The sequence below is a fragment of the Lates calcarifer genome, linkage group LG3 (genome assembly GCF_001640805.2).
Source record: "Lates calcarifer isolate ASB-BC8 linkage group LG3, TLL_Latcal_v3, whole genome shotgun sequence".
Lineage (NCBI taxonomy): Eukaryota > Metazoa > Chordata > Actinopteri > Centropomidae > Lates > Lates calcarifer.
Genome location: NC_066835.1, coordinates 15,141,413 through 15,718,128, shown reverse-complemented (window position 1 = coordinate 15,718,128; position 576,716 = coordinate 15,141,413). Strand labels below are relative to the sequence as shown.

Below are 576,716 nucleotides of genomic sequence, written 5' to 3'. Positions count from 1 at the left end.
ACTGACTTAGTTTATACTGCTGATCCAATACAGGTGCAGGAAATACACTTTTCAAACTATGCTATTATTATGCTTTTATTTTGGAGTTGATGTGGTAGGCTATCAACTTGGTATGCTAGTTTTCTCCTCAGCATATACTAGTACAGTACTTTACCTGTGGATAGACCTGAGGGGTGGACAAAATAACAAGCACTTGAAAATCTTCTGCAAATCTTTCTGACACAGTTGAACTGCTTCCCGATCTCACCTCAAAGTCCATTTAATAGTGTTTCTGGAGCTTTTGATCATATAATCTTCATCAGCAGATAATTAGCAGACCCCACAAATAAACTCAGAAACTAGGCAAATTTACATCCAAATGGGGCGCAAATTTTAGAGAAAATGATAATGAATGCACATTTCCGTCAATTACTGTTATGTAAATATATCAGGAGGAAACTGGTTCATTGATATAAACAGTTGATGGCTCGAATTCTTCAGTTGGGTGCCGTTAAACCACCGAGGACAGTGCGATGAGATGCGAATGCAATAAAAGAAATAAGCATGGGATGTCATTGTTGAAAAAGGTTTACTATCTTGTGTGTACTTCTATACTCATGTTTGGTATTTTGAATACGTGGTACCCGGATGATCTACTCTAAACGGTCGGAAAATTACGTTCATAGAAAATTAACGGTCGCCATCTTGGCGACGTTCCGGAAAGGGAAGGGCCCACCAACGTATTTCAAATTTGTGAAAATGGAGGATTCCGAGGAAAGTAGACGGACCGACGACGGCGTAAAGGGAAGGTTAAACGGGAAGTAAAAAGGGGAAAGTAAAACGTTAATTTTTAGGTCAATTCAGCAAAGCCAGCCGTTGGATATTTTGGCGGGCGACAATTGAGGTTACACATTGCCATCGTCATTTCCGTAACTGCACAGCGGCAGTGTTTGATTTGAAACAAAGCTACCCAGTAGAAATCATGGATGCGTTACCACGCCAGTGAGTATACTGTGTACACAATGAACTGTATGTCAGTGTATTAACTGAAATATCCGACTTGAGACACAGTGTTGATGTTGGTGTTATTGTGTCCACCCCGCACAGGTGTGTCAGACAGGTGTGGTTTGAGAGCTTGGAGCAGGTGGAGGGACAGGGGCTGCTCAGTCAGGCAGTGAGCACAACTACAGGTTATCTAACTGATTAGCAGCCTGACAAACAGGCCAGTGACCATGTGAAGCTGAAACTACACACACACACACACACACACACACACACACACACACACACACACACACACACACACACACACACACACAACTCCTTACAGGAAGGGTATTTCCTGTAGAGTCAAACTGTGAACTTTGAGTCTGCCTGGCAATGTTGTTTACTTTCTGTCTGAATAAAGAAAGTTTATATGTGTGCTGCCAAGCCTCTGCTGCCCACTGCTGTGTTTGTCTTTGCTGGGCTTCAAACACAGTTTTGGCTACAATAAGAACATTTTATATGTTGAAAAATGTTTGGGGAAAAAAGGAACTCACTTAAAATTATTTAATTTGCATTGACCTCAAATGAAAATCTAGCATAGTGAGGTCTAAATGATGTTTCAGAGGCAGAACTTTTAGGCCAGACACAGATCAAAACTTCAGCTGTATTCAGCTGATAATTTCATACCAAAATGTACAAGGTATTTAAGAACTATTTTCAAACCTTTCTACCATGGAATAGGTAATTGTGTGTAATTTTCTTCCCTGTGGAGTAGAAAATGACAGGTCAGCAGTTGACCGCCTACCCACATTACTTCACCCAGGGCCAAGTCCGCCCACAGTCGAGTGACAGCAGAGCACCTGTGAGGAAGCAAGCATCGTCTTTTTTGTATGTGTACAGATTCCTTGTCTTTAATAAGATTAGAAGACCAAGGTCTTGCTGTACACTTGTATTTTGAATTTCACAGGCATGGCACTTGTGTCTTAATCACACTAGTAAAATAGTGAAAAGAATTATCCTTAGAATATTTTTCATATAATATTTGACATATCTACTTGCTCTAAAACCTGAAAAATCTTCTCACCAAGTCATTTTAGGCTCTAACTTGGGTCCTTAAATACTTATGTTATTAAAAATAAGTGAAATAATCTGCCAGTGTAGTGAAAATATGTTCTTTATTTTTGTTTTAAGACACAGCTGCTCATTATCAAGTTAAATTCTGTCAGAAACTGATTGTCAGAGTACTTTCAGATTTTTTTCACCACTTCCTTGAAGAAAATTAGATTTCTAAGCTAAAAGAGTTTTACACAGAAATGACTTAATATGCAGATTTTAATCAGTGGTGATTAAAGGAAGATGAAAAATACTGTTAATGTGTGTTTTTCCTGTTTTTTTTTTTTTTTTCAAATTTGAGCCTCCTTTTTTTACATAAATACTGGATACTTGCTTGTCTTGCAGGCCTCTAAAAACCCCAAATAAAACAGTCTGATAAAGGAAAACTGCCGACAGCTCATGTGAACACAGAGGCCAGATCCTTTGACGAGGGGTCCCACTCCAAAAAGAGCGGGAAACACAGCTCTGTGATGTGTATCAACCTGACAGATCTTTAGTTTATTCAGCTTGTTAGTTTCCTTTGCTTATGCTCTGTGTGTTGCTCACACGTCTACTTAATACTTTTCCTGCATTTCTGTCCTTCCTTCCATCACTGCTCCTCCTTTCCTTTTCCTCTTTTCTGATTTTTCTTGGTCGGACATCTTCTTTTCCGTTCCAGTTTATTGAAACGCTCGGGGCTCTGTGCCAGTTTTGGAGGACAAAACCTCAGCGTGCCTATCTGTTCGCACTCCTGATACACAGTTCCTTTTCTGCTTACTCACGGCTCATGGCTTAGCCTTGCACAATACAACAGTGTTCTCTCCTGTAAGCTGATTATTTTAGTTTTAAATGATTACACAAGGACCTACCCACTATAACTCGCTCTGTTTGGATGCATCTAATCACAAGCAGAACATTCTTACAGTTATATTAACACCATCTTTTGTCTTTCTCTCAAAATGTGTGTTTTTTGCATTAAAACTACTCAAGGGAGCAGGATCAACATCATTACAACCCCACATTAGTCAAACATTTGATTTCCTGTGTTACCACAGAGTGAGCAGCATCGCTCCTAAAGAACAAATGCTGGTTGTGTCCGTCTCAGTGAGCAGGGCTGTGGGGTGGAAGTTGTTTACTTGATCTATTTTATTTTTACGGCTGCAGTGACCAGACCTCTGTGTTCTTCTGGGAGGTAAATCTCTGGTGCCTTGTCTCTCTGCTCTTCTGTAAACTAATGGAGAGGAAAGACAGAAGAGAGAGATACTGGTCTGACATCGCTGCCTGTGTGAGCACAGAGGTCGGCGAACTGAAGAGACGAGTCACACGGGGGGGCAGGGCGCAGGAGGCATCAAAGTGAGGGATGTGATGTGGCTTTGGCTTTGGCACAGAGAGAAACAACACAACAAAACTTTAAAATTCACAAACCGAGTGGTGGCTCCTCCTGTTACAGTCCATCAAATTTAGGTGCATTTGTTGGGGTGAAATGTTTTTGAGTAACGAGTTAACTGGGGGTTGAATTATTGGGCTCTCTGCATCGTAGATTTTACTTGTTTTATCCTGAACGCCCCCTGGAATCCTGTTTTTGCCGACCTCCATGGTTTTAACGTATCATATTGCTGCAGTGATGTACAGGTGTACTCCAGGACCCTGTGACATCACTGTTGGGTGTGGTTACAGGTGCACATTTCTGACAACAAAGCACTATTCTCCAGCCTGGTCTAAAGTTACTCTTTAAGTAATAAAATTGTTATGTATAAACAAATTGTTTCTCTACCTTTTACATTATCACTCTCATGTCACATTTAAATTCCCACACAACTCACTCTCTCCCTTTCTGTGTCACCCCCCCTTCCCCTCCATCCCTCCCTCTCCTCCTCCCCCCCAGGGCTCCTCATCCTCTGGTCGGACCCGTAGCTTCTCCCTCCTCCCCCACCTAACCCCATCATCATCCCCGGGTTCCCAGAGGCACCTGGGCCACACGGCCACACCTAGCAACATCGTCACCATCACCCACCACAAATCTCCGGCTGCCGCTCGGCGGGCCAAGAGTCAGTACCCAGGTCGGCTGCTCGAGGTCAAAGAGGTGGGTGTCGAAGGAATAACTCAGACTGTTTTTTTTTTTTCTTTTAAAGACTTTGCACAGAAAGGGAGTAACAAGTGCAGATGGCAGCACCAAGACGGCATGAAAGAACAATTGTGTTTTATTATAACTTGGGTCTTATTTTTGTAGTTTGGTCACCATTTCTATTAGCTATGATTACATTTTAATGACCATCTTTATTGCTTAGATCTGGAAACAAAACAGAGTCTGACTGGGCTAAAAGGTGCAATCAGAGTGATTATCTAAGCCATTCAAAATGTTGCTAAAAATATCTAATTTCACTGTGCACTTAGGCAAGTAAAATGATAAAAGTTTAGCTGATGTGACCAGCACGCTAACCTGCTATAATGTCATACAGGTAGCAATGATGAACAAAAATAAGACTCCAGATGTAATGAACTGGATTTATTTAAGAAAAAAATCGCTCAGTCTTGTGTTTAAATGGAAAAGATTTTGATTTTAACCATCAGTTAAGTCCACCAAGAGAGGCTTTGTCCTTTTTAATCATGTGGACCAAACTCCAATAACCTCAGCTACAAAGCTGCACAGTATTTTTCGTGGCCTTTGTTTTCAGAGCCTTTGCACTGGTCTCAGGTGGGACACTGGTGCAGTGTGTTCAGCAGATATTTCTGTCTCCCTGGCAGGCTTGACACTGACTGCGGTGTGCTCAGTCTCTACTGTAAGTTCAGCTTTGTTGGCATTTTTGCGGTATATATCAATACTGATTTACGTGGTCGGTGACGGAGGGAAGAGCTGGTGGAGCTTATGTTGTCGAATGGTGGTCAGTGTGTGGTGGAGTGTGTGCAGTAATCAACATATAAGATGTAAAAGTGTCAATGTGTGCAAAGACGATAAACTGCCAGGGTGATGAACAGGGAAAAGTGACAGCGAGCTTGTCCATATGGAACATTTAATATCCCTGACTGTGTTGTCCTGCTAATCCCTGAATGTATGGAGCAAAGCTTGTGCATTTTAATAGTTTTTACCACCATTTCCATAAGAGTTTAACTTTACAGACCTGCAAGCACATCCTGACTTAATTAAAAATCCCTCCACTTGAAATGTCCTATCAGTTTTTGACTTAGTTTTAAGCTCAAATTAATTCTCTCCGCCTCAGTCACCAGACCTGTCAGTTCTGGTTACCACTTCGTCCTCATCTGCTACATCTCCATACGCTCGGCACAGTCATTCACTATTGTCTGCTTATCTCTGGAGAAGATTGTTTTTTTCTCCTTGTCTCTCCTTAATAGGCTGTCTGCATTTGGGTTATGGTGATTAATTGTTAGAGATTAGGCTTGAAGTTGGGTTTGCAAAGGGAAAATGATACAGACGTGATGGAGATATGATTGTATGCTTGGCTGGCAAACTATAGAGCCATTAGCTGCAGCATTTTTGCTTGCACCCTTTTGTTTGGAGATGAAATGTAGTTTTCGGATCGTTGCCAGGCAGCTGTGCATCTGGCTGCTGAATTATGGAGATGAGATGACTTAGCAGTAAAGAAGGAGGAGGAAACATGGACAAGGAGAGACAAGAAGCTTTCTAAATGTAAAATACCTGGGGTAATGTAAACTGTAGGTACAGAGGAGAAAAATAAAAGCTGACAAGAAAGAGGGCACGTCTGTCAACCTGAAAAATATTGTTTGATCCCAACAGGATTCTTTCTGACGCATTTATGTCCTTGAGCTGCAAAAACATAAATTCTTTATAATGCATTTTAATCTGCACAGTATTACGCTCTGTAGTTACTCATTCAAATCAAAAGGATAAAGTTTTAAAAATGTGACACATGTCCATAAAACAATCAAGTTACATTGATGTTATCAATGATGGAGCAAATAACTACATGCATATGAAAGTTATCTGTGCAGTTTCCCTTAGCTGTTTTTAATTCAGTCTCACTTCTCATCGTTGTCGTTTTCAGCAACAGGCGGCTGTTAACAACAAAAGTACGCTCTGATAAACCCACTGCACACTTACCTGCTCAGCTCCAAACGGCAGACAGACTAAAGTTAGCCACTAGCTTGTGAACATAGTGGAGCTTTCAGCAGCTAAACATTTCCCTCAGGAATTTGTTCAAACAGCAAACAAACAAACGACAGTGGTGTTTAGGTTCAGTGTTACTTACCGGAGTTCAGTGTGTGTATCCTTTAGGTGTAACAAACCTGTTGAATGAATTTCCTTCCTCATTAAACATTTGTAAAAACAGTTTTTTGAGTATTTTAAATCCTGTATTTTTTGTACCCATGTTTACTAGCTTACAGTCGTCTTCCTCACTTCCATTGTTGGCACATTTCCACCACTTGTAGAGTGGAATAGTGTGAAACCGTTGGCAGGAATGTGTTGCGTCCCTCATGTGCATGTTTGTTGTCATCTGTGAGCATGAGACAAACAAAAAAGGGGAGCTGCTTGTAAATAAACAGGTTCATAATGCTACCAGAGGTCAGAAATTCACAGGTTTCTGTTAAATACATTGTTTTGTCTGAGTCAAAAACAGTCCAAACATTGATCGTTTTCTAAGTTAAAATGATAAAAAATGGAGAAAAGCAGCAAGTCTTTACAATTTATGAGCAGGAAACAGTGAAGGATTGGCATGTGTGCTGGAAAAATGCTTGAATTTTTGTCTGTTGATTAATTGTTTCAGCATATTATTTTTTATTCCGAAGTTTAGTTTTTATTCAGACTCAGTGAGCAAAGTTTTTGACTTTGTTGCTCAGCTGAAGGTTACAGGGATAAGAAGACAAATCTTTCACCTGTAGCTATCTGATCCGCGCTCTAGAATAACAAAGACAACTCTCATTTCGTGCCTGTCTTAAACTGGGACAAAGCAGCTTTGTATGGCGTCTAATTCCCCACAGGAATTCTTTTTTTTAAAAAAAGGAAAAAAAACCCACACAGCTTGCCTAATAACCTGTCATGTAATTGAAACCTCACAGCAGGATCTGAGCACCTTTCTATTGCCATGGTCTCATTTCCTAAAACTGCAACAGTAGGGAGTAGACTGCCAAACCATTAGCCAAACAGTGTATTAAAAACTTGGCATTTACCTCAACAGTTCATTTGGTTCCTCTGCTTGTCATCCTGATGACGCTCTTGGAGGAGCCATCAGTATTTCATGCAAAGCTTTTTTCTTTCATGCCTTTCTTGCTCACTCAAGACCTGGCTGGCTTCAAGTTGTTGAATTCCCCATTCAGATGCGTCACACTGAGTGTCTGCCTCGGTTTTGCTAAGAATATCTCGCCTAAATGATTCACTCTGTGACAGAAAGAGAGCAGCTAGCGATCAGTGCGAGTGGAGACTAATTTCTCACCTCTCAGGAGCAGAGTCTGTCTCCTCAAGCGAACCTGGGACAGTACGAGTAAATACCGAGCAGATGGTGTGATCATTAAGCAAAACAAACACTCCTCTGGTGCTTGTGTTTTCTCCACAGACAGAGAAAAACAAGGCCCCTCTGTGATGTGTGATTCATTTTCCACTTGGCTTCACATTCTTTTGGTCTAGGAGAGTCGGGCTGCTGCTTCCTGTGACCTGATTCTTATCTGTGATTTAGCTCTTCATCATCGCTCTCCACGTACGCTATTCCTCCTGCCTCAGCCTCCAACCGCCTTCCTTACCTCCTCATGTCATTTGTTGTTCTCCTTCCTTTATTCATAACAGGCCCATAAACTTATCTGACGGGCTTTGGCAAAGGGCCGGGGGGATGCTGGAGTTGACAGCAAAAGAGTCTGCTTGCACTGTGATTTATACACCACTGTACACAGCAGAGACCAGAAAGCTGCTGCGTGCTGATTATCAGTGGATTTATAGTCAAACAGCAGCGTTGGGGATGTTGTGTTGTACATCCCATTTTTTCCCTGGTCACTATCGCTGATAATATTCATAAACACCACTCCGTTTCTTCCCGTAAGACCCACCCACTCTGCCTGTGATGTGCACAACTTTGGCTCACTCATGGGGAGGGGGTCATCTTTACACCTCAGTGAATCTCCACATGATCTGCCTCCTCAGGACTGCCCTGTTGATCTGTGTCCCACCAGCACTCACTGAACCATCCTCACACCAGGCAGAGATACAGTGTGAGCCCAGCAGCAGCAGCAGCAGCAGCAGCAGCAGCAGAGTTTTGTTTCCTCAATACATGATTATTGTTTTTCTAATAGGATTTAAATGTCCACCACTCACTCATTGTCTGATGGCAATAACAAATATATTATTATTTCTCATTAGCTGTAGTACTAGATGTTTATGTTTTGACATATATTTCATATTTTAACATGATCTGTAGTTTTTTTTTAATGTAGTAATCAAGATGGGAGTCATAACCTGAAATTTATCAGGACTAAACAAGACTTAACAAAATGCATATACCGCATGTTACTCCCCCTGGAACCTCTCCCTCCTCCTTCTCCCGACACTCCCAAAATATATTCTGAATATATATTCAGGGATTTCATGTAGAATATTTTAAGCTCCAGTGCAGACTAAAAATATTTCCCATTGTGCTGGAAGCAACAATTCCAATATTGATGTCTCCGTGAGGCAGCAGTGAAGTACAGATATATTGGTGAGGTCCTGTGTCGAATGTTCAGACCGTTGTCATTCTGCTGTCACTTCCCATCCATCTGTCTGTCCGTGCATGCATCAGTCTGTCCACTGACTGTGTGACGGTGGGAGTCAGACCACATAACTGTCTCTGCTCAGCCTGCTTGTCACAGCCAGCTGATGCGAACTCATCAAACGCCTCGACTCCTGGTGCAGCAGCAGCACCACTGGGCACTTACAGAGCTGGATCACTGGGGTTAGGCTATTTCTGGAAGCAGCACTGGTCCTGTTGGCTCCAGAGAGCTGTGTGTGTCTGTGTGTGGTGGGGGGAGCTGCCATTACTCTAAGCCCTCTGACTTAGCTTTGTAGCACAGGTCTGCTGCAATTTTATATTCCTTTTATGTTCACGTTTACCAGTGCAGCCTGCTTATAAACGAAACACTTACTGTACCACTGTTCACATACAGACAACATTATTTCAAAAGTCAATCTTAGTTTTTGTCCCTGTATGTATGAATAGAAATGTCTGTTGTCAGTTATATTTATGAGCTAATTTGAGTTTGAATATAAGGAGGAAGAGATTTGTTTTTTATTCAAAACAATCATATTTATTGTGTGTCTGGTTTTCTGTGTTCATGTGCGTCTGTTTGAAGGTGACTCTTCGTGCCCTCGTCAGGCCAGGTTGCATTTATGATGCTGATAGTTTTACACTAAGGACCCTTAAAAAGGTTCTGTATGTGTGTTTGTGTTTTTCTTTATCTTCTCTTTTTTTATCCTATATTTGTGTCTCTCTTGGTGCAAGCATGATAATCCTCTCCACTACAGGCATTTCCATGTTTGTAGACGGCAGCTGTATTTTACTGAGCACCATAAAACCCAGTGAGCTGTGATATTTTTGACCATGGTATGGGTTTTTAGAGTTACTTAAGGTTGCATAGCAACACATTTGCTCACCAACTTGCATTACCACCTGCTAAAGGCCCACTTAGTGAGCATAGACCCTGAGGCAGCTCTGATTTCTGGTATCATTAGTGCAACACAGATGCAGTTATACTTCTAAATCTCTACTTTCAGCTGATGTTTTCATGTTGCTTGATGCTGGATCTGCATAAAAAAGATCTTTGCATCTTTGTTACAGTTATCCCATCACTTCAGTTTCAGTATGAGTATATATACTTAGCACTTAGAAAAACCCCAAATGCTTCTGTTTGATATGAAACACCCATCATTCAGAGCGAACACGTGGTTGTAAAAAGTAGCTTGCTTCTTCACAAAAACATTTGATCCACAGCAGATACAATATTACAAATCAAACCTCAGCCAATAAAATCTGTGTTAAAGGGACCTGTGACAGGCTCAGCTCAGAACGAACCTTTGTCACAATCTTATTATCAGATTTTTAAAAACTCTCAAATATCCATATATGTCCAGAATCCAGTATTGGTCACGCTACACTGACTTTGTTGTGTTCATGGCGAGAGAGGTATCAAAACGTTCATAGAAACTCATATGGAGCCACTTCAGCAGCATAAATCTGTATTATGAGTATTTAAGAGTCAAATTTTCCCCAATAATTAATAAGCATTGGTTGTCGCAATAGAAGAATCTTAACTCATACACGTATTCATGTATCATGTATGACCTCCTGCTACAACAGACTAGTCAGCTTTAATACTTAGACATGACACTTGTGATATGTTGCTAGAATTAACTGATTTGTCACAGAATGATATAGAAAGGCAATAAATGATTATATCCAGTCCTTTATGACCGCAATAAAATGTCTGTTCATCATGAAAAGGCCACATAAGCATGTGTCTTGAGGGTTTTTGCTGTTGTGAAATGAAACAGCAAGTCCTGATGATTTGAAGGGCACTGAGAAAATGATAGGGTATGTGCATGCTGAACACTAAGAATCTATTTATAACAAGCATTGGAAACAAAAATTTGAGTTCCATCTGCCTGAGGAATTCAACATCCGACTCAAGTAAATTGCAGAATAATTGGACAAGCTCTGTGCTTTAAAAAAGAAAAAAAAAAAAAAAAATCCTATACATGAATGTCAGTGCCACATAACCCCAATGCAACAGCTTCCAGTGACTCCAAAATAGCTCTATGTGCTGATGCAGGGAGACAGATGTGCCACTGAAGTGCGTGCGGAGGACGAGTGTTTGTGAAGCTATACAATATTAATGAATACAACATTTCCAAGCTGATAAACAACCCAGATTCATTAGCCCCGAGAGAAGCTTATTTCCTGCCAGTGAGAACCGACTTTGTCTTCTTCCTTTTGTGATACATTTAGACTCTGAAAGGTGAGTCACACATAAATAATTCTCAGAGTAAGAAATGTTGTGTGTGTCTGTGGGAGCATAGGGGAGAACTTTTTCTTGTTTGAAGAGTTTCATCAGGTTTCTTTTTTGGCACTGTCGTTTTATGAGCAGATGGTTGTGTGGATCTGATGCCACTAGAATTAATGTGAAGTTGTATCACGCTCTGTGCACAAGTAAAACAGTGTAGAAATATCAGAAGGTTGAAGATTGTATGAAATGTTAAATAATTGGCTCTGTCGTGCCGTTAACCATGCAGTTGCTTATGTTAATGGACAGTGTCTATCCACACAACAAACTCTGCCCTCTCTTTGAATATTAGTTTGGTATGATAAAGATATTGCACGCCATTTTCCAAAATGCAAGTACAAATTTAGATTTCAATTTTGAGATGCCCTTAATGACCAATAAACAACTTTAGAACATCACTAATGAAAATGATCCCTTGTCTCCTCTTTCAACAAGTGAAGAAAAATCTTTTTTAAGGATTTGATGATATATTTTATCACAGTGAAACACCAGGCTGATGACTAATTATGTCTGCACTTCATGAATCCACAGTAATAAGGACATGAAATAATAAGGTTTTTGTTCTTCTACATTTCTGCAAATCAACAATGTTAATCTAAGACTGAAGAGTTTGTTCTTACTGAAGATATAAATCTTAAAAAACAGGTAACAGATCTATAGTTTATTGTAATTTCCTCAATTAATAGTTTTCAGCAAACTTCATTCAGAGAGGAGTAAATGATGCATTTGTTGGGGACTATTTTCATCTGTGGATTGACATACATTTGGTGTTCTAGTGAGTATGTGTGATTCACTGATTTTGGACAACAATTGCAGTCTGTGGCATGGAGAAATGAGCTATATGATTGTTGATTTTGGCTTTTTGGTCTTGTTTTTGGGATTATAAAAAAATGTGAACTAGCACCAAACTTATCCTTTAAATGCTGGAAGGAGTAATGGGATATCTGTGTTTGAGGGTTTCTCCTATCAATGTATAGAGAGATTTATAGGATTTAGTGTGTACTGTAACTTACTCACTGGTAGTGATATTGATTTCCTAGCCATGCTGTGACCTGGATTATTTTTAGTTGCATTGTGGTTTGAAATATTGTCTGGTAAGGTGGTCTGTGAGATGTAGTTACAGCCTCAGCTAATGTAAATCCACATCTGCACTGCTTCCTGTGAGTAACCGATACCATGTTTTTTATGTTTTAACTGCGTGTTTTAATGCTGTTCATCACTGTTGTCCCTCAGGTGATGTCCCAAGCAGAGGGTCAGCAGAAGAATCTGGTACAGTCCATTGACTCTCTACCCACCAAAGGCCCTCTTTCCTGCCTGGACCAGGACCTGCTGCTGCTCAAAGCAACATCAGCCGCCACGCTCAGCTGCCTGGGAGAGTGCCTGAACATCCTCCAGCAGACCCAGAGCCACAGCCAGGCGCCGCCTCAGTCCCAGGCCTCCCAACGTAACCACGCCACCCACGGAGCCCCCTCCGGTGAGTCCGCCCCGGGCCCTGTTCCAGTGCTGCTACTGGAGCCCCCGACCCCTCCATCTCCCCCATCCCCCTTGTCTTTCCAGTCCCCTACTCCAGAGCCCAGCACCAGTGGCAAGGTCCAGCTGGGGCAGCTAGACTGTGGCTCTTGTCCCTGCCTGATGGGTACCATGAACTTCAGTGTCTGCAGTAAATGTTGTTGAATGTTGCATTTGTGTGTTAAATTGTTTGTTTTATTTAGTTGCTCTGTGTTGTTTTCCATTCATTATTATGTCTCTTCAGTGTCGTCAGTTGCATTGAAATGCCAATAGTTCCTCAAAATGGTGGTGCCAAGTACAAGCATGAATGTGAAGTGTGTATGAACATGATTTTATCTTTGATATTGTTTACAGAATCTTTGAAAGCATCTCAGAAAGTCTCCCTACATGCATGTGAGAAGAAATCAGGGCTATGTGTGAATGAGAAAACCTAAATATAATAATTAATACTATGCACTTCTAAATCTCCTCCAAGGATTAAGTCTTTGCCAAAGGAATCCACACTGGTGCCTAAAATGTCAGACCTCTGCCATGTTTAACCCTCTCTGTGCCAGATCACGATGGATCCAATAAAGTTGTTTCGATTTAAACCATTTAAAGACTGAGGGTGGTTCTATTGGCATAACACCAAGGATCAGGATTAGCGAACAGTTCCTCGAAGGTGAAAGGTAGACCCCAAGTACAGATTCAGTGTTAAAGATGATGTAAAATCTATCAAACATTGTGAACTAATCCTATTTTCCCAAGTCCAGAGGAACATTTATAATCCATTTACAGTCTCCAGGTTGCTACAAAACAACAGCACCATAAATGTTTTCTCCAGGAAAGAGGAGTAGTTGATTTAAAGTAATACCCCACTGCAAATCTATTGAGTACCAAACACTTGCTGCCTGTAGGCTTGAAAGGTGGCTCTGAAAGTTAATGGCTTGCTCCTTTTGTGAAAGATGGCAGATGAAGTCAGTTTGGACTCGCAGCAGCTACAGTGGATCCAATGGCCACCCATAAATTACGGCAAAAAATGTGTCATTTTCTCAAACACCTGTGGCATAATCTACTTTTCTGCTGTTGACAAAACAGTCTCGCTACATGGTCCATTTAGTAGTTGTTTATAAACTCAGTCATGGAAACACAGGTGTTGAAAATGGACCTGTACTAAATGACTATTAAAACACTAATACCTTTTCTTAGTTCCAAAGCTCTACTGGAAATAGTGCGTTCAACAATTTTACATTTTTCTTTCTGTGAATGTTTTTGGTCCCGTTTCATAAAGATAGTGGTTGAAATGAGTTTCATTCACAAGGTGGCGGGGTTCACCCTAAAGGTGTGATCAAACAGAAGGCAAGATGAATTTGAGCACTGGACCTTTTTGTTCAGTGTTGATTCACCTCAGCCAGCCAATATACTGGTTTATCGCCTCTTCTTTTTGGTATCTCACTATAATCTCTCTCATTTTTTTTGCTTTGACTGTATGCATTCATGCCACCAAAATTCACCTCACTTTCTGTATGAACACACCTTTAGAGACGAAGTGAGGAGCTCAAACATCCGCAAGGAACTCAGGAACTCCTTCACTTTGAAAGGAGGCATTTTAGGTGGTGTGGAACATTCGATTTGAACCCCCACCCTCTCCAAAGTCTCTCTGTGGAGGCATTTCAGGCACATCCAACTGGGAGGAGAACCTGTGGCAGACTCGGTACATGCTGGAGGGATGACATGTTCCCACATCCTGCCTGGGAACACCTTGGTTCCCCAGGAAGAGATGAAGGACGTGATGAGGGAGGAGACCGTATGGCCTACCTTGCTTAACCTGCTGCCACTGAGACCCAAACCTGGATGAGCAGCAGAAAATGGATGGTTGTGATGCATTTTGTAAAATCTTGGTGCCCATCAGAATCCATTGTAACTGCGGTGAATCCAAACTGACGCCAGCTGTAATCCCCCCAGTTATCAAGTTTTTTCAGAGTCAACTTTGAAGCCCTACAGGTGCATGATTTTGGTGTTTAAGCGAAAGAGGATGTGGTCCACCTCCATCTATGACTTTGTGTCTTTTGGGATGTGGATTTGGGTGGGTGCTGGATCCCATCTCAAATCTGCTGGTCCTCACAGTTTGTTGGTCTTCTTTTTGCGCCAGCAGTCACCCTGCCCTGTACCTGTTCGTCAGACAGGGGGTGGTGTGGAGTGGGACCACCGGGCCGCAAGTACAAACCTCTTTCCTTCCGCTGCCTGGCTGATAAGTCCTGTGGGGGTCCAGCTGCTCCCCGCTTCCGGCATGTACCCCCCACACCTCAATGAGGAGTTTTTCTGTTAGGATCCTCGGTTTTGCCGAGTGATGGGTAGCGTGGTTCACCGGCATGGGCAGCATCCAGATTTACTGCAGCTGATAAAGGGAGTGGCTGGCTGGTCAGTTGGTTGGTTGAATGGTTTTGTTATGCCCACACAGGAAAGCTTTGCCACTGCATGGGCAAGAAAACTCTTTGGTAGAGAGCCGAGCATGAGGTTGGACTGAGTTTGGCTGGCACGTTGGTCCCTCCGGGCTCCTGTTACCACAAAGTTAGAGCAGCTTGTTTGTGTCAGCTCTAGTAATGGCAACGTGCGTCAAGGAACTTAAGGAATCTTTGTAAACTCCCACCAAAAACCTGCCAGTCACAAACCAGACAGCATATTATCAGCTGATGTCACAGAGAATCTTTGCTGCTCTCTCCAGCTCTTTTTGATCCCCCTTACCCTCCCCTCTGTCACTGCCATAACGAGCTTGAAGCCCAACCCTACGTCTCTTTCACCCACACATGCAGAACATTTTCCTTTAAGGGAATGAAAATCCATAAAGGAAATTTACTTTGCAAACTAGTTCCCTTGCAGTTTAACATAGAGAATTCCAAGTGCCTTGATTAATGAAAATGGAGTTAAGGGGTGAATAGCATGTCTTATTTTAAAAGAAAGTAAAAGGGACAAGAGGAATATGTAGGGTAAGAGCTGGATGTGAAAGCATCACAAAATCTGTATCGATGTCACAGCCCAGAAATGGAAGGTGAAGCCATTGGAAATACCTACTGCATGAATGTTTGTCTCTCCTCTGTTTGATCTGCCATAGCCTTTTGATTCACCTGCATGCTTTTATCCAATGGTCCAGACATCAGAGTGTTTCTACTTCTGGTGCTACAACGTGACATCTCTAAGAAACTGTCAAAATTGATGTATTTGTCTTTGTAAACTGGCTACTGACTTGTGAAAGAGCATTATTACCAACACAAACGCCTCAACTATTTCCAGAAATTCTTCCCTTAAAACTCTGTCTTAAAATGAAGTCTCAGGAATCCATTAACCTCCATTATGTCTTGAGAATAACCTTTTCAAGAAATACCTCAATTCAATTTTCACTATATATTTCCAAGTCACTCACACCTCTTTTGCTTCGCACAGAGCCACCCCTGCTAATGCCTCCACTGTACAATAGTCTGGTATTGTTAGAGGGGGCCCACCAACACTTTTCATGTTCATGTCAGTCAAACTATCCGTTGACCAAATCAGAGGCCTGGCCTGAGGGCTATTTCAGTGAATATTGTCGAGACAGACTCACCTCGGGCTCACCAGCACACCGACTTGTGTCAGCAAAGCTTGTGTCTCACTAATGGATATCAAAGAACAGCCTCCTGGTGCATTAGACTTTTAACCCAATTTGAGTGTTGGGATTGGAGATGAGAAGGGCCTCTGGTGCTGCTCCATTAACAGTACTTAGAAATTGGATCTGCTACTGTGATGTACAGTCGCTTCAAGAAGTATTCAGACCCCTTCAATTTTTGCACACTTTATTGTGTGGTAGATTTAATATTGAACTGATAAAATAGCTATTTTCGCCCATCAGTCTAAGCTCAATAACCCCTAATGACAAAGTGAAAAAATGATTTCAGAAATGTATTGAAAATTAAAAACTGAAATCTCAATTACAATAGTGTTAAGACCTTTTACTGCTGTAGAACTTGGTTACAGTCCACCTGTGGCAAATTGATTAACTGCACAAAGTTTCTGTGTAAGGTCTCAAAGTTCACACTGTATGACAGGACAAAAACCAAGCCTATGGTTTGTCTTGCAACAAAGTTTTGTGACAAGGCATAGATCAGAACGAGGGTTTAAAAAAATGTTTGAGTGTCCCCAGGAGTACAGTGGCCTCAATAATTTTGAATCTGAGCAACCAGGGAAAAAGGGCCTTGGTCCGAGGGGGCTTTGGCACTGCCCATCACCTGGCTAATACCATCTCTAACAGTGAAGCATGTTGCTGGCAGCATCATTGGGATACTTCTCAGTGGCAGGGACAGAGAGACTGGTCAGAAGTGATGAATGCAGCCAAATACAGAAAGGGTCTTGTGCATGTGAGTGGCCCAAACAAAGCCCAGACTTGAACCCTGTAGAACACCTGTGAAGAGCCTTGAAGATGGCAGTTCACAATCACTTCCCACCCAATCTGATGAATCCTGAGAGGATCTGCTTGGGAGAATGAGATAAACTGTCCAAATCCAGGTGGCAAAGCCATTTGTCAGTTGCAGAACATCTTAAAGCTGCACTGGTTGGCAAAGGGGCTTCTAGAAAGTGCTGAATTCAAGGGTCTGAAAAAAAAAAGAAGTCAGTTTTTAATTTTTAATGAATTTGCATCTTTTCTAAAGTCGTTAGCTTTTGTCATTAAGGGCTATTGAGCATAGATTGATTGGCAAAGATGGCATTCTTATCCATTATCCATTATCCATTCTTATCCACATCATAAGAAGCCTTTAAATGAGGAAACTTGCAGGTTGGTTTTAGGTTATTTATTTATTTTCATGAGTGACAGTTTCAAATCTCATTATCTTGACACAGAGTTTGTGATGAGTCTATTCATACAGGAGGAGCAACATATTATCAGCAACACCTGACAATGTAATATCCCTGACCTAAATACAGGTTTGGTGAAGCACAGTGTTAGAAAGCTCCCAGAGGTGGTACCTGAACCTGTCATCTGTTTTTGAGGCTGTAGGTTGTAATGCTGTGTAACATATCCTGTGAAGAGCCTTTTTGTCAGTGTTGTAACCACTGTCCCTCTTAAGTAATGTACTTTTCCTGTGTTTAGCATGAGTCACTGTGATTCTGTAGACTTTTCACCCTACCAAGTTACATAATTTTGTAACTTATGGGCTGAAAGCGGATAACAAATAACTCTGAATTGTTTCCCAGGCCTAGTTAAATGTCCAACTCAGCTTGTGTAGATGCTTTTTGATTTACAGTCATAGCGGAGCTCATGGCTTGGCTCTTGGGATGGCAGTGTCATCCTGTTTGTTGGTCAGTCCACCACTTTTGTCCAGGTTAAAATAGCTCAACAGCTACTGGATGCATTGGCTTGAATTTCCCTAATGCCACCAGCAGGTGTTCTTAGTTGTCCTGTGGATTATTTCAACATTTACTTGATGGGTTGTCACAAAATGTGGTATAGATATTAACAGCTAAGAGGAAAAGTCCCAAAAATCATAAAAAACAGACAAAGAGCACCAGTAAAGAGGAATCTTTTTGTGGGTTAGATCCTTGACACTGACTGAAAGCCACTTAAAGGACATTTTCGTGACAGCATTGCAAACTGTCATCACCTCTGACAGTCCATCCCCTGTATGTGAACACAGCAGAAGTTCACTGCTTTCAGATTATGTATTGATTTGGCTATTCAACTATAATAACTGGAAACAACTGCAGTTCTTTCAGGCTCAGCTACAGTATAAGACAGATGGTACTGGGTGTAGATTTCTTATATTTCTGCAGAACATTTTACCGCTTGTGGCCCAGAGTCAAAATTAATCATCATTCTAGTCATTTCTGTATATCTGACCTGAGTTAAGTCAATATGTTGTAACAGGCCAGGATATAATAAAGAACAAATATTAAATTTAAACAGACACATACAAGCGCACACACAATTTCCTGGTGTCTAGCATCTGTCAATCACACACCCTCGGTTCAATAAACAGGATGTGGCATTGTATGAATCTTCTCCCTAGTCCCAGTCCCTCTTTGAGTCTGCTACCCCCAAAATCAAGCATCAACACACACAGTTCAGCAGTACAAACCGTATAGTATCAGTAGCCCAAATATCTCTTCCTCATCGTCGTTAACTAAAAGCAGATAGTGGCCTCTGACCCTGCCTTGTCGTTTTTTCAGATGGTGTTCCTGTGTGGACTGTACCAAAGTCGCCCTCAGGGGAGCAGTTGAAGAACGGAGGTCTGACTCCTCTGCGATCAGCCGAGCCATCCCCAGCCCTCAGGATAAGGAGTCTGTCCCATGGTACTGAGGTGAGAAACGTTACGTCATATTGTCAATTATCACCTCTGTCTCTCATCTCGCTCCTCTTCCTTTCTGCTGTTGTTTTGGTCTGTTGAGAGATCTGAGTTAACAGTGAGTCAGATGTGGGACTGAGAGCACTGTCGGGCTGCACAGTCAACCTAGGAGATAGTGAAAAATCGTCTGGTGCGATTTCTAACTGCATTTCTCCTGATGAGGGAGAGTTGGATGTTTCTTAAGACAAGAAACTCATTTTACATTTTCTCATTTGACGGATGCTTTTGTACAATGTGCTTTGCTTTTATGTTGAACTGTATGTCTTAGTCTACCAGGATGCATTTAGTCAGACTGGGAAGTGTGTGTTTTGTTAACAAACCTATTCGTGTGTTTTACTCAAACCTACAAAATTTTTCACATTACACATGTTTTACGTCTTGCTGACATTTGTTAAAGATTGATTTTCTGCAGTATTTTCCAGGTAGCTATTGTTCAAATTATTGTAGCACATTAGGGAATTAATCTGCACAGACAGACTTGAAACTTGCAGGCAACCCATCACAGTCTACACTTCACCTCCTGTAGTTTATGTAGTTTTTTTTTGGAAGTTACATTACTATCACATGATGTTGTGCTTGATACAAGCTGAAGGGTTTAAATGTTGATGGAAACAATTATACTTTTACTTTATCCTACTTTAACTGTTTAAAAACACATTTTATTATCTGAAAAATGCATTGTTATGAAGCTAAAACCAGGCTTTGTAAGATGTAATCTTGAGAGTCAGTTGACAAAAAGCATTAAAATTATGAGCAACCCACAGAACAAACAATAAGCAAACATGGACATAATTAAAAAGGCTTAAGTGCATTGCACATTTACTTGTATAGTAAATACTTATAATGGATTACATGTCTCTTTCTCTCCCTGAAGTATATTAAAAGCGAAAGGCCACTTGCAAAATAGGAAATGGTATGAAAAATCAGAATGAAATAAACCACTCAGTCATTCCTAATTCTAAATCTTCCTCGGTGTGCCAGCAGACAGACACAAATCTGCAGTAGTGATGATGTTAAGACTGGGAGGATTTCTGTCTCTCTTTCCTTATTTCTCTTGCCTTTGCCCTTGTTGCCCAGCAAGGGAGGCAGTTGTCGCTTCTGAAAGTTTTAACAGAGCTGCTGTCAAATAAGTGGGTCACACAGTATAAAGCTGGAACTGAGCCGATCCCGGTAGGAGGTCTTGTGAATTCTTGCCTGGCTGCCTGCTGCAGAGAGGGGCTGTCTAGACCACCCTGTATCAGTGAGGCCGGGTGACACTGACGTAAATGTACACCAGTCAGGTGGTGAGAAAGAGGGGCGGGGCAAAGTGTGAGGCTTAGAGGGTGTTAGTTAAGATGCTGATTATTAACTTCAAAGGTCAAAATCCACCCTAAAGGAAAGATTTATTATTATTTGTTTATTATTATTTGTTTTAATCCTTCTGAAGCCCTTTGGAAACTGCTGCATAAATTAAACTTATTACATTATTATCATGAAAGACATAATGCTGTTAAAATCTAATCTTCCCATATCTTGCAGTTTGCTTTTTGTTGGTGTATATGGTTTGTACCCATGGTTACCACAGAAAGAAGTACATCTTATCTACGTTTCTACGTAACATTGTTTGCTGGTAAAGAACATAGTAACTGAGATGGTGAGAAATCAACACACAAATTAGACCAATCAAGACCTGGACAATGTTATGACAGGGATAGCTTCCAGTGTGTAATTTAATTTATCACGCGTACCTCTTCCACAAAAGCCTTTTGTCTTTGAAAGTCAGCAATAGTTTGCAAGAGCATAAGTATCAACACAGTGAGGCTTTAAAGGTGGACCGGTGAATAGATCGGTTTTCGGGTGCGGTTTTATGACGTCAACAACCTCTGTAGTCTCATTTAGCCACTTGTTAGCAACTGCCTTTTTTAAGACACATAAAAGCATTAAAAAAGTGGGGTTATTTTAAGTCATAGAATAAAATGTGAAAACGTCTTGAGCTTGAGTTTAACCACAGATTTCAGACATGTAACCAAAAACCCATCCAAAAAACCCATTGGGACGAGGGAACTGCTAGTGCTAAAATGCTAACTGACTTCCTGGATTTAGGACTCATTCCTGCAACACTCTATTATTTAAGTAATCTGCTAATTGTCTTAAATTTCAAAAAATCATGAAAAATGATCAAAGATGGTTTGATTTATTGGAATCAACACTCCAAAACTCAAAAATATTCTGTCACAATATCATAAAGAACAGCTCTTTATCGTAACACTTGAGCAGTGGTAAATGCAGTAAATGTTTGGCGTTTTTGCATGAAATATTTTTGAAACTGATTTACTGATTATTTCAGCTTGGTCACAGATCTGACAAAATGGCGAGTGTAACAACTGCCATGGAACTTTGCCAGCAGGGGTTGCTATAGAAACCGAATGTTCAGCCGAAAACCAACTGCCAGTGTCAGAACAGTAACAGCAGCACAAAGGTTGAGCTGTAGGTCATGTTTCTGAAACAACTCTGTCACATGAATCACACCAGTCCTTGGCTGTGTCATCATATTATTCAAACACAGCAGATTAATGGAAACTTCAGCTATGAATAACAAGGTGAGGATTAATGGGGCAGGTGTCACCTCTTTACTGCCACATCCACTCATAACAGCCTCTTACCTGTCATAAGTCTGTGTTGTTACACACTGAGGAAACAGCCTGTTAAACATTAATGTTAGATCTTCTAATGAGCTGACACTCATTTTAATCTAACCTCAAAACAAGGTACAGGAGGCAGGGAGGGACATTTTACCCTTGATGTGAGCACTGAATCAGTTCCCTGCCTTAACACCACGAGGGACTTCCTGCGCCCACAGCGGTCTAATCTCCAGGGACAGAAATGTAATCTGTCACGTTAATGATCATTTTCTATTGACATATGTGTGTAGAATGGGTATTACAGCGTTGTGGTGTCAGCCCATTTACAGCTAATTGTCAAGCTGTTCAACATACTTCATGGTGCACAACTAAGAGGGCAGCTCATAATGGTGATTTGGCACCTTTAAAGACATTTCAGACAGTATTATGGCAGTTATGATTCAGGGGGCCTCAGCCAGCCATCTGCACTGACATTCCTGCCTCTGCAGTATGTCTCTGCCAACTGAAGTGTGCTATTAAGACACTGTGCCACCCTAATGGCTAATGCTAAGTCATGACTGTCATAAAAGAAGATATAGACACTGAGAGAATTATAAAAAACGGCCTTGTGGGACTTAGATAATTTGATTGAATTATTTTGGAGCCCCAAAAGGAGCACTGAGGTAGACAGAGGAAGACCTACTTTTTCTTTCTCCTGCAAAATGTTTGTGTTAGCCTACAAACATTTAGCTTGTAGCCACATTGGGACTAAGCTTCACTTATCAATATTTTTTCATTAACATATAGAAAAAGTGAATTTTCAGCTCATCGTTTTGCTTTAAAATGCTCCTCATGGCCTACACTTTATTCTCCAACCATCATCTACCAGTTTTTAAGAGAAAAGTCAGTCCGTCAGCTGAATTTACAGCATGGTGAATGAATCATGTGAAAACCTGTTCTAATGTGTAGCTTTGTTTTCAGGCCATTTTCCCTTACAGTTAGAAATTATGCTTACTGTTAAAGTCCAGCACTTTTACACGTCATAACTAATTGTTTTATAAAAGGTTGTTAAATCAAATCACCATTGCCGATCCTTTATGGATCAATCACAGGCCATTGATAATAAATTCTCTCTGGCTGGTGTTTATCCTCCCCCAGCCTCGTACTTTTTTTGGCCCTCTAACTCTTTAATTGATGAGTAAAAAAAGTGATACATTTCACAGATTATGCAATCACTTTTGGATCTTTCTCAACCTCTCACAAATCAAAAGGAAGTGTACTTGAGCTTGTCAAGTCTAGACAGTAGATTTCCTCCCAAAATTGTCTTCAAGCCAAAATCTGCAGCCAGTGGTCTGCTAACACCACGCTAAAACAGCACCACAACATTTGTGACACCAGGTGTCATCACAGAGTTGAGGTGTCACTGTTTTTAAAGAAGCGCAGACATCTAGTTTTTAACTGCACCCCTTCACAGCTCTGTAATACTTTGCACTTTCCTCCTGCCTGTTTCTCGGCTCTGCCCTGCAGCTTGAACCATATTTCATTAGAGCGTTCAAAGACGCTCTGGCCCTTGTTTGAAGAAGAACGGCGCAGAGACGGAGGAGATGCAGGGCAGATTTGCCACGGTGCGTTAGTGCAGCTTGACACTGACGTTTATTCATCTTTTAATGAGATTCAGCACTATCATCCATCTGATTGTTCCCTGTTGTCCAGCCAGAGTGATGGAAAGTTTCAAATCTGGCGTGAACGAGATGAAAGAGAGGTAGAGTGAGGAGGGAAAGATTTGTCTTGAGCTGACTGTCTCACCTGTATTGATGAAGGTGATTTTTAGATAAAGAAGTACAGCAGTTGGGATGGTAATTTATCTGGTGTGTATTGTTTGGCACTCTACAGGTGGAGGTGGTTATTTTGCCATCTTGTGGTAGTGAAACACAGTGCAGAGAGAATTCATAGCAAAATGCTTTAGGTCACTGAATCAGGAGGTTTCTAATCAAGACAGCTTTAAAAGTGGGCTTTGGTATTTATTCTTAGTGTTCAGCCAACAAGAGAAACAAGAGAAAATACTTGCATTTTTAATGCTATTAATGAAATGTTCTTGCAAAGCTGCAGTTTCAGTATTTGTTGCTCAGGTGTCACCATGACATCCTACCAGTTCCAGTAAAGCTCGAGGTTAGCTCCTGATCTAATCTTCAATTTATAATCTTGGTCGTTTGCCAGTTTACCAGTCTCCCAAATAATCTCATGAGCAGTCCTGAGAGCGAGGAAGAAAATGCATTACCCCAGAATAATAAAGGTTTGCTGTTTGAATTATGTAGCAGCACAGTGGTGTTTGATATTCAGTCCTAGTATGCAGCCAATGGGAGAGTGAGTGCAGGGCCGGTGTGTGTGACTGTGGGAAAATGGAGGAAAAAATTGCTGGTGCTTGCAAAAAAAAAAAAAAAAAAAATCAGATGGGTTTATGGAACAGTACCAGCACTCTCCCAAGCCACATATTAGACCTGTCCGCTGTAATGCTGTGGATATAAGCTGCTGCTGGAGAACAGAGAGTTAATGACAGACCTTCAGCCAGTTCTGTTTTAACCAGGAAAGGCAGAGTAGACGAGGAAATCCTCCTGTCAGAGTGACTGTTGGTGGAGCTCTTTATCTGTTAAAGATTTTATTTGACCTTTTTACTTCATTTTTGGTGATCTGATTAATCCCCCCCCCCCGGTTATAAGCAGTGAACTGGTGTGATTTATTTAAAAATTTGGAAATTCTACATTAAGAGACAAAAGTGAAATCAGTTTTATTTCCTAATCTCAAATTCGTCTTCATGATCTTTACAGCATGTGACACTCTCCATTCCTAGATCCTCGATTTGGAGAAGGGAAAACTCCCTCAAAACAATCTTTTAACCAAGAAAAAAAACCTTAGGAAGAGAAAGAGGGGAGAGATCCCTCTTCCAGGATGACCAGATAATAAATGGCGTACAGAACAGATAGAAATAACATTTATGAAGAGACATGTTTCCCTTTCTCCTTCTCTGAGTTATTGTCACTGTTTTCCAGCAGAGGGCAGCAGAGTCCTCCACTGCACTGTATGAGTCAGTGTGACAGTCTGCTGCACCATCTGTGTGAGCACCACACTTGCACACAAGATGAATCATAATATTTAAACAGTGGCAATGAAATCAGCGTCTGAGAATGTTTGCGTTCGTAGGTTTTTGGGAGCGGTTAACCTGCCTCATGCAAAAGAATAATCAACCAAAATGAGATTTGTTTCTAAACTTGCATCATGTCATTAATGAAGTGTGAACACTGTGCAGCTACAGTTTTTTTATCTCATTCTTATTATCAGGCATAAAGGTCCTGTCAGTTCCAGCGTCAAAAAAAAAGAAAAAGAAAAAAAGATCAGCTTGTTCTCGGCTGACGTTCAGTCTGTTCAGCAAGGAAATATCAACCCATGAGTCAGTCTCTGCTCTGTAATCCATTCTTTATTGAACCCTCCAGCTTTTAGTCTGAGACTGAGTATGACACCTGCCTGGATGAAAAGATCTCCTCCTTTGTCTCTCACTGCAAAGCATGCTCTTCACTGTGTAAATTAAAACTCCTGACTGATTTTCAGAGCTGCAGGCCTGAAACACCATGAATATATACTGATTTTCTTCTCGTCCTAATCGAAACCTTTTGTTGTGTTTGTAAACGGAGGCAGATCACCAGGTCAATACAGCATTCCTGACTCCTGCATTGATCTTCACCAAGTAAACAAAAGTAATGACATTGACGGTGTTAATGTTAAGCCTGCTGGGTCAACATTAACAATCTCAGTTAACAATAAACAGTCAGTGAGTGACTCCTGACAAGTTATAGCCACATAGAAATGTAATGTAAGAGGTGTAACACAACTGAAACAGCATAATTTGATGTAATTATCTGGTCTGAGTACGGTTAGTTTGGGTATTTAACCAGAAAATTTGCAATAAAGTTTTGTGATTTCAACAGCAGTGACCCTTTGTTGTTCTGATTCATCTCAAAGCTCCTTGTGTTTCTCAGTTTTCTTCAAGGTTTAAATGAGAGAAAGAACAGTTAGTACTCAAGAGATTTCTCTGTCACCTCGACTGTGAAGACAGGAAATCTGCTTTTTAGAAAATGATTTACACTCGTGTGAGTTGGCATCACTGTTGTGTAAAGGCATGAGCTGTATTGTAGACCTGGTAGTTTTAGGGTTAATTTCTTAATTAATTCAGCGTGTTTAATAAGTTGATTCTCAACGTGGTGATACAGCAAAAGATTTAACACCAGAACCATGACATAGACAACCACTGGTGCAACGAGTCAGCACCAGGCCCCAGTGTAAGATGGTCAGAGCTTTATACTGCTTACCAGTGAAGTATAGTCTCCCTGTGTGTACTGTAGATGCAGTGTATGGTAGTTACGCCCCTGTAGACAACAGCTCTGACTCCTTGTTTTGTGCTCAGTGTCTCATGATGCATGCAGTTTACTGTTAAATTGCTACACCTTTAACTTGCACAAGCCTCCGGATGACTCACCCCCCCAAGTGTAATTAGTTTATTTTTTCTTTGTGTGTGTGTGTGTGTGTGTGTGTGTGTGTACCGGCTGTATTTCATATCCTCTCATTAGATGCTGCACTGATGTAACTGCTCATTATAATTTATAGATGAAACACTGAGACTCAACATCCCAGCTCCAGTTGCCTCTTTTCTTTCTTTCTTTTCTTTCTTTCTTTTTTTTTTTTTTGAAGAAGTGGGAGAGATTTGGGAGGTCTGATTCTGGCTCAGTGTGGATCCACTTTCTCATTCATGACCATTCAAGAGATGCTTTTCTAAGCCTGGGCTTTATAAAATGTGGCAGTTTTGTAGTTTGATGGTTATTCTCAGCTGTGCCTTACTTTTTTTCCCCCTCCTGTTTCCAGTACCTGAGAAAAGCTTTTCCTCACTTCACTGCTTCTGCTATTTTGCTTTTGTTTCAGTCTGGTATATCATGGAATCTTCTTCAGTAACATTTTACCCTAATTCTGCTTCAGTCTACACAGGGTTAATTAATCACAATCCCTTCCCCAAAATGCTGAGGAGCTTTAAAACTTCCTGTTCATCATTTGCTCAGTGTCGGTGCTGTAGCTCTCTGCACCAAATCTTTTCAGACATTATAATATAGTTATAATTATATTATAATAAATAATTTGAGACAAAGCAGTAAATGCATTACAGTCTGTCCAGGCATCTGTAAACATTTAAATGCCCTTAAAGCTCCAAATCAACTTTAAATTGCTTCAGATCTATTTAGTAAATACCATATATGTTCATATACTTTGCATAAACTGACATATACTCTGTAAATAACCTGTATCTTTGGAATGAATTTCAGACCCAAGCTGGAAGCTCTTAGAAGCTGTAACTCAAAAGCTTTTCAGTAACTCCCTTGGAGTTGACATTCAAAACATACCTGACATTTAACAGGAGGAAGTGGAGCTAGAGAAACACACTTAGCTCCTACTTTAGTTGTGGACCCATCAATTTATTCAGGTATCTTTCTCCTCCAGGCAGTGATTCTTATTTGAATAAAGGATAAATATAAAACACACAGGCAGCAAGTTCAGTGAGTGTTTGACTAAATGTCAAACAGCTGGGTGGGAGGTTGATTCTGAACGTGATTGTTAGACGCACACATACACTGAACTGAGAATGATGTGAAACAAACCAGATGCTCCTCCAAAATTGCCTGTGAAAAGGTTTTATTTCTTTTAAGGATGCATGATCTGTCAGTCAACCTTTTTGATATTATAAGGATTATTATAAGGACTGAATAGCAGTATCCAGTAAAACTTGATCTGCAACTTACACAGGATTGTTTGAAAATATGCACAAATAAAGTTGTTAAGATGAAACATATTTTTTCTAATTAATTAATCGTTTATTCATAAAGTAAAATGGCAAAATAAAGAGAGAATTTGCTGCTTGTCTCTGGTTTCTTTAATTGAAACTGAATATGACATAGCAAACAAAACAAAGTCATATAAAGATGTCAGCTTGAGCTCTGGGAAATTAACAGGAATTTTTTATAACTTTCTATTTTTGGCAACCTTTGATAATAAAATAATGTAAAATAATCCACAGATTAACTAACAATGAAAACGTTTGTTTCATCTGATACTGCTTCTTTAGTGTTAAACCCAGTTCATATCTATATCAGAACCATAATCACAGTCCTTTTGTGCATGTTCTTTCTACAGTGATAGACTTTATGGTGGCATAATTATAACATGCACCCACTCAATTTCATTTTGACTTTGATCTGTTAAATGTGAAATATGCTCCATGCAAATACCTAACCCTTTAACCCATTACCTAGACTTATCCATCGTACTTGTAGCTGCTGTAGCCGACTTCATCTCTGGCCATACAGCTGCTGACTGATGTAAAACACATAGCTTGGTGTCAGTGGCAACATAGAGTGGGAATGTTGCCACTGACACCAGATTTAAAACCTGGCACTGACGGGCTTCATCAGCATTGTGTGAACTTGTTTGGTAACAGATGTTCTATTTATATATTAAAGTCTTACACTCCAGCTTTAAAGTTCACGGTCAAGTTTACAACCAACATTTACAATCTACAGCAGGAAACGTGCCCCAACAAATTAAAATCTAGTCAAACTGGGTGGATACACTCAGTCTCTCTACACTGCCGTCTTTTTTATTTCTCTTGACTGTGCACAAAGTAGCAGCAGGAGGAGAAATCCACTTTACTCCAACGTGCAAACTTCAAAGATGGAGCTAGAAAGAGGACACATCTGTTGGAGAAAGATTTCACAGCAAAAGGTTGGGGGAGTCGAGTCTCATACACCCACACTATTCCCCTGGTTCTCCGGCTGGTGTTTTGCCAAAGAAATGAGTGAAGATGGAAGTGATGATGATAGGGGGTGAAGAAGATGGCTGGAGAAGAAATTTATCCCGTTCAAACCGAGAAGGGAGAGGAGTCTTTGAAGTGGGAGCACAGGCAGACTCGCCCTATCTGAGTCTTCTGTAGCCACCCACTCTCTCCCCTGATGCTCTGCGAGAGGGAGAGAGATACATACAGAGAGACATAGATGGGAAAGAGGAAAGTTAGGAAAAAAGAGAACAGAGAGAGGAAGCCATGCAAATGGATGAGTAGACAGTTAAGGAGGACAGATGATGATAAAACAGAATAGCGGAATGGTGTGAATGAGGAGATGAGGGGAAGGGAGGGTGAATGAAAGAAACAATGACAGAGATGACAGCGCGAGGGCGGAGGAAGAGAGGGGAAGAATGAATCAAACACAAGATTGGAGTCAATTAAAAGAGAGACTGCCAGACTGGAGCAGATTTAGAGGAGATAGTCACAGAAATAAAGAAAAGGGAGGAAGAGATGTAAGAGAAAAGGAAGGCAAAAAGAAAAAAGAGTTAGAGAAAGTTTGTTGGAGAGGCAGACGGCCGTCTATGTGTTCCTGAAAAAGAGACGGCTGCAGACCAGTGGTAATTAAGCAAGCTGATGTACACACCCCTACCACATGTGCTACAATACAAGCAGGAATGGTGGAGGAAGGGTGGATGTGTTGAAGGCATGTCAGGAGCAGTGAGGAAAGGGAGGAGGAGGATGAGGTAAAAATGGAAAGAGATGTAGGGAAACGCAGCAGAGGGCTGATGGGGAGGGCGTAGAGGGATACGTCACTGGGACTTTCCCTGAGCTTCGTTTTTTCCCTCCTCCCTTGTTCTTCAGAGTGGGTGGTGGGCAGAGAGGAGGGACTCTCTCTGTGAGTCACGCACAGCAGCTCACCACCTTAACTCACACATTGTCTCTCTAACAGGACCCAGGACTCCTTAAGGAAGGCTGCTCACCTAGTCTATAAATTCAGATAAGTAAGAGGAGTGTTTGTTTTATATCTGCAGCGCCCGTCAGAGCTTTAAACTCTTCAAAAGATTCACGATTTTGACAGCTTTTCCTTTGAGAGTTCCCCTCCTTAATTGGATTTTACGCTGACTTTGGCCCTGTACAGTGGTTGTCCTGTTTGTGGAGCAAGCAGCTGTAACTTCCCTCCTTGTGCTGGATTTTTACTGGTGTGCACCTGAGGCTGCCCTACTTTTTCCCATTGTGGAGATGAGATCCAGTTTTATGCAGGTCAAGCCTGTAGCTACACAGCAATGCAGCGTGAGTGTTTACAAGCTGGTGTTTGTGTTTGTGTTGCACGGATCCTTGCATGGTCTTACTGTTCATCTTTGTGTCTGTATGGGATATGGGGTGAATAGTACACTTGCAGCCTGTGGGTGCACTGTTGCGTTTTAGCAATAAACATCACTGATCTAAGATGGTAAGCATACTTTTCCTCTGCCGCTGGGGCTCTTTGTTGACTTCATAAATTATAGAACAAACTAGCCAGTAGTGCTCGTTCTGGTGGTAAACATTTTCAGCATCCGTAAAAGTTGATGTAACGGTTTTTGAAATGGAAAAAGGTGAAATATCAAACATCTTCTCGCTCTCACTGAAAATATGTATGACACTATTCAAAAAATAGGTACAACTTTGTAATACGGTATCCTTTATAAAGAGATGTAACTAACTGCATTATTAATTGTAAAAAAAAAAAAAAAATTCAGTAATGCTTCATAGATTAGTTACAAACTGGTTGGTGTTTTTCCTTTCTATTCAGAAGTAATCCAGTTATAAATGTGGAGGAATATAACTGAGAATATTTATTCACTTATACTTGAGTGATGCCATTGTATGTCATTTATTACTTCTACTCTGATATTTTGGAAGCAAATATTGTACTTCACCTCATTTATTCCATGACTCTAGTTTCTGGTTACATTGCAAAATCTGATCATTGTTATTACCAATAATAAATAAACTGATACATTATGATATATTACTTTAGATTATGCAACCCAACAGGATATAGATCACTTTAAATTAGCCCCAGCTTTACTAGACACTACATTAATGCATTAATGCTAATTGTTACTAATATTATCCAGTGATTTGAATATTGATTCTTTAATATACATTCTTAAATGGGCCATTCTGCATAATGAATACAACCATCAAGTCTGCAGAACGTAAAAGTTAATATGTTGTTAGACTGGAAGAGATTTTTCACAACCTAGCAACCAAAAGTTGTTCTTGGCTAATACCTAATACAGTAAATGATCATAAACCTTTATTAAATCATTTATTAACCATTAATACAGGCATTAGTTACAACTTATCAACCCAAAAGGTTTCTTATTAAAAAGTGGTACCACTAACTGTAAGGCTTACATTTAGCAATGTAGCTAACTTAGCTGTTTGCTAAGTTACAGTTGTATACGGTTGTATTCTGTTATTATATTTTATGAGAAGGCAACACATTAAGTTTTGTCTGACGATGCATATTTTACATGTTCATATTCACACACGTTTTTGCAGCACTAGCAGTCTTTGAAAGTTAAATACAGTGCTAGCATCCTGCGCTAGCATCCTGCAGAGGTATGTGAATGTGGAGGATGTTTTGAGACATAATACTGTAAAATACAATCAATGTCAAATGTCAAAATAAGAGATTTCATGTTGGAATGACCAACATTGTTATAAAAATATTCTGAAACCTTTTTGTTTTATACACTCTCTTCCCCCTCCTAAGTCATAAAGTTAAGTCATAAATCCACACACTCTCTGTACTTATTTATTATTCAGGACACATTATTTTCCACTTTCGGACAAGTTAAACTGCATTAAAAAGTCTTAGCTAATGACAGCCACTAAGTCCACCGATATATCCACTCGAGGTTTTTCCGCAGAGATGCTCTGACCCCCTCAGCAGTAATTTCCTGTTTCTGTCAAGAGCCTCTTTAATTAGTTAGAACCACTGGAATCATAACAGACCTCCCCCTGCCTCCTTCTCTTCCTTTTCACTTCTATATATATCACTCTGCTCCTGAGAACCAGCCAGCTCCAGGGACTCCTGTACGTGTGTGTTCAAGCATGTTCCCTCATGAGTGTGTCTTCGTGTCTTTAGTGGAGAATGTGTATTCACCGTGTGTGTGTGTATGTGTATGTGTGAGTGGGTATGTGGAGCTTTTGGCATGCATGCATGAAATGAAATATTCAGGTGACAGGCAGGCACTCTGGTCCTCGAAAAATCTCTCTTTCTTCAGCGTTTCTTCCCCTCTCTGCAGGGCTGCTAAACACAATTACACTGCCACGAGTTTCATTTCAGATTTTCTCTCAACACTCCTGCTTATTTTGCTGCTTCTTTTTTTTTTTTCAAGCAGCGGTTTTGCCAAAATGAGATATCTACATGTTGGAAAATGGACACATGTACATAGACGTAAGATTTTTATTACATAGAGACACAGATAGAAATGGAGGATAAAGAGCAGTGGGGCAGATGGGAGGTACAGAGAGCTGTTGTTGCCCACAGGCTCGAGAGCACTTTCTGCATTATACATCAGCCTCTTTCTTGTTTTTTCTTCTTCTTCCTTCCTGCCCCAAGTTACTGCAGGAGATATCAAAGGCATCAGCTCTTCTTTAACCTCGACTGGATCCATTTCCACTTGAATGCTGGAACACAAATGAAGGACACAACCTCTCTCCGCTTTGACCAGTGCTGCCATTGTGTAGATCAATGCTAAAGGCTCTCAGGAGTAAACAAGAAGTACTCTGAGAAAAGAAACGTGGTGCTCCTTTTGCCACGTGAAACACTGACAGTGGCCTGAAAGGCTGGATGACATGGCTGAATGTAGTATGAATGGGTTGCAGTGAAAAGTAAATGAGGTTGTGTCCTTTGGTATTTATAGGCTGCCTCTCTAACCACTCCTCTGCTGGCCTCTAAATGAGTGGTGTGACCTTATCATTGGTATTGACAGTTGAATGTTGAAGAAAATGGCTTCATCCTCCTGCTTTTGGCCTTTCTAGTGACAGGTGTTACAAGCAACAGCACTGTAGGTGCGAATATGTGGAATATCAAGCTTCACCAGTCCAGATAAAATGTAGACTATTTTTAGCATTTAAATTACTTGTTCTACTTTGGACCTCAGGCTGCAAGAAAATATTGTTTCATTTTGATATTTTGTAGAAGTCTGAAGTCTGACAATAGTCTCCATGTTCCTCATTGTTAACAAATAACCAACAATTAATTCATCCTGCAGTATTATCTGTGCATCCAAAGCCTGATATATCCATCTGTGCCTTTGTTACCATGAACACCGTCTCTGTAGTTTATCATGCAAACCATTAACACTGTTCCACTGCTGTAAATGCTAACTAGCTCACCACGTGTATTAATCCGCTGCTGAAAATGTCCCCCAACAAAACCACTAATTACTCCCGTTTGACTAATGTTTGCTAAGAACTACATTTAAAAATGAAACTATATATTTGTGACCTGTTTTTAAAGATGAACTTCTTCAGTAGGAACCATTGAGCTTAGAGCTGAGTGCACCAGACAGAGCAAAGAAGTCGAAAAATACCAAGAGACAGTTTAACAGACCTTTGATTTTCATCCTTTAAACACCTCAAAACCCCTCATTTCCTGTCTTATGTTTTTCTGTAGTATAGAGCAATAAAAACTGGTTGTCAAGAAAAACAAAAATTACATAAGCATAATAATAAAGCATTAATACTTACATCCAAAACTTTTAATCTGTTTATGGCAACAATCCACAAAATCAAAAAGAAAATCATATTCTCTGAAACTGTGAAGCTCTGTCCAACCTTTTCATTCAGACTGTTTGAAATTCATCAAATTTCCTGCCTTCTTTTCTTCTCAGCACCACCCAGGGCTAGAAGACATCAGCCCCACTGAAGAGGTGACAGGATACAGAGGACAACGAAGAAGAGGACCTGGGCGTCCTGGATGACCAGCGGAGCATCATTCTCCACCTGCTCTCCCAGCTCAAACTGGGCATGGACCTCACACGGGTAAGGAGTGAGTAAGAGATACAAGTACAGACTTGTGAAAATAAACTTTGGATTGCAGGAAAGTACTGTTGTCATTGTGTGAATAAATCTTTCTAACATTTTTGTAGGTGGTGTTACCTACCTTCATTTTGGAAAAGCGATCGCTGCTGGAGATGTATGCCAACTTCATGGCCCACCCTGACATGTTCCTGTCGATCACAGCCGGGGCCACAGCCGAGGACCGAATAGTCCGCTTTGTGGAGTACTACCTGACCGCCTTCCACGAGGGGCGTAAAGGGGCTGTGGCCAAGAAGCCCTACAACCCCGTGCTGGGGGAGACCTTCCACTGTTCCTGGGAAGTGCCTCGGGACAAAGTCAAACCTTTGGTCAGATCGAACCAGGGGTCGACGCGGGAGCCGAATAGGGGCCCCAACAACGCGCAGCAGGGCGACGATTCGCCGGGAGGCTGCTACAGAGTCCGATTTGTGGCCGAGCAGGTCTCCCATCATCCACCGGTGTCAGGGTTTTACTGTGAGTGCCGGGAGAGGCGGATGTGCGTCAACGCCCATGTGTGGACCAAGAGCAAGTTCATGGGCATGTCTATAGGAGTGTCTATGGTGGGAGAAGGTGAGTCAAACCACAACATGAAACTTAAGTTTTGTATCACAAAAAAACCCGGGTTAAGCTCTGTTTTAAAAATTTTACTTCAGTAAAAGAATAAAAATATTACAAATAAAATGTACTTTATGTAAGAGAAGTAGAAGTACTCTACTAGTGCTGGTAGAATACCCTCCTTTCAGCGTTATACTGTTGTAGCTTGTAGAGATGTTAAATAATCTGAATATTTGATATGCTATTGGATAATTAAATCAGTTACATTGCATTGTATTTTCTAAACTAAAGTATGTTTTGTTTAAAATGTTAAATTTCAAAAAGTAACCTGCAACTGTAGCTGTCACAAATTAAACATAGTGTAGTAAAAATACAATATTTACCTGTGAAATGCAGTACAGACGTGTAAAGTCGCATTAAATAATGAATGACTAAAAACAAAAACATTTGCCAAAAGGAATATTTTCCAGGTGTTTTAAAACTGATTTTAATTCACACAGAGTCACAGTCTTTCTTTATGGCGTTTCAAGTGAAAGAAGCAGCGTATTTAAACGTTTGTTTTTGCCCAACTCCACTGTGACACAAGGTGCCGACATCTGTAAAACACACAGGCTGTATAGGTGTTGTAATTTAAAGGGTGGGGACACTTCACAGTAAGATAGTCCTGCAGTACAATTCATAAAAGTTTCCTGTTTGTTTTTCATGTTGTTCAGTAAATATCTCATTAAATGTCTTTTGTTTGGTGTTCGGTGGCTGAATTTACCACACGTGCTCTTTTCCCCTTAAATTAAATTATAATAATCAACAGGGACACACAGATACATAATAAAAACAGATATCAGGCAGCATACAATGTGCAGGCTCAGTGGAAACAGTCACAGGTCAACCTTGAGCAGGACTGAAACAAACTACTGTTCCAAAAATGACCTTTGTGTTGAATCAACACTTTTGACAGTCCCAACAAAAAACAAAGAGGAACTCAAACAAGAGCACTGCCCTTAAAATACAGCTCACCTTTTGTGCTGTAAGTGAGTTGTACCTGATTTTGAAGAGGTACTCATTGTGTCAGCTGAATAACAGAAAGAACAAAATGTCTAAAAATCCTTTGAAAATAGCATTTTGCTCTTCTGGAAAACATCACACTGTGACGGTGTCCTCTCCTGTGTGAAAGAATATGAGACCTCTCCCATGGCAATCAATAATCCAGTCCTCTCTGTCAGCACCATCAGGCCATGTACAGTAGACTGTGTGAGTTGAGTCACCCTGAGCGGAGGTACAGGAAGTCCTTGAGTCTGAATCGACTGAATCTGGATACATGAACTGATTCAGTCGGACGCTGCAGCTCTCTGAGGATCGCTGTACGACTGACTACCTGTCGGCAGGTTGTGACGCAGCAGTTCATCATCGTGTGCTGCCGTCAGAGAACAGTGGCTGCTTTGCTGAGAGCAGTTAATATTGTATTTTTATGAATGGCTCAGATGTGACTGATTGGCAGTGAGTCAGCAGCAGAGTCAGTGGGCTGCTTCTGACTTTGGAGGGATGGAAGTTTTGGTGATCACAGACTTAGTGAACACTTTTCTCCTGTTCAACATTTGTTAACTACAATGAAGAGGTGGATAAGGACAAATTAACAAAGTCATATGGACAGTGTTGCGTCAGAGTGTGTTTCCCTTTTGTTATGTGTTTCTGCTTATCTTAACCTGAATCTAATCTTATCCTTAACCTCAACCATTTATCTTTGCTGCGCCCAATCATAACCTAACTGCAGCCTGAACCATGGAGGGCATCAGTACAAGGAAACTGTATTCTAACAGGAAGGAAATAGACAAATTGACAAAGCTTTAAAAAATATTAAAATACCTGTAGGGATAGATGTATAGATAGGTGGGTTTTGCGGGAACTTTTAATCACCCAACAGTTTATAAAACAGTTAAAATCAGCTTCACTTCAACCAGTTACGTTAAAATGCTGCTTAAAATTTAACAAAATAAAAAAAAATTCCAGTGAAGTCATATATTCAACCTGGAGACGCCGTGAACATGTATTTATTTTCTAAAGTTTAGGCTAAAAAATATTTTGGGAGCTATATAATTTACATTCTTAGAAGATATACTTTTACATCTGAGCTTTTATTTGTAATAGTCCTGTAGGTTTACTAAATTCTTGAATGCAGAACTTTTATTTTACTATACTGCTAAGAGTCTAAATATTTCTTCCATCACTCTCTTTCCGTGTGTTGTAGCTTACAGACTGAACTACCATTCATCTCATATATAATACATACAGTCGACCTCCTCAGTAATGATGGGTAATCAGCCCAGTGCTCTCTTCACTTGAGAGCAATTTGAAACCTATTCAGTGTCATATAACACCTCCAGGCCTTTGTTGGGACTCTGAATAGGAGGTTTATCTCTCTTGTGTCATAATGTGACCACAACGGTGCCACGTGGAGTTAAGCCCTGAAGGCATTTATCTGTGAAACATAACTACACAAGTCATCTTTTGTGAACATGTGGCTGTGAATGTGAAGAATTAGAGAACTATTCATGGGCATGTGAGAGGCTGAGGAGAAAACAGGAAAGGTGTTGTTGTTTATGACAAGATAAATCCACTTATTCACTAATTGAATGACTGATGATGATGATGATGAGTAATATGCACTGAGAGTCCATCATGAACAAGTACAACAGCCTTTCACATGGGTATCCCTGCACCCACGCGATGCAAACATAAACTGCATAAAGGAGGTATAAGCTGGTGTATATATAATGCTCTTCACAATGGGTGGCTATTGCTGAGTGTTTTGCATTATGTGTAATAGAAAACAATTATCGCTATCCTCCAGTCAGGTTACATAATGTAACTTTTATTGCCTATACACCCAGGGCGTGTGCTTAATTATGTCACAGCTTTGATTAAGATGGAAGGCTGCTGCTGTAATGAGCAGGGCTTCTGCTGCAAACAGTTTAATTCTTACACTATATTAACAGTATTAGAGGGCACCATAAAGTGCATAACATAGTCATTACATTTAATTTGATGTCTGTATAGAATATTCAGTTTCTTTGTACCTATTGCTGAAGTCTCCACACTGCCTGCTGTGTTTTACAAGTGCATAATGAACATCAGTGGCAGGCGTGTAACATCTACATACCAGGCCCATGGATTAAATCAGTGCTTATTATCCCAATATTTGATTATGTCTCTACACAAAGAGAGGCAGTGTGTAGGGAGATCAGCTGCTGGCTCAACACGGGAGGAGAAGAGGCTCCTCGACATGCTTCACCTGGTCTGAACCTGTGAGAAAATGGCTGATACCGAATCATTTCCCCAACACTGTGACTTTAACCCGCTCTCGTGTTTCTTCCCTCCTCCTCTCAGGAGTCCTCTGTCTCCTGGAGCACGACGAGGAGTACGTCTTCACGTTGCCCTGTGCCTACGCCCGCTCCATCCTCACCGTGCCCTGGGTGGAGCTGGGGGGCAAAGTCTCCATCAACTGTGTCAAGAGCGGCTACTCGGCCACCGTCACCTTTCACACCAAACCCTTCTATGGAGGGAAGGTGCACAGGTGAGTGCTTTGGTGCAGTTCTTTCCATCTCTCATCTTCTCTTCTTTCATGTTGTTCATAAATACTTTACAGAGGGAGGTGGTCTGACAGTGGCTTCTTCTCCACAGTAGGATTAGATCAATAAATGTGGCTTTCATTAGCCATTTATTAATCCTCCTGTCACCTATCCATGATGTGATAAAGGCTCCTCAGTAAATCCTGCAACATTTTACTCATATCTATAATTTTTCAACAGTTTTACAGGTACATTTTTGTTTTCTACAATACGAAGGGTGTTTCTCTGTGTTGTTTAAAAGCTGCTATGGCCAGCTGATTTAACATTTATTTCATTTTTTCAAAGCACACGCCTATCTGTAATTACATTTTAGATATCCATAATAACATTTCTCCCAGTCTAAATTATATTCTCTCTTGTCTGAATGGTAATTACAAACATACACAGTAGCATTCTTACCGGTAGAAATTGAATTTCAATATATCTACAATGTCAAAACGAATTTAAGAGATCTAAAAATCCTTAAAAAGTATCAGTGGTTGTTTTTACATTTAATGTGTAAAAATGTAATGTAATGGAGATATCTGTAATTTAATTCTTCCTGGTCAAAAAGAATATGTCTGATTATCCATAGTGAATGTTCTAGATATCTGAAAAGGGAGTATTTCCGTGTATAAATCTACTGCAGATCTCCAGGAACGATGACAGTGATGTGGATATCTGAAATGTTGTTTTTAATGAGGAAGAATTAATTACAGACACCTGCATTACATATCCAGTTGAGCTATTAAATGTGAAACAGTTTGCCGTAAGCTGCTTTCTTATCTCACTCACCACCCTCCCACTTCCTCTGTATCTCATGTTGATGTTTTTTTCTTTAACTTGATTAAACGAGATAAAACATATTAAATGTTTTTCATAATTTGAACATAAACAATGTTAATATACTGTGACACACAAATATCCCAGTGGCCTTTTACTTAATTAACTGCAGATGGCAAAATAAGACAAACTGAATAGATGCTGCAAAAAGATGATAAAACAATTTCCTTCTGTCCTGTAAAGCAATTCAGCAGATTTCACAATAAATTAAGCACAGTATAAATGTAGTATAGAGGTCAGCAATAACTGAAGGCAAGTTTTGTCCGTTTCCAGTTTCTAAAATGTGAAATGAAATGCAAAAGTAAAGTACTGTCGTGTATGTCACAGGCAGTCAGGACAATATCCTAACAACAGTCTTCTCTGTTTTGTTGATGCAGAGTGACGGCAGAGGTCAAACACAACCCGACCAACACCATCGTGTGTAAAGCGCAGGGAGAGTGGAACGGCACGCTGGAGTTCACCTACAGCAGCGGGGAAACCAAAGTGTTCGACACGGCCAAACTTCCAGTCACCAGGAAGAAGCTGCGACCGGTGGACAAACAGGGGAGGACAGAATCCAGGTGAATAACATATCATCACTGACTTATACAGTTACATAAACAGTGGGTAGCCCTACAAGTGGGAGCCGTCAGTTTACTGTCTGTGTGTTTTACCTGTGCTTGTAGGCGGTTATGGCAACACGTCACCAAGTCGCTGAAGGAAGGGAACATTGACGGGGCCACGGAGCACAAACACCAGCTGGAGGAGCGACAGAGGACGGAGGAGAAGCAGAGAGCAGCTGATAACACACCCTGGACACCTAAATACTTCACAAAAGAGGTACAGTGTAGAGAGATAAAACTACAACTCTGACATGTGGCAGAGACAGCAGGGTGGTACAAATCAATAGGGACGGTTTCTGCAGTAGAAAACTGGTTCCTCTGAAAACTGAGTAACCAAAGATCCAGGAACTATATGGAGCCACAGAAGCTAAATGAGGCACATTCCTGTTTGCGTTTCTGAAGCAACAACATAACTTTGATTTTACCTTCAGGAAACATAACAGGAAATGTCCAACTCTCAACTTAATTATGATGCCAGCCTCCCACAAGCTTTAGTCCCGCTGTATCTGATCAATCAACAAAGCAAACTCTGCCACAACAGTTCCTGTGCCAACACAAACAATTCTTTTCACGAAATTAGCACTGGTTCCTGAACCGTTTCCCTTCAGGATTCCTGGAACCTTTCTTGGAACTTTTTCACCAGTTTTGAGCAGAACCATTGTGGTCATGGGTGTAGTCATCCTTGGTTCCTGAAGGGCACCGCACAATGCACAACAAAAGCTGCAGAATAAGACATGCCTACTGATGTTGTCACGGTTTGTACTTCAGGACACGGACAACCTGCTACTTTTTGGTTCCGGCCGGGAACCAACTCTTCAGGCTCTGAACCAATTTATTTTTGGTTGAAATGCTCCGAACTGTTCAAAATTTAATGCAGGAACTGGAATGGAACCCATTCCTTTCCAGGGACTCTTTGACACCAGGAGCTATGGCTGAGGAACTAAATTTAGGCTGTAGTTCTTGGGTCTCTGGACAAGTTTCTGCAGTGAAAACAGGTTATCTAATGTCACATTTCCTACTTGTAAGCACTATAATACAGTTTCTCAAAACTAAAACCAAAATGTTCTGCATGGACAGACACCACTATTAAGACACCAGTAAGATTTGTAATGATCTAATTTCCTTCCCTCACATGTGCAGGGAGATGGTTGGCTCTACAACAACCCACTGTGGAAATCGACCTGACAGCAGAGCTCTTTACTCATGGACAACAACCGAGATCCTGCCTCCACACGCTGAGGACGGAGGTCAGGAGGTCAAATGGAGGGGGAGCGGTGTTCCCCTCCCTCCCACAGACCTTCAGACCTGAGCTTTAGACTCTGAGAGCAACACCGTGGAGATACAGGAAACAAGCAAGGTGCCAAAGGGATCTCCACTGATACAACCAAGAAGGGGTTTGGAGCTCTTGGGACAGAAAGTACATTTTTATATACAGTTAATAGTATTACTGTTCAAAGTAGAGTATTTCTATTTTTCACCTTGCCAAGGCCTTTTTTGCACATGCACAGTAATGAAGTCTGCCACTGGTGTTTTACTTTTTCTTTTTTTTTTAATGATCAATATGTTTTCTCAGACATTGTCAATGTTTGTTTCAAAGGCTTTTAGTTTGTTACGCAGCGTTAGAATGAATTGATGGAAGTTCCCTGTAACACATTAAACTGTAGCTGTACATGAGTTGTTTATAAAGCACTTTTACCATAGAAATAAATGTACTATTTTATATCTATGGCTTTTACCAATCAGGGTGGTCTCTAAGAGCTTTACGGAAGAGAGGAACACCTAAACAGATTTAAAATGACATAAATCCAGAGGTAAAATGAGCAGATGTGCTACATTAGATTATTTGTTAGTATATATTATTATACAGTGAGCTACTAGAAAGTAAAGGTCCTGATTGTTTTGTCTGCACTATGAATGTATCTGGACACATTTTAATAGTAAGTATGCTACTTCCCAATCTTGTACTGTGTGCTACTACCTGCTTTTTGTTTTACCTTTTCTGTTTCCTCACGTCAATCCATTTACAGTATTTCACCCACCGAGTGAGACGCCTCCGCACAACAGACGCTTTCCATTACTACCTCTCTCATTCAGCTTATTCCAGCCATTAGCCACTTTTTTTCTTTCAGGAGAAAACACTGGTTTGTTTGTGGGCAAAAGTGTTCCTGGGTGTCCTCCAATCTTTTCTGTATCTGTGGCCTCACAATGGCACTTGTGTAATTAGGCAGCCGCTGCACACACAGCTAATATTTTCTCCTCAGGTCGCCCCTGGGTGATGAATATGGATGAGGAAGCTCTCTGGAATGCACAGCCATGTTCTCACATCTGGGGGGTGGGGTGTCACTGGGAGGTTGCCTCTGTGAAGATGAGAGGATAATCTACCAGAGTAACACTCACATGGATAGAACCAAGGTAACCACAGCCTGTTGGATAGAACAGGAAATGCAATGGGTCATACAACTGCAGTGCTCACGTTTTCACAGTGCATTTACGACTGATTATGTTGTCAGCTTCTAGATTGACTGACTTTCCTGAAACAAAGCAGAGATTAAATGAGAGCAATTAACAGTGTATCCACTTCATGCCCTTTCAGTTGTTCAATTTAATTTTCAGATGTATTATAGTGCTGGTATTTTTAGTCAGGTGAATTTACCAGATGCCAGTTTTGTAGCCTAAGCCAAGACAGTACAGAATAAACCTGCAGCCACTGAGAGAACATGTCACCTACTTCCAGCCATGGTTCGTTCTTGTTTTATGACACTTGCCTTACATGAAGCTAACAAGCAGTTTTCTGTGTCTTTAAAAGGATCCAGACTCATCTCCATAGACCGTTATTGTGGATATATGAAGGACTGTCCATTAATAAAGACCTTGTACCTTTTTAAAAAAAATGATGTCCTCTCATTATGAATGTACAACTGTAATTTAATGTCAAGTGATTAATCACGATACACTCATTCACTCCACAGTTAGACGACTCAATGCCGCACCTCATTTGTCAAACCACAGGTCAAAGCAGGTACAGGTTGAGAGAAATTTGTTTTAATAAATGTACCATCCCAATCATGGACTCAGTCTTTTAAGCCTTACTGGTGACCTGGCTCCAACATGGAATATCTAATCCTAAACATCTAGATAGATTGCCAGAAATTTTGTACAAATATTCACAGTACTGGGAGGATGAACTCATAACTGTAACTTATAATCTAATGCCAACAGTTTCTCAGAGGGAACCTTTAAAACTTCCTATCATCAGCTGAAATTAATGCTAACATAGAAAATATGCTAATCATAGCTAGATACATAAGCAAGCCAAAGCTCTCGTGTTTATATACAATTTATACACAAGCTGACATTCTCACAAGCTAAACATTGTATAGTAAATATAAGTTTGTTGGCATTAGTACGCTTATATATATATATATATATATATATATATATATATATATATATTAATAATAATGTCATTAAGTAATGTAGTTTAGAGATAAAATAATTCATAATGTAGCTAAGAAGAAAGATAATCATAAGGTAATGTAGGTAAGTAATTAAATAAGTTAAGAAGTAAGTAAAGGACTGTTAAATAAATCGAGTAAAAAAAAGTATATTTGAAACCCTTAGACGCTATCGGGGCAATAAAGCTGCTGTAACTAACTATAGTATACATTTATGTTACAGGAGCATGCTCATTAGCTTGGCTGTTACAAATTACATGTGGCTCGTATCCAGTTTGTCATAAAACAGTCACAGATAAAGGAGTTTCACTTTCAGACTGTGCACTAATGCTGCATCTGGCGCATGGCTGTCCGCCATATCTTATAATACATCTAAGGCTTCTCTCTGTCTTTACAGTGGATGAATTTTAAGACCAATCAGAGGCGTTGCTAGGCGGACCAGAATGACCCAGCTTTTTTCTGCACGTTAGATGACGTATGTCGTCATTGGTCACGACGTGTCTCCTGATTGGTCATGACTTTGTGGGAGGAGCACAGAGAGGCGGAGAAACGAGGTCAGAAAATAGATTTAAACCACGTTTGAACCGCTGCTTCTGTTTGTCAGTACTGTGAGGAAATGTCTTAACCGAAGAGGCCTAGATGCTAAAAACAAACGCTGGAGCTGCTTTATTGTCACACGAGTGAGACTGGACGCTGAACACGCTTGCGGCGCACAGGTAAGACAAACAGTTAACGGCTAGCGTTAGCATTAGCCTTAACGGAGAGTGTTAGCATTAGCATTACCTTGTAATTTAATTTTCAATCGTTTATATCGCGTGGGCAAGAGTGTGTTTGTGTTTCTGTGACTGAGGCGTCCCTGACATGAGTTGTGGACCCTCAGGATGGAGGGATAATGAACAATGGGCTCGTAATTTCTGTAAATCCCTGCTTGTATATGTTCTCACTCTACCGATATTTTGCGTCTCTTTGCGTCAGTTTGTGTTCAGTCTTGGCCATTTTAACTCCGTTTATCATGTCGTTATCATTGGTTTGTGGCTATCTGTGGTCATTTTATGTTATTTTGCGTCTCTATCCTGTCCGTTTTACACCTGGGTGCTAGCATTATTGGCGAGCAGTAGCATTAGAGTCGAGCGTTAGCATTAGCCTTATCTTTCAACCGTACCTTTGGGGCTTTTTCCTGGTGTCGTGTTGTAATTGCATGGGTTTAAGTGTGTGTTTCTGTGACTAAAGCGTCCCTGACATGAGTTGTGGATGATGGTAACTGTTTAATGGTCAGTTTGTCTGTTTACAAGTGCCCTTGCATTTTTTTTGGCGGCTTATCATGTTGATGTGATCATTTTGTGTCTATTTGTGATGGCATTGCATTGTTTTGCGTCCCTAGCTGGGTGTTACATCTACTTATTGTCAGCTTCTTTGTGGTTGTTTTACATTGTATTGTGTCTTTGTAGTTTTGTGTCTATTTCAGGTCAATTAACGTTTCTTTGTGGCCATTTTGTGTTTCAATGTGGCAGTTAAGCATCTCATTGTGATAATTTTGCGACCTTTGTGGCAGTAATCTGATCCCCTGTTGTGTATATTATTGATTAGAAGTTTGTTTATGGTGACATGAAATTTAATTGAGCTCGGTTTTGTGTTAAATACAAGCTTGAAAACTAGATTTTAACCCTGTGCTTTTCCAAATGTTTCAGGCCTCTAGAGTAGGTCACAATGTATGAGCTGAGATTACTATTTTACTATTTTAAAAATAGATTTTCTCTCTGATATCAATAAAGTCATATTCTAGTAACATAATTAATCTATTCATCTCAAAACTCAAAGTGTTGTTGTCAAGGTTCTAATGTTTAGTTTTCAGTGTTGTGTTCTTCTACACTGGTCAGGTCTTGGAGGTGAACTACTCTTTATCAATGAGATTGTTTGTTCTTCAAGTGTTGTACTTGCGTTTTCCAGGTTTACTCGTAAACAGCCCATTTTCTGAGACACTCCTCTAACGTTTGGAGAATGTTCTGGGTCAGCTGTAATGTTGAATGTTTATCTGTGTTTTTATGGTTAAACTGTTAATCAGGAATAGGTCATAAGTGTATTGATCATTTTCCTTTGTATATTTCTTTTATTTTCTCCTGGTGTCACCACTTTGTCCATGATCATAGAGAGTCTTTGTACAATGAAGAAGTTCTTTTAGACCAGGACAGAGGCCTCCAGGTAAAACAGTTTGCTTTACAAACTGTCCAACACCGAGTACTGACATTAAATTATAGATCTTCAGTAATTGACCTTAAGTCTGAATAGTTTGATTTGATTTGTCACACTAAGGCATAACTCATTGTTAAAGTTTATTTACATAGTTCATAAATATACAGTTCAAAGAAAATGAAGAATTTAAACATCAGCTCTCTGTCTGTCTCTCTCCCTTTCCCTCTCTCTCTCTCTCTTCCTCTCTCCCTCACTGTCTTAAGTCTGGCTCACACTAAAAGATTTTTAAAATCTCACCCGATGTAGAAAATGTGAGAGACCACACACGTGACCGGCAATAATGTCAGATTTTACAGTGTGTTCTTATAGCGTGTGATGTGCAGAGAAAAAGTCACCCTAACCCTAACCCCACCCTAACAGATTCACCACCAACAACCAGAGTCTGGACTCTCAGAATTTCAAATCTCACAATTTTAGAGTAAACAAGCATGGCGAACTATGATGTCAGTTGTTTGCTGTGCTTCCATCTTCAGTCAGCTTGCTTCCTGATTGGCTATCGTTCCGTTCCATGTGATAATCCACAGAGTGCCTGCTTGGCTTTCCTCAAGTGTTCCCCCCACACAACAGGATTTCTGATCAGAAGTATTGAACATGTTTAATATTTATCGAGATGGCTCTGATCGTCTTAAGAGCAGATCAGGGAAGGTAAAATCACTCTGAACACACCTCACACCACAGGACAATTTGACAAGATCATCTGTAGAACCAACCGATGATCAGACCTTTGCTTACTTTGATCAGGAGGGGGGATTTCTTTCTCCCTCTGTCTCTTTCTCTCTCTGTCTCTGTCTTTCTCATTAGTACAGTAAATCATAAATATGTGAAGAACATATTCAGTTCGGTTTCACACTAGAATCGCTGTCAATTTGCTTCATTTTGGCTTCTATCAATCAAATTTAGTTCAAATTTTAACTGACTTTGGAGAAACAAACATTTCTATCCACTACTGTTGTGTGAATATCAGGAGCTGGTGGCGTCAGTTCTCCAGTCAGAGCAGCAGCTTGTGTTTTTTGTGTATAAAGCAAATTTAATTCTTGAACTAGTTCTGATTAGTCCAGAACCAGTTAGTCCACACTCTGGTTTCTTTGTAGATTTGTCTTTTACCTCTTTATCTTTTGACAGTTTGAAGTTCAATACCCAGAAACACTCTGTGCTTTTATTTTGATGTTTTAAAAGTCACATCTTTATATTAATGTTGTGTTTTTCTCCACAGGATTCAAACTTCAACCATTAATGCACAGAGAGAAGAGAGAGACGTGAAGACATTTCCAAAAGGTCAGTGTTGGTTTATTCTTTTCAGTCTGACTCATCTCAGCTGCAATTTGACTCTTTAAAATTTCTTGTCTGGAACAAATAGCAACAAATTAAAGCTGCTGTAACTTATCAGTTTTAATTAATTAGTATTCAACAATGTTAGCAAAAAATACATCTAAAAAATATGTATAACATATATAAAACAGAAAATCTCAAACCTTAGTTTAGAATATAATAGAAAAGGGTCTAAAACATAAGGTTAAAACCTTTAAATATTCAGCCTGTAAGAATTAAGGCATGAAACCTGTAAAAAATTGCCGCCTTTAATAATATAATTAAAACCTTTAAAAAATATCTGAACAATGAATGTAAAACCTTACAAAAATATATTAAATATATATAAAGTTTAGAAAGACACTTATAATGATTTTATTCCAGACAACAGAGCAAAGATAATGACAGGCATTTGACCACAAGGAAACACTTGTTAGAGCTGGTCAGAGTTAATGTTATGAGCACATTTTGCAAATATGAACGTGTCTACTAAGCATCTTTGTGATCATCTAACTGCCTGTGATACAATTATTAATTAACTAGTTGTATCATAAGCAGTTGAATGTTCTCACAGGTGCTTAATAAAGACATATTAGTCTTTGGAAAATGTGCCCATGACTACATTACAGTTGGTAGAGAAAAGTGTTTTCACTTGAACAACAGGAAACCAACACTGTTTACAGCAGTTAGATGGTGGTGGTCTTTTATCTAAGCAACAGCTTTGTAACGCTTTTGTTTTCTTTCATCCACTTCAGGTCTTCAGCTGCTGTCGTCTTCTCTTCCTGCAGAGACAAGAACATGTTAATCACAGACACTGATCAGCAAACTATTCTGACATTTTTTCATGTTTTCAACACTTTACTGAACTATGACATGCGGTTTAAGACAAAATAGTTGTCTTTGTTTTCCACAGACACACACATTCATACCTCTACTCAGTGTTTGTGGGTAAGGTTAGATTTTCATTTTGCGTTGAGTACAATATCAGTACTCAATTCAAATCTTTTACTGTGTACGTAGTCCTGTTTATACTGTTCATATTCTTATATATTGTTATGTATTATCTTGTTTTATATGTCAGCTTTTCATTTTTGCTGTTGTTGGACCGATGAATCTTCTCTTACTCAAATAAATACTTCTGAACACTGAATATTTTGCCTATTTTTGTCTGTAAGTAAGTGAATTTTTTTAGCCACAGGTTAGGGTTAGGGTTAGGGTATTTTTGTAGCCACTTGAAGCCAGAGGTTAGGTTATGGCTTTTTGCCAGAGATTTGTGTTTTAAGCCTTACACATTTTAATTGCAGGCTCCAAGTAGAGAGAATCTGGCATTTCTGCAATACAAAATCCCTGTTTTGATATCAATTCAAAACTTACTTACTATACTAGCCTATTTTTGTCTGTAAGTGAATTTTTTTAGCCACAGGTTAGGGTTAGGGTTAGGGTATTTTTGTAGCCACTTGAAGCCAGAGGTTAGGGTTATGGCTTTTTGCCAGAGATTTGTGTTTTAAGCCTTACACATTTTAATTGCAGGCTCCAAGTAGAGAGAATCTGGCATTTCTGCAATACAAAATCCCTGTTTTGATATCAATTCAAAACTTACTTACTATACTGTGACATTTTTGTCATTTTTTGACGCCTTACTATACTATGACATTTTTTGACGCCTTACTATACTATGACATTTTTTGACATTTTTTGACGCCTTACTATACTATGACATTTTTTGACGCCTTACTATACTATGACATTTTTTGATTTTTTGACGCCTTACTATACTTAACATTTTTTGCCATTTTTTGACGCCTTACTATACTGTGACATTTTTTGCCATTTTTTGACGCCTTACTATACTATGACATTTTTGACGCCTTACTATGACATTTTTTGATGCCTTACTATACTATGACATTTTTTGACGCCTTACTATGACATTTTTTGTGACATTTTTTTACTATACTATGACATTTTTTGATTACTATACTATGACATTTTTTGTCATTTTTTGACGCCTTACTATACTATGACATTTTTTGACGCCTTACTATACTATGACATTTTTGCCATTTTTTGACGCCTTACTATACTATGACATTTTTTGACGCCTTACTATACTATGACATTTTTTGTCATTTTTTGACGCCTTACTATACTATGACATTTTTTGACGCCTTACTATACTATGACATTTTTTGCCATTTTTTGACGCCTTACTATACTATGACATTTTTTTGCCATTTTTTGACGCCTTACTATACTATGACATTTTTTGACATTTTTTGACGCTTACTATACTATGACATTTTTTGACGCCTTACTATACTATGACATTTTTTTGACGCCTTACTATACTATGACATTTTTTGTCATTTTTTGACGCCTTACTATACTATGACATTTTTTGTCATTTTTTGACGCCTTACTATACTATGACATTTTTTGACGCCTTACTATACTATGACATTTTTCATTTTTTGACGCCTTACTATACTATGACATTTTTTGACGCCTTACTATACTATGACATTTTTTGCCATTTTTTTGACGCCTTACTATACTATGACATTTTTTGACGCCTTACTATACTATGACATTTTTTGTCATTTTTTGACGCCTTACTATACTATGACATTTTTTGATGCCTTACTATACTATGACATTTTTTGACAGCCTTACTATACTATGACATTTTTGTCATTTTTGACACCTTACTATACTATGACATTTTTTGACGCCTTACTATACTATGACATTTTTTGACGCCTTACTATACTATGACATTTTTTGTCATTTTTTGACGCCTTACTATACTGTAGACATTTTTTGCCATTTTTTGACGCCTTACTATACATGATGACATTTTTTGCCATTTTTTGACGCCTTACTATACTATGACATTTTCTGACGCCTTACTATACTATGACATTTTTTGCATGCCTTACTATACTATGACATTTTTTGACGGCCTTACTATACTATGACATTTTTTGACACCTTACTATACTGTGACATTTTTTGACGCCTTACTATACTATGACATTTTTTGACAGCCTTACTATACTATGACATTTTTTGTCATTTTTGACAGCCTTACTATACTATGACATTTTTTGATAGACCTTACTATACTATGACATTTTTTGTCATTTTTTGACGGCCTTACTATACTATGACATTTTTTGACGCCTTACTATACTATGACATTTTTGTCATTTTTTGTCAATTTTTGACGCCTTACTATATGAAGACTTGACTTTTTTTGACCATTTTTTGACGGCCTTACTATACTATGACATTTTTTGACGCCGTTACTATACTATGACATTTTTTGACCATTTTGCCCTTACTATAATGACATTTTTTGACTTTTTTGACGCCTTACTGACATTTTTTGACGGCCTTACTATACTATGACATTTTTTGACGCCTACTATACTATGACATTTTTGACGCCTTTATATACTATGACATTTTTTGACATTTTTTTACTATACTATGACATTTTTTGACTTACTATACTATGACATTTTTTGACGCCTTACTATACTATGACATTTTTTTGCATTTTTTGACGCCTTACTATACTATGACATTTTTTGCCATTTTTTTGACGCCTTACTATACTATGACATTTTTTTGACGCCTTACTATACTATGACATTTTTTGACGCCTTACTATACTATGGACACTATACTATGACATTTTTTGACGCCTTACTATACTATGACATTTTTTACGCCTTATACTATGACATTTTTTGACGCCTTACTATACTATGACATTTTTTGACAGACATTTTTTGACGCCTTACTATACTATGACATTTTTTTTTTTTGACGCCTTACTATTATGACATTTTTTGACGCCTTACTATACTATACATTTTTTGACACTATACTATTTTTTTGACGATTACTATACTATGACATTTTTTGGACTTACTATACTATGACATTTTTTGATTTTTTTTACTATACTATGACATTTTTTGACGCCTTATACTATGACATTTTTTGACGCCTTACTATACTATGACATTTTTTGATTTTTTGACGCCTTTATACTTGCCATTTTTTGTTACTATACTCATTTTTTGCCATTTTTTGACGCCTTACTATACTATGACATTTTTTGACGCCTTACTATACTATGACATTTTTGACCTTACTATTATGACATTTTTTGACTTACTATACTATGACATTTTTTGACCTTACTTTTTTTGACGCCTTACTATACTATGACATTTTTTTACTATACTATGATTTTTGTCATTTTTTGACGCCTTACTATACTATGACATTTTTTGACGCCTTACTATACTATGACATTTTTGTTTTTTGACATACTATGACATTTTTTGACGGACATTACGCCTTACTATACTATGACATTTTTTGACGCCTTACTATACTTGCCATTTTTTGACGCCTGACATTTTTTTTTTTGACGCCTATACTATGACATTTTTTGATTACTATACTATGACATTTTTTTGACGCCTTACTATACTATGACATTTTTTGCCATTTTTTGACGACGCCTTACTATACTATGACATTTTTTGACGCCTTACTATACTATGACATTTTTTGTCATTTTTTTACGACATTTTTTGACATTTTTTTACTATACTATGACATTTTTTTGTTACTATACTATGACATTTTTTGACGCCTTACTATACTATGACATTTTTTGACGCCTTACTATACTATGACATTTTTTGATTTTTTGACGCCTTACTATACTATGACATTTTTTTGACGCCTTACTATACTATGACATTTTTTGTCATTTTTTGACGCCTTACTATACTATGACATTTTTTGACGCCTTACTATACATATTTTTTGACGGACTATTTTTTGACTTATATACTATGACATTTTTGACGACTTTACTATACTATGACATTTTTTGCCATTTTTTGACGCCTTACTATACTTGACATTTTTTGACATTTTTTGCATTTTTTGACTTACTATACTATGACATTTTTTGACGCCTTACTATAGACATTTTTTGACGACATTTTTTGATTACTATACTATGACATTTTTTGACGCCTTACTATACTATGACATTTTTGACCTTTACTTACTATGACATTTTTTGACCCTTACTATACTATGAATTTTTTGCCATTTTTTGACGCCTTACTATACTATGACATTTTTTGACGCCTTACTATACTGACATTTTTTGTCATTTTTTGACGCCTTACTATACTATTTTTTTGCCATTTTTTGACGCCTTACTATACTGACATTTTTGACGACCTTACTATACTATGACATTTTTTTGCCGCTTACTATACTATGACATTTTTGACGCCTTACTATACTATGACATTTTTTGACGCCTTACTATACTATGACATTTTTTGATTTTTTACTATACTATGACATGACATTTTTTGATTTTTTGACGACATTTTTTGACTTACTTATACATTTTTTGCCATTTTTGACGCCTTACTATACTATGACATTTTTTGACGCCTTACTATACTATGACATTTTTTGACGCCTTACTATACTATGACATTTTTTGATTTTTTGACGCCTTACTATACTATGACATTTTTTGACATTTTTGACGCCTTACTATACTATGACATTTTTTGACGCCTTACTATACTATGACATTTTTTGACGCCTTACTATACTATGACATTTTTTGTCATTTTTTGACGCCTTACTATACTATGACATTTTTTGACGCCTTACTATACTATGACATTTATTTTTTGACGCCTTACTATACTATGACATTTTTTGACTGACATTTTTTTTACTATACTGACATTTTTTGACATTACTATACTTGCCATTTTTTGACGCCTTACTATACCATATTTTTTGACGCCTTACTATACTATGACATTTTTTGACGACGCCTTACTATACTATGACATTTTTTGCCATTTTTTGACGCCTTACTATACTATGACACCTATGACATTTTTTGCCATTTTTTGACGCCTTACTATACTATTTTTTTGACGCCTTACTACTATGACATTTTTTGACGCCTTACTAACTATGACATTTTTTGATTTTGACGCCTTACTATACTATTTTTTGATTTTTTTTACTATACTATGACATTTTTTGACGCCTTACTATACTATGACATTTTTTGTCATTTTTTGACGCCTTACTATACTATGACATTTTTTGACGCCTTACTATACTATGACATTTTTTGACGCCTTACTATACATGACATTTTTTGTCATTCATTATGACATTTTTGACTTACTATACTCATATTCATATTTGACATTTTTTGCCATTTTTTGACGCCTTACTATACTATGACATTTTTTGACTTACTATACTATGACATTTTTTGACGCCTTACTATACTTGACATTTTTTGTTTTTTGACCTTACTATTATGACATTTTTTACTATACTATGACATTTTTTGCCATTTTTTGACGCCTTACTATACTATGACATTTTTTGACGCCTTACTATACTATGACATTTTTTTGACGCTTTACTATACTATGACATTTTTTTGCCATTTTTTGACGCTTACTATACTATGACATTTTTTGAGACTATACTATGACATTTTTTGACGCCTTACTATACTATGACATTTTTTGACATTTTTTGACGCCTTACTTATACTATGACATTTTTTGACGCCTTACTATACTTGACACATTTTTGACGCCTTACTATATATGACATTTTTTGTTTTGGCCTTACTATACTATGACATTTTTTGACGCCTTACTATACTGACATTTTTTGACGCCTATACTATGACACATTTTTTGACGCCTTACTATACTATGACACATTTTTGACGCCTACTATACTATGACATTTTTTGACGCCTTACTATACTATGACATTTTTTGACGCCTTACTATACTATGACATTTTTTGGACTATACTATGACATTTTTTTTTGACTTACTTACTATGACATTTTTTGTCATTTTTTGACGCCTTACTATACTATGACATTTTTGACATTTTGACGCCTTACTATACTATGACATTTTTTTTTTTGACATTTTTTACTATACTATGACATTTTTTGACGCCTTACTATACTATGACATTTTTGTTTTTGACGCCTTACTATACTATGACATTTGACGCCTTACTATACTATGACATTTTTTGCCATTTTTGACGCCTTACTATACTATGACATTTTTTGTGACATTTTTTTTTTTGACGCCTTACTATACTATGACATTTTTGATTTTTTGACGCCTTACTATACTATGACACATTTTTTGACGCCTTACTATACTATGACATTTTTTTACTATACTATGACATTTTTTTTTGACGACTATGACGCCTTACTATACTATGACATTTTTGACGCCTTATATACTATGACATTTTTTTGCATTTTTTGACGCCTTACTATTACTATGACATTTTTGACGCCTTACTATACTATGACATTTTTTGTTTTTGAACTATACTATGACATTTTTTGACCTTACTATACTATGACATTTTTTGACGCCTTACTATACTATGACATTTTTTGCATTTTTGGCCTTACTATACTATGACATTTTTTTTTTGACGCCTACTATACTATGACATTTTTTTTTTTGACGCCTTACTATACTATGACACATTTTTTGACTGCCTTACTATACTATGACATTTTTTGCCATTTTTTGACGCCTTACTATACTATGACATTTTTTGATACTATACTATACATTTTTTGACGCCTTACTATACTATGACACATTTTTTGACGCCTTACTATACTATGTTTTTTTGGCTTGACATTTTTGACGCCTTACTATACTATGACATTTTTTGACGCCTTACTATACTATGACACATTTTTTGACCTTACTATACTATGACATTTTTTGATACTATACATGACACCATTTTTTTGACGCCTTACTATACTGACATTTTTTGATTTACTATGACATTTTTTGACGCCTTACTATACTATGACATTTTTTTTTTTGACGCCTTACTATACTATGACATTTTTTTGCCATTTTTTGACGCCTTACTATACTATGACTTTTTTGACATTTTTGACGCCTTACTATACTATGACATTTTTTGACGCCTTACTATACTATGACATTTTTTGCTTTGACATTTTTGACGCCTTACTATACTATGACATTTTTGCCCTTACTATACTATGACATTTTTGACGCCTTACTATACTATGACATTTTTGACATTTTTTGACGCCTTACTATACTTGACATTTTTTGTCATTTTTTGACGCCTTACTATACTATGACATTTTTTTTTTTGACGCCTTACTATACTATTGACATTTTTGACGCCTTACTATACTATGACATTTTTTGATTTTTTTGACGACCTTACTATACTATGACATTTTTTGTCATTTTTTGACGCTATACTATGACATTTTTGACGCCTTACTATACTATGACATTTTTTGACTTTTACTATGCCTTACTATACTATGACATTTTTTGTTTTTTGACGCCTTACTATACTATGACATTTTTTGTTTTGACCTTACTATACTATGACATTTTTGACGCCTTACTATACTATGACATTTTTTGTCATTTTTGACGCCTTACTATACTATGACATTTTTTTGACGATGGTTTTGACGCCTTACTATACTATGACATTTTTTGACGCCTTACTATACTATGACATTTTTGCCATTTTTTGACGCCTTACTATACTATGACATTTTTTGTCATTTTTTGACGCCTTACTATACTATGACATTTTTTGACGCCTTACTATACTATGACATTTTTTGTCATTTTTGACGCCTTACTATACTATGACATTTTTTGACGCCTTACTATGACATTTTTTTTTTTTGACTTACTATACTATGACATTTTTGACGCCTTACTATACTATGACATTTTTGGACACATTTTTTGACGCCTTACTATACTATGACATTTTTTGCCATTTTTTGACGCCTTACTATACTATGACATTTTTTTTTTTGACGCCTTACTATACTATGACATTTTTTGACTTTTGACGCCTTACTTACTATGACATTTTTTTTTGACGCCTTACTATACTATGACATTTTTTGTCATTTTTTGACGCCTTACTATACTATGACATTTTTTGTTTGTATGACATTTTTTGACTATGACATTTTTTGCTTACTATACTATGACATTTTTGACGCCTTACTATACTATGACATTTTTTTTTTTGACGCCTTACTATACTATGACATTTTTTGACGCCTTACTATACTATGACACATTTTTGACGACTTTTTTGACGCCTTACTATACTATGACATTTTTTGACGCCTTACTATACTATGACATTTTGTCATTTTTTGACGCCTTACTATACTATGACATTTTTTTTTTTTTGACGCCTTACTATATGACACATTTTTTGTTTTTTGACGCCTTACTATACTATGACATTTTTTGCATTTTTTGACGTGATTACTATACTATGACACCCTTACTATACTATGACATTTTTTGCCATTTTTTGACGCCTTACTATACTATGATACTATGACATTTTTGATTTTTGACGCCTTACTATACTATGACACATTTTTTGACGCCTTACTATACTATGACATTTTTTGCTGACATTTTTGACGCCTTACTATACTATGACATTTTTTGTCATTTTTTGACCTTACTATACTATGACATTTTTTGTCATTTTTTGACGATGACATTTTTTGACGCCTTACTATACTATGACACATTTTTTGACGCCTTACTATACTTGACACGCCTTACTATACTATGACATTTTTGACGACTATGACACATTTTTGACGTGACATTTTTGACTGACATTTTTTGTCATTTTTTGACGCCTTACTATACTATGACATTTTTTGCCATTTTTGACGCCTTACTATACTATGACATTTTTTGACGCCTTACTATACTATACATTTTTGACATACTATGACATTTTTTGACGCCTTACTATACTATGACATTTTTTGTTTTGACTTACATACTATGACGCTTACTATACTATGACATTTTTTGACGCCTTACTATACTATGACATTTTTTGATTTTTGACGCTTACTATACTATGCATTTTTTGACTTACTATACTATGACATTTTTTGATTACTATACTATGACATTTTTTGCATTTTTGACGCCTTACTATACTATGACATTTTTTGATTTTTGACGCCTTACTATACTATGACATTTTTGACGCCTTACTATACTATGACATTTTTTGATTTTTTGACGTTTTGTGACATTTTTTGTTGCCTTACTATACTATGACATTTTTGACATTTTTTTTATACTATGACACACGTGACATTTTTTGACGATGTGTTGACGACTGACTTTGACGCTATGACACATTTTTTGACGACTTTACTATGACATTTTTTGACGACATTTTTGACGCCTTACTATACTATGACACATTTTTTGATACTATACTATGTTTTTTGATTTTTTGTCATTTTTGACGCCTTACTATACTATGACATTTTTTTTGACGCCTTACTATACTATGACATTTTTGTCATTTTTGACGCTATTTTTTGACGCCTTACGACATTTTTTGTTTTGATACTATACTTTTTTTGACGCCTTACTATACTATTTTTTTGACGTGACATTTTTGCCATTTTTTGACGCCTTACTATACTATGACATTTTTTGCCATTTTTTGACGCCTTACTATACTATGACATTTTTTGACGCCTTACTATACTATGACATTTTTTGACGCCTTACTATACTATGACATTTTTTTTTTTGACGCTTACTATACTATGACACATTTTTTGACGCCTTACTATACTATGACATTTTTTTTTTTGACGCCTTACTACTATGACATTTTTTGCTGACATTTTTGACGCCTTACTATACTATGACATTTTTTGCCATTTTTGATTACTTACTATTTTTTTGACTTTTGACATTTTTTTTTTGACGCTTATTACTATGACATTTTGACGCCTTTATACTATGACATTTTTTGCCATTTTTTGATACTATATGACATTTTTGACATTTTTTGACGCCTTACTATACTATGACATTTTTTGCCATTTTTTGACGCCTTACTATACTATGACATACTATACTATGACATTTTTTCATTTTTTGACGCCTTACTATACTATGACACAATACACTATTTTTTGATTACTATACTATGACATTTTTGTCATTTTTGACGCCTTACTATACTATGACATTTTTGACCCTTACTATACTATGACATTTTTTGACGCCTTACTATACTATGACACATTTTTTGACTTACTATACTATGACATTTTGCCATTTTTTGACGCCTTACTATACTATGACACATTTTTTGACGCCTTACTATACTATGACATTTTTTGCCTTACTTACTATGACACATTTTTTGATGACACGTGACATTTTTTGACGCCCATACTATGACCATTTTTTGACGCCTTACTATACTATGACATTTTTGATTACCTTGACATTTTTTGCCTTACTATACTATGACATTTTTTGTCATTTTTGACGCCTTACTATACTATGACATTTTTGCCATTTTTTGACGCCTTACTATACTATGACATTTTTGTATGACATTTTTTGACGCCTTACTATACTATGACTTTTTGTCATTTTTTGACATACACTATGACATTTTTGACGCCTTACTATACTATGACATTTTTTGACATTTTTTGACGCCTTACTATACTATGACATTTTTTTTTGACGCCTTACTATACTATGACATTTTTTGCCATTTTTTTACTATACTATGACATTTTTTGACGCCTTACTATACTATGACATTTTTTTACTATACTATGACATTTTTTGCCTTTTTTTTACTTTTTTTTTGATTACTATACTATGACATTTTTTGACGCCTTACTATACTATGACATTTTTTGATTACTATTATGACATTTTTTGTCATTTTGATGCCTTACTATACTATGACATTTTTTGACGCCTTACTATACTATGACATTTTTTGACGCCTTTATACTATGACATTTTTTGCCATTTTTTGACGCCTTACTATACTATGACATTTTTTTTTTTGACGCCTTACTATACTATGACATTTTTTGATGACATTTTTTGACGTACTATTTTTTGATTACTATACTATGACACATTTTTTGACGCCTTACTATACTATGACATTTTTTGCCATTTTTTGACGCCTTACTATACTATGACATTTTTGACGCCTTACTATACTATGACATTTTTTGTCATTTTTTGACTACTATACTATGACATTTTTTGACGCCTTACTATACTATGACATTTTTTGTCATTTTTTTGACGTACTATGACATTTTTGACGCTATGACATTTTTTGACGCCTTACTATACTATGACATTTTTTGTCATTTTTGACGCCTTACTATACTATGACATTTTTTTTTTTTACTATACTATGACATTTTTTTGACGCCTTACTATACTATGACATTTTTTGCCATTTTTTGACCTTACTATACTATGACATTTTTGTTTTTTGACTTACTATACTATGACTTGACGACTATTTTTTGTCATTTTTGACGCCTTACTATACTATGACATTTTTGATTACTATACTATGACATTTTTTGTCATTTTTTAGTGACATTTTTTGATTACCCATTTACTTACTATGACCCTTACTATACTATACATTTTTTGCCATTTTTTGACGCCTTACTATACTATGACATTTTTTGCCATTTTTTTGACGCCTTACTATACTATGACATTTTTTGACGCCTTACTATACTATGACATTTTTTGCCATTTTTTGACGCCTTACTATACTATGACATTTTTTGTCATTTTTTGACGCCTTACTATACTATGACATTTTTGACGCCTTACTATACTATGACTTTTTTGTTTTTGACGCCTTACTATACTATGACATTTTTTGTCATTTTTTGACGCCTTACTATACTATGACACATTTTTTTGACGCTTACTACTATGACATTTTTTTTACTATGACATTTTTTTTTTTGACTATTTTTTGACGCCTTACTATACTATGACATTTTTGCCATTTTTTGACGCCTTACTATACTATGACATTTTTTGACTTTTTGACTTACTATACTATGACATTTTTTGCCGCCTTACTATACTATGACATTTTTTGACGCCTTTACTATTACCTATGACATTTTTTGCCATTTTTTGACGCCCTTACTATACTATGACATTTTTGACGCCTTACTATACTATGACATTTTTTGTCATTTTTTGACGCCTTACTATTACTATGACATTTTTTGACGCCTTACTATACTATGACATTTTTTGCCATTTTTGACGCCTTCTTACTACTATACTATGACATTTTTTGTCATTTTTTGACGCCTTACTATACTATGACATTTTTTGCTCATTTTTTGACGCCTTACTATACTATGACATTTTTTCATTTTTTGACGCCTTTACTATACTATGACATTTTTTGTCATTTTTTGACGCCTTACTATACTATGACATTTTTTGACGCTCTTACTATACTATGACATTTTTTTGCTACATTTTTTTGACGCCTTACTATACTATGACATTTTTGACGCCTTACTACTATGACATTTTTTGCCATTTTTGACGCCTTACTATACTATGACATTTTTTTGACGCCTTACTATACTATGACATTTTTGCATTTTTTGACGCCTTACTATACTATGACATTTTTTTGCCATTTTTTGACGCCTTACTATACTATGACATTTTTTGCCATTTTTTGACGCCTTACTATACTATGACATTTTTGTCATTTTTTGACGCCTTACTATACTATGACATTTTTTGTGCATTTTTTGACGCCTTACTATACTATGACATTTTTTGACGCCTTACTATACTATGACATTTTTTGTCATTTTTTGACGCCTTACTATACTATGACATTTTTTGACGCCTTACTATACTATGACATTTTTTGACGCCTTACTATACTATGACATTTTTTGACGCCTTACTATACTGTAACATTTTTTGCCATTTTTTTGACGCCTTACTATACTATGACATTTTTTGTCATTTTTGACGCCTTACTATACTATGACATTTTTTGACACTTATTTTTTGACATTGACGCTTACTATACTGTGACATTTTTTTGCCATTTTTTGACGCCTTACTATACTATGACATTTTTTGACACCTTACTATACTATGACATTTTTTGTCATTTTTTGACACCTTACTATACTATGACATTTTTTGACGCCTTACTATACTATGACATTTTTGCCATTTTTTGACACCTTACTATACTATGACATTTTTTTGACGCCTTACTATACTATGGCATTTTTTGCCATTTCTTGACGCCTTCCTATGACACTTTTTGTCATTTTTGGACGCCTTACTATACTATGATATTTTTTGACACCTTACTATACTGTGATATTTTTTGACACCTTACCATACTATGACATTTTTTGTCATTTTTAATGCCTTACTATACTATGACATTTTTTGATGCCTTACTATACTATGACATTTTTTGACTTATTTCATATTTCTTCCAAATTAATTTTTACCTTTTAATTAACTTTTATTGTTGCAAATTACATCTAGTAACAGATTACTTTGACTCTCACATCTTACTTCTGATATTGCTCATTTCTTTAACATTACTTCTATTACTACAGATTATGTATACATTATTTTTACATTGCAGATCACTTAATACACTTTTCTGATATAGTGAATACTGAACATAAACAATTTAATGTCAGTGCTCTGTGTTGGACAGGTTATGTAAAGCTGTTTGTGAATTACCTGGAGGCCTCTGCCCTGGTCTCAAAGAACTTCTTGTACGAAGTCTCTCTGTGATCGATGGACTACGTCTCTGTGATCATAGACACTGTCTCTCTGATCGTGGGTGATGCAGTCAACTTGGGGAACTCCGTCACCACCAACTTTAGCACATGTCTCTGTGAGTCATGGACAATGTCTCTGATGGTGGACAATGTCTCCCTCATCCTCGACAATGTCTCTCTGAAGATGGACCATGTCTCTGCGATCACGGACGAGGTCGGGGACGAAGTGGTGGACGAAGTGGTGACACCTGGAGGAAATCAAAGAGAGACATACAAAAGAAAATGATCAATACACTACTACCTATTCCTCATCAACAGTTTAGCCATGAAAACACAGATAAACATTCAACATTACAGCTGAACCAGAACATTTAACAAAACATTTTTTATGCCTTACTATACCATTTTTGATGCTTTACTATACTGCAGGATTTTTTGACATTTTTGATGTCTTACTATAACGTGACATTTTCCTTCTATTTCCTACTACTTTACTGTTACCTCTAATACTGTTACCATTACATATTACTTTTTTTATTAGGGCCCAAGATGGAAGCCTGCAAAGGCAACATTCAAAAGTGACCCCCCATTGGGCTTAGTTTCTCCTATGTGGACGAAATTTGGACCACGTGTATAACACACCTAGATGTATTAAAAAAGCAACAGGAAGTCAGCCATTTTTATTTTAATACACAAATTTGCAGACACTGTATTTGAATGAACTCCTAGAGATTTAATCATTGTCAACTTTAAACTCAAGTCAATATACTGATAACGCCTTTGAGATTAAAAGTTATCAAGCACCTCAAATTTGCTGTTGTTAACATCGACATCCAAGTACAAAGCATCCAGGTACAGACGCAATATAACACAAAATGACCACAAATTGACACAAAACGAGGCCAACATGACAGACTGCTATAAACTGAGGCCAGCATGGAACACAAAATTACAAAGAGATTTAAGATGTTGGCAAAGTAACTGTAAACGATTACATCAGGGATTTAAACAGACTTATTGGGTTTTCACCGTCCACGTTGGGGGGTTCACAACTCATGTCAAGGACGCCTCAGTCACAGAAACACAACACACTCTTACCCACGCGATGAAAACCACTGAAAATGGAAATAAGGTCAAAAGAGAAGGCTAATGCTAACGCTCGCCGTTAACACTAGCCGCTAGCTAGTTAGCTCCTTAGCCTTACCTTCGCGCCGCAGGTGTGTTCAGCGTCCAGCCTCACTCGTGTTCGACAAACAAATGCTTCAAAGCTTGTTTTAGTATCCAGGCTTCTTCGTTTTTTTTTCTTCGGTTAAGTTTTCTCATAGTACTGGCAAACCGAGGTACCGCTTCTAGCGTTGGTTTTAATCTGTTTTCCGACTTTGTTTCTCCGCCTCTCTGCGCCCCTCCCATCATCGACCAATGACGACACACGACACAGCCAATGACAAAACAAGCAAGCCAACAACGGCAGAAAAAACGCCAGTTGGCCAGTTGATCCTGTTCCGCCTAGCAACCGCCTCTGATTGCTCTTATAATACAGGCCGATGTGGTCTGGATCGTGGATGTTTTATGATACATCCATACATGGGGGTGATGTTGGGGGCTGTGAAGCTACACAGATACACAGAGAGCGAGCGCGGAGGGATACAGAGATGAGATGTATAACTTTGTATCTCTTTCGTCGGACTTTTAAACTAGTGAGATTAATTGCGTTAACTTTTAACACATTCTTTGTTTGGATAATCAATTAAAATGTGTTTTCTTAACGTCTAAAATTTTGATCTGAGGGACCAAGACATTTGTTAAGGGTGGCGCTGTCCTCTCTTGCCCCTTCGACTTTACCTTGTCAGTCATGTGACATCCTCGGCCTCTGAATTCTCAGCTGACTCGTGGGGATCCATCAGGGCCTCTGCATCCATCTGAGTGGCTTTGTTGATCGTCTCTGGACTTCATCCTCTACTGCGATGCATCCAGCAAGGGTTTACCTTTCTGAAAACAGAGGTGAGCCCAGTCTACAGACGCTATGTTTACAGCACTAGGGCAGCCCAAAGAGAATAATTGATTATAATTAAACGCTTGCAGCAATAAAACACTGTCATTAACCAGCGTTAATTACCCTTACGTTATCACTAATCGCTGTTTTTTTTACCTCATAGATTCAGCAGCTTTGTTTTCAAGTTTAAAAAAATGTATTTTCTCTTATTTAAGCTTTAGAAGGATCGGTAAAGGTACATTTCCCAAAATGTTAATTACTTTATAAGGGTTTCTGCAGTGTTCAAGTTTTTATGAGCTTTTTTTAATACCACATAAAATGAAATTTTATACCTGTTTTACCATCAAATTATGACAGTATGATGGGAAAGCAGTAGGGGAGATATGGATTAACTTTTTCTTTAGTGGTTCCCAACAGTGTATAACAATAAAATGATATCATGAATGTTTCCTGGTCTGAATCAACCAATTAACAAAATTTATTGTAAGTTAAAAAACATAAAGGGAGAGGAATAAATTAGATTTTTGTGAATTAAATTTAAGGTTTCTAAATACCTTCTAAGGGCTTACACTGACCTGCAGATGACCTGTTTATACTGCAGCTTTAACACATTCCTCCTATGTTTTATTCAGACGTTGCCAAGCATGTAGTGTGTTGGAACCCGTAAAGTGGCTCAAGTGGAGACAGTGGGTTTCAAGTGACGTTAAGTAAGGTCAAGTAAAGTAACATTAGGAACTTATCTGCTCAAGCAAAGCTTTACCAATATTTACCCACATACCAAGATTTCACTCCATGACTTTATGATGAACAGTGTACTTCTCAAACCCACCACCGACTATCCTCACCAGACTGTACATTAAGTTATTTTTTGTAGACATTGTTGCAGACTCACTGGAAAACATCTTCATTCAGAGGCTAATGCTGCCATCAAGTGGTTCACTTTGTCTTTACCTTGGTTAAAAATCAGATCTGCACAGGAAAAAATGAAAATATGCAGCACGGTCCAGTCATTGTTTTGAATAATGCTTTGGTTTAAAATCACTTCTTTCAGAAAGTTTTAGAAAGGGAGGGGACACCAAAATAACAACAACATACGCAAATGTTTTCATTGAAGTGTGTATTTAAAGATGGCTGAACAGAACAACAATGTAAAAATGTAAACTTTGAAGGTGAGCAGAGAGAAGCGGGGAGGGACTGCATCAAACAAAAGAACGGTGTCGGGGACAGACGGCACTAGAACTACTAAGAAATGAACAAACTTAGTAGAAGAAAGAACCGTTTCACCGTTCCTGATCAAAAAAGAAAAAACAAAATGAAAAAAAATTATAATAATAAGAGGGCAACAAACTGTACATCACATTAAGGCTTAGTCTGAACTTTCTCCTCTCAACATATGAGAAATCAAAGGACGTGACACAGTTTTAGGCATTGTGTAACTGAACAACAATGTGGCATTGAGTCGAAGCTCTGAAGCCTGAAATGGTGACGCGCAGTTTCCGAGAAGATCAAAAGCAAAGAGAACAAAGTGATTCAGACACGTTTTTCAAAAAGTGTAAAGAAAAAAACTAAACAGGTGAAACTAATAAAGTCACTTTCTGTGAGATGTGACAAAAAGAAGTACAGCTGTATGATGTGTTAGTCTTTTGATGTGTCACTTATTTGATAAAAAATAAAAAGGTTACTGAAAGCGTGCACATACAGAAACTCCTTTAGTGTTTACACATGGCATCTGAAGAACCAAAACACAAAGAACAGTGCAGTGCCCAAAGAAGTCAAAGGTTACTGCTGATTAGAGCTGTGTCCCAATCCCATACTGGACACTGGGGCTTTAATAAGACAACTGCATGTTTTTTTTAGGTTTTGGACTGTTGGTTGGACAAAAAAAAAAAAAAAAAATTACAATACATCAATGTGGACTTGAAATTGTGATGGGTGTTTTTTTTAGTATTTTCTAAAATATTACGGTCCAACTGATTTATTAACAACAAAATAACTGTTAGTTGCAGCCCTACAATTTACTAATTTTACAAAGTATAAACTATGTATCAACTAGTTTTGATTCTGAGGTATTTTTATGGATCAGAATCAGCAAGTGTCTGTTAAAAGTGCCATCAAAAGTCTATCTAATCTAGTATCTGTACAAAAGCTGAAATGATGAGTCGTTGACAGAACATTAAAGGGACACTCCACCATTTTTACACATGAAGCAATTTTGAAGATATCGAGGTTATCTCAGATTGGTTTTGAGATTTAAGATTTTGAACTAACTTAGGAACTGAGGATGTGGATTTTGAAAGATGTGGGCCTAATAAAGTTAGGAAATCTCGCCTCTGCTGTTTTTTTTTTTTTTTTTTTTTAAATCAGTGGAATACCCCTTTAATCTGCAACAATAATGACAACTAATTGTTTGAGTCATAATTTAAGCATAAGTACTAAATATTTGTCTGTTCCTGCTTCTGAAATGAGAAGATTAAAGTAAGTTTTGGGGTTTTGAACAATTTATCAAGCAAAAAACAAAACATTTACAGATGTCACTTAATCATCTGTGAAACTATTTTTGTTTGTTTGTTTCCTGGCATTTTAACTTCTGATCACTTTATCGAGAAAATAATTAGCAGATTGTGAACAATAATCATAATGCTTGTTTAGTTGTAGCCCTGACATTTAACAGACGTGTTTGAGAATTACTGTTAGGTGTTCAGTGAACAAACAGGATTTGAGGGGACATTTGCCTTTAGCTTCTTACATGTGAAGATTTGGTGCATCTCTCTGTTTTATATCATCCTAGATTAAATATGTGTTGTTTTTAGACTGTTCATTGGGCGTAAATACATTACACTGAGCTCTGGAAAACTTAATTTTTTTGTTAGTTGACATTTGTAGACAAAACAACTCATTGTTTAACACAGCTGATTGCTGTCCTGATGCCTCCTGCCATTTGAGAGTAGCAGTTAATTCTGCAGTATGAATTAGCCACACACTCAACACCTTTTAATTTAGGACCTGTTTGCAGCACAGCGTTGGGACACAGCTCTAGAGTATCCCAAAGACAATGATGGAAGTTCTTACCTTTGCTGACCTTAGTTTTTGTCTCGCATCTTTTCTGATTTCATCATCAGTGCCTGTGTACCAACTAACCCCTCGTCACAGTTCACCAGTCTATTTCCCAGACATCTTGAAAATTTCCAGTCTCCACTGCCTCAGTCTGGTTGAAAGCACCCAACCCGCCCCATTGATACATGATGAGCTGAACAAAACGATAACAAAACGTTAACGTTAGGTCGACCGTCGCAAATTAACGAGGTGATGATGACCAGCGATGAGGCACTAGGCTTTGCTCACTGAGAGCTCCTTCCGCCCTAATTTATTATCACTACTTTTTATACACAGTTGCTTGCTTTCCGTCTTTAAAATCCTAGCAGCAGAAATATACAATCTATGCAATTTATGAAAAAGGGTGGGGAGGTGTGTGTGTGGGGGGGGGACTTTGTAAAAATTCACATTCATCCTTTCAACAAAATCTCAAGCCCCTCTGTACAAGAATTATTGCATTCACTGTTCTATTTGCTGTCATACAAAAACAAAATGAAACCCCCTCTGAAAACAATCACATAATGAAATTAATTAAGAGAAAAACAGAAACTGCATATTTAAAAATCACCACAATAATCCAATATATTATCATCCTTTTAGACATTTTCTTTACATAACATATTTACATATTAGGCCAATTTTTTTTTCTAAAGGATTTGTTGAAAAATAAGGGTCAGGGAGCCAGGCAGACAGAAAGGAGATGATGATGATGATGATGATGATAAAAAGGTTAATATTACAGATGGGCTGTGCCTAGACGGTAAGACGTTCCTCCATACCGCATACTGTCCTCTGTACACGTGTCAGGAACAAAGTCCTCAGCTTTCACTCCTGCGCTTCCTCACTCTCAGTAATAAGTTCACATGTGCCATGGAGCAAGGTCGATGGGTCTTTGGTGCAAATGTTCCTAGTCTTCTCTCTTTTCCCCTTCACCCAAAACCCCTGTACTGATAAGCAGTTAATTAACGTACCACAAAAATTAATAGACGCCAAAACCAAGTAAAGCAGCCCTATACCTTGCCACACATTCAAGTACAAAGTAAAAAAAAAAAAAATCAAAACAGAAAAACAAAAATCAGGAGGAAAAAAAAAAGCGAGACAACAGTCCTCAGGATAAAACGGACAACAGTTCTGGAGCGAGCCAGATACGACACTTCAACTTCCTCAACAGACGGGGGCGCTCTAATGAGACGCGCTTGAGATCAAGTGCCACATTAACGGCCCCTGTGTTCTTCTTCTTCTTCATTGGTTGTTAGAGGTTTCTTCGCATTTATTTGTTTGTTTTCCTAGAAGAGTTCGTCATCATCATCATCATTATTTTTTTTGTAGTTTCTTGCCTTTCCTCAGGACGAGCTTGTTCTTGATGTGTCCTCGCTTCCTCTTGGCAGTCTGGTAAGAGAAGGGGGGTGGGGGGGATTTATAAGATATAATTGGATGTAAATGACACATTTACAACCTATTACTATGATTGGATTGATGTAAAGGTGCTATTTGTACGTTTTTATCTACTGCCAAACGTGTTTATCTTCCCCAGTAGTGGATGGTGGTGACACTCACCTGCCTAGAGCTTCAGCCGTTGTTGTTTACAATACAAGAGGTTAGAATACGCCTGCCTTCAGAGCAGCACTACTTTTTGAGCAGAATATGGATGCTACATTGAGTTGCAATTGAAAAGTGACAAGAGAGGCAGGCCAGGGCTAGCTGGCTAGCATGCTAACTTTAGCAGAAGAAAAGAGTTGATAGGACTGGAAACAAAACATTGCTCTTGCTTTCCACTGCTGGAGACAGCTCTTGGTGGGTAAAGGAATGACGTTTGATGCTGAACTTAGACTGGTAAGTAAACAGCTGTTAATGCTAACATTAGCTATGTAGTGATAACAAAACTTATAAACAGCTCCTTTAAAGGGTCACAACAATCACTGACTTCAAGTCCAAGTACAAATTATCTACAATACTGTTTTTAAAAACTTAAATTAGATTTGTTCCCCAGAAATATTCATGAATTCAACCAATAATGTCACAATGATGAGTTTTCTGTTTTTCGGAGGAATTTCTATATTTGGGTATCCTTCAGCTATTAAAAAATAATTAATCTTTTTAAAACTGGAGGGCAAAATGAATCACCAACACACCATGATGTGACATGAATAATGGAATAGATCAACCTCTTTGAAAAAAACAAAAAACAAAAACTGTATCTTTCCTGTTACCTTTTTGGAGGTGTACTTCTGTTTGGGCACTACACTGCGAAGCTTGTGGTCCAGCGGCTCTCTGTTGTCCAGGTTCTTCACCTTGTAGATCCTGACCAGCCAGTGCTCTGAGGTGAACGCCTCCTCCAGGTGCTTGAACTTGATGTCCTTGTTGCCGATCTCAGCGTTACGCGTCCGGTCGAAGCCAGGTGGTGTCCGGAAGTCCAGCTGGGAAATGGGGAAGGTTGTCTTTGATTAATTTGCTGGCAGCTAGTAGTGTGCATACAACAGCTTTTTGATTTAGAGTAAAATAGGCTTTCTGCAGAGTTCACCAAGTTAAATTTAAGACTTTTTAAGAGCTTTTTAATACCACATAGAATGCAATTTAACACCTGTTTCACAATCATACTGGCTAAAGTATGGTCAAATTACATAATTAATTAAATTAATGTGACCTGGAACTGTATACGCAGCAGAATGGATAGATGAATTAACCATTAAGCATGATTAATTCTTTTTAGAGCTGAAATTAGTGCAACAAGCAAAAATGGGAAACTTTTGCTGCTTTTAGCTACAAAATAAAAATATTTGCTTTTTTGTCACTTACAAAAGCAAATTAAATATGCTTGAGTTTCAGATGGAGACAGATGTTAAGACAAAAGAAGGAAATAAAAAAGCAGCCAAGAGGAAATATTTAAGACTTTTCAATATCCTCTAAGGCCTTTTATTGAGGAAACAGGATTCAAATACTTTAAGATCTGCAGATACCCAGTAATGAGTGAAATGAGAAGATAACAAATAAGCCAAGGTTGAATTCCTTTAAAGAAAACTTGAAAAAGGGGGGAAATCTTTGCTACATGATGTGACAATTTTCTAATGAAGACAACTAAAATGCAACTTCATTTTAATTATGTCCCAGCCCATAGCCTTTTCATTAATTTAAACATTATCTCTTAACGGATAAAGACAAGGACAAACACAAAAAACAAAAAAGTTTGATAGAACTTTGATTACAGCGCAACGTCTGCCCTCTGGCAACAATTACATTACACTCTGCTCGAGCCACTTGCATCCTCTTATTCTGCCCCAAAAGCCCTTGACTGCTCCTCCTCCAGCCTCTGCTACTGTTACTGTGTTCTTCTTACATTTGATTTGCCCTTGTCACCTCTATTCTAAAAGCTACACACTCCATCTACCTTCCCTCTATTGACTATTGACTCCTGATTTCTCTTCTTTTCAGTCTCTGTTTTCACTCTCCCTTTGTGCACCACATTCCTATCTACAGTATCTCCTGTTCGCCTTCAGGCTGCATCAGAGGACACAGAGTAATGAAATATTAGATTATTACTCTCCATAAAAGTTGTGTCTCTTGACACATATGTATTTCTCCACCTGTCATTTAATGCTAAGAGAAGGAGAAAAATGCGTAGGTTTTTGGGACCATGCAGTGATTCTATTCATTATGTACTCTCCTCTCTATACTGTATTAAGCATTTTCAGTATTATCCTTTAATCTCCACTTGCTGCTATATACTGCATCCTCAACTATCCTGTACTGCCGTTCACCCCACTCTTCTTATTGTCTTTTCCTGATGTCCTCTAAGCCTTTATTTCTCCTTATCACATCCTCTCTCCGTATACCTAATCTACTCCCCAACACTTGCTTTCTTCTCTCAATGGGCTCCCTCCCTCCCATCATCCGTCTCCTACTGTGCCTCGGTCTCTCCAATTCTTTACCCTGAAACGTTGCTGTGAGCTGCACAGAGCTTTGGCTGTCTGTCTACGGACAGTGGCTGCATTGATTTTCCCATCTCAGCTGAGCTGTTGGCTGGGCCATATCTACCACAGGGATGCAAGCATCTGGCAAGCAGGATCCCCTCTCATCTCTCTGCTCCTACCTGCCAGAAGTAGCCGTGGCACATTTCAAAGCTTCCGCCAATCCCTCATATTCCTCCTCCATCCTCTTTTCCCCTCCAACACCCTACTCTCACGAACCTCAGGAGATCCCCAAGGCATCTCCTTAAATCCTGTTCTCCCTGTCAGTCACCTCTGCTTTTAAGATACAGCAACAAGACGTTTTACACCTTTGGTGGTGGCAGCTGCTTGTTATTCTCTGGTAAAGCTGCACAAAATATAGTAGTAGCACTTCTTTTTTTTTTTCTTTTTTTTTTTTTTTTTTACTTCTATGGTGATGACAGCTGCTTATTACTTTCTGATCTTGGCACAAAGCCGGAGCTTATTATTTGTACCTATGAAGTGGATCATAGCCCCAGAAAACCTCTCAAAATTCAGTGGAGAGTTTCTCTCCAGCCCTGACCTTACTTCACAAAGAGACCAGAAAGAAATGATGATGTGAAAACAGTCTAGTTAGAACTTCTCCCCTCCTCACCTGCATTTCACCAAATCGATAATAGGACATCTTGTACATGAGGCAGTTGAGCAGAGTTGGTGAACCGGCCTTGTCCACTCTGAACTCTCCCTGTGGGGTGAAGTAGTCGCTCTCCTAAAAAAAAAAAAAGACAAGAGGGGAGGGGGAGGTCCAGAAAATTATTAGATGTCAAAAGTAGCACAAGCACTGAGAGCTGGCTGACTGGAGATGATGGTAAGAGTGGACAGAAACATTATGGGTTGTCATTAAAGCTCTGTCACAGGTCTTAAGTATGACAGGGCCTGATGATACGGACTGATTACGACTGGATTTGTGGGCAATTTCACAGTAATTAATGAGGCTCAGACAGGGCATCGCCCATGAAAATAAACTAATGATATCAATGATATCAATTAAAGCTACTGTTTTCACAGTAATATAAAAAATATCTTGCAGCTGTTGAACCACACACCCAATATTTACATTAAATGTTACACAATAGCATGTGCAGTGCATCTCTGAAACAAACAATAACTGACTGCACTCTTAAATGTGTGTACATGCACTTAAAGGAATAAATCAAGATTTTGGGAAATGTTTATTAACCCTCTTTGGTTTTTTGAATGAATTTAACTGTAGGTGCACTGGTGAGTGAACTTTGCTAACTTTAGAAAGAGCCAGACTAAGTGTTTTCCCCTGTGCCTTTTCTCTTTTTGCTAAGCTAACCGTCTGCTAGAGAGTGTTATCAATCTTCATCTAACTCTCCGCAAGAAAGTAAATAAGCACATTTCCCAAACTGCTGAACTACTGAGTTAAGCAACCAGGTCACAGTCACTTTGCTCCAGTAAGCTGATTTCATGTGATCAAGAAACATCAGTTGTGTATTTGGAGTAAGAGATTAGAAGAACATGGCTTCTCCAACTAGATTTCTCCTGTGGAACACAGATTTATTGGCCATGTATACAGTTAGCAGAGTTTCTAATTACCTTTTTTACTTCTATACATGTGCTTGACAAACACTCCATACAGGTAAAGTGATGCTGTAACAGCATAGTGAGTGATCATCACACACACAGTGATACATCCTCCAATTCCCAAGTGCAGCTAGAGATTAACTAACACAAAGCAGCCTCTGGAAGTTTTAATAACTTGTTTTCTACTGCTGAACATTTCACAGTGAGCAGCATTTCATTTTGCCTCCAAACAAAGGTCAGAGTGGAGGAGGATTCTGATTATTATAGTACATGTAAATTCATTTCACTGTCTTCACGGAAAAGCCTGGTTCATTCAGTGCATGTAAACCTAGTGAGTGTGTTTTTAGGGCTGTTTCTTGTTGTTATGTGTGTGTGTGTGTGTGGTGCATTCATGTGCTGGAGAAGAGTTTTGTGTCGGCTACTGGGCAGCATTCATTAGGGTACTCAGCAATAACTAGGGAAAGAGTGAAGCTGAGAAAAAAAGGTTCTGAAGTGTGAGGGCTACTTGGCCAAAATGAAAAACATTAGATAAAACCAGATATTGCATTTATGTTTGGAATCTAGGCTAAGCTTTTAGCAGGATTAGTTTGTCTGGATTTCATCTCCATTATGATTTAGCTAATACATTATGCCTATAGTATAATGAACTTAATTATTTAAGAGCAAAGCTGCAACGGGTCAAAATAGGTAGTGAATTCGCTTTATATAATACTGTGGCTGTGCGGGGGATTTTCCATGATGCACTGAGCTTCTCTCTCTCTGTATGGATTCATATCCCATAAATACATGTCACTAACTCAATATCTTTCCTGTAGTTTTGTGCTCTTTTGTCTCTCTCTCTCTCTCTCTCTCTCCTCTTCTGTCACCTTCTGCAGATATTTCTGCCTCTGGAGCTGTAGAGTCTGATCTGTGATGACAAGCCTCCTGCTGCTCCTACAACCCCACCCAACACCTGCTGTTTTATTTAGAAATTATTAGTACTGCTTCTTGTATTACTGCTACTATTGCATTTACGCCTTTAGCTGTCATTACTATTATTACCTCTTTTGTATTATTGATGCCACTTTACATTTTTACATGGAATCTGTATTGTACTATGTTCTCCTGTCCCCCCTCCCCCTTCCCCCTCTCTCTCCCTCTCTTTCTCACCCCAACCGGTCAAGGCAGATGCCCACCCACTCTGAGTCTGGTTCTGCTCGAGGTTTCTGCCTCTTAAAAGTTTTTCCTTGCCACTGTTGCCTAGTGCTTGCTGATGGTGGGAACTGTTGGGTCTCTCTTTGTAAATTTTATAATAAGAGTATGGTCTAGACCTGCTCTATATGAAAAGTGCCTTGAGATAACTTCTGTTGTGATTCGGCGCTATATAAGTAAAAATGAATTGAATTGAATTGTCATTGCAGTTTGGCTTTTTATCTCTGTTCTCTTTCAGAAGTATCTTTGGGTCACAGATAAGATATGAATGCACCACAACTGGCTAAAAAGAGTTTGTCCTCCAAGCTACAACCTATGCACAAATATCATTCCGGTTCTCGAGCGTCATTATAGAGGTGTAGGAGTGAAGAGGAAACCTTGAACCTTGCTGTTTAAATTCTTGCTATATGATTTCTAAGAGAATAGCTGCAGAAACACTCACCCTGATGTCCTTTGGGTGCTCTCCCTCCGCTATCCTCACCATCCACAGGAACTTGTTTATATCGTCGCCTGAGTAGCCGATTACCCCTCCGAAGATGATCAACACGTAGTCCACATCCAGCGACCTCATGATTTGATAGGCAGCGCTCTCATTGGACGACATGGCTTTTCCCACCTGAAAACAGTGGCGAAGAATCACAAGTCACACTTTAATTGGGGTTCCCTCTGTTTCACAAAATATAGCAATGGCAAAAAACAGGCATTATTAAACAGAGATCCATCATACATTCTCTGTAATTACATTTCCCATGGACAGATGCTGAAGAGAAAACAGGCGGCAGGTAGAAAGCGCAAGAGAAAAAAGCTAAAGGGCTGTAACAGACTTAACTAAAAGACAAAAACATTCCTCTACATTTGGCAGCAGAGAGAGAGAAAAAAATAAATCAAACTCACAGAATCTGACAGCAATTAACTGAAATCCCCCTACAGTGTAAATTCAATGGGAAAAGTTTAAGCAAACAAGATTATCTGGCTTGTTGGAGGGAGCGGTTTTATACAATGTAGCAATTACATAAAAAATTCACTGAAGAGCTTGCTAATCATGCAGTGACTGCTAGAAGAAATCATTTGTTTCTCTGTCTCTGCCTGCATCCACAGAGGGAAACAGGAGGAGAGCACAGAGATGAAGACTAGAAACAGAATAAGACAGACAACAAAGACAAAACAGAGAGGACTCACCAGTGCTATGTGACTGTTGTTCCACGTGTTATTATCGACTAGAGTGGTCCTGTTGGCCATGCCGGCTATCTGGTAGCCGTAGTCCCACCACGACATGACGCGTGCGTGCTCGTCAGTGTTCTGTCTCAACCAGTAGTAAGCCTCCCTGAAGTCATCCAGGATGTTACGCGTCCTAACAAGGAAAATAAGGTTGACAGGTAACACTGTTGACAGGCATATGGCTGCGGAGGCTATTAATATTTCAGTTAAGACTTTGAATCAGAAGGGCAACAACAGCTGAAAATAGAGCATCCATGCATAATAAAACTGAGGGTTAAAAAACACCTCACACTTTGAACGTTCATGTCCCAAATTTACCTCCTGCAGCGACAGCAGACATAAAGCCAAGCAACCAATTAACTGCAGGTATGGTAATCATATTATGTCTGTCTGTGTGTGTGTGTGCCTTTAAGTGTGAGTGCGCGGGTGTGTAGCAGAGTGACAAAGACGCTGCACTGAGCTGCACAGCTAAACCATTGTCTGACAACCGCCGAGGTATCATTAATATATGTATGAGAACTGGCGTCTACCATTTAGTCTTGGCCTTCAATATTTCCTCCCTAATACTTAAAGAGAATAATTATGCCTGTAAAGAATCTCAGAGAATAATACATCAGCTTTTTGTGAATTCAGCCATGGTCCACAGATGTTTTCTGTGACCTAGAAACACTGAGTTAAGCAATCACATTAAAGCTTATAGGTGCACATATCAATATTTCCACAAACCTCTAATGAAATATACATGCACTCCCTCTATCCTGCTGCTCCGTGTGTGTTTCTGCATACACATGCTAATTTGCATACAATGTGGAGAACCCCATCCCTTTGCATTATGACCTGTTACTTGGGACTTTTAAAACCCATTAACACATTACAAATTAAGTGTATAATTCATACCCGTCGTGGTTGTACGAGGCGAGCACCACGCTGGGACTGGAGTAGGCGTTGCTGGTGACCCAGGTGCAGTGGACGGCGAACATCATCAGCAGCATCAACATTAACATGGTGACTATGGACTTGATGTTTGGACCCAGACCCTCCTCTGCTTTCTCCTGCTCTGACACATGTTTGCGCACCTTTCCAGCCTGCAGGGGGAGACAAACACTCTCATGATGGGAGGGCAAAGTCTGAATCATTCCAGAAATATGAATTATTGCGTGGGATAAATTATTGAATGAACTAATTGAGCAGAGCATCTTAGAGCATCCTCAAGCTTTCTGCACTGTCTGAAGACACTTCCTTGTGGATTGTTAGATGAACCCTGTGATGAGTTAATATTATTTTACAGTAGCTGCGGGGAATCGTAAAAACAACAAAAACCCTGGTGAGGAGGCGATGCGCACGATATGAATGTGATTCCTTAACTAGCACCTTCAATTACTTCCCCTGACACTGAAACTGTGGCTGAAAGTGAACAAGGGTAGATGTTAACGAGGTGACATGACATCTGAAGTCTGTCAAAAATGTGAGAAAAAGAAAGTGACAGCTAAAACCGCTGCCGTGAAAGTTTTCATTGTAACATCATAATGCGAATATCCTGTGAAAACCATGCATCTCCAAAGTGTCAACTTGTCACGAGGAGAAACAGATTTGTGACGCTGCATTTTTCCAGATAATCCAGAATATGTTCCTTAAAAATATAACTTCCAAAAAGTGTTGTGAGTGTTCCTGAGGCGTGACGTAATACTGAATGCATTTCTCATCTCAAAACATCTACAGAGGTTTCTGTTTAGAAACCTACTTTGTTTCTATCACTTTGAAGTCTTTTCTACCGGCAAATCTCTGCTTTACTTTTAAGCTTGTTTAAAATGCACAGGCAGCATGTATTAACAGCAAAGTCTTCAAGCATATCTAAAGTGTATTACTGCATACTTTTTTTCTGCCAGTGCAGAGCAGCAAAGATGTGTAACATACACAGTCATCACAAACAGAATAACAACAATGCTGTCGTGATGTTTCCAAAACAAAACATTTTTGAAACAAATTTTACAGCCACAGTTTCATTTCAGCAACACCATTATAGAATAGGTAATTTGAGGCAGCGCATAAAATAATGTGATTACAACATGGGCTGGATTAGAAAAGAAGAAAAAAAAAGAAAACAACTGGTTCAACAGTGACTGTAGCCGTCAGTTTGAAATTTAACAAAGTGAGACAGCTAAAATTGTGGCAACAGCATCAAACATTTGCAGCTGAATCACAGTTGAATCACAGTTTTCCCAGACCGGTGGGGAGTGAAGAGGGAAGCTGACAAACACCCAGCTGATAAATCCAAACCCCAAAAGGTGCTATAAAAGTGTGTAATAACAGTGACTCAGAAAAACACTCAGCGGCTGTTGTTTTAGGACATTTTTTTTAACTTTTCTTATGTTTTTAGCACTGACGTTTAAGATATCTGGCAGTCAAAATGTAAGCATCGCAACAATATGACCTATCGCAGGACAACCAGTGAAAAGATTATATTATTATTCCATCTTAACCTTGTCGTAGAGATTCCCAGAATTCCTCTTATCGTCCTCGTCACTGCTGTCTTCAGCAGGGGGTTTCTCACGCTTCGTATCGTCTCCCATGTAATGCTCAAACACGCTGGAGAAAGCCACTGCCGACAGCATGCACACCACCGGAGTCAGGGTCAGCATCAGACGCACCATCACGCCGGCAAAGTAGACTGCGCTGATGGCGTACAGGGCCACTGTGAGGAAGAAGGAAGGTGGTGGTGGTAGAGAAGGAGAGAGGAAAAACAAAGGAGACAAAGGTCAGACAAGGAGAACAACGGTGTGAATGTAATGGAGAGACAGGGAATTAGGCAGAGAGTGTGAGGAGGAGATAAAGACATGAAAAAGAGAAACTGTGTTGTTAGAGTAACGCTGCATAATCAGTCTATGTTAGCTGTGCGCAACTCAAACCCTATAAAGGAGGAGGTGCTGGCTGCTCTCTGTCCTTGAAAAGTGCCGACCCGGCTCAACAGGTGCACAGCTAATCAATAGCTGTAATGGGCTGATTAAGTCTGAGGGAGAAACAGGCTGTTGAAGGACTGTGGTTCTAGTGCTCAAAAGGTTCTCTGCCCTTGATCCAGGTTGTCTTGTTGCTGCTGGAGTTGTTTTTTTAAAGAAGTTAATTCGCCGCTCTGTGTTTTCCTTTCAGGCTGTTTGAAAGCTGAGAGTACATCACACTACTGGAGACAGAGGACATACTGTACAGCTGAGAATCTATCCTAAACCAGGAGGCATTCACTCAGATCACCAGGCGAGACTATGCTGCAATCTGTCCAGGCATTTTTAAAATGACTGATTATATAATATTTACAAATCATGCATGTTCATCACAGCTCACTGTGCATAAAGCAGATAAATGACAGTAATAGCAGAACAATTAGTGATTTAAGAACAACCCTGGTTAAACTGACAAATGATGAATGATACATTAGATCTGTGAAGCAGGAGGAGAAACCTCTGGTTGTGGGAGGAAAAAAAAAAAAAATTACATTTATTCTCTAGACAAAGACAAAGTCAGGTGGCTAACAGTCGTGAAACCCAAATCAGTTCCTTGATAAAAAATGAATTTTCCATTAATAAAACATGAAAGGTGGAGAGTTGTTACAACTAAAGAAATATCCAATCACAGATCGTACAATTCTGTGATGTGTGTACTTAGAGTCAGTTTTGGATGGATTCAGCAATTGTGACGCCGTGTTTTCATGAGTGTAACCTCCCGAATTTGCGTCTCACTTTCAACACAGTAGTATTTACAGATCATCCTCTGGGGAACATGAATGTCTGTACAAACTTCCATGACAACACATCCAATAATAGTTGAGATATTTCAGTCTCGATCAAAGTTGTGGACCGACAGATGGTCAGATGTAGAGTCATGCTGCTGATCACATGGATGAAAACATGATTTCTGGGAAACAAAGTTTAAATAATTCAAATAAGCAGCCCTAACACAAACCTATAGGCTTGATATATTATTTAGGAGCCTCCTGTGTTTCTATGTTGAGTAACACTGAAGAGATCTTTAAAGGAAAAAAATAATTTGGAAATTCATGGTGTAGGGAAAAATACCTCTGGAACCAGCTGCTCCTTGTATTTCAAGCCAGTGAAAATTAAGGTTTTGAAGCACATTTTCAAAAACTGTGCAGCTGGGAATTTGCTAAAACATTCCTACCAAACACTCGTTCGTCGTTGATGTTCTTGATGCAGAACCAGAGGCCTGCTGGGAAGGTGCAGACCAGGATGTGGAGGTCGAAGAAGAAGGAGACCCATGTCGTCGGCTGGTGCTCCGACACCGACGCTATGATGGGGATGTGGATCTTGGCGTAGCTGGGGATACGGAGAGGGAGGGTGAGGAGAGGAGGGCAGAAAGAAGGGGGAGGAGGCAGAGAGACAGGATGTAATTCATGTTGGGTTGAGCGCGTTGGGAGTGTTAAGACAAATTATACAATAGATCCTCCTGATTAACTCCAGAATTATGAGCAAAAAAAAGATAATTTACCTCCCCAGCATGCTCATGCTAAAATATGAACAAATTTAGCACTACTGATGAGTAATGTTTTTTTTTTTTTTGCTGCTAGTTTCTGATCTGTGTGTTCCCTCTTTATTCATTATGCACTCTTTTACACAGCAGTTTCTATACAATTTTAAATATTTCTCTCTTAAGTGTTTTGTGATTACCGCTGGGAAAGAAAAACACACAGCACATTAAGGAATTAGTATCAGCCACCAAAGGAAAGAAAGAAAGAAAAAAAAGAAACCCTCCCATACTGCTTCAGTCAGCAAATGGTGGGAGAATTGATTGGGTGTGCTGAAATATCAAACACGCTGCAGTGCATTTGGAGAACACAGCGTGCCTGGTGCTATTTGGAAGTAAGACAATAGTTCAACACAGGGCCTGTGTTGTACTGTTTTCCCCTCTGGGATGGTGCATGGAGCGAGGGGGGTATAACTGTCTTAGAAAACACAAACATGTACTTGATTGAACAAGTGCTCCATCGACAGTGAGACTGTGAGGGTCAGCAGATCTTACCCGGTGTCCCAGAGAGAGTAGAAGCGACCACTCCATGGAGCGATGTATCCTAGAGAAAGAAAACACAATCAGTAAAGAAATATAAAATTCTTGACGTGTTACGCTCAATCCATTTGAGAAATTGCTGAGGTGTGCAGGAAGTTTGTTGAATTGTGTACAGGCGAACAAGACAAGACAGTAACAGAAAAATATATTAGAACAACTTCAAAATACTTTCATTTGGTTGTCCTTTGTTACAACAAAGGTTAATTATTTATAGGGCAAACTCAACCCAACTGTGCAGCTTTGAATAAATAAAACGGCAAATACTATCTGACCTACAGGCTGGGAAAAATGTGTAGCAGAGATTGCCTGAGGATATTACAACGGAGGTCTACAGCACAGCCTTACTGTTCACTGTGTGAGACTACACTGAAATATACTACATACATATACTGTTGTGATTTACAGATAAATAACCCCGAAAACTAGTTTCTGAGCTCACATATTTCTTTACAACAGTAAATATTCATGACTAAATATGCAACAAGCAAGTAAAAAAAAAGCACCAGGAGCAAGATGACATGATGTTTTGGTACCGGTTTTCTTGGCGGTAATGCACCAAGAAACGCAGCTAGAAGAAAATCACGATTTGAAACTTAAATGTAAATGTAAACATAAGTTTTGCATGTGTAGCCTACTGACTAAACTGTGAAGGTGAACTGTCTGCAAACTATGGTTCTAGACCAAGGGAAATCTCAGAAGAGACTGTGTCAATGCTGAAAATGTATTCTATTGATGGTACTTAATTACTTGAATTGACTTGTTTATAAATGTAACTGAAACCATTTAAGCTGCAAATTAGACCGCACAGGGCATTTCATGTGCGCATACAAATGTCTTATTTTGGTTAAGCTTTGATCTGGAATACATTTTCAGCTCTGAACTGTTGCCTTGGGGCTCTCGCAGCCACTCACACACTCACATGTGCGCAGACAACACAAACAAAAGCCTCAGCCCCATACTTTACATTCTGTGATGTGTTTTCACCAACATATACATGCTGTGTTGTGCCCTTTGTTGCTTTTAAAAGAGACTGTGAAAAATGTGTTTAGTCTTGATGATGACATAATCACCATCGTAAAAGAAAAAGGAAAAAAAAGGCGCTTTTAAAATAATAATTTCCAGAGCGCTGAACCACAGCAGTCATGAGAAAGATGAGGAAAAGCAGCAAAAGTGAGATGAAGGAGATATTTCGAGAGGTGATTTAAAGGATGACACTGATTCCACCGATCAATACTTGGCTCCATGTTCAAGATGCTGAGGAAACCCACCCGGCTACTCTTGTGTTGCAGAGATTTTTATGAGATGAAAAAGTCTGACAGACGAGAGCAGACTTGCTGCAAAACTGGCTTATCACCAAACAGCCACTGACTCCCTCTGCTCCGTTCAGATGGCTGCCAGATCGCAATGTTTACCAGACGTCCGGTCGAAGCCAGTCCCCCCACCCCGCCCCCAAAACACACCAGATGACTGCGTCCACAGGAGTGGCTGGTCAGTTCTAAAAGCAGGCAGGCGACCAATCTGAGGACGCCAACATTACTGTAGATGTAATGTGCCACCGTCTCTTTGCTCTGGGCAAAAGGCCTGGCTGCAGTGTTTGCATAATGTGGAGTGACAGAATGTCAGATTTTGGGTTTAAGGCAAGTGAATAATCTGCTACAATGATCAAGGTGAGAAAACTAATAAATGATGTCAGGTAAAACCAGTCACATACTTCATTAAGGCTCATTAAACACTGCAGAAAAGGTGTGCACACACCACCTGAGGGGATAAGTAAGCTCCCCTTTTACACAACAAACTGTGTTAGTTTTCTTGGGACCAGTATGAGCTAATACACCACTAGATAAGGAGGCAAAGCCGCAGTGATGCTGGGGAAAGGTATTTAAAAATGGCTTCTGTGGGGGAATTTGTGCTTTTGTGCACTAAAATCTCCATCTCTTGATGCTTTTACAATACATTTGTAAGCTATGTGTATCCTAAATAGTTTGAGATGTTGAATTTGTCATCAAAAATCTGAACTCTTTAGCAGACAGAATAAATAAATAGTAAGGAGGCAACATTTGAAACCTTGAGACCTCCTCTGTGGCCACAAAACCAGGCTGAGCTCAAAGTAATGAAGAATAACATTAACAAGGACAAAGATCAACCAGCTGGCTGTGCATATCAGGGTTCAACCAGGCCAGATAAAAACAATAAGTTCACAAAGACACTCAGTGGAGCACAATCCTCCACCAACGCTTAACAATTTTCCAACTCACAGAGCTGCAGCATCCATATCCATTTATACTTGTTTATCATTTGCCTTCCAGGTTTAATTTTCTGACCAACAAAGTGCTGATTAGCAGTCCAATGGGGGGGACTGGAGGTCAGACAACCACGGGATAGTGTATGAACATTCTTAACTTTTGGCTAAAAAGAGAAATTAAAAAAAAAAAAACCTAAAATGGCTGAAATCCCAGATCTGGATCACCATCAAAATCTAATCAACTGATCCATGCACAAAAGGCTATCTGTCCACCAAATCCGAGTGAGATTCAGGATATTTTTTTTGACATATTGTGCTTATAAACAGACAAACAGATGGGGGAGAAGCCATTACCCTCTTCTATTTCATTACTGGAATATAACTCTGCTATTAGAAAGTGATTCTACATTAAGAAGACCAAGAAAAAATTGCAGGACAAACTGGATTTTGTTTTTGTTTTTTTGTTGGCAGTAGCTTTGTTTAAATATTCACACATCACTCATCTTTACCAGTTTACCTCATGACAGCATCTCATACATTTGCCTTTTGACTGCCTGCAACTGATGATAATTTATAAGCCGGGCTACAAATGATGACTATTTTCAGGATTATTTTTTCAGTGAATTTAGCTTATACTGTGTCAGAAAATAGAGAAAAATGTCTGACAGTTTCCCAGAGCCCAAGGTCCTAATTTGATATTAATGGTTTTTGTTCGATAAAGAGGTTAAAACTTGGAGAACTGCCTGAAATGACTGATCGATTATTGTTCTAATTAATTTTTAGATGATCAAATATATCAACTAATTAAAGTAAAGTATTTACTTCCTGCTCCTACAATATACCTGACTAAACAACACAGTGACTACATGCGAGCAGGACATACAGACCTGTGTACGTGAGATAGATCACTGTGAGGAAGACTACGCCGGCAGCCAGAGAGACTCCAAGGAAGAAAAGCGTCTGGAACTCCTGTCTGGTCAGCCTGTCCTTCAGGTACTGCAGGAAGGCATAGGCTTGGAGAAGTGCAAACACACCTGAGGAAAAGCCACAGTGAGAAGCAAAAGAATGAGCAAACATGCACAGGAAACTCACACTGAATATCCGAGGAGGCCTCGATTCATCCCGCCTCCTGCAGGGTACAAAGTGGGTTTTCGTGGTTAAGAAGTGCCGTTGTCAGTTTGGCAGATTTCTCGACAAAGCAGATCGCGATATCCCCTTTGGCTGTTCATGCAGATGTGAAAGACAAATACTGCGGGACAACATATTTCAAATGCATGAGACAGATTTGTGTAAATAAGCCGTTCTCTTCCCCTCGCCTTGTCTTTATTTTCGCAGCCACCTTCGGTCACACTTCTTCCCTCCATTCCTTTGCTGTGTCACTTTCTCAGTGGTGTTTTCTCCAGTGAGTCTCTTTGTTTGTCTGGTGAATTCGATATATAAAAAATTAAAAAGAGGTCTGGTTTCCCTCTGTTTCGTCACCTCCCATCCTTCTACAAACCTTGTGTGAAATTGACCTACTCCTCCGCTAGCCCACCACCACCCGCAGCGGGTCTCTCCCGTTTCCAAGGTTAAGCCCCTGCCTGTCTCCCGGAGAGACGCCATGGTGCTAACACGCTTGTCACTCTATGCCACCATCCCTCCCTGCTTGCTTGCTGCTGCCTGCCTGCCTCAGGGGCTGATATCACAACGGTACCGACAGGTCCATGGCTCTGTCACTCTCTTCCTGTCTCCCACTGTGCTCCCTGAATGCTACCACCAGATGTTCTGAGCAGCTGCTACCCTGGCGACATAAAAACACACTCACTTTTTTTCAGAGAGAGAGAAAGAGGGAGAGTGGGGAGCCAAAAACACAGTGAGGCAGAGATGATTTTTTGGTGGTGCATTCTTCAAAGCCTTTCATAATGCTGTTTGTGCTGTAGACACCCAGGAAAACAGGGACACTTCAACGTACGCCTGCTGCAGTGTAAAGAGAATTCTCAAAAAAAAAAGGTGTTGCTCAGCTTCCTGAAGCTGCCAACGACAGTCCACTCCCAATCTGGATGTAAATGAACACAAGGATCGTGCATGCACGTACGCACCCGATCCGCGCTGTCAGGCAGCAGATGGGACCACTCTTGAGAGGCGAAACTGAACAAGCTTTAATAAACTACCCACAAGCCAAAAATGAAAAGTACTTAAAGCGCTAAACCCATATGGGTGGCATGTGAAGCTGCTTACTTATTTCTATTTGGTAAATGTATTCTAGGAAGGCCTTGTGTTCTTCTACAGACAGAGCATGACTAACGCCATCAGCACACGGGGATTCAATTCCCGCTGGAGCCAACCAATCTTAAAATGTGTGCATCCACGGTACTGTAAGGTGCTTTGGATAACAAGCAAGTGGCTTATGTAAAGTCACACCTTTAATACATGAACTACTGCAGTCAGCCTAAACCGTTTCCTCTATGTTTTGTGGCATAAATTTGTTGGCAGGGTCACGGAAGGTTGGAAGTTGATATGAAAGCACTGAAATATAATCTCTGCAGTGAGTGTCCTTGTTCAAAACCACGACAGACAGTCTGATCACTTACTTTACGTAACTTCAAATAGGAATGTTGCATAGTGTTAAAATGCAAAAAATGTCACTGTAATTCATGGTATTCATGATAACAAAAGTCTGTTTTAGTTTTTTATGCAGATGTGCTTAGAGTAACAGGCTGTAAACACAACACACATTATCATCTTATCAAATTGATATAGTGAACTTGTTGGCAAGCAGTTGCATATTTAGACACAGAGCAGACACAGAACAACATTAGCATTCATTTAGAGTTGTGTTTCAAGCTACTTTTAAGTCCAGTATTCACATTCTTTCTCTTGAGGAAAATGTTTTGCTATTTAACTGCCAAATGCATGATTGCTTTGCTTGTTTGTCTGCCATGTGGTGTTTGGCACGTAGCGTACAGAGGGAAATAAAGGTTGATGAGAGGGATCCAAAATGGTAAAGTTGGCCGTAAAAACCAAAACAATGAGCTGAAAGACACTAAAACCTTTGGCAGAGCTGAGGGGAACTGCAGTGTCAAGTAATAATTCTCTTAATCTGGTATACAACTGGGTTGAGATCTGGTGACTTTGAAGGCCATAGTATATGATTCATATCAATTTCATTGTCTTCAAACCATTCAGTGGTTGCCTCCCCTCCCCTCCCCCTGTGGAGGGGAGGCATTATCAGTTTCTCCTCTCATTGTTCAGGTTGTTTCTTTAATTTGTCATCTGCCTGTAAAGTTAGCGTTTCCTTGTTTTTCTGTGAGGAATGCAGGATCACACACTCCAGACATAGAGAGGGTGGGACTTACCAGCAGCCGCCATGTGCTCGCTGGTCCTGATTGGCTGGAAGCCGACGAAAGGGACCTGCATCGACAGGATGAGACCTACGATGTAGAACGTGCTGTACGCTGCAGAGAGAGAAGAGACAAACCAGACCAGATAAGAAATCAAACAATCAAAATAAACTATTGCACTGCTGAAAACCCTCTGTTGTTCTCTACCACTCGAGTTTGGGTCAAACTAAGGAAAATCAACCTCAACAGTGGTGTTTAAACTCTATTGATTTTCACTGTCGCACCTCAGAGGGAGTAAATACAAAATACCTAATCCAATGTCATTTACTCAGAAAATGGGAGCTGGCTCGGTGCAGTGTGGCGGGGAGGCCCGGAGTGAGACGACAGTGCTGAGAACAGTGAAACTCCCACCTTTGTAGCTGGGGGGAACCGATTCGCAGACGCACCAGCTTAATTAAGATTTCATAGTCTTCCTGAAGAGTGCGCCTCGTTTTTGAAGTAGTTGTGACCGCCCTCAGCAATCTCTTTCTCACACATCTGCTATTGACTCAAGACAGAGAGAGATGAATTATGAGGGAATATAGACTGCAAGGTGTTTTATTAAACCAGGATTTTCTTTTTTCCTTTTGTATGTTCCTGCGTTGTGACTGAAAGACACCTGGCTCTGAAAAGAAGAGCTAGAAAATGAAGCGAGGAGGTAAGGTGAGGTTGAGGTTGAGGAGGCGCTTGAAGACCTACTGTTTTTTTTTCTGTCAACAGAATACATCTACAAATATATTTCTCCATCTCTAATTTGCTACCAGAAGGTATGCAAGGTTGCTGGATGATGCTCAGGCTACAGATATCCTTGAAGAACGGTGGACGCGGAAAGAAATTTTCCACTTCATCTAACAGCCCTGTATTGTTAAGTAGAGTCTCATTGTTCAAGAACTATTTGGAGATAGAGCTGAGGTAGGTCAAAGCCCTCTAACTGTGAAGAGGCCATAATTCATTTTCAAAGCTCTCAAAGTCTCTGCTTTGTAGTTACACTGAGTACAACATATAATCATGTGTAAATGATACTTGACATGGTATCATTTATCTTGACCACGACAGGAGTGCCTGCCGCGAGCTCACAGCTAAGCTGACGACGGATGCGTGGATGGTGGAGGGTCTGAAGGATTGAGCTCGAGTTCTCTGAGCTCTGAACGGATAATGCGCTGGAGCTGCCACGTGCTGTGAAACTCGGATGTTCTGTGAAATAACAAGCCTATCCTCTTCACCAGTGCTCTGCCTCTGGTAGTTGCAAAAAAAAAGGAAAAAAAAAAGAAAAGAAAAGAGGATCAGGTAGCAGGTGGCTGCATTTACTGTTAAGTGGTGTGTGGGTGTGTGGATGTCTGCACCGCTGATGATGGAATGCTTATGGAGGTGAGAGATGAGCACAGGCGTGACTGGGCATTTGAGCTTGTTTCAGGGTCAAATGCTTAGGCATCGATGTTGGGAGACACATGGGAAGAAGTAGCGGTTTGTCTGTTTACAGCATACATTTTTATCCTAATGGGAGAAGAGCTGAAAAACACTTTCCATTTCAGCTGCTGCATGTGGGGGAGTTTTAAACAGCATGTCACAGAAGAAAAAAAAAAGTTATTGTCTGGTTTAATTGGTTGTGTGTGTGTGTGTGTGTGTGTGTGTGTGTGTGACGTACCGATGTAGACTCTTCTGCTGTAGCGTTGCATCAGCAGCAGCACAAACACATGCAGAGGAATCAGGTTGATAATAAACACATAACCTCCCCATGCTGACACCTAGAACACAAACACAGACATCAGTTAACATACTGTGGACATTCATATATGATCACTGACTCTTCAGTTTGTTTGTTGTATCATCTGTATCAGCTGTGGAGTGGGTTTAGCTTTGCAGAAAATGTGTCAGTTTTGCCTCCTTGAAGTGAGCTAATTGAAACCAAGTCCAGTTGAGACACACACCATCTACATTCTTTTTTCTTAGCTTAACTGAAAGATTATTTATTCCTTTATGAGATGAGAACATTCTCCAACTTCTTAAGCTAAAAAAAAACATTTAGAGACAAACTGGATTAGTGGAAAAACACAAGTCACATAACTGAAAACAGGGCTGTTTTTCTTAACTCATAAATAGTTTTGGAGATGCATGCTTATCACAGAACAACGACAATATGTTATTTGGACATCGAACCAAAATAGGACAACAAACAAGATTATGTTTCAAAGGTTTGCATGAAAAGTACAGGTATAAAAGTCTGACACAATGGCACACTTGTGCAATCACAGGTTACAGTAGCTCGTGAATTCAGTGCTGTATGCAGGCTGACGCACATACAGGTTGACCACAACAGTCACTTCTTAACCTCTGGCAACACTGAATATGTTTAACACAATCAAGCTGTTAGACCTTGCTAGGTTTAACCACTTCCAATTTTACTACTGCCTTAAAAAAACAACAAAAAACAGAATTCATGCATGATGGGGCTGCAACTGACAATTACTTTCACTGCTGATTAATTAGTTGATTACTTTCCCAGTTAATCAATTAATTGTTTGGTCGATGAAATGCCCCCCAAAAAATCTGAGCCCAGTGATGTTTTTAAAAGTCTTGTGTTGTCTGACCAACAGTGCAAAACTCAAGGGTGTTCATGTTTTAATTATATACAGCAGAGAGACAAGCAGCGCATGCTAACACCTGAACAAGACAATCATATGGACTGCATTTTCAAAAACAATGTGAATCAAACAAAAGTTAAACACCCTGAACAGAATCATTCAGGAAGGGATGTAAAGACATCTTACTGCCTCTTCACTATTACACACAAGCACACAGCTGTAAAAAAGGTGACATATATAGATTCTATAAAAATGGGGCAATCATACTTTACATGTTAGATGTAAAATGTGAGATGCACCAATAACTTTGAAAGCACCACTAAAATTATACCTCAACTGCTTTTGAGGTCCACTTAGTATCACTGCGGCGGATGTGGCAGCTATAAAATGACTCCACAAAAACATCACTGACAAGTTTCCAATTGCCTGTACTTGACTACAGCAAAGGGCAAATGGAAACAGGGGGAGCATTAGACTGAAAGTCAGAAGAGCACAGAGAAAAGAATAAAACACAGAAAGCAAGAGTGATAAGAAAGAGAGAGAAAGTGTGAGAGAAAAGAGGGAGAAACAGCAGAGAGGAAAGATGAATTAAACAGGAAAAGGGACTGCATATACGCAAACTGTTTGATCCTTTATTCGCAACAGCTTGTCAGAGGAGCCCCCACTGCACCTGCTAAGTACGATGAAAAGAGCATTCATTACACTCATGCAATCAGAGGAAAAAACAAGAACATCATGTCTAATTGATAAAAACATTAATATGCTACATTAAGGCAGAGTGTGAAAGAAAAACAAATAAATAAGTTCCTCACTGAATGGTTAGGTGCAATTATCTTTTGGCAGTCGTTTGCATCTGTTCTCTCAGATGGTGACAGTCAATTAGTAGCATGTGAACCGTAACTTGAATGAAAACAAGAGATGGGTTCAATTTAAGACTCATTTTTAGTGTTGAGACAGGGGCAGCTGATCCAGTCTCCGTTGCTGACTGGCTGGGAACTAACTGGAAACATAACACAGAGCTTACCGGCTCCACAAGTCAACTAAATACAACACTAATCCCAAAGACATGTGGAATAAGTCAAACAGACCAAACACAGCAGTTTTTCTCCAAGTAAAACTAATAAAAAAAGCCTCTTTAAAATATCGATCCTCTGAGTTAGACTCCCTGATATCACTGAGGTTCATTATTGACTCAGGGAATCAAAGTTGCACAACATTATTTTTGAGGCCTGTTTTTCCCCTTTGGATACTTAGCTTGGCAAAAGCGAGGGAAAGCTCAATGCCCTGTCAGTGGGATGAAAGATACTGAAAATTTCCCATGGTCACTATTTGCAGATGTTCAGCGCAGCGAACAACTCAAAATGGAAATTACCACTAATGTAATTCACACAATAAATGAATAGTTATCCACTGTTTCCACATTGATCGTCTCATTACAATGCAATGTTTTGCTGGGAAACCTTGGATCCTGACATTCATCTGCATGTTACTTGACACATACCAGAGCAGGACAAAAGAACCCAAGGTGTTGACCTTGCCAAACTCCCCAGATTCCAATCTGACTGAGCCATCTGCGGGATGTGCCAGAACAGGCCAGATCCATAGAGGCCCCACCCTACAACCCACAGGACCCAAAGGATCTGCTGTCAATGTCCTGTTGCCAGACACCACAAGACACCCCCAGAAGTCCCATGCCTGTGCCTCGACAGGTCAGAGCTGTTTTGGCAGCACAATATTAGGCAGAAGGTTTTACTGTTGTGGCTGATAAGTGCATGCAAAGTTCACCATGACCTTCTGGTGGAGCTTAAGGAACAATCACCAAAGTCTTTAGGCTTCATCATCTGGGGACCATGAATGCCTGTACAAAATTTCATAGCAATCCATCTGATAGAAATATTGAAGGAAGGTAGTGGAACCACAGACAGATCAAGATCACCACATCACTAAAATGGCCAAAAAAGAAGATTCCTGGTCATAATCACCATTTAGATATCGACCCAAAAGTATCCACAAGTCTGAGCCTAAATACCAAAATTTTAATATGACGTAAGGTTTGGGCATCAGTGCCCATTATTCAGCAAACTCTACAATACACCCTGATTGCAGATTTACCTCTCCATTCTCCAGAACAAATAGTCAAGCCAGCAGAGCGCACAATCACCTGGATGAAAAAAATTAGGAATAACTGGCCATCTGGACACATTAGAGGACCGTGCAAAGATGAATGCCCAAGACAAAAACCAAAGCGGTGTGTCTGTGCATGTGTGTGTGTGTGTATGCATGCGTGTTTGTTTGTGTGCACGAAGCAGCTCTATTTGAAATTATGGTTCTAACAGCTAGCCCTCTGCCCGAGCCACAGGCTAACAGCTGAGGGCAGGAATCGGAAAATGTTGGGAGCAAAGTCTTTTAGCTGTTATCGCTCAGTGCATTTCGTACCAGGCTTATCTGATGACCACAGGGCCACTCTCAAGAGTATACAGAGTACACAGCATAGAACAGGGAGACTGTGTGTGTGGGTGTGTGTGTGTGTGTGCATGCGCACACAACTGTTTCCAGCCCGTCTATTTGCTCTCGTAGGGCGTTCTTCCCTTCTATGTGTGAAAATGAATGTTGTTCCATGTGCTTCTTCATTAAATGCATCATCTCTAATACCAACAGTGACTTTCTGGTTCATTAAAAAAAGTCTTTAAGTGTGAATCTAGATCACACTGTTTGGTAGCAACCAGTATGTATATTAGTGTGTATGTCTGTCAGACGGTGATTACTCCAGGGCTGACCTTGTACTCCTGCTGGCTCTTTACCCTTAACACAGTGATATTCTACTCTAGTTATGAGCTGGATGTTATCACTTACTTATAATTGGTATGATATTACAGTTTAGTGTGCTAGTATGCTAATATTTGAGGCTGATGGGAAGTTTAAACCTGTTGACAGTGCTACATGCAATGCTTATCTGCAAGCAGGGTGCATTAATTTCACAGAAATCCATCTGACAGTTGATGAGACGTGTCACTAAAAACCACAAATGTCAATCTCATAACAGTGCTAAAGGAAAGGTGGGGGATTTCCAAAGTCAGTAGGATCCAACGTCTGCAAACTATGACTGTCAGTGGAACATTTAGTGTCAATCTGTTGAGCAGATGTTGAAATATTTGACAGGATAAGTGAAAAATTCCACCTGATGCTGGTGCTACTAATAGGCTTCATTCCCTGGAGACAGTGAACGTCTGCTCAATGAACAAGCTTGGGTCCTGACAATTCATCTAATAGATGTTGAGATGTCTCGGTCTGGACTAATGTGGTGGACTGACAGCAAACTGTTGCCATCCATAGGATCATACTATTAGCAAAACAAACACAGTGACATCTTTATAACAATCACCTGAAGAGTCTAGAACATTTAACCAAAAACTGATGGAGCTTCTGACATGCTTTGATGGTACAGGTTTCTAATGGGGACAGTGAAGGGTTTAGAGAGAAAAGCAAACCAAATCTTTAGGAATGAACAGTGCAGTTGACCCATGCATCTGCATTTGCTCTGTCCTCTTGATTTCCCCCTCACCCCATCCTCACCCTCTCTATGCTCACCCCTGGAGGGATGAAGGAAGATATTACGCAGCTACCTGACCGGTTCCTGTGGTGCCTGTCCATCAATGGGTCCTACTACTCTGATCCTCTTCTTAATCTTGTCCTTCTCTGTCCTCTGATTATGCCAATATCCAAGCAGGGGGTCTCTCCCTTTCCATCTCCATACTGGCCTTATGAGTGTCACGTTCGACTGAGTCCCGTGGGAAAACGTACCCTTGGCTATATCCTGCTTAAACTGACAGCGTAAGGTGATGTGGCGGTAGAAAAACGCTGGGTGGGTCACTGAGTGTATGCGGCACAGACAGTGGGATTGGGAGGCTGGTGATGTTGATGGTGACATACATTACAAGCCGAGTCTGTTAATAGCTGCTAGAGGACTCAGCTGGGAAGGCTGCAGACACAGTACAGAGGAACATCACATCACTGAGGAGAGGGAGAGAGACAGAACGAAGGAGAGAAGGCAGAAATAAGGAGAAAGAACCATGGAGATTCATGTCCCCATTGCTTCTGACTAGGACAGTGCAGAAGCTACATGTTACAATATATTCTCTCCTGTCTTATCATTCTGTATTTCTCTCTATCTCTCTGTCCCCTCTATCCCTCTTATCTGTCCACATCTCCCTCTATTCCTTTGTCTGCACTCTGTTTTGTCTCCTATTCTATTTATCTTTCCAAAACTCCCCTCTCCCCTGCTCTTGTCTCTGCAATCTTCTCTACCCCCCTCGGACACCGTGGCCCTGTGTGATCGATGAGGCTGGATTTCGGTAATCTGTTTCATTTGACATCTGTCTCACTGCCGGCCACAGAGATTTAGCCTGGAATGGGCAAGAAGCTGGAGATTTTCATAGCCGCTCTCACTCCCTCACACACACACAAACAATCTGCCGCCGAGGCAGTGTGCCTGGATGGTCTTTTTATCCATCTCTCTCATCAACCCCCTCACGGGCTTGTTCCTGAATTCATGTGTCAACACACTTGTATAGCGTTTACGTATAGTGTTGTAGTGTTTAAAAAAAGGGCAGACCATCGCCAGAACTAGCACTTACAAAAGACAGTTGAGATACAAGAGGATTTCACAATAGGGAGGAAGAACATGACAAAACATTTCCTGCTCCAGGTATGAGAATGCAGTGTTTTTCATGTCCACTCTTGTAATAAGCTCGTGCCAGTGAATTCAAGTCAAGTAAAGACAAGTACCAAACTGTGAATCCTCAATGTTTTTCGTGCATGCCAAAACGCAGGGTATTTATGTTGCTCTCTCGTTTTACATTTTACCTAAAAATCATGAAATCCCTTGCTGCTTATAATGAATGAATATTTATGGAAACCATTCATGTTGTCAGATAAATAAATGAATAAAAAAGTAGGACAAGCAATGGTAAAAGGATTTGTCAAGAACAACAGTTATTATACTAGTGCTGCAACTATCCATTACATTAATAACTGATTAATCTTCAATTAATTGTTTGCCAACATCTTCAAATATTTTGTTTTCTTTGTTTTTGTTTGTTTTGTTTGGCATTCTTACTTGAAAAATGACTTCAAACAGTTGCAGATTATTATTATTATTATTTCAGGCGATTGACTAATCGCTGCAGTTTTAAATTATACAAAACCCTGCTCCATAGATCTTGATCAATGAATGAATCAATTGCATTATTTGTCCCTAAAGGGCAACTGGTTGCGCATCAGTGAAACATAATCATACATATACATCAAATACATGAGAGAAATGTGTGAAAAGCACTGTGCACGTGTTAAAAGAATTTGAAAATGAGTTTAATTAAATATGAATGAATAAATATATAAAATCACAAAGAGATGGCAGAGGGGCATTGATATTACAATTCCCACTGAGTCAAAAAAAGGGATGATATCAAGGCAAATCAGCTTATGTTTTATATCTCTAGTGTATTTGTGTGTGAACTATTCTTACCATGTAGAAATAGGAGAGACAGCAGCCAATAGTCCAGAATACTGAGCCCGTCTTCACTGACTTCACCTACGAGAGAGAAAAAGAGAGCAGGCAATGATGCAAGAGTCGCAGCAGTAAGTTGGCCATGTACGCTTCAACATCAAATAAGACGTGAAGACCCACTGTTTGTGCTACAAGGACACTCAAAACTAAAGCACCACAGGCTGCACATTTTCTGTGATAATGACATGGTGTCCTCCTTCAATTACAGCAAAAAAATCTAAAATCTGGGCAGAGTGCAGGCTGTCTTCTCCACTAAAGCTTCACAATTTGTTTTATGGTCCCCTGCTGTTGAAAAAACATAATTCCAATAAATTACATTCTGATTCACTGGACTTTAGAGTAAGTTAAGACATCTGTTTTGAGACTGTAACATAAAAAGAAAATGTGTAAAACCAACTTGTAAAAGAAAAAACACAACTGCATATTTGGTGCATCCTCAAAAATAGTTTAATGATCACAGTTTAATGATCACAGCAAATGTGTGGCAGCCAGCTGTGGTGAGAGAGAGGATGAGAGGAGACCGGTTCAGACTAGACCACCGGCAAAATCTTGTAAACAAGCTCCGCTTCCCCGCCACAGGCCGATAAAGCAGGCAACTGTACACATTAACATTTAAAAAAAACACACTCAGTCAATTGAAACTTGCATACGCACACACACAGAAGAAAATACGCATTTAAGAGTGACCTTTCAAATGATCAGACTCAGGGAGGGTACCATTGACAGGCAGGAGTAGTTAAGTGTTGTCAAAAAGCTTGATCGCATCCAGCAATACACGAGATTTGTTGACAAGGAGCAATCAATGATTGCTGGACCAAGGTATGCTCACCTCGCCCAAATACCCAGCTCAGACAGACCCTGGATGAGCCACTGATCAAACAGCCGCGAAGATAGACACACACACAGACAGACACCGCTTCGTACTGTAGATGCATGCATGCTGAAATGCCTTGACACAAAAATAAACCGTCCTGGAGCAGTGCTTTCCCTGTGTTCTGAGGTAGGCCACAGTAAGTAGGTCTGCGATGACCTGATTATCATTCTGTCCTATAAGAAGGTGGAACTTGTGCTTGTGGAAGCAGGAAATGACAACGTTTTAGGGCTTTGTTGCTCTGTTTGGGTTGGCATAAGAGGACTAAAGCCCCATTCAGATGAGATTTATTTCTCTAGGGGCAGATGGGGTGATTTTAATATTACATGCGCTGGTCATTGATTTTAATCCTGTCCAGACAGCATATGTCTGATTTTTCATTCCACACTGCAGTAATGATTACAGCCAGTCATTGCCTACTGTTATTCACTGAACCCGCTGGTCCCTTAATTTAAGTCCAGTGTCGAAAGAAGCTTTGCATTTTAAAAATGTCTCCTTGAGTTTTTTGGTGTTTACTGATGCTGAGTTTTGTCAGCTCAGCAAACACTGTTAATACTGAAGAGGTAGAAAAGAATTTCACTAAACTGATAGATCATTTGTTAGAGTCAGTCAAATCAAATAGTGAGGGGAAAAGGAAAACCAGACTACGTGACCAGGGACCCAACATCCAATTAAATGGGCTGCTGTAATGTCACATTAAAGGTGATTCTGTCTTTGCTGGTATAAATTGGAACAGCCAAACTGATTTTATGTGTAGTGAGCTAGCTGAATTTATTTAATACTGTTGTAGTCCCTTGCTTACTGTAAAAGCAGAGTGTAAGCAACATTCAGGAGACATGTAAGTACTTTAAAACTGTCTGTATTCATAATCAATTACACGGTGGTGAGTCACATAGTCCTGCCATAACATATTGTTGTCTACTCACGTTGTTTGCCAGTGGCTAAAATGTCATTTGGAATAACAACCATTATCATGAGAGAGGATGGAAAATGATCTTATATTATTGTCATATCATGTCATGTTAACTCTGTGTGACCTACACTCTCAGTTCTTCTCTATTAAGTACACCTTCCTTATAATCAGTTGTGTTGAAATTGTTTTAGAGAAATGTAGATTCAAGCTGATTAGTTGGAGGATGTAGTCTGTGTTGTGTTACACTGAGAGGTGTTCCTAATACTCAGTACCCTCATTGATATAAACAGGGTGGACAAAATATTAGAAACACCTCTCTGTATAATACAATACAGTTCAACAGCACCACAAAGTTCAGCCTCTAAAATGATGATACAGTTGAATCAGCACCTCTCTAAACCAGTCACTAACTGTCATGAATGTAGGATTTATTGCTGGACCATCGTATTAGACTGCAGTTTAGTTTTAGGTGGGTCTAAACTAGTGTCTGAGAGGACACTGCCAAAGGCACAGCCGCTAAACCACTATTCTCCATGAGTGAAAATAAGCATGATGACAGAATAGGAGAACAACAGTTACGGTTATCAAACTGCTGTGTTGTCCTCAGACAACATTCCCACTGAAGCTGGGCCAAAGCTAGCACACAGCCTCGTGTTGTCCATTCAGTGAATGTACAAGCCATGGTCAACTGGTGCCTCAAGCCACCTCTTCCAACTGCCCTCCCAGCCGCCACTCCTTTTGTGAAGACACAGAAGTCACACAGTGTGATACCAGTCCAGCTAATTAAATGTGAGCCCAGAGAAAGAGTGGAATTACTGTTATAACAATGTAGACATGGTGCATGGGGTTAGGGCAAAAGGAGGGAGGCAGTGCAACTGTGTGTGTGTGTGTGTGTGTGTATTCATGTTACGAAGAGCTATGGTGTTAAAAAGAGCAGCTCTCCTGGGTTTGAGAGGATTCAATTATAGATTATGGGAGGGTGTGCAAGTGTGTGTGTGTGTGTTGGGAGGGGAGGGGGTAAACACTGAGATTAAGCGACCAGAGTTGAATGGGTTATTAGCGGATAAAATGAAGGAGTCGGATAATGAAGATTGGGCTGAGACTTGAGAGAACAGCTCTGTGCCTTTTTGCCATGTGGAGGAGAGGATGGGTGTGAAGAGACAAGGAGTGGAGCGGAAGAAAGGAACAAGCGATAATGAAATACAGGAAGAGAAACCAAGGCAGGAGGAACAAGAAAGAAGAAATGAAGAAAGAAGAGGCAGAAAGCAGAACACTGCAAGAGCAAAACAATGGCAGGGACAAAGGAAGACAAAGACAATTAAAGAGAGACAAGATGGAAGAAAGACAGAGAGGAGGAAGGAAAACACAAAGACAAATGTGGGTAAATGAGACTGATAATGGGAAGCAGTGGTGCATGGCCAGGATGATTGTTTTTCAGGGCCCTTGCCAAATAGAACGAAGGACGTGAGCGGTGGTAGGTGAGCGGAGGAGGATTTTTTCGATGGCACTGCTTCACTGATAACACATCACCTTAAGACGCGGTGATGGCTGCCGCAAGGAACATCTGCCTCACATGGAGATGTATTGTCCATACACACGAGATGACAAGGGTCCATTATAATGATGCAGACAAACACCCTTATACACATTTCGTGGTGTGAGACAAATAATTATGCCGACAGTTTTCTGGATGAGTCCTGAAAAGTTAAAGGGAGAAATTCTGGAGGCTGCTGCAAATTAAAAATGATTTCAGATGGATGCAGGAGGGAAACACCTCGGATGTAGTAGGGAAGAAATTCATTTAAAGGGATCAGACTGCAAAGATAAGGATGAACACTCTTGTGAAGTGCCTCATGTTGTTTTAGAGGGTTTGAAGAAACCCTTTCTAGTGAAGCCTCACATGAATACCTAAAAAGGCAATCACAATTATTAGGTCTATTATAGATAGGAAGTGGACATCTCAAGTCTTTTCCAGTCTTGGGCAGCTGGTGTCGACATTTGACTGAAAGTCATATCACTCAAATGTCATATGATAAGTATCACATTCAACTGATATGAGGAACTGTTTTTTTTTCCAACTGAAACCAGGAACATCAACACTACATGTGAGTAGCAATAATCATTTTAAAACATATTTTATATTATTATATGTATATGTATTATATGAGTATTATTTTAGAAAGTAGAGAGTACTATTTCATAATGCTGTTCATCCATATTTCATTGCAGTCACAGCTTACCTTAAATTCACCTCTTACTCCATTGCAGCATTCAGTTTGCAGTCCTTGTTGGCTGAACTGTCAATATGCCTCATCTCAACTAGAGATTCTCCCTTTTCCCTGCCCTTTCTGCGCAACGTTCAATACAACTTACAAAGTCAAGCTGTTTTGATGGGTGTCTCTTTTTGTTTTGGGATGGTTGCATGTGAGAAATTATTTCACTACATGCTCCTTCCTGACTTTTAAGACTAAAAATACATGATGTTAGGGTCTGTTACTCACTTAAACTAGATGTGGGCTACACAGATGAAACGATGCCCCTGAAATTAGATTTCATCTGTTGAATACTAGCTACATTGTAGTGTAATTTAAGCTCTGTTTGTTATGGGTTTTTCTGTATATCCCTGCTTATGAAACATTGTACATGTTTGTGTGCATACACTTGCTAAGTATGTTTATCTCCCAAATGCGCACTTGTATGTTTGAGAATGTAAACTCTCCCAGTGAGTGTCACTATCAGCTGTTTGGTTTCACTCTGCTGCGCCAGGACACAGACACTGAGCCAGTAGTGCTGTATCGGGACTCAAACTGTAGACACAACAGCCGTGCTCAGCCAACCACCTGGACACTAAACTGTAGGTCATTGCCAGATCAGTGACAGCGAGCGAGTTCAAAAAAGGGCCACAGAGCTGTCCGCGAGCACACTCCAGCCTAGTGACTCATACTACCTTGAAACCACATGTAGAGGAGCACCCATGCACGATTTGACAAAGTGACATAAACTGGAATGGCTGAATCCTTGGATGGATAAAAAGGCCCCTTCCAACCCGGCGGCAACTGTACTGCCAAGCTTGTTATGCTGTGACAAACAGCAGTGAGGCATGGCATGACGAAATACCTGCATCACTACTTCTACCTGGATGAAAGCCTCTGCCGCGCAGCATGTCTTTACACTGGAGCATAAAGAAAGATCAACGCCCTGAAGGTAAAATAAAAATTGGACAAATATCCTATGAGCTATGAACTTCCACTCACTAACTGCCTGTGGCACGAATAATCAAAGCTCTTCTCTGTTCACTTACTGAACCACATTTGGATGAGGACAGTTTGAGCACCAGTTTTCCTGCTTATCAGGCTGTCTAACATGGAGCTCCAATGCTGTAGAATTAGATATGGAAAACAAAGAGACAAGAAGGTTGGAAAAAACTAAAAATAGTAAGTAAAATACAGAATGTTAATACTGCTTTTCACTTCCAACTTTCTTTCTGCTACTATACTTAGATTAAGCAGCAATTAAAGTAACAACTATATGTTTCCCTATAAGCCTCTTATGAAGAGACATCTTTATGCACGTGTAGGCAACTTTGATTTCCATGTTTACTAATTAAATGTCTGTGGTGACCAGGAAAACATGTCTTTGCATTTGTTGTGTGGATAGTTTAGGCTTAAAAGTAGCCTGAATCTGCTACTGTGTGCTGTGCGGTAAGCGACTGATCAAAGAGAACATGTAGTCTGAATGCTGATGTGCACTTGATGTATGGCCTCCAAAAACACATCTGCATAAATGTGGAACTCCTGCTGGTCCTGCGCTGTTTTGAGCAGTGAGGGTGTTTTGTAACAGCTGCATGCGGTCATGTTTGAACCCCGTGTGTATAATGAAAAAATAATCAATCTGGCTTAAATAAAACTGTGGGTTTATTTGTCTGTATTATTTCTGCGCTCTTGTGCACTTGATATAAAGCAGCACTGAATGATACATCTCCCTACAACTGCACAGCTAAAGTTGTTCAATAGTAGACATGGGGCTTATTTGCATGAATCTCCTCTGGTTGCAATAGCAGTGCGGCATCCTATCATGTAGTAATCTTTTCTAGATAATACAAAAACCTCAGAGCTAAAAAAAATAAATAAACAAAATGAGATGTCCTTTGCCAAAGCAAACTGAGCAGCAGGTGCAAGGCAAAGGCGAATGAAGCTGGAGTAAACCAGTGAAAGCACCAGGTTATTGGTATGTTAATTTCTTTTGTTATTTCGGCTCTTACAGCCAAAGATAAGGTCTAATGGCAGCATTAGCTACGTAGCATCGCAACTGGAGAAGAGTGAAAACCATACTTACATTTAAAACTAAGAATTAAGGATAAATAATTCATGGTTGTACAGGCATTCTCTCACGGCTGCATGCATGTTTGAGGTCTTGTCGGTGGGAGCGGCCGGCTCTTTGCAGGTTCAGATTTAATAAACAAGCTCTGCGCAAGCCGCTACTTGCAAATAACTTCCTTACAATCTATTTAATCTTTTGCTGGACTACTTTCACTCTGATAAAATCTACAATATTAAATCTGGACTCACTTAAAATACGCTGCCATATTCATTTGACACCTGTTCAGCGCAGGTTAACTGTGCAGGTGTGAAATTCTTTCACATTGATGACTGTAATTGCTTGACTGTAACCTTTTACCTTTTTATATTCTATCACTGCAGTCTACAGGAACGAGAGGCAATTTTGTTAATATAAAATCATTTTATAGACTCAATGGGATGATATGATACTGTATGAAGTATGACCACTGTGCTATAATGACAGGCAGTAATATTTATGTATTTAGAATATCTGTAGTCCCCCCCACCCCAAGCAATTCTGTCTTGTCTCTGGAGCTGAAACAAAATTACTCTTGAATGTTATATTAACCTGTATTGGCCAGATCTATTCATTTTAATAGTATGTTCTCATTGACAGATGAATACAAATGTTAGAAAGAGTAATACGTATTGTCAACATATCGCAAAATCTAGATTGCTCCAACTTCATATATAATCTATTGCTTATTATTTGTTTTATTCCTTAGTGTTTCTGCTGCATTGTTTTACATATATATTGGTGCCTTTACATTCAATTCTATTTTTGATAGGGTAACAACATAATTTCTGCAGGGCAATTTCCATCAAATATGGACTGCACTGCTCTTATCAGTTGATGATACATATACAGTAAACGTCCTTTACAATCTCAACCCACCTGTTTAATATCAGGAGAAACCCGGTTTAGCAGAAAGAGCTGATTTTTTCCATTTTCATAAAGCTGGTTATCTGGAAATCTTCATTTCTTTTCTATCTCATGCTTCCTTTCCACATTTTCATTTTCTTGTCTTGGCATTACTATTTTTATTCTCAGTTTTAAAGTAAAGTAAAATAAAGCACATCAATGAATGGATATAGCTCAATACCAACACACAATCCTTGTCAAGGTCAACCCCAATAACAAGGAAGAAGGGAATGCTGATAAAATTGTTTGCAAAGCTGAGCTTTTCAAATTCACTTCATTCTCTTCAAAATTTAAGATAGCTGTGAGGCTGTAAGGCATCTGCTGATGCAACCCAAGAGTGGACAGACTGAGGTAAAGTGAAAAGTCTGTGTCAGGCATCTTTCAGCATGAAAAGCTCCTTCTGTCCACCTACTGGTGAAGACTAAAAAATCCTTAGCACAAGTAGGTCCTGTAAACATCCAGGCTGTACTCTCCTCATCTGTGAATTGCATTGTTCTGTCAAGGTCTATTTCGAAGGATGAACTGGACAAATTATGTTTTTAAGCACCGAAGGGGAAAAAATGTAACACACAAAACAAATCTTAACAGGGATGCTGAAAATTCAACAAGGTCAGCTGCCCTTTAGTGTACCCTGCTGTGTTCACTTCTAGTATTTTTTGGAGAGGAAGGTAAATTTGTAAGGAGGAGGCTATTCAACCTTTAACCTGAGTTCTTTTCCATTCTGCTCTTAAAGGTCATATTATTGTGAAGGTTTTTGAGTGCAGCATGCCGTTTCCTGGGCTCCACATGGTCGGCAAAAGATGCCCAGCGTGCCTTTCAAGGCCCTGGATAAATAATTCAACATACAAGGCCAAGCAACATTTGAAAACAGGGCTTCAGATTTATGGCTTCATAAAGCACGTCACATACAAAGTAACAAAGGACTAAGAATGCTTGACCGACTTTGAGAGTTTAAAATATTTTTTGCGGCTAAAACTGATTTAAAAACCTGAGTGAGCATGTTTTAGGCTGTTATTCTGATTCATATAAAGAATTATTTAAAATATCACTTCCATATAATGGCAACTAAACAATAGGAGATGTGTATACCCATAGTACAATTACATGTTTGCATATATGACACTTCCTTATTGTACTTTTCCATCAGGTGACAAGTACATACCCAGAGATAGTAGGTGAACTGCAGGGCGAAGATGGCGATGCCCTCGTTGTCAAAAGAACCTGCAACAGAGCGGGAGATGTAGCCAGGGACGATGGCGATGAAGCAGGCCGCCAGCAGCCCTGCACCCTGGTTCCACAGCTCCCGTGTCAGGAGGAAGGTGGAGATGGCCGTCAGACCGCTGAACACCGGTGCCAGGAAGACACACACATCACGGATGTGGACGGTGATGTGGAGCAGGTTGAGCACGTAGTGGATGAGGCCCGCAGTCACCATTAAGCCTGGGTATACCTGAGTGAGAGGGGAGGAGAGAGATGGGTTGTCAGAGGAAGTAAAGTAGGAGAGCGACATAAAAGTAGCAGAGACTGAGTGTCAGACATGAGCAGTGGGAGGGTGAGCGAAACACCGTGTACCATGAAAAGTAGCAAGAGGAAAAAAGGAAGGCGTAGTGATTTTCAGCTAAATAGTGACATAGCAGTGCTTTGCCAAAGTCACAGACAGCTAGCATGGCTGTAAACTCTGTAGTGCTGCATTGATGATATCATGCTCTACTAATGATCAATAATACAATTTATTCATCCAGGCTCTTACACACTGCCATAGAGCCAATACTGTATATTACTTTATAAGCAAGGACAAGATAACTAGCAGTAAATCACTATATATCAGCTATATACCAAATAAGGTCGTTAGAAGAATGCTGTACAGAGAACATACAATAGACTTAATGTGCTGAACACATTTAAAAATTAAAGTTTGACCCAGTTTTTCCATTACCAAAAGGGCTGTAGCTTTCAACAGTAAATAACCTGCAACATTGTTGAATAAACAAGAAACAGGTTATCCCTGACAGCAAACTCCGGTTTTACTGGTTTTATATAAGCTAACACACAACCTTACCAACATCATGGAAGTGACTTGTGCATTGTTCACTGCAGCTAATGTTCAGAGCCTGAGTTTTTCTGACCAACAGCCCAAGCCCCAAAGATATTGAATTTACAATGACAGAAGACAAAGATGAAAAGCAAATGTGCACATTTGAGAATCCCAACCAGCAAATTTGGCATTTTTTGACTGCATAACAGAATGAATCTATTATCAAAAGTTGTCATGTATTCTGTTCTTCAGTATCAAGTTATAATTAATTAAATGCATCACTCATTTGAAGCTGGGGCCCGAGCAGGCAAGGCCTCGTGGCCTTGTGGCCTCGTCTCGTCCATACATGAGAGCAGATCCAATTAGGGCCCTGTGCAGTACACTGGCTGTCTGAAGTAAAGGAAAAAAAAAAAAAAAAAGCGAGGCTATGTTTAACGTGTGAGTGATGTCCCTGATGTGTGTTCACTGTAGCCCCAGTCCATGCACTTTGCCTTGCCTCGCTAATAAACTCAGGTCTTCACGTCTCTAATTAGCCAGCGCCTAAGAGACCAAAGCTTCATCAACCAATCTACTTCAATGAAAATCAACCATGTCTTGCCTCTTGGCTCTGAGGATTGGACTCTGGCTAATGGAGCAGTATCCTGCCATTTATAAAACTACTCTTGGAATTATTAGCCATTGTGAACTCTGTGGTAGGGCCCAGGTGCCCAAAATGTTACAGAAATGAATGAGATTGTTCATCATAGCAAAGTACATTTTGCTTTGAGTTTTGGCTTGATGGATTGAAATCTGTGGGCATAATTTATAAAAACTATTCTCTAAATAGGCATTCAACAAAGCATTACATAGCCTGTTATGAAAATATCATCAACTAGAACTGACAAAAGCGGTTACCAAAAATGCACTTGACTCATTGTCCTTATGGCAACAAAGAGTGGTTTATTGGCTCGACAGCACTCTGTTGTTATGGACTGTCACATTAGAGAAGCCTTCCTGCCTTATCTATGGCTCAGGAGAAAGAGCAACTGACAGTCGTCCTCTGGGGAATGGAGGGTGGGTGGGAGGGAAAGGGAAATAAAAAGAGAGAGGGCAGCTGGACTGGTCCAGGCAGAAAGGCACTCAACTGTCACATTAACTGATATCGGCTCGTCTATCTTCCAAACGGTGTGACCCATCTGAGTGCTTAGAGACTTAACGCTATCATACACAATTAATGAGGACTGTCAGCATCATCTGTCTGATTTTGAATAAAAAAGGGGGGATGAGGTAAAGAAAAGGATGGGGGTGAGAAAGGACAGCGAAACATTAGAGAAAGGCAGAGGCAGACAGTAGAGGAGAGACGATGAAAGATAAAGAGGCAGAGATGCTGGAGAGAAAGAGGGAGAAATGTGAGCTATAGAGGTTGAAAGGAAAGAAAAGTCGTGTTAAACAGAGTGCAGGCGGGTAAAAGGTTGAACGCAGCAGACGAGAGCCTCGGTCACTGCTCTCAGATAGAGTCAAGGTGGTTTTACAAATTCCACCTGGAGCTGGAGGGGTCACAGACCATCACTCAGCACAAGGAAGGAGACTGACACAGGTAAAATGTCATGCCAGGTGAAAACAAGACAGGAACAGAGGTTTGTAATTCATGAGCTATTTTAAGTTTTCCCAAAAAAAGGCTATTGATTGCCACCGCATCAAGGACTGTGAAACAGACTGCGCCAATCTGAGATGAATGCAGCACTTGTCCACACCCCTGCATGTTGTAAAAGCATAGTCTTCATGCAAATAAGAGCTCTCACACATTCATTTTATGATTTCAAATGTAGTGTGGGAGTCAGCTGAATGCCCTTCTTCCCTGAAGCCTGTCTATGCTTAGAAAATTATCTAGCTCAGTCATGCAAACAAGTAGGATTTTGACAATTAGCCTACACAGTAAATAAGTGAGTTTCTGTTGCCATCATGGTGCCTCTGTGCAAGGCATCTCATCTAACGATACATCAGGTTAACGCCTGAAATTTACATGGATCTATCACTGAACCAGCAGGTCAAGCCTCTGCAGTAGCTCCATCATATCTGTTCCTATGTATCAATCCCTGGATCTTGCTCTATTTTGCATAGATTTGCATGTTATAGGCAGACATTTGCATCCAGCATGGCCAACAGAGTGAACTCTATAAGGCAGAGGGCAACTTGCCATCTGGCACTAAACCTCTCCCAGATCCAAGGTAGTAATATTATATTTATCTTCTTGTTAGCTAATCCCATAAAAAGACCAAAACAACAATTTATTAGTCTGTCTCAATACTTTGACATGTCAACCCTTTCTGTAGCTGTCAGCCACAAGCCCATTTGTTTCTACTTGAGATAAAAAAAAAATCTTTAAAAAACTGTCAAATATATTGTTTCATTTTCAAAAAAGCCACAGTAATTTCCTTAAACAGCAGGGCACTGTGTTTTTTTTTAGCAAATGCTACTCAAACAGGACTAAACAATTCATTTACTGAGGACTATTTTCTGCTGTTTTCAATACACATTTGGAGAATTTACAGCAAGACAGTGCATTGGAAATTGACTCAAAATGCTCATCACAATGCGCTTGGTCATGGTGAAGAAGGAATATTGATATTATGTTAAGTAAAAATGTGTTTGCGTGTGTAGGTATGCACTATGTATTTTTCCTGGTTTGTACTTTAAAATGCACTATAACAAAAATTGACCTTGACCTTGACATGTTGCAGTAGTTTTTTTTTAACTGTGGAGCTCTGTGGCACAGATAAGTGAGCGATATTAAACTTCGGTTACAAAATCTATACTTAACTTTTTGGTCTTTTCATGTGGTTTATCGACAATAGAAAAAACAAAATATCATCAGACTGTTTGATGACACCTTCCCTCTCAGTCACTCTGCTGCAGTGCATCTAGTCAAACTTCTTTAACATTAGCTCCCACAGACCGTACTGACGTAGCTGATTCCAATGCAAACGGTATCATCCTTTAGCATCCAAAATCAGGCATTTTTTAAAAATGTCGAATAATAAAGGTGTAGAGTAACTCGTCTTAGTGGCACTGGTGTGGAAACATTCATCCACTGACACTGTTGAAAATAATAACACATGTTGCAAGGACAACATGACCTCCATAATTGCTTTGTAATTGCTAAGAGACGGCACAAGACATAACCTGGCCAAGAGAAATCACTCCACAAATCATACCCACTGAAATCGCTCTGCTCACACTCTTTGTAACTGCTCAGCTTTACACTTCCAAGACAAGGACATCAGAAATCACACTGGCTAGGTCCCCCCCCCCCTCTTTTTTTGTTAAGTGTTTTTGTTTTAAAGTGAACTTTTCAGCCTTTACTGTGGGGACCATAAAGTTTAATCCGAAATAAATGCTAGACCTTATGGCAGATGTTCAGAGCACCCAAGTTAATGTTCATAAAGGGAAACAGTCTACATATAGACACCAGCTCTGCAAGAGAGACAATCATACATTAGCCTCTCACCAGAGCATCCATTTTTCTTCGTACCTCATACAAAACCCGAGCTGTGGTACAGAATAAGCTCTCATATGTCCTCAATTTGCATATTGGTCTAGCTTGAGGGGAGTCAGTTGAGCAAATTAAAATATTTAAAGTAATGTTCAACTGGAAAATCAAATGACTTTAAAGTGAAACTAAATCTAAGCTGAGAAGAGATTCTGCACAGCTCACTGTGATCTACTTCAAATGAACCACGTGGAAATTACTCTTGCTGCAGTTGTTTGTGGGTTTTTTTTTTTTTACACATACATTCACGAAATGCCAATATAAGTTTAGAGAGGAAGGATGTGGGCTGTGTGCGCTTATTTGTATGCAGAAGACAGCACGCTGTACAGCCTAGGAATCTTGTAAACGTCATGAAAATTAACTTAAAACTATACACCTTCCAATTCTGATTACCAGTCTAATCATGAGTTTCAGCTCCCACCCTGTGGGTACAAGGCCCAACCCGTGTATGCATGTACTGTAACAGAACCAGCGTATTCATTATTATAAGCCAGGCCTGTCATATGCAATTACCAGTAGCTGATGTTAATGGCTTATGACGGATGAATGCTGATGGACGGGTTTTAGATTCCAATGCCTTGGGTCGCCTCAGTAGTGAATACTATATTCAAACATCAGCGTGTAACATAGCTACAGCTCCTGCCCTGCACCATCTGCTTGGTGCTGTAATGATAACAGCATCTGATAGCAACTCACAGCATTAACATGCCTCGCTGTCTCAACTGTGCTGAGGAACTCTCCAATCAGCCTGCAGGCGTGAGTTTACACACACAGAAACAGGAAGAAAGTAAGTGTAAGAAGAGAAAGAGAGCAATGCTACAGGCTTTAAAGGCGAGGCTCTATCTTCTCAGCTGAACCCAATGACAGAAACATGTTGGGAGACATTTCCACATTTATCTGGCATGGAGGACCTGCATCATATAGTCCTGATGCATCATTAGTGAGTGCAATTACAGCTCAGAAAGCAACCCTGGTGCATCCATGAAGCTTGGTTGAGAGAAAAGAAGGCAGGAGGGGTTTTTAAAGAGGAGAGAGAGACGGATAGGCTAGAGTGATTTTACTCACTCAGGCCTCACCATTCACAGGATGCAGGGCTGAGAAGATGAGGTTGGGGGGGGGAGTGATGCACAGAGGAGGGGAGGCGGGGAAATGGAAGATAAATTGCGTGGAATCGGCACATTATATTTTTCACAGAAAAGGGTCAATGTTTCACAGCAATCGTTGCTGCTGGTAAACAGGAAGGCCGTGGCAGCAGAGGGGAATCTGTCAAGTTAACAGCTCACTGTTGCTACTGGATTGTGACTTAAATCCATGCTGCCCAGCAGAGGCTCAGAAGGTTCTGAGGTATCCCTTCACTGCCTTGCCTAACCCAAGATAACCTGATGCCTCCGCCACACACACACTAACTGGTGAGGATACCCATGACATCAGACTGAAGATCTGCTTTTAATTTTCTTGCATTAACCTCTAACAAGAAATACAGACTAAATATCAATATCTATCCCCATGTGCTCATGAATACTAACAGGAGGTAAACATCTGATTCATTTCCATGCCAATTTTCTCATCAGATATGTAAACTGTGTAATTGTCTACATACAGATATTTATTGTTGGTTGCTTTTCTGGGTCTGGGTTACGGCGGCACACCTTAATAGGATTAAGTATGATTTAAAGCATAATTTGATGTCTGACTGTACTATATGATAGGCTGACTTCAGCCAGTTTAGTGTTGAGGTTGCTCTGATTATCCTCAAGTATAAAAACAACTGAGACTTCAGATTTTGCAAATTCCTGCCATGAAAATAAATATAAAACTTTTCCATCCATCCTTTTTAACCAGGTTAGAGTCACAATGCCAAGGTATTCCAGACTTCCTCTCTCTCTGCCAGCATCTCCTGAGGGATCCCAAAGCGTTCCCAGGCCAGGTGGGATGTGTAATCCCTCCAGCATGTTCTGGTCAGCCTTGGGTCTTTTCCCAGGTGGACGAGTGTTAACTATCTCCACAGGGAGGTGTGTAGGATGTTTCCTGATCAGATTCCGAAACTGTCCAAGCTGGCTTTTAAAAAAAAAAAAAAAAAAAACACACAACACACACACACACACACAAAAGAACTGGGGTTTTACTCTGAGATGCTTCTGTGTCCAAGCTCATCACCCAGTCCCTCCTGAGGGTAATCCCAGACACTCCACGTAGAAAACTCATTAAAACAGCTTGAACTGGCTTTAGCTGGACAACCTACCCCCTCTAAACTGCATGTGTGTCTATCCAGAGCCTATCCATAGGTGAGAGATCATGCTTTGTCTTCAGGCTTAGCTCCCATCCACATTTCTGGCACCCTCGCCATCTTGCATTCACTGGCTCCTCACTGGCTCCATCTTGCCCTCACTTATGAACAAAATACCAAGTTACCTGTACTCCTTCACCTGGGCCAGCAATTTACTCCTAAGCTGAGGGGGGCAAACTGATCTGACCCTCACCCCAACTACTCCATAGTACAATGCAAAAGAAGTCACATCACAGTGGAAGTCATGGTCTGTGATCACAAACAGCTGTACATCATCAAGAAAAAGTAGCAGTGCAATTCTGTGGGGGTGAAACAGAGACTGAAACCGCAATGTAAATCCTCACCATCGTATGCCGCGATACTGAAAGATGAAACTGGAAACATTTCAGTCTCACAAAAACGTTTTTGACTTACAACAGTTAATACATACACAGCTATCATTCTGGAAAACAACTATTGTATAAATGGCCTTAGCATTTCATCTTCCCAAAGTACTCCCCAACAAGACACCCACTGTCCAGGAAGTCGCACTGCTCCGGCTCAATCGGAGGTCCATCAGTTGGCTGGAGCCTCATTTCCAGCTCCCTCACATAAGCCTTCCAGGAAAAGCAGAGCAGCTTGATACCCCAAGAACACACCTTATTTTTAAATTTTTTTAGACCATCACTCACATTTCCACTTGTGTTCCCGTCAGCCTATTCAAACTTAAGAAAATTTATTTATGGGCATCTTATTTCAATAATTTATTTTCCTTCTTACTTAAGTCACAGGAACATTGTCTGTAACTAAATCTACATTCCTCTAAAGACACCCTAGAGATGACGAACAATGACATGAATGAACATGGAATAACTTACTGTGCCACCAACGATTCTGCCCAAGGGGTACCAGGCCCTTTCATCAAACCAGTTGAGGAACTCGTAGAAGCCATTTGAGGTGAGATGGTGTGTTGATCTATAGTTGAACCTGAAGCAAAAGAAGAAAGAGAGGAGAGTCTGAGTGTATGGTAAAATAACCACCACACAGGGAGAAGAACATCTATTTCCATGTATAGACCATATTCTGCCAGAATGTTATAGCTATGGACAGAGCAAGGAAAAAAAAAAAACACTTTACTCTAGGGAAGAACAGGTTATTTTATTTGCCAGATTTTTAGAAGGCGGGGAGAATAGGTAAGCCACAGTGAGACATTGCCTTGTTAGAATAGGGGAGATAAAGCCTCCATTCACTGTGTGAATTGTGTTGATGGATGCCAACAACTCTCAGGTCAGCCCTTAAAAAAAAAAAAAAAAATTTAAGTTGAAGAGCTCCAACACAGAATGGAGCATTTTTCAGAACAGTACACCCGCTTATTGTACAGATAATTCCAACTCTAAGACATAAAATGTGACGGTGTGGGAACAGAGAAATAACGACCAAACAAAAAAAAAACAACAAAGAAATAAAAAAGAAAAGAAAAAAACAATCCTAAGAATAAATATAAGGAATATCACTGCAAACAGGCCTTGATTCACATTGTTGCTGTGGTAAGCCGAGGGGGTTGGAGCGCTGTCAAGCAGCAGAACGAAAGAGCTGACAGTGTTGAGAGGACTGCTGCCAAAGAGAACCAAGCAAGTGTTCAGTAAATTTTCAGAGGCACCTTCTTCGCTGCACAGTTCATTAATGCAGGCTGCTTTATGGTATATTCTATAGCAAATCAGTTACCTGTTCTGGCTACCTCTAATAGAAATGTACAGTGCACCAGAGAGGACAGGGGTTAACCTCATCTGTGTGACTAATCAGCTCGTTTAGAGATGTTCTTTGATTAATGTAACATCAAGTATAACCATACTGTCTTATAATGCTACCAAACAATACAAAGCGCTTTATACATATGATTTTGTTCACTTTTATGTTTATCTTCACTTCAGCTGCTTTCTTCTAGACCAAACATACATACATGTCTGTTGCGTTGCAGAGTCTCGTTATCGTGGTGCTGCGAATTTTTAATGTACATCTTCAAATCATACACATGCCTATCTAAGTTTACATGGTTGTAACAGCATCTATAACAGCGCTGCATATAAAGGCCAGTGCTGCCTCTAGCTTGCACACATTTATATCTGCATCTAAATCTGGATCTGCATCAAAGCACAGTGAGAAACCATCATAAAAACATGCAAGTGCCATTTTTTTTTTTTTTTTTTTTTTTTTTTCCATCCTTCTATGTTAATATACCCTGAATTAGGAGACAAAACACACTTGATTTGCATTTGACTTTGGATCTGTACCAAAACTTAAAAAATTTATATAAACCAAGAAAAGTCTTCAGGCAATGGTGTTACATTCCTGAAAATCACATTTATATCTCTACGACCCTAATGTACAAACAACAAAATGAAACCAACAGACAACCTGCTCAGAAGAGGTAAATATAAGCAAATACATTTTTCCAACATTGGCAGTTAAGGCTGCTGGTGTGTTAATTATGGTTTGAAAATAAGACTCAGAAGCAAAGAAAAGCATGGTCTCAAAAAAAGCACAGGTAACACAAGTCTGTCAACAGCCCCAGACCAAATCAACAGTATTTCCTCACTTCCATCTACACCACAGCTTGAGATTCAGCAGGCGCTTATTCAGTTTATGGTTCTGTGTGTGTGTGTGTGTGTGTGTGTGTGTGTGAATGCAAGTGAGACAGAGGGAAAGGCAGCAGCAGAGTCGTCACAAAGCTGCTAGAGTGTGGGCCGCTTACACTCGTGATCAGGACAGTGTGTTTAAAACTGTTGGCATGAGGTGCAGCTCATTAATCATCACAAGGTGCCTGGTTTTCTACTGCCTCCACATCGCACCTGAAGCCGGAGCTCTCCTCCTTCATGCAGGGCCTCCCATCTTGGCTCTCGTTTCCGGGCTGCATGCGGTGGCCAGTTATTTCAAAGCCAATAATGAGAACTGGTCTCTTGTGTTCATCTTGAGCACTATTTTTTCATTTAAAAAAAAAAAAATCAATTTTTCTCCTAACTGACTCAACTGCAACCAGTTCTTACTTTTTTATCCCGCTTCTATGTTTTAAGACTACTACTTGGTATATGGTACAATGTCAGTGTGTTAATGTGGAGTACTATGTGCTGTATTGGTGTTTTATATGTAGATTTACACCTGTCAAGCTCAGTTAACCAGTTGCCCTGAAAACCAACACATTATACATAACCCAAGATAATTTGAGGATATTCTGATGTTCCACTGATTGTCCAGAAATGGAAAACAATTTTCAAATTGAGTGACAATTACAGCAGTTACTCGGTATGTTTATAGTAGCAACAGTAGCAAAGTGAAATTAGATGCACAATCTTCTCTGTGCTGTGGATAAAAGCATGGGAAAATAGAAAACTAGGCATTGTGCCTTGTAAAGTGGCCTTGAAAAGCTATTGAGGAGTTGACATGAATGTTTATCCTTGTGGTTCCTCAGGCAATCATATCATTACTCAACAGCCTGAGACCTTAGAGCAGGACAAACACACAGTCCAGAAGGAACACAAAAGTACAAATACACTTTCATCTCAATTTTAGTAATGACTGACTTCACATAACTCACCAAGGCCAATCAAACTGCTCTTTCAAAAACAAGACGGCAGTCCAGACAGTACTTTTGTTCTTGCAAAGTGTGAGTCTATTTCCTTACATAGTGAGTTGTACAAAGAACCACAATGTTACAAAGTGCAAAGCTACAGAGGCAGCTAGGTGTGAGAGAGCCCTACCACAATGGGACTTTGAATGCAGGTGGAACTAGCCGGCCACTTCTGCCTCATTGTTCTGCAGCTGTCAAATCGGCCAGGCAGAAACAAAACGAATTCAAAGAAAACATTCTAAAAGACAACTTTGCGCGCTGCCAAGCCTTATCCACAAAACCCATTTTCCAATGATCTCATGGACAGCCAAGCAGAGTGCTTTATCCCTGCCCTTGTCACTTTGATGGGGCGGATAATGTAACTCTGCCAGGCACATTAGCAATTTAATGCATAGCTGCCAATATGGTCTCAGGCGACAGAGCACATGATGACTAGCGATGCCACTGCAGCACCTCCAACCACTGTCAAGTGAGTTTCAAGCTGAGCAACACATCCCTAACACCATAAAAAAACACTCCTGGATTAATAGCTGGGAAGATGAAGGGAAAAATGGGCCCCTATATCAACTCCTCAGATAATATCTCAAAGCAAAAATGAAAATTAGGAGTGGCATATTGTGCACTTTAGATCACTCGGGCCCCCCTGCAGGCATCATAATTCATTTTAATCAAGGTCCGTTTCACTGATTACCAGTTTCCTGTTGAGACAGAGCCATCATCATCAGCATGACTAAGTGGGCTCCATTGCTGCTTACAAGCCAGTAATGCCTCATTCTGCACCAACTACATAATCAGATGCATCATTGCTTTTTCCCCACTGGTTCTCGATATGGCGAATGTCTAAATAGACTTTCAGTTCCAGGGGTGTAATCACCAGCTTGACTAATTAGCCACCTCTGTTCAAATTCTGAATGAATAACCTGTAAACGAGAGCCAGCTCAGGGACCCAGACAGCAAGTGAGCAAGTACAACATGAGCTTCACACAATGAGACGCGCATTAGATGGGCAGGTTTGATCATCTCCGAGGTGTCTCGTTATTGGGGTTTTCAAAGGCAGCGGTCTCCAAAGTGTATAATGGAAGGAGCACAGCAAATGACACCCCTATCAAAGGGTTTTCTCGGATGGAGGTGGGGGGATGTTGGGGGCCTGGACCATAACACGCACTCCCACATCAACAGGATGTTTGTGTGAACATCACAGTAACAACACAGTAATAGGTACAAGACACAACGTGAGGTAAGAGAGATGTAAAGAATATTTAGTCAAATGCAATTGGCTATGCTTGCTATGAATTCAAGAGTTAAAAAAAAATGTGTAAAAGGTGAGATAAAAACAGTGGGTAAGCAGCTAAGACACAGGCCAGGCTAACACTGAGCATTAAATGTTTAATGCTTTTATGACACTGTGTGGTTGTGGAACAGCCATTATAGCCAATACAGTAGAACGCTAGTAGATTTAGTTCTAGCTTATAGGACACTTACTTAAGACTTATATGCACTTCTTGGATCACTAGATCTACCTGCGACTCCATCTGTAAATCTGGTCATCTGATTAGGCTCTTAGCCTTACTGTCACTGTTTTACAAGCACTTAAACAACAGGATTATAACTGTCTGCAGCCTATAAAATGTGCCTTTTAACAGCCTCCCAATAGGCTTTTCTAGTTGGATTGCCTTAGAATTGAAATGATAGTTAGTTTTCAGTCCCACTGCACCCTTTCCCCTTCCTGCCCCAAAACTAATACCTCCATGCTGGTGGAAAGGGTCACACTAACTGGCTCACTGGACAGCAGCCAAAGCTTTAATAGTGCTGAGTGTCCAGCATGCCTGCCATCACCTGACAAGATGAGGCATCCCGGCATATTACCTGGGTGTTGTATCACTTCGTTTAAAGGTGGTGGTGTGTGTGTGTGTGGTGTGTGTGGGGTAACTGCACTCTGCGGATGTGTGAAGGCAATATTGTACTCATGCGACAAGACATGACTTGCTAAATATGAAATTAAATATCGGCTGTAATTACTGGCCCACCAGAATGTGCAGAGGGTTCAATGAGGCGCTGTCTCAGTTGATGTAGAGTTGTTTACACAAACTGGAGCAGCAAAAAACACATGAACAATATCATTAGGAGATAAATACCAAATATAGAGCTAATTACTCTGCCAGGTCAACCATTTCCAAAACTCCCAAACAAGCAAAAATATAATTATCCAGATTTCATTGTTTGAGCACTTGCTGACACTGCAGTGAGCATTCTTCCAATTGAATCTTGAGTATAGAGCTCCTCTTTTGAGATAAAAAGGTCCAGGAAGAGCCGTTTAATCCTAATACTTTTGGAAATGAGGCATTACTTTAAAGTTGAATTCCACCTGAAATCTCCAGAAAATTATAATATATAAAAATCAGCAACTATTTTGAAGGTAAATAATTAAAATAATTTTTCAAGCAAAAATTTGAAACATTTGCTGCTTAGAGTCTTAGATGTCATGATTTGCTGCTTTTGCAATTTGAAAATATTATTGTGGGCTTTAGGAAATTCAGGAATTATTTCCATTACAATAAAGTCAAACAGCAACATGTTTGTCATAGTTAAAGCATACATTATAATGCAGTACTTGGTTTGTGGTCATGCAGAGGATTATGGGTGTAGAGCCTGTTGGGGTTCCTGTCTTACTATTTGGTCAGGGTGACTGCACAGACAAAAGCAGGTCAGGAGAAGCGGATAGTGACCTCATATGTCATGGTGGTTGCATATAACTTTCTATACCCTCCCAAGGACAGCAAATAGTGTCCACAGAGGCAAGGACTACCGTGTGTGCAGCAACCAAGAATTCCAAATGTGATGAAAATGGGGGCATCATTGACCAAAAATGGATACTATGTGGGACATACTGAGAACCTTGCTTGAAAACACCTTGAACAATCAACATTGGAGTTTGAATCGCTAAATTAGACTGATCAAATATGTGTTTTGAACAGCGTTTAGCACTTGATTGATAGAAAAAAAATGCCCCTCCTATAAACTTCTCAGGAACCAGCTGGCAGTAGTAACACAACCAGATGGTTTCTGTTCTGTGTTTTGTGCCTGGATGGGGTGTAAGATCATTGTGTCAATATGCAAACTGCTAAACTACTGCCTGTTGAAACTAATGAACGAAAATTGAAAAATGGCATCTTGGGGTAAAGACACATAATGGCATAAATATTGACTTGCCTAAGGGAATAACTTCAGTACACATTACTGTGCTCCAGCTCTAACTGGGACCATTAGACACTGTATAGCTATAAACTAGCATTGTTTATTTGCGCCAATACCTCCACATTTTGACAGTCAAGATAAAGATTCACACATAAAAGAGTTTGGGTGGTAAAAAAGGGCTGTTGGGAGCAGAGTTATTCAATTCTGAAATGGAGCACAGTCTGATAAAGACTTGTCTGTGCCTCAGTGCTGCTCTGTGAATGTGTTTATACTGCGTCTCTTACTGTAACAGAAAAGGTGTAAGGAAGCTTGTGCCTCAAGATTTTTATTCTTTGGTCTTGGAACAGACTGCTTTTTGTGTAAAACACTAAGTTTTATGAAGGCAATTAGACAATGAGCTCTACATTTTCCTGACATCAGATTTATAGAGAAGTAGAGTCACACTTATTGACATCCTAATTATGTTTTCACAGACTCGTAGGCTCTCATTCACACCTGTGTGAAAACAGCTTGGCAATACCTATCACAATGGCAGAGACTAATAATGCCTTGTGGGTCTAATAGGACAATCGATCTTAAATTATCCTATTTCCTTAGCCAAGCTAGACAAGATGCTTACACAAGCTATAAGCAGACAAGGAGAAGCATTGAATAATAAATTATCCAAACAGGGTCAAGAATGCACAGTGATCATGCATGCACAAGGAGCGTGCATGATCATTGAAACCAGAGCGAGTCTAAAGCAAGAATGTAGAACGATGTCAGTCTGTTTGATTTATTGAAAAGGCTTATTCACTGCTGGTCACAACTAGAGAAGATGCTAAAATTACTGAGAGTAACATATTAGGTAAAACATGCAAAACATTTGTTGGTTATATATCAAATTTGCTATTGTTTGTTTTACATTATCACTAAATGAAATCCTGGACCAAACGCCTTCACTGATAACCTGTGATAGGCCTAGAGTGAAGAGGTCTGGAGCACATAAAAATACAGTCAAGAGATAACAAGGCAAGTTCCCCCAGTAACAGCATTAATCTGTAGTGGCTGTTCAGGAGCAAATGATAAAACTTTTAACAAACATGTACAAAACCTGTGAGAAAGAGAAAATGGTGAGCATTTAACCTTCTGGCATGAGGTAGAGGTCTGCTGTCAGTGGGCCGGTGGAGGTCCATTAAAAAATTTCAAGAGGGAGTTTGGTACAAGTGAATCATTTCACACTCCATAGCTTCCTTCATTTTGAACTGAACAACTACAAAGAGGTTTGTGATCTAAACAAAGCAGCTGCTCGCAGTGATCTATCTGCTCTCCATGATTGGATGATGAAGAAGAATGTGCCTGGTCAACTGAGACCAATGAGGCCAACTGAGACAAACTTAGAACCAGAACGTTTCTACTTCCTGTAGAGGAATGAGAACTAAAGAAGATGTGAGGAAAAGTCTTGTTTTAATGCATGGTGCAATGCCTTCCTTTAAGTAACAAGATACCGTTTGCCCCAGGATTGAACTACTGCAAACACATTACAAAAATGTAAGATTAACATCAAAAAAAGGTAATAAACAACAGCAGAATGTAGGATCTATCAAATTTAGTGTTGTGTAATACACTTAGAAATAATGCAGTGGGAGATGTGAATTAATGTAGGAAAGAAACAGCTGGTTCAACATCTAACTGATGCTTTTAAGTCACTACAAACCACAGCCTAAAATATGTTACTCCACCTTGACATGTGCCTATAATTTTTTCAACACCAGTGCATTTCATTCATTGTATAGGCAGCTCTATTTTTTTTGGGTCATTCAGTATGAAGAAGAGGACAGTGAGAAAAAGTCAAGGTCTACTTTCTGAAAAGCATCTGAGCATATGATGAGTGTGAAAAGCTTAATTTTAAAAAGCACCCTGAAAATAGCAAAATAACAAAAGGGAACAAATACAGACTGCGGGTCAGCGCTAATAGGCTAGGTTGAGATTATCAGTACTTGTAAAACTGTAGGCTGATGTGCAGGAAATCCATCAATGTCAAAACCATTAGGCAACTGTGCTTTCTGTGTTCAATAACACTATACAGAGGTGGCCATGTGGCATACAATTAACCAACTCCAGCTAGGTTTGTATTGATTAGTAATTACAGAGGAAAGATGAGAAATCTGAGCCCCAACACATTTTGGTTGAACACCACAGCAATTACTGTGCAGAAAGCACACTTAGGCAAGCTGGGGGGTTTAACAACATGAGGCAGCCTCCTTTACGCCCTTGCACCTTTATTAAGTGGATAGTGTGTAAAATGGAAACTGCCACCTTCGAAAAAGAGAAGGCTTGACTGACATTACCTTGATAAATCTTCAAGTAGCTGCTATCACAGCCTTAATATTCCACTGCATGATTGCACAAATGCAGCCGAATCTGTCAGAGTTCAAAGCAAAATGATCATCTTTTAAAAGACTAAACCTATACTAGTTTGGGCTGTAACACTATGAATTCCCCACACTCGCTTCCCATCTCCCAACAACATCCTTGACTGAGCACGGTCAGGACAAGAAATGTGGACAAAGTGTTGGGTAAATAAGCAAGGCATACACACTTGAATCCCCTCCAATGGATGGTCAAGGTGAAAACTACAACCTTACCTACAGCTATGAATAGTCCTGCTAATTAACTAAATGTATTTGGGTCATCTTTGCATCTCCCTCAGCAAAAGGCAAGATTCAGAAGGAAGCAGCTCACTGTTATATGCAAAGAGTGGCTGAAATATCACTCAACAACTAATATTATAAGGAGCTTTCATAATACATGCATACTTGCAGAGCCAGAGGCTGAGCTTTTAGCATCACATTTAGCACACATTACAATTCTCTTACCCAGCTCATAAAAAACAAAATGTCAGCTGTTTACCAACTGATATAACTGATGAAGCATTTCAGTTGCAAAACCATGCAGTCCATTAACATTTCACAGAGACTAAGATTTCTGGGATAAATCTATGATCTTGAGCAAAATGCTGCAGTTTAGAGACTGAAGCCATCCATAATCACATATGACTCCTTCAAAGTAAAGCTCTGAAAAATCCTGACAGATGAATATGTTGGGTTGACAACTGATGAGTGGACTTCAATTGCAGCAGATGTTTCAGTGACAGTTGCTGCACACTACATAGATGCCAGATGGAAAATTAGAAGCATGGTTCTTAGCAGTGGAGATTAAGAGCAAGCACAAAGAGGGGTGTCACTAACAGAAATGTGGACACACTTGTGGGTTACAACATTACATATGCTTGAAGGGTATGTACTATAAATGTCATTAAACCCATAATCGTTGTCTAAAAAAAAGGTCTGATAGCAAAAGGCATTGCAACACTGTATGTTTTAAGTCCACAGCAGTTCGCTTTACTAAGTCAACAACAGATTCCTACTTTGGAGAGACCAAACAGAAGCAGCTCAGTTCAATCTGTGAAAATAATTTAAGTTTGGCGGGGACATGCAGGGAAGAAACAGTCAATACTGAAAGCTGTGTCATCTTGAGCTGAGCACAAGTGAGAGGACAATGATGTAAAAGGTAGGAAATAGTTTTCATTGATAAGCATGTAAAGCAGCCTGAGCCCTTTCAAAACTGGGAGTCAGGGAAAGCAAGGAGGCCTTGAATCTTAAAGCAGCATTAGTCAATGTTTAACATTACTTACATGCCAAATGATAATGTGAAAATAATGTGAGAGTTTGAAAATCGCTGCTGGTTTTGACAGACCTCAAGAGAATTATCACCTGATTCTGCTGCTCTCCTTAGCTTAATTTAGAGTGTCAGTTCATTGTATAACTGTCTGACCACAACTTTACTGCTTTGGTTCACTCTCACAGTAATTTCAGCAGGCAGCGGTTGTTATTGAAAAAGCTTTAAAAACTCGATGCACACTACCAACTCAGCACCAAAAGGCAGACAGACACAATCAGTGACTAGCTGGTGAATATAGCAGAGCATTTATCTGCAAAAGAGCCTCAGGAGTTGGTAGAGACCAAATACAGAGCTAAAATAGAGAATACCGAATTTACATTTGCCAGGTGATACAGAACACAACTCCAAATGAACGATAATTTTGCGCCACTGATTGGGGTGATAAGTCAATATTTTGTTTACAACTTGTTTCCACTGCTCTGTGGCCAGAAACAGTTGTTGCGGTCACTTTATTTAGGGGGAATCTACTGTAAGTGTTAAAGGAACTCGCACTTGTCTCATTCAGTTTTCTTCAAACACATTTTCCAAGCCAGTCTTTCAGGTCACAAATTCTCCTCCCTAAACTCTGTTACATGCTGCAGCACCAGTAAGCCATACACAAGCCATACACAACACTGGATTTAGAATAATGTTAAACGTCTTTGAAACAAGAATGATTCAAAGGCAACTTAAGATTTGTACTCTCAGTCAATTTAAAAGGTAAGGAGGGGGATAAGAAGAGTGACATTCCCAAAAGCAGAAAGTCACTGAATTTCTAACTGCTGTGTGTGAATCAAAGGAAATGGATGAAAGGCATGCCAATTCCACATTTAGCCAAAGAGTCCACTGGGGCAGAGTCTTCTCTTTTATCAAAACCCACTGTTACCATCGACCAAAAATAGGGAAGGCGCTGGGAGAGCCAGGCAGAAACAGCAGGCAGCAGTGAATCCCAGAGATACAGAGTAATTACTGGCATACAAAGAGCTTTGCTGTCATAACGGGCAGGTAATCAATTGGATATCACAAACACAAACACTGAGGACAAACAGCAGCAATAATTACAGGCCTAATCATCACAGGCTGAGATCTCTATTGAAGGCGTTCTCAAAAGAAATCATGTCTGAAAACTTCATCATAATTTGGGAAAAGTACAGGACATGTTTATGCTAAATCTTCTGACGAGGCATAAAAAAATTAACATACATGTACAACTGCTTAACTTGTGTTGGCGCTCAAAATATTCTTAGAAAGACCAGTACATTTTGGTGCCACACAAAAACATATACTAAATCCTCCACTGTGAGGCTCTAGGCTTAAAATCCTGCAGTGAGGGTAAACTGAGGGCAGCTGCCCACAGCCATCTAGAGCTTAAAAATCATCTTCTCTTCATCCAAACATCCACCTGCTGCGGTAAAGCGGAGAACTCAGGGAAAAGGCTCTTTTAAAGCACCACAATGGCCTGAAATGAAACCATAAAACTGGATGTTAAAAAAAACACAGCTGCAGACAATTATACTGTCTACATACAATTGATTCCCCTGGACAAAAAGTTGTTATTGCTCTGCCTTTGAGCATAATGGCTTGGCTATGAGCTGTAGAGTCACTAAGAGACAGTAGAGGAAGCCGGTAAGACATTTACGCCTCATTGGCTTAAACATCAGTGCAAGGCGCTCAATAACACTCCAGTCAAGAAGATACTGAGCACTTTATACAACCCCTCTCTGCAAACTCAAGAATCATTAAGACAGCGCACCTACATCATAACACAAGTTACTGCTGCCCCAAAGCTGCCATATCTGCATGAATGGGCTTGCCACTGTGGTTCCAAAATCCTGAGGGGTCAAAATTTACTGCCAGGGCTGAGTAATTATACACTGTCTTCTGTACCACTGCGGTCCCTTCATCATTATTTCCTAACACACAGCTGTCTCTGCTGTTTCATATTCTATGGCTATGAGATAATGGAGGGGAACAGAGGGGAGTGCTTTTTTCTCCTTCTCTCCCTTTTCTCCCTTCTCCTCTATTGTGGTGACAAAGCAATGTTTCATTCTTCCACAGGGGAGTCTTTGAGGAAGTATAAATTCCCAAATCTTATAGCCTCTTCAGTGCATAGCGAGCACAGACACATCAAGACTGTACTACTTACTGTAGCTATCCAACTAACTAGCTAGCCTGGGGTATGAGCTTTTTATACTCACATGAAAATTAAGAGCTTGCGTTGCAGCTGGTTAATTGAGAATTAACTTTCCAGGGAAAGATATGCTGCTCTTCATATAGCAAACGATGTCTCTCAGACTTGAACGTGCCTTAAGGATTGACAGGGCTCAGCGTTATCCTGCTAGTATGAATGCAGTGAGTATTAGATCATGAATTAAATATTTGGAAAATGCATATTTACATGCATACAGCAGCAAGAACAGTGTGGTTGTTTGTTTAGTAAAAGCATGATTATTTAACTTTCCTTTCCATATTACCATGTTTATAATTAAGACAGGATAATATTATAAATTCATTCTAAATTAAATGCCTTTAAACAGTTCCTGTATATAGAACTAGTCTGTATATTGTATATCTCCTATGTCTTCTTGAAGGAAAACAAATCAGCAACTAAAGGGAAGAAATAGCATCTCATCTGTGCATAGTCAATACGCCATTGTTGTCCGCTGTGTCCATAAAGAACCTCTGTGTAGAGCCAATCAAAACACTTTATTCTAAACCAACTTTCTATAAAGCAGTAATCGCAAGTCCTCTATCATCACCATGACAATGACATTGACTGACAGCCAGACAACCACCTACACCAAACAAAATCTTTGCATGCAAACATTAGCTTTCTAGCCACAATGCCTTAGTCTGTTTCTTGCCTGCAAGCATGGACCCATATTTTGATGCACCTTGGCTTAATGAGCAAACTAGCAAACAAACTCCCAAGTGGAAAAAGTACTCTCTAACATCTTTGGGCAAGATGGATAGCTAGTTAGCTTAGACATCTAAAGCACTAAAAAGCTCCAGAATTGCCTGCAAATGTAATGTTAATGTGATTAATGTGCCATTTATGTGTACGTTGTGGTCCATTTTCTTTAATAGCATGGTTAGAAAAACACTGACACTACGTATGTACATGCTAAATTGTGTTTGGAGAAACAGAAGACGCATTAAGACTAAACCATTCTGCACAAACGTCCTCTGCATACTGAGCCCTTAGCTTGTTTTAGGCCCACATTAAATTCCATTTAAATCTTATTTAACCCGAGTGAGCCAGTGTGACAGAATATATTGCCAAGGCTTATAAAAGATGCTGCAGTAGTTCAGTGAGTGACTCAGTAAAAACAACAATTTCAACGATTAAAGGCTTTTTATTCAGTTACTAGGATGGATTGATAAACAGTTGCAGGCGCTGTTACGCATTATTACAAACAAATGTCATCATATTACTTTCAGTTATCATATTAATTGCTCATAAACACCACAATAGACAAAAGTTAAACAAAATTAAAAGACTGCTTCAAAGACCTACTGTCAGATCAGGTCTCCTTTGTAGAGGATGAGAGGAGCACAGACAACAGAAGCAACACGAGCCCAGTGCATGCAACCCAAAGAGCACTTGTTTGATGTAGCAACCCCTAACGATCCACACAATCTAATGAGCAGCCATACTGAATACAGATATCACCAGGGGGGCTTCCTGACTTTGTAAAACATTAAAAAAAAAAAAAAAAGCTACTCCGTCATAGCTGTGACTCTGCGTGCATAATTGTAGTGGAGGAAGAGGACATTGATTTGTTTGGTGAGGGGGCAAAATTACCGTGGTAATTTCCAGGAGAGGAAAGACAATGAGCCTTTTGTTATTCTCCAATTAAATATCACCCCAGACATGGTTAAAGCTTGCACGCTTTAGGGCTTCAGTGCCAAAAATGAAGGACTGCTTGTGGCTAAATGGAGAATACTGTAGCCATATGCACTGCTACTCATCTTCTGGGTCGAGGCATCCCAAATGCATCTCAGCACGGGGACGAGTTTTGTTCAGGTGACTTAGACAGTGCAGCAGGAGTTTTTGAGGTCTAAGCTGAGTCACTGTAGCCTGAGTTAACACAATTTTACACACCTCCTGATATGTGGTGCCCGCTAAAACAGCTGTGTGACCTATTTTGGTCATGTGGGAGAAGAACTGAGACTGTGAAAGCCCTCTTCCAGATCCTCCTACAACAATGGAAAATAAACAATTTGCTGTAATGTGGATAAATGTTAATTTTTCAAACTTGTTCCCAGTGTTTTATTACAGTCTGTTACAGTCATGCTGCTACAGTTGCCCTACTGCCTCTGGTTATCACTAAAATAAACTAACAAGGCATATGTAAATGATGGGCAACAATGACACAGTTTCCTTATGAAGCATATCAAAGGTTTGCTTGGCAAGTGGTCAGCACTGCTATAATATGAGTATGGTGTCTACAAACTGCCAATGAACAGAAATCTAATCATTCACTCCACACTGAAAACACACAGCTGCCCTAATCCAACTTTGAAACTTCAGCAAAGATAAAAATCAAGCAGCACAAGCACTCACAGATAATGTATCTGTGTGAAATGCACAGAGATAGCATCTTAGTAGAAAACGGGGCTCCAGGCAAAGAGAATACATAAAAGACAACAATGAGCTCATCCTGGATGAAAACTCCACACTCTCTCTCCCCCCACACCCGACAGATTTGGAGTGGTGAATGAGAGCAAAGGCTTCCGCTCGCTCTCTTGTCTGGGTAGCAAATCTCCAAATCCCAGCCAGAGGGGGAAACAGATCCAGCACCCTATTACAGGGAGCCTGAGAGATGGGACTGTGGTTCATTCGCAGCCAAATTCGGCTTTTGTCTAGCGGGCCCCATCAAATAGGGCCCAACCTTCGCTGGGAGTGTTGTAATGACATTATGCCAGCTCTAGCTGCATCCACTGCAGGCGGGGTGTGTGTGTGTGTGTGTGTGTGTATGTAGGGGTGTGTGTGTGGCTGCGTGTGGTTTAGATGAAGAGAGAGGGTGATGGAGAAGGAGAGAGGGAAAGAGACAGATGACTCTCTCAGCCCAAGACTCCTGATTGAACTGCAGCCCAGAAATGCAGAAGAGGGAATCGTCCCGTTGATTTCCCTCTGTGAGTGAATGATGCTGATGCAGACAGCAAGACTAATGTCACAGCCTGTACAGCCTAGCACCTCTAAAAGAGGCAAGCTTTCTGCCAATGTCAGAGTGCCCTCTATTAAGTTAAAGAGAGAGACATCTTTGTTTAAAGATTACGGTATTATCTTCCATTTATCACTTGAGTTGAATCACTGCATGTTGCTGAAGTTATAAAGTATAACACTTTATAACTTCAGCAACATGCAGTAACATCTCTGATGATAAGGTTAATTTACTCTTATTCTGAACAAAATTAATTTATTAACACCTCAGCTGGACTAGAGAAGCTTGACTCTAATCTGCAAATAATCTGCAGATTATTTATCTTGATAATCATACAACTCAGTTATAATTGATAAAGTGTTGAAAAATGGTCATCACAATTTCCTGACGTGACGTCTTCAGTTCACTTAAATTGTCCAATGAAGAGGCTGGAAAATGGAAAATATCTGGAATTTGTTAATCTTGTCAGTTTTAAATACAAGGCGAAAAATACTTAAAAGCATCCACTAAGATATTCAAAAACAAAATAAATATTGCAAAATATTCTGAAACACTGCAGGTTTGTAAGAATAGTCTGTTCTAAAAAGCTAAACAGCCTAAAATCCTTAATGAAGAGAAACATAAATGACTTTTGGCAGCCAAATCACATGAGAATTCACATCACATAACATGCCAGATGGCTACAGTAAGAGCATTATCAAAAAATAATATTCCTTGACAACCTCACTGGCACACTGACTGGCTGCGGGGGGTTAACATGCAATCAAAGTCAGCAGAAAATACACTAAAGCCCTGAAATGACTGTGCTTGTTATAATACACAGAGGTTTAATACAGTAGCTTTTTCAACACCAGTGGGGAGGTCCAGGTTTCTGTGACTTTTAAAGCAGCTGGGGTGACAGGTGACAGGGCTATCCATGGCCTCTACGAGTTCATATTTCTTTGAAATGAAACTTTGGGTAGCTGGCAGGACCAGATGGGAGTTAGATCACAGATTGAAGACAAGACTTCCTTGCTAAGTTACAAAGACATGCTCATGGGAGGAGAACAGAGACACATGAAAGAAAGAAAACTGGCAAATAAGAAACTGAGGATGACAGAGAGAATAGTACTTCAGTCAGTTTGCCAATTGGATTGAAAAAGTACGTTTCAAGGTCAAGATAAGCAGTCATGGTAAATGAAATTCTAATGACAGTAGTAATTGTCAAATTGCTGAAACTATACTGAAAGGGAAATGTCGAAGTCTGAGGTCACTTATCTCTCCTGAGTGAAATCATATCAAGTGCCTAATGATCTCCTTCATATATTCCAATGAAGCTTTGAGAGCATTTTTAATGGAGAGGTGCCATCATCAGAGCTGGATTCATTCTGTAAGTGTCAGAAATATCCTCCTTGATCTCACTAACTAGGGTGCATCTGCTTAAAAAGAAACAAGCTTTGAAGGTCACAGGTTGAGATGAAAAACTCAGAGAGAAGATGACACCATCAGAGCCCCACATTAACTTCACAGTCTTTGATTTTAGTGTCAAATACAAAGGACCAGGGAGGGAAAAGCACGAATGCAGTGCTTGTCACAGAGAGAACAGCAACAGGAGTATAAAAGTAAAATAACTGAATTAAAAAAATAAACCTATTGAAGAGTTGTAACTAAAACATTTACATGGAGGTGAGGATTTATTATATTCCAAGTGTTGGAGATGGCAGTAGACAGAGCAGTTTAGTTAAGGGTCAAGAACAATTCAGATAATTAACTACAGCTATATTTTTTAATGACATGGGGGAATTTCCAAAGAGCCACAAGTTACTTTACAAGACATGCACTCTAAAATAGTACCCCTAAAAAAAGCATCCATCATCTCATATGAAGCATAGCTAAGGCAGAATGGGAAAGTAGGAAACCACTTTATTGTGCACCGACCTGGACATGACCAAAACACTCTTCATGCAATAGACAGGTCCTTAGAAGACAGAGCACATATAACAACAGAATGTACAAAATGAGCAAGAATTCAACCAGGGAGTAAGAAATGCAGCCTTAAGACCTCATAATTATTGAATCAATCAGTTTTACAGGGACTTGGCAGTGGTGACCTAGAATCCATGGTGGTTCAGCCAAGCCCAGGCAAGCCTCTTTACTACTTCTTACGCAGCAGAAAACCTCATCTTGAGTCCTCCCACTCTTTCTGTGGAGCTGAACAAATCTGTGGAACACGGCTCCAAGCAAAAGATTCCAACTAATCTTGAGGTCAGTTTTAAACTGAATGAACAAGAGCTTTTGACGTCAGACTACCCTTTCTAGTTGGTCTCTTTGGAAGTCAACCAACTTTGTGCTTGACCAATGGGCACAGAAGCTGCAAAACTGACAATCTGGGGAAGAAAGTATATTATCCTTCTTTTGTTATATATCTTTGCCCACGTGACGTAAATTTCGTTATTTGCCCACATCTACCTAGACCATTTGCATGCAGCCCAAAATTTACGACCACGCGTGGCAATAAACACATAAAGACAGCCGTATATGCAGATAGCAAATGTAGTATGAACAAAACCGTGTCCGAGTCAGAGTATTTACAACCTACAAAATCATCTTCACCATGTTTTCTCCACACAAAACAAAAGATGCGCAGAATGTGAAGGACATGTTGGCATTACCACGACAGCCATATGGCGGCTGACTCAGAGAAAGTGAAGTAGACTGCCAAACTGCTGCTGTGACTCAATAACAACAGAGTCCAAGAATCGTTGCCTTACTTCTCCCCCACCAAGCAAAAACAGCTCAACAAAAACATGAACTATGAGGCCGAGAGCTTCGGAGGATGACAGCGAGTTTCCAGGGTATCAGTGGAAGGCAAAGACTAAGCCTCCAAAATCAAGTGTGTCAGTCCATGCTTTGGTTGGGAAATGGAGAAGGACCACGGCAAGCATGAGGGAGTATGGCACCCGGGACAACGATTAGCATTTGGAAGGAAAAGTTCTTCTACTCCTGTGGTGCTACATGTCTCAAGGACACATTAATTTGAAGAGCTGGCTGGGGGGAAAAAAATAATTTTATTTATTAATTTCAGCAAATCTGTTCTGAAGACTGTTCTAGATCAGGAGGCGGCATCATAAAAGGCAAAATGAGAAGGCAAAGTTGTGTCTCCGCAGACTGAAATGCTGTGAGATGAGACTGCAATTGGAATTTTATGCTGACTTCATCTGCATCTGATTGAATAAAAGTCCTAATTATCCAAGATACAGCTTGTTTTACAGTTATATTTAAAGAAAACAAGCTCATACAATACCTTACCAAACCAACTCAGAATTTTCGAGGCAAATGCCAATTTTGCCTCCACAAACGCAGCTGAGCTGTGATGCGTTTGGTGAAAAAACTATGCAACACTGGTAATAAAATTGCTCAAGCACCCATTTTTGGCTTTCCATTACTTCGGTTTTATGTTTACTTATCAGCAGTTATAAATGCTGATGCCAGTTTACCTGCAATCAGCTGAAATCAGCCGATAAAACTGGTCTTTCGATGTACCAGCCAGGCTCTGTTGTCACTGATGAAGCAGAATAGTAGGACTTCCTTTGTCCATGGCTAAAGAGAGAGAATTACATTGTTTTTAGCTCTGTATCTACACCCTGTCTCTGATTAAGAGGCCCCTCTTCTTTTTTATTTCATACCATCATTTATACTATGTTATTATATTTATCTGTGAAATGGGGTTAAAAATCAGCCTGTGATAAGCCTATAATCTTTCATTTGAATTTGAGGGGGTTGAGTTTTTAAAATCAGAGATGTCTTAAGGCCGAAAGAAAATGTTTATCTAATGGCCTGCAAGTGCACTGGTGCCTGCTGTGGGTTGCCTGGAGCTACAATGAGTCATGCTATTCTCAAAGCACTCCTTAGACTTTTTATAGCAGCAGGTTAGCTGCATGCCAACAATGCCCACAGTTTCCATGAGGGGAACCTGTTCTCAGTGAGCACTCACATTACATTGTGCCTTCTGTCACTCTGACTGGCATGGAGATGATGGTGGAAGGCAGGTGCTTGGATAATGACACTGACCTAAAAGTTTACAGTGAAAGAGAAAACGGCAACCACAGAATCCCTGGGACACCTGGGTGTTCTTTTCTCATATAAATAAGTAAGTCTGAAATCAAATATGAGCAAATAAGATCTCTTTTCACAGTACTGGCTATGGCATTGTATTTTACCAAAAATATTCTCCCAAAAAATTATTGATTCTGCAAGTTCTGGCTGCACATGCCATAACAGGTCTATCCTCGTTAAAATCTCTCACATTGGATATTTAAGGTGTATAATGGATTTTTAGGGGCTTTTAACTCTCTTGATTAATTTGTTGCAGATGATTAATTTCAGTCTCAGTCCCCCTGCCCACACACACACACTTTCCCATTCAGCAGAAAATTCACCTTTGCAATGCAGAGATCCAGAACTGTCATCTCCTTTAGAGGTCAGTAGAAAAAAAAAGGTACGCAAGACAGAACATTTTTGTGAACTGATGATGTTGGAAGAGTCTACCAATCAAAATTCCAACACTGGTGACTTGAAGGTGTGAAGAGGTGGGGGGTCCTCTCTGGTGCATCATGAATTAATCAAATTAGCCCGATTTTTTATTGTGTTATTTGTGGGGGAAAGAAAAACAATGACAGCTCAGCAAGGCTGCACCTGCAGCTGTGGCACCGGTTTGGGGTTGGTTCCGCCTTCCGGTATGGTGTCTGGAGATTCTGGACATTTGTATCCCACTTTCAGTCTCAGTTTCAGGATCGTTACACCCCTTGCCCTGTGGCAAAACTACATTTTTGTATTCAGGAAAGACTGCATTTCCATATTCATTTGCAACTTACAAGTAATGTGACCAACAAATCTCTAGTGTGGTCTTAACATCAGGTCCATTTCAGTCTCTCCTGTGGTCAAACCTCCACCTTGTTTTATAGCTGGTGTGGCTCGTCCAGACTACCTGCCAGCTGTTCTACTTGATAACCACGATGATATGACAGCCTCCTGACAGGCTCGTCGTTCTCAGTCAGTCACAGACTGACAACCTATTCCAGCTGTCATTCTGTCCTGCTTGACACCCCTCCATTCGTCCATCTGTCATTTCTCATCCTGTGCCCTGAGCCCTCTTTCACCCACTCCTCCCTTTGACTAACTCCTCCATTCGTCTATGCCCTGCAACATCAGAAAGCAACCCAGGGCTGTTGTGTCCTTGCCTGGCTGTCAACTGTTCTGGCAACCTGAAACAAAGCCATGGCCTGAGACCATAATGATCCGTAATGTCACACCAGGTGGGCTTGCCAGTGGCTAGGCTGTGACAATAAAGTCATCCCCTCTGAATGGGCTGATGAGAATGAACACAACCACAACAGCTGAACAATGGACACATCTGCACCAGGAGAGCATGAGACAGGGAGCTGCCAAAAATGGAAAGATGTTATAATCTGGACTCACTGTTTTCAATACAAAACCAAAAACACAAGGAAATAATCAGTATTGATTAAAAAAAAAAAAAAAGTCAGACAGACATGAAACAAACAGAAAATTGATAGGCAGGTTTTTTAATCATCGATTAATTCTACAGTTCTTTAAGCAAACATTACAAAAGGTCATGGGATCCAACTTGACAAATGTGAATATCTGATGAATTTCTTAGCCTTATGTAATAGTAAACTGAATATCTTTGGACTTTAAAACAGCAGATCATAATCAGTAATGGAAATATTTATTAGTTCCAACCATATAGATAAACATATCTACTCGCCTTAAAAAAAGAAACTGTGAGCCTTAGTTACATTTTTCCCATTAGTAAATTCTCCTCTGCATTTGATCCATCCTAATTTCTTAAGACTTAAGGGGAGCTAAAGTATAGGCCCTCAGGGACCAGCTTAAGTTGTGAGGCCAGTGCCTTGGTCAAGACCAATAGCAGGAGTATTTTTAATTCTTAACACTTCTCTCTCCATTGGTGTGGGAGGAAACCAGAGCACCCAGAAGAAACCCATTTAATCACAGGGTACAACATATAAACAAAACCAGAAAGATGACTGTTCCACCAGAGTTTATAAATATTCTAACTGAAGAGGACATTGTGGAGGATTTACTGTGTCATATACAAAACAGAGTGGTGGAAGAAGAGGCAGAAGCCACATAACGATTTCTAGGAAATGTGGTAATCATCTCTGAGATTAGCTTTGGTTATGGATTTACTTTATCTGCATAGTGATAAAAGACTGAGGCAGACTGTGTTGAATTGCCACAAATTCATACAACAATCTGAAAACTAAACAACAGATTCATGCGTATAAGATACAAAAATGTGCAAGAGGCTTACAGACATCTTACCTTGAAACAAGAAAAAGCAATAAAAAGACTTCCCATGAAGGCATAACAGAATCTAAATGACAACAGAACACAAGGCATTTAAGAGGTGCCAAACTGACAGCTAGCCAATCATCTAACCAGAGATCCAGCCAATGGGCATAACAACACACACAGAATTAAGCAGGCAAATCTCAATGTGAAACATGCAGTGGTAACTTAATACAACAGATAACCAGCTCTCTGATTAGGGAATGCAAATTACTATGACTATGACGCCATGCACTGTGGTGTTGCTGCAACTACCTGACCTTGATAATAACCTCTACTTTGGGATTTATTTTATTAAGCCAGCTCTTCGCTATCTACCTGGGTCTGCTGCTGATGCTAAACAGGGAATTTCTAGGGAGTTTCTGCAAAATGTTCGAGGGATTAAATTGAAAGGAGAAAAATTACTCAAGAATAAGCTGAGTTGAGCTATTTGAACTATTCAGTAATGCTTCAGAGATGCTTTAAGCAGCTGATCTTATTAAATGGGCTCTGCTGTAAGTAGTCCATCAGCCGCAGAAGACATTCAATTTAACCTGAGGCAGAAGACGAGAAAATAATAAAAATCAACCCTATCCTCCCTGCATAAAAACATAAAGCACACACATTACACATGTACATGCACACACAAACAAACTGATGAAGCAGTTTTTGGAACAATGAAATCTCTTTGGCTCCACCACCAAAACCTCCCTCAGATTGGATGCCTGGCAGGCATTAATTTCTTCTCTCCCTCTACGCCTCCTACCATCCTACCACTGTTTCTCTCATTCCTCCTTTCTTTTCCTCTCTGTATGCAGGTGCGCTCGCCCACAGAGCTGCATGCTGACTCCTGTCAGTAAGAGGACAGGGATGTATGATAAGCACAGATCCTCTGTTCCTTCTGCCCCACTTCCACCCCACCCCCCTCTGCCTTCCAATGCAGAGGGCATCAAGGACCACTTCAAACAAAGCCAACATGGAGGAAAACTGAAGGGAAAAAAATTCAACAATTGTTTAACTAACAATGATCTACAGTAACCACAGACAAAGTCACATGACTGTTATAAAAAGCAGATAGTGCTTTTCTCATGCAAGTATAACTTGTTTCCCCTCGGGGTAAGCCCTACTTAAGGGTTGGCTCTGCAAATGCATCATCTACACCCATGGTCTTTCATTGTTTAGTTTATTACAGGAGTTCTTGTGTACTAGTAACACAAGAAGACTGACTTTGTAGCCCCCTTTGTTAGCATGCAGGTCGCACCAACATCAACCATAATAGGAAAAAGGTCATTTTAGCAGTTGCAGGATGGCTCATCTGTTACTTACAGTTTTCAGGTGATTTTTTATTTTTTTTTTTCATGATATACTAGTCTCCCTTGGTGTGTCTAGCACTTGACTTTTTGGGATCATCTTCTCAAATCAGGAAGTTATTGCAGACACTTGCTAGTGTCATTATGACTTGGCACATGGTCATGTGTTGCTATACCAGTGCTCGTAATGTGACACACAAACCTATCACTATGATTAAATGTCTTTGCCTGGAATAACAAAAAATAATCTATGTTGATGCATGATAAATAATGTTGATTACTATTTAATATTTCATGGGATTTTTGTGGTAATGCATATATAATAACTTTTTTAAAAAAAACACTGAAGCATTCAAATACTGATTTAGACATTGATCACCATGGCAACGGGCAAAGCTTTCACACTTTGAAGCATTCATGTCAGCCCTAGACTGCACCCTGTAAACTCTGGCTAATATTTGTCCAGCATGGCTCAGTTCACTGAGGTGGTGGTGCTGGGTGAAATTCAAAGCATGGAGACTGACAACTGACCAGTCTACGGATGCACAATCAACCTCAATAGGAAAACACACCAGAGAGTGCGCTCACATAGGCAGTCAAAAAAGGAGTGCCGTCAATTACAGCCTTGCATTTGTTAAGCGGACACATCACTCCTTCTGTTTTTCCCCGGACGGATAGGTTCTGCAGGCTGGGTGGTCATGGAACAACAATCACATCAAAGCGCCCATGACAACACAGAACGAACAGCTTGACAAAAGCTGCATCAACCACGCATCTCCACTCTGTGTGACACATACTGATGTGTGTGCGCGCATGAAGTTTGTCCAGTGCTTCCTGTAGCATCTTCTGTAGATGAGAACACAGGGGATAAATTTAGGTCTGCTACCCAGGTTTGTTCCTGGCCCCCATCAAGATCAGTTCCAGTAGTGGATGCAGTATAACAATACAGCCTGTGATGTGAATGTCCAGTGGGTACTTTCTGAAATGTACATGCTAAAGCATCAAAGCACCAGGATAACAACTCAAAATAACAACCTTAAAGAAATAACAATAAAATAAACATTCATACCTGTTGTATGGATAAAAATCCAGTGGTGTAGTGGTTAACAGTGAAGAACTTGCAAAGTGATTGTAAGAAACCTGCATTATCTTCTCTATCTAAAATGGTGCCTCACCACCAAAGTACTTATTTGAGCGCCATGGGGTGTTCATGAACTGTTACCATTCAAACCATAATGATCCAGTAATTTGGAAACGGATAATAAGCACTACAATAAGGGAGTCTGTGGCATAATTGTAATTATTTGGGGGTGGTGAATATTCAGTTACATTTTTCCAACTTATTTCTGCTATGGAACCAAGACAAAATGAAATGACTTTACAGAATGTAATTGTGGAAGCCTGCTGCTGGTAAGTGAATGTATAGTATAGGAAAAATTGCCATAAACGCCCTAAATCTAGAGATGTAAGCATCAAGCTTAAGTCTAATCTGTTGTTTGTGTTGCATTGCTGCTATGTCTGAAAGTACAAGTACAAGATTGCACTCTTTAGCCTTCAATGAAAAGAGAAGACCTGGAACAAAGAGCTCAAAGCTGTCAGAGGACAATGTTCTTAAAATCTCATTAGTGAATGACTGCCAAAACTAGCTAGGAGACTGCAGTTAAGAAAGGTGGGGCAGAGGACGAGCTCAAAGCAATTTGCAATGAATAATAGCCATGGCTACATTGTACTGTAGTTTATACGAGCAGCAGGCTATGCTGAACCACCTCCACCCCCCTGTAATTAAATGTAAAATTAAACAAACACTTAACTGGCTCTAAACACCCTGTGACGTTTATAACGTGTGGGTGAACACACAAACACAAATACTGGTATGAATGCACAGCAGAGCTAATTCATCATGCTAACAAATTGGGCTAACTCTCAGCGCCATTATCCTCCATCAAGGCATCTGTGGCTCGTGTGGCCTCTGGGCTGCTGACAAGCACCTCTTGTTAAATGGCAATCTTGCCAACACTTTCAGAATAGCCCCACTAAATTGGCTGACAGGCAAATCGGGGGCTAAAAACCAGGGCATCAGCTACCTCAATTCAGTGCTCTTTATACTGTATATTGCCCTTTGTTATTGTCCTGAACCTCATCTTAGAATAGCCTGCAAAAAGCTGAGCCAAGAGGATAACCTCAGAATAGAGGGTACAAAGGAGGAGTAGTACATTCAGTAAAGTTGGAATGGCACATAAAAATCATCTTGCTAACATTTGAATAATTAACACACACAGTGTAAACCCAGGCTTCTGTAGAACAAATAACAGCTAACCAAATCTGGTATGAAATTAGGCTGTTTGTGTGCCTTTGATTGTGCTAGCCAGTGGCTTCCCCGTGCCTAATGCTTCTTCCTGCTAGAAGCAGCTCATCTACACATGCCCCAGGTGCCCTGAAACAGATCTGTCGCTCTCCGTCTCTCACACACGAGCAGCGCACCTCGGATTCACAGACTCCCCCTGCTATGCCTGACACTAGTCTACTGGGAGGCCCGGCCTGGGAAATAGCACTTAATCATTGGGGGCTTGACATCAAGCCTCCTTACTGAGAAAAAAACAGAAAATAAACCAGTTCTGCAAGGGAGAAAAAAAAGGGGGGAATGTGTTCGCTTTCTCGTCTCCTCTAAGTGTTGTGATATGACTGGCCTGGCCTACAAGGCTGGAGTGGAGACAGAAGAGTCAGAGCCAAAACGGTCATTACCTTTGGCGCTGGGGTATGCTGTGAAATGGCTAATAGGTTGCTGTGGTAACTCCAATCTATTTAACAAGGGCTAATGTGAGTCTAGGAAACCTGCCTATTACAGTGACCAAGGACAGGAGCCCACTAAAACTTTTCCTACTGGACTGTATACATGCTGAATATTTCATAAGCTGTTGAACAGTCAGCTGGTGGTTTAAGCAGGGATCACAGTTCTGGTAGGAAGATCAATCACGACTTATTCTCCATTTTCCCTCACTACTGCTCTAGCTAACATGTTGCTGTGCCAGCAGCCGCTGCTGGGATGGCCTAATCTACTTTGAGTGAGATGTCATGTTTTTTGTGTGTGGAAAAAAAACAGAAGGAGAGAGAACAGGATGTGAGAGAGAGAGCAAGAGAGAGAGTCAAAGGGAAGGGGGGAGGAGGGGAGTAAGAGATAGAGAAGAGAGCTGCTACCCCCACTAATTTTGCTGGCTTTTCCAAAAAAAGCTGAGCTGGTAACATCACTTGTGGGGCAATTTCATCTTCACAGCACTTAACAACTTTCTGCAGCAAAGACTGTATTATTAAAGGGGGTCAGAAACACTAAAACATCCTGTCTAAGGTGTTATCTGAAATCAAAGTGTTGTTTAAGATGGTGGAGGATTGCACAAGACTTCTGTGGAACTGCTGACATTTCAGGTGTTGCATCACTTACTGTTACAATTTTTTGATTTGTCTTTCCTCAGAAAAATGAAAAATCTGCTGCAACCAAATTTAGCAGAATAGCTAAGAAGAGGCAGGTGAAAGAGCATGCAGGCCAGGCAGGCAGGCAAGATAAGCTGAGGTGGAGGAGCAGAAATAAAGACAATGTGTTCTGATAGTTTTAGAGCATGTTAGGCAGTTTTCCAATAGCTCTTGGGCTGAAAATCTTCTCTTAACCTGGTAAAGCTTCTGCAGTGAGTGTGCACGCAGATGGCACACAAAGACTACAGCAGCAGATGGCACAAATACTACAGTCCCAGCTGTCTCTTACCTTAACCTAAACAAACCTTTCAACTTATCTGAACAATTTAAAGACTTGCATCCATTTCTAATTTTGCAACTAAACCCAAATTTCTGATTTGGTGATCATATGTATAATCAGCTTTGCACTGCAGCTATTTTATCATTTTAGTCATTTTTAACCATCATGACCAGCACCGGTCTAGTCTATATAAAGTTTTAAAAATGATGGAAAATGCTTATCACAAAATCCCCAAACCTCAAAATTGCACATTAAAATTAGAACTGCTTGTACTAGTACTGACAGTGGCCTGGTTAAGTGATTTGCAAGCTTGCCATGATGCGACATACCCACATTAAAAACATTTACGTTGTCAGTGTCATCATAAAATTCTGCATCTCCACTATCAGTCACATTCATTTTATCATGATGGGTCACCAACTCCAGACAATATCTGGCCACAAGTGACCTTAGATAGAAATGATTTAATTGGGTTTCATGCAGTGAGACGTACAGATTTTAAATTAGGGAAAAAGCAGCAGTGGTGTCAAATTTGGCAAATACCATGAGAGGAGGTTTCTGAATATCAGGGGAGAAATAAGTCAGGGGTATACCATTCACAATTATACAACACAGAGCTGCAATGCCCGTCATTAATTGATCTTTAGAAAAATAATCAGCAACTATTTTGATAATTAGTTAATTTCTCAACCAACAGTGTAAATAATTGTTCTTATTCTCTGAAATATTAAGAATTTCTGGTGTTTTTTCTTTTACATGATTGTAATCTGAATTCCTTTGAGTTTTAGACCGCTGGTCAGACAAAACAAGACACAACACTGTCTTACATTTTACAGGCATTTTACAAAGGATTGATTGGGAAAATAATCAGCAGATTAATTGACAATGAAAATAAATGGTAGTTGCAGCTATAATATTAAGCAGCAAACATGAAACAAATCTTCCAACCACTTGTGACCGCAGATTTTTCGAATTTCTACGTCATAAATGGCAGAGATGACTGTCTAACAAATCAACTAACTGATTTATCAACTTAGTATTTTTGCACCACACATATCAAAATGCACAGTATTAGTGGATTTGGCTACTAAAAGCTAACATCCTGTATGAGTCACAGGAAGCCTCTATCAAGACCTTGAGCAAAGATCCGGTCATGCGAAGCAGCAGCTGCAGTTCTGATACTGACAGGTCGAAGAGAAAGTATGAGTGTAAGTGAGAGTGTGAACGTGTATATCTGCGCTGCCATACCCAAGTATCCTGCTCATTATTTGCCTGACAGAGATGTTTCTTCTCCCCTCACTCTACTGTCAAAATGGACTCTATTTCCTGACATAACCAAGGTGGAAAAAAAACTTGAATGCCTCCAAGCAACACTCCCCTCCCATACACACATGTATGTATTTCACCATACTGTAAAGCTTCCAGTCTAGTTAAATTTTCCTTCCCCTAACTCAATAAACTGGACAGAGACTTCGTATAAAAGTCAACTCAGGAGCAGGAACAAATATCTCTCTCTCTCTCTCATGAGAAACACCAGTAGCAGCTTAGCACATACTAGTACTTAAAGAAAGGAATATATTTGTACTAGTAGGGTCTTGGAGTTAAACCTCCACAGGGTAAAATCTAGTAGGCAGTCATAACAATATTCTTAGCAGAAACTATCCACTGACTCATTGGCCTAGGAAGTCTGAACATTAATTTGAGGATGGTCAAGTCAGGAAACAATGTTAGAATTTAATTACGTTTATGGAGAAGAGAAAACAAAATCTCACTTGCATGTCTGCCTGGTTTTAAAACAATCAGCAAATATTAGGAAACCAAAATGAGCACAGCCAGATAACAGGCAAGTCATGTCAGGGACTCGCCTACAAAATCAGCACAGCTTGTGCTGTTTGCATATTGCAGAATGAGCTTGATATTTTGGTGCTTGTAAATCCAATCTCAATTCTTCAAATTGCCAGCTTGTTTAACGTAATTGTTAGCTGTAGTTAATTTGAAGCTCTGCGCAGAGGAAAATCAATACCAGCATCCAAGCATTCAGAGGACAATGGCACTTATCATGTGTGTCTGGGAGTGATGGCCACTTCCAATCAGCAGCCTGTGTGCCTCCAGTTGTAAAATATACATTCTCCTTCCTCATTGTCAAGAAGGTGAAAAAGTTATAATACACAGTGCAACATAATCATAAAACCCTGCTTTTTGGAGAGATAAAGGCTCCTCTCATTTTCAGGAGTCAGCTAAAGATATCAGAGTGTATATCTGAATTATGTTCCATTTGGTATTCTGGGCAAAAACAGCACTCACTGGGGTCAGGTTTATGTGTTAATCTATACAAAACTCTAGCACTGTGGCCGACATACACACAGAAGAATTCCTGAGAAAGTTAACTATTGCAAAAATGTGGGGCAATGGTTCTCAGCAAGCTGATCAGGCTTACACACAGGGTCAAAAGATGACTATGAGGAGGGGGTGAATGTTGCAGGGTTTGTGAATAGTTGACTGAGGATATATTTCTGTGTAAATCTCTGTTTTGATTAATGTATTTTTCTCATTAAATAAAAGCAACACTTTGTGGCTGCAACAGAAGGTTCCATTCATGCATGGCTTTGTTTTCAGGGTCCAAGAGAAAAATTTGGAGAACAACAGATGCAGACTACTCATAGCTGCAAGGGCTTTTAAACTTCTGAATATCAAAGGGCGCCTTTGCTTTTGTTTCTGGACATGTTGCCAAAGAGTTATGCAGTTCTAGCTCTAAAACAGTAGAAAGTGGTGCCACTTTATAGCCGTATACTGTGGCAAAATAGCTCCTAATGTGACTGTGAAGTGTAGCATAATACCATAGTATATGTACCAACTGTGTGGCCACATAGGACAATAATTGGATATATGAAGGCTGTGAAGAAAGCACACAGTTTCTAACAAGCATGTGACTACTCATTAACAGTGTTAAGGTCAGTCCTTAGGTGCAAATTCCAGCGTCAAGGCAGGATCAAGCTCATCTGAACCGTGCGGAAATGGTAAACCTCTCATAACCTCAAGACTTAGCCCTTGGTTATGAAATGCAATCAAGTTATCAACATAATTGAAGAGGCGAATGTCACCCTGAGCAAGACGGAGCACCTGTCCTTGAAAATTAATAAATGAATGCATCAGTCCTGGTGTCTGGTTGAATGCCACAGAGTATACCGTATGTGAGCACGGAGGGAATGACAGTGCATTGCAACTAGGCGGACATTTGAGAGCCCATGTGACACAGTTACAAAGCGGAATAATCCTGCATTGTGATGACAGGCACACCAGACCGGATCAGTTGGCTTCCGGGTTACAGCCTGCTGTTAGGACAACCACCGCCTGAAATGTGTGCAAAAACCTGGTTGTCCAGTATGCATTTTGCTACTCGCCATTTAAAGATTCCACGATAAGTTATGTTAAAGTAAATAAAAGAAAATAAATCCCTGCATTGCAAGCAGCCTAAATAAAGCATATCAACCGTCACTGAGGCGATAATCCCCATTTAAAACAAACAATCAACTCCACCCGCTCACAGTGATTCGACTTTTTTGTGAATTAAAAGTCGGGGCTATGTGCAGAAAAATCATGTCTTCCCCTTGGTTATTCACACGTTTTTCTACAATTGAAACAAAGTTGTATCTGTAGCTGAAAGCTCCTCACACGCCTCACTGCAGCTATTATTTGGACTTATTACTCGGTGAATGCTAAATCAAACCAGTTAGCTAGCTGCGTGCCGCTCGGTTCGTCACATTTTTAAATGTCAAGGTAACCCACACAGAGTACACATGAGACCCACATATTCAAACTGTTTGTCCCAAGGACATCAGACAAAAATCCAGTCGTTGTTCATTGTGGGAAAAAAAACAGTTTATAATGAGTATGAGAAGCTAACATTTAAGTAGTTGATGTGTGTTCAAAACAGCCGCTGTTGTCGTGCTGACTTCTTAAGAGTAAAATAATACTGTTAAATTAGTGTACATTATCTTTATCATTGTATTTTTTTTCTTAAAGACTACCCCCTTGGGTGCTTTAGACCCTAATTTCTCTCTCCCATAGCCGCTATAAGCTATTGTTACCAGGGAGCCAACATGACCTGACAAACGTTAGCTAGCTTACCATGGATCAAACTCGTGGATGATGCTCTCGAACCGGATCACCGCGAAAAGTCTGGAGCTGAATCCCGCCAGACAGGCCAGAAAAAGAATACTGAACGACAGCAAAGACTGCCACCCTGCCGGCTGTGTCAGTCCGCCAGACAGGCCTCCTTTGCTCCCTCCTCCACCCGCGGCGCTGGGTCGGCTGTTCCCGTGCACCGAGCCCCCGGCATTGGTGGACGCTTTGTGCTTGCCGTCGCTGGCTGCGTGGTGCTCCGCCATTTCTGCGTGCGGTGTCGGTTGGGTTTTGCTAGAGCGTCCCTCCTGCCACGCTCCCTTATCTGCCGCCGCTCCGTGCTGTCGAAAACTCCCTTCTTTTGCACCCGCTCTCCCACGGTATCCTATCCTTTGAGTCCCTTAGCTATATATTTATGTTTGAATTCAGTATTGTTACATCGAGAGGCAGCCGTTACATCCCGAAACGCACATTCATGCGCCACATAGAGAGACCGCAACAGTCAATCCACTTCACGATTGAACGCCGGTGGAAAGGGGCGGGAAGGAAGTGATAGGCGGGGAGTTAGAAAGCTCTGGTGGCCTCTCACAGATCGACAGGTACACGAGGGCGGGGTTTTGCGTCTCTAAGCCAATCAGAGAGCAACACCGACTAGATAGACAGACCAGTCTACCAATTGAAACGCAATATATTATGGCTGCCACTGATTGAAATCAGGATAATCCCGTGTTGTATATGAAATTGAGTCATTCTGGTGCTCACTATAAATAAAATCCCTATTACTCGGTTTAAAGTTGGTTGTCTAGAGTTGAATTAGTCATTTTTAAAGAGAGAATAACAAAGAAAAAAACATGTGCAAATAGCCCAAAATCTGAAAGGCCATGCTTTTGTTGCAGCTAAAAGCTAAAGGCAGGCCTGTGAAGATAAATGTTCTCTGTGAGTGCAATATTTCTGTTGCCCTTGGATGTTCTGGACTGGGTGGTGTGGTGGTAATAAAGATTGATGTGTCTCATCATTATTATGTCCCCCAGCAAAGACAAGAACACAGCATTCATCATTCGCTTAAACTCAGGATGTACTTTCACAACTTCCCCTCGAGGCCTTGAAAACCCATATCGGAGTGAGACACCTTTTTTGAACATTTCAAATAAATGCTCAAGTTTTTTGATTGATTGTGTACGTTCATTTTATGCTTGCACTGTTTCATATATCCACGAGACAGAGACAAGAAGCATTTATTGATTTATCTGAGATGCAATTCAGTCTCAAAGGAGGAGGAGCAATAGTCCAACAGTGCTCCTCTCAGTAACACTGCCTCACATAGAGAAACAACTTAGTCCTGAGGTCAGAGTGCTTCCTCTCACATTTGTTGCATATAATGCGGCTTTATGTAAATCTTACCTGCTGCACTGTACATCATCTTACACTGAGGTTACCCTTGGAGCTTTGCACAATCAGAGGAGTCTGTTTCTACTCAAACAGCAGCGTAATCTAATCACTGACCTCCAAAACATTGTTTAAAATTCAAATTATGAATTTGCTGTGTTTATGCATTTGATTTCAATACCCATTGCTTGGGGTAATTTTTGAGAATGTTTAAACAGATGCTGTAAACTCAGGCAATACATCTTAAACAGAATGCATATTTTTTCCATTTACATTGTAAAGCAAGTTTTTAATTATATCTACTTTTAGTACCTTTGATGTAAGACTGGCCCATTTGCTAGTTTGAAAACTTCACACACTGGCCCAAATTCCCATTTTTACTTTGCATCAGCAGTGTTTACAGCTACACTGTCACCCATAAGATCATGATTTAAAAAATGTAAATGAAATATTCATGTAGAAGAATTGGACTGAAGTTTGAGCCGGCTTAGCACAGCTGTGGATCGGGGCTATCTTCTGGGGAGAGACGAGGAGGAGATAAGAGGGAGATGAGAATACAGCACTGGAGAGACGGGGAGATGGAAGGCAGATAATAAAGGAGAGTAAAAGGATGATTATGAAAATTGATGGGGGTCATCATGGAGAGTAGACGGAGTGGCAGAAGTGGATAAGAGTTTTGAGTTCATGAAGAGATCACAGCGAGTGAAGCTTCTACAGACTAATATATCGTAGGCATATGCTGAAAGCTGGTGCCCAAAAGAATTCATGTAAGCGCGCACACCCCCACCCAACACACACACACACACACACACACACACACACACACACACACACACACACAGGCAACAGTGTGTACATACACAATGCAGCAAAACACATGCAATCTTACACACACATAAGCTCATGCATACTGATGAATACATCTTGATATATACACTACCACGCACACACGTGTCCCTTGATCATTCATCAAGGCCTGCTTATCTCACAGTGGACATGCCACCCCTTCACCTTTTCCTCTTTACCTCCAAATTCTGAATAGATGACCTTTGAAACCAATAGCAATGCGGGCTGTGAAGATTGCTTCAATCGCATCTATTGTCAAAAGGCCAAGCCCAGATGAAAGCCAGCCAAAATGAGTGCTGTTGCCAGGCAGGGCAGCTTTGCTTTCCTCTGTCTCCAGGGGCAGACTTGAATGTTTGTGTTTGCTTTGTCTTTCTTTGCTGTTTTTTCTCCCAAGAACATTACAGACTCGCTGGGTTTATGCTTGGCATTCTTGGGTGTCTACACTTCTTTACTTTGCCAAAGGCCAGTCGTGCAAAAAAGCCTAAGATGTCTGGCATGAAACACTTTTTGCACCTTTCTCTTTCTGTCATCCTCTCTCTGCTTTGACTGCATGTGTGAGAGAGTCAGAGAGAAAAACTGAGAGAGGCGTCATAACTGGTCAGGAAGATTATAATCATTAAGTCCAATTTTTTCACTTTTTTTTTACTGAAACTGATGTCCCTGAAAATGGTCTAACCAGTGAATCCTGGAAGCTATGGTATCTTCTAGGTGCAGTATTGACTGGATTCAGCGATTTGTTGCAAAATGCACAATAATCTCAAATCTCTCAGTCAATTGTGTATGGTGTTATGTAAGTGTGGGGGACAAAGCGAAGAGTCCTCCATGAATCCTGCTGTCTCTGGTGAAAGCAAAGTTGCTGTATACTTTTAAAGGAAGCCTCCAATCTAATACAGATGGTATGTGAAGTGCACAGTCGGAAGGAATCTGATGTTGTAATTTGTTTTTAAGGCACAGGCTGCAGTGTGAAGGATGTCTGGGGAGCAGGCACATCATGTTCCCAGATTCTTAACATCTCTGCAACACACACACACAGACATTACAATTGAAGCTGGGAAATTTCACAAATGAGAGTTATAGATCTGTAAATCGTCAAAACCCACTTTTTCCTATCGAGGGTCAGTGGAATGGGCTTGAGCCTTTCCCAGCATGCAATGTGTGGAAGGCAGATGGATTGATTGCCAATCCATCACTTGGATAACACACAGAGTCAAACACATTTACACACCTATGTCGAGTCTCTGATTCATCAGCTTTCTGTCTTCATAAACTACACACAGCGAAGGCAAATTGAGACCAGGATTTGCTCAGCCTTGCTCTTCACTAATTGCCTTGTGCATCATCAGCATGTACAAATTAACAGGGGGGGAATCCATTATGCATATTCTATCAAAAAAGAAGCATGGCAGAACAGGATGTTTGCTCATTGTGAGAGTAGCAAGCTTTAAAGACTCCATAGAGTCTGTATGTGTGATCCAGTGAAACAGGATGATTAGCCAGAGTCTGGGGATCGCCACTGCATGCAGCACACCACCACAATCATTAATAGAAATGAAAGCACTTAAAGAAAACCATTTAGCATCCCAATGAGGTGCACAGTCCAACTGTTATGAACCTGTTATTTACCTGTAGCCAACAGAGAGTTAGTCTGTTATAAACCTCACCAAGAATCTGGTGAACATCATCATAAATGGCTCAAGGTCACGTTTCATGTATCGTTAAAAGAATCCATTATTCAATTTTGAAAACTATGTGCCCAGGTTTGATGAGGTTTCCATGACAACAGAGTTTAATGAAATCTTAAGTGCAAGTCTTATTGATGAATCAGAGGATGAAAAAAACAAACAAACCTGAAACCTACTTTCACCTGAGTGGAAAGGGTTTCACCGAGTTACCTGTGTGGCCTCATCAGCGACACACCATTTCACACTGAGCATGGCTCATTTCTCCAACAGTCAATGGGGCACAGAAAGGCAGTTAAATCTACTAGATGTGAACATGACCCCCCTCAGTCCCAGGCAACACATTTGGATGATATTCTACAACTGCACAACATCTTAATCTTGACTTTGATGGAAGGTGTGCCGGCGTGGGATTGGCCTTGGGGTTCACCTTGTATGATAGGACTGTTAATCTTGATCCACTGTGATTATCTCTAGCACTGCATTACTTAGCTATTCATATGTACCATGCGCAGTCAAGCCCAGACTCCTTCCTTAAAGAAAATTGCTTGTTGTGATAAAATATGAAATAGTACGATAAGCTCCTTTATTTTGTAACAGAATATGGTGTGATCTATCATCCTGCAGATCGGAGCGCTTTTACTCAATTTATAAGGCTGCATCTGCCTCGGGATGCTGTTGCATTCATTGCATTCATCTGTCATTTTCCAAAGCATATGAAAATGTATTTCTCTCTAAGAGGGTGTGAGCTGCAGACACAATGATTGCTGTGATTGACAACATCGTTTCATTTTTCATTTGATTACAAATATACTTTCATCTGCCACATCTCCAGAAAGAGAACAAAGCAATCAATACAATAATCTTGTCAGCAAAAGCTTCCATTTTTGATAACTTAAATAAAGAATACATGAGAATATATCATGGTTTTTGATAAAAGTCTGATCCTTGCATCTTTAATCATAATTTAAAATAATAACACAGTCACAGAATCTACGGTTTTAGTGTTTAATCTGGCTTTTAATCACAGTAATTATCCCATGAAATTCTACAATAATTATGCAGTTATGGAATTGAAAAAAAGTCCCTTGCATTTGAATGTACAAAGCAGGCTTTACATCTGAATAAGAAAGGACCACTTTTTTTTTTTAGAACAACTCTCAAAAATGCATCAGTGTGGAAAATTGTCTGTAAACTTTCACAGTTCACCACATTCATCAAGATTGATTCTGACCCGTCGACACAGCCTAAAGTGCCTGGAGTGATTCTTCAAATCCTATTGGCATGCTGCATGAAAAAAAGTTTAAAAGAAAGTTTCAATTGATAGAGCAAGTGGAAGTGAGTGAGAGAGAGATGAGGAAAAATAAGGAGGGGTGAGGTACTAACCTGAGCTCAACAGAGATATCAACTGTCTGCAGGCAGAATGTTAGGCTCTGAAAAGTTGGCTCGCATTTCTTCCACTTCAGAATAACAGCTGCCTTATCAACATTTCTCTGGCTTTTGTATGAGTCAAGCAGCCTCTGCATGATGTCTTGCCATTCAGATATGAGAAATGTAGTGTGCGGAAAACAGTTGAACTTGGTGTGACATTATCCCCGTGGGAAAGAAAAAATATGGCTCACATGTTGAAAATTGAAGTATGCCCCCCAATTTCCCAGCTGCCTCAGCTTGACAAATGACCCTCCTTTCACTTTCCTGAGTGGCCAACACAGGCCGTCTCTGTTCAGAAGACAACAGAATTTATGTGATGTTGCTTCAATGACAGCCCTGAAACCTCTGTGGCAAAATTACGGCAGAAGCATTCAAAACAAAAAGAGCAGGCATGAGAGCTGCCTCACTGGCATCACTCTCCTGTGCTCACAAAGCATGTCTGTCCAATTGTTCAGTCCAGACAGAGATCATGCATGTCTGAAGACCCCTGTCACATATGAGTGGAGTTTTTTTTTTTTTTGCTTTATTTTTCTATGATTTTATGAATGCATGGTGTTTCTGTGATGCACAAAGTTAGGTTTTGAGAGCAGATTTTCTCCCTCTGTGATCACCAAATTGATGCTTGTACTTTTTTTTTGCTCTAATGCCCTTTTGTATAATGTGCAAATACATTAAATTAAAGGCCAACTCTGGTCTATTTTCTGACCAAAGAGCACTCTGGAAAGGCGGTTCAATACCAAGTGGCCCTTTGGTCAGGACTATGCATCTCTGTGCTTAGCCCGTGTCCAATCGATTCTCCTCCTGGTTGCCCTCGATTGGTCATCTGACAGAACACGGTTCACGCCTCCCAGATAAAGTTAAACTTAGCTGGCCTCTCCAATGAGATGGGATGCGGTGGGGAGAGAGGGGGAGAGGGTGGCTGGGTTTCCAGGATGGGCAAAGAGGCAGAGACAGAGGACAGACGCAGTGAGGGGGGAGAGAGAGAGCTAGCCTGCCTGCTGCCTGTGCTTTTTAGTGCTGGTGATGTCAGTGCTGACCACCACACAAATGAAGTCTTAAACACACAAACATTTGCAGGGTAAGGCTCATATTTGACTCATATTTGTTTTACTGTTGAGATATATTTCCAGACAGAAAGCAGTCTTTAAAAATAAGCCAAACTCATGTTTCATATTTTAAGGGATAGTTTAACATTTTGGAATAAATGCTTATTTCCTTTATTGGCCAGTGTTACATTAGAGGATTGATACCACTCTACTATCTGTTCTTTCAATATGAAAACAAGTCAGAAGATGGTTAGCGTAGCTTACTATAAAAAGTGGAGGCATTCGGAAACAGCTAGCCTAGCTCTCTCCAAAAACAAATTCATTAGTGAGCTTTAGAGGTACTGGTAGAAAGATCTGTTAAATCTGGACAGAGCCAGGTTAGCCACTTCCCCCTGTTTCCAGTCTTCATGTTGAGCTATGCTAACTAACTTCTGCATCTAGCTTCATATTTAGCAAACAGACATAAAGGGGGGTGACAGTCTTCTTGTGTATTTCAGAGGGAAATTAGTTGGGTTGCAGCTCTTGTGCAGCTCTACTGATAGCTTTTTTTTTTTTTTTTTTTTTTGCAGTCTGTGAATTTCGTTGTTGGATATTTTCATTGCAGTTACATTAACTTGCATGATAAATACATTTTGCCACAGCACTGTGGACTTTTATTGAAGATAATGGATTATTTTAATCATTATGTTGTCAGTTAGACCACACGGCCTATAACATTTGCTGATAAAACATTTGTCTTGTAAGTCTTAGATCGACTTTGGTTGACCTTTGAGGAAAACATCCCTGTGCATTATTGAATAATGACTTGACTATGAATAGCAAACAGGTTTTAACAATGCTGCAGCAGATATGGCTGGAGATTAACGTCGTCGCTTCAGGCTCGCTGCAGTCTCTCATGGAACATTAACTAGGATGGGACAGCAATCAGTGAATTATTTCTAAATAGACAAATTAACATAGAACACAGATTTAAGGATATACTGAGCCAAATTAGTCCCAAATCATCATCATCACACCATACATGCAACTAGAGGATGATTGATGCAGGGAATTAAGTGGACTGGCATCGTCCTTGTCGGCTCAAATGATCAAACCATTCCAGCTTTTGTTGGAGGGGAAATTGCAATATAACTGCCAAGCACTGGTCTAGTTAAATGTAAGCAAACAAGACTCTAAATGTATCCTCCAAGACAAACACTTTCATGTCTCACATAATGTCATTTCTGACACAGCTGTGTTTGTCCTTGATGGGCTGTTTCTTTCTATTAAGAACTCAGAGCTGCTTGCTAGCTGAGAATATAACGACACAATAGTTCATTCAGGCGTGAGGAAATAAAAGTAATATCGGAACTATTGAGTCCATTGCCATCAGACAAAAAACGTCTGAGAGGACAGTAGGGATAATGGCTCCTAATACACAAGCAGCCTCATCTGTCCATCTCTTGGCCTCAGCTGCCTGCTGCTCATGCCTTAAAAGGCACATCATTCCCTGGACAATTGCTACATGCAGTTGTGGATCAGGGTTTTAAAGTTTCTTCGAGAATGACTCCTGCTGCTGCCAATACTGGAGCTGCACACCCCAACTGCTTCAAATGGGTGTTTGGAATCCAAAAAAAAAAAAAAAAAAAAAAGATCTGTAAATGACTGGGACTGGTGGGGGAAATGGCCTCTGACGTTAACTGGACCAAGAGAGCTGTGAGAGGAGGTGATATCAGAGTGAGCAGTAATTTGTCTTCCTTGTCATCTCTTTACTGGAGCTTAAAATATTGTTTATAGCTCTCACCAACCAACGCACTGCTCAGCAGCTTTGATTGATATATGAGGCGTCACCATGGCAACTAGTGTGTGGGTAACGATAAGTGACTTTGGCAGGAGAGTATCTCCTTCTGGATTATTAAGACCACCTGAGGGTTGTGTGAGCGTTTGCCTCTTTGTGTATACATGCGAGCAATGAGGAGTTGTTCTTGGCTAAACTCTCTGCCTGCTGTTGCCGCCCACTCGAAGGGTTAATCAGGTTAGAAAATATCATGATCGAGCAGCTGACAAGGATACACATGGTGCCACATGTACAGGATTCAACCAGTACTAATGGATGGCTGTGCACCGTTGGTTTGAGCTTATACTTCCTGATGCACTGTGACAGGTGAGTGATGAGAAGTGCTGGGAGAAATGAAGGGAAAGACTCAACTGAGAAAGAGAGAGAGAGAGAGAATCAGACAGAGGAAATTTTGTGAAGTTATGCTTGCCAACAGCAGCTGTTTAAATGCAATTAGGTCCCACCAGGATACAAACTGACTCCAGTGTTTGGTGACCGGTTTGTGCCGCCGAGTGTGAGTCTTGGTAATGGAAAGACCTGTCACATCTTGAGCGCAGCCCTTTCATTTTCACAGTGCATTGCTTCCATTTCTTTTAACCTCAAAGCCAAAACGTTAGTTTGCTGGATCCTGCACCTTACCACTGAAGCCTAGTTGGTTCCAGAAGGTACAAATGATGTCTTTGTATGTATTATCCAGTAGAACTAGTGCGCCCTCTACTGGTTAAATTACAAAATACAGGCAGTTGGCACATCTAGGACAATATTCTTCAGTAGTGTTGCTGGCACTGAAGTAAATAAGTATGCACAAGCTCCCATGTTGCTTCAATTAAAACAAATGCTGGAGTAGCAACACAGATAGGAAGGGTTGTACTGACTTCCTTAAGATATCATTAATAATTAATGCTGAACAGACAGAAAAAAGGAAGAAATAACATATAATGTATCTGTTGTCTTTATTATTTACTTTTGCTAAATCCAGAATTGAGTGAATTCATTTGCAAGGCACAGCAATACAAACTGGCATAACAGGATTAAACATAACAGGATTATTGTTGACTGACTATGTGCCACATGATTCATGTATAATTGCTTTACACTTGTCCCACACTGTTAACCAAGCTGCACCTAACTGTATAGACCTTTTCTGTGGGATCTGTGCTCTGTGGCTCCTGCACTAACATAGAGAAAGCTCTTTTGAATTTGCTATTGGAATGAAGATATTATTCCTTTGCTGACACTAACAAATGTTGTAAAAACAAAAGGAGAAATACTTCAGGAGGCATTCAGAGGAATTCACTTTCTTAAATGTGTATCTCCCTCTGAGAACTTGACTGCTTTGCTGCAGGAAAAACTGGCATCAGATTATTTGATTGTGAAAAACGAAGAGGAATGTTACTTTTGTTACTTTTGACACCCCTGTGGTAATCCATTTATAATGTAAAATTATAAATCATTTATCATCAGCATGTATATCCCACGGCGGTGTCCAATTTATCTGTCGAGCAACCCACACCAAGTGCGCCTGTGGCATAGTTTATGTAAATAGAGCGTGTAAACTGCAGGAAGGGTAATGGAAATCTCCCTGTGAGACGACAACTCGGCACACAGTAGCTGATAAATCACTTTCCCACTGTTCCCAAGTGCATTTGTTTAACAGTTTGTGCGCTTTCAGTGGCACTGCTTCACAAGTGCAGCCCAGGTTAATGCGTTTTAAGTTAAAGAAAGGCAATTTTGACATAAAATGAGCATTGGGCACAGAAATTCTCACAGAACACGTTTTGACAAAAGAGAGCTAAAAAACACACATAACACACAAACATGCTGACACGACTATACACACATACCTGCAACCTAGTTCTCTTCCTGGAGATTCTCAAGCTGTGAGCACAGATTTATAGCTCAGTCTAAGCAGTCAGTTCTTGCCTGGCGGAGATTTTTTAACAGCACTGCAAAACAGATTCTGAGAGTCAGTGGATGAATTAAAAACCTGCCTTTAAGACACAGACAGACAGAAAGACAGACAGGCAGAGAGACAAACAGGCAGGCAAATAGTGGCACAGACAGGTAGGCAGACACATGTTCCAGTCTGAGTCAGCTGTGGGCTCAGGATGAAAGGTCTGTCAGCACTGCAGACGCACTTCATGCCTAACACTGTGTGGACCTGCTGAACCACTTACCTCAGCCTCATCCAGCACAAACACACGCGCTGTAAGTGCAAAGCTGTCGATCAATAGAGAGCTGCCATGATTACGATGTGTCACAACGCAGTCTAAGAGATTTCTCAGATTTTGGGTAACACCCAAAATTTGAGGCATCTTCTCAGTGTAATCATGAGTAAAAATGAAGTATTTGTCAGTGCATAGGTGCATGTCCACCATTACATTCCCCTGTAGGTGAACGTAATAGTTGATTGTGTGAAGTGTTTTAATGTGCTGTGTTGTTCCTCAGGCTATGTGGGCCTCAGCTTTAGATCCTCCTTCCTTGTGCTATTGGTTGGTGCATCTGGGGACCTGCAGCCAATCAGTCCACCTGGGGGAACATAAGGACTGAGGAGCTGCACTTCTATCTCTCTCTGCCACTTGGTGCTGCCTGCTTTTCCCCCATGTATTGAGTACTCATTGATAGCCTTGTGTCAGGTGAATGTCAGAAGTAATAACATTTGGTTGTTCAGTTTTAGTTACTTGTCATACTTACCCTAAGTTACTGTTTATATGATTTAACTCTCACCTTGTAGAGCTTGCCAAGAAGCTCTGTAGGTGAAAGTTAAAATTTCTGTTTAACACTCCCCTGTGTTTTTGTGTGATAATATACAGTAGACATAAGTTTAGCATTGTAACCTTTTCTCCTTTATCTCTCAGTATTGTGGATTTGTTTCTAGTTAGGCTTGTTTGGTTTGTTCTTTTGGCCTGTGCTCTCACTGAGGATAAACTATGTTTCAAAGACTGGCAATAAAAGGTGGAAAACTTGAACAAAATGTCTCCTCTAGACCAACTTGGGGTTGTAACACCCACAGTTTTCTGTGTGGGACTTAATCATAGGGTCTGAAGAATCAAAACAATGTACTAAAAGTGGCTAAAAGCTGAACAGACCTGAGGATTTTCAGTAGGATGAGGATTTTCAACATTTAGAGGGAATCATTTGATCTGATGCTGATTCAGTGATGAAATCAACAGACAGAGGGAAGTGATCAAAAGTGGCACCAAAGGTCAGTGTAAAGCTTTAAAAACACCAAATTGACACACTGAGTACTATAACACTTTTAATTGACTTTACACTTTTATACAAAAATGAGTTTTAATATTGATTTTTTGAACTCGAGTTCCCTTTTTTGTAACAAAACGTCTACAAACAAGTTCAGCCTTTAAGGCGTATAGGCAGGCTGGCTAGATCCTCCATTTTAGAGTCCTTTATACATATCTCTCTTCCTCTTATTCTCTTGGTCTGATTAAGCAGACTTTCTTTTTTGGGATCGGAGTCCTCTGAGTAATACACATGTGCACACAAACACACAACACACACACACACACACACACACACACACACACACACACACCTATCTGTTCCCTTTTCTCCTTTCAGGCTGATTTTGCCGTCTTTATTTTACAGGTCATTGTCCTTGAGATTTGATATCAGCTTTCCCTGCAGATAACTGCCTTGGGTGGGTTTTCTATTCCTTTTCTTCAGGTAATTTCTATTTCATGCCACAATAAATTATACTTGCACTGTCATTCTGTCATCCAGTCCATTGACACTTATCCAAGGCCACCCTGGGAAACATATGTGGGCAGTCTAATATTTTTAGTGTTATTAAGTATCTTAATATTTTTCCATTACTCCCTTTTACCCCCTTTTCTAAATACATACTGTCCCTTTATTTCCTATACCTGAAAAGTATTGTCAAAAACACACTAAATACATATACATATATCATTTGGTGTGCATAGATATTGATAAAGTGCAAATAGTATTTGGTTAAAAAGCTTAATAATGGGATTTCCCTGTTTGTTTATGACTTGATTCAGTCTTTGAAGCATGAAGAAGAAAACTAATCAGGTCAGTCTGGTGTTTATATTTATGTTGGTCCTGATCTGTATACTGCATGTGAGCTCATCTCTGGTAACAGTTCACTTTCATCAACATGATTTTCCAGTTTGCTCCTTGGTCACACGTCTCTGATGAACCCATAGCAAACAATACATCCACCGGAAGGTCATTCTCTCCCAGCTGCTTGGTTGTAATTCCTCAGCTGCCCTGGTGGGGGCAGTGTTTCTGTTGAACTCTACTTCTCATCCACAACAAAGATTTCTTCAGGGATCTTCTCCTCTGAGTCAGAGCGATCTGACAGCTTGTCCAGGTACTCCATGTCATCAAAGCGCTCAGCAACACACTGGGCTGTCAGACGGGCCTCCGGGTCATGGTCCCAGCAATCTTCTATGGAGGCACACACCATCTGGATGCCCTGCAGGGGGGGCAGTGGAGCACAGATGTCAATCGGTCAATAATATTGACTTGAGGCAAGTAGGACTGAGACAAAGTATCATCACCACAGCTTAAACTATGAACGTTCATGTGTATTGATGTGTTTCCATCCGTGTGTTTATGTGTGAGAGTCACATGAATAGAGTATAATGCTGCAGAATTACAGATGTGAACTCCTCTCAGGGCTGTTCTAGCAGATAAAGACTATTATGGAAGAGGTGGTGGAAAGAGCTAGCAAATCAACATGAGAAACAAAACTTTATTTGCTGATAATTTCATGGCGATTATGTTCTAAAGCAGAAATAAAAGACCATAAAACACAGCAGAATTTCTACTTTGGCGACAGACATTTTGACCTTTTCAGTCTGTTTCCACCTCCGCACAACTCCTTTTAATTAATCCATTCACTGAAACATCAGCCATGCCATGGTAAAACACTGACCTTCAAATTGACTTTGTATTTGTCACTCCATTGTGTGTGAATGCAGCATCTCAAACACAGGGTTCTATTTTAAATTTCTACTCGGTTTAATCTTCCCGGTCTTCACTGTTCTTTAAGATGTGGTGAAAATGAAAACAGAAAAAGAACTTTTGGTTCTCAGTTTTGTTCTTAGCTTTAGTTCCTCTGTTTGAGTGGTAGTACACAATAGTCAACACATTTAACATCAGTGTAAGGTTAGTTCATCAGCTCACCTCGGCACAAACTTGATTCACACAGCATCAATTTGCCATAGACTGTATGTTCTGTATGTGTTGGTGCCTCTTACCGTGTGGTTGATCCAGCTGTTGGGGATCTCAGGTCTTCCTCTGTCTCTGAGAACGCTGTCCTTCATGCTCTCTACACACGGGTGTTCCCTCAGGTTCCCGAAGGGTGGCTCGTACTCTTTCACCTCTGCATGTTGACACACAAACACACAAACAAGAGATAGGTACAAAATGTCATCAAAATGTTGAGCTATGGTTGTTTTAGACGAGCAATACACTTTAAGACAGGTTCACATCGACTGACTGATACAGCTCTCTCAAGTGGAGGAGGCTACATCAGATGGCAGTGCCCCACGACGCACACATCAACAACACCTCTCAAAGGATTCACTGTGTGCTCTAAATTAAAACTGCAGGTTGCAAACTTTAAATAGCTCTGAAACAGCACAGACAGCTGAAGATTCCTGTGCTGCTGGTAGGAGGGCTGAGGGGCAGATTTGCTGAAGAGAAACACTTATTATCATCACATTTTTTACCCACAGCATCAATAGGCTTTAAGTATCTCACCAACGCAGCTCTGGCTTTGTGTCAGCGCTCTTACACAACAAAACCCAGAGTGCTTGTCAAAGGCAATTTACCCGTTGAGTTTACTCAGGGCAAGATTTCAAAGCACTGGTGTGGAGGATATAGTCTGGAAACTGTGGGTCAAGAGTTTCCAAAGCAAATTCATCTTAACTTGAATTAATATATCCTTGAACTAAAACAACAAATAAAATTCCAATTCACTTTGAAGTGCGGAGAGCTGGTAAAGAAAACACATGGTTCAGAGAATATCCGCTGAGACAAGAGAAGCCTGATGAGGCACATGACTGTGTGAAGGATGTTGAAGTAAATAATTAGCTCATTTTTAATAATTAAAAGATGACCAGGGGCGAAATGCCAGTTTGAGACTCCCACGATATTCCACTAATAACCCCTGACAAAGACATACAAAAGCCTTCAAACAGACAACAGAATTTCCACTTTTTTTATTTTAGGCTGTTTCAAAAGCTTCAAATCGACTGTCTCTGTTGACTGTTGATGAAAACAGTAATCTCTCTGGTGTGTTGCAATAACTGGGTCAGAATGGATACCTTTTGTAATTTCCTTACTTAGAAAGACAGATATACACTTTTAGAGAAGACTACATTGTTATTTCAGTTTTTAACGACAAATTTAAACCCGACTGGGTGAAATGAACACACTGAAAGTCTGTGTTTTTACATCAAAATGTAAAATGACTATTTACTCTAAGTTGGAAATGTATCACTTAAAAAATATCACTTAAAATAATGACTACTGATTAAAATTAAGAATGTTAATAAAAAACAAAAACAGTGTAAGAGTCTGACAATGATTTTATAGCTGCTATCTAGTGTCATTAAGCTGTAAAATATACAGTATTATAGGCTGTTAGAGGCTGTTATGTGTGTAATGGAGGTACTATTTGTAATTAGTCTATGGCAACGTAGGAGTATTTTTCTTTATTTGGATTTTTAATTTACAGTGTATTGTAGCAGAGCTTGTTTTAGTCGTTGCTTTGGTTACCATTTCTTTTTCCAAGTGCACAGCTTTAAAGCAAACCCTACAAACGGTGTCTTTTATGCTCTCATTTACTTAAACAATAAACACCTACAAGGCAGTGCAGACACTGATCGTGTAATTAGCTGCTGCCTAATTAAACCAGATCCTACATACACACATAAACTAAATGAAAGGCCCCAGTTCAGATCTGTCCTGCATTTTGCTTTATGTAAATCTGTCCCACAGAGTTTACAGAACTGGAACAAAGCAGTGGCAGCTGGAGCCAGCGAGCTGTGGAGTAATCTGCCATGCAGTCACGAGACAAACATGTTGTCTCGGCAAGTAAACTGACACATCTTGTACGTTATGTGGACACTTATATATCCTCCTGAGACCATTCATTTATGTCCTTTATAATGGACATTTTGTTCACCTTTATCTTTCTTAAGTATTTGGAGTTACCCTTCCAAGCCAAAGATATAATCTGCTCCTTTTTTCTTGTTTTCTAAATTTAGTTCTATTTTCACACAGATATCGTCCTGTTGTCCTCTACAATGGACATGCTGTGAAATTAAAATAAAAAATATATTTAAAAAAATTAAAATTGTAAGGTGTTTTTTTTGGCCCAAATAGATAGGAAATCACACAAAAACAGAAATTGTAAGACACTTTTTTCCCTTGGTTCTCAGGAGGATATGCCAGTATTTAAGGAATAAATGTACAAGTGTTCTCTTAAAGTGTCGATCAGGGTTAACTACTGGTATAGACCATCCACTTCTTAGTATACAGTTTGTAGGATGAATCAGATGATGGTTTCATTTCACTTTTTCAAAACATGTTAAGAAAAAGCTCACAGGACATTATGAAGCCTGCTGACAGGAAAAGGAGACTTCTGGGACAAAGACTCTTCACAGAACCTGAAACTTCCTACTTTTTTTGCAAACAAAGTTCCTCTGGTTTGGCGTAAAAGTGAAAACACAACCCCACCCAGCCATCAGTCAATATTTAAGAGAAGAGGAGACAGATGTTTCTTTTCGTTTTGACAGGTCAGAGAGAGTGGATAACTGTATGCTACACTGCAAGTCCACCTCATAAACTGTTGGCCAAACATGTTTATGTGTTCATCCCCAAACAATGGGCACAAAATATATGAATCATACTACTGAGCACTTTGTAGTGTAAACAAAAGTGTGTATTCCATGATGGAAAGATCAGCCAATTCTGCTCTAAAAAGGAAAGATGGTTTTTCCAGGCAAACCTTAAATTAAACTCTGAACTAGCAAAAGCTATTGAAAACACAACACGGGGTGAGTGAGGAATGCTGTGGTTGGCAAAAGTCACACACTGCATATTGACAAGATTTCTGCAAAGCCATATAACAAGTTCAGCACAGTTATAGTCAAGAACTTACACTACGTCTCTACGACAGCTGACATGTAGTGATGTGAATTTTGCAATGCTAGCACATATTTCATCCGTAATGTCTATTTTCCATGCCAGTTGTCAGGCATGCCTGTAGAAACTGTCTGAGATCTGCAGCCAAGAGAAATTCAGTTAAATTTAGCCTCAAAAGTAGGCAAGGGAAACTTCTCAATGAATGTCACCCCTCAGAAGTTGTGTGATATACATCCATGACAGTGCAGTCATGTTTAGTTGATGTTTAGATACCGGTGCTCAAACCGCAGTAGCAAACCAAACAGGACTAAAACAAAACGCAACAAGAAACACAAACCATCTGAAATTATCACAAGCAAGCAGAATCCAGATATTTTGTTTGATATTCTTGTACTGCTGCCCTTCCAAGTTAACATTTTTGTTTAATTATTCTCAACAAGGCATAAATACTGAAGAAAAAGAACAGAAATCCTGTCACCTAAACACATAAATAATGCAGGAAAACAGATCCAAACAGAGTTTCAACATGCACTTGGAAATAAATTAGTAATGTGATCACAATAACATTGTCTGTTTCCCAAAGTCTGCCTGAGTCTGGAACAGCAGCTTGACTAATCCACTCCCAGCCGCCTCTGCTGGTTTTCATTAGGCTGCTGGTGGCTGTGACACTTGTTTTGTGTTCCTCACAGGTTGTTAAACTCATTTAGTACAGATGCATGCGTGTGCGTTACACGTTAGCAGAACTTACTTCTGAACATATGGCTTTGACTTACCCTGGAGGCTTACCCTACCATTAACTATAGCTGATACATACCCTAACCTTCACCTAACCCCATTAAAAGATGACCAAAGCTATTTTAGCTCACGCTGGATGCAACTTCAGTGAAACCAAATTGGGCACACACATTCTGTCCCCCAATTCATTCCTGATCAAGTGGTTTGAAGTTCCGAGTTACCCCAAATGTGGATTATGGCAGACCCCACACACATGCACACACTCCAGCCCAACAGGCCCTCCAGTCCTTCAGGAGTTGATGGTCTGACATCTGGAGAGCAGCTGCCCTAACCTCTCCTCCCTCCTCTCCAGTCTAGCCCAACCTCTGCCTCTAGGGACCGAAGGCATTTCTCTGTCTGCAGCTTCGCGTTCAACACCACTCCACTATTATCCCACTACTTAGCCCCACCCGCCTGAGAAACGCCCTCATAGGCTTTCCAAGCCCTAAATCTGGACCAGCTAAATTATACAGGAGAGACATTTTAGGGAACAGAGGCAGAGATAAAAAGGCCTGAGCCTTAAGTCCAGCTTTTCCTCCTCTGTGAGGTGTGTTGATCTCTACCGTTTCCCTCTCACTCTAACTCTTCCTCTGTCTTCATAGTCTTGGAAGATAAAGAAAGCAAAATGATGGCTCATGGCTGGCTGACTGGCACTGTCGACAGACGGCTGTGTTCTTCCTGCCTGGCAGATCTCAGATCAGACCACAGCCCCGGAAACACTGACAGAGCGGCTATGTGGCTGCCAGCCACTGAAACGCTGAGACTCTGAGATAGCTGATCAGACATCTGTCTTCTACAGACACACACACACAGGCAGGTGGCATGAGAGAAAAAAGAGAATATAGGAAACCAAGGTTTCACCCAGGTCATTATAATGATGCCCTAGGATGTGTCATTCCCACTGTGTGTGTGTGTGCATTCACATGTGTTCATATTTTGTCTCAAGTGAGGTGAGTTCTCAGAGAGTCATGAGTGACTCACCGACCTCCAGGGACAACTTGGCAACTTCAGGAAAAACAAGAGACTGGCGGCGTTAAAGCATGAAACTTTTTAAGCACACTCTGTCTGTAAACATCAGTTTTACTCTCATGGTGCTCTGACTCCACAATCAATACCAGATTTCTGCCAGCCTACTATCTGCAAGGAGATTTTTAGCTGCCAGTGAAGCAAAACCAAATTACAGCATCTCATTTCTTATTCTTCCCACCTTGCTCAGGATTTATTAAGGTAGGGAGGATTTGTGTGTTTGTACGACATTTTAACCTTTCAGCGTGAGAACGTCTTGTCATCATTTTGGTTTTCAACTTAATGAACTACAGACGTCACCCCTCCGCTCGTCTCAGGGGAATTGCCAAGTCTAGAAAAAGTGGACAGAGATATATACAGAGAACACATGAACTACCCCAGCAGCTTCTATCTTTAGTCTCTATTCTGGTCCAGGGGTGGGACGGGAACCCCTCTGTTTCCCCTTTCTCCAGTAAATCTACGCTCGCCTGTCTCTGTCTGTCTGACTGTCTGCAGTGTTGCGGTGCTGTGAGAGTAATTAATTGCTGCCTCACCTGCCTCAGGGTAGGAGGAAAAAGACAGGCACAGAGAGGGGGAGAGAAATGTAGAGACACAGTTGAGTGTCAAGTTTAGAGGCAAAGAATGACAGGGAGTTTCTGTGCAAGGACATTCAGAAAAATGTGGTTAAACTGGGTTTAAAATAACTTTTGCTGCCGTCTACAGTGTTCCTATTTGTTGAGATCTAGATAAATGAACGGTTGGGGACTGGAAGACTCATAAGCATAAACTCAGAAGTGAATGAAATGGATGGGGGAAAATGAGTGGGATGAATAAAGCTGTTGTCCCTCAAGAGGAAGCCAAGCGAAGCCGCACTAACCTTTATCCAGTGGGCCTGGGTTCGTTTAGTCCATCTCTACCAACATGTATCCTGTCTGGTCCGCTCTCAAGAGACAGTAGCCACAAGACATCCTCATACAAGCGAGACATCCTATACTCACAAAGTTAACTTCATGCTAAAAACAGTGTGTCTTGGGATTGTGCTCTTTGCAAAACAGGAAATAGTCTATTTTGTTTTCAAAGGTGTACCCGCTGGGCACACATATTCTAACTGTTGGGAAGGAAAGCAAAGGGGATTGTGGGTCACTTGGACGTGTTTTTTTTTTCCTTCAGAGTACTCTTGGGAAGTGTGACTGTGCGATACATTTCAAGGGGGCCCCCTGGGGGGGGTAACGTGGGGGCAAAACAGGAAAACGCCCAAGTAGAAGTGTTCATGCCCGAACCCGGCTTTCAATCACTGCTCTGACACAATGGAGACAGGAGCAGTCACAGAAACAAACTGGACCACAGAGACACTAAAGGGAAGTGAAAACAAATGACTGACTGTCGACGTGAAATACTGCCCTGTGGTTCGCCTTCAGATAATCACCCATTTCTATTATTTGCACATATCCTGGCCTTGTTTTTGCTACAGAATGACAAACACAAGTAACGGTACATTAGTAAAGTGAAAGCTGATCCTTGAGACTTCTACAAGATGGATTGTGTGTTTGTCACTTTTAGATTTTGTTCCCACAGTGATTAATGGGACGTGGAGGACAGACACATAAGTCCTGTCACACAGCGTCACACATCTACTGTGTGAGCTCAAGGTGGAGTTGGTCACTGGGCACCTAATTGGCAAAGGCGTCAATGTGCTTGTATTCCTCAGAGGTCAAGTGAGCTGCAGAGGCAATTTTTCTTTTTACAGTATTTCTGGGGATCTTTACACAGGCTCCAATGGGAGTTTCATCAATCAGTGCTGCCATTGATTTCCTTTACGCTTTACGACCCGGGCTAATCTCTAAATTACCAGGGAAAACGTGGGTTATCTCAATTATTAACTAAAGGTCACAAGTGATGTTTACTGTGTGTACAGAGGGGGCAACACATTATTGGCAACAGAAACACAAATATCATTTTTAGATCAGGTGTCCACAAAACATAACTGATCATAATACACAAAGAGACTGCTGAGAGAAGCAAGGTGAAATACTGATTAAAGGTACAGTTCAACATTTTGGGAAATAGGTGATTCTTGTTGAGAATTAAAGGAGAAAATGAATACCACTCAAATGTCTGTCTGGCTGGGCTTATGAGCTTGGCTATTATTTTGGCAGGGACTTCATGGAGTCTTTGCTGGTTACCTGGCAACCTTGCGGTGACTGTGAGACTACAGGATGTTACTGAGCCCCGGGCCGAGAAATAGTACCACATATAACCTCCTGTGAAACCAAAACTACTTGTAGTCAATTTTTCAGGTAGTGCTCAAAACCTAAATGAAAACAAATATCTACTGTGGTATTTCTGAGTGAGACACTGATGTCAGCCCTGCTGCTCTCTAGTTGTCTCAGAATTTTAACTTCTCTACAGAGAGGAAGCCAGATGGGTAACATAAATACTTAATCTCATATTTCCTGTGTGGTATAGCTAAACTGACTTTGGCCTGTATTCCTCCTTGAACGTAGCTAAATACTGTAATCGAAAATTTGATCTTTTTTCAAGCTTTTATTTATTGACATAAGCCTTCAGTAATGTTTTATTTTGATTAATAATTCATTGAAAGCCTAATTTATCAGTTTACTAAAAGTTGCTCAACCTAAAAACAGCAAAATATTTTGATTAGGTTTCACTGGAGGCTTTGATGTCCCACGGTCACGCGGCTCATTTGGATGAAATTATTTGGCATAAAAAAGAAACATCTAAACATTTAAAAATATTAGCTTTCAGCAGTTTCCCTCTAAAGCTGCTTTATTACCCTTCAAATTCAAATATTGATCTAATAATTACATTAACTGTAGTAATTTCTCTCACTGAGGCATCCCATCAACTCTTTTTGCAATCATGAAATCTGTGATTGTGATCTGAAGCACAGCACATTAACCTGTTCATGCTGTGTGCTTTCAATACACAGCACAGATCTGAACAGCCTGAAATGTTTTTAGAAAGGATCTGCAGCACTTCATCTTACCTCCAATTGCACTACACCTGGAGATGAGCTCCCACAACACGAGAGCCATGGAGTAAACATCGGCCTGTTTGAAAGACTCAATGTTTTCTAGGTTGATTCTCGACTCCAACACCTCTGGGGCCATGTACCTGGCTGTACCCACCTGAGAAAAAAGGAGAAAAGGAGACATAGATCTATGTCACTGAAGGCCTTGATACCCATGATGATGATAAATGATATGAGAACGCATAATATTGTTTTGTATGGCTTAAGACAGGGAGCTGCATATAAACCACAAAATAAGGGAGTAGTTTAGTTGGAAAAAGCCAAGCCAAGCAGAACATCTTAGCAGTAAGAGCTATTCAGCAGCATTAATCTTGGGTGGTAAGACAGGTGGTAATTTTGTACTGCAGTGAGATGTCATATCACATTTATGTGAATCAAAACATGTTTGATGTATTAAATAACTGGAAAAACAAAGGTAGCTTAGAGCTTAACAACACATTGCTCGTCTTCACATAATTACTGCTTTGGAAAATGTGTTCACTGGAGCTTCCTCCAGATGCATTAAGAGCATTTACAATGCATTAGGTGTTCTGCACAGCAAAGGGTGAGGCCTTTTTATAATGAGTCATTTTCATAACACGGTCTAATATGGCTCTGGCCTATTACATCAGCGTAACGAGTCCATTAAGAATCAATCAAGTCTGTTTGCCTTGCAACTATAATAAAATGACAACCTAAGAAGAATTATAGCACTATTTCTATCAGCATTATCCATCTGGGAATAATATATACTGCAGAGAATGCCAAATATTTAGAGACGCTGTCCCTGAGTGATGCGGATCAGAAATGAAAAATTTGATTGATAGTATGGCTCTGTTCAGGGTCTGATAAATATCTTCAAAGAAATATATGGCAGGGCTTGGAATGGCCTGTGTCTGGGGTGCCAGTGCAAATTACAACATGAGAAGATTTATTTCTTATCTCTGAAGGGATCAAAAGCTAAATGGAACCCAAAAAGAAAAAAAAAAATCCCCAAATTTAGGATTAGAGAGCTTTACCTGCCCACTGTTGGCTAGCTCATCCACAGACAGAGTGTTGTCCAGCCGGAGAGCAAGGCCAAAGTCACACAGGCAGCAGGTCAGGTCGTTTTTCACGAGTATGTTGGAGCTCTTAATGTCCCTGTGCGCGATTGCCACCTTGTAGCGACCACAGGAGGTGTGGTCGCTGTGAAGGTGAGCCACTCCACGGGCTAATGAACTCCCGAGCAGCCACAGGTCGTGCCAATTGATGATATGATGAGTCAGGTACTCTTGAAGATTTCCTCTTGGCTGGTAGGCTGTAATCAGCCAGTACTGTCTCTGCACCTTCCGCTCCTCTGCTGTCAAGAAGTGAAGCACATTGTCATGTCTCAAGTCTGCATCTGAGAAGATGTCCTTCTCATTTTTCCAGGAGGCGTACTCCTCATATGGGAAAATCTTAATGGCCACTGTCTCAAAGCCCTGCTCCTCGCTGACTGAGGAGCCCTGCTTCAGTTTAGCTTTGTAAACTTCCGCAAAGCGTCCTTTCCCGACCAGAACGTCGAGCTCGATGGGCAGCAGCTCGGTGTTGTGGTTGAGATTGTTGGCGAGTGTAGAGCTGCTGTCTGAACCTTCGTCGTCTATCATGATGGCGTGAGCATCGCTGAAGTCCAGTGGAGGACCCTTCTTGCGTCTGGAACTGGCTTGCCGCTGGCGGTAAACCCGATAGCAGTAGAAGGAAGTGATGACGACAACAGCCATGACCAGCAGAGGCACCAGGCTCACTAAGATGACTGCAACCACCTGGGAATCCATGTCTGAGGGAACAAAAGTCAAAGGACACAGGTGATGAGGATGAAAATACCCACATACAGTATTTATACATGAGGTTTTCCGTCCTGCAACTTATCAGTTCATGCTCACTGCTCTCACCAAACAAGAGATTGACAAAATAAGTGAGTTATTGTTTAAAACTTTAAAAAGGTGATAATATGTCAGTGTTGTGTTTATGGCATATTCATCTGCCAAAACAATTAAACAGACCTGCATTAATTGGCCAAAACAATCAACAGAAGTCCATTCTTGACTTTGGTAACAATAGTTGACAAAACAATCTTAGTGCAAATCCATTTAGTAAGTGATCATGTGTTTGTCAGACCTTGATGAAGACCTAGAGTTTGATGTGTTGCTCTGTTTGTTCACCTATATGTTTGAGGAATAAATAAATAATAGTATTATTTCATCTTAAGACGAAGTGCCTTAGTTCTTTTACCATGGTTGTCTGCACTATTCAGCATCCAGCAAGACTCCTGGGATTTTGTTCAAGGACCATTACTAGTTTTCCCAGGTGTTATGGAATTGTACTCTACTGATTATTTTGTCAACCACATTTACATAGTTCAAAATAGGTTTATAGGCTTTAAGTGGGACATTTTATTATTCTCTTGGAATCTAGTGAACAAGATGTTAAGTTTTTTTGAATCACTGTGTTTTTCCACTTGTGCTTTTTTGGAAGGATCAAGAACATAAAACAATTTGTCTCCTACAATATAAAGACGAAAAACTCAAATTTTGTCAGATTGGCAGATTGTATCTAGTTAAGAGTAAAGTAGTACTCTCAGAACAGCAGAGGAACCTGACCCTCCCATGTGGAATGTCTACAAGTATCAGAAAGCTAAAGTTAGCGTCTAGGCCACAAATGCAAACTGCTCCAAACCCTGACCCAGTCAACCACATATTGTGTCTCTTTATAGTTTATGTCTGATTCTTGTAATTTAGGAGGTGGTGTGTCTGGTAGCGACTCCGGTTTTGGCAAACAGTGAAAGTTAATGCTTGTGCTGTGTTTATGGTCCAGTTTTTGAAGCTGCAGTCATAAAAGAAGACCTATAAAAAGTATATATCCAGATACAACATAGGGGAAAGTAGAAGAAAATAGAGAAAACACCAACTGGTCCACAGTTTGATGAGTTCTAAATTTAATCATTTATAGACTGTCTTGTCTGGTGGCTCTATGCGCCACACGCACCGACAGTTTTTACAGCCCTTAATTTTACATCTAGTTGAAGATTTTGGTTGCAAAATGTGACATAAAAAATTATTTCAGAGGTGAGCATAGATGAAAGGTGCAGAATTGAGTTAAAATAAGGGAGGAGGACAAATGGGAAGGCATCTAGTTGACTGCCCAGTTGAGCCCTCTGGTTCTCTCTAATTTTTTTTTCTCAGCAGGAAACCACATGTCTGAAATCCTCAACATGGCCCCAGCCCGTTTGTTTTGATTTTCGTGGAGTGAGAAGCTATTTCTCACAACAAACCTGTCACTGTGCCTCCCGGAGTCCACCAGACAGCTTTGGCCAGAGCCTCGCTCATAGAATGATATATTGAATGTTCTGGAGAAAATGTTGTGGCAAAAAACTGTGAATTACATCTTAATGTTACATTTAGCAGATGGAGAGCTAGTGCCCAGCTGGTTAAAACCTCTTAATTAAAATTTTCCTTAAATTGAAAATCTTGGACTTAAGTTTTATTTGTAAACGGAAAAATTTGTTGAAGGAATAGTTTGACATTTTGTGAAATTCACACTTTTGCTCTCTTGGTGTGAAAAGAAAGTTTACTGTTACTGTGGCAACCCTAATCATATTTTAAATGGTATGTAATTAAAATGTCTGTTTTCTCCTCCAACTTGTGTAATAGCTTTGAGAAGTTTTTTGCAGTGCCTTCAGTTACGGGAAACATAACAACGTAAGTGAAAGTTTAATCAGGAATGGGACAACAATGGGATCTTGGTCATACACAAGTTGAACAGAGTCATCCGAGTTACTGGTATTGTTGTGTGTTTATTTCTACTGAAAAAACCTTCATTACGACACAGTCTCAAGTTAGTCACTGACAAGTTACAGAAAGTACACACACATTCTCAACAGTGAGCAAATGGATTTCCATGACGTGGTTCGCACTGTGCAGATGCTTTCAATTTGGCTCTCTGTGCAGAGCCAGGTCTCGGAAATGTACCTCTGTGTTATTATTGCCTGGATGCTGTAGTCAAAATACATTTGATTCCAGAGCCAATATTGTAACTGGATCCTGTGAGCCAGTGTCTCCGAAACCTGTTTGTAATCATGTATCTGGAGAGCATTGCAGCGCACACATGTTAGCGTTCATGCATGACGCCTTACATTACAAGCTGATAGGAACTGGCATAATAATATTAGGTCAACCATGACTATGACGTTACAATGTTATGTTGTACAGATGTAAGCACCATAAAGTCCCACTTCTTACATGTTTATGCAGTGTTTCTGCACAACTGGTCCACTGCAGTAAGAAAACTGATACCAATAAATGCAGTAATAAGGGACACACGTAACTTTGTATGACTTAAAGCTGCACTAATCAATATTATTATATAAGCCAAATGACTGTGCAGTGTGAAAGGGATGGCTCCTAGCGATGAACTCACAGACCATTATCACCTGACTGCAGCTCCCCACAGCTCCACAGAGCGTTTTGGCATCTTTTATCTAATTGTTCTGGTTTTTACATCCCGCAGTTTTACTGTTTTGGTTCAGTCTCTCTGCTCTCATTAACCTGTTTCCAGCAAGCAGCTGCTTTCAGCAAACAAGCTCTGATATACCCACCAGTTAGAGACAGAATGAAGACCGGGCAAACATTTGTCATGTCATGGGAAACATGACTCCGAATTAATGCAAATGTTGCTTTGAATCAGCTGGATATGTAAATAGGCAACTGTTTGCTAACATGTTCACCATAAAAACTTTATATGTCAGTGTTGTTACAACTTGTTCTTCTGACCAAACAAACATAAACTAACCCTAATCCTAAAATAAACAAACAAAAAGAGGCAATGCTGCTTTTAACTTACTTGAGTTAAAAAAGACATGCTCATTGCACTCATCCTCAGAGCAGGAACAGATGAAGAACTGTGAACCCATGCCCTTTCTTTCTTTCATCTCACACTTGCTGTTGTTGTAATCCTCCAAGATCAGGCCATACAGCTTCTGAGCCGGGTTGTGGCAGACTGTATCAAAGGTGATATTGTCATCTTTCTTCCTCCTTAGAAAGAGAAACACACATTGAAAACACTTCCATTTACTGGGTTAAGTTTGAATTTGAAGACCAGTGACTTTTTGACAGAAAAGGGGACTTCATTGCCAAAACAGTTTGGCAGTGCAGCCCCCTTTTCATAGATCTGTATTATCATGTAACAAGGTAACAATGGCAGGTCCACTGTTGTGCAAATAATGCATTTTTTCAGCACTGCAGCGATAAAGTGGCAACTGTAAATGCCAGATTTGTCTCTTTCAGCAGTCTACAGTCTCAGCATTATGTAAATGACTAGCAACACAGAGGTCACATTTACAAAAAGCATGATTTTTGAAATATCATTACAAACAGGAAACAAGGAAAAACTCTGAACCTGCAAAAACATACATATGTAAATTTCGCTTCCCTGCTGAGCAGCACTGGCCGCGCCGTTATGAGAGACATTTTAAAGAGGTGCTGCTGTCCGTGTGCCATTAGCTTTCTGCAAACCTCAGCTCCTAACATGCCCGTTACATTGCTAATATAATGAGAAACAGCAGCACGGCCTTAAGCTTTTAATACCAACACAAATCTGCTTCCTGCTGCTTCTCACATTTGGACTCAGATCTGACGTTGATGGGTGGTTAGAGGCTCATGCTATCATAATCCAGTCAACTGTCTTTACCAGAATGCTGACTAACAAAGTCTTCAAAGGAAAAGGTCACTTTAAGGAAAACATTTTAGGGCTCCAGATAGGAAATGATGCCTGATATGATTAATAAAAGAGCATGCTCTGTATTGTGGTCTCATTTCCTCACTTCTTTGTTTGTACATGTAGTGTGAGCTAAGGTCTGGATATAATAAACAATGCCCTTTTCACTTTAACTGTAACTTAATCATTCATTTATGACCAAAACTACTATTGTATTAAGCCGAGTGAGCAACTTACCAGATACTGACACACACATCTTCGTCGTGGGGGCAGATAGATGTGATCTCGCAGTCCACCTTACAGCTCCCCTTACCTGTGCAGGTAGTTGCCTGCACATCACAGAACTTGCACAGCCTCTTTACCTTCATTATACTGGCCTCTGGAGAAAGAGAGGGGGGTTGAGAGAGGAGAGACAGTGAGTAGGGTGGGTATACAGTCTAATTAAAAACACAAGACAGGCTCAAACCCATTTCCTTAAATGCTTAATGGATCGTTTAAGCAGCACTTGATATTAAAATGTTAAACAAACTGCTTAGAAATGCAATTTCTATTTCAAATACTATTTATTCACTTTAAAAGCAAGAAAAACTTCAAATGTAATTAAATGGTGGAAGTCTTTTGGAATTTGCCAATAAATACAAGCAGATATTCAACATAATCACAAGAAAATCCAAAGTATTTCTTCCTAGAGGGGTGGACAGACTTGTTCCCTGTGAAGTCTGAACAATAAGAGCAGCACGCAGTGGCATCCACCTCCTTTGGTCTTGTTCAGACTTGACTTTGCCGGCAGGCAGAGCCATATCAGTGAGACAGACAGGATTGTGTGATGAGTGCCTGTGGGTTTGATAATCATCTCAGGAGACAACTGCCAGACAGGCAAGAACAACAAACAAAGAAAACACGGATGCATCTCCTCGCTGAGAAGTCTCTAATTTGTCAAGCTGATGAGTCGGCTCCCCATCTAGGAAGGTGCTATGCCAACTCTGTTCATGACTATCAAAAAAAAAGGAAGGACAAAGTTATGTATCAGTGAATGCTTGGAGAGAGGAAAAAATGTATTGTGTGTGTGTGTGTGTGTGTACACATGTTGGTGAGTAACTGTATTTCTACAGAAACCCCGCAACTGCATATTTACTGTTAGGCCTTGCAATGATTTAAATCAGCTGGGCAACATCCATCTTTGGCATAGAATGGAGAGATTGAGCAACAAGGAAGGTGAGTAATATCTCCTCTCTGAGAGGGAGTGTTCCCCACACGTAGTGGAAAGTGGATCTTGTGGCTTTAAGAGTTAAAAACAATCCTAAAGAAAGGATTTCTAATTTCCCAGGATCAGCCTAGCACCGGTAGTTGAAGCATCATCAGGAAAAAATGTGTCTTACAGGCAGTCCCTCATGAGTACATGAAAAGTCTGTACAAGTGTACACAGTGTAGACCCAGGTGTTATGATGATAATGTGCACTTAGGCCACTAACTGTAAGTCTACTGAGTAAACAGAGAGGGAGAGGGTGAAAAAGAATTGGAAAGAGTTCCAGTTGGTAAGAGACTGGTCACTGAACCCTTCCAGATCTTTCAAGTTTACGTTTAGAACTAATACAACTTGAACTATAGACTGACATCAACATAGACTAATCACAAAAACAGAGTTTGAGTGGGAGCATGTGACAGTAAAACCACTTAACCACACTTCAACTGTATGCCGTGTGCACCATGTGCACAGGAAGTTGAACCTGTTCCTTGCGTCAGAATATGCAACTTAAGACCAAACCTAGAGAGAGTGAGTTAATTTCTGCCAACACACCTACATCCTGTGAAAAAAAGCCTTTGCAAACCAACATGTGATGCGTGTGAAGTGGCAGGTGGCTGTTTGAAGATGGCAATGTCAAGACTTTGTGCAGTCATGTGACCACAAAGCGAGATATTTTCAACAGGGAAGTGTAAGTGAAAGCAGACTTCTTGACAGTGTCAGCAGACAGTGAAGAAGTCTGTGTGCTGTCTGTTTGCCCACGACTTCACGCTGACTTGAGGAAAAGGTGCTGTGTGTGTGTGTGTGAGTGCTTACCCTGGCACAAAAAGCCCACTGTACTCCCACTACTCTGCAGGGTGGGGTTAAGACAGCAGCAACAGAAATGCCATAGCTACAACCTGCAGCAAATCTAGAGCACTATACACTGATGGCATCCTGTTCCTGCTGCTTCTCAGTCAGTACCAGACTGAGGCACTTTTTGCAAGAAGCTAGCAGGATATTGCACACGGATATTGCTTCCTGGCCTCGTCTTAGCTGAAAGACTCCCACACAAATAAAAACATCAAAATATTGGACTTGAACTCCAGACTTAAACTATTTGACAGAGCAATTTAAAAACTCTGCCTGGTGGACTGGTGAAGGTGTTTTGACGTAAATCAGCACTGAGGGGATAGTCCATGCCTGAGTGCTAGTGGTGGGAAGGTGGTTGAGCCGGAGTAATTATATCATTAGGGCAACTCCTCTGAAAGAGCACGTCATTTAAACCCAGGAGGCGGGCTATGGAAGGGGGATGAATGGTAGTAATTGTCACCCAGGGCTACATATAATTGCATAGAGGGGGAAAGAGGATTAGGAGCAGCCAAAGCCACTTGGTGCCGCTGGGACTGAGCCTGAGACAGATGAAGGTAAAACGCGGTCTTCCTCAAAAGGGGGCCGCTAGACCTGTTAGCAATGTGGCTGCACATCAAAGATGGAGATAACCCATCTGCGGAGGGCTTTAAAGGTCAACAGGTGATATCCGGAAGATAAGGCAGTCAAGGCACAACAACCTGTGCACTTTCTGTCATTTTTTTTCAAATTAATTTGGCTTTTATTTATTAAAAGCTGTGTAGTAAGGTTCTATCAGCCTGAGTGAAACACCTGTGTAGAAAATAATGAGTAAAATTTATCCTGCTGTCCCAAATGAGGCAGTTTGTCACTTTGTAGCGATCGATAACGTTTCATAGACTCTCGTGAAATTACTTCGCTGCTGCCGCTTTGACAGCCTTTCTGAAAGTAGCCAACAAAGTTCAACTTACCCGTGTCCCCGAGCAGGATACTACCAAAGAGTATCGTTCCACACCAAAAAGCGGAAAACCGAAGTAGCTCCATTTAGAAACGGACTACACACTCCTCTCTTTCTCATTAATTAACCGAAGCCGTGATAACGGGCTAATATCCAGACGTCGCGGACTTTGTTTCGGTCCGCCTGTTGCTCTCTGCCGAAAAAACAGACGCCTTCACAGCTCCGAGCAGAAGAAGCAGAGTAAACACACCAGGCAGGACTTGCCCTTGCCCTATATGACTCACAGTATGTGCACTTTTCGTGAAACAGGAAATCTTCAGAGGGGTTGGACAGTTTTTTTCCTCCCTTCTTCTGCTTCGTCTTCTTCTTCTACGTCTCAGTCATACTCCTGTGGCTCACGGAGTCTTGAACCATGTCATTAAGAGGCTGAAACCCAGCAGAGCAGGACTTGAAATGACATGCTCTAAAATAGCTTAACCAGAGGCTTCACCTATGGGGCTGCAAGTAAATGCAAACACCCTGATTTACTTCAAAGTAGTCACACCTTTCAGATCTAATTTAAAGCTGTCAACTTTCAAAGGAAATCACAGGGTTCTGCTTCTATTTAATTGTATCACAAAAAATATATTTTTCACACACTCAGCAGCTCAGTAAACTCATTTTAGGTGTCCATTCCAACTCACTCAATTACATGTTTTCTTGGAGAGGTTCCAGGCTTCACAGTTAATCAAGGATGACATAGGAAATGGTGAGTCTCTCCATATCTCACAGTGTTGGGTTTTTATTGAAGAGACACAGAGGTTAAGTCCACTATTACACTCATAAATTACCAGTCTATTGCTTGGGCTTTACAGCCATGTGTTTTTGCTCTGCATACTTGAGCCATGATGTCAGGTTTCAGTAATGACCCTGTGACCCAGGAGCTTATATCTCTCCACACAGGATGTCGACTCCTCCTTACACCACCCAACTCACTCAGCTTTACTAACAGCTCTTGTATTGCTTGTGGTATTCCTGTTTTGGTGTGATGCTGGTGAAAAAAAGGTGCTCCTTATAACTCTCAGAACTTGCCTGAGAATCATCATGTTTTTAAGTTGTCTTCAGTGTTAAAGTAATCTGCTGATGGGTGTCTGTACATCCGTGGGTACATATAAAACAGGAACTGACAGTGGCTAATTTGGCATACTTTTAATTGTGCCAGTTTGCCAAAATGTAAACAAACACAGGCTAAGAAAAGAGACACAGCTGTATAAATTTTGTGTCATGCTTTTAAAAGCCCTTGTGTACTTCTTTGCAAGACATTTCATTTAGGCCATTTCACTGACCTTATTTTACTTTTGGCTCTGGGTGGGTGTGGACGCTTGGCTGTGTGCATGTGTATTTGCTCAAGTCTGTGTGCCAGGCAGCCATTCAGCACTGCAAGATGGGGTCCAAGCCACAAGGTGGAGATCCGACAGCGCTGTGAGCCCAAAACAGCCAATCCCCACTGACCTCAGCACATGTGGGCTCCCAGAGGGTCACAACATCCTGCTCACTGACCACAACACCAAAACAAACTCCTTTATAACTTTGCTTTATCTGCTTCACTTCAACAGGAAACACACAGCACTCCAGTGTGCCAGAAAAAGGCTTATTTAAACATGAACTTTTTTAGTGTAACTTCATGTGCCTCTTTTTCACTGTTACTTTTAGCTTTCCCCCCTGTGCAAGTTTCTCAGTGTTCCTCTGTCTTTGAACAAGTTTTTTTCCACCTCATTGCACAAACACAGATAAACAAGCACCAGGCAAACATCCTGAGTGGTATTAAACTCAATAGCAGGTGCTTGGCGTTCCTGTAAACGGCTTTGGTCGAGTGGAAAGGCAAACAGAGAAACCTGATGACAAATCTCTGGACACATGCCTTGAGATAACACCGATGGCAAACAAGCACAGCGTGAGGCACATTACAAAAGGTGCTCGGAGATGTCAGTCTCGTTGCACCTTTCTCGGGGTCTCTGCTTAACAACAACAACAAAAAAAAAAAAAAAAAAAAAAAAAAAAAGGCGGAAACACAAGTGTGGTGTCTCGCCCACACAAAGGATTATATGCATACAATGCATGCACATTTCTTATAAGATCTCTCCCCCACATAGGCTGCCAACTGGAGGTATGCCACAAAAGGAGAGGGTGCACAGGAATATTGAATCATCACTCAATACTAAGCTGAGCCACAGCAAGTGTTGTGAAGTTAGAGAGATGCTGAATTCCTGTCAGAAACTGGAATTCATGGCACTTAAGAGAGAAGAAGCTGCAGAACATCCCTATAAAAAGTTTTGTATTTTCACTCCATGTTCCTGGTATCTGAAATTTAACACGGTAGCATTTTACACAAGGGATGACTCCCCCTACTGTGACTGTATATTGAGCTCTGAGCTTTATATGAGAAATTCAACTCCAAGGCAGATTTCTTCATTTTATTTATACTACTGGAAATTGTGTTATTACAATATGGTTTTAAATCTATTGCAAAAATCAAAGGGGCCAGGAAAACAAAACTATGAAAGCTCAATCTTTCTTTTCACAAGGAAATTGTTGGTATCAGTTTGACAGGTTAATGTGACTTAGCTGCAGGTTGGCAGGGTTTGAAGGTGTCAGTGAGCGCAAAACTCTAACCAGCATGTGTGCTTTTAAAGAGGTTTAAAAGCAAATGAAATATGATCAATAATCCAGTTTTTCAGCCAAGTAAAAGTGTCTTTTATTTCTTTGTCCACTCTCTTTAACATGGTGCTCTCTCAGTGCCCACTGGCATTGGATTTTAGCCTCTGTTGGACTGGTTGAACAGGTAATCTTTCAATAAACCATCATATCAAGGCCATCCTTGTTGTTAAGAGTCAGAGGAGGAAGGTCTGCCACAAAGAGTAAAGCTGTTTATAGAGCCTCTATTAAACTGAAAGTGCAGGTATCTGCACAAGAAATCTGCTTCTGCTGATGACCTTGAAAGCAGAGGATTTTTAAATACAGTAAACTGTGTATTCTCTTAGGTAACAGATCCACTCTCAACTCAGAGGAGAATGGTTAATCACTGATCTGCTGCTGTTGGTCCACTGGCTGTTACTGCTGCCCTGTCTTTGTAAACCACTTTCAATCAAGACTTTGTTACAAGATAACATGCATAAATACAGCTCACGCCAAAGGAAAAAAACATCTTTACACATCGCTCGAGTCCCACAAGCACAGGCATGTGTTATTTGCATAGCAGAGAGAAATGTAATACAACTTGCAAATTGCTTGTGAGAATAGTGGCACAAAACAATCAGGCAATTTTAAATCAGCGCCCTCTTCAGTTACATTGCACATGATTGAGGTGCCTACGCAAGTAGAATATGAAATGTTTCTCGAGACTGTGGAGGCTTTTTTTCCCCTCCCTCACTTACAGTGCGTCTTTTGGATGTCAATCTGTCAGGTGAATGTGCCTCAGGATGTGCCTCTTCAATCCTTCAGATACCACTTTTGCCCCAGAGAGTTCACATCATCTCTCACAGTATTTCAGTAACACTGCATAACATACTATAGTTAGTCGTAGCTTTGAAGTGTCTTCTAAGGATTTAAGATGAATGCACATTCATCATAAAAAGACGAGGTGTGGGAGGGGGCAGAGAGTGAAAGGTGAAAACAAGTTAGAAAGAGAAGGTAAAGAGAGTTAAGAGAGAAATTTACATCTCTCTGTTTAAAAAAACAAACAAACAAAAAAAGCCCAAAAAACAAGAAAAGCACAAATCTAGTCAACCTGCATCCTGGTAATAATTGGATGTGTCAGGATTTGTTCATCTCTGGAGTCCTTCAGACTTGCTAAAATCAAAGCGTGATAGGTTTTCGTGTATTTTGTATCCATACTTTCCCTGCCAAACACAAGCTGGGCCAAACTCACACGCATCACCAATCCAATACTACTGCCAAAATCATAGGTCTTGCCGCACCCAACCTCCAAGGGCTCAGTTGTAAGGCCATCACACATATTGCCAACACAATAGCACAGGACATCATACACCCACTTAAACAGCACCTCACTGTTCTGCTCTCTGGACACATGTACAGGTTCCTGAGGTGCAGAAGGTGGGCTTTGGCAAAAGCCTCATATATGCAGCTATAGCAGCCCCAAATAGGGTGACTAGCTAAACGTCTTGTCCCCGTCTTGCTGTTTTATACCCATCACTGTCATGGGCGGTGTATCCATTTTTTCATGTTTCCATGCCAGGTATCTTTTGTCCAGCTGCTTTGTGTCTTAAAAATAGAGTTACACATCAGTAGTATGAGATTAAACAAAAAGATATCATGTGTTAATAATTGAGTTTAGTGGTGGGTGGATTTTGTAAAGGACAGAGTTAAGCTAGCTGTTTCCCCCGTTTTCATTCTCTGTGCTAAGCTAAGTTAGCCGGCTGCTCACAGTAGTTTCATATTAACTGTACAGATATAAAGAGTGGTGTTGTTCTTCTCATGTAACTCTGCCTGAGTAAATGAATGTGTGTATTTCCTGAAATCTGAGACTGTTCCCTTAACATCAAAGTATCATGCACATTCATCTCACAACTGGAACTCAAAAGAGGAATATGACTCAAAATAGCATGCAAACAAACACTTGAATATTTTCAAAACCACAAACATGTGTGGGCATCTGGGCCACTGACGGTAAAGATAGTAGTATTAAACACAGTCTTGTGTTTTTAAGTTCATTGCACACACTTTACTGCTAGTTGTGTCAAATTAAAAAGTACAGAGGAACTCTGAGTCAATATGTACACTCGTACAAACACACAAAACAGTGTTTTTAAGTGGTTCAGATATAGTCACACACAATAACTCACACACCACCACACAATGATTTGGCACAGTTTTCTCGGTGCCATTGGTAAACCTAAGGAAGTTGCAATGGCTCACTCTGACAGCAGCCTCTCTCCGTCTTCTTCCACTGCTGTGAACAGACTTTGTCTCCCAGCATTAGTCAGACATTGTGAAGGAAGGGAAAGTTTATCTTAAAAGCTCCAAAGGCTACAACCTTTGGTATCACAACATGTTTGGGGCTATTGTTCTTCTGGCAGAACATCAATAGGTGTCCAAAACAGTGCCAAAACTTGTTTCAGAATGAAAACACATTGCTGGGGGAAACAAACATGTGAGTGAATGACAGGCAACATCCTGTTTCTCCATGTGCTTCATGCTTGAGGATGGAGTGACAGACACGAGGTCAAATGAGATACAGCTATTTGTACACAACATGTATACTTATTCTATAAGAGTCTTGACTATACTGTAAAGAATAGAAAATGCAGCCTTGTGAAATTCAAAGCTAAAAGTGTATATTTAGGCACTCTGTGGAGCTGATTGAAAAATCTGTAAAACATACATAGCAATTCTATTAATTGGCACAAACTGTTAACCTAAAAGAAACCCCTCATGCTAAATTTAAAAGATTACAAAGCAGCAAAAAGAGGAAAGGAAACAAACAGAAAACAAAAAAGCTAGCAAAGACAGAAAAAAAAAAATCCACCCGCCTCTTCCTTCCGCTACAGATACTGTTTGTAAACCAACTCTTTCCTTTGGGCATAATGCCACACATCAACCATTTTCAGTGGCTTTTACCACAGATTAGATGGATCCAAAGTATCTAATTGCTTCAAGGGGGATCATGCTGTGATCTGTGATCTGCACAGTGTAGGGTTAAACCAGCTTGAGGCTTGTCATGCCATTGGTCCCCAGCCTGTGACTATTTCTGTGGTGCGAGCAAAGAGAAGATGATAAAGATGATGGTCATGCCATTCACCAAAGCTAGATTACAGGGGGAAGACTATTTAAGCAAAGAGAGGGAAGATTTAGTTGCGCTGTGCCCAATAAAATGATTCAATATGGGTCCACAGTGTGGTTAAAGACACAGTTACACACAAATACAATCAAAGTGTCTTGTGTTGTGAGGGAGAAAACGCAGTATATCAAAGAATTTCATGCATACTAAACAGGAAACATATGCACTGCATGTGATCTCTGCATTAATAAGAGCCATGACAGATACCATACTGTATGTTGCAGACATCTTTACCACAGAAACATTCTCCATCACATCACAGCATTTTACTTAATCATACTGTAAAAAGTGGTGGGGAGTGACTAAGTACATCTACTCGAGTACTGTTCTGCAACACAGTCTTGAGGTATTTTACTTAAATATCAATTTTATGCTACCTTACACTTCTAACTCACTAAATTTGAAAGAAATGTAAAATTTCATGCTTTTCTACTCTGCTTTGACAACTATAGTTATATTGCTTTTAAAAAACTGAAATCACACAAATTGCTTTAAAATATGATGCACTTATGGATTAAAAAACCCTATTGGACACAGATGTTAAAATGACCTCCACCTGTAACATTAACATCATATGTTTCAGCATAATCAGTGATTATCAAGTAACATACTGTAAACGATAACATAACACTACACTGCATGATAAGTAGGCTACACTTCTATTTCACAGTTAAAGCTAGAGTTTTCAAAAGTTTCATATGAACAAGTATAATGCAAAAAAGCTCTGATAAAGCCATTATACACTACCAGCCCAAAAACAAACGGCACACAGACAAAGTTAGTGAGAAGCTGGTAAACATGGTGGAGTTAAAGAGCACCAGATATTTCCCTCAGGAGTTTGTGCAGACTGAGCTTTAAAAAAAAGAAAGAGAGAGACAATATATTGGACTTTCATTTATCAGATGGACAAACATGACTCAAAATCATGCTAATGTTGCCCCTTGCATCCTGGATGAGTAAATAAGCAAGCGTCAGGTGACATGTTCTGTCAGGCTAATAATATGTCAGTGTTGTGTTTTACAGCTTGTTATGCTGAACATAAAGAGGATCCATCCTCCAATACTGGTAATACTAGGCCTTTATTATGGAAGTAATTTTGACATGACACTACAGGAACAGCACTGGTTAAAATGATCAAATTAATGAGTGTCAGTGTCCTGTGCATGCTGACACACTGCTAGGACTTACTGGAGCACTTAAATGTATAATTGACACATTGTTATTGTTATTAGTAACTCTCCTGCTTTTCCTAGGTAGATAAAATATCTGTAAAGGCGTCTTCTCAGGTCTTCTGCAAGAGTAGCTTTGATATGAAAGTGCATGTGTCTGTAAGATCAACTCTATGTATGGAACTGCAAAATCAATACTTTTGTTTTTTTCCATCTGTCTAATAAGATGAAGTTTCTGTACTCTGCTTCTCCTTTCTACGTAGTAAATGTAAAGGCTTCCAATATCAGGCCTTGGGACAGAAAATGGCAGTGGACCACTGAAGGTTTTATTATACCAACAGCACCTACTGATTTATAGTTGGCTCACTTGTGCGATGCAGCTTGGAGATGGAGGGGATGGGCGTATGCAAAGAAAAACCCAATTTGTAATGACATGCAACAGGCCGCACTCCAAATACGTTGAGCGAGCGAGCCCAGTGATCATGGTTTCCCAAGAAACCCACTTCTAATAAACATTCAACATCAGAGTGTTTGAAGGGCAAGTCCTCCCTGGTCTCAGCAGCCACATGTGTATTTACAAACATCTGCAGATTCCCCCTGATGAGACCAAAGATTTTTCTGTGTACTTCCCATGGGAAAGGCTGCACTGAGATCGGGATGAAACAACATTCCAGGCAAATAAGGTTTCCACAATAAAAAAAATGTTAGCAGACAGTATATTAATGTCACACAAAGACCCTCCCTACCCAGAGGGGCCTGTTTGGAGTCACAGGGGTTGGTACACAAGAAACAAACACTTAATTACTGGAAAACAGAAATATCACAAGAAAAGTTAAACTGATAAATTGGTTTGTTGACATTTATCCTTTTATGTAAAACCAGATATTGGCCTGTAACAGTCTGACATCATGGATGCAACACATTTTGATTATATATTCATCATATTAATGAATACTTCACTGGTTTTACATTGGATACCACTGTTTTCCTCGTATTTTTGATTCTTTTCTCCATCTGAATCATCATAGATTTAAGTAAAGTTTTAATGTCCTGTGATCTAACATCTCAGATGCTGCTGGAGTAGATTTTCCACCCCATAAAACAGAATTTTTGAGGATATTCACTTGAGTAAATCTCAGCAGAAATGATTGACTCTCTTTTTAAAAATCCATAAAAGTCATCCTTCAATGACTGAGGCAGCCTGGAGCCGTGCTGAGATAAAGTATCATTTTCCAGCACTGCTGTGGGTCTGAGTCCGCCTCAGGACTCAACCCCCTTCTCCACCTTTTTCTGTCACACCACCACATATTGTCCAATGAGCACAAACACCTTTGAAATAACTCATCAAGCGAATTGCAAATGAGCTGCTCTCAAACCACTAGTCAGCATCACACAGCTATCTTTGATCTGAGGCAAACAGATGCACAGTACGAGTTATTAGCTGAAAACGTGCTGTATTTTCAGAACAAACTTAACAAGCACCCCCATAACACTTTTTCTGATTGAACAGCCGAGTGATTGGGGCCAGTGGGTACATGTTGGGTGTGCCAGCACAGGAAGCAGCACTCATCCTGTGCCACCTTATGCTCTTGTTGCAGGCAGGAAATACCACCATGACCCAACACTGATAAGGACAAGAAGCTGAACTGTGGCCACGTGGTAAACAATGTCAGACAATAGAAAAACAATGTACACCATAGGCCTATACATCTGAGAGGCAGAGGCAGTGAAAGAGAGATCGATGGAGATGGGAAAATAAAGAGTCATACAAGGTTATAGTACAGATGGATTTTGAAAATCCTGGTAACACTTTAAAATTATTTATAACACTCTGTAATTTTAAGCAAGCATTAAATGTTGAAAAGGGATAGTTTGACATTTTAGTAGAAATGTACATATTTCTTGCCAGAGAGTTTGGATGAAAACATTGATACTTCCTTAATGTCTGTACAGTAAATATGAAGCTTCAGCCAGTTAGCTTAGCACAAAGACTGGAAACAGGGGAAACAGCAGGCTTGGAACTGTCTAAAGCTCATTAATTAACATATTGTTTGTTTAACATCTACACAAAACAAAGCGTAGAAATGGCAGGGACTGCAGCTTGTCACGTAGCCATACGTATTGTAACACCATAATGTGTCATTTAATTTTTTGTATGGATTAGAGGTGCTAGTGGCCTGTTACCTTTGGACAGAGCCAGGCTAGCTGTTTCCATTCCAGTCTTTATACTAACTAATCAGTCACTGGCAAGTTTAAAACTATTTGTTGATGTGTAAACCTTGTTAAAACATGTTGAGGTTAAAGTTTCATTTTTAAGCTTGAAAACAGCAGTTTGACAACATAAAATACCTACCCCAAGGTCTACTTGCTAGATTTCTTCCTCAGCTGTCAGATGCATCTCATGGCCTTCATCAGCTGTGTTTTTTTGCTGTTGTGAGTCTGTAGTTAAGAAGGAATGCTTCATTAATAAATATAATGAAGTTTATTAACTAATATAGTAAATAAAAACTTGATACTGTGTTATATTGTAAATAATGCTTCACATTGTTGACATTGTTGACAAATACACTCACCCAATTATATTATAGTGTGCTATAAACCATATACTGATTATAAATGATAAATAGGTGGTTTCCTGTATCCATATAGTATTTTTTTCCATTATATATTTCATGATATATTTAAAAGCTTCTCATCCTTTGAGAATGTGAATGTTTAATATCACTAACATCAACTGGGCAGTTAGCCAGCATGTTCATTCTCTGGGCCCAGTGAGAAATATGTCAAACATTTTAAAATGCATTGCTGTGACGTCAGTGGTCCAAATGGATTCAATTTAACGCCTCGTTCCATAAGCCTTTCCTCGGCCGAAGCAGTCATTTTCCCTTGCCGGTTTGTAAATTTACCATGACTGTGAACATGCATTTATTTTCAGCCACTCCATGGAAATTGAGGCGAAGCTCAGCTCTTGTGGATGACTTTGATCATAGAAAACCTGCTCACAGTTTCTTCCTTTTAAACAAACTGGGCTTGACACAGAGCAAGATTGAATCTCTGTATGTTCCCTCATAGCCTGTGCATCAACACAGCATGCAAATGACAAGAAAATTACACCCCTCCTCTAATAGAGCCATTGTAGGCTTTATTCAGTACATGCACTCTATTGCAGTGGCATATAGTGCAGCTAATGAGGCTCAGAACAAGCTGCTGATGGAACATCATAAAATATTCTCCGCTGAATGCAGACTGCATAGATTTACAGACGTCAGGGCTGAATACTGATGTCTGTGTCTGTTGAATACACTGCTTCCAGTTAAAATGATTTTTCCATTTGGACAAAGGCATCAATTTCACATTTACTCATCAGATCTAATGAAGGTCACTCTGGCTTTCGGAGCCAACCACCTCATATTCGTTGCCAGATCCCAGTGTGCTTATCCAAACAGAGTGACTGCCAGCTTTCTTGCTGCAAGGAATTTCCTTACAGAGCACTCCCACCACCTCTTCTGACAGCAGGATGATTTAGATATTTCAGGAAATCAGACTTTAGCGTTCAGTTCCGCTTTGGTGCAACTGTGAGATACTAGAGTTTTCATTTATTTATTTATTTATTTTGCTGAAATTTCATCATGAGGTCCAATCTTAAATACCATGTACTCCCCCCTGAAAATTTTGGCCAAGTGATTAAGTTGTTCCAACCAACATCGCATTCGCCCCAAAACAACATTGAGTAATTCTTTGTTGGTATCAAGTGTTTATATTGTTGCAGTGGGCTGAGGCAGCTCAAAACCAAAGCAGAGCTGGAGCATCTGACAGAATATATTTAGAAACCAAAACAGATCTGAACTTACCTGGGCCTTATTTCCGTGCACACACAGTTTGTCAAGCTTTAAAGTCCTTCATCTTTTCTTTTAAGGTTTGAATCTGGTCGTCACAGGGAATGAGGGATACAGAAAGGAGGAAGACCGTGTTTACCACATTGTAAAAAATGGGTCTTACAACATCATCAGCTGCTACATGCACAATACCAACACTGTCAGTGGTGTGTTGGCCTTTGTCGACATAGATAACAGAGCCAGTCTTTTCTTTGTAAAAGCTGCTCTCTCAAGCTGTTTTCTGTCACTCGCTGCACAAGATCAAAACTTAAAGTCCTTTATATGTTTCAGATGGGTGGTGAAATTTTTTTGTCGATTGAGAAAGAGTATTCATGATTTTTTAAATGCAAGATTAAGAAATCCACAGCAGGAAGACGTGGAATTCAGAGCTACCACTATGTTACATTGAATTTGCAACATTTATACGTCTCTTTCAGGCAGCGGAGCAGACCAGACCTCAGCCATAATAGATTAGCAAGGAAGGGTTTCCTTAAATGTGCTTTCAGTATGCTAAGATTAAATTCTGAGTGGGAGTAGGCAGAGCAGTCCACAGCGATCCATTCAGGACTATATATTCTGGCATAATGTGTTCTACATAAAAGCCCATTTTCTCCTCAGCAGCCCAATTTTCATGCACACTGGCCCTGTCCTCAAAACTGCAGAGGAAATGGACCACACTGCGTCTATTTCCAGGACATCCTCCATGGTCCAGCCTCATTAAAATGCATTGCCGCTATGGCTCAACTTATACCACAACTTGCTGCCTAAGCTCTTTGTTTTAAGTGCAGCTGCTTAGGTGAGGTGAATTTTCCCTTCACTGCTGGATAACCTCAGCACATAGAGACATTGTTAAGAGGCACATGAGGTGAAAAGGTTGAATGCTTCCAATCTGATAAGAGTGACAGAGAAAGACAGTGTGTGAGTGTGTGTGGGTGTGTGTGTGTTTGTCCATCTGGTGTTATCGTGGACAGATTTTCCACTGGCCAGACTACAAGAACAATGATAGTAATGGCTGTGTGTTGCAGGGACTGTTGTATTGTACTCACAGGGAAACCACCGCTTGCTACTGCTGGTTGCTGTTGTCCAGAGGAAAGAGCGCGGTCACCTGAAATCAGCCACAAAATTACAGCTCACTTTCAAGGCTCAGGGTTTTTCAAGTGGACCTATTGTGTCTTAGACAATTTGTGGTGCGCTGGAAAAGGAAAGCGGAGCAAGAAAGTATGCAAAATATTTCGAAAGAATAGCTTGCATGACTGTAAATTATAATCTCCTAATTTGGAATCAGTCTGTCACAGACACAGAGGAGGGACATGGTCCTGCATGCCAACTGTGGTTATACACACTGTCCTACGAGAGCAAACTATTTTGTACATTTGTTTTGATCGGTCAAAAAGTCACATAAAATGTCTTCAGATAAATATCATTAAATTATAAACTGACTTCAACATTGCCTTTATGGGAACTCAACTTCAAAGCAAATGCTTGTTAGTCAAATGCCATCTGAAACCTAGTCCAGGTTACAAGAGTGACTGGGTATTGGCTCTTTATTAGTGTCTAGTCTATGGTTACTCTGAAACATAAAGACCATGTGCTAAAGAAAACACTGATGACTGAAGGGAAGAATGTGAAGGTTGTCTGGAAGTAGGTTGTTTGAGCCTTACCTGAAGCTGGTATTAACATCCAGCTCAAACAAGCCAGCCAGCCCAAATAATGTTCACTGAGGACGGAGGAAAGAAGGAAACAAATCTGGAAGTGGTCGATTTAAGAGCTCGCAGGAAAAAAATCAAGTAGGAAAACAGGTGTAGGTTGTTTTTCAGTCAGTAAAACAGCAGCTCAGCAAAGCTGACCCCAATTGCTGTTGCATGTGTGCACTCAATACACCTGTGTCTCTGAGCTAATTGATGAGCCCCGCCCACTGCTGGCCACCCAAAATAAATAAAAAAGGTTATAATGTGGACTTGGTTCAACCTAACAGGGGCAGTATGGAGAATTTGACATCCATGTCCACTTGGTTAAGTGGTTGGAAATGAGAGTGTAGGCAGGGTTTGAACCTTGAGCCTTTCTTTCCTTCAGTCATTTTTCATATGCAACATGTACAGCTATGAAGCTACAGTGCCTCCACCTTGTTGTTTCTACACTTTTTGTATAGGATTAAATAAATGAGAAACAGGTTAATCAGTGAGCTTTAGGGGAGTTTGAGTTGTTGTATGGACAGAGGCAGGCTAGCTGTTTCGCCCTGTTTTCAGTCTTTATGCTAAGCTAGCTTAATATTTACTGGACAGATATTAGAATGGTATCGATCTCCTTGTCTAACTCTCTGCAAGAAAGTAAATAAGCCTATTTCCCAAAATATCAAACTTCTCCATTACAATATAAGACATCTTACAAACCAGACATAACTTGGCCTCTGCTCAGCACTGCACAGTGTGTATATTATGTTACAGACTTCAGTAATCTTTAGGACATAAACAGTAACCAGCTCCTTCCCAGGCATTTTCCTGTCTTCCCATCAGCAGTGACACACGATGCCTCCAGAGAGACTGTATATACTTGAACTTTTACAGAGACACACCAACTCATCCAGCCCCCATCTTTCACCTAATGAGGTCTCCAACTCCAGATGTTCCCACTAAAGTAGCTGCCAGCTGTATCCAACAGGCATACTGTATATCACCAGTGCTCTTTCCATGCCTCTCTCATCTCTCCTCTTTTCTTTTTCTATCTGTCTCTTTCAATTCTTCTTGAAATCTTTCTGTAGTTTCATGGAAAAAGCAGTAAGGAATGTCCTGGCACTGTACTACAGCATCATTAGCCACAGCAGAGCCCGTAGCCTGTTCGCTGCCAGCTCCAGCCTGTACGTCTTAATCTTCGCCACTGTGTACACTTGTTGTCCAGTTGGTGCCATGGCAACGGGGCTGCGTTCTGTTAGGCGTTTGCTATGATATCTGGAGTTAGCACAAGACATACACACGCATGCAGACACATTTGGGCAGAAAAACAGACCAACAGGAGGAACAGCAATAAAGAGCGAGCATTAAAATGCCAGGCCTGGCCCCGAAAGCAGAGCTGTGAAATACTCATGGAGGGAAGGTGAGGCACTTCTGCATAGCCGGCGTTCCTCTAGCTGTGATGGTCGACCTTCAGTTCTCATCATTAGCCATGCACTAGCTTAACCAGGGGATGTACTGTATGTCAGAAAAGGCACAGATCTGCTTAAATGATAAAATATATTACAGTCATAGCTTGGGTATTAAAAGCAAAACTAATTGGTTATGGCAACATGGCCGGGCAGATGTCCAAACACATGGAATAAGACAGCTACAAAACACACTCCTCTAATAGAACCTCCCCATTAGAGCTGATTTTTAGACCCCAACAGATGTTTTAGGCTCAGTTCCTATGATGATCCATGTGTGTGTGTGTGTGTGTGTGTGTGTGTGTGTGTTATTTATTTATTAATGATCCATGTCAAAGGAAAAAATTAAAGGATTAAAAGTTGTCTAATTATAGTGAGGTCATGGTTTATCTTTCACACCCATTCATTCATTATTCAAGTACACTGGCGCCACTGCACATGTCAGGACCTCAAAAACATATTGGCGTTATAAGACCTCTTGTATTCAATGAATGGAGCCAAGTCCTTGGCAAAGTTTTGTTTATCATAAAGTGGAAGCAATTTAGATGTGTTTCTATGCAATGTTTATGCATAAAATGTACTGAAATCTTTCATACTGCAGGAGAGTAGCTCATCAAAAAACTCATATTTTGTGGATCTGGCCATCATCATTTTATCGTCATGCAGCAGACGACCATGCAAGCCACTGAAAAGGTCACACACTGAAAAATATTACCTAAGTCACTTGTTTGAAAGTGAAAAATGTGTCCAAACAACTGCCTTAAATAGCTAAAGTAGTAGACTCTGCTTTAAAGCTGGAACTATGACAAAAACTACAAAAACAGGAGCCAGGATGTTAGCAAAGAGTTGTGTCTAGCTCTGTTTTTGGTCTCTACTAACTCCTGAGGGAGAAATCTACTTTCCCCAGTTAGTCATTAACTTTGTGTGGTATGAAACGAACCAATGCACTGAAAGAAGCTAAAAAGTTCTGTACACCTGAGGAGAACTGCAGAGTTGGGTGATAAATCTCTCTGGTAAGTTCACTGACAACAATAAAACAACAATATTTATGCTAGGTGCTTTGAATAATAGTGATTACATTTGAGAATCAATCCTGTGACCCTCTACCACTCTACTCCACCAAGGCTCTCAAGTCTGGAGTGTTGATTCATAAAGTTGACTTGGAAAAGTTTTTTTCTTAGAGGAAACCAGACCAGACAGCTCTGAAGCCAAGATTTTGAGACAGCTAATCTCTGCTGATGGCTGCTCTGCACTGTTTTGTCCTCAGGCTTGATCTGTGGCTCACACATGGATTCGTACAGACGCATACACAGACAAATACTAATGCTGGAGTGACGTGATACATGCATACATCCACGAGGCCAAATTCCTCAGAATTAAAAATTAACTGCACAGTAAAAATGTAGACACGCAGACTCAAATAAAAGTCAGCACACACACACACAGAGTTAAATACTCCACATGTGGGAGTACTTAACAGAGTTCGGGCCCCCTCCTGACTCCAGCCTCACCTACAGTATGTCGACTTTCTTTGTAGTTCAGCAGAGGGTTAGTCTGCCGCAGCCATAACATGTGTAATGTACCATACCTCTGGAGAGATTAGAGATTAGAAAACAATCTGCTAGACTCAGGAAACACAGTATTGAATTTAGTCTGCAGTACGTATGAATGTGTGTGTGAGACAGAAAAAATATAATATACCGCCTTTGCAGTATATCACCTTAAGCTGTGTGAGGTTTATGGGTGCACAGTGTCGGTGTGTGTGTAGGGCATGGACCACTGACCCAGAATAAGCAGCACTCATTTCTCTCCTCCTGCTTACAGACTACACCCCTTTGCAGCGTCTTAAATCCAGAACCGCCTCAGTCAGTCAGTCAACACCGAACCTTTCACAGACTCAGACACAGCACTTCTAACGTATTTATAGTGTGGTATTTCCCCTGCTTGTTGCCGTTAAACAAGTCCACCTTCCATTGTTATTCTTGCTGGAGAGGGCATGACATTTGCGGTATATGCACCATTCTTTCACTACACTTTCATAACAAATAGCCTGATGAGGGCAAAGGGTTATCCAGCTGACAGATGAGTGATATGAAAAACAGTAGGACCAGCGCTAACACCCACGGCATTACTGTACACCAGAAAATATAAGATGAAAGATAAGGAAACCATTTCTCCTCATACTGTACATTTTGAAGCTTGTGTGAGATATTGTATTGTCAGTTCAGTTTACAGAGTAATCAGCATTAGAAACTGAACTCCATAAAGGGACAATTTAAGAAAGTCATTATGTCTTGGTTTAAGATGAAAAGATCCCACATTTTAAATGGGTACTTGAGCAATTTACTTTTGTAAAGTTGGGGAGTCACAAAAGACAAATCAGCAAAAGCTAATGCATCCTGACTTTTACATTTCCCATAATAAGACTCACTAGTGTTTTATTTCCTGATTTCTAAATTGTGACTTTTTCAAACCATAGATTTTCTGTTAAAAACATTTGTGTCAAGCCTGAGCTGAAAAAACAGGAGATTATACACCTGTTTTCCGAGGCTAAGTCGTACTAACGCCTGTGTAAAACTGAAAAATTCAGCATCCATTTATTACATTTTTCTAGAGTTTTCAAGTGCAGTGATCAAGTGGTCAAAGTTGCTGGAGATGATTTGACAACTGAGCAAACTTAGCCTAGCCCGAAGTTCGAGAATGAACTTAGTCAATCAATATGTAGCATGTTTGTAGAAGGGGGTGCTGTGCATGTTATTCCTCCCGTCATATATTTCCTCAAACATCAGGGTCACATCTGGAAGGGCAGGGGTGTGTGTGCCCCAGAAGCTGGAGGTGTGTTTTATGGCCCCACGTCAGTAGCTTACAGATATTCCCATTACAGTCCCACAAATCTGCAGCGGAGGGGCGCCAGGTTGGCCCCCAGAGCATGTGTGGTCTTCCTCTTTTTACCATGAGGACTGTTTATCCACCTGCACACCGTTGCTGCGAATCACATTGCTTGGCCTGGAGGTGATGGTGAGCTATTAGGACCTCATCCTGCGGCCCGCAAGGTCTGATGGGCTGCAGAGGGGAAGACATGAGATGATGGATCTTCCTCTCTTTTCTTTATTTTTCTTCCTGTATTTCCCCTCTCCTGTTCTCTGACTTCTTTCCATTTGTCTCTTCTTTTTCTTTTCTACTTCGCCACTCTTTCTCTTAATACGTCCTTTACCTGCTTCCTTATGCTCCCATTTCTCTCATTATATGCCTTCATTTTCACAGTTATCCTTCTGTTCTCCCCTTTTCTTTTTACATAAACCTTCCTCTTCTACATGAACCATATTCTCTGTCTTGGCACCATCTCTCCCTCCATTTTGTCAACTCTGACCTCCCATTTTCCTCCCTCTATAACCATCTCTGCCTTTATCCTTCTCACCCTCACACACTTATTGAATGCACACAATCATAAGGGCACACTCGAGACTCTCAAATATTGTATTTTCACTCATTACATTTAGCATTCCCCTCTCCAAGGTAAATTTCATGGCTTAAAATTCCTGTACGGGTGGTTTATTTCATTCAGTGGCTGGCGAGGGAAAAAGACGGTTTAGGCAATCCTTAGTGGAAAGTGGATTAGGGAATTTTAAAGATTTATTTCAGGAAAACCTTCAGATGTGTCCTATAGGATCTCTGTGATATCTCAGTAGACTGGAGAACTTATGGCTGTGAACTTAATGAATTCAAACCGGGTAGTGTTGCTGTCAGTAAGAAACATGCAACATCACTTCAGTTTCAATGTGACAGTCTGACAAATACTGATGTAAATTAGGAGGCTACAGATCATTAATTTGTTCACACAGCATAAATATTCCCAATGTTCCTTAGTATCATGCAACAATATACTCTGCAGTCATACATTATATGCATAACTAACTATATTCACCTCTCAAAGGTGTAAGACAGGAGAACATATTTGCATCTGGGAATATTTGGGAGATGTCATCTCTGGATAGTTACACAAAATTAAATTTGCTTCTTAATTTCTTGAGCCCACTTCAGTCCTCACCTGCCCTTTCTTGTTACCTCACACACATACACACAGACAAGCAAAATCAAAACTATTGTTATTGTTTCTGTCACCAATTCGACTGTGGGAAGGAGAGTAAAGGTCGGCACTTGTGTCCGGCCTGCTGGGAAGCTGCTGCTTGAACATATTCACACACACACACACACACACACACACACACACACACACACACACACACACACACACACACACACAAAAGCTTGAAGGTTTAAACTCTTATTATTTCCATAATTGGAATTAGATTTGATATTTAGATCTGTTTTCTTGTTCTACTGAGTGTTGCAGCTCTGTTGGCTGAATATTGTTGTCTCTGGGCCCTCCTAGTCACAGAGTGGTCTCTGTGCCAGATGATACTGGCAAAACTCCTCTTACTGGCCAAAAGCAGATCCAAATCATACAGATGGGACTGGCAGAACAGTTCATAGACTTTGAACAGCAAAGTGGGCTCAGTTAGTAAATAAAAATCTTCAAATTACAGAGCTCTAGTAAATGTGACTGCAATTAATTGTAGATTTGGGGGAATACCAAATGACATGACCTTTATTTTACACTTTAAAAGTAATATATTAAAAAAAAAAAAAACAGTTCCAAACATGGACATCTACTTCAATCATGAGAATTTTTAAACCTTCCTTTCCTTTGCGCTGAACTGTTGCTGCTTGAGGAAACACCTGTTTTCCCTCAAGCTGCCCTTTGACTGCAGGTAACCTTAAAGGATAACTTCTATCATTCTGTCATTGTACTCACCAAAGTAACTAGCAGGAAAAGCACAGGTTACTGTTACTAATAACATTAACAGTTTGTTCCAGTAAATCACAACAGTGTGAGAATGAGCCACTGTGCACAATAAGAGTACATCCATTTTATTATTCATACCTGTGCTTTTCTTACTCTGACATGTCGAAATGTCGTCTGTGAAAAGAAGACATTGATATCAACATGTTCTCAGTCAAATTGATTGGATACATTGGGGCTAATAACAGGAAGTGGGGCTTTAATGTGAGAGTCATGAGGTGCTGGCTTTCTTCACATCCTCAATTAACACCTATTGTCATCAGAGTATTGAGAACAGAGCTGGGCCCTTGGCACAGACCCACCGCTGTGCCACCTGGGGAACAATGCCTTCTGTGCAGCCCCCAGGATCTCCTGGGATACAATTGTTCCACTAATGTCATTGTAAACTTCAACAGGCTTTGGCTGCGCTCCCAATTCCTGCAACACAATGATAGTAATTCATCACAGGAATATTGAAATGGAGCTGCTGTCTGACTGAGTGTGTTGCCACGGGGATTCTATTGTGGATGTGGGGCAAGACATTCATGTTTTTCATTTGTTCTGCTGTTGGCTTGAGGAGTGCATCTGGTGAAGATGTTCACACCTTGTTTATCAATACGTGCTGAAGGGCTAAACATGATAAAGCTTTTTATGCAAGTGGGACAATAAGAGGACAGAATCAAAGTTGCATCAATAAGTTTTTTGGCCACTTGGGGGCAGAATTTCCCCAATAAACAATAACTAACTTAGAACGTTAACATGGTTAATGTGTTAGCAAACCATTGGCTGTTTACATAGCCAGCTAACCAGGTAGTAAAAGTAAAACTTATCTGAAGCCTTGTCTCCAGCCACCGGGTAAGTTCAATGGTTTCTCTTGTTCTGGTTCAGATTTTTGTCTCCACTTACTACTTAAGGAAACATCTTCCTATTTAGCAGCTAACTCTGCAGCTACATTCACTACTAGTTGCAAACTCTACGTTATCATTTGTTGCTAATATAAAGTGCATTAAACAGAGTGTAAGGTTGATGCAGGTTGATGCAGGTGATGACAAAAACAGCTAAGCTGCAGGCTGTCAGACAGGCTATCTTAAAATAGTTCAGCCAGATTATCTAAACCACTTTGTTTGGAAGTAAACAAACATGTACATGACGTGTCAGTAGTAATCAGCAAAAGTGCAGCAAGTGCCGTGGGTAAGATTTGAGCCTGGAAGTCAGTTTGTAAACTATAAGTGATGTTTACAACAGACAGAGACAAAATGATTTTACTGTTCACCAATCACAGTTGTAATAACCTGAAATCATCCTTTAACAATGTCAGATGTCAAATTTGTGCCAAGATTATGTTGAATGTTACTTATAATATAATGCTTCCTGAATCTAAATGACCTAGATAGTGTTAAAATATGACCCATGCATTTCTTCACTAATGAGATATCCACATTTAGCTCCTTGTAATGAGGTTTACTGGCCTAATGTTGCATTCACATATTCCTAGATTAAGCGAATAATGAATACCCCCTCAGAACACACCAAACCCCTCTTGGGCATTATTTAGATTGTAGCTCAGCAGTGCAGATCCCCCCTTTGGTTAATTATGTGTCTCTTAGTGGAGTATAAGCTAATAAGGGAGCACCAGGTGTGTTAGTGGTTGCTGACGATCACAGATTCTTGATTGGATGCAAAACCGCTCGGACTGCACCTGGAAGATCAGGGTCATTAAAGGTCCCAGTCCCAATGAACTCATCTTCACTGAAAACCTCTGTTTAGATTGCCTTGAAATAAAATCACAACTATCTGTCATCCAGAGGTCTGAACAGATCATTTGTTAGAGGCAAACAGATAATCTTCAGAACCAAAATGACAGATACAGCTAATTACTGGTTTTTGTTTTGTACCATGTGGGTCATGTGTCAAAACAGTGTATCCAATCACGACTCTGTGACCCACCCAAGTGATTTCTTTCTGTAATTTTAGCTTTTATTGTGCTTTAAAACCAAACTGTTTAAAGAAACTCTGAATCTCCAAACGGACATATGATTTATCCGTTTGTGGATAATTCACACTCGTCACAGTGAAGCTCCTGCCAGGATTTGCCATCAGTTCCCTTATCAACACCAAATGCTGCATCCCGGAACCCCTCAAAGAGCATGTTTATCCTATAAAAATGCACATCAATCAGACAATTTGTACTGCAAGTAGGACACATATATTTTAATGCACATCCAGGCTTTTCCTTCCTAATCTTCGTATATATACAGCAGATGGCAAACGCTGGATGGAAAGGCTGGTTGTGTTGTCGTGTTGCGTTTCCCCCAGTGGAGATGTCCTTGATCTGTATCCAGTGGTGGTTGCATGTGTGTATATGTGTATGTGCATGTGTGTGTGTGTGTGTGTGTGTGTATGGACGGGTTCTCGCTCCTCTGTGAAATACACACACCAGATAACATCTGTGTTGGTATGCTGCACCCTTGTGGTGCTCAGCTGCTACATCTCTATAAGTCCAGATAAGCAGGCTGCTTGGCTCCGAGGGAGTGAGATTGAATCTGTGGCATTTCACTCAATAAAGGATCCCACTGCATTGTCCCAGATTTAACGGCCATACAGTGTGTAGTGGAGAAAACCACGGCACCACTGAGAAAGTCTCCCAGAGCAGCAAAATGATTTAAATTGCAACAAATGTACCACAACAACACTTATCTCTCCTGAGCACTGAGGCACTTCCGTTTATTCACAGATCTGCAGATGCGAAAAAAAAAGAAGCTGTGACTCCTGACGGCCAAATCATGTGCATTCGAGTGCACAAGGCCCACACGCTCAGTCCAATCCAACCAGTCAATTGTTCTCTATTAAGACGTCCTTTGTCTTGGAGTGCTGGCCTTGTTGCCTTGCAGAGACGTCTCAGGCAGTGGGAACTTGGCTACTGTGCAGCCGTGGTATTGACAGTACAGGCATCCCTAGGAGGTGACAAGGACAGCAATTGATTGGGCCTAAATGAGAGTGAAGAGGCAGATTGATTGCCATCGATCCACTTCTTCCTCCAGCAGGCTCCTCCATCTTTGATTATTACCACTTTACGCCCAATCAAGTGTGTGTGAGCCGTGATGGGTGGGGAAATCCCATTGAGAGGTATTAGCTCCATTTAGAAGGGCTGTAATTATGAGAGGATGTGAGGGCCCAAGGTCAACGCACAGCAGGTGCCATCAGGCTGGATGATAATAATAGGGCTTCCTCTTGCTTCCCACTGCAATTTAGTCATATAGATAATAGGCTATGGGGAAGATGGTTTGTTCTGCATGTGTGTGTTCCTTGGAGGATGCTTGGCGCATAATAAATGTTTCCATAATAACGGCCCGAGGACAGGCAAACAGCTAGCTGTGATGAAACACAATCATTTGCGATGCAGATTGAAGGATAACAGCGCTGCTTGGTGCTTTTTTCCACATTTTTTTATTGAAAGCTTCATCAGAGAGAAAAAAAACAACTCATAAAACCCAAGTCAAATCCTAACATCCACAGATGTACAGATAGTTTCTCAAAGATCACACACACTGAGCAGCGTGTGCGAGGCGTGACCATGTCCTCCTCGGCGCTGAAACAAAGAAAAAGTGAAAAAGAAACAGAAAGAGAAAAACTAACAAAAAGAAGAAAAAAAACAAATTAAAAACCGCTCTGCTGTCCTAATAAATAGTTCTTCTTTTTATCTGGTAAATGAGTCCCATGCCTAACACACTTTCTGTGCTGGCTATCTCTAAACAATTTGGTCGGCCATTTCCTAGTGATTGTTGGATTTGGTATTTCTCAGGGAGCTATTTGAACTCCATGAGGGGTGTGCTGGCTGGCTGGCTGGCTGGCTGCGCTCCTGGGGTTGTGTGGCCAATCGATAGCTCTCATCAAAGGTGGACCGAAGCATCAATTAAAAAGCACAGGGCCTCGCTCTTGTGGGGGGTAGTTTGAGCAATTTTCCCACTGCATTATGTGTGTGGAGAGTGTGAGTGTAAGTGTGTGTGTGTGTATGTGTGTGTGTGTGTGTGTGTGTGTGTGCTGGTCTGTGATGAGTTATTGAGCCATCGGTTCTCCTTTACACTCTGCTGTGAGAGACAGGATGTGAGAGTAACTCTGAACTACTATTTTCCTAACACACAAGAATCAATGTGGAATGGCTACAACTCTGTTCACAAAGGGTGAATCTGCAAGAGCCTCGCAACAACTGAGTATGACGTGTATTACATCTAATGAGTTTACTCCTGTGACAGTGTGGAGGCCACACTACTTTAATGACTTTCTGAATCATGTCAGATTTAGATGGTGGCAGTGACTGTGAGAAACTGTGAGTAAGGGACGGACTGTTTTTTCTTCTTCAAAAAGGCAGTGAAAGCACCTCACCTTGAAAGACTGACACTGGAGAAAACCAGGGTGTAGGTAAAATCTAAAAATCTGTATTTATTTGTTATCTGAGAGTAGGTAAACTCGCAGAGAATCAGATTCACCTTGTAGAGAGTGTGTGAGTTTTCCAAAGAGAATCGATGGGGAAAGAAATCTACTGCATCCTTCCTCCTCCCTGCATCAAACAGTGGTCGAAAACAATTCAAAGTATTTGATTTGACTTTCTTGGGGCACCAGATGAGTGAGATTTACTGCATTGTAATATTTTCAGGTACATTTTTGAGCACAAATTTATGCTTAGAACTGCATTTTAAATGCTAATAAAACCTAAAATATGATTGCATAAACTTTTCAAGCCTTTCTGGAACTTTGGCAGCAAACAGGATCATCCTGACACAGTATGCAGACTATGAAGAGTGTTGGAGCACCAGTAGAGCCAAGGTACACTCAGCGATATGAATGATATGCCAATGAGAACATTATCCCTCCAACCTGCTGTCTCTTCTCAGTGAGACAGCAGCAAATTAACCTGCAACCCAGCACACACAAGCAGTGCTAACACGCCTACTGCAGCTAGTGTTTCAGCATCATGTTTCTGAAATGAGTATCTGCAAATTGCAGATAAACTAAAGTCCTGGACGTGAGAGGACATGCTCTCATGTTGCAAATTGTAGCTTTCATGTTGGAAATGAGGTGAACTGGGCCCCTGGATCTCTGGCCAATAAGACAATGAGAGAGCAGCAGATTGGAGTCTTTCACTTCAACATGAAAAGGATGATAATGTGGACTTTGAGTGGACGTAGTGACGTATGTTAAATACAGAACGTAAGAATGGAAGAGGGGGAAAATGGTGAGTGACTGTGTAGAGAAGAAGAGAAAGAATCTGTCTGGGTATGATGGTGCAAAGACAGGAAGTGTGTGTGTTGCTAATTAGAGAGGGGTCAAGCTGGTCACCTCCTGCAATTCTGCACCGGGGACATTCTGCTACATGAAGACAGAGAAACTCCAGGCTATGACCACTTCTGCCTGGCAACATGAGCTAATGATCCCCCTTTTCTTTTTCTTTCTTTTTCTCTCTCCCTCTCTCTTGCTCACACAGTCACACACACACTTTCTCTCTTGGCATAGCTGGCTTCTGGTTTGTGCTGACACATGGGCTGACTGGGAGCTGAGCGTTTCTGCTACAGCCTCCTTAAAATTGCAGGCACGCCTCCTGTACACTTCCACCAAGGTATTGGTATTCTGAAAAGGTACTTTATGCCATTGTGCTATTAAGAAAAAAGCCATTTCTATTTGTTCAGTCAGGTAATCTCTCAGATCTCTGTGAAATATTAGTACCGTGCACCAAAAGCAAACACCTGCCTTAACATCTTTTTCTTTCTTTAAATCTCCATTAGCAAAATAGAGCTGATATTCTTTGTTGTGCATTCTCTCCGTAATCTCTTGACTATTTGTAATCCTATTTCCCGTAATGCCATTACTATTGAAACTCAGGCCATTTGTAGGACGCTCTGCTCTCTGATGTGCAACTCCTGCATTATGAGTCCTATTAAGCTTCTGTACTCTATAAAACAGCAGCTGTAAAAGTCTAGAGAACTCGACTTGGCTATAGCTATGCTGTATTCATAACCTTACTAAAAGTTATGTAGAACAACTCCTCACACACGCACACAGACACGCACACACATACTAGCTTAAAACTGGTTGAGTTATAGTGTAGCAGCTCTGTCGTTTCATCAGGACACTTAAACATGATTCAGAAGGAGTGAGTCCATGCAGCAATGACGAACAGATGAGCAGTGTGGGCACGTCCAGGGAGCTCTAAAACCCAACATTTGTCAGCTGTTAGCTGTTAAAGAACTGTAATGTGGCAGAGGCTTATTCATTGGGAGATAAGAGCAAATCATAGCCTCGAGGCGAGTGAAAGCAGATGTTGAGTGGCAGATCAGATGAAAGGAAAAAGGGCAGGTGTTGATTTGATGGGACGGTAAATGGCTGAATACTCGCTGAGACACGTCTGAATGACACATTTGGCTTTTGACCTCGGCTGGCGGATGGAAGATGAGAACGTAGAGCAGGTATTTTGAATAGAAAATAAAATAAATGCATGTATGGATTTAAAGGTGTAGTCCACAACAGGAGCCTGCGTTCTTGTTTCTTTTGTGTGTCGTCAAGTGGACAGGTGGCCTGTGAAGTGAGTGAGTCACATGTTTATGGCCAAATGATCAACAGTGGCCAACACGTCACACAGATCAGTGGACACAATGAAGGCACAAGCCCGAGACAGCTTCCTCTTTAGCACCATAGAGTAGCTTCGATACTGTGTCGCATTTCTTTAGCACACATCCTTTAACAAGCTCTCCCATGTGCTTTGCTTTTTTAACTATCACACTGATAATTTGGAATCATTTGGAAGCTTTGTTAAAAGGCACTCGATGTACAACTTGATTGTTAGTTACAAATGTCGCCTCGCATGACAACATAGCTTGCCTGTAATATGCACAACGCGCCATCTTGTCCCAAAATGCAGCCACTGGACTTCGATTTGAATGAGTCACATTAGCTGCAAAAGCTCAATTGCAATTGTCACCAAACAAAAAGCTCCTTCTCTGTTTGGAAGAAAAGGGTCTTTTGAGGGACACTGGAGTGGATCCTATTGCCCCAGAGGGAGACAAATTGGGCCCGTCAAGCCTCATTGCGAGAGTGACTGAAATTGGTTTGTGGTTCTGCTTCTGCACCATCCAATAAAGAGAAGAAACCTAAGAGAGAGCGTGCGTGAGAGAGAGCGGGACGAGGGAGAGAATGACAGCGAGGGAAAATGAGAGCAAAGGAGCCCGGCTTGGCCATGGCACATTAATGGTGCCAATGAAGCAGGGAAAAAACGGGGTCTTTTTAGTGCTGGAGCACCACGGTCAGGGCAGAGCTGAGCAGGCATGAGCGAAAAGAGCAGACACACAGTGCTCCTGACACACACAGGCTGCTGTAATGGGGGCAGAAATGGCTGCTGTCCCACAGGCAATTTCTTCAGGGGCAATCCTCAGAGATGAAGTCATTGAAAACCTCACGCAGCCCTGAGATGGAAAGACCGGATGAGATGAGTCGGAGGTTGTTTGTGCAACAAATTGGGACAACCAGGGGTACAACTGACACTCAGTGGTGGGGTCGCGGAGGGAGCAGCCATCAACATCTTGTTATGGCTGGTGAGGAGCCTAGTTAGTTCCCACAGGTGTGCTGACCTCCCCAGCTTGCACTGGGCAAATGATCAGGGGTTCAAGACAGACGATCCCTTTCTAGCCTTTAAACACACTTCTTCTGTGCCTTGTTAGTGGCACAGAGTGATGGCAGTTGTACAATGCAAACAGGATCTTATAAAGAAAGGTTTCCTGGTTTACAGATGTGGAGTCTGTTTCAGCTGAAGGAATAGTGTGACATTTTTCACAATAACTTTAATCACTCTCTGCTGGTCAACTGCACAAACACAACAAGACTCTAGGACATCAAAGCATAGTCCAGCACATAACTCCCCATAAAACAAAACTGTGTCATTTTTTTCACTGGTTTTTGTATGGATTCAACCAGCATAACATGTTAATTAGTGAGCCATAGAGGTGCTAGAGGGTGATTTTCTTAAAAAGTTGTACAGAGCCAGCCTGGCTTTTTCCCCTAGTGTCCAGTCTTTGTGCTAAGCTAGGCTAACCAGCAGCTCATGCAGACATGAGCACGACATGCATCTTCTCATGTAACTCTTGGGAAGAAAGTGAATAGGCATATTTCTCAAAATATCAAACTATTCCTTTAAGCACTTCTACTAGTTTCTAAAAGAGTTGATTTAATATTCTCTGGCTGCTACATACATTAGGCCAGTGCCATTAGTGCCATAAAGTTTATGCAATCATTACTGAAGACTGAAGCCAGTTTTGTTGAGTTTTGTTTGTGATTAACAAATTACCTGATGTACAGCATGCAGCAAACACCACTCATCTGGCAATCTGAGCAGATAAATACTCAAAAATGTGTCCTAGGTTTGGTGATGCCTACATGACAGAGATTAAAATGAGGTCAAACAGCAGCATGGAGATTCCCAGTTCTGTAAGCTCGGTATTTTGAGAAATGGTTGAGTTAGTTATGGCTGAGTCAAAGAGATAAGGAGACTGAGGACAGAAATCACTACGAGGACAAAGCTGGAAGCAATGCTTTGACGACCATGGAGCGTAGCAAGCAACGTTCCACAAATCTGTTTCCTAAAGTTTTCCCTGCAGGATCTGAGAGAGAGAAAGAGAGAGAGAGAGAGAAAGAGAGAAAGAAAGAGAGAAAGAAAGAGAGAGAGAGAGAGAGAGAGAGAGAGGTGGAATGCACCCACAGCATGTGAAAGCATCGTCAAGGTGATGAGACATATAAAGAAATGAAAAGACAAGAAGAGGAAGTGAAGGAAAAGGACTTTTGGTAGGGCTGCCACCGGCTGCATCACACATTTAAATACTGTTTGATGGGTGTGTGTGAGTGTGTAAGTGTGTGCATGTGTGTGTACATACTCTGTGTGTATATGTGTGTATGTGTGTGTGTCTGTGTCTGTGTGTGCGCGCGTTGGTGACAGCTTGGACAACTGTGGAAAAATTAGCTTAAACCCGGTGAAAAGAAGATGTTAAGAAAGATAGTAAGGACTGGTCCGGCCATCAAGGTCAAATAAAAAACAACGACAACAGCAACAACAACAACAACAATATCAACATTAACATCAACAACAACATCAACATCAACAACAACAAAATCAAACTGAAAAATGAAAAGGAAAAACAAAACAAAACAGAAAAAACAAAACTCTGGTTCAGAGTGTCTCTTCATCTTTGGTATAAAAATGGCCATCCATGGGCTGCATTTGATCCACAACTAGGAAAGACTACAGAAATTGTCAACAATTTCTTCTATTGCTTTTGCACTGATTGGTTTAAACCGTAAGCTCCTACTGAATCTACTGTTTTTATTTCACTGCCAGAATTTTTCTGTAGGTTTTTTTTGTTCGTTTTATAATTTTTTTCTTCTCGTTTTTTTATTTTATTTTTTGCAGTGTGACAAGCAAAGCGGGCTAAAAACATCTTAAAGCTCATAAAAAAGGTAAAATGTGGCAGATAAAAAGCACTAATGTCATTGACAGCAACTTTGCCATGTAAAATAATAATTATGATAATAAAAACAAGTTCAGCATTTGCAACAGACTGCATCCACAATGCAGCATGTTTTCTTATGTTTTCATTTTTTCCTCATTGTGAAAAATCTCTTCAGAGCTTCATCTCCCCCCCATGAGTCTTTTTCCCCCAACAGACATTTTGTTTTCTTCTGACACTTAGTTACCTCTGACATAATAATTATCAAAGTTTTCTTCTAATGAAGAAAAGAAAAAAAGCTCTTCTCTATTAAATCTGTACAGCTTATGTGATAGATTCTTTTTTCCTCTTTAGAACAACTCACCCAGTGTCTTGTACCCTCCAAGTGGTCCAAGAGACTGATTTTGTTTGCTTTTTTTTTTTTTTTTTTTTTTTTTTTTTTTTTTGTCCCTAACCAGACGTCAGAGTTGAACTCTGTAAAAAGTTTCTGGCGCCCTTCAAATTAAGGCCATGAAGATTCAAGAAAGAAAAAACACTTTGTTTTTGAATATATCTAGAAAACTAAAATTTAACACTAGAACATAAAAAAGAGTGAAAAGAAATTGTAGCTTAATATCTGAGGAAGACAATCTCTGTGTGTATCTCAAACTTGACTCCCCTTTCCTAATTACAAAATAAACTTCATCACCTACCTGCGCATTCAACCTTTTTTTTTGTCATTTTTTAATTAGATTTTTTTCCTTTTTTTCCTCTTTTTTAAATTGGTTGATAATTTTCTTTGAGAAACTTTTCAAGCTTCAGCCCAGCCCTTCAGGCAGGTTCCCAGACTAAACAATTTCACTTCTTTGCACTGTGCCCAGCAATTTTCCCATCCCCTTCCTCAGCACTCTTTGCCTCCTTCTTGCGTTTCTTTTTTGTTTTTTTTTTTGTAGGCCAGGTAGGAAATGAAAAAAGTGTCTCTTTTTTGGTGCCTGGGCAATCTGGAAGCAATCTCTTTCTGTTTCTCTTTTCCTCACATTCACAGTGCAGCCACCTTCTGTCTCAAGGCAACGCTGTCACAGGAACATTCGCTCAGGCCGTTGCTATCTGATGAAAGAGGAGAAAACAGAGAGAGGGAGAGAGAGAGAGAGAGGGAGAGAGGGTGTGCTGCTGTAATCAAAGCACAATATTATAAATACAGAAGAGCAATAGAGCTGACAGCTGACAGCCCCGTCAGAAGACTGAGGCAAAATGAAGCATGTTAAACAGTTCTGAGCAGGTCAGAAACGCAAAAATAAAAAAAGTGCTGCCAAAATGACGAGCAAATGACAACAGCTGACAGGATGAACTTCAGTCATTTCATAACAGCACTGTATTTCTTAGCACTCTCATTTTATTTCATTTTAAGATCAGTATGAAGTACTGTGAAGCCTAACAAAAAACATTTGTCGAAGAGAAATACCTAGCAATTCGACTGCCTTTGTAATTTGAAAAACATCTCGGAATTTTTCTGATATGTTTGTATGATTATATCCTCTCAGTTCAACAAATAATTCCCAGGCAGGAAGTTTTCCTACACAAAATGGATTTACTTAGAGAGAGAAAAAAAGCCTGTTTGTGATTTTAAAAATTTGTTGACCACAAAAAGAACTAATGTGAATCAACTAGTAGGGGGCGATATGACAAGCCTCTGTCTTAACATACACTATGTAATTTTATACAAAGTCAATATACTGTTTACGTTGTGAAATGTAAAATGTTGAAATTAATTGTAATGAATATAAGGAGCAGACAGGAATGTCTGTTTTTGGCTGATCTGACAAATGAAATACCCAAACATGACATAAAACACCCAGAGATAAGCATAGCAAAATTACAATATTGCTACATCGCCCACCCCTGCAATTTAGAAATAATAAAACAGTAAAAGACAAAATACATGAAAAGAGAGAATAAGGTGTCTAAAAGGTTGACAGCAACCTGCTTCACAGTTTGACTTACTTGGACTGGTATGAGTAAGCAGGAACATGGTCGGCAGCACTGTCCACCTGGATCTGTTGCTGCTGGCCAGCCACCTCCTGTGATGAGGGAGCCACTGTCTGGGGGGAGGCGTCCGTCACCACTCCCTGAGGACACATACACAGGAGGAAATGTGTCAGCACTGAACTCTAACAAGCATCTCCCTGCAGTGCTTGGTACTTCCTGCTGAAAAGTATGTGACCGCATAGAGTAAAATTCTACTTCTGTCTAGTCCGTATATACATCAGTATCACTGCACTGTATGACTGTCCTGGAAGAAGGAGCTGTCCTCTGATGCTCCTCTTGAGGTTTTTAATATTTTTTTTCCCCACTTAAGTTTTTCTGTGGGGTTTTTTGAGACAAACCTGAGATACGGAGCTATAAAAAATCAACCCATGCTATGAAGACAAGTATTTCTTACAGCCACAGAACTTTATTTAAAATGTCAAACCTTTTTAGTCAGTGCACATATATGTCCAGATTAATTACAAAGAAAAACATGTATAAAATAATGGTGGAATTCTAGGTGCCATGCAATGAAATTGCTTTCTTTAATTTGAATATTCACTCAAGTGGGATAAAGCTTTGTTTAAGCAATAAAAAAACTATAAACATTATTTGTCTTTAATTGAACAATTAAGCAAATTGAGTGAACCTGTAAAAGGGATACTGAGAACAAAGGTATTAAATTGAAAACAAAACAAAAACAGAGAAATAACACACTATAGTGATTTGACATTGCGTAGGGTTTTGTGCATGGTAGGCTGATATTACTGTATGATCTTTAGGACAAAGTGTGCTACATCGCTCATCATAGATTTTTACCTCTATGTTGGTGGTAAAAAGACTTCTGAAAAGATGACTGTGTGCACTGAATTCATCACAACAAACTTTTAGCCTTTTTATGTGCTGAGCATTACCAATAGCCCCCATCACTGAGCCATTTCAATCACCTTTAACAAGCTCTCAAGGATACTCCGCCCTGTCCATACATCAGCCCTCCAGACACTGGCTGATACAGTGATATACGCCCCGCTGCTGACATTGGCATTGAGAGGACGATGGTGAGGATGAAATAGGTAAAAGGCGCTGTGGGCTACACTACAACTACATCTCTCTCCCCTGTCCAACTCCTTCATGAGGAGGACTGCAACTTTCTGAGGAGGGGGAGGAGCGACTAATGGGTCTGTCAGGAGGAACTGTCATTGTCCGTGGGTGGTGGGCTAACCAGAGCTCCATGGCTGACGGATGCGTGTGTTCCAGCTACCTACCAGCCTGAACCGGCTGTGGGGAGGGAGGGAGGGAGAGGGAGAGGGAGGGGAGAGAGAGAGAGAGAGAGAGAGCACCGCTGGCACTGTGTCTCACTTCAGCTGCTGTCATCTGATACACGACTGATAGTCCATCTGAATACGACGGTACTGTCAGCCGCCAGACAGCCGGCCCGATCTCCTCGCCGGCCTGCCTGCCTGCCTGCCTGCCTGCTTTCTGCGTTCATCATTTCTCAGGCTGGACTGCCCGAACCTGCCAGGAGCTCAGACAGCCGCCGAAGAAGTGACAAAGTCTGCACTGCTCTTCAAATGCCTTTCCCAAATACTATAAAACTTCTGACTCATCTAGCTTTGCTTGCAGTTTTCTTCCTTATTGCTGTGGGTGCGAGTCCATTTGTTTGAAGAGAATAAGAGCAATTTACAGCAAGCCTCAACTATAATCTGTCTATTTAATGACTGTTTTGATCCGCTGTGGTGAACAGCATTTAGAAATGGTGGAGCGAGTGCTTGTGGGTGTAAGTGAGTGGGCTGTCAGCAGTAATGATGTCGTCCTTTGGGTAAATATCGACAGTTTTGATTATTGATAAGTACCATGTGCATGCGTGTGGGTCTTACTTCGACAGGGACGGCTGTTGGAGGCACAGGAGTGTACTGGGGAATGTAGGTCCCTTGCATAGGCGCCGCGGCGGCTGCAGCAGTCATGTACTGAAACACAAACAAAAGACAGATCAAAATCCCTGCACATGAAAATTCCTGCTACACACATTAGAGCATCAAATCCCGATCCAATATTAGACAGGAAACAATTTTCAGATATCAAACACAGATATCACAATTCCCTGCAAGTCTCATTCAGTGCATTCATCCCTGAAACCAATGGGAATGGGAGCCTGCTGTGCCCTCAGCGTCCTTCGGAGGGCGCTAAAAGAATATGTGTGCAGGCTCAACAGAGCAGAGCAGAAGACAGTGTTTGAGGAAGACGGAGGAGAAGGAGGAAGAGATGTCATGCTGTTCCACCAAGACTTCATAGGCAGGCAAATGCACCAGGCCACAGCTGAGAAGAAGATAAAAAATATATAAAAAAAAGAAAGAAAGCTGAAGGGAATGAAGGAGAGTGAGAGAGCGAGAAGAAGGAGAAAGCAGGAGGGCTGTTGCCTGCGGCCTATATTCCTTTAGTCATGCCTGCCCTGGCTTTTAACTGGGTGCTAGCTCGCTCCATGAGGGCCATTTTACAGATGTGACACAGGTTCGGTTACATGACAGCCATGGGGCTTTCACATGCAATATGAATGAGGACATGGCACTTTGTGTGAGGCTTTTTCTGGGACTTGCTGTGAATGCATGGTGCGTGTGTGCCTATGTGTTTATGTGTGGGGGTGAACACGCGTGCCAGCGTAAGCCTGATTTATCTGTGTGTGTGTGTGTGTGTGTGTGCTTCTTTTCAATTAGCACATGCCTGTGCATAAAAGATGACTTATCACTATTTGTCTGTCCAACTGTGCATGTGGATATATGCATTCTCCTGTGTGCAGTTGTGTGTTGGGAACATACATGCATGTCTGTGTGTGTGTGTGTGTGTGTGTGTGTCTGAGTGTGAGAACCACAGACAAAGACAAAGACGCTTGGAACGATAATGCTGCAGTACAGCGCCAACGGATGTGATCCCAGATAAAAGCCACCATGCTGCCTCTCCGCCTCTCCTCGTCTTCCTGCTGCTTTTCCGGACTAAGGAAAAAAAGGAAGTACAATCTCTCTTTCTGTCTTATTTTTTCCTTTGCCTCTCAGTCCCCCTGCCAGTGCTAAAAAGCGTGGCGGCAATGTGCAGTAGGAGGCAGTAATGGAAGGGTTGTGCCGGGCTGCGGAGCCTTTCTTGGCTGTGGGCCCGGCGGTGCTGGTGAAGTGTCATTACCGGCAGCGTTGCTAATGGATCGGGTACGGCTCCACCGCTCACCGCTAATGAGAGCAGCTAAAGGCCATGGACATGGGTGATTAACTCCCCCACCGTCGCTACACATGGCCAGGAGGATGCCCTGGGATGGATGCTTGTGTACGTTCGTATGTGAGCGCGGCTGTGTGGGTCTGCACGTGTGAATTTAAGGTTATCACACCTTCAGGACTGTCACACTCAGGACGGGGGGGTGAGGTGGCATATCCAGACTTCCTGACACATTACCACATTACTTCACTGTGTCATCCCTTCTCCCCTCTCACCTTCCTGTCACTCCCTCTCCCCACTCTCTCTCAACCCGCTATCATCTAAAAGGGCCTATCAGATTGTTGAAGTGACCTTCTCCCTGGTGAATCTAAACCATGCATACCAATTTTCTTCGGGTCTTCGCTTCCCCTTCGCATTAACTTATTCAGCCAGCTCACCTGTGAGGGCTGCATGAAAGCAAATGAAGGGAAGCAGGAGATAATTAGCAATATCAAAATCTCCCCGTCAAAGGAGAATGTCCATTTGAAATGTTATATTCTCTGCAGGACTGCAAAAGGAATTTAAATTAGATTTAACAAGAAAATTTAATAAGATAAGATTTTCTCTTCTACCATAACCATTAGTTAACCTATTTAATGTGGCAGATTGAGCAGGGCATATTTCTGCACTCGCTGCTGTGGCAAGTCATGGGGATGTCAAGCCTGGCTTCAGTGAATTGGGTTGCTATGGTGATAAAGATGATTTTTGTCCAATTTCAACTCTTTTAATACTTCCCTGTCCATAGTCAGGGGACAGGTTTGGGCAATATAAAGCATCCCTAATTGGCAATAAATGGTGTTTCACTCTCGCAGTCACACACGCAGCAGCACATTCAAATCTACCAACATGCACACACACACACGGGCGCCTGAAGCAGATGGCGTGTGCGTATGTTTGATGAACGGGAGGACTGAATAGTTCCTTAACGAGGATGGTGTGAGTAGACTCTTAAAGTTTCTATTCTACCGTCACTCTCCATGACATACACCTATAACTACAGTATAAAGTCAGACCGCAATGCAGCAATGCCAGGATGAAAATCCATAGAATAGACAGAACCTCTCTGGTACCACAGTGGTTTGGGCCTCTGCACCACAGTAAAGTATAAGACAGTGCAATTTATGTTTGGTGGGTACAAGGATGATGGGGCGGTTTACTTTCTGCAATCAGTTTTCCACATCAACAAGAATTTCTCCATAAATTGTGGTTCTGGCGCTGGTGGGATGTAGCACAGCATGTAAGCATGCTTAAACGTTCAAATAAATCATAACCTTCTCTGTCTGTCACTCAGTCACCACATCTATCTATCCCCTCTGTGTTGACACGCTGTTCTGTCGCATCGTCTGCGAGGTGGAGGATAACAGTTGGTCAAGGCAAGAGCATCCAGCTACTCAGTGTAGGTTATTAATGGCAGAGCAGCATGGGGATGGGCTCTGATGACTATTGATCTTAGCTGTGGGGCTCCAACACGATGGGAACTATTGGAACTGCACAGCAGCGGCTGTGAATCACAGTGCTGTACCACTTCACCATGAAAAGCCCTCCATACCTTGGCCCCTGGGCTTTGTTATCACCCTGCCTGAGGAGATTTACACTGGCAAAATCAGTGTCATCTGTTAAATCACTTCTTTAAACACCTTCTTATCAGCAGGCTTACTATATATCATTATGCTGGTTTAATATTTACTGTTTCAGTATTAAAGGTACCCTGTGGAGTTTTTGACCACTAGTAGAGATAGGGGGCAGCTTTTTTTTCCTGTTCATGCACAGAAACATGTGCATGCATGCAGGTTTCATGATACACAATCCTGCCAGTATTTTCACATTATTTCATTGGTTTACAGGTGGCAGTTAAAAAAGAAAAGAAAAAGAGCAGTCATAATCCTTTTTGCAGCCACTTAAGGGCAGAGGAACAACCTGAAACTCAACACTGACTTATAAATTTGATATGGTGAATGTGTTAGTAAACACATCCAGCAGATAAGGGGTAAGACTAGCATTTATTTGGAGCCATATTCTGGGCCACCCAACCATCTTAAGTCCATTATTCATGCTTATTTTAGCTCTGTTTTTGTCTCCACTAACTCTTGAGTGAAATGTCTTGTTGAGTGCCAAATGACCCACTACATTCATGTGTGCGCAGTTGGTTTGTCTGATTTTTTTTTTTTGGTTGCTAAAAAAATATTTAAAATGTTGATACAAAACTAAAATATTAAGGTTGTGGACTGTAAAATCAAAATGAGCTGAAAGATGCTGAAATTCTCTGCAGAGTTGAGGGGAACTACAGAGTTGGGTGACAACAGTCTGTGGGTTTGTTACTGTGTGTAATACATTTCACATTACACAAAGTCATTTGGTTCATTGTTTATTTGAACATATTTATTGGTTCAGCTTTAAGCAAAGCTAAAATACTACAAAGGTCTGCCTTAACAAACCCAAATTAAACAGTAAACACTTAACTCTGTGCCATGGTACACCAGTGTATAAGTCTCAAATGTCATTATTGTTGTATCTAGATCCAGAGTTTCAGGCACAAGGTCTGAGTTCACTCAGAGAGAGAGTCTGGTGCAAGTGAGAACATACAATTTGAATTCAGAACTGAGTTCTTATTTCACAAAACAAACTTTAAATTCAGCATATAAATTTCCATATCAGAGGAATGAAACTTATTCAAGAGCAGCCAATTCTTGCACCAGAGTTCTTGGCTACATGCCCTTAAACACATTCAAAAGGCATAGCAAAATTTAAAAACGCCATAAAAGGTTGTTCCTCCCTTAACAATTACTTTCAAGGTCCTGCAAAGACCTAACTGCTCAGTGGTGCTAGAAATCACCCAGGTGTCAACATGTGTTACTGTTTGAATGTGAAGAGACTACATGCTCAGCCAACTTCCCTGGGTGAGTAAAGGTTAAATATAGCCATGCACAGTAATGGAAATGCAAAACAACATGCTGTACTTCCCCATAGAAAACCAAAGGAAACAGCCCAGATAATAGAGGAAAGGGCTCCACACAAATCTGTCTTCCAGGGACACAGAAGCTGTCAATCACTACTGTCACCATGACAACAGAGACCTGGGTTCTACATGCCATGACAGGAATAGGATGGAGAACACAGAAGGAAGGTCACCTCTTGTCATGTCAAACACTATGTCGCTCGCACACAAATGCAGACACTGACATACTGTACGAAGTGCATAGACACAGACACAGACACACACACACACACACACACACAATGCTAAAATGACAAACAGAGCATGGGCACATCCACACAGGCACAGCAACTAACAGGGGAAGAGCGAACACAAGGTGTGACAGATAGACTCCTGTTAAGTGGTGAGATAGTAAATAAATCAGTAACAGAGCAATATGCACCAAACACGGTAAAATAAATCAGCAAGGAGCATGGATGGCATGTTTATGCGTGCCATCCATAAACAGTGAGCCTGAGGTTCTTCAGCATTCTGTAATCAAGTTGTTGAAGACAGACAGACACCACATTGACTGAACTGGGTGACTATAGAGGATGTTGAAAACACTACATTTTCTGGCGAAGCAGCTAAATTCCAGAGCAGTGACCATGAGATGGCAGCGGTCCATGCTTCCTCATTACGAGGCGAGGTTTTCCTTGCCACTCCTTTTTAACAGGCCTAACCCTCCACGCCGATCTACACTCCCAATGGTGCAAAATAACTCTAGCATTCTCGGAAAGCTATGGTCACCGCACCAGCGTCGCAGTTTGGGCGGACCGGGAACATTTGGTTCTTTTCTTGGAGAGAAGAAGAAAGCCACAGCCATACACAAACAGCCGCAGAGAGTCCTGGAACAGCCAAGAGTATTCTGAGGTGTGGCTTCTCCTTCAGTGGCCAGAGGCAGTCGTGATAAGTTGTTGACTCTGGAGATGCTGCCGGTGGCAGGTGCTCTTCTGTGGTTGAGGTTAAGTCATGTGATCAGCGGGGGCAAACAAAACAACTTCGCCGCATGCATGCACACTTGAGGAATGTGCTCTAAGAGTATGTGGTGTCAAGTCCAGTTTACTACACGGATAGTTACAGATGCTGGTTCCTAACCCCTCTTTTAACAGGCTTTTTCAGTCAGGTGGTATGAAAGGGCTTTCACATCTGGCCTAAGAATCAGCCTCATCGGAAACATGTCTCAATTCCCATATTTGATCAAGTGTGGCATGCCGTGTGTGCAGCTCAGCCATAGAAAAGCTATGCTACACAGCACATTGCCTCAGGAAAGCTAAGCAGGCAGAAAGGGGAGAGGCAGGGAGAGTAAACCAGAAATTAAAAAAGGAGAGAGAAAGCCTTAACCCACTTTCTCCTATAATACAACCCATCAAACATCAGAAGCCATCATCATAGATTAGCCTGTCTCTAATCCTGGTTGTTAGCACAGCTGGGGCAGATTAGGGAGGGGGCATTCCTGACAGAGCCAACATGGCGTCACAGTCACTGACAGCTCACCTGGAAACACATGGGTAACTGTACAATACAGCACTGTTTCAATCATACACACTCACACAAACACACACACAGAGATCAAACGTAGTGCCGGAGCAAAGCTGCCTGCTTGCCTGCCCCCGGGCAGCAGGGTTAGGGCAGGAAGTCAGGCTTCAGAACTGTGTGACACCTCTAAGTCGACTTGATCCTGAAACGGGGGAGGTGGGGGGCGTGGGGGGATAGAGGGGGGTCCTGGTTTAGGGGTCGGCGACTGCAAGCGTGTGTGTGTGGAATAAGGAAAACTGATGGAGTGATAGATTTGATGTGTGATTTAGAGAGTGAGGGAGGCAGAAAGTGTGAGAAAGAAACAGAAATTAGAGGGGGAAAGTTAGGAAGGCAGAGAACAGAGGGCCCTGTCACACCGTTAAGCTTCCCAGGAAATCTGTTTAATGTGGAAGATCAGGGAGGAAATATGCTCTCTCAATGTCTGGCAGCGAATGCATGCAGTGTGAAACAAATGATACGGCAGCACATGTGGCGACAGACCTAAGAAGGTTTGGCTTTCTTGAGAAGGAAATGTAAAATCCATCTTTTACTCAATGTGTACTTTGTTTCTAAACTAAATGAAAAATGTTCCCCAAAGATAAAAAGGCCTCCACTTGGGCCTCCTGACCCATACCTATGGGCTAATAGACACCTGCTGTTTTCTTTCTCAACATTTAATTTTCTTTCTCAACTCTTAGGAGTGGATATACACTTTCAGATGTTCTGCATTGTTGGACTGTTATAAGGAAAAGGAATAACTAGCCACATATATAATATGCATGTCTTTGAATGGATTTCTCAGTACTATTTACTGCATTTATATAGCTTTATACATCTAGCAAGTCAACTCAAGTTTGAAGACAGCAGTTGGCAGATGTGAAGCTATGTGAAAGTACTGTATAACTTAACAATGAGATTCTGTAAAACAAGCTTGGACATTCTCTCATCTGGATTTTGTCGACCAGACGGGCTTGTGTTAGGGTGTTTGTGTGATATACAGTATGTGGTTCATTGTAGCACAGTGAGGAGTACTCACACTTCCTGTAGTGCCCAGGGACAGATGGTTCATCTGCTGGGTGAGAGGGCCCATCATGCTGGCAGGCTGCATGGACATAGTGTGGTCCATGGCTGGCGTGATCACTGCACCCTGGTGGAAGGAGGGAAAAGACAAAGAGAAGGTGTGGTGAGAGGACGAGCAGGAGAAAGGATGTAGGTTGTGCACATTTTTATGTACATCTGTTCTGATTCCCATTAGCTTTCAGACCAAAGCAACCCAGAACATAAATATCAGAAAGTAAGCTAATTGATAACACAAGTGAAAGGAGGTGTCTCAGAGGATATGGTGTAAAGGAGGAGGAGACTTAGAAAGGTGGTGGTTAGGGGTTAATGGAGGTGAGGCAGGAAGCTGGGCTTAAAATGGAGGACATGACAGAGAAAGTAAACAGGAACAGGAAGGAGGGACAGGAAGGAGAAATGTTGAAGAAGAGACAGAATCATCGAAAAATAAAAGCAATAAAAAAGAGAGAGGTGGGGCAGTGGTGACACGAAGACAACACCGCCAGAGAAGGAGAAGGAGCGAGGGACAGTGTCAATAAACAGCAACAGAACACAGGGACATTTTCAAGATCAATACACGCTATTGTCTCTGGTCCATCAAAACGGTCAATATCTGCTGCTGATGTATCAACAATATGGGTTTGTGCGGTTCATTGATTGCTGAGAGAGGATGCTTTCTCTCTCTGTCCCTCCCTCCCTGTCTCTCACTCACTCTCGAGCCTCTCCTCCTGGTGTAATGCGCGGCATGTTTTCCCTAACGGGCGGATGAGAACGCTAGAAGCTTATTTTTCACGGTGCAGTGGAACATGAGGGAAAGTGATGAAACCATTGTTGCTCTCTCATCCCTTGTCATGATAGCTCCATTTCCCTAGCACTGAAGCCTCGGGAGGAACGCGTTAAAAACCAAGCCCTTTTCCTCTGCTCGGCTCGCCTCTCTTCTCACTTTGTGCTTGTGTGTGTGTGTTGACAGTGCGTCTACGTGTGTTTGTGGGTAAGCCTGCAACACAGTGTGTGTAACAACATTTGTGTGTGAGTGTGAAAGAGACCGACAGTGTGTAGCGCGTGTATATGAGCGTGCAACTGCGATGGTGTATGTTTGCGAGTGTGTGCATGCGTGTGTGCACCCCACTGGTGACTCTGTGTGGGCCTATTGGAGAACAAACTGTGCAGACACAGCCTGTCAGAATCGCTCTGCTTGTCTACTCCTTGCATTCACAACACAGTCAGCTAACTCTCTCTCCTCCCTCCTCTCCTCCCTTCTTGTCTCCCACTCAATATGCAAGCTTTATGTGATCCTTCCCAGACTTACACCTCCACACATAAAGAAAGAAACTGTGTGGAATGCTAACACTTGCTAATGCAAGTGTTCACTAAGTGGATATTTCTGCATCATTAAATTAAAGCAGGTTGCACAACATAAACTAATTCCTCAGTAGAGATCAGCTGTTGCTAAATATTCACAGCCAGCAAATGACAGGTGGTACTGTTGTGTAGCTAACTGAAAAATGAATGGTTGACATATCTGATCTGACAATTGCTCAAAAGGCTGTACAATTATGATGTAAAGTGGGAGGATTTAACACAATTTACATAAAACTACAAAATATTATGGTAAATGACTAAAAACTGTGTTGGTTAAGCTGACAAATATTACTATCTCTCAAACTCATATATAATATATATATAAAACAAAGTAAAGGGTTAGCAGCCTTAATATATTGTTAACCTCTAAAACTGTTATTTTAAAACAGTTTTACAGCTAAGGATGCAACACTGACTTTCTGTTTACATAATTTGTGTCTCTTCTTTTGACTGGACAGCACAACAGATGTTCCCTTGCATCAGATTTACAAATTACAAAAAGTTTTAATGGTGCGACCTGATTTAGTCAATCACTAGTTGGAAACTGCTCAGTAAAGGCTTCACAAATAGCTAGTGTCACCCAACATAGATTCTTTGCTTAGTATCAGCAATATCCCAATGGAAAAATAAGTGTTTAAACCAGAAGTCCTGAAAGCAAATGTTACTTGAGTGGAAGTATGAGAGCACTGTCAGCAAAATGCACTTTAAGTGAGAATAAGTGCTTAATATGCAGGCAGAGTGGCCCCTGTCATTGTTAAATTAGTATACATTACTGGAGTTTTATTACTGATCCATTAGTATATAAGCGGAATTATAATGCTGAAGCTGCTAGTGGGGAAATTTTTTATAACTTACATGCTGTTGGGTAGCCCTTTGTATAATAATGCATCATATTTTCTAAACTAATCATATGCTTTGTGTGTAAACTCTGAAATGAAATAAATGTAGTGAGTAAAAACTCTTTCCTACCATGACATTTAGTGAACACAAAATGGAAATACCTAGGACTTAGTTCAGTTTCTCCACTGGCTGTGATAAATGAAAAAAAGGAGAGGGGAAATGAGGAGAGAGAGAGAGTGTGTGAGGACAGGAGAGAGATGATTAAGGAGAGAGCTGATGGAGGTCATGAGGAAGACGGGAGCAAAGAGAGACAGACGGGGGGGAGGCAGGAGAGAGAATTAGAGAGGGACACACGGGGAGAAAGTGAGAGAAGACAAAGAAAGAGGAGAAAAAAATGAGAGAAGGTGAGGAAGAGGGAAGGAAAGCGAAAGAGAGGAACGAGAAGGAAGCAGCAGGAGCTGTGGGCTACCTGTTACTGATTCAGCCTCTGACAATGCTTTTATAATGGGAAAGGGAGAGCAACGGAAAGGCTTAATTCACAGACGTGTCAGGGAGAGTTAAGCCGATTTGTGATTTCGATTTTCTGTATTTGTGAGACTGAGTGTCTGTGAGAGAGGGGGTTTTATTGTGTGTGTGTGTATGTGAGTGTCTGTCTGGTTGTTGTGTGTCTGTCCACTGTCAGACTAGAGAGGAAAGAAAATGAGAAAGAGACTGACACAAATAGACAATATATGTTTTTGATTTGTCCTGTGTGTGTGTTTAAGAAAGAGAGCAGGATGGTTGCTGCAGACATATCTGTTCCAAATGTATGAGATGATGTTTACAGATCTCCCCAATGCACATGTGTTGGTGTGTGTGCCTGTGTGTGTAAGTGTATTTAAGATGGTATTGATCTTGCTCTAGACAGGAGACAGATGATATCAGCCCTGTGGCTGTTAAATACGCTGATATACACTCAACGATCTGAGACAATTTACAGTAAATAAGGAATCTTGTAAAAATCTTACAGCCAGCAGTGTTTTTTAATGACCGCTCATTACAAGTAAATAGTGATGCTCCAACTGATGGAGTGCTGATCGCTATCAGCTGATTTTCATTACTTGGTCTTTACATTTGCTGAATCAGAAACAACTGTAAAACAGGTGAGGTGAATACATAAATGTCACACAATGGCTGAGTGTTTTTACCGCGTGATCCATTAAGGCAGGTAGTTAACATCATCTAGCCCTACGTGGATTCAAGATGCAGTCAGTTAGGCAGTTCAGGTTTCTAGTATCCAGTGGTGGAAGAAGTGTTGAGGTTCCTTACTTAAGTAATTACTAAAAACAGTCAATTAAAAATAAAAGTCCTGTATTAAATGGTATAAAAAATACTTAAGTATTATCACCAAAATGTATTTAAAGTAGCTCATCCCCCTGAAATTCAGTGAGCTACGAATGTATAATTGTGCAAAAAATTAAATAATCAAGCAGCAAATGTATTTAGTGACATTAGTTACACAACAAAACAGGCTTCGTCAAGTTTTTTAAATGGAAAAACAACATCTGCTTTGTGAAGCATGCAGACCTATCTCAAATTTCAAAACCAAGAAGGATGGAATAACTTGTTGGAATAACTTGATTTTATAGCATGCATCAGAGTATTACAACATGTAATGAAGCACTGTCTATGGTAAATAGCCAGCTATCTTTAAGACAAAGTAGCAATGTGTTTAGGGCAAAAAAATAAATAAATAAATAAACAAACAAACAAAAAAACAAACGTAAATGAAAAAAGTGCAGTGATTTTACAGGATGTCTTCTGTCTAATCCTAAAGACATTACAAATGTAATCATTATCAGCCTTAAAAAACAGATCAGAATATCCCTACAGCTAGCCATTTTGCTCATATTACTATTACTGCTGCTTATAATATCCAATGTTTTTGTCTATCTCCTCTGCTACTTCAACAGTGTTGATATGTCACTACCTTCAGGCGGTGGCCCTGCCCTCGCTCTAAGTGAAAACACCCTGAGGCCACAAAAAGAAACTCATGCCGATCCTCACCTTGTAGGTCCTAAAGTTTCACTGCTTGCAAGTAGGCATCTGGTTACTGAAAGCAAGTGTAGTGTACTATTCTGACAATAGCCTAATAGCCCAATATGAAGTCAGAATGGAGCATGAACAATGAAAAGTTTTCAAAGAGAATGTGTTCTTCTGACAGGTGAAATGTGAAAGTTGGGGGGAAAAAAGACACAAGTGGGGCACATTAAAAACCTCAAGAACGTCAAACAAAGACTGAGGCTGTATTCCTGCGTCTTCTACTCTAACAAAGCATTGCTTGTGTTGTCCACATGAAAGAGGACCTGCGCTGACTCAACACATTCCTTGCTGTATTTGACAGTTTGTTTCTCCATGTGAGGTTCTGTGGTTTGGATACTGATGCTGGTGTGTGTGTGTGTGTGTGTGTGTGTTAGTGTGTTTTGCATCTGTGTAAATGTGACATGCACACTGCAGGATACTTGCAGAGGTGCTCCAGCTCCACGCCACAGGATTAGAGTAATTCTGCTGAAACCCTCGTACTGCATAGACACTTCTCCGTCTCCAGTGACACACACAGACTAAGCTTGTTCAGTCAGACGTTATTGGTCTGGAAAGCCTGGTGTTACAGAACATCTGCTGATGATTGACTGGTAACTATATACAGTACAGAATGCCAGGGACCTTTAATACTGCAGGCTTGCCCACCTGGAGGGCGTATACTGCAGGTAATGAAACTGTATCCATAGAAACCACAAAAAGTTTCTGGTTATAGAATGTGTAGATAATACATGTCTTCATCTTTCAACTATATTTATATATTGCTGCATGATCTGAATGTGTGTGTTTATATGTGCTCTCATTTATCTTGCTCTCTGTGCTCTGTTAAGGTTTACAGTAGCCACCCATAACTTTGCCTTCACCTACCTCGACTTTGACCACAGTTTCCATACGCCCTCAGGCACCTTTCTATTCAGGTAAGCCCAGAAAAGGGAGCCAGCATCCTGGGTCTTTCACTCTAATCCACAGCATGGATCTCTCCTTGGGGCTAACAGACTACCAGGGCTGCCCTACTGTTACCAACACAGCCTGTCTACGAGACACGACGTGCCACAGCTGGGGAGGTGAACACTCATTTTAGCCAACTGAAGTAGCAGAGAAATAGCAGTGCACTAGCAAAGAATGAAGCCTCACAAGTGGACAGTGATGCAGATAGCGGCTTATCTAGGCCTCCGCCATCACACTGAAATTTGAAATCTCATTTTCTAAGGGCTCTGAAAAGCTTAATTGCGGACCTACAGGGAAAAGAGAATCATTACAGTGAGAATGAAGGAGCTAAGGGGCCACAGTGACGTGTATGTTAACAGATTAACGTGGAGCCTGAAACAAATGAAGGATTTCTCACCTCTGGCAAATACTGTGGGTCTGTTTGTCCTCCACAATGAAATGAAAATGAGAAGGATGATGGATCAGCCTCCTTCCACTTACTGATTTATTTGTCTGTCCATCATGTGTAATATCTCAGAGGATACAGATTAGATTACTTTAAAATGTTCAACTAGTGAAATCAGCATTTACAAAATGACACCAAATGGCATGTGAGGTGTGGTAGGCTACAATTACAGGTCCAAATATGGGGACATATGCTACTAATTGGCCATTACTGAGATTGTTCATGGCAATTCTGTTGCCTTGTTTTGTGTGTGTGTGTGTGTGTGTGTGTGTGTCAGTCTCTGAGAAAGAGAGCTGTTAATTTCATCCCTACTGGTACTACAAAATGCTTCAAGTAATGACGTTATTATCAAAAAGAAACCACCAAGTTGTCCTCATTGAGGACAACACAACATTTGCATGGATTTGTATTGTGTGTGTGTGTGTGTGTGTATGCATATATGTGTGTGTGTGAGAGAGGATAAGGGTGCTAGATGAAGCATGTAACAGTATTTGTCATGTCTTCATGGGAGGTCTTTTCCTCTCCACGCTCGGACTGCGCTTGTTTATCAGCCTGTTCTCTGACTGGCTTTTGTAGACAAACGGATCATTTCACACACGAGGATCTCTCCAGAATATTTACTCTATTTACAAAAGCAAAAAAGATTAGAAATCCAATTAGAAAACACAGCGAACTAATAAAGCCTGTCCACCAAAGCATATCAGCTTTTGTCTCAAAATGTATTTTTGCTACTATTGCGAAATTTCTCAAGGTAATATCCAAAAGCTTATAGTGAAACTGCAGCCGCTCAGTCTCTCTGTCAGTCACCCTGTGGCACTGTAACAATATCTCTCTTATATGAATGAAACTTTAACCCTGAACAGACGATTTTTTGCTGGCACTGGCAAAGCAAAAAATCTTTGAGTTGTACACCGAAAGGGCAGTGGAGAGAAACAGGAGGGATGGAGTGAGAAAAAGAGAGGGGGAAATGAGAGGGAGGTGTATAGAAAGAAGGTGAGGATGGGATGAAAAGAGAGAGAGAGAGAGAGAGAGGAGAGAGAGAGAGAGAGAGAGAGAGAGAGAGAGAGAGAGGGAACAGTGAGAACAACTCAAGGACGACTGTAGCCGACGTCTCAAATTCTGCCTCGCCAGTCAAATCCACAAGACCAATATAATGTTCCCCCCCTGAATCCGCGGAGCGTTTTTAATGTCAAGCAGGGAGATGGGTATCACACAGTGCACCGATTCACCCCCATCCGATGAGGGCAGATAGTTATGGTTCAATTCTAAGAGGCCCAGCGAGCGTCTATTCAAAGCCAGAGCCAGGGAGAACTGGCTGGGGTGCAACAGAGAGGAATTCAATAATTCACCTTCACTATGTAAGGGCCAATGCACTCCAGCAAATACATACTTGAAGCACATACAGTTCAGAGTGAGGAAAAGAGGGGGAAAAAAGGAGGATGGATAAGTCATGGGGAAAGACAGCAATGCTGCGCTTGGCTGGCACTGCAGCTACTCTGGCACTCTTTGGCAGCGTGAAGTTAATTTGAGAGTCTGTGCATGGTGATTGATGATCTGTACATAAGTGAGATTTACCATTAAGGATGTGTTTCTGCACTCAGGCAATATGTGTGTTTATTCACTTCACATCTGTGTGCGAGCTGCATCTGCGTGTTTGTCTTCTGGGGCCTTTAGTTCTTTTTTCGTTTTCTCTTCTACAAGGTCCGCTGACTGGTGTAGCGCTGCCAAAGAACAGAGCGCAAAAGGCGAGCGGTCATGCTGTTCTGACATCCCACGCCTAACTGCCAAACAGAGCACAGCATTAGGAGATCTGAGAGACAGTGTGTGAGAGGACGAAAGAGGGAAGACAAATGATGAACAGACAAAAAAAAAGAGAGGAGAACAACGCCTAGAAGAACAGACTGCAACCTCATTTAGCTGTCCACTTTAAAAAAAACACTGTCACATTCTATCAAGTTCCACGGTGAGTGCATCTTGCCCATTAATTTAGGATAAACAAAATTTGAAGACTGTTCTCTGTCCTCTCTCTCTCTCTCACTGCTAACAAAGTACTGACTCCTCTGTGGGATGAAGTCCAGTTTCGTATGGATGGACTTGTCAAACTTAATCTAGTCGGATAAAAACAAACACCTTTGCCGAAGCGGTACATGCTGTAATGCTCTCTGTTTACTGTGCAACAAGCAAACTCTTGGTCAGGTTGCTCTCAACTGTAACATCACTTAACGTCATCTGTTATTTCCAGCAAATTACTGTTTAAGTATAGTGCACTATATAGTAAATAGATAGTGATTTTGGATACAACCCTTGTCTGTTCTACTCTATTCTGCTCTATTCTAGTCCACACAGTCTGACTGGCTAGCTGTGACCTCTTCCCCTTCCATGCTTGGCCCCCTCCATATTGCCCGGACACCAGGAGCGCCACTGAACAACGCTCCACTGGCTTAACATGTGACACGTGGCGGGAGCCACCAAATTGCAGCACAATCAATTGGTTTTTAATGCTCTGAGTAGCCCCCAGAGCTCTTGAAGCTTAGCACGCTTGGCTAATTTGATGTGATTCACTGAGCTGGTGGCAGCCTGTGTGTGTGTGTAAGGGGCGGTCTGCTGTGTATGAGGCTGGTAGCGGATATGAGCGCGGGTCATAAAGGGAGACAGATTGGTAGCTATGATCCACTGATGGCTGTGACAGCTGGGGTTATCGCCTAGCAGCCGTTTGGTGACAGAGAACACAATGGGGACGGGGCCATGGGGACGGATATGGCCACATGGCTACTGCTGGCATGAAGGCATGATAAGATGTACACCACAGTACAATGTGGCTACTGGCTGGTGGCTACTGCCAATGGCTCCAAGAGGCCTCAATGACATAAGGCTGGAAGATGGATGGTTGTCAGGCAGTCATACAGGCTGGTTGGGAATAACCAATATGGACCACACATATGGCAATACATAACACATACAGGGCACACAAACATGTATCCTGCAAACATTAACAGTTACGCAAGCTAACATCTTCACCTGCACAGGAACAGGCAGACGCAGCAGCAGCAGCAGCAGCAGCAGCAAAAATAACTAGCTTGTTAGTGAGCTTTAATTCCGTGTGAAACAAGCGTCACCAGGAAAGCACAGCCCTGACTGTGAAAAGTAGCAAACTATGGCAGGGAGGAGGAGGCTGGAGAGTGAGTTAAGATACTTGCAGGAGAGGCAAGGAGGTCGTGTGGCTGAAAGGCAAACTGAGTGGCTTGGAGGGCAGCTGCAGCTGGGTGTGGTGTGTGTGTGCGTCTGCCTGGCTGGTGGCCTGCTGTGACCAGATTACATGTTCACTGTCCCACAGCGGGAGTGGAAGTGAGATGGGTAGGACTGAGTGGTAAATGGCCACAGTGGGGAGCCACGCGGCTGGTTGAGTACTTCTCCAGTGAGTGAGTGCTGGACCATCAGCTGCAGAGTCCACTGTTTCCCAATTTGTTCAGTTGCCGGGACTCACAAACTGTTGTCTTCTTGACTCAGGCTAACAATGTTATTGACACTTTTGTGGATTGCTTGAGGCAAATGTCATTTTTCCTTGAAAGCAGCAACAGCAACAGCTTTAAGAAAATGTTAATTAATTCTATTTTCAGAGTGCCTATTAACACCTACACCAGATGAAAATTTGCCTTGGTCAAGTCTGACCCATTTTTCCTTTTCTTCCCCACTGTTACTCAATTTGCATTTACATTTTCCAATGGTGATTATTTAAAACTTTAAAACTGAAAAAAATGCTGTATATTACTGAATAATAGTTTAGAAATCTCGCATAATTTATATTTTTTAATATATATTATTATGAGGTTTTTAGTTTTTTAAAATATAGTTGTTGCCTATACAGTGTGTTACATTTCCATTTGTGTAGTGTCTTCAGTGTGTTGCACCATATTACTTAATTATTCCCCAAACATCTTGGGTCATAACTCCTAATCCAGCTCAATTGGATTGTAAGGTGCTACCTATTCAACAGCATGCATATTCATTTGCTCATTAGTACAGAATAGTGAACTTTGATACTAAAGCATGACTTAAATTATGCAGCAGTGTGATTCATTAGAGGTAACTTTGGCAAAAAAATAACTCAAGTTACCCTTAGGGTAGTAATTTCTTTTACAAAGAGAAAATAACTTCCTGCATCAATAGAATTATAACCACAGTACAATATTTACATGCTTGTTAAGTACTGCACTATAACACACATCATATAGCACAGTTCTACAATAATATTCTTTACTATACTGTATAAAATACTCCACTGCACCTTCTTTTGCAAGGCACTGTACTGTAGCAGACTTTAAGTATGAAATTTATTGAGCAAATTCTTGCTTAGTCTGTGATATAGTGAAACTGGCTCATGATTGTTAAGAATCAAATACATATGCCCTTGACTGGTTCCCAGTTTCATTTGGTGAATGAACTGAGCAAAAAAGAACAAAGTACACTGAGTGTGCTTCAGGGGCCACAAAAAGCCTCAAGCAAACACTAAAGCCTCTGGCAGAATGATTTAAAACCTCTAAGCAACAAAACGAGAACACTTATGGTGCTAAGATCAATTAAAGTTAAACCTTAAAACAATTTAGTTAACTACTAATGCTCTTTGTGTCTTTAACATTAGGGAGACAGATCTGGGAAATACTCCAAACAATACTGTAGGTACATTACAGAAAATATGGATCTAAAACTGAACATAAAAGTGGAGCTATTTGAGGCTCTAAAAACACAATATTCTTCAAAAAGTGACACATCCTTCAAATTTAATCCAAAGTAAATTTACTTTTCACAAATAGAAGGAAAATATGATTTTGCCAGTGATTAACATATTAAATAACTCATTTTGTGAGTCTGTGACCTAGAAAAACAGGATTTTGGACTCTCAGAAAATGTAATGTTCTGCACTCTTCAACAAAAATGATCGAATACCATTGGATGCAACGTAACTACCTCACTTGTTGTTTTTGGTGAGCTAAATCTAATTAATGCTCATTTTTTTAACCGTGTCTCGTGTCTCGGCCAGTAACCCTGAGCAACAGTCTGTAGCCTGTCTGTATTGTGGTCTGTTAAATGATGCTGAATGGCTTCCTGGCACAACTCAACACCTATAAACTGCCAACCAAAAAATAAAGCTAAATATGTTTGTATACTTAGGAATGATGGAAACATGTGGTTATCAGAATGGGATAATATGCTTTTATGGAACTCTGTATAGTAATTGCAGGACAAAAGTAGTGTAATCATTTAGCTATCAGAAGTTTTCATGTGGTATTGTAATGCCATGTGCATGTATGCAATTTAGTTGGTTTAACACTTGACCTGCAACAGAGGACGAATGTGTCTTAACCGATTTTCCAGACAGAACTTATTTTTCTGATCAGTCATATTGCCCTAAATATAAAAAGTCTGCCATGTTGTAAACTATTTTCAGCACAAATGTAAAATAAACTTCCCTTAACGAGTTCCCCCTAAAACCTTTCAACAACTTTGGCAAAACATTGTGCAGAAAGGAGAAAAGACAACCACAGGATTTTCAACAAAAGAGTGGGCCCCAATGAGAAGTCAAGGGCAGCTGCTGCAGGTGAATGGTAGAGTACTTACTGTAGGTTGCATAACATATTGTTGATGAGGCATCCATGACGTACTCTGGACCTGAGGAGAAACACATAAAATGTAATATTATGGTAACAATATAAATTTTCCCTACTTTGATTCAGATCCAAGCAGTATCCCACATAAAGCTATAAATGCTGTTCAAATATTCACAATATGTTCAAATACTCTCAAGTCTGGAGGTTTAAAATTGATTGCACTGGTTTTAATGCAGGAGAATGGCTGAACTTTACACAGATTAAGTTGTGCCAAAGAATTCCAAAAAGTATTTGAAAGTCTGGAGGCAGCAAATGTCTCTTCTGCCTCCTCATTATTGCCAACAGTATGACTTGTGCATAAAGCCCATAAATTAGGTTCCTTCCCTATTATAATAATAATATTAATGCCATGCCCTGTGCTGCGGGGGAAGGTGCCTGCCCTGTGGCAGACCCTGTTTTATTTTTTTAGCAAAAAGTAAAAGGAGGAGAAAGTGGTGGGCAGAGCTTTTCTTTTTCATGGGCCAAAATTCAGAAACATGCCAAGCTACCACCAGAGGAAATCATATACAGACATGCATATTTACAAATGTGGATGAGAAAGTTAAAGAGATGGTGAAACAGTGACAGACACAATGATCAAGAGACTGGAAGAATGGAGGAACAAACAGAGCTTTTAGATGTGCTGGAGAGAGGAATTAGACAGCTTGTAGCAGACAAACACACAGGCTGGCCACTGATCCCAGTAAAATGATTAGATTAAACAAAGACAAACATGGAATAATCTGTTATAAGAGCAATCAATCCTCTGAGCCAAACCAAACGCGTGATTTGGATCCACACCTAAACAAGCTCGATATTCTATAACATGAAGCCAAGTCTGTTTGTTTATACATGGCAATATTTATTCTCTCCAGCTGAACGGGACAGCAGAGAGACACAGAGAAAGCTTATCTTTATTCACTTATCTTCAGCACTTTCTGTCTGAGGTACTGCATGACCACCATGCAATTTATTTATTTAATAGAGAGCAGTACTGTACTCTTGAGACTTAGAATGAAAGGGGACAAAAGAATTCTGAGAACAAAGCAAGAATCCCATTGGATATATGTTGTGAAAATCATTGTACTTGGGTTCAAAGTTCAGTTTAGTCAAACTTTTGCCACACAACTTGACAGAATAGAGCAGTACAGTGTGAGCTGCTATAGCTCATACAGCTGCCTGATGGAAGAGATGTCCTTACTTTGCGCAATGTCGAACTTGCACTTTAGGTGTGAAAGCTCTGTGAGACATACAATGAACTTGTAACGCTGCTGTCTGTCAGCGGCTTGGGACTTGACTTGGCCCTTGACATGGGATTCAAAATCAAAAATATTAAAGTCTAAAGTTCTGACCTTGTAAAATTTCAGCAAAATAAAAAATAAGCCAAGCAACCACAAGCAGATCTGTCACCAGATATGTAAGAAAGTGCTATCAACACAGCTTTGCATTTAGCATTAAGAGACCTGAAAGCTTATATCTACTTATACCTAGTTTCAGCTTATGAAGTCTTGATTTGGACTTGGATTTTCCCAAAGGACCTAAAAACAGCTCTGACAGAGTGAGTTTGCTCATCCCACATGACAACAGATAGTGAGGTAACAGTTATTCTACAGCTACAGTAGGTTCAGTGTGAATGAATGGTATAATGTGCATGACCTAAAAGGCTCCCAACCTCTGGCTGAACTTCACAGCTTGTGTTACCATTTAAAACAGCCTGTCAGCCAATAAGCCAGAAAGCCAGTCAGTCAGTCTTTCACCCACTCGGTCAGCCAGCTGGCCTCCCATCCAACCAGTCACACGCCAAACAGCCATCCAGTTAGCTAGTTAGTAAGCCAGCCAGTCACATATTTAGTCCCCCAGTGAGCCAGTCTGCAGAGCCAGTGATGTAAACCAGGCCACGGCTGGCTGGCAGCACTAGCTGAGATCTTGGTAGTGATCTGGCCTGGACTGGCTCCTGTCATGTGGATCATCAAAGCAGATTTTCCAGGAAACAAAGCCAATCACCATTGAAGCTCACCGGAGCCAGGGCTTAAAAGAACACCAGAACACTGCAGTCGGTACGGGTCATTTACAGATCTGATGAATCAATGCCATCAAAATAGTAGCTCAAAAATATCCACACAATAAACATAAAAGTGTGAATGACATATATAGTCATTTCTATGCACCTTGAGATTTTCATTACAAAGGCAATACTTTCCATCATAAAAGGAAGTGATTTCCTTTTGTCTGGCATATATGCCTGCCTGGCTTGTCTTCTCTTTTTCTTTTTCCTCTGTGTCTTTGTACTTGAACAGAAGATGAAGGACTCACCTTCCTGCCGTGACTGGCTGAAGGGCAATATTACAGGAAGCGGCGGCAGAGCTGCCCGATATTGAAACTGTGAGGATTAATATTCCTCAAAAGCCTGGCCATTGTTTTTGATAAATCAATTTGGGAAGCCTTCCGAGAGCGGATTAGAGACGCGCCTTGGCCCACTTTTCTCCACCCCCCCACAACCCCTCCACCGCAGGTACTGGACCAGAGTTTTAATCAAGCGTGCCTCAAAGACGGGCATAGCAACCTTCAGCAACACTCCCTCCTCTGCCCCCCTCCGCCACCCGAGCCATCGCTATCACCATCACCACCACCCGTACCATCCTTCCTCCTCTCCCTGGTTGTCTTTCTCTCCATCTGTCCCTTCTATTTTCCCATCTATCCTTCATCTCCTCTCTCTTGCTCACTATCCTCGTCTGTCTGTCTCTGCATACCAAACAAGATGATGATGTTAAACGATAGCGCCTGAGCAAGAGGGCACAGTGGCAGCGCCTCTTGATGTTTAGATTCGGCAAAGGGTGCTGTGAAATGTGCAGTGACGGAAAACTGGTAACACTCTTGACATCTCACACAGCCAATTTTCACGATCCTGTTGTGTTCTGTTTCATTACTCCACAGATCACAGCTGTGAGGAATGTGGAAATTCACTTTGGGAGAAGGAAGTGATTGGATCGAAGTTGGCAAAAATAAAATAAAATAAAAAAACTCCTTCATTGCATTAGCAGCTGAAGGAGCACAAGGAGGTCAGAAAACTGGGAGGGAAGAAAGTGTTTGTTTTTCCTAGACACTTTCATTCTTGATGGGTGATTTTCTTTTTTTCTACCCTGTCAGCCGTTTTTTTAATCCCCCTTTTTTTGTTGCTTGTTTTCTGATGCCTGTTGTGTTTGCTGCCTACGAAACAGATGTCATCGAGCACAGCTGGAGCGGCGAAGAAACGATGAGAGGAGAGGAGAGAACATCACGCTGTTTCACAGCCCGCCCCCTCTCTTCTATCCACCCGACACACAAAGCAAACCCTCCTATTGCACATACACACAGACAGAAATCTACCCATAATGCAGCGCATTATGGCCCACCTGATATGTGGAAACAGGGGAAGCAGCGATGAAGGGCGTGATGGAGGTCTGTGCGATCATGCGGTTGGTGGCGATGTAAGGCGAGGAGTAGAACCTGAGAAGGGACAGAGAAAGGGAGGAAGAGGGAGGGAGAGAAAAAGGGGGAAAAGGAGGACAGGAGGGAGGAGAAAAAAGATGGTATAAGGATGTAAAGAAGAGGAGAGAGAGGGGAAAGTGCACAGCAGAATAAGTTTGTCAAATTCATATAGAACATAATACAAATATAACATTCTGTTATATTAATACAAAAATTGATTAACTGACACATCTTCATCTACACCAATGTTTCTGTCTATATGAGAAAGAAAAAAACACTTGCAAACTAGAACACACACACACACACACACACACACACACACACACACACACACACAGTGTGGATTTATCCTGTAGTTTGTTCTGAGCAAACACTCAGGCCATATATTGAACGCTACATAAAAGTTTCATGAAGTGTCTTATAGCATTCTCAATTGAAAAGTCAGGTTTTATCACATCAAACTGAGCTTTGTCATTGTGTAAAGTAGGAGGTTGTCTGTATTTCTTTCCACACATATTCTAGTACTGAGGCTACACAGTGCCGTGCTGCCTGGCTGGCTGGCTTAAGCAGCACGTCTGTACACTGAGCTTGGAGAAAACTCAATGCATTTCAAGAAGCTGAGGTCTGACACGAGCTGCGGAGACGTGAGGTGGTCGGCCGTGCTACTTTATCTTATTGCTGAGGGTTCATAGCAACCGAATGCTGCAGAGATCCCCTGAGAGGCTAAGTGGAACGTCCAATAGTCTCTGTCACCTGAGCTGAAGATCATATTACTGGCTGAGGATATTAAACAAGTTATGTACTGGGCTTTGAGGCACCACATTGGATTCGAACATACAGAATCAGATCTTTATGTTGTGTATTACATTATATTTTAACCCTACAGCTCTGTTTGGAGTCCTGGACACCCCGGTCCCTCTTCAACATCTTCCATAAACACATTCAACATTGTTTTATCAGTTTAATACTTTAAAACTTTTCCTAATTTTAATAAGAATCGCTTATAAACATGATTATAAACTGCACTAAAGACTACGATCCCAGCTGACCCCAAAAATGGCTAAATACAATAAATTTTCATACTCATGATTGTGTAACAGGGAGTTAGACGCTAAACTGACCCCAAGCTGTCACTAAGTCAGGTAACATTGTATAGGTTTCCTATGAATTTTTGGCAAACTAAAGATATACGTGTCTGTTAATGCATAGTCCATATAACACATAATATGACCATGTGTGGTTTAAATAACAGTGCTTTATGGTCATTTCCATATTTTGTCACCTTCATCAAATGTGCATGTGCTTTCTTTGTGGCAAAGGGAAGCATTACTACTTCAATAATTTTCTATATATGCAATTTTAATGAGGTCAGTAGAAAATAAGAGGAAAAAAAAAGATTTCTAAATTAGAATTATTGTTTTTACAAGCACAGCAGTGGAGTCTATGTGGTGCCAAACAATGAGGAAGTAAAACTAATGTCAACAAAACAGAAGAGATAAAAAACAGCTTTGAAATACCCTTGAAATGTCACTAACGAGATGCTGGAGTAACATATGTCTTTTTAGGGGTGGGATTTTATCTTAATTGGGGCCAAAAAAAACTTTTCTCTTTGGTGTTCTCCTATGAAAGTATATGGTTAACTTTATTCAAATATTAATGCAAACTAGAAAAATTTTAATTCAGTCCCACAACAGCATATATAAGCATTATATATGGCTAATTTGCATCATAATTATATTTTACATTCACTAATCCAATTTGCACTTGAATTCTGATGTACCAGTATGCAGTCTGATAAATGTGAAGTGGCATTTTTGTTTTACATTTTCAGTTTCACTTCCACTGCATTTTCATTTTCTACTTTGCATTAACATATGAATTGAATTGACTATATACTTCTACATTCTTAACTAGCTGATTCACCATATTTTTTTTATTTCCAAATTGTGTTAACACATGAATAAAGTTGAATACTTTTACATTCTTTGCTACTTAATACACCCTCTTTCCCCTTTTTTCTGGAACAGGATCATTAGGCTGAACTTCAAATCAAATGTGTTAGGAGTGAATCGTTCCTTTCCTAGCAGGTCTATTGCTAATATCTGTGGGAATGTAATTTGGCGGATTTGTAGCAAAGCAGGCTTTTACATGGCAGGCGGCTGTGTGTAATGAGTGACGCTATTCATCCAGTTTTTTTTGGTTGAGATTGACTTCGAGTCACTGGGGGATAAGTGGTTTAAGAAGCGGGAAGTCAGGAGCTTCCTGTGAGTGACTGAGGCCAGAGGGAGATAGAGGGGATCTTCAGCACTCTCCTTCCTGCCTACGTACTGTGGGGGGAAATAAAACACGTTGCCGGGTCATTTATATCCACAGCAGCATTAAGTCATGACATAAAGACGCAGAAACACACAGGAACACACACACACACACATACGTGAAGACCCAAACACACGTAAACACACACAAGCCCACTCAGCCACCCTCTGTCATTCTTCACCCGACCCCACCATTGAAAACTGGTATTTGAAATCCATATAGATTTCCTTAATCAAACGGTAACAAAGTGCAGACACTACATTAATCTTCATGTATGACAGTGGTATTGACTATGGTCCTATGAGCCAATACGTGAGTGTAGTAAATGGTGCCAAGGATGGATTGACCATTAAGCTCTTACCCATTCTGCATTGCAGCGGGGTCGTATGTTAACGCCATGCCAGTCTGAAAGAGAAAAACCAATAAACGTGCAGGATTAATCACAAATCAAGAGAATGGTTAAAGAATATACAAAATAAGATTAAACTTCTACAAATGAAAATGTGACATTTGAGAGGATGTTACAGATAAAGTTGGTCTTGAACAACTTTTTGCACACCATTAAAGGAATAGTTCAATATTTTGGGAACTGCGCATTTTTATTGAGAATTGATGAGAAGATTTACCGATCTGATTTGTATGAATTAAATGAAGCTTAAGCTTTACAGTTTTTTTTTTAACCTTTGGACAGAGCCAAGCAAGAAATCCTACACACAGGTGGTCACTTTATTCAGGAACATTTTAGTCTGTAAACCTTCATTAGGTAAGATTAAAATCTTCTAAATAACACAGTACACAATATATACCGTCTACTGTGTGTTACTCTGTGCTGGTATGCACTGTATGTCTCTGTCAATATGTTCCTGTAGAAGTGTCACCAAGATAATTTGCTGTACTTTTATTGTACTTGGGGAATAACATGATTCAGACCCCTGATTCCTTTTGTTCAAAACAAATTAAATCAAATCAAAATCAACTCATTTCAAATTGGAAAAACTGACAAGTGACAAGCCAATGTGGGGAAAAGCTTAGTCGATAGGACAAAGTGAATTAGTATTGAGGACACCTTGTTTTCCATTTCAATCACGTACAATCATGTTTTTATGAATGAGAGGAAATGAAGAAATGCCCTTTGGAGAGAAAAGGAGTGAGCGGAAAACTGAGTTCTTTGTCTGGCCATGGTGTGCGTGCGTGTGGTTGTAAGTGTGCGTGTGTGTGTGTGTGTAAGGCCCTCTTAGAGTCCAGGAGAGAAACCTGTGCGCCGCAATCCGTCATCTGCATTCCTGAAGGTTCTCTCCCGGAGGAGAGCTAATCCGATTTCTTTTAACGGGAGGCTGCTGAGGACGGCAGATTTCATCAGCATACACACAGGCGCACACACACACACACACACACACACACACACACACACACACTTTTCTTGCCCTTCCTCTCTCTCACTTTACTATCCCTCCCTCCTTCCTCTCCTCATCATCTTGTGTTCTCTTCCTTTTTATACTTACCTTTCTTTCTTTGTCCCTCATCCTCCTCATCTCTTAATCTACCCCCCTCCCATCTTTCGGTACCACTCTTTTGCCCTTGTTCCTCCAGAGGGCTACCTACACTGAGCTACACTGTTAAGGGAATAGTGTCTCAGAGGAGTGCAGAGGGGGGATCAGTGAGCCTGGCCCAAACCTCTGTTTTTGCTCACCCCCAAGAGTGAGCAAAAACAGAGAATCTTCACCAAATGTATAAGCCCTCACTGGCACCATGTGTGTGGATGTGTGTGTGTGTGGCCTTTGTATCCAGGTTGTGCAAGAGTGCATTTGCAGAACTGGTTAAAAAAAGACTTCCATAGGAATTTTATGTAAAGCTGTAAAGGCTTGATGAAAGGACTTGCATCATTCCCTGTGTTATTTAAATATCTTCTACTTTATTTGTGTATTTTCACCATCAGTGTCTATGAACATCCCTGTTAGTGAGCCCATATGTACAAAGGTTTCTGTGTGTGTATTTATACTCATGCTTTACACTAAATGTGAGATCAAGAGAGTCTCAGAGAATGACTATGTGTGTTTGTGTGTGCATGTGTGTGTGTATTCACGTGTGCGCTAATAGCACTGGCAGACATGGCCAGCTGTCTGGTGAGGCTGATAACTCCCCAAAGTGCTGCCCTTGGTTCCATGTGCTGACGAATTCCACAGCAGAGAAGCTCCTGGCCGGGGGACCCTGCATGGTCAATGACTGATTACTGATGCAGTCAGCTTTTGGCTCCGTCGCAATGAGGCGGAAAGGAAAACTCTGTGTATATGCTTTTGTCTGAGCTTGATACAAGACGGGGTGAAAAAAACAAAACAAATCTTGACTACACTATATACTGTACAGAAACGCTGCCATGGTCATATCTGGCTTTCAAAGAGGAAGTAGCTATGTTATGTTAATTTTGCATGCTAAGTTCACCCCACCTCAAACAGTGATTTATCAAGAAGATTATGAATTTCAAGATATTGCATAGTCATACCCAAAAATGCCAAAATGTGGTATAATGACAGCTGGAACTTATGAAAAAGCAGTGGAGAATGACTCAGTTACTGCCAATCATTAATTCAAGTTTAGCAAATTGTGAAGAATTATTTTGCATTAATATCTCTTCATCTGTGCTCTTGGGTGTACAAACTGTTTTGTCTTACTAATGTATTTTCGATGCAGATTTATTTTATCATAGCAATAAAGCAGGTTTTTTGGAAATATATGCAAATGTATGTATGCATACATGTGCTTTACACACAGCCCTTAAAAAAGGGTCAGAGGAAGATAGCCTATATTAGGCAGCTGTAAGGACATCTGTGCTATACTGTTCTCATACAGGAAAACTAAGTCGAACCATCGTCTCTTGTCCTCACAAACACACTGACCCACTCCCTCTCTGTATTTTTGCCTTCCATACACAGATTTGCTCTTTATTTTTTTTCTTGCCTTGTGGCCACACACACACACACACACACACACACACGCATACACAGACATCTGTCAGGCTTTCACACAGAGTGGAGAGCCGGATGTTTTTTTCATCTACACTCATTCCCCTAGAGTAGGTGCTTGAGAAGTGTGACTTTGAAAGTTTCTGTGTGTAGGAGTGTGTGCTGGTGAAAGAGAGCAGAGAAGCGAAAAAAGAGAGAGAGAGGGAGAGAGAGGGAGAAAAGAATGAGCACCCATGGCGCTCATGTCTCTGTGCACAAGTATGTATGTGTGTGTGGCAGAAAAAAATGCAGTGACTAATATGTTTGTCAGCATGAGATGGCAAGAGACAGCACTTTCTAGACTCCCACTTTGGGTGGTTTACAAGAAAATCTGTCATATATTTCTCAATCCTCACCACCAGCCACCCTGCAGCACTCAACCCCTTGTAACTCCTGACTGATCGTGCAATGTGTTCCCTATCTCTTTCTTTCTCTCTTAGTCTCAGTGAGTCACTCACTCGCTCTCTCTCTCCATATGTTGCTGTGGGATCTGGGAAGACTTCAAACACAGAAGAAGAGACAGTGAGACAAAGTGGGAGGGAAAGAGATGGCGAAAAGGAGAGAGAGTGCTTAAAGACTGGGAAAAAAAGACAAAGAGGGGAGAGCGAGAGAAAGCAAGAGATACAGGTAGAGTGAGATATACTGTAGGGACGGAGAGGAAGACGGTAGAGAGACATGGAGAAAGAGAGAGTAATGGATGGTGCGGGCTGTTGCTCCCCTTCATCTGCCTGCCAGGGAGTGAGGTGAGGAATGGCCTCAGCTCTGATAAACAGACTAACATGTGATGCCTATCTCCCATCTTGCTGCCTGTACAGCTGATCAATGACCACAAGGATGCACACACACACACACACATGGCACACTATACTTATGAGAGGCCTCTCTATTGACACTATAGGGCTCTGCAGACTTGGGTTCAATCCAAGTATATACTGGTAAAGCCATGATTTCTGTAGACCTTCAGCAGGGCAAATCCCAATGTTAATAATGACATCAAATAAAGAACACTTGTGCTTTTTAATGCTAGTATGCTGGTATACATGGGAAATACAGTTCGCATAAAACTGAGGATGAACCAACACAGAAGGTCTAGTGACTGAAAGCTTGCCTTTATTATTAGATACATGCCTTGGACCTAAATCCACAGAGCTTCTCCTCTATGTATTTGATTTTTTGGTTTCCTTCTACCTTGATGTTTTATACTGAGTGTGGCCAAAAGTTATGCAGAAGAACAGGCAATGGGATTGGGAATTAAAAATGTGTAAATAATTTAAAATGATGCAAACAATAAAAAATAAAAAATGACACTAAATAAACCTTTTTCCAGTCTTAAACCTAAACTCAAGTAAGCTTAAACTCAACCCTGTCCTCAATTTAAACCTAATGCTAAAATATAACGCTTTGTATAACCGTTTTATAACCTCAACCTCAATTGTGACTTCAATTAGTAAAAACCCTGTCAGTCTGAAGGTCTTAATCTCAGACTGACCCTGTCAAGGATAGCAAAACAACAGCACATAAAAACACACACACAAATAAACTAATAAATGATACACATTCACACATACTGCCTTGAACCCAGGCTATTAAACCTTGGCCTCTCAATCATTCCATCATACCTTAATGCAGTGTCGTGTGAAACACTGCAGGAGGGAGGGTGCAAGAGAGATGGAGGGAAAAGAGGGGCATGATGCAGAGGAGGGATTTCTCTCTCACTGAGACAACAGGGAGGACTTAAACACACAAAGAGGTGCCTTTGAGCTTTTGAGTTTAAAGGTGTGTTCACAGGGAAAGCAAAGCAAATTTTCACCTTTATCTGCATTTATTTGCCCCAGACAGCCAGTGTACTTTACCAACTCTGTAGACGTTAGCTGTACGCTAGCTGGCAACAGAGGCACCGACAGTGGGTGTGATAGCGTGTTTGTGTTCGGCTCAGCATCTAACTGAGCTCAAAACTCCCTAGAAACTCTGGGTCTTTCTGTTACACCCCTCCAGTCTCTCTCCTTTTTACTGTTGTCTCTGCACATTCATTAGGCAGATTTATAAACCCTTCAAAATCCTGGCAGCTAAAGTGCGACCAACAATTTTATTGCTTCATTTATGCAACTTGGTTAAACATTAGAAACATCAATGATGACACAGGAGGATGACTTAATGTCTCAGTTGCAGTTGCCTTAACTCAACAACATGTAGGGCACAGCAAGTCCTAGCATGTTACGTGTGGACAAACAACTCTCCCAAACCTCCTCAATGTGACATCAAAGTATATACACAACATACTTATATAGTATATACACAACAAATTTTACAGGAGGTTGTTGTGACATGGCATGCAGCTGTTTCAAGCTCGGGTCAAAGACAGTGAGTCTGTGCTGTGTATAAGACAAAGGATGGGGGGACTAAATGCAGCAAAAGGACAAAAGGGGTGTTTCCTTAATTTTAGCAATATAGGATTTTTCCTTTATCCTTATTGAACTCTTAAAAAGGAAGTACACACACATACACAGACACCACACTCATACATACACAGTCATCTCACTTTACCTCAAGTCAACTGAGCTGACCCTGTCAATGTGCGGGTCTGTGAGGGGATGTAGCAATGTGATTTAGGTTAAACACGCTTCACTGGCTTATAGGTGTTAGGGCTGCTGAACATGTGATAGACAGGCACAAGCACACACACACACAAACAACACACACAAAGCAAATGTAGTACACCAGCAGTCCTTTCTAAACACACACACACACACACACACACAGACCCAAACACATTCAGGACCTCCACCACCCACACAAACACACAGAGAGCATGTGTATTCTGAAGGACAAACATTTCATCTCTCCTGGTCTTCCCTACATTGCCATTTCAGCACAACTGTCAGCCTCTGTGAATCTGTTTCTATGTATGTGTGTGTGTGTGTGTGTGTGTGTGTGCATGTGTGCGTGTTTCGCTCTCTTCTATATAGTCCAGTATGAAGCATTCCTCTACCTGTCTCCTCTGTGTGTCCTTCCCAGTATAGCTGGTCGGTAGCCTATGAAGAGACTTTAACCTTGTCTGCACATGTTGCTGATGAATATGTTACCATAGCTCTGTATCCAATTTCAGGTTTCCCAGCATCCTGATGTATGGCGGGAATATACGTGTTCAGTGAGGCATTTGGCTTGAGATGCAATTTACGTGACAGCGCCTATACATCCGGGGGCATTTTGATCGATATATGGGGCATTTTTCTTTTCTTTTTTTTTAATAGCTCCATACCTTAGAGTAAATACACATGACAAGCTGTAATGGTTTACATAAAGCCAGATGTTGTAGCCAACTTCTCTAGAGGCCTCAAGAGCAGGGTGGGGTCTGTTCTTGGAATTAGCATTACTTCATAGGTAAACGCCTTATTTAAAATGTCATCATGTTGGAATGGAAAGAGTTTAACTGAATTAACTCACATATTTTGACCATTATTGTGTTTCCAACTTTTCAGTTCTTAAAGCATTTTTGCTCTATTCGTGACTATTATGTGGAAAATGTGAACAAATACTGCATTTTTTTGTTCTTCAGACAATTTATGAATCTCTAAAATGTCAGGAATGAGGACAAGTTACAATGACACGTACTGCAAGTGTCGGAAGTGTCGGTTTATCACCTGAAAATGAAAACTGTTATGTGGATTATGTAGTTACATGTGTACACTGCTATGTAGCTGAAAGCTCCCGAAAACAAAGTTAATAGACTTTGGGATAAAAATAGTATGTTATGATTTGTCCCTGATGAACACTAATATAATAATAATAATATTCTTGTAAATTTTGCTCAGTTTGTTGGCCCTATGATCCCATAGTTTTATTTGTCTGTGATGTGTTGACAGCTTGATAAGCAAACTTGAAGAAGCTGGATGTTAACTGTGTTGTTCACTGAAGACAAAGATCTTATCAGATGCACTAAACAAAAAAAATAAGATCTAGTGTGAGATAAGATTTGTACTATCACCATTTTTCAGATATAAGGCAGCAAATGAACTCTGAAGTCTTTTGGGATATGGTAAAGGAGGTTGGTGTCTGCACTGGTGTAACATCTCACCTCGCCTTCTCTGTGCCACGGCCTCCCGTTCTGAGGGTACTTGCTCTGGCTCTGGCGTTTCTTCTGCCCTCCGTCGGCAAATTTGCACAGCAAAGGCTCCGTGGGGGCTGCAGAGAGGACAAAATCATGTTAGAAGGACTCTATCCTGTGACCCCTCAGGAGGACAGAAGCCCTTTTGAGCAGTGTAGCACTTCTTCTCTTCTACCATCTCACCTCTGCCTCTCCCTCCTCCCTCCCTCCTCTCCGCCCTCCTATGGAGCTCTTAGACAAATTCCCAGACCAACGATGTTGGCAGGCCCTCCCTACCCCGGCCCAGGCTGGCAGCCCATGAAAGAGCATTGCAGGGTATTGTTGAAATAATAATCACAGTAATCGCTCTTGTAAATACCTCTGAGATGGTAATGTAGGACTGCTCTGTCAGCCAAAGCTTGTTTCTAGAAGGCGTTCCTGTTCCTGACGCATAATCCCTCTGTGTTTTACTTTAACAGCCATCTTCTCTTTTATTTGAAATTTTATGCCTTTTTCCACTCTGAAACCATCAGTGCAAGCGTCTCACCGGGCTGCGTTTTGTCATAGATTTAATACTGCTGTTCTCAGAGTAAACACTGGGGGCAGCTGAACCATTTCTGACATAGAACAAAAGTAACACAAAGAGAGAGTTACAGAGACACTTCAGAGCTGGCAAGTGTCTATCATCAACCAACAGGAAAACATGACATGAAATCGCTGTTACTAATCCAATTACGAAAAGAAAAAAGCCCTCTGTGCTGCGACCTCATCTAAGCTGTCTCTGTATCAGCCTTTGGTATGCATAATTGCCAATAAAAGGTTGATGGGAGTGTTGCGATGACCTACGTTGCTGTAAAGATAACTTCTGAAAGGGCACCTTCTCACACTTGAGCTGCAGGTGAGTGCCAAAAGGGACAAATCTGATTTAGGGAGAGGACTCTCCTGATGAGATACTGTGGGGAAAAAGACAGGCTCAATGAAAGGAAAAGGTGAAAGAAAAAAGGCAGAGAGAAGAAAAAAGATCTTAGTGAGCTTTTCTCGTGAGAAACGGGTGGCTCTTTTGGCCGAGGATCTGGGGGTCTTAACAGTGTCCGTCCCCCTTTTTCAGTCTGCGTCAGCGAGATCGAAATCTCTTTGGAAGCAGACTGTGGAGATGAGTGAGGGGAGGGGAGACAGATGGATAAACTCAAAGACACACATGAGTACAGACAGAGTAAAAAACAAGAAACACACAAAAAAGGAGAAGAGCGTGAAAGAGATAAGGGAAATGGCTGAGTGACTGAGAGAAAGAAACAATGGGAAGACAGAGGTATAGAGTGAATCTACACCAGGATCAAACACTCAATCCCTGGGAGGGCTGTACAGTTCAGCAACAGTATAGTACACACTGAGCCAGCAAGCTTGTCTAAACACTGAACCACTGCTGCCCTGCACCTGGTGGCTTAGAAGGGACCTGACGGCTCTGCTGTCAACGCATTCGCATTACAGGCCTGGCAGCTCGTGACACGGCCGCTCTGTGACGACACGGGCCGATGACGGGCCTGTCTGCAGGAGGTAAGCAATGGGACCTTTTATCACGCCGCGCTAGAGATGACACCCACCGAGAGAATTGTTGATGCTTTAATCTTCCCTCCCAGATGTTAAGAGGCTCTTAGGCCTTGATAGTAACGCAGCATCACAAGACAGGAGAGAGAGAGGCTGTCAGGATTGACGAGGCAGTGACAGCAATAAAACAACCTGACGTCAAGTGAACTTATGACAGGGGAGGTTTCCAGTTGAATGAAATGATATGGGTGTTAATGAGCTAACATGATGATTTGTTTATTCATTTCCACTTTTTGACACACCACTACTGTAAATACTGTCACATTTGGAGAGAATTATTTTGTACTTAAAGGGGGTTGTCTAAGATGCAAATGAGAAGGTGGCTGTGTGTTTGTTTGTGCTACTATAGGGTCTCACACACAAAAAACAATGTGTGTGAGTGTATGGCTTTAGGGGCTACTATGGGACTAAATTTTTCAGAGTCAGCTCAGGAGAATGTACCCAGGGAAGGGAGAGTGAGAGAGATGCTGCAGAAGAAAAACAACAAAACCACTTCCAAACCTCTCCTCTGGCACTCTGGGAGATAATTAGCTATCGGAGAAATTTGGAGAATCTGACACAGAGCACGCTGACGTTCCCCCCACTGACTACATCCCCAGTTCCCACAGCGAACTAGCCAATTTGTTTAAGACTTCAACCCAAGATCAACAGCCTCACACCACCCCACCCACCCTGTGAACACACTCACCCTTCTATAGCCCCGACATGCACACACCCTCCTCCTGCCCTTAAAGTTTCTGTGTTATAACCCTCAAAAACACACATAAATACCCGCAGACACACACACACAATGCAAACTGCTGCCAGCCTAAAAACCCCTCTTAGACATTTCACCACACACCGTCATCACTGGCACAGCCCAGAATAAACTAGGCCACTGGCTGTACATACTAGCTTGCTGATGCTGCGTCTTTAGGCCACAGACTCCAAGTACAACACATTTCACACTGGCTCCAGTCAGAGTGTGTGTTGTAGGGGGCCGCTTGCAAAAAAAATGGTTTGGTTATGAACCAATTTGCTGCCCTTTAATGATCCTAAATTATGGGAAAAAGACATAAAGTGTTTTTGGTCAGAGGTCAACAACTGCCGATAACGAGGTGCTCTGTGGGGACTCCTTAATTGTTTTTTATGTGGGTTGCCGTAGGAACTGGTAAACACGTTAATGAGGGGTGACCACAGACGTACGCACATGCATGTGTGCCTTAGAGTGTGCACACCAGGACCAACCACACTCATGCACACTCAACAGTGAAAGGAGCAGTGCTAGACGGTTTAGTGAGAGTAAGATGTCTGTGCTGCTAGCCTCATTTGATCACAACCCCGGCTCAGTCATACTCCACACTGTGCACTTGGCTGTGAAGAGATAGTCATGGCTTTCTGCTCATCAATAGACACATTACCACCCAGTAAAATGAACCAATAAGTGCATGCAGATGTACTTCTGTACAAGACAGTGTAATTACAATAGCCATTTAAATTGAAGCTTGTTGAAAGTTTCATTTATTAGCGCTCTGTGCCTAAGTAATTATTGCTATTACTGTTGTTTCCTATAGGCTAGCATCTGGGGGAAATCAGCCCTTTGTCTACAGAATAACAGCCACCACAGCGAGAACACCAGATCTCACCATTCCCTTTCTTTTTAGTATCTGTAGACAAAGAGAGCCTACGTGCTCTGGATGATCTCGCAAGACCAGCTGAATAGCATCCTGATCCATGAATGCAAATAAGCACATGTATTATAATACATCAATGTCATCACATCATACATTCATCCCGCTGCTCAGAATTGGACTGTACATCTGTTTGGCCTGAATGGTGAAATCAATGCAGGAATAGCCCCAAGCTGTAAAGGGGCTGGGTAAAAGGTTTTGCTCAGTGAAACAGCCAGCTTTTCACCATCAAAACAGTTACAAAAGAGGCCTCTCACAAGGGCTCGGAGTCAAACTGGGCCGGCCTTGCTTCGCTCTGAGAGTGTGCAAAGCCCTAGAGGGCGAACAGAGAGAACTGTTCAGCCACTTGTACCAAAATATGTCACTCTGAAAAAGCTTCACTGAAAGGAAGCTTTCCACTTCTCAGTGACAACTTTGGTTAAAGGTTTCTACGGGTTCTTAGGCTTGAAGTTCCATGAGCTAAGCATCTCTGAAAAGTTATTTGGATGGCTCACTGTGTTTTCCTGCACTGACATATTTGGAAAGATTAAGGAAAAGGAAGAAAGAGGGCAGTATTTTAATGGAATTCTGCTGTACTCTCATGGTGCTCAAGGGGATCTCTAATTGGATCAACAACTGTCTGATTCCCATCAGCCAGCTTGACCTGTCTGCTCATACTGAGGAGGCTGTGTCTTATGGGAAAGAGAGCAAAAAAGAGTGGGAGGGAGAGAGATTGAGAGACGTGGAAAGACATGGACAGATACAGGAAAAGAAAGGGAGCACAAAGGACAGTGTTCTAGAAATAGATAAAGATAAAGTAAAACAGGGAGTATAATAGAACAACATATGACAGGTAGACAAAACAAATGAGGGGAGGTATGGACCAAATCTGCAGCCGTACAGCATATATGTAGCCATTTTCAGAGTCAAACGGTCAAGCTCAGAATGGCCGACAACCAGGCAGGCAGGCGGCAACAGCTTCCCTACAGGGAGGGCTTTGACAGATCCCAGTCGATAACTCTCACAACTGCCACGCTGGCCTTGCATCCTTCAGCATGGAAATGAAGACAGTCTGCCAGCCGTTTTGCTGACAGGGACGGCACACATGGCTCAATGACACGGCCCGATAAATGGAGCGGGCGCTGAGAGGAGAGCACGGCAGAGAGCGAGACAAAGAGGAGAGGGGAGATAGATGGAGAGACAGATACCGTGTCATGGAGAGACAAAAACACGTGAGGAGACAGTGACAGAAAGAGACAGAGGGGAGAGAGGTTTGCTGAGGGGAGGAGTGACAGGCACAGTCCAGTTTTACCCCCTTCTGATCCACACTGTATAGATGAGTGAGAGAGATGAGTATAGGTAGATGGATGTCAACTATGCCTTGCTTCTCACACTGCATCCGCTACACATGCTCTATGGCTATTGATCAGCCCTTGCTCAGACTTTCCCATAGAGGGCTCCTGCAGCATGCCAGGCAGTTCAGGCCTGAGATGATATTATGGATTACGGGAAGGGAAGTGGAGGGAAGAGCCCTGGATGCGGGCGGTAGAAGCCTGATCGATGAGCTATTGCGCACTTAACAAGAGTAATGTTATGTAGGGAGTCTCTGACATGCTAATCCATCTCTCACTCTCTCCATCCGATTGCATCTCTCTCTGTCGTGGTTATCTCCTGTCTAACTATCTCTCTCCCCATTTCTTTTTTGCTTGTTATCTATCTATCTATCTATCTATCTATCTATCTATCTATCTATCTATCTATCTATCTATCTATCTATCTATCTATCCATCTTGCTGTCTGTCTCTTCATGCACCACTGAGCAGACACTGATCCCAGACCTGATTCAGACAAATAAACAAAGCTGATGGATGAGATGAGCTCCATGTGTGTCTGGCACACAGCAAGTCTATAATGCAGCTACAATTGACTGAGACCATCTTATGGGAATGGGAACACTACAAAGAGCAAGGTATGTCTGTGTGTGTGCGTGTGCATGTTTTTGTGTCTAAGGTAATCTAGAAATACGCACACGCATACATCGATGTGAAATGATCGTAACAGAAAGCATAAATAAAGAGTTGTAATTATTTTAGCAGCTGAAAATATGAGTGAATGTGATTGTGCTTTCGAGTACTGGCTCTGAATTCATCTGCTCTTACAGTAAATGTGAGAGCAGCAAGTGCAGCGCCAAACAGGCGGTGGGTCTCCAGCTGTTAGCCAACCCCTGTGAGACAAGCTCTGAGGTACCACTTAAACAAGAACTTCATTTTAGCTTAATCAGCTAATTCCACTTGCCATTCCCGATGCTAAGGTTGCCATGGTGAGTAAACAAATAACTAAAAACAACGGGCTAGACAGAGGTGTGTGAGCAAGTAGAAGTTAGTGTTTGCGCGTTTGCCAACTCTAATGAACAGCTCACAATCCTGCATCCATATATTAAAATAACATTTATACAAGCAGACAGTCCTCGCCGCATTCATTCCAAATGGCATACTTCAGTGTTGCTGGTTCCTGTAGTCAGTTGCAATTTTAAAGTGGTGGTGGCAGATGTTTCTAATGCTAAAGCCACACATGCTGCTCCATGCTGCCAACATCTTTGCTGCTGCAGTAGGTCTCAGTATCAGTGCGGCCACTTTACACAGCTGGCTGGGGTGGCAATTACAGTACACATTGTGGTTGGTGCAAAAATTGTAAGAGTAGAGTATGAGATTGAAAACACTATTTGTGGAGTGGATTCGAAATAAGATCCCAGCTGAGAAAACACCACAATGAGCAACAGGCGAGTCTGCACGTCACAGATGGATCTATGAGTAGTGAAACAAATGGACTTGAAGATGTAATAACGCTTGTCTAAATGCTTCTTCACCACTGAATTGATTAAGCAAGGATTTTTAAGAAGAAAAATTCTACATACTACTTACAGCATATATATATATTTCATAACCTGGATAGCTGAGAGTCGTCTTAACCTAACACACCATTTTTTTTAAGGATGGCTGGTAATTCTGAGATCCACACTGAAAAAGAACGGCATTTCCATTAGACTGAAACAGAAATAATGCATCAAATATTAACAGTATTTTGATGGAATTAATAATAAGAAAGTCTTAGTTCTCTTTGGCCTCTCTTCATGGCAAACAGTTTTGGCTGTGGCAGAGGGACTTAAGAGCAGCTGTTGCTGTACTTTGCCTGTGGGGGTTGACTTGTGCTGCCACTGGCTATGTCACTGCCTGTGTGGGCAGACAGTGAAGCTAGCTCTGTCCCTGTTAGCAGAGTATTATAACAGTGCCAACGCCTCCAGTGACCCGTGAAACCTCCCATCTATAGAGATGAATCATACAGATGGGTGCTTTGTAATTCGGCAGAACTGCCCATCCTCTAGCTCCTGCAGCAAAATATTTCTTGGTATATATGACACTGTAGCAGAATAAATCAGCTTTGAATTCTGCAAGAACACCTTAGACAATGTAACGTAGTCTATGCTCCATAAGCGTGAATTTTAGTTTATTGTGAAGGCGTCATTATTTACATCAAGCATTCGAACCTGAATACGTATTTTAGCTTTACACAGCTTCCACATAATGTTACAGCAAATTATTTAGGTTTATTTATCAAAGCAAGGTTTTGCTGAGCATGCATGGTATTTCTCAGTACCACACTGCTTGACATTCATAGAGCTACACAAATTCACACTCAAGGCGCATTACAAACAGTCCTCTATTATTGGCCAGCATGAAACTCAATAGAAAAATTGGATGTTAGGCGTCCTCCCCCTCACAGAACTTCCCAGATGGTCCAAGGATTCAAACATATGATTTTCTGGGTATAAATAGGGTTAACCTTTAGGCTCCCATTGCCTGAAAATTGACAGAGACATTTGAGGAGAAGCTGAAAATATGCTTCAAACTGCAAATACAAGGAAGCTGTATCTGTTAGAGTAGCATGGTGACACATATAAAAGGCTACGTGTCTGTTAACTAGGTTTCCACCGTAGGGGCTTCCAGTAACAACGGTATGGACAGAAAAGAAAATGAAATTACAGCACAATAAATGAATTATCAATAAAGAGCCCTCAATACTATATCTGGGGAGGATCAATACGCCACAGCCAGGCTGCAATGTGGGCCGAGGGCTGAGGGCAAGCCTATAGCTGAGGGACCGGCCAGATCAATAATGTCACTGGGGGTGATTGACGATCAATGCTGCCAGTGACGTTGATTTATGATCAATGAAAGCAAGGCACCCGACTAATAAGGGGGGAAGAGGTGGAGGGGGGCGTGCGAGGGGGGTTCCATAGCGTCCCCTTTACTGTAACTGATTGGGGATCGATGAAGAGTGGCACCGTGGCTGATTAGGGATCAGGCGACTCTGTGGCAGAGGAAGGCGGCTACGTGTGAGAGGATTTGGTTGGCTGCGTGGAGACCAGCCTGTCTGAGCCAGGCAGAGCTGCAGAGACTGTAATTAAAGCTGTGCTGAAAGGAACTTTCCACTGGTTGATAGAAGCTGCAGGTGCAGCTCTCTTTGCTCTTTCACTTTCAAAAGAGCAGCCACACACACGCACACACACACACACACACATCTACACTCTTACACACACACACACTCTTAGACAGTATATACACAATTAAAGACAGCACCGGTCTGCATTATTTTTCTCCCATTCTCCCTCAATGACATCCTTCTTCTCTTTTCCTTTGTTTTCTCATGGTCTTCAGCTTTTTCAAGACGTTATCTTTCCTTTTTGGTTTCTTGCCATTAACCCAACATAACATGTTAAATGTCTTACTGCCAACAGATTACTTTATCTTGTTTCATTTCAGTCATATAATTATCTTTAGTGAACCAACAGATGCTGTGGGCTGTTACTTGTGTCACATTTGGTCTCTTTGACTTTTCTTTTCTATTCTGCCTTCAGGAAGGAAGTAGGAGTAATTAATTTTATGAAGCAGTTAGTGATGCTCATTCTTGATAAATTGAAAATGGATCTCACAACTGTATAAGACAGACAAGTGTAAACTCCTGCACAGTGTCCACATGGAATGGTATATTCTGAGCTTTGTTTTAATTAGACTATCTCACTCAGGCGTCTCTTGTGAATAATGTGTGACCAAAAATGTCAGACGATCCTTTCTTCTTTAATTCTCTACTTTACTACACTATGGTCTTCTGGTAACCTCATAAACACTGATAACATGAGAAGGTACAGACGTGGTTACGAACCTGCTGGCTAATTTAAGATTAGCAGTGTATCCAGCTTCGTGAGACTAAAAAGCCAGAGTTGGGTCCAAATTTAGATGGCTAACCCCTTCATCTGTGGTTTGTCAGACAGACCATTTCTGAGTTTCAAACAGTGCATCAGACATTCCCAGGGCTCATAATTCATTCATTTCTTAGGTATTCTCTTTGTTCTCCAGTGGCATTGACACTAATTTTCCTCTATCTTTCTAAAAAAGTTGCTGACAACGGTGCCATCTTCTTTGAGCTCACTGAATATATCAACTGTTTTCCAAGGAAACTCCAAGATTTGCTGGTTTAATTAAGTAGGTTTTACATTATCATCCAACAATACTGACATTTAAGAAACTGTTTTTGATTTTAATGCAAAGGTCAGGCTAATAATTAAATGAATAATTAATGATCAAAACACTAAGCAGCCCACCTTATTATTTGCGCAGCATTATAAAGTGTATGCTATGTGTGTGTGTGTGTATATATATATATATATATGTCTGTCCGTCTGGCATGTAATATCAATATCAATATTAAACTTTGTTTGAAGTCACCAATAGGGTGCAAATTGTTAAGGAATGCAGTAAAAATAACGATTTGAAAGGTGGTTAGAGGTGTCAATCCTTGAAACAACACAATTCTTAGCCGAAATCTGACCCCACTTCCTTCCTATATCAGCGCTGTACTGTTTCCCTCTCAACTTTCCCACCGTTTCATAGAAAAAAAGGAAAACAAACCAAAGACTGAAGGTAGTTTGACAGCACATTCTTCTCTTGAGAAATATACACACTTGGTAAACTCTTCAGCATTATTTAGACTAGCTTCAGTAACTATGCCCCTTCATTCTCCTTGAGAAAGCGATATCAGAGCAATAACCTGATAGAAAGGTTGACCTGAAGAGAACAACTTTGAGTAAATCCTTGCCTAAACATCTCAGACGTGATGAAAGGCTTTGTTTTTCCCAGTCTGCGTTAATGGGCTCCAATCGATGTGGGAGAGCCTTGTTTTTTCTCCACATGTCCTGACCCTTGGGGAAACACAGGGAGGTAATGTGGGAGGGGAGAGATATTGACACACAACATCGATATCACCAGGGTTCACAGTGGCAGCGTAGTCAAGGTAACTCCTTCTTCCTTCAAGTTGAGCCCTGAAATTGGGACTCATCAGTGCCGCATCAAGGACAGAAGAAGTGTGGTGTAAGTGGGCCTGAGTGCCAGCATGGATTGTAAATTAGCAGGTAGAAACAACACAAATACTATTGTTAAACTGATGATATTCATCAGCACATGATTCTCCTCCAAAACAACCCACCTGTCCATGACACACAGACACAGACACACACACACACACACAGACACACACACACACACACACACACACACAGACACACACACACACACACACAGACACACAGACACACACACACACACACACACACACACACACACAGGCACACAGACCGACCAACACATTCACTTTAACAATGTTAGGAATGTAAGGCAGCACATCACTGCCGCAGAGGCAAGCACATTGCCACACCAGCACTCATCTGTCACCAGCGGCAACCAGCCCGCCAGCCGCCATGATGTGCAGCCTAATTGGGGGAGCTGATGAGGTCTGATGAGGCCGGTACTTATTGAATTCCCCGGCCTGTTATTTAGATAATGCTGGAGAGGAGTGGCCTCCCTCATCTTCCCCATTCTCATCCATTCACTGTCCCAGCAGGGGGCTGCTGGCTAATCCACTCTTGTTTGTAATGGCTGTGCGAACTGAGGGGATTTGGACACGCTCTCCCCTCGCTAGCACACATCTAACACTCTCCACTGTGGATTTTACCCCATAATGGGCCTATTTGATGAGTTAACCAGATCCCAACACCCATCTCAACCCCCTTTGCCTGTCTTTCCATTTCTTATTTTTGGGGGGGTATTGTTGAATAATTAGACTTTGAAGCAATGTTCTTTCCCTTTTCTCAGCTTTTCCAGAGGCAATTACCGAACTTGAAATCTGTAGCTGTATAGTGTTCACTGGTTACAGTGTGTGTGTGTGTGTGTGTGTGTGTATGTGAGTGAAAAAGAGAGAGGGAAAGGGTGTGAAAGAAAGTGTGATGGAGAGAAAGAAAACAGTGGAGAGACGCGGAAGTTGCAGAACAGATGGCTAAATGGCAGGACCACAAACCTTTAATTCTGTGCCTCAGACTGGTGAAGGAGAGGGAGACCGTGAAGTCACAGAGGGGTGCCAAGACTGCTGCTCAGTATGGAACAGCTCATCAAAACGCATTAGAAATGATGAAACTCTTGTGATTAATGCCTCTGCTGCACAGAACTATAAATGATCTGAATTTCAAATGTAAAGTTTGTATGGAAAAACTCAGCATCTGGGTGGTCAGACATTCATCTATAGCAGCTGTAGCGTGGAGAGGCTCCAACAAAGCAAACTCACTGAGATGAGGACTGCCAGAATAACAACAAAAGAGTAAATATCTGACAATTATCCTCATGAGCAGATATAAAAAAGACAGTCACATAATTCTGAAAACTCAAACTACATAAAGTATAGAGGTATTGTCTCCCTAATATATGCATCACACTGTGCATAGCATGTGAGGATCCTGCTATCCCAGCTCTTTGTCTGCCAGAATGTGCATTACAATGAAACACAATAAGCTGTCAAAGTCTCTGAAATGCTGTTATTAAAAATGCTTGCAGTATTTTTCCTCTTTGGAAGTGTTAAGGCAAGCTAGGTCTGATCTTTTAACATATCCAACAAAACCAGCTATGACTGTGTAACTAAAAGTGATACCTTATCCTGAATGAAATAAACCATCCAGACTTTTCACTGAATTACTCGTCCTTGGAATACCCAACGCTATTGAGAAAATCAAAAGGCCAAATTTATAGGTCAGGGGGCGATACTGATGAGGGGGGCTGGTAAGGCAGCAACATTTAAAAGCTTACATGGAGAAGGTACAACCTGGAGTTCACCAGGGGCACCACGAATCAATACCAGCCCGACTTAGAAATCTGCTGTATAATCCTTGATCTCCAAGGCCATTTGCTTTGCAGCCTGAAATTGGATACACCCTAACACCATCCCCATCCCCATCCCCACCCCTGCCCCCTCACACCCACCGCGCCAAGCCTGCTGCTCGCTCCACAAATAAGACATCCTGAAAAATTGATCTGGATGCATCTGTGGCAAGATTACGTCTAGGGCTAAAAGAGAGATATGACTAGCTCAAGGTAATTCATAAATCTGTGTGTCTATGTGTAAGAGGATCAGGACAGGGCCTTGTGAATAGGAAAACCTAGTGGTGGTATTATCATAACTACATCACTGCTATCTGGAAGTCTCCTGGAGCAAAGAAGACATTAAGACAACACCTTTACAAATGCTAAGGCCTGGTAAATGCCAAGCATTGAAAAACACTACTATGTACTCTATACTGTAACTATGATTAACAAGGACACAAGGAAAATAAGTCATCTTTGTTTATTTCGCCTGTAAGCAACAACACCTTTTGTAGTATAATACAATTTCTTTGATGAATGACTTGAGTGAAACAGAATGGAATAAAATAGAAAAGAGTAGAAAAGTATTGTTTAGCCATGTCTGAAAATTACTCTTGTGCATGTTTTTGCCAGTTATTTACAGATCCTGATGACAGTTTTGTACATTAAAAAAATGTATTGTCTTAATGTTTTGTCAGCCCTATTATTATCATAAAGAATGAAGTTGTAAGCAGTGGCTCTTTTGTAAATCCTCACTCCACATCCATCAGTAGAAGAACCACAAAATTTATGTAATTTATTTCATAAAGGCCATATTTGTTTGTGTTCCTCTCTAATTCATTTTCCATTCATTCATTTATTCAACCTTTATTTACACAGGGTGGTCCAGAGGGAGTAGTTCACTCTCTTTCTACATGGGCGCCCTGTGTACAGTACAAGTAAAGGCAAATATCCAACATTTAGTTAACATTAATGTCTTTTATTTACAGACAAAACTGTAAATAAAAGACAAGGGTAAAATAGTGGAGTACCAAAAAAAGGGCCCCAAACAAGCATATAATAAAATATGAATACAATATGGGATAAAGGCACCTACTCTTAACCACTGCAGGCACAGGAACAGTCACTGCCATCAGTGTAGCTTGTGAATGCATTGTTTCAGCCACTGATGGCCTGTGCTCGTCCTTTTTGTATCTAATCTTACTTCAGTCAGGAATTCAAGGTCAACAACAATTTGATGACAGCGTCAGTCTCAAGTCAAATTATTTTTCTCTCCAGTGTTACAAGCAAAAACTTTAAGTTTTGTTTTTTGCCAATAATATATTTTTTAAAATAATTATTCAGTGTTGTTAGATTATGTTTATGTGGGAGGAAGCTTTTACTTGAACTTTATTTTAAAATGTTTAAAGACCTCTCAAACGTTTTGTTGTTTTAGTTGTTACAGTAACAGTTCTTACCAGTGTGTCACAAGCAAGATATGAAAAGTGAGATTTCTACGAAGAGTATATCCTTATGTGCTTCTCTGCTGTTAGTGTGGGCTGCCTAATTTTTTTTATTCCCATGGTGGTGTGTATTGTTAGAGTGGCAGTTGTTGGACTCTCTGAGGCCTTTAAGCTCTCTGTTTTCCCCTATTACTTGTGCCTGGTGGGGGGACAGACAGTTGTAGAGAGATGCGGTGCAGCACAGCAGGGGTGGTCCCCAGATACCACAGATTCATACTTTCCACCTGACGCGCAGGATAGAGAGAACAGAGAGCTGGCAATTACTAGACTTCTCTCTATATATACTGCAATCGTGGCCAGCTCTGCTCTGCTGTACTCCACTCTGAAGGCTGTCTTAGGGCCAAGCTGGAGGTAATGAAAGCAACACACTCCTAATGGACTATTGATGTGTGTGTATTTGTGAGTGTGTGTGGATGTATGAGAGGAAGACAGAGGACGAGAGTGAGAGAGAGAGCGAGCTCAAAGAACAAAGGAAGGAAAGAGACTGTAAGAAATCATTCTGTTGACATGCTGCTGTGTTTTCTTTTTGTGTGTTGTCTGTGTCTGTGTTTTTGCTATGGCAAAAAGTGTGCATCCATGTCTGTAAAGTTACTATAAATCATCTATATAAGCTAAGTAAAAGCAGCAGAAATAAACCACAAGTTTGATCTAATAGCCATGATGTGCCGTACTGCCAGCCAAGGAAAGAGACAGACAGAGAGACAGTGTGTCTGAGACATGAGGTCACTCATAACCAGGTGTGTTTCCATCGTCCTTCAGCTCAAACAACCAGCAGGCAGCTCTCATATAAATACACTTGTATACAGAAAAAGATGTAAATAACCCCAAGTGACAAAAAAACATTGGCAACTTGGACCTCATCACAGTAAGTTTCACCAAATGGAACACGTCCCACTCCTACTGCTCGTCCATTGGCAGAGCATGTAGGTGTGTATGCAATTTTTTTGTGTGTGTCTCTGTGTGTGTCCCCTACCCTGCTGGCAGGCAGTCGGATGAATGAATGGGCGTCCACTCCTGGAGGTCCGGTGGCGCTACAGAAATAACTCTGCTGACCACAGTGACCTCTGCTTGTTCCCACACAGCCTGCGTCCTGTTCTAATGGAGGCGCGTGCTCTATTTTGGGGGCAGTGGCTAGATTTATCTCACTGCCCTCTGTGTCCTGGGATGGTGACAGTGACGTGGTCGGGTGTAACTGATGCCTCCTGTTTTTTTTTGTTTTTTTTTGTTGTTGTTTTTTTTGTTACCTTTCTTCCCTGACGCAAGCACACACTGGATACAGTCAGTCCTGAGGTCAGTTCTGGTCACTGAGATGACCTCACTATACCTCACTATTTCTGTTCACTTTCAGATGTATACCTTAAAACAAACTAAAAACATGCTAGCTTGGAAAAAATAGAAAGCTGTAATTTATCAAACTCGTGTTGTGATTCTCTAACCTAATGAAAGGTGCAGAAGATAGAGAGAGGTTGACCAGTGAACCACAGAAAGCAAGCCTGCAGAATGGCTTGCATACCTCAGAGACCTTGGAGCATGATTATCCTCCTCAGCAAACTTAATCTTCATTCTGGAGGACGGGCAGGCTGGCCGAAAGGCTATGAGCTCAGTGACCTACTGTATCTGCTGAGAGGCGGAATATTATTCTTTCCAAAAGAAATGCGTTGCCTCAGGTCCTGCATTAGATTAAGTTGACTGATGGCTAAAACCTGGAATCTAGGGATCTGTGAAGATAACGTGCGTATCGCAAGACTTCATTCCTGAGGTGGTGGAGAGCCCAGCTAGATCTAGGCAGAGGTATAAAAAGAAAAACCTAGAGGTTTTTGCTTATGACTGTAAAGAAAGCAGTCTGATTTCTGAGCTTCCCAAAATAAAATTCTCTCTCTCACACAAACACACACATAAAAAGATATTCTTTAATAACTACTGTGTCCTAACGCAAAACATTCAACCAACTATTCATCCCTAACTGTTTTTCACTGGGTCAGTGCTACATGCTAGCAGAGACTTTACTTAATCATAGACTCATGTGATGCATTTTTAGGGGTCCCATCAATTTTAGTGAACTACAAAATAATACATTTGTGTCAGGAAATCATAACCCTAGACATCATCCCTAATGAAAACTCCTTACCTCACAAAAGACAATAATTCAGACTTAATAAGAGTAAGAATATACAGCCATGTGAAGCTCTGTGAGGCTAAGACAAACAGAACTGCATACAAACACAGCCCCCTCATTCATTTGAATGGAACCACTGTGTTGGGTCAGCAGGGATGCTGATGCAGAAGTTTCTGGCAATCTGCATTATCCAACACAGCAATGTGCCGCTATCACAGACTGGTAGATTTCTTATGGAGAAGAGGGAAAGACATACATAACCATTCTCAGAATCACAAAGCTAACATAAAATAAGATTTCTCACCCAAATTTGTCACTACTTGACAATAAATTTAAAACTATAAGTAGCAAAAATTACAAGGAAGAAAAATTTGTTATTAACTGTCAGCTATCCACACTGAGTGAATCCACGGCATAAAAAAGAAGCAAATCCATTAATGAACAGGCTGAGCACATGTCAAACAAAGAGGAGAGGAAAAATGTTCTTCATAAATAAAAGCAGCCTCAGGTGCTTATTTTGCTTGTGCTAATATTGTGTGCACTCAGCTATATCCACTAACACAGATGAGCATTAGGGAGAGATGAACAGGAATGTGTGCGATGCGCAGAATAGAGAGCAGAGAGGAGGGGAGAGAAAGAGAGGGATGAAAGACAGTGGTGGCAGGGAAGATAGGAGAGGGAGGGATGGATGGATGAGAGAGAGTTTAAAAGCAAGGACAACAAAAAGTGAGAGATATGAGCTGGGTGAGAGGCAGAAAGATAGAAGGGGATCAGCACGGTGGACAGCTGGGTCGGGGTAACGGGGGTCAAGCTCAGGAAGTGGTCACACGGTCAATGTCATTCTTTCATCTCGTCTGCTGCAGATGCAGCAACCTAAACTTTAGTCAAATTTAACCTTCTGAAAGCACAGGTTGATCCAACTTTCACTACTCTCTCTTCTGCTTCCCTACACCACCCATCACTATCTTCCCCTCTCTGCCCTTTTCCATCTGTTCTCTTTTATCTGCCTCTCTTATTCCTGTCACATTTCCCCAGCCCCTAATCTATTTCTTTCTATCTCACTCCTGCTATATTTCTCTCTATTACTCTCCCTCGTTCTGTATCTTTTTCTCATGGTAACTCTCCTTCATTCTGTCTCTCTCCACATTAGATGTGGTTGAGTGGAGAGCAAAGTCAATCGTTCCTGCCTAAACCCCTCCAGGAGCCCGAGCTCCTCTTCTCTGCCTAAACAAACTTTGAAGCCAATCAAAGGGCTTATATTATTTTCTGTGGAAGGGGACTGCAGCAGGTGAATACTTTATATTTCAGTGACAGATCCACTCAGAGCGGCTCCTCTCTCCTCCTCTCTCTGCTAAATGTTGGCTTCGCTCATGATTGATACAGTTCAGTGGCAAAACAAACAAAGCGTGACAAATCCAGATTATTGTCTGTGGGTGAGATAAGGTTATAATGAGAAAGTGCAACGGGGGAAATTGATCCTTTTTCAGGAAGCTGTCTGATTTACTGGGGATGCCAATAATAACTTCCTGTGTGTCCTGCCTCTCATGGAAGGCAGGTAGAGTCAGGGGTGGGGGTGAATGGTTCATGCTAAGAGGACAGATTTCATTATGATGCAATATCCTGAGAAGCCCATTCGAAGGGGAGGTTTGGTGGCTAATTATTATCCATGGCAGTGTATATTGAAAAGCTGTCTGAATGTCATTGAAGATCACAAACAGAGACAGAAATATAGTTGGTTTATACTGGATGACAACAGAAGTAAATTAATTATCAATACATAATGGATTTGACCTTTTTGTTGCCATCAAAGAAGAGGAGGGAAAACATTAGATATAAACAATTCAAAGATCAGCACCAGTACATGACATATATTTGCATAATGGGAAAAATATACCTTGGCATGCCTACAGAGGCAGCCATGTCTGAGACGTATACTGACAGCTAAGCCACCAACCTACTTGGCTACATGTTAAATCTACACACCATAGGGGAGAGAAATAGGCTTGCCGACAGGCCAGTTATTAGCCAGGGGAATGTGGGAGGGATTGCAGAAATTAACATGGATTACTCAAGTATGACTGACAGTTTCAGAAGGGCTTTTTGTGACTTACCAAGTGATTTGGGACTTGCCTTAATTCAGCGAGGGACGTTTTAATACCGTGGGCTGTCTTTGCTATCTTGGCACCGTTGCCTTGGTGAGGATGCCAATAGGGAGGGGATCTTTTCTCTGCAACAGCACCCCCAGCAACAGCTCCCCCACCCTCAGCGGCACAGGCCTTGCGTTCTGCAAATAATCACGAGATGTGTCGTCGGGCCAGCACTTGGGCTTCAGCGCTGTGTTTTGGTCTATGCTGTGTTTTGTTTAAAAGGGGGGCTTGCCAAATAGCGGCCCCTATGAACTCTGTCTGGCAGCTGCGGTGTTTCCACAAAAGCCTGGGCATCATCTGGATCTCTGACAGAGAATCAGAAAACCTTGGATTTGATTGGGATGACATTTATATGGGGGTAGGGCACTTCACATGAGAAAAACACTGCACAAGTGCACAAGTCTCCATGGAGAATATAGCTTTTACTGTAGGACTAAATTCACTTCTTTATGTAGAAGAATACTTGAGAACAGACAGAGACAGTCACTGCAGTTTGAAAAGAAATTGTAAAAGCAGGGCTAGAGAGAAAATGCCAAAGTGCTGTTAAAAAAAAAAAAGAAAAAGCAGGAAAGCTTGTACATATTGCATGTTTCCGTTTGGTTCCATCTCCCAGGGCCACTGTGGCTGCTTCCTGATGTGGTTTTCATTATTTATCCAGCATCTATTGGACAATATTGGAGCCAACTCTGAGCTCTGCTGCCATATTGGCAGCAGGACAAGGGAGCGAGCAACAACAACGGAAGTGAAAAGGAAGAAGCTGCAGTGTTACTGCACATTCAGTCTGGACTGAATCTCTGTTTGCACAGTTAGGCATTCATGAGAGTGCTGGATTCATCAAAGTCTGGTGCTGTAATTTGGCACTGCTCAACACTACCTGTATCTAACCCTTCTAAGAACACACCGTTTTGTTTATTTAGCTGTTGTTTGGTTGTTGACAATGAAATTAAGTTGAATTGCACAAAGAGCAGCAATTCGCCTGAACAGAACAGCACACACAGTGTATCAAATGTTATCAATTTCCTTTCTGCCACTGCATACACACAATATGGGATGTACATGAGATTACTCATCAGCCAAAGCCAAACAATGGCTAATGTATCTCCGGTTCGAATTACATTTACCATAGGGTGTCATCTCTAAGCTGTTTAATGCATTGTGGGACGAAGGGCTTTAATCAGCGAGGCTCAGCGGAGCCAGCGGATTAAATCACTTTTTATCTGCACTTCCTTTGACTTTCCCAGTGCTCAGGGTTGCAGTGTAAATCATAATGCGTCCCTGTTGGGCTCACTTCAGTATGGGTCATTGCTGTAGTCACATTTCATACATTCCATTTATTTTGTGTATTGAGTAAATCCACATCCACTGAAAAACAAGGATAACTCTCAATTCTCAAGTCCAACTACACAGCAGACAATTTCTCAGAAAATAGTTTTGTGTGTCTACATGAGTGTGTAAGTCCATCTATCTGTGTGTGTAGCCTATGTAGATATATGTACAGTATACATGTGCATATGCGTTGTTGCGTTCAAACAAATGCGCTTATGTCCATAGATGAAAACTCATACACACACTTATTACGTATTACGTATTTTAGCATTTATGTACTCCATCAATGTGCATGTATAGAGCATGTGCACGACTTTTTATCTTTTCGGGTGTATGCACGCTCACATCCGACAGCAGCAACAGGGAGAGCGGCTGCCGCATTGCACAGAATAGCTAAACAGCTGTAGCGCTCCATCAGGGCTATCGATCATGTCCCTCTCTCTGAATCACAATCAGACGTGGGCAGAGCAGAGCGGCTGGAGCAGGCCTCGGTGACTGGCTTGTTGGACGACTGCTACACACCTCTCATATCAACCAGGCCTCACCAAACAAACCTGACCTGGATAGCTGATTAGATGCATCTATATGCGAGTGTTGTAGTTCTTGTTTCTGTAGAACTTTCTGAAATAGGCAAGTATAACACCGAATATAATAGTGTCTATCATATTTAATGTACTTACTACTTATGCTACAGTTGTAAAGAATGTCTAATCACTACACGTATTGACATACCACCTAACATACTGGACATGCTAACTCTGATTCAGTAACATGAATCAAAAGTGTATTAAACCAAACATTGCATCTGCATAACACATGTAACCACTAGAAAATTAGACATGATTTCATTAAAAACTCAACAGTAAGAAGAGGGAGGCTGTTTGAGTATCATTAGCTGCCATCTGCTATCATCTCCCTACACTGTATATCAACTCAACATCTCATGTAATCACAAGGAAGTTGGATGTTATTACATTAAAATTCAAACAGGAAGTGTATGGAGGCTGTCTATGGCACCATTAGCTGCCATCTGTTAGCATCTCCACAATCTTCTGTTCTGTATGTTCCCACCCCTCTGTGTCCTTGTGTTATCTGCAACCCCAATGTTAACTTCCTGCCAATATGGTGACTTCCTCTCTGTTTATTTTCCCATTGTCAGTTGAATTTAACAGATGACCTGGCACCTGACTTCCAGATATTTACTTCCTGGTATGGGACAGCCAGGTTACAACTCAATATCCTCTTTGTATTGCCACTGGACACACCTGAGTAGAGGAGGACAGCTATAACAAGACCAACCCCATTACACACACACACACCCACACACACACACACACACCCACATCTCTTGACACAGTGTGATTGAGTGGCTAAGCTGGAAATGCAGAGGCTTGTCAGATATGGGCTTGAGAGGATTGGTGAGTGAGCTTGGTACATTGAGAAGAGTGTGTGTGCATGTGTATGTGCATGTTATGCTTGTTAAAAGTGTTGTAATGCATGTGTGTAGGCATGTGTGTGCTACTAAAGCTGCTTTGTGTGTGTGTGGGCTATGTTTTAAATGCTAAATGGTGGAAAAAAGGGATCCCATTAGCATTATATGGATGTTGACATTCCATTCAGGTCAAAGTTATTGGTGCATGACTATATTTGTGCTTATGTGGTTTGTGTGTGTGTATGTGTCAAGTCTCACACAGTGTAGTAGTCATGGCTGTCACACAAGCGTACACATGCACGTGCACGCACGCACACACACACTCACACACTCCTACTGTGCTGTGTGTGGCGGGAGCCCCCTGAGGGGTGCCGCTGAGCTGTCAAAGATGGATGGATGAAGAAGCTGCCCTGCATAGAAAAGGGCTCTGGGGAAATACCACCAACATGACACGCACACGCACACACACACATACACACACACACACACACACACTGACACAGACTCTATCAGCACACAAATACAGTATGTATGTATTCCTGCTTTAAAATTCATAAATTTGAATATGCACACATGAATCAGGAAACACAGAAACAAATACAAATGTAGTGAAAACACATAACATGCACACTTGTACACATGCACACATCTATAAAGGGCTAGTTGCTGCCTCTGTGAGAAAGAGAATCAGCCCTAGGGTGCTCTGCAGAGGAACATCTGAATTTGATAACAGAGGAATGTCCAGAGATCTCCATTTAGCAGACAGTGAGTCAACATGGACAGTGTCAGAGTGGAAAAAACACACTTCCTCAATCCCACACTCTCCTGTGAATTGAAAATTATGGGAAAAGTATCAAAGGAATGACAGAGCTTTCATCTATTAGTATTCATGAAGAGGACCAACATCTACAGGACAGCATTTTAAAATCTGAAACATACCATTTATTTATTTATATATATATATAGACTTAAACAATAACTCTTTTTATTTGGGTCTTGTCTTACATGTTTTGGACACCAAGTAAATTTCTGAGATCTGGAAATGAGCCACTTTAGCTAAAAAGAAATCAGATGGGGTAAGAAACATGAGAAATCACAACATGCTGCAGATTTTCAACATTTCTGTCAACTTGTGTGTGTGTGTGTGCTCTCATGTGCAAAGTAGCTATTTCATTGACATTTCCGGTGTGTTCACTTTTTGATTTACTTACAAGTAATGTGGTTTAGATAATCTAGATAGACTGTTGGCTTGTTTATAACTTGTCTGATCATCTAACTGCTTGTGTTTCTTGCTCTGTCAGACTTTGTTGTAGCATTTTACTAGATTCCCAGATCTCAGCATTTATTTTGGTGAGGAAAGTATTGTCATAACTGATAGAAATTATGGTTAAAAAAAAGGCAAACGATAAAGACCCAGGTTGTAATAGACCATAATTATCCTTTGAATTAATTCTGACTATGGTTTGCATTACCTCAAATCACAAATTGCAACAACACAAGGAACAATAATGGCTTACGCAGAAGCCTGTCGTGTGTGTATAATCAACAAGGGAAAGGGGACTTTTCATGGACCCTTGAGGATCGGACCATAGTAGCATCGGACCAGAGCAGCATCGGACCAGAGCAGACCTTGTAAACTTAACCATTCTTAATTCCACAGAAGGATTTCCTCGATCAGGGCAGTAAATCTCCATGCTTGGCACAAGCCTGAACAATCCATTAACAATAATAAAGCCAGAGCGGCTGGGAGATAGACCCTTAAAGGGGAAGGTCAGCCTGATATTACAGCTTTAAAGGTTTCCTATTACGGCTCAACTTCAATATAACCACTCACCTTGCCTTTAATGGCCGCTGGCTATGCAGTGGCTGAGCATATATGGAGATTCTAAATCCAGTCTCTTTCAGATATTACTGGATAGTGGAGAGCGATTTATGGGTCTGGTGCTGTGCCTCTGGTTGGAGGTGTGAGCATTGTTAATAAAATTGCTACAGGGGTGAAGGAGATCTCCTCGGTATTGCCCTGTCTGGCCCACACGTCCTGCTGGGACACACGGGAGGCTTCAAGCGCTGCAGCACCTGGCCCCCAAAAGTGCTTAGGCAGCACTTTTTTCTTCATCCTGTCCTGTCCCTCTGACTGTTTCTTTCATATCTTTACTCTCCTTCCACCTCACTTTTCTTTTTGCTGCCACCTCTTGTCACCCTTACTCCCTTAGAGACTTGCTCTGTTTCCAACGTTTCCAATTCTTTGTCTCCTTGTGTTTCAAACTTTTGGGACAGGGATGCCCTGGATGCCGAATAAAAGACAAATTTCTGTGCTGGCACACAATGTGGTACTATCTTGTCTCTACATCTGTCTCCATTTTGTGACATTCTTTCTTTCACCCTCTTTTCTCTGCCTGTTCTCTCCTTGGCCAGCTTGTTCCACTGTCTAGGGTGACTGCAGAAAAGAGAGATAGGAAGGAGAAAGGACATAGCAACAGAGAGCAGGAGCAGGAGAGGAAAGAGGGGAGAGTGCAAGCTCTTAAGTAGATTGCAAAGAACAGCACAGAGGCATGAGTGTGAATATTAAGCGGGTTTTCTTCTGCCCGAGAAGTTCCAGCCTGCAGCAGCAGCACCACAAGGGAGGGAGAGAGATGGTGACAGAGAGAGAGAGAGGGGGCGGAAGAGATCTATGGAACCATCAGCTATTCAGCCATAGCTAAGACAGCTAACTTCAGGTGTCAGAAACAACATTGTACACAATCTATCAAGCTGTCCCGCAGATCTGAGATGAGAAATTACCATAATTGAATTAGAAAGGGGGTTTCTCATTGCAAAGGTGATGATTTTCCAAGAAAGAAAGGAAAGGGGTGATGCCAGAGTAATGTAAAGCAAAGGAGAAGAGACTCACCTGGAATGCCTGGCGGGGTTTTCAGGTATTTCCCATTGAAATGCTGTATCACTACTTCACACTTCTCTGTGGACTCCATCCTGCAACAGACAGTGATACATAGGGTTTAATTTAAAAACCAATCACTATATAGTCAGAAAAAACATCTTTTTCAAATAAATATACTCAACTTCTACTCTAAATTATGATACACAGAGAGAGTGCTTGTGGTAAATACACTGGCTTGATTTATGGCACAAAATAGAACTATTATTATTATTATTATTATTATTACAGCCACAGGTAACAGGTAGCAATACCTCTCAGTCTGAGCTACAGTTCACTACTCATCTAGACCATGGCACCACCTTTAAGAAAAAATATATCAAGGTGTGTTTCAGCCCAAAAAGAGCAGAGCTGCAGTTGTTTTATTTATTTATTTTTAACATCTCTTGTTACAACAATTCTTGTTACCTGCAACCTTGGAACACATGGAGCATGAGGAAAATACTGCCCCTGATGACACATTTACCACAATAAGGAGTCACCCACTAGACCGTGTCCTGCTGGCAGTTATTATCATTCTGTTCATTCTAAAAAGTCCAATGAGACTATTCAGAGTCTGACTGTCTGTCCGTCTATCTGCTGGGGGATGTCACTGTCTGCATGAGTCAGAAGGTCATAATTAAATTCAACATTTGCAGGGAAGGAGCAGTTACACAGCCTTTCTCTCTGACTAATAGAAAAGAAAAATGATAGAAAGACAGAGAGAGCAGGCAAAATGGATGCAAGGATGCAGAAGAAAAAGCAGAGGAAGGGATATATGAGTAGTTATGGGAAAGTTGAAATGAGAGGGAAAGAGAGGCAGGCTGACTCCAGTCACTGGATCAAACGCTGTGTATAGGCCAAGCAGCTGACCAGCAAATGGTCTCTGATCTCTCGCATTACAAGTTCACAGACACTCATGTCCATACACACCTCACATCAAAACATGTCCGTATGTAATTCCCTTCCCGTGAAATTGAAGCCCAGTTGATTAGCTTTGTACACTGTCCCCAACATTACCAGGGCTTTAGGTGCCTCCCTTGACCTTGAAGTCCTTGGTTTCTTTGCCTCATCTTAACTGGGTAAACATGAATATAAGGCTGATGTACCACTTGTTTTTTACATTAAAAATGTCTTAAATTCCTAGAGAAATTGAAAAAGAGTCCTTTCAACTGACCATATTTTGATGTTAAATTCTTGCAGAGTCTTTTGGGTCATAAAAACATCAATTATAGTGCTGTCTGTATCTGTGTCTATACTTTTCTCTGTGCATAAGGAAATTCTGTATCTATATATCAAACAGTTCAATTGTGTTACTTTACAATAACATAGAAAAACATAATGCTCTTATTTTACCATCAGGTTCTTTATCATATCCATACAAAGAGCTCATATTAAAATGAGGCAGTTTTTAAATGCAGGCTTGAGTGATTCCTATGCCTTTATGGTAATATGCTCTTGGAATGTGCAGAATTCATTGCTTTCCAGATTTTTATGCTTCATTCGCTCTCACCTCCTCCAATACTCATATCATCCTGTCAGCCTTCTCACTTCTCTGTCCTGTGTCTCTCATCCTTCTCCTATCTCTACCTTCATCCTTCTTCTTCTTTTTTTTTTTTTTTTTTTACCATAGCTTCTTTATCGCTCTCTCTGTCCCATCTATCTTACTCCCGGCCCGTCTGCACCTCTTCTTTTTGACGTCTCTCTCATTCCTCCCCGTCTTTCAACCTTGGTTATTTCCTCCATCTTTCACCGTTACCCTCACTCCCTCCCACCCCATCTCTCTCACTTTCCGTGCCCTCCTTTCCTTCCCTCTCTGTCCATCCTTTTGTTTCTCCGTTACGCCCTATCCACATAAACATCTTTCTCCCTTTTCCCCTCCCTACTTCTCTTTTTAGAACGTGTAATCTTTCGCACTTCCTGGCATCATCCATCTCTCACTGACCCTGTATCCACCCTTTTCCCCATCTCTCTTTCTTTTTCCTCAGTCCTCCCTGTTACAGGGACAGTTGATACTAACCAGCCAGTGTGACTCAGCAGATGACTAATCATGACAACTGGCCTTAAACACATCACTAGCACTCAGCAACAAGAAATTCAATCAGTAAGAACACCATCATTTGGCTGATTCAAAGAGTACGTAAATGCAGTAAGGGCTGGGTATTTTTAGATTAGAGAGCAGAAACCAACTTCTCAAATGTTAAACCTTTAAAACACAAGCAGCTGAACTGCTCCCGAACAAAATACTCTAAAACAGGTAAAATATGATTTAAATCAGTCTCTCAACAAAAAATAGGACAAGAGAGCAAAGAGTATAAATACAAGGAAGCCTTTTATGGCAACTGTCAGTACCTGACAGCATTTTTCACTGCAAAGGACAAATTTGGTTAAAATGATAATAATAAAAAAAACATTCAGGTTTCATATTCAGCTCTACATTAAAAGAAAGAAACAAAGGAAGACAGATGTCCACTTCCTTATGGGTCGCCCATAATGTAAAACGAAAACGAAACAAAATGAGATGAACAAACAGGATTGAAACTGTTCATGTGGCAAAACTGGTTACTGCACAGAAAAAGGACATTTTTTCTCTTTTATTTCTCACTTATTTTGACTATTTTCAGCAACTAGTTGTTTTATTCCTATGTCTTTGACAGCATATCATAACCTGTTCTGAATGTATTATTTATTTTACTTTAATTCAATTGTGCCAATAAAGCTTTGCTGAATAGAAGTAGTGTGTTAATGTTTATAGAATATGTATGCATTTATGCCTGCATGCATTCATAATATGCTCCTAATCCCCGTTCACACAAACATCTGCACTTCAACACAGTTACACAAACATGCCAATAACCCTTCCATGATGTTTTCACTTTAGAAGGCAGCTCAGTGATACAGAGAGGATTTGCTCAAAGCACAGCTAACCTCTTTTTTGCTTTTGCTCTCTTTCACTCAAGCCTAACAACCCTGTACACTCCACTTAGTGCTTGTGAAATAATGATTTATGTGGTTTTGCATTGCATTATCCCAACAGAAGAAGTTTTGAGCAGATTTTTTTGGGGATGTTTTTGCTATCTATCTTAAAAGTGGCTGAAAATCAGGCTGGTCGCCTTCACCAGAGCTTCTCTGACTCAAAGTGTGGATGCTTAGCTTCTCTCGTTATTCCCTAGTGCTCTTTATCGTCCTCGCCTCTGGCTAATCATTGTCTGCCTCCTCCTCAATGCCGTCTCTCCTTCACTCTGTCCAGCAGCACGGCAGGTAGGTAGATAGAAAACAGGTGGGCAGACAAGGAGTAAATAAGGCAGGCAGGCTGTTAGGCAGTCTTTGAGATACAAATCGGACGAACTGTCTGTTGGTCAATCAGACTTTTGAGGTAGCCAGGCAGTCATCGAGCCAGCCAGGTAGGCAGCAAGGCATTGTGGCTTTTCTCTGTGTTCTCTGTGTGCTGCTGGTTAATGGCATCAGGTGCTGCTGTCTGCAATGATTAGTGCTGGGGCTGGAGTAATGGGCTCTGATAACAGTAATGGATCGGCCCACAAACACTTAGCTCAGTTTACTCTCTCTAATGCCCCTCATGGCCCAACCCTCAGCAGCTGTGTGTCTGTCCGTCTGTTGACACAGCTAACACAAGCTCTACAATTTATAAAACACATTGATTCTTTTTTTTTCTCTGAGTCTCTGTCTGGCTTTTTTTCTGACCTGTATTTATCAATTTCCACCCTTCTATTTCATTTCCTGATCCATACATAAACAAAACAACCTTCCGTGCTTCTTAAATTTTTCGTACTTCTTTCATTTTTTTCTGTTTTCTTCTTATCTAACTGAAAAACCGCTCGTTCACTTCTCACATTTTCACCCACACGCCCACACTCACCCATTTCACTTTCCATCCCTCAATCTTTCTCTATCACAAACTGCCTTCTCCTTCCCATCACCTTCTCTTTCTCTTTATAATAACCTCTATGATTAGTTCTTTTTACCTGGCTATTGTTTCACACCCCTGTCCCTTTCTCTCCCTCCATCTCACTCTCCCTTTCCATCATGTCTCCTCCTCCCACTGTGGGCTGCTTGAACAGGTGGCCTGTGGCAGGTTGTTGCTGTGCTCTGCTTGTTGGTCTGCAGGAGTCTCCTTTCGAATGCACTCGTTTGTATATCTGCGCGCGTGCGTTTGTGTGTGTGCTTAAGTGCAGGTGTGCAGGCACGTTTATAAGGCCTACCTGTGCATATGCTCATTTTTGCGCATAAGTGCCTGTTTATGTGTGTGCATTTGTGTGTTTGTGCTCATCTGTCCTGCTGTAACCCTCGGTAATAGAGCAGGGAATAGGAGAGGAGTTCAGCCAGAGCAGGTGATTAAGAAAAATCCCTGCAAGATGGCAGTTCTGTGGCCGTCAGTGGCCTCCTCTGGGTAAACAAGGGAAGAATGTGTGGAGAGGAATGAGAGCCTGGTGGCTGCTGCCGAGGACAAGGACAGAGCGGTTTATGACTTTGGGGGATTAACAAGCAGAAGTGGAAACTTTTCTAAGTAGAAAAAGAAATAAACTGTTCAGTGATAAGCTTGGTGGTGGAAATAGAGCAGCCCTGGCTATACTGTAAGGACAAGGGGGTAATTGCTGGTTTCCATAAATGTTTGTGAGTGCACAAGCACAAGCATCCGTTAATAGGCATGTATGCACATACACATGAGCAAACGCACACACACTCTGATGAACAGGTATAAACAAAGACAAACTCATCCACTGGCAGACGCAAACAGGCTCAGAAAATAAACAAATCACATTTAAGAGTTTCCACCGCCGGGAGGCAGGATTCATCTGACAAGTGGCTTTATAGAATGAATGTGTGTATGCACACAGGGTGTACAATTGAGTGCCTATATGCCATCACATATATATGCATGTGTGCATCTGTTTGTGTGCATTTGGTCATATGTGCACTTGCATTAGGGTCAAATCCATTTGCAAAAAAAAACAGCTTTCCTGTTCCAGCCATAGAGTAAGTGTGGAATAAGTATTTAACCAAAGTCTAGTGTGTGGGCATATATTCTTTACATCTATCCCTTAAAAAGACAATTATTGCATCCCTAGAGGCAGCTGGGCAACATATTGAGAAAAGATACCACCTTTAAACTGATGTATCCATGTCACATTAGTATCATTATTACTGCGTACCTGGCAAAACCAACTCCTCTGCTGACCCCGTTGGCATCCCTCAATATCCTTGTGGAGATGACGTGGCCCAGGGGTTTCAGCATGTTCTCCAGCTCCTGCTCATCCATAGAAACTGGCAGGTTGGAGATGTACAGGTTGGTGGGGTCTTGCTCTTGTTGCTGAAGGTCCATGGATTTGAAGAGCACAGGGGAGGAGAGAGGAGAGGAAAAGTAACGTGAGGGAAAAAAGTATCATCATCAATCACAGGAATTGTGAATTATGCATGAATTTGTGTCATGAGCCATCACGTAACACATGGCAATGCTGCCAACAGTGTAACCAAACTCTGGCTGAACTCACATGACGTTTGGCCTCACTGACACCCACACATTCAGCTGCTCACATGTAATATGGATACATCAATAGTCCGCTTTGCCTGTGGCTCTATGTGTGTGTGAGAAAGAGTGAGTGTGTAGGCTACATTATGGATTCGTGTGAGTGGCAAGTATCATGATAGTGCAAGTCTGTATATATTTAAAATAGCTTGTATGGATTCTTGTGGATGTGTTTCTTCTTCCAGATTTCAAATGAGAGAAGAAAGATCAAGGATCAAGAGAAACAAGGACAGAAGCAGAGAAAATGAAGCTGTGTAGTGTGTATTGTATGACAGTGTTTTCTCTGTAGTGCCCAGGGGCTGCTCCAAGCTAGGTGAAGCTGCACAGCTGGTGGTGGGTTGAGCCTGAGGTAACCAAGGGCCCTGTGCGCTCTATAGTAGAACAGCTGGAAACAGCAGCCCGGTCCCCCCAGTCACTCAGCCACTGAGGCAGGCAACCACCACGTCACCCAGCTATCCATCTATCTGTCCTTCAAGTCAGTCAGTCTCTAAATTAAGCATGAAGCTACATTATGTCTGCCTTATCACTAATTATGCATCTTTATGATGCTATATGCAGATTAGCATATTCTTTTCTAACATATCAAATTAAATATAATTCATCCTCCAAACCCAGGTAGTAAGTAAACCATCCAATCAGGCAGCCAGCCAGATTCAGATCTGTAACAAGATATCATTTATCATGTCTCCTTTCCATACCCAAGATCCACATCTCCAAACCATTCATCCAACAGCAGCAGGGACTATCAAGAGCAAAAGCAATATTACAGGAAGCCATCTACGCTGTGGTTGGTGGCCAGCGTAATGCAAAGACTGAATGAACCACACTTTGAAAAGCTTTACATCCACTTCAGCTCAGAAGGTAGAAATAGCAGTGGGTGTCCCCCAGCAACCTCAGCGGAAGATGTTACTTTGTTGAGAGCACCAAATACTAATCTTGTATCCGCATATTTTATATAACTTAGGGTCACTTTATTTTCAAGTCAATACCCTGAATGACACTGATAGTAAAAGTGAAACTTTTTTCATATTTAATGCATTGAATCAAAAGTAAATTTCACACTAACCCTTCTCAATAACAGCCTCGCAGAGTGCTACATTTTAATCCACTTCAGATCGATAATGTGAGCAGTGGAGGGTCTTTACAAGGAACACAGCTATGTAGAAAGGCAATAATCTATGTGATGTAAATGGGATCTATATGTATAATAAGGCCACTGCATCTATCCTGAGTAACAATAGCAATTTAGCAAGACATATACTGTATCTATAAAAATTTATGGAATTACATTAATGCTTAAGAAAAATGTTAGTTCCATTAGTTCAGGAGAGGGTAAGTTAGATCAGCCAAGTCTGGTCTCATAAACTTTAAAAACTGGCAACAAGACAAGAAAAGAGTAGAAGCAAGGACAAGTAGGAGAAGAGCTGACTTTCATCCAAAGGAAATGAAGACAACTGGCGCATAACTAAAATTTCATATAGATGTTTTTTAAACCACACGCAGCCTTGTAATCTGTCAGTCACACTACTTTATGCTGAAATCAGTTGATTTGGCGTCAAAAAGATGAGAAACGTGAAGATTCAGTGATCTATTTCACACACATATGCGCTGCTGTGAACAGCAACTTCAGAGGTCTGTCGTCTTCTCAGTCGGGAAGATGTTGTGGAGATGCTACAGTTGCAGGTAAACAATGTCTTTGAGAATTTTTACAATCTACACACTCTCTGTGCTTTGCCACAGGCAACACTGTCTCACCCTGTCTTGTGTTTTGCTTTCTGTTGACGGCAGAGGAAGAGGTTAAGGAGGAGGAGAGGAAGTGCCTCCACCGGCGTCCTGCCTCCATCTCTCCATCTGTCAGAGGAGAAGACTGGTCTCTCCCCTGATTAATTAGCCGTCTTATCTGACAGGACATGTTTGATCTGATTAAAACCTTTGGGAGAATGCCGGTGCCCAATGTGAAAGCAGGAAAACTGCAGCTATTTCTCCTATAACCGGGAACTCAATTACCTAACTTGGGGGCAAACTAAACTCCTCCCTCTTCTGCAGGTTTGTAACATTTATGTGCTTTGGAGCGAGTGAGAAAGAGCTCACAAGAGTTTGTATAACACAGGATTTGGCAGTGAATGAGGCTTAATTAAATCTGCCTGTAAAAATCTACTGTACATGTGTCACTCTCCTGTTAAGTCCCTTTGGTGTGTGTAGCTGTGCAGCTGTGCTTTCCTTTGAGTTTCACTGGTTATGTGAGGCGATGTTTTTCAGGATTATGTCAAATAGGCTTCGTATTCCAGTGCAGACAGGAGGTCTGGATCAAAGAGTTAACTGACTGACTCACTCACTGCGCTAAGTCAGTGATACCAGACTTTGTGTGTGTGTGGCGTGTGTGCGCTTTCAAATGAAGGCACTTTCTCCTATAAGCATGTGACAGTACATGCAGTGAAAGAGTATGGCGGAACGTGAAGCCGTAATTTGCACGCGTGGGCTAATAGTAGAGAGCTCCTTTTGGCAGGGGGGGATTATCATGGGGAGGCCTCGTCTACGCACGGCCGCCTCGCTAAGTTTTCTCTTTGATGACGTTCCGCACCACAAAGCCCTAAATACCCAGATGAGAAGGTTACGTGGAGGAGTGGAAATGGGAGCGTTTTGACGGGAGGTGAGATGGGCTGGCCCATTCCACAAGGAGATTTAATTTCCTTTAATGTCAGCCTTTGCACACGCTCTGCTGTCAGGCTATGAATGAAACGGTAATTGAGGTGTGTGTGTTTGTGTGTACCTGGGTATAAATCCTATCTTAGAGTAATTATGCGTGTGTCAAATATATATATACTGTAATGCTTTGCCTATGTGTGTATTTTTTTTTGCTTTTATGTGTGTATGTCTCCCAGAAGTGTAAGCATGGCTGCTTCTTGTGTATGTGTGTGTGATGGCAGTTGTGTCTGTCCCCTCGCCATTGACCAGTGTAGTAGAAGGTTAATGGAAAGGCTCCAGGCTGCGCTGGGCCTTTGATGAGCATAATTCCTTCACCTTGCCACCAGGAGGACAGGAGGAATCCAACTGTGTGTGTGACAGGAAGGGGGTGGGGGGTGGGCTGACGACGTGTCATTTCCCGCTGACGGATGGCCCCCTTGCTAGAGCTGACAGCCCTGTAGCAGTTATTTCATTTCGACACCCTGCTCTGTTTACCTCACTGTAATTTCTGAGAACATTACCATGCTACAGGGGAGGGGGAGCATTAGCAGAGAAAATAAAAAAAGAAGGCAAGGATCTGGGTTAAGCAAAAAAATAAATAAATAAATAACGAGAAAATAGGAGTTATAGATCACAGTGCAAAAGGTGAAAGAGTGAAAAGGTAAGAGAGAGACAGCTGGAGAGAAAGACAGAGACGAAGGCAGCTGACATGACAGGCAGATATAACACATTAAAGGAAGCCCTTGTTGCCTTCTGACAATGCTTGAGGGAAAAGAGACGTCAACCGTTAGAAGTCTCACGTTCCGCCTATGGGGCTCTCAGGGCTGTATCCATTTAACTGATAAAAGTTAGACAGATAGATATGTGCCTTGACTGGGGGCACTGCATCTAACGCCGTGTTGAGGCTCCGAATTGCCCTCACTATCTCGCCAACATTCGCTTTTTTCCTCTTATTATATCTCCCAGATTCCTTTACCCTATTCTGTCTTTTTCCTCCCCTCTTCAAACCACTGACCTCTTCTTGCCTCTTCCTCCAACTCTTCTTTTCATTTCTCACTCACCTCAGCACTCTCCTGCCTGCTTTTCTTCTATTCGCCCAACTACCTCCCTTACTTTTTCCATCAATCCATTCCTGCTTGTCCATCCTTCCCTCCCCACAACAGCCATCTCCCATCGTCTCCACCCTTCATCCTTGCTTTTCTCTCCTCTCTTCTCCCTCTCTATCCCTTCAGTTTGCTCAAGAGATTAGAGCTGTATGTGTAATTGGTTCTACAGGGCTTCACGGCAGCTCCTTTAAGCACCGATACACACTCGTCAAGGGTTTGTGTGCGTGCTTGTGTATGAGCGCAAACGTGGTTGCCAGTCCTTGGTACAATACAACGCTATTCACTTCCCTCAGGTATGCCACTCTGGCTTGTTGTGTGACTAACCAGCAGCCTGAAGGAGCACAATTAAAGCCAAAGACAATGGGGTTCTGTGTTGTCTGGTTGGAGAAAACTGCAAGGAAGCAGGAGTGGATGTGCTGCTGCTGCGAGGATGTGTTGCTGACAAGTTCGCAGATGCCGGAGGGAGCGTTCCTGTGCTCTTGTATATAGGTTGAGAATCTGCACTCAGATCTTGCTGTGGGAGCCTGAGTCTGCAGAATGCATTCAAAAAGACAAGCAGGCCAACCAAGTGGAAGGAAGGAGGGGGGGGGGTGATTGGGGAGTTGGGAGAGAGGAGAAGCATATGAGCGCATCAGCTCACTTCAAAAGCTTGAGTTTAATTTGGCCGAGCCAGAGAATTCGGAGACAAAAAGGTGGCACTACAAAGGAGCTATCATTCTGTCAGCAGGGCTAGTCAGCTGGTCAGACAACAGCAGGCGAAGTCAGCCGGGCAGCTTACTGTCCTTTGATGAGCGCTTCCCAACATCTCTGTTGCCACTGATGAGTGGATGGCAGGATCGCACTACTTTTCCCTTTGCGGAGGCTGTTGTTAAACGCTTCCTCAACACTCCCACACTCTGCCTGTTATCACGCCCCCTCTGTGACACTCGACTTCAAACCCTATCCACATCCAAGACTTTACATTACAGTGTGCCCCCATCACAGCCTGTCTCTGTCCACTGCAGCCATTTACAGTAGATACACATATATCTGTCAGTAGTCCAAGCTGCAGGGAGACTTGAGACCACCAGTGCACTCTAAGTGTCATGGTCATCTATCCTGCATTAGTATAAAAGCATTTTCCAGAACAGGTTCAAAGTGTTTTCTACAGAGGCTACATGGTTTCATTGTGAAACTTTGGAGGGATAAATCCTCTCTCTCAGTCTGATACACATCCATACAAACCTGCTGAGACATACAAACGCACATTATAATCTGACATATGCACAAATGTTCCGACCCTAGACACACTCAATCACGGAACAGCATGGTACAGAACAAGGAAGAAAGATGACGAGAGTGTGAGCTAGTAATGGGTGAGGTCCTTCTGCTGCTCACCGGGGGGGATGGGGGGTGGGTGATGAAATCCACATTCCTGATTCAAACCTTCTGTTGGAAACAAAGGGCTGTCAGGCAAAGTTACTGTGCCATCACCCAGGGCAGCCATTTTCAGTCCAATTACCATATTACGTCTGAACAAACAGCCTAAAACACCTGTCACTTAAACATGGATTTAATACCACGGTGATAAACAGGTGTTGGCAGGGGTTTAAGATAAAGACTGCAAACATACCATGCAGGCACACACTTGTCAGTGCTTAAGGAACTGAATTAAACTCAGTTTTTTCTGTTATAGATATCATCTTTCCTCTAATTCATAATATGAATCACCTCAGTGGGCAGCATCGATCTAATCACTTTGGAATGTACACCTGTAGGTTTGAGAGGAAGCTCTGGTTATGTTTCTAATAAAATGTTATACAAACTTTTAACTTATCAGCGCATGTTACCATCAGTTGCCCGTATGTAACTATATTTATGAGGATGTGAGATGAGACAGTTAATAGAGCAACAGTAACTCTGAGACATCCTGGCATTTCAGTGCAATGATCTAGATATGTGTTTGATCACTGTGAATGTTAGGGCTGGGGGTTCTAGTGTATTGGAGGCATGTAAATTTAAGCAGCAGCATGACATGATCAATTCTGTCTACAGTAGAAGAAGCAGGAGCAGGCACTGCATTGCAAACTTGTATCTGAGAAATGTGTTTCCGCCAGCCTTTTTGTCACATCTTCTCATTTTCAAAATGTGGAAATGTTTTCTACCTCAGCCAAGCTTAAAAACTTTCTTTGCAATATTGCTTTGGCTTTTTTAAAAATGGAAATTATGGATTCACTAATCCAACTTTATGTTTTTCAGTTAACTCAGCTCATGGAAACTGCCTATGCTGTACCTTGTTCTAAACAGGTAGTAGTACTCTCTTTTCACTTTGAAAGCTGTATACCTCACTACATGGAAACCACTGGAATAATTTTTGTGTGAGGTAAAATGAGGCCAAGTATGGTGTGGCCTGCTATGACAGAACAAGTGTAACTAATAGCAGAAACATAGGATTTTACAATGACATTGACATAGAAGCTGTCAGATCAATGCATCTATAATGGAAATATATAACTTATTGTATAGTTTAATCTCTAATACCTGATATAATAAAACATACAACGATAACAGTTCTTTACACTTCACATACTGTATACATGCTCTGAATCAAAAGAATTTATCTTCATGTGTTAAAAAATCATTACCTAGCCTCTCTTGTGTATTGACATAATATTGACACAGCCAGTCTGCTTTCCTTATCTGCATTCATCCTCACTGTAAACTACCAAACTGATCAGTCATTTCATTTATTCGCATTAGGATGCTCACATGATTGATCTGTCCTAGTAGCTGCAAGATCAACAAGATCATCCACTCAGCAACAGATGGTGGCTGAGAAAATGCCCATTAATTAACCTCACAGGATCATTTTTTTTTTACACCAAAAGAGTAATTCAAAGTTTGTCATAAGGCACAAAGTTTTTGAAAACATGTATTTTTTTTTCTCATAAGATAAAAACGATAAAAAGGGCACGGTATGGAGCTCAGCAGCAAAAGATTAAAGGTTCACCTTGCTCATGCAGTGTTCCATTTGGCTGGAATACAATGTTACCTGATTAAATAAAAATCTTACAAATTACCATACGTTGCTGCAGAGCACAGCTTAATACATCACATTATTCAGCTACAGAATTCTTCCCATGAGTGCAATCCAAGCCAATGACAACTAAGTGTGTCCTAGCAGCCCAGAGGCACTGAGGTGTTTAGTTTGGTTTTAAGATCTACACTCATTCGCTCACATAATTACACACAACGCTCCTGCACAGCACTGCATCTCATACTTACACCAACTCACACATACACACACACGCACAACCATACACGTGATCACACACACACACACATTGTCAATCTTTGTCCTATTACTGCTTATGGAAAATGGCTTTCCAGCTTCTCTGTATTATGCTGAGATGATAGATGCTGTGTAAGGAACAAAAGTGGGTGATACATTATTGAGCCTTTGAGTATGCTAACACAGCGGTGGGGCTTTGTTTAACTCACTCTCTCAGCTGGGCCTGCTCTCTGCTGGCATAGCTGGTAAAATTTTCATCCAACATAAGGCACAGGGAGCGCTGTGGCACAAAACTTGCTTTTGGTATATCCTTCCGTGTGACATTTATCTGTGCTTTTGCATGTATATTCAAGCAAAAGTATGGTATCAAACATGTGAAGGTCAAACTCAAATATTGATATGGGGTAACATCTGAGATATATGTTCTGTGGTTCACTACCATGAAACCTGCACTTAAACATCTTCAAACGCTGAGTAAGTTTAAGTGTAATACTAATGTACTCAATATTTTTCTTACTGTCAACAAATCCAACGAAAAGACAAAAAAGAACAATGCGTTAGTTTAACTCTCACTACTTCCCAACACTGTCTGCTACTCCTGCCTATCAAAGACTTTAACTATAAGAAGAAGAATAAGCTATATCAGGCTTTGGCTACACAAGAAATACTTGTTAATAGAAGTTATTCATTGTTGGTTTTGATATTTTCAAGGGATTTGACGATAGGAAAAATATAGAATGTCCCCAGCTGCATCCCTTAAATATCCATCCAAGCATCCAGGAAGTCTCATCTACCACATCAAGTGTCATTTCCACTCTTTTGGAGATGTGTGATGGAGGGATCGCACCTTTACTTTGCAAAACTGACATAACACCACTAAATTATGTCTGCCATCAATGTCATGGCTCATACATTTTGATGCCGGGTTAATGTGAATTTAAATGGGTCGATATGGGCTTCACCCGCTTAATCACGACCCCCTGATTTGATTTTGTATCTCCCTCAGTGAGCTAATATTCCAGAGATTAAAATTTCATGTGGAGCTCATATCAAAAATCCATTATTAACATGGAAGATGAGCATGTTGGCCTTACCTCTGTGCTCCAGCAAATGGAGACCAAACTAATGCACACATACAAGTGAGAAGACACACATGCATGCAAAGACACTGCTTTCTGTTTTCTATGTTCCCTGAGGACTTCAAGACAAATTCATCCTCCCTTTGTAGAAACATTGAGGAATTTCCTTATAAGCTGTGGTTATGTCCTCGGTTGTGCTCCCTCAGCTCAGGAGTAGACAACATTCACAAATGTCTTCCCAGTTTCATAATACATTTTCATCACCATAACCTTCGCATTTTTCCATTACGGTGTTTGCAACAACAGCTCATTGTGTTGTCGCCAGGGTAAATGCATTTTTCCGTCTTATGCATCATTCATGATATCATTTCTGAGATTGAATTCCTCCTGGCTGACATCATGTGGAGGCGGTGGAGTGCTGGTGATGGTTTTGGTGCTGGAGAAGATGGGGAGGGAGGGGGTGTTAAAAGGAAATAGTGGTGAGCTGTTTGATTTGCACTACTGACCAACATGAGGACCTCTGTGGGATGATGCAGGAAACCTACTGTATCTGTAAATTATGGATGACTTTTCACTCAGTACAAGAGCTCTATCTCTTTTCTATCTCTGTCTCTCTGGCCTCTTTTGTCTTTGTGTCAGTTTGTCTGTTAACATAGGAAACCTTTACACACTTTCATCCTCTTTTTCAAATCACTATTACTGTAATTTTCCTCTTTCTATGTAGTCCACATAACTGAGAACACTTGATCATTTACTTTTTGCAGAGTTGAGATAGAATACTAAAGCAGATCACCTGACTTCCATGTAACTGTGATATGGGACAATATGCCAAGATGAGGCTCTGATATTTTAAGCAATAGATTTTCTCCAGTCACCCAAGACACATAATTTAAGTCCATGGAGAGCTAGCGAGACTCTAACATTGCAGAGACATTCTTCATGTTTCGTTTCATGGTTACTTTGTGGGGATACATGCTTTAAAAAGAACAATATGTGTAGCTGCTTTTGTTTGGGCTCATTGATCTCATCGGGAGGCTATGTGCTCAAACCTTTATACACAGTTTGCCCCCTAGTTAACACACATGTTGATTTTCTATGATGACTGTCCTCTTCACACCTAGCAATGCCATTCACATTAGGTTAGCCCTTTCCAGTCAGCTGGAGGAGTGGTAATTTTGATTCTTGACAATAAAGTGAGTACCTACTTCAACTACTCAATATAACCCTATAAACAAAAGGCAAAGAACATTTGAACAAAGAGAGCTATGGTTTTGTTTTCTGTTCTTAACTTAGAACTGTGAATTTCAAAATGGTATACCACTAGCTATTGGTCTGTGTTATTATGGTCAATGGTAAGACCTATGTGCTACAAGAAACTCCCAGACTACAACATAATGGATGTGCTCAGAGGTTCCCAACCAGGGGTGCATGTACCCAAAGGTGATATGTTATTCAATGTCACAATTACTGATAACATGTGAAGTAATGAAGCAATCAGAAATCAGAAATAGTCAATGTGGTAGTAAACACCACATTGACTACATTTACTAAAAAAAGGGAAAGAGTCTAAGTTGACTATATCTTGAGGCTATCTAATCTATGGAAGGGGTAACTGAGCCTGTCAGTTAGGGCTGTTGGGTTACCCCAGACATAAAAAGGTCGGGAACTGCTGCTCTACAGATTCCCAAGATCACAGACATGCTGCACAGTGACCTACGCACTAAAAAATTCCTAAAAAGCCATGTGTCTCCAACATGCCACAGTCTCTTCTCTACTTCAGACAGACTGTCTTACTGAGTGCAGGCTGTTCTCAGAGCTTCACCTCATGCAATCCTCAGAGCTGCCCTGTGACGGGGTTCACTGCATCATAAAATTGCCATGCATGTTAACTCCAGGGTGCATGGGTCAAATGAGCCGTGGCAGTGGATGTTAAGTGACTTCAAAAGGCTGCATCCATATGCCCCTCCCCCCGTTCTGTCTCCCCAGCACATGTCTGTGTGAGGAATGTGTTCACCAGACCAGCTGGGTCAGAGATCAAAGTTAACAGATCAGGGAGGAAAGCAAAGTCACATGCATGCGCTTCAATGTGCATGAAAGATTCTCACCAAAAAACACAAGCACTTGTGCACAATTGCACACTGTCACAGCTCTTTTTCAATCTAGTTTTAAAAAAAGCATACACATACAGTATGTTGACAAGTCAAATTCAGTGTTAAGATGACAGGCAGGATGTGTGAGCCTTACAGCAGCGTGGTACAGCATCATCAGAAACCAGGAGAGTGACAATCTCTTTGTTTCCCTCCACACTCCATCACCTGCTCTCCAAATGGAGGCACAATGCAATTTTCACTTATGAATCTACTGCAAAGCAAATGGCATACGCTGTTTGCCTGCTCCACAAACACACCCTGAATAACTACCCTGGGTCATGGACTCATTTGTTATTCCTTAATGTGCCACTACTCACCGGGGAACACTAAGGCTGCCACGTGAAACTACACTGCGATGTGAGCATCATATGTCTAACTGCAGCAGAAATACCTCGGCCTTAGCTCTGTCACATCTGCACAGAAAAATGACAACACGGTGGGGGCGAGAGCTGCAGAAATATTGAAATATATATTAAAGAATTATTTCTCAATGGAAAACAGCATCAACAAAAGTAATAAAAAAGCAATAATGGAAGTGTTGTGTGAAGAAAGCCACTCAGAACAAATCAACATTTATGTGACATCATTCAGGTTCAGTGGTGGAACTGATGCAATGATTTTCAATTACAAAACAGTGATGTGGAGTATTAGTTCCCTTTCCATCACAAAACACAGAGAGCTGCTATAAATCAGGTTTTGATTTCGAATAACTAGACAGTGAGACAAAGACTGCATATAAATATATACGTACTGTGCATGTATTTATACATGTGTGGATTTTTCAGATCTGTTAATGAGTTAATGAGTTATGTCAGACACATTAAAAATATGTTGCCCCAATTGTTTTTGACCAAAACTAATTTTAATGCTCATTAATCTCCCTGTCTGCTCAGTACTGTAGCTACACATACAGTTTGTTTAATTACATGCTGAATATTTAATATATTTCTCTGGTCTTAATGAAGTGTTAACATGACAATCCTTACTGTATAACTACATCACATAAATACAATTTATAGCCGCTCAGTCCATAACATGCCCACAATAAAAGCTCATCAAATTAGGTTTTACCATACGCATTTATGATTATGGTAAAAAATAGAGGGAGATTTCATGCACATGTTAATGAAACATGACAAAAAAACCCCACTTGACAGTGTTGACAAACCACCACATAATTACACATGATCCATGTGTTCGACACAGGGGCTCTTTTGTTTTCCCTCTGTTGACAGCTGCCTCTGGGTCCTAGTTAATATGCATAACTTCACATCTGGACTTCAACATAAATATTTCCATTATGGTGCAGTGGTCCTGACAAGATATAGTTGTGACAGAATTAATATTCATATTACATGCTAAGATTAGCAAAAAAATTACTAATTTGCTACAATCTGTTTGACCTTGATGTATTAGATGTGGTTAGAAAATAAAAGAGGTAGGTGCTGTAGCTGTCCAGCTTTCATTCTTTTTATACAAAATCAGATGGCGCTGATAATGGTTATTCTATAATTAGAAAACAGTGGATATTGTGTTAAATTGTTCATTTCATAATTTCATGTCAATTAAAAAAATACATGTACTCATCACAAAGTCACATTATCGACACTTTCTTGATGGCCGTGTTAAGAATCAGTGAAAGAAAATGCCTCTTATATTCTGATAATGACAAAACTGCATCGTGCCCAACCGGCAACCACCACCACAGACACAAAAAAAAAAAAAAAAAAAAAATTGTAATTTCCTGCTATTAAGAGATTCTGATGATCCATCAAAAACAGTATAGTTTAAGTTTCCGAACCCAAACCCAATCTCCTCGGTGTGTATTTCAGTGAGAGCGTCATTAGCAGTAGATGACCTATATAGAGGGGACGGCTGCTTGTTATAGTCTAATTATCACCCTAAATGGCCTGGAAGAGGGGTGGTGCAGCGGGAGATAATGTGTTTGTTATGGACGCTAATGATACAGTGGAAGCAAACTAACAACCCACCCTGGGTGTCCCACCGAGTTCAATGGCTTCATCACTCCCATTCTATGAAAACTTGGAAAACTCTGCTAGCTTAACGGCTTCCTCTTTCCGGTTGGGGATGGAGGAGGAACACAATAAAGTGAGTGAGAGAGGCAGAAAAAAGAGGAGGACTAGAGGTTGGTGAAACCATGAAGGAGGGGGGTATGAGAAAGGAATGCAGAAAAAGAGGGAGGGGAGAAAAAAGCTAGGAAAGGCAGTAATAAAACAAATGTAGTAATAACAATAACAACTACCCTAGTGCTTTTATTGATGCTCAGGTGGAACATCAATGGTGTGTGGGTGAAATATGCCTGTTAACACCAAAGTGCTGTGGCAACAAAATGCTGTAGTGACTTGTTGAATACATGAATTACATCAGAGACTGCAGTTAAAAATCTGTGGTATCTTCTCAGCTATACAATCTGGTACATATTAAGAGTACATGCTAAATAAGCAAATGTAAAGAGAACAGAATTAATTTATTACATGGATGAATGTGACAGAAAATCAATATTTTGGATATAGGGCCACTGTCCACATTTTTTCCACCTATCTGCACATGTAATAAATGTATTCCTTCTTGCCCTTGAAGAGTCTCCTCTAGTTTTTCGGCAGCTTGCAGGCATTATTTCTCAGGATATGGGACTACACATTAAATTATCCTGCAGGACTCTTGTAGCCTCTGATATATTTGCTTGTATTAATGTGTGCATGGTGGTTACCCTGTGCATCCTGTGTTCTGTCAGAGCTTTGGTTGAGCACATGCTCAGAAATTAACGCACGAACAGTGGAGACAGTATGTAAGTACAGGATGTAACATCGGCAGCGACGTCCAAACAACACCAACAGAGGAAGAGAAACTAACCCACAATGCCACAATTTTTCTGCCATGATCTCAACATTACCAATACAGTAAACAGATTATTAGTATGGTCTTGTTTACACTGTGCAAAATCTAAAGATCTCAAGACGGATGATTGATAATGATGTGCCAACCGGTGATTACACCTTAATGATCCAGGTACACAGGCAAGTATGTCAACAATATCTCTTCAGCTGCAGCTGCTTGTCTAGGTATATGCATCCAGATAAAACAAATATATCACAAGCCCATTACAGAGGTGATCCAAAGCACCATGATAATGATTATACCACAAAGAAGCTACAGGAGGAGCTATTTGTGTAGTGTATAGTGGAATGCAGGAGCAAAAAGACAAAGAAAGAGCAATGGCTGCTGGGTAATCAGGACTGGGAGTTGCTGGTTTGTAAGCCAACGGCATAGATGCGTCTAGACAGATGTCATGGGTCTTGGCAGCAGAGACAGGGACATCAGTGTCCACATGACAGTATGACAGAGAGAGTGAACTCTAGACTCTGGAGGAACAGAGAAAGGGAAATGGAGGGAAGGGTGTGCGCTTTGCAAGATGGAAGAGGGTCACCTTATCCAGAGATCATCGCGAGTCAAGAGTGCGAGGAGAAGAGGACAATCACATGTGCGGTGACTTTGAATAAACATCAGTCATGTCATGATGTCAACACCTGCTTCATGTCTCACGATAATTAACTGTCACATGTGTCCCTGCGGGTTTTAGCATTCCCATAATCACTCCATCATTTATCATTGCCATTCAAGAGGACATTATCATGGTCAGTGCCACTGTCATTATAATTGTCAAGATCATTTTGCTAGTAACAAGTGCAAAGACGTTCTTGGTGAGGCCTTACCAAAACCACTTAACAGACACTAAAAACACAACAACAAGGAGGCAATGTTAAGGCCCATTGCACAGGACTGCACAATAAATACACCAACATAAAGCATGAAATACTAGCCTACTTTATAAATCCTTCAACAAACCGTCTTGGCTCATCAGTGTGCTACCTGGATGGCATCTAATGAGCACTTAATTTGAGAGTGTCTGCATCATTAACAGGGCCCACCGTTTGATGCCACAGCTGTCAAATAAGACTTTCATCCCAACATGATGATAGGAGATGTGCAACTAAGGTGTGTGTGCACTTGTATGTGCGTACTTTAAATAATTATTTTCACATTATATTTGTGTTACAACAAAGGTTATGAGGCTAGAAATAAGTAAATGTAATGAATGGACGTCATGGCTGGTTGCATTCTGTATAGTGTTGTGGCAATGGGTGGACAGAAGGTACCTGGAGTGAAGAACAGAGGTGCAGAGACATGGACAGGCACTAAAAGAATCAGAAAGACACAGAGAGAGAGAAATGTGTTTACTATCCCAAACTGGTCTTTAAAAACAGGGCAGTCCAATGCTCTGGCATCTCCTCCTGGGCAGCCGGCTGTAAAAACAGTGACCCACGGCACTGGCAGCTCACTAGCGTATGAACGGTGTCATTCTGTGTAATGACATCAGAGATTGCTACAGGGGCCTGCAGGTGTCAAACATGACTTCAGAGAGGGGGTAGGGATTTGTTATACGATGTCCTTTTACGAGACAAACCAAGGGGATTAGCGTTCATCACGTCATAGTGTGATTAACAGCACCCATGTCCTTCCATTAGCCTGACCTTGTTAAGTGTGTATGGTGTGATTACACGGTCTGTCACTATCATGTGTTTCCACCATTACCAACTACAGCGAGTGTTTGCTAAAGTCTTTGCAGCTGTTGCTGTGATGCTGTAAGCACTTTTTGTTGTTGGTTACTGTTGTTGTTGTTGCCACTGGTGTGACCTTAAGGCTGCCCGGCTGCACTTGCATTCCTGCTCTCCTAAGTGTGAAGGCTCGCCATGTTCTATTCCCCCTCTCTCTCTTACTCTACACTTTCTTCTTTGCCTCTCTCGCCCCTCTCTCACTCACATGCCTGGCTGCTATAATTAGAGTAATTGGAATCAGATGATGCTGGCTTAATTGGAAAGGAATGCAGACGGGGCTATGGGGCTTTTCCGCACGGGAAAATCAGCTGGAAGAGAGAACACGAGACAGTAGGGAGGCATGGCAGAGGACGAGGTCCGCAGTCACGCATTGGGCTGCTCTGGCTTTAATAAAATTGGCAGGATTCTGTCGTAAACACACAAACAAATTACGAGGACTGATGGAGACTGAATGTTGTCGTATGTTGGCAATACTAGAAGTATGATGTCAGGAGAGGCAATACACGTGAACTGAGTTTGGCAAAACATTCAAATTACAGGAGCATGATTTATACACAGTAATGAGTCAAAGCTGAAATCCAATCTCCTCATCTGACAGTAGCCTTGGCTATGCACAAACATTTCATGGTGAGAGTTAGGAGGCTATGGGGCGATAATGCTACATATTGCATGATGAAAGTTGGATATACACTTGCCAGCAAAGGGCCACAATATTAAAGGTTAGAATCCATTGGTAAGAGGGCAAGTTTCATTTAAACTGTGCCAGAAGCAAATTCTCTTTCCAAGTTGAAAGACACTGCAAGAGGAGGGGGGGGTGAAAGAGAGCGAGAGCAAGGGAGAGAGACAGAGAGGAGGAGAAAGAGACTATGCTGGTTTCATTCTGCTGAAAGTCACAGTTGAAAGTCAGCCTGATTGTTTGCTGTTTGTGTGCTGTGGCCACTGATGCGTGGGAAGAGTGTTAGATTCCCTGCAGGCGCTGGCAGCTTAATGAAGGAAAGAGACACACACCCGCTTCAAGAGCTGGGACTTCCTCATTTACACTGAACCCTAGGGGATCAAACACTGCAGCTGGCCTCCTCATCAAAAGGGGGCAGTGTTGCCTGTAATGTACTGTTTTTTTCTGAAGGAGAGTGTGTGTGTGTGTGTTCTTTGTTTATCTAGTTAAAGAGCTGGAACAGCAAGAAGTCAACAGAGGTTGATTTAATTATCCTGACAATCTCACTGTCTCTGCACAACTCATTTTCCACCACTGGAGTTTGCACCACATATCTGGCTAATAGAGAGGCTTGTTTGTCAGGTTCAAGCTCTCTGTCTCTGGCTACATCTCATTACTTTTAACATGGAGCTGGTAACCAGAGAGGGCTTGGAGAAAACTCTTAGCATGCCTCCCATCTCTCTGTCTTTCACACTCGCTCTGTCTGTCCATGTGGGCTTGAAATGTGTGTATGCAGCTCTTTTGTTTTGCCTGCCGCTTGCTGCCGGACTGCTCAGAGCCTTTGTCTTCCTGCACTGCTCCCCAGATCTCAGTTCGTTACAGAGCGTAATTAGCGTGGCGCGAGCGGACTCCCCAGCCGACACACAAAACTCATTAAATTCCACTAGCCTGCTTTTCGCTGGCATGCTCTCCTCGCCCCATATTAATCTTCCTTCCAACCCAAACTTTAATTCTCTGAGAAAATGTTTATGGGAGGAATAACTGCTTCCGCCCTCACATGCAATAACTGTGCTTGTTTATTGTGTTTTTTTCTTCTCTTAAATTCAGTGCTGTTTTGTAATGTTGTGATCCAAGGTCAGGTGTAATGAGTGTCTGGCTAATCAGATGCAAGGTGCCACAGTGGCTCCCTGATGAGTGCAGCAGGTCGAAGATGACACCAGTGCACTTCCTCTCTGCCCACCCCCTCTGTCTTTGTCTCTATCTCTCTGTGAGCCTGCCTGCATCTCCAGACAATGACCAGACTCATTTCCAGACTCCCTCCCGCAGTCTCCCTCACTACTAACAGGGCCACACAAACAAGGTCATTCAGACTGCTGTAAGAGGAAGATGTATCATTTACTGGGAGATGGATGACATGATGTCTCCGCAAAAAGCTTTTATTTTGACCAGAAGTATTACTGCAACCCTCCAGCCCTCTTTCCCCCCTCCCCTCTAATTGAACAAGGAGGCAAAAGACAACTGCCACTTGAGCTGAAAAGGAAATTGCCTCTTCAGTAAGGTGGAAAATACACAAACCATTGTTGAAAAATGGTTGTATAGGTTCAACAACCTGGCCTAAGAGGGCTGAAGACAAATTGAGCAAATTGGAGATGGGCATCCTTGATGACCTATCTGGCAAGTGGTGCAAAGGGCAGTAAACCTCCCCCCATTACTTCCCTATTTGGCACTATTACACATCAGGTTTCTTTTAAAAGACAGCAATAAAGAGGTCTCTGCTAAGCCTCTGACAGTGTATGGTGTGTTGCAGATCTGACAGCAGATTATACTGTAGCTCAGTGCAGTTCAGTGTAGTGCATTGTCTTTTATTGTTAAGTTATTATTTTTCCCTATTTCTTAGCCACATTAGCAGCACGACTCTAGGGATTAAAATGTCTGTCTCAACAACTATTGGATGGATTGCTATGGGATTTTGTACTGACATTCATGAGTCCCAGATGATGAATGTTCCGGAAACTATTGGATAGATTGTCATGAAAAGTGCAGGTGGGTCACGCGAAAATCAAATAATTTTTCATAAAGCAACATGTTCCAAATATGTCCTGTTTAATTTAGTACTAAAATAACAGTATGAGTCCTGGACCCTGCTTGTCTTTCTGCTGATTTATTTCATAGAACATTTTGTCTTTACAAAACGTCATCAGGAACATATAATCATCAGATATACTGTACATACCTGAACCTTGTCCAAACAAAAACAAATTTAGATTTCAAGGACTTTGCAGTCAAAGTAAAAAGTACACCCCAAGATCCAGTGTAGCAGAGCAGTCTAGTACAGTGCAGCGTTATGTGTGGTATAACTTTCAGGTCTACATCAGTGCTGTTGAGGCTGAGCGAACAGTGATGTAGCCGAGCAGACTGACAGCTCCTGCAGGGCTCCTGGGCCAAACGAGTGCAGCCAGAGCTCCCGTGGGTCCAACACCTGCCAGATGCAGCGGGATGTGAGCTGGTGACAGTGGGGTATCAGAACCCTCGTACCCTCCACAGCCATCCCAGAAAGAGAAACCTCACCAGGGCTGGCGGAGAGACAGCTACCACTGGGACTTCCACACCACTGCCTAGCATTTAATTTAACCTACTTGATGGGTGACTGGCTGCATTAACTTGACATTTGCTTCTGCACATCATGTCAGCTGGCAGAGGATACCAGCAAATTAGCAGCACCATCATAGTGTCACAGAGTTTTGCAACGAGTTTTTATAGTCTATATATGATCTTTTTTTTTTATCATATTATCTTTTCATCACTGAGATGATGAGTTTTTAATTAGCCATAGAATTATCTGCATCACAGTGACCTTGAAAGGGCAGAGGCTGATAACAGAGTGGAAAAATGGAGTAGAATTAAGTACAAGTATAGAGGAGCAGAAAGTAAACACTACTTAACAATGTACTCAGAGTACAGCCTATTATTATCTAAGTCTACATCAACTGAGACATCAAAGCAAATACCTAAGAAAAAAGAAGTCCAGACTCCAGGATATGAACTTACACAGCTCCAGTGGCTCTTGTTCCCAAGTCAAGTCCATTCAGTCCCATTAGCAAACTGCAGGTTTTGCTAATGTCTAAAGCTATTCAGGCAGGTAGGAGTCCCCAGTTATGGTAATGGTTTCACCCAACTCTTTGAAGCCACACTGGCTGTAATGGCGTCTGAAGAGAGCGATTGCGGGGTACAACCCTCCAGGGACTCATTAGCGAGGAGCAAAGCTATTTGAAGAAGGCCGTGTATGGGAGAATGCAGGGAGAAACTGTGTGCATGTTTTTTTTTCCCCTGGATATGTTATTTCTCTTTTCTTCTACTGTTTTCCTGTCCAAAAAATACACAGGAGTGTGGAGCTGTACGAGGGCAGACTGGGACAAACTGGTCGACTTTGCTTGTTGTGGGCAGCAGCAGAAGTCGCCGGGGATGCCAGAGAGCTGAAGTAGCACCATAAGCCATGGGAGGGAAGCCTGGACGGAGAGAATGTGATGCGCTGGCAAGGGCAAGGAGATAGGGTGAGAGAGAGAGAGAGATGGAAAAAAAGAGAGAGAGAGAGGGAGTGGGAGTAAGGGATAACCATAGAATGCCATCGTCTTTTAGCTCTAACAGAAGCTCGCAGCAGGATTCTGAGCAGGGTGCCATCACGGATGCGCTGGGACTGCACATGCTGACAAGTAGATTAGACTTTGGCTCCTGTTATGTCAATCTGATCCACGATGACACACTAACCATGACAGGGGGCTTCTGCCTGCCTGGGCAGGATGAAGGCATCTTGAAATATCATATAATTTCCTACTGGACCTCAATGAATTTGCAAAGAGAGCAACGAGAGCTCTGAAAGACTGATCATGAGTTAGTTTCATCCTTATGCATAATACTATGTACTTGCCGTTACACAGACTGTGTCACAAACAAAAAGCTCATTCAAATAATAGTCTAGTATAGTGATTTATGAGCTATACTTCCTGTTGAAATAGCCTACATTGGGATCTAATACAGCCTGCATCAAACATCTCACAATAAAATTTTGATATTGTTTTTGCCTCAGTCTGTGTCACAATATTTCATCAACTTCAATTGACCCAAATCCATACAAATGACTAAAAAGACATTTGTGAATCTATTTTTCATTCACATTTTGTCACATGCCGAAAAGAAAAAGAAAAAAAGAAGAAGTCGGCAGAGCAGAAAGTGCCGGAGCGTGAGGTGTTCGTTAACTGGAAGATCTCTTCCTTTAAAAAGACCCCCAGCATTTACATTCCCCTAAACCCTTGCCTTTCATGCCAAGCCTGCTTTCAATATCAAAGCTCCTTTTGAGAGCCTCTGGTGGAATGATAACAGAGAGAAGGGGACTTTAGTGAAAATGTAAGATCTTGAAAAGAGGGAGAGATGAGGAGAAGAGAGGAAGAGAGGCCGAGGGGGAGGGTGGGAGCCGGGAAGACAGCATATCAATCGCCCCTTTAACTGACACAAGTATTCTGAAGTGAGTGGTTTTCTTTTAAATCTTTTTTTAAACATGCAGGGAAATGTGAACACGATGCCGAGAGTGTGATAAAACATCATTAGGCGTCCATGAAAAAGACTCAAGAGTTTTTTGGTGACAATAGGATCCTTCTGTCAGATATGGTGAGGATTACACACCGCAGCAGGGTGAAATGACTTGTTAAGGGAGAAGGAAGCTTCTGTTTTTTGTCCCTTGGATGACGTATATGCTTGTATGCGGCTATTCATGTGTGTGTGTTTGGGCTGCGTGTGTACAAGTGTGTGCCTGAGTGTGTGGGTATGTGGTCTGTGTCTTGCAGGAATGTGTGCCAGCTGAGCGCACCTGGAAGCTGTTTGAGATAAACTGAGGCTGTTGGGGATTACTTGAGACACTGCAACACGCATACCAATCTATGTACACATGTATGTGTGTGTGTGTGTGTGTGTGTGTGTGTGTGTGTGTGTGTGTGTGTGCATGCGGGGCACAGCTTCATTTGCATGTGCATATGTTCAGGTATTAAAGTAGAAACATAAATAATATAAAACAACACATACAACCTTCACCAGACAAAAACAAAATAATTGCAGGTTGTAAATATGGCAAAACATTCCAGTGAAGACTTATTATTTTTGATGGGACCAGAGTTTTGGATTAAAAAAAATAAAAATAAAAAGAGGAGGGAATCCATGTTTACCGCCTGTGTTGATGAAAGAGAGTTCGGTTTTGTATCATATTACAAATGTGACTTCATTAGTCAGGCTGCTGGTGCACTGTTTCTCTATCCTCTGAGTCAAATGCAGAACAGGCAACTGTTGTTAAACAAAAGCAACTGTGCGACCATGTGACTGTGTTTTGTTTTTGATTCTGTTTTGTTCTAATTCACTTTGTCCTACTCAGTTCTGTCCAATCTGATCTTGTTTTGCTTCAATCCAGCCTGGCTCTCTGCTGTCACTCTTGCTTTCTTATTAGCCACGTCAAGACAAACTCGCTATAAATAGCCCGAAATTTCAGGATGTTACAGTCTGTACAGCATATGACATCCTCTATTCTTATATCCTTGGGTTAGATGGTTGGATAAAAAAAAAAAAAACTTGACATGAATAAAAAAGAAGACACCTCAGGAAGAGCAACAGAGAAACAGAATTACAATTTCAGACTAGCAGTAAAAGATGTTTTGGCAACTTGCCAGAGGTGAAAACAAGATGTAAACACAGCTGTGACATAAAGAATCATCACCGTCTTTTAGTAAACAGTTGCGTATTTACACATCCAGCGGATACAAAAGCAACATTATCATCCATTTGGAATTGTGTTTCTGGCCACCTGATGAATGTAAGTCCAACATTCACTCTTCTGTATCTGGCTCTTTAGCAGAAAACACTGCATGATGTTCACCAACTAGTAGCTAACTTCGTCAATCTGCTGTTGGTGCGGCAGGAAGTGTGCAGTGGGTTTATGGAGCTTTTCCTCTAAAAGTTGTGACACTGAATCAAAACAGTTAAGTTGTGGGCTGAAAAAAACAAAGCTCTTGAGTCTTTTTCATGGACGCCTAATGATGTTTTATCACACTCTCGGCATCGTGTTCACATTTCCCTGCATGTTTAAAAAAAGATTTAAAAGTCATTGTTTCTATAATACTGATTATAGAGGAGTATGCAATAATAATTCTCCTCTTCCTTATTGACTACAGTCTGAATGCATTTGTTCTGTGTGTGTGTATGTGCTTGCTGCTGTGTGACCTCTCTGTTGCATTCTAGGCATCAGGGGGCACCGGGAGGCAATGTGCTCTCCTTTCCTGTTTCCCTCCATTCCTCTCATCATCACTCACTCCCACGCTGTAAACATCACCCTCCAGGTTGTGACACTGATGAGGGGAGCCCCCTACCAACCAGAGGAAGCACACCACAACAGGGGACTATATGTGTGATAGTGTGTGTGTGTGTGTGTGTCTGAGACAGAGAGTAGAAGAGTGGCCACATTTATATACAAATACTACATAACAGCATTTTCCACACATATAACTGTTGACGAAAACAAAATACATCCACCTGGCCTACTTCTCAAATCACTATTTTATTTGCATGAAAGTTAGATGGAAAAAAACAATGGGACTCTAAATACAAAGCCTCTAAATACAATAACAGTTCGTTAGAAAGGAGAAAAATAATGACCATAAAATAAATACAGTGTGTCAGCAGTTTGACTTAGTTTTCTAAACCCCAAAATTCAAGTCCAGCAAAACATAGCTTTTTTCCAACCATCCACTTCCCGCCTGGAGAGTTCTAGATAGGACCTCCACACAGATAATGACTTCTCCTGCCTCTCTTTTTCTTTCTGCTCTCAGTTACTGTGCCAGCAGAGGTGGTTTGACCCCAGCATGGTCCCTGGCTTCCTGGATACTTCTTGGAATGCCCTGGATAGCCAGGCAGGTCTGGAGGACTCCAAAGTCGGAGGGGGCATAGCCCACCATGAAAGACTTTGTCTTACACTCAGGCTTTTGAGATGCTATCTGCAGCTATTTGGAGGCAAATCCATGAAAGTTTCCCTAGCACTTCAAAAGGATTTTTCACCTCTTTCTCTTACTTTCTCTTGTAATTTTCATTCCTCTTCTCTTTCTGTTTTGCTCTCTTGCACTCACCTTTCACTGTTATTTGAACCATGTGGATGCTTACTCTAATGCTCAGGGACTTAACATCTGATTTTAAGCTCAGACTATTTCAGCTTCTGTTTTTCTCCACCCTACATCTACTGCTCCCACTGCACACATACACAGTGAGCAGGCAAACGACTGGAAGTCTGTCCTTTTTCTGTAAAAAAAAAAACAACAACCCAAAAAACAGAACAAAAACAAAAACAAACAGAGTATCTGAGTATCAGACACAGTACCTCCTGAAGCAACGCAATGGCAATTTTCTTCTTTTGTGTTTCTGACAGACCGTATACCCAGGAGAGAAAAAAAATGGAGGTTTCCCTTTGGGAGGGAGTTAACGACATGCTGAAGGCTTTTCAAATGGAGGGGAGGCTTGGCATGTGCCACTGTAAACAAGCTGAAAATGCTGGGAAGTTCAGCGAGTGAGCAGTGCCCCGAGTGAGGCTGCTCCAACATGACACGCCGCTTTTGATGTGCCGGCCAAGTTTGTATTCTCAACCACTACGACACTCACCCAGTCAGTCATACAAAAAACTCACTCACCCACAGAAGAAAACACACAGGCACAGACGAAAACAGTATGTAATATGAACATGGAGTCACGTTTGCGCAACTGGTGTGGGCGCTCACATAACACATACTATAGACATAAACACACACAGCTCTGCCCTTCGTAATGACTGTATGGGTGCTGCTTCCCCTTCAGACCCATCAATCAACACTATTCTCAGCCTCGGCTGTTTTGCCACCCCTGGCCTGGCAGGCAATGCTACTGACATCTTAACTGAGTATTTTTCCATGATGCCACCAGTTCATGCTGCACTTTTCCATTTAAGAATGGATGGTGGAGTGCTATAGCAGTGACAGATTTCATGTTGCAGTGCGTGGTGGCGAATATTAAAAAGTTGGGGTTAAACATCTAAGAAAGTAATCAGAAACATATTAGGATGAAGCTACTGGATGATTCTCCTGATGGAGGAGTTCAGCAGGTATATCACCACAGCAGATACCATCCACTCTGGGATTTGTCCAGCCTAAACAAGGGGGCTATGAAAACTGCTGGGGGTTGCATTTAATACGTTTTCTCCACCATCTACACCATCTCCTTCCATCCACATCCAATTCGCCTCCCCTCTGACAGTGGGTATATAGAAAACTTGCCTCGACCAAAACATGATGAGCCTACAAATCTCCTGCGGCTGACAGAGGGAGATGTCTGGCGTGCCGTGTAGGAGGAGACCAAGATTTGATTACACTCTGTCACAGAGCGCTTGGATGAAAAACACAGACCTCTGCCAGAGCCAAAATGGCGTCTGGGCTGAGAGAACAGGCCTCACACTGTGACTTGGGAGTGCAATCCAAAGCATAGTAATGGAGAAACTGAACATGAGCCTTTCAAACTAAAAAATACTGCAGACATCATTTTACCTACACCTGGGGGTCTGTAGCCTTTTCACCTGGCCTTTCTTTTAATTCTTTTTTTTTACTTAGACACAGCTTTCACAGCCATGGTAAAGTTTATACTTGTAGGCATGTGAATGTTTTAGGGGATTTGCATTAAGGGTTTTCTGCCAACCAGTGTTTTCTTTGGTTTCTTATCAGTCAACAGATGAAAGACTGAGACAGTGGAGCAAAATGAAGCCAAGAAGAAAGCATGCATTAGCTGCTTTACAGCAGGAGATAACCACAATAACCTGCAATATTATGGTGTTGCTTAGCAGGGGGGCCATTCATGTGGCATGTAAAAAATGCTCACATTACAGGTTTTAATGATGGTTGCTCATGTTAGAATAACTATGTATAATAACATAGATATGTAGAACAACAACTATGACTGTCCTGCATTACATAGGCATGAGAACATCTCACTGAAAATAGTTTTACGACACAAATTATGAGCTCTGTCAGCCTTGATGTTCACCAATAATACTTTGCCAGCCATCAGATTCCTTTTGTAGGAAAAACCCTGAGTTACATTTTGGTTAACTTATGAAAACTGATAATCCATGTACTGGTTCTGGCAAAGATGACTTCTGAGCCACAAATACCTAACCCATGATATACAGTGCATAATATCTCAGACAGACAGACAGACAGACACAGTGTGTAAATCATTTCTGCCTGCTTGTACAGATCATTTTCTGGCTGCCACTGGCAAAGCTGAGAGCAGTGACCATCTGGTTTCCCTGTGTTTACTTCTCTCTGGGTTCAGTTTAAGTAGTACAGCCAGATTTCACTGGGAGACACCACAGACAGGCTGGCTTTAAATCTCCACATCCGAGCCTGTCATGGACACATGTGTTCATGTGTTCATCTGTGTGTTTGTGTTTATCTGTGTGTATTAAGATCACAGGATCCAGTGAAAGACCAAATTTAGATTTAAGGGCAGTGCTGTGCTGCTGTGCTACACCCTTTGACTGAGAATTCACCCACATTTCTGTTCTGATATAAGAAGTCTTAAATAATGGCCAGAGAAAATACACACAGTTCTGCACTTGCACAAGTATGCACACACTGACCCATACACATATGCATAAATGCACACGTAGACAGTAAATCATCTCTGCTCCCCACAGTTGGATTGAGTTAGTGGGATTAAAATACATCATTTTGGTAATTAAAATAGCAGATGTTTCCACGGCCAGCCATGCTAGCTGGATTAGCCTGTGCTGCATCATGAAATCCCAGGAAGTGCAGGACAAGGTCAGCCTGCCAACCTGCCATGTGATGTGATGCCTCTGCCTGACAGCAGATAATACACACACTGAGCTGTAAGGGTGCGGCAGGTGGAAGGGAGGTGGAGTGGAATGGAGGAGTGGAAGAAAGGGAATAAACAAGCAAAAGGGCCAGTATACAGCCAGATGGAGATGAGGAAAAAGTGATGAATGGGAAAAAGAAAAGGATGAAGAACGTTATGGGGGCATGTTACGTTACAAGTCTGGTATTGTTTTTAAATAAATAAATAAAAATCCTAAGTGGGAGGCCACGGTCGAAATATATAGCATCACTGCTGCAGAGGGATGCAGGTGCAGAGATACGGCATGAACAGAGTTGTTCCATTGACAAGGTCACTGATAGTAAGAGCCCTGACATGATAATAGAGTGTAGAGAAAATCTGATGAATGAATGCATCAGAATGCATGAACCTATTGCAGCGATGTCTATAACACTTAAAAGAGAATAGGGTGCTCCACAGCCACCATAATGTAAAGACATGTAAAGGCTTATTCACAGTCTAGATGAGAATGAAATAACTATCAATACAATTTTCCATTATCAAAGTAAAATGTGCGTCTGGTAAGTGGTACCTGAAGGATTTGTTTGCTTACACTGTGTTCACATGTTGCGTTGTTATGTATGCTGCCTGGAGCTTTTCTTGTGAGGAAAACTAGAAGCATACAGCATATTTTACCCCTTGTACCTGATTCATAGTTTACCCCTGTATCTTCATTCAGGACTTTTCTGAGACTAACCTTTTCCAGCTTTCGCACAGCACTCTTCATGAAGGCTTTGTGACAAAAGCAGTGGGCAGCACAGACACCTTTTGTCAAAAGAATGGATGTGTAACACAGAAAGTATACAGACAGAAAAAGAGGCAACAGAAAAAGAATTTGAGCCACCAGAGCAGTACCAGGGTAAGATGGCACTGGTCACAGGAGGCCTAGTAATTGGTTGGGCATGATGGAAAGTCGAGACCCTGCCAGCCTGCCAATGATGAGGTCATGGGATTGGGGAGCTAGTGGGCAGCCAGTTAGTCATGATCTTGGCCCATCTATCAAAGTTGTTAGGGAGCATAAATCTAAACTGACAGCTGTCATAGCCTAGCTTGAGCAGTGTGGGGCCGGTACAGTCCAGGCAATAAGGTGTGCAAGGTTTAGTGTGTTTCAACCTGTTTGACCTGGGAGAGAGAGCAAGGCTGGCCAGGGATGGTAGTATTTTACATGGAGCAGAAATTCCAGCTAACAGCAGCTATTACAATTCTGTTTATTTACTGAGAAAAATTAAGATAAGATTAAGAGGCCGCAGCTCCCTCTTTTTATAGGTCTTTGCAATCTGTCTCCTTCTATATCAGTGTCTGTGTCACTGTTATTTTTCTTTTCCTCCTAATCTCCCTTTCTCTCATTGCTTTTTGTTCTGTGGACGGGCCTGCGGGCTGCCACTCTCATATCACTAAACTAATATGGCTGCCCAGTCTTCAAAATCAAGACAGAAACACTTTGAAACATAATCGCTATGAAACTCCACAGTGTAAGGCCCCTTGTGAGAGTTCATCAGTTTCTGAGCATTCAAGTGGAGAATGTATCTTTTATAGATGGTGCTTAGGAGGCGTTCAACTCTCCCAAGGCTGTTAAAGTCTAAACAAAGAAGATGAGGTGCTGGCGTCCCAAAGGACGAGCGGCACCAGGCACTTTCACACGAGCATGTCATCCATGCATCCAAGTGTTGTCTAAAAAGGTTGAAGGCTCTATCTGCACAGAGGGAGCTCAGGGAATTGAACTCTCAACCCCTCTGGTAATTTTGTAAAGTATACAGCACAATGACTGTAGCATGTTGCTGACCAAAAATGTCACCCTGCCCTTTCCTCTTGTCACAAAGAGCCTGTCAGAGTCCTGGGGGCACTAACTAATTACTGTTCCCTGTGCTGGATAGGGGACGTAGAGGGTGTGTGTATGCCCCTGTGTGGGTGTGATGTCTCTTGAATGTTTTGTGTAAGAGAGAGAGAGAGTGTGTGTGTACTTCCAAATGACAAAGTACTGCTGCTGTAAGGTCAGGCTCAACTTGTGTACCAGCTCCTTAGTGAGATGACAAGCAGATGTGCAACAAACAAGTCAAGCAACAAGCTCTCACCAGCTATGACAGGTAGAGAAAGTGGAAGAAAGTGGAAAAACAAGGTATTATAGAGCTTATTTTTAAAGGATAAGAAAGACTGAAACCCACACCTACACAAACAGAAAATTAATTGCCACCCCAGGGCTTAATAAACTTGAACTTCACTGACGTGAATTTATATCCTTCATACTATCAGTTCATGAAATAATTGGCCTTACAGGGAAATATTTTGGGGTGGCTGTAGTTTGTGTGGTAACGTATGTCAGCCAATAACCATAGGTTTTGGTGGTTCAGTCCCCGTCTCCTCCTCATGTCCATGTGTTGGAGTGTCCATGTGGAGTGCTCCTGATGTGTGTATGTGAGGAGAAAAAAAAATAAGAATGGCTGTGGACAAAAGCATCTGTTAAATAATTGTAACATCAACCTGAACCTTTTCTCATATTTTTGTCCACAATGACAATTGGTCACAATAACACTGTATTTACAACAACTGTAGAGATTTGGGAGTAGACTCTGGCAATAACACTGTCAACTGACACACAGTACTTTCAGCTTGTTCTAGCTCTTCATTAAAGCATGATGTTTACACTGGGTGAAAATTTCAAACAAAAGACACAGTTAAATATATTATGCACAATTTTACAACCATTTTCCATAAAATTCAGCCTGAAGTAGTTGGTATTTTTGCACGCTTTGGGATCTCTGCTAAATATACAATACAGCTCTATGGCTTGACAAAGTTAAGCTGCAAAGCATGAATTGTACTGACTGAAGCAGGACTCAAGAGGTTAACAGATATCCATTTAAGTCTGGCCAAAAGTATAGACAATAAGGAGTCACATACAGATCTCTGTAGCTGGTTAATCAAACTGCATTGCCTAACAGGTCCACCTCCATGGTAACCTGCCAGCTGACCTACTATAACATCATGCTAGGAGGTTTGTGCTTCATGCCCTGATTGACAATATTTTTGCATGAGTTTAAATTCAGTAAAAATAACTGCTAAGTCATTTTAGTTTTCAGGGGAATGAGATGGAATAACTTAACTAACGTGGGCATACATTTCTCCATCTGCATTTTCAAGGGGAAAAGAAAATAAATCCAAACACCCTCAGCTAATAATACACAGCTACCACAGGATACACCTGCTTCAGTATTCACACTGTGCTTCAGACCTCTCTGGCAGAAGTATCGAGTCATCAGCAAGTTATCAGCCTATGTGGACAGAGAGCTTCATTAGCACAAACACTGCATGCCAGCTAACGCGGCATAATTTTACACCCCCGCTCGACCCCTATGTGTGTGCTCCTGTGAGTGTGTGTGTGTGTGTGTGTGTGTGTGTCATGGTGCATCTTTAAGTGTGTCTCTAAATGTGTGTGGGTGTATGTGCAGGGATGAAGTGGATGGATCTAATCTCTCCTACCTCTTCATATGTGGAAAAGCATTTACTTTTTAAGAATCTAATTTATAATATTGCTTATTTTAGTTTAAGTTGGTGTAAGGCTTTGGATATATCTCATTTTGTGTTAATGTGTGTGTTTGGCCATTGCATATGTGGTACTTGAGTTGGCAGGCCAAGGTGATTTAGGAGTGTTTGTATTTGTGTGTGTGTCTAAGTGTGTTACAGGGGAGAGGCATGCTAGTCAGCAGAACAGAGCTGTGGCTCAATGTTTGTCCCTCCAATGTGTTTAATGGGCCCTCCTCACATAGCGCCTCCCTGGTGAGAATGATGCTAATTACTGTACAGCACCTTGCCACACTCTCCTGCTGCTCCTCACACACGCTTATGCACACACACTTTCACACAGATGTACATGTGCACACACACACACACATTCGCACACAAAGTGATGCACAGACACAGCAACAAAAGCCTGCAAAGATCCACGTGAGTAAGCAGGCCAAATGCAAATGCAACCACAAGCAAATAAGCTCACACTCAACTGGGCATTCACGTGTATTCATAAACACCCAGGCACACACACACATAACGCACACCACACACACCAAAAAACAAGGACACAATACTCAGCACATTTCTGCCCTCAGCCCACTCTCTCATTGCTCTCCCATCTTACTTCAACTGGGAGCTTCTTTTTCTTCCTGTCTTTGCAAACATAACCTCCACTATTTCTTCCCTCTCCACCTTAATTCGTCTTTCTTCTTCCCAGACACATTATTTGCCCATTTTCTCCACTTTCCCACCATGTTTTCCAACATTTAAACTCCTACTTCTTTCCCACTGTTTGCCTCCTGGAGCTAATTCTTTGACCCAGCACGTAAACATCACCTCATCACCCCGAACCCCTGGAAACACCATTGCCAGGATTATTCGAGTTCACAGGTCACGCCCACGCATTGATCCAGAGGAAACGGATCAACATCCTCAGTCATGTTAGCTTGGCTTCTCCACAATGACTTGGCCTTGAAGTTGAACCAAGCAACCGTTAAAAGCCTCTTATTCAAATGGATGCAGTGAGGCAGACTATGTGGGTTTGTGTATACTGTAACTGTATGAGCAACTGTGTGTGTGTGTGTGTGTACATGCATATCATATACCCATCTGAGTGTTTGGAAGTGTGTGAGCAGGCGAGCAGACACACACTAATGGGATGCAGAAAGCAGTACGGGCCTTTAAGAGAGGGTATGGGTGAGTGTGTGCCGTCCACGACTGCAATCAATTACAAAGCGTTGGGGCTGCATGTTCTAATCAGAGGCATAAATGTCAGCTCCTTTCCCCCGCACACGCCTCCATTTGCATCCATTAATGCAGAGGGAGAGAGAAAGAGCGTGAGAGCCAGAGAGAGAAGCTACCTTGTGTTTCATGTAGACAAAGAACGGTGGTTAAGAACGGGGCAGAAAAAAGTCAGCAGCACAACCAGTGAAAACTCATCAACCAGGTAAACTGGAGGTATAATATATGGCCAAAAGTATATGGACATTTATGTCTCCCATCACTCATGCCCCCAGAAGCAAAGTGAGTACCCATATATAAATGGTTGTGGAACTGTGGTGTGGAAGTGCCAACCCTTTAAATTCTAGCATGTAAGGTCTTGGTGAGTAAGGCTGAGGTGTAGGTGTTTTGCGCACCACTGTAGACAAGACGGAAAAGGACAGAGGGATGAATGACTGGAAAAGGAAAGGGAACAAAAAGTACAGTAAAGAATATTAAAAAAGAGGAGTAAGGCCTGAGGGCAAAGGTATATCACCACGGTCTCCCCTCTTCCTGGAGAGTATGAGGAGATGAATGGAGTACCCAGACTGACAGACGATGGAGCTGCAGCTGTGATAGCAATTAGACCCTTATGTATTAAACATACCTTTTTAGAGAGCAAAAGAAAGGAGAGAGAAGAGGAAGAGAGGGAGATGGAGAAAAGAAGCTGGGTGAATAGTAGCCAGCGGAGCGTCTGAATCATATCTCTTCCTCTCTTCCTTCCTCTCTCCCTCCCTCCCCCCCTTGCCTCACTAAACAGCAAAACAGTGAAAGCTATTCCCTCCGCTGCTGTACAGCGCTGGAAAAGGTTCCAAAGTGATTAAAAGTCTGACAGCGGACACTTGTATACATCCACACAAGCATGTAAACAGCTAACTTTCCCTCGCGCTGGCTTCTGCATTGGCTGCCTCGCTTCCTGTCTCCTCCCATGGCTGTAGCTGGAGAAAAGGCACTGGGTTCACATGATTCGCAGTGTAGCTCCTCTCCATCCTTCTGAAGACTAATCGACCCTTCACTTGAACCTAATTGATGTTGCATCGGTGAGCACTGGCTCTTGGATTATTCATTCAAACATGCTTAACTGGTTCCTAGGCTATAGGCCAGAAAAACATTTTGACTGTTATACTGTATATTGCAAATACTCTATGTAGCAGACAATATGCATATATTATGTCATTGCAGCCTAGGATCAAGAATAATTATAAGTGAAATGTTAGCGATACAGAGGAGGTAAAGTAAATATCAACATTAATAATATAATTAGGTTTTTTTATTACGTTGTATTATGCTTTAATTTGTTGTTTAATTGGCACCTGCAGCTTCCCTAAGTGCTATCATCTGTCTGCTGTAAAATTAATTAAGATGCTATTAAATCTAAAAAAAAGGTGATGAATAAAGTGAAGAAATCTTTTGATCAAAGAAAGAAATATCTGCAGTAATATATTATTGCTCAGACAATACAAGTGAGTTTTTGAGGCGACACAAAAGCATAGCCGTTATTAGCTCCTTTTTGATTGACAACCTAATTCACATGTGCTGCCTTGTTTGCAGGATGCTTGATGGAAGAGCCATATGTTTTATGAGATGAGGTTATTCATAGGTTGTTGTGTTAACTAGGAACACTGTTGAACCTGTCACTTCCTCTTGAGCTGACAAGCTTTATTAGAGGAAGGGGAGGATGCTCCTGTTTATTCATCCTCGGTCTACGGCACGTGGCATGTGTCAAACTAGATCCACCGTGCATAAGCTTGTTACATTTGTTCAACTGGTGCTGTGTTGGTACAATGGCTTTAGTCAATCAGTTGTGATGGAATCAGATTTGTTCCTGAGAATAACTGTGTGGGAGAACAGGGACACATGCCACAATATTGTGAGAAGGCAGATTGCCAGCACTCTAAAAAAAAGGGTGATTGCTCACTTATGGTTACTTGCTGTGGTATCACAACAATAAGCCTTTTTTACGGACGCCTGACTGTCACCCACAAATAAGCATATGGCTGAAAAAAGAAAAAATTGCAGCACTTCCAGAGCACAGTTGCACATAGACACACACACAGACAGACACACTTCAAAACCCCATTCTGTTTGGCTGTTGTTTTTGTCAGTTTACGACCTAAACCCCCCATTGTTGAATTAACCGCGGACAGAGGGGTGGGTGGCTGAAGCCACAGTGCCAGGGCTACGCTGGCCCAGAAAAAAGCCACAACACAAACTAACTCTTGGCAGGGGATGGAGAGGCAGTATTTTTCCAAAAACTGATTACCTTCCCTCTCCCCAGTGCACTCTCTCTCTCTCTCTCTCTCTCTCTCTCTCTCTGAGACAAGCTGTTCCCTTGGCAGCTGTTTCGACAATGCAGATCCCCAAGCGCAGGGGGAGGTTGGAGTGTATATGTGGGTTTATGCGTCTGTGTGATGGGAGGAGGACGGTGGTAGTGGTGGTGGCGGTGGTGGGAGGGGTGGTCACTAATTCAGGAACCCTCCACATGCAAATAAGCGCAGAAACATGCCAAGCTTTTTCTCTCTGAGGCCCTGGGATGGTGAAACTGAGCATGATTAGCACTCAACACCAGTGTCAGATGCCGGAAACCCCAGGCTTTCTGAGGGCCTTGCCTTTTGTTGTTCCCTTCCGTTCAATGGCTGGCCCCGTAGTCATGTTTTTCCAGGTGTAAGCTCTCCTGGCGAGTTGCTTTCATCCACCAGTTACACCAGGTTTTGTTGGTCTCATAGATATCACAGTGAAAGGTTATCGGAAAACCCTCCAGACTATCCTGCACAGTCCAGGATTGCTGACATGCAGGTGTGGCATCAAATTAATGTGCAATCTTGTTATATTTTATATATATGTACCATGTGTGCTGAAAAATGCTATTAGAGGCAAACAACAATATGACTTTAACTAGGCTATCCTGGCAGGACTCATTAGAGGATAGATGATACTTCTCTAGCTAAAACATGAGTCAGATGTGGCCAGGGAGCCCATGGGCAGGAAACAAACACATCATAATCCTCCTCTGTAATTGGGCAAATGAGAGATGTTGCCATTGGACAATGGCACTGAAGCAGATGGCAACAGAGAGGGGATGTAAACCTCCCACTACCCTTAGTCTGGCTTTCTCTCTTTTACAGTATTGCTCCAAAAGGTAGAGTCAGGCATCATTTCAACAACCCCTTCAGATTTTCTGTCTCTTTCTGTCTTACACACACAGACACAAACACGAAAGCACACAATTCTTCCACCAAAAGGGAATCTCTCTTGTCTTCCATCAAAGCACCTTTTCCTCCAAGACCCCCCATGGAGCACGCTCGCTAAGAGCCCTCCTTTGAGCCCCTAATGCACAGGCAATCAGATTAGGGCTGTCGATGTAAGCCTTGAATTACTCGCGTTATGACTCGATTGGCCAATAATTTGATTGGAGTCACATCTCTACTTCCCCTGGTTCCTCATCCCATCTCCCCTGTCCCTCCTTCTCTTCCCTTCGTCTTCTTCCCGTCTCCCTCGTGCTTGAGGCAACAACAACAACAAGCCTGGCTGTCAGCTTTTGAGGCAGGGTGTGACCATTTCCATGGGGATTGCAAAACTGACTTATCAAGAGAAAAGATGTTGTCCTACTGTAAGTCAAATGCAACCTTTTAAACCATGAAACAAAAAACATCTAATTCTCTTGTGACAGCACGGCACTGAATAATCTTTGTGTTACTATACAATCGCACTCACTATGAATACATAATATCTGGTATATAACTGACAAAAAACTGTCATAACAACCAGACAGATGTGTATTAGACTTAGCTAAAAATTCAGCAAATGGGATTGATCAGAGTTATGGAAAGGGCTACCATATAACGAGCATAAACATGGAGACAATATCCTGCATGGGGTGGTAAAGCCAGAAATGTACACTATGATGCCAACTGAAGGTAAAACATGTACATGAGCATGTGTACATGAAGCTTTTACTAGCAAACACTAGTCTTTCAATAAATAAAACAAATAATGCTGTCAAAACCCTTGGCAAACCCTTTTTGTCAGAAGAAATGACTTTTCCAGAGAAATTACTGTGAATTACTTTCCCCAAATATTCTTGTTTTCCTGGAAAAAAACATTTGAAAAACTAAAACTATACTTCCTCTTGAGTTTGGGCAGTTTCCAAACACAGTTGGTTCAAATCAAGGGGCAGTCACTCCAGATAGGGAGTAATGTGATGTAGCGAACAAAAGCATCCCTATATGTTAACTTAATCTCACAGAGGGACCTCAGAGAAACTGATCATTATTCAAGATGGCAGCGGCTCCCCACCAGCTCGCTTGTCAAGGCTGCCTCTTCCTTCTTCTGACAGTTATGAGGTGTACGTACCCTGTTAATAAGGGAATACTGACTCTGTGCTGTGGTTCAGTGGTTGCTATGGTGTGGACCGTAAAACTGCAATGGAAACATATGGCATGCAAATGTTCTCATGAGGACTAGTGGAGACTGAAGAGGCCAAAGGGTATTCTGTTTAGATATCCAGCAAAGGAACTGAAAACATCACAGGAAGATGGAAACTTCACTGTCAAAATGATACTACACACAAGGAGCAAAAGGGAAAGAAAAGAGGCATTAGCAGATCAACTGATGTGCAAACAGCCTGGAATACATGTTTAAGGGGTCTCCAGTCTTATTTCACTGCACGGAGGGCAAAAGAGCTGATTCTGTTTGACTGCTAACTTCAAAATGAATCTGTGAAGAGTGTGTACTGCTCTGCAAATTAGCCTGGGAGACATTTTGTATCTATGTCACATACCAAGCAGAGAGAAGGATGCGGATGGATGCTCCCTCTACTGAGCGGATGGTTTGATGGTAATCACATCCCTGGTTTTTCCTCCCTTTTTCTATCTCGTTTAACAGCCTCAGTTTTAACTTTCCTCGGCTGTCACACTCCTCTGGAAGAAGGCAGCCATCTGCTATGAATCATGCCATGCTCTGAATCAAATGTAACAACACTGACTTGCAGCCATGTAAACACAGGCATACGCAAATGATGGCAACAGACAAATCACAGTCGCTGGCAGAAACAAAGACGTCCCTGTGAGCTAAACATGTTTGACGCATATGAAAATGTACACATCCAAGAGACAGCTACGAAGCACACACAGGCAAAAAGTGCATGCAGGTAAAACAAACTCAAAATCAAATAATGTGACATTCAGCATTCAAAAAATTGGGAAAATGCTAAACACAGTGATCATCCACAGCAGTAAGAAAAACCTAAAAGAAACCGCTAAGACCTCCGGGGAGCATTTTAAGATGCTGTCACAGACAAAGGTCGCCACCTTGATCGTGACACATGATAAGACGGGGACAACAGCACTGAGATAACCCAAAAGATAATGCAAAGATAAAACCGGAGATGGCAGCATGATAACCCTCACACAACATAGCTCCGACACAGAGATGGCATAAAGAATACTAAGATAACGTTGAAAACAATGCCGTGATATCACAAGCAAAGCAAAAGCAGCACTTTGGGCCAAACATCAAACAAACAGTAAGTGAAGGAGACAGAACAACAGCTTCTCAGGGTGGAGTGGAGGAACGAGAAACTGTGAGAGACATAAGAAAGACAAATGGAGATAACAGAGAGTGAGGGAGAGAGACAACACAACGAGCCAGCATGCCGTCGCACAACAGACATCACAATGCATGCAGACAAAATATTGACACTGTGCAGAGACAAAAAGGGCAGCAGAGAATTTAGTTACTTCTAGATAAGAGTTGATATAAATAAATGTGCGGAAAAAGCAACATTTGCATGACAGACTCTTTGTAAAGGCGACATTTTCAAATAAACTGCTTGATTATTAAAACACACAAGTTGAAACTGTGCTGTGGAATGCAACTGTAATGACTTCACTAAGAAAGAAAAAGGGATAGAGACATTACAAAGTTGTCAAGGCAAGGTTTTTTTTGGCCTGTTGGAAATACACTTGAAACCATGAGTGGGTTTTGGGAATGTGCTGATGCTTTGTTTTTGATGTAAAACACTTTGGAGGAGAGGCAATGATGTGAAATCACCTCAGAGGGGACTAAGACGCCCATGTGCCATACATCTACCTGTCTCCTCTTAGTTTCTCCCTCTGAACTGCTGACCATTTCTTACTCCATCTGGACCCTGGAGAAAAAAGTGTGCTGGTGATAGATCCTCCATGCCACCCCCTCTCTGAGCTTAACTCTTTTTCTTTCTTCTCTCCTCCGACATCCGTTCCCTCTCCTGCCTTGCAAGGCAACACTCACAGTGTAGATGTACATACAGTATGTGTGTGCCCATGGGGCCTGAGGTCTTGAGGGCAAGTGCCCTCTGAGCTTAGATAAGCTACGCTGACCTTGGCTTTTTAGATCTCTGAGGCAAGGCAGAGATCCCTCCTATGTTCCTCAGCAGAGCAATAAAGGTCAGAGCAGCATTTTCACCTCCTCATTAGCTCTTTCACTTACAATATAAGATGTGTATTGAATGAAAACCCACCAAGATTCACATCATTCCAAAAAGAACATTTTACGTAATCAAGAGCATTTGATACTTTGATGTGAACCTTCACTGTCTCCACCTCATCTTTTCCTGTCTTTATCTATCTCTTCCATGGCCGTGTCCATACAAAGACTCATAGGAGTAGTGTCAGTGAGATGAAAAGGGACCCGTTACTCAGGCTCCCCTCTTCCTCATTAGGCAGAATGGGACTGTGTTGGTGTCAAAGAACCGGTTCATCAGCCCTTAGCGAGACAGAGCCCCAGCCCTGATCTACCCATCTCTCCTCTGCCTGGAATCGCTTCTCCCTCTTCCTGCAGACCTCTCACATATGATTGAAGCCACTGGAAATGGAAACAGTCAGTGTAATTTAACATGGCATGCCTGTAGAATTCGTTAAAGAGGGAGGGAGGGAGGGAGGTTGTGAGGGCGATATGGTGCCATGGAAAAAGGAAGGTAGGGATAAAGGGAAAGATAGAGGAGTCATAATGAGAGTTGAGGTTGAACGAACAGGTATGCGGCAGTGAAGAGAGTCAAAACGCAACTATTTGTAACACTAGCTAGAAACTGCACTGATCATTACTTGGAAACATTAATTATAGATACTGTATTAAAGAATGAAAATAATTAATGTTCTTGTGATAACAAGAAAAAAGAACATCTCTTTGCCTGATAAGTGATCTGTCAATCTGCAATAGTGCAGCTAAGTCTGGCAAAACAGTTTAAGTGTTAGCTCTGATACAGGCTCTAATCTTGACTGTGCTGCAGCACCCAAAGCTACTATTAAATATGATCTATGTAGAGTGCAATGGGAGTGTGAACTCACACAAGCGTGCAAGTGGATGTAAGCAGTGGCTTAAAGTTGGCATATGTACTTATGCTGCTGCAGTGGAAGGGTTACATTGATCAAATCGAATTTTCTAGTGAATTAAATATGAATTTAAGGTCATCTGCTTTAATATAGTCACCTCATGTGTGTATAAACTGCGACAACTTTACATGATCAGTAAGTGGTATATAAATGTGTAGTTTGTTAACAAAAAAGTACTTTACACAATGGCCTTGACTCTTGATTTACAATTGAATAATGATGTAATAAAGAGAGGAACTCTATATGTCTTATCTAGCTAGAGATGAAACAGCCAATAATTAAATAATTAAAGCTTCATTTTTTGTCCCAATTACTTCTGTAGTATTTTGAGTAGGCATCTGACAAGTTGACAAGTCTGACATCTTTATTTTTGTGTTTGTGCTTTTCAGGGTGCTCTGTCCTCCTATAGACTTTTCAAAACATAAAGACATCATGCACAGAGGGAAACAATTGATTTTGTAGTGTGTACATAAGGTTCCACTCGTCAGACCACAGTATCTGCTATTCATCTTCATCAGTAAAGTGAATACATAAATGAATGAGTGAATGAATCAATAAAAATATACAGGCTCTAGTGTTGATTGTAGTTAATCAGGGAAATCTCACAAACTATGCAAAAGCATACTGACTCTCATTTCTGTGTGAATTTACTAAATTATCTTGCTGGAAGAGGAGTCAGAATATTCATTAGTGCTGCATTCATGCATGCATTTACTCTAACTAAGTCAATGCAAATACAGTGTGTGTCTTTGCTCATAATCTAATCCTTTTTAAGATAAACTCTATGCATGTGTGTGAGTAGGCATGCCACTGTCACTGTCATTCATCATGTAGAATCCCATGTTTTGAAATCCATCAGCTGCAAGGAAACCTGGTGTTTTGTAGTTAGCCAGAGAAGCATCGGGTTGGTGCATTTTAAAATATTAAGTTGGAAAAGGCAGTTTTTATACTTCTGATGCCTCATATAAGCAGCAGAAAGAAACTGACAAAAATAGGCCACATACCAGTCAAGGTGAAATTACAGTTCTCTAGACTAGAGGATAGCAGTAGGCAGCCTTGTAGTATTTCTGACACCTAAAATTCAATGAAAGAAAAGTGCTCGGTGCTCTCCCTTATGTACATCAACAGTGTGGTACCTCAGCTGAATGCTGAGAAGCACAGTGTGGTTATTAAGGTTAAACATCACAAATGAGCAGTGACAGCACGGCATAGCAGAGGCAGGTAGGGGTGGATGGAGGGATAGATGGAGAGATGGTGGGATATAGGGAGGACTGGGGGTGGCTGGCATTGAGGAATCTAATCCCCGAGTTAATTGGTATGACTGATGAAGACAAATTGAAATGGGTCAGCTGAATCAGGGAGAGAGGAAGAGTGGAAGAGAGGGCTCATTGTGTACAATGCACACATCGTTTAACACAAAAAGGCATATAAAGACAGTACAGTACACAAAGTGAAATACACTCAGGTTATGGTGAGATGTTTAGAAGATACCTGTTAGGTCAAATCAAACTAAAGCCTGGCCATGGCAACAAGGAATGAATTTGCACTGGTTAAATAAACCAAACATTCTTCGTGATAGCTCTCCTCAACACTGAAGCTGAAGCTCATTGATTTTCCAATACTCAACGTCTATTCACAGGTTATCTTCTCAGGGCCAGCTGAGTAAATGAATGCAAAGCGTTTCACCTGGTCCATGTGTGTCAGTGTTGAGTGTGGAAGCCTGGTCCTTTGAACGTTGTCTCTGCGGGCCCGCTAATTGAGCCAGATCAATTCGCAGAGACAGCGAGCAGGTTGGCACAGTTGCCACATCAAAGAGATTTTAATAACTGCACACTGTGGCCATTACCAAGCCTGAAAAAGCCATATTTATGTTTGCTTCAAAGCAAGCATGGCAGCATTGAAAATACCCAGAATGCAGTCCTTCACTGTTCTTTTTCAAGCCCACAATTTAGACACAAGGCCATTTTGGAGCAATTTGGGAACAGAATAGACACTATTCACACATACATAATACAACCTCTCCAAATTGTACTTTAATTAGATCCCTTTTGCGCAGCGAGAGTGGAGACCAATAAAAACACATGCAAAAAGAACTTAACGACAGACTGTAATTGTTAAGAAGAAATTGCAGTGATGTTAAAATGATTCCTCACACAGCAGCAGCAGTCATATACTAGCAGAATAGTTATGCTGATGCCAGTTATCCCTTTGCTTCCCCCATCTCTCTATCCATCTCTCTTTCACTCCGCTCTCTTTGCCTGATAAATGATAAGTTTGTAACTTTGGTCATTAGTGCTGGCCTGTCTCCTGCTGCACAGGCTGTCTGAGGTGACATTATGGCTGGCAGGCCTCTCACTCTTGCCTTCCAGTACTCTTTCTTTCTGCAGTGTCACTCACTTTTTTGTCTCCCGCTCACTCCATTTTTCTTCACACTCTCTCCTACCCCTTTTCTTTCTTCAGCTCCTGTTCACTTCAGCTTTCACTGATTTATACTTAGTCTCTGTGTCTCTGTTTCTCACCGTCTCTCACGCTCACAGCTCGGCACGTCTCCGCACTGCTCGGTGAAATAATTTACCGCACGCGGTGCTCCTGCGGATGATTGAAGCGTAATTAGACGGCAGAGACAGTGGAAGCCAACGGAGGTGCTCGGGAGCCAGTGCTCGTCAGATGGTCCGTCTCACTCTCACTGGCTTTGCCCTTCAAAACTATCACTTCTGCAGGAGGAGTGGGGAGGGGATGGTGTGCTGAGCCACACCACAGCTACAGTACACTGCAAAAAAAGACTTGTTGGCAAGTGATTCTATCCTCTTTTTATGATCTATTTTATGGGTGTCAACATTTTCCTTTATTCATGTCAATGTAAAGGTAGCATCTTATGCCAAATGAAACAAAACTGAACCACATTATCATAAAAAAGCCCATTAATTAGTTTAAACTGGAAAAATTATTGAAAAGAATACCATAAACAAAACCTTAGCAAGCATAATTCTTTTAAATTCAAGATAAACCCACAAAGGTATGGGGAAATAAAATGAAGGAAAGAGGCATACAGCTTTGTGTAGGGAAAGCACGTGTGCAGAAAGCACAAGCTTACTGTAGCTTAATGCTACAGAGCACCTCAAAGTCACCTTGGTGGAGAGTGCTGAAGCTACAGGTGCTTGCTAAAGGATAAAACTATACATGACAACAAAGAAGTGAAGGATATACACAATATGCTTACATGCTGACTAGCATCATTCCGATCTTTACACGCTGAATTCAAATGTGAGGCATGGTAGGCAAAAAAATAAAGAGGGAAACAAGCTGCTGTGAGTGACTATAATCATAAGGATATTCCTGTCGATGGCAGCTTCAGGGAGAAAGTGCTGATCACGACACTGTGTTCTGACACCATATGCTGTGCGAACAAACACTGCGGTGGATGTCAAAGGAGAAATGGCATTGCATTCAAAGTGGCGCACATTGAATGGAGAGGTGAGTGATGCTGCTGAGTGAGCACCTGTATCCCCCAAAGTCTGTCTAATTATCCTGCTGTATTCACAATACAGTGTTTTCCCTGTACATTCTCCTCAGATTTAACCCATGCTTGGAAGGATTGGGGTGGGGGTGGGTGGGACAGGCTTCACCAGGCTAGCTGTTGTCAGCAACCAACTGTAACAGCACTGTCAGCCATCCCTCTGATTACTTCCCAGAGGTCACTCCGTGTTGAGCCAAACTGTGGGGTCCTGGGTGTCAGCGGAGCTAAGACGTCAGAGGAGTCACCTTAAAAGGATAATAAGAAGACTGCTGACTGACTGCAGACCACCCAGAGGGAGATCCGTGCTTTTCACATGAATATAAATGTGATATTGACAGGAAATCTACCACAGGAGAGAGACAGGAAAAGACAGCAGAAGAGACAGAGAAAGTGAAAAGGAGTGAAAGTAAATGAGAGAGAAAGAGAGAGAGAGAGAGCGCAAGAGGACTGAACACTTCGGTTCGTTTCACACCGTTAAACCATCTGAAGCATCTGCTGGTGACTACTGGTTGATGTGCCGGTGCGAACGCTGTGTTATAAACATTTGGGATTCACTTCATGGAAGCACTTTAATGATGCTTTTAGCATAATTTCCCCACTGTAATGTGAAGTGAAGGGCGAGCAGCACCTCTCTGTCTGCCTGTAGCTTCTGTGAACCTTATAAATATTGGCTATTGGAACAAAGGTAATGATGGAGGCACACTGCACCACAGGCTCTGTCCCCATGGCTTTAACCAGGGCATCTGCAAAAACACTCAAAAATCAATACAATTGCTTTGTTTGACACTTAGGTGACAGTAGGCACAGTTCATTGTATAATATTTTGAAGTAACTCCAGTGTAACATTTGTTAATTTTGTGGAAAACCACATTAGACATGTCAGGAATCAAAAATAGAAACCAGAAAATAATTTTGCCAGAGTGACAAGCATCTTTATGGGTGGTAGCTGTAGTATGAGTATCATAGAATTTCTTGCTGGGATTTAAAGAAAGCGTCAGCTCTGAGTTAATATTGGCCCTAAGTATGTATAACTTCAAAGCAGGGTGTACATTGTCGAACTCCATAGGATGTTAGAGTTGTTTTGCTAATTCTAGGCTGTCCACACTGAGAAAAGAAAAAAGAGGAGAGTTACAAAAAAAAAAGAGAAGAAGAAAAAAAAAGAAAGAAGAAAAGGACAGCTTTGTTTTCATCCGAACTGTTATCAGCAGAAGCCGACTGCAGGGAGAATAGGGAGGGATGATTTCCATAAAGACTGGCTGTTGTCTGAAAGCAAGCAGCTGTCAGGCGGAATTACCTCTCCGACACAGACACCACAATCGAGGGCGCCCTTCCCATAATTCAGTCTGATTGGCTCAAGGGGAAAATGGCAGCCTGCGGAGAGTGAGGCGAGCGGCTGGTTGACAGGTTTGCATCTGCGAAGCTAGACGTGGCGTTTACCTGTTATCATTCTGTCTGCTCAACGTGTCAGTTTTCCCAGTTCAGAAAGCTACCTCAACAAAGTGACACAGAGAATGAAGTCCACTGGTGTGAAGAGACTAATGCGTGCCATAACATTATTTTGCACATACACATGCACACACACACAAGAAGTGGGACAAATAATTGTAATTAATCATCAATAAATGTTCTAATGATTCAATAATTTCAGTTGTCAATAAACTGTTACCATTACATTTCTGTGACAGCACGTGTACATGTTGTTACAGTGCACTTAAATACACATTTTTTCTTCTTTAAAATTTAGTAAAACTGAATGAAATTCAAAATGCTGTATATTCAAAATGACATATATGATTCAGCTCCCAGATGTCATGGTTAGTAACACTGTATGCTAGAGTCACCACTAAGTAAATAGCTTAGCATAGCATAAAGTCTGGAATGGAGGTAGAAACCGCTACATTGGCTCTGTCCAAAGTTTACAAATAATGCCAACCAGCACCTCTAAAACTTGGTATTTAACAAGTTTGCATCTCATTTGTCTAATCTATTCACAAACAGAAACGTAAAAATGAAAAGTTAAAGTTTTGAGTGGGGTTATCCCTCATAACTATTTCTTGGCAACCAGCGGTCGGGTGCAGTGACCTAATGGTTGGCTTGCAACCTTATGGTGATTACAAGACTCCAGGAAGTCACTGTGCTGCTTGCCAAAAAAATAGTCACAGCACATAACTCCTTGTTATTGTTAAATTTCTGTCTTTGTGCAGATTAAACAAATGAAATACAAAATGTTTATTTGTGAGCATCAGTGCAGTTTGTAGACATACTTTTGAACTCAGGCTGGGCATTATTATTGAAATTAAGAATGGCTTAAAAGTATGAAATTGCTGTTCAGTACCATGAACTGTTGTCCAGCGTTGTGCATTACATCAGAAGGCTTTAATACAAGCAAAATAAAAACTTAAATTACTTTTTAATAACAGGTTGATAGGAAACACTATGTACATATGGCTATGGATGGATTTGTGGATGTACTTGTGCAGCATGTACTGCACTGTATGTGTAAATATACATTAAGAAATATGTATGTGCTTCTGTGTATGTGCACAAATGATCAAAATGTTATATGCACAAACACAGGCACACACACAAAGACACACAATGTCAAGTTACACAAATTTCCACACATACACACACACACACATAGAGACACACACAAATACACACAAATACCCCACACCTATGCTAAGTGCTCTTATCTGTGACTTGTGTAGAGGTGAGTGACAGGAAGGGAGGTGCAGGGGGGAAGTGTCCTTTAGGTGTCTTAATTATGGCTCCTCTCCTCCCTCTCGCTGTCACCATCCCCAGGGGAGGGTGAGACAAAAGGAAGGCAATGTTTCATCTCTGCTGCCTTGGTATTTCAAATTCCAAGGGGAGTAAGAGGAGAGAGACAGCAGGCTGTTACATTTGAAGAAGGAGAGAAAATCAAGTGACGCTTCCCTTTTCCCTCTGTTTCGCTCCCCTTGCCTCCTTTGCAGCTGTGTTTAAAATAAGGCACCTTAATAAAAGCATTTTAATGGCGTCAAGGCAGGAAAAAAAGCACAACTTGATTACTGTGACGGTTTTATTTAATGAGCTCAAAGCCTCTGGCTCTGACTTGCTATTCGTTTATTACTTTGTTGTGAAGAGATATATATGACAAAATGGAGCGGAGGGAGTGAGCGAATGAGGCTGATTGCTCTTATTGTGGAAGTCATCTGTGGCGTTAGCAATCGTCTTTGTGATTTACACCTTCCTCAAAGCTCACCTGGGTTTTTCATCCAAATGCTGTCCCGCCATGATAGAGCGGAGGGTGTCAGAGACACCTTGGCAGGTAGGTAGACACAAAGACAGCCTGCTGTTAATTATTGATGGGAATAAATTGCACTCATTGGATGTTTGGCAGTGCAACACACTGGTGGATATGAATACAAATGTGTTTATGAATGTGTGTGTGTATGTGTGTGTGATGAGGGAAAAAAAAGATGGCAAGAGAAAACAGCATTAAGCAAAAGAGGGAGGGGCGGATTAGAGAGAAAGGAAAGGAGACGAGGTGGAGGAGGAGGAGCCGATGGAGTGATGGTAGTGATACCTGGTAAAGAGACATTAGAGAGATGCAGAGGGAGTCTATAAAAGCAAACTACTACTTAATGTCTCTCACAAGTGTGATAAAAGCACAGAGCTGCAGCACAGAATGCTGGCCTTTCCATTTGTGAGAACAGAACAAGGGAACATTCAAAAATAAACTATTATACATGAATGCTAATAGAAAATGATTCTGTGAATGTGCTCACACACACACACACACACACACACACACACACAAACATTCTTAAAAAGGTCAGCTCTTTTGTTTTGGGACACAAGACCTCTCTCATGAAAATATTGACTGAGAAACGGGACCGATGCAAAGTGTGGTCTTAAAATCAGATGGACAAAGAGCACCGCTTCTTATCTGTATTCTGAGAGCCTGCCCTCTTATAAATATTGGAAGGAGGACACTGGTGGGGAGAGGAAACGGCCAAATGGTGCATTTGAGAAATGGCACACCTGAGCACCGCACAGAATATCATCTCCTCCTGTCAGATCTCATCCCATTTGATCAAAATAATTGCCACCTTCATCGTTATCATCAATTCTGTCATCTTCACTGGCGCCATGGCCATTCTCTGTCTCATCATGGCTTCTTTGGCTGGGGGGGGGGTCTGCATCAGATCAAATACAGACCATCTCATCTGAGAAAATCACTCATAGTGTACCCTTCACAGTCATCACCATATTCATTGCTTTAATGCTACTGACATTTTGTTCACCTATTTAGATATTCTGACACCAGCAAATATTCGGCTGGTACAAAAATAGCCATGTGGGCTCGTCTGTCATAGATGTCCAGAGAGAAGGCCCTGCTGTGCTCTGTGCTCATTCTCTGTACAGTTGGCACGGAAATGAAAAATTTACAAAAGAAAAACAAGGAAAAGGACATTGTGATCACCGTGAATGAGGGTCGACATACGCCAAACAATATCACTGATGTTCTTGTTCTGGCACTATAAGTTCTTCTGGGGTATAGCTAACGAGCCAGTTAGCCAACTGACAATCTGCTAAAACTGACAGACAGCCAAATATGTAACTACTAACATTCAGTCACAATATCAATATACAAAACAAGATTTTAAGGTTGAAGGTTGAATGAGTACATACCCTGCGAGTGTGTTTTTTCCTCTAAGCCACACCTCTCCATGTGTATTTGTGTATGTCAACCTGGCTCCAATGTGCAAATCACTGGGGCCCTCTTTGTACTACTGAAACAGCTTGTCTCATCTGCTTCCACTTTTGCAGGCTAATAATACTGCACAACACAGGGAAAGTGGCCGGTCAAACCTCAGTTAAAGCAGGGCCAGCTCACACACTGGCAACCAAGTTAGTTTGTCATAGAATGATGAAACACACACGCACATATAAGTCCACATAATCACTTGAAACAAGGGACACGCCAATGTACAAGCAAAGTCTTTATACCGGCTTGTGTCCCTGTCAGAAAGAGTGTTAGTAAGATAAAACAGACCTACATGCACCACAGTTGCCTCCCAACTTGTCACATGACGATACACAAATGCAGTTAAAAGCCCACAGTCTTCTTATATTAAAGTGAACAAGTTTGTCATTAAACAGCAAAGCAACATGGAAAATTACTTTCTATAAAAATGTGTTTATGGACAAAACCTGTTTGTATGTGGGAGCTTTCAGGTCCATCAACATCTATTAAGAGTGTTAAGTGTACAATATTAAATCCCTAGGGGGAAGTAAATGTGCCACGAAGTGCTAATGATAATGCAAGAGAAAGCGGAGACACTAACTTGTTTTTAAACAGTCCTTACCTTGGCCATTTGGGCCTGCACCCCAGTGGCTTTGAGAGAAGACACGGCCTTCTGTGCTGCAGCTGGGCTGTCAAAATCCACAAAGCCATAGCCTGGAGAGAGAGAAGAAGAGAGGGAGAGAGGGGGGGGAAGAAAAAAAGAAAAGAGAAAAGCATTAGAAAAGAAAAAATTAAGGCAGATGACTAACAAGGAGAATGACAGGCACTTGGTAATTGTAGCAGTAATAGGTTGGTAACATGACTACAGAGGCTGCCAGTTCTCATATCTGGTGAGCACTACATTGTTTGATAATTAGTGACACTGACGTTCATAGGGGGATGCTATGCATCTTAATTAGTAGCATGGATGAGCGATTTAGTAATAACAAACCCCGGCACCCTGCCCACCTCCACCTCCTCCTCACACACACACACACAGACACACACATAATCGGATACACGTACGCATGTGCACACACACTAGATATACACGCACTTTTGTGCAAACACACAAACAAAAACACACAAGCCCTGAGTAGCGTACAAATCAAGAATAAAGACCAGCCGTGTTACAGTTCCGCTGAAGAGAAAATCTGATTTGTAGTTTGTAGTTTAATGACAACTCATATGCATTATTTCAACAAGTAGAATAATTCATGTAATGGTAATTTATGAAAAGTCCATGATTAAAAAGCCATGATTAAAGAAATATTACACACATATTCACACTGGCACACACACACTAATTCTCAAGAACATCATTGAGTCATTTTCAGTTTTCACTTGTTCAGCCTTTTGATTTTCGAAGACTGTGAAGCTGGCTGGCCCACATCGTGTTCCTCAACACCCGGCATATTAACACAACCCCATTTCACAGCCTCCATAATCCTCTCCCCGGTAACAAATCTCTCAAAGGTTGACAGCGCACCAGAGCTGCTGCCATTTCTCTGTCTCTCTTTCTTCAACTCTGTCTCTCTTATATACATATAAACACACACTTATATTTCTCACAAATGTAGCCTTTCTGTCCCTCTTCTCACTGTCCTCCTCTGTCCCTCTCTGTCTTTAACGCACTCTCTCCATCTCTCTTTCTTTCTCCCTCCCTCATATTTTTCCTGAGATTAACAGCCACCAGCCCCCATCTGGAAATTCATCAGCGGAGGAAAGTGGAGGGAATGAAATCTGTGGCTGTGATTTATGAGTTATTGTGATCTCGACGTTCTGCGGGATGTATCGGAGACGGGGGTCACGTCTGTGTTAATTAAAATTTGGTGGCGGATTAAAAGCAGTCAATGGTGCCCTCTGATCCACTGTTTCAGAAGGAAAGTGTAATTAGAAAAGGATAATGGGTGTGAGGTGGGGGGAGACTCTCTGGCATGGCTACCTCAACATGTTACAAACCATCATAAACTCACACATATAAGCAGCCACATATACACAAACACGTAACACCTTACTTTCTCACCATGCCTGTGTGCAATTCGAAAAACATCTCACTTTCTTAGACCTTTGAGGTGTGTGTTTGTGTGGTGGTGGCGGTAGTGGTAGAGGTGAGAACGGAGTGGGGGTTGGGGTCATTTTCCCGTTGGATGGTGGTGAAGGAGTGTGGAGTAATGTGAAAATCATAACCTGTGGCGGAAGAGAAATTGAGCGCGAGGACTGATTAATGGCCAGCTGTTAGAGCAGGGCTGGGAAGGGTGGGTCTTTAATTGTGGAAATATGAAGAGCCAGAGTGAAATGTCCAGATTCAACATAGAAGCGACTGTCAGAAAAACTGGACATTTTCTTTGAAAAGTAAACACACGACAGAAGTGCTGCAAGTAGCCAGTGTTTCCCATCTTTTATTTAACTTAAGCAGGGAAGATATTGTAACCCATTTGGCCTGAGTTTAACCCAGAATCAATCACACCCACAAATTTTCAAATCAGGCTGAATTTTTATGCCATATTGGTTGTCGTTTGACATTCTGTTTGGCGGGTGTCACAATGACCGATTAATTTCCCAGGTGATGAATGATCTGGCTCTCGGAGAATCGGGTGGATTTCTGGCATGTCAGAAATTTTGGTCGTCTGTCCTGAGTTTGAAGAGCTCCATGGTTATGATTTCCCACATGGCTGCTGTCAAAAGATCACTTTTCAACAGTAGTGAGCTTGTTTTAATATTTTTGGATTAGTATATGGTGTGACTCCAGTCTTGACTGAGACTGTAAACTGAACTTCGCTGCAACCAAAGAATATTTTCTGCATTGTTTGCCTCACTCCCAAAAATAATATATGTGATCAATTTTTATTTGTGGTGCTCACAGCAATGAAAAAAAAAACATTTTAGGAAAAAAAGTATGCCAAAATATCTGCAAAGGATGTCTCTGCAAGATGTTGGGGCACGACAAGCTACCATAACAGTTTCAACGTGCTTTGACATATAGACAGTGCAGAGCAAGTTTCTGGAACTGGACGATATTGGTGGAAAGTGCTGTGTAAAGGGCAGTCCCCATGGAAAACATTTTCTGAAGCGTTTTTGACACTCATTCGTCTGGTGTGCTTAGTGAAGCACAATCTCCAAAGTTCAAGGCTCCTCCTGTCTATATGTTGGGAATTTATTTATTTATCTGTAACGTTTGAGCAAGGTCTCCAGTTCTACAAGCTTTGTTGAACTGTAGGCGTACATTGAATGGTAAATACCAAAACAAGGCTTTCTTTCTGTATAATCATCATAGAGCTTACTTGAAAACTATTTTGTTCCAGTAAATTTCTGATGTTGGCTTGGTGAGGAAAGTTTGTTTGCCTGCTGTCCGCTCACAGGCCTGCTGTTTCTGAGGAAAGTGACGTCCGAATTAATGTGGATTTATATGGATTCCCAATAACATGTCAGTCCAAGTTTTGGTTTTCTGCAACACTCCCTAACAATATATGTTGTTTGTCCAAACCCGCTAGAACAACACATAGTGTTATCTGACCTAGTTAAGGTTAGATTTCGGCAAACATGGTTAAGGTTCGGTAATGATTGTGTTCATGATGAAAAGAAAATAACGCTGACTCATGGTCAGACATGGGAAGTGAACAACACTCTCCTGTGTTAAAGGCATCCATCCACCCTGACCTCTTTCCTACGCAGACTTAATAATTCTTCCTTTTCTCCTGTCATAATTCCTAGAGGGCTTTGTGATTTGAACGCAAACATATGGGGTACTTGCTTTAAATTACTGATGTTGTCTTTCTTCTCAGGAGGACAGTTTCATTTTCAGTTAGGCTGAGATCTGGTGACCTGGAAGCCTATAGCACGTGATTCACAACATATTTCTATTTTTTCCCTTTAATTTGTCAGATGTTTGTGTTTTTCTGGTGAAAATACATTTGAATGAAAACTGTTCACAATGGGATATCCAAGGGATGCTGGTTTTGGAAGAACATGTTGCTGTTGAATCTTTTAAATGCAATTTTTCCACAAACAACATTCCATTCACCTCCACTGCACTGGGATGAAGGCGGAAAAATCAAACGATGAATATCTCCAAATCTGTGGGAGTAAAACCAAAACTATCTGCATGGTTCGACAGCACCAGATGTGGTTTTTTTTTTTTTTTTTTTTTTTTCAATTTGGGTGAAGGAAGAGTCTACTCTCTTGCTCTCTTTAGATCAAAGAACATATTAACAGAACATTAAGAGAACCACACAGACTGTTACTGAGGCCCTCTGTGCGATGGCTGGTTCTCTTTAATAATCTGAATATTCCAAAGGTGGATACTTGGGACCCCCAATTACAAATTTAATATTCACCCCACTACCACCTGGAGTGCACTTATCAAACTTTCAGGAGGATGAAGATTTTAGAGGATGCTGACCTATATTCAGATGGCTCTGAATGGAGGAGGAGGAGAGGGGAGTGTGGAGAGAAAGAAAGTGAGAGAAAGGGTGTGTACAAAAGGAAGGCAGAGTGAGGAAGGAGGGGGGGTTATTCAGGGTTCGGCTGAATGCACAGAAGAAGACTGAATTGACACTATGAGAGCTGCCTCCACTAACAGATCCTGTTTGCTTTCCTCCTGTGCAGTTATTGTAGCTGCTATATGCATAATGATTCTGTATTGTGGGATGTTTGATCTGTAGCTACGGGGTAAAACTGTTAAAGGCTTGTTTTGTTGGAAAAGTGAATAATAATTGAGAGACATGGAGACACCTTAAGGCAGAACAGTTGTGGAGGTTATGGAAAAGTCAGCGTCTTTGTATATACTGCATGCGTGAATGTATTTGTGAGCTCTTCTGCTTCAGTAATTGAAACAAACTTGGAGTATTCAAGTTAAGTAATTCTCCTCCATTATATTCAGATTATTAAGAATTATATTATCATATAATACGATTCTTTCTCTTAGCTTTATACTTTAGTGATTCCCACTAGATGTTACATTTCATATTATCAACCCCTGCTGAGTCATTGACAGCTGCTTTATACTCACAGTGCTCTTTCTTTCTTAGGTGTAACTGTAGTGATGGAGACTAGACTGTCAAAACTCTCAGCAACTGGTTGTCCTGTAACCTCAGCCTTCTGTACGTCATTCTGTGATTTCAGTCTTGATAAAGAGGACATGTAGAGCGTCACAGAGTAACTACAGGGAGTGCTAAAATCACTTATGGGACTAAGAAATGGATGACAATGTTGCCCACCAGTTGGTTAACTGCCTTTGTGACCGGTGGAATTGGAGTGCTGAACTTTTTTTAGTGCCTGCCGACACAGATATTGTTTTTATCAAATTATAAGTAGGGAGGGTGTCTGTCATCAAAAATTCACTCCCCTCCCTTCTCTCACAAATGTAGGGAGCACTGTCACTGAAGAAAAATACACAAAACTTAAACTTCTCCTTTTCTTAGATTATAATTTTTTGACCAAAAAAAATACAAACGTACACCTGGGTTACAGAGTATGTATTGAGTTATTGGGACATTGTCTCTGTTTTTTAAATGTCTTTTTTTTTTTCAGTTCTGTGAGCTGAACAAACAAAATTCCATTAACCTTCAGAATTCTTACTGTATAGACAAATACATTTTTTATCTAGCCGAATAAAACAAAAACTGTCAGCCTGGCTGACACCATCAGAAATGGAAGTGAGAACATGTGATTTTATGAATCTGGTGAACTATCCCTTTAGTTTTGTACACTTTATAATCTAGGTATATGTGTGTATGCTTTCGGATGCATTCACTATATGCTAACCTGATCCTTGTTTAGTCACTGAGGAGAAGAAAAAGTCAATTAAGTTGTGAGGAAGCAGCAGGGTCAAGAAACAATGCTACACTCAATTGAAGACACCACATTCCACACACTTCAACAACACACACACACAAAAAAATGCATGCAGATGTTGGCTGAGGACTGAGTTTCTTAAGCCAAGTACATGCTGTACTGCTACTGTATTAAATATGGGTACTCTAGAGTTACTATCTCAAGTGGGATGCAGAGGGCAAGGTGTTGCTTTGAAGGCTCTGCAGCAACACAAACATCCAATCGATAGCTGTCACTTAAAAGCAGCTCAAAGTGACTGACTACATGTGTGGTTGTTGATAATGCTGTGCAGCTGCACACTAATGTGCACATGCACACAAAGAGTTGCTGAAGCACATATATATCCGTGCACACACACACACTGTATGCACAGACACAGACTGTCTGTCTCTCTGAGAGGAATAAAGAGAACATGAGCAGCTGTATCATATTTCCTGGTCTGGCTCTAACAGGGAGCCTGTCAAGATAAAAGGACCATCTTCAATCAGTTACTACAGGATGATGCTATAGTATGCTACCAGTGCTTCCACTCTACTGTAGCCCAGTGAGTGTGCTTGCATAAATGTGTGAGTATGAGGCTGGGAGCTCCCTAATGTAGTCCCCCTGCGGAGGTCTAGAACTACAGTAGATGCCACCTCGGGCTACGCTCTACACAAAAGTCTTCAGTGGAGGGTGGAGATAAGGGACTCATTACAGTGCGTGTATCAACGTATCAATCATCCATGCATCATTCATGCATTCACCATCAAATTATGCTAATCCTAATTACTTCTGGGGAAATTACCATTCTTTATCTGCTAATAGTCAGGATTGTTTGGGGTTTCCTACCCACTACATCCACCACCATTTTCCCCAATATTTTCATTTTTCACATTCTCATATTCAGTGCTAATGATCCCATTTTGCACCGCGTACAATGGAATAATAATGCCCTAAGTATGAATAATGAATCCGTGACAAGTCACGGAGCATTACAATGGTGTACGGGGCAAACAGTGTAATTGTTTACGTCCTTGTGAGTCATCAAGAAGAATTCTGAAGCTGCTGTTGCACATGGGTGATAAATCATCATGGTTACACGTATGTTAATAATACATACTTTGCATGTATAAAAGTAATTATGGTTAATGGAGGAGATAGATGGGCCACTCTGTGGACAAATATGCATAACAATGCTTGTAATATGATTCTTATGATTCATGGTACAGTTGTAGAACCTCCTGCATCTTGTTACATCCTGTAGTATATGTCTCGTTTTGACCTTGCTCTGTCTTTGAACTGCACATATATGTGTATACAAATGCCTGCATGTGACCTTTCTGTATTTGTATATTTGTGTGTAGATACTGCATATACAATAGTATGAGTATTGAAATTATCGGTCAGTTAATACATTTGTTGATCAAGATAAATCAATTAAGATTTAATAAAACAAACAAAACAAACACTGAGTTGTTCCTCCCTCTCAAATGTGAGGTTCAGCTACAACTATCAATTATTATTGTATGATTTATTGTCTCGTAAATCAGTCAATTTATTCTTCTGGTTCTTTTTAACATCACTGTAATTTGGGTAAATCTGTGGGTTTTGGAATGTTGATTGGATGAAAACAATCTGAAGCAGCCGCTAAAGCCTGTGATGACAAAATTTTTCTTCTGAAATTTATTAGACTTATGATTAAGTGATTGATCTTATAAAAACATTTTATTTGACAAAAAAATCAATGTTAGTTATGATGACGTGATGAAATTACAGTTTACAAATTCTACGTACAGAATGTATGAAAGGAAGAAAAGAAGCCATTGAAATATTTGATTTCTCGTACATTTTTAGACGTCTTTGGTCCATTTGGGGGTTTGATCGAGTCCTTCTGCCCTGCAGGCAGGGTGGGTGATGGTTTTTGGGAGGTTGTGGTGAGCTGTGCAAACACTGAGGGAGAGCATGGGGGTTTTAAATAGCAAGATGGGCCCATGACTAACTGTGGGCCAAGCCAAGACCGCCTTGGTCACACTCCAAACCCAGAGAGAGCATCCTCACTGGGACTGCATTCCTCTGTCCATTTATCCTGCGCCACCAGCAGCTGACTGATGATAAATTTTGCGGCTACCCTCCACCTAAACCATGCGGTGGTATGTGTGTGTTGTGTGTATCTCTTTTGTGCTTGTGTGTTTGTTGAATGGGTGTGTACAAACATTTGTGTATGACCTCCAACTTTCTTGTTTGTGTATGTGCGCAAGTGTGGGTACGTGAGTAAACAGGGGAGGATCATAAATCTATCTTTCAGTTGAAGGATCCCACAGCGATGGGTATTTTTTAAAAATATTGTGTATTACAATGTTAGCTTTGGGCTAGGGACTTCTGCCCACATCACTGTCGTCAGAGCATTAACACTACAGAAAGTGACAAGTTGTGAGGCAACACTTCCCCAATAATATTACAGCCTCATCTACATCTGACAACTTATAAAATAAACAACTGTGCTCTCATCTGCAAACACAAAACAGCTCTAAATCCACATAGTCCTTATGCACACATGAACATAAAGACACATCAGGGACAGGGGGTAAAAATGAGCAAAAACATGCAACATGCAAACAAGAAATTGCTACTCAAAATAAAGATTACTCATTTACTTGTCTAGTGTTACCATCCTGCCTGTCCTGTACTGGGAGACAATACCCATTTGTTGTAAAATAACTCTCACAGAGGGCTCTTTTATATTAGACACTGGCGAAGAGATAGCGGTACAGGCAATTAACTTATCAGCCCCACAACATGGATTTATAGCTAAGGCATTCGTCTTGAGCTGAAGCAGGCAGCCTATTGGCTGTATTGTATTTCCTGTCATCTTCTCTTGCAGGTGTAGGAGTGTCCTTGTCAGAGAGCTGCTAGTCGGGATCTGCAGAGGGCAGAGTGCCAGGGCTTAGGGCCAAGGGGGCCACTGGCAGCTCATTGTGCTGAAGACAAACTGAACAGGAGGTTAAAAAAAAGAATCCCTCATCCAATATCTGTGCAAGTATTATAGATGAATTCTGTACAGCAATGCACTTACAGAATTGATGCATATAGTGGCAAAAAGATTGGATGCACGACAGGGATGAAACTGTTTAACATTCATGTAACCCTGATGCTAGCAACACATTTTCTTCTGTTCTGCACACACACAAGTCTTTAGAAACTAAATCTATAATGACTACCAAATCACACTGTGGGAATTGTCATAATGAAGCTATTTTGGTAATACTGAAGCAGGGAAGAAATGTGAAATAGAGATTAACATTTTAACAGGTCAAATATTAAAGTATTTTAACATATGGGTTCATCTCCACTCTATCTCAGCATTTCTTTCATCTTAATTTTTCTCTCCATCATTTTTCTTCCTTTTCTTTTCCTTAATTAATTCGTATCTATTCACACTCATTAGCTATAGCACAGCGCCATATGGCTCCTACTACATTTTCAGCTTTAACTTCAGCATGACAGTTGAAACACTATTTAAAATATGTGATGCTACAATCTACACTGCTCTGCTAAAAACTGGTATCAAGACCAATGGAGTCTGGTTTCAGCTGAACTGGCTTCCAGCATTATCTCTAAACTCTCTGGGGATATGAGATTATCCTCACAGACCTGAGGAGGCATTCAGAAATATTCACACTCTTGAGGAATATCTACTCATTGCTGCCATTCACTGATTTACAGTGGCAGAACATTTCCTGAGAGAACTTGTGCAGACACGGTCCTCATTCAGATCGGTAAATGGCATCAGCGCTCAGCTCCTGGGTAGCTCCATCAGCTTGGTTGCTGAACAGCAAAACCCCTGTGTGTTTGGTGCAACATGTGAAGAGCACTCGAGAAAGGTTTGAGACCTGAAGGGTGTTAATTACTTGTCAAGAGGTTGTTAAAATGAGACCCGTGGCAAAAAAAAAAAAAAAAAAAAAAAAAAAAAACTGAGTGGCTATACAGAACCCCCACACTGATATCTCAGATAACACACACACAAACCAGCACGTATATTCACACACATGCACTTATACGGCAAAGCACTACCACTTGTGAGTGTACAAACTAAACACAAACTAGTAAATGCCAGCCCGCACACACAACAGAACTCACGCAATCACACGTTTTCATGACATATATTCACAGCGATACAAGTGTGCCCACACACTCACACACACTCAGGTTAGAATGTCAAACAACCTTGAAAAGCTGCTCATTATGGTACCTGTTGATGTGAAAATGCCATAAGCATTTTTTACAAAGAGCAGGTGCAGTCTTTCTGTCACACTTCTCTTTCACTTTCCCTATGGTATATCTTAAAATACCTGCCCTCCCTTCATTGCAGCTATACCTGGAGGTGACAAATTTCTGTATTCATGCTGAGTGCCATCTTGTGCGCTATCATGTTATCCCCATTTGAGCGGAAATTTGTAATACGCAATCTTATCACGTCAAGTCTGAAAGCACCACCAGCGAGATGAGCGGACAGGCTAAATATTTGAACAAAGCCGGATCAATGAAAATCAAGCGCCCTCAGAACATGGAGAAAATCTCCAGGTAAAGACAAACACCAAAATCCGAACAGAGACAAAGTGTCCTATTCCCCCGACCAACTATGCAGCCCATTTCTTTCGTCTTGCATCTGTTAGCCATTCATGAGGAACGGCCTGGCCGCCCCCAGCTAGCCTTCCTCTTCATTGCAGTTATGATTTATGCCTTCCTTAACTAATCAAGGGTATGATCATTAGTCAGGGGATGTTCGAGGGGGCCGGGGCCTTGGCAGGTCAGTGGAAGGCCGTATCTCTCATTGTGGTTCCCCTGCCATCCACGGGTTAGGTCTGGGATAAGAGATGACTGGAGGTACGCCCCCTCACCTTCCACCAGTGCCCTCTGCTGCATTTGTCAACAAACAGGACAGGGAAGGGAGCCCAGGGTTGTGTTTAAAAATGGACGGAGCCAATGACTAGAGAGGAAAGTTATGATGGTGACAAAAATTTGCAATAGAGATTGCCAAGAGCCTGTTTGTACTTTGTTGAAATTTATTACAGATTTCTGTCTTTGTTTGGATCCAGAGGACGGGCAGTAAACAGTAACACTTAAGAAATGAACAAATACAAATTTCCCAAATTTACACTGGATCTCTGTGTAAAAATACTCTTGGGAAACCTCTGCCTATTTTGATCCGTGATTCTGTGGCTCCTGGATCTCACCCCACCACGACCTCCGCTGCATACACACACACAAGCATCAAAAATACACACACATATACAGGCGATGACCACACTGCATGCAAAAACAGCACAGGAAGTGGGGGTGGTACAAAGGGTCAAGCTCAAGGAATGTGGTGCTGATGGCCCGGCTGCTTCTATTTACGACAAACTTGGCCAATCAGATGCCTACTTGGTAAACAGCCAACGTGGAACTTACTGGAATGGATATTGAAGGGGCCATGGGAGGAGGTTGGCGGGGTGGGGGGAAATAAAGGAGAGAAAAGGGATTTTTGTGTGTATGTGATTGGAAGGGGGTGGGGGGTGCTAACAAAGACCACGGGTGTTATCCAGCAAAGTTCTGCATGCTGAATCTGTCCAAATCAATGTGATTATCCCTCAGCTATTGCTAATTAGAATCATTAATATACAATGCAAGCAGGAAACGGCACACGCTTTCTCTCCCTCCCTCCTTCGGCTGATCTCGCCTCTTTCTGGAATGGCTTTGAGGGAACAGAGGCATTTGGAAAAGGTCCGTTGTTGGCCGCACTTCAGTCGAGATTCTCATCTGCACATAATTCACTTTCAAAGGGCAGAGGGGGCGGCAAAGAGAATCCTTAATTGCGCCGGCACCGTGTACAACATAGACAAATGTTTATATCTCGGCCTTCTAATGAGAAACCAATAACGGATGCAAAAAGCACTCTCTGCCTTTTCTTCCCCCTCCCTCATTCCCATCCCACCCCAAACACACAAATACACATGCACATGACAATGAAAAACAGGCCTTTTTGGAGAGCGTCACCTCATTCATCAATAGCCCTTATGCTCGGAGTCATGCAATACTCCACTCAGGCACTGATGCAGCAATAAATCTGTTTTTATCGAATGTAACATTGCCTATATTTCTCCATTAGGCTGATCTTGTGGTAAGGGCAAGGGATGCTTCAGATTGTAATGGTCAAGCTTCTGACAGGCTTTTAAATTGCACCATACAGACACTGTATGTGCTGCCCAACTAGGGAAAATTGATTCAGTATTGAGGAGGCAAGGAGTTCAGGAACTGTGTGTGAGGCTGTTCTGCTGTAAATTCATTATATCTACATTTTCTTCAGATGGGCATTCCGTTGTACATATGTTGCTTTAAAGTTTATTCAAATGTTCAGATACATCAAACATGATTTGAATTTGTTGGGACAAAAGAGGAAGTTTGTGTGTGACATCAAGCCACCCACACATTACAGTAATAGCGACGGTAATTCTTTCAAGATGCAAGTTTATGTAATGCCCTTGTGAGTTTTTAGCATCCTCATACAAAATGGATGGCAAGTTATGGGGCAAAGAAATGAACAACAACAAACTGCCGAGCACACAGCCACAAGAGACTATCTTCTCATCTCATCTATCTCCCACAATTCAGTGTGGTGGGCCGTCGCGGCAGAGCGCCAGTCAGGCCGGTGAATCTCGGCACAGCCTTATCTTCCCAACGGCGGAGGAGGAAACGGAGGTCCTTTAAAGGGCTGAGGTCATTTCCTCTGCCTCCGGGCACTGGCAGGAAAAATACAATGTCTCCATTCGGTCAGCCCTGCTTTATTTCAAATGCCGCCACTGCCTTTTAAGAGGCCCTTGTGGGCATGGATGGCAAATGAGTGGTTTTTCGGGTTTTCGCAATCTATTCCTTTTCTCTCTCTCTCTCTGCCGTCCTCAGTCCCCTACTCCATCTGTGATGCAAACCCCAAATCTCTGCTGTATTTCTACAGTAAATGTGAAAGTGCAGAGACAGATATATAGATAGAGTACGAGAGCAAGAGAGAAAAACAGAGACAAAGAGGGAAGGAGAAGCAGTGTGAGAGTGTGGAGGAGCATGAGAGAGAGAGAGAGATAGAGAAATGAAGAGCTGAATGCCTGCACTCACCCACAGCGCTTGACAGCCCTAAAGCCCTTTCACAACTTCCTGTTCCCATTTCTCTCTGAACTGGGCTACATCCAAAGCGTGTGTATGTGTGTATTTATCAGCATGCACAGTTTATATGCATCTGTTGTGTACCCTTGCAAGGGTTTGAGTGTATGTGTGTGCGTGCCTGGAACGCCTGCATGTGTGTGTGTGTCATAGAGTAAGGTAGGGAACGAGGGAGTGAGTCAGCGCTGGGAAGATAGAGAGGCTCATTGAAAGGCCTGCGTGGTGGAGGAGACCAGCCAGAACAGGCAGACAGGCAGGCAGGCACACATGCTGTGATGTTAGGAAAAGGATTGATAGATCTGTTGCATGACCACTGCTGCTGCAAGAGCCTAGCACACCTCAGGCAGATGGATGGGGAGTGCGTGCGGGGGTATGATTAGACTTTGTATGTGTGTGTGTCTGTGTGTGTGTGTAAGTGTGCCCTTTGTGTTTGAGTGTGTGGGAGAGGTGTATTACATGATCTTAGCATGCAGTTTCTGTATTGTGGTGCTTCAAACAAACCTTTACACACTTGCACATACTCATCTACTGCGGATAAATGTATGGATAGAAGCAAGGTAGTGGGGAAGCAATGTGTTCATGTTTGTGCGTGGGCGCTATACCTGTGTTGGTTTATGTTTATATGCACAATCAAACATGCATTTCCCTGACACCTGACCTCTGAGTGCTGAAAGCATCGTGGCTGTTTTTCTGCTTTCTGCAATACTGACTGCCTTCACTCCCACACTCACTATTCCATCAGCTAGCCATCCAGCCTTCCTATCATCACTCTCATACTCACTTTGATACTTTTTATAGGTGTTTTATCAGCATTACTAACACTGTTGTAGAAAGGCATTCATCAGCATTTTACATTTAAAGAATAGTTAAATACTGTCACCTAGTATATTGGTACATAGTCTAGTTGCCTACCAGACTGTGCAAGACACAGTAACTCAAAAAGGTGTACGATCATTATAACAAAGGATTTACTGTATCTATACAGTATAATTACACCATAGTATCAAAATGTGTGAAAATGTTTGACAACAGATTTGACAATATAAAGTCAAATAAAACCAAAAGCTTTTGAATTTAAAACAAATGAGGGGGAGGAAAAGATAAAACTAGAGTGGAGAAGTAAGTTAGTGAGTATGAGATAAGTTAGCTTCTTTGTTTTCCATTGGCTGGCTGTCGATCGTTTGCTCTAGCTAGCTCTCTCTCTCAGAGACAACTGGTCCTGACCTCTTCTCTATCCCATTTTTCTCACGTTGTTTCGGCAGTGCGCTCACTGAGCTGAACTAAACACAAATAACACAAGAAGGGGGAGAGGGAGAAGAGATGGAGGAGCAGGATGCTCGCTGCGTGATGGTGGCACAGCAGTGATAAGCCGCCGCTCTGACATTTAAACAAGTGTCAGGGTCAGGGGGTCAGATGACTGGAAACAATGCGTGACCAGATCAGGGCGATGTGCCGATTTCGCTTTGTTGTCGGGAGCGCCGATGCACGCCAGCCCATCAAGCTTCAACACACCTGCTTAGCTCATTTATGCTTTGATACCCTCTCACCTTTCAGGAGACAGTGAGATACATAAAGGAGGAGATGTGGAGTAAAATTAAGTTTTTGTGTAGTTTTTCTCCTCTAACTCCAACACTTAAGAACTGTCATTTTCTCCTCAAGATTACTTAGCCTCTCCTTACACTCTTTCCTCCTCTTCATACACACCTCCCCTCTGTTCACCTCCTGCTCTCTCTGGCTGGGTACAGTGCAGGACCATCCTTTCCACTCATAAAATACGTCTGCTTACATTTGCTTCTTGGCATTTCAGCAGCGCTGCATTCCAGGAGGGTGACTTATGGGAAACATTGTCTCCTACACAACACAGTGCTAAGCTGAGCTGATGTTTTTGTGCTGTGCATAACTCAGGTCAGCTGGACACAGAGAGGGATAACCTGTGATCAAGCACAGCCTATTTCTTCCATCACAGAAATGGAGAGAGGTTTGCCTCACCTCCTTTTCTCTGTCTCAGTCTGGCTAACCTCCCTCAACTCTGTCTTCCTCTTCTTTAATCCACCCCGTGCTGTGTCCTGCGACCTGTAGAGACATCCTTCCTACTAACATGCATCCAGTCTTGTCTTTAATAGCCCATAGGATTTACAAAAAAGGACCTGTCAAGATAATCAGCCCTTTTTTTCCCTATCCTCTAAAAGGCAGAGGTTCTTTTCCTCAACATTTTGACCCAGAGAATGCCCGGCAGGATAAACTCAGGTGTGGAGCAGGGTTAAGAAGGCAGCTTCACCTTGAAAGGCCACACTTCAGAGCCCGGGAAACCACAAAAAGCAATTAAAAGTATTGATGGAACTTCAATAGCTCTTAAACAGCGCTGCCAGACACCTCAGGGCAAGTAGCACACTAATCTTTTTTTTCCTCATCTCTCTATCGCACCATTCTCTCCCTCACTCTCCCTCTGTCCTCTGTCTTCACTGAGGACTACGCTGGTCTTGATAATTACTGATTATACAAAAAAATAAAAAGTGTGTGAAATGTATTTACAGCCAAGTGATGCAGGTGGCTGAAGAGAAAATGGAGCAAAGATCCTGAGACGGTGCGTGTGACAAAGGTAGTAATTAAAGTTTATCTAATCCAAACTAACTTATTAGCCCTCTAATTGGTCCAGTACCTGTGTATGTTCAAGCATGTAAATGTGTGTAGCGTGTGTACTCAAGAAACAATTTTAAATGAGCCACTAATGTCATCACTGCATGTGCGCACCATTTACTGTGCAGACACTAATGGACCTTTTACAGAAACACACTCTCCAAAAGATTGTCTTCCATATGACAAAACAGGAAATCGAAGGCCAAGCTAGGGAGGGGATGAAAGAGCGGCTGCCTGCCTGCTTATCCTCTGAAGCAGGGGCAGCGCCATCCACAAGCAGGTTGTTTACCCAAAGTCTTCTTGCAGTGTTAAGCCAGCTACTTGGTAAATCACAGATTTACGGTGCAAGGCTTCCTTGTCTGAAAAGGACCTGAATTGCTTTTCCTGTGACAAGACACCAGTCTAAAGACTGATAGCTGGTGTACTTAAAACAAGATGGGTGTACAAGACAGACAAACTAACAACTTACCTTTGCACTGGTTGGTGTTCTTATCCAGAATGGCCTTGGTTGACACTATTTTTCCATACCTGTAAAGACATGGAAATTAAATTTAGTGTTTTTGACTCATAATGACCTAAAGGACCTTTGACTGGTGGGGCAGTTCACTCAGATTGCCATCCCGTGGTTAAAGCAGATGTTTTATTTTCCATACTCTCTGCCATTTAGCTGCAGCTAGCAATTTGTAAAGTAGCAAATGTCAAAAGCCACAGGAAAGAGAAATCACTTGAGGTTAATAACATTATGTGTATGGCTGACTTCAAATGAATGTGCAGCCCTCTGACATTTGAGAGAGTCACTGAACATTTTCAAAGGTCTAAAAACATGCGCACAGTGAACGGTCTTAAGTTGTTATATTAGCATACGGTACAACATATTCAATTTTGATTAATCCCTTTCACATCTAAAAACTATATGATGACCAGAAAACAGTCTTTGACGAACAGTGACATTATGCTAAGCTAACTGCCTGCTGGCTCCAGCTTTATATTGAATGGATATGTTCTCATCTAATTCTTGGCAAGAAATCATATTTCCCAAAAAGTTCATCTATTCCTTTAACCCAGTAACAATACTCATTTACCTTACTGCATAATAATCCGTTTTTTAAAAAACTTTATATCTATGTAAAATATTCATACGAAGCATGTGTAAGACACAGTATGTGGCCTTGTGAAACCCAATACAAAAACTAAAATTGCCAAAACTGCACAAACTCCACTATTCACATAACCTACAACATATTGTTGATGTGGCTTCTTCCAAAACTGAAAGGTATTACATTTCTTTATTCAACAGTTCTGTATGCACAGCGGGTGGGTATGAATTTTTTGGAAGAAAAAGACTGACCTTACTGACTGACTGACAGTGAGTTATTCTATCTGCTTGTCTCAGCTAAAACTGCAACATGCTGCATTGTGTGAAGGGTGAGAAGCACTGTAGAACTGTAAGTACAGTTCAAATGTGTGTGTGGTGTGTGTGCCAATTGGCATTTGTGCATATGCTGTATATATTTGTATTAGTGTGCAAGCTCTTGCCTGTACAATTACATTTGTGTAGGTGATGCGTACATGCCTGTATACAGATACATAAGTGAGAACAATTCCCTGTGTGGTGAACACACTTCACAATGAGTGAGCAGAGGACAGACAGTTATGCTCTGTATGTTTGGTGCACACACACACACACGCACACACGCACGCACACATTCTGTAGGGAAGAAGCAGTGGTGCATCCCGGCCCATATTTCACCAGCAGGGGATAATTGTGCCATTTCTCAACGAGCGGCGGAGACTCTATTTACTGCATGCTGCGGTGGGGTGGGTGGTGGATATGAACTGATGAGCTCCGAGAGGAAAACTACCAGCTCACACACACAAATACAGATACAGTATGAGTATGCCCACACACACATACAAATATGAACACAAAGACAGCACTCACCAATCAGTGGATTGTCTCTCTACAGCAGATAAACAGGCTATTTTAGCTATAGGGAATCATAATCTACTGCAACAGAACAGGACTAACCTGCAATGTTTGATCACACTGAGACACTCTCGTGTGCAAGTACACAAGATGAACATGGAACAGAGAGTTCCATTTGATTAGAGAACATGCAGAGGAGTGTTAGTATCTCAGCATTTGTTGAGAGACAAACTGCAGAGAAACTTACAAGTAGTAATTGCCTGAATATCAATATACAACAATAAGAAACATTTTAAAGATGGAATGGTGATGTGAATATGTCAACCAAACATGAATGTCTCACTTCTCTGTAAGCTTAACTAGAATACTCAAAAAGGCTCTGATAATTTTAATGCAGTCTAAAGCTAAAAAACTCGATAAACTCAATATTGATATCATATTGATTTATGCTGTGCAAGCCAATGAGCTAGCTAGTGTTTGTTCCTGCATGCCTATCTGTTTATTTGCACACAGGTGTCTTCCGTGCTTCAATACTTCAGTGAAAAAAATGTATGCTTTCAGTTTGGGAAGCAGTTAAAAAGCTCAGTGCTTTTGGCACAAATTGGGGGAAAGTTCTCATTAAAACTTTGTTTGGACTCTGGGGAAGTGGGAGACAATAGCTTTCCAATGCCAACTCATCACTGCTTGCCTCATTAAATGTTAAAGATGGCTCATCAATGCATCCTATCCATGGTCCAAATACACACCACAAAGACGCAGCCACGAGATAAAAAGACAAGGTGGAAGGAGCCAGCTTCGTGGCCATAATGGAGACATATTGGAGACGGATGGAGAATGTGATCAGCATGTTCATGTATGTAGTGTGTGTGTGTGTGTGTGTGTGTGTGGCTGTGGACGACCCTGCTGGCGGCTCCTCTGCCTCTCTGCCAGGCAGGCCTGGGGAGGCTTTGATGTGACAGAGGCAGTCCCTGTGAAGCGCAGGTTTAACACTGTGATGCTGTGGCCGGGATGCAGAGCCTGTCTCCACTAATCCTATTTCAATCACTCTCGCTGCCTCTTATCTCTGACTCCGCTGGCCCTCGGCCCTCCCCCTCCTCACAAATCTTCTCCTCTTTCTCCTGCTGTCTCTCCCTTCTCTCAATGTCTCTCTACCATCCTTTCCATTACTTGTTCCCATACTGTATCCTTCTCTTCTCTCCTTTTGTGTCCCCATTCCTCCTCCCTCCTAATAGGAATCCCATGGCAATCACTCTGATGCAACATCGGATCAACCTCAAGAAAAGAAGATGCTAGAAATGAAACTGCCTATAAAAAATAGAGGCTTTATGAGCTATTTTAGGATGATGAAAATGTACAAATTGTGGTGGATGTAAAACATGTCATTCGTCTGACAGCTGTCTGGACACTGAAATGCGATAAAACTGAAGCTGAGCTGAAAAAGCCCGGCTGTGTTTTTAAGAGGGCAGCTGCATGTGCACGAGTGGCATCCAAGCGCTGTGTTTCTTTCTTTGCCCTGCTCTCTTGCTGGATGAAATGGTCCAGGCGTATTCCATTTCTGTCATCAGAGCTGGGAAAGTGAAGTGGCTCTTTGCTGTACGTGGGCAGAGTGAGAGAGAGAGAGCTGGTCAATACCACAACACGTCACTGTGGTGGTGCTTGGTACACAGGAAAGCACAGCGCTGGAAAGGATGGATGGACCACCCAAGTGTTGTGCTCAGACCTTGCCCTCAGCCTTTGGGCACATTCTCCAAAGGTCTGTGAGTGTGTGAGTCATCGTATAACACAGCAGTGCCTTGAACAGCAGGTAGACAAAACCTGAACTAGGATCAAAGACTACTTTCTCCCATCTGTACTCTCTGAAGGTCTTTGTATATATGATATATTTGGTGAAGCGTGGGTGTATGTGTCTGTGCCTATGTGTACAGAAATGTACTGTATCTGCATATGACGGTCCATCTGTGCCTGCAGATGAAGACTTCAGTATAGTACATATGCCACTTGAGTAAACTGGTTCCCACTCTTTGATTGAATAGAGAAGAGAGGCAACAAGAATGAAAGATGTGTAGGAAGGGTTAGGCTTTACTGCCTTCAGCTGTTAGACTGGATAGTATAAAAGCAGAAAACTCTGCTTCAGGCCTGTTCAGCACCTTGGGACCACCTGTGCAGGGGGGATGGGGCAGGTGCTAAAGGTGCACTATGGAGAACAATAACTTCAATTTACCACCTCTTGTAGGTCTTTACGCAAAAAGAATTAGCAGAAAGTGGACACTGCAGCTGAAAAAGAAAAGGTGCTGCACTGAGAGTTCTACTCATGTAGGAGCAGGTGCAGCAGACACCCACCATCCAGATTTACTACTTGCTCTGTGCAGCAAATATTACCCAGAGGGGTTTCATAAGCTTAAGAAGTGCACTGTTTTATTAAAAAATGAGTAACAGTTACATTGGTGCTCTTGTAAGTTGCACAGAGAAGCATTCAAATATATTATTTCTACCAGTTAGTTCAGGTAGTGACAACATTTGCAATAATTTCCCAGCAACAAACAACTGTAACAAGTATCTGCTGACAAACGGTAATAATAAGTTTCTACTTTAGTAAAATCTTGTCTCTAAAGTCTCCAGTAAAGACGTCAATTGTCCATCAGCCAATTTTAGTTAGAAGAGCAACTGCAGGCTGTTCAACAGTGTTCATGGTGAATTGCTTAATGGAAATTAAATTTTTCTTACCCACAGAATACTTTGCTCCCTTTAACAATGAGAAAACTATTTGCACATATGATGAGAATTCAGCCTATTCTAGTAACACAATAATCAGTAATCTACAACTTTGTAGGATGCGTTTCATTTGATTAGGTCTTTGATGCTAATTCAAGAGACAGATGTCACCGTGGCAGACGCACAGAGAGAACAGAGCTGAAGAAAAAAGACGGAAAAGAAACATGACTTCTTTATACTTTTATTTCAAAGATTAAAAAGGAGAAACAGCATAAAGAGGATGACAGATAAAATGAAAAATCTCAGACACCACATGCAAATACTCAGGCATTCACACACACACAGTAAAAAAGTGTACACCCTGTACATGTTGTATGTGTCTGTATACGTAATATATAAATATATATGTGTGTGCGTGCCTTGTCACTGAGAATCATCTTGTAGTATAAAAGGTAGTGTGTGGCAGCTGCCCTTGACTGTTGTCCCCTGTCTTATAACAGCTAACATGTCCCACAGCTCAGACAGAGGTTAGGCCTCCTGTACACAAGGCATCTTTTTGGACAGAAATATTTAACAGATGGTTTTGTGCAATGTTGTTGCTGCTGCAGTTGCTATGCGACTGGTGAAAATCTGTTTGGATCCAGCTAACCCTTAAAGTTCAGATATATCTATCTATATATTTTTTTCATTTGTAATGTTTTGCACTGTGAGTACTTGTCACACTGAACTGATAGCAGTGTCAGGGGCATTCAACAACAAAACTGATGTGAGATTTTCCAATCTCCAACTGAAAAGTACTGAATGTATTTTTACTCAAACTGTTTACTAACAACTTTTAAAATTTCAAATCTCAAGCTCAGGGCTTTTTGTGGCATCTGTGCAACTATTTGATGGATTCAGAATTTGAAATTGATTTGCTTCTAGAATGCTGAATTTAAACAAAGCCTTTCATGATCAGTAGCCAGTCAACTGACGCACAGTTTGTACTGTAAAATGTTAAAAAGAGAACCGTGCACTTAAAGAGAGATTCCCAGAGGAGGGAGCATTGTGACAGAAAGAAGTGGGAAGGACAAAATGAAGAAAGAGAACCAGAGCTGCATAAACAAGAACCATTTTTAGAGACAGGTAAAATAAGAAGGCAGGTGGCTAAAATAAGAAAGCTGATGAAAGATACAGAGAAAGATACAGAGAAGACAGAGACCGAAAAAGAAGCATGAATACAATGACATACTGAGATGCAGCAAGAGAAATAAACAAAGCTGTCCCGATGGACACCTGGCAGGGAGAGGAGCAGCTGTTCAGTCCACCACCACTGAGCTGATACCACTGACTTCTTCTCATGACCTTTGAGCCTGTGAGCTGGCAGTTTGGTGGTAACGGCCTTTATCTATATCTCAGCGTGGCACTGCATGGAGACTATTACACATTTTAGCCAACAGACTACAAAATCAACCTTAAACCCTCTCCTTTTTTGTCTTAAAAAATATGTTTGTTGGATCGAAGCTATAGGTTGCCTGGTATGGTTAATCAAATTACCATATTTACTTTTACAGAGATGTATATGATACTATTGTTTCACAACAACAGTGTGTAAATTCTAAAGTATCACAGTCTAAATATCAAAATATTGTGTTGGCCAGGATGAGCTGCAATAAATCAAAAACCTTCAACAAATTGGATAATTCCATTTTTGGCTTTAGCACTCTATCTTTTTCTTGGCAGGATTTCATCATGTTTTTTTAGGTGCTAGGATTCCCCCGTGTTTTGTTGGCAGGTTTGTGGTACACTGGCAAATGTTTACTTTCAAACCTTTAATGTCTCTGAATGCGGGAAAGGTCTTGGAACAGAAAGGTAATCCAGCCTTAAGTGGTTGTTTTTTCTTTTCTTTTTTACTCCACTTCAACAAATGTCACATTCTCAGGGCAAAGAAAACACACCAGCAACACTGCAGGACATCTAGTATGTTTGGGTATCATAATATAGCAAATAAAATCTGGTGAACAAAAAACACAATCAACACGCAGCTTGCAGTCCATTCATTTTGGACGGAATTGAATGAGTGCAGTACCTTGGCCAGTGTGTCATCGCACCAGTCTGTTGAATTTGGCCATGGTCACACACTCTGTGGTCATTAGCTGTCATCAACTATTCTGATTTCAATTTTTCCTCATTTCCCTACTGATGTGATTTCTTCTCATGAACATTTATTTTACCTGGCAAGTGTGAAATGGATGACAAGTTGATTAGAGCCATTCAAACTTTCCCACCTGTCTACATAATAGGAATAGATTATAGCTGCAAGCGGCAACACAGCCACTGGGCTCCAGTCAGGCAATTTATGGAGAAAAAGAAGGCGATTTAAAGTTTCAGCTTGCGCTCAAAATTCATTGTTAGAGAGTTAAATTTAAAACAATTCATCCTCGCATTGTGGGATTTTCAATAAAAGAAAGTTTTAAAATTCAGATCACTATTGAGCCTCCATCAGGGAAATTGCTCCCACAATTTAGTCTGTGTCTCTTTGGATGAGACTGGAAGGATCTGCTAAGTCTAGTCCATGTGTATTCCTTTATTTGAATTCCATTTACTGTATGACTTGCTGTGCAACTTCCTCACAAATACTCTCCTCACAAATTACTTGTTTGCTTCTTATTATTAAATTAATACAAACCTTATTCATACATTCTTTTCAAGAAAATTGAACTAATTTACCGGATTTCCTTTACTTGAACTTCTGTGCAGAAGTATTTTCACATACATCAGGTATATATTGGCTAAAAGTATCCACCATCTTAAACATAAACAATGCTAACACATACAGTATATGCAACTGGAGACTGAAGCACAGTTTTCCTAATAGTGAGTCATCAACCAAAGTGTAAGCACAGGTCAAAATAACATGAGTGCATGCCAGTGCTGAAACTCGCTCCAAATAAAAGTGAACTTGGCGTGTTCTCAAAGGCTCTCAAACTGTTTTCGAACGCAGAATTGTGATGAAATGCCAACATACTGCAACTCAAGGTCTGTTTTTTTCTCCTAAATAAATGTGATTGAGCTGCAGGCACCTTTGGACAAAGCCAGGCTAGCTGCTCCCCAGTGTTTCCAGTTTTTGTACTATGCTAAGCTAACTGGCTGAATGTTCATACTGGATGAACAGTTTTGAGAGTGGTATTGATATTCTGATCTAATTCCAAAAATTTCTCTATCCCATGGTCAACTCCAGGGCATCTGGATATGGATTTCTGTGTTCCATTTAATTGAACCTGACACACATCCAGGCTCTAACCAGCAGACTAAGGATATATTTGCTACAGGATGTACAGACAGAGGAAGTTGAAGGGATAAAATGGCTGAAAAATGGGTGCAGGGAAGATGTTAACCACAAAGACACGATGCCCAAAACAGAGTCAGACTGAGTCTGGGAAAGTGAACTACAGACTAGTTAACCGAGAGTGTGCATCAGGAAAAGACAAGAGCAACAGCAAGTGACAGCAGGAAGCATTAGCCTGTTGTTCTGAGTGTAGCTAGTTACAGTCTCTCACTTCCTCACGCACACACACTGGTCTTCGTCAGAGCCAGCCTTGCAGAGTAGCCCCTGTTTGTTTAGAAGTGTCCAAGCTGTCAAACCCACATGCCATGCGCTGCTGTCTGACACGCACAAATGAACACATCTCATCTGTGCTGGTGCTTGCTTTTGCTTTCTAGATACTGCTTCAAATGAAAGGGGAAAGTCAGTAGAGGGAAATGGAGAGAGAAGAGAGGAATGAGGTAGAGAGTTAAAGCCAAAGAGTCTGAGAGTCTCAGGTTTTGTCCCACATGTCATTCAGCCTTTTTGTACCAGAGACTCCGCTGCCGTTTCTGTTGGAGTTTAAAAACTGTCCTCCACTGTACAGGTGGATTCAAATAAAATGCAAGTGGGGAGTGGATGTGGGGGGCACAGGAGACAGTTGCACTGACCAGCATGTTACAGTGACGACTGGATTGGTTACTGTGGCTATTAGTATGCTATTAGTTCCTGGAGGCAAGCTGAGGTGAAATGCATCTGAGTGCCTGTGTGTATTTTGTGTGTTTTTAAGCCCTAAATTTATAATAAATAAGAGATTAATAAACCAAAAATGCTATTCAAGAAAATCTTTGTTACAGCATTAACTGTTAACAGAGTCAACTTCCTTGCAAAAGTGGAAGAGAGACTCTTTCCAGTCTCTAAACAGGCAAACTGTCTACGTGTCATGTATACAGTAATGGGGGGATAAATAATTCAAAAAAACAGCCTTAGGCCAAATCAGCTTCTCCGCTCACCCTTCGCTCTAAAATCGATGTTTGGGGAGGAAAAAGGCGTTGCACTTTAGTTGGTTTGGCCAGGCCAGTGAAATGACTATGTCACTTCTGCTGGAGTGGAGAAGCGGAGAGATTAACATGATGAAGAGACGCGAGCAAGGGAAGGGAGAGGAAACATGGAGAGAGGAGAGAGAGTGTAACAGATGATAACAGCGAGAAAGAGAGTGAAAATGAAAGAGGGAAGTGAGAAAGACAGAGAGGTGTTCACACATAGGATTCCGTGAACAGCAGATGCTTCTACTCAGCATGAAGCTGTAGGAGTAGTTTAGTTTGGGCATTCCTGTGGCTGTCTTGCTACTTTTCAGAGTTCGAGCACCACTGTCTCTTCATGCCCTGAGTGACGCACAACTTCACCCTGCTGACAGACTATGTTTGGGGTAGGAGGGGGTGGAGAGGGTGTTCCAGAAAGACAGGTGGAAAGATGGATGAAGCAGACACATAGGATTCAGAGGGGGAAAAAGCAAGTCGCAGTGTGTATTAAAACTTGACCGATACTGGATTTTTGAGACCAACACAAACATGGCTAATTAAAAAATCTGATCATGATATATCTGCTGATATTCTGAGCAACTTAACACCATGCTGAAGAGCACTGTTTGATTGTTCTCTGATGAAGTTTCTCTGTGTGTGATGTCACAGCGTACCAACACACCCTAGAGTACGTTTCTACATCACTGCAACAAGGTGAGAAGCTAAATAAGCAAAGGTTAGCAAAAAAAAAAAAAAGCTGTTCGGGGAGTGTTAAGTTGCTGGTGTTGTGACCAGTGTACAATTTTTCAATATGAAAAAATGTCAATAAAATAACAGTAATAGTGATAAAGTAACAGTAAACTTTAAACAGTAAATGTCAGTTGTAGTTGTAATGCCCATGTTACTTGTTGGCCACCATGTATTCTGAAATCGTAATGTCTTCGTGATAAACTGAAAAAGGTAGATAATATTTGCACTGGTTCCAGTGCAATTGTACTGGTGAGAAGATTGATGGGAAATTTGGGACTTTGAGGCTGGACTGCTCATACTGCTTCTCCCCTCTGTCAGGTTTTTGAAACAGAGCCATGGGACAGGCTGGCTCTGATAGCTAGACAGCTAATGTCAACAGTAGACCTTGGAGAGTCATTAGGGATAATGTGGCGCTGCTGAGTGCCCGGGCCTCTGCTCCATAAAAACAGGTGGTCCCAGGGTCACCCCTCCCTTCTCCTCCCCTCAGCTTCTCTACTTAGCATACCTCATGGCTTTCTCCCTCCTTTCCTCTCTTCTGCTCTCCTTCTCCAGCACCTCCTCCACCATTCCCTCAGCACACACGGGAAAGGTTATTTGGACAATTGGTGGTGATTAGCCCTAGATTTGGCTCACTCTGTTCATTCGATCGGGCTGTGGCATGAAGGCAAAAGCCAGCGCGAGCGAGGGGCGCAGCTGTGGCTCGGCCACGGCTGAAATTGGGTGAGGAGAACCAGAAGGAGAAGGAGGGGAAGGGAGGAAGTGAATAAGAAGGCGGTAGGGTTGAAGAGGAAGAAGAGGAGGAGCGAGTAGTTGGGGGTTTAGGGACCTCTTGAGTCCTTTGCTTTCTTGGCGGTTTGAGTTATGGATTCAGGCTTCTGGCAGAGAAAATGTGAACTGTTCGTCCCTGTTATTCCAGGTGTGGGCCCTCATAAAGAAAAAAATAAATAAATCCCGCTCTTTCTTCCTTTAAACCTTTTGTCCAACAACCTGCTTCCATTCTCTGTATGCCTCTCCTGGGTGGTGGATTGCAAACAAGAAAAATGTGGGTACCTGGCTGGTAAAATGGGTTATAAAGTCTGTGTTGCCCTAAAGTGTTTGGGGGCTGTATTGGCTTTGTTGGCAGGGTTGGATGTTCTGGCTGCAGCAATCTTTGGGTTGGATGGGGTTGGTGCTGGGCTTAGGGTTGGCTCAGTGCCTCAACCTGGCTGGTTAGGCCAAGGAATTTTTCTCACAGTAACGGCTGTTCTGTCCATCCCTCCATCCATCCGTTCATCCATCCATCCACTCATACAGCCAGCCAGGCAAGCAGGAAGGCCTCTCACTATCTGGGTGTTCAGCCAACAAATCCCCACTCCACTCCTTTGGCCTCTTCCCTACACCCATATATCAGGCTGACGGCTGCGGAGAACCCGACATCCAGCCAGCTGAACAAAACAGAGATTAAGCACCCACCCGAATCCATTTAATTACTCGTTCAACAGCTCTCGGCATGTAACTCCAACTGCTGTGAGAACTTTGGTGATCTTCAGTCTTTACTTTTGCTCCCAGCGACCACAGGGAGGTTGAAGGAGGTGGCTGGTCACAAAGAAATCTTGGCCTTGGTAACTCAAATAATCGCATACACAGTTGTTGTTAACTGCGTGCTTGTGTTGCTGCATTTTAAGGCTTGGTTACCAGGGTGTGTAAGGCTGGGGGTGGAGGCCAGCTGAACCAGTCTGTATTAACATGACATCACATCTGCAGACATCTGTAGATAGAGTTTCTGCACTGACAAGTACAGAGAGCATCTGAAAGTCAGCATCAACAAAAAGAACAATAAAAAGATGGTACTAACCAGTGTAATATTGTCACTATTTGAAGCAAATCTGCTGTTAAAGGGCTAAACTACCATTAGCACACTAGTGTAGTACATGGCTCTTAATTGTTTTATATGAGATATGTAATATAATTTTCTTCAGTGGTAAGGATGTACAGTATTTTTTAAATCAGTGAATTAATGAAATAATATAGAATTAAGATGCACCAAATTGAGCAGTTAGCAAACAGATTAGATGTATTTGTTTAAATCTAGAAACTCTGTATTTCTGTTTTTTATGCAGAACTGTTTTTTAGAGGCTGGATACTGATGAGGGTTACTGAATGTGTTAACAAGGACAGTAGAAGGCATTTATTTTTTTGGCATCTCTCAGGCGACGTGCAAGAACCATCCAATCAGCAGCAACAATATGGCCTGTTGTCAAGAATGCATCAGTTTGGCAGCAGCATGCTTGCTTTTGAGATATTGGTGTACCAGGGTGGCCAGAGCTGCCTTTCAATGTGTGTGACACAACAAACCCAGGCCCAAGAGCCAGCTTTTACTTATCTCATTGCCAGTACTCACAAGGATCTGTGCAAGAGTACTTGTGCACACGCATACACAGTAAGCCTTGAGAGAGCAGACAGGCCTATGATACTGATGAGGAAAAATCGCCAGGCCAGCTAATGTGACTGACACTGCCCCAGTTCTCATTTTCCTAAAACTACAGTGCCACATTTAGTGAGTGTTTATGTTCAACATGGAGTCTCTCTGGGAGAGCTGACAGGCTGAGGGCCAGGAGAGGAGGCGCTGGGTGCTGGAGGGGTACTGGGCATCTGGGAAAAAACCTGAGGGGGACCCAGGGTGATGCAGACTGCAGAACAGTCGCATGACCTTTTCTAGAATGCTGCCACCCGCCAGCCACTGAAACACAGTCTGGCTAATTAAAGTTTCAGTGGCATTGGATTTTCACTGGCACAGCACACCTCGGGCAACCTTGGGGGCTCTTAGGCAGGCGATACACACAGAGGGAAGGATGGGAGATATAAGAAAAAGAGAGAGAGAGGGGGCAGTGGAAATAGCTGAACAAGAGGACAGCCACTAGAGGACAGCATGACAGATCCAAGCAATAAGAGACGAAGTCAGTAGCTTTCCATAACGCACTGGAGAAAAGCTATATATTAAAATGCAAATCTACACTCACCAACATGCACACTCCCTGGGTATTTTACATAAGCCCCGACATGGATTGCCCTTCCAAATATTTATGCTCAAAATATTCAAGATCATATGGAATTAGAAATGAAATTGAAACTGTCCAACTCTGTACAACTGGGTGAATGCTAGAGCTATGCGAGAGATATGCAATGTCAAAATGCTGAGTGCTTTTCCCAATCTTATCGGGCCGCCTCTCAGGCTAATGGAATTTCGATGGGTCAGTATCAAGAATAAATGCATGACTTATGACATGGCTACCAGGAGCATTACCAAATATACTGGACAGCATGTTCCCGTCTCTAAAGGATCATTGAATAATTGGCCGCGTTTGACCAGGACATTTCTGGAAATATGGCCAAGAAAAGGTTATGCAACCAGACAGACTCACTCATGGCCTGTATTTCACAATCTGCTGGCCTTGTCTCCATTAATGATCTTGACCCCCTTTTCACCATTTTAGAAGTGAAAGGGCCTAATGGAGCCGAACAAAGCTGCTTGTGTGTGTGTGTGTGTGTGTGTGTGTGTGTGTGTGAGATTGTGTGTGAGAGACAGAGACACAGAGAGAAAGAAAGCCCCTGTGACTGTGTGTTACAGCTTGATGAGGTCTTGGTCTGTGATTCCTGAGGGAGGTCGTCCAATCTAAGCTTTATTAGGCCTTATTGAGCTGTGTGCAGGCAGGTGTGTGTGTATGTGTGTGTCGGTGTGTTTTCTCTATCAAGAGCATTTGGCAGATTTTTATGAGTAGCTTTGTGTGTGTCCCCAAAATAAACTCAGTTGGTAGCAGTTTAATGGAAGGGCAAGGTATTGTAAGGTATTGTACATGGACCTGTTTTCATGCCTATGAGGGGTGAGCTTTTTAGTTTGATCAGTTTGGCATTTAAGAGCTTTAATATGCAATTTGTGTATATACTGTATAGCAACGCAAATGGCAAATGTGAGATCTAGGCATGTCTTTCACAATAAGAATAAAATATTATTTGCCTTATACAGCAGTCACGTTTGTTCCTGTATGAAAAATTAATTGAGTTGCAGTATATTATTCTCTATGAGCTTTTCTTCTGAAAGAAGACATGTAGAGTATTTGTTTTGGTCTAGTTAAGCAAAAGACTGATTATCTAACTACAGGCAGACAGTAAAGATCAGCCAGTTGTTGGCTGGCGAGCTGACTACGACTGGTGGCCAGGTGGATCAGCTTATATTGACTTCTGACTTGGCTGTTAGCTACATGGTTCAATGCCCATGAGCTACAGCTACTGTAAATTCTTCACCGTTTCCAAATGCAAATTGGTTTTCAATCTCATCTAAGCACAACATCATCTACAAAAATGTCTCTCATGTCTCCAGTCTGTCAGCTATTTATTCAGTCAGTTACCGAAATGTGAACATGTTAGGGAGATATCCCTATTCAACTTATTCCAACATGAACATAAATTTTATCATTTTCAGCTTGAGATACTGTTTCCATTAAATGCTTTTAAAGATGACAGCTTAAATTAGTACCTCTGCTGTATATATTCAGGATGGACTTGACTTTTCTTTCATTAAGGATTATAAACAATATCAACTTTCCAACAGAGGAAAAAACACCATGATCATGATCATTGACAAATGATCATTTGTTTCTAATAACATTTACATTAACATAAACTATACGGAAAGATTAATATGGAAACTTTAAGTTTCCACATTAAATAAATAAGTGTGGAAGACATTTATGTGGCTATGCTGACATCTGAGCTGGGAGTTAGATTAGTATGTAGAGGTATACTGTACTCCATTTACATTCAGCCATGAGAAGCATGTCATGGTCGAGTGTGCCATGTAAGAATGCAACTTAAAAAAAAAACAACGTTTGAGATCATATTTACAAAGTGGCTCTGACAACAGTGACAGCACAGCCTCTGTATTTAACTCTAATGGTTCTCAGAACTTACGGTTGGCAGAGTTTGATGAGGTCCTGGTCAGTGGTCCCAGGTGGCAGGCCTCGGATATACAGGTTGGTCTTACTCAGCTGCTCCGCCCCTCCCTGGCTGCAACTGTTGGTGCTAGGGCTGGGAGGAGCCATTGGATGAGGGGGTGGAGCATAGGGCTGCTGGGAAAAGAAGAGAGAGAAGGGGAGAAGATTCAACACAAGAAGCTAAAAAATAGGTTTCATTTTTAAGACATGGGATGATAAGTGAAAGAATTAAGAACACAGAGGTGAAGCTGGGAAAAAATGAAACGCTAACATTTCTGAGACAGCAGAAGGCAGTCTGAGAGAAGGAGGGGGGAAATATATATATCTTCTCAAGAAAATACTACTATTTCATTGTCATTGCAATTATGAAAGTAGACATTTTAGGGTGGCTGGAAGACCGAGGAAAAAAGACCTGCACAATGAAAAGTCAAAAAGTCAAAAAGAACTCTTCAGATGAGTTCATGGAAGACACTTTCTGTGCAATAAATTGCATCTGGTTCTTTGTCAGTGTGCCCATCTTTTATCTAAACATGGGACTGGAGTCAAGAGTGCACACTTCTCTACATTTTTTTTATCTTAAGTAAACATTTCACTTGGGAGAGTCTCAGAAATTAGGGTTCATAAGGCATCCAGCAGCTTATAAACAGTTTTAAATGATGGCAACTTCCTGCTTACTATTCATACCCTCAAAACCAATTTCATTACACTGTAAAACAATTTACACCTCCAAGGGTGTGATATCTTGATACAGTAATCCTCTCCAGCCTATTTCATAAACATCTGAATATGAATGTCTTTTTTTCAGTATAATCTCTATCATCCAAAATGTATTCAAAATGCATTAGATATGTGATCCTCCCCCGTTTCTTTTACTCCCTCTCTTTCCTCTCCCCGAGCTCTCCTCATGTGCCTGTTGTGCTGTTAGTGTAGATTTATGGTATAGGAGTCAGGGCCCCCTGCTCACAGCCCATTTATATCTCTATTGCAGGGACATTGCACATAGTGACAGAGAGAGAGAGAACTGGGGCCCTGTGGGCATGAGCAGAAAGAGAGAGAGAAAGACAGAGAAAGGGGAAGAAACATTTGGAGAGAGTGAGCGAAGGAGGGAGAAAGAAGGAAAAAGGGAAAGAGAAGATGCACACTGCAATAAAGTGAGTGATGGATGAAACAGAAAAAGAAAAAAAAATGCTCAGGGAGAGAGGGGGACATGACTAAATACCACCACCAGCTCCAGTTAACCATGTTAACCCTTTACCCTCCCCAGAGAGAACCTCGAGACCTAATACCACGCCATAAAAACATACGCACATGCACACACTATTAGCCCTCCAATCCGCCCCACACGTTAGCAGTGGCTGCCGGAGCATGGCTGATTTGATGCGCTATTTTAAGCGTGTGTGCCATGCCAGCGTGTCGCCTCCCACTCCTCAGACAAAGAGCCGGGGTCCCTGGAGCGTGAAGAGGGAGCCACGTCCATCAATGGACACCTAATTACCATGCTGAGCTAAGTGGAACTGATGGGCAGCCACTTGCTGTGCTGGACACACACACACACTGTAGACACGTTTATGGGTGTACACACACACATGCCACGTGATAATATAGAAACACCTTTTCTGCACAGAAGCCAAAACAGCCATGTGCAGTGAACCATTGCCAGAGCTGTTTTAAGGCCTTTGGGGCAACTCCAACTCAAGTCTCAAGTAATTTGAGACAAGATCTAAGACCCTGTAGGGTAAGTCTATGTCAGGTCACAGGTCTTCATAAGATAATTCAAAGTAAGGATGAAAGTCTCTCACGTCTCTGAATACTGACCATTAAAACAGCCTGGCATGTGAACATTCTTTCTAAGCTGTTAATGGCTTTATCTACATAGCTGAGAAACTGAAGTCATTTCAGTGCATATGTCTAATGACTGATGTGTGGCTATGGAAGGCCTGATGTTATATCATTTTTATGCATTGCTGTGGATTCTACTAGGTCAAAATTTGAGAGTTAAGGAGCACCCTCGTTCGTTCCCAGAGTGAGTGTTAAATGTATTTGTCCTCACGCCAAATCTTCACTTAACTAATTTCATACAACCATTGTCGCATTTACAAATCAAGAGGTTAGAGTACGCCCTCCAGGTAGTGGTATTTCTTCATCCTCTGCTGTTGGACAGAGGGCAGACTGGACTCTTCAGTGACTCACTATTGGGGGAGCTAGCTGGTTAGCAAGCTAACTTCTGTAGAAGAAATAGAAAAGGAAACAAAAAAAGAGTTAACACTGGCGTTTTCTATAACTGGAGACAGCTCTTGGTGAGTGAAGGAATGATGTTTGAAAGAAGAAACAGCTGTTAATGCTAATGTTGGCTATGTAGTGATAGCAAAAATTGACATATACTATCTTTAAGTCTGACTCAAGTCCAAAGCTCAGGTCAATAACTTTGCCAAATACTAACAAATTCCACTTTAGCCCCTCCTCCAGCAAATGCTTCATACTGCTTTGGTAGCCTTGGTTGCACAGGCTAGAATGAAAAAAAGGAGAACTAGTCTCCAGTCATTCATGTTTCCATGCTGTGGCAGTAGAATAGAAGAATCTTAATCTCTTGAGTGCTCCATGGGAGTTATTTTCTCCCACTCAAAGTCACAGGAACGTGCACAGCTGCAGTTCAAGCCTCAACTTTGAGGCTTTCACCTTACATCCCCCTCCCTTTGCTTCTTCGTTTTCCCTAGTCCACTGAAGCTCAAATTATACACATAGTACTTAACATACTGTGTTCACCAGCACAAACAGAGTTGCTGTCAGCGCTGAAGGTTAATTGAAAGCCTCTCTCGCTTTCTCAGGCTTGCTTTCTTTGTTTTAGGCCTTCAGTAATATACACAACCCTCCTCTTCATCCTCCTCCTCCCTCGGCTCCAGGCTTGGCTTGCATCCTGGGCTTTGGAATTCATGTGTCCCGCCCTATCGATTTGCTTTCATTTTTTAAGGTCAGAAGCTGAAATCTTACACAATGAGGCATGGAGGGTCAAAACGAGCCCATTACTTACAGTGTGGGGCGAGAAGGCAGAGAGCGAGGTTATCCAAGGGGAAAGAAAAAGGCCGGAAGAGTCCCGCGGGATGAAGGATGGAATGGGTGCCGAAGGTCTCAGAGGAATGGAGACTGTTGGATGGTGGGATGGGGTGAGTGGGTTTATTCTCGCATTCTTGAGGAGTTAAGGATTTTATGGTGTTTTTTTTTTTTTTTTTTTATTCTTGGCAAAATGAATAAAGGGAGTGCTCTCGCACTGAGGAACGCAAAAGTTTAGATATGTAGGATAAGCAGAATGGACAAGAACTGCCATATAAACTGGCTCTTCAAATCTGATCAGCACTCATTCTTTAAGGAATTTAAGTTACACTGCCATTTTTGTATATCAACAGCTCTTTTAATGAGCTTTGTCCAATGTTGTGCTTGTGTAGTCTATGCATGTACATGCACTGGGGGTGGTATGTGAGCTTGTACATGCGTGTGAGAGAAATTAGCAAGCACACAGTTGGCTGTTGCTTTAATACACAAGCACACATACACACACATTACTGCCAGAGAGTTGTTTTAAATGGAGTTCTCTCTTGGCTTCCTCTGGTCGCCCCACTGGAGGTTAACAACCAAGCTTGTTTCTCTTTCCGGACGGTTTCGTGACTCTGTTTACCCTCAGCCTGTCAGCCTGTAAGATCCGGCTCCTCAAATATATAATAAATACAGGCCTCATGTGTCAGAATGATGAGGATTGAATACTGCACTTGACAAAGCGCATTTTGGCAAGAGAGGGGAGGGAAAAGGAGGTTGAGGGAAAGAGAGAGAGAGAAACGGAGAGAAAAACAAGATAAAAAGAGTTAAAGGGAGAAATGGGAGAGAGTGTGGGAGAATAGCTGGTTATGACACTTCAAAAACCTCCAGGTGGTAAATGAGAAAAACCTCCATTCTCCCTCCTCCCTACCCAGCTGTGACATGCTGCTACAGAGGCTTACTGGGGATTTCAATTTGCTGCACTGTATTTTAGACGGGCAGAATGGTTTACACAGGCCCAATTTACCGAGCCAGCCGTGCAGGGGGGTTCACAGCCTCCTGTGACATGCCACAGAATGTTTATGAGTGTATTAAGTGAGGATGATAAATCTAGCGTACGTTACATAGGCTGAGGGCACACAGCGCTGCACTGTATATTCACATAGCCACACAAGGACAACACATCCTCTCTGTCACTGAAAGCAATATGTACAGACCCGAACCAAGAGTGTATACTGTGTTATCTGTATGTTCATGCCTTGTATACAACATCTTCACACTACTGAATCTTCTTGCATTATGTGAATGTTTACGTGCCATCAGCCCTGTTGTCAACTTTATGACAAAGCAGTTTTTAGATGATCCAAGGGGACTTTAAATTGTTTACTCAACTTAAGATATAGGATACACTTCTCACACTTAATCCCTACTTAGCCACAAAAAAAAAAGTTTTGGGAAAAAGAAATAATTGCAATATAATAACATTCAAATTCCAAGTTTAATTATATGGTATCACTGCAGGTAGCATCTGGTTAAGTTGGGTTTCCTATTTTTCCAAGCTGATTATATCTTCAGATAAAGTGGTTCGTTGCTTGTTTAAAAATTGTGGAAACGTACCATGTGAGTACACAGTGTTTGCCAAACATAGACGAGCAGTAATTGGAATGAAGGCAGGGCTGTGGCTTCCCTGCCTCTCTCTCTTCTTCCCTGCACTCTGCAGGGCAGGGCTGTGACTGGAGGAGAGGCGGCAGTGCACCAGCGTGGTAATTGGCCCTGATTTATAGGAGGCCAGAGCAGCCAGCAAGAGCTAGCTCAACACTGGCATGAGGCCAGACAAGGCCACGCTGTCAATATCAGTAAACCAACCCGACCCAGCCCAAACCCCCCACGGCCAGTACACCACCACTCTGGATCAGCTGTCACCATGCAGGAGGGCACACGTGTGTGAGCGCACGTTCATGTGTGCATATGTGTTTCCTGCCGTGTGTGTGTGCCTGAATATGTGTTTGTGTTCGACGAGTCACTTGAGTCAGACTCACACACAGGAAAACCTGCCACAAAAAATGACAAGCCGTCTCCTTAAATTGAAGAAAAAAGCCTCTCAGTTTATCCTCCATTAATTCATGCTGGCAAAGTCTCTGCAAAGACTCTTTAAGACAAGCATAGTCCCAGAGGCATCCCTTCCAAACTGCCAGAACTAACAGCTAGCTCGGCGGTCGGCTGTATTCACAGCAGCCTTTAAGCACGAGAGGAACACAAATCCCCCATCCATCCTGGATAGCTGCTTCCAGACCTTTAGCCTTTAAACATGTGTTTTGAGAACCGCCAGCCGCATCTCAATGCCGAAAAGAAGAGGGAGGGACACTGAAAGACAGAAGGAAGAGAACTATTGCCTGTCCTCCTTTTGCCTCTCGTTTTCACGCCTCGCTCTTTCTCTCTTTGTCTACGCTTGTCGAGGTAAACCCATAGCCAGAGGAGTGAATAGCAAATCATCCCCAACTCACCTGGGAATGCAACACTGCTGATTCTACAGCCAAATGTATCCTAATAGGGTAGACTGAGAACGCTCTGTATGCAGGGGCATGGAGAGAGTGTATGAGGAAAGAAGGGGGATGAGAGAAAGAAGAAGGGAAAAGAGATGTAGTTACAGGTATGAAGGAGTCGAAGCCAAGGCCTAAGAGAAAAGCCAAACCAAAAAGCAAGGATGAAAAAGAAAAAAGAAGGAAATATATGAGAAAAGGAGCAAATGAGAAAAAGACAGATTGAAATATAGCAGTCATCTTGACTATCTAATTCTCTCTGGGCTTCCAATAGCCTGCAGGCCTTCTTCTGTAAAAACAAAAAGCCCTAGGATCTGGGACGCTGGTAAGCCAAGACTGCTGTGGACAATGACGCAGGGGGCTAATTTTAAATATGCTGATTGGTCCATCTACAATTTCTTTCAAAGCAAGGAGATGGAGCTCTTTCTCTCTTCCTGTTTCTCTCTGTTTCTTTGTCTAGTTTGCGTTTCTTATTACTCATTGTCTTGTTCTCTTCTTATTCTGCTCTTTCAGTCTCCTTTCTCTCTCTTGTAGGGGATCCCTTTCTCTTTCGCATTGGAGCAGATAAGAGTGGGATGTTGTGTCTCTGTGTCAGAGCCCATGTGTCTGGATACAGAGCCCTAGAGTTAAAATACAGGCCATATCTTTCTCAAGGAGGAGAGATAGGATGCATACATGTTATCTGACAGGGAGAACAAGAGCTATGGAGGTAAACAATAGATGCTTCATGTAGCAGCACTGTTTAAAAACACTGAGTCATCTGTTTTATCTGCAACTGGGTTACATAATGGGAAAACAGTGTTGGGTTTGACATGCATTATTTTACTACAAGAAATCAATTAGAAATGGTGCATATATGTTAGACAATAATATAACTAATCAATATTAAAGCCTGATTGGAAAACACTGCTGTGTAAATACACAGCTATTGCAAATCTGGCAACCAAAGGTAACACAATGATAGGAACTGGAACTGGCTGGTACTTTTTCAAATGAACCTTTTTAGCAGTTTCATTTATTTACACTTCTTTGTACAAATTTAATTCTCATCCAGAAAAGTACTGTAGGGATCAGCAATTAGTCACGAATCACCACAGTTTAGAAGACTAAAAATAAATATGTGCAAGGAGCAACAATGCAAGTGTATGACCTAGAAAATAGATTCCTTTTTTCCAATAAGACTTTTATCAGCAGAGAGGCATTATCAGGAGAAGGCGCCATATAATAATACCTCTATGCTTTATGATATTATTACAGATTGACAGTGAGATAGGTCTTTAAATCCTCCTTGGGCTGCAAAGTGTGGACATGCCAGCTGTGGGGCTGGTGAAATGTTAAATTAGCATTTATCTCCATTCCATTTTCCTTCAAAAACTATCTCAAAAAGTTAGGGAAAACAGGAAATTTTAATACTATTTAACCATTTCTTCAAGGTGTTGTCTTGTACTCCTGCACTCCACAACTGTTCATTTGTGACATATAATCCTACAGTACTTGAATGTCAGGCTTGAAAACACCTTTTATATCCCGATCATCCCCTCTAATAACACTCCTCTGTCCCTTATTGTTGGTTGAATTCTGTGTAGATGCTCCACATACTATATAAAGCATCTGTCTTTCAAGCTTCACCAAAAAAAAAAAAAAAAAAAAAAAAAAAAAAAAAAACCCACATACATTGATTTACATTTAACAGTGTGCACCATATGGAATATATGCCTGAAGGCATGTAAACTCGTCAGGGTGATGTTTGCATGTCTGCATGTTTGCCCATGGTACTGACTCAACACTATTTTTAAGGCAAGTCATTGAATGACAGTGACACATGACAGAGATAGAGTTGATGCATTTAAAATATAAAATAAAAGAGTAAGATATTTTTTTCTTTCTTTCCTTTTGAATTGGAAGTCTAATACTGTAACATGCATTATACTTTTAACATTAAACTACCAATCAAGAAATGCACATTTGACAGGTGTTCTTACAGTAATGAAGTCTAACTGTAACAAACTGCCTCCTCTGTTTAAGAATCCATTTCCTACATGTTACTTCAAGCAACCTGCTCTCTCAATGAGGTCCTCTATCACCTCCGATTCATGTTTAGTTTGTGCATCGTGAGTAGGACCTAGAACAAACACACATGTCCTCATAGAAGATACAATGCACATCCCATTTACAGAACAGGTTGGTCACCAAGCCCACACAAAAGTCTACATAAACACACCGTAGGCTTGTATGTTTATACCGCCTCTCCAACAACCATAAACTTGATTCTCTGCGGACATTAACAGTTGACCCGTGTTTAGGTGACATAACCAGAGCTGAAGTGTGTTTGTGGAGAGTGATTACGATGGTTTGGCTGCGAACGCGGGTGACTGTCGCAGAGGGATCTGTAAAAATAAAAAATAAAAAGAAAGAGCAGAGAGCGAGCCGTGGGCAGAGCCAAAGTGAAACTCAATGGACATAAATATTTGGGCTGATTTGTCATCATTATGGCCAGCTGGGTCTGTTTGCAAGCTAGCCGGTGTGGGAGTGGAGACTGCAGGATGGATGGAGTGAGGGAGTGGGAGGACAGAGACACTCATTTAAAGATAGAGCAACCAAGAGAAGGGCAGAGGATGATAGAGAGCACGGAAAAAGAGATGAAGAGTATGTTTGTGTCCGACTGAACCTAAGCTGGCACCCACTGTCTCTGAACTAATCCACTGACATACTGTGACTATGATCCACAGACAACCAATCAACTAATCATCCAGCACAAATGTTATTTTCTGAGTTTATTGTATCAGTTATTTTGATGAAAAATGACCACAAACAGGTCATATGTGAATAAATGTGTTCTCTTCTGTCATTTGACTGAGTCTTGCTTGTGTATTTCAATGTGATTCTGCCTTTTGAACATTATGCTTTCTGGAAATCCCTCCCTCGCCAGAGCTCTAGACCCCAAGGACCCGTCAGTGTAAAGCTCCATTTCTGTAGAACACCACCAGATATTAGAAAGAGAGCAGCAGCCACAGTGAGTAAAGAGTGAAGACCCCCACCCTCTACCCCTCACTCTCCATCTCTAATTGGGCACATTCTTCAGGAGTCAGTTATGTTTTTCACAGGAAGTGTAAGCACAAACAGAGGACTGTGAAAGATGTGGAAAAGGGAGGAGAGCGCGGGGTTAGCTCTTTTTCAGCGTGACCTGTCTCTCACTGAGACAAATGTCTACCAATCCAGTCACGCACATGGGCTGGCATCCTGCCCTGAAATGTTCTCACAGGCTGCATAAAGGATTGAGAAAGAGAGAGAGGCTGAATAACACAAAACACAACTGTGAGTCTCCTTTTTTTTCCCTCCCCCTCAAAAATACATCTAAAGTCTACTCTCAAATATACCATATCCTATATGTTGGCTCTAGGTCCACTGGCTTTTGTTTGGCAGTCCAGGAAGACCAACTTGTTGACTGGTCACTGTTTTTAAAATGACTGACTAGATAGCTGACCGGCTGACCAGTTGATGAGAGTTATTGCTGAAGTGTGGAGAATGCCAGAGGGAGAGAGAGGGAGAGAGACAGGGGACAGATTGATAGAGAGGAAGCTTGAGCTGTCCCAGAATGCCATTTGTTACGCCGTTCTCCAGACAAACAAATTTACGTCTCCTCTTCCAGAAGGTCAGCTGTGCTCAAATTCATAAATAAGGCTGTAATTGGTGCAGGAGCAGCGAAGAGGCTCAAAGGTCCAAAACAAGCTAGTGCATGAGTTACTGCCTGACACTGACCTCAGTGTGTGTGTGTTTGACTGTGTGCCCACAGCCATATGTTAAAGGTAATACAAAATGTTTGCATAACTGAGTGATGTTAACATTGCTTATACAAACAGCAGAGTATTTTTACACGTGAAAGACTACTGCTAACATACTACCGCTAACATTTATTCGTATATTCAGCTACTTCTACATTTTTCCTATTTTCATTTATAAGGATTTTGACAAATATTATTTGATAAAAACATCCTTAAAATGTGGTAGTTATTGATTTTGTAACTGTCTCAGGTGGAGAAATTCGTCCTATATGCTTCTTTCAGACACTGTCATAAATGTGATTCACGCAGGGAAATGCTCACGCAGGTGGATTAACATAGACAAACAGTACAAAAACAAAAGATAAACTAAGGCAAACTGGCACAGACACACAAAATGTAGAGTCCTTATACGCGCTGATAGTATATAGGAACGCAACCATGCAAAGATGAAAAAGATAAAATTCACGCAAATGCAGGTAGGTATAGAAATATGCACAGGAGAGAACACACATCCTCTTCTCTTTGAATATTCAGTTTCTTTCACATGCAAAGTAGTCACACCAGGTCTGGAATGTCACTTTTGGCCCCCAAGGAATTAACTCACTGGAGCGTCACTGACAATTGCCAGACTGAAATACTGGCACTAAACACCAGGAGCTGTTGTGGCAGGAAGGCTTGAGACAGCCATAACAAATCAGCCAGGGAATGGAGAACGGTCGGTTTTGTGGTAGTTTATAGGGTTATTTTATGACGTACATCTGAAAAACATATCCAGGGATTTTCACACAGAGATCCTAACCATCCAGACTTCTTTATCCAAGCCCGTAAAATCAGGTGCACAAGTAGTAGTAGGAGGGAGGTGCTGAAGCTGATGTTAAAACGTTTAAAAATGAACAGACCAGATTTGTAATACAGAATAAGTCAATGTCTAGTTGGCCCATATTCTTTTTGACAATTGATCAAATGTTTTCACTGCACAGCCATAATTTAAATGAGGCACAAAGTAATTCAGGTATCCAGTTCTGTCTGTATGACAACTGAAAAAATAAACAAAAACATTACTGTGGGAAAAACAAAACAGCTTTGAAATGGTACATCATCCATCCATTCTTTAATTGCGAGGCGAGCTGTAAATGAGATTTTGAGAAAAGGTCGTGCAGCAGCAGGCAATCAACCAACAAAAGATTTTTTTTAAATGAGGGAAAAAGAGCAAGATGAAAAAATCATCTTGTATCCTCAGCATGTTCAAAAATGAATACTGTACCCAAATATTTGCACATTTGTGAATGTTACACTTTAAAATAAAGCTACATCAACACCTGACAAAACAGTTGAGATGTGGGATTAGATAATGGGATTTAAAATGATCCGTTTTAATATCTGTTCAAGTGATTCCCATCAACTTGTAAAATTGGGAAAACATAAGACTCTTTCAGGGACGCCAGCCTCTGATTTGGCACACAGCTTACCTCTGACAAATACCTCCTGGAGGCATTTTCTCCTTCAGTCACTTTGTTGTGGCCCTGGATGAGATCTAATTTGGCACTACATTATTTGCTGCAAGTTTATACTTTGAAGTGGGCTGATAGTGTGCTTCAAGCACTGACTCATCATCTTTACTGAACAAGTGCACTTTGTCAAGGCAGTAAGTCACAATCTAACATATTTGCATTCACCATTGCAGCATAAGCACTGTGTTCTGACAAGGGATAAAAGATTACTCACAGCCTAAGTAGCTTGTTCAGTCCATACATTGAACTGTCTTCACTGCTGAACCACCGCACTGTGAACCATCTTCCCTCCTCTGTTTTCCTCTCTCTAACCCTCCATAACTGAATCCATCCCCTGTTGGTCCTCCATCCATCCTCTCCTCACCTTCTCCAATCCCTTCAGTCAGCTCTCATCTATCTCTAAATCCATCCCAATCCTCATCTGGCTGCCCGTCCTCCATCCCCCCCCCCCTTCTTCTTCCGAGTCTCTCCCCTCCTTCTCTCCACCCCCTTCCTCCTCCCTGTCTAACAGCCATTGGGGAGTTTTTACATAGTGTTGAGCAGAGTTTAGTAGGCCAAAGAAGACGCTGTGCCAGATTCTGCACAGTGTGTTAAGCAACTATCCCCCTTGAAGGAATATCAGCATTACTCAACACAAAAACCCCTGTATCCGCCCGCCTCCTCGGGCCTAAGCTCCCATGCTGCAAAGCTGCCGTCACTGGCAGGCAGTGAGGCTATGCAGAGGATTGTTTTACACGGGGTCAATGCGAGAACAATGCCGCATTGTAACATCTTTGGAATCACCGCTTGCTATTCTGCCTCTGTGCACCTGGATATGTCAAATCAGGAGAGATGTGTCAAGAAAAGGAAAGTTTTCACATCAAAGACAAAGCTCAAATGTACTTTTATCATTTTTTGATTTTTCTTGTCTATTTTTGTTTTTCTTTTCAAAGAAGGTGCTTTCAACATTTCTGTTGGTTTGGCATATTGGCATGACCGCTGAGTTAGTGACTCTTCAGAAGCGCCTCTCCAAGTGATTTAAAGGAAGAGAGTCAGCCTCTTCTGGGCAGACCATCCCAGGCTGTCAATCCCATGACTTACTGGAAACCAAAGGGGAATGATCTGTGCTTCCCAGCTCTCATGAGCAGAGTTCAATCAGTGCGGGTGCAGAGTTTTATCCAAAAGTGTCACAATTGCGTGATAAATAAAGTTAGCACTCTTGGGCAGTCAGCTAGAGCGAGAGATGTAGGAACTAAGGCGGGAAGGAGGAGAGGCAGAGAGGAGAGGAAAAAGAAGGAGGTAACAGAGAGAGAAAGATAGATAGGGATGCAGACGTCTGCCAAAGGAAAAGAGGTGCAGTGTAGGAGCAGTCCAGACCTTGGTAGTGTGATTTATTCATGAGATAAGTCACCATGGCTGTGGAACAGGTGAGTATAATGGTGTAATGTTTCCCCCTTGCCTGACTGCTTGCCTCAGTGACACTGGCCTGCTGTGCTCTCGCCAGGCTGCTGGAAGAGTTTAATGCATGCAACACTTGGACATGGTACAGGATCATAGCCAGTATAGATAAACACAGGCCGTCTGGGTTCATGCAGGTTAGAACAAACTCAACAGTGATGCTATCAGTCCTTTTATATCTTCAAAGGTAACTGAAGTTATTCATTTTTTCCACTTTATGGCAGGTTGACAGTGAAGAAAGTCAAGGTTTACAGTCTATTCATACATTTTTCTGTCTGGCTTCAGTGACAATGTACGAGTAAAGAAAGACTTTCTCGTACCAGGTGTTTTTTCTTATGCACTGTATCTATTCATAAGGCTTCTCAGGAGTCTAATTTAGCTTCACAGTGAAGGCTGAATGACCATAAATTCCAGGAGAAGATGTGCAATTGTCCCATATCAGCAATCCTGTTGCAAGCCACTTTATGAATCAAACACAGAGATTATGGTTCTTCCCTCTGACAATTGCTCAAGCTTTTTTCTAAGGATCCCTCACTGAGATGCTCTCACTCGAGACAACTTTCTGAAAACACGGAGTAGTGATAGCAATGCAGTCTTTTGCAAATTAAAGAGGCTATTTGGACTTTCTATTTTTATTTATTTTCTTTTTATGATGTAACCCTTGAGTCTAATGCACACCTGTTTGCAAGCAATTGAAAAATAGTTACTGGAACATCAAGCTTATACCCTGGAATCCTCTCAGCTAATGAATCTGACAATTGGCTTTTATTTCATTTCATATTTAAATCTTGCATGGAGAAAATGATCCCACTTCAGTCTTTTTATTCACTCCCAAAAAAGCCCCTATAGCTTTCCTTCAAAGTAAAATACAATTGAGGTTCTACATTCTTTTTCCAGGCCGTCATTATATTTTCATAAGCCAGGGCAAATTGTGAGGAGACATCAAAGATGAAAATCAGCGGTGGTCTGGCCTATTGTACTTGCTAAAAGGTTTCTAAACTATTTATTTACCCTCCAATGGAGACTTTTCATGAGATGATAGCAGTGGACTGTTATTGTTGTGGTGTGTGGCCCTCCATTCTCTGGCTGAATGTGTGGGGCTGGGCTCTGAGAGAACAGTGCTCGCTCCATTGTGCCGCCATGCAGATTACCACATGAACAGGAAGCTCCTTGGCTCAGTCGGTCTTGCCAGCAGCAGACCACCTCTTATATACCCAAGACAGGAGAGTCATTGTGGGGCTGAATATGAAGGGGTCTGCCCACAACTGTGGATGGTCCATTACCATCACAATGAGCCTCATGCTGTTTAAAAAAAAAAATATTTCCCAGCAGATGACAAGGAGGTGAGGATTGCCACACACAGAAAGCAGTCTCCAAGCCAGGGTGGCATTCCTCCATTTTTGGTTAAGAAAGAATGTGCTGGAAATGCATAATTAATTAAGTGCAGGCTGCTTCACGTCCTACAGGCGTCCCAGTTTAACTTGCTACAATCCCATCAGATCATATCCCATTTTAAAACTCATCTCAAAGCTCATCAATCTCTTAATCTGTTTCAAAGTAGAGCTACAGTAAATTGAGGTATCTCAATGATTTTTTTTACTAACGTTAAAGGTAGTTTCATATTTGTTTTCTGAACACATAAGTAGAGGCAATCAAAGTAAACATTAAGAAAAGCAGAACAAATGACAGACCATCAATACGCTGTTCACTGTTTGGTGTGTAGTGAAGGCTACAGCTGGATGGCAGGTGTAGATTAGGGAATAAAGATAATAAAGAATGAAGATAATTGCGACTGAGCCACAATTTGTCCTGTCTGACAGGGAAACAGCATTGTACAACTCCAATAGGCCGCTTCAGTTCAAGTCTTGTACCAGTTGTGGTAAACTTTTGTTGAAAACTTAGTCTACGGCCCCTGATTATAATTTGTGGTTTGGGGGCAGCACAGAAAATCAAGAGGGATTCAGTCAAAAAGAAAGAAAGAGCTCATGAAAACTCTTCAGCAGCTGTCTCTGACACAGAGGAGTCTAAATCTTTAGACTTCATCACTCCAGCACACACAGAGTCTATTTTTACTTCCCACAACTAAATATAGACAAAGGATTTAGCCAAAACTTTGATTACTGACAACTTTACTTGATGGCAGACAACACTGTCTTATTTAACCTTCTATCATTTTGGAGAACTGCAGTTGGTTTGGTATTTTTGATATACTATAACCATTATGTCCTGTCCACAATCCTGCTGCATTATATCCACATCACAGCACAACATGCAGGCCATCATTACAGAAAAACTCTGAATACACCTTTCTTCTCTTCTATCCATTTGCATTTATATGCCTCTTCATATATACATATATATAAAACCATATAAAAAGGAAAAAACATGTCTGTAAATGTATCACTTTAGGGAAGTATATTCATATTTTTAATCGTTAATAGATAATCTAGTTTTGTTCTGAGTGGATAGAAAACTTCAATTGTTACTTGTCAATGTGACACTGAATAATTAACACTGTCAATCTCTCGTTTACATGCTATTTTGACTGTTGTCATATTGTTATCCTGCTGTCACAAGAAGGCCTACAACAGAGTTCAAGAAAGCATCTAACATGCGCGCAGCTTGTTGCATATTTGCTATGACTGTGGAAATTGCTGGTTTGTCAAACCCTGAGGGAGAAGTAGAACGTTCAAGGGAGAAAAGAGAAGAGACAAGAGAGAGAAGACAAAGTGAAGGATATGATTTCTGTGCAATTTCAGTATTCAAGCTTAGGCTGAGTATTAGATGACACTGTATATGTGTTTTTCAGACAGGGAGGTGCGCTGATAAATGAGCAAACCGCTGCTCTCATACGAGCATTAAACTATTTCAGCCCAGTGGTTTTTCAGAAACAAGGGAGCGACAGAGAAGAAAACACTGAATCTAATGCTAGCTAAAGGGCACTTAAGCTATTCCGGTGACAAACAGGACCACGGCTAATGTATATTACCAAACGGAGATTGAACCAGCCATTTCTGAGTACAAGCAAGCAGGCAAGTAGGCAGTCAGGATCTCTATTTAAAGACATCTGAGAGACCAGCATTCTCTTCTCGCCTCGTTCCCCGCAGCAAAACAATAAATAACTAAATCACAACACACTTAAAAGCCCCGCCGTGCCACAATATCCACATATATCCTTCTCTCCACAGTCCCACTCCTCTCTTAACTGCTCTAAATTATTTCAATTCTGCGAGAGAAAAAAAAAGTCATTCACATGAAGTAATCAGTCTTGGCTCACTCTTTCTCCCTGCGACAGACTTATTTGACAACTCTGCTACATTAAACAGCCCACTGGTGAAAAGAGAGAGAAAAAAATAAAAGGAATGCATCCAATTATTCATGCATAATGATAGCTCTGTTATCCAGTAAGGCAGGGGCTCCCACACAAAGCAGTTCCCCTTCTCCGTCTAATACATCTTAAGTACTGACAATCGCCAGGAGTCACATTTGACGGGCACCTAATTTCGCTGTGTTGCTGTCATTCCTCACGAGTTATGGCCCATTGGCACCATCTCAAAGACTTACAGTATTTATGATGAGATGATGGTCTAGGGGAGCATTAACTTGGTGTCCCCCCCCAAAAAAAGCAGGGGCATTACTAGGCTTTGGCTAATGCTATTGTGGGTCACGTTTCAGGCACTGGAGCTACCTGGAACACTGACACTGAATACAAAGTTAACAAGCAGGAACCCCCCCCACCCCACCCCCGCCAGTATATGGCTGTGAAGACCTTCTATATAGACATGAGCTCAAGGTTCACAGCACCTCATTGCCTTAGCTACTACCAGGCAATAAATTCTACAGCGGGAATGAATTGGTTGACCTTGAGGGTAGCCGGTGTTACAAGTTGCAATCTAATACCATACATTATCCTATCTGTCTCTTCTCTTTTTTCTTTTTCTTTTTTTCTCACACGTGCATGCTGTGGGGAAAAACGCTGTTTATCCAATTTGTAGATTGAAAATAATTAAAATCACCTCCAAAACACTGGAGCTCAGTATTGTGGAGGTTATTTGCACTTCAATTATTTCAGTCTTGGTGCAGTACACAGACAGCTTACGCGGTAACAAATGCAGCTGTAGTGCTCAGGTGGCTTGGCCCTCTCTTTTGCCCTCCGTCACTGCTCCTAGTCGATGGGCTGCTCTTAATAATTCATGGGCTGTAAGAATCTGCCCTAATTGGTGGGCAGGCTTAATACTCTCAGCACTGCTGGGACCAAAAACAAAAGCAGCTAGTTTTTTTTTTTTTTTTTTTTTTTTTTCTCCAGGCCAACTGAGAAAAAATTGACTTGCCTCGCTTTGGTTTCAAGTTAAAAGGCCCCTCCTGAAATCCAAGAAGCACCTTGAAGCACACACTAGCTCATGCATGCGAGAGCAAACAGCGCGAGCACTCGAATCAGGCTACCTTTTACATGGTTTGAGAGTGAAGTGTGGCAGGGTATATTCACCCTTCAAACCACACCCGCTCTCCGTCTGCACCTTCACAGAGCAGGAAGGAGTATTCGCTGGGTGTCGAGGTAAAAAGTACACCTTAGAAGTGTGTTCGCGGTGACAATGATGCCACAGCATAATGCAGTGACGGCTGCTCGGCAGTCAGCAATCACTGACTGAGGCTTTAGGGAATATGTTTTGCATTGTATGTATTATGCTAATGTTTCATAAATCTATTTATAAGGACAAGATGGAGCAGTTTGCATTAGATTCTACATGAAAGAAAAAAATTTGTAACAGGTGCCTTACATACCATTGTCAGGCAAAGCTTAAGACTGATGCCTGCTGACAAGACGTCACAGAACTCATTAAGGTCAGAGAAAAGGAGAAAAGACTGTAAGACTAAACAAAATCAGACATTAAGATGATCTTTGATTGGGCAATACAACACTATACCATGAGACCACTGGTTGACAAATTGCTCTATCAAGGAAGCTATTCTTTTAATTCAATTACTGTGAAAATATATTTTACCTATGTCAGCCACCCATATTTTTATATAATGTAAGCAGCGTCTTTGTACATCTGATAATTGCCTGGGGGTGATTAAACATATAACCACACACTGACACGGACACATAACGATGTCTACATTTTCACTTCTGTCTGCACAAAACATTTCCCACTTATCTGCCGTTTTTTTCTAATCGCTTCTCTATTTCACTCTAATTATTTGGAATCCTCAAGTTGCCAGCCATCGTGGAATAAGCAACAGAATTAACTGTCTGCTCTCAGTAGAAGTAGACTGAGGACACTCAGCAGGTTGCTGATGTCTGACTGTAATCTTCAATGTCTCTCTTTCCCCGAGATCTAAACACAATTTCCCCAAGTTGCTTTTAATTTCATTGCACTGATTCTAAAAAAACACCAAAAAGTCTGCTTTGCATTCTGTTGTTTGACCTTTTAAACATTTTCCTTTTCCAATCATCCTATCACTAAGTAATACTTGAATCTTTTCCTTTGTAAACTCTCTTCTCATTACCATACCAATTTCTCTTTTTCTCATGAACAAAACTACTTTCTATGACCCCCTTTGTTCTTTTTGGATGTTTGCTATTTTCCTAACAACTCCCAAGAGCTTCTGAAGAGTTTGGCACAAGCCTGGTTGCTCAGGCTCAGGCAAAGAGGTATTTTTTGGGCACTAAAATACCTGCTGATTTGTGGGAGAGAGAAGGTAATATGTGTATGGGTATGTGACAGTGAAAAAGACCTTCGGCTGCTGATCTACTCTCAAGCCACTTTGTGAGTCTGCTGCCCTCCATCCCTTCCTCTTCCTATGCTTCTCTGCATTCATTTTTATCGAATTACAAGGGTGCAGTCTCACCCTGTGCCACATTTAAAACAGCACTCATGCATCTCAGCATGAGGTAGGGTAGTTGTGTCAGAGCTGGTGTGTTCCAGACAATTACCACCAACGGGGACAGCAAAGGACCAAATGGAGAGATGACTCATTAAACAACTAGGCTATCACGCCCTGTGTGATTTCAGTTCCCCCCAAAATGCTTTAACAATGTCGCTTGTCTGTAGCCATCGATTTCTCCCTCTCTGGCTTGTAATTGGAAGAAGAGTAAGTGTAATCTGAAACCACAAGACGAGGGCCGACATTTTTAGATGATAAAATCATCCCTCTTCAAAGGTGCTGAATCTAAAATGATAATTTAAGTATAATGAGGTGCTATTGATTTAATTGTAGCTCAGTGATTCAGTGTAGCACATATTCCTATTGATTAGCTGTGGCTTTATGTCGCTTCCTTCAGTCACCTCAGCAACCTCTAAAGTTGATCTAATAATATAGAAATTGCCATTGTGTGTGATTTTCATTTGATTTTACCAGCAGGTATGTTCATATATTTAAATTTTTCTTCAAGAACAAAGCTTGTTTCCAATTTTCCTGTCTTCACCTAGTTGAAGCGCAAGAAGCAGGGGGGGGGTGTAATGTGATTAAACAAATGTGCCACTGCTGCTGGGGAGCCAAAAAGCCCTCCTAACCTGGGTCATCACAGGTGAAAACAGACCAGGTTTTATTAGAGGAATGATAGACATTTTGGAGGAGGTGGGGGGGGCAAAGTTATCAAACTCGACTGCTAAAACATGCACCATATCCCAGCGAGGAGATTGGATTCCAGCTGCAGGCTCAGGGCAGCACTGCTGAGGTCACTCCACAATCTGCACGGGTCAGAGCCAAGGCAGTGCTACAAGCTGGTTTGACGTTCTCCATTAACTCACCCTCTCTAACCCACAACACAAACCTGAGCCGCTAAACAGAAAGGGGGAAAAAGACACACAGAGAAAGAGAAAATAAAAAAAGGAACCACACACAATCATACAGAATATCTTGTTTGATAAATTGTGTGTGGAGAGAAAGATTACATTAAAATATAGGGTTGCAACAAAATCGTCAAAGAGCGTTTTTCCAAGGCGAAATACCCACAGTTTTGAACAAAGAATAAACACAAATAAATGTACTGTACCTAGACCTGTTAAGAGACTAAGAGTGAAACCAAAACTGTAGAACTGCATTTAAATTACAAGCTTAAGACAACTGACGTGAAAAATATAAAAGATTTGAGGTTAGGATCATCTACACTGTTAGAGTCTTTGCATACACTAACATCTGCTGTTTTCCTTCACATTCTGTGGTTCACCTTCATTTTTAGCCTGCCTTAACATCTACATGTAGTCACTGGAACATGGTGAGCCTCCCGACTGCATACAGTTTGGAAAAAGAGCTTGTTAGGCACAGACTGTGCCCTGCTAGCATATACAAAGCATATAGAGTGGAGCTAGCCACCACAAGCCACAGCTTTATTTAAAACTTCACCCAACCTCAAATGACTTGTGGAAGTCAGTTCCTGAAGGAAGGTTATTCAGGGTAGTTGAGCGCTCAAAACATCTGAAACAGCATTTACAGCTTACAGAAATTTCATGCTTACAAGCAGGAAAATAAAGGCAGACACATGCAAGCAGGTCCGGTACTGACTCGCTCCGCTTTGTAACTAGTGGGAAATAAAAAAGTGAATGTTAAACACTGGTGGTTACTGTAAATGTCTCACCACAGTGATACTGGCAGCTGCAATGTCATTATGGTGTTTTAGTTTAGATCTTAGAATGACAGTGCTTGTATTCTGGCGTTAGTACAGGTGTAGCTGTCTTGCATGCCCAGACTTCTCTCTACGCTTCATTTCACCCCATTTTACCACCGGGCCTGTGTCAGGGGGAAATGGTTTCACAATTTTAAAAAAATTACAATTTGTGTGCTATAAAGAGGAACATTGTTCTAACAACTGCACACTTTACAATAAGCGTTATCATAGTATTTACCTTAGCCTTTAAGTTATTCATTTTTAACTGTATCACAAAAACATATGACTTACTGTAATTATATAATTACTCAAATTAAATTTCTTCCTCTCTAAAACCCAAACACTTATCTTGACAATAGGACCTCACAGAAGCAGCATATTTGGGAGCGCTGTGATGTAGATTTGTGGTGCCTGCAACAATGATCACCTCTGTCAGAGACATCATGGGGGCTGTTGATAACCGCCAACAAAAACAACAAACCACGCCAGCGCAATTATGCGTGTCCATTTTAACATAATATGGAGAGAACATGAGATGCGTGAGAGCCAGAGGTGACTGTTGTGTCGTGTGGGGGTGGGAGCTTTGTTTATGTGTGTATGTGTTTGCGTGCATATGAGCTAGAGAAAGAATGTGCCCTAGCGCGAGAGTGTGTGTGTGTGTGTGTGTGTGTGTGTGTGTGTGTGTGTGTGTGTATGTGTGTGTGTGGGTGTCTATGTTGCATGCTTGTGTGACAAGAGAACATGAGCTGGGATCTAAAGAACACATGTTTAGGGTCATTTTGAGACCAGTGCTTTGAGTTGACAGTATTGTTTGGGTTTGGGTCGGTATTTCAAAGAGCTGCTTGGAATAAAAGACAAGTCTCTAGAGCTTACGGGTGCTACACATTTTCCATTTTAAGATTCCAAACTCTTATAGCCATCAACTTTGAGAGATAGCATCATGTATTATCTTTCATACTAGAGAACAGGCTTACTATGCTACAAATACTTCATTGCACCATTGCTGCACCAAATTCAGATGTGGCAAAAAACACAAGCGACCAGATGATCAGTCATGTTGTCAACAGGCAACAGTTAAGAAAATATATATATATATATATATTGTAACTTCATTTAAAAGTGAAGCTGAGGCAGAAATATGAGTATTGTTGACCCAAACTGTTGATACTAATCCCTCACTAGACAGGAAAACTACAGTAGATAAAAGTTACCTAGGGTTTTGTTTGAAACCTGTATGACTCTTTTATCCCTACGTCTGGTGTCTTTCTAGGAATGTTGCCATGTTCCCACATCTCAACATCAACTTGGTGAGTGCAATTACTAATCAGAATGATAGCCAAAACTATGGAAATAAGACCTGAGTTGTAATAAACCAGATTATTCTCTGCAGAGTCTACATGGCCATTTATAAAAGCTTTATTATCCTAAAGAGCCCATAAAAGGCATGAGCCACAGTAAGGTAATCTCTTAAGTCCTGCAGTTGATTTCTCAGTGATACAAGGTTTTTAACTGACAGCAGTGGAGGGATGGAGGCTGGATGGCTGGCTGGCAGGACCAGTCAGTCAGGGTGACCTCATGTGTTTGGCACAGGGAATGCCTATCAGGTTTCCCTATGTGCAGATTCCAGCTTGCTCACTCCACACCAGCCCCAGGACCCAACCCCTGAGGCATGTCTGTATGTGTGTGTGTTTGTGTGGAGAAGGAGATAATTGCATATCTGGTGTGTGTGTGTGTGTGTGTGTGTGTGTGTGTGTGTGTGTTTGTGTGCAATAGTGAATGAGATAGAGAGGTAGAGATAAATTATGAGATAAATTATTCAGATCAACTATGGTTGAGAGAGAGGGAGAAGGAGAGAGACTGCGGGAGGGGGAGCTGTGTGTCAGTCCCTCCAATGAACTCTGTGAACTCAACAGGGATCCCACCCTTCCTCACATACACCAACCCCCCCCCCCCTTCCGCAACAAAAAACGTCCTGCTCTCTCATGTTTCCTCTCAGGCTGTTATGTATGCACATGATAATGTGGGTCAGTGTGTATGTTGGGGTTTTAAAAGTGTGTGAAACTTCTCTGACATGCCCCGAGTGTGTATGAGGAGTTTCATGCTTTATGAATATGTAAAGAAGAAGAAACTCTAACGCAATGAATTCTGATGATATCTTATAGTTACAAAAAAATTAAAAGATAATTTAAATGATAAAACCTTCTTTTCAACAAAAAGATAAAGATTAGGGTTAGAGTTATGCAGGGTTGGGGCTCAGTAGCTTTTTACAAAAGGGTTTAGTATCAAAACTGCTTTTTAAATTAAAATCCTAGGTTTGGATAACGTTATTACTAACTGGCCTTAAAATCCATTCTTGACATCTGGAAAAGTATAACATACTGTTATTTAAGCCTGTGAGACAACATGGAGGAAGTTTTTAAAGTGCTATGGATGAATTCATAATAGCTACTGAACTTGCATGTCAACACAGCAGAGCAAGCTCCTCCTGCTGATGAGGACCATGTAATATGTTTGAAAGCTCTGGAAAAAGTCACTAAGTGTACTAAAATGTACTAAAAAGACTGACATTTAAAGAACTAACAGATTAACAGAACTAACAGAATATGTGAACAAAAATGCCTTGCACTCTCTTTTTGCTGTTAACAGAGAATAAAGAGATAAATGGTTTTGGTAAGAAATGAGAAAGCTTAACAAATCTTCCTATTTTACCAGCTTAGAACTGAATCCAAAACAAATGCCTACTGGAACCCCACCTCGAGGTTATGGTGGTTACCTTATTGTAACCTTGCTTGACCTCCTGTCAAACAATGGACTAGGTAAGCACACACTATTGGCAACTATCGCTATGGTAACAATACAGCGCACACTGCCAGCAATCCTCTTAATAAAGCCTCAACAGGCTCAGAAGCTTCCCATTTCACAAATCACTGTGGCAACTGCCATGCAATCACACCAGCAGAGAAGTGCACAATGCCAAACGCGCCCAAACACACACACACGGGTTAAACAGATGCGACATGCTAGTTAATGCTGCCACACATCAGCCATGAGAGCCAAGCGTCCTCTATAACCCTTGAGTGGGGAATGATGGAGCAGGGGCCGCCTGCTGTAGCTCCGGCTGGCTGTTAGACTGCTATCTATAACTAAACAGATCAGCAGATCATCCTGCACTCTACAGGAAGTCTACATAACTGGGGCACAGAGTTCCTAAACATTTCTGAGAGAGAGCGTCAACAGTCGTCTTAACGATTACACCGGGTTTGTGGCGGGGAACGTTGGGCCACCATTGCCAGAGTGTTTATCCAATGTTCACAGGAAGGCGGGGTAATGTCAGCTTAGTGATTAATTGCAGGCCCAAAGTGCTGAGGACACAGAATCTGCTCTGAATGGCGCCGACTGCAGCTCCTACAAGGGTTTATTGCTTTATCGGCTGAATCCTAATGTGACCCTCCCTCCCCTCCCTCTGACGGTTCCAGTGGTGCTGGAGCATCCGCAAACACTCGGCAAGGTGCCGCTGTGGTTAATTGCTCGATGTGGTTTAAGTTTTCACTGTTGGGGGAAGTTTCTACTGTATTTTCCATTGATATCCTGAAAGCATTTAGGAAATAATTCAAGTGCAGCATGTTTACATGGGGCTCAATACAGATCTCTATGGGTTGATGTAAAGTTCCCTATACAGCATGATTCCTCCCAACATGTTGGAAGAAGCATAACATATGGCAGTTACACAAGCATGCAGCTGTTGTTTTTTGGGGCTAGAGATAAATAATGGATACAAGTCTTCCACAGGGTGCTCAAGACAGCTAATGAGAGAGAGAAAGCACACAGGGAATTAGTAACTAACTGTTTTTCAAAGCCACTGTTTTCCAACATTTTCATTAAGAGCCCAAGGACAAAAAAATACAGGGAAGATGAAAACATCAGTATTCATCAACTGTAAAAGTACTCAAATGCTAACATTTGCATTTATTCAGAACTTGTACTGGTAATATTGTGCATATTTTAATACAGACAAGAAGTGAGATTTGTCTTACTTAAATGCACCTAAAAGCATTGATTCTTGCATGCACTTCCTCTCTTTCTCACACACACACTCCCTGTCCTGCTGTTTCTCTCTGAAATGTGGGTGACCTTAATAATTTAGGGGAAAAGGGGAGAGAGAGGAGACAGCATTTGCCTCAGTGCAGATTGTACAGGGGGAAACTAGTGTTCTGCATCAAACCCTCCAATAGGTTTGTCATTTTCAGACATTCATCTGCTACAAACTGAACTCCTCTCCATGTGCGCACGGGGAATGTCTGTGAGGCAACATGATTAACTATTGAAAAGGGAAAGAACCGGCATCTTGTATGGAGACCACATATCATAATGACACTTTTTAATTCTGTTGCCACTGGCTGTTTATGTGCTACTAATTACTGGTGAAGAATAATAATCTCTCCTCCAATTGGACTCTATCACGCCGAGGGCTTTCTCCGCTCCTCTTCTTTCCATTTATCCTGGTTTGTGACTCTGCTGGCTCGGCTTGCTCCCTGCATCAGTGTCCTTGCGAATCTAATTCATGCCGCCTACCTGTCCCACTCAGTGTTTTTCCATACGCTGACTAATGCACACACGTTGTGGCCCCAGAAGCGGCTGGAGCAGTGGTGGGGTCTGCCAAAGAAACCATTCAGGGAAAATCTAAGAGGGTGGCTTGAGTCATTTAACTCAAATAAAGCCAGGGAGAGAGGCCTGTTTGCTCTTGGTAATCCCCCACTTGCTCGACAAGGCTTCGCAAGGTTCATCTGCTGTGCTAAATTGGTGCACGTATCCTTATTTGTATAGGAGCTCATTGTGGCTGGGTGAGAGGGGGGAATCTGACAGGACTGGCAGCTATTCAAGCGCTCATGCCTATTTGCTTATCCTCATTCATGGCAGAATTGGCTTTTTACGGAGCCATTTTTCAAGCTATGCGTGACACGGTATTTTCAATGCGCCTGCCACTACTAATGCAGCTGTGTAGAGTCAACGTTGCAGGCAGCAGTATATGTGTTTAGAGGAGGGGCCAGGGCCTCCTACAGTAATCTCAGTGGTAAGGCAACACCACCATTTGCATGTCTGTGGCTCGCATCTCCTCCGGTTTCCATGTCTGAATATCTAGGTGAAGACACCCGGTCATCAGTTTGTGCAGCCACAATGGAAATGAAATGCAAACTCCTCAAAGTGAGATGTACACTGGTGAAGGATTTTCTTTGTCTGACGTCATTAGTTAAATGAAGAGCCATTGTGAAAAAGTAGACTGTTGATCTTTCCATTCTTGTCTTTTTCTCTACACAGGTGGTTTTTCCCAGTCTCTTATTCTGAACTTGCTCCAAAAAAAAGATCTGACTTTTTAACTATACAATATAGTGCAATACATACTGAAGTGACACTCCCTTTTGCAAGCCTTTCCAAGAAAACAGTTTTATGGAAAACACACTATCGCCTACATAGTAGACTGTTTTGATTATGAACTCATCGCTATTAGGCGCTCTCAGTACGCCATAACATGTGTCTGGTGATGGGACAGACCACAGACTAGGACTATGACCCAACAATAAGCTTAAACCAGATGAGAATGACAAAACTGTCTGTGCAGCCTCTCTTTTCTCTGGAGAGTGCCTTCAGGATCAGCATGAGAAAACTGTCTTGACAGCACTTCACATCTACAAGGGCTTCACATGGTTAACATATTAAATTTACAACACTACTCATGATGATAAAGAGACATTTAGGTCTGATTAGCTATGAACATATAAAGTAGGATTCAGCCGCCCTCAGCCAGGAAGGTGAAAAGGCAATTCTGCTGCAGTAGGAGCCATGCGGGGATCCTCTGGTGTGCTGCTCCTCAAAGTGTACGCAGCAGCCACTCGTTAAAAATGCAGGAGCAATTACTCCGGCTGAGTCTGAGTCAGTGAACGCTAGTCAAGCTGCCGCCTCCTCCACCTCCTCCTACCCCTACCACCAGCCGTTGCTGCTATACCAGCAACATGAGCATTCTTCGTGTGGACTGGCATGCCAAAGGTAGGGCAGCAGACACAGAGCGCTTCAGTTACACTCAAAAAACAAAAGCCCTTCTCTGACTGCTTGTCTGTCTGTCTCTCACGAGATGCAGTTACTTCCCCCCTCCCTTGCACTTTGCCAGCACGTGACCTGCAGCCTGACATCCTTCACCACCAGCTCGCTCTTCTGCCCTGGCCCACTTAACTTTCAGAAATATATTCGATTGTTCACATAATACCACCACCAGGTAATGCTGCCCTGTGTAGAACAGTGCTATTCTCAGGCTAGAAGAAAAATCCAGACAAAAGTATTGAACCACAGTGAAATGATTCAGACGCATTATTCAGTAACTATTGAGCAGCAACAGAAGCCAACATAAGTTTCAACAAAGTTTATAATCCCTTTATCTCTTTTTCAACAAATTTGATAATCCCTGATTTAAAATATTCACACAGTTGGAAAATACTAGGTGTAATGTTGTAATGGATGTTAGGGAAAGTTAAACAATTATATACTTTTTAAAAATTCTTTACACTCACATTTCAATTACATTTAATTGAAGGTTTGGTTAAAAGTTTATGATGTGTTTGACTTTTATTATATCCCATATGTTCTTCTGTATAAATATGGGCTGTATGTATTAAAGGGGTCTACACAGGAGGTGTCTCTCCAGCCACTCATGTCATCCTGCACAGATGGCAGGACACCATGCCCAGCAGACAGCAGGGCCTCCCGGAAACAGAGGAAGAGGCACGCAAAAGCAGCGGAGGATGGGAAAGAGTAATTACAAAGAGGGACAACATGAAAGAGAATTTAAAGATGAAAAAAGACTTGGTGAAAAGAGGACCAAGAGAGATTGATCTGAGCAAAAGTGAGGGGGATACATAAACAGTCAAAGATGAAAAGAGACAAAATTCGGAGACTGTACCCCATCATCCTCAGAGGCGAAAGGGGAGACAGAAAATAGAGCGTGAAAAACGCCACGCTAGGAGAAGCCGAAGAATGAAACAGCGGGCCAGAGCGGACAGCTCCAGGCAGATACTATGTTACAGAGAGAAATGCTAGTAAAAACAAGAAAGAGGAAAAAAGCAGGTGTATTTGTAGAGTCCTGCCGCGTTGGTGGGTTTTGAAGGGCACATCATGTGTCTCGTTTCATCTGGCTCTAAATCTGAAGCAACATCTTTCCTGTCTCTCTCCGTCTTGCTTTATGTTGTCTCTGCATGCCTATTTCTCTCTGTAGGAATACTTCAAAAATATAGAAAACACATAAAAGAAATGTGTTTCATTTCAGTTCCTCAAAAGGAAGAGCAATAAACCGTGGAACAAATAATTCTAATACACTTAAAAATATGCACAGATACTCCTGACCACCTGGGGTTAAAAGTTCACATCCACAATTTATTTGATACATGGATGCTCTTAGTCAGGTTTTGTGTATATGTGTGTGTGCCTCTCTTCACAGCAGTACCTTTGGAAGCTGGTGGGGATTTAGTGTCTTAACCCAGGTTTTCCGGTTGAAAGGAACTCGCCCTACTCACTCCACCACCTACCTCCCCATATGCCCCATTTCACCACACAGGTAGGAGTTCCTCCCTCCCGCAGCACAAGGCTGGAGTCGCCTCTTATCTCCAGATGGTCGGGGGAAGGAGAGTTCGGAGACGAGATTCCCTGGGGCAAGAACTCCACCACCGAGCACATCATTTTATAGTTTGGGCATTTATCTCAGATGCTGTTTTTCACAGCGACCTCCGTGTGAGTGAGCAGGTATTTTGTTCAGTGTCTTGCTCAAGGACACTTCAATATGACACAGGCCTATTGTGGAGAGAGAAAATATGACCTGGTTTTCAGACCTTCATTCTTAGCACTAGACCATTTACAAAGTAAACAGTCTCACACATATAGTACTTTGTCCACAACTTGTAACTTCATATTGCATAAAACTTATTGATAGACTTTCCCTGCACACATTTGCACGCACATACTCATACACCATCTGTGCTCATAAAACATGCCGTGCAATATAAGCACACATGTATTACTGCTTCTACATTTATAACTCCTGCATGCTCCAAAGCTAGTACAGACTAGGTTCCTCCTCCCATTTTTAGAGATGCAGCCTATGGAAAAAAATATATAAATTTTTCCCTCTCCTTTGTACATCTCTCCTTTGCTCTTCTAACAAAATGGATATCTCTGTTTAGAGAGCACTCTGGTAAAGCAGCTGTAATGATGTGGACAGCAGCATGCAGAGGGCCAGGTCTGAGCACTCTGCTCTGTGGCTTATGAGAGGCTGCGGGAAACAGCAAATGCACAGGCAACCTTAAAGTACTGGTGTACAGATAGGGCTGGGCTGCCAGTTGATAGATGAGAGGGGTTAAGAGTACCCCCTACTGTAGTGTGCGTCTGTGTGTGTACGTGAGTGCATGTTGTGCATACACACACAGGCTATGGCAAATAAATGGAGTTGTCTGCCTCACTGACTGACAGTTACACATAAAGGGATTGTACGGCTGGATAAAGCCGTAGGCATAGGCAGATAAAAAGAAGACCTATTAGTTGATTAATGATCAAAAAGCCTCCTGACCATATGAGATGAAGGATTGGCAAAACATGAAAAAAGAAAGAAAGACAGAGCTCTTGCTAAAAAGCCTGTCAATTTGAGTTAGCTGAGAGAGAGAGCACATGATGGGTTAAGATTTACAGCAAGGCTGGGACAGTATTTTGTTTCGGGCAGTCAGACGTGAGGCACGTATGAAGAATTACAAGTGGGGAAATGAGTTATGCTACCCCTGTCTTAGTGCTAATAAGAGCATATCGTCCCAGGCTCAAAATAGGGCTGGGCTTTAGTAAATGTAATATAAGAAGTGTATTTTTCCAGCCCTAAAAACCCTTGATAAACTCTTCAAAGCAGATCCACATCAGCGGAGACAGAGGGGACTAAGCTGCTAGCTGAGTTTTACGCAACTGATAACTGATATAATGAAAGACTCTGCAAACGGGTCCTTTTGCTCTGCCTTTGATTTTGCTTGCTCTCTATGTCTATGTATATCTGTCTCTCCCTTGTTGTCTCTATGTTTCTCTTTCTCCTCTATCGAAGCATTAAAGGAGGATTTAGATGGCTCTGTTGTTATTTCTGTAGCACAATGGATCATGCCGTGTAATGTAACCAAACCCTTTTCCTTGCTTTTAACTGGCCCCTCCCTCCCCATAAAATCCATCCCTCTGCTCTCTGTCTTTCTTTCTCTCTCACACACATACACCCCCTTCCCTACACCCCCCCCCCCAATTTATAAAGAATTAGGCAGAGTATAAATGGTGCCTATGGCAGGGGCAGATACAGGCACAGATCCTCTTAAAGGGTGCTATTGACTGGTGTTTACTTAAGGCCAGGGACATTAGCCGCTGCTAAATCTACCTCAATCTGCCCCTCTCGGCTTCTCGGGTTCTGTATGTACTAGCCTGAATGTAACACAGACGCCTGCTCGCTCCCAGATCACAGCCACAACGCAGGGGTGTGTGTGCGTGCTTGTGCATATACTTTTGTAGCACACCCTTGTGTGTCTGTGTGCTGTTTGCCTGTGTGTGAGATTGCTGACATTAGGCCTGTAATGACCCTGCCTATCAGTGGTGTAACAGCACAAGGGTAAAAGCAGTGTCAGGTACCTTCTGTGCATATAGCACAGCAACACTAAAGTCAAATAAATATCACAAGGGAGGCAGAATTTACTGCAGGTATTCAAGGCAACTTCTCAGTAATTTGAGAGTTCCTTTTGAGAGTTGTGTATGTAATAATGAAAAGAGAACTGAAAATGCCTGTCATTGAGGGAAAATGAGATGCAATGCACACTAAGACTAACAGGCACTTAGTGCACACATTTGGTAGAAATGCATATTCCTCTCTAAACACTATCATAAAATAACAATAATTGATCTGTGTGCTGTAATAATTCTCATGGGTGAAGGGAGGGGCCAGGCCAGGACTAGAATTTGGTGTTTTACTGTAATTTTCTCATTTATGATGCACATCTATTACCTATCATTAAGGTTGAATGCACAGCAAGCTGTGAACAGCACTAAACATCAAACTCACATGGAAAGACCCAGATTGAGTAAAGGCCAGATTTCAGCAAATGACTCCATGGACTGATCAGCTGGGGCGTAGACAGAAATAGGGCCTTTAAAGGATCCTCTCATCAAAGCAGCATCCTGCCAGCTCCCCCCTAGCCATAAGCTCAAATAAAAGCCACACATACTCACACACACACACACAGACGAGCTAACGTGCACACACAGACACACACACACACACACACACACACATACACACAAATCCTCTTTCAGGAATCAATAATTCAGCTAAAGAGAAGCACATGCTACGCCCCACTGCACTAATCAATAGAAAGCCAAATGTTATTGTTTCATCTCATTCTCTGACTTTCACATTCTAATCTGGTCTGACTAGCACATGCTGGACAGCACCAGAGAACTCCATTAAATTAGAATATAATACACACATACAAAGGGGATAAAGGAACCCCAAATTCAGAAAGGCGCCTCAAATTATTCTGCCATGCCATTATGATAATGTTTAGCTCCTTTCTTGACAATAAAGTCCTCAGTTGTAACCAGGCACAGATGCTCTATAAATTTTCTATGCATAGAATCTCAAATATGTGTCATAAAATGGAGGCGAGAGTAGGAGAATGGCAATACTTTGGTATGAGTTACGCCCCACTCCCCCTCCCTATCCCTACAAGATATTTATGCCCCCCGCCCACATCTCTTGGGAGAATGAGGCTATACATTGAGAATCCAGCAGTGAATATGAACAGAAATACCTGTGTGATTTGAGACTGATGGCTAAATCTGAGCAGAGGTATGTGCACAAAAAAGAGAACTTGGCAGTGAATTCGACATATGTGTGTGCGCATGTCAGGCCAAAGTGACTGGCGTGTGATTTTGTCGACTGTGTGAAGTGAACCTGCCAGCCTCCCCTCTCTGTAATCGAGCTATCAATGATCATTAATGAGAGCGTGAGATAGCTCACCTGCAGCCCTCTTGGCCACATCGCCCAACACTTTGGCCTCTCACGCCGCCTCCCTCTCTCCTACTGACCCTTGTCTGTGGCTCTATCATATCAACCGACGAGGCCACAGGCTATGCTAACTAACCATGAAAATGAATATGAATGTCGGCTGCTGATTTATAAACGGAAATGTATGCCCCCCACGATGGGTCTAGTTTGCATGACACAAGAGCCTAGCAGCTCACTCAAGGGTACATCAATCGCTGACGGTGGCAAGATCGGATCTGCGCTGACCTTGGGAGTGAACTGCAGCATAGGCGAAGGAGGCAGGGGGCCCTGTTGCAACAGAGCATGGGAGGCAGAAAGCAAGAGGAGGGAGGAAAAGGGGAAAAGAAAAGTGGAAGGGAGGGAGGAAGGGGAATGGAGGGGCATACCCTGATTGAGAGGCCCCCGAGATGAGCAACTCTGAGATATGAGAAGGGGGAGGGAGGGAGAGGGGGATGATGGAAGGAGTAGGGAAGGAGGGGTGGGAGGAAGAGGGAAGCCATATGGCAGCAGCACAAATGTATTAAACTATAAATCAGGGGGGGAGCTTGTGGACTTCCAGGTGGGGCTGCAGGCAGGTCCTCCCAGCTGGAAGTGCAATGGTTCACAATACAGCCCCACGTGGAAATGTATCAAAACATCACGTATTTAGCTTTTAACAATTCTGTTGATATATTAATTGCTTTAACAATTTTACCCTTCTTTATTTCTGTTTTAAATAGGGGAGAATCTGCCACATTTCAAATTTTATTCCTTTGGCTGAGAATTGTTTGAAAATTCCACACTGCTGCCAATAAAACACCTGAGATTTGAAACCAATATCAAAACAATGCTTTTTTCAATACCTTTTGTATGGGAAAATAAATATGTTTTCTTTTCTCAATGATTCAGAGTTAAATAAAGACTTTTCCTGAAGGAAATATGAACTAGAACTAGAAAAGTTTCAAAATCTCGATAAGGAAATATCTGATAAATAAGTAAACAAGTCTTTTTTTTCCTTTTTTTATTCAGTGCCAACTTGCAATACTATTTGATGCGCATTTGGGTCAGTACTCAAATAGTACTGAAGTTCGATACCCAGCCCTGTTTACTCTTCTTTGCAGGGGTGTTTAAATTGTCACATTAGAGCACCAAATAAAATTGTGTATTACAGAGAAGGGAAAAATACTCTTGGAATATCTTTGTGTAAGGTAATAATATCATATACAATGCTACTTCAGTGGCTGGCTGTGACTTGACTACAACATATATACCACAACTGGACACCTTCAGCATCTTGTTCAGCCTCTGCTGTGCATCACACCATCACAATAATGGGCAGAAATTAGTGGTGCGCATGTGGTAGAAAAACAAATAGAGTAATCCCCAAAAGGCTTCCATTTTAATCCTTTGATGATGTCTGGGTAGTGTGCCCAGCCAGTGTCCTGGCAGCCATCAGGGCCCAGGCTTGAGCTTCCATCCCAGAGGCACTGATGCATAGTACAGCTAGAGCAAATATGGGCAACCTTCCTCATGCCTGTTCTGTGTCAGAACCACACTGACCATCACACCAGAAAGGAGGGATTTTTACCCCCGTTGTCCCCTCTTTGTAAAGCGCAAAAACAAGACATTTGTGCTGTTAAGTGAATCAGCAGCTTCATAATTAAATGTTTTATTTGCCTCTTTAGAAAAGTGACATTGAAGCATGGAAACAATGGCCTGAATTCAGCTTGCAAATACTTCATTAGTAAATTAAATTTGGATCCTAATTCTGTCATTTGTTTAATGCTGTCTGTCAGTTATTTTGATTAACAAAAGCCTCTAAATCTATACAAGTTATTGAACATGTTACACTTTATGCCATTGCAGTGCGTCACACCAAGAGCTCATCAGTTTGCAGGTGAGGGATGGATGTAGGTTACTGGACAGCTCCCAGTAACGGTCTAGTGGGCTGGACTAACAGTAGACCAAAGTCTCTGGCCTTGATCCCTGATCCATGATCCTTCACTCAGACACACACACACACACACACACACACACACACACACACACTGACACAGACATCTAAACTCCAACAAGGTAACCTGCCATCTCAAACCATCACAGCCAAGGCCAGCTATCCATCAAATCCCATCTCCACTCAGGAATGAGAGGAGGATGAGGGGAGGATGGTGGAAGAGAAGGAGTGGAGGGAGGGAAGGGCGGTTGAGGGGGAGGGAGGGTGGGAGGGAGATAGGGCAGTAGTGTAGGAGTAGATGAGTGGGCTTGAGTGATGGAAGAAGAGCAGAGGAGCGGCATACCTTGGTCTGGAGATAGTGGGGGTAGTAGTAGGTGTACTGAGGGTACATTGGCTGCTGCTCCAATCGCTTGCCCATGTAGCTGGAATCCTTAGCACTGAGGCAGGGAATGGTGACACGGGGGTGGGAGCTGCCAAGAAGCTAGCAATGGGATAGAGGCAGCGGAGGGGCTGTGCAATTCCTGTCTTTACTGTCCTCACACTGTGTCGTTAGCCAGTCCTCCAGGGAGAAGGCAGGGTCTGCGTGCCGGACAGCAGCTGGGAGAAGGTCTGCCTCTGATGGAGAAGCTCCTAATGAACGGTTGCCTCACCGGTCCGGAGCCTCAGTATCGGGCGGATGCTCACTCAGTCTCTCACTGGTGGATCAATGGAAATATTTCCACAAGTGCTAGAACCAAGAGCAGCGTGTCTGTCAGCAGCTGGTATCGGATAGTAACGCGTGATAAGGGTGAGGTAGAGGAAGAAGAGGAAAGAGAAGACGTGAAGAGGTGCAGGTGGCAGTAGCTCTGGCAGTCCTGTAAATGTTGGAAAATGGGAGAGGAAGAGGAGGAGGAGAGGAGGAGGAAAGGGATGGCAAGGAAAACGGGAGAGGACGTATAGGTTCACTTCTCTATTTAAGCTGTTTCACTCCAGTCTTTCGCCTGGGCTTTAATCTGCCTCTCTCTCAAACACACTGTGAATCTGACACTCTCTCACTGCCTCTCTCTCTCTCTCTCGCTCTCTTTCCCTCTCTTACATATACACGCACTCTCCCTCTCTCTCTCCTCTGTAGTCTGATCCAACGGTGGCTGCGTGCTGTCCTGTTTGACAGAGGGGAGATATCCTCAGCACCGGTTGCCGACAGATGCACTTTGTGCACGGAGCAGAATCACAACACGAGAGCTGAGCACAGGCACAGGCACAGAAAGCAATCTCAGTCTGTAGCGGTCGAGCCAGCAAGAGAAATTATCCTAGTTTCTAAATGATGTGGCACAAACGTATATTAAAAAAATCCACCGGTTGGTTAGTCAATCCACTTGATTCCAGCTAGAAGACGAGTGAAAAAAAAAACCCACAGTGACTGTGTCCCAGGTGCCCAGTAAAGAAGGAGTCCCTCGTCTGCGATCCTCCCTCTTCCTGCTCTTGTAAAATGTGTTCCTTATTTCTTCCTTGGCTCTCTCACTCCTCTAAGCAGCCTGCCTCATTCTCTTTCCCTCTGTCACACAGTTGCTCTCTCTCTCTCTTGCGTGCGCGTTCTCTATCACTGAGACTCCCAGCCTCTCTCTCTCTCTCTCTCTCTATCTCTCCTTCTCCTCCACACTGACAGGGCGGTAAAGGGGGCTCGTCCGAGGCTGCGAGCAGAGCAGACTGCCTCCTCCTTCCTCCTAGCCCAGCCGGTAGGAGGGTCTTGAGCAGCTCTGTGCGAGAGAGGGATCCAGACACAGACCAGCGGGCTGCAGTGTTTCCACAACCTGGGAGAATGCAGGGAAGAGGAGAAGAGGAGCAGAGACGGGAAGGGGATGGCGGCAGCGCGAGCAGTCGATTCCCCCTACTGGCTGCACATGGAGCTACCACCTGGAACACACTGTGCCCTCAACACTTTCTCTGAACAAACTACACTGATTTAACTTCAAAACCAGGAAAGGTGGATGAACCAATTTCAGTGTGCAGCTTTTTAGAATATGTGAGTATGAATATGAGGAAATGTCAGTTAATAATTAAGCTCTACTTTTAGGTGGAGCTTACTGTAAAAGGAAATAATAGATCGCAATATAGTCATTAAGGTTTGGAACTTGTCTTTCACTTCAAGGGTCACCAAAGAGGATGTGCATTCAGTTTTCACGAGCAATAATAACACTATAATAATACAAAAGGCTGAAAAGAATGAAAAAGAAATTACTTCCTGTGTAACATCAAAAGATGACAGTGGAGGTACTAATCTCTTTTGATTGACCATGACTATGACCAAAAACATTTAAAAAATGTCTTGTCAGTGAGTGTTTGCTTGATCTCAAGTAACCGCAGGAACACTCATACTTATCCAAACAAGATCAAACACAGGGAAACATTAAGCTCAGAAAGTCCCACTCCCTTTTTTTTTGGTCTCACACACAAACACACACTCAGTCACGTGCACCCACGTACATGGCTAGGAACTGACCTTAAGTCCTCAAAGGTATCTCAGTGATGCTGAGGTCATAAGTTCAGGAGCCTCATTTTTCACTCAATTAGCAAATCAGCTAGGTTTTCATTTAAATTACCTGCTCTGAGTCCTGCAGGAAACTGCAGCCAAAAACTACACCACGAAATTACTGGACTGAAAACAATTACATTTTGGCAATTTCCACATCTGAAAATAGACCTGCGACTTTGATGAGTGTAGTTTTATATTTCATCTGTTACACTTGAGAGCGTTATACAAAAACCCATGAGATCGTTGTCTCCTTCTGAAACAATAATAACCTAATTACATACATCTCTATTGCAATACTCAATTTAAGTGAGTTCAGCTGTAGAAAATACACATTCTTTACCACCAAGTCTATTGATAATTACCTCGTTCTATCAAAATGTATACTACAGGAAATGCTGTACTCACTATCCAGTTAATTGATTAATCAGTCACAAGGAAATTAATGAATGATATTTCAGTACATATTATTTTAAAACTTTTAAAACTAAAAAAAGAGTTTGTTTTCACACTCCTAGACACATAATGCAGTGCAAATGTCACATACTTTTTATGAGAGTTATGAGTCTGAAAAGGCCCAGCGCATGTGGACAGACTGAATCAATACCAGCAGAAGAATCCCAGGGACCAAAACAAAGCACGAAAGGGTAAGGGCAGCCTTTTACAGACATGGAGAGGAAAATATAATTATCAGAGAGGCCACTTTTATCTGCAGGAAAGAGATGAGGCTGATATCTATTGTGGATTACCAGATTAGCAGCCTCAGAATCAACTAGACACACAAACCCTCAGCTTCTGGTGAAAGGCAGAAAGTAGGGAACAAAGGCTGATGGAGAGAATAATAGAAGAAGCAATACACAGAGAAAATAAAGAAAGACACATTGGGAGATAGAAACTGAAAGAGGCATAGAGGCAGGGAAGATTTGTGTCTTTTTACCAGTGTGTGTCCACTGAGCCACCACATAAAGTTTTCTCTGTATTACAGAGATCAGGCTCATCAGATCTGGATTTCCACCTTAAATTGCTGCAAATTATGCTCTTCCAGTAGAAAATGAGGACAAATATGGAGGGGAAAAAAAGTCCATCAGAGTAATTGGGGGAAAAAAGCAATACATGTTCAAACAGTGTGTTTGTACAATGCTTTGTTAATCAGATTTTTGTAATTAATGATTTTTTAAAGTTCTGATTTTATTCAAACTAAAGCTGTAATGACTAGTGGATTAATTGATGAGTCAATTTACAGAAAAGTATTTTGATAATCAGTTAATCATTTAAGTAATCTTTCAAGCATAAATTATGGAGATTCTCAAATATGAGGATTTTAATGGTTTGTTGGTAAAGTAAAAAAAGAAAAAATGCTATTTGAATAAATTACCTTTGGCTGTGGGGAATTATATTGGGCATTTTTTTTACACCTTCCTGACAACAACATGATTAATCAAATAGAGAAAATAATCTGCAGATTAATCTACATCGAAAATTATCATTAGTTGAAGCAAAGCATATTTTAGAAAATAAATCAAAATATCTCCTAATTATGGAATATCTGCTGCTATTTCTGACTGTGAACCCACTGACTTTTTCTAATAATTATTCAAATTAGTCGACACAGAATGGAAACACATGAGAGTACCATTACACAGACACTGGTCAGCTAAACCATTAATATTCATTGATCCAACCATTAAGAATTAAGAGTCGGGAATTGAGACTTGACTCTTGAAACTAAAGAACTTGACCTGTGGCCCTAAAAGACGACACTAGAAACTACCATGAGAACTGGCTGATGTGAACTTTCAGCTTTTACCCCTGAGCTGGCAAAGGTTAGTTTATAAAGGCAATTTCACATTAAGTGACTGGAGAGCAGTACTGCTCATTGTATGTAAATAAATGCCGGCGCTGTGTCTTATTCCGTGGAAGCAGACCTTGAAAAATGTGGATGTGTGTTTTGCCCAGGCGGTGATGGGGGTGTTCTTGTCTGAATCTGTGGAACTGACGTCATAGAGCGGTGATACGCAGCCAGCTTTTTAATGGAAAGAGAGAAAGAGTGAGTGAGTTTCTCTTGTTCTTATATTATTCATTCTGACGCAACACTCATTTCACATAATCTCCATGCTGTTGGAGTTGTGGCATAGGACATGCAGAACATTTAGTTTAAGCTAATTAAGCCTAAAAAATAACTTAAAAAACTCAATTTTAAAGGACTACATCTGAGAACCATTGAAAAAGGAAAAGATGTTTTCCACCCGGGTTCTTCGAACTGCTTTGTACACTATAGTACACTTCGGCTTGCCATCCAGAACAGCACAGTAAATGCTATACTGCCTCAAATTGCATTCAGTGTTCTGAACAGTGAGTGAAAACTGATCTGTGCATCTCTGCTGCTTTCAGGATATTCAAAAACCAGCACTGAGAAATACTACTATCTCTGCAGCCAGGTTTGTCAAACATTTTCATAAAACAGAGCCAGAGCCATCTGCTGCTCTTCTGTTCTGAGGTCCTCTTCTGATGCTCGTTGATTCACTTTCTAAATTGAGAACATGAGTGAGTCATCAACAGGACTTTAAAATAGAAGAAGAGGAAGACAGCTGAGGGTGTATCATGCCCCTGAAGGTGTTAAGTACTTGAAATTCCCCTCTAAAGAATGAAAGCAAGTCTAGTAATACAAAACTTCAGCGTGATCACAGCATGGCCTCCGGTAAGAGCCAGAGAAGTTCAAGAGACAGTGTTAGGGTTTTTTTTTTTTAATTTAGCCTTAATTCAACCAGGTCAGTGGAATTCTCACTTGGCAAGTTAGCTCAGCAGCACAGTAAAAGCAATTTTTTCGTAAGATATTTCAATTATATCAATGTCCACAGTGATATTAGTGTCCTGAGGAGGCACTGAAAGGGCTGCCCTTTTATTGACTAGCTGCCCTGACAACACCAGTGATTCTGCTAAATGTCTTAAATCTCTATTTACAAGGAAGATGGAAAAAAGCAAAAACAAAACACAAAAAACTGAAAGAGAACTATAAGTTGCCCTCTAAAGACAAAAACACTAAAGAGTTACACAATGTTCCCCTCAAAATTGAATTCCTAGAAAGTCCACAACCATCTCGCCCCACTGCCCGACCCCTCCCCAAGGGCAACTACAGTACTTCTCCGAGCTGCTGCAGAGACCAAGAGGCTTTGTTTCCTGTGGTTTGTTGGACAGTAATGACGTGGGTGTTTCCCAGAAATGACCAGATGTGTGGAATTCGAGGGAAGGCTGGCGCAGCGCCAGGGGAGGGGTGGTGGGAAAGGAGGGCTGGAAGAACAGAGGAAGGGAGGGAAGGAGGGAAGTGGAGTTGGGGAACAGCAGGGCCTTTTGCTTTTGGCAGTGGTTCTACTGGGAGATACCCAAGCACCAAAAGATCATCTTACATGTTTAATGCAGACCTAGTGATGTAGCCCTACTAACCAGCTTCCCTGGGGCTTTTTGTTCATGATAAAGTGAAAGATGAACTTACCAGTCAAACTATGACATGGTTGATGTGCATATGTTGTTTGAACACAGACACAACCATTTATCAAAGCTCTTGGATTGTGCCCGGGTTCTTACAGCAGAGATCATCTGAATATAGTTTACAATAATCCTAGAAAACATGACTGAATGTTGATGAATCCAATCAGGAACAGTGACAGATGCTGCTTGCCTACAAGTTTTCTTCATACCACAGAAGAGGATCACCTGGTACTTGGTGTAGATGACGAAATTTGTATAAATCTGTAGCATTTATACAAACTGCTATAAAAAGATTTTTTTCATTAAAGCAGAATCTTTTTTTAGTTAAATATAAAGGCATGCTGAGACAGACTGATGCCAAATTCATGATCAACAGTAAAAAAGAGAGATAATTTAATAACTGCAAATATGTCAGTTTATGAGGTCTACAAGAAAACCACAGATTTTGGCAGTTTTACTAGAATTGAAAGGAAAAGCAGCACAAACCACAGAAAGAAAGAGGGTGGATAACCTCTGATGTGGCTCTAGAGTACAGAATGAGCTTCAATTTGTCTTCATAGTGTTTCATGAATTTCGTTCCCATGTTGTGATAACTAATTCGATTATGTGTTTAACAACATCTGAAATCCATCAGCTTGTTAAATCATCTGATTTTCAAACAGTCAAAATTATAATACATGTGCAAAAAAAGGCAGTCTTGATTTTAAATGATAGAGTTGGTCTCCAATCAGACAAATGAGCTGAAAGTAAAGTTTTATTATTGTGTTTGTACACTGTCGAGCTCAAGCCAAATTGCCCAGTAATGTAAGTGGCATCCTTTCAAGCCTTCCTCCTCAAACACTGTGATCTGAGAAGCTGACCAGACTTACTGAAGTACAGGAAGCACACACACAAAACAGGCACATGCTAAAACGCCCACCTCCCCGTGAGGAGGTATCTTAATATTATGTGCGTAAGTTCAGTGCATCTCTGACACATACAGTTCCCTGATACATTCTTATCAGTGCATTAACGGATGACAGCCTGAGGTAATTCAACACATCTCCCTCTGAGAGTATAATTTTACACAGCGCAAAGAGCAGAGTGATATAGTCAAGATATCATTGCAGGGTACTTCTCTTTATTTTTATTTCTTTCTATATGATAGTCACATATCTTGGTTTAGGCTGTTTATCTAATACTACCATAATAATGTGAAGAGGGCAGACTGACTCCGGACCACCAGCCCCGCACTGAGACATTTGATAAACACCAGGCAGATCTCCAGTGAGTCATTAGCTTCTATCACAACACAGAGGAGAGCAACGCAGGCCTAATGGGGAGGAAATATGAGACCAGGCGTGCATGAGTAAAAATGACGCACAGCACCCCTCACTACACCCAACAAGGGACTGGCAATAGACCTAAAAGAGTTAATTGCATACACTTACTATATCTCTACTCCAAATGTGAAATGTACAAACAGCCGTCCAACTCGTTTCCTGATTAACGTGATTCCGAGAAAAGATCGAAGTTGTTGTAAATGATTTTGTACTGGGGCGCACAGGGAGGGCACATCTGTGTGTATTTGAGTGTGAGATTAAGCATTTTGCCTATATACATGCACAAATGCGTGTATCTGCATCTGTGTATTTTGGTCAAGAAACTACATTTAAAGTCACGTGGACTACAGCTGTGACAGTTCTGTGTGCATGCTAGCATGAGCACCAGTGAGTGTACTGTATGTGTGTGTGTGTGTGTGTGTGTGTGTGTGTGTGTGCGTGTTTTTTCTCTGCAACAGAAAGCCAGCCATGTCCTTTTGTGAACCAGCTATACTCCCACTGCCAGGGACAGCATAAATGAGGAAGAGATGATGCCAAGAAAATCTCTGCATAACAAGAAATTAAGTGCTGCACAGGCAGAGAGAGAGTGAGTTTAAACAATAGATATTTTCCATGTGGACCTGCTAAGCCAAAATATTCAAAATCCACATTCTTTAGAAGAAGAAGAAATAGTCAGCAGAGCCCACAGAAAAAGGCACAAATTAATCAGAACTCACCGATTCCACGAAAGGGCTATCAAAGCTTCATCAGAGCACTCAGAGTCTATGAGGTGCATCTTGTTTTATTCATTGTGGCAATGCCCTGAACAGATCCAAGTGCAAAGTCATTCATTATTGTCAGTTTGTGTTTCTTTTTTCTGCCTAGTTGAGTGTGCTTATGCATTAGAAAATAAGAGGAAGTGCAAAATTTTGGAGGTCTAAAATAAAACTACATAAACAAGAAGATGCTGGCCAATTTACTGTGAGTGTGAGTGTGTGTGATTCCTGGTGTTCACGGGCAAGCGTGTCAGTGGCACACAGGTAGAAGAGTGAAATAGTGAAGTAATAAGAGAAAGGTGCTGTAGGTTCTGCCCACAGCAGATAGAGAATGGACACTGGGTAAAGAGTTATAGCTATCCAGGAAAAGATCCTGTAAAGGCTTATGAAGCTCAATGCCGCCTGCAATTGAGCAGGATGGGATGGGAGGACAGCGGCAATGTTTTAAAGCACTGCTAAGCCATCCTGGAATGAAGTGAAATGACCACATGTCACACAGAGATGAGAAGTGAAAGGGAGGGGACAGGCTGAGTGAGAAACAGTGGAGAGAGTAAGGAGAGAGAGAAAACAGAGTGTGTCGTTCTAAGAGGAATATTTCAGGGTGGTAAATGGAGCAGAACTCCATTCCAGCTCCTCTCTTAACCTCCCCCGGTGTCTCATCCTCTGCATGCAAAGCATGAAGCCCAGGAGACAAAGAAAACAGAGGGAGAGAGCTGAGGAGACAAGCTTCAGGACAAAATAACACTGAATTAATGGACAAGGCATTTTGCTCCTGCATTTGTTTTAACATAACAGAAAACACACACAGTCGTAGAATAGAAATTGGTGTGAATTTGCGACGTTCATAATTGCAATTCTGACCTCTTATTTTATTTAAACGGTGAAGAGGTGAAGGCCGCTGACCCCAACCGCACAGGCAACCACCTGGCATGTCACCCACTGGGACTTTCTGCTGCATTACATTTTACATTCGACCACTGCAGCAGCTTCTTCCTCATGATAATTAACCTTTAAAGCAACAGTAATCAATATCTTTTTATCCACAACAGATCATATAACTACTTTCATGTGAAAGGGGATATTCATAGTAACAAACTGACAGAGACTTATCACCTGTTATTTCAGTTCCTCTCATTCTGTGGTGCAGTGGTTAGCACTGTTGCCTCACAGCATGAAGGTTCTGGCATTGAACCCCAATTTAACTAAAAGGAGAATGAACTACTAACTTGCATAGGTCATGCAGGACTTGCAATCCCGGGAGTTAGTGACCCCTGAAAAAAGGCAAATGGCAACCACCACAGCTGACTCTGACAGCTTGAGACAACTGCCAACTGTCATGGAAGAGTAAAACATACCCCTCATTATGGTTTATTTTTTGCTGATGAAACAATGATTCTCCAACTTGCTGAAAGTGAAAATAGGTCATGGGAACCTGACGTCTGTGGTCTATTTAACTTTAGATGGTGGAAGAAATGCATTATTAAGGACTTCTACACAGTTAATGGGCGCAACAATGTATGCTGTCTAGTAAGTCCAGTATACCTTCATAAGCTAATTCTTAAATCTCAGGAGGTGTAGTGTACACTCTTTAAGCATACTTGGCATGCTTTACATACATTAGAATGCAACTCAAAATTGGAAGCATATCTCTGACATACACTTCATTCTTTGGAACATTATCGTGGGATTTGTATGGGGTAATACTGCCAGATGGCACTGAGGTACTAGAAAGTATATACCAGATGATTAAGAACATTTACGTTATGGTGCAACTCCACTGGGTAACATTTGAATATCAGAGAGAGTAAGACTTTTAGGCTGATGTACTTTGAGATTGCCTCCTTGGCGGCACCTCTATAATTAGCAGTACTGAAGTCATCAAAGTGCAACAAATAAATGGAGCAAAGCGGCTCCAACAAACCTTCCACCTTTCATACAAACAGGGCTGACGGCTGGGAGGAGACGACTGGAGGGAGGGTGTTATACACAGGTTCTATCTTTCACACAACAAATAATTGTTTGCTGTTAGAGGGAGTGAAGAGACAGTGTGATACAGTTAGATGAAGAGTGATAGAAAAATGCAGCAATATTAAATGACACTTTGAGAATAGGGGAAGGAACAGCTGACAAATTTTTACACTTGTCAGTACTGAAGGTCAGATAGAGTTTGTGATCCTTGTCCTATTAAACTGCACTATTTTATAGCAGTAACAAAGTGTGCAATAACATGTGCCTTTACTTTATATCTGTCTCTGCTTGACAGAGCCAACAGAGACATGAACAATCAAGCTCTTTCCTCAAACAAGACTTGTTCAAGCGCTGCGTTTCTGCTGCCAAAACAACACACAGTGGAACTTTCAAAAACAACACTGCTGTTAAATAAATCAAAAATACCCTGGCAGCTTAGCTCCGTGGCAAAACCAGACACAGCAACAGAATCATAGATTAAGCTATTCTTCCTTTTTATATTGCATTTCTGCTTGTATTTTAAATCTGTGGCCATAGACAAAAAAGTGGTGTATTTGTTCAGGGATATATGGGGATATATATAGGTTTATGGCCATACTAGTAAACCTGTGAACCTGTCTGAAAACTCCCTATTTTGCATGTAGAAATCTTTGGTATTCTATGGCCCTTTCTTACATCCTGCAGTGTTTGTGCTTGCTGGGTAAATGACGTCCTTTGAAGAAATGTAGCTAACATTTCATTCAGCTTTTTTATTAGTGTTTATTGATTAAGACAGGTGACAGTACTGAGCAAGAAGCAGTTGCACAAAAAGACTGAGTCATCAGTGACATGCTCATAAGTCGTAATCTGTATCTTAAGTCTGAACAGTATCTTCACTCCCACATGATGTGGACACCACATACAGCCATGCTGCTACCTCAATCAAGTTTATACTCTAGTCACAGAGACTTAAATGACAGTGGTATTTTTTGGTCGGAGGATGGTGTTAGAGGAGCTCACTCTATCAATGCACTTACGACAAACAAACAGGCAGCTGGACAAAACCAGACAACCCAACAGCAGCACACACTGCATCCTCTAAAGGGGCCATAGTGCCCTGCACTGCACTAGCACCACAACCTCAACAAAAATGGAATATAACAAGGTTGATAAAAGTAGGGTTTCTTGCAAAGCTGTTGTATTGCATACTGTATGATCATACTTTATATTATTCTTTTTTTTTACTACCTTGTAAACTGAAGCCTTTTATTTTTTTATATAGACATAAACAAAATTGTTAATTACGGGTTATCTAAATCATAGCTTCACTTGGGCAAAGGACACGTGTAGATCTTCTTGGAACCTGTTGCACAGTTACATTTACTTTCCTAGATAACTAATTAAATAAAGCTCAGTAGGTCAGAGTTGTGGTACCACCATCACCTCATGTTGAGTCAGGAAAAATCCTGCCTACAGGGAAAACAACTGTAATAACAAAGATGAACTTTCAATGTTTTGTTCTGCCACAGCTGATACACTAAAATAAAATACCACAAATGATTCATCTGAGTTCAAAGCATAAGTTATCTTTTTTTCATACAAAGAAATTTTAATAGAGACAACCACTTACACCTTGTCTCCAGAGTGCATTGCAGGCTAAGTGGACTAATGCTGCTGAAATCAGTTAAGAGAATTTCGCTTTTTCTTTAACGGTGAATTTCTATGCGCACTGCAACTCAGTAAGTCTGGAAAGAAGCATTTTCTCTTTGATCCTGTGGAACTCACACCAAAACCTGATGTTCAAATTAATGTTTCACACCACAGCCTTTTCAACAAGATGAGTCAAGCAGTGTGATTCACTCATGAGATTCATCTGGTTTGTGAGAACAAAAAATTAAATATGTATACAGACAAAGAACAGAAAGGAACCCAGAAATGTACATCACAAGTAGTTGCGTTCGGTTACTTTAGGGAGAATTTTTAAGGCTTGAGTTTTGGGTTAAGGAATTAATCTGAGGTCCTCACTAAATGTATGTAAATTATAAAAAATGGCAGTGTGAAAGGAATGTGTTAGGGTGTGTGTGTGAAAGGGCGTGTTACTGTGTATACGTAGCCATGGGCCTCACAGCTTCATTAGAATCGTAGAGGCCTCATCATCTCCTTCTTCCCCATACGGTTCAGGTTCAGCCATCGCTCATGCCCATATTGCATGATTGCACTGAAGGACCAGTATAATCAGCCATAATGCTTTACAGATGTTATGGGTGTTTTTAAAGCCAATACTACAGCCCCAGGCATCCATATATGAAAACCCATCTGTGCAAGGATGTCAGTGTGTGTGAGCGTATGTGTGTGTCTGTATGTGTGGCTGAAAACCATGGCATGATCGGAGTAAAACATTAGAATTAAGGTCACATCTACAGCTCAGGATGTGTGATTTATGTTCCCCTGCTCCGCCCTGTCATTGACTAATCACCTGAACAGAAAGTAACAGGTGCAAACTGATTTGCTGAAGAGCGATTTCACAGATGAGACGTTCCGAATTTGCCATCAAGCACAGCCAAGAAACAGCACTAATCCAGCAATGACATGTAAATATGACAGTCCACATGATCTGAACAAGAGAAGACACCCATTTAAATCCCTGTAAGATCTGCCAGCACCCTTCCTAATCCACCCTCTAACGTCTCCCATTGTGTCCAACATCTAATATCAACCACGAACCGCTGCTAAATGAAGAGTGGTGGCATACCACAGCCAGGAATTTGCATGGACCGCCCGCTCTTGTGAAATCGGAAATGAAACATGCGGAGGCTTGGAAGCTCAGTCAGATTCTGGATATTCCTGTGGTCTGGCACTCAGGATTCTGTGGCTGGGGCCTTTAATTCCTAATGGTGGAGAACGCCAAGGTCTGGTCACGACAGGAAATGCCTGCTAGGTGAAACATCCACCCAAAAAAGCATTCATTGAGAAGTGTCAAATGCACATGATTTCCCTACAAACAAAATGCTTTGTCATCATGACCGTATTAGCTTGGTTAGAATCCAGTCGGCTGCAAGAGCATTTAAAAGGGAAATTCCATGTTTTTACAACCTGGGCCTGGGTCTTATATTTATTGTTTGGCCTTTTGGTCACCACCTCTACAAACTGCTTCAGGCTAAAATATGTAACTTCTGAGTATTTGCATTAAAGCAAAGATGGCAGTTTAAGATTTACTGGAATCAAATACAGCAAAAGCTGGAAAAAAACACCAGTTAGAAAAGTGTGATCTACTGAGTTTATGCTGTTGATTTCAATGTGTGAAAACACAAACAAGGTGTGAAACATGTAATTCCCACTTTCTTGACAGTTCTTACCAGATTTCACTGTTACTGCTAAATAGAACAGGTGTAGCCAAAAAACTAATCAACATTTCTTAATGTATGGAGTATGGAGAACATCTATGGTGATGATGACAAATGTGAAGGTTCTGTATTTTACAGTACTGCAGAAAAAGGCATGTGTTTGTAAACTTCCAATGTAAAGATAATTACTGCTGTTTAAATTATGTCCTGATAATTTACAAAAAAAATCTGACTCAGAAAATACATTAGTGTTGGCAGTGGTTTTAATGGTTTGATGCACTTGCTTAAATAAACAGAAACTGGCCATTATATGATAATTCCATTTTGCACTGACTAGACAGTGTCAAACTGTGTGTGTGTGTGTGTGTGTGTGTGTGTGTGTGTGTGTGTGAATGTTTCTGTGCAGGCAGAGGGGACAGACATGGAAGGGGGGAGGAGGGGTTAGTAAAGGAGTGTCATAGAAGTAAATGCACGCTCATACACAGGAACACACTTGTGGCACTCAGTCACTCTGCCTTCAGTGTGCACTGTTAAAGTAAATTAAGGAAGCCTTGGCAGCCTTTTAATGGTCTGTCACAGTCTAACAGGTTTAGAGCGCTTACAATGGACCCAGGCACTAAGCCCGACAGCTCGCGCTTAATTGTTCAGATCCTGCGTGTGTGTGTGCGTGTGTGTGTGTGTGTGTGCATGTGTGTGTACTGTTAGAGCCATTCTGTGCCTGTAACTAAAGTCATTGATTCTCATTATGAGGACAGATAAGATAGACACTTCCTGCCTGTCAGTCTGTCGGTCTGACTGGTTCGATAAAATGAGCGCTACAGCTGATATGTTAGGATGAATGCTGTGCCAACATCTGTGTTTCCAACCACAACTACACTATTATTTTACAGAAAGTGATCCTGAACCCAAGGTATTCATGCACAGTTACATTCTCACTCAGCTGAGAAGAAGTTGTGTGGCTATTTTCCACAAAAAGAAATCATCAGATTCTGTAACAATTTCAAATAAACCATCCTCAGACAGAGACAAAGACATGCAAGACACAAGGCCATAATTGGATTGAGTTATTGACTCAAGCAACCAATAATAAACAAAACATCAAGTGTCTCAATTTTCAAGTGGTGCCTGAAGAAATCAACAAAGCAAATAAAACCATTTGTTTTTCAGTCTGTAACCCACACTCTATCAGCCAGCAAAATGGTCTATGAAAGACGAAGTGGCGGTGCCTAAAAATCCCTCCTAAATGGTTGGAGATTCTGAGCTGTGTGACCTAGAATATGTTTGACAATCTTCTTTTAATTAGGCCTTGAAGACACGACTCATTCCAACTGCTGTCCCGAGAGCTAAATTAATTACTGAGACAAAGCCCACTCTAGCTCATGGCAAAGATGAATCATTGCAGTATTTGGGGAATGAGCAATGCTCTTCATTCAAGGACTGATGAAAGAGACTCAGACTCTAAAATGTAAGCTAATGTACTTCATCACAAAGCTTCCACGAGGCTCTCCCAGCCACACCACACATGCACAATACACATCGGCATCTGCTGCTTCTGCCATCAGGAATTCATCACTAATCTTCTCTTGGATGGAGAATTTCTCTGAGGAATTCATCAAAAATATAAACGGGAACTGGTTTTGTCCACAACCCTCCACTCCCTTCTTTCCTTCTATCAAACTGCCTTCATTCTCAACGGTCTGACCATTTTGCTTTCCTGGACGATTCACAGATAACTAGCTTCAACTCAGTTGCCGTGTGCAGGCCGTCAGCCAGCGGACAAGCCCTCGCTCGCTGCCAGCAGGCAGACCATTCATTCAGCTAAATGACTGTGTCATCTGTCAGCCTGTGTAAATGGGTGTTTGTGAGTTATGGCTAATTAAGCAAATCACAACACCAAGGGTTGAGCCAGAGCCTGGGCCTCACAAAGAGAGACAGATCAAAAGGTGAGTTGGTGGGATGGAGTTATGTCTCACCTGCAGCTGATGAAGATGCAAAGAATATCTTTAATCTACTTATTCTTGTCAGATATAAACAAACAAATGGTCCCGTTATTATAGTTAAATCTTAGTTTTGGTTGGTTGTACTGTAAAAGGACACAGCAGGGCAGCACTTTGCAATGAGCAATTTGATAATAATACTTCTCTTTGACTTTCTGTTTGTTTGTTTCTATTTCTGTCTATTCCTCTGTCTCTCTAATTATCACCTATTTTCTCACACTCTAGCAGTGTCCCTTTCTGGCTCTTCTCTGAGTTTTCAGACCTTGTGAATCTGGAGATGTGCCGGGAATCCCTACTAGCAGGTTTGTATTGACTGAATGATTGGTCAGTGTGTGCTTGGCAAGTCTAATGAGGTAACAACCACAGTTTGCTTAGGCGACACCTCCAGATTAAATTGAAGGCTTCACAGGGATGTCCATGTCCCCAGATAAAAGAGTGATAACCCATTCAAATGTTTTCATTAGGGGAGGAATGTGTCTTGTTATCTACGCCTGATAAGATGAAAAGTCCCCATAGAGAAGTAAAGGATAACATATGGAAACAGTGGGCCAGCCAACAATCCTTGCACCAATTCCCCAGCAGTGGGATATTTGTTATCCTACTGGAGAGAAAAGCTGGTTTTGTCCTCTGCGGCACACGTGTAGGTGTGTGTGTGTCTCTATCTATATGTTATGAAGAGAGATGAACTCTGCAGCAGTACATAGACGCAATGCGGGCTGGCTCTCGAGTTCAGAATTCATCCCCAGGCTTTCCACATACAGTACATCATGTCACAACAAGACCGCAGAATCAACGGACTTCAGCTCTTGCGCACAAACGCACTCACATCTGCGTGAGCTCTGATTAACTACATGGATGCAATTAGCTGAAGTAGACCACACTGGTAATGCAATTCCTCCCAGTTGTATACAGTTAAATAGTCCAATACAGCTATTAAGCCAGGACAAATGCAAGACAGAGATTCCCAAGCACGCCCAATATGCAAAATAATGAAACACTATCACAAACATGAGTAATATCTGGACTGAGAAGACCAAGATGATTGGAGCAATGTTGGAAACATCTGGATATTAAGCACTTTGGAGATAATCTGTTGAAAGGGGAAGCATACCATCAGAAATGAAACAGCTCTGGGGTTCAGATTAAAAAAAAAAAGTGTTTATATAAGCAAAGAAAGTTGACTAAGAACATATGCTCATGTCTCACTGACTTGTCCAGTCACACACATGGAAGAGTCACAAGGATAAGTGGCTTAGCACAACAACATCTCAGCTTTGGATTCAGAGGTCGACAGAGAGCATTACCTCTTTCACTTTATCTCTTCCCAGTTAATCCAAGATTCAATGCTGAAGATAAACCGCTGGCTAACAACCAGTCCCATCATTGCCCAGTTCAATTTTTCTGAGACCCTGCGGGAAATGGTTACTCACAGACATGTCTGATTACCTCTATAGCGATCCCAGCCAAAATAAGGGTTAAGCAGGTACAGTACAGGTAGATCAATGGAAAGGAAGCACAACTTTGCTGACAGCAGGAATGTGGAGCAGTGTTTGTATTGTGTAACTTGATGATGAATGAAAATAAAATATTCATACAAAGATCATTTGTTACAAACATTCAAGGTGATGACATGATCACTGAAGCAGCAGTATCTGTCTAACTGAAATGACTTATTCAAGAGGTGAAACTATAAAAAAAAAAAATTAAAACCATTCTCAAAAACAAAACTATGTGGTAACCAAGACCATTATGGACCATTATGTATGTAAAATCCTAGATAAGCACAGAGCATAGATAAAGGCAATCAAGAAGTACAATGACTATTAGTAAAATTCAGAATATTTGCCATGGGGTTGTGTGCTCTGCCATATGCACTGCAAAGGAATAGCTCATTAAAACTTTGCTTTTGGGAGAGAAAGAATATTGGTGATGTGAAAATGAATTACAATAAAATGGCAAAGAAAAGAAGAAATTAAAAAAGAGAAAATTTCTCAAAAGCTAGAGGCTGCATATCAAATATCCCAAGAGCAAAACTCCTTGAGAGGAGTGGAAACTCATGTCACAATGTCAACACTTCACCTTACACTGTATGTCCATCATTTATGGCTATCCGCCATAAATGGACTCTGTCACACCAATTAGTGGAAACTATCTACACAGAATGTTTCCTCTTCTTTGCCATTGTGCTTGTGATCAATTCTCCATAGACCAGAAAATCTATAACAGGAGGCTTAGTCACAGTCAAGGCTATAGGAGTATTTGCGGCCCATGTGGCTTTAAGTAAGGAATCCAATAACACTATGTGCAATCATTGGCTTGTCAGGTTTTATTATACTAAAGTACCTGAAGGTTGGTCCACTCACCACTGCTGTTACCTTAAATGTTTAGCTGTTTGGTTAATAGTACATAGAAAGAAAAGAGGTATCATGGGAGGTAAGACCCTTGGCCTCCCTCAGTTACCCCAGGACATGTGTCTCCTCTGCATCTTCCTTTTTCCTCTCATCCCATCTGTCTTACTCTTCTCTGCATCTCTCCACTGTTCCCTCTGTTTGTCTCTCCCCTGGTTTTTGCTGTCTACATCCGTGTCTCTGTCCTAGGGATGGGATGTGTTTACTTTTATAATGCGTAATCAAAACCAAGTGTTTAAGTACTCTCGTCTCTATTGTGCTTTGCACCACAAACCATCCACCTCAACTACCTCCCTATGACTTCTGTTTAGTGTAAGGATGTCACACTTCCTGTACTGGAAAAAAAAACAATGCCAGTAAACAAAATCTAGGTAGCAATTATCTTTCCACAAAAATGTATTTAGCAAGGCAAATGTGGTATATATAAGTATTTTGTAAGAGTTAGTATTGCATATTCACAGGAAATAACACAATCTCTCTTTGACTCTCTTTCTAGTCACATCTCCTGACTTCTACACGACTTTCTCCACTGTTTTGTCATACCACCTTCCTCCCTGAGGGATCTTCATCCCACCATATTAAGAGTGGAAATGTATCTGCCTCCATTGTAATTACAAACCCACTGGAGGCAAAGCTTCTTGATCTCTGCTGGATCCTCGCTCGCTTTTCTTTTTTCCTTTTATTTACTCACCTCTCTCAGCCGAGAGGACAGACACATGCTGAGCTATCGGTTCTGTTTTTCTTCCCCTTCTGTTGGGCATTTTTGCATCTAATATGCCTGAAATTACAATAACATTTAGGGAAGTAATAAAACAATGAAGTAGAAGGGGAGGGTATTTCAGAGAAAGAAAGAGAGGATTTCTGTTCCATGTACAGTATGTGTTGCATATGAGAAGCTCTAAAAATGCACCAGGCAGAGTCAAAGGCTGGAAGCAAGCCTTTGTTTACTGTTAGCCTCAGGATTAGCCATCTCTACGCAATGCGAATCCTCCTTGAGGCCAAAGTGTTGACTTGCAACAGCCCAGGACGAAGACATGATAGTGGGGGAGAAATTGCTTTCTGCAGCGATGAAATGAAAACTGCTGAAAAGAAAACAACCGTCCCCGCTGTCCCATGAAAACAGGCCATTTAAAGCCAGCAGACTCTGCTGCGGTTTGAACGCAGAGGGGTTGAGATGAGGGCAAGCGTTTGATGACCCCGTAGTGATCTGTAACCAAGACGGGTTAGGCAAGTACTGTGAGAAGTGTGGCCTACCAAAATCCCACAAAAACAAAAACACACACACAGGACAGCAGAGAGGAAGAAAACAAGGGGGAGGTGTATCTGTTGTGAATTTGTGCATTGTTTCCAGAGTGTGTCGTCTGTTTCAAATCCATTCAAGGTTTTTTTCACTATAAAACTTTTGTCTATTGGCTTTGTGTGCAGTTCCTGGAATGCCTCAGACTTAGACAGGTATTATAAACAATGATGCAATACAAAGACAGATCAGCCGATTGTAAATGGATTTACTTTTACTTTTTTTCCTTTGGACTACGTAGTTACATCACAGGCTACCCAGATGAGAAAACACGTTAATTATACGTCTTTATTTCAGTTACTTTATAAATTTGTTCAACTTCCATAATACTATTCACTATAATTGATCATGGCTCAATGACTATTACTGTGTGTGAATGTGGAATATGCACAGCATTGATCTTTGGCGTCTGGGCTCTGATCTCACTCCCTACAAGGAAGTGCCAGGCTCAGCACAGCAGGGAGTTGGGAGTGATGATAATAATTTCCTCCCTAAGGGAACACTGACTCGGAGCGTACAGGTGGTTACTCAGTGGAGGTGGGACTTTGTGAAATGCTACATGAACAGCAGAAACAGCAGCAGCAAGCAACACAATAGCTCTCAGGTGAGCAGTGTGGCAGAAGGCACAGCTCAGAGACTTTACTACAAAATAAGCCAGAATGTTGTTGTCTAAACACAAACAGCCACATAAGAATGTCATACAGTCTAGAATTTACAAAATTATCACTTAAGTCATAGTTGTAAAATCATGATGTCGACTTTTGGTACTTGACAGTTTTCAATACTTGGTGCTGTGGATCATTTTCAGTGGTTACACAAAGAATATTGAGGTTCAATAGTCTTATACAGCTACTATATGTCTGGTGAGACTACAGCCGAGTATTTTTTAGTCTGAGGATACTTTCTTTTTTTGGCCACTTAGAAAACCTAATGACTGTGTTTTGTCAGAGAAGGACGAGAGTCGCTTCATGTTAGTCCAACTTTGGGAAAAATCAGCCCAGCTTAGGTCAACAGCTTGAAAAGAAAAAACCCAGACACTCCTGGGTCCTGTCTGTGGATGCTGATGTCGGGGACAAAAAGATCTGAAATGTTTCCAAAAACTTAGTGAGACAGACACATGAAACGGAGCCCCACCACAACTAGAACCACAGCCACAACATTTATGTCTGTCTTGTGGAATGTTCTCTTGTTTTCAATTCCTGTTTGTGTACAACACAGTTTAAAACGCCCCGGCTACTCTTTGCCTTAGGTGGTGGTGGCATACGCGATGACAGTGATAATGGTGGTGTTTGTCAGCGATGGCGACAACTGTGTAAAACAAGTGAAAACAGTGATTATGACTGGAATGCTGCAACAAAATGATGCGCACACAATAGTTCGAGCACTCAAAGATAATTTCCTTCCCCCTTGCTGAAAAGCACTGAGGTCTGAATGAATGTGTACCTTGATATCACAGGAATAACATAAAAAGAATTCTGTGCACAACCAGGAGCCAGCATACAGTGATGATTATCATATCTATATCCAATCCAATTTCTTCACCCGTTGCATGTAAGCGCTTCAGGGGAGTCTCAACATGTTGGCAAATAGGCAGCTGGGAATTTAAGTGGTGTGCATGTAAGATGAGAGAGCAGCAGTTTCGTAATGGAAAATAAGAAAGAACGGGAGAAAGATTTGGTGTGAAGCCTCGTAAATACATTTATTAGAGGAAGAAATAAAGCCTGCCAAATCTTTGTTTCCGGTTTTGTGACTGTGACAGCGACATGACGATAATGAAATTCCCCAATTTGGCTCGTGCCTGAGTTCCAGTCACACCCTGAACGTTACATTAGAAAACCAGATCGCACCAATAAAGTCAAATCAAACGGATTGCAGAGCAGCAATTAATTCCAAGGATAATGACAAGGGAAGCCGTCCAAAAGTATCTCTACCTCAATTAGTCTCTCATTGCACTGTCGATGCAGAGGATGGATGAAAGAAAAACAGATTAAGTTGCAGAGAGGAGAGAGGGAGGGTGAAAGGGAAGAGATAAGGCAGGGGAAGGAAGAAATAGTGAGAGGAAGTGATATACACTATGAGGGCTTGAAAGGAAAGAGTGTGGGAAAGAGGGAAAGATTAAAGGGAAAAGATAGAGAGGGGAGTGGTGGGAGGAGAGGGAGTTGAGGAAAGAGAATTTGCTCAGTGCATAAGAGCTTCCCTGGTAATAACAGCCATTAATGGACACCAGAGAGAGAGAGAGAGCATTTAGAAATGAGAAGCAAGACAGAGAAAGCGGAGAGGTATTCAACAAACAAGCTAGAAGAGAGTGGAGCATCACGTGACAAGGAGGAAGAAGACATCTGGTGTACTCACAGCTGTATGGGCCGGGCAGTAGGCGTAGCTTGTGTGCGTGGATTGATGGTGGTGATGCGGCTGCTGTTGGTGGGATAGGTAATGCTGCAGACTTGCATGGGTGAGGGAGGGGCCGCTCCAGGCCCCATGACCTCCGCTGCTACCAGTGGTCCAACCGGAGCCAAGGCTTGAACTCATGGCCGCTGCCTTACTGCTGTGGTAACCTCTCACCGCCACACTAGGCTGATGGGAAGGAAACGATCCGAACAAAAGGGAGAAGGGAAGCGGGGAAAGGGAAATGAAAGAGGTTAGCATGGGTGAGAGACAGAGAAGAAGACAGAGACTGTGTGGGAGTGCAGTGACAAATGTTACTGACAAGAATATCACTAGCATAACTGCTAGCAGCCTGCAGTCTGCAGCGGGCAGGCACTGACAACTGACTGCCTGTTTGCTGACCTGCATTGAAAGAGAAAGCAGGATGTGGTGTTGATCTAAAATCTCCATACCAGCATCAAGATTGTTCTCACACTTTCTTTTCACCCTAACTCACTTTCTCCCGCCCCTTTCTCTCCAAGAGCACCAGATGTTGTGAAACCCCCTTCTGTCATGGTCGAAATGTGTTCTTGCTGGAAAAGTGCTGATTGGTTTGATAAGATGCTTGGATTACAGGCTCGCAATGGGCTTCCTGGTGTGGCATTATGTATTGGCGTATCAACGGGGTCCAGGAAACACAGGGCTGAATCTGCTGACAGGCTGGCTTATGCTGCTCTGAGATGGGTTACCTGGGCTGTCATGGCCATTGGAGCACAGAAAAAAATATAGGACACACAGCGAACACATGCCAATCCATGGCACTTTAACAAGACTAGCAATACTGTAGTATTAGCAAACTCCGCTCAGCAGTGCCTCTTACTGTTTGTTTTAACCTGCATTAAGTCTCCAAACAGGAGGTATCACTCTATCAGGTAAATTCTGGAAAAAATTGCTAGTTTGTCGGTCACAGAGAGGTACACCTGCCTCCAAAGAAAACCATGTATCTCCAAATTTGGTGATTTAGCTTTTTTGGGGGTTGATTCTCCAGCAACATAAGATAAATAAATCTGATAAAAACCATTGAATTAATGTCACAAGCAAAAACAGGCTGTTGTTACTAAGCTTGTTCATGCTTCAATAGACTATGCACAAGTGCTTCTGTCTATACAACTGGGGGTCTGTGTACACAGATGTGTTGCACACAGGCACACTTAAAAACAGGATGGCCACCTCGCGACAGCAAGAAGAAGAGCTCCTTTTGTTGTATTTAGCTGAACAAAAGCTGAAAAAATGAAACTGGTGTGTGCAACTGCTTAATGAGAGAAGGACCAAGGATGTGCAATACAGCACCTACGCACAACACTAAACAACCATCCAGTTTGCTTTACAAGCACATGCATTGTTGACAAGCTTGTAGTACATAGTTTGTATTGTCACAGATTTTTGCCTGTGTGTGGATGGAATTTACATTGTATTGACCCTTGTGGCCATGCGCCTGCAGCAACCATAAATTAGCCTTTAGCTCATGAAAAGTTGATGTTTTGAAGAGACATGTTTTCATTGGACAGCAACAAAATACCCTTTAAAAATAGTTACAAACAATTGAAACAACATTTCTGTCCCTCACTTTGGTAAAATCCGTCAGATGGTTACAATAAAACTGAGTACAGTAGAGACTGAGTACAGCTCAAACCACAAGTCTTTACAAACACACTAACTGCTGAAAAAATTGAAGACACAACCATGGGTTCTCAAAACTTGTCATGGTGCATCATTCTGTAGACAAAACAATCAGAGACTACTGAATGATGAAAATCATCATTAGTTGCAGTCCAGAGTGAGTGTTTAATATAATCTGAGTGTATAAAACGAGAATCTTGACAAAAAATAAAAAGAATTAATTCTTAATAGATCTTAATAGATTATTTATGCTGCTCTGATCCTTTTAATTCAGATTTCTCTCCCTTAGCAAAAACATATGAAATATGACGCAATCTAAAGACCATCCTGCAATGATTTAATTTACATGTGTGAATGGTGTGCAGCCTTAAGACAAACCACCTTGAATGAAGCACAGCTGTACATCACTAGTGAGCATTAACAGTCCCCTTTAGCCCCTGTAGGATTTTCACTGAGGTCAGAGGCCATCCCACACAGGGGAAACAGAGGCAGAGCGATAGCAGCAATATAGACTCACAGCTGTGCTCAGAAAGCTTGCCAGTCTCGTATACTTCATCACGAAAGAACCGGAGGGGGAGAACGCAAGCCAAAGTTCAGCCTAATACATACAATATATAACGACAGGTTTAGGGTTCATGTTAATATAAAACAGGAGGAAGCGGTTTCCCCCAAAGCAGGATAAATGCATTTATACAGTACAGCATAGAGTCCATAGAGGAGCAGGAGAGACGGCCCAGTGGTGTAATAAAACCATAGGTCCTGGGAAAAAAAAGAGACAAATATGCGAAGTGCTGATTTTGAATCACCAGGTTTTGAACCATGTAAAAAAATGGAAACTTCAGTTGCAAGAAAAAAAAAATCAAGCATGTTTGTATTTTCTCCTGCATTTGTCAAACACACTGAGTTGTTATTTTCTCTCAGGCCTTAAATGAAAGACTTAGTCATTGGGTCAGAATTTGAGAACTGTGCGTGGGCAGGATATATTGTTCTAAAAACACATCAGCATTTACTGCTATGCCTCACTGATGCAAGTTATCAAGTGCTAAGAGACATCTCGGACTATTATACAGCCGATGTAAAAGCCAGAGGGGAGGGAACAGGCCCAAGTATGGTACATTAAGCTGCAGGGCCACAGCCGCTACTTAAACGCAACTGTTCACCAGTTCATAGAGTTTATGTGCTGCTCCAAGCCACGCACCAACCTCCACTGGCCTTATAAATGAGGATTATTAAGCCAAAGAGGAGGCATTTAGAACTAATGCATCAACGCAGAAGTGTTTTGTTTAAGGCCCTATCTCAAGGGAGAGATACATTTTAAATATGTTCCATGCATTTAAGTTATATGCGATAACAGAGCCATTGACGAAAGCGTTTTAAGGCTGGGTTGCTGTGCCGCTTGAGTGACAAGATATTCGCCCTTTATATCACAGGGGTGGGGATGTGTTTTAACATGAGGCTGAGATCCGAGGGTCTTGGCATTCCTCGACTGGAATGCATGATTGGTCCCCAGACTCAGATTCATGTCACAGTCTTTCAGCAGGCTCGTCAGAGAGCTACACTCTGCCCATATTTCTTCATTTTATGTAAGGGCCAATCAGATCTGGTTACACAAGGTTTTTCCTCTTCTGAGGGGGAATGTTTTACATGCAGGCAAACAGATGTGTGTATGAGCTGGCTATTGCCTACCAGCATTGTTTTTTGTCTTTTTTTATTTTTAGCAGAGACAAATCACATCCTTTGTGTCTGTACTGCTCTTGAATATCTACATTTGTGTGGGCCAGTTCAAGTTCTACGCATTTTGGCTGTTTGGTGCCTGTTGAGGTTTCAGTTCTTGGTTTTAGGGTTAATAAGGTTAGATTATGTAAGGTTTAGGTTAGGGTTTGGAATGTAGCTGTGATTCTGACAATGGCTATGGCAGTATGACCAATGAGAGCACATACGACCATAGACCTTCAGCTTAAATAAGAGACTGGAATGTGCTTGTAGCATAGTGTAGAAAACTTCATCAGAAAATATGAAATCTGGCAGTGAATGCTTGCTCCGTATCATACTATTGTTATTCTTTGCACTGACAGCTTCTGATTAGAGTCCAAATTTTGCTAACTTGGAACTCTATTACAAGGAAGGCAAAATACTTAGGCAGCTGATTGTGTTTTGACTATGTTTAACATTCGATATTTGCCCTCTTTTCTTAAATCATAATAGAGTTTTCTTGGAGAAGAATGTTTATATTTGCATTGTATTATGTATATCTGTATTTATTTAATACTTGTATTGAAAAATTTCAAAGATACCCAGGCTTAAGGAGCTACAAGTCAGTCTACAAATGTATTCTGAAAAGAGCTGCCCTGCTTCACAGCCGCTTCACACATTAATATCTCTTCCAGCATGTTAACCTCTGATCATAATACATGCCACAAACAGAGGGATGTGGATTTTTTTTATGATACAAGATATTCATTTAGCTTACCAGAGAAGAAAAATGTAACTACTACAGCAAGCCAGGACGTTATCGGCACCATTTATTACTAAACATGCAAGTCGAGGCGGAATAATGCTTCACCTTCAGCTATGAAAAAGTGAGTGGAGGTGGTGGTGCCATTAATACGCTGAGATGAACCAGAGCATAGCACCTCTCCTGGGTCCATTTTTCACTGGTTAAGTGATTTCCTTCCCTCTCTCTCCCTGGTGACATTGCATGGTTGAGGGTGTCAGGGGATGGACCTTTGTGAATTACAGAACCCTTGTGTGTCCTGCTCTGCATATGGAAGTGGTGTCTTTATATAATGTGCTGCACGAGAGGGTATCAAACCATGGGTCAATTTCAATTCAGTTACGTCGGTGCAAAAGGTTGATTTTCTTGTCCACAGGTGAGATTTTTTTTTTATTCAGATAACTAATGCAAATTTGTCATTAAATAAACTGAATAACCTGACAGATGAACTGTGATTTTAGTGCTGTAGAACCCAGTAAATTAAATCTAGCCGGGGTTTGGCAGTAATGGCTGTGTCAAGCCCCTTGAGATGGAGGTGAACAAAGTGGCCTATCTTCTGATTCCTGAACGGCAAAGAAGAAAAACACTGCTTCCTCATTCGCAGGACTCATTTCTCTGTGAACACTGTATGACCCCATAACTATGATGAAACCTCCCCACGAGGTTCCCGCTACGGAATAATATGGTCACACTGAACAATTCCTCGCTTTCCAGGAAATATTTTCACCATGAAATCTATAACACAATAGAACAAAAACAAGCTCTGGTAAGGTGTTGAGGAAGCAAACTGTGGCTTATTGCCGAGACATCAGATTGCTTTTGTATTACAGAAAGTTTAACAGGAATATACTTCTTTATGGCTCTCTGTGAAATTCTACAGTTTTATGGTTTCCGCTAGGTATATTGAGTTTCTTGGGGGATGAATCAAACACCCTAAGGCAACAGTTTGTCTTTTGTTATTCGTTTGTTATTTTTTCCTGACAACTTATCTAATTTTATCTTATGGTGTAACCTTAATCTCAAGGTGTACTACTAAGCATTATGACTAATAGTCTTGTGTCTGTGATTTTTTTTCTGCTTTCTCTACACATTTAACAGCACGGTACTCCTGGTCTGTGATTATCTGATTGTCCTGAAGGCACTGTGCCCCACAGCTGTTGTTAGATACATGGGTGCTGCGAGGCAGAGATGGTGATTTCCCACAACACAGATCCAAATCTAAATGTCCTGGTTTCCTGTTGGCCTAACTGTGCTTTATCTTTGCTCAACCCCTTTTTTCAAAGAGACTGGAGAGCTGCCAAAAAAGCCCCTTTTCCTCCCTAAGTCATCTCCATATTCCCATTTCACATGACACATATGCACAATAAGAGACAACCTCCAGTGCAGTGGCACAAAACTGAGTCTCACTCAAAAACCCATCAAATGAACAAAAATGGGGTCCCTAAAACATGACAACAAACAACTGAATAATCAAGTGGCAATACATTTTTGAAATAAAGGTTCAAATAAATGGTTTCAGGGTGAGAGGCTTCAACACAGGGACCAGGAAAGTCATCCCAGATGGCATTAGTTAGGGGATATTGTCTTCTAGAGGGCCCTCCACGCCTGGGTGCTCCGTTTGGCTGGCTATGAAAGAGATGCAGCTTTCCTTTGGCATCTCTGATGACTGACTTCCTGGAAGCTGTGTTGCGTGAAATGGCCTCCTCTGTACCAGTCGCTCCTCTTTGCCAATCCTCATCCCCTCACACAAGTCACCTTCCCACCGCTGAGCACGAAGTCTTTGACTGTCACTCCTGGCAAAACGCAGCAGACAGAGGTATGACAGACTCTGTGGGTCTCCAGCAGTTCCACCTATATAACCCAAATGGCAAACCCCCGTTCACCCACCCTCATCTTCTCTCCAATCCTCAAGGACCAAGTTCAAGCGTAACCAAGGCAACGCGGCGGCAGGGCATGTCTGGATTTTGGCACGTGAGGAGTCTGACAGGTTTCAGGCTGCTCTCATTTGAAAAAGGGAAGGAGTGAACGAGTGAGAAGTTACCCCCGGGGCCTCCACACTCGGTAGCGCCAGGGCAGACGGGGCTGACGAGGCCAACACCACGCACTCTGTCTCTGCTTCTCTCATTCTCCTTCTTTTCCTCTTGACTTCTTCTACTAACGCTCTAAGAAAACACTTCTGCAATCTAAGATGAGAGTCTTGAGGGACACGGAGTAGGTGGTAACCAAGGCAACTGGGTCATAGGGTGACATTATACCAAGCATGGCTGACAGCCACTCATACAAGCGGTACAGTGCTGTACTTGGGGTCAGCTGTGCTAAGTTTAAAGTGTGGTGTGTACTGTTAAGATTCCTGCACTGACCTCAGTGTGACTGTGAAATCTCTATTGACTGGAGTCCCCACACAAACTGCTGTGACCCTACCTGTTTAGAGGCTATGCTTTAGTCTCGAGAGAGGAACAGAATACACAATGTACCCATCCTCAAGTCATGCACTGTTTTCAATTTCAAGTATTAGGTGGCACAATACACTGTTTATAAATTCCAACTCATAGTAGACAGTGTTTACTTCTTTAAGAAATCTGTTTTCATACCAAATACTGCTCTGGGTCTTTTGAGGTGTTGAAAGTAGGGAATAGGATGTGAAGTGGAGGTGCAGAGAGGGCACACACAGAGACAAAAGAGACAAAAGAGGACAGAAGGAAATAAATTTACTGAGTGAGTCTTTGACCTCTGAGAATCTTTGATGAACAATAATATGACCCTTCCACACTTGGAGCTCTAAGTAAACCTCAAAACTTTGTGTGTCTGTTATCCTTCTCTCCAAATATTTTCCTTGGCCTGACACATGTTTATGCTCTGATGAACCATGAGCCTGGGGGCTGCTGCTGTGAAGCGGATGTAGAGGCCCAAATTTGCATCTTGACATCCTATGGGAAGTTAATGGAAAGACAGGGGGGGGTGGGGGTGGGGGGTGATCAGAATAACAGACAAGTGTCCTGATTTCAATAACACCTACACCGAGAAAACAGATACAGAGGGTACTCAGCGCTCCCTTTCCCACTACCTTCCCTCGATCCCCCGCTACGCTCGGACTAACAAGAAGCAGCAGCATCCACCCCCTCAGTGGAGAGGGATCATAAACATTTACACAGGGGTACTTCAGGGGGAGATGAAGGCCTAATACTGCAAGTCAGGGGCTGGTGGAAGGATGGATTAGAAAGTGTTGATATTTTAGCCAGTTCATCAATTAGCTGATCCAGAGAAATTTAATCAATTTGATAATCAACCATGTGAATAAATGATTTGGATTCCGAAGAACTGATCTAATATTTCCATGGGTCCTCTTGGATTCTAGTAACTAAGTCCCAACTCAAATTCAATTAAAACAAATTGCCATCTAACTGGGTCAGAGTAGGTCTTGGGTCTGTATGTCAATATGTCTAACACCTCAATGGATCCAAGAGGAGTCAGCATCAGGTCTGATCACATGATGCGCCACTGAGATGGGGGAGGGAGAGAGCTGTGAAGTACAAGAAAAAGAGTTAGCCGTACTATTGAGGCCCACTGATCTGAAGACACCACCTCCTACTCTGGGAAACTGTAATGAAAAAACCTTTCATGGTTTTGAGACATTGATAGACTCAATTATTAATTGAATAAATGATTGACATAGCTGAGATAAATTAATCATTATTTACAGTAAGATAAGTTATAAAATAAAGATTTGTTGTAACTTAATATGGCACTTAAGTTTCAGCCATTTATCACTGAATGCAAATAAAAGAAAACTGTAAAAACCTTCCACTGACTGTGAAACACTAAAAACACCAAATATATGTTTTGAATTACAGTAATCCAGGATGTAATGCACAGTACTTCAACTTGAGACAGGCTGTTAATGTCTGCTGCTGAACTATGATTACAGCTGTTTACCCACTGGGGCAGTTGAGCTGTGTCTGAGTGGATCACACCTCCAGACAAATGCTTTCACACTGACATTTTAGTCCTCTTCTTATGTATGCTTTTTATACACCCACTTCTCGGGCTCTGTCACTTTGTCTGTTCACCTCGCTCTATCACTGTCTCCCTTTGTCCCTCTCTCTCTTTCCATCTTTCCATCTTTCCCTCACTCTCTCACTCTCTCTCTCCTTCCATCACTCTATAAACTGTGTGGATGATGGATGTCTCTGATTGCCTGAGGCCTCTGAGTCCAGCACACTAAATCCCAAGTGCTGCTGGGAGCTCTGTGCCATTAAAACAACACCTACATGATGCAGAAATAGCCACACATGATCACTAAGTAAACAGAGGTCTGCGTGGTTAGAGTAAGCCGCTAAAGAGTGCAGAACATATGTATAGTGTACTTAATTAAGGCCAAATCTATAACAAATACTCCCATTTGTTCTGCCAGTGAATATTTAATCAAACTACTCTTTATTACAGTTCACAAGGCTCTGTGTCTCACAAGAATAAATAATTTAGTCATTATATGGCTGATAATATTAATGTAATTCTTTGTACAGCTGGCAAGCTTCTCTGATCTGTGGAAATTCCTGGACATTTGGTTTAAATGGAGGTCCTCTTGACATGCCTTTAGCATTGCCAAAACATAGTTACAGTAATCATTATCGGATAATTTATCTTGATACAGAGATCACTCAGATCATTGTTCTGTATTCATGCATATAAGCCATGTAAAATCACAGTAAAATGATTGGTGGTACTATAGAAAGCACAGATATCTACACAGTGCAGCTTGCGGCAGGACAAGGCAGCACTTAAGTTTGGCTGTGTTTCTGTCATTGACGCATCTGTCCTAGCAGCCCAAAGTGAGAGGACGGGAAAAAAGGGGGGGTGAGAGGACATGAGCATGGTTTTGAGGTGACGTAGAGTCTTCCATGGCAGGCTCTTGTTTGTTTGTCAGAGGTTGTTTAAGTCTGACTCTCTGTGTCTGAGTGCTGAATGTCTGTTAGACTGGAAGAAAGAAAGAAAGAAAGAAGGAAAGAAAGAAAGAAAGAAAGAAAGAAAGAAAGAAAGAAAAGTCTTTGTTTTTCTGAACATCCAATGACAAGGCCAATGAGGAGGGCCTTGCATAGTATCTTCCACTCACCCCCCCTCTACTTCTGCAGTGTCCTTGGCTCTGTGTTCTCTCCAGATGGGCCTTGGTTGCTGCAGTACCTCTCAGGATGACGTGGACCCCAGCTGTCTACTGCTGCTGCTATTTCTAGGCCTGTACCCCTTTTCCACCTCAAAGAAATCTGATACCACCTTCAAACACGCACATCTGTCAGCCATCATGGACCATACTGTGCATCAGAGGTGCAGTTCCAAAGAAAAAAGTTATTTACTTATATGAATGACAAAAGAAATTGAGCAAAAACAGCTCTTAAGCAAAAAATCCATGTGTATTTATTGTAATGGGGAATCTGTCATACTCTATTTTAAAAGACCACAGGCTGCTGAGCACATAGCACACCACACACACAAATGGAAACACAAAATCATGTAGACACTCATACGCATATGAATGATAACCCCAAACGTGGACAGAAAATGCCATTCTCTTCCATACAGATACTCCTTTCTCCTCTCAGGCTTGAAATCCTTTTTTTGTTTCGTTGTCTCCGTCAGATCCCTGCGGAGGCTGGAAATGAAGAATTAAGACAAGAGCACGAGAAAACAAACCAAGTTGCAACCAAGTCAGAGAACACCACAGTCCTCCAATAACAACACTTCTTGATAAAAGTCTATTTTCTCTGCACACTGTCTCCACATGATGTTATCATTTTTCTTTAAATTCAATAAAGTCTTCTCTCTCCGCTCAGATGAAAACTGTATAGTTTTGAGTTGAGCACAGTTTTGTGCAAGTTTCCCATATGAGGCCGCCCTCTGCAATATGACTTGCTGAAATGCTGAGGATGTACTGCTGTGAGAAGCTGTTATGAACACAGATCATTATTAAACCTTGGGCTTTGTTTTGATTTCCACTAAAGAAGAAAAGACAATTATCCACTGAGTAAAGAGGACAGAATTCTTTCTTTGGTTATGAGTTGGATCAAGCTATCATAATCATCCTCTTCCTATTTCCTTAGCAATCACATTTCTAAAGGACAAATGCAAACACCCTCTTAGTCGCCCCCTGTATCTGCAACCTTGGATGAGAACACGTAAGTAACCTTGAGGCCCAGGCAGAAAAACATTCAAGACACACTGACCTCAAATGTTTGGGAAGGATACGCAAAGGCTAGTTTTTTACTTCTGAATACAATGTTTAGCACAAAACATACTAGACCTCAAAATGAATATGTATTGTGTGAATTTTCATATGCCTGAATTTGAAGAGCAAGCCACTTCAGTGAAGTGTTTACACTCCTTTTAGTGGACTTCATTGTCAAATGAGGTTTCTTTTTATATTACGGCAATGAACACCTTTAAAGTGGAGAGCAATTCCACAATGCGTCACTTTTTATACTCTATCTCATGCTCTGCTATCTCTGTATCTCTCTCCTTCAACGTATGAGAGACAGGATGTAAGGGACTGCAGTGAAAAAATGGTGAGTGATCCCATCACTCTGCACCCCAGTGGAGCATAACAGGCTGCGCATGTAGAGTCATGACCACATTCCAACTCCTCTCTGGACCGCTGACACAGGGACATGTCGGAACAGTGGCTCTTAGTCCCCCTGAGAGAGCTAGACAGCAATACTCAGCTACACTACTTGTCAGATCATGTGACCTTTTTTTCTCAAATGTTCTATTGGTTTGCAAGAGGGAAATTTGCTCTTCCTCCTGCCAACCTCCACATGAGGACAAGATCAGCTGTTTAGACATGGTGGTAGATATTTAATAATTTGCTCAAAGACACTTCAGCATGAAGCATGAAGTCTTGCTTGGATATTGAGGTTGAAACAGTCTTTCAAATCACCAAGATCCTTAGTTGCTTTTCATACCTTGAGCTTTACAGGCACTATCCAACTAAACAGTTATGGAAGATGCAGTTAAAAGCCCTAAAAGCACTAATGTGAGGAAGTAGCGGTGGCACTTGAACTTGCGTGCACTCAGTAATTAATTAAGTTAATTAAGTGCAAGCACTCATGTGCCAGCCCTGCGGTGATGGAGTGCAAAGTGAATATTTGCCGCTCATGGTGTTAGCGATAGTCTTCCATACCAGGAGCACGGCTTCCTGCCTCCTGCCACACTCACATGAGAACGTGCTGCTCTGGGAACAGCATATGACAGGATGCTGAGCACATCACAACAGTCACAAACACAAATCACAGGGCACAGGAGGATAAATGGGAGGCAGGCTGTCAAGAGATACACATTACCGTCACAGTAGCCTAAAATAATGTATGGACCGCAGTTTTCCAGTGAGTAGCAGGTGTGGCCAAAAGCCAGAACAAGCTTTATCAAGCTATATTTGTAAAGGAACATCATGTCTGTTAGATTTAGACCTCTGTAGAAATTCAAAAAGCAACAATGCATTAATAATCTGAACATTGAGTAAGAGGTTAAAGATCTTTTATTGGTCCTCTTGGCAAAGGTTGCTGCTTATTGCCACTCATCAAAGGACAAACACTATTTGGACGCAGGCATTTTAGTCAAACGTGAGTTCTGTTTAGTACATTGTGTTCTACAGTTTGAGCTGGTTGGTAGATCATGTTAAGTGAGCATCATGTCATGCACAGTGTGGAAAAGAATGATGTGTCAACTAATGAGCATCACTTTCTGCTCCTGTCATCATTTCTCAGGGGCCAAATGATTTGGTGCACACCGGAGTGTTCACCAACATTCAGCAAATGGCCAAACTAACAATAAATCAGAAACCAGCGGGGGAGGGGACGCCCAGGAACACTGAGTCAGCTCGAGAAACTTCATGATTTATGCCTGTCTGAGCCATCAATCTCTGTAATTTAATCAGAAAAAAACGGTAATAGCTTCAGAATCCAAACGGCAAGTCCCTCCTTAAGTTCATAGGGTCTAATGAAACTATCATTTGGGGTTTTGGTTTATGTTTGGTGGTCAAAGTTTTCAGTGGCAAGATGCATTTCACTGCACTGCACAACACAAATCCTCCTACTGCAGCATGCCTCCTCTGGGGCTGAGAGGGGCATGCAGGCAACTGCAGATGGAGAATCACAATTTCCACAAGTCCCACAGCCTGTTTTATATAGCCTCTCAAGCTGTGAAAGAGCCGAGTAGTTTGCTGCCACACTGAATTGAATTACTCACAGTACACATATGTAGCAGGGTATAGAGTTGACGTTCATGTGTGAGTGTGTGCACGTGTGGAGGCCCCTGCATGCAGAGAGTAACAATAAATATTGCAACAAGACTTTTGACTCTAAACCCGTTTGAGTTTCCTTGTTTTTCCATCTTGCCTTATCATCCAAATCAGACCACAGTGCACACTCAGACCTCTTTTTGCACATCCTGTCTCTGGTAGATAAATGAGTGTGATTTCTTTTGACAGTACGGGTATGGAAATGGAGCCACAGGGTAAGAGAGGTGACATGATATAGACAACAAAGTCAAGCGACGAGTGGGAGAGAAACAAGGAGCCCCTAAAGTGAGATCCAAAAACAGGACTCTTGTTGATGTGTTAATCTGTCAAAGTACCAAAAGAAACTGATGTGACACAAAGAGGCAGCAAAAAAACACGACCCAGACGTAAAAAGATATAGATATGTTATACGGATACACATCAAGCATGAACGTTCACAAAAAAACACACTAAACATAAAACAAGAAACGCAGGGACATCACACTCTTTGGTATTTTGCTGATCCTCCACAGTGATAGTATGGGTGAGCAGACTAAATTCTGATGTCGGGAATGACTGCTTGACAGGTCAGAAGTAGCTATTTGACAAGAGAGTTCAGAGAGAGTGAGAAACTGCATCCAAAAAATACACTGTGTGCTTTCAGAATTTGACCCTGTGTGGCCAAATCACTTCACAAAGCAAGGCCAGAGAGTGCATTAACTTGCAACATGGAAGCACCACTATGGTTTTTACTAAATATGTCATCTGGCAGTTGTCAGAGCCGCAGAACCTAACAAGTCGACAACATGAGCCAGCCTTCACAGGAGGAGCTCCCCACTGAAGGGCAAAGGTCAGAGAGACAGGGCAAGGCTATGACAGCGTGAGGCACTCAGGTAAAGGCTAAGGTCACAACTTGAGGAAACCCAAGACATCCATCTAATCTTCCCTGCATAAATGTAGGAATCCATGACCTCTGCTAAACCACATAAGAAAGCACTTGAGCAACAGAGAGAGCAGCATAAACATCATGAATCATTAAAGATGCTAATAGTGGATGGGTTGGGTCAGGGAAGAGGACAAGGAACAGGGCAGCAGTTTATTTTTATCACAGAAATTGGAGAGAAATCAGTAATCAAGAGCACATTCAAAAACACAGATGATGAGGGATGGTAACTTCCAACATCCTCTGTATTTTATAAGCTTTCACAGCAGCAAGGGCACATTATACTTCCACAGAACCAGTAGGTATCCAGCAGACAGGAGTAGAGTTGAGGAGTAGAGGACAGCTGTACAGGATACAGCTATGATAAATGTCCTACAGGTTGAGGGAGGTGACTAAGGATGACAGGGATGCCTAATGTGACTTTCATTAACGACCTGGTACAGGCCAGAGGCTGCAGCAGGCCAAGTCCAAATTGAAAAGTGCTGAAGCATAACTGTGTCGGATGCCCAGTTTCCCAGCCCCATAGACTGATTGAATTCCTGCCTCGCCCTGTGAAAGAATTCCCAGGCTTTCCTTATTACTGTATCAAGCAGGTAGGTTTGGCTGGTTGGGTTTCTAACTAACCTGCTACGAACACCAACAGTCATGTAAGTAAATTTTACTGACAAAATGGCATATAATTAATGGAGGTTCTTATGAATATAACAAAATGTTACTGTGATTCCAAATTTCAAAGTCAGTATGTGACAGTAAAAACAACTCTGACACTATTTTAATCATCATAAAACAGAAATGTTTATGACTAAATAAATAAATAAATAATTTCACTCAGATTTAAAATCTGGCATATTTCAACCACATCACCCACATCATCAACTTTTCATTCTTAATTATTGCTAATGCACCTTAATTTCACATATTGGTAAATGTGTTCACACATTTCCTCACACATCAGCTTTTCAGAGGAATTAAAGGTCAGGAAGTTGAGGTTTGAGGATGTAGCATGGTGCACACTGAAAGAGCAGAAAAAACTGTTTGCATGGGATGATGATGATATGATGGGATGATATGAGGCGTCAGGCTATAGGACTACTGCTAATTAGAGGTAGATTCTAATACAAAAGATTTCTCCAGCATGGAGGGCCTTGTTAGCTGACAGTCGAGCCTAAGTGCTCCAGCTGAGGGGTTGGCTGGCTGGCTGCTGCAGACCTGTCTTCCTTCACTGACATCGATAGGGGCTCCACAGGAGGGTGAGGAAACAATGGTGTTGACAAGCAGTATCAGGCCTAGCAGCATGAAGGCAGGGCCAAACGATTCCATTTCCCAGCCAATTCCATTATCAGGACACACAGACTTTACTAATGCCTGAAAACAAACAATACACAAGCATCCTTCTAATTAAGCCCTTGAGTAGCGCTGCTTAGTGCACCAGCATATCTGTGTTGGATGCCTGCGAACAAGCTGATTGGATTCATCAGCACTTTTAATGTGCTCCTGTTTCCTCCCACGGGCCTCTAGAAGACTCCTGGCTGAATTCAATGGCCCATCCAATACTTTGCATGTTTAAAGCCTGAGAAGCAGATTGGGGTATTGAGGCTGTCAGTTATTTCCTCAGGAATACACAATCTGACAACAGCCCAAGTTGATGATAATGCAGACTAGAGCTAAACAAGCATGCCAACAATGATTATCTCTATGTATTGTGAAGCTGAATATTATAATCGCGATTTTTTTTTCCTCAAAATGATCAGACTCAGTTCAGACTCAGATCAGCTTTTGTAAACAAGTACACAGTTTTTATATATCTATATACCTAACTTCAGCATATGTCTTGCCATGTTTGATTTCAAGGTGTTATTTTAAACTCTATTGCTATTTTCCTGATTTTGAGCCAACCCTTTGATGTTTTCATACCCAACACAGGGCACACGACACAAAAGTGAGAGGAGACATTGGAACAAGATGGAAGTTACTTGCATAGGTGCTTTTACACCTGTAGTTCAGTTCATCTGGTCCAAACTACAGGTGTGTAAACATGAAAGTCATACAGACAGATATACAGACAGGTAATTCATGCATTGGACAGTTTTGTGACTGTCATCCTGCATCAATAGCACTACGCAGATCCACAATCAAACTCTTGTGACTGACAGTAAGTCATGCAAAACCTAATGTGTTTATTTATCTTCTCTGCTGACACACAGAGCTCACAAAGACATAACTGATTAAGAGTATTATTAGTCAAGACTGCAACTCAGACACATTTTATGAATAATAACGACCAGGTAGAAGAAGAAGGGGTAGATACTGTGAGGTGGCTGCATTTCACTTATATTTCAATGAGGAACTCTAAAAATACACAGTAGCAGAGTTCACTTGGAAGGAGACCAAAATGTTCCTTTTCAGGTAGTATCAGACCAGTTGCTGAGTCCATACAGAGTTCAATAGGCAGCTTTCACAACAGCCCAGACCAAAGAGGTTAGGTGTGAACACAACCTGATACAACTGTAATGAAACTACAGCAGTCTGTAAAGTTTGAATGTCAGTACAGCAGTCAACACTGAGCTAAAAATTCTTAATTGTATCTGTAATCCAGCACTCCTCTTAGACTGCAAGAAAGCCAACAAACACCAGGCTATAAAATAGCTGCTCAATGTTCAGTGCTTCTGTGCACATGTACACAGATTATTTTATTATATGAAAGAGTTACAAGAATTGTTTATACCATCCCTAATTAACTGATGAAGGTCTTCTATTAAATTGATAAGCACAGGCCATAAAGGATCTAAATGGAATGTTATTGAAACTAAAGAAGTAGTACATTTAGACAAGGAGAGTAATAAGAACAAGATACATCACTTCAAGTCAGTAGTCCTTTCTGACATAACAGAGATGTGGATTCGGCCGAGTCCTACTTTTATTGCATTCTAAAGAGGTTGAAAATGAGAGCAACAAGTCATCATTCTAGAGAGGCTCTCTGTGTTTTCACAAAGATAAAGATGTTAATGACCAAAGACCAAGCAAGAGTGAGGGGGCAAGAAAGAGAGATAAACAGAGTGAGCGAAATAGCCTAAAAATGGTCATTTAGCGAGAACGCTTGAAAGAGAAGTGGACTCACAATACCCCAAGGAGATCGAAATTAATTAAATGTTGGATGGCAACACACATTCATACTGTCCGCTCTTTTTTAGAATGAAGCAAATTAATGAGGTGATAACCTGAGAACTCTCTTTGCTTTATTTTGAAGATGACTGTGACTCTTCCCTTTAATGCTTCATTTGATGAGTGATACGCAGCAGTGAGAATTCATATCTTGCCTGCTTGTAATTCTTTGCTTTTCAGTTAATGAATTGTGCAGCTCCAGGGCTTGAGTGTGCTCGACTGTTTGAATTGACAGGAGGAGGTTTTATTCTTCTTGAATTATTATTATTGTGTATCTGTATCAGGTTAAACACTGAAACACTCTTAAAGAAAGTGATCTACCAATAAAGCAGGGCATAACATTATGATCCATTTTAACATTACTAGCTTGTTGAAACAAGTCAGACAGCCAATGTTAATTCTGAACATTCAGTGATATGTTTTTATGATGACACATGGTAATCTGCACTTTTGATCAAAATATTGTTCATAATTTAGTTTTAACATTAAAGTATTTGTCTGTGGTCAACAGAGCTTAAGAGGTACTGGAGCAGCCAAGCTTCTTGAGAGTGTACTCAATATGAAAAGACCCTCATCATCAATTTAAAGCCATGTTCACGTAAGTACCCTTGACCCCTGTCAAGTAGTTCAACTTGTGTAATTTTTCTGAGGTACAATGAAGCAGCTCAGATGGCCGCCCACCCTGAGTCCGGTTCTGCTCAAGGTTTCTGCCTCTTAAAAGGAAGTTTTTCCTTGCCATTGTCACCTAGTGCTTGCTCTTGGTGGGATTTGTTGGGTCTCTCTCTGTAAACACCATATTTTAAAAGAGTATGATCTAGACCTGCTCTGTATGAAAAGTGCCTTGAGATTACTTTTGTTGTGATTCAGCGCTATATAAATAAAACTGAACTGAATTGAATTGAACTTCCACACATGCATTTCCTTAAGGTTCATCCTAAAGTTCAACAGCCCCCTCCGGTACATTTCTGCAAACTGGGCCAAGCAGTGGAGCAGACGGTGTGAGTCATCTGGAGTATAGCAACTGTACAGAGGAAGTACACAAAGTACACCCCACTGTGGACCTACAGAATGTATAAATTAAAATGAATAAATCTTTTTTTGTGATCTGAGAAGGTCTCTCCACTTGATCCATTTTTTCTCCACCTTTCTGTTTCTCTGTCTAGTTGACAAATGCTATACCAGAGAGGCCTTAAATACATGGTAACTGTACATACATGGTCAAGGTTTGAGTTTTACAATATTGGCCTTGTAATGAGAACATTTTTGTCTGAATCCTCCTGCTCTTTTTCCCACCATACACACACATGTGTAAGAGCCTTTCACCCAGGAATGTGCAGTCCTAGCCAGAGCCTGTCCCCATCAAGGCTTGTGGTTAGATTAGAGTTCAGTGTTTTAAAGGATATCTCAACTGGTCCCCCTGAATATTCTGAAATGGACTGAAAAAAAGCTGCCAATTTCCTCACTGAAGAAACTGCTTGAGAAACAGAAATCCTCTCAGTAATGGGAGTTGCCTACTGCACACTAAATGAAATGTGTGGTTGGATTAAAGTTCTAGGTAGGCGACCCCAACTTAACTGCATCTCAAGTGTAACGTGAATATTCAATCCAACGGCCCTAATGCGTTTTATTACATCTATTGACTTTCCCAAGGTGCCTGTAAACTGCCGGCAGAGGAGAATATGGATACGCTTGTGCTGTGTCAGATTCTGTGTAGGTTAGAGTGATTATGTTAAAGGTCAGGGTCTTTTTGCACCTTGGTGAAGGAGGAATGTGATAACAATACTAATCCCATACAAGGCCATACTGGCCATACCAATGTTGTGCATTCCTCCTACAGACAATGGAAAAAGTAGAGGAAGTGAGGAGGAAGAACAAAGATTCTAGTCTGTACTCATGGTTGAGCACGGCTGAAAAAAGACGCAAAGAAAGAGAACAGATCAGATCGATTAGATCTCTTTGCACACAGTATAAAATCTTATAATGACAGCAGATGATGCTGTGTGCTGTCAATCGGTGTTGAAGGTCTCCTCCTCCACATAAACACCACACACTTTATGTGCACATCTCTCTGTCTGAGTACAGCTAGAAGGGATCCGACCGGTCCTCCCTCTCTCCCTGCTCTTCTTCACTTCACTAGGGGAGAGATAGCGTAGATAAAAGGAGGCGTTTAAGCTCTGCCACTTGTGGAGAGGTCTCATCTCCAGCCTCAGGTGGTGTTCCAGAGCACAGCTAAGATTGAAGGCGAATCACAGACACTGCTCGAGGCCAAGCCGCTTTCTACAGCAGTACTGGTGTTATACACTTCTATATAGGCAGGCACACAGGGAGAGGAAAAGAGATGGAAAGGAGAGACAGGGCAGTAAACAAAAAGAAGAGGAGGAGTTTAGGGAGAAGGAGGAGGAGGAGGAGGGGAGAACAGTATCTTTATCCATCATAACAAAGGCAAAAAAGCTGAGGCATCATGGGATGCCTCCTAAGAGGGTAAGATGTGACATACCGCCTGCAAGCAGCAGACAGCAGAATGTCAAAAAGAAGCAAGGCTGATACAAAACACACAGGCAAAAGGCTAACTCCCTAACATTCATCAAGAGGTTCAGATTTGATTTCAAGCCAAACACAAGTCTCTATTCCTTCCTTCCTTGCTCGTTTCCTTCCAGACAGACAGACGCACAGACAGATACAGTCTCCTCTTTCCCGGACTCACATCCTGCTGGCCTCTGTGCTCTCTACAAATCTCTGACGAGAAAAAAAAGTGCCAGCAGTAATTCCATTGCTCATTATTCTTCATTACAGAAGAGAAAAGCACCCAGGGCTAGATCATATTTGCTGTTAACTAAAGTTTCGGAGACAATTAGCTCAGGTTGTTAAAATTAATCATTGTTACAGCCATAATCTCTGAGGCCAGCAGAAGCCCCGGCATTTATGGTTTGTTTATTTGAGCGCCTCCTGTGGATATCGACCCAGCCCTGTTGTAAACAGTAGGATAAGGCCGTCTACGATCGTTGGGTGGATTTACTTTCTGCACAGGGATGAGCCATCCAATTGTGACCTAGATTAGACACACAGAGAGGGAAAACACAGGCCTTTCTCCATTTAATGATTACAGTAGGTTTATCTGAACAAACTTCTTATTATTTCTGTATTGGAATCATATGACTGTATCAATATTTTTTTTCCTCAGAGTTTATGAGGGTAATGGCTATGGCTGATAACGGCTTCTCCTGTCTACATGACTTGGAATTTCAGTAATTTCCTTGTCCTGAAAATCCTTGCAGCAGCATTCCTGTGTTCTTGCTGCTTGTTGTCATTCCATCGATGATTGACTGCAAACATCAGAGGATCATAAGATCTGATAGGAAGCTTCATTATGCTAATCTAAGCAGTCTCTTTTTCACAGTCTTGCTGAAACAAGCTGAATAAAACATGCCTTAATCTCCTCAAAAATGAAGACATGCCTAAAATGCTTTTTTTTTCCATTTTCTTCTCTCAATGCATTTTTTCTTCTGTAGTGCTTTGTGTGCAACTGGATCCTATATCCGGCTTAAATTAATTGGCCAACTTCCTTTTTAATAGGCCTTGTGGTCTGCCTCTTAGGAGCAACCAGAAACTAATAACCTCGGTCATGCTGCATGAAAACCATATAAACATCCCTGGCCTGTTTCACAGAAACATACACTAGCATTCCATCACTTTGTTTTTTTTTTTCCCTCGACTTTTTCCAGTCATGAGATGGGTACTCTCTCTTCAAAGGCGTGATACTACAGTTGAGATCACCATACATATTTATGTTGTTACGCTTGGCTGTTTATGGTTGGTAATTTGCATTAAACCTTTGCCTGATTTGTGTTGAGAGACAGGACACCTGAGAGACATATGGCAGGGAGCTCTGCAGATATAAGCATGAATATCCCAAACCTGAAAAGGCATACTACTCATGAACATGCACACACGTACACACAAATGCATGCACATGCAATTTCTGGGACCTGGGTTAGGCCTCTGAGGACTTTGGTAATTCTCTGTATAATACCTCACATCACTTACCGAGAGCATCTCCAGCAGGCAGACTCATTTGGAATGGATGTGCTTCAGGCAGCTATAAGGAATTCTATTATTGCTCTCAAAAAACCCAAGTATCTATATGGAAATTATTCTCTGCCTAATATGTGAGTCTGCTGGATAGTTACATGATAATCCCAGTGTAATTAATGATTCCAGCAGCAAAGGGCTGATTAATGCAGAAGCAGGCATTGAGCACATATGGACTTTTAGTACCAACTATTGGAATATTTAACAGACATGTAGACAAACACACCTCCTCTCCCACCAGCATAAAATCATACATTTTTTGGGGTTGTCCGGAAGCTTCAAATGCACAATAAGATAACTGCAGGTAGACGAAAATGAGGGGGAAAAGCAAAGCATAAAAAACACATTAAAAACATTGCTCAAGATACTATTTAAGGTAGTCATAGTAAATGGGGTCCTCTTGTGGCAAGGATGGCTATGAATAAGCTTCCACTAATGCCAAGTGAGAAGAAAAAGATGGCAAAAAAGACATTAGTCTCTCCCTGTGAAAAAAAACATTAAAAATATACTCTTTTCTTTATTTTTCTATAGCTATTGTTCAGAGCAAGAGCAATTTCATTATGAACAATTTCAATTGTGAATAAGCTTTTACAGTTTTAATGAGCCCTTTTTAAATGGTATGGTTCATACTTAGGGGACAAGAGCCATTCCAGTATTCATGACTTAACTATGATTCACAAGTCTTCACTCTCTGCTCCCAACCCTGATAAAAAGCTTTCCATGTACAGTATAGCTGTCTAGTAAGAGTGAAGCAATGCTGCTACACTGTGTCTATGCATATTTAGGAACAAAAGAGTCTGTGCGTCTTTGTTTCTTGCTGGAAATAGCACTGCCTTGGCAATTTCTCACCCCCCACCCCCACCCCCCACCCCACCCGCCATTTTGCCATCTCACTCCCCCCCCCACCTCTCCATCACTCCTCTTTTTCCGTCTGTTATTAGCAGTTCTTTAATAATGAACCCAATAGGCGTCCTCTTCATTAGGCAGGCAGGGGGAGAGAGGCCAGCGAGCCAGGCTGACCCTGCTACTCTCTCCTCATTGGGGATCTGGCACAGGAATTTTAATAGGAGAGCAACACAGGCAGGCAGGTCAGTCTAGGAGACACACTGTGCATGCCAATCTGAGCTGACCAACCGGCGTGAACACAGCAAGTGTGCTGCGCTGCTAGCCTGACAGTCTGTAACAAGCGTGGAGGAAGGGAAGGGAGACGGGGGAAAGGGATGAAGGCGAGTGGGAAAGCGGTGGTGAAGGGATCAAGAGGGACAGCACTGAGGTATTGAGCAGCTATTCAGGTGAGAGGAGAGGAGGAGGATGGAAGGCCAGGGTGACAAGGGCCTGGTGGCAAACTGAGACAATCCCTGCCGTGCTTCTCATACTAATAATGCAGGTAGGGTTCTTGCTAATTGTCTTCTATTTATGCTTAACCTGATACTTGTTATGAGAGGAAAATATGAAAATGTGGATGCAAGGTGAGAACTGTTATGAAGCCTGTTAATCGGAATCTGACACTAAAAATGCTACTGGTGGATATCTCTCTCAGGAAACAGAATGAGTAGTATTTCATGTCCCCTAAACCAGACGCATGAGTGTAAGCTACATAAAAGGTGTGAGCTTGCAGTGGGCTTTTAGAGCTACTCTGCCAGGCAAGGTAATAAACCATTCACTCTCTTCCTCCATGCTTAAGCAGTCTGCCTTTGAGCTACACTTTATATCACCCATTTTAAAATTTCCCTGCCCTGAACAGCACAGGTGATTTGTTGTATATTCACCACTGGGCCTGTGGATTTTCTTTTTTAGCTTCTCCCCGCCGTGGTAATTGCCACGTCGACCTTGATGCAGTAGGATAAATGAAACATATCCCACTGTCAAGACTCTGCCATTAGTAGCGCCACAGAATTACCTTATTTCCTCAGTGGTCTCTGTAAACATTTCAGATTCTGAGCATACCCCCCCATTCTGCAATACTTTCCACAACTATCTGAGAGAGAGCTCACACTGGTGCCTCATTCCAAAAGATACTGTATGTGTATGTAGCCAAACACCTCAGTCCTTTTTCACTATAAATTGTGCACACGAAGCTTTCAGCCAAGAGCAAAACAGTTCCTTAGGGAAAAGCTGAGACTGCTTGATAAACCAAAATACATTTTGTTGAGATTTTGAGATCAGGCTCTGGGAGAGAGAAATGACAGAGTGGAAGAACATCAAAACTTTTCAGCCCAAAATAAAGTGTTATATAAACTTAAAGGGGCTGGGGAGTTACAGCAATACACCGCATCTTGTGCAAGATTACCAGTTTTGCCTGATCCTACACAACAACAATCCTGATCCTAGAGATCAGCTTCTTCCAATGGAAGATTTCACTAGTTCACTCTCTGTGCCTTACGCCTGTCATCAGCTTTCTCAGACTACTGATACAACCGACTGTACCTCTGTCTCCCTTAGTTACTGTTGCTACACCTGTCAAGCTTTCCACTCGACCACAGGAAATATACCATTTATCATAATAATGGTGCTGATTTACCACTTGACATTCCTAGTAATTCAGACAGAGGTAGACACAAGCAGACTTCTCAGTTCTCGCAGACAACCATCAATTCTGCAGGTTAAAAAGAAACTGTCGCTACTGTTGATTTCATGAGTTGGTTCAAAATAACACCTTCAGCTGATATTTCAATATATCCTGCTGACTTATTTTTAAACAAAAGTGGTCTTGAATATGCACATGATGGCTACATGAATTATATGATGCTAAAAGACTGGAGTTAAAGCTAAATGTCATCATGCCCACTAGTTAATTAATAGTCATTGTAGAAACATGGAAATAAGAAACTGCATTGTTTTTGTGTTGCAGTGTAGACATAATTCATCCTTGTACTGTAAGTATGGTATATATTCTACATTTCCTGGCATTGGAAATAACAACGTGTCACCACCATATGTTGTGAGCTAACTGGCTGGACATATGAAAGGTTGCCGCTTACACTGGAGCACACTTTTAGTTCATTCTTCATACTGTTGGATCGTTAATTTTTGGTTTCTTTAAGATTACAAAAAGACATCTTCCTCCAAACCCTGAAATGCAAAGTCTCCCTCTTACTTCAGCTAATTCAGCCAGTGGAGAACTCCAAGGTTTTACAGACCTGCCGCGCCTAGTTACAGTTGCTAAGCTAGGATTGGGCAATCGCTGATCGGGGAAGGGTTTTAGCAAATACTCCATTTTCATGACAGAAATATGTTATCCAGTTATTTTTTCTCTGATTTTCTTCTTATATTTTTCCACATATCAGTCACATATCTGCCTCAGCACCACTGAGGCCAACATTTTCATTTTACAAATATTCAGATTATGTCAATAAATCTGTGGGAGGAACAATAACAATACACAAAACCAGAAAGAGCTAATAAAAATAAATCACCCCTCTATAAACAAATTCTCTTTGACTCTGTTCCATTACTGAGCATCGATTGTGGTTCCCATATCAGACTATGGACTAAGCTGGGTTCTGGTAATGCAGGTCCATACAGTGCATTTTTAGCACTGACAGCAGCTATATTTCAGATTGGATCATACTGAAAATCCATAAATACATCACTTGTAATTGTCCACAGCCTGTCAGTGCCACAATCACAGTCTGCTTTGTCATGTGTGGAGGACAGAGACTTTAATGAAGACCACGGCACTGGGCTTTCGTATTGTTCTCATTTCTTCCCCTGTCAGCTTTCCAAATTAAGAATGATGTTCCTATTTGTCTTGCAGTTTATTTGTTGCAAAATGGTTGATTTAGCTCAAACTAACACATGGTGTGCAGCTCCTCCCATTAGTCCCAAGGTAGTAAACTACTGTAGTGAGAGCTGTTTTTGAAAACGAGGGATGGGAAGTGGGTGGAAAGAGATGAAAACATCTAAGCAGTTTCATTCTTCATGAGATATCTGACTTTTGATAAAAAATGACACCTACTCTTTCAGAATGACTGAGAGCACAAAAACAAATTCCAGCACTTTTAAAGAATAGCAAACATTCAGACAGATATCACCACCCTGGCATTTTAAATTTATTAGATAGGATTTCATTCTGGACTCCTGTAATGGCCCTGGCACAGGTGCTGCTGAAATCTCCCCAACTTATGAATCATCCAATCTACAGTATCTTTGTGCAATCAACAATATTATCCTGCTGACAGACTGTGGACGTGGGTCATCAGAGGCTTTGAAATTGTATTCCAAAAACAAACTCTGATGGTCCTGGCCAGATGATGTAACTGCAAATTGTCCGTTACAAAATGACGGTGACATCACTCCCGGATGAGCTCATGGCATCACCATCAGTGCATGGAGTACACTTTGTCTCTCTGAATCCTTGCAATAGTCTCTAATGTTGGTACTGAAGAAGATGAGGGGAGACAAAAAAAACATTTCCTTGTAGGGTCAACACTAATCACCCACTCATCAGTTCAAACCAACAACAAAGCACAAAACTTAGCCTGAACCACATCTAGACATCAGTTTTCTTTACCACTGTTTATAGTATTCAGTCATGATGTAGAGAGTGCTGATTTATACAACCATTCACTCTCAGCAGGCTATAGAAGTAAGACTGAATAACTTTTTAATGCTAACAGGCATAACAAGTAGCTCTGGAGTTAGTTCGACCCTGCAAATATGGACATCCTGGATACATCCATACACATTACAGATGCTTTACTTTCAACTTAGCTATTCATTTCTGCTGAATGCCACAGTTTTAGCATACTGTACTGTATAGAAATGATTCGTATCTTTTAGCAAGCAGCATCTAGTAGACAAAATTCCTTTCTTCAATAATGTTCTTTCACCGAAAATGACGAAGGAAGTTGAACTTGTCTCTGAGTGTAAGAGAGACCAGTGTGTGTGTGTGTGTGTGTGTGTGTTCTTGCATGTGTGGGTGCATGCATGTAAGTGCATGGGTGTGTGTTAGTGTATACCATATTGTCTATGTGTTTCATCCAAGTCTCATATTGGTTCTGATGCATCAGATTACCCCATCAGAGTTTGCTCGTCCAGTGAGGCCATCAGTCCGACACTAATCCTCCTTTGATGAGTCTAGCTTCACAGGAAAAGCACTGACATTTCGTACTAAGGCCTTCTCCCTTTCCTTCTGCCACGCACGGACGGACCTCAGCTCCGGTGAGATGCTCTTTCATCCCGACCTTGGTGAGATGAGAGTTTGGATTCAGATGACTGGTGGATTAGATGGCAGCTCACAGGAGACCAAGAGACTGATGTCTGAGAGAAAGGCTCAGGAGACATAGCCTCAAGAGCGAGAGCGAGACACAGCCCAGATCTTGGGACAGGGTTAGTCAGTCAACTCAGAATAGCTTGTGGTAAAAGACAGCTGGTTAGGCTATGGTTAACACCACTTGCTTTATGTACATCAGCAAAAAAATCCTTAAAATAAACGATCAGTGTGTTTTGAGTAAAACACAAACTGTAGAGGCTGTCGCAGGTTGCAAATTTGCTGCTATTTGCAAAACACAGGTATACTAAATTACATTACATAAACTGAGAAAATAGATTAAATAATATGCACAGGTTTTTTATACTAGGCTACATGGAAGATAAAGTACAAAAAAATAGACAATTCATGCGGAAACATACTTAAGTAATTCACAAAACAAATAAGATACAAGTCCATCATATTTATCTAGTGAGTAGGCTTTGCTATTTAAAACACATTAGGGAGAGGCACTTAACATCAACATGCATGGAACATTAAATTGCCATCAAATGGAGCTCTATCAACACACTGTTGATCCATAATCACTGTTGTGTTATTACATTGAGAGAGAGGCATTGTTAAAGCAAGTCATTAATGTACAGCCTATGTTAGCCTATTGTACATACAAAATCAGTCCAAACTTTCCCTTGGAAAGAAATCAACTCTCAATGCAAAATACAATAATAAGATTATGAAATGTTATGTTGTAGGCTTAATATGGCTCATAATACAATTTAATTTGCCAATATATCACAAAAGCAGTTTGCATGGCTGTAAAATCCAACCTTCAACATTAACCTAAGAGAGAAAAACAGAAAACTGACAACAACATACTAGAAGATGCAATTAAACTCCCACAACACAGTTTATAGAAATTTTTTAAATGTGCTGTTAAGAAATCTGTGTTTATGTCCATGATCAGCAAACAAATTGCAACCAACTTTCACAGTTTTAGACTCCTAGAAGAGTTCAGGATGATGTTGTAAGAGAAACAATGGATTTACTGAAAGAAATTAACTGAATGTGACTATGGGTAGAAGAATAATAATAGAATTTGTGATTGTTTTTCGTTATATACTGTAGTATTATCCCATCATTAACTTCCTGTTGAATATGGAGCAGACAATATGCTGAGACTAGATTTTTAACTAGAACGGAGGAAGAGAGATCATATTTCCCCACACAATCACATTGGCTCCCAGTGGATTTTGGAGTTGTTTTCAAAATCCTGCTGATTACTTATAAAGCACTGAATGGCCAATTTCCTGTTTAGATTACTGAGATTTTATAGTATGTCCCCTCTCACGACTGAAAAACTGTCAAGTAGTTAAAACTGACCAATTATTATGGGCCAAAGAGCTGTTGAATCTGTGTTAGTTTCCATGTATTTATTTCAATTGTTCCATAGATAAAGTAAAACATAAGTGGCAAAATTAAAAAAAAAAGTAAAAATGTCTAAAATAAATGTTGCATTTTGTATGAGAGCAACAATTTCAGCCTTTAACAGATACACAGACACCTCATGCTGTATTCCCAAGTATAACCAGGTACTCACACTGTGCTAACCGTTACACAAAAGCACCACTGCTGTGGATACTGTAATACAAGGTGAAAACCTTTTTGCTTTCAGAGCGCATGATCAATATCTTCATATACAGGTTTCAGAGACATGTTAGTTTTATGAACTAAAAGCTCTACTGTTGCTTCTGCCTCCACTCTGGTGACTTAGCACTGCAGACCTGTTTGATTTAAGAAATAATAAAAACCTAACAGCTGGCCCACTGGACAGCTATTGATTTCCCTCAGCAGAGGCAGATCAAGAGGTACATTTATGATCAGACAGGGTGCAAGAAATTATACCACAAGCACAAACCCACTATTGATTGGATGGAACTGTGTGAACTGTTAAAAAGTTAACCACTGTGTACACAATTTTGCAATGTTGGCGGCGAGAGAGGAGAGGAGAGGAGAGGAGAGGGAAACACTGCAGGGTAAAAAAATAAGACTGAACTGAGCGTGGTATATCCAGGAGAAAGTCAACCAGAACTCAGAACTCAATCATTTCATTAATGTGACTCAGAGCTCATCATCAGTTACATTTATTGCAGACATTCATCAACATGAAATACTAAGTTAGCTTCATACTTCCTGTCACTGCTGATAATTATTTGCATAAAAATTTGCATAACAAATTGTTGCTGTAAACTAGGTTGTTCTGTGCTGAACACATTTAACATACTGGATTTAACTTAGATGTACACAAGTGTAACTGAGTTGGTTTGTGTATGTTAACCCCCTCTGGGCTGCTGGAAGACTGCAGCACTGCATCTGCATGCAGCTGTAAACATGCCAACCAGGACATCACAGAGAGATGCAGGGACAGGCAGAAGGACATACAGGGGGAGATGAGTGAAAGACATACACCTCGCAATGGGGAAAACAGAATGCCACACACTGCAGTATCCATAATGAAGTGAAAAGAGGTGTGAGGGTACGCAAGTGTCATTCTCAAATCTTCCAGTGATGTTGTCTTTTCACATATATTTTTTACTATATATATTCCTTATTAAAGTTTGTTTCCACTAATGGCATTTACAGTGTATAATGCTGAAAGACCTCCCTATAACTGTTCAGGGAAAGAAAATACAAAAAAAAACAATATATGGACCATGGCAGAGTCAACTACATGACATTTCTTCCAAATTTGTTAAGCCTATATTTCTACCATTTTTCTTTACATCTTCAAGGGTGCATTACATTTTAGCTGGCACTTAATGTTTAAAATTCTGTCTTACTACTTCTTACTGCATAACATTATTTCTCTCAAGGCTTGGGAACTGATATTTTACTGATCAGATTAGCTCTCAGAGAAGGTTTTCCTTAAATTAATTTAGAGATCAGACTTTCATATCATTGTAAATTGCAATGCCACCACTTGTCAGACAGGTCATTAAAGGCATATTTACTACTATAGATGTATATCTGTACTCTTCCCACCAAATTAAACTGTCTCTATTTCTACAAGAATTTCAGGTGGTTTCTCTTTGTTGTGTTTCCTTCCAACATCCTGGTCGAACAGGAAACATGTTAAATTACAGATGCCGGATGCTCACAAACTGCCTTTTCATTGTGACTTAAATATTTGATGAAACGCAGGCTACAGCAGCTTTTGAGCATGCCAATAATGATGCAGGACAAGTCAAAAGATTCTCTCCACAAGCATCTGAAGATCCAACATGATAAACACATGATAACACAGTGAGATAATTTGCATAAAACAAGATTGACTTGTTTGGTTCATTAACCAAGTGAACAGGTGAATAAGTGATTAATTGGATGAACAAATGACTCAGTGTTGTGGAAAGCATGCCTCAAACACCTCCCTGCCACAGCAAGGTATGTCACTGCCTCCCTCTGGTACTTCAAGGAAGCACACACCTCACTAAGAAGCAGTGTCTCCAACACCATCCTTGGCTCCTTACAGATCTTTATCAAAGCTGAACTGGTCTCAATTATCACTTCAGTTGCAATTAAGCATTATAAAGAATTTCCCTTTTTGCCTATCCAGTTCTTCTAATTCACCAGTACAGGTCAGAGTATGAAACTGATGCCCCTGCAGAAGGTAAACTCAGTGTGTTGCTGGGACTTTATGGCAATCAGATGGACAGAGTCTAGTATCAGAGTGCTTGAATTTTAAGGAGAGCTCATCCAAAACTGTAGCAGCACCTCCCAATCAGGTAACTTGAGTCATCTGCTGCATAGTAATCTGAGAGAAACTGATTGTATATCAGCACTGCCTCTGCCTTCTGAGGCATCTAATTAGAGATAATGTGGTGAGAGGTCCCATTTATCTAAAACACGCATTACGGTACTGAGGTGTGATGACGTGAATCGGATGTCAAATGCACAGGGGAGGCCAACAAAGGTTACATCAAAAATAGGATACCAAAAAAGACTAATCATGTTTGCAGCAAGCGTCAACGTGGTGCTGACGCCATAGATATGATGTAACTCAGTAGAACTGATCTAATAGAAAAGATGAATTATCAGGTTGAATAAGATTCACAAGCAAACAGTAATGGAGTGATGATTGAATTCAGTGAGAATTTAAACGTTTCTCACCAGCCAAAACAATGGGTGTAGTCTCACTATTTTCAGCCTTCTATCTGTGTGTTTGATAAGAAGGTCCTGACAAAATCCAGCTCCTTTATTTTTCTCTCTGTATCATCCTCGTTAATCAATCCCTCCACCCCTATTCCACCCTCTCTGTTCCCGTGAACCTTCCTCTCCTTCACGTCTGTCCCCTGTTCTCACCGTCTCCATAGACTCTATAATGACATTTGGTCACTGTAAAGAGCCATGATGGTGCTGTTAACTGCGAGGAGGGAGGTGGTTGTCACGGTTACCTGATGTAGCATGGTGCTGGACCATCTGCCATGCAAAAGACAGCTCCCTGCTCACTGCTGTAATTACAGAAAACCCCAAGAAGCCAGCGAGCCCTGGCATACATGAGGACAAGAGGTGTGTGTGAGTGACAGAAAAAAGAGAGAGAAATAACTGGGAGTCATCCAAGTGTGTGTGTGTGTGTGTGTGTGAGTGTGTGAATGTCCAACTAGCCAAAAGGAGAAATAGCTGAAATTGAATAAACTGAGCTATTAGCCAGAGTATAACTTTAAACAGACCTGTGACATTTCTGTCCAAAAACAGGATGCCCTGATCTGATCAGGGCAGATCAAGGCATTATTTAATAGATCCATTCGTTCCAGCTACAGTATATAAAAAGCCAGTTCCATTGCTGTTTCTATGTTTGTTTTAACCCATTGTGCTACCACATACACCAGCTGTCAAAAACTTCCTATTGTGCTCCATTAAAACACTGAAACTTTTTCCCTGTCCACAGTGTGGTGAAGCAAGGCAACCATGAGGTGCACAAACAAATAAACCGTGGCCAGAAGTTTCAGTTAATGATATCCACCCTGACAGCAAGCACAGATGCTTAAATGATCAGTTTGCTTCTCACTCTGCGACATTTTGCATGTGCACCACACCTGCTGTGCTGCTATTGACTGAAAACTGCATTTGACTCCCATGTTAGGTTAAACTACAAATATAACTGATTTATAAAGCTTCTACATGCTTAACTTAAATCTATCATGGATTGCTGCACAGGTAAAGTGGTAAAGCACAAGCTTGACTGTATCACTATTATTATAATATTTATATGTGTGATTACATTTTACAGCAGATTTTCAGGTACAGCAGAGACAGAGGTGTGTGTTTTGAAGTTTCTTTTGTTTAAAATATTTTTTTATTTTCATTCATTTGTAAATAAACCATTACATTTTCTAAAACCATTTGTACAATGTTGTCATGGCTTCAATACAAGCCCAGAATAGACAAAGCCTTTTCATTATACTTAGGCTTATAGTTATGACAGTTACAGAGGGATTGAACGTTATCTCTTCGATCAGTTCTTTAGGCCTCCTGTTGAGCTAGGCTAAAGTAAAAGCTACTTTTCACAATTGTTCATAACAGTAGATAATGAAATCAGGAATTAAATGAGTTTATCTCTTATGAGCTAATATCAGGCCAGTATGTGTCTTTGAAACAAGGCAGCTGCATTGACAAAAGAATAAGTTTGACATCATTTCTATTTATGACACCAAAATCTCTTTTGATTAAATAATGCAGTGGAATAAAAAATGTGTTTGTTTTAAGGTGATATCATTTAGTTTTAGAGGTTTTATGATTCATCTGTTATTCATCTAGTAAGCTTATTATACTTGGTTGCAGCACCTCGCCTTTTTCTCCATTTCTTATTTTGTGTTTCCTTTTCAGGACGATTGAGATCGGCTTTACAGTGCACTTGTTTTGTTATGTTGTTTCGATACGGTCCAATACAGACAATGTAAGAAAAAAATTGTGAGGATATGTGGCTGTATGTAGCCCACACTATTTACACACTATTTATTAAACCCTTGTCAATAAGACTACTATAGGAATATTGGATTGATTCCTGCAGAGGACCAGTGGACGAATGACAATAAAAACAGGAATACTGCGATAAGAATACTAACATCATATTTCTCCATAGGTTTAGTCCATGACTGTGGATGACTCACTGGCTGTGTGCATACAGCTTTGCAGCTATAGAATGTACAGTTTTTTCCACCCACAGCCCCATCTGACTATGACAGACTAAACCATTTGCCTCCATTTTCTCCAACTTGTAAAAACAGATTATTTTATTTTTTCCCCGAACATTGTGATCTGCTCTTCTGAACAGTTACTGCAAATCGAACATGCCATTTGATGATCAATCAATCATTGTACCTGAGCTGAATCAGGTTCCTCGCTTATCTTTCCTCACACTCAGTTAAGACTTATAGCACTCGATGAAGACATATGTGGCCTTGGTCGTGTGATGAAGCGCCTCTGCTCTTTTTCTCTGAAGGTTAATGTTATCAGACCAGTTATCACTACAGAAGTCGTTCCTTTTCTTGGAGCCACTCTTCTAGAGCAGAACCAGCAGAAACGTTTCTCTCACTTTACACAGTGTGCTGCTGATGCACATTGCCATGATGTAACAACAATAACACAACAAAACAGATAACAATAACAATATAGTTAACCAGACTAGAGGAGTTATTTCTAATCATAATTTAAAAAAACTAATAAATCACATACTTGACACTAGCGAATTTTACTTGCTCATCCTAACTGCTGAGCATGTGAAAAATCTCTCAAGACAAGTAGTTCTTACAGTCAACATTCCTGTGCAGCGACCTTAATGAAACAAGTAGCAGGAGAATGTGATTTCAGCTGTTGTTCGGCTCCTTGCCTTCTTGTCTCTAATCCCCTGGCATCAGCACATAGTGAGGGTGAGTGGACTGGACACTTCGGAGCAAGGATCACAAGCGGTCCCTGTGGGGATGGTTACCAAGGGCAACAGCATAGGTCACACACAGGTATCACTGCACTGCATTGACCAGGGTGAAGAATTTGGTGAATAGAAAACTACTGCTGCTGTACTTTTTATAACAAAGTGCAAAAAAAAGCAATTAAGAACCAAATGTGGTTTAAATTGCTTGGTGATCCAATTAAAACTGAAGCCCTGCAGATAGCAGTCTGCTTTTAATGAGGTAAAATTAACAGCATTAGCATTGCCTCCTCCTGACTGTCTCCCATATAAGAACTTCCTTCTTTTTGCCTTTTCATATTTTTCTTCCTGTGGGCATGTCCTGTTCTGAATGTCTGCAGAAAATAAATATGTGTATTTGGAGTTATTATCGCTCTCTAATTTACCATAATGAAAGTGCTAGCCTGCGCTGGCGGATGAGCCATTTTAATTTAAGCGTCGAATGCAGGCCTGCATATTAATGACCTTATTTGCATAAATCATGTCACTCCACTCGGGATTCCAATTAAACCCTTGATTAATTGCTCGGCTGACCCGTTAAATAGAATCCTTTAAGTGGTTCAACAGGCCAACACAGCCTGTTGACACACACACACACACACACACAAACACACCACTGTAAACTCACACATGATTTACTCCAAATAAAATTCATCAGAAGAAAAGGGATCTACTAATTTTGAGATGTGAACATCACACAGAAAGTGTGAAACCTGCAGGATGAAATGCAGTGTCAATAGCTCATCTCACAGAGTCAAAATCCAGTTAAGGAGAGAGACGCTTCACTTGTCCAACAAGATAAGGATATCGTTTTCACTGATAAAGATGAAAACCACACCACAGAAAGTGTTTGTGTGTGTGAAACAAGACGTTTTTCCAAATTTCCCTATTTTTCTGGTACTTTGGCTTGCATTGTGGCATTAGAATAAATATATTTTATGAAAAAGAAAGCATAAAAAAGTTGCTTTACACAAATTGCACTGTGACTTAAACTACTATTTTCCTCAACAAATTAAATATAATATCAAATACTAGGTTAAACAACAATTACTTCTTCACTCTTCTCAGTTTGGACAACTGTGAAAACACCTCTGTGGCCTTGTTGTGGCTGCCTTTCTATTTACTATGTTTGTACACTCTAGTGCTAGTCAGTAACAGATCAGATCAGTGTTTCTTATTTTCACTGGGCTACAGCTGCACTGTGTTTGAGGCTAATGCCTGAAAACAACCGACAAATGAAGTCTAATTATAGTGGCCTGCTGTTCAAGCCGAAAACGTTAAGTTGTAAATAATGTTCAGGAATTGGCAAAGATTAACACCATTTCAAAAAGCACTGCATTTATGAGTAATGATCACAGTTATTAATATACAGGAGACAGGGCTCTCTATCAGTTCATGGTGGAGACGTGAAACATTATGATGGTGGCACCGACTGGCCAATCAAACACACCAGCTGTGAAACAACAAACAACAGCTTCCATATCAATAAATGACATTGTAATGATATGATATTCTTAGATGGTACCATCAGCTCCCTGCCGTGTACGAAATGACTGTTTACAGTTGTTACTATGGCAACGACAAGTATGTGCAGTGTTGTAAACCAGCCCTCAATTGGATGTTGTAATCTCACTGCAAATGCACCTTAGAAAAATTCTAACCCGTCCTGTTCACGATTCAACAGCGTTTCATTCGACAGAAATACTGACGAAACGCATTGTCTAACAGTACATCATGCAAGTTTCAGGTTTTCTGCATGTTTTCAAGCAATGGGTGTATTTATCTGCAGTATGGGGCTTGGATAATGAATGATGCACATCGACTGCAGCAGAGCTTCACACCCACTTCAGCACTATAAGCTCTGCATGCCTGCTGTCAGTCACTGACTCTCAGGTCACAGAGCTGGCCTCTGGCAGTTTGACTGACAGAGAAAGGCATGTGCCTGAACAAGTCATTGGTTAGCTGTATACTGTCAACCACTACTGGCTAGTCTATACAGTATGCTGTATAGTACATAGAGAGTGGTTCCAGTTTCTCAAATGTGGAAAATTGTTGCTTTTTTGGGAACAATTTAAAGACATAATCTTCATCGGTGGGATATTATGCTTGAATTTGTTCACTATTATGAGACTTTTTACCAACTAGAGATTATGGTGCTGAAAATAACAGCAGATTCATCGATAATGAATATAATTCATTGTTGTAGCTCTGGTTATTTGTTATTTGGTTACTTTTCTCAATAGGGTTACAGCTTTTAAATATCTCAGGTTGAAAGTTGTCAAAAATCTTTACAGCTAATATGGCTTAATCTGATATTTTCCCCCTCAGATATCAATATCAGTATTTGCATAAAGTATGTGTGTGTGTGTGTAGGAGTGTCAAAAAGAGATAAACTTACAAAGGCACAGACAGACAGAGACACACACAGTGAACGAGAGAGGGAGAGAGATAGAGGTGTAAGGTATATGTGCCTGACTCCATGCTGTACCTGCTAGACTTGGCAAGGGCAGGACAGGTGCTGTCATCTGACCCTCTCCTCTGTTTCGCTGGCTTAATGCCAATCTGCCAGGCACATCGGATTAATATCTACCAGCCTGTTACGTGGCTCTGCCCTTACGTCACTGTCCTCTGCTCCTGACTCTACAGTGAAGCTGCAGCAATGGACAAGACACATGCAAATTACACACAAACACACTGGTCACACTGAGGCATGCCAGTAACGCCATGCTGGATTTCACTTTGCTTTAAAAAAGGAAAATTCCTGCACACTTCTGAAATTACAACATTTAGTAACTCAATACATCAGAGTAATGTTTCAGCATGTGCTGAATTTCATCAGCACATGAATTCTCCATGAATGCCTCCCATTTTAAAGATACTGAGCTCTTTTCTGTCACACCTGCATTAAAGTACTGCATGTGCAAGTTTTTCCTAATCTACAAGCCATACTGCAGTTCAACAGGGTGCCAAAGAGAGAATCATGGAGTGAGAGAGGCTTGTGATTGTGGAAGCCACAACACAGACTTGACTTCCTGACTTTTTCTTCGAGGACTCTTGTAAATCAGCTGAAATCAGTAACTTTATTGTTTTAATGCATTTAAATGAGAAAAGAGAGAAATACTATCAGGGAATATTGCTAACAGGGAGCTTGACTCTGGTTTTAATGAAGATAAAATGAAGACAAAATCAATAAAAGTTCAGGATGAATCAATTAAGATAAAGTAACAAAGATATTTTGTTTAATTAAAGGACAAGGAGGAAAGGATAAGTGCATTAGTACAATATGTGTGTGTTTCTGTATCTGTATCTGCATGTTGCATTCACAGAAAATCTCTAATCGGTATGTCTTGGCTTTGCTTTGAGTTGCAAGCCTTTCATTTTTGTTACACATTTGCTGAATAAAATGAATATTTTCATAAAAGATTTCCCCCAAGAAATCTTGAGGAGAAAATGTATTATTTTGGAACTGTTTCTGAATTTGCTTTGCTTGGTTTAGATGTATCTTCTGTATCAAAACCTCTACAAAAAACTCACCCACTCTGAAGTATTAGAGGATCTCTGAGTTATCAGTCTACATACAGGAGCCTATAGCTTGCCAGTTTTTTCTCTGGGAATTTTATCATGACAATAGTGAAGCCGCCTCGGGGCCCTTTTAAGCTTCCCTCATTTCATTTCCATCTCTATTGCTCTCTGAGTTCAGTTACATTTGGCAGTGCATCACCATGGCAGCGGACACTGGCCCTCATGTCTGACTCAGACATCATCCAGAGCATTTCAGCTCTGAGTGAGTCATAATGAGTCCTGCTCTCCGCTGCTACAGCGCTGAAAATAGGCTCACTTTCCTCCTTAAGATTTCTCTGGGGAGAACGCCTGTGATCATCTCTCAAAGTGCTTCTTTCATTCTGCAACAAACATGTCCCAAAATAAGAAAAAGCTAGGAATGTTGGGACCCAGCCAAGTGGATAAAGACTGTTTTTTTTCTGTTAACAGGATATGGACACAAGGACAGAGAAGACAACATAAACACACATACATAGAAGCTGTACATACAGGCTACTGTTTTCTATATGCACATGTAGTTCAGACAGTCAAACGAGAGTCTAAATATGCTAATTTCACAATAAACTTCTGTTAAACTCCTCAATTTACATAAAGCCTTATCAAATGCGTGCAAAGAAAATTATCCAACACAGTTTGTTTTTTTTATGTACCACAATTATGTGTTTATGTCCAATCTATATGTAAGAAAACATTTGAATAAATTTTTTATTTAACTATTCACACAAAAACAATAAAAAGCCAGAAAAACTCTGGGTATTCATTCTTTAAAACTACGTTTTTTGTTATATATGATAGTATCACATATAAATAATAATCTGTATCTGCATAATCAAATACTTTGAATGTATAATGTCTGTGTGATATTTGCACTATGTGAAACAATCACATCAAAATTGTCATGTTTTTTTTAAAGCTGCACAATTACATCAAGCAGACATTTTCAAATCATTTAATTCACAGACATTTAGCCTGAGATGCAGTATTTGTTTGAAAATCTTTGTGTCTTTACAATAATCTAAAAAAAGCTGTCAGTTTGAACAGTTTTTGGCCTTGCAATACAGGTTTATAGAGATGGAACAGATGAGCCAACACAGAAAGTTTGAAGTTCCTCACCTAACAAATCAGGATAGAGCCCTGCGCAGTGGGACTGAAATTCATTTGGCTTGTATGCGGTGTGTGTGTGTATCACATGCATTTCTGTGACACAGCCTCCGGGCCCACAGTTCTGCTAAATGAGAAGCTTCCTTTTATTGTGATGGGAGGGGAAGACAAGGGATACACGAGGAGGGACGGATATTTCCTCGCCTGAAATTTGTAAATGAGATTTGCTAACCCTGGGCACAGCATCCATTCCGGGCTCTACGTCAGGGGAAAACAGTCATTTCTGTCTCTCAATTTCCTCTATCTCTGAAATCTATACACTTCAACTAAGGCAGATAATGCGGAGCAGTCTGCATGCTGGCCTGTCACTCATCGAGACCTGTGGTTCATTTAACCTTTATACACCTGCAGAACATTGCCATCAATTACTCCCTGGTTCTTTTTGTAGCTTATTCTAAGAACCTAGAGGCTGAACTTTACAACACTGAAAAAAAATTAGATATCAATTAAGATATTTCCTGATTACTTGTTTCAAACATCTCCCTGTGAAACAGCTTACAGGCATATTTTGTGTTATTCGATGCAGCAAATCCTGCCTAGCTAGTAATACAATTAAACACACAGAGAGAAGAGGAAGGAGCTGGTTCCAGTCCAGACTATTATGATGTTACTATATTGGAAGAATGTGTGGTGTTGGGGTCTTTGTTTTTATTTTAATTGGTCAGTTATTTTTACAACTGAAACTGTGACAGTGAGTGTTATTAAGTGTGCACAAAGAAATATCAGAAGAAGGTGGTGAGAAAACAGTGTGTGATTATTAATACTGAACGAGATTTGCTGTGAAGTGATTAAACTATTTCAAATTCAAAATTAAAAGTTTACTATTTCAAAGAACAGTGAGAGTGAATACTGAAACACTCATATTATTAATTAATTAGCAAAAGGACACAAGCAATGATAATTTTAAAAAGTTTTTTTTTTATCAAAAAAGAAAATATTTGGTTAAAAAAAATATGCAGCTAATCTAGACTGCTCCATTGTAGTCTTATTCAGCAGACCTGCTATGTCTGTATATGTTAGGTAGATAGTTACACTAGACAGAAACCTACAATTTTTATTTTGCGATTTAAGCAACTGATCCTGCTCTGTATGTAAATTTTACCTTACTTAGATAGGATTAAATGTAAAGTGTAAATCTAAATCACCACAAAAGCTATCTCACAGCAGTTGTATAGAGCAGGTCTAGACCACTTTCTTTATATTATTATATTTACAAAGAGTGACCCAACAATTCCCATCATGAGCAGCACTAGGTGACAATGGCAAGGAAAAATTCATGGAATTCTTCTTGTGGTCTTTACCTCCATAATGCTGTTAACATCATTCCTACATTCAGGAACCTGCCACATTCTAGAACACACTAGGAAAGCTGTGTCCCTCACTACACTGGCTATGATGTGCCTCTGTCAGTACTGAGCCTTTATTACAAAACATTAGATCAAGCAGTCTCCATCAAGCCGTTGTATCTTCTTCTCCTTTCAGTAAGACTTTTGAAAATATGCTCACCTGGTCATTTTATAGTATCAAACGAATGTCCTTGCACATACACATACATATATGCATGAATATTTGAAATTTATCTTGAGTCATCTTTATATTTTATAACTTGCTTATATCCACCCTATACAATTACAACAAAACTTCATATTACTATCCTTTCAAGCTGTGGTCTAAAATCCAGCTCTATAAAACAATAGCTTTGTGATACAACAGTTCAAAATGATCCATGTGAACACAGTCTCAAGGAGGTTCTTTGAGTAGCCACAGAGCACAAGCGTGCAACAAAGAGTTATCTATCTGTCCAATAAAACCTCCCTGTGTGCTAAAAATAGGCCCATTCAGAACAGCATAGAAAGAGGATCTGCTCCAGCCCTCCTAGCACAACAGTCCATGCTCTCAATCCACCCCACCACCCTTCCGATGGGATTTGCTAACCCTGTGCAAACGTGCCAGTGACCCAGTCTCCTCGCTTTCTCCTTCAAGGCCTGTTAAGATCTACCTAAGACAGTGATTAACATCATTACGAGTGTTACTTAAATCTGCTGGTGGCAACACATAGGAGAGAGGACACATGTAATTATATACAAAGATGCTGAAGGAAAAAAACACTGTAGTGACATCCTTGCCATTTTTCTGAGCACAAACTAACAGGAGAGGCAATGGGAGAGCAATATTAGTCAAGCACACCTGAGTGAAGACCTTATCAGACAAAATGTGAAAAAATCTGTGAGTGGATCCTTATGGTTGTGAAAGGCCTTCACATGATTGATGATGATTTCAGTGTTTTTTGTTTTTTTTTTAGCAGTTACAATATGTGGTATTCGTCAACCATTCTACAGTGCTGGACTTTGGCAATTAAAAAAGAAAAGAAAGGAAGACCGCATGAAAACTGCAGAAAATAATGGAGTCAATGGCAGGAAGAGGAGAGTGTGATCGGGATTAGAAGGCAATCTGGATTAGTCAGAGGATCTGGGGCTCACGCTGCTGCTACTGCAGGCATCGGATGACACATGCACAAAAATGCCAAGTCAGGCTGAGAGCCTGAGACAAGAAATGTGTGTGTACCCATGTGTGTACCTGTTGTCATTTGCTTTCTTCCAGCTTACACAAGCCTTCTGCAATTTTACAGGATGAAATCGTGCATTGTGATATTCTAATTCTATCAGACAGAAGTCCCTCGAGAAGAGCACTACGAGATATATATTGCTATACACTCTAATCATGCACTGTGTAATAGCTCTTTGCTTTAATATCTATAAAGTTAACAAAGCACTGGCATAAAGTCAAATATGTATTCTATCCTTTTCAGTACAATTGGCTCATATAACAAGCAGACTAATAATACTTGAGAAATAACTTAATTACTGCTCGCTCTCCGCAGCGCTCTAATTATAGCCTTTACAAAAGAGCAGCAGTAATGCACTTTTAAGTGTAATGGGAGTTTACCTAATTAGGCCTATCACACACAGGCACACGCATGCACACACACACTCACACACTGGCGAGAAAACTGTCATTCAGTAATTAGTAGTGGTGATGAAACCCTCTATTACCATTTCATTTACAGACCATCACAGGGCACAGTCGACTGACCTGTATGCTTGCATACAGCCAAGCTTTGCTAACAGCTTTTAAGACAGTAATATCTTCATGACACAACTGTGGCACAGCGCAGTGTGATACATTAGATGGTTTGCCTTTTTATTTCCACTATCAGTTAAAAGCCAGTACAGTATTTTACCATTATCTACTCGTGTAATAGCTGTCTTATATCTCCATCGGTGGTGTTAATGAGTGGGCAGGCGCGGACTAACTGCTGCAACTAATAGGGCTGGTCACACAGTCTAACAAGGTGTGAATATATGTATTACAGGCCCCAGGGAACATAATAGAGGTGTTTGCTCTTATTATCACAGAGCTGGTGGGGTGCCCTAATGATGCCCCTGTAAGCAGCGAACCAACCCATCTCCCACCCAGCCAGTCATCACAGTGCTCAGGTCTTTGTTTTAAACTTCAACAGATGTACAGATGTACCTTACTTGGCGTGGACTCCAGAGACCTGATGTTAAAATGAGGTAATTCAAATATATCCTCACGAGTTTGCCAAGCTATGGGTTATTTGCTTTCTCGTTTTAACCCAAATGAAATGGCATGTACCACCGTTGCCAAATCTCCGAATGGGATACATGAACTACCTCGTAAAATAATTTTCACATGTGGCCAAAAATATCATGGGACATCTTGAAACAGTTTGCTGGTTTTCAAACCTATTCCATGGCCAAGTCATGGGGATGGCATGTCTATAACATCCACAGTAAATGCCAATGCTCACTGTGTGAAGCACCCAGAAGATATGAGAGAAAAAGCACTTGCCAACCACTATAGAGACACAGAGTCAGTCCCCACTAGCGTTCCTTCCAGCTTGGCTGTTAATAGTAATGTGGAAGGGGTAGGGATCTTGAGAAAGTGTTTAACTTCTTGCATATTATAAGCTCCTCTCTCTTTAGGGTGAAGAATTGACCAGCCAGACTCCATGGGAGTGAAGACACATGGCTGTCCACAACCTTCCCAGGACACCTAATATTGATGATATACCAGACAGCAGACCCGCATATGACGCCAAGTCTACTCAACACGCATTTGACCTGCTTTGGATCCACTCATGAAACAGCTGTCTCCCTGCCTCACACTGTCAGCACAGACTTCAGTCTGCAATGTACTTTCAGTGTTCACCTGATAAACCTGAAAATTCCCCCAAATTACACTGAATAGTTCACCTGATGAAGTTTCCTCTGATCACCCATATGTGCACTGTTTCTCTCTCCTCTCTCTCTCTCTCTCCTTCTTCTTCTCTCTCACCTCTCTCTCTTTCTTTGTCAGTGGGTTGGTTAAATGACATTTAAATGTCAGTATCACTTAATTAATTTCCATTCCTGGTAGCAATGTCAGTTCACCAAAGATGGGCAAAGTTCAATTTGTGTCTGAACTTGGTTGAGAAAAGGGTCAGCTGACATAGGTTGGCCCATACATATAGACACCAGGCACAGGTTTAACCAACATCACTGTGTCAGTCTGAACAAGGTATTACAAAACATGCAAGAAAGCCCCATAAATAATAATCATCACAGGAGGCAGCTGTAGTAACTTAAATTACTATTACCTTCCATATGATGTATTCTTACTTAAGATGGAGCTGTCAGTCAGACGTTAGAGCCAACTGGTTAGTATGCATGCTGCATTTGCCCACCAAGGTCAATACTGCAGTAAGCTTTACTAAAAAGCTTTCTTTTTATATTAGTAATGCCAGTGCAGAGGGAGAAATCCGGCAGCTTGGCTTGAAATTAGAATCAAAGGTAGAAAAACAATAGCAATCAAAACCAAAGAGCAGTTGACTCCACAGGATGTATTACTGCTCTCTAAAGCAGTAACAGCATATAGCTACAGTTTAATAATATACTCTGACCAATGTTGGCTCTTATCAGTAGCTACTAAACATATGTTCATTTATTTACCCTTGTCAGCTGCACAAAATTAGCAGCTGTCTGGTTGTTGTTTATTTCAAATGAATATGAAATAGAAATGCTTGCTTTCTGTGGGTGTAAACAGAGCTTCAAGTTCGGTTAGCAAGTTCACTTCTCAGGCCAGTCTCAGCTGAGAACTCCATGCATATGCCTTCTCAGCAGAAGGATGTTATTCTAATGCATAAACACTATGTTGTGTTTACAACTAAATACATGCCAAAAATGTATCAAAAGAAACTTTCATTTATTACTTGCATTGTGTGGTATATAAAAAATAAGGACTGATTTACTGTTTTATTAATAAATGTAATGTTATTTAATATTTTAATATTTATGGATGTAACATTGAATTATTCTTACATGGTTGATTGAAGCCATAAAAGAAAATTACCATCTGAATTGCAGCTTTTCTTTGCCATGTGCATTTCACAGCCTACCCCACACAATTGTGGTTTCAAAATTAATGGAACATCATTTCTAAACTATTGTTATTTAGAAGAATATTTTCAGAGGCCCTCTTGATGTAAGATTAGTGTTTTGACTGGATCAATAAATTAATCCCACCAAGGCTTAAGAGGTAACATTGTCACTGCTGTTATTTTTATGTGTTTTTTTAATAATAATTTAATTTGTTTGTCTCACCTACTAACACTTCTCAGTAAAGTTGTACTCATGTGTTTCCTATCATTACACCCTGTTAAATGTTGTGTATAAGAGGGTAGACATGCAATTTTCCAGCACGCAATAGATATTATAGGACAGATTTAATAAATTACCATTTTTATATCTTGCGGTTTCTATTTTAGATTTTCATTTGTTTGGGATTACATGAAGCAGTGTAAAATTTTCAATAAAACATTCAAGCGGCAAAAAAAAAAATAAAAAAAAAAAAAATCTCATATTGCTCTTTTGCTTCCTCAAGATGTTATGAAGACTGCAAGCCAAGTCTCATCTAAATACTGGAAAATATTGATGCTAAGGGCTTGATTATAATTAATCAAACGACATATCCGAGTGGAACCAGATTGTCCAAATGGAAATATTTGAGCGCATGTGTCACAACTAAACAGTGTAGCATCTGTCAGAGCAGAGAGAGCAGAGCTGAGGTCATCACCATGTGGATGCTCTCACCTAGACGATGTCCAGAAAAATACAGTTATATATCAAGACACTTCATGCTTACAGTGATAGCATTATCCTAAGTCATTATCATTGAACAAAGCTAATGACTTAATTGTATGAGGTTTGATTTTCTTGCTCAGAGTAGTGTACCATTCTATGCACTATTATTCTCATATAGACACACATTTTGTGAGTATAGGTGTATAAGTGAGATACATAAGTATAAGTGATACTGTGGCTCAAAGTTCCAGATATAATGAGGAGTATAGTATACAAACCATTACCATATGCTGGAAAAACACAAATAAAATGGCATCAGCAGCTGTCTCCAATTCTGAATCTGATCTATCCCCAGTTTCCACACTTACTGGGGCTTGATTTGAGCTAGAAACCAGGCACTGAGTGGAGGAAACAAAACAGTACATTTTTGTAGGCAAATCAAAAAATACAGTTTGATAGCATGACTAATATGAAAACAAGCCAAACTGTCTCCCTTTTTTCCTACAGTGTGCAAATGGTTGCAAAAGTTATTATCCATTAAGTTCCTCCTACTGGTACCGTTTTTGTTTAGAAAAAGCTAAATGTACTATAGCATGTGGCATTATACAAACTCAGCATTGGCTGTAATGATTTTAGTGATTTGTAATGACATGCAGCATATGTTAAGGCCAAAAAATAATATTACTATTTTCATCTTGCCACAGAAAATGCCCAGTCTCAATCCCATCTTGATGAGTGAGACACAAGACACAATTTAATCTTGGAAATAGAAAACTGATAGAGAAAGGAGTTTGGAAGAATGAAATATGGGGTACTTGTAAAACCAATTACTGTGGGCCTCTTTATGTGTACCCACTACCTAATAAGATCCCACTTTGTGATGTAGAGTGGCCACAAAAAACAAACCACATGTTTCTGAAGTTAGTAAAACATGTAATCCACTAACATTCCCTTTGAGGCAAGGATTGTCAAACTGCATATTATGTTTTTGCATTTCTACAAAGAACAATTGCCTATTAAATGTGTTGAACAGAGCAGTTTTATAACTTTGAGAGCCACATGATGTGCAGTCTATAACCAGAAATGAGAACTTTAAACATATTTTCTGGCAAGATATACAACTCTTGAGAACTCCACTCTGTGAAAACTAGGATTGAGTATTGCTAATGTAGCACATTTGGCAATTCTGCACAAGTCTTCCTTGACCTTTGCTTTGCTGCCAAGTCATCACAAACCGAGAGAGTGAACAGTTCCCAGCCTTGACACTGAGTCAGACACAACCCCCTAACAACAAACATGCCTCAGCCTCAGTGTGGCAGACACACAGCAAACATCCACAGGGTGCACAATTCATTAAAAAATGAAAATGCAAGGGGCTGATTTTTTTTTTTTTTTTTTTTTTTTTTAATCACAGCGAAGGATTTTCCAGATGGCCTCCTAAACAGGGTGTTCTCATGCTTATGTTCCCATGCCAAATTGCTGGCCTACAATTCAAGTTGCACGTCCAACAAATATTTCATTTTAAACCAACTAAAGGCATAACAACAGCAGCAGTGGTTTTTTTCACGTTCTCTGCAAAAAATAAGAAAAATCTGGCTTTGAAGTATCCTGAAATACCTTGTATTGAATTCAAAAAAGAACAACAATGTGATTTTTGTCAACACTGCATAGCCTTAAATATGTAAAATATTCTTCTACACACACACACACATACACACATGCAAGCACATGCAAAACAACTTCCACCATAGATCTCAGAGGTGACTTTCTTTTCAAGACAGTCACCCTGAACACCTGTCAGCCACAAAGCTGACCACTGTTTATATGCCGTTTGAGAGCGTAAAGGCTGGAGGTCAACGGGATAGGATGTTGAAGTGAGGCAGAGCTGGACTCATGACTGGTGACTCCGCTGAGCCCAATGAGTCCCCTTAGGTCATCTGTGTCGAGGGGGGATTAGGAGCGGTTGGTGATCCCATCAAAGCAATGTGTCACCAGCACCGTGTCTTACCACTGAGCCACACACTCCAGCGAGCACTGATCCCCTTAACTGACTCTCAGCGGACCCGGCAACTAAGGCGAGCTGACAGCAGGGCTATTTTCGGGCAGAAATCACCCCTGTTTGGACAGGGCCACAGATAGAGATGGCTGGGGCCCATGCCATCGCTCTCCATTAGAGAGAATGAAAAACACAGTGAGGAGCCCACTTTGCCACTTTGCAGCAGAGAGCAACCTTTGCTCGCGACAGCTCCCAGAAACAGATGAGGGATAAATGTGTTGTGACAGCAGCTAATAAGGTCCCTGTCATCTGCTGGTAGTGTGTGTCACTGTGTGTGTCTGTGGCTGCACACGTGACTGCCCATGTGTCGTCTATGTTTATACTAAGAGTATGCTTTGAACAGAGGAGTAAAATGCACTGATAAGAGATAAAGAGCCACTAAAAGAGGTTGTGTCTTGATATATTGACTACATGATAAACATTTGACATGCTTGATCATCCTCTGTACTTTTTATGACGGATTAAAGAACCACTGGATTAAAATAGTACACAGGAACACAAATAAAGTTTCTACAAATAGCCAGAGCCAGTCATAAAACGCATTAAATAGCATACAAGTCAAAATGATTAGCATTTCCCACCATTTATATTGCTCTTGTTAGTAAAGAAGCTTGTAAAACTTTTCTGAAAAGAGCAATCTAAGCAAAATCCTGGCAATCTAAAGTTTACAATAGGCTAGGCTACCTATGCAGTGATCACAAATAGAGCAAAGGATTCAAAAACCAATTTGTAATGCTCTTTCACCCTCTCACTAATGATCATCCGTCCCTAATACACAAGATCATGGACTAAGGCTTGACCTTGGTCACCAAACCAGGAGCTAACCCTATTACTTCCTGCTCAGGAAACTCCAGAGACAATATATTTACCTCACTTCACCAGATAGGAATACAGTACAGTTTGAGAGACACACCATTCTAAGTTGTTTTTTTTTTTAAGTGCATACTGTCAAACAACAAAACAGCAGTGTGTCTGTAAAGTGACTTTTTTCAAATGATGTCTCTTTTTGCCTTATTTATAACTTATTAGTCATGTGTTGTGGTAACTTTCTCAGCTCAGTCATGGCTGGCCAGTAACAGTCAGTTGTTTCAACACTGGGTGCTGATGTAAATGCTGTATCACCTCAACTCGTGGCGGGATATTTTAGTAGTGTTCCTGCAGTGCGTCATTGCAGTTTTGCTAAATTAGCACCTTGCAGAGGTTTCATCAAGCTGTCTGGTGAAATGTGGCCATACTTAGGACTTCATGTTTAGAGGATCTGTGATGATCTCCTGGTTGCACTTTTGTCTGTCTGTTCATGATTATCAGTATGTTTCTGAAACTGAGTGAAGAAACAGCCGGGACCCAATGATAGAGTTGAGCTGCATTTGATTACTGTACAGATACCAGATATAATAATAATATAATAATAGTAATAACATTAATAATGGCTTTGTTCTACTGAAGTGCACCAGTACAGCATGACAGTGCAACAGTGAGTCAGCATGCATAATACAAGGACCCTCAAACCAAAGCTCCTAAATGGAATTCAGTCATCATTAGTTTTATTATTTACAACTGTTTTTCTCTGTGGAAATTAAAGATGTCTTCCATGAAAAAACATCTGTAATTGTGTCCAATTATTTCTTTTCGCAAATTGATACAGTCTGCATAATTTTTACTTGATGTACACTGGTGCAAGAAAAAAAATCTTGCCATTGTAGGCAAAGCACTGATTTTACATTAGTGAAATAAATAAACACTTTCATTTACCTATGCTAGTAAGGTATGAGCCAGGCATAAAACCAGTGCCATGGGAGCATAAAACCTAAATGAAATGCAGCTATTTCTGATGTCATTAGTTACACCTGTTTGACAAGTCCACCTGTTTTCCCTGATAAAGGTCTTTTGAAAACTGCAATTGGGTTTCACTTATTTCGTTTTCATGCTGAGCTGCTACTTTCCAATCCTTCCTGCCACAACATGTCATGTAATCTGTACTACCTAAACACAACACATCTCATTTAATTAACATTTACTGTAGTTTTATAGTATAGATATGCATCTAAATTGGATTGGTTTTATTAATTCAAAATTACATTCAGAAAACTAAATATCTTATTAAGACTCTTCAATCAAGACAGAATTGTTTCAAAATATTCTTGTATTACAGTAGCTTAAAAAATGAGCTTCCAATAATGCTCAGGATAGCATTACAGTAATGAGATTATCACATAAGCTACACACATGCAGTTGTACTGGATCTGCCTGCGGTCCTCTGCCATCACAGTCAAGTCACATCTCACCTCTCTGCAAAGCGACTGACTCTGAAGGCATTTTCCTTGAAATAGTCTGGTGCATGGCAGTGAATATTTGTGCTGTCAAAGGATTAAGACATCACAGCATATCTAAAACTATTACAGCTACAATTTATTTTACTTTCCTGACACAGCTGAGCAGAGAAGCCATTAATTTTCTCAACAAAATGGAGAAGTAAGGACTTTTTAAAGGTCCCTATTATTGTGCAGGTTTTGAACCACCCTGCTGGATGCTCCACACACACACACACACACGCACACAAAATCATTTGGTTATAACAGGTTCCATTTGTTGTAGTAAAAAACAGACAGCCATGTGTATGCGTAAATGTACAGCATTTGACAAGGTGCCAGTTTTCAATTTGTCTGCTTGCAAAGAGCCCATTGTAATTTGCAGTTTAATATGCATATTACAGTCATGCGCGTATTGTGCTGTTTCCATGATCAGGCATACTGGCATATTGATTAACCTGCGCTTTAGGAAACCTGCAGAGGCTTGGGGCAGACTCCTGGGCTGCTCCTTCCACACGCCATCAGCCAACTTCCACTATCCATTCATATCCGGAGGAGGGGTGTGGGATCGATGGCATGCCGGGATGCTATTAGAGCTGAGGCAACTAGTCAGCCAGGCAGCCACGACTTCAAAAGCAAAGTGTGGGAGGAGAAATAACACAAGGTAATTATCTGGGCCCCGCTAGCTACCACCGAGGCAATCTGTAGAATGGAGGACGAGGGGGGCTGTGGAGGTGGTGTTCAGGATGTCTGTCCATATTTACCTCAACTCACTGCACTCTGCTCACTCCAGCAATGCTGATGGAGAAGACAAAAACTTTATCAGCAGACATTTTTATTAATTTCATCCTATTACCTGATATTTTTACCTGGCATCCTTATTCTGATTGTGTGCAACTTCCAGAAAAAAAAGAATCAATTCTTATATAAAGTTGGGTGAGAAAATTCTTTAATAGTTCAACTGCTGTTCAGCAAACTGCTGATCAATTTCAGAGTTTGCAGAGTTTACAAAAAAAGTAGTAATTAGAGCGAATAGTATCCCAACCTGTCACACTACTGCTGAAGTCAAATTGCCTAGCAAGGTGAGAAGCCATCTGCTTTTCCAGTTAACTTTAAAGTCATGATGAGTGAAAAACCATTACTGCAAATGCCCCAAGAGCATCTGGACAACAAGTCATCACAAAGTCAAGAAAGTTCTTATCTGACTGCAGCTTATACAAGTTGATTTTATTGGTTAGCAAACATGAAATTAATTCTAATCTTGACTATGTAACGTCTGCATAGATTTTAATTTTCTGATCGCTCATTTGGAAGTGCACACAAAATCTTCAGTCAGAGCAATTTAATATAATTTGCTTCCTCTGTTCCTGATTTGTGTAATCAAAATAACAGCAATAATCACTGCTACATCTATTCCACTCCACGCCTAAAAGCTCAATCCCTAATGACTCATTTCTAATGGAAAGAAAACACAAATTACCTCAGCAAGAAAGATATAGCTCTATTTTACATACATATGAGAATATGAAATAAACTCTGTAGAAATAGTGTGTATATGCACAGGCATACACTGTTAAAATAAACAACAATTATAAAAAATTGCAGAATCAGCAAGCTAACTCCTGCGTGCCATAGGCTTTGTGCTTCCCAACTTATCTCTGCTCCCAGTGCAGATAATGAGTTAAAGGTCAGTAGGCTGTTATGACACCAATTAGTGCAATATTTCACATCTGCACTGTAACTCATCATTGTTGGTGGTCAGCTGATGCTCGGAGATTTTTTACAAAGCTAATTGCAGAATAATGAGCACAAACCAATACAAGGATGCCAGTGAAATAATCCCTCAGGGAGATTTAGAGGTCACGTCCTGCTCTTCAGTTAAGTGTCACAGATCAACACAGGGGTCAGAGTACAGGGCCATGCTGAGGTTAAAGTGTAGGGATAGCTTTTAGACCTTTGGCTCAAACCTTTAAAGAAAAACTGTACCTAATCTTCCTTGAGGATTCTTCTACGAAACATATCTTTGCTGAGGGGATCAAACCTGAGGCTTTTCTACCCAAATTTGCACTGAAGAACCGAAGAATTCATACTGAAATTCAAGTCAAGTCAATTCTATTTATATAGCGCAAATTCACAACAAAAGTTATCTCGAGGCACTGTACACATAGAGCAGGTCTAGACCGTACTTTATCTCTTTACCTAAAAATAAAAGATAAATAAAAAAATAGTTTTGCTAAGAAATCAATATATATTTCCTATTTGCTTGTCTGTATTATAATTTGACTGGTGCAAATCTGTGTGGATGGACACTAAAAGTCAGCTCATTTCCAATGGGTCTTTCAGTCAGCTAATAGCCTGAGGGCCAAAGCTGCTTATTCCATCTATCATTTGACCTCTCCCTATGTACCTCAGTGAGAATACGTTACTCCACGTCATGATTCCAATCACGAGGTAACATGCAGAGCACTGAGTTTACAGTTAGCTGTTAGTTAGTCTGGTCATTTGCCATCACCACAGCTGGACCCATGAAAAAAGACCCCCCTTTTTTGTATAATTCAAGAAGCTATGTAAGCATGTTGATAATTGAAAAACAGTTATTGTGTATAAATGTATGTAGGCCATACAGGACTGACATAGTCCTGCCTATAAATGCCCACCTGGACACTAGAAGCTTTAAGTGTTAAGGATCCAAATTATAGTTGAACTTCAAGTTTTCCCTCACTTAATTTTCACTCTAAATGTTGATCCACAAACACTGCTAAGAGATAAGTGTACAGTCAGTGAGTCATGTGGTGTCATGTGGCATCATATTTTAAATCCAGGATGTGCAATAGTGACCAACCATGCAAACTTTACAACAACCATTTCTAATTGCTAAACTGACACCAAGATGTCAACAGGAATCAACCAAGCTCCATGTGAAAAGGGTATGTGCTGATTCTGACACTGGAGAAGTGAAAAAAAAAATCATACCAAAGATTCAGTGACCAATTTTACACACTCCTTTTCACCACAGGTTTACTTCACAAGACATAAAACCTCACAGCACAACCACATTTAGCAGATAGCATCACAAGCAGGGGCACTTGGGGATTAAGTGCTCACTGAAGGGTACTTCATCAGTACATTGCTGAAAGTAAAATGAATTTCAAACCTTGACTTTTTTGCTCCTGGGTATTCAGATTCTGGAGACAGTCTGAGGGTTAAAACAGGAAAATTTTCTATCACCAGCTGACTCCCTTAACCTTTATGCAACAGCTGACTGCATTGTGGACGACCTCATATGCCACCACAGCTCTGAGTTTCAGCCCACAGGCCAGACTGTGCCACCTCATTCTCCATGATGTATCACTAATAAACAACAGGGCAAGCCCCAGGCAACCACCCTTTAACAAGGACAAGAACACTGGTCCACTTCCACCGATGACACCTTGATGAATAAACTGTCCAGGCTAATCGATGACACCACGGCAGAAGTAGCCAACCTGCCAACGGGTTGGTCAGACGGTGTCAGAGGAAAACACACTCTCAGGGCCACCTTCAGTAAATTGCAGCAGGTGTTGACTGAACTGCTAATTAACCAACAAACAGCACAAAAATGAGAAAACAACACACACAAACGCACACACACACACACACACACACACACACACACGAAGCCAGTAGTTAGAACCACCTGCATGAAGACAACCAGGAAGTCCTACACCACACCTGAACAAATAATATTATTTTACATTTTCAGCAGTTTTTAATGTTTTCCAAATGCTTCTGAAGCATTTTAACCTCACCAGGATAAAGACCCTAGAGGGTTATGTCAATTACTGTTTGCTCAAAATCTGCTCAAAGGACTCAAAATTGATACAGCAAGCCATGACAAGCATCCCATTCAGTGATGCCAGTAGCAGTCAGTCCCGTCATCTAGTGAATGTTTTCGTATATCTGTTGTGTTTATTCTGCCTCTATCTTTTCTGTGCTCTGAGGGCTATAGAGCCTCTCAGGCTGATTGACGGAAAGAGGTTCTGGCTCCTGCCAGAGAGGCATGATTGACATCCTTGAGATGGGAGAGAGTCAGTGAGGATTTTACTGTCACTCTTGGACGTGCAGAGGGCTCCAAGATGGCAGGGGGTTGATATGAGAATCAGCAATCACACATGGAGACTGCACAAGCCACTTACGGTCTGCATGTTATAATAAGCAATGCTAAATGTAGCCTAGATATCCTACCTGTGGTTCATAGTATGCACTCATGGTTCTCATGGCAACATAACAACGCATTACCTACTTCCTTTGAAACCGCTGAAGCCAAAGACCAAAAGTACCTACAGTTTCACTTTTTCGTGCAACAACACTGACAAGCAAACAGGTCCTTCCACCACTACATATCACACATGTCTCTGCAGGTATCAGTCCTCCTGACTTGTATGAGCAAAATACATGACATAATTTAATGCCACAAAACACACACACTGCACTGCAACTTGGTTTCTCATCACGCCAAGAGGTAACAAAATGAATGATCAACAGTCTCTCTATGTGAAAGTTCAGGACATATCACCCAGAATAGCTCAACAGACAGGCAGGATCTCATCACTCATCAGATATATATATATATACAGACACGCACACAGCACAGCAGCTGCAGATGTGCAACAGTGGGAGTCTGCAACTTACTTTTTTGTCATCCTTCTGGCTTGCTGAACTTGGCTGTGCATCCTTGCTGTGGTTGTCAGAGGAAGGCCTGCCACTGGCATCTGTCTCTCTGTCGTCCAATTCACTCTGCTGATTGGCCCCTGACCGAGGAGAGCCCAGAGGGCGGGGCTCTGCCTGCTGAACACCACTCTGGACCTCCATCTTCCTCTGCAGCGCCTAGAAAAGGTAGAGCAAGACAGAGGAGAAAAATACAGGCAAAGCAGGTGAATAAAACAGACTGCTGGTTTCTACTGAGGTGCTGATGGGTGCAGGAAATGTTGGCTGAACTTTCACTGGATGATGTAAACATATGAAGGCTTTGAGGAAGATCCTACCAAAACACTGATATTTACTTATAAAGTTAATTTGTATATTTCTTTTGCTTTATTAATTCTAAGTAGTCTGCCTAAAGTTGAAGCTCAGTGAAATAATTTTGGTTTTCTGTGCATGACAACACAGAGGCGCAATGAAGAAATGTGTCTTGGTCCAATGATCTGCACTATCAAGCCACAATCTTTACAATAAAATAACTAGACAGATAAAAATCAGCTGTTTAAGAAGGTCTCTGTCAACTCTTACTGGAACATGGAATTGTGGGTCAGCAATATTTTATATTTTGACATGTAAAAGCTGCAAAAGCACAGCTATAATTAATGCGATGACATTTGTGATGGTTGAATTCCATTTAAGTGACGTGGTTCCAGAGTATTGACATATTGTGCATGCTGGCTCACTGTCATGGCTTCCTGTGACACTTGATGGAACTGAGCCATCGTTAAAAAGGATCTCTTCTTCTCCTGTTATGACAAGTCAAAACATCTGTCCTCCAAAAAGTCTATTTAACCAAACTGTGGCTACCAATTCAGTGAGTTACAGCAGAAACCTTCCAAAAAGACTAGCTGACAGCACAAAATGAATCTGAAAAAAATTGAATGTGGTGTGTGCAAGAGAGATTCATTGCATTATATCAGTAGCAGGTGCACAGTGTTTTCAAGTCCCCAAACAATAAAGCAGAGACAAGCAAAGTAAAAGAAAAGTCACCTTGTCTGAAGGACAGATCAAAAACTAGCCATTTGAAATCAGCAGCCGGGAGATGTTTAGCACCCAGTTGCTTCATTCTGCATTCTGGGGCCATCAATAAGTTATGAGGTCAGTTGGTTGTTCTCTCAACTGAGATGAGCTGCCTCATAAATACATGTCCTGAAGGACCTTTTACCAAACATTTTAACGCTGCAGCACACTGAGAGCAGTAAGACAGGCTACAGAACTTGGAACCTTGACCTAACAGGTGAACTCACCTGTTGGCCCATATTAATTAACCCCAGTGACGTGACGCATGACGTGTTCCCGCAGCCATCTCATTGAGAAGAATGGCTACAAATCAGCCACTAATTGAGAATAATGGTGACAAACACTGAATTGCACTGTACCGCATGTTATCATAGTTGTAATACATGTGTCTGTACTGGGACTAGTTACCTAGCAGGTGAGGCTCAGGTTAACACTAAATTAAAGGACGACAGCTGAAAAAACCTTCAAAGTTGGCTCCTTCCTGAGTTGCTATTGTGCATCCGCCTGCTTTGCCTTCAGTTCACGCGTATAGGCAAATAAAGCTGCAGCTACCAATGGGCATTTCACTGAACACAGATAAAACAACTCCAGCAACATATATTACCTAACGTCGTCCCGGCTTCGAACGACTTATAAACATTATAACGAGGTTATGCTGCAGCTGACAGGGCTCCTAGAGCTGTGTATCTGTTGTAGCTTCGACAGCGTACGGCGGCAGCACACTAAACATATAAGCAAGTCGCAAAACAATGCCGAAATACCTCTGTCACTTCTTGGCTCCTCGTTATGTCAGAAGCATATCAAGAGGAAGATGCGGTAGTGCAACTTGCTTTACATCTCTGTTGTTGCTCTGACGCGGAAAGCCACAGCAGTCTGGGGCAGCACAACAGGCAACCGGTTCATTTAGTTGTATGAGAAGTTATTCCGTCAAAAACTGGCAGAGAGGGCGTGAGCCACTTCAGTCGCCGGCGCTTTAGGAGGCAGCGCGCGGTGTCAAAGCCGCACAAACCCGCTTCTGCTGCTGCTGCTGTCACGGCGGGCGTGTCCCCGCGAGCTGTCACCAAACAAACCCTCCTCCACTCCCACCCCCCTCGCGGTTACACCGAGCCCGTGTCAAAAATGGTGCCTTCAGGTGCTCCTCGAAAGATCCTGTATCCGAGTCGAGAGACTACAAGTTTGAAATGGTTGCTGCAAACAATATTTGAAGCCAAGGGAATCTACCCTGTCTCAGTATACCGTAAAGAAAAACAAATTTGAAATGTGTCTGTGTAGTTTAGGAAAACTTAAAACAAGGTATAAACTTGGCAATCACCATAGTCGTTACAATTGCAGATAATTACATGACTGGAATAAAGTTTTATTGGTAAATTATTCAGCGGTAACAGAAACCTAGTGACCAGGCACCTTGTTGGAAATACTAAATATCATCTGTAGTAGGACTACTGTAAATGCATTTTTGTTTGTGGTCCTAAACTAGTACTTACCTGTTTTAGAAAGAAAGTAACGTGGAGATACTTTTGTGACTGACTGAAAAGAAGCACTGAAAAGGAAATGCATTTGTGTGTGTGTGTGTGTGTGTGTGTGTGTGTGTGTGTGTGTGTGTGTGTGTGTGTGTGTTATTTGATTATTTGACAATTATTTATTTGACATAAATGTGTGTTTCTATAGATAAAAAATATTTTCAACCAAAAACAAACATTCGAACTATAAATGATGAAAACGGTCTAGCCCTGACAGTTCACATACTGTGAAGATAGTTTTCATAATCACACAACGGCAGCATTCTGGCTGCTAAACGTCCTCTCGTCAATATGTCCTACAGTTTCTGAAAGCAGCAAAAGCTCTACTAGCGTGGGAGGGGCCGACCTTCCAGGTTTGGGGGAGAGGTGAAGCTAGGCCAGCGCAGGTGAAAATAGATTTATTACATAACGTGCACTGTGTCAAACGACAAGAACTTGATATTTAAATGAAAATATACAAACAGTAATTATCATAATCAAACGGTAGTATAATAGACTGTCTTTCAGTTGAGTGACTCAAAATTTACATGAATGTAAAGTGGTTTTTAGATTGAGAGAATAACAATTTTTTCATGAAATTGTACTTCTAATAACATAAATCTATTTTCAAAGCCAATCTGTAGCTAAGGTTAGTGTAAATCAAGTCAAACTTCAATAACCCATCTAATACTTTGAATTAACAAAAGAAAAATTGTGATGCCTTAATTTATTGATATATTTATTTTTCTTCCTTTAACCCCTCTGTTAGCTATAGGTCTTATCCCTCCTGCCTTACAATGAATGGGTTTGTTAGCAGGTCAGTTTGTTTAATTTGAAAAATTGACAGAATTACTATAGGGAAATATTCAGTAAGCCCCAAAGATGGCCACAAGGTGGCAATATAAACTCAGTAAATAGTGAGTAGAGTGAGGCATGTTTGAAGTACCTATGTTTGGATTTAAAAAAATATAATACTACAAACCAAGTCATATTTTCTCAAGCGATAAAATTCAATTTGACACTTGGGCCTTATATCTCCTCTCTGTGTCAGTATGTAAGAATGTTGGGTTTGTGTGTTGGATGGAGGAGATGATAAGAGTCCAGGAGGTTAAGCTCTGTGTGCAGTGTTTAGCCTAAAGATGGGGCCCTCCATCTGCTGATGAGCTATAACATGAGGGATCCATCACATGGGTGTTGGCCCACCGTGTCATCTTCATTGCCTTCCTGTGCGCCTCAGCTTAGGAGCCATACTGGGGCACTGTCTCGTCCAAGCAGAAGGGAATTCACCCAAACGAACAACTGCTCCAACAGGCGGGCCCTCGTCTGTTCTGAGAGTGCTGCCACTGCCAGAGAAGGCAGACATGCAGTCAGAGAGGCAGGTGGATCGACAGGCGAACAGGCGGAGGGTAAGGCGAGGAGCAGGAGACTGGGCCCTGTACACTCAGGCCCTTCAGCATATCCAGACAGGCATGTGTCCTCTACGGGAGCCAGCAGGGACACACAGTCAGGCATGTCAGTGGCCCCAGCCGGCACAAACAGATGTTTTCTGGGTATTGTTGTTCCGGCTCCCTGGTAATTGTTTTCCTTCAGGGCCAGCCAGTGGGACAAGGTGCCAGGTTGTGTTGTGGGAAGGAGTTATGGAGAGATGGAGAGACAGAGTGTATTATCAATCAACAGTGGCTTTGAAGGCTGTTGCACACAGGCTGTCCAGCTTTTTCTTGTGTGCCATGTGGCTTGAATAACAGCAATACAAATGGAGAAAAAGAAAGCATGTACTAATTGAGGTTTTCAGCGTTTTCGTTTCAGTGCTGTAAAGGTATTCAGTGTCCAGATGGGACTGCAGCAGGGTGCTATGGTGAGTGAGGGAAATATAACTGGATCAGAACACCCAGATATAAGCCCCTGTGTCAGCACTTGCTAAAATGCAATTACTCAAGAGCTTTTACTTACAGGAACGAACACTAACTAAAACTCTATTAAAAAAAAAAAAAACACGTGATTACAATTTTAATACCATATTTTTGATTGCTATTTTTACCTGATTTTGAGCTTTGTCATAACTGCCTGTGTTTGTGAAGTCAGTTTACCCTCACAGACACTTAGCAGTTTGTTATGGTACAGAAAACAGCTAATGCTCTCAAACTGTGTCAGAGTGTTATCCTGTGATTTCGTGCTGAAAGTGCCCTCTTAATTAGCACAGTGAACTCCGAAGACCTTATTACAGGGTCAAAATTTCTTCAGACCTTGTTGAGAGCAGAGGCAGAAGAGAGCCACTAGGGGGCACTTTGAGACTTTGGATCAAAAGCACAAGCAACACAGACACTTCTGTAAACTGTTGTATAGTGTGGGGTTTATTCATGGTAAATTTTGTGCACTTCAAATAAGACTCGCACACTTTTGCCCAGAACTACATGATCCTGCCAGTCTTGTATTGTGCATCATAATTGCCAGAACTGATGATTGTTTTCTTTGGCTTTAGTTTAGGGTTTCATGGATGTTTTTTTTTTTTTTTTTTTTTTTTTGGCAGGCTTATCACCTGCTACATGGCTCAATCCATCATTTAAACTGTGTGTGATTTTAGTGTTGCTGCTCAACACCCATTCCCTACAAGGAGCACCAACTCATGAGAGGGGATCTTGAGGTATCTGTTGTCATGGCATGCCACACTCCTGGGAAGCTTCACTAAAAGCCAGTGTCAGGATGTTAAGCTTTTTACAGACTGACGCAAGATGTAAGTAATTTGGTCCAATCATGTTTTCATTTTTTTATATATAAATATATAATTGTAGGTGTTGAGCGCGCTGTTAAGAGCATGTGGGGAAGGCAGACAGAAAAAGCTTCAGCCATGGAATCTGCTGTTCACACGCAGAGCATTGGATGAAGACTGTATTTCATAATCTGGCTTCACTGCCAATAGATGCAAGTGAAAATAGAACCAATGTCACATCTGCCTTTTCACTATTTTTGACACAGTGTGGCATTCACAATGTAATCCCATCGTGAAAATCATCCATATCAGACAGAGTATTTAGACCTTGTTACTCTTTGCATGTGCCCATGTTTCTGTTTGTTTGGTGCTTGCCGGGCCTTTCTCTAGCCACTCACTCCACCACATTGCAGAGACGTCTAACAAATGAAGAGGCGCCTGAGGCCCCGCGGCTACAGGGTCACACAGCAGCCTTGTGAAGTTGTGGCAGTTACCAGCACGTCTCACTGTACGCTGGCAGGACGAGCCACAACAGTCCAGCCTGTTTACAGAGTAGCACCTTGGGCCCCCATATTTCTCACACCTGGGATGAGGGAGTGACAGCATCTGTGGGATAAGCCTGTGTTGGATGAGATGGATTTACACAAGAGAGAATGGGCAGCATACCTGAACAGAGAGGAGGGTGGATGCAGTGAGAGAAAGTTGGGTCAGGGTTACAGGAAATTTAAAATGAAGTGTTACATAAGCTGCATTTATCCAGAGGGATGTCTGTTGACACAATGTGCAGGACAACAATAACTATTCCTCCTTGACCTCCACATATTATTTACCTTTATTATTTGGGTGCACATTTTAATCACTGTGTCCATGTGTTTGTTTATGCACATGCACGCCTGCTCCTCGCCACTGAATCATACCTGTCATATCACCCATGACTCAGACTCCACCCACTGTTGGCATGACTGACAGCTCAGGCAAAGTTCAAACACCGCGCTCCAGATCATCACCAAAATACAGCTGCTGCCAGTGTGAGAGAATAAACACCTCTGAGTCACAGAAAAAATTTAGTCACACATTGATTTTTGTCATCATTGCTTACTGGTCAATGGAAAACTTAAAGCACAATGTAGGAAAAATCAGAATCTATGGATTGATAAATACTTTTTTAAAATGGTGAAAACATGAGAAGAATAAAGAAAGAAAATAGAAAAGGGAAATTAAATTAAAAAGTATTAATATTGCATTTCTGATATTTTAAAATTTTGCTAAATTACACTCTCATTTCTATTCTGTTTTTACATTTGCATCATACATATTCAGGACAATAGCGCGACACGTTCCAAGAGTAGTGGTGTTGCTATAACTAGCAAGAGGACAAAAGAACTGCGCCTGCTGATATACCATGTGTCAACTGCCCTGTTTTTTTTTTTTGGGGGGGGGGGGGGGTGTGTGTGTGTGTGTGTGTGTGTGTGTGTGTGTGTGTGTGTGTTTTTTGTGTGGGTGCCTATGAGCAAGCACATGCATACATTTGTGTCAGCCACTCAGCCACAGTGTGCATAGAGGTGGCATTTTCTTTTTCTGTCCACAGGCGTGAACTGTAAAAGAATTGCAGTCCAGTGAGTTTTATTGTTGTTTTTGAGAGTCTCTAAATGAGTTTGAACCATAAATTTAACTTGTCATGATTTGAATGATAAAGGAGAAATTATGTACTAAATGCAATAAAGTTTGTATCGGACAAAAATTACCCAAACACTTCCGGAAAATGTTGAAGTTTTGACCAGGGACAATTTCTGGCTGCACAGTTTCTCTTTGTGCCTCTAAAAATATATCCCATTAAAAACAAACTTATAGAATTTGGTTCTCAATTTTTGTTGACTTTAATTTTAGCCTGTTTTTGTAGTTAATCAGGAAGTTATCATAGCAACTGCACATCAGTAAATCCAGTTAACCACAGCAACTGCATGTGCATGCTGAGCTATGTTACTTCATGTAAAACTGCATGCCCAAGTGTTACTTTGTGTGTGTTGATGTTTCCAAGCTGGGTTGAATCATTAGGAAGTGATTCTCTCTAACAAGGGCTAAGAAGCTGTCAGGAGACATTCACAGGCAGGTTTCGCCATGGAGAGTGTGAGGAGTCTTATCAGGGTCTTAGCTGTTTTGCTGCGCCTGTTTATAAAGAGCCTGCTTTATTTGGAGTGAATGCATTCTAGCAAGGTCTCTACTGTTGCTGTGCGTTGATTAAAAGTGTTTTCACGATTACCCGTAGTGAGTCTATTCCAGCCTAACAGGGTTACTAGCAGTTTTAATGAAGGGGAATAATCATTACATGTGAAAGGGGTTCGTCGGGGTCTCGTGCTGCCTTTCTCTGTCTTCTTGTTGGGAGTGAGATGACTAACTTTGCCTCCACTGGGTCAAGTTTTACATTACACTTGTTTGCTGATTAGTTTGATTTGCTGATGGTGTTTATTTGGTCAAAAAAAAGAGAGAAAAAAAAAGGAGAAATATGTCATATTATTTTACTCTGTCACCTTCATATCATTAGTTTCAACATTCATAATAACACACAGCAAAACGTCTCCTCAATTGAATCTGCATAAAATTTTGTAAACTGTGATCAAAGTCAAATATCTTTATTTTTGTCTCTCTGAGACCGCACGTTCTGCATCTCCCTCCCTGTTCTTCAGTTTCAGTTGCCCGCTCACTAATGTGGCTTTTTTGCTCTGCCCCTTTTTGTTGGCTGTGGTCTGCTTTTTGCAATAGCTGGTGCGAGTGAATTTCTCACAGCTTCTCGTGAATGTGTTTTTTGAAAGTCCTATTCAACATTTGGTGCAACTATAATCGGCACTAAGCCACTACGCTCATGCAGACGTGTCTTTGGATTCACACATTCGGGCCTTCAGAGGTGTTGCGCTATCTCTTAATTTTTTAATTTTTTTTTTTTTTTTTTTACCAGTCCGAGTAGCTACTAAAGAAATGTTTGAAATTGATTAAAGAAATTCTGAGTGGAGGCATGGACACTGGATTTTTACTGACTGATCAAAGAGCATTTAATTAGGAAAGCAGCAAGACAGCTTCCCTCACAATTTGGTCTTCCTCAAAATTTAGTAGATGTAAACAGTGACTCAAAATGGGTTTATTAAAGTAAACATTGCTTCTACTTTCTTACATAATTATCATAATTTCCAGAAATAACTTTTTAAAGGTTATTGTCAGTGCTCTCACAATGGAAATAGTTTAAATGTTAAATGTACCAGAAAACCGCAGAGAAAAATACTAATGCCTGTTATAGAGTGCTTTGCCACCATCAACTCGCTAACCATACTCTCACTTCTCTTTGTCTTAAATTTAAACATTAGTTGAGGCCTGAGCTTCAGCTATTTGTGTATGCTTGAGAATGCACACTGTTCTGTCCCTGGGCACATTATGTACTTCTGTTATCAAATCAAACAATTACATCTCCGGCCCTGTAGCAGAAAATTACATTTTGACACAATGGTGCATCTTTGATTAATATATTGTAACATCTGACTCCGTGCTCCATCATCCTCTGATGGGGCCAATAGATAATAAATGAATGACTTGTGAAGCTATAATGAAGTGACTTGTCTTGTTATTGACAGGGGAGCCTGCAGTGCTTTAGTGCAAAGTAGAGCTTCCAACGGAGGCCCTCCGGTGCACAGATTATTACACTGGCCGTTAAAATGAGCTAATGTTCTGCTGCCAGTGCTCCTTTCCAAAGGGACAGAAGCTGAATTCCCCTCTCACAGCTGCAAAACAGAGGTGTAAATTAAAGCCAAACAAAGTAAAAAAAGAAAAAGAAAAAGAAAAAAAAATCTCAAAGCCAAGACCAGGCTACAGTATTTCTATGATTAAAATGTGGGATTTCCTCTGTTTCCACTAGAAACAGAGGAAATCTTGTTGTATTATGTATGACAGATGATGCTTGTGCAGCTCTTGCTGTGAATTGTGTGTTTGTATTGTGGAAATATAGACACATAGACATTTATGTGACACAATGTCACAAATTGAAATTTTCATGTTTTTTATTAGTTTGTGATTGTTTTTTGTTTGTTTTGTTTTGTTTTTACTGTTTGTTTGTTGTCAACAATTTTCAGCAACATCTTGTTATAAGGAAGGTGCAGCATATAGTCTTTGTATATGATCGGGGGGTACTGTATGCTTACAGATGAGCATGAGAAAAAGGAGAATTTATAGCTGTTTATTTTCCAGCCTTAAGGTGCCACCACTTCCCCCAGGTACTTATTAGCAATGACAGGGGATGTCTGATTTGACAGGAGTGTGACAGGTGTAAATTTCACACACACAATTCAACTCCACACTTTAATCCAATTAATTTTGAGCATGTTATCTTCTCTCACTCTCTGCCAGCTGAACTGAATCAAGGAATCTCTCAGATAGTTGGTTTTTGTATTTCATAAAGAGAATTATTTTCTTTGTGGCCAAACATTTGAATTTTTTGAATTTAATTTGTGCCTCAAGACAGGTCCAAGTTATACAATTTCTATTTAGTCCAATATCAAATTTTGAATAAAATGCACAGATAGTGTGAGAATATCAATGGCAAATATTAGGAAATGACAGTAACAAAAGCAGAAGATACAATGTGGTTGTTAAAGGGCAAAAAAAGAGCCCCTCACAAACATCAAGGCATCTTTGGGGGTGGAAAGTTGGGGGTTAGGGGGATAACAGTGAAAAAATATTCCACTTTGAAAATGTGCAAGATCTCATGCAGTTGCCTCTCTCTCACTCGCTATCCCTCCTCTCTGTTGGCGCTAAATCACACGTTAGTACAGCCAGTGGATGTGTTGACAGTTTTACAAACAGAAATGTAAAACGCCATACTCAAGGGGGTCTAAGAGATATGGGAGGGAGGAGGGGGAGCTGAGCAGGGCAGGAAACAGAATAAACATGGCCCAGGGAAGCAGAGAATGCCATGTTAAAACACCTCAACTGGGTTATTTTAATTACATCAGTTATGCCACACTAGCAGCTATAGCAACGAGTGGTGTCAGCGTATGAAGAGGAAGCACTGCTGCTTGATACCGCTGGGATTTCCTATTGCTCATTGCTAAGTGTTAAGTGTAAGAAGTGTAAGAAAAGGGTAGAAGCATGGTTAACATGTTTATCTCTGACTTATACAGTGAAAGTTCTAAATCAAACTCACTTTTTCAAAACAAATGATTCAGACTTCTACACAGCACGACTGTCAGCTGTTTCCATTACCTGCAAAATGAAACTTTTCCTATAGTGATTCCCTGCTGCCGTGAGCACACTTTGAATAAGTATGACCAGTAGAAGTGAGAGACATTCCCAATGGATCGTCTTAGTCTGCTGAGGGAGGTTTGGGGACATTTAGACACAGGGAGGGTGGGCAGGGAGCCAGGCCATGGAATACAGATATATATTATGCCAGAGCTGTTGTTAGGCTCAAAATGTCTGAAATCATTCCTGGGTCTGACATATACAGGCTTGTACAAGTATGTCTGTATTTATCTACTTATTTTTTCATTTTTTATTTATATAATCGTCTGAATGATACATACTCAGGATGAGTTTCTCGTCCATCAAGATTCAACCTTTGAGACATCACTAAACTCATAAATGTTTGGTCACCAGCAAAATTCCCATTTATTTTCTAATAGGAATTTCAGTTTTTTGCTGTGATCTTTCTTCATCCGTGCAGTAAAGAGTTGCTGTCACAGGTGGACATTGCTTCCCTCTCATTTTGTTCTCAGTGACGTGGTTTAACAGGTCAAACAAAGCACTTGTGATCACTTCAACAACAATCTTGAGTGGAGGTTAAACACACTAATGTTCTAATGGAGAAGAGGCAGGTGAAATGGGTGAGAGGATCAGTTTGTTTTCATTAAAGACAAGTAAAGACTAGTAGTAATGACAGGCTAAGGACCCCACGTTTATTTCTTTTTTTGTGCATCACACAGTGGATGTGTGTGTGTTTGTATAACGCATACATCTACATGTGAGGGAGTTTGCTTGTGGCTAAATGGAAGGCTTTTTATCAGACTGAGCGAGGTTGGCGTGAAGACAACAATTGGCCCCAACTTGTCCTGGTGCTGGTAGGACACAGGCCTTGCCTCTCTGAAAGGCATCATTAGAAAGTGACAAAACTGCCAGGGGCAAAACTGGCCCCGCACAATGATCAATTCGTCAGACAGGATTGAATTATAGGGGGAGGGCGGGCTTTAAAGAAGGGGGATTGGAGGGAGTTGGTATAGTACAAGGCCCCCTACTGCTTTAATTACTGATGTGTGCGTCTCCCTATTAACAGCACACCTATGGTCCACTGGCCACTCCAGGCCCTGCACAAAGCTGGAGAGGAGAAAGAACATTCTGCGGAGAAGCGGGGAGAGAGAAAGCAGGGAGACACACACAAACCGGGGTGCTCATTAGCGAATGGTAATCAGCGGTCGAGAGGTTGGGCACTCACCTCACAAAACGCCACATGTCAATTTGTCCCCTTCCATTCATGAGCCCACTCTCATTTTACCCCGCTCCCTCATGTTCCCTTGTTGAGGAGAATTGGATGGAGCGCCGTGGGGGGAAACACTCGAAGGGAAACGTAAACACAGGCCCGGAGTAGGGACTCCTGCCTTCCCAACAAGGGGTCTGGTGGAGTGGGTTGGGGGGTGGGGGGGGTGGCACTCCTTCAGCTGTGTCCCCTTGGCTTCTTGTCATCAGTCTCTGTCCTCACACACTCACAAGACATCAGCCCCATTCTCTTCTCTATCACCTGCATCTATATATTTTGCAGTGTTGCATGCTGTGCATACATCTACATGTGCAGCTGTGATCTTTGGGTATTTCCCTGGAATTATTTTGGGTATAAAATGTGGTATAAGCTAGGATATATAGTGAAATGCACAGTATATAAATAAAACATTTTCAATGTTGATGTCATTAGCAGTTTTGTCCTTTAGCTGCCTTTGAGTCAGAGTGTGACTCTACAGCTATCTGCTCTTTCATAGTTTTTATGTTGTATAGTAACAATGGTCATTTTACAGCAAAACTTTCTTCATAATTCCAAAATGATAATATTCAGCCACACCTCACTTAAACCAACAGTTTGAGATGTGGGAAATATGCCTCCTGCAGACAGAGGAGAAGCTGGATTCCACTCTCATGTCTATTTGGTAAATACAATGCTAAACAAACAAGACTCTTGCTATGCTAACGTCGTTGGATCTCCTCATCTAACTCTAAGCAAGAGGGTAAATACACTTATTTTGTGTGTAATGTCAGACTGTTCCATTAAGTTGCTATCACAAAGAAATGTCTTTTTACTGAGGGATAACATACAGTCAGATGTATCCTTACTGTACAACAACATTTAGATTTTGCAAAATAAGTTTCACACTGGGTAGTTTTTTATAAGTGACAATCTATAATCATATAATCATTTTTTGCTTAGCTCCTTGCTGATCTGTAACATTATTGGCTGGGGTCTGGCGTCATGTATGGGCATGCCCTCCAGCTGTGCAAGTGCGTGTAACACCAACCTTGTATTCCTTACCCCTCACAATGTGACAAACATTGCAGCCAGCATGGTCCAGCGGGCAGCGAGAGAATATCTAATGCACCAAAGCCAATCTCATCTGAGCTGAAATTGGGAAGGCCTAGCTTATGCTCTCACATTCAAAACTTAAATCAGATCTCCTCTCAGTCGAGTGGAATCAATGCGACCCTTCATCTTACTTTGAAATGAGGCCTAGTCATCCTAGTGGATTATAGGTGGCTGATCACGAGACGACAGCGCTACCGGATATCTCTAGAGATCCACCTCCATCAGATCCTTCTGATCTCCATCTATCTACCAGTCTACCACTCAATCTCTCTGTCCCCCTATCCATCCCTTCTCCCTTCCTCTGTATTTGGATAAGATCTTGGGGCGTAGAATGAAGTAAGATAATCCGTATTTTAATCAGAAGTATCATTTCAAATGAAACCTCAAAGCCTGTGCATACTCTCAACACATTTCCCTCACTATATTGCTGAAACGGGTGTTAAAAACCAACAAGACATGTTGGTTAAATATCTGCAAAAATGTGATACATCCAATGAATATGCTTGAAAAGAAGCCACATAAATAAAAGCAGAGCATGGCTTTGATGTGTTTAGCTATTCCACATCCTTTGCACCTCCATTTTCTCATCATGGCAGCTTCAACAAGGTTTAATTGGTATGGAAATAGAAGTGGTGAAACATGACAGAAACTACTCAAGCCCGGCTATTTAGACCCTTTATTACTGTATACTGTCCTTCAACCAATTATCGCCAATCTACTGCTCTGCAGCCCCCTACCAACCTCCTCCCTCATGATTTAACCAAGCCTCATGCAGCTGCAGAGAGGCAAGCTATGGGTCGATAAATACAACTTGTAATCCAGTGTGGTGCAAATTGAGTTTCCTTAAGAGAATAATAGTTTGAGGAGCTTATTCGAGATTTCAACCCCCTGCCCACACTGCCCCAGTAACTACACAATATCAAATATGCTCAAATAAACAACCTGTAATATCCATTAAACATAATTTCATGGTGCTTTTATTCATTTACTAAAGGTTGTACTACTCTCCCATAATTTGTAACTATAAAACTTTTTATTTAATTACAAATTATGTTATCTCTTTTACAGAGATCAAACTCACCTCCCCTTCTCTTGAATATATGTAAATAGTCTGTGCACTTGTTTGGTCTGTTTAGTGTATTACACATCGTGTGCACGCATGAAGACAAATTCCTTGCATGTGTAACATACTTGGTGAAACAAAGTGATTCTCAGTCTTTGTCTGTGACAGCGTTTCTGTGTGTGCTTTATTTGCACATAGCCAGGAAATGTCACCTTGCAAAGTAAATTCACAGCTCAAGCTGTGTGTGTTTGCCACATAACGGAAAATGACTGGACCTCCAAAGAAGCAGATAAAAAGATGAGAAGTTACATCTGCATAGACAGACTACTCTTTCACCTAATAAACAAATGCATTTTCATTTTCATTTGAAGCATGTTTGCACAGTTAGTGCAGTTAGTTAGTACAACGTTCGACATTATGCTGCAGGTGAAAATAGTGTAACTTTGCAGGTAAATCTTGACTACACAACTGCATTGGTGCAGTACTGTTACACTCCCTGCAAGAATCCATCCTTGGCACGCTCATTTGGCATGGCCTTCCCATGGACCAGCTTGTTGTCTGGGCCATTGTTAGCCCAGGAGGCTGGCCTGAGCCCTGAGGGCTTGGTCAGCGTTTAGGGTGTTTTGCAGGGTGGGGTGGAGAGGGAGAGATGGGTTAGGGGGGGGGCTATGGAGATGGGTGCAGGCCAAGGCTGGGCAGGGCTCAATGCCAGGGTCTCAGTGGGACACCCTCCTTTCTGGGAGCCTGCTCAGCCCCCTCCTGGGGCCCTCAGCGGGGTGCAGGGATACATGGTCAGTGCAAGACAGGTCCATCTGCCCCACTACCTCTGCTCCGCTCATGCCAGCACCCTCCTATCACCTGCTCCATCGGCACCTTATGGAAATGACCTACTGCTGCCTGACCTAGCTGACACGCATGGCTCACCTTCAGCATATGCCACCGTGGCTCCTGTGTCTTCTGTTCAAGGGTTTATGAATGACTGATGCAGGATTAAGTCTTCTGTTTCTCTATTCGTCTTGCAATGCATAGTTTAACTATTTGCTATTTCGAGATGACAGACAGTAAAACAATGTAGTGAGGTAAGAGCGAAATACATCCTACTCACAACAGCCTTGAATACTATATAAACATGACTGTCAATGTATCCCTTTGCAGTATTGTGAAATACAAGAAATTTCTTCTTGCATGTTTTATTCTTTTGTAGTTACTAAGATACCATCAGTAACACTATTGGTAAGTGACTTTATGGCACATGCACATACAGTACAGACTGAAGTGTGCCTCTGATGTGGTCGGGTGTCAGAATGGAGGGGGCTTCCTTTTGCTTCCTTTGAAAAGTGTCGTTTGTACATAGACGTGGGGTTGAGTGTTGGCCGATGCCGCACAGAGCACGGTACTGCATGTGACTGCTGCGAACCCACTGAAATTTACAGCACTAAAACACCAATCTCACAAGCAAGAGAAAATGTGGAGTTGAATTCTAAAAATAAGACATCCTGCATTTGAAATGCTAACACCTTCTTCAAAAAAAAAAAAGAAAAAAAAGAAAAGAAAAGGCGCTCTGGTGTGAAAAAGAGCACAGTACTTTTCAACGACTAAAAAAGTTCAGAGTTGTAAAACATTAGAAGCAGTGTTTTTGAGGATGGAAATACATCCATCTTTTTTAGACACTGCATTTAAATTACTGATTTTTCAAAAGAGATATAAAATTGAAAAGTTAAATGATTATTCAGGTATAATAATTTTACATCTGTTGAGGCTAGAAAAGATATGAGAGGATGAAATGTTGGGGCACCATCTGTTAAAATCACTTGCATTGCATGGAGCTAAAAATATTGTGTGTTTATCAAGCTAACATCTATGAGTATTTCCCTTTTTGATCATTGTGGTGAACAGACATCGGTTTTTGTAACTTCTGAAATAATTTCTGACTTTCTAGCTGGAGGTGTCAAACAAAGCTGGGCTGAAAAGGAGAACTTCAGTGTTATTTAGAGGTACCTTTTCCACACCACATATAAAGAGAAATTAACAGCATTTTATGAGCTTGGTTACAGAACGGTTACAGAAGTTCTTCTCTATTCCTGTGAATAGTGTCTCTAATAATGAAACTTTCCTGTGGCCTTTTTCTTGCACTCATACTCTAGCTTAAAATAAAATATTTTTCTCTATCCTTGTCTTGTGAGCTGTCATCATATACTGTAGATTATAGAATTAACATCTCTTGGATATATGGATATATTTCTCATCATAAATTCAAATTTCTCACCCTCCTCCAGTGTGAGGGTGAGGGCGAGCAGAGATTTGAATTGGAGAACTCATTTAAAACACAAACAAAATGAGGTCGTTTTCTTGCCTCTACAAATGAGACAGGCGGTGCGGGCTATTGTGCTGCGGTGGCTGCCACCACGCTGAATGCGGTGAATAGGGAGCAGTCGTGCCCTCTGTGCAGCCCCAGCTGTCTTTGACTGATAGGACGGAGGAGGGGGTGGGGTGGGGCAGTGGGGGGGGGGCACTGAACAGCGAGGTGTAAGGAAGTTGAGGAGGCCTGTAGATTTACAACAGAACCGAACAGACTGTCGCGTTAGTCATCCTAACTAACCAACCAACCAGCCAAGCGGTGGGCTGCTGCGTTAACACCAAGCTCCACGGCACAGAGCATGCTAATTAATGCAGCCAAATGAGATCAGCGGTAGAGGCCCAGGCCAGGGCCATATTGCTAAATAGCTTCCTTCAGAACGGGCCTGTGTGGTGTAATTACCACCAGGCCACTCTACAATGCCGCCTTTATGTCCCACTGAAAGTGATTTCATGTCCCTCATTCCCCCATTAGCAGCGTGTTTTTCAAATGTGATGAGAGAAGTCTGTCATTGGTATCGTGTGTGTTTGTGGGAGAGAGTGCCAGTTTACTTTGAATATAATTGACAGCCTGGTGAATGTACTGAAGTGGGCACACGGTAATTTGATACAATGATCTGAGTCTGCAGCCCACCAACAAGTAATGACAAACATTAAATGATTTAAACATATAGTGGTGATAATACTAACCTACATTTTGCTTTTATGATGGGAAACAAAATGATAGTGTGTTATGGAAGCTCCCATGTAAAAAAAGAATAGAGGAATGTTGTCGTAGTAACACATGTCACACTTTCTTATCGTAAATAAATTAATGAAGGCGCTGCTATACATGCAACTGTGTTTATCACATGACAACAAATCCCCAGATCATTGCAGTTCTTATGTTCGACAGCCTGCTATAGTTGTTAATGGGTTCAACTTTGCAGAGTATGTTGTGCATTGCGAAGGCTGAAACGGTGCAGCACAAGTCATTATCATAGCAGGATCAGTCCCTAAACCCTAAGTGTGATAACTGTGGCACAAAAAAGAGCTTAGTGGATAGACACTGACAACATCCTGTGACTCTTCTGGGCTCAGCAGTACCAGTCAGTCTGTAGATCTTCTACACTTGCGTGTAACCAGCAAACCTAGCTGATGAATTTGTAAAGGATAATGCTGAGTATTACGGCAAAGTAAGGTCTCATTGACACTGAAATCAGAAAAGAGACAAAGAAAGTTAAGGTTAGTTATTCTTTTTCTTTAAAAAAAAAAAAAGTATTTATTGCAAGTTATGCAAAAGACCAAACATTGCTCTGGCTCTGTGTTTATTTAGGCTTTGATTAATAGAAAGAGCTGTCAATCACACTCTGATCAAGGTGTCTAAGACACTTTTTTTTTCTTCTATCAGGCGAACTACTCATATGTAGAGGGGTGGAGACAGTAGAATATTGTGTGAAATTCAAAACTCTTTCCCCCTTTTTTGACAGCTTTCAGTTATATCATTCTTGATAATAATGAAGAAACTACACTAATGAGTTTCACCTGAATTGCAAATGATCAAGTGACAACAAGGTGTTAAAGAATATGTAGTGGATCCAAATGAAATCAATTGCACAGTGTGTTGTCTTGTCTCCCTTTTTTTCCTCATCCATATGCTGTAGCTGTTGTACCATTGTAATCCCTTAATTCAAGTCAGCATGAATATAGACACCGACAACCGTTTGGTGTGTAATGTAGCAGAAGCATCTAGCTGGCTGCCGCTATAGTGCCACCCTGACACTGTCAAAGGTGCCACGTTTAGCCCCAGGCACTACTACTCAATCACTGCCTGGTTCACAGGGGCCAGCACACCAGCAGGGCCCACTAATGCTTTGCTAACCCTCCACTCCTCGGTTCCCCTCCCCTCCTTGACGGGTCAGGCAAAGTCAGCGTCTCCCTCTATACCACAGGCCCTTGTGGATGGAGCTCATCCCCCAGTACTAAAGGGAGAGAAGACAGGCCATGTTTTGCTGGGTCCCCAAGCAACACTTCTCTGCTTAGGATGGATGGTTTCAAGGCTAAAATCTCACCAATTGTTACTGGAGTCCCCACCCCCCACCCCCCCAAATGGGACATGTGTGGTAATGGGCTACTATGTCCCAGCCCTGCAGGGTGAGCTCACATATGCCTGAATTCCATCTGAGAAAAAAATCAACATGTATTAATTTAATGAGGATGTGTGTTTTTCATCACCACCTGTGTATAATTTTGTAGGATCTAAAGTTTCCTTTTAATATAAGTAGTAAGTTGGGGGACAGGCACAGGGAAAAGGAGATGCATCAAAAACATGGGGTAAAAAAGAAAAAAAGATGCATTACAGAGAGAGGATATAGTAGACAAATGAAAGCATAAAAAGATGGTAGACAAGAGATGAGAGAAGAGTCGAGAAGCATGACAGAGCCATATAGATCAGATCCAGTATTCACAGGTCCAGCTGGGTAGGAGGTGAGAATCCAGGGTCAGGCTCCGACACGACTCCCTGACTCCTAATTTAGAGATTCTCATTTTCAGTTCCCGAACTGAGGGCAAGAAATCGTACCTGTGAGAAGCCTTCAAGCAGAACAGGGAGAGGTGTGGAAGAATCTGTTTCTGTCAGAGAGGGGGCTGCTCAACTACTCATCTTTGTTCCATCTCTATGTCTACACAATCACAGCCAAAAGTTGTATACTTGGAAAACTGGTGGCTGAAGTACTGCACATTTAAGTATTGTGCATAACCACTTGTCTCAACCCATGGAACACTGACACACCTTTCTACAACATTTGTATATGGCAAATATGGTATGGATATGGTTGAGGATTGTAGTTTTGAAATTATTTTATATGTGCCAGATTTAAGCATTTTAGTTTAAAACATTCAATAATAAACTGAAATTATCAACAGAATGTTGACAGTTTGGATAATACCATACAGAGACATCTCTGATTTCTACCAAAGCTAGCATGCTAACCAGCTAACTCTGGCCCATCCTGTCTTATAATACCACTTTCTACCCCAAGAGGCAAATTACTGTAGCATCCATCTTTTCTCTGCCTCAACCTTTCACACAAACCATTTTAAATATGTCAGTGGAGATATTACTGTAAGTTATTATTGTAACTTTTGTGTCATTCACTCAAATGCTGTGGTCTTAAGTGAAAACATAAAGTGAAGCTTTAGCAACACAGTCATTCTATCATCATCAGACTGAGCTGTTACTGACCACACACACCACACACACATTTTGTCACGTTCACAATTCATCATAACCCAAATTTCTCCACCATGATTAGCTGCATGTCATAACACACAAGGACACACGTTGCATCCCCACCACCTCTTTCTGACAAAACTCATTCACACAGCCTGTCGCAGCATTCGGAGCCTCTGACACTATTTTCTCATAACTTCAGCAATGAGGTCAACTTGTTACAGAGATGAGTTTGACCTCTCTCTGTCATGGCCAAGACAGCCTTGCTCTGACATGATCCAAAGCCCCCTTCTTCACTTACGTGTAATGTCAGAACATCGCACAAACACTTGCAGCCATATGAATGAACACATGGTTTAGATTTTTATTTACTGTGTTCAGTATATGACAGTATTTAATGGGTGTTGTCGATTGTGTAAAATGCACTCAGAGCTATATTAATAACCTGTTTTGGCATAGTACAGAACAACTCCTATCAATGCATACGACTGATAATTAAATATTTACAGTGTGTGGTCATGTGAGACTTGTCTTATGCTGTTCCTGAATTATATCTAGCCGAGTCCCAAATTTCTGAATCATTTATGATTAGTTCAGCAATTTAACAGACTTGGGTTCACACAGCGAACAGAAACACAGAAAACGGAATCAAGAATGGGGATGTTGTCTACCCACATAGTTAGCAAGCTTATGTCCATCTCTGAAATAAATATATTTCTGTTATTAGTGTGAAAAACTTTAAGTTAATCGCAACTGGAAAGTAGAATGTTCTGTTTTTTTATTTTTATTTTTTACACAAACATTAGCCTTCTATTTACAGCGTCGGGTTAAGTTTACATGCTTGTTGTGCCACCATGGTAGGCCAGTTTGCAGCCTTTATTGAAAGCCTGCATTTTGCACAAAAGAAAGAAAGAAAGAAAGAAAGAAAGAAATGATATCCAAATCCCAAAATTGAAAACCAAATACCGATCCAACAAACAAATATCCAAATAGTTGAATATTTTGGTCCAGCTCTGTCAGGTGTTCTCTTGTTTTGCTTTGCTATATACACTTTCCCTCCGTGACTTTGTTTACATTTGAATTCATTTGATGTGATTCCATCACTGCTTCAATTCATTAATATTGAGTTAATCAGTAAAGCCGATACTCTCATCTCCAGTGTGCATCATCAGCGCTAAGCCTCAGTATCTGATCTTTTTTTGCTCATTTGTCCCATTTGCGTGAGTTTAAATTGCATTAGTACATGTCTTTGTTTTCCTATTTTGTTCTTACCATTCTGCATCTTAAAGCTGGGACTTATTGTCTCAGCAGGTGTCAGGGGATTTGGTTTGTCTTACGCTTTGAGAGGACCTTCCTCCCTGTTAGCCCTTCGCTCTGTAGGGCTGCAGGGTTCACTGAAGCAAGGAGACAACATCTTCCCTTTCCACAGAGAGCACCATGTCTCTCTCCAGGACCTCGCAAAGGAGACACACTACAGACACACACACACATGCATGTCCCTAGCCACACACTCTGTGACCCCTCCACCCCAAGTCCTGCTCCCTGTACTCCCCCCGCCGAACCTTCTCCTCCTTGTGCCCTCTGAGGAGAGAAGCTGTATTGAGCGGGAGCTTGAAACCGTGCTTGTATTGTCAAAGGACTTGCCGGCACTTACCTCCACTTGAACATTTAGTGCTGTCTTGCTGGGACTGGACAGAGAATAGCACTATAGGGTCACTGATGAATTGCTATTTCTGGACAAGGGATAAACACACTGCTTTGTACGGATTATCCCTCCAATCTGTGGTGGCAGAGCTGAGATTTTTATTTTCAGTTTGTAGAGTTTATGTGTTTGCATTGGTCATGTCACACTCTAAAATGCTGGAGATTCATACAAGACCAACATTATTTATATATATATTTAGTCATGACCATTGTGTCAACTAATTATTTGACTGAATTATTGTATCTTTGTGTCATTGAAATGAACTGTTAATGAAGGGAATGACATAGCTCCATTTTAAATGGAGAATGTTAATCATGTAATTTTTTCCTAATTACTGAAACTGAATGTCAGTGCATTTTCAGTCATAATCATATATAATTGCAATCAATAAAACCTTGTTTGTCATATTTCCTGTAACTCTGATAATGTTCTTTCTACATATTGTCAAGCTGTTATTGAGTGAATTGCTATCAACCACTTGAACCCAAATATATTATGTCACTCAGGACAGACGCATTGAAACTATATAGTTTCCCTTTTCCTATGCACATGCATCAGTATGGCTCTTTTACCACACAAAGTGACTCTGAGAGTATACTGCTAACAAATAATTGCTGATTCAAAAAATATAAAAGTTAACAGGATGAAATGATACATTTTAACTTGTGTTTTCTTATATTAAATCTGATACATTATGACTACTGATCTTGCTGCATTACTTTGATCATTTTTTATTCCAAAAGCAGAATTGTCATGATGAAGGTTTTAGCTTTTAAAAATGAATAAGACATTGTTTTCATCTCATAATCAATAAGTGAAAAATGTTTAAAAATTTTTAAAAAGAAGCTTTTAATCAAGAACACTGGACACTCATAATTTATCGTGCATTACGAATTGTATGAGAAAATAAAAAGGAAAACCTGTAAAAAATATATAATATCTAGATACACAGTATATATCTACATTCATAAAAACATGCTCTCATGGGATTGCATGCACACCACTTCCAGGACATTTCGCACGTCATGTCTACACATTTTATGCTTTTCATGTGTCATTTAATGCCATTGTGGTTAGGGTTAGGGGTTAATAAGATGAGAAAAAATGAAGTGTGAAATGACACACAGAAAGCAAAATCTGCATTGTGATAACACTCAAAATGACTTATAGAAATTATTGTGTTTTTTATAAGCCATTTGGTGACACCAGGTTGAAAAATGGCAAAAAGGGAAACCATTTTAATTTTGATATCAAAACAGTTTTAGTGCCTGCAGAAGTTTACTTTTTTGGTTTTACAGAAATCTAAAAATGATTTCTGGGCTAAGACTAGTAACCTATGAGAGCTTGGAAGTGTGTGAGACGCCCTAAACAGCTGTCACTGTGCATGTGTGTGTGTTCTGCATGTGTGTATGTGTGCACATGTGGGTGTCTGTGCATTTTAATAATAAGGTGTTGACTCTGCCCTCTAAGGCTCACCTGTGGGGATTCCCAGTGGTGTGTGTGTGTGTGTTCATGCATGTGTGTGTGTGCGTGTGTCTGTGTCTGTGTGTGTGTGTCACTTTGGGAAACACATATCTGTGCACCACAGCGCAACACCTGCCAGAGGCTGTGGCTGTTTATGACAGAGGCTGTGTGAGTTGGAGAGGACATGGTGGAGCATCGCCAGCTCCATGTGCTCACGCATGCACACACACACACACACACACACACACACACACACACACATAAACAGGGAACAGAAATTTGTGTGATTTTTATTGCAATAATTCATATTGTACAAACACAATATTCACACAAGCAAACACTTCTAAATGGCCAGACATCACACCTAGACTGTAAAAACTATGGAAAAACACTCCCCTCTACACACACACAAACACACACACACACGGGTAAATGTAATAACCACAGGGCCGGTGTGATCTGTGTCTCTCTCCCTAGGTCTTGCTGGCTGTGCAGGTCCCCAGCAGCTCCTATATTACAGCAGTAGGCAGGGGAGCCTGGCAGAGCCACCAGCCTACAAAGTTCAATATAAACGAACAGTGGGATCTCCCAGGGACCTGGCAGGAAAAAGCTTAGCAAAGTTAAAGCCTCACCAGCCCTTACCGGCTGCCCATGCCAATGGAACAACACACATGTACAGTACATATGGGCATACAAGCCTGCACACACTCACACAGTTGTACACACACTGACAGCTCACCTATTTGCCATTGAGGGCATTGTGGGGCTTTGGTACTTTACCAGTAATTTTTGTCAGATTATGTATTTCGTGTGAATTTGTAAATTTGTGCCATTTAACTTGCATTCGATAATCAAAAAAGTAGACCACCTGAAATCCACAATACAATAAGTAACAGACAATAAGAGATGTGATTTAATATTATAGCCCAAGGTATATACAAAATACCAATCCTCACACTGAAACCAAAGTAGAATAAGTTACAGGGCACAATAAATTCATTCTAAATGTCTGAAATGTCACCACTTTTATAGATAAAAAAAAGTCCTTTACGTGATCAGATATTTCATCCACTGATGAAGATCATGTGATATAGTTGAAAGCCCCAGAACAGCTATAAAATCATTCTTGTGGCGATATTGTTTCAAGTCCTGTTTCCAATGTCTAGAATGAAGTTTGAACCTTTAACTAAATTTTCTTTGCGTTGCTCCTTTTTTTTTTTTTTTTTAAATCTTTTTGATTTATATCTTTTTGTTCATTTTATAATAAGAACAGCAAAATGATGAGAACCACTGTCAGGCACTGTCACATCCACATCTTAATCACTGAAAAGCAAGAACTGCAAATCTTTATGTTGCTCTACATAATTAGGTTATTATTATGCAGTATTAGTCAAGCATATAAGGAGAAGTTGGCAGAGGAGATAAAGATGCAAATGAGTATACAGTATTATCCATTTTGTACATGATTTAATATTTAGATCAAAGCAGTGTCCACTTTCTAAACTAGATATTTCCTGTCTTTTCCAGTATAAATGGAAAACTGCACGTCACATGGTAATGACAAAACAATTTTCATTTGTAGGATTAATGAGGAGAAATCGCTTGCTTTGCTGGTTGACTCTGTAAAAGGACAGTGAAACAAAAATCACTCCATGACTCCGTTTTATCCTCCTCCTCTCTCGCTCTCCATGCGCTAAGCCCTCTCTCCGTCTGCTTTGCAGGGTTGCTCCCCTCTTCAGATGGCTGTGGACGCAATAATGACCCAACAGATGGGTTTATTAGAGGGCGGTTAAGGCAGCCAGCGGGTGGTTTCGTTCAGGGAGAACCAAGAGCCGGAGCGCCAGGAGCTCTGGGTGAAAAGGAGACTGACAGGAAGCAAGTGACTCTGCCTCTCTCTTCAGTTGTTGATCCAATAGGCAGAATCTCTTCCTTGTGATGAACTCCGCTTGTGAGGCTGTTGTGTTGTAGCTGTCTGCATGTATGTGTGGGGGTTTTTTGTGTCACACCCACACATATGCTTATGTAATGCATCCACGTTTTGCATTTGTACATTTCGGTACATATGCCTTCCCAGCCTGAAACATGTGCGCCTCTTTTGACATGTAAATGAGACAGAGCTGGCTTTGTTAGCTACCTGTGTGTTAATGCTAGTTTAAGATGTCATCTGTCTCTTTTTGCCTCTCCATTCAGTTGGGCGGGTGGCACGCTTTGTGTCTCCAGCCCCAGGTGTCAAAAGAGGTTCTTCAAACCCTCGTTAGTGCCCTAGAGTGTGTGCATGTGTGTGTGTTCTCTCGTGGAGCAGGCCTCTTTAGATCACAGGACAATACGGGCCACATCAGATCATACAGAGGCCTCATTATTCCTTTTGCTCTCCAACACTTGTTAGCTTTCACTGGTCAATAGGGCTCAATAGAGTTGATTTAGTGAATAAAGGCAAAAAAGTGGGACATTAACTCAGGCATATGGATGGGATTCAGCCATCAATGGGAAGGAAATTAGTAAATTAGCTTCTAATGACCAAATTAAAAGACGATCAGAGGTTTATCAGAGATTTCCTTTGCATGGACCATGGTTAATTATTAATGACAGGGACAGAGAATATTTTTAATTCAAAATTCAAAGGCTGTAAACAAAATTCTTAATTTGCTGTGCACTCTCATTGTCATGCTTCAAAGAGAAAGAGACTTAATAAGGTGTTAAAGATGTGTGTGTAAGGTGTGTAAGATGTAGAATTAGAAGGAAGAGAGTAATTAGTATAAACAGTAAGTATTAAAATTACAAAACTGAAAGAGTCTGATGTTCACCAGAAATGCTCATTTGTACAGTTTTCATTTTTATTATTCTCTGACTCGGAGAAAGTTATTCATACTCTCATTGAACTTTAATTTAGAGCTGATTTTAAGCTACTACTCATTACTTTAAAGCACTCTCTGGCTCCAGCATACATTTGTGAGCTCCTGTGCTCGCATATACCTGCACTTAGCCTCCGATACAGCAACAAATTGTTGGGGGCTCCAAACTTTGGCACAGCAGTAGCCACTAAATGTCTATTGAAAATTCATTAAACATTCTTTTGAAAAGTGCTATACAAAAGGTTATTTTTCATCATTATTATTGTAATGTATTTCAATTTCTTTTTTGGTTTATTAAAAAATATAAATCATAATAACACCATCAACAGTCATTCCTCAGCGACACACAGAGGAATCGCCTCAGAGGATATTACGCTGCTTCAAGACCACTCATCTGAGGAGTGTAAAGCACATGACACCTGGAGGGAGAAATCAAATGCTTGTAAGGGCCTGGTGGAGGGCCCTTCACGGTCTCTCACCTCCAAAACCTCAGCCCAGGACCCCACCCACCTCTCCACCAACCCCACCCGGATGCTGGTGGGCTCCCTCTCCTGCATCCTCCTCCCCTCTCCTCCTCTTCAAAGGTCATCGAGTCCTGGCCACTGCCCCACTCCACCCCCAAAACCACGGAGAGAGAGAGAGAAGAAGAGAATGAAGGGTATGAACACTGAGCTTTTAGCCCCTTTTTCTCTCAGGGGGTGTATCTATCTCCTTTGTTGTCTCACTCAAGCAATGTATACTACACCTTCACTCTTCATCTATCATTCATGGAGACCATGTCCTTATAAAGTAAAATGTTCTATGTTTAAAGGTTGAAGTGTTACATGAAAATCAAAACATGTTTGCTTCAGTCAGGGCTCAGGGATCTTGATGCAAATTATTGTTTTGAAAGCTTTTGTTGCACAAAGCTCATATATGATCCTTTTTTTGTGCATCTCTGCCATAAATGCCATATCATACATACAGTACAGTACAGTACCTAAGTGGAACTTTGTACTTTACCATAGCATTTCCATTTCATACTACAATATCATTCACTGCGTGAAATATATAATAAACAAATATATAATATGAAAGATTTTCATACAAAACATAGAATTACCTTATAAAATATGATGTATATATTTATGCTATATGGTCGTACATATGATACCAAAAAGTATATAAAACAGTTACATTTATCTCCACCTCAACCAGCAAACATTAACATTCTGCTTACACATTAATACATCAATAATATCAATATTAAATTAATCAAATAATACTGTACATTATAGAGCAATGGTCTGTCACATTACAATCACAATGTTTTACCAACCTATCCATCCACCCTGACCTCCTTCCTACACAGATCTTATGGCTCTATTACAACGTCATCAACAAGCTTCCTTCATCACTCCTGTCATAATTACTACGGCCACTGCAGGTCTTTGTTAACAAGAAATCAGTGATATCATTACTGATTTATTTACTTATTTTATATACTGTTGGATATATTCATTTGTAACAATACATTCTAACTTATTTATTGATCATATGTTTTACTCTGTGGCTGTGAAATAAATGGAGTGGAGCAAAAAAAAAAAAAAAAAAGTACACATTTCCCTTTGGAATTAATGGAACACAAATATAAAGAAGTATGAAATGGAAGTACTCAAGTAAAGTACAAGTAGCTCAAAACTGTTCTTAAGTACTACAGGAGTACATGTACTTAAATACTTTCCACCACTGAACCCAGTATTGTGACAGGATTGTTGTTGGGACAAATCAAAAAATATAAGTCATGCAAAAAAAAAAAAACAACAACAACCCCCCTGACTTTTACATTAGACAGGAATTAGAGTACTTCTTCCACCACTGGAACACACACACACGCACAAACACACACAACACACACATTCATGCATCCAAAACAATACACCTTATGGGCACCCCTGCACAGACACAATTCACCCATGTCTGTAATCCTCCTAATCTGTCACCATGACCCAGGGTCATGCCATGTCACCACAAGTGTTTGGCTTCGCTTTCAACTCAGCCATGTTGACACCCCACGTCTCCTCAGAAACTCTCCCTGACCCTGGCTGCAGCCCTCTGGCCTCCCTCCGGTGACACGGCGGTTCCTTCTGCCCTGTCTCAAGCAGCTACCATCGTCTCAGCCGCAGCTTGGCCTGGAGCCGACACCACGGTATGCAGCAAACCCCTGATTCAGGTGGCGTAAATATAGCCCGGCCTGACACTGAGTGGACGCTACATGCACCTGAGATGTAAACAAACTTAGCATTAAAAAAAAAAAAAAAGACGAGGCCCACTTCTTCAGCCTACAGCATCGCTCACAAAAGCTTACAATATCCACCCCTGACAAAAGACGATGCCAGAATCTCTCGCACCTCACTTTTGCCTCTACTCTTTCTTTGCATGACATGGACGTTTGCACCGAGCACCAATTGGCATGACAGTGTGACCCCCAACCTTTTTTCCGCTTGTCCCCACATCCCATCCCCTCCCATCTCTGTACTCCTTCCTTTCCTTGTCCCCTCATCATCCATGTCAACCCTCCCTCCCCCCTTCTCTTTAACTCTCACCCACACCCCTGCTCTTCCCTCAATGACAATATCCTGGTAATGGTGGCCTTTGTTTTTCTTGGCCCGGGCGCCTGGATTTGTCAGGACGTATTTCCTGCCCGCAGACTGAGGGGGCTGCTGCTGCGTGGCAATCTGGGCTCACTTCTCAGGCAGCTAAACCCTTTGACACTGTGCTTTTTAATTAAAATTACATTATGATTAATCAGGCAGAAGGAGGGGCCCTCCCCCTCACTTGCACTCCCTCCACCTCCTCCCTCTCTCCTCTCTCCTCCTGCTCAGTTTCCAGGCAGGTTTGATTACAACCTGTGACGGACGTTCCTCACTGCCAAGCCGCTAAAGATGTGCTGGCAGATGCGGCGGCCCGGCCAGCTTGTCAAGCCCCGGGGTTGCAGGCAGCCAGGGAGAGAGGGACAGAGAGACAGAGGAAGGGAGTGAGGGGGAGAGGAGAGAGAAAAAAAGCAGAACAGAAGGAGCAGAGATAGAAAGAATATGGCAAGGAGAGTGTGTGCAAAGAAAGAACAGGTAAGTGACAAGACAGGAAAATTAGGAGAATAGAAAGAAGAAAAGAGAAGTCAGCAGTGACAGCCACAGACTTAAAATCCTCCAGACACTCCAGAGACTGTGACAAGCCATCAGGTAGACTGACAGGCAGGCAGGCTGAGCTGCTGGACGGCTGTATTGATCTGGAGAGCTCCACTGTGGCAGATACACTCACTCTCCGGAACAGAGGAGGAGACACAGAGACGTGAAGCGGGAAATCATTTCTCCCTACAGCTGTACAAGGTTCCTAGATACAAGAGCCCATACTTAACTCCAGTGTCTACTGGTACTCTGGGTCTTTTATATCACAGGTGAAGTGGTAGAATATAACCTGGAGCTGTGTGTGCATGTGTGTGCGCTCACATGTTTGCTTACTCAGGCTGAAAAAGTCATGTTAGAAGTATGTACAGACAGAAAAAACAAAAGGCAGAGGCAATGAAGAGCATGTCAATGAAAGGCAACGACAGGGCACTTAGTGAGAGACACACACAGTCCACAAAGGGCAGCACAGGGTACACATGAGTCATCTTTACAAGCTCATTAAAAGAACACAGACACATTTTTAGATGTGTCTAATGAATCTGGAAATTTGATTTTATGAGACTGGTTTCGCTTTGTTCTCTCAGTGTGTATGTGTGTAGCAATTCATATGAGGAGCTCCTTTACACTCACTGTAAATCAGGTCAAGTGGCTGTTAGCACTTCACATATACTGCCATGACCCTGCCTGATGTACAGAAGCCGTGAATGAAATGTCAGTTTGCGGACATGTCTCAAGGATTGAACGTGTGTGACTGTGTGCATTTAAGTGCATAAGTGCATGAGCACATTGTATTTTTGTGTGTGTCTCTGCACACTTCTGTTTGTGTGTGTGTGTGTGTGAGTTTACATACTTATGTGTGTGTGCGTGTTAAAGAAAGGGTTTGCTGGTGATGAGGGGGTTAAGCAGGCATGACCACAGCATTAGCAAACATGTTTCCATCTCTGACAGAAGCGTAACAGGGTGTGTATAACTCAGACAGGAAGTGGATAAAGGTCAGTGTACCCTGACTTTGATAGAGACGTACTTTCATGAATGATAAACTCAGTCTTTTTGTCGAGCTAACAAATCTGCTCGTATCTTTTAAAGATCCTTTGCATTTTAGATACACTGAATGAAATGCTGCACAGCAAAGTAAATACTTATTCAATTCATTTTTTGACAAATTAAAGATGATAAAAGCAACTTTTCATGTAGAATAAAAAATAAATATTTCAAATTTAATTTTCTACATAATTATGTAATTCCTGTTTTACTTTAAATTATTAAAGTATAATTAATTTTCCTTTTCCATTTTTGTGCCCGTCTCTCTGCATAGCTCTCACCCATTCAGCCCCCCGAGCTGAAACAGGCCTGTATTCAGTGTCCTGCGGCCACATTGACAGGCAGTATTAAAAGCCAGTAGGTGGTCTTTCACTGTCACTGGGCAGAAGCCCCTCGTCACAGCACATTAATTACACACTCTCACCAGCTCAAACAAGCCTTGCCTGTTCATGCATGGAGATGGATTAAGAACAGAGTGAAGCGTGTGTCATTTAAAAATCCGGATTTCACTCCCGCTTCTTGTTCTGTTCGTGCTGCCGCAGCTGAAATTTTGTTAAGGACATGCAGTGATAATGGTAACAAAGGGAAGCGAGCAGTCACTATTTTAAAAATGTGAAGAAGAGCTGCATCAACTTCAGTGGACCTTGTGATGATTCTTGATGAGTGGGCTGGAGAGAGTGTACAATCTGGTTGCATTTGCCATTTTTTATTAACTCTGTAAACACCAGTGTTGTGGCTGCTACGAGTGAAATAAAATGTCAGTGAGTTTTTCTGTCAATCCAGCCGTGATGTCACTCCCTTGTGCACACGTGTGTATGCACAAATGTTGGTGTGTGCGTACCTGACTGTATATGTACATGCTGATATAATTTGTGCGCATGCTTGTGTATACACTGAGCACAAGTGGATTCATGCAGGTGTGCAGATGCATGCTTGGATTGCCACGGGATCCGGGACTGTCGCCTTCCTCCCTCTGACCTGACCTGGCCGTGAACTCTGCTGCCCTCGCGATCCATACGTATCATTTACCCAACGCCCTCCCTGCCGTCTCGCCTAATGCACGGAGGCGTGAAACACCTCGTAATGCTCAATCACAGCGGGGGCACGGCATGCTAGGAGCCATCCAGAGTGACAGCGCAGGGCCAGGGAGGCGGCCAGCTGAGGGAAGAAATGCCACATCGCCCTCAGGGACAGGAAGAGAGGGAGGTGGTGGTGGAGAGGTGGAGCGGGGGGAGAGAGAGAGATAGAGAGAGAGAGGAGGGTACGGGGCTAGAGGGGTTTGGAGGATAGGGGAGAGGGGGGAAGGGACACAAGTGGGGGTTAAGGTGGTCTGGTTCCACTTCAACATAATGCAGATAAAGTTGTAATACTGTATTTTCAGGTACTCTCTTTAGGGTCAACATCTAGAGTACACTACAGAATTATTAAAACCTCTTCATGGTTAAGAAGTTTACTATGAAAACCATAATGTGGTCTCACCCCATATACGTCATCAGACAACGGGCTGTGTTCTCCTTGACTCATGCATCAACTTTCAGTGCAGCAGATTGACTCATGCGTCAAGTTTTTAACGTAGCAGAGAACATTGGAAATCTCATGAACGACCCTGCACATTGAAAAATGATCTAGGGTGTCCCCTGTGTATTAAAAAGTGTCACCAGGGGGTCTAACCAAGTGGGAGTGAGACCATGTTCTACGTGTCAACCAAGATAATTAATGGACTGCTGCTACGGGACCCTGACAGAATAAATATAAGAATACAGGTCAGTGTAATGCCCAATGAGCCACTGACAAAATGAATGATCACACAGAAAGTCAATGATTGTTACACAGAAGAGCTTAACCATGTTCGACAGCATCTTCAAAAACCTCAGTTCATCCTGCTACTCCTGTGAGAGCCTGGTGTGAACGGAGGGCCAAAATGGCGATTTAATGCAAACACTGTCCCGATGCTGAAGAGGTCCTGATGGGCATCGTGATGGTAAAGAGGACATAATTTTCCTTCACAGCCAGTATAATGCTTGGATTTACAAGTGAAAAACATTAAAGCAAAGACAAGATGAGAAGGAGGGAGGGAGGGAGACGAAAAAAATCGGAGAGGGAGAGAGAGAGAGACGCAACAGACGGAAGTCACACTTGTGAAGTTGGAGGTGTGAAGGAAAAGACTTGATCATGTTTAAAGGCAGCTTTTTGGACTGCTGTTTTAAAACCCATCAATGTGCTGTTTAACTCCTTCTTCTCTGAAACAGTGAATCTGTTTTTTACTCTTTCCCAACAAACTTTGGTGCAAAATTGAAAAATGCAGCGCTGTAATGTCTGGTAAAATGAATTTTAATATAGACCTGTTTTGGTCATGTAGCATGAGAATGATTTAATATTGACAGCAAAAACATCAAACATTTAATTTTGATGTCCTATTTTTTATATTCCAGCAATTAACAATGTGTATACACTAAACATGAGACACCTCGGCCATCATTTGAGACACATTTTTCTGACTCACTGGCACCTTCTCTACTTGTAAAAACCTGACTAGCTAGCATCTGAAGAATTTTACACATACATACATAAGCCTCAGAAAGTGTGAGACACTGATGTTGGCAGAGGGACCTATCTGATGCAATTGAGAATAAAACTGCTTTTCGCTCAAAGTCAGCACAAAATTTTTATGAAATGTAAACAAGAGGAGATCTCTGCTTCCACCCTGGCAAAGCCTCCCTTGCCCTTGCCCGTGCCCTGTGGACTCATGCCCAGGACTGAGGGCCTCTCCCAGGCCAAGCTGCCCAATGGTCCAGTTAATCATATGCAGCGCCATGAGGAAGCTTATGTTGGCCTATGCCAGCTTATGCCTCCATAACTGCAGGGTGTCGAGGCCAGAACCGCAGCGTGAGGGGGGCCTGACAGACTGGCCTGGCATCGGAGGCCTTGGCTTGGATGCGAAGATGAGCAAAGACCCCTCAGAACCTGAGCTGGTACCCCTGCCGCCCCCTCCTTGTGATTCTCCCAGTGTCCAGGTCCTGCTGTGGGGCCGCTGACCCCGCTGACTGTGTGGACAGAGACCCTGCTGACCAACACAAACATTGACATTACTACCTCTCAGCAGGGAGACAAAAACTCTGAAGGGCAGTCTGGGTTTATGTGAGTCATGCACGCATATGCATGTCACTTCACAAAGTGAAGGATGCATCAATATCAGTATATCCTGTTGTTACGCACCATATTTGAGGAATTACATCAGGTCCTATTTTTGATACAAACAACCTTTGGGATTCATTGTAATGAAACACAGTAGCCTGATCTCTGCGCACTTAGACCCATGCAGTGTTTTCACTCTCTTCTGTGAGCTTTCAGTTTATCAGACCTTCATCACAGCATACAAGACTCTATGAGTGAGTTGACAAAGAAACACCAGTCACGTTCTAAATATTGGCAGTATACACTACACCTGTGTAAACTCTGGTGGTATAGACTCCACCTCTTGGAAATTGTAGATTTAGAGTACTATAAGGCCTACAGATTGAAGAATGTCAGCATACTAAAATGCTCACAATGACCATTCATCATGTTGACCATCATGGTAGAGTGTGTTAGTATGTTACTAAAACTCAAAGAATAGCAGAGGCAGATGGGATAGTCATTAGTTTTGCAGGTATTTAGTCAAAAATCTAATTTTGGATGATTTCAAACTTTGACCTGATGATTACCAGCGATCAATTCATTCTGAGGGGGGCATGAATGTCTAGAAATTTTTAGGCCAGTCCATCAAATGCTTGTTAAGATATTTCAGTCTGGAGCAATGTGCTGCAGCAAAGGGCTGACACACTGGTTCCACACTGATAGAATGACTAAAACTGAGCAAAAATCACAGTTTACATTAATCTATGGAAGAAACAGTCATTAAAGGCAACCTTGGTGTCTTCAGAGATACACTTTTGGGACTATGCCAAATCAAACTTACCACCCCTGCCCACTCACACACATAAACTACTTGTACACATGCTTTTAATCCATCTGCTATTATCTGTTCTCCAAACAGCTGAGAGACCTGTGTTTGATTTTGTGCCATCATATTATGCATTTAGTTTAAATGAAGTTAAATAAGGAGACACAAAGACACAAAGAAGACATGTCCACGTGCAGATGACAAACCTAGATTTACAGTTAAGAGGACTTCCTATGTGCATATATGCCCTGCATGATTAGTTCAAACACCAACGTGTCAAAAGTACACATGAACTTACATTAATGCATGCATGATGTGGTGTAAATAAAAGGTGGAGTGTAAATAGGTGGGGGGTAAGTAAAAGCATGAGTGCGTTTCATCTGTGTGCTCATGCGTTTTGCATCAATGAGCGCTGCCACAAAAGAGCAGCACGGATTGACAGTGTGGTGGGGCTGGCCTCTGGCCGACTGTGACCTTTGACAAGTCTCTGTCACTTCTCACCTCTGCAAGACGAGCTCTGTCATACCAACGCACACAACATCGCATGCTCCTATGCCCCCTCCGTCCTACCGTCTCTTCAATTAAAAGCTTAATGGATGCTTTAGCACTCTGCCACTTTGATGACAGCATCCTGATCTGCCACCGTTGGATCTCTGAGAAGCTGAAGGAAGGGAGGAGGAGGGGATATCTTACAGGTTAGGAGGGGGCACTGACAATATAATCATAGTGAGACACTGCAGCATGAGGATTTTTTTTTTCTTTTTTCACACGCGGCAGACCCAAAGGGGTGGTCCTGGTTGGGGCATCTAGCCGGAGAGCCTAGTCTCACCTCACTGACATGGAAGCCACCCTGGCTGTCACTTTGCATCTCTGACGCCTAGAGAGGGAGACCATGACCAGTCCTGACAGGGGCGGCAGAAGGTGAGGACCCAAAATGCTTGAGACACACTTGGCTCAGAGCCAAACTCTGCTCCTCCTTCGCCCCCCCTCCCCCTCCCCCCCAACCCCCCCCTGACACTTCAGAGTGTCTATGTAAACTTTTATACTTTGTGATCTTTCTAACCTTTACATCTTGGGAATAAGATCTAAAAGGATCTGATTAGTTTTTTTCTTGAGAGCTAATCAGACTTTCTGACACTACAACGCAGTGAGAGAAAGGTTCACTGCATTTTGTCTGCATTTAAGACAAATGAAACCAAGAATTTTTTTTTTATTTTTTTTTTAAACAGTCCTATACAAACTTCTGTTCAAATAAACCCTGAAACACAGTGCACAATTTTACAGTGCAGGATTACAGTATGACTATAGTGCCAAACCCACAACAAAACCATGTTATCTACCTAAAAAATGTTTGATTGGCAACACGTGACTTATCAGAAATCACATGAAAAAAAAAAACCACACACACACACACACAAGCCTAGGTATGTCACACTGCAGTATGACAAAAACACAAAGAAAACACTTATGACTTTGGAGCAACCCCTCAAGAGTGACAGATGCGACACCGATGACTAATGTTTTGATACCATGTGGGCGTTGCAGAGCGAACACGGGATTCCACGTCTCCTGCAAAACAATGTGAACGCTGTAGGTGAAGAAAGAAGAAAACAGTTTCAGTGGTCTTTTTGGTTGAGGTTTCTTTTTTTTTCTCTGATGGTTACTGAACCTGTCATTTTTTGAGGATAATTTAGCTTTAACATAGTATGTTCTAAAATAAGATTTTAAAAAATGAATAACAAATGGCCCTACAAAAAATATTGAATTGGTAATTGGAGAAAGGAACATTAGTAAATATTGAGGAATTGAACTAATTGCAGTCTTTACACTTGTCTGCCTTTCCTTAATGTATAAATAATTTCTCTGTATTTTTCATATTCTCTCAGGGTTCCACAAATGTTTTGTAAGTTAAACTATAAAACTAAAAGTTAAGACTCTTTCTCATCAGAAAACATTTTTCTTGTGAACAGTGGCTTGTTTCCTGTATGCAACTCGCTCATCTGTGAACAAAATTAATGGCATGAGAAAGTGTGACTGTTGCTTCTCACAGTAAGAGGCCTCTTGGGATTTTGAAACTTGAAGTAAAAATCAGCCCTGTGGTACACAGATACAATGTACATTATCACTGCAGATGAGGCCTCGTAATGTGATGTGTTTATATTTTCTGCGATATTTCCTCTCAAGCATTAGTAACCTTTTGTTTTCCAGAACAGTCTTTCGATAACTCCAAGAGAACCAGCTTGAAGTTGTTGATTGCAGTTGTGGTTTTTGTATGTGAAGGCGGATAAGCCAACGGTATGCTAGTAGTGGCAGCATAGTAAAAGCAAGAAAATCACAGTTGTTCCAGCTACTCAGAATACATGTATATGTCCCTCACCCAACACCCACTATAGTTTCTTTTTTGGTTCTTTAGGCTAATGAGAAATTAGCATTTGCCTCTTGTATGATGGATTTTTCCAGGTATAATTTTGAAGGAAGTTTTGGGTCTTGAGTTGAAAAATATATATGTCATCTGCTGTTTTCTTTTATTTTCAAGATATTGTTATAAATATCAAAAAATATTATTTCAAAAGATAAGTGTCTTTAAAATGCTAAAACGCTGAATTGAGGCAGCCAAAAGACAATGTTACCAGTAAATGACTTGAAACAAATAAATCATTTTAACAGGTGACTGAGGAAAAAAAGAGTGCTGCTGTAGCTGGTGTGCGTTTAATCACTCTATGAATCTAAGCTAAAATGCACAAGATTACCTATCATGAAACCAATCAGTTTTGGAAGTGATTTCCTGTAAAAGGGAATGAGAACAGTGATTTATGATTTTCCCCCAAGTCTCACACTGAACTGACTGGGTGCGTCCTTTTTAAAGTGAGTTACACATGCCAACATGACTCTTCCAAAATGACTCATATCAGCATTTAGTATTGTGTCACCATTTATAAGTTATTTTCTAGTTACGTTCCATAGCACCAGATGGTTAGTTGTGGTTAAACGAATCCAGAGCTCTCTGTTGGTAGAAGACAGCACATGAACCCTGATCTCCAGTGTCAAAGTATCAGCGAAACCGCTGCAACATCCAACCTAACAAATTTTGCAGCTGCGTAAGAACCTCACCCTCAGTCTGTGTCTTTGCTGCTTAGAGTGAACAATCAGAATTCAAATGACTGCATCTGAGAGCTTGTCAGAAAACTCCTCCGAATTATGCAACAAAATATATTGCTTGCCCATGTTGGACAGCTCCTGTCGAGTAAAAGTTGGCGGTTGAACTCACAACATTTGTTCTAGAGTGATAAGTAAACAGCTGTTGACGCTAATGTTGGCTATGCAGCGACAGCAAAAACTTACATATAGAATATAGTCTGGTATTTTTATTACTATAACCACTAGAGATCTTTGTCTCTTGAAGGTAAACATGTAATTTTGGGGCAGTTGTAACAGTCGCCAGGAAAGCATAAATACTTAGCGTTTTTGTGCTGGCAAAAGGAGCTTTGAATGAACTTCCATCCATCCATCATCCATCCATCCACACTTGCATCCATTCATACAGTACATCTGCACCCCTCCCTTCCTGATCCCATCATTCTGTGTTGCACAGTTGAACTTGTGCCCCCTGCCTTCTTGTTGACCTCCTCAGTGGAGTGCTGTGAACCCACCACTGCCCCCTCCTTCCATCCACCCCTCCTCCTCCCCCTGCCCCTCCTCCTCCCCCCCTTGTCCCAGCTCTTTCAGCGCGGCAGACTGCCGATCCCGCCTGGCCGCCTCTTGCCGTCTCGCAGAAGTGCGAAAATAAGATGGCATTGGATCTATTAACACATTGGGCTGAGTGTTAGTGAGGGGGCCCCAGACGAGACCACTCTCCCAAGGTCCACCGACCGCCGTCCTGGCCCCGCTCTGGCCGGGGGCAAGGTGGAAGGTTGTGGAAGGGGGTGGGTGGGTGGAGGGGGTGTGTAGTCTATAGACAATTAGAGATATCAGTGAGCCATAGGAGGGGGGTAACGAAGATTGAGCAGTGGAGCTTGAGTGTTCTGTACGGGGCATGCTGACACTTGTCCACTTGAAATTTCACCTGTTCATCAACAGCATGTCAATTGATGGACTGATTGGATCAATAGCTACATGTCAGGACTTGTGTGGTCTGAAAAAAGAGAAGCTTTGCACTCACCAACAATCCTGACAAAATGGATCTGATGTTACCATTTGTTAAAAAAAACAAGAGTGTGATATTTGTATTAATTTCAAGGGTATCTGAGGTGTGTTTTGAATGGGGGTGTGTCACGGTGTGTTTGCATGCACGTGTTCATGTGAGAATCTGTGTCGCTCACCCACACGTGTGTGTGTGTGTGCGCGCGTACGTTTGCGCATGTGCAAAAATCATTCCAATCAGTCAGCATATTTTCTATTCATGAAGGTAAAACATAAACTGCCACATAAACTGCCATTTCTCAGATAACCTTGTTCCAATGTTATGATGACTTTACATGTGCTCGCATCCGCAGGATTTCACTCCTGAACTTGTTGGCACGTCGAGATGTAATGTGTGTCTCTCTCAGAGTGTCTCTACCTCGGTGCGATTACACGCCCACAGATCTACCAGCTCCATCACAACAGCAACAACAAAAAAAAAAAAAAAAAAAAAAAAAAAAACCTCACAACTTTTTGTCACACTTCAATCACATAACATTAAGCGACCGCATGTTAGGAATTAATAGACGGTGTTTGCTGCTATTTATTCAACTTTTCTTTTTTTGCAGAGGATGAATGAATGCACTCACTCACACAATTGGAGGACAAAGACACAGCAATACCGTTTTCATATATGGTCATCCAAATTTCTTTCTTGTAATTTAAAGGATTACTATATAACATTATTACAGTGTAATCTCATTCTGTTTCTCGTCCTGGCAATGGAAGCAAATTCCACCATCGCCCCTCTGCTGTACAGCATGTGGCCCTCCCTCAGAGGGGCTGGTTACCAAGCAGATTAGACAAGATATTTACAGGTGTGAAAAGATGCATTTTTCTAATACAGTGTGAAATTCTTCTGTTAAGTGTGCTCTTTCCAATAAGCCTGTTCACAATGGGATGAGGGAGAGGAAGAGAGCGAGCGAGCGAGCGCGAGAGAGAGAGAGAGAGAGAGAATCCAAGAGGCGAGTTGTCTTGTTTTTTGGCTCTGTATTTTAAAAGGAGCTGAGGCGTAGCTGAGCGCAAGTCTTAAGAAAAAGTGATAAAATATACAGTGAGAAAAGCTTTCAAAGTGTCGGGAAATTAAAGCGGAGTGCAGCAGCAGGGCGGGGGACGCGGGCGGGGGGTTGGTTGTCGGGGGGTGGTGGTAGAGCAGTGTTCAAGATGACTGCAATCTGCTAATCTGACTCCAGAGAGGACTCGTCCTCAGCAGCCGCAGACTTCTCCCATGTTAGTGACACCATATCTGCCCGATGATAATTTACAGGTTAATAATTGTTTCTGAGCTTAAGAGACTGCATGTGGTACATCTGACACAATCTGAAACATTTTGTGTGTGTGTGTGTGTGTGTGTGTGTGTGTGTGTGTGTGGTAAGGCTGTGAGGCTAAAGCAAGTCTGCCCCTTTTGTCGCCTGGCGTGACCCTGCGAGGTCTTATTCTTAATAAAGGCGAGTAAAGAAGAGGGGGAAGAGCGGGAGATTCTGCCGGTCTGAAGCACAGGGTGGAAAGGGAAAGAGGATGGGGAGGTTGAACGGAGCCTCGATTTTTGGGTGAAAGCAAGGGAGGGGAGGGGAGGGGAGGAGAAGGGAGGGTGGATGTGTGGAGGGGGGGGGAGTTGTGGGACGTAGGAGTGTTGTGACCACACGCCCTCACCCGTAGAGCATGGCTTGGAGCCCAGACAAGACGACGCAGGCCCTGCCCGCCTCGCTACGGAGAGAGAGGGCCATTCTGTACAGGAGTCAGGAACAGCAGCGCGGGGATCAAAATGCTGCTGTGCCAACTCTCCACCCTGTGAAAAACAAACAAATTATCCCTAGCTGGTAAATTCCTATGACTAGCATTTGCATTAATGAGTCTCAAGGTAGAGAATGTAATACAAGCGTAAAGTAGGTGAACGATGTCATTCATGACAAAAACTGAAAAATAAGTGCGGGAAAGAATCAAATCATGTGAGTTAAGGATCAGGTTATTATTTTAAATCAGGGAGAGAATGAAATATGGATATAAAACAGCAAGAAAATAGGTGTGATATAAAAATGGGTGCTTTTAAAAAAAACATTTTCAGCACCTACTTAATGCTTAAAAAATAAATCAAAAAACACCATGTCCTCATCTCCATTCCTACCAACAACTGTGAAATTTCACCAAAGAGCACAGTGCGCTGAAGCTCGTACAACCACGGCTCCTTTTGATGCCTCGCTAAATAAAACTCTGGCTCCTTTTTTATCCATTTCTGCCAGTTGTATTAGCAGTTTGTACGGCCGGCGGCCTCTCTTTCTGCAACCCTCTCCCACCATTTAAAGTGGTGTCACGCGGCTTGGCTGAGCAGCGCGATGGGGCAGAGAGACCCCCTAATTAATGGTGGCAATCTTGCAGCTTTCAAGCAGCCTTACATTTCTTTTAATGAAAGGATTAGAGCGGTGCATTAAGATGTATTTAACCTCCAGCACTAGCTCTGTTTCAATAAGTATTAAACAGGCCATTAAATGGAGTGGGGGGCTCAATTAAAGCAGACAAAGGCCAATGTGCTGAATGTGGAGTGAGGGGTGGATCTGGGAAGCCAGGATGGGGTACGCTGTACGCATTTAGCATCTGCCCAAACAGCTCATGGTGAGCTGGAAGAGGAAAGGGAACTGACTTGATGCAGCCTGCCGATGTATACACACAGACTGCTGAAGGCCCATCCCGGGCTATAAAGAATTTAAGGATTTTGGAGAAAAATATATATGAAAATGAAAACATATAACCTTTAAACAAATAATTGTCACTTTTATTATTTTTTTTGTTTTTGTTTATTTGCTTCCTGCTTGCGTGGTGAGGTGACATTGTTTTATAAAGATGTATGTAGTCTACCCACATTGGAAACTGAAGCCAGAAATCTCATAAATCTATTTTCTAAGTTGTTGATTTTACAAAACAATCAACCGCTACCATGCAAGCCGTGCCAGAGCCCCTGCTGAACAATGATGGTATTGTTCACTTGGAAAAGAAAACTGGCGTGGGCTGCTGCATTTATCAATTTTCCCTTTCTCTTTTCGCCCACTTGCTTGTTTGTCATGGCATGGCGAAGGCCCATTTTGGGCCCAGCAGGTTGTCCTGTGCGCATGGCATCACCTAAAATTAGTTCCAGTCAGCGGTGGCCTTTTTGCAGCTTTGCCACTGCGGATGTTTGCAGATCCAAAAAAACTGTTTTGTCTCACTCTCTTCTCATGTTTGTGACAAGCCTCGCTTTCTCTGTTTTTTTTTTCCTCAGGGGGAAAAATTAAATGAAACTAGTGCAAATTACAAAATAAATTTGTGATTTGTTTTCAAGTATGACACCGTATACAATCGTTCAGTTGCAAATAAACAGAAATATCAAAAAGTCAATCATCAGATACAAAATATTTAAGTCGAAGAAAATACAAATCAGGAAATTAAGTCTATGGAACTGAATTTTTAAATTCCTCATAACAGACATGACAGCCTTGTCATGCACCTAAGTGTTAATTAGTTTTCAGATTCCCTGCTCCCTCCCCATCCATCTTTCTATCATGAGTGTATTGAGAATGACGTGGCTCAGTAGTTAAATACATCCCTATCGCATGTCATTAGCCCCCTCCCGCTGCAGGATGTGGCAGAACAGCTTTTCTCGGGTTGTCTTCCATTGAGATGATTAGCCTGAAACTACATTTCAAAAGTGTTTGTCAGGGCGCGTAGCATGCTACAGTGAGTCCGGGTAACAGACGGATTTTGCTCATGGAAAAGCAGATTGAGGGTGGTGTGCCTTAAACGAGCACCATGAAACCGTGGCGCAAACCTTCGTCTGTATTACCGTACTCTTTAATACCCCCAGCATTTACTGTAGCACATTATGGTACCCTGTCTGCTGCTAGAGAGAATGACACTGACAATTAAAAGTGAGAGTGAATTACAAAGATGACAGATGAGCAAACATTGATCAGATAACTCCAAGTCATTTTAACTGTCTGGTTTGATAGATTTTTAAAAAATGTTTATGCTGGTGGGTTGTTAGAACCCAGATGAAGCTTGTTAGGACTGAAGAAAGGGACCACACCCTTTAGCACTGTTTGAATGATTTTGAATGACGTAAAAGCAAACTGCTCCTTCCAGTCAAACTAAACAGCTCAATAAATACACACTCTCACATCATTTGCACTTTGTGACAAAAGAGGAACTTCATAGAACCATAGTCACCTAAAAACGATGGTGATAGTGTTATGAAACTTTTCCACCAACCACACTGTAGCTTCTTCCACGCGGATGAAATTGAACAGCTGACTGACACATTCTGACGTCTGCCTGCATGCAGACAACAGCTGTGACAATGAGATCCACTGTGACATATACAATAGCCTTGGACAACGATGGATTTGTACCCACACTGACAAGAAATAACAACATATCAAGTGGCACAGTGATTATACATGTTGCAGCTTCTACTTTCTATTGAAAAGGTAAATAAGCTTAGTTTAAAAATAATTTAACGCCCTTAAAATCCCTTTGTAATTATTTCCATGAGGTGTTGTTTACCTGTGTGATGCACTGATTGCTTTCTCCTAACTGGCAAACTCAAGATAGCAGCGACCTGAGGTGAGATTGTTATCTAGGGAAGGAGAGGAGAGAGTCTGTTATACCATCACAGATCCATTAATTGGTAGTGATTCAGTGCTACTCTGGTTTGAACACGTAAAGTCTTTAAACCAGCTTTTCATGGTCGCTGGTGTGATTGATTGTGTAAGTTGCGATAATCCTCAGCAGGACAGATATAGCTCTGTGTGGCTGCTGCTGAGGGGAGTAAAGTTAGTGTCTTTTGATAATTTACAGGTCATACCAGACCAATTAATCCTACACTTTTCAGGAACCAAGAAAGACTTTTAGGAGTTTGGTTTTGAAGGGGTTTTCAGAAACACTTCAGAAGGAGTATATTCAGGCTTCAATGGAGTTGGCTGGGGAAGTGCCAAGACCACTCCTGCTGGGTTCTTTGCACCCCGGTCGCAGCTCTCAGAGGTATTCCCAGCCTGTTGAGCCTGTGAGGGGAAGAGAGAGGATCACATGAGAAGAGAAGGAGGGAGAGAGAGAGAGAACATATGAGATGGGAGAGAGGGCGGGTAATGGAGAGAGGGGAGTTCTGGAAGTGTAAAACAGAGATATGAGTGATAAGGTGAAACACACCTTGTGTAATGTTGCCTGCCACAGAATCACAGCTTCAGTCCTATAAGGCATGATTTTTTAGCTCCCTCCTGCCTGCTCTTTCTCTCCTTCCCTGAGAACTGTCATTAAGTCATATGATCATGTAAAGTGTAAAAAACCAAGTGACCCACTCAGCAGAGTGCCAACTACATGTGTGTGTGTTTGTGTATGTGTATGAGGCCTCCTCTTCTGGTCACATGTGCATAAATATATTTTGAAGGTGTTTTCATGCTTGTAAGTGAGCATGTGTTGTTATTTCCTTCAGTTTATGAACACTTTTGATGACAATTAATAAGAAGAAATTGAATTAAATTTCTTGTTATTGTAGGAGTGATAAGAGCATGATCCCTCACTAGCTTCCCACCAACAAACACTGCTAATTGTATTCTCTGGCATGCACAAGCCAGAGGTAATGATAGCAGGTATTGAACACTGTGAGGCCTTTGTGATGGCGGGTGAGAATTTTTTCCATCCACGCACCGTAATTAGAGCACATTTACATTAATATTGACATCCATATGGCATATCCCCATCCTTTTTATTACTTACTGTAACTGTAACTGTAACTGTGTACTCTCTGCCAAGTGTTCCCTTTAACCTTGGATGAAACAGAGAATCAAGTAGCTCAGAGTAAAAGAACACAAGAGGAACTTAGATCCTCTTCTATAAAGTTCTATGAACTCTGTCAAAGCCGCTTGGCTTCCCATTGTGTCACTGTGCTGAACTGTAACAAAGTTGAAATGGCCCAAGCCAAGACTGGAGGCCTCAGCTGTGTCTGAGTGGAGCCAACGCATGGTGAAGGCCTTTACTGGGGTGACGAGAGCAGGGAGCAGGGAGCCAGTGCATGTTAGCTAGCTAGAGCGTTTGGTAAAAGTGCAGACAGCTTGGGAGGTGCTAATGAATGCCGGGCATTGCTAACCGTACTGTACCCAGGCTCCGGGCGCAGCCTGGCAGCCTCCTGTCCCTCCTGCCCGTGCGAAATGTGAAAGATCAACCGGTTGGAGGGAGCAGACGGGAGCAAACACACACACACACTTGAGTGCTCACACACTTGTTCAACCACACACACACAAGGGTGCACGTGTGGGTAAGTGCACACATCACTATGCATACACACGTATAGACACTCACAGACACACACACACAACATCCATGCACACGCAGACTCACAGAAACACAGACATGCACACCCACAATCCGGCACAAACACACTCACAAGCCTGGCTGACTATGGTATCACATCATGAGGGCTCCAGCCAGGCCAAGCCATGAGGCCTCAGCTGAGATGATTCAAGGCTCCCCGCTGGGTCCTCACTCAATCAGCCAGGTGGAGCTCCACACCAGAATGACAGCAGAACTCCAACACTCCACGCTACAGCCTCTAAATGTGGAAATGAATTTGTGCTAATCAAAGTAAGCTGTTGTATGAGGAATGTATATTTTTAAGTTATAGTAACTTCAAGACAAATATTTGTATTTGTTTGTAGTCATTAGATACAAGTGATTTGTCATATGAACTATGGTTGAAGAAAGTTTGACTTCAACTCCACAAATAGAAATATTAATACAGAATTTCATACATTTCTGGATTACTCTCAATTAAAAGTAACTCTGTATAATACTTTCAGTTTAACCACAAGCCAGATATGAAAATAATTTAGTTGAAACCAGAGAATATCTCAGCACACATAAAGGTTTCACAAATCAATTTGGTTGATTAGATAAAGGAAGCTGCTGTTTTGAATGACTTCAAGAAAAAATACAGGTGCCATCTTCTTATCTCCCACCGTGGATGATGTTGAATCTCCACATATATGACGCACTGCCACATATTTGCCAGTAAGGTCTTCAACAGATATTTTTTCATGAGGTTTTAATGCTGATAAGAAAGTAACTGGTAACTTGAGAAAATAACCTGCTGAGTTAATCCTCAAACATTTTGCAAAGTGATACGTTACTACCAGAAGTGTCAGAGGGCACGGATACATTTTGGAAAACTCTGATGAACAGCAGTGTCATGTCACTTATTGATGCTTTAATCATGAAACTGCTTCATAACAACATTCACTTAACTTTACTTCAATAACCTAATGCCCACAAATTTCTTTCTGATGCAGCATGGGAACTATGCTCAGTTTACACTGACAGCGATATCATAAGTAAGCAACAAACAGAACTCACAGTGGATAATTATTTTGAATCCTTATCATAATTTCCTAACATAATGCACTGGATTACTCTCACAGTCCTTTACATACTGTATTTGAAATACACAGTATGTCAGACAACAAAAATACTACTATATCCATATTTTTCAAAATATGGATATAGTTTAAAGCTGAGTCTGTATTTCACAAACTTGAGTGCAAATTTACGCCTCTAATTCACGTAACAGTATCATCGCTTTCTCTCAAAATCCCTAACCTCACATCTAGTGTCTCGTGACGTGTGTGACAGCAGTGAGGTTGTACCGGCAGACTTTCCCTATTCTGCTGTGGTTAATGAAACTAAAAGAGAGCAATTTTCACACCTGAGTATTGTTAAAAAATGGAAAGTGTAAGGCTTAACCTTTGACCAAAACTGATGCTAGCAGAGAAGTTGAAAATAAATAGCCCACAGAAGTATGTGTTAAATAGTAGACTTACCTCCTGCGGTGACCCGACTCTAAAGGGGATCATTGTGAAAGCTGTGAACTCTCATCAGGAACACATCCTGATAATGGAGAGATCAGCAGCTGCAAATATGTAAGTACATGATGAGTTTTTTTTTTTTTTTTTTTTTTCCGTGTTTTGACAACCTGGCAGGAAGACTCTGCTCTATTCTACACATTGCCTTGGTGAATAATACCCAGCTGTATAAGATGAATCATATTTACCATTTCTCCTAATGAATATTCATAGTTTAATGTTTTGCATATAGCTTATCTAAATAGAAAATGGATGGTCGAGGATTTTCAGAATCACAGTTGTGATCCATGTCTCACCATCTGTAGTGTCCTTTCATATTATTACAAATGGAAGGACAATTTTTAAAAAACTTTTTATTCAGTGTGAAAAGAAAAACACATCAAATGTGCAAGCAACATTGAATATGTGTATGAACCCCTTTACAGCATATCGTTGAATCTATTATGTTGCAAATATTACTGCATTATCAAGTTTTAATGTCTAAATCCCACTTGACTTTTAGGTACAAAATGTAATGCCTCCAATTTTCTTCTACAACTTTCTTCTTCACAGTAACAGGCATTCTTGAGTAACTTGAGTCTCATTAAATGCTCTTTGCGAGTTGTCTGGAGATGTATCTATTCATTAGCTTCAAAAGGGTGTCATGTGTATGAATTATGCTAACAGGATCTAATTAGCAGATGCAAATGAGGTTAGTCAAAATTGTACTGAAAAGACAGAAGAAAAGCTCCATGGGATAGTTGGAGCTCGACAGCTCACCAACCGCCCCCACGCTGGGCACCAAATGTGATGGTTCGCCCCTGCTGCTGCTCTGTACAGGAGGCAGGACTGAACCATAAACACAGAAGTGGGGAGGACAGCTGTTCAAAGGTGCACTTATCAAAATTAGTTCCCTGTTTTATTTCAAAAATGCTTAATGGAGTAAAAATATAGCTTACACTTTGCTAAATTACTAATTCAGATTAGCTTTTGTCATGTCATTGCTGTGGATGGAGGTCCACTCATGCTGCTCTGCCTTGGAGCCAAAAGTTAGCCCCCAACTCCTCACACTGCCCGCCCCTGAACACACAACACAGATACGCATCCCCCTCCCTGTCCCACAAGAAACAAGTTACACAACCAGCTGATGGAACTCCAGAATCCGGTGTGAAGAGGACTCACTAATAGCAGCCGCCTACAAGCTCCTGCCATTCTGACATCAGTGGCCCCAGACTGTGGAGAAGCTGGCAGGACTTGGGGAGCGTGCCTTCTGGCCTCGGCAGGGAGGAAGGCCAGCAGGCTGCAGCATCACACACATACAGTATACACACGCATACACACATTTAATTCTGCAGTGAGAGTCATGGCTAAGCTAGCTCACATGCATGCAGGGTTAGAGGGGGGAAGCAGCAACTAGTGACCCTGTTTATGCAATGAATCACAAAGCTAGGGAGAGTAGACAGCAGAACGTTGTTAGCTGGCATGTGTCGGTTGATGCCTGCCTACCCTTGTGTTGAACCCCTAGCCACATAAGCCCTGCCAAGACTGGCAGAATGAGCAGTGCAAACTGGGATGGGCCTCACCTCAGGTTTTCTAAACTATGCCAGGCTTGTTTAAACTATGTATCTGATCTTATCTGTCTCTTATCTGTGGTCTTTGTTTCATACTTCTCTCCCCTAACTCACTTTCATCTCTCTACTGTCAGATATAGCTACAGAAAAATGCACCTGAAGCTTCTCATGCAAGGAACTTTTAGCACAGCACGCAGCTATAAAAAGCACAGCAATTAACTGTAACCAGCTAACCACCAGCCGACACAGAGGTCATACCACCTGCCACAAATAAAAAGGTGACAGGTGACTTGTTGGTTCACCCAGCTCTGCAGGAGGGTGCACCGGCACATGGTCTGGATTGGACAAACTGCATCAAACGATGCCACAACCTAGTTTGCTTACATCAGTAATACCAAGAATAATATGACAAGATAAAAATATTGCTTTCAGATGCAAACAGTAACTGCAGCGCTGGACAAGTCACAGGAGGACACATAAGCGTAACTAATAAAACTGGTGGTTGAATATCATTTGGCTGCTTCGGTTTCAGGGTCTTTGTAATGTGCATGCTGGCTCACTGTCATATTGTCATGACTTACTGGGACTCCTCAATAGAACTAAGCCATTGTTCATGTTATTAGTAACACCTGTGCTGACCAGTCAAAATGTCTGCTGTGAAAAAGGCCTATTGAGCTTTGGCAAAGATGAAATGGTAAATGAGTATTCTATGGCCTGTTCTCACAGTATCCATGATAACAAACTACGTCATATAAAGCTAAGACATTGTATAAAACCATTTGCAATCAAGATCACATCAGAATGGTGTGACAGAGGAGTAGATATTAATGTAGGTTTCTATTGTAAGACATCCATATTACTCTCTATATTCATTTATACTTGGCGCCCAGGTGCTCTAAATGTATAACATTTGCACTTAGAATATGACACGTCTAAAATACACCAGCTACAGAAATATTCTGCTGTCACTACAATTTGGACTTTAAAATACATCCCCCGTAAGTGAACTTGAAATAGACTCAGTGAAATCCAGATGAAAAAGTGAAAGAGAAAATAGCTTTACGGTGGTGTGCGAGACCACCCACTCACATCCTCTGCAGCTCTTGGGTGAGTCACAGCAAACCACCGTTAACCACACAGGTGAGATAAACCATAGTCTTGTCCCCCAACACCTACACAAATCTCTTAAAAATAAAAAATTTTTTGCATTTACACACATAATCTCTTTACACTGAGATGGTTTTTTATTGTGTTTAGGCTTAAAAATGGCTGTGTACACCAAGAGTCAGTGCATGTTCATGTAACTGTGATTGGTCCTCCCATGGAGAGCCCCTGACATCTACCAACTGACAACTCTATAGGGAAATAGCAAAACCGAAAAGCCTAACAATGAACATAATTAATTGCAATTTTGCAAGACGTGAAAACAAAGCAAAAGCAGTTTTCTTCTTTGTTCATTTTGACTGCAGCAGATCCCCTGTCTTCACACCTCCCACATTGGTTTAACGTGTTGCATTGTCCCCCACATAGCTGCTCACATACACACACACACACACAGGCACGCAGTAGGAACACAGAGAGACCCACACGCGCACACACACACACACACACACACATATAGATGAAGACCACATCAGCCTGGGGCTCCCCTTTTGTCTGTCTCTGCACTAAAGGTGTGATCGCTCATTGTGTTGGTGAGGAGGTGGGGAACATTCTTCAACCAGGGGTGGAAGGTATTAGCCTGGTGTGTCCTCTGCCAAATCATTTTTTTAACTGAATGTTGGCCATCATTGGGGATCCCCTTGATGAATCCATCAGAGCTGTGAAGGACAGTTTCTGTTTGGGTGTCACCAAAAAAAATGCCTTAAAGTGAATTATGACTTTATTTCCAAAGTTAACGCTTAACATTTTGAGAATTTCATCTGTTCACTTTCTTGCTAAGTGAATTGAGGAGATCAAAACCACTCTCATGCCTGTAGGGTAAAAGTGTAGCTGGGGCTTGGTTAGCTTAGCACAAAAACTGGGGGCTGCTAGAATGGCTGTGACCAAAGGTAACAAAATCTGTCTACCAGCACCTTTAAAACTCATGAAATATTTGCGATCCAAGTAAATAACACTTTTAATTGTTTCAGTTTGATTATAGGTTATTCAACTCCTCCACACACTTTAAAACTATTTGTTTCACACCGTTTGTGTACACACATGGGAGAAAGAACAGCTAAAAGTCAGAATTTTCCAGTGGCTTCAGTCGCTCAATACACACCAGATTTTTGAAACAGAGTCTGGGCCATTAACACTGGGTATGGGTCTCGGCTGGTCTGTTCTATCAAGGTCCACAACCATTGGATGAACCTCGAAACAAGCGCTCCCCCCGTCAGACAGAATGTTTGGTCCATGTGTCTAGACCTCCACCATATCTGACCCGCCAGCACAGAAGGACACACAAACACTTGACAGACGATCATAAGGAACAAATACAGACAGGCTCCTTCCCTCCACCATGTGACTTGGATATGCATGCTCACTGCTGTTCGTAATTTCTTATCATTGACACCCACCCCTCCACATCCACATATACACTTGTCAAATATAACACCTCTACCCACAAGGAAGAGACCAGGTTCTCAGCCCTCTTCAAGAAATCCTGACTAAACAGTCCCACCTAGTTTATCTGGTAGCCACACATGAGTGGGCTTTCCCTTAAAGGTTGTCATCTTTGGTCTTTGTCATTAGACAAGACGGCCTTTTGCTTAGTCCTTTACATCTCTCCCTTGCTCTCCAGTCAGAGAAGGAGACCAAACCATGGACCATTTCCATGCTATGTGGGAGTCCCTGCTGTTTCAGTGGCTGCCAGGCAAGCAGCCTCTTCCCTCTCCCTTCGAAGCGTTTGGCTCCATAACCGCGGGAGCCCATCTGATGTGGTCCCCCCCATCTGACTAGCAGCTCTCTTCGCCGGGCCCAGACGGCTGGAGGGACGGAGCAGACGAAAGGGGCCGCAGATTGTTGTAGACCATTTATATGTAAATACAGAGACCAGGCCTGGGTCTGGGTTCAATATTGAAGGTGTCCGCTGCACTGAGGTCCCTCTGTGTGTGCATATATGTGCGTGTGTGCATACACGCCGGCGAGTGTATATGATCGTGCGCAAGCGTGTGTGTGCACGTGTGTGTGTTTTCATGTATGTGCATGGCATGATCCAGTACATCTAAATTATACAGCTGCCAAATTGCTGCAAATGTTTTAATACAAAAGCATTCTGTGGTCTCTAATTATATCTAATGGCTGCTGGATGCGTTTCTCCAGAGCAAAAATAGGAGCCTTTTCAGCGAATAATTTGGCATTTTATCAACTAGTTTAGTATATAATTGCGCAAAGCAATAAAAAGAAACAATAATATTGACTTAAATGTGTCCAGTATACAAATAAATGAGGCCTTAAAGGGGGCTGCAATGATGTTTTTTGTTTGACTGAAAGGGGCAACTGAGGGCCTTCTAGCACTGTGAATGTAGTCCCAACTCCCCAGAGGAGACTGAAGATGCCAAGGCAACATCCCTGTTTCACCGGGGGGTCAACCTTAAACCATTAATCATGTCTACATAACCTCCCTCCCGCTAGCATATGCCTCTGGTTGGTAGACAGTAAGTCAGTTAGGGCTTTCCTCTGTGTCGCTCTAGAAGCTTTCATACCAGGAGAGAGAAGTGTTAAAACTCTACATTCTCACTTCTGACTCACTGATTTAACCACATTGAGGCAGGAGCAGCAGCAGAATACTCCTGTGGTGTAAATCTGTTTTGTGTTCCCTGTCCAAAAAAAAAAAAAGAAAAAAAAAAAAAAAGAAAAAAGAGCAAGTGGAGAAAAAAATAAAGGTTCCTTCTGAAATGCAGTTTCTGAGTCAGGGTTAGCAATGTGATAAAAGCCCAGCTTGTTTGGCAGTAATAGTGCTATGGGAAAGGAGAGAGAACCAGGGGTGAGCTGGGTTGGGTTGTTGCGTCTTGGTGGCCGTGGCTGGTTGGTCGACGAGCTCGAGTGCGGGACCATCCGCACCCCACCCCCCACCCCCACCTCAACTCTCCTCGGCCAAGAGAGCACGCCTGTTAGGGAGAAGGTGTGTTATCCTGGAGGCTTAATGCCGAGTCGATACAGCTCCGCCACCCTCCCTTACACCTCACGTTCCAGGGAACACATATATCCAGTCTACACTGTCAAACTTTTAGCACCTGCTATTTTGCTTTGGTCCCTCATGTCAATTCCTCTGGTGTTTCAGGAGGATGGGGCTGGGAGAAGTGGGTCAACAAAGGTTGATGCTAAAATGGGGATGAGGGTGAGACTCGGGCCATTGGTCTGCCATCCATTTTTGCCATCGTTGGCTTTCGTGTTCTGCCCATGACGACGCAGTGAGTGAAAGTAAAAGGGTGGATGTGTCAGAATCAGTTCAGTGATGTGCTTACCCAGTTCAAAAAAGAAAAAAATGTGTAAGTAACTCCTGCTGTCAGGTAATTATTTTAGTGTTTTGTTTTTTTTTTAAATCAAACTATGAAAGATTTAACAGTGATTACATGCATTTAATCAGTTTTTTTCTACATCTGGAAAACATTACTACTTGTAGGTAAAACTGTTTGTTGGCTGATTCAAACTACCACAAGCATGACAATACATAGAGTTGATTTATTTGTGAAAGAGGATAAAAATCAGATAAGGGGAGCACCTGAAACTCACCCTGCTTCCATACTGTGTACCTGCTGCTTTTCCCACAGGCCCTAGGTGACACTTTCTGTAATGCAGTAATCCAAAAATCATGTTATCATGCATTGGGGAATCAAATACAGTGAGTGCCAGCTTCAATCCTATTTCCCTGAATTCAGCCAGTACACCTTATTTTTTGAAGATTCGTCTTAACACAGTGGATTATCGTTGCCCCTTGAAAAACCTGCGCATCACAAAAGTATTGGGCTCACATATCCTCAGATGCATTTCTGTAATAATCCACCACTCCTTCCACAGGCCAGACATAAAAAAAATGCACACACACACACACACACACACACACACACACACATACATGCATGCATGCAGCAACAGTGCTGACATTGAGACTTATCTGTTGATATGACGCAAAGTAGCATCTGATGGTTTTATGCAATCTGGCGTGTTTTAATGTATTTTGAGGAACTCAAATGTGCTGCATATAGACAGAGAATTCCCGCGGGTCTCGCTCACTGACTGGTTGCAGATGGGGAGTCTCATTTCATGATAATTTGCTCTGCTGGAATGACATCTGAAATAGCCTACATGACATCAAACATGAATATACTTTACATATTCTAATGTTCTTTGAGTAGGTAAAAATAAAAAAATAATAATAAAAAAAAAACAGGCACTGTGGCAAAAATGTGAAGCTCTTATTTTATACAAATAATATTTTGTCCAGTCTGGAGGGAAAACTGCATGCTGTTTAAATCATGAAAAAAACGGTGGAGACAAGGAAATAAGAAAAAGAGAAAGTAATTGATGAAAGCAATATGTACCCAAATGGAAATTCATGAAAGCTGTCACCTTCGTATCTTTGAAGACAGCAGCATGTCTGTAACATAAGCTTTCCTTGTGTAAAGACTACTGCTTTGATTAAATGTTAGCAATCCCCACACACTGGAAAATATACTGGGGGACATCTTTGATAAACTTGTGAAATAAATTCTTTCCAATAAAAATGTTCTTGAGGATGATGATTTGCGGAGGAGCGCGGTGCTGGCATGGCGCACATTGCACTCAGTTCTTTTCCCAGCACCCCTCCCTCCAGGGGTCTCGGTGGCGAGGATCTCTAATGAGACCTGCGTTATTAATCCTTGCAATGGGGTACATGAATTCACTCTGGAGCAAAGGCTTCAGCAGCCACCTTGGCCCATAAAACCTGGAATGTATTCCTTTCATGTGCTCTGTTGATGATCTACTCTGACAACAATATGGTAAGACTTCCCTTCCCCCTGTCGTGCGGGCCCTGGCCCGGGGCCAAAGAGGGTCATCTCAGACACACTTGGACTTTTATAGGTGGTCAAGAAACATGCTGACAGGTCACAAGTGGGAGCTCCTTTATGAATCGGACCTAAACATCCACCTCATTTGGAATTAGTTTATTTATAGGTGGCTTGTAAATCACATTTATTTTGTTTTCTAGCTTTAAAATGGCAACTGAGTCTTGGGGTCATTCTGGAAAACCAACATACTTCAGACCAGAGCCATTAAAATAACAACATTAAGGTTGTTTTACTGGTATTTTCTCTCAACGGGCTTGTAATCATCTGTGAAACAAAGCTGTAAAGTACAAGATCAGCTGTGAAATAATTCATAAAAAAGCAAATTTCACATATCTTAATGACAGATTGTGGAGAATCACAGTGGCATGAAAAGCCACATTTTCCTTCACAACAATACTTCTTCCCTTAACGTCATTAATCAGTAAGTTGCTGATCATGCAAAGGCCCATTAAATAAGAGAAGCTATGCAGCAGCATTGTACTAATGAGGTGTTGACAGCTCAGGTGTAAAATGCTCAACTTTGGTTCTAATACAAATGCAGCTTCCTTTGAACTATAGATTTACCCCCTAACCATAGAGTGACACCCTGTAGCAACACTGAGAGCAGCACCTTTGCTGTGTGTTAGTGCGTATGAGAGAGCAAGAGAGAAAGAGAGAAAGAGAGAGGACATAAACAGACAGATTGACAAAAAAAAAGTAAAGATTATGTTTAGTTGTAGATCAGCGTTACAGGCCCATGATCCTATCCACTTGACTCCTTTGGGATCCATAGAAAAATAGGCATTCACAACAGAAGTTCTCGCTGATTTAGCTAAAATGGAATTAATGGCTTTGAGTAACCCTATTTCACAAAAGCCCAAAGCTGCTCCAGCGGCAACATCTACAAGTTTCCCCTTGAGGAATTCTGCATTTGTTGCATAGAGCAGAAAAAGGAGGAGGTGACTGGTGAAAATCAGGATTTGGTTATGCCGCAGATAAGTGAGATTCTTTGTTGAGGCACGGGTCAAAATAAATAATGGAGCTGACTTTAAATCAAATGAAAAATGCTTGATCTCGCACAGTAATCTGGGAAGGGGGTCTCGGTCTTGATTGACAGATTGTGTGCTGTATGCATGTAGCTCCGGTCCCCTGATGGCCCAATTGCCAGCTTTACTGTCCCATTTATGACACGAGCCAATCTGCCTTCCAGCCGAGATTCTCCCTCAGCTTTTCACAGATTTGTATCCCCATTTTCCCCAAATTCATCTCACCCCCCCCCCTGCTTCGACTTACTTTAAGACTCACACATGCACACACACATGCCACACACACACACACGCACGCTGCCCACACACAGGCAGAAGCAAACACACATACACACAGATGCAAACACAGACAGAAGCTGGGTTCACTGCAGTTGAAGATGATGTAAAGTGAGATATAAGTGGAAAAAGTGAGAGCTGACGGCCTGCGTGCTGATCTTTTACAGTGTTAAGTTACTTAAACGAGGATGGGAGAGTTACTCAGTTATCCTGATCGGTCACTAGAGAGCGCTGTTCCCGTTGTCACTGTTGAGAAATCCCTTTATCATTAAGCCTGGGTACAGTATGAGCGACGTTTGTTGTGCGATATATTTTTTTGATTGTGTCTGGTTTCGGGACGTTTCGATCTATTTCACTCGCTTTTTCAGTGCGCACGTGTCAGTGTGTGTGTGTGTGTGTGTGTGTAGACGCGCGCGCACAGTCACGGCAATTCAGAATTAATTTATAGGGCCTATTCAATAAACATATTTTATTTTTGTTTATTTGACTTTTTTTTGCTAATATTCCTTTAGTTTTTATTTTCATCTCGTCTTCGCATTGCGTGCAGACTGTTACATTTGATCCCTTTGGGCATCCCCCTGCTTGAGTTAAGGGAGACGTGCCACCAATTAATCACGGCACTTCACCCCCTTTTTAACCCTTCCTTACTTTAAGTATAAAAAAGAAACAGAGAATGACGGAACGTTTTTCGTCTGATCTCAAAAAATCTCATGCCCATCAAGCAGCCTATGAATATGAAATTCCATTCAAATACTCAGAGCCTCAGCTTAATTCAAGCGGTTTCATATTTTTTTTTATCATAAGCTAAACTAAATCAGAGAATCTATCTCTAATTTGTCCAAATCGTTTATGTTTCTTTATATTTATATCGCCAGCTTTTAATGTAATCTATTATAGAATTATTGATGAAGATTTTTTTTAGTTGAATTAGTGAATAATTTAAAGTGGCATTAAAAAACATAAACTCGGAAAATAGAGGGGGGAAATAAAATTTTGTTTTTTCACTTTTGAAGCAATAGCAACAAAAAATCTATTTCTCGAATAGTCTGGGGCAAAAAAATGTGAGAAAAAGCTCATCTGGAATAAAAGTCAAGTGAATTAACTCGACTTGTTTCTCTTAAGCAAAGACAAATAAAAATATTTTTAGAAAAGTTTTTATTTTTTATTTTTATATATATATATATTCAGTCAGTTTTGACAATTGCTACTTTTATTAGAGCCTAGGTTGAAAACCTGGAAGTGGAAGAGGCGACGGAGTCCAATTATAGGAAATAAGGTGCACATGTGATTTTTTTTTTCTTCTCCCCTAAACGTGTTGGAAGTGTTTGCAGAAGGAGGAGAGGGGGGGAGAGTGGTGGGGTAAAGGTCTCGGTGTTTGCTGTTGATCGAGGGTAAGTGTTGTGGAGGGGGGGGTGGATGAGCGAGTGGAGGTTAACCTGACAGTCTTACTGTGTATTTCTGCTGCTGTGTTGGACGCGGTGACTTGAAGCCGAAGCTGAAAGTTTAGAAGTGACATGTGCGTGCGCTGTGGTGGTGGTGGATTGAGGACCAGTGAAATCCGACTTATTTAACATATTTCGTGTTTAGTCTTTGAGGGTAAAATGTGAAGAAATTCTGCGTGTCGTTTCTGCCTTAAATCCTACAAGAAACCGAGCGTTATTTGCGCTCATCCTGCTGTAAAAACGATATAAAATCTTGGGTTTTTGCTGCGTGGAGAGACGTCTAGGCCTGGGATATGAGAATAAAATATAAACCTATCGATAGTCATCATAAAGTTCCTCTTGGTTTTATTTCAGACACTTTGTAATTGAATTAAACCATAGGCTACAGGAATGGTGCCCCTGCATGCTTCTCCACAAAGCTCCTCCCCTAACGCTGACAATCAGTTGGGTGTGTGGAGAACTACATCTTATAAGAGCCACTGAACATCCCACGTCCAGCCCATAATCTGATCTGAAAATCCGTAGGTGAGGAGAAGGTTTAACCTCCTTCCATCATTCGTAAGGGAGGGAGGCGTACAGAGACAGAAGCAACCAGGGCGCCGGTGGTTGTGTCGCCTCCGTTGGCCGAGATTCACCTTCTCTGGACTCTTTGAAACTCTTCTTATTTATTTGCAAGATCTAATAACAATGCAGCTAGAGAACATCCTTCCCAGCGCCAGCATCAATTTACCCAAAACCTTTTACAACCTCTCCTCGTCGGACAGTGCCAACAACAGCCCGAGGCCATCGTCGCAGCTTGAATATCAAGAAGTCGACCGGACGGAATCAGAGTCTAGCAGCGCCCCTAAGAAATATCTGAGCGGGGTGGGCAACGGGATGCTGGGCGAGGGGGACACTTTCACTAAAACCGGGCCCGATGGGAGGAAAGGCTCCCCGGTGCTCGGCGAGGACGAGCTGACGAGCGGTCGGCGGTACAACATAGACGAACTTGGCTCTGACAGATACTTCATCTCGTCGTCCCAGGCGAGTACCGACATGGCAAGTCCCTGTTCCCTCTTTCCCTACGCAGGACAGACCGGCTCGGTGTACACAGGCTCCAGCAGCTCCAGGTACCCGGCGTCGCTTCATTACGGATCCGTCCTGCCGCCCACGGGCTTCTCCTCCTCGTCCGTGTGCACCGGCCGGAGCCAGTTTAGCAGCGGAGGGTACCAGTTCAGCCAGGGTCCCGGCTGTTTGTACCCCTCCTATCCCGGGACAGGGACGGGTATCGGCTCCATGTCTCTGCCGGGGTCTGCCGCCGGAGCCAGAGCGCAGGTGTATCTGTGCAACCGGCCGCTGTGGCTCAAATTCCACCGGCACCAGACTGAGATGATCATCACCAAACAGGGCAGGTAAGCAGATACACCACCGGCAGGCTTTAAAGGCCTTAATATGAAAATACGACGGGCTTGTACAGAATATGAAATTGTGTCTCATGTCTCCAGTTTATCTCCATTTAGTCTTTATGTGTAAAGATAGCGCGCTTTTTCTTCACCACTTTTTACGCACGAGCAAAATGTTACACACACGATCCACCTCTTTCCTTTTCACATTTTTATCTGTTTGGGGCTTTAAATATCGAAACTTTCGTTTCTGGTAAATTGAAAATGTACGCTCACGCTATAGGCCAAACGAGGCGCTGCTAAAATTTCAATTTATTTCATATTTAATATCGCATGCCTTCTGCCAAATGCAACACGTGAAGTTTTGGAGTTTTTTCTTTATGAACACAGCTGTTAATTATTCTTGTTTTCCCCCTTTCTCCAGACGGATGTTCCCATTCCTCAGTTTCAACATCACTGGACTCAACCTCACGGCCCATTACAACGTCTTTGTAGAAATTGTTTTGGCTGACCCGAATCACTGGCGCTTTCAGGGAGGAAAGTGGGTCACTTGTGGGAAAGCAGACAATAATATGCAAGGTGAGTTAGACAATTAACAAAGCGTTATTTAGCTCTGGCAATTTTTAAATTTGTGTTTTATAATTCAAACAAAAATAAACTGAAAAAGAAATGAATGCACCAGATGTTGCATTTAGTCATGACAGCTTGAAGATATGAGAATTGAATGTGGGTGTAAAGATTAAGTTTATTTTAATTGTTTTGGAAATAAAGACATTTTCTTTTAACTTAAACATGTATTTTTAACTTTTAAGAGGTTGCAATTTTGAGTCTTTTAATGCAATAATTTAGGCTCTTCAGTACAATTTAATTTGCAGTATCAGGCCATCTCGGGGAATCAACTAAAGTGTGACATTGCTGATTAAATATGCCCTTTAAATGACTGCTACTCTAAAAAGTGATTAATTCTTTATTCAATATTTTGAGGCTAATAAAAATTATAGGAACTGAAGTTTTCTTTAAAAATATTTGTTTTTTAAAATATGTTTTAGCACATTCAATTGGAAGAAAACATTATAAGAGCTCATCTAAGCTAATAAATTAATGTTTTTATCAGCCAAAACAGAAATTTAAAATCACAGGAACATGTATTTTTTATCTAATTAACAGTGTTTTCAACAGGGAGCTATTTGACTATGAAATAAATTGACCAAAAAAATAGCTTCTTTAAAACATGTCAGAATGCAGTGTATGATTTATTGTATGAACAGTCTGGTTTTCTGTTTGTCATTTCACTAACTACATTATTTACATTTTTAGGTAACAAGATGTATGTTCACCCTGAGTCCCCAAACACTGGTGCTCACTGGATGAGGCAAGAAATCTCTTTTGGCAAGTTGAAACTGACCAACAATAAAGGGGCCAACAACAACAACACACAGGTTAGATATTGATTTGTGACATGATTTCAGTATCTGCTAAGTGACGGGAGTTTTCAATATTAGTTGTGCTTTTATTTATCTAGTTCATCTTTGAAAAATTATTATTCGGATATACAGCTCATGTTTTAACTTTGGAAATGCACAGCGCACGGTACAATCACACATTTCCCCCTTTGCAGATGATAGTCTTGCAGTCGCTTCATAAATACCAACCGCGACTGCACATTGTGGAGGTGACAGAAGACGGCGTGGAGGACATGAGCAACGAGGCCAGAACTCAAACCTTCACCTTCCCAGAGAACCAGTTTATAGCTGTCACTGCCTATCAGAACACAGATGTAAGATTTAGAATATTTTTTGATTATGTTTGATTAATAAATATATTTTGATATTTAGATTCAACAAAATAAAATATCTTGAAGTGCATGTATTAATTCTGTACTGCTTTTTAGCAGCAGTGCAGCTACTTGCAATATGATGTATATTCTTATGTATTTAGGCAGGATAATGATGATGGTGTCTTCTTTTGTTTGTTTGTTTTAGATCACACAGCTGAAGATAGATCACAACCCATTTGCAAAAGGCTTCCGGGACAATTATGACTCGTACGTGTCTCACACTTCAAGCAGTGTGGTCGATCTGTTTTTTCCTGTGGTACCCTATTTGATGTATGTCTTGGGACTCTGAATTTTCTCCTCCGATTAAATTATTTTTTTGTATGTGCGCTCTTTCTTCATCTGTCTAACAGGATGTACACAGCCCCAGAGAGTGACAGGTTGACTCCATCCCCTACAGATTCCCCTCGCTCCACCCAAATTGTGCCTGGGGCCCGCTATGCCATGCAGCCTTTCTTTCAGGACCAGTTCGTCAACAACCTGCCTCAGAACCGCTTCTACACCAGTGAGCGGGCTGTTCCCCAAACCAACAGCCTTCTCTCCCCACAGAGTGAGGACGCCAGTGCCGCCGCCTCTGCCCAGCGCTGGTTCGTCCCCCCAGTCCAGCAGCCAGGATCCAACAAGCTGGATTTGTCATATGAAAATGACTACTCCACCAGCAGCCTGCTGTCCTACGGCATCAAGCCCCTGTCCCTGCAGACGTCCCATGCCCTCAGTTACTACCCAGACTCGGCCTTCGCCTCCATGGCTGCTGGTTGGGGCACCAGAAGCACTTACCAGCGCAAGATGACCACGGGCCTGCCCTGGTCCCCTCGTCCAAGCCCCCCAGCCTTCCCGGAGGACCAGCTGGGGGCCACTAAAGACAAGCTGCCCGAGGAGAGCGCGCCGCCGGCCTCAACCTGGATCGAGACATCCCACTCACTGAAATCGGTGGACTCTACCGACTCTGGCGTGTACTCCATGGTCTGCAAGAGGCGCAGGATGTCTCCTGGGGGCTCTAGCACAGAGAACTCCCCGACCATCAAGTGTGAGGACTTGACTACGGAGGAGTACAACAAGGACAACCCAAAAGGCATGGGTTATTATGCATTCTACACAAGCCCCTAAGACTGTATTTATTGAAACTATATATAATTCTTTTGTTTATTATTGAGTGCTCTCCATTCCTTGTTAATGTCTTTTTTCTCTTTTCTCTAAAGGTGCCAAAGCTTAGTGTTCCCCCAAGCAAGCTGCACAAGGTTATTTTCCCAGGCCAGCCCCTCTCACATACCTGAGCAGAAACATGCATAGTGATTGTTGTTTTTGAAAAAGCATGTCCCTTTTTATTCATTTCTTTTTTCTTTTTTTTTTCACAAATGTGATTTTTTTTTTCCCCCCTGCGTATTTAAGTCATTTTCGTTGTACAGTATTCGTGCACTTTAGAATGTGATGTACAAATTGTCTTCATGGAGGTGTTATTAAATGGATAATAAAACAGCTTTTCATAAAGCATTGTGCAAATGTCTTTCTCTGTATGTTTTATTCAAATATTAAGACAGGAAAGTAGCAGCCTATAATTAACAAATGCATGCATTTTAACACATGCAATAGCTGCCGCAGGAACTTGAAAGTTTAGATTTGATGCATTCAAATTAAAGTAAAAATTGCGGATGTCTTGCTAAGCAGTGAATATGTACAAGCTGGGCAACTTGTAGACCTGCTGTATTTTACAGCTGGTTATGGAGGCCATGAATTTAGGCCTTTAAAATAGAGGCCCCCAAGTGGTCGCTACAAGGTTTACATTGCAACAAGTAGTATATACAGTACAAAATCTACCCTGCATCTGAATAACACAATGCTTTCAGACAGGGTGGGGGGACAGTAAAAGAAAGCAAATTTCATCTTATTTATTTAGTTTAGTGTGTGTCTATACACTGTGTCTATAAGTCATTTCCATCAACATTACATTGTAAATTAAAATTTGATAAGCTCCAGTTGCTTTATATTCACCATCCTTCTCCACTAATAAAGCATATTTGGTGTCATTTTTAGAAGATCTGATCCATATGCAAACAAAAAATAATCATGTATCATAAATATGAATAAGCATACACATGATTCACGACAACAGAAAATGATGAAAGTATGGGATGGTGTGCACAGTGAAAGCTCATTTTTGTTTTAAGGCCAGGATGGGTAAGAGTTTTTCATGTTCTCTTGCTTCTGGAAATAGACAGAGGAAATTCTCAGAACCCATGATGTTTATGCACCAAAAGAGCTGAGCAATCCCTTGCTACGAATAAGTGATACAAGGTAACACCACAGCTCACAATTCAATTCAGTGAAGTGTGATTTAAATATGAGATTTGCTTGTCTTACATGACACAACTCACAACATAGACCCAATTAGGTGAAAAGCACACAAAAGCACATAGTCCTACTATCCCGTCTGTTGTTGCCATGGTGTTTTCACACATTTTATAATTTACCTAAGTAATGCTACTGCATGTGAGGCATGTGTACTTATGAAAATATGAAAACAGGCTAAATGGAAAAATGGTCTATCCATCCATCCAACTAAGGGCAATGTACAGCTCAACACCTCTATTTATACTGTATATCTATGGCCTCTCCAAAAGTGGTGTAGTGAAGATAAAATCCACAAAAAGAGAAGTCATAATATTCACACAGAGACTACTTGGCTCATGTTCTCAGCACCTGTTCTTCTTCAGTGAAAATACTTCAAATCCTCCCCCATAAGGACCCCAATTTGAATTGATTTACATACTCAAACTCTAATTAATTCTGTTGTCAGACTCCTTGACAAAGTGAGGAGTCTGACTAACTCCAATTAACACCTCCTAACAAGGTAGAGTGCTTGATTGCCCTGGCCTCTCAGGAAAAGCTGTAAGAAAAAGGCTCTTGGGTGGGGGGGAGTGGAAGGGGGTGGGGTTGGGGGGGGTCTGAGCCAAGAGAATAAAAATGTTTGCACTTATACGTGTCAGCAAATTGTATTTCAGAACATATGAGGATGTTTTTATCTTCCCTTTTATGTTGTCTTGACCTCTGCTCATCAGTGGTTGAGAGGTGGAGTGTAAATGCCAAGATTATGACTCAGCAACTACACGCGTTAGAGAAGAGAGTTGCAGAGATATGATAATAATTTATATAGTGATAATCTAAGAGAAAACCAATTTTATACATACATAACTTTTAACCCATAACTTATAATTTAGTGGAAATAGCAGTTGGTACATCCTTTTTATTTCTCTCTGTCAGAATGCTCTAAATAACCTTTTGAGTCTTCAAGTTGACAAAATGTGGTGCTTTGTATTAATCTAATAATTTGTAAGAGCAACTGTGATACCTATTTCACATCTTTCGTGAGTAACTTCAAATAAACAGATGCCTTGTCACACGCATGCTGGCATTGATACCGACACTGCAGATGTAATCTTTGCCATCCTCCAACAGAATAAAACCTTCTGTCAATGAAGTAACAAATCCAACAACAGCATAGCTTACACACACTGGGACGGGGACATCTATCTTGTGTTTAAACTACAAATATCATCCTCAGTCTCCACGGTAGCTCAGAAAGCATTTTGATGGATATTCCATGACTTTAACAGATGATTCTTGGGCAATCCTGACATCTCTGAAATCCAGCAACAACTCGTCTTTCTCAGCCATTCATGCAAGAAGTACAGTAATCAATAGACACCTCTACACCATGCTTCCACAAACTCAGACCATGTTGACTTGAAGGAGATATCCGCATTGGGATAATACCTGAGCAACAGACAACTGTGCGCTACAGTTGCTGTTAACATTGCTAGGTGCAATTTTGGTAATTGAATGAGTTTGGTTGTAGTGTCGGTAATATAAGGACTAGGACCATCTAGTGTTTTGTACAGTTTATAGTGTATTAGTAAAACTTTACTGCTCTTTTTCTTGTTTCGTCTGTGTGTGTATGTGTGTGTGTGTGTGAACAGTTGCATGTCTGTGCCCTTCCCTCAGGCCGTCCATTGGTGACCATGTTTCATGTAAGAAAGGCCAAGGAGGCTACGGAGACATTGTACCCAAGGAGGGCTGACATCTAAACACAGATGAAGGCCTGAGGCTGTTTCCTCACCTTCAGTCACACACTATTACTGCTCCCACTGACTAAACGCAGCCGCAGGCAGATGTGTGTCTGGGTCAAGATTTTTTAGACATCCCTTTTAAAAAGTAACCTACAGACGGGCAAGACTGGGACAGTGGCGATTATCTTTCGTCCTCACACTATATTTCCCCTTTTGATGTGTTGGTAAATGTCACCTCTGTTAAATGATTATCAAGCCACTTAGAATTTAGCAAAAGTGTTCCTTAGGGACAGTTTGGGTCTCATGCAGCCACTCTGTTGTTTTATGATGCACAAATCTCTCACAATCTAGTTAATCCCTTTTATTTTGGAAAAGATTTCCATCTAAATATATTGAAGTTAATGTCATCAGCACACAATCGTCAGATTCAGCCGTTATAATCACATTTTAAACAATGCTCACAATTTTCTTTCTGGACTGCGTGAACACCCAGCCCTCACGAAAACCATGAACCAGGTCCAGTGTACTTCTATTGTACCACCTTTGGAGATACCTATTTCACCCACCACAGTAATACATGTAGATACTTTCTGGCACCAATGTGATATTCTGTTTAATGTATCATGAGCATGTGTTCTTTGTGTTATTAAATGGAGGTCAGACCTAATGATGCTGACAAAGCTTTTGTCTGCTTTTAGCTCACCCCAGGTGTTAATGTACACAACACAATGCTTTATTTAGTCTCACTACCTCCTTTGGAACTGGTTTGTCAGCAGTGAATTGGGGGGGGGGGGGTTCCAGTATGGGTGTAATGCTCACAGGTCTGTTGGAGTAAGACCATGGTGTGAGATGAGTCTCAAGTTAGCAGGGCCACAACTGTTTGGAGAAGGGCGTCGAGTGTTGGCAGAGAGCACCGAGGTGAGAGGGACTGGAGGCGCAGGAGGGCCCCGTGTTGGTGCCCTCAGACGGTGTGTGCGGCACACAGGCAGGGCCCTGACTCACTGGTGCATGGGTAATGTCAGAGAGAGTATCCCGCGGCTAAGCTGCACTTAACAGCACATTGATTTCAAACCCCCGTGTTCCCTCTGGAGGGCAGTGGGACGTAACTCAACAGGCCGACCCCCCCCCCTCCCTCTTCTTTCACCCTTCCCACTTTCCCCCTCTGACCACCACCACCATTTACCATCTCCACAGCCAACCCCTCCCACTATCTACACAAACCTGTGTCGATTTGGGTACACTGTGCCGGTCACCGGCCTCTACTCCCCCCCACCCCACCCCCTCTGGAGTGTCCTGGAGGAGTTGAACAGGATTCAGGGGCACTAAGGCTCCCGCAAGACCCTCGTTTTGAGAGCAGTGTTTGGGGTAGGGCATGCAGAGGCAGCCGGGCGGAAAAGATCTGTGGTCAAAATCAATGCATTGGCACTTTGATGGAGCGCTCAAACAGATTTGGGAATTTTACATTCTCTTCCTTTGCTCTTGGCACCCCCCAGAAGGCCTCCCCACTGGAGAAAAAACAACATCCACTAAATCCTCTGGGAAAAGGGAACTCTTAACTTCTACAGCTTCTGGGACAAAACATGACACAGTCAATATTCATTTGGTGGCTTGCGCCTTACATGTTAAACTCTCCAATCTGTCACCTCTTGCTGCTCACAGCTAAATGAGAAGCATCTGCTTCATATTGCCTGTTTTTTTAATGAATATTACATTTGACACTAAGATATAAGGGTTGTAATGTTAGTTCACTGCAACTACACTCCTTGCCTTTTTCCTTTCTAAATCTTTGAAAGAGAAAACTTTCTTTCTAATCATAATCATCACCACACCTTGCAGTGTGCAACTCTTTACATGAGTCCCAGCACAGGTGGATGCCAGTGTGGTGCTTCTTCCACTTGTCTAACTTCTGACTCATCTCCCAGCTGCATTATGCGGATGCATGTTTTAGGAGCGGTACACAGCACACTTCTTTGTGCGCTAATGGGCTCTCAGCATCTTTAAGACTCAGGGTACAATTAAGAGGTGATAGTTTGATCTCCCACCTCGCAGTTCTATTTCTGAGCTGCCGCGTGATTATGCCTGAGGTTGCTGGGTGGGTGAGGAACGGGCTCTATTTAAAGGAAAACACAGACGAACCCTTCTGAAAGAACAAACTACTTTTGCTGTTTGCATCCGTCTGATTTCTACTCTTACTGTATTGTAATCTGCTGCAGTTAAGTTTATAACATGATCACAGTGATTTTGCAGTAATGCACATGACTGAGGGTCAAAATCTGCTTTAAATGCTATACCTCTGGAGGAAAGATTACACTCAAATGGCTTCTTGGGCTGGGTCATCAAAAGTAACTGCAAGGGCAAAGATTATTTCATCATGTACCTACACCAACTTGACTTACTATATTTAACACCAAAGCTCCAAATGTATTCCTCCATCTAAAGATTTGAATGTGTTCCATCAAGCATTTTTCTTTTGATAGTTTAAATAGTCAGTAAGACATTACAGGTGATTTCATTTTAACAATCATGTAGCCTACATGACCAGAGATAAAAGAGACTAGGAATCATTCCCTCTAAACCAAATTAAATATGTTCATCTCTCACACCCAACTGCTGTCTTACTGGTCAGAGAGAATTGGTTGATACAGCATTGCCATCTGCTGGTGAAAATGAATCATTACATAGAAACTGTATAAATTTTTAATACGATAAGCAAAGATGGTTTTATGGGAGATAGATGATAAACCAGTGTCAAGAGTTTGTGACAGAGTAAAAGAGATTTAATTTCAGGTTTGTGCACATACTGTTAATTACTTTGATATTAACCTTCTACACCATTATAATATATGGCAAATATCAATGATCTACCGCTTCAAGAAAAAGTTTTAAAAGTTTAGCTTTTTTTTTTAATTATATGTTTTTATTTGAGAACATCTGAAATACATATATATGGTAATATCTGAGGATGTGCAGCAAGCATACCATACAGCAAAGCCATACATTTTTAAGCTTACGTTTGTTTTAGAAATCTACAGTATGTGATGGTTTATCCATAAGCACATCAGATACATTATATTAGCCTCTCTCTTGTTATCTACCATTTGTGATTTCATTATATTCAGAAGTTAACAACCTCAGGTCATGACTAAACATCTTCTTACATCTTCTATTGCCTTACGCTGTTTCTCTAAATTTCTTGAAGCCTAATTTTCACTGTAATTTTCGACAATAAAATTGTATAGTATCTTCAATAAACTGTTATTATTATACTGCTCTTATAATATTGTAAACAAATCCACTGAAAATACTTTACATTTAGTTTTTAGCTTTGTAAACTACTTTAATTTGGGAACAGTAGCAGATTATTCTCCACTGTTTTTAAATAATGATGGGGGCTATCTGGTTTACATTTCAAAGACTTTGCCTTTTTGTGGCTTTAAAGTTAAAAGGCAACAGTATATAATCAATATAATATCAAATGTATAATCTTTATCCGTTTGTTCTTAGTCTTCATTTATGCTATATTGTGTCAAAAAGAACCGTTAATACGGTTGCATGGATCATTTACGATATACTATATATCTCGCTGGTTTACCGTATTGTAAAACTTCACTACACATACTAGACTTGAGTTTTGTGTGATTTAACAGTTCTTGTCTGTCCATGGATGGAAAAAAACAACACGAAAAGCCCGCTCAGGCACTTTGAGGTGACCAACGAATTTTCCCCGCCCTCATTGTTACGTTTTTAGATTTCATTGGCTGAGCATGCCGAATAATGAAAGCGTATTGGCAATCAATCACTGTCAATCATTTTGGGGGCGTGTCCTCACGCGTCGTTAGGGAAAGCACAACCGGCCCTTACAGTTCTGACAAGTGTCACCGGCTCAGTCTCATACACACATCAACCGGCATTAAAAAAGAGCTAACGGTGGACAGAGGACCGGCGGCAGGTGGAATGGATGAACCTTCGGAACAAATGAGACCCCTATTGAGAACAGTAAGTCCCCGCCCAGCACAGTTAACCGCTAGCCCACCATTGTATTTGTACGGCTCTTTGTCCGTGTTTGCCCCTTGTTTGCCAAGCAGCCGTGGAAGTGATGCTTGGGAGTCAGACTCTGTGAGGCACCATCCGGCGGCCTGCTATTGTTAGCCGGCTTTCTACTTCTGACACGTGGCATGGGTACAAGTTGAGTCCAGGTCTCTTTTTTAAGTCAACGAAATCGTTCATTCAGATATGTATTTCGTAGACATGTGTTTCCCCGTTGCTCAGTTTTCAGTTGGTTAGTTAGCTCCTCTTCATTTGTTCTCAGACATTAGTTGCTAATGAATTAGCCGGGCACGAGCAGAGTCAAGCCTGTTCAGTTAAGTTTTAAACGTTATTAACCGTGGTGTCCCGTTAGCCGTAAAGTCAGGTCAACAGTGTTTGCCACTGCACTTAAATAAGCTAAAACTCTGGTGTTGCCGGAGTAGGTCTGACAGTAGTTTATAATGTCTGTAGTTGATTAACGGTACATTTATTCTCACGTTCAACAGGTACACCCGTCCATTGCTTGATCATATGTGTCCCAGCCAGTCAGTTGATAAGATCTGCCGGTGCCTTTACTGAAGTAAAAAATTCATTTGCATATCAAATGCGTCCAAAATAGCTCTACTTTTCATGTGTAACATTTCCAAGGCAGAAAATGCTGCTAATTTTACTGTGAAAGCTTGTGCAGCCAATGAGGAGAAATACACATGGAGCCAAAAGAGAAATTATTTTGCACAATATAGGATACGTGATCTACAGTAGGTTACATCTACCAGACTCTGTCTGTTATGTTTTCACTGAGTTGTGGCTGACAGGAGAGACTCACTTCCTGTCTGTTGGGTGTAACCTTACAGTCACAGATGGGATGATGAGCATCAAACACTCTGCAGTGTTAACAAGCCCAAAAAAGAAACTGGTTGCAGAGCTAAGTTTAAAATGCACGCCAAATTTATGACATCAAGGCCGGTGTAGGGTTGTCCACTACAGTGTGTGTGTGTGTGTGTGTGCGCGTGCGTGTGTGTGTATGTGTATGAACATGTGCATGCGTCTTAGAAAACTTGACCTCTCGCGGTTCAATGAAAAGAAGCTGGATAGCTGCCTCTTTCGTCCCAGAGGCACAGAAGTCAATGTGTCCACTGTGACATGGGACCCTTGAGACAGTAATTCAACTGCTTGGTGCCTAATAAAGTCTCTGGGTTTATTAACTGTCTCCCCATCAAAATGCACATTGCAAAGAACATACCATTGTTAGGATTTGAGTCAGACATTTAGCTGCTGCTTACATGATTAAAAATTAGCCAATCTGGTTTTAACAGGAAACCCTTGTTATTTTCAGGCTAGCCAGTTGACCACTGCTTTTATTAGGAGTGTTTAAAATGTAATTTTGAAAGTGAAACATTGCTGTTCATTGTCTGTAGTATTTGTAGACGGCTTCTTACAGGGCTTTGACTTTATGTGACCAGTGCTGGCCTAAATGTTAGAGATGAGTTTCTTGTAATTTTCTAATAGAATGGTTTTAATGAGCAATCCCTTTTCTGTTTTGCATATTTAAACTGTTAAATACGCAAAACACAGCCAGTAGTATACTCACAGTATGGTGCACTATGAGTGCATAGTTGCCAGAGATTAGACTCATCAGCACCACAATCAAATACATCATCTGGTTTCACTTTTACTGTAAAGACTGTGGTTGACTGCAAAGAAAAGGCTGGGGAACCCCACAGAAAGAAAACAGAAGAATTATAATTATAAACAGTAGCAGTTTACAATTTTCTATTTAAAAACATTTTAAACATTTATTTTGAATCCATGCATGTTTCCCTCAAAGGATTAGCCTATCTTTGTATTTGGTCCATGTGTCATATTTTGCCTAATACATAATTTCTGTCATTGACACCCTGATCCCTGTACTGCAAGGGCTAGTGAGTGTTTTGTGAAGTTGATTCACCATATGGCATTGCTTTGAATGGGTAATTACACAGAATGAGCCTCTGTGCTACTCTGATGGTGCTGTTTGTTTGTTATACTATTATGATAATACTATGATAAAAATAATTCCTACAGTACATAGCTATAGGCTAATTAGCGTACACAGAGAGCCTGTTTGTTTATATTGTACCAAGTCTACTTTCTGTAGGAATTAAATGTACTTTGAGAAAGTTGGATGTGATTAAACAGTACAACAGGCCACAAGCTTTTAGGTGCTTTTTGCAGGCAATGACAAGGCCAACTACATAAAATAGAAGTTGACACATGTACAGTATGTGCCATTGCCCTAAGCTGTATTTCAGTTTGAGATATTTTTGCTTATCCACAGGAAGGCAATATAGTTGGCAATGTTTTCTAACTTCTCTGTGGCTCACATTCACACATTTCAACGCATTTGTAGTTGGGAACTGCTCTGTAGAGCTACAGTCTTTCCCTGGAGGTAACCTAACTTGCCTTTATTTAGTTTCCCATCAACAGTAGCTGTGGACCCACTTTTTTCCAACCAGTTCAAAGTTGCAACACTGGATCACAAGCCTACTTTGCTAGTGTCCAGATAACTGCTGGAAGGTCTCTGACATGAGCCCTGCTGACTGTGACTGAAACACTGACACGTTGAAGCTTTTGTGTACAGAACAGTGCTGTTGGATATAATTTTATGAATATAAAATACAGAAAAGCAGATTAAAGGACCCAAGATTGTACTACTCTAAATAGTACAATCTGCTGTTGTCTACCATTTCTACTGAGAGGATCTTAAAGCTCATCCAATTATAGGAGAACTTAAGAGACTCATCAACCTCATTATGCTGCTAAGCGTGGCCTGACTCCTGATGGTTGCATGTAAAGGGGTCTTGGTTTTGTGGTGGGTGGTGGATGGTGGATGGGTAATGGATCTGAGACACTGAGAAGTTGGCCTTTGTTCTCCAAGGCACTGTCTTGTGTATAAACACCATGAGGTGCAATATACAACCCTGTGCCAAAGGAAATCTTTCTGTTTTACTTTATGTATGGATGGATATGTTTAAAGCTGATTATTTGATTGACAGACAAAAAAGTAATCTTCAACAATTTTGACAGTTAATTGAGAGTTTTTGTAATTTTTCAAATGAAAATGTCAACCAATAATTGGATATTCACACCCACTTCATGCAGTGATTGGACAGGTGTGTAGAGGTGATAAAGTAAGCAGGGTTTGTACTCTCTTTTTCATTCTTTACAAAACTATTTCTGACACTTTTTATCAACAGATTGCAACACTATGAATGGCTTCCACAAGATACTATCTGAACATTCTGTGTGCAGTTGTCAAAAAACATTCACCCTGCCTTTGAGTGCAGCTGTTAAGAACAGCTGTAACCACTTCTGATTTCCAATGTGGTCAGTCGACAAGTTGTACAAACCAGATGTGTTCTACCATAACCCAGCCCTTATTCTGTTGTTTTCTATGTCATGTATCATTGTAAACAAATAATTTGAGATGTTACATTCAGCTCTGTGAAGCTGGAAGTTTTGTGGATTCCTAATGTTATATAGCTGGGTGTTCTTGCAAGTTGCATTTGAACTTATGTGTTTTGTACATGCTGGAGATGAAAAGAGGCTGTTAAAATTTCATCCACAGCTGCTACTATAACTGATTCACAGATATAACACAAAATACTATAGGATGCTAATAACAAATGTAATGGATGTAATTTTCCTTGTTGTTTTTTTTTAATCAAAGGAAACTGTGAAGCACGTTATATTTCATATTGCAGAGCAATTCAGCTGTCAATATTTAAATTACTGTGCTTTACATATTTTAATATAGGTCTACAGTAGCCTGCAACAAGGAAACATGGACAGAAAGAAATGTTTTAACAAAGTGTTTCTCTGGGGTAAAATTTGCATTTGATTTAAATTTTTCCACAGACTCTGCTGGGTTTTCCAGTAACAACATTACAGGCATGGCTCTGCTTTTTTCTTCTCTACTCAGTGCTGGCCATGGAGACATGGCTCTTGGGCTGCTAGTTGTTGATAGTTGTACTTGTCAGGTCTTTGGTTTCATTCACCAGCGCATTTCTAGAACTTCAACTTTCCATGGAAAGTAAATGCTATTCCCATTTTTAGCTTTAAACTTTGAAAACAAGCCAACACATACTGTATTCTGAATTATACAGTTATAACAGTGTATAATTGTAATTATGTAATTCCACCAGTGTAGACTACTGTATAAAAGTTGTATTAAAGAAGACGTAAAACATTTATTAAGTTAACTGATTTGTCAGCAGACAGAAAATGAACTGGAAAATACTTTGCTAATCAATTAATCATTTAAGCCCTTTATCAAGAAAAAAGACAATACAATTTATATTCCTCAATACGATAGTTACCTTAATTTTAGGTTTGGTTTCACCTTTGCCTTTATATTTTGTGGTTAGTCTATTTGGAGCTGATGTTTCTGGACAGGACTAGGACTCCCAGTGTTTCCTTGAACTATAAAAATAGATTCTTTATATACTACTTAGGTTTCAGGAATATGTTCTTTTTGCCCTACTCATGTAACAGTTCTTGTTGTGGAGAGGAGACAAATGAGCTTCTTTGTGAAAATTACAGGTTGTTGAAAGACATGTCCAACATTGAGGCCATGATAAGAATTGTGAATGTCAAAGTCAAAGGCACACAGGCAGTTGGAATCTTAATGAATACATGACTATCTGTCTTTTTTCAATTCACTGCACCCTCTAAGGAATGTCAAGCCCACACGTGTGCTTGTTTCTATTTATCTGTGTTGGGGGTGGCTCCTCATTTGTGACCTGAATACCTCAGTGGGTGAGCACTTGCGTGTCCTCCAAATGTGTGTGTCTGTCCTCCGTGTGGTGTGTATGTGTGTGTTTTTTAAGCTCTTGGCTGGGCGAATAAAATATTCATGGTGGCATGGTGGGATTGGCTGCTGAGCAAAGAGCGGGCTGACAGGGTAGAGCAGAGCACTGTGTGTTCTGAAGCAGCTAACTCCCTCTCTCTCTCTTGCTCTCTCTGTATAAAGAGATGAGCGGAGGAAGAGGTAATAGAGGAGTGCGACAGCGTCTCTGTTAGCGCTCAGCACACACACACACACAGACACCTTCTACAACAGAGATAAGCGTGAGAAAGGAGCTGGCTAACGTCCCTCGCTGCCTTTGCTTTGCGGATGTTTTAGTCTAAATGGACGAACAGAGCGAAGGGGAGCATGTGCTTACGGTACGTCTGGTCCTGTGTGTGTGTGTCTCTGTGTGTTCCTAACTGTCATGGTGTGCACTTGAACAGGATCCAGCGTGTGCTGTGTTATTGGTGTTTTTGTGTATATATTGGTTTGTCCTCTTGTGTTCTTTTACAGCAGAGTGGTCTGTGCTAATGAATGGGGCAGGTGGTCAGTACATTTTGACCAAAAGGAAAAAGGCAGGGGTGTGAGGATGAGGGGGATAAGGTGAAAGAGGATGTGAGAAGCTGTTGCCTCATCGGACATGCCTCTTGAAATGGAAACATTTCCTTTCTACTCTTGAATCGCCTCAAGGAGCAGGAATTAGAGGAACCCGACAGAGACAGTTATGGCTGCTTGAAGGAGCGGGACAAGGAGAACAGGAAGGAAGAGAGGAGAGAGATGAGGAGTGTCAGGGAGAGGAGGGTGAAAAATGGGTCTCCTAAGGCAGCTGAATCCAAACAAGGTGCATGCTGTCTATAGAGATTATGTTAACTGACTGAAGTCAAATTAAATGAAATGCTTGTTATTCAGTCTAGCTAAAAGCACAAAGTGTGGAAGTGACTGTGCCCACAGTGGGAGCAATGAGGAAGCAAGGACTGTTAAAATCAGGAACACACATATAGAGAGAGGAGGAGGCAGAGAGAGGGCATGGTTTTCATCTTTGTGTTTATGTGTGTATTTCTGTGCATATTTGGGAGTGTTGATTACATTCAGTGGAGACTATGATGAGTATGTTTGTTTTGCCAGGTGAAATGTCTTCACATTTGTTTAAACTATAACATCTTCACTACATCTTCACTCAGGAGGCATAGGATACAGGACACCAGCTTCTCACTGCCTTAGTAGTGCCTTGTTCAAACATGTTGAAGCTCCAGGGAGGTAAATAATTGAATGGCTAGCAAGCAAAAGTCAGCAAAATATAACTGCCTGATCAAATTATATACTTATTATCTCTGTGTTTATGTTAGTTACCTAGCACCTGCTAAGCACCAATGGATGTTCATACCTGAAAAGACTTTAACCAAATTATGTAATACACATAATACATGCACATAGAGTATAATGTACATCACTTAGTTAGAAGTCATCAGTAACCTCTCAGTAGTCTGTTTCTTATATCTATGTGTTTTCTGACATAATTGGTTACATAATTTAACAATAATTGGAAGTAAATATATGGCAATATTCTCATCTGTAGTGTGTTTGTAATTGTGCATTTGGCAGTGTGAGGCAGAGAGATATTCAGTAATCTCAAGGGACAGGTCTCTCACTATGTAACACCTCTCTTACGTCAGTCTCCATCGATTGGACTGGGTCCCAGTAAAGCAAGGCTGGCAAGGAACTGAGATTAGACAGAACCAGGCCTGTTGGCTCATTTGGTGGCTGGTTGTTTCATTCACTGTCTGGTTGGCTGAAGAGGTGTTTGGCTGCTGTGTGGCTTAATCACTCCCACACAAACATACTTACAGAAGTGAGGTTAACACACATCTTGTCAATGAATAATAAAATTACTGTAACGTGTCAAAAATATAATACATGACTCTTTGAAATTAAAGTTTTAAATAGATCCAGGACCACAAACACTTATCTTAACAAATGCCATAGAAGATGGATGCTATGTTGATGTTATATTCCCAACTGAAGCTGTTTACATGTATCTTCAGAGAAGCACCAACTGGACACCAACTGGCCAAGCATCAAAAGGCTTTTTTGAAATGGGCTCATAAACAGTTTAGGTATACTTCATACAAAGCCTTTTTCAAGCATCTTCAAATCTTGATGACAAACAGCTCAGGAGATATGCATGAATAGAATTTTCCAACAAGTCAATCTAACTTTGCTCATATGACAGCCTTTATGTTATTCTTGAGAAATCATTGTATGAAGTTCAGTGGTGAGCTCACTCTAGTGTTTTTCTGTGTGAATTCAACACACAAGATTAGAGAATGAACACATGGTAAGCCTTGTGTTTACTCTTAAAAGTTCATGTGAACTGTAAATCCCTACCCCTTCATAAACTTAACGCAATTGTGATTTTACCACCTAAGCTGTTGTAAAAGCCAGAGAAAATCCTCATATGCAGGCAGACTTACAGTAATGATTGTATTTGCCTCGCAGACACAGCATGGAAACTATAGTAGATTGTGGAAAGTACACAATAGGTCTGTCTGTTTTTTTTATTAGCAGCTTTATTAATTATTGAGCATGGCTTTCTGTCCTCTCTCCTATGAGTGCTCATAGAAATGCTTTTTCACCAGTATTAGCCAGCTGTACGAAACACTGAATTAAGAGTGCTGACTGTTTCAAATCTGCAGCTGGATTTTAATAGGCCTCCACATAAAAATTCTTTGTCTGCTTCAAAAAAACACAATAGAACAAATTAGCCCAGCATTGTTATAACTGCATCTCACAGTTATTTTTTGGCAGTTTTTGATGTTTGTTTTGGTAGTGAAGCCCTAGTGTCACTTAATACAGACAAATAAGACATTAATATATAAGTGAGGATCACAATGCAGGAGTAGTTTGAGACATTTCTTTAGCTATCCTCATGCTGTTTCACTGTTGTGTTAAATTGGTTGGAGCAGAATCTGTTGTAATTGCCATAAATCCAAGCTGATGACTGCTTCTTCTCCCTGTAAATAACTATTTAGTTACTATAAACATTTACAGTTTACATTTACATTTCAAGTCTACTGGTGGTGTTTCATACTAAAAAGACAGGACCTTTGTTGTAGCTTAATTAATAGGAACTGGGTTGTTTTAAACCACTTGGTATCATCATTTTTTTCAAAATCATATTGGACTGGACATTGGTGGTTCCTGACTGATTTGTTTGAGAGCAGCTAAGTGTCACGGTGATTGTAAAAATCCCATAATTAGTTAAATAGAGGACAAAGGGGCAGGACTAGAGAATAGAGAGATGGGAGCTGATGGAGAGTGACACTTTTCATGGCTTGATTGTGCTGGCACTTGGCAGATTGCCTGCTAGTGTTGCCTACCTCTCTCTGATTGTCATTTGGACCCAGCTCTCAACTCATCCACATTTGTCCCCACTAAAGAGTTTTGAGCACGTCCAGACAGGGCTTACAGTATCCTCCACCACACTCCATGCATGCTTTAAGTTCTTCTGAACTCACACTAGAGGTGACGTTATGCTCCCTGGTGGGCATCTAATCAGAAATTCCCCACCCTGCTGGACATGTGTTTTGAATGTGGTTGGGAGAGGAGAATATAGCACATCCCATGAGTAATGTCTCTGTCATGTGGGAGCACATGTCTCAGTGGACACTAACAGACCAGGAAACACTGTGTTTACACGTGCATCCACAGAAGTTTCTAGATTAAGCTTATACCATAGTTATGTTTGAATTCAAGGAAATATGTGTCCATCTATCTTTGTATCTTTATCACTATCTGATATTTATTGTATAATTACTGTTCTATTGATCCAGATCTACTTAGATCATTTGACCTGCAGCTTATCATTCAATAATTTCAGACAGCTTTTATGGCATATTTAAAAAACATCATACTAATTAGTGCTAGACACACACAGACTGCCTGGATCCACACAGGAAAGAGCACAGGGCGAGGCATATATTGTCAATGTAGATACAGCCAGAGACACATCTGCCCTCTTTCAACAGGCCTCTGTTGATGTCACTATATGGCAGCTTTTCTTACTCAGCTGACAATTCTTCCACCCTCCAAGCCCTCCCCACTGGCACTGCTCCTGTAGCCCAACCACAGCTGTGCTTTGTGGGCATAATGGCCAATCGGCTTTCTGGCCTGGGGACTCGGGGGTGACAGACTGGGGGTTTATTTTGGACAAAGCTATGTGACATGTTGCATCATGTGTCCTTAAATTGTACCAAGCAACATGGGGTCGAGGGCACACCTGACTTCAACACGTGCAGGCATGACAACAACATGCACAAACTGCATGATAATGGATGTTTGTATGTACACAGGTGTTAATGCAGTAAAATTAACAGATTTGTGGATTGTGGTATTTTAAGAAGCTTAAGAATAAGAAGATATTTATGAAGCAGGAATAGTTTCACACCAGCTTTGTGTGCCCTGCTTGTAAACATTGGTTCATGTGATTCTTGCAGAATTGGAAAAAGGCCAAAGACTGATGGACCAGAAATGTTGGCCTGATGTGATTGCAGCTGAACACACATTCAATCTGAGACCCCAGACAGTTCCCAGTGCTTCACAAATGACCACCAGGAACCAGTTCAGTTTTAGTCACCCTTGGTCAGGTTTACTCACCCTTGGTCTGTCGTCAGGGGGAAGAACTCCAGTTACTGGAGAGATTAATTTCTTCCTGCTCTTTTCCCTCTCTGCAGCTGAATTATTACCACTCTTCATCAAGGCACTGTCAGAGAGCAACACAGCTCATTATCATGCAAATCCTCGAGCAGCTGAGGAACGCACACACAAACACTGGCTAACAAGTGCACACACAAACACAATCACAGATGGCATCATTCATCGTAGGTGGGGTTCTAACAGGAGAATGATTATGGTAATATATGTGTGGAAATCTGAATGTCATTAAAGACATATTCAAAGTAGGAAGCCAGAAATGAAACAAGGAGAGCAGTAGATGGACATAGAGGATGTGCTTTCCATCACAAAGAAACCTCAGTGTGTCAGTGTGACTGACATGTCGGGGCTAAGACACTAAAGGTCCTGATAACATGCCCGTATCATGTATCCTTCCAGCATGTGGCTAACATAATCACCTTTTGTTTCCGCTCTCTCCTGCTTGGCAGCAGTGCCTTTCTGTGATTGGTTGAAGGGACTGAAAGGATCCTCCAATTGGGGGTTGTATTGCATCAAAGTGTTTGTCCGTGAGGCAGGAGAACAGTGGATTTGTATTTGTTGAAATGCTGCCTGATTATGTGATGTGACTTACATAAGAGACTGAATGTTAGACATATTGTAAGACTCATTGAAGAATAATAATTTTGGGCTCAAGTGAAATAAGAGCTACAGTAAACAGAGCAGCAACCTGCCTCAACCTGTTATAAAATCATAAAATTTCAACATACAGGACTGAAAGAAACTGTAAGATATGATCCCCATTGGTCATTCAGTTGTCACAAACTTACTGCATTACAGTATCCCTTATTCAGCCAGTTTTTATCAGCATGTCAGTCTCACTCAGCTCACTGTCCCCTGAGGTATTTATACACCCTATATGAATGTGTGCCTAAAATAAGCTTTTCCCTCCCGGTCTCTATACATCATGCTTAGTTGAAATACACACTGATCATAGAGCCAAGCCTGCCTGACTTCTATTGATTCTCTGCATGTGGTCACTCTTTGTGGTCTTGAGGTCAACTGGAGTTATTAGGATTATTCAAGCTGCGATACAGATTTCTCACAAATGTAACTCTGCAGTATGTCACAGGTTTATTGGTTGTGATATGACATGGGGGGGGGCACAGTGACCTCTCCCAGCACATTTACTTCTGTTTTGGCCACACATGCAGCAGTAATTGGAGACAGTCTGTCTATGGCTGCCTTAAATATCCTGGCACTTATAACAAGGTTGGTGATTGGACCAGACCAGGTTTGAGTTAAGGAGGTTTGGGGCTTGTGTGTGTGTGTGTGTGTGTGTGTGTGTGTGTGTGTGTGTGTGTGTGTGAGTTTTGGGGTGCTGATTTAGTTTAAAGGCTAGAATCAGGATTTGGATTACCTCAGGTTAAAGGTTTAGGTTTATTATAAACTGCTGATGGTTATAGTTTATATATAAGTGAACATACCAAGTTATGTGTGTGTGTTTGGGTACTGTTTTAGGGCACTATAATTTCATAAAGAATATTAATAATGTGCACCTTTGCTTCTATGTATCATGAAAGCTTTATGTCCCCTCTAATTGGATCTTTCTATCTGTTAATGTTTCCATGACACTGATTAATTATTTTGAGGTCATAACCTCTTTTTTAATGATGTTGCCATGAAACTCAACCCTCATTGCCTGAACCTTAACAATGAATATGGTTTCCAGATACAGACTAATTAATTTGTGGAAAGTAACACATAAATAAACCTCCATGAACCAATAATACTTTGCTGTATTATACATAGTATACACACTATGTTAAAGGCAATGATCAGCAGTTAATGTGCAAGATAAGCAAGGCATTTATCACATATCATATCATGTTTGTCAGAGATGAAAAAAAGATGAATTATCACAGTCTATTAATCATTAATTACACCTCATTGCATTTTTGTCCAGACCATGGTCCAGCTGTTTGTCTTGACTGCCATGGTTGAATGTTATGGAAATAAGCTGCCTGTATTTGCCATGTACATAATGAAGATCTAAAGTCTCTTTAAAATAGATAAATAAATATTTTGAGTCTGACCTGTCCTCGGTGCCTTTCTCTATCTCTTTTGCGCTCTCTTTCTTTTCTCTATCTTGTCGTTGTTCTCAGGGTCTAGATGAAGAGGCGATAGTTGACCATGGAAAGACCAGCTTCACCACTCACACAAACTATGAAAAGGATGATTTGGAAAGTAAGTGTAAAGCCATCCAGATGAAAAGTCCTGTAACTATGTGTTTTCTTATGTGATCCTAACTAAGCCAACACACATTAAGTGGGAACACTTACTAGTTAGCATCACATATACTGATGCTTATTTTATTGTCATTCAATCATTCACTTGTGGCTGATCAGACTTAGTCTCAGATACACAGCTATGGAAACCTGAGACACCCTTTATGATGATGATTTTGTTGCTTTTGATTTTTTGCAGCAGGGCAGAGGAATAAAACAATCATATCATTCACTGACTTTCACTGAAATCTCACGAGGATCAAATGGATGATGAAATCAACATTTTACAAAATTCTCTTTTCCGTTCTCTATGATATTGATTTTCAACTGTATATATTATAGAGCATGTGATTGGCTAATAAATAAAATAATTGATGATATCAGATTGTGGATGGAATATAAGATCTAAAGCGTCTGTGCTGTTTGTTTGCAGAAAATGCAGCAGCACCACAGACATTATTACCAGCACAATATCTCCCTCAGTTGTTAGCTACTTGCCCCTCTAACCCCCCTCCAGCTCACTGCTCTCTCTTTATGTGAGTCCACCACACTTCATATCCTCCATCCTCTGTTCAATAATACCTCCATTTATCCCATTCTCTTCTTTTGTGACACCCCTGGAGCCCTCTGCTTTCTGTCCAACTAGCTGTCAGGTTTTTTTTCTCTCCATCCTCTTTCATCTCCCATGTCTTTTCTCTCTCCTCCTCTTACCCTCTCCCTCCATCTCTGTTTCCCTCCATCTGTTCCACTCATGTGTAGGTTCACTTATGCCCTCCTCTCAATGCTGTATCTTGGTTTCATTCCTCCTGGGTTCCCTCTGGAATCAAAGGGAGATAACTTGACTGTGAAAAATGAGTATTGGCAGTGTATGTAGGGCAAAAATAGGGTGTTTGTATCTCAGAATTCAGTTCCTCTGTGGCAGTGACAATAATGAGAGGAAGTAGATAAAACATTTTTTTTGGGGGGGGGGGGCAGAAGAGTGAAAAAGTTTAATGCTGTTCTCTGGTTTCCTTCAAGTTGGATATTTAGATCACTCAAAGCAATGGAAAGAAGTTCTTTATCTTCTGTCTCAAATGTTAGTGTCTATTTTACTCTAGCTGTCAACAACTGTATTCCTGGAACAGTGATACTTTTATATTATTCTGTGACTTCTGGGAAGAGTTTTACTTGGAATTTTTGCTTCAAAGGTCTATTAGTATAATTGCTTACAAAAACAGAAATCACCAAAAAATTAGTCTTCAAGTGACATCTTTTTAGTAGAAAATTGTCAACATGTACCTATCCCATATACATGGTATAAGCTTTGTTTTTTTGTACAGAATAGGTACAGAAGGTAGACAATGAAAGAAATTGTAGCAGTTATGTATATTTGATATATTCATTAAGCTATTGTGTCTTGTTCAGGAAAAAATACTGAGTATGTTGTTTCAAATGACATGAAACTAAATTATTTTTTCCTTTGTCACCTAATTAGTGATATTCTGAGTTACTTTGTATCATAATAGTGATAATGCAACTGAAATTGTAATCCATACTTCTCCTTTAGGCTGTTTTACCTCTAATGTTTTTCAAAATACTATTCCTGCTTTTCTATTTTCCTCCATTTTCCCTTTCCAGTTTGTGTGAGAGACACAGTAGAGGGAAAGCTGTCTGAATTGCACCTTTCTTTTCCCCAGGCCACAGAGCAGTGTACGTAGGCGTCCATGTTCCTTTTGGAAGAGAGAGCAAGCGGAGGCATCGCCACCGAGGACACAAACACCACAGAAAGAAGAGAGAGAGAGATTCTGAGGAGGGGAAGGAAGATGGCAGGGAATCCCCCTCTTATGGTTGGTCACTGTTTCGAACACCAAGCCTACAGTGAATGTCATAATGTGTCCAGTTAAATAAACTGGAGGCACACCACTCTTGTTTCCATTTTACTCTCAGTTCCATTCTCTAGTCTTATTTTCTATCCTACAGCACAGTACTTTGCAGATAATGTCTGCTTTTGAGAGCCTTCAACTGTGTTTATTCATATGCTCAAAGGACTCACTCCAGACAATAAACAGAAACCCTTGCAATCCAGAATAGATATACCTAGCTTAATCTGTGTGCACAAAATTCTGTGCAAATAGTTATAAACCCAGAACTAAATACAACCACTGCAACAAACAGTCATAAAAACTCAGTTGTCAAGTGATTAATCAGGATTAATCACAGGTTTAAGATACTAGTATTTACTTGTATTTTGTGGGATGAAAAACAAGTACATGTATGGTGCTAGGATAAGAAATGAATGACAAACTGGTTAGCAATCTGTGTGATGTGTCACCTGATGGGATCTGGATCTGTTCAGCGTTGATGGGTCTGCAGTCTGTGATGATCCAATTTTGCGACAGCATTAGTTAGCTTAGTTGTCGTTTTGTTGACAAGCCTGCCCTGGCTGAACTCTCCCAGTGTAGTTTGAAGAGCGCGGCTACATCCAGTCTCGGTGCTAGCATCCTTGCTAACATCAACAAAGAGGAGTTTTGCCCGAAGATAGTACTTTAGACTCATTGCGCTTCGGTGGAAAGACAGTTCATCACTGCACCGTGTACATACAACTTTGGTTTTATATAAACTTCTATCTGGAGGCCTTTTAAAACGAAAATTTCCGTTAAACACACCGGTGGATGTCTCCTCACTTGTCGCAGTGGCTGCGTTAGCCTCGCCTTTCACCTTTCACCCTGAGCGGCAAATACGCGCTGGAATTATGGGAGGAAGTTGCCCTCGAACATGGTAACGTGGCTATTTTGCGTTTTAAAAAAAAAACCGCATTAAGGTTTCGGGACATATCGCGAGAGTTAACGCGTTAACATTTCTAGCTCTAATGAAAACATTAGTCTTCAAATGCAGTGTAACTTTTTATTTAACTTGACATTTGCATCCTGAGATTAGTAGGACCTATTCTTCCCTCTACCTCTGCAATGTTTCCTTTGTGTCTATCTACCACACGACAAGAATATTTCCACTCCCTCACTTACTATTTGGCAAAGGGGTTGATATGAAATAGTGACTGAATAGGTGCCCAAACTTTTGCTTTTTTTTTGTCTGTGTAGTGTATTAGTATTTGAAGAAAAGCTCATTTTTAAAGTCTGTGCTTGCAGTTTGAATGACTCAAATGATCTTCAGTGAAAACATGCATAAAAGGCTGACATTATTCAGTATTACACTTAAAACCTTGGTGGGTAAAGCAGTGACAGGAAAGTGGAGGGAGACAAATGTGATATTATCATGGGGTTTGGAATCAAATCCTCTTTTAATAGTGCACAGATTGCCAGGTTAGAGCACCACTTTGCTCAAGCCCTCTGTATTTCACTGGATTTCAAACAGCTGTGAATAAAACATTCAGCTCTAAAAGGCATTAAAGGCCACTGGGAACCAGCCTTTGACACTGATTGAAGACTGTGACATTTTAAGGGATGTGCATGTGTTTGTGTAAGAAGTTGCTGCATCATCTCAACTGCAAGATTTATAAACAGCCAAACAATGCTTTGAACTCTATTAAGGATTAACTTCTTCTTTATGCTGATAAATGATAACAGCAGTTGTATAGTCTTGTTATCATTTTATGCATTTACTGAGGGCACAGTGCACCATGATTTATAAGACGAATGTTCTGAAACAGCACCTTTTTCATCCACACAGTTGGACCTATTGCTGGTGATAAATAAATTCATCATATACCCCACAGTGAGCAGACACACACATATATTTGTCTTATAACTGCTGAGTTGGATGTGAATTAAGATTTGGTGGAGATTCTTTCTGTGCAATGTGCCACTTTATCCTCCATTTCTACAAATGGATTATCATTATCTGTACTTTATTGTGTTATTTTAAGTACCATGTCAAACGTATAAAATCTATGCGATTCTTGATTCTTGCAGAAATGTGTAGGAAAATCCTTCAAGTTATTGACCTAGAAAAGCAGTTTGTCAATGGGGAGACCCTCTTTATGCTTTGGTATAAGTGTGGAATAATAGTAAGCAGCAGCAACAGCAATATGTAGTGTATTCTCATGTGCCAAGTACACACCAGACCACCAGACAGTGTACCCATGTGTTAACAGAAAATAACTCCCTTTTTCCTTCCAGTTATTCCATTCCTGCCTCCCTGTGGCGTTTAGTCTTGTAATCTGCCATATCTATTTCCGTTTTCTCTCTGGTTCCAGATGTCCTGATATCTGCCCTCTAATTCAGTCAGACATGAAGAGAAAATTGCTGGAAAGCATCTTAGTTTTCATTATTCTCTCTTGCACACTTCTCCACAAAAAATTCTCAGTATCAAGCCTGCAGATGTGGTTATTATGCACTAGAATGAAAAGCAGGTGGAGTGGTGTGCTGGCCTTATTGTATTAGTTTACTGGCCAGCCGCACACACACACACTTTCTCAAATGGTTCCCATAGAGTTTGGTTTCATCCTACTACCATCTCCTTTTATTACGCTCAAATTTGATCCCTGCCTCCGCAAGACACCCCCCCACCCCCCATTATCTTCTACACCTGAACTCCAAGAAAAATAAGGTACACGAAAGGAAACTCATGCTAGAGTGATTCAGTAATATTACCCTGTGTTTAAGATAAGGATCCACTTAAAGGTGCCCCCAAGCAAAAGATATGTTTGCGTTCACTGCTTTCACACCTAAACAACATTTCCCAGATAACATTTGCAAAACTGATTTTTATTCCCCCAATATTTTGGAACAACATTGTTTATACCCATGTTTACTAGCTTGCAATCATCTTCTTCTGTGCCTTTGTTAGTACATTGCTTCATCTCTTGGCACATTGCAGCCACCTGTAAATCAGTGGAATAGTATTAAACTGTTGGCAGGACTGTGTATCAGGTCACCCATGTGCGTGTTGTGTACATGTGTAAACAAACAAAACAGGGTTACCAGAGGTCAAAAAACCCCACACAGTACCATTAATAGTACATAATGCTTTGAGGATTTGACTGTTGTTATCATTGTGAACATTTAAATATGACCTTTGGCCTTTGCCCACTCTGTGTCCAGACACACCGTCCCAGAGAGTCCAGTTCATCTTGGGTACAGAGGACGATGACCTCGAGCACGTCCCCCATGACCTCTTCACTGAGCTGGACGAGCTCTCCTTCAGAGATGGCGGTGCCACTGAATGGAGGGAAACTGCCAGGTCTGAAAAACAACATAAAGCGAAAGCAGTACACAACTCCACAGATCTGTTGGCTTTTTACACAAATACTGTTTTTCAAGCTTTTTTGTGGTAGCTTTGGAGCATAATCATACACTAACACCGTTAGTCATTAGTTAACTGGAAACACTGATTATGTATTCTGATCGTGTCGTCACAACAATTAATGTTAGTGGCTACATGTACTGTACATGCACACATAACTGTGAAAAATGCTACCTTTTTGAATAGGACAACAGTTGAGCCTTTAGTTTCTATAATTTGGTACTTCATCATAATTGATTTCTCTTACTGTGATTAATGTACTTCTTTTAGTTTATGTATTTGGAGAGAATTGTCTAAATCACTGTGTGATTTAGTTTGGTGTTGTAGCTCTGTTTAATGTAGCCCTCTGTTTAATGTAGTCCTCAGAATCTGGAGAAATACTGAAACACTTAACTAGCTTTATTTCACAAGCCAGTCTTCCCTGGAGATCAACCTCAGGTCAAAAAAACTTTAACAGGGCTTTTTTTTTTTTTTTTTTTTTTACTAAGAACTTGGAATTTCAAATTGTAGCTGTGACTTAACTTGGCTGGCATTTCAGAGATTGTTCCCTCACTGAAAAAAAACTTGTGTTTAGTAAAGGGACAGATTTGGAGTATGACTCACTCAGTTTGCAGTGCTTCAGTGTGTGCTCTGAAAAGTGCGATTTGAATTTGTGAAAGGAGAAAATGTAGCTGAATATGAGCCGGAAAAACGTGTCCTTGAATTATAATGCAACTGGTATTTATTTTTTTGTTAATTATAATTTGCAGATTCAAAAAAGCATTTTTGTCTTTGTATGTGTGTATGTGCGTGTGTGTGCACTCAATGTTTATTCACAGATGGCTGAAGTTTGAGGAGGATGTGGAAGATGGTGGGGAGAGGTGGAGTAAGCCCTACGTGGCTACATTGTCACTACACAGTTTATTTGAACTACGGAGCTGTATACTCAATGGCACAGTCATGCTGGATATGAGGGCCAACAGTATAGAGGAAATTGCAGGTACATATTCTTCAATACACACATAAATCACATCTGAAAAGACATCTCATGTCCACACCATCTCAACTGCATTTCTAATGTAGCATTGTGATGCGTGAGATAAATAACATTCTGGTAATATAATTTTCAGTGCCACCACACATAACTTTGATTTTTTCTATCTGTGTGTATTTCTGGTCCTGTTTTTGTATGACTCAGACATGGTGATAGACAGCATGGTGGCTTCAAGCCAGCTGAAGGAGGATCTGCGCGACAAGGTGCGGGAAGCCATGCTGAAGAAACACCACCACCAGAATGAAAGAAAGCTCAGCAATCGCATCCCTCTGGTGCGCTCCATTGCTGACATAGGCAAGAAACATTCTGACCCACTCTTGCTTGAAAGAAACGGTGAGATCCTACGATGCACTCGCATTTCTTTTTCCTCCACATTTTCCACCACTGGGGAACTGTTCCTAAAAAATCCGCTGTTCAAATCCCTCAATGCCAGCATAGAAGGTGGATGGTAAAAGTGAGTAAAATCTAAAGAATAATCTGTATCAAAGCAGTCGGTTCCCCCAGCGAAAGAGAAATCTGGGTGCTAATGATTGTGCTAACCTGTATGGCTGGCCTGGCTTTGGGGTTCGAATTAATGATTGTTTTTACTCCTTAGGGTGACACGCAGTGAAATATTGCTTTACCTGCAACTGGAGTCAGCATTGTGTATTTGACTGGGCATGGCCACAGTGCTATTAATGTATGGTGTGCATTTTAAGATCTTGGGTGCTAGCCTGAGGTTTTATGAATGAAAGAAGTATCACTTTTCCACTTCTGTGTCTGTGGTTCTTGCTGGGCTTGCATAGTCATATCATTAAACCTGCAACACAATTGTGAAAGGTCAAAATTTTATATGTCAATTGTATATGATCGTTGGTGATAACAGCTGTAGCGTGAGAGATGTATGTCCTGTACCAGATGGGTTTGAACTGTGATTTATGACTGGTCTGTTTGTAGAGCACATGTTTGCTTACAGTGCACTGACATTGTGCTAACTCATCATCTCCTGCATGCAAGCCTAACTTAAGTTTGACCTGTGCCTCAGCTCAGTCACATTGTGTGATTGGTTTGTTTGGAGTTGAATGAGTCAAGTTGTTTGGCCCTTGCGGACCCACCCACATGCCTCACGGAATCATTCTCTGGTGTCTTCTGCACACAACCATGCTTTTTGCTCACATTTCTGCAAGCACGAATCTCTCTAACTACACCTCTGCCACGCTCTTGCTGCCCACCCCTTCTGGCTATGTCTCTTCCAGATACCATCTTTGTGATGTACTCCTGCTTCATATGTTTTTCCTCTCTGCTCCATCCCCTGTTCCTATTCCTCTTTTCCCTCCTTCTCTCTCTCCCCTCTCCTCTCCTTTTTTTGCCATTGTCTCCTCTGTTAGGAGAGGGCCTGTCCTCTTCACGTCTTTCTCTCCACAAGCCAGGGGTATCCTCCTCTGTCTCCAACCTGTCCCAGAGACGAGAGTCCAGAGTCTCCGTCCTGCTCAACCATCTCCTGCCCTCTTCTTCCTCCAACACTGGGTCCTCCCCAGGCCTTTCGCCCCTCTCCACCCCTCAAAATACCCCCGCTTCCTTCCGGCGCTCCTCCCAAAGTCTGCCGCGTACCCATGGCGTAGGCCTCGGCCCCCAAGGCATCCCTGAGGTGGTGGTATCACCCCCGGAGGATGACGACCCACCAAACTCTGCAGAAGACGACACAGCATCACCACAGCTCAGCCGGCGAGCATCCTCGGCATCCCAGGGCCTCGAGCTGCTGCCCTTAGAAGGCAAATATCTGTGTAGCCTGCCAGTGTGAGTCACGGCTTGAACAGAGAACACTAGCACTAGCATGAGAGCTCTGCTCCCTGTTAACTTCCAACCCTCCAACCCTGCGGCCATCTCATCAATAACCCACAGCAAGGCTCACTTGCTAAGACGCTCTTCCCACTGTATTTATCCACAAAGTTTTTGACACTGCTCTCCTCTCCACCTCATGAGTCTTGCTTCTCTCCCTTCTCTCTTTCTATTTCACTAACCTATTCTTTTCTACTACTATAGGTTGCTCTCTCTGCCCTGAAAACTCTTTATACCTCTTTTTCCCATTCAAACATCTTTCAGTCTCCTTACATATTCTCAAGACATTCCTCAGCGTCTATGCCTTGCTTGGCCCTGTCCCCCTCACACCTCCTTCACTGCGGTTGCATGGCTGCCTTCCAACATGTCTTGGTCTGTCTGTCTTCCCCCATACATCATCATGTCTCCTGATGTGATGTTTTATTCCCATGTTCAGCTATATACCCCATCACACACAAGACCTGTTGGTGTCCCGACTACACTGTGACATTTACCACTGATCACAGACTAATTTAGACAGATTGCACAGTACGATATCCTCTTTAAGAAAATATAACTTGAATCACAGATTTATGTTATTGTTTATTATGAAAAGATAAACAATATCTGATAGTATTTCTTATGGTATTCATGGATGGAGGAGTGTCACATGGTTCTGTTATAACAAGAAGTTTTGCACAGGATTTAGAGAGCATGTCTAAATTTTGCTTAAACTGGGAAGGAAGACTGTGTTTCTCTGACGTAAAGCTGCTCTGGTTTTACTTGCTGACACTCTCTCTCTCACTGTGGATGTCAGTAATTGGGACTGGTTCCCGTTTATTTTCCATTCTGGTCTGCTGTTCTTTCATTTACAACACTGTGTTAGTGTTGAGTGCATTGGGCCTTTTTGATAGATTATGTACCCAAAGCACAATTTATTATGATAAAAACTGAAAATGGATTAGGCTTTTAATTGCTGATGTCAGTCAGTGTAAAGATCTTGCGCATAGGCTTGGGACATCCCTTGCTATTAAATCCTTATGCTTTTGATATGGGGTATGATGTACATTATACATCCTAAATCCTTTCAGATGTATTCCCAGGTGACTCATTTAAAGCATACAAATATAAATGTCATGCAACTTGTGCTTTTCCCATTGCATCATTTGGCATCCATGCTCTTCCTCCTCATCTATTCCTAAGAATAAACATTCTTTTACCCGATTAAGAGTGTAGTGAGGGCAATGTGCGCCAGCAGCATGGCTAAATATAAGCCTGAGACCAGGGTGGGTGTGTTGGTACTGTATGTACTATCATATTGGCACCTACAGTGACTTTTTGTTCTTCCCAAACCAAGCCTTGTCAGTTTATTATTAGACTGTGCGTGCATGTGTGCCTGTGTGTTCGTCTGTTTGTTTCACTCTGGGAAAGGATCCCTATCAAAGTCTGGGTCAGAAGAGTCAGTGGGAGCTCAATCTGACAGAGTGGGGGTGGCCTTATTATAGCTTAGGGGCTTGTGTAATTGTACCCCCTTCCAGGGAAATATACAGTATTTCCCAAGAGACAAGCATCTTGACATCAGACTGTGGGTTATTCAGAGGGAGGGTTTTAAGCTTTCATCAGTACAGTTTAATGATATGCTCTGGTGTAGATTGTAAAAAATGCACTGTTGCACAGTGTTGATCTAAAATTGCTAACCATCTACTGAACAGAGAAAAAGTGTGAGACAGTAAAATGTGCTTGTCAATGTGTCAATTAGAGGAATCTGTCTGGATGCCAGTAATATCTGGCTTAAAAATTACACTCAATGATGCAATGATATAGATGCTCTTGCAGTTTTTATAGACATGTACTGCAGTGGGGGATTGAGTTGTCCATAGTCTAATTATATTCATGCCATAAACCCACTGAGTATGAAGTGATGGGTGAAATACCTGTATACTTGGCACGCAGGGACTAACTGCAAAACTTGCGGTTGTTATAGGCCCCACTTTTCAAAGCATTTTTCTATTCCATATAATGTCCTCTATAGTACAATTGGTCAGTTATATATATCAGAAAAATTGTGGACTCATGGTAACAGAGACTTTATACAGTGTAATGTAAACTGTAGAAAGACCTGTAGATTACCAGCAGTAGACCATGCTCAATACGTAAATAATTAGGATGATCTTCTTTTCACCTCTTATCAGAACAGTCCCAGTGCTCCCAGCTCCCACATAAGAGTCAGAAAATCTGTATAATTTCAGTTATTTATGTCACTTTTTTGCATATGAATGAAGTAGCACTGTGACGCCACTGTTTAAAAGGTTGGTATGGGGTAGCATTCCAGGGCTTAGCCTTCCTGAATGAAGTGTGTTGGCGGATGCAACCTAAGCTAATCCCTCCCTTATTCCAAGAGGCTTTGTCGGGTATGTGAGCAATCATGCTCCTGTTCAGCAGTCACTGCCACCCAGCATCCACTGGGGCTACTTCAGGGTACAGTTCAAGGGTATGGCTTACTTGTCAAACCACATGCTGTCAGAAATTGCATATATTTAGACTTGGGATTAATTGTAGTTGAGAATGTGGTATATTGCTCAAACCTTTATAAATGTATTTAGTTTGATGTTGGTTTGATTACTCCTTGGTGGTGAAATGAAAAAACGTGTTGATATAGATGTGGAAAATGAGAAAAGAGAGAAAACCTGGTAAAAGGAGCGTTACCTCAGAATTTCAGAGGATAGTATGTATATGCTATTCTTTGATTTAAATACATTACTCCCTCATTTCATCTCCCACTCTCATTTCACCTCAAGTGCTAGCGTTTCCTGTATCTGTTATGGCTCAAATCATATAAGCGATGTTGAAGTGTGCAGCCAATTATGCACAAAAATACTGTAGCTTCAACGCTTGAAGGTGCTGAAGTCTGGAGGAAGGTGAACCATCAGGCATATCAAACACATCCACTCACCTATAACTCAAAGCTGACATGAATTCAAGCTAAGCAGGACTGACTTAAGCACCAGAGTAATGAGCTCAACAGACTGGGAGCAATCAGCAACAGAGCTGTGTGAAATACTATATCCTCTTTCCTGTGGAGAGCCATCACAGTGTTGCAGCCCTGTATGAACTCATCACATCTAGCATGAAATGATTGTGGTGGAAGAACTACTTACACTTTCAGCTCAAAATGTAAAATGTTAAACAACAAATTCCACAACTGTTGCTTTAGTTTGTTAAACATTTTAGCTCTTTTGTATGTTATCAGTTTGATCTCCCCTCTTTTGTATTGCAGGTAGCCACAGATCATTATTCACAGTGGATCCCAGCTTCTGTGTCTGTAAACTGCAAGCACTGCTGGCTTAATATTCTTCATCGTCATCTAATAGAGAATGATCCAGACCTGGGTGGCACAGGAATCCAGTTCAGTACCTGGTACAACAGAAAATCTCCAGTGCCAGAGTTGCTTTTCATCTCATGCAAATGTTAAGAAATTTGAAAGATGAAGTTTATATTCTGGCAGCAACACTTAACAAGGCTGATAAGACAGGCCACTTAACAAATGAGTATAAGTGACTGTTTATCCTTGATGCAGCGGTTCATTTCCCTGTTTAAAATGACCAAAACAGACACACTAAAACAACACACTTGTATCCTGTAGCACTGCATCACAGGTGTATGTGGGAAGCAGCGTGATTTCAGGATTTTGTACCAGGTTGGTTTGCCAAGAGAGAGTAAATGCCTGTGAAATTGCCTCCCTTTTGTTGAGCCCATGCCATAAAGTAGCAGTCCATCACAGATAAAAATACCTTGGACTTAATTTTCCATTTCTTCAAAATTAAAATCTCAGTAGAGAAAAAAATGAAAGCTAAATGTCATATAATATAATAACATCACAAATAACATTTCACGGTGAACCACACACCTTTTCTCTTCTCTTTCAGTCATTGCCTCCCAAGTCCTTACACATTGTCCATCATTGCTCTGTCTCTCCCCCTTTTATCCCCCTATCCCTCCCAGGACCAATGGTGTCTCAGAATTCTGTTCCAAACAACCTGGATGGCAACAAGACAGTGGAGAGGAGGCCGTCTAAAGTAGGGGTCAGTAGAGAAAGCAGCAGTGTCGACTTCAGCAAGGTAACCTAACCACAGTACTGAGCACAGAACCAGTCCATCATGGTGGAAGGGCCCATGACCATCTGTCTTCACAGACATTTCAGTGGCCTGTGTTGAAATGCATCTGTGAGAGCCAGCATCACATACCCATCAGCCCTTTTCTTCTGGATTCAGTGAGAGGCATCTTAAGTCATTGCTCTACCTGTAATGGACTAAGAATTGATCGTCAAAGTAAAGGTCTTATGTAGTTATGTAACTGTGTTTAGTTTTGAAAATTCCTCCCTCGCATGGCCGCCATCCATCCTACCATTTTGTAGTTCCACATCCATTAAATAAAGTGGCAGGCCGCCATAAGTAGTTATCATTATAAAACCATCCATTATGACTGCCAAAAAATAAGGTGCAGTGTTTATATGAGTCATAGGATACAAAAGAAGGATGAAGCCACAGAATTTTCTACACAGGGATGAAAAAAATATTTCCGTGCTCAGATCTGTATTTAGAATTATACATGAGATATTTATTCAGGGAACATGCTAAGCAATGCATCACAACAATGGACAATCTTTGCTCAGTACTATGTAGTTCTTAATATAGCTACTAACCTTCTTTCATTTGTTGTCGTAGTTTCACAAAGATCTACTGCCAGCCCTTAGATTCCCCCGCCTTCATCTCTATGCGCATGTGTGTACTTCTGTTGCAACTCCCATCACGTAGTCTCCTATCCTCTCATAGCTTACTTTTTGTCTCTGTTTTCCCCTCTGTGTTATTATCAGTATTTGTGTGTATATGTGATTCCTCAGTTTCATTGGTTCCCTTGGTTTTAGGTGGACATGAATTTCATGAAAAAGATTCCTCCAGGTGCTGAGGCTTCCAATGTGCTGGTGGGAGAAGTGGACTTCCTGGAGAAGCCCATAATTGCCTTTGTACGACTGTCCCCTGCGGTCCTTATCACAGGCCTCACAGAGGTGCCTGTTCCCACAAGGTAAAATAATTAGGAATTACCATGATAAAGACCTTTGTTCCAAAAATGAAATATTTAGTAACAGTCACCCACTCTGAAGTTCTTCGGCAGCAATTTAAAGCAAAGTCATTTGTAAAAGTCTTTTTAGCATGGCACTAACATAACATGGAGATTTACTGTCCTGACTGAGACAACCTTGTTTTCCATGTCTATTATCTTTAGTCTTTTAAGTAACAACATGACAGAGTCTTAGGCTGTGCAAACAGCCCTGTGGAGCTGTAATGCTCATTACACAGCAGAGGACAAAATAGTGGAAAAATGTCTACTTTGGTTTTCTTTTATAATTTACAAATCCAAATCTATGCATACAGTGGGGCATGGGATGCATATTTCTGTTGATAGTTTCACTCTATTCCACTTGTCAACCATGGTGATACCACACCAGGAAACATAGCAATGTGCCAACAAAGGCAGGAAAGAAGACTGTTAGCTAGCAAACATGGATTTTAACAATGCAGGCATCAAATATTAGAAAAATCAGCCTTGCAAATGTTTTATGAGGAAGGAAATGCATTCAGCATGTTTATTCGACCTCAAGAATACACACAATGTATTTTAGTTAGAAACAATGAATGCTGATTTAACTACATAGTGTGCCTTTAAATTGATACAGTACATATTGTTGTGATTACCTTTGCAGCTATTGTTGTTTGTGGTGAATTTGAGTTTGAGTGTGTGTCTTGTTCAAAGGTTTCTTTTCCTGCTTTTGGGTCCTCATGGCAAAGGGCCACAGTACCATGAAATTGGCAGATCCATGGCCACACTGATGACAGATGAGGTGAGAGCAGGAAAAATGTATTTGATTGGTAACATTATTTTAGCAGCCAGTCTTAAAACTGTATCAACGTCAATATTTGGATTATATCAGATTCTTTCAGATTTCAGATGCATTCTGTGTTGGTCTTTTTTTGGTTTGGCTCACTGCCCTCTACTTCAAGTTTTGGTCTGCTGTGAACAATTTAACATGTAATCGCAGAGACATTTACTAATATTAATTTTGTAGATTTTCCATGATGTGGCATACAAAGCCAAAGACAGAACGGATCTCCTCTCTGGGATTGATGAGTTCCTTGATCAAGTGACTGTCCTGCCTCCTGGAGAATGGGATCCCACAATTCGGATTGAGCCCCCCAAGAATGTCCCATCTCAGGTTAGTGATTCTTGATGTCAAAGACTGTGTTAAGTTTGATCTTTGAATAATGCATACATTGGTGTGTTTTTGTCTTAGACTTAATCCATATTGTGTTCGATTGACATATGAAAGTCACTTAAATTGCAATGTTTAACAAACATTCAGAAATTTGCCCGGCAGGTATTGGTGCGTACTAGCCAATAACCAGCACACTAACCCAGTACACACTTACTAGACTGATACTGTATGTGAATCTGTGTGTATGTGTATTTCTGTGTATCACACTTTACTTCATCCTACTATAACGACACTGAGAGTGCCCCCTTATGGATTTAAAGCATCATGACAGCAAATGAATAAGTTGCAATGCATGGAACTGCATTACTTATATTTAAATGTTCTTTGATCTGCAGATGAAGAGGAAGAGACCGCCCCACCCTAACGGCACTGCGTCTCCAGCTGGAGAGTTGGAAAAGGATGATGACCATCATGCAGGACCTGAGCTGCAGAGGACCGGGAAGTGAGTACAGTGCATTTCTTGGCACTACAACAACATGAAATGATCATTTCTAACTTACTCCAATAATTTATAATATCACTTGTGTTAGCAAATATGTTGACGAAGAAATATATGATAATTAAAGCATGTCCTAGTGGAATTAACTACCTCATTAGTCACAAGTAGGCATGTTTAATCTATCATGTTGATTATATTGAGACAAGTGGCTAATGTTAACAAGAGCTGCAGGAAAAAGCTCATTTGAGAGACTAAGGATCTCATTTTATCTTCTTAAGTTACAGAGACTTATTTGTGGTCACAATAATGAGACTGATGATGAGATGATTACAAGACATTAATCACCATCAGTACGCATTTTTTCCAAACATCAGATAGCAATAGTACTTGCTGTGTAAGTAAAAGCAGGCGAAAGCTTTTTTATATAAGGCTCCTCACAAATCAAATCACGTAGACTACAATATGAAAATCAATGAAGTATAAAATTTTTGTAAGCTAAATACTTCTATGTGTTTGTACAGATAGATCCCTGCTGTACTCAATGAGCCTTAGATGCTGACATTTGCGGGTAACTCATGCTGGGTCTCTAGAGCCTGGGCCACACAGTGAGGAGAATGTGTTTATTTGAAACCTCAGATACATGCACACACTCTGAACACATACACATCAGTTGGGAGGCACTGTATTATTTACAGATTCACTCTCCTTTTCTACGACTGGGAGACAGAGGAACGTAAGGAAGTGCAAGAAGCTAATGTAAAGAAAGCTGTCAGAAAGATGGGCTATATAAAAGAGACAGCGGGGATTGTGGATGCAGGTAGTAGAGATATTCCAGAGGTGTGGGGGGAAAAGAAAATGAAAGAAGACCTCACAGCAGCACAATTGGACAGGTGTTGGAGAAAAGAAAAAAAGATATACAAGGCGAGAAATGGATTTCAAAAATAGACTCCCTCAAAGGCAAAGTAAAAAGAGGCAGAACCAGAGAGAAGATGTGTGTAATTCTGTACAGTATATGCAAGATAAACTCTGTCCCGGGTTTTGGTGATGAATATTATAAAGTCACACACTCACAGTGTCATGACACTGCCTCTCTTTCACATTGGGTACGCTTCCAGTGTTAATGCTGGTTTAACTCCTAACCATTTCCAGAGCAATTAGTGTTCAAGCAAACAACAAGCATATAAAAAGTCCTCACCAATTAACTGTGTAAAAATAGTATTAGCACAAAGTAAATAACCATTATTGCAAAATGACTGTTTTAATCACCTGATATTATCAAACACTCTGCACTGAATTAATTTCAACTATAAAAAGATCAACAGGAATTAACACATTGTAAGTATGGCAGCCCACAAGGTCAATAACTTTGCTTTAATAATTATCATGTGAATCAGAGACATAATAAAACCATTTACTCATATAGACTGCTGTTAACTTTGCACAATTTTTAATATTAATTGATTTCTGAAATATCTGATTGATAGATTACTGCTTCATTAATGGAGTTTATGTGATGATAATCAGCTGTGTGCCCTTGACTCCTCCCATTCTCTTAACATAACCAGCTGATTTTTTAAAAGCATTTTAAACATTAAAATCTATCTCTTTCCTCTTCAGGATATTTGGGGGTTTGGTCTTAGATATCAAGCGGAAGGCACCGTTCTACTGGAGTGACATCAGGGACTCTTTCAGTCTGCAGTGTCTAGCCTCCATCCTCTTCCTCTACTGTGCCTGCATGTCCCCTGTCATCACATTTGGAGGTCTGCTTGGGGAGGCAACAAAAGGCAACATAGTGAGTGTTAAAGCTTGGCACTTGGCAAAGTCAGTGCTTTTGCTTTTCACAAACCCAGTGGGAATCAAACCTCTAGCTTCTGGTTGTATAAGTACTCTGTTGTGCCAAACTAGGGATAAAAGACAAAGTACTATTTGGCTATCAAATGTGAGCATTTAAAATATTGTTGTTATTCTTCTGCACTTAAAATGGATGTGGTCATCTGAGGTCATCTGATGTAAAATAGTCTGAAGAATTTCACTTCAACCACACACCTGTGCAACAGGAGTGTTTTCTTAAACCATGGCATTTAATATTTATTCACACTTACATATGTATAGTACATACATGGCACAGAGGTTAAATGCAGATGGGATTATCTGCATGTAGTCCATCCCAGTGATGACAAGGAAGAAACACATTTTCTGACTACCCTATTTCATCACTTTTTTTTATAAAGCAGGTCATTTAGTGTGTCAAGAAAAGTCACCATAATCTTTCACCCACTTCAACATTCTCTAATACACTCATTAAGTACATCTTTCACTGTGACATCCAAAAAAGGGTGTGATGATTATTTAGCCTCACATGCACAAATCTGTTATCACACTGCAAGCTATTCTGGATAGTATCTCTCTCTTTTTAGTACTCCCTCTCTCTCTGTCTCTCTTTTCTTTTTACCCAGATGTCCTTACTAGGCCAGGGACTGTTGGCACAGGCACAGTCTGTGTGCTGGTGTGTGTGATGCGTCTAAGTAAACTGAGCAGGCAAGGGCTTCACAGAGATATGACTTTGGACAAGTCAGCAGAGTGGAAACATCCAAACAGTTTATCTAGCCTCTCAGACACAGCACAGAATGTCTGTTTAATCAAAACTCTGTGTTCTGGTCGGGGGTCTCCTCCTCATCGCTCTCTTCTCTCCTCAGCCTTTCCACCTCTATCCTCCTTTGTGTGGTTTCATCTACCCCATCCTCCCTTTCTCATTCCCTCATGCCCTCCCTCTCCTCTGTGTCTACAGAGTGCAATAGAGTCTCTATTTGGGGCATCACTGACAGGAGTGGCATACTCCCTCTTCGCAGGCCAGCCCCTCACTATTCTTGGCAGCACAGGGCCTGTTTTAGTGTTTGAGAAGATCCTCTTCAAGTTCTGCAAGTAAGTTCAAGCAAGTTTGCCTCTGCTGTAGTATGATGAAATAGTCAAAATATTGATACATAGTATAGTAATAGTATAGTATACAGCATTTTGCATGAATTCTGGTAATGTAATGGGCCCAGATGTGTATATTTCACACCCATGTACAGGTGTGTGCACATACCTCTATCCCTTCTCTATCTATGTCTTTCTTTACCAGTGACTATGGCCTGTACTACCTGCCGCTGCGGACCAGCATCGGTCTGTGGACAGCCTTCCTGTGTCTCATCCTGGTGGCTACCGATGCCAGCTCCTTGGTGTGCTACATCACCCGATTCACAGAGGAGGCCTTTGCCGCACTGATCTGTATCATCTTCATCTACGAGGCTCTAGAGAAGCTGTTTCACTTGGGAGAATTCTACCCTGTCAACATGCACAACAACTTGGACAACCTTACCCTGTATTCGTGAGTACTGAGATTTACTTTAGAGATTCACTTTAGTATTTTTTTTTTTTTTTTGTTAATCTCTTACTTGGTGGAGAATGGAAAAACAATGAAATTCATACACACACACACACCACACACACACACACATTCTGCTGTGACAAAAGCTGTTTTTTCTTTGAATTATTTTTTAAAAAAAGTAGAATTAGAGCTAACATTTCCCTTCTATAATACACACTTCAGGCCAGGATGTCATGTTAAGTAAAGGTTACATAAATAGTATCTCATTAACACTTGTTGATGAAAACTGTAATTGTAGTGGTTGGAGCTGTTCCCTAGAGCTGAAATGAAAATCTCCCCCATGCAAAATAATACATTTAAAAACAACCGATGCTAGCAGATTCTCTGCTGCCCGTGCTTTAAATTAACGTTAAAATTAACCTAAAAGTTTTTTCTGCATAGGATCAGCGTACAGACTTCACTTTGCTTTTGTTCTCTTGTCCCTAGGTGCCAGTGCTCTCCACCAGCCAATGCCTCAGATCAGCTCCAGCAGGAGTGGAACCGGACAGGATACAGCCCAGACTCTATCCCATGGAGCAACCTCAATGTTTCAGTGAGGCAAACACACAGTGACCTCCAGTGTCGTAGGCAGTAACACATCCACACTCACAGTCATATGTAAAGGATGTGGAGAGTAAACAGTAAACAGAGAGTAATCACTGGCCAATATCTTAAAGTCAAACTCACTCACCGATTCATACAGATTTTGTCACATGAGCACGAATCCAAAATGTAATGCTAATTTAATATTCCTTCTTTTCCTTTAGACATGTAAAATGCTCCATGGGGAGTTTGTGGGTGCAGCCTGTGGTCACCATGGGCCCTACATCCCAGATGTTCTCTTCTGGTCCATCATCCTCTTCTTCACCACCTTCTTCCTGTCCTCCTTCCTCAAGCAGTTCAAGACAGAGAGATATTTTCCCACCAAGGTGAGATGTTTGTTACACTTATCATATACACTTTTGTTTTATTACTGTTAATGCCTTTCTGTTGGTGGCTTTTAAGAAATTAAAGTACAGTAAAGTTTTATATAACTGGTTAAAATATAATAATCAATAAATCCACAATTGAATACTGTGTTTTTCTACATCGCTGTACATGCAAGTGTGGGTAGAACTAGCTAATATCCTCTAACACTATGTAAATGTTTACATTGTGTCAGTCATTAGTATGTAGGAGCAGTCTCATGTACCCATACAGAAAGAAAAGATCTTGTTGCATCCTCCCACACAGTACCAGCTACTCTGTTATCACTTGGTGTTCTGTGTAGGCAGGTGTTGGTATTGTTTAAATTGTTATGCTTTTACTGTTGACACAAATGTAACAGTAATTACTACTTTGTTGAATCTTGACAGTAACCTGCATTAAATGACTGGTGCTGTTGTGAAGCAGCTACTGTTTCTGACTGTGTGTATGAGGATGATTTTGAAACTAACAGTAGAAAACAGCACACATGCCCATCTAAAATCTCTGAATAGCTATATCTATGTACTTTTCTTTTGTGTGTGTGTGTGTGTGTGTGTGTGTGTGTGTGTGTGTGTGTGTGTGTGTGTGTGTGTGTATGTTGAGTAGGTGCGTTCCACTATCAGTGACTTTGCTGTATTTATAACCATCATGATCATGGTGTTGGTGGACTATTTAATGGGGGTCCCGTCGCCTAAACTGAATGTTCCTGACCGCTTTGAGGTAGGCATCTATTCCAGTTTGTCTATTTTGATACATGAGTTTCAGATTACAGGACGGGGCTTTAAATTAAACATAATTATATCCTCTATAACTGTTTTCTTTTGTAAGCAAATGTCTACACTTGCTACGTAAAACTCAAATAAATCTTTTATACCTTATATACTAAATATAGTACATCCCTGCATCCCTACCTTCTCCCTACAGCCAACTTCAAAGAACCGAGGCTGGCTGATGGACCCTTTAGGAGGAAATCCCTGGTGGACACTGCTGGTGGCAGCACTTCCTGCCCTGCTCTGCACCATCCTCATCTTTATGGACCAGCAGATCACTGCAGTCATCATAAACCGCAAAGAGCACAAACTCAAGGTCAGACTTGTGCTATGTGTCTTTTCTAATTTTGCCTGTGGTGCCTTTCCCCCTCTTTAATATCCAGTAGTGCAAACTATAGCTGTGTTGCATCTAAGATTAACTGGACAAATATCACAAAAGTCATAAAAATTCTATTATCTATCATTAAAAACACTTAGAATTATGTCAATGTGTGATATTATTAATGTACCAAATGCACTATATAGTTTGAATAATACTGCAGAAATACTGCACATTCAAAATCCAATATTTGATTCCATTGTTAAAGTAGTAATAATAGTAAAATTAATGACAGTATAGTAGATATACATATCCCATAAAACACAAACAGGTGTTGGACCAATAAAACAATATGAAGAAAGGTAAATGAAGGTCTGCACTCTGTAGCTCCCTTACATGCAGTTTTAATGAAACATCCATCACTGATGTTTGGAGCTACTTGAGATGTCAGTGCATCCAAGGGAGCTTCAGTGTGCTAAACTTAACTAGTAAAATTAATGCCCATGTACATTTTAATCTGCTGTTGGGTTTATCATTTGGTCTGCATAGATTTAGTTTTGTAAATCAGAATATACCAAAAGTCTAAACTCGGTTTCTGTGTCACCAATCTGTCTGTTCACCTGTTTTATGTTTTTTTTTTTCTATATTTTCTTTTAACTTTGTACTCATTCATGCCGCCTCCAGCTTGCTGTCGTTCTGTCTGTTCCTTGCTCTCTCTACACCTCTCTAATCATCTGTAGCTCGCTCATGTCTCACCACTTCTCTCTCTCCCTTTCTGTCATCCTGAATTATGGTTGACGCTAACATATTCTCTTGTCTGTCTCCTCCTCTGCTGTGCTCATCCCACAGAAATTGGATATTTTTATTCCTCAAGGTTCTACAGGGCTTCAACTAAATTCAACCCACCTTGAATATTCCAACTATGGAAAAAGATTAATAAAAGATTGTTCTCCTTGTCCTGTATGATTCTGTTATTCTATATATACTTAAGGGACAAGGACAAACTCTTATCATTGCCTAGACAGCTCTCAGCTGTCATGTTTCCTTGTGTATCCCTACAGAAAGGCTGTGGCTATCACCTGGATTTGCTTGTAGTGGCAGTAATGCTGGGTGTGTGCTCAATCATGGGCTTACCGTGGTTTGTGGCCGCCACCGTCCTCTCCATCTCCCACGTTAACAGCCTGAAAGTAGAGTCCGGCTGCTCCGCTCCAGGAGAGCAGCCCAAGTTTCTTGGCATCCGAGAGCAGCGGGTCACTGGATTCATGATCTTTGTCCTCATGGGTTGCTCTGTTTTCATGACCTCAGTGCTCAAGGTGAGCTGGTGTAATCATTAGAATAATAGTTAATACCTTCCTGGGCTTGCCGTCCTTCATGTTGATATAATTGATCTTTAAAGTCACTCGTATGTGTTGTTTATTCAATATATATATTTCATGTATCGTGCTACAACAAATGACATGTTAGTCTTTCTTTTCCTGCACTGGAAGTTGAATAATTTATGCTGTGTCGCTTGACTTCTGCTCTTTACAGTTCATTCCTATGCCAGTCCTGTATGGAGTCTTCCTCTACATGGGCGTCTCTTCCCTCAAAGGCATTCAAGTAAGACTCTACTACTGCTGCTCTTTGAAGATAATATGCCCTTTGATTTTGAACAGAAGAGCAGTCATGAGCTGTTAGTAAAGATAAGTTTGGCCCTTGCAGTTCCAAACCTTTGATCGTAATTCTGAATCCTTAAAAGCTTTTGTTAAACGTGTTCCCTCTTCTGAATAATGTATTGAATTTTCCTCTTTCCTCGTCACCCCTCGTCTTTCCGGTCTTTTCCATTTGCATTCCTTATCTCCCTCGCTGAGTCTCTTTCCTCTCATTTCCTCTGTAGTTCTTTGACAGAATCAAACTGTTTGGCATGCCTGCCAAGCACCAGCCTGATCTGATCTATCTTCGTTATGTGCCGCTGTGGAAGGTCCACATCTTCACCCTGGTGCAGCTCACCTGTCTGGTGCTGCTCTGGGTCATCAAGGCCTCTGCAGCAGCTGTTGTGTTTCCCATGATGGTAATGACTTCAGCCTCAGTGACTCATGTTTTACTACTACTACATGAGATGTTAAAGACATAAAAGCAGATAGAGCCTCAAATACTCAACTGGCACACTACATTAGATATCAGTTGTATATATTGTGATATGACATTTTTGATCATATTTTCCGTGTCTGTATGTCTCCAGGTTTTGGCACTGGTCTTTGTCCGAAAGCTTCTAGACTTTTTCTTCACCAAGAGAGAGCTGAGTTGGCTGGATGATTTGATGCCAGAAAGCAAGAAGAAGAAAGAGGATGACAAGAAAAAGAAAGCCCGTGAAAAGCTGGTAAATCTAATTTCATGATTTTTTTGTAGTGACAATAACGAGTCAGACTGTAATTAAAGTAAGGAGATGAGAACTGTTTAGTTTTTCTATTTTATAACAAAAGGTTGACTGTAGAAACCTTTTCATGTTTTTGTACTGCAGTGATAACACTTCAAACTGGAGAAAATCTAAACTTCATTAACTCAGACTCTTTAGTTACAGAACCATGCAACCTTAAAGTTCAAATTTATCACCCTAATTCGTTTAGTATTCATAATGTGTGTCAGATTATTAAATGCTTAGAATGACTGTAGAACCTTCTGTTCATGAGGTCACGCTTTGAACTGACAGAAAAACAACCAGTTCATTCATTCATTTGTTCATTCATTTAAACCTTAACATTACAAATGCATAAAAATCCTCTATTTCTCTTTGATTTACAGAAGTAAAAAAAAATTCTCGAGCCTAGCAAATCATTTAAATATCACTGTCAATCTGGTAATGACAATAGCAGTGCACAATACAGTAATTCAGATTTGGATTTTAGACAACAGATATATAAATGGCCATCTAAGGCATCTGACTTGTGTAACATTCAATTTTAGGGTTTATGTGAGCATAAACCACTGTAATGTCAGAATACCCAGCCAAAAATTCATATATTTAAAATGCTGTTAATATGCAGATATACTAAGACATAAGTGTTTCAGCAGGAGGTGCCTCACTGCAGTAACAGCTGGTTTTTAATTTATGCTGCCGCTGCTGTTTTCACCAGGAGGAAGAGTCCAGACTGCAGGAGGAAGAGGAGATGGGACTGAAGGTCAGCTTTGAAGGCTCGAACCCGCTCAACATCCCAGTGAAGTCACTCTCAGGGAGGTGAGTGATGCACAACATTAAACCACACTTTGATGTCCAACTCTGGAATGAAAAGCAGCATTTTGATGCAGATGCTTAATTAGGCATTAAGTATATTCAATTTTTAATTATACAATAGTGTATCACTCCAACAACTGTGATTATATTTAATGTTTGGATTCTCACAAAGGCAGCTAAAGACAGTTTTATGGTGGCTTAAAATGTTTTATGGACTACACTTAATATAAATGGTTCCCAAATGATTTTACTTCCTCTCTAATGTCTTAATGGCTGAAAATATCCAGAAAACCAGTCTAGAAACCTGTAGGTCAAAGTAAATAATAAACTAGAGCCATAAGAACATTTTCAGATGCATCATGTTATAAATACAACTTGAAATGGTCATTCTGACACTAGTAGTCAGCTGTGTGTTATTATGTCCATCTTGAACAGATCATACAGAATAGGACTAGTGACCCACAGCCTCCCAATGGAAAAAGAGGTAGCAGGGCTGTGTGTCTGATACAGAACATCTGACCCACATGGCTGCGTTCTAACCCTGCTCACTGATACTCAGACAGTTAGTGCATGGCCCGAACTGTCAGTCCTCAGCTATTTACAGAAACAGAAAACACTGGCTTTAAAACACGCTGCTTTGTGTGTTGTTGTGTTCTTTTTTATTTTGACTGTAAATGGTCTGTGATAAAATGTTTGTCTTGTTGAAATCATTTTATTCTTGTCTAACTAACTAATAATGTGCACACAGTCAACTCCTGACTTTTGCCTCTAATGCAGAAAATGTCACATGTTAACACTGAACATACTGTATGTCACATGTAAAGTCTGCTGAGTTTAATTTGTTTTAATCTGATTTATGTGCATGTTTGTTTCTGCTCATTTGAACTGTCTTGCACTGAACCTCCCCCGCTGATCTGATGTCAACATGCCTGTCTTCTCTTTGTGTTTGTGTTCATGTTTGTGTGCGTGTGTGTTTGCACTTTGGCATGTAGTTCTTATTCTGACCCCTTGCTAGTAAATATCTCTGATGAAATGGACAAAACAGCAGTATGGAAAGCAGTGAACCCGAGTGCAGAGTCTTGTCACCAACCTATGAAGTGTAGTGGAAGGTAGCTATGCCATCTCCTGGAGTTTTCCAGAGCCCATGCTCCCACCTGTATTATTTTAATATGGTAACATAATGTGGACTAAAGAGATGACTAAATGTTGTCTGTGAGGAGAAAACTGTTTGTCAGGCAGGTTTTAAGATCGCATGATTATTTTTGCACTGTAGTGAAACAAACTGAAGCACGTTGTTGGCTGGAAGGTAGAAGATCAGTTTAATATTTAAAGCAGGATTTTGAGAATATAATTAACTAAAATGACTATGGCCTTTTTAAGTATAAGTCAGTAGAATGTAGTATAGTGTGTTGGGTGCCACAGTCTAAATCTGTACGAGCAAACATACGGCTAAATTTGAGTATATTGGCAGGAATATTATATTACAAAATGTAATTGATCTCACAAAGTTTGACTTTATATAGGAAGCCATAAACATTTTAACAAAAAATGTTGACAACTTTTCCTGTCACAATTAAAAGCTGCATATTTTAACAGTCCTCACATAAGCCCTGTCATCAACAAGGCGTTCTGTAGGTGGTGAAATCTTGTTCTAAGCGTACTGGTAATTGAGCGCTATCTATCACTTCTCATCCTAACAAAATCTCACATTTGCAGTTGCTCTCCGCTCTTAGCACTACCATAAATTTGCAGAAACACTCACCTCACTCTGTATCTCCACCTTTGTATAACAGCCAGGAGAAGGTGGCCTGTGTTAGAGTCGACGTCAGCCCAGACACCCCTGGAAGAGGTTCCACTGCCGAGACCTTCCTGTGATAAAGGGGGAGGGCACGGGGGGCTCCTTCCCCTCCTTCCTGTTACCTTCTCCCACGCAACACTTTACCCCGCTGGCTGACGGGCACCATTTTAGTGGGAAAGGGAGCATAGAACTGGAGCAGCACAACCTGCCTGCACAGCTCCCCATCTTCAGGGCAGCAGGCGAGCTCCCCCAGGGCTGTGAGTCCTACTCCATTCTAGTCTTGAAGTGTGCAGCACATGTACAAATGGCTGCCGCGATGCACTGTAGAGCGCACATTTCCGAGAAACGAAGGAATTCTGCTGTTAACTGCCCACCGATTCTCACTGTTTAGGAACTCTCTCTGTTTAGCAATTTTCTTATCACCCATTCAAACCACAGATGCCAAAGGAAGGGGTCTCACTGGTGGGGATTTTTGGACTGTGTGTATTTAATTTTATTTTTAACCCCTTGTATATTTTAATTTCAGTTTTACTGTTATTGTTTTAGCTGGTCACAGTACTGTACATGTTTGGTTCTTGCAGCTCATGCACCATGAGTTGTCCTGCACTGTTTGTTTCCATTGTTTTTTAGGTCAGATTAAGACCTTTTCACGATTATACACCAGCTTCAATACTCATTCGATTAAAGCCATTCAGGTACTGTCAGTGACAGATGGTTATATTTTATAATTGGTCTGGCACAGTAAATGACACAAACCAAAACAGAGGTACATTCAGATACTAATACTAAACTACATTACTACTGCATACATCTTTATAGACTTAAAAATCATTTCTCCTTCCTCCAGGGGAACACTCAGTATTGATATTGCTGCTGAAAAGTTGGTCAGTTATTTTCACTGTAAACCTCATTGTTCATATTATATGTGCTGTTATAGAAATAATCATTATATGTATGTATGTATACTGTGTTGTTTTACATTCGTAGCATTATAGGAAACCTACTTCTGAGGCCATATAAAGTCTGTACTGTACAGTAAGCACTTTGCCAGTATAGTTTCTTACCTAAAATGGATTATAGTGTGTTAATAAGAAAGGTTACTTCTCCTCCCATAGTATCTATAGAGCTGTTGTTCAAATGTTAATTAAACAACTCAGGAATCTTGAAGGATTTCTGACTGTGGTCACTTCATATTTTTGTCACAACACAGCGATAATTAACTGTCCACTGTATTCCTTTCATCACTGGTATCACAACTATTTTAATAAATGCTGTAAATCATAAAATAATATAGTAAGGTGCAGAATTAAAAAAGAGAGAATATTCGTGACCCGTTAGTTGCACCTGTTTTTATACTGTCTGTATTATTGTTGGTTATAGTGTGTGTGTGTGGTGTAAAGATAATTTGGTATGTCTAGCATTGCAAATCATTTTATGCAAAATATTTCTACAGTAAATGTAAAAACTATTATATTCTATGAAGCTGTTCTTTTTTTGCTAAGTGCAGTCCTGTTTTAGCAATAAGTATTCCATACTGTGCGATGTATGGACCATGAACCTAGTTAATATCCAGGCAAAGAAGAAATTGTGAAACTAATTTTTGTGTCTGTTTCATCAGCTCTGTCTGTGTGTAGCTGCAGTGACTGTACGGACAATAGCTTACGTGCCTTGTCGAAGCTCTTAATGTGCAAAGTCTTGTACTGATCATTTTTAAGTGTTGAGAACAGATGTACAGGTAAACACACACACACAGCGGCACACAAATGCCAAAGACAGACCATCTTTACTTTACAAGAGTGAAACCAGTACACGGCTCATTTGCAGAGGCTTTTGTCTGTCTTAGTGTTACTCCATGTCTGTGTGAAGGTCGTAGCCTGAGCCACTGACTCAAACGATGTTACTCAAGTTATCTTCCATTTACAAATGTAACCCTAGCTACTGTTTTCTGTGTGTGTGTTATACTGTCACAGCTCTAGTGTTTGCTCACAACGTAAAAGCTCTGTAATCAATATTGAGGTACTGGTTTTCCTGAATGATTAGTGAATGTCAAATTATTGTATCATCAACATCAAAAATGAAGTCTCTCTTTTTTTTTTTTAAATAAGTCATATGTGGTTATAGCTCTACACATATGGACCCATTTGACAGTAAAATGTAAGTTATCAGTGTAATAATCACAATATGAGGTCAACATCCACCAACAAAGTACTTATAATTTCATAATGATATTGTCTATTTTGATTTAAAAAAATACCCTATTTTCACATCACCTGTCTCAATTAAGATATATAAACTTATGTAGGTGGATAAACAGTATCGGCGACAAAAAGGAGGACTTTTTGGCCTCCATCATCACACTGACATCACTTAACAAAAATGTATTTGTTCTGATGTACAGACACCCAACATCAGTGAAGCACACTGCATCCTGTTGTTAGCTTGAACTATGACTTTTTTGTCATGGCCGATTGATGCAAAGCAATAAAAGTGTATACATGGTTACTTCCTCTCTGTCTTCATTTAACACTTTTGTCTGTCGGCCTCGTTCTTTCCTCACCTTCCTCCTGACAGGTTCATGAAAATCCTTGTTCCTTCACCTAAAAGTCAAATTGCCCAGTATAGATACTATATTTGTATAATCGTTTATATTTGTTTGGAATTATTAAATGTACAGTTAAAACTGTAGCAGGACCAAGACATTGGTCAGGCAGATGTATCCACCTAGACTGCCTTATGGCACATATTGGTATTGGATATTTCAGTTTGGATCAGGAAATTGAAATACAGATAGATACCATTCATAGTCATAATATGGAGGCTCTGTCCCATTTATATCAAGCCTGGGCTGTTTTTCCACATTAAGGACAAATGGTGGCAGCAAAGATCTGCGTTACACACCACAGCTTCAGGCACATAGCTTCAACACATCACTACCTCTGAATCCTCTGTTCTGTCTGCATTCTTTCAATTCTGGGTCACCCTGATTAGTTTGAAAATGTCTTTTTTTTTTTTAATTTAAATCATGGATTTTGAGAAGCTTTTTTAAACCCTCTGTAGACCTACTGGTTGGTCATGCACAGTTGTTTCCACTTGCGTGACTAATTAGACCTCCTCTCTGGACTGTGTGGGTGTTTAATTGACACCTTGCTTGTTGTCCTTTAGTTTTGTAGGAACATGTTTGGGCAGTGCGACTTGTAACAGACCCTGAGCAGAGGTCTGAGTAATCAGAGAAAGTGAAAACACCTGTGTGAATGTGGAAGGCCTTGAAACATTACTTGGGTCATTACATTAGTGCACAGAAGCACAAGACAATCTTGTGCTGTGCACAGTTGTAAGGATGTGTGGAGTCATTATTTATATCTAGACCTTCCGTGTTACAATATGAGAAAGCAAAGTCCTAGAGCAGAATTCAAACTAGTTGAGTTTGCAGGATGAGTACTGTGTGAACTGTTCATTCATGGATATGAAAAGGCCTTGTACCTTGAGGGGGTCAGGGCAAGAAGGATAATTTTAGTCAGAGCGTCAGTTCTGTTCTCATTCCTGCATGAGGTACTGTGTCAGTGTGAGATACAGTTCCAACAATTCCAAAAAAAGGTAATGACATAACATTTCGCTTGCATAGAGACGTCAGCAATTATTTCCACTGAATTTGTTGGATTGCTCACTGGTTTTGAGCAGCATGTCTAATCTAGACTGAGACATGACCAAATCTCACACAAGAGAAAGGTGACTGATTCCATAATAACAAGACTAAATATTTTACTATTTTCTCCAAACATCTATGTTGTATATGCTCGACCAAGGCCACCACATCTTCCATATTATGATATTTTCAGACCTCATCATCTCCAAACCATTTAACGTGAAGTGCCATTTACTATAACAATGAATAATGTTGCCTTTCTTTCATATGTGTGATCATGTGTTGCTCTTTGCCCAGGTGAAGATAATATTACCACATGACTACATTACCGTGACAGCAGGTTTAATAAACATTAATATTATTATTGGTACACAACATGATAAATGTAACAGCAGCAGCCATTTTCACAAACTTCAGAGATGTATGATTCGTCCTACATGAACTCTGCATTGTGGCAGTGCTTTGTTTTTAAAGTGTATCCTGTCCGCTCCATGCTGCACAACTTACATCCCAACGACAGCCCATCCTGTTTAATATTCCATTACTGGTGGCAGAAGATTGATTCTTCTATCTCACTCAGTTCTTTCAGGCTGTTTGAGAGAATTAGTGGTACATCGATTCACTTTTCAGTAGCCAACATCACTCTTCTGTTACACTTCCAACACAGTACACAATGTGTTCAGACACTTTTTTTTTTAAACTCTCAAGACAAAATCACTCACTCAGTCACAGGCGCTACATGACTCAGGATTACTTGCTGTAGGTTGAGCGTTTGGACTAAAGTGGCCCATTTAAAATTTCTCATTTGAATACAACCACCATTACAAAAAAGTCATTACGATTCAAACAAAAACTATTTCAACAAATATTGTAGCTTCTTACAAAGAAAAAACAAGAGATCCATTTGTTAAACACAAGTAGTTTTTCTTTAAAAATGTGCCTGCTGTCCCTATTTTATAAATTATAGAAACAATGCACTGGCAGACACTATTATTATTTTCACTATGTTTACAAGGCATCACTAGCAATCCTTGTTTACAGACGTTCAACTAATGTTATTTTGACAGTTCGAAATGTTTGTCTTTGTTCAGACAAACAAAAAAAGGTCAATATAAAGTGACTCTATTTCTCTTTTCAGCTTAAATCAGTCATTTGTGTTTTGGCTCAAAGTCTAAGATATGGAGTGAAATAGACTACTGGGAAACTATAACACTGCATTGCAACAGACAGACAGTTTCCCTAAGCAGGTAGGATACTCGTCGTCCTCTTAAAGAAAGAATGTGCTCCCATGGAGAACTGTGGCGGCTCATGGTGCTCGTGGTTCAGTTAGCAGCGTTTGGCGGTCCCTCTGGGATCAGCGACATGAAGAAAGTGATGATGAATGACCACGTGGAGGACAGGAAGCCTGTGTGGGGGCCACTGTTAGCATCCTCTGCACCCTCCTCTCCGCTTTCCCCATCGTCATCCGAGCCGTCATCCATCACTCCTTCCTGTACGGGACAAAGTCAAATTTTAGGGACACAACCATGAGATATGTTCCATGATACAGTGACATACTATCCTCTATATTCAATATTTGACTGTGAAATAAGATACCTACTGAGCTAGCTTCAGCAATAGCTCCTTAATGCAAAGTTACTGTCAGTGTTTGAGCAATACAGACTTGTTAGATAAAGTTTTTCAAAAGAGTCAAAGTCTGTTTGGTCCCTGATGAAGTTTTCTTACGTTACATTCAGCCGTATTTGCAACCGACACCAAGGGTCTATCATCTCGTCTGAAACTGATTTCTACTTTTTGTGTCAATCTGACAATTCACTGAAAATCACTTAATGACCTGAAAACCGGTGCTTTTGTGAGAAAATTGTGCTACAGACACAGTCATTGTTACAGATAAAAATCCCATCAGCCCTGCAGTAATGATCTTGGTAAAGCTGAGATGGATGGAGAGAGACAATGACCATTTCTTGTAAGTCGTGATTTTGTAGCTCTCCCTCCATATCGTCCTGATTGGCTCTGTCTCCGGGGAGCTGGAGTTCGTTCTCCAGGTTGAAGGGGAACCAGCCGGCCTGGTGCCTGCAGACAGAAACAACCAAACCGAGTTATAACTTCCCAAGTTCTCAAGTTCTCTGGCTGACGTACTCAAGCAAAGTGAAAGGATCACGCACAGGTAAAGCACCAGCATGGCCATCATCACCATGACAAAGCGGCTGAAGGAGGAGTAGAAGTAGACTATACTGAGCAAAATGGCGGCACGTGAAAACGTGTACACCCAGTCCAGCCAGTCCCAGTTCAGATCCTCCTCATTCAGGATCTCCCCTCCCTGGGCGTTCATCTGGACCTCGGGGTTGCCGCGGCGATCTGCCTGAGGTCGCTGGCTCAGAGGGTCGGGCTGGTTAGGCTGGGTCGAGGGCTGGTCTGGCCTGAGGTGCTGAGAGGAGGCGGCCAGTAACTGACTGGAGGGAGAGAGACACACAGACAGGATGTGAGCAGAGCTGGATGATAACACTGAACAAGTTCTACAAACATTCACCAGAAACATAAAGGGACTTACTAATGCATGTAGTACTGCCGGGCGTACAGCTGCTGCCACCACATTAACGTCATGGGGTTGTAATAAGCAGGCATGTTTGTGGGAGGAGCTAGCTGTGGAGAGTACTGATTCCAGCTGGAAAAAGAGACACTGCATCACAAAGACAGGTACACTTCGCCTGTCACATGACTATAGGTATACTTAAAATTTGTAAAGGATGAGTGGCTAAGGCTTTAAGAGACAGACAAATTCATTGCCCAGTCAAGACACAAGCTTAATAATATTTTAATGACCAAAGTGGAAGAAAAACCGGGACTTAGAATGTACACAAAATCTACACTAATCTATACATCCATTAGCTATACCGCTTGTCCTTTTTTGAGTTGCAGGGAGCTGGAGTCAATCCCAGCTGACATTGACTGAGAGGTCTCCAATCTATCACAGGGCCGACATATAAGAGACAGCCAACCATTTACACTCACATTCACACCTACAGGCAATTTAGAGTTACCAATTAACCTAACCTGCATGTCTGTTGACTGTGGGGGGAGGCTGGAGAACCCAATGGAAACCTACACAGGCACGGGCGAGCGTGCAAACTCCACACAGAAAGTCTCCAACCAGGTCAGGCTGTATGATGTTCACACTTGGATGTGGAGCGAACAACAGCACAGCTTAAATGCCAAGAGAATGATCAGGTGACAGACTGTGGGAAGTCTGGCTCATATCCTGGTTATTTTTCATCTCAACCACATCAACCACTGTTCTTATCATCAAATTGCATTGAGTGCAGCCATACCACGTCGAAAGAGATATGGAAATGCTACTAGATCCAATGTAGTAAGACTGCCACTGTGTGTTAAACTTTAAGAGACTGGGGTGCTTATTTCAACATTATTTGCAGTTACATTTCTATAAGGTGTATTTCCTAAGTGCATTAAGGCACAACAGGTCTGGAATGATCACCTCACAGTTAAAAATCTGCTGAAATTTTAAGTTCCTGTGGTGAGTCAGCTTACTAAAGAATCCTTTTCCTCTGCACTGTAGAATGCACTGCAGAAGATATCAAAGTTTCACCAGTCCAGAAGCTTACCTGTGCATAAACTGTGAATACATCTGTTGGTAAGGGAAGGGTCCAGCTCGCTGTCTGAGTCCATCACTGCTCTCTCCTACCGATGACTGGGGTTCTTGACCAGTGGAAGGGCTATTTGAGTTTGTAAGAGTCTACAACCAGAAGGAAAATAAGTTCTGAATATTCATAATAGTTTATAGTTCATCTTTAAAAAAAAAAAAGCCAAGCAAAGCTTTTCAAATCCTCAGGGACGTGCAGCTTACAGCAGTGTGCTGGATGATGAAAGGAAAATGTGGTGATGATGAAATTAATGGAAAGGAGTGACGAGTGCGTTGTTGACCCACCGTGGGACTGGCCGAGTTCTCCTGAGGCTTGTTACCGCGGCTGCGGGGGGGCTTTGGGGAGCTGGGAGGGGTTCGCGAGGCGCACACCAGATGGAGCATATGGTACTCATCCTGCTGTAGAAGCCAATACAGCTCATTATCAAACAGAGTCTAAGTATTGCATGTTCAAAGAAAAACAAAATCACCTTCTGACTTTATCGAGTGAACACTGCGACATTTAACCAATGCAGAACAATTCTAAACCCTCTGAACTCACTTTTGGCCATTTCCTTCAAGTGTGTGAAATTAAAAATAAGAGGTACATTCATAATATGTGTGTAATATTGGTAAATTCTACACTGATAAAGATAACAACACACCACACTGATTTTCTCAGTAAAATATCACCCAATTATAGGAAAGCCTAAGTTCCTTTAAAAATACATGTTGTGTCTATTGCTGCTGCCCTGAGGCACAAAACAAGCAGCAAATTAGGAAATAAATTCAAAAATCAAATCAAATTAAAGAACAAAACAAAAATAAAGAACAAGATGAAGTCTCTCATTTTAGCTGTAATGCACCTGTCCACTGATGTCCCTCTCTACTCTCTCTTCAGTGGCTATAATTCTATGCCTGATATTTTTGTCTTTGCATTTTTTGTTAAATCAATTCATTGCTTTTTAATTTACTTAAATGTGAGATTTTCACATAAAACAGCATTAACCATTAGTTATTTTTTTGGGACTTTTCCCGAGCTGTGACACCAGGTGTCCACATATTTAAGGCCACGTGGTGTACACAGTCAGTCAAAACAAGGAATCAGGCAGCTCATGTGCTCTGTGTTGGGCTAACGATGATTAAACTAGAATCTCTTTGTCAGACAAGAAAACCAGGCCCATAACAACACAGAGAACCTACCTTTCTGAGCACATCTTTTAAAGTAAAGTGATCCAAAAGCAGCTTCCCAGAATACACCAGCCTCTGGTCTTTGGAGCTCTAAAAAGTTTTGTGACAACAAGGTCAGAGAATCTGTATATTAGCAACAATGTCAAGAATGTACTGCACTACTATCAATATGACAACAAGCAGGAGAAGAGCAAGCTTGGTAATGTAGGTCACAACATCAAAAGCCAGAGATTTTGTGTGAGTGAGTAATGAGGATGAGATCATAGTAACCTGAATTGGAATAAGTGGGTCTTAATACTGGATTAAACTGGAAGTACAAGAAGGTTAGAGTGTGTCCTCTTAAAGCCTACATTCACTGTACGACCATTCAGGAATTTAAATAGCCTATTTTAAATCCTGGTCACATGCAATCCAGAATCTTTTATTCTGGGTTCAAGTTGCCTCATTGTTCAGTTTTGCCTCAGTTAATGTCTGCTAAATTATGTTAAATTCCTCTACAGCTTTACAAGGGAGCAGTTTGTCCCTGTGTGTTTACAATGATTGCATCAGAACAAGTACTGAGCAGAGAGAGAGGGGAGCAAAGTCAGATTAGCAGCACAATAAAACAGGAATCTAAACACCTTCATTTCACTGTGACGTCAAATCTGCAGACTCTGAGGCACTTTTTGGTTAAGTTTGAGACTCTTGAGGCCTAACTACTTTCACTTCAGAGAATCAAGGATCAAGATTAATGTCTGTGTCACTTGGTGATTATTCAACAGCAATGTGAATCACAGAGGAAATTTAGCGGAATTCAAAAGGCAAGAAAAGTTCAACTGGGAAATGCTGGCTGTAGCTGTGTAAATGCTGGACTCAGACTCAGACTCGAAAGTTTAAAATACAATACATTATATTAATTTCTTTCACATTCTTCCACACTAATTCTGTGTGTAAATGTAAATCTGACATCTGACATGCTGAATCCTATCATGACCTATTCACTTCTTGAGTTTAAACACAAAGATATCATCACATCCTGGTGAGTGAGCTGACAATGCATAGCAAGCTACTGATGTTAACTGTTTGTGTCAATCTGGGTACATTTGTCCACCAGATGTTTCCTATCACACTATGCTGTCAAACTCCCAGATACAGATACTGATGTAACCCTCCTATTAAACATGCGTGATAAGCTGGCTGGATGACAGGAAAGCAGAAAAGATCAGAGACATCAGCAGCAATGAGTGGATCAGAGAGAGAAATACTCACTGGTTTACTTGGGTACACATCTGACAGGTGTGCTTTGAGTTTCTCCACAGTCCAGTTCTGGTAACAGTTGATGGTCTGGTCATTGTACTTCTGGTTGGGAGCCCTGATGACAAGGGTAACAGGACTGTCCACAACAGCTTGATCCATGGCTCAAAACCATTTGTCTTCAATGGACAACAAAACAGAATAAAAAAGGATCTGGGCTGCCTTGTCTGGGTCCTGGCTCCAGTCCCTCCTAATAGTTTTCTAGCGGGTTCTTGGCAGCATCAGAGCAAAGCTTCAATGTTATGAAAAGCCTGATGTCGTTAATCTGCAGCTGCAAGGTGTTTCCTGTAATTTTGTACAGACGGTACACAGCTGGAGCCTGAAGAAAGGAAAACATCAGGTTAGCCTGACCCCAATAACATCACAGTTTGATATATGACGGTCGAGTAATGTGAGCTACAAACAAGTGAGTACAAATCTGTCATCGGACATAACGTTTCAATATAATTTAACAAAGAAGGAAGCGTTAGTTGTTTGAGTGCGGCATGTACTAGCTAACACTAGTCCGGGGTATTTAACAGCTGGCTAAGCTAACGTTAGCTTCACTGGGTTTTCTGCTACTAACGTTAGTCAAATCGAGCAGAAAAAGTTGTTAGCTAGTGTACTTTGCGAGACAATTGAAGACACTCTAGCTCTATTACGATGTTCGTCTAAAATTGAGTCCTGATACACCTAGCTTACCTGCCTTGTTTACCTCCTGGTAACCGAAGTGTTGCCCACTTGTAACTCCAAGCTCCGGCTGAACCTGGGTGTTGGACTTCTTCGTTGGATTCTCGGGTGGTTGTCGACACTCAGTATTACGGGTTATTACCGCCCCCCACTGGGCAAAGATGTTTGAACAGTGATTCGACTAAAAACCAATATGGAGCATAAATACATAAAATGTTTCAACAAAGAGAAAATTTCAATTCTAAATAAATAGAATTGATAACATAAAATCATAACATAATACAATTTAACAACACCATTAACTATAGCCTCTAAAATGACCATTATAACTTCCATGAAGGTAGGATTTATTGTAAGTCAGTTGTATTAGACTGCATTATTTTTCAACTGAGTCTACTAATTAAACTGGCAATGGAGTTTGCACCAGTGATTTTCAAAAGTTTTCCTATTCAGACATACAGAGTGTGTAAGATACTGAAGATGTAATTTGCTTCTTACTGGTTAGAATAAAATGAGCAGTTGTAGAACAAATAAATAAATGTGTTTTTCAAAATATCTGCCATCTGTTTGAGTGTGGCATCAATGCAAGACAAAGACAGGAACTGAGTCTCTGATTGAGCAATTAACTGATCAGAAGTGAGATGTACAATGCGCCATGATGGGTTGAAGTCTACAGCAGTTGAAGGGATTTAATTCAACTGCCATCTCCTGGTGGCACAGTGTAACACCCTAGCCCCTCAGTAGTTCTCTCTCTGGTTTCAAGAGATGAAAAGTTGGTGTCCTTGAACAGATTTCTCAATGTGAATTGTAATCTTATTAATTTGCTGTATCCAAATTATCACGTACATTCATCACTGATGAAGAATCAAGGCCAGGACTGCTGAGAAATGTGAATGGCCATCAGGGGGGAAAAAAAACCTTGGAAAAGCGTTATGATGTGATGCTACAGTGTGTTTGATAAAAACCTACATCTTACTCTTTTACCAGATAAAACTGATACACTCTCTTTGAATGATTCAGTTTTAAACGTGAGGTTGATAGCTGTAGAAAATTATTCGATTCCTGAATCCACTTGGAAGTGGATGCTGGCCTGAAATGCCTGCAATAGCTCAATAGCTTTTTTAAATGTATGTACACATCCTGAGCGTTGCTATACAAAATGGTTCAATATAGTATATGGGATTACATATCTCATCTGGCCTGGAGACACCTTGGAATCCCCTAGGAGGAGCTGGAAAATGTTGCTGAGGAGATGAATGTCTGGAACACCCTCTTGTTCTCCTGCCAATGTGACCTGTCCCCAGATAAGCAGAAGAAAATGGATGGATAGTATATGACCTTGTAATCACAACACTCAAAGTGAGTAAGATGGAATAAAATATGATGAAAATGATGGAAAAAAACAGCAAAAGAAAAAAAAAACATTACCTAAGTTGGCCTAAGATGACCTTCATTGAAAAACTGAGAATAATGTTCACTCTGCTTTGAAAAAGGGTGAGCCTGCTTCCGCTTGACTCATACAGCTCAAGAGACCTTGCAGGCTCTTGTTCAAAAACACAAAAGTTTCAGGCTACAATTTCCAGGAAAACGCAGCATTATTCATCCTGACTTAATTTCCTTGTCCTGCTGTTGCTGTTTTTATGTGCACCACATTCATCTTATCAGTGTTTTTCTGGTCATTGTTTTAGTCAAATCAAACTGTGCCATTATATCAACAATGTGGATTCTTATGGCCGGTTAGAGGCTTAGTTTCATGACTTCTTTGAGGTTTAGACTTGACTCAGATTTCTTCCAGCTGCTCCAGTTTCCTTGTGCAGGCAAAACACATGCAGGTAAGGCGAGTTGGAAAATTGCCTGTCTTCAATTATGTGATGTGGTTATGTCAAGCTTTATTTATTTCTTAAAACATGACCTTTGGAATTTTGGCTCCTATGTTCTTCTCTATAATATAATCCCACTTTCCACTGGTGTGTTTTAGCCTCATTTTGTAAAATTTGTTTTGCAATTAAATATTTCATGAATCATTTCCTCTGGATGGTTGCTTGCTCATGAGTTACACAACCATATTGGGCAATTCCTGCAATATAAAACACCTCTCATGAGAAGGGTGAAGTACTTCTAGTGTGACGTCCATCATGTTTGTCTCACTACGTTAACACATTTGACAGATCACTCTCTCACAGAGGATGCAAAATGTTGACAAGGTAATGTGCAGTACACCAGTGATCCACATGTCTCCTTTAATGAGACTACATTAGAGATATCCAGTTTCTTTCATTTCCCACTCCCTGTGTGTGTCTATCCTTCTATTAGCCTACTTAACAAAGGACTGTTTTTCACTCCCTGCCTCAGTTTAGCAGTGGGTGATATTGTAATATGGTACACTTCCGACCTGTTGCCACTGTTTGTGAGATTTCAAAAGTGGAGGTGGTTGAAATGAGGTCAGCATGAATCCAATTTTCTGATGTAATTTTCCATCCCCATAGAAAATGATATTTGATGTTTTTAAATATAGTAGTCAGCAAGTTGTTAACATGCATCATTTGATTCACTGGTGAGCTATGAGGAGGCTTTTTTGGGGTTGTTTTTAAAGATTTTTTCTCCCCCTATTGATTGTCTCTGCTGCTGCTGTTGTCATAGTTTTTATACTCAGTTTGCTCATTTGGCTTTTGTTGTAGTCACACTGCCCTCATTGGATTTTAATAAAGGCTGAATTGGACTAAGTAAGGTTTCATGACAAACTGTGACAGAACATTGGTGATAAATGAAAGTTCCTGATTTGAGTTATTGAACCTGCAAAAATGTAAAGTGGCAGATAAATGGACCTTATTGAGGCCAAATTCTCCCTGCATCCTTAACTTGTGTATAAATATCACACAGATGAAATCAAATAAAATATATTTATATTTTATATTAATATGTTATGCATGTTTGTTCATTATATTCCAATCATATTAGAACCATCCCAAACACCATAAAAACCACCATACAATCACCCCAAACAATATAGCAACCACCTAGCAACCATTTAAAATGTCATAGCAGCCACCTGTTACCAAACTATAGCAACTGTCCCAAACACCATAGCAACCACTGTGCAATCTTTTATGTTTACCTATCACGTTTATTATATTTATGAGATAATTGTCAGATTTCATTCATTCTATTTAGTATTCTATTTAAGTCCATCCAAGAACTACACAGGAAAGCTCTATTCCTATTCCCCTCGACACACATGCACCCATTTCTCTTATCCAGTAAAATGTCAGCCTGCTCTCAGAATCCCCAGAGAGCTGCCTGTGGCCTATCCCAGAGCAGAAGGATACCACTTTATGGAGGTTACCCCATATGTCATACCAATCTTTTTTAAAAGGGGCTTTCTTCTTTAGGGAGGAGAATGAAAATGAAATATATATATAAAAAAATACTATGAAATTCAGGAGAATATGACTGATTTTTTCTCTGGGACAAGTAACTGGAAAGCTTCTGTGCTGGAGTTTAATATTGTGGGCAACCGTTTTTTCTGACTACATTGCACTTCATTATGCATATTACAATAAAAGTAAAGGAAAGAGACAGATATGTATTTCCTCTCTAACATAAATCTGCACTTTGAGTATGCTTGCACACTGAAGCATTTCCAGGTCGAACTACCCCTCAGAGGCCACTTGGAGGCATGGCAATGTCTACAAACTGAACTAGCATCATTTCCCATGCAATACAGGAAATAGGACTAATTAATAAGGCTATTGTATGACAATGTAAAGCTTAAAGCTCTTTAACATTAAAATGGAAAAAATCAACATACTGAGGACTTGCTTAATTCAATATTACATACTTATTGCTTTGACATTCTAATAGATAAAGCAAGTAAAAGGCTATTTATTCAACAGCGCTGTGAATTTTCCCTTTGTTTTGTACTTAACAGATTCAGAGGTCCCCGTCCCTCCACTGTTCATAATGAGTGCCTACATTAGTGAGTCACTGGTGTGAAAAGGTCGCTGGCTGGAGGAGGTTTTAATTAAGCAGTAACAGCTGATAGTGCAACACATTTTGATTTTGAGATCAGAGCACAAGGTTAAATTGCATTGAAAGCTTTCTATCTATCTATCTATCTATCTATCTATCTATCTATCTATCTATCTATATCTAAAATTCATCAAAATCCCTTTTCCCATTCAACACCAGCATGAATGACACAGTTACGTTGTTGGATTTACTACAGAAGCAGGTGATTTTAATTATTTGGCCTAATTAGACCCCTCCACTCAGGTTGTGTTTGATGGACATCTCTCTGACCCTATCACTGGCATTACTACACCTGCTAAACCGGGACAAATGACACTCTCGTCATTCTCATTGGTGCATGGAGTTTGGTGACCTCACGAGACTGCCCTCCCATAAAAACGACCATATAGGTTGTTTGACCCCGAGTCACTACTTTGTCTGCAAAGCGACGTCTGACGACCGTGGCTATCTTATTAGCATGCTAGCTTCAGTAGAGGAAAAGAAGTGATAGAACTACAAGCAAAACGTTGCCGTTGCTTTCCACCACTGGAGACACCTCATTGCGAGTAAAGGAAAGAAGTTTGACGCTGAACTCGCAAAGTTTCCTCCACACTGGTCAGTAAACAGCTGCTGATTGTTAACTTTGGTTATGCTAGCGATAGAAAAACTTACAAATAGCTCAATTAAAACACCGAATATAAACATAGCAAATTGCAACCATGTTTTTAATATTGTAACCACGTTGCCGAAGGTCCTCTAAACCAACCCATTCTAACCCATACAAAAATCTTTTCTTAAACCTAGGTAAGTTGGGGTTTTTGTCTACTAGTAATGGCATTCATTTTTCAACAGTGACTTTTTAAAACATTTTTTTCTGTGGCATATCTCCTGCTAGGTGATATATAGTCATTTAGTCGTTGGATGACTTGTTGGTCCTTACAGGACTCCCTGTACAGCACCACCCACCTTCAGCCTGAGCTGAAGTTTAGATAATTAGCTAGGAGAATTGAAAACACCTGTGTGGGTGTGAACATCCTTTAGGTTTTATTACTTTAGGGCCAGAGGATGTATGCGTGTCTAAAACACCTCAGTGTTGGGAAAACAAAATATCCCGACAATACAAATGCTCTATAAATAAACTGAATTAACAAGTTTATTTTTTGGTGTTTGGTAAGCGCACTATAATACGTTAAATGACAACATTAATTTTTTATATCATACTTGGCTTTTTGCAAAAAAAATTCTTTAAAAATAAGTTAATAACATCTGCAATATGCTCAGTAAAAATCCAGCTCTCCTCTTGCCACTTGTTTCACAGCATTTCTACTCTACATTTCAGGTATTCTACCCATCTCCATGAGCTCAGTGCAGCCAGCTCGACCCATAAAAGATTTAACAGGTAAGCAAGCAAAGTCTACTTGCGCAGAAGGTCTTGGTCAAAAAAGCTGCAGTGCCAGTCTTGAGGTCAAACTTCCTCAGTCATCACTTGACTATGTTGTAAATGATACGCACAGGATAACTTGCTTGTACGTCATTTTCATACGTGTTCAACTGATGTCAGGGTCTGTTGGTTCAGGGCTCTCTGCATACAGCTCACCTCTGGCATAGGTATTAGAAGAGCAGTGCACTGGAGACTTACAATGATGCCATTAGGATGTTACTGTGTGTGCAAAGTTTTATAGAGCTAGTCTCAGAAGCTGAAATGTAATGATTTTGTCAATGGTGTTTATGGTGAGTTTATTGAATAGTAGGTTTATGTGTCGTTCGTTATATAATATTTGAGGCCTGTGGAGGTAAGTAAATTGTATTTTATCCAGTTTATTTATCGATTTGCTCATGACCTTGTACACAACGGTTAGTGCTCAGAATTTTACATCAAAATGACATGAATAATACACTGACAAATCCTTTGGAGATTTTTTTTTTTTTCTGAATGGCTTGTTGTTTTCTTGACATTTGCCCTTTTTGACAAAACTGAAACATTGTTAGTCACAAGATATAAAAGACAGCAGTGATCTTTTGGTCAATGCTGTCACTTAGTGTTTCCATTTGTATTGTGCTAAATAGATTCTCAGGCCCTTGTGCCCCCTCAGTGTAATTCATGATGGGTGTATGCAATTAGTGACTCACTGGTGCAGAAAAAGTCATGGGCTGGGGATGGAGGAGGCTTTAACTGCATGAAATCCCGGTTTGACTGTGTTAAAGACTACGTCAAGTTCATTTAGACCTTAATTTTGCCATTATAATAAGTAGGACTCCCTCACTGTTTGGAGTCATTAGCACAATATCTTGCAGCCTGAGTGACTCACTGTATCATTTAATGTTGTCTTTACAAATTATACTGCATGGTATAGTTATGCTGAGCACAATATATGTATTTAGAGTTGCGAAAATATACATTCATTAACAGCACAGTCTGTAAACTAAATAAAAAGACAATTATCATAAGACATCCGGTTTCTCTTTTCAAGCCCAGCTACTTATGAGTCATGCTCTCACACCTCTCCACAAACCTGTTGCTTACACTGGGTGGCAGTATGCAGTCATTTTTATACTAAAACCAAGAGACTAATTAACTTGTGAGGAGCAGCATTCCTTTATTTCCTGCACATAAATCTCCAATATGATTATAATAACATTTTAAAAATATATTTTCATGCTTGCAACATTTGAAAAATGGAAATTATGCATGCATCCTGTTCATGACACTCCACAGAGAACCATGAAATGTGACTCTAAGTTGGTGAGAAACTGCTGTAACGTTTTGCAACAAACAATTCTTGTGCACTTTGAAAGGTGCAGCAACACTGGCCAGCTGTGTCCTCACTGCCTATGCAAGAAGCAGTATTGTTTTGTTTTTATATGCATGCATTCACAAACCCTAATGTGGCATCAGTGGTCCAGAGCATGGATGCATCCACTCTTTACTTTCAAAGAAACAAGGATAAATATGTATATTGCATAGTCTTGAATGGATGTTTTGTAACACCAACTGTATTTCCTGTCCCTCTGTAACAGCTGGCATAACCTTGTGCACTTAAATCCACTCTGCAGCCCCCTTGCAGTCATGCGATTACACTGTAGTGGGCTATTGATTAATTGGAGTGAAATCTGAAAACTGCTCTCAGCAATTCATCTTGCGTCAATGGCTAAGTATATCAAAGTAAAAACTTTTCTTTTTGAGCTGCTGAGCTGTCTTACGCACACACGTCTAGCCAGTCTAAAAGACAGCAGTCCCCATGGAAACAGGTTTCCTATCTGCAGAAGCTCCATAAACAGATTTCCTGATAGAGAAGAGGGAGGGGGAGGGTCAAAAAGAGAGGGAGAGAGGACAATACTCATGTGAGTTTGCAAAATCCATACCATCTCTATGCAGTAAATACAGTATCTGCATATATATTGAGTTTTGCATGCCATTTGTACAAATTTTACCTGGCTGTGAATCAAGCTGTACATGAAGTACTTATGACTCACCTGTTACCTTGACGCAGCTGAGGTATTTTCTGTTAGTGCTCACGCCATTAACCTTAAGATTTCCTTGTGCACCAGCATGAACTAAGAAAGTGAATGAATGAAAGCAGCCATCCCACAGTAAGAATGACTCAACCCCTCTCTCTATATGTAAGTGCTCAAGTGCTCTCCGCCTGCAGGAAGGAAAGATGTACAAATTAGGCAAGGTCAATTGCATGCTATTTGGCTAAAGACATCTCTCCCACTAGTGTTGAAAATGGTCTTTGATACTGAAGATGGGAGGGTAAATTGCCCATGAAGTTTCATTCACATAATGGAATTTGTCGCCCAAATCATCCGATAGGTTGCTAGGTTGTTGCATCACAGGCAGGATGACTCCATGCCATGTCTCCACAATGGGCCTATCATTGATGCATGTGCCACCTGTGGGCCTGTGTAAGGCTCTCTGTGTTAGTTTTTATTTCTGGCGAGCTCCAAATAGTCCCATGCAAACCATGAGTAGTGTTCTCAGCAGACACTGGGCGTACACTGCTGAAGCAGGAACATCTTGGCAGAGGCATTGTGATCGTAAATGGTTCCCTACGCGGGTAAATTATTAGTTGCACCAACTAAAAATAGTTCCTGGAATCCACTCCCAAGCATTTAAGATAATTACTGGTGATGTGCAACCAATGGTTCATTTTCAAGATGTGTATTTTTAGGTCACTGTGATCCAAAATGGAGCCTGCTATAACTCAAAATAGTACAATTGGAAATCAGCTATTTAAAAAAAGAACTACTTGCGTCACAAGATGTTTTGTTAAGATAAAACCTACAATAGGTGTCTTATTTAAACTTGGCGCTTAGAGAGGAAGCAAAGATTACTGGTCTTTTTATATAACCTCAAGGAAAGAGAACTCAGTTTGAAAGAAGATTGTCCAGCTTGTGCTTACAAAATGAACAAAAATGTTTCAACCTGTTTATCTTCCCAACAAATCAGTTTGTCCAGTATTTTATTTCTGCTGTTTACAATTAGTTCCAGATTCTGCTGCACAATCACTAACTATGACTACATAGCATCCCTGTATTATTCCGATGTAATTATTTTAAAGGCCTTACACAACTTGGCCCCAACATGAGTGAGTTGTTGATCCTATACAGGTTCACTAGGCCTAAGTAATTGCTAGCTGGATTGCATTTTGAGGCAATAATCCATGTGTATATAGATTTATCCAACAAAAGCACTTTGGCTGGTATTGTTTTAAATATGAATAAACATGTTGTGTTTGAAGTCAGTCAACTTTTCTATAATCCTAACTTAAAGCAAGCACTCGAGCTGCACGATTAATCGTCTTAAAATCGCGATCTCAATTCAGAGCTCTAACACGATCTCATTTCTAAATTCTGATTAACAATTCTGCTGCGTTTTCATCAGAGACACCTGCTGCATCAAAACAAACGCTTCTCTCTCTCCCTCTTGGCTCAACCAGGTATTCTGCAACTTTATAATATTGCAGCAGCAGCAGTAATATTCCCGCAGCAGGTCACCACTACAAAATGTAGACCCTCTGTCAGCCAGTTTTAACTTATCACCGGGAGTTTCCATTTTAGATGTGTGGTTTCTTGTGGCAGGAATGCAATTGTCAGCAGGCAGATAGAACTCACCTGACACTGGAGCAGAGAGAATCAGAGTGAGTCACACTGCCTGCATCGTGTTGTCGTTCTGCCCTCCATTTTCATTAAGTATCTAACTGTAAAGTTAGCTTTGTGGTTTGGTCATTTTAAGACAAGATTTGGTTGTAAAGTTTACAGGCTGTTGTTCTGTTGCTCCTGCAGTGCTGTGTGTGAACTGTGAGGCAGCTAGAAAAAAGTGTAACAACTCATCCACTGACATTCTGAGTCATATCGGGGTACTCCTGACTAATGTATCAAATAGTCAACATTTAGGGGGCAGCCTTAGAACCTTACAGTTTATTAGCATACCTGACAAGCTCCCATAGACACAAGGAAATTACAGGCTCGATCAACTACCACTTAGCCAAACATTCAATTCAGTTCAATCCAATTTTATTTATATAGCGACACAACAGAAGTTATCTCAAGACACTTTTCATAAAGAGCAGGTCTAGACCATACTCTTTAAAATATGGCCTGTCCTGTATTGGGCTCCGTTATATTTTCTGTTCCGCTTCCTTGTGTGTCGGGTAAATGAATGGTAAAACATGTTGAGGGAGAGAATTGTGATCTCATTTCTAAGCAAAAAAAAAAAAACTCATTTTTTCCAGGATCATGCAGCCCTAGCAAGCACTGAGTATCTAAACATAATTAAGAAGTTCAGTAATGCTGTAGCCACTGCAAACACATACTGTACAGCAAGATCAGATATTTTGTAAGAAAACATGTACATTGTCCCAACATTTTATTAATAAGTTCAGTGTCAGCAGTATTTGCAATTTTCAATTTCAATTTACAACATTCTTGTTACATTCACAGAAAATGTATACAGTTGCAATTATGTTTCCTACAAAACCAATTTGCTGATGCAGTTTTCTTTATTTTCTTTAATGCTTGTCAAATGTTTGCTTGTCTTTATTTTGAATATTTACTCATGCTCATCTGTCCTTTTTTTGTAATTGCAAAGCACTTTGTAGCCTTGGTTTTGAAACATGCTTGACTTACAATTAAAGTATAAAATAATTATCAGTGATAGTTTGACAGACTTTTAAGGATATTAACTGGGAAGACATTTGACAGCTCAGCCCACTAAAATACAATAGATGTTCTGTTCTATTTGATGTCTTCCCACCTTTGTTTTACCACCCACTTTAGAACAAAACCCAGAGCAGAACTCTCGTTTTGACAAACTTAATGATGGCATGTGATTTATTTAAGATTAATTTTGCGCACAAAGCATTAGAGTAACTAACTTTTGCAATACTTCAGCTAGTTTTAATATGCCATTGGTCTACACTGCCTGTCACACTCACACAGTTGGAGTTGGAGAGTTTTGACTTTGTTCCTCAGTTGAGGGGCAATTTGTCTGAGCTAGTTGCTTTTGTGGTGCAATCTTGGCAAATCAGGGTCTCTGGCTGTAATCATGGCCACTAGCATGACTGATGTAGAACAACAGCCCTCATTAGTCCTCAGCAGGAACCACATATCAACACCTAGACATCACAACCCTCAGGCACCTGTGGTGGACCTGGCAGCTCTGTTGGCAACAAGAAAATCTATCATCATAGTAAACGCTATAGGAAAGAGAAAAGGAATATGGATCATAGCCAGACATCTTAATTGAATTCTGGATACTGATACTTTCATTGCATCAATCACGTTTCCAATTTTATTCTCACCTCTTGATTTAATTCAAAATCCATTTACAGGTGGCCGGTGACATGTAAAAGTATGAAAGTTATAAAAAAGTGTCATGAATTGCAATTCTTGTATAACCTCGTTCTATTTCAGATCTCATCCCATTCATGTTATCCCCCTCCTACAGTTTGATATAATAAATAATATGCTAAAAAAATGTGTTTACTGTCATCCCGCTGAAAGGCGAAAATAAAGCTTAAATTAAGCAACAGTGGGTTGGTAGTGTGAGGAATGACAACTAGCAAACCTCACTCTTCTTAGTCCTCCTCCTTTCCACAAGCCCAGAAACATAACATGAATGGAGGCACAGACTCAAGCATGTCAGCGCTGTCAATGGGTTTGACTAATCATTCAGAAGAAAAAAGAAAAAAAAAAAAAAACCCTGCCGTGTATACAAACTGTTGAAAATGGACTCTGTGTCTATCATTTTATTGTCAATCAACATTGGAATAATGGGTGCAAGGCCTCTGCAATAAGCAAGTCAAGGGGAAAACTGCACTTAAGTAAAAGTGCTGTGCAATGCTCAAAGTGTGTTGTATTGAACAAGTTAGCACTTGAGGACGAGTTTCCATAGCTACAGGTTCATCAGAATGCAGGACACGTATAGTCTAACTCCACTTGATGTGAGAGAGGGGGCAAGCAGGTTGAATTGATGCACTCTGCAGAGTCACAAATGGTACCATTAAGTTCAATTAGCAGGCATCCATCCGATAACTTCAGGCTGTTGTCTGGATAGTTATTCCTAATGGTGTTTTATACCACAGAAGACCAGTGCATGTCTTCTGTCTACCTGAAAGATAACTACATGCTACTTAGTGGGGAAGTATGCAAGCTAGGAAAATGTTTCAGCAAAGTTTTAAATTGGGGTGATAGCATTTCATATAAGTATTCCAAAAGACAATGATGGTAATATTGGATGACTCTGCCACTTGGGGACAGCAGAAGCACATTGTAAACACAACACTGACATATCACCTTTTAAGTTGATCTGACAAACTTTTTAGCAAAGACTTGCTTAATTACACATTCAGCAGTTAAAGAAAAGCATTATCATTCAATTGGAATCTTTGTTTCTGATGAATAAATTTAAGTCCAGTATTCACTCTATTCTCTTTTAGCTCTGTTTTTGGTTCCAATGCATGAAGGAAAATGTCTTAACTAGTAAATGCCCCACTGTGTTCACTAGCTAGTCGCTAACTGTGTCTGTCTGTTGTTTAGTGCTGAACAGTTGGTATACAACACAAAAGACTAATCAGCCTAGTTCTGCAATTTTTCTTACAGCTAGTTTATATATTCTGAATGCAGAGCCATGGGTCAGAATCTCCTAGGACATCATTTCAAAAGACACAGGAACATTTGGAAGTAGCTTTTCTGTCAGTTGTCACAGGGATAACCTGTAATGATCCTGTACCACTTGACCTCAACATGCCCCTTTAACCTCCCCTCCTTGCAGTCTTTTCAGTTAGTGCAGCCCTCTGCTGTGCCCTAGTGTTCCAGCTTTCCTCTCAGGTCTAGGCAGAGAGCATGAGCCACCTAACAGCAGCCACTAGAGCTTGTCACTATCAGAGCTATGTATTCAGCTCCATTCTCTCGCCTCTCCTCAAGGGCAACCAACTTCCTGTTGCTGGGTTACACTAATTGCAGCATTAGTATTCTGTATTGAATTGCTACCGGAAGCTGAGGCTCCACCAGACACTGATGGCCAGTGCAAGTCATTGTAATTACAACACCACAGAGACTCTGTACCTTTTTTCTGATTTTTTTTTTTTTTTTTTTTTTTTTTTTTTCAAACCCATGCAGCTTCCATGTGGACTGCAATCTTTTTGCTTTCCCCATTTCTTATCCTGACCTTTCAGTTAAAGGGGCACATGGGTCCTATTTCTGACTTCCTTCTTTAGACCTCATCTACACAGGAGGTGTGCGGTTTCATGCAGGACATCCTGTTGATCCTACAAAATTAATGTTTGCACAGTGCCATCACCCCAAGGAAGTATTCACTTAAACTGAATGAGAGTTAAGTGCAAGCGGGGCAAAGTGAATACAGCAGGACACAGCTATATCATCTGCAATATATATTCAGATACAGTTCCAGATTAACAGTGTATCAAAATAATCAAAACGATAAATTATTGGTTCTGCAACATTATTCCTTTTTTGGTTTTATATTTACAGTTCATCTTATTGTGTTTAATAAACCAGTTTGCTATTGTAGAAATTCAGTCAATCTTATGTTTTAAAATGTTCATTTGAATGCCCTGCTGCCTTCACAGTTCACACTCCTCTTGTCAAATTCATTTAATTTATTCCGGGGAAAGGCATCACCACAGCAACACGGCTATCACAAGCTAAGGGTTCCTCCATATGTCAGGCTCAGTTACCGTGACAACATGTTTCACAGTAAAGTTCCAGCACAGAGGAGCTCCCTGCATTTTGATGAAGAATATTCATGATGGAATCTGAAAGAGAAAAGAGTAATGACCCATTGGATGACAAACATGATTCTCAATTTGATGTTTATTTCCAGTATTGATCTGCTGTGTCAAACACAGTATGCATGTGCTAATGCAAAGTATATGTTTGTACGCACATGCATGTGTTTATGAGAAGGTATAGCATGCAGAGGTGTAGGCGGTCATTCAAAATATCAAGAGTTGCTGGTGCTCACTGAGTGACGTAGAAGATCTTTGGCAGCCTGCGTTTATCTCTGACCTGGTCAATGGCAGACGGAGGATTTGTGTCATTCTAAGAGTGAGGTATTTATCAGACATAAACGTTCAGTTTTTTTGCAGTTCTTTGTTTTGAACTTGCTGTTCCACACGTGCACAGAATGTCACCTACTGCATTAGGAATTTGAAAATGATCCAGTTTTTATAATTTTGCTTGCAGACCACGATCGTGTCCTCCTGCATGGATGAAAAGTGAAGAAAGCTTCACTAATCCAGCATAGCATGAATTTCATGTTCCTGCTGTTCACCTGCCTTTCTGCCTCACCAAGTATGCATTTTTTTTAAGGTTGATGTGCGTCATTAGACCTGTGTGAAGCTAATCTCCCTGCAGCAACATCTTCCCCTCTATCAGGGGGAGTCACCAGGTTCCTATGACTAAGTCACATGCTTCTGCATCTCTGTGAATGAAAGACACAGAAGGACATGAAACATTTATAGGTGAAAGACAAATATTTTGATAAATGATAATTTAGGGTTATCAATAAAGTTGAATTAAAAAAGAATGGGATCAATGATCTTATTTACAGCTGGAGAGGAGTAAACGGCAATACACACAGAGAGAAAAATAATTCTACATTCAATAGAGTGTCAGAGTCTTTTATGTTGAGAGAAGCATGTTTAAGTTGTGCAATCACTTTGAATGCCTGGCAAATCCATTCAAAGCAATCTCTTACAACCAACTGTTCAGACATTTCTGTGGTAGAAGTGATCTCTTACAGCACAAACATGCCCTGATTTGCAAAGCACAAATGGCGACCTAGCATCAAAGTGTTGGAAAACAAGAAACAGACTTGTAAGATTTTAAAGTAAGTCTGGAACAGTGGACAGTGAGCCAAATGAATATTTTTGATGGAGGTAGACATCAGGATTAATGCAGCAAATGGAGCTAATCTTAAAAGCTTATCTTCCACCTAGTTTTGGTTTTGCTACCTGAAACTGCATGAGTTCACTTTCAGTGTTTACATCAAACCAGATTTGAGCCACAACAGGCAGCTGTTTTTAGCAAACCCAGTGCATGCTACCTCTCTTAGCACCAAACAGCAGATAATCAGCGACAAGCTGGTGAACATAATGGATCATTTAGCAGCTAAAGCACCAGATATTTCGCTCAGCAGAGAGTAGAGAGCAAAACACAGGATAAAAGGAGAGTGAATATTTGATTGTACCAGACTCCAAATCAATGCTAATGTTGCTGCATGGAAGTGTAGACAACTGTTTGTTAACCCATTTGCTGCAAGAACTTTCTGGGGTCAAAAAAAAATGTTTGTTTACTTTGTTTCTCTTGTTTTACTGATAACATATGTCGAAAAAGCAGTGCTTTCAAGTTTTTAAAGAGGAATAACAAATTCCTCCTAGCTTTTCTAAAAGTTAAATCAAGTTTATTGTGTAGCCCAATCACATTCAATGTCTCAGTGGGGTTTAAAGGTCTACAACAGCTTCTTGACCCAGGCCAAGCTCTTAAAAGAAACCTCAGTGCTTAAGAAAGAAAAGCAACAGAAATTACCTTCGAAGAGAGATCCTATCCCATAGTGGCCGCAGGAACATAGAGGCATAGGATTATGAGCCAAATACTAACGTAGCACATCCAATATTAAGAGATGCCAGTAAGATATTTGGTCTAGTAAATTTAATCTAGTGCATTGAGAGCAGTTAAATCATACTTATTTCTTTAGGTGCATTTTGTCTTAATGAAAATATATAGGGCCCATTCAGGTTATTATTGAAACAAAAAATGTACCTCTATTCCAGCTTTTAGGCACCATTGACTATTCTACTGCATAATGTACCTGAATTACTTCAGCTCTAAATTTCTAGGTTCTGCTTTTCCTGTGGAAAAAGAGTAAACAGCATATACTGAAATACCTGCTCCGAGCCCAGTTGGAAAGCAGTGATGACAATAATTTGACAGAAAGGATAAAGGTCCTTGATTCTCATATGCCAGTTGTTGCCCTTTGCAAAGGTACCATGTCATTCACTGAGAATTGAAAATCCGTCTGTTGCCCCAAGCATATGATCATTATAAAACTTGGCAGAGAGGCAAGCACACATACGCATTCCTTGTCCTCTGGATACTTTCTCTATCATCTGTACAGAGACACTCACTTTGTAAACACCATTTTCTGTACCTTTTTGTCAGATCAGTACAACTCCCATCAGAAGCTTACTGCAAAGATGAGGAGAGTACTTGGTGGAACTGCATATTGAAGTTGTTTAAAATGAAACAGAGTGAGCAGAGTGGAAATGGCTTTGTAAAAAAACAAAAAACATTCAAATAAAATGTATTCAACTCCTTGAGTAAACTTTCAGTGTTTCAGTAGTAAAAGGTATATTTATCATGAGGATGACACCTTATTCCTCTGCACACAATGAAGGCACACTTGGTGTTCTCTTTCAAATCAGTTAAATTATTGTACTGAAAAGTGAGGTTGCTGTGCAGACAAGTGGTATAAAATAAAATCAAACCAAATCAGCAGACAGAGGCTGGAGAGGGTGTGAAAAATGCAAAATCCTCTGCTTTAGAGACAGTTCCTGCAGAGAGATTATTTTATGATCTTTATTGAACATTGAATCATGGTGTATATTTAATACTGTAGTATCTGAATCAGTCCTGCATTTGAGAATTCATTAAATCTCTCACTGTCTTTCTCTTTCACCCTCTGTCCCTTTTCACCATCAGTGTTCAATGACGTCTCTTTTTGCTCAGGCTGTTGAAGTGCTGTCATTCATATTGTCATTGTATTCAATAACTGCAATCGGCCCACTCACTTTCTCTCTCCATGTGCTCTATATGTGTGTGATTGTGCATGTGTGCCCGGTTAATTTGTGTCTGTGAGAATGAATAGGGTCTGTGAGAAATTGTTGAGGCTAGCCGTTTTTTTCCTCTTCTTTTTTTTTTTTTTTTTACTCCAGTGACGTCAATGACATTTTAAGGGAGGCAGCAACTACAGAAAATTAACACCTACAGCAATCACTTACTTGGAAGTACCAGCTCACCAAGGCAATTAGAACTAAGTGTTGAGTGCCTAGACTAGACCCGTAGAAAAAATGAATTCTTTTCATTTTCATTCACTGTAATTGTGAGAAGGCTTTTCCGGACATCAAAACCTTTGGCGACTTTCCCTCTGTTGGAGAGGGCAAAAAAGGATTTCCTGTCTGCAAAGTCTGCCACATTCAGTCATGCAACCCTCGGAGACAAAGAGAGCACTTACACAACTTTGCTACCTCCAGATAAAGCCCTTGACTTATTGTGCACTAAAAACAAATACATTTAATAGCAAACCTGGATTGTGAACATATATGAGCGAGTAGGCAGAAATGTCTTGAATTCCCCTGCTACACTTGACATCCACTCACTGCAAACATGTTGTAAATTCAAGACTATAATGTACCTACTGCCTCCTTTGCAAGAGAGTGATCTCTTTAAAGCTGCAATTTTTAAGACTTTAGAACAGTTTGATTTGATGACACCAGGGGCAAACGCACAGCAAGCATTCCTTGTGAAGCTACTTCCGATAGAGCAGCAACTGGTGTATGTGCTTACAGTGCAGCTAAACAAACTCATGTTGTTTCAATGAAGTAGTCAATCTGATGTCATGCTGCACACTGCATGAGTAATTTTCAGCAAACAGCAGGGCACAGTAAAGTTAGTTACCTTGCTAAGGAGTTACTTACAAAAAAATAGCCAAAATTGACAGTTACTGCCGGTCTTGGTGACAAATACATTGCATTTCTAGTTACTGCTTCACAATAAATCCACCTTGCATTTCACTGACTGAATGTTTGCAATGTAGAGTAGCAACAGCAGATTAAATGAAAATCAAAATAGTAATGATGGATCACATGTATGTTTTATCTCCTATGAACCCCTTGTGCATGTGAAGGCAATTTGAGCTGGAAATGGCAGATCTCATTACTAACAATAAAAATGAATATATAGAAAGGTTATTACTGAATGTAAATACAGTGAATAACTAAAGTTCCAAACATATGTCATATCAAAACTAAGATTCAATTTTATGAAAATCATAATGACTGAATGTGCTGCTGACTTTTGGTTCTCCCTGTGCTGCAGTTTCACTGTTCAGTTTGCAAGCACAGCTGCCAGTGCTGTTCATTTAATTAGAAACCTCACTTGTGAACAAGTCAGCTCATGACACTTGAGGAGGCCTCCCTTAATTATTGAAATTATTTCCTTTTATTAAAAGGAAATAATTACAAGACCCAAAGGAAAGCACAGGAAACTGAGGTATGAAGGTGATACATGGGGAGGGGGATAGAACTCTCACAGTAAACAACACACACTTAAGGGAGAACACTGATTCATGTAAAAAAACATTTATGTGCTGTACAAGTTTGTAGAT

At 41.0% G+C, this 576,716-nt stretch overlaps 7 protein-coding genes and 4 long non-coding RNA genes across 36 annotated transcripts in view; 6 read left to right on the top strand and 5 right to left on the bottom strand.

Moving 5' to 3' along the window:
• Positions 1-41,793, top strand: part of LOC108890307 (oxysterol-binding protein-related protein 10-like) — a 65,374-nt gene extending 23,581 nt beyond the window's left edge. The window contains 10 exon segments of the mRNA XM_051067800.1: positions 3,944-4,141; positions 12,289-12,529; positions 18,739-18,869; positions 33,278-33,322; positions 33,324-33,428; positions 33,536-34,034; positions 37,401-37,587; positions 38,842-39,024; positions 39,130-39,283; positions 40,207-41,793. Coding sequence (XP_050923757.1) covers positions 3,944-4,141; positions 12,289-12,529; positions 18,739-18,869; positions 33,278-33,322; positions 33,324-33,428; positions 33,536-34,034; positions 37,401-37,587; positions 38,842-39,024; positions 39,130-39,283; positions 40,207-40,251 — 1,788 coding nt within the window. The 3' untranslated portion in view covers positions 40,252-41,793.
• A 4,406-nt stretch (positions 41,794-46,199) lies between these two features.
• LOC127139659 (uncharacterized) lies at positions 46,200-62,296 on the bottom strand. The gene is made up of 3 exons (XR_007809978.1): positions 62,105-62,296; positions 60,860-61,148; positions 46,200-46,861 (listed from the first exon to the last, which is right to left on the bottom strand). It is a non-coding gene; the product is annotated as an uncharacterized LOC127139659 (long non-coding RNA).
• Positions 62,297-63,995: 1,699 nt separating this feature from the next.
• On the bottom strand, positions 63,996-139,389 carry stt3b (STT3 oligosaccharyltransferase complex catalytic subunit B). Its single transcript, XM_018685387.2, has 16 exons — positions 138,846-139,389; positions 108,500-108,608; positions 100,954-101,241; positions 92,704-92,769; positions 86,243-86,342; positions 84,574-84,672; positions 82,126-82,272; positions 78,952-79,000; positions 78,094-78,248; positions 76,407-76,618; positions 74,824-75,011; positions 73,888-74,059; positions 73,151-73,324; positions 70,565-70,678; positions 68,197-68,403; positions 63,996-67,375 (listed from the first exon to the last, which is right to left on the bottom strand). The coding sequence occupies exons 1-16, from the start codon at positions 139,103-139,105 to the stop codon at positions 67,301-67,303; spliced, it is 2,415 nt and encodes an 804-aa protein (XP_018540903.1). The 5' UTR covers positions 139,106-139,389; the 3' UTR covers positions 63,996-67,300.
• Positions 92,789-101,069, top strand: LOC127139656 (uncharacterized). The gene is made up of 3 exons (XR_007809972.1): positions 92,789-96,634; positions 96,798-97,733; positions 100,939-101,069. It is a non-coding gene; the product is annotated as an uncharacterized LOC127139656 (long non-coding RNA).
• Positions 139,390-150,289: 10,900 nt separating the features above from the next.
• On the bottom strand, positions 150,290-178,135 carry LOC108889085 (TGF-beta receptor type-2). 2 transcript variants are annotated; one of them, XM_051067794.1, is made up of 7 exons: positions 178,113-178,135; positions 165,963-166,104; positions 164,853-165,043; positions 161,015-161,790; positions 159,972-160,113; positions 152,290-152,414; positions 150,290-151,502 (listed from the first exon to the last, which is right to left on the bottom strand). In XM_051067794.1, the coding sequence occupies exons 2-7, from the start codon at positions 166,091-166,093 to the stop codon at positions 151,323-151,325; spliced, it is 1,545 nt and encodes a 514-aa protein (XP_050923751.1). In that variant the 5' UTR covers positions 166,094-166,104; positions 178,113-178,135; the 3' UTR covers positions 150,290-151,322. The 2 variants fall into 2 exon arrangements, with proteins under 2 accessions (XP_050923751.1, XP_018540924.1); XM_018685408.2 differs by lacking the exon at positions 178,113-178,135 and adding an exon at positions 168,768-169,108.
• A 12,906-nt stretch (positions 178,136-191,041) lies between these two features.
• On the bottom strand, positions 191,042-446,018 carry rbms3 (RNA binding motif, single stranded interacting protein). Of its 5 annotated transcripts, none has more exons than XM_018685388.2 (16): positions 445,730-446,018; positions 443,880-444,074; positions 391,163-391,384; positions 336,786-336,943; positions 322,614-322,672; positions 307,086-307,177; positions 260,176-260,333; positions 254,981-255,060; positions 232,065-232,171; positions 225,352-225,395; positions 222,599-222,692; positions 219,178-219,228; positions 207,868-207,978; positions 200,980-201,069; positions 199,079-199,203; positions 191,042-198,184 (listed from the first exon to the last, which is right to left on the bottom strand). In XM_018685388.2, exons 2-16 carry the CDS (start codon positions 444,057-444,059, stop codon positions 198,181-198,183), a joined length of 1,575 nt encoding a protein of 524 aa, XP_018540904.1. In that variant the 5' UTR covers positions 444,060-444,074; positions 445,730-446,018; the 3' UTR covers positions 191,042-198,180. The 5 variants fall into 5 exon arrangements, with proteins under 5 accessions (XP_018540904.1, XP_050923740.1, XP_050923745.1 ...); XM_051067783.1 differs by lacking the exon at positions 445,730-446,018 and adding an exon at positions 444,939-444,956; XM_051067788.1 differs by lacking the exons at positions 391,163-391,384; positions 443,880-444,074; positions 445,730-446,018 and adding an exon at positions 370,089-371,374 and having other exon boundaries at positions 336,786-336,940.
• LOC127139653 (uncharacterized) lies at positions 371,544-378,179 on the top strand. Its single transcript, XR_007809968.1, has 3 exons — positions 371,544-371,747; positions 374,211-374,301; positions 374,646-378,179. It is a non-coding gene; the product is annotated as an uncharacterized LOC127139653 (long non-coding RNA).
• Positions 446,019-499,795: 53,777 nt separating the features above from the next.
• eomesa (eomesodermin homolog a) lies at positions 499,796-504,682 on the top strand. Of its 5 annotated transcripts, XM_018685406.2 has the most exons (8): positions 499,828-499,911; positions 500,317-501,353; positions 501,769-501,923; positions 502,662-502,783; positions 502,963-503,121; positions 503,327-503,388; positions 503,532-504,250; positions 504,378-504,682. In XM_018685406.2, the coding sequence occupies exons 2-8, from the start codon at positions 500,650-500,652 to the stop codon at positions 504,389-504,391; spliced, it is 1,935 nt and encodes a 644-aa protein (XP_018540922.1). In that variant the 5' UTR covers positions 499,828-499,911; positions 500,317-500,649; the 3' UTR covers positions 504,392-504,682. The 5 variants fall into 5 exon arrangements, with proteins under 5 accessions (XP_018540923.1, XP_050923732.1, XP_018540921.1 ...); XM_018685407.2 differs by having other exon boundaries at positions 499,796-499,911; positions 500,727-501,353; positions 503,532-504,682; XM_051067775.1 differs by having other exon boundaries at positions 499,806-499,911; positions 501,032-501,353; positions 503,532-504,682.
• A 6,331-nt stretch (positions 504,683-511,013) lies between these two features.
• LOC108889082 (sodium bicarbonate cotransporter 3) lies at positions 511,014-550,865 on the top strand. 17 transcript variants are annotated; one of them, XM_051067729.1, is made up of 27 exons: positions 511,014-511,238; positions 522,930-523,011; positions 524,729-524,878; positions 528,092-528,230; positions 529,112-529,272; positions 529,471-529,620; positions 530,694-531,077; positions 535,126-535,205; positions 535,848-535,904; positions 536,048-536,205; positions 536,935-537,022; positions 537,248-537,394; positions 537,790-537,896; positions 539,511-539,685; positions 540,682-540,815; positions 541,015-541,260; positions 541,747-541,852; positions 542,067-542,228; positions 542,872-542,985; positions 543,190-543,351; positions 544,380-544,667; positions 544,885-544,953; positions 545,231-545,404; positions 545,576-545,713; positions 546,468-546,568; positions 547,558-547,674; positions 548,359-550,865. In XM_051067729.1, exons 1-27 carry the CDS (start codon positions 511,017-511,019, stop codon positions 548,438-548,440), a joined length of 3,993 nt encoding a protein of 1,330 aa, XP_050923686.1. In that variant the 5' UTR covers positions 511,014-511,016; the 3' UTR covers positions 548,441-550,865. The 17 variants fall into 17 exon arrangements, with proteins under 17 accessions (XP_050923686.1, XP_018540908.1, XP_050923681.1 ...); XM_018685392.1 differs by having other exon boundaries at positions 529,471-529,659; positions 544,416-544,667; XM_051067724.1 differs by having other exon boundaries at positions 529,471-529,659.
• Positions 550,866-552,331: 1,466 nt separating this feature from the next.
• On the bottom strand, positions 552,332-558,916 carry LOC108889090 (homocysteine-responsive endoplasmic reticulum-resident ubiquitin-like domain member 2 protein). Its single transcript, XM_018685415.1, has 9 exons — positions 558,812-558,916; positions 558,086-558,449; positions 556,850-556,927; positions 555,953-556,066; positions 555,630-555,760; positions 554,558-554,671; positions 554,172-554,459; positions 553,965-554,079; positions 552,332-553,496 (listed from the first exon to the last, which is right to left on the bottom strand). The coding sequence occupies exons 2-9, from the start codon at positions 558,230-558,232 to the stop codon at positions 553,329-553,331; spliced, it is 1,155 nt and encodes a 384-aa protein (XP_018540931.1). The 5' UTR covers positions 558,233-558,449; positions 558,812-558,916; the 3' UTR covers positions 552,332-553,328.
• Positions 558,917-564,063: 5,147 nt separating this feature from the next.
• LOC108889078 (uncharacterized) lies at positions 564,064-572,827 on the top strand. Its single transcript, XR_001961920.2, has 3 exons — positions 564,064-564,206; positions 572,237-572,382; positions 572,516-572,827. It is a non-coding gene; the product is annotated as an uncharacterized LOC108889078 (long non-coding RNA).
• The last annotated feature ends 3,889 nt before the right edge of the window (positions 572,828-576,716 follow it).

What these genes read in the sequence shown, in the direction of transcription:
- stt3b (XM_018685387.2), bottom strand. Translation starts at nt 139,105, where the DNA reads ATGGCGGAGCACCACGCAGCCAGCGACGGCAAGCACAAAGCGTCCACC. An exon ending in AGTTCACCTACTATCTCTGG is followed by an intron (nt 92,770 to 100,953) that starts GTATGTACTTGT and finishes TCTCTCTCGTAG; the next exon opens with GTGAAGTCAGTGAAGACGGG. An exon ending in ACAACAGTCACATAGCACTG is followed by an intron (nt 73,325 to 73,887) that starts GTGAGTCCTCTC and finishes CACTGTTTTCAG; the next exon opens with GTGGGAAAAGCCATGTCGTC.
- LOC108889085 (XM_018685408.2), bottom strand. Translation starts at nt 168,840, where the DNA reads ATGGAGCTACTTCGGTTTTCCGCTTTTTGGTGTGGAACGATACTCTTT. An exon ending in TATCCTGCTCGGGGACACGG is followed by an intron (nt 166,105 to 168,767) that starts GTAAGTTGAACT and finishes CTCTTTCTCCAG; the next exon opens with AGGCCAGTATAATGAAGGTA. An exon ending in GCATGTCTTTTTTAACTCAA is followed by an intron (nt 161,791 to 164,852) that starts GTAAGTTAAAAG and finishes TTGTTCCCTCAG; the next exon opens with ACATGGATTCCCAGGTGGTT.
- rbms3 (XM_018685388.2), bottom strand. Translation starts at nt 444,059, where the DNA reads ATGGAGGTCCAGAGTGGTGTTCAGCAGGCAGAGCCCCGCCCTCTGGGC. An exon ending in GAACACCAACCAGTGCAAAG is followed by an intron (nt 307,178 to 322,613) that starts GTAAGTTGTTAG and finishes CTCTCTCTCCAG; the next exon opens with GCTATGGCTTTGTGGATTTT. An exon ending in CAACAGCCGTCCCTGTCGAA is followed by an intron (nt 199,204 to 200,979) that starts GTAAGACCCACA and finishes ATGTGTCCTCAG; the next exon opens with GGAGTGGTGACGGACGCCTC.
- eomesa (XM_018685405.2), top strand. Translation starts at nt 500,650, where the DNA reads ATGCAGCTAGAGAACATCCTTCCCAGCGCCAGCATCAATTTACCCAAA. An exon ending in AGCAGACAATAATATGCAAG is followed by an intron (nt 501,924 to 502,661) that starts GTGAGTTAGACA and finishes TTACATTTTTAG; the next exon opens with GTAACAAGATGTATGTTCAC. An exon ending in CTGCCTATCAGAACACAGAT is followed by an intron (nt 503,122 to 503,326) that starts GTAAGATTTAGA and finishes TGTTTGTTTTAG; the next exon opens with ATCACACAGCTGAAGATAGA.
- LOC108889082 (XM_051067724.1), top strand. Translation starts at nt 511,017, where the DNA reads ATGAAAGCGTATTGGCAATCAATCACTGTCAATCATTTTGGGGGCGTG. An exon ending in ACTCTTGCTTGAAAGAAACG is followed by an intron (nt 529,660 to 530,693) that starts GTGAGATCCTAC and finishes CTCCTCTGTTAG; the next exon opens with GAGAGGGCCTGTCCTCTTCA. An exon ending in ATCCTCTTCAAGTTCTGCAA is followed by an intron (nt 540,816 to 541,014) that starts GTAAGTTCAAGC and finishes TTTCTTTACCAG; the next exon opens with TGACTATGGCCTGTACTACC.
- LOC108889090 (XM_018685415.1), bottom strand. Translation starts at nt 558,232, where the DNA reads ATGGATCAAGCTGTTGTGGACAGTCCTGTTACCCTTGTCATCAGGGCT. An exon ending in AGAACTCGGCCAGTCCCACG is followed by an intron (nt 555,761 to 555,952) that starts GTGGGTCAACAA and finishes TTCTGGTTGTAG; the next exon opens with ACTCTTACAAACTCAAATAG. An exon ending in GCCATGCTGGTGCTTTACCT is followed by an intron (nt 554,080 to 554,171) that starts GTGCGTGATCCT and finishes TTCTGTCTGCAG; the next exon opens with GCACCAGGCCGGCTGGTTCC.